This window comes from Microtus oregoni, unplaced genomic scaffold, assembly GCF_018167655.1.
Source record: "Microtus oregoni isolate MIOR12 unplaced genomic scaffold, Mior012 000009F_ref0000495, whole genome shotgun sequence".
NCBI lineage: Eukaryota > Metazoa > Chordata > Mammalia > Rodentia > Cricetidae > Microtus > Microtus oregoni.
The window spans coordinates 20,676,326-21,210,000 of record NW_024543068.1 but is presented as its reverse complement, the minus strand read 5'-3'; the positions used below and the strand labels follow the sequence as shown (position 1 = coordinate 21,210,000).

The following is a 533,675-nucleotide window of genomic DNA, read 5'->3' as shown; positions in this document are numbered from 1 at the left end:
GGGCAGATAGAAACAGAAAGGGGCTGGAGTCCCCCATCCCCTTCAAGGTCATTTCCAGTGATGCCCACATATCTACCTTCTTCCCACTAGTCCCCATCTACCAATGGTTTGTCCCATCACCACATGGTGTGCACCAGGCGAGGCCAAGTTGCTAACACCCAGGTCTCTGATTACCAATAAGGAAGCAGTTACCAAAAGAGGTTATGTCATACTCAGGAGTATTTTCTAGTTTCAAAGGCCATGTCTCTCCTTGGATATGGACTCCTTCACTTTTAAAATGACAGTGTTGACAGTGTTATTATTGTCCTACATAGAACCCAAGGGTGGGGGCTGGAGAGATGGCCCAGCTGCTCAGAGCACTGGCTGTGCATCCAGAGGGTCTGATTCAATTTCCAGCACTTACATGGCAGCTCGCAATTTTCTGTAACTCCATTTCCAAGGAATTCATCACCTTCTTCTGGATTCCATGGGCACCAGAAATGTGCATATTACACATACATGCATGTAGGCAAAACACCCATACACATATAAACAAACAAACAAACCAACAAATAATGGCTGAACGAATGAATGAGGTTGGGGTTTGTGTCCCCAGTACGTATTCCCGTCTTACATGGGAAGCAGTCAGCACTCAGAGTCTGTGTGTTACACATCCTGATGTTTTAAATTATTATCAGTGGAGCCTATTATTGTCAGTTGGGCCCCATTTATTTCCGTACTTCTGAAAAGCAATTATACTTGTAGTATGGAAATATCACAATTCCATAATTGCAAAAAATAATTTTGAGGCTTATTAGTCCTTACATCCAAGCTAAATTTCATTGTTATCCTTGTATTTCAAAGAAGAAATCTTTGTGTTTCCAAAGAAAAATGTGTAGTGGCGTCTGTTAGACTCTCTAGAAGGTTTAGGTGCTGGCACACACTGAAGGGTGGGGAGAAATGGTGAGTGGAGACATCGGAGGGCTGAGGATGCGGCTCAGCTGGCAGAGAACTCGCTGATGTACAAAGCCTTCCTTCCTGTCCTAAGCAGCCCGGAAAGTGGATGGAGGGCTGTGCACCTGTAATCCTAGGGTTTGGGATCAGAGGTTTGAAGTCACCCTGGCTACATAGCAAGTTCAAGGCCAGCCTGGGCTACGTAAGACTCTGTCTCAAAACCAAAACAAAACAAAACAAATTATCAGCACTAGAGAAGTGGGTTGTAGTTGTTTCAGGCTGACAGGATGGTAGTTAACCCAGGTCTCTTACTAAATAAATGGATGAATGAATGGGGTGTGTGTGTGTGTGTGTGTGTACTTGGATATATTTTTTTGACATTTTAAATTTTGATTTATCTTTATTTTGGTACTGAGGATCAAATGGAGAGCTTTATGCTTTCTGGATGACAGTTTAACACTAAGCTATATCCCTGCCTGATTTCTTTGGCACTTTGGATCTGTGGGTTGGGTTTTAATGTGAGGGTTTGTACATGTCATTATATTTATTTTTACTGGGTAACCATTTCCTTCTTTCGGCTAAACAGCAGTGTGAGTATGTTTTTATGGGACAGCCTTTTCACTGTTTTCCCATCGCATCTGGTTTGTTTTACCCGCAGAATGGAGTCACTGGAGATGGCCCTGCAGATCGTATTGCCCCTGGAAAAGGAGTGTGCTCTCCTTTGCGGTCCCCATCTGCCCTTCCGCACAGTGACTGTACAGGACCTGCATCCCGTGAAGGTTGATGGCATCTATCAGAATCTGCAGGTGAATAAATTTTCATTACTTACACAATCTTCAATTCTTCAGACGCTTATAGATGTTCAAAGATCTTTAACCTTTTTTAAACCATAGTGAGATTTAGAGTTTAAACCATAATATAAATACATTAATAATTTAAACTTGCTATTCATTTCTCATTTGTTCTGTTCCTTGAAGTTTAAAGTAGGTACCAGGGAATAAGTAAAGGGATATTTTCTTTCATTTCAAGATAAAGCCTTTCTTAGGAATGTCTTTAGTGCCTAAATTTCTAAACACTGCAGCTGGCTCACAGATTGAAGTTGGCATATTCTTCAATTTACTCAACCCTGATCCCATTTTAAATACTTCTCCGGTCACAGACAGGTCACTTCACTGTTGGCCTGTTAGTAATTTCTTTGAAACAGTGTGTGTGTCTATGTACTTGTTTTCTTTAGGGAATTCAGGCATGAGGAAGGTGCTAAAATAAGAAACAGTTGGCATCAGCTCATCCACCACTGAAATATTCCCTGATTCTAAAATATTCAGTTTTGGTTAAATTCAGACACATTTTTGTAGATCAAATTTAGTCAGCACTTAGTTCTCTCTTAGTGTTTGCCCTGTGTGTTTGTGTGTGTGTATGTGTGCACATGTGCATGCGTGTGTGTGTGTGTGCGCGCGCACGTGAGAGAAAGTGTACGTGTAAGTGAGTGCACACACACAGGAATGAGCATGGTGCATGAGATTCGATCTAGGGCTGCTCTTTCTCTTTTCACTGTTTTTGTTTTGTTTTACTTTTTAACCTTAGGATATCCGAGATTCCATAGCGAAGCAGATCGGACTGTGTGCCAACTTAGAGGAGCCACGTGACTCAGTCCCAATGGATTTACACACTCTCGATCAGCGTGCAATTCAGGACATTGTGCCGAAATGCAGACTCCAGCTGGAGACCATGAACCAGAAAGTAGAGATGAGTGAAGATGCCCTGAAGGCTCTGGAGGATTTTTTAGCTTCTCTGAGAGCAGCGAAGCTCCCTGAAGACCCTCCTGCCGCGAATGCAGCAGAGGGTACTCTGGCAGTGGGAACTGTGGAGGAAGACATCCTCCTGCTGAAAGAGAAGGCCAGGCCTTTGGATGAACGCTTGAGGATGCTTGGCATAAACATCAAAGATGCCGAGGGAGGGGAGTTTACCACCTGTGAGGAGCTTCTTGGTGCTTTGTCAGTAAAGGTCTCAGACTCGCAGGGCCAGAGTAAACAGGAGGGGCTCACCAAGGACAAGACCTTATTGGAGGCTTGTAGTTCCAGAAATTATGAGCTCTTTAAAAATATTCAAGACATCCAGAATCAGATCAGTAAAATCGGTCTTAAGGATCCCACCGCGCCAGCTGTGAAACATCGGTAAGAACGGTGACATCCACAGTGGCGCTTGCTGTGTTTCCAAATACTTCTGGATCTTTCTGTTCCTATCTCATCACTCTGGTTAGTCAGTTCTGCATCACTTTCAACAGACTTTTCACGAGGATTTACTTTTGGTTGGTAAATTTCCTCATTTTTTCCCCCTCTGCAGTATGTCTTTTCTTGGACGTGGGAGGTGTGGAGTGAGACACTGGTGAAGGACCGAAGTTCTTGGTTCTTCATTCTTCTCTGTGTATTGTGGCATTCCCTTAAGGGTGAAAGCCTAGCATGTTCCACGTAGTTCATACATGACTCAGCTGCTCCTCTCAGTTCTGTTTCCCTCTTCTTAGGATAAAATACTGACCAAAGGGGCCCCACAGAGAAAGCATTATTGGCTCCCAGTTTGGAAGGAGGTCATAGTGGGAAATACTGGCCGTGGCTGCTCAAGGCAGCTGCCAGCCGTGATCAGGGAGCAGAGAGCCACAGATGTTAGTGTTCGGGTCACTTTCTGCTTTTGATTCCGTACAGTAACCCCAGTTCAGGGAAGGATACTGCCCACAATTAGTGTGGGTCTTCACAACTCAGTTACTCTAATCTAGATCGTCCAGCACAGGTGTGAGGGAATTCTTGCTCCTTTCGAGTGGACAGTGTCAGCCATCACAAAATGACAGGATCCGTGATTGAAGGCCACATGCCGTCCGTCGCATGTCCCTGTACACCTCAGTTCTGGGGTGGTCTCCTGCCCTGCCCACTCAGAGTCGTGCTGAGTTTAAAGGGGCATTGTGGGAACTGAAGGAGGTTGGCAATAGACAAGCCATTTTAATTTCAGTATTCAGAATATGGCTGCCAGATCGCTCGCGAACACTGAGGTATTAGCAGGAGTTGCTCTTGTGGAATCTTCGTCTTCTTAATAAATATTCCAAACCATTCCCGCTCTATCATCTTAGCTTCTCTGACTTGGTAGTCTCTTAGGAGTTTTTAGCTCACCAAGTTCCTTAGTAGTTATTATTTAATGTGCCCTTCCCTCCAAGATTCCCCCTCCGGCTCAATAAGACTTTTATCCTGAGAGTGCCCCAGTGTGTAGTGAGGTATTGAACTAATCATTTGTGTAGTTATTACTTCAATGAATTTTAATTCTATGTTCACCAAAAGTAATGGATATTAGTATATGAATTGAGAGCTATATGTATATAAATGACAGTTGCATATTCGTGTAGCCATGAGTATAATAATAGATGTCCCATGCCTGACAGTTTAGGATATTGGGAGTTTTGCACTTAACAAAAGAGGCTGAAAGTTCTCGACTCTTCTAGAGTTTGTTAGTCCCTAGGTGTGGTAGGATGTGTAGTATGACTGGTGAGGACTAAACCAGACGTGACAGAGCTGAGTAGGGAAGGAGGAAGAGGTGGCGATGGCAAGGTGGCTGATATCTCTGGGAACACAGGTGCATCAAATAAGGTACAAGAGCAGACTGGGTGGCGGCGGTGGCGGCGGTGGTGGCACACCTTTAATCCCAGCACTCGGGAGGCAGAGGCAGGCGGATCTCTGTGAGTTCGAGACCAGCCTGGTCTACAAGAGCAAGTTCTAGGACAGCTAGGACTGTAACACAGAGAAACCCTGTCTCAGAAAACAAAACCAAAATCAAAAAGTACGAGAGCAAGACTTGTAACTCCCTGGGGAAGAGCCTTCTAGACTGAGGCATCCGTTGTACAAACCTAGGTGTGAATGTGGAGAGGCAAGGAAGTGAGACAGTATAGCCCTGAGGGGAAGGGAAGGGAGATGGGATGTCAAGGGCAGGATGGGACTGCGTTCTGGCTTTGGCTTCCTCTTTGAGTGACCTGGATGTCATTAGAGGGTTCTAAGCAGCAGGCAATGATGTGGTTCAAACCACCACTGGTTTTCTATAGCTGATATGCCAAACATAAACTACAGGAGCCTAGGAGCCGCTCCCCAGGTGAAGGAGGATGATGGTACATGGGCCAGGAGTGAGGTAAAAAATGTTTGGGTGCGGTGTGGTTCTCAGGGTTTGACCTGAGAAGCTGTAAGAATGGACTCACCATTAATACATGAGAAAGACTGACATTTCCCAGCTGCTGAATGACAGATCATGTGTGCTCCTTTTTAGAAACAACAGGTTTGACGTGCCCATTTGACCGTCTGGTAGCCATCTCAACATGACTTAAAGATAAATGCCATCAGGAGAAAGGTCTGAGCTGGAGATGCACCTCTGAGTCGTCAGGTGCTGCTTAAAGTCATGAGGTTGACTGAAACTTGCCAAGTAACTGAGTTTAGATGCCCCAGAGGAGGTCCAAGTTGTACCTGCAAGGGTACTCTAAGAGATCACAGGAATAAGGAAGAGCTAGCTGAAGGTTGGGGGTTCAGGGAGATCAAGAGGGGCTTGGGAGTCTTGCCCAGGAAAAAGTGACCATCTGTGTGAGACGCTGCTGGCTAGTGGAGGAGGAGGAGGAAGACCTAGACGGAGCTGGCATTTCTCAGTGTCAGAGCGCTAAGAATCTCAATTGCGGTTTAGGTGGATGAGTAAGGATGGAGAGCCCCTGAGAAGTGGGTTCCAGGGCGAGCTGGAGGTGAGAAGGTAGGGCTGGGCAGCTGCAGTTTACATTCACGCCATGGCGTTCTTTCTCCAGGCTTGGTTTTCAGGATAAACCCTTAGTTAAGTGGCTCCTTTTTGAATCGGGAGAGCTTTTTGTAGAGGAAGTGTGTGATGGCCCGTTGTCTCCTTCCTCCTTGGTACCCACCCTTTCTTAGAGGCCTTGCTCAGTTCAACTACCTATCTGTTCCTATCCTGTGTTCTCCACACGCATGCTCTGTGTATTTTCTCTCATATGCACATACATACATATGTTCACCAAGGGGAAAATGTTGTTGCTTATGGCTTTGCATCTTTATTATATTTAATTAAAATGCCAAATAGTATGCTGGTAATACAAGAAACCGTCTGATCTCTGTAATGAAGGAATAAATTCCTGTACTTATTATTCAGGAATTCCTTTGTAGTAGGAATTTTTAATTTTATCATTAATCTCATGAGGACAATGAAAGCACAATCCTGACATTTCTCATGTTTTTTGTTGAATCAACTACATCAACAGTTGGCTCATACATTTTTTTTTTAATTCCATACTCAAGGAAAAAATCATTACTCAGGCTGGATAAGGACCTAGATGGATTTGAAGAAGAGAAGATGCACATACAACAAATGGCTAATTCCCTTCCGAAATTCAAAGACGGCCAAGAGAAAATGGTGATTCAACAGTGTCAAGATACAGCAGCCTTGTGGGAGAGTACAAAAGCCTCTCTCACTGAGTGGTAAGAGACGCATGGCTTCTGAGTGTGAAAATGTGTCTGTGTAGTTAACATTCTGAAGTGTTTGTTTTGGAACCGTATCCCCTGGACGTAGAGAAGCAAACACAGGGCTTCCTGCTGGAGCTCTCAGGCCACCATCTGTCACATGCAGTGCTGGCACATCCTGGCAGTGCCCACCTCTATGGCTGGGGCCACTTCCCTCCCTGTGTCCTTCAGGAAGCATATGACCTGTTTGCTGCAGGAAGCCCCTGAGCCACCATGCACCTTCCCTTAAATCTCTGGACTTTTATGGTCCTTTCCCCACCCTCCCTTCGGCATGCCCTTTATGCAGATGGAACCTGTGTGTAAGGAAGCCATGATCAAACCTGTCTGTGGCGTATGATCTAGTTTAATTTCATAGATCAGGGCTTCCTTTAAAGTTCTATAACTCAGTAGTACCTAGTTATACCAGAAACCAAGTTAGCTACCATATTCTCTGAACTATTTTACTTTCTAAAAAGGTTGAGCCTAAGAATGAGTGGAATAGATTGTCCCATAGGTGGGTTGTGCAATAATCTGATTTAAATTAGTCTCTGATCATGTTAGGGAAGGGGTGTCTTTCCACTGGGTCTTATGGTTGATGAGATGGAAAGCTGGTCCTGTTAAGATGTGCTCCCCAGAGCTTACATTTGTTAACATGTAATCCTGTATATTTCCCAGAGTTTACATGTGTTAACATGCAATCCTGTATAGTTCCTAGAGCTTAGATGTGTTAACATGCAATCCTGTATATTTCCCAGAGTTTACATGTGTTAACATGTAATCCTGTATGTCTCCCCAGAGCTTACATGTGTTGACATGTAATCCTGTATATTTCCCAGAGTTTACATGTGTTGACATATAATCCTGTATAGTTCCTAGAGCTTAGATGTGTTAACATGTAATCCTGTATGTCTCCCCAGAGCTTATGTATGTTGACATGTAATCCTGTATATCTCCCAAAGCTTACATGTGTTAACATGTTAACATAATTAGTAAAGGTACGAATCTGGTGATTATTTATACAGTCTGTTTGCTATATCACCATTATTGGTAATATGGCCAAGCCATGTGGAGAGAGAGTCCTGTGTGACTCGTGAGTTGTTTCTACAGCACACACAGTGTTATTTTCAGGCTCTTCTCCCTCCTTGTTTCCTGCATAGCCTTGAACAGTGTGGAAGTGTTCTGGAGCTGTTAAAACAGTATCAGAATTTTAAAAACAACTTGACAGCATTGATTCAAAAAGAAGAGGCCATCATCTCCCAGCAGGCTTCCTACATGGGCAGGGACAACCTGAAGAAGAAGGTTGCAGAGGTAAGTCCATCCTGCCAAAGAGCCATCCTGCATGGCGACTTGGCTGATGAGCCCGACAGGAAAGAGGGTGTGATGAATCCCCTTTGAAACTTGCTCTAAAAGAATCTAGGAGGCTGGAGAAATGGTTCGGAGGTTTAAAGCACTAGCAGTTTTTCCAGAGGTCCTGAGTTCAATTCCCAGCAACCACATGATGGCTCACAACCATCTGTAATGAGATCTGGTACCTTCTGGCCTGCAGGCAGAACATTGTATACAAATAAATAAATCTTTTAAAAAAAGAATTTAGTAGTGACTGTTTCACTAGGTATCTTAATTTATCCAGAGTATCATCAGAGCTAGAAATAAATCCTTTTCCAAGTTGGTAGCAGGTCACTTGTGTTTGGGCTTTACTGCTGGGCCTGTGGCTCCCCAGAGCCCAGTATCACCCGCTGCTCCTCTGTAGGACTGCAAAGCGCTCCTGTCCCAGTGAGCCCCATGCAGGCATGAAGATTGTAGGAGATCTCTCTGTTGCTAACAGTCAAAGAGGGCATTCCAATTCCCTTGTTCATTTTCTGTAAAGCTGAGCCAGCCAAATCCCCCAGTCGCCCGTCTGTGTTGCTGGCTTCACTCATCCCCGCTCTGTATTGCTGAGGAGAACAGCATCTTTTGGACACTAGATGTCATTATTTTCTATGAATTTACATGGTAGGAAGGAATACACCATACTGTTTGCTCTATGACCGTATATCGCGATGATGCCTCTCCCAGTGGCTCTTGAGCTTTAAGCCACGAGGCTGTCAAGCTGTCACCAGCATGATGTGTAGTCTTCTTGATGCATTTGATTATTAGAAAGTGGTTTTATTAAATTTCCTATTTATTTTTAAATGATTTTTAATTAATTAGTTTTACGGTGAGGGTGTTTTGCCTCCATGTATGTTTGTGTACCCCTTTTATACCCACTGTTTGCAGAGCAGTGGTTCTCAACCTGTGGGTCACGACCCCTGGTGACTTATGACCCTTTCACCAGGGTCGCCCAAGACCATCCGAAAACACAGATTTCTACATTACTATTCATAATAGAAGCAAAGTCGCAGTTATGGAGTAACAATGGAAATAATTTTATGGTTGGGGGTTATCACAACATGAGGAACTGTGTTAAAGGGTCGCAGCATCAGGATGGTTGTGAACCACTACTGTAGATGCTAGAAGAGGCTGTTAGATCGCTTGGAGCCGATGTTATAGGCAGTTGTGAGCCAGTATGTGTGTCCGGAGACTCTAACCAGGGTCCTCCAAAAGAGCAGCTGTTATCTGCTGAGCCTGCTCTCCAGCCTAAGTAAATCTTTAAAGGGAAAAGTAATTCCAACAAGTGTCCATTGGGCAAGCAGAACATTTCCACTTGTGCTGTGATCTGTTTTGTTCATTTTATATTTATCTAGGTAGAGAATGGGCGCACATGGATGTTGGAGAACACAGGTGTGGAGGATAACCTGTGGAGGAGGGAGGGTCATTTGTCCTTTCATCACAGAAGACTGTGAGGCTTGGCAGCAAGGACCTTTCTTTACTAATCCATCTTGTTGGCCTTTATGGTCATTATTTAGGTTGAATAATAAAAAAAAAATAGAATTGTCATTCCACTCGCTTCTCTTTGTATGTATGTTTTGAATATGTCGAAAATATATTTTTGCTGTTTTTTTTAACAGATTGAAACTGTCAAAGAAGAATTCAATGAACATTTAGAAGTTGTAGACAAGATAAATCAGATTTGTAAAAATCTACAATACCATCTAAATAAAATGAAAACCTTTGAAGAGCCCCCGTTTGAGAAAGAGGCTAATGCTATTGTGGACAGATGGCTGGATGTATGTGATAAGTTCATTGACTAAAAATTCTGTTTCACTGCAAATTGATATTAGGGGAGAGCATCTTTAGTATTCTTGTGATACTGAAAAGTTAAGCTGGCATTCTTTGTAAAAAAAAAGAGTAATATGTTATTTGTAACTTAGGAATTAATTTCATCTCAGAGTTAGACATTACAAATGGAACTAAAGCCTTCCAGATGTGTGTGTGTGTGTCTTTGTGTGTGTGTGTATGTATGTGTGTGTGCGCGCACACAAGAGAGAGGGCAGGCAACATAAGATATGAAAGCATGACTCAAGCAAATTGGCCACTAAGGGTAGACTTGATTTTATTTCAAAACAAGTGACTGGAGCCATGTTCTCCACACTGTGTCCATTATTTCTACAACTGGCTGCAGGTCAATGAGAAGACAGAGGAATACGGTGAGAATCTTGGGCGAGCGCTGGCCTTGTGGGACAAACTTTTCAACTTAAAAAACAGCATCGATGAGTGGGCTGAGAAGATCCTTGGGAAGTTGGAGTCACATCAGCTGACCGAGGAGGACAGAGAAAGGCTGGAGGTAACTCAACCTGGCTAAGGCAGGTGCCTTGCCCACGCGCCCTCGTTTGCTTTGTTGCAGCAGAGTTGAAAAGTTCCGATGAGATAACATATTTCTTTCACTATCCCCCGAGAGGGCTCTGAACTCTGACGATTGCCCTGTGAAGTCCAGGCAGATGCTTGCAGATTCACAGACACCCAAAGGCTCTTGTGGGCACAATGACCCTCAATGAGGAAGAATTGCAACAAGAAGAGAGCTGGGTTTTAAACATTGCTCTCAAGTTGGCATTGGGAAAGGATCTGAGCTGCCTCTTTTAGCTGTGGGAAGAACTGTTTCTGTCTCTGGGCTAGCTCAGAGGTAGAGTGTGTACCTAGTATGCTTGAGGCTCTGAGTTCAGCTTCTCACACCGCAGTTAGGAATTCTTCTGGTTACTTATTTGTTTAATGTCATTAATTTGCACAGTGCTTTACTAGGTCAGAAAATATCTAAATGCTGGCATTAAATGTGATTCAACAGAGTCTAAAAATATGTGTGTATGTATCTAATGCTTCAAATCTCATTGTCTCCCAAATTCTTGTATTTTATTCAATTTTTAATTTACGTATATTTTTACATGTTGGGAAAAGGCTTTAAAAATGTGACATTGATTTCTCGTTTCTTGGGTCCTTAGGACAGTATAAAGTGAGTCATCTCTAAGGGTCTTAGAGATGTGTCTTTTTTTTTTTAATTTTTTTTTTTCAAGACAGGGTTTCTCTGTGGCTTTGGGGCCTGCCCTGGAACTAGATCTTGTAGACCAGGCTGGCCTTGAACTCATAGAGATCCACCTGCCTCTGCCTCCGAGTGTTGGGATTAAAGGCCCGGCTCACCGCCCGGCTGAGATACGTCTTAACTTATAGGTTATTTGAAAATGTGAAGTCAAAATTAAAAACAGCTAGCCGATGGGCCAGGTTCCAAGTGGGCGCATGCTCATTCAGAATTTGTACATGCGTAGCCAAGACATTGGCCATGTTTTTCAACCTACACACAGCCTCATGGCACAAGTCTCATTCTTCCTGTTTTCTTGAAAGGAGAATGCTTCCCTTGGTTGTCATTTGCCTCATCCCTAAGGCACTTGGATTTGTTACTCCCCGGAACATTAAAAAACGAAAGATTAGAAGAAGAGTATCTTCAAGTTTCTGTACATCGACTAATAATCACAGGTGCCTGAAAGTAAGATGAAATAAAAGGATTCCTCTTTAAAAACTTCTGTTTTAGGAAGAGTTAAAAGTCCATGAGGAGCAAGCTTCAGAATTTTCCAGAAGATTGGCTGACATACAGTTGCTGCTTCAAAGTAACGAGAAGCCACTTGAGCTCCAGGTATGGGAATTTCAATGCCAGTCTCAATGGAAGATTCTCCGTGCCTCCCAAGACAGCATCCATAATACACGCATCCCAAATTTAAGTAGAAAATGAAATTAGAATGATTACCTATGTACGTGCAATTAAAATTTAGAATCAGCGTAAGCGGTTGCGTGGTCCGCATCCAGCGTGAGAATATTGCGCTCTTGCCTTCTTCTCCCCTTTTGCTCTCTTACTGGCCTGCTGTGTGCGGAGAAATGGTGGCTGTGTTTCCATGTAAACTGACAGTGGTTTTCCTATGTGTGTGCAGGGAGGAGAATATGTCTTGAACGATTCCCGTGTCATTCATTAACTGCTAGGTAGAGACAGAAATTGCCTCGGGTGCGATTTTTCCGTTGTGTGAAGATATTTAATCTCAGTATCATTTGGATGAAGGGTCATAGTGTTTACACATGACCTTCTGGACAGGCTTTGCGGGTGGCTTCTTGTCTGTGCAACTTACTGGTTTTGTGATCCTGGCCAAGTTGCTTACTCTTCAGTCTGTGTACGAGGTGCTCACCACCTGCTGGACACATCATCAGTGCTGGCCAGTGATGTGGGATATGCTTTTAACCCCAGCACTTGGGAGGCTGCGGCCGGAGGATCATGAGTTTGAGGCTAGTGTGGACTCTGTAGTAAGATCCTGTTTCTAAACAAGACAAGACTATTTAATGTTCTCTATACATTTTAATCATATTTACGTGTTTCAAAATATGTTTTCTTTCATGCTGTAAGAATTCAGTTTGCATGCTAGATACAATGTATTTGGGGAGAAAGATTCCAATTATTGTCTTAGAAAATGTCTATTTCTATTTTCTTCTTTTTCTCTTTTTGTTCTAGTTTTGTTTTTCGAGACAGGATTTCTCTGGATGTCCTGGAACTCACTCTATAGACCAGGCTGGCCTCGAACTCACAGAGATTTATCTATCTGCCTCTGCCTCCCCGAGTGCTGGAATTAAAGAGATGCACCACCACTGCCTGGCTATTTTTTTTTTTTTAAGACAGGGTTTCTTTGTGTATCCCTGGCTGACCTAGAACTCAACTCTGGAGACCAGGCTGGCCTCGAACTCAGAGACCCGCCTCCCTCTGCCTCCCTCCTGTTGGGATTAAAAGCATGTACTACCACACCGGTCTTAGTTCTTGTTTTCTTTTTTTACAGGCAGTTTTAGCAAATGATAAGAACATATTTCACTCTGGGATGAAAAACGGTTGGCTTGCTCTGCAGTAAGCAGTTGCCTGAGGGCCGCTGAGACAGGGCTTCTTACAGCAGGTGTCGTGCGTTTTGTGATTTCAGGTCATGGAGTCCTCCGTCCTGAGCAAGATGAGAGATGTAAAAAGGTTCATCACAGGAGACTCCAACAGCTACGTGCCCAGTGGGAACACAGCTGAGCTGAGGGAGGATCTGGACCAAGCCAAGACCCAGATGGGGATGACCGAGTCCCTCCTGAACGCCTTGTCTCCCTCCGACAGCCTGGAGATCTTCACAAAGCTGGAGGTACCACTCAGCCGCCCCTCTCCTGTGTTACACTCTTTTTTATTCCTTTAAAATACATGATACTGGTGAGTGAACCTAGTTCATGTTATGCAAGCGCCCCTACCACTGAGGTTTCTTCCCGCGCCGCTAACACTTTTAGTGATTTTTGGCCTTCTGTAGTTAGTGAAAATAGGGAGTCAGTTTCTAGGGAGGGAGGGAGGGAGGGAGGGGAAGGGAGGGAGGGAGGGAGGGAGGGAGGGAGGAAGGAAGGAAGGAAGGAAGGAAAAAAACCTGTATTGTGGGCCAGTGAGAAAGCTCAGCAGTTACCCCAAGCCTGATGATCTGACTTCAGTCCCCTGAAGTCACATGACATTTCACATGTGTGTGACACATACATGTCAAATGAGTACGTGAGTGTAAAAAAGGAAATTGCCTTGTACTATAAATCAACTATGGAATAGAAACAAAGTCACTCAATTGAAAATTGTTTGGACTTAAAAAATAATGAAAACCTCTGAAGCCTGGGAGATGGCTCCGTTGTCAAAGCCCTTGCTGTGTGAGCAGAGGGACCCAAGTTCAAATCCCTAGCATCCAGGGTTTTGTTGTTGTTGTTTTAAGCCAGCAGGGGGAGCAAGAATATGGCAATACTGGCCAGCTAACCTAGCTAGTCAGTGATTGCAATAAAAATAACACTAATGATGAGGTACAGAATAACCAAAGAGGGTATCCGAGGTGGGCCTCTGGCTTCCATGTACACTCACAGACACACGTGCATACATACATGTACACACACGTACTTACATGTGCACACAGACACGAAGACGGGGAAGAGCTCATGCGCTGTGGGTGAAGCGAGCTGGTGTCAGGATGCAATGACTGGTCTGTTCTGTGTGCAGGAGATCCAGCAGCAGATCCTCCAGCAGAAGCACAGCATGACAGTGCTTGAGAATCAAATCGGGTGTCTCACTCCAGAGCTCTCTGAACTGAAAAGACAGTACGCAAGTGTCAGCGACTTATTCCACACCAAGAAGAGCGCTCTGCAAGATCACTTTTCCACGTTCTTGACCGGTGAGTGTCATGTGTCTCAAACTTTGTTTCTGGCGATCTTGAAATAGGAAAATGCTCATGGCCCTGTGGGTCCAAAGGCCAATCTAAATTTGACTAATAGATGGCTTTCACGATCTGTATTTAAAGGAGTTATATTTTGGTAAATCCTTTGGGGCAAACACTGTTAGGGTCTGGTGTAAGTAATATCCATTTCTTCAAGCCTCAAATCTGTACTTTGTAGTCACTGGGTGTTGGCCAAGGCCTCTCATTCAATCCTTGAAGTAATAAGAGTGGCGGGGCTGCGTCCCCAGCACCCCGGCTGCCCGCTCGGCTAGCTTATGCCCCAAAATAATTACACAGACACTGTATTCTTTTAAGCACTGCTTGGCCCTTCTGCCCTAGCCCTTACTGGCTAATTCTGATATCCCGATCAACCCATCTCTAATAATCGGTGAGCACCGGTCTTACCGGGAAGATTCTAGCCTAGTCCATCCTGGGTCAAGCTTCATGGCGTGTGTCTGCCTGGGAGCTGGGAGTATGGCGTCTCCCTGAGGCGTCTGCTCCCGAGAGCAGAGCGGTGGAGTCTCTGACCTCACTTCCTCTTCCTCCCAGCATTTTGTTCTGTTTACTCCTCCCACCTATCCTCTAACCAATAAAATGGGCCAGGGCAGTGCCTTTATTAGCCAATGACCTTCCTCCATCATTTCCCCTTTTTCGGTTTAAACAAAAAAAAAAAGGCTTTAACATAGCAAAATTACGTATAACAAAACAGTTATCAAGTAAAAGTTACAATAATCTTTATCATAACTAAGGAAAACTATAACTATAACTAACTATTCTTAACTCCATCAAAGACTCCAGAAAGATATAATATTACCTAAGTAAGCAAGAAAAAAGCAACTTTTAAAACTCTAGAAATGACAGAGACATCTCGCTGCCTGGACAGTCACCCAAAGTTCCTCTGTACCGTTGGGGCATCCATCTTCAGCCTTCAGGCCCATGGTATCCAGCAGACATTTCCATAAAGCAGGAAAATTCAAAGTCAGTTCAGTCACTATCTGTTGTGTCCTGCAGAATGTCTTGCAGACTCTTTCATGAATCAGGAACCCCGAAAGATCATCTCACCTTAGGCAAGTTCAGTAGTCCTCTCTCTGCGGGTTCTCTGTGTCCAGTTTATGCAATAGTCCAGGCAAGAGCAGTTTCTTGCCCAAATGGCTATCAAACTCCATAAGGATCCTCTTCAATGCCCATCTTCCTCTTGAAGTAGATTGGTGCTGCCAGGAGCAGAGTGTCTCATTGTCATGAAAAGTCCTCAGTTATTAAAACATTAAATGTCCTATTCTGTAATCTTTGAAAGACATGAAGAATGTCTATCTAAAATATATCTGTATATATCTAGAAAATCTAACTAACATGACTACAAGCTTTACTATTATCGATGATTATCCATTAACAACCTATATTTCTTAATTATACAGTACATATTTAAATGAACTACACAATCACAATACCTTAATCAATATCAGAAATACATATACATATAACAGAATTGACCATAAATCTCTAGCAAAATCTATACTAATGCACATTATTCATACCTATATCATATCCCCCTTTAAATGTAAAAGAACATTTATAAACATTTTTTGGGAATAAGGGCGCAGTTATTTCTCTCCAAACTGCTTCCTGCTGAATGGGGGCGTCGTTAATTAGGTCTTTCATAGGTGTGCTAGTTTCATCTCAGTTGACAGTTGAGCGAAGCAATTTTTTGAAGGCGTTCATACCAACCCTTCAGGAGGGCGTGGTCCATCATACCAAATCGGAATAGAAGAAATGAACAGCGTCTCATCCTCTGTGAAAACAAAATAAGAAACTCCTTTCCAAAGTATCATGTCCTTAGATCCAAATTTCAAAATCAAGGCATTTTCAAAGTATCTATGTTGGATTAGTTCAGCAGCATTTATAAACAAATATCTTTTAGCAGTTGTTTGTCCTTCCTCAGCATTCAAACAATTCAAAGAGAGCATTATAGCATACAGTATCAAAATTCTCTGTGTATTTTCCATCTTTGTGCAGCTGTGTTTTAACCTCTATTTTGTTTATTTTTACTTTTAACTCTTTGCTTTTTGAGGCAGGTTCTCTGTATCTTTGACCTGAAGTAACTCTGTAGACCAGGCTGTCTTTGAACTCTCAGAGATCTGCCTGTCTCTGCCTCCCAGGCATTCGGGATTAAAGGTGTACACTACTACACCTTGAACTCACAGAGATCTGTTTGTCTCTGCCTTCTAGGCACTGGGATTAAAGGCGTGTGTTACCACACACAACAATTCTCTTCCTTTTTTTTTTTGTTTTTTACTTTAAGAACTTCAACTTTTAGTCTGCATATATTTTTAACACACTTTAAACCATTCAGAAATTTTCTCTGTCTTTGAATCTCTCTTTACTGTATATCTCTCTTTTTCTGACCACATGAATCTTTAATTTACCAAGCAATATCAGTAGGATTAAAGGCGTGGCTTTGCCAGCTAGATCCAGTCCATTTCTTAGCTTTCCAGCCTCATGGCGGATATACAGGCTGTAGCTATGTTTACTGCAACAACTGTATGGCATTTCAAGGTCCCTGCCAGCAAGTGAGCTACAACAGACAACACTCAAGTCCTCTCTCTCGGTAGCCGGCCCTCCTGCCTCAAACAGTCAGAGTTTGCCCTGGCAGGATGGCCCAGAAAGCCGGCATTTTTAAACGGCGCAGCTTTTTTCCTGCTACGGCTGAAAACCGAAACGCATGCGTTCAGCTTTTCGTCAACACCGTTTAAGTGTTTCGTGGCAGGACCTCTTAATGAGCTGCAGGCTTTGCAGCTAAAGCTGAGTCAGGAAGCCTCTCTTAGATGAGGCGCTTGCTTGCCTCTAGCAAGCAGAGTAGAACCGAGAAATTGCTGCTACCAAGAAACCAGGCACAATGCTTTCATTTTGTTCTAGAATTACTTCCCAAGCTGTCTCAGGCTTTATGTGGAAGCAGTTGTCCACGTGGGCGCCATATGAAGTAATAAGAGTGGCGGGGCTGCGTCCCCAGCACCCCGGCTGCCCGCTCGGCTAGCTTATGCCCCAAAATAATTACACAGACACTGTATTCTTTTAAGCACTGCTTGGCCCTTCTGCCCTAGCCCTTACTGGCTAATTCTGATATCCCGATCAACCCATCTCTAATAATCGGTGAGCACCGGTCTTACCGGGAAGATTCTAGCCTAGTCCATCCTGGGTCAAGCTTCATGGCGTGTGTCTGCCTGGGAGCTGGGAGTATGGCGTCTCCCTGAGGCGTCTGCTCCCGAGAGCAGAGCGGTGGAGTCTCTGACCTCACTTCCTCTTCCTCCCAGCATTTTGTTCTGTTTACTCCTCCCACCTATCCTCTAACCAATAAAATGGGCCAGGGCAGTGCCTTTATTAGCCAATGACCTTCCTCCATCAAATCCTGGCAGCCCAGACCTGAATAATCACACAGAAACTATATTAATTGCTATACTGTTTGTCCAATAGCTTAAGCATATTTCTAGCTAGCTCTTACATCTTAAATTAACCCATTTCTATTAATCTATGTATCACCACATGGCTGTGGCTTACTGGGCAAAGTTCTGGGGCACATCTGTCTCCTCCGGCAGCTACATGTCATCTCCCTGACTTTGCCTTCTTTCCTCTTCTATCTGCTTGCCTCGCTCTATTCTGCTAAGCCACTGGCCAAAACAGCTTTATTCGTTAACCAATAAAAACAACACATATACAGAAGGACTTCCCACATCAAGTGAGGTCACGTGGTCCATTTGTCAAGGGAATGCCTGTGAGCATGCTGCCCTTGCAGGTGTCTTTGGATGTCCCATGTGCTCGGAAAGGTGTTGGTTCCAAAAATATATCTTATCACTTTCTATATTCAATTGGTTCTCAGCACTGGGGTTCAGAACACATCATGGCTTTGTCTGCTGCTGTGGAAAACAAGTTCCTACTCTCTCATCTAACAAGATATACGACATCCTGTTTGAATGAGTATACAGAACTCTTTTCTTTTCTCCTACAGACCAGTGTAAGAACTTTAACGACTGGTTCAGCAACATCCAAATGAACCTTAAGGAGTGTTTTGAACCACCAGAAACAAAACTGAGCATGGAACAAAAGCTGCAAAAACTTTCTGTAAGATACTTCTGTCCAAACGTACCAAACTAAGCTGTTTGAGAAAAGTTTCACAATGTTGTCTGGGCTGACCCTGAGCCCTTGTGTTTCTGCAATTCTCCTGCCTTTCTCTCTGACTCCAATAACTGGGCCTCCTGCCTTTGTTTAAATATTAGGCTTTTTGGTAGCTCCAGAAACTTCCCTTTAACCTCTTTAACCCCAGGCTATCAACACCCATGGATGCTTAAGTCCTTGCTTTAAAAATGGTGGTGTGTTTTCATATACCATAACAATATTCTCCCAGATGATTACTGCCAGTCTGTTTAGCACCTTGCTTGATTGGGGCCTCATTCCCTATATTGATGTCCTGTGTACTTAGAAAGGTGTTTTCTAAAATACATCATACAGCTCTCTATATTTAATTGGTCATCAGTACCGGGTTCAGAATGTATCATGGCATCACTTCTCACCTTTATTTTTGCTCATTTCATGGGCTTCAGAAATGATGTCAGACCTTGAAACTTGTGAATCTGGGCAAAGGTGAAGGGAGAATAATCTGTTCAATTTCACATATGGATCAGCAGATGGAAGGCGGAAGAAAATATTTATGAGACGTGAAGCATCACCAAGATAGGAGACGTTAGCTTTCTCCATCTTGTTCCTGTGTGAACATCATAGTGGTACTGCATTATTTATGCTAGATGTAGGCCCCCGAAAGACAGATGCCAATGCAGAGATTCACATGCATACACACACACACACACACACACGAGCTATCGAAAAATGATCTTTCATTGGAGTCAACCACGTCTTCCTAGCCCTTCTGGAGGGGCAGTTGGAAAGCATAGGTACAGGTTTGCAAAGTGCCAGGGGTGGCAGACGCATTTTGACTTCATTGTAGACATAGTCGATTTCTTGTGTTCCTTAAGGATTTCTTGACGCTAGGAGGAGGAACTAGTCAGATCCAGCAGGTGGAGACTGTCCTACAGCACGTGAAGATGCTCCTACCCAAAACTCGTGTGAAAGAGCTTAATAGCTGGCTTGGCAGTCAAGAACTGGAGTTAGAAAACTTGGAGTCGGCATGCCAGGCCCGAGCCAGGGAGCTGACGGACTCCCTGAAGCAGCTCCTGAGGTAGGAAATAAACAACGTCACCTAAAGATACTCTAGTAATGACTTCTAGCTCGCCATGGACAGCATAGGCCAGGACATTCAGTGCATACAAATATCCCAAGTGAAGTAGGTTCCTCACTATCTCTCGGGAACTGGTTCTCAGGATCCCCGTGGGTGCTCAAGCCCTTTTTGTAAATTATGTGGTACGTGCAGTACTCAATGCATATTCTCCCATATACTTGATTTAAATCATCTGCAGATTACTTAAAATAACTGATGCAGTGTACATTCTATATAAATTGTTGTTATACTACGTGTTTAAGGAATGTGGACAAGAAAGAAAGAAGGCTGCACGTACATTCCAATGCAAACACAGTTGGTTGTCAAATCATTTTGAACTGTTGTCATTTGGATTCCATGGGTTTGGAACTCATTCATGCAGAAAAGTAAAGCATACATTTAAAAATACTTATGTGTTTGAGTGTTTGCCTACATGTATGCTTGTGCACCATGTATGTGCCTGTATGTGCCAGGGATTCATGGAGACCAGAAGAGGATGTCAGATCCCTGGGAACTGGAGTTATGGATGGTTGTGAGCTGCCATGTGGGTGTTGGGAATTGAACCCAGCTCCTCTCAAAGAGCAACAAGTGCTCTTACCTGCTGAGAGCTCTCTCCAGCCTCCCTACCCCTCTCCCCACTGGTATAAAATCCCAGACCTCACAGCAAGCATTCTACCTTTGAGCTGTACTTCTAAATGCAGGTTCTGTGCTGGGAATAGAAAACTTGACGGCAATCTTTGAGTTATCTAAGATGGCAATGGTCCTGAGCAGAGTCCACTCATTGTTTCTGTCGATTTCCTGCATTTGTTTGGTTCTTTTCCCCTATGAATTCTACTGCAATCTAGGCAATAATTATTCAAGTTTGGATATGTATGTAGTTAAGGTTTGAAAGAAAAGCAGTAAAAATCTAGTTGGTGTATTGCCGTCCTGTCTTTGATGCGGTCATCTTTCCTTATGTCCCAATCTGTGAATTGATCTTGCAGATTGGACGATGATTGCAGAAGCCTAAGTAAGTGGTTGACTAATCAAGAAGAGAAGTGGAAGGAAATGGAGCCGTCGGGAGAGAAGACAGATCTGTTTTACCAAGCGCTAACTAGGAAGAGGTATGGCGATCTCGATTGAAATGTATTATTTGGTAACATGCTTTTTCCACTAGGCTCCACTAAACTGACAATGGTATTTGGAAATTACAGGGAGCAGTTTGAGAGTGTGGCCCGGATGAACGACTCTCTGAAGGAGCATGGGCTTACAGGAGGAGAAGAGACAATCAAAGAATCAACACAACTGATTGATAGATACCAGACTTTATTGAGACAATTACACGAAATTGAGGAAGAGGATAAGTCGGCACCCGCTGAAGACCAGAGCTTTAATGATCTCGTACACGATGTAGCTCACTGGATAAAAGAGATTAAAGAGTCCCTTATGGCTCTAAATTCATCAGAAGGCAAAATGCCACTTGAAGAAAGAATCCAAAAAATAAAGGTATAACCGTGGAAACCAAATTTGAGAGGTCAGAGTGAACTCTCATTTTGCAAGCTTCGGAGGCAAACTGCAACAATTCCTTTCTTAATAGAAACTAAGATCACGGGGGGATGGCTGAAGCAATTCAAGCCGCTGAGCTTAAAAAATGACGGGTGGTTATGGATCTAAAATTAATTTAATGCATATGAAAGAGGAAAATATGGCATTCTCTTCAGGAGGGCAATGGTCAATTATTCATCATCCCTTGTAGCAGGTAGAAAAAAGGCACTAGTCAGAGCACAGCAAGAGGGGAGGATGGGAGGATACAAAGACATCCATGTCCAGAGAGCCGAAGACTCGGCAATGTGGAGTGCAGGGCTGGAGAGGAATCGTGGGAGTCGGTAACTGGGCTCGTAAAGCCTCACAGGCTGCACAGTGGGTACAGGAGAATGAGGTTTCTCTGGACCTGCCTCTCCATCCAAGAGGAGAGTCACTAAACATGACTCGTTAAAACCTGCTGGGAGAACAGTGCAGGTGTGTGTTGGGGTCCCCTCGGTGGGGGCATCCTGGCAGGAAGAAGCCACAGGGAGTAATGAGGTACAAGGGTTTGGTGAGACTGAGCACTGGAATACGTCTCCAGACACCGTTTTAGCTGACTGTCCTGAGTAGTTGCTTCCAAGACAAGAACTCCATTTAATTGGAGCAAAGGAAGGACAAAGAACTGGGAATTGGTAGGAAGGACAATTTTCCTATGGGAAGCCACAAGTCTCTCCTCAGATATGTGCCAATGACTGTTAAATTGTTACCTCTGACCCTCCACATCAATATTAAGACGTGGCCGGGAAGGAGAATTTGTGGAGGTTTTTGAAAGTCAAGGGCGAGCAGGAATGTAGTTAGTTCAAACCATCATGTATTTATTAAGAATTAACTGTGTAGCCGGGCCAAGGTGGCGCACGTCTTTTAATCCCAGCACTTGGGAGGCAGAAGTAGGCAGATCTCACTGAGTTAGAGACCATCCTGGGCTACAGAGTGAATTCCAGGACAGCCAGGACTATTTCACAGAGAAGCCCTGTCTCAAAAAACAAACAAACAAACAAACAAAAGAATCACCTGTGAAGGAAGGGTGTGTCTCCATCTTTGAAACATCTACAAAAATGAAAGTGTTATTATCAAATAGACTCTACAGTTAGTCTCATGGAATAAGTCATGAAAAGATTTCATATCTGATATCTGGAAGTCACCCAGATGAAGTGATGGCGCCTTTGTACTTCCAGGAAATCATTTTACTGAAGTCTGAAGGAGACGCCAAAATCCAAATGGTGATGAGAGAAGCTAAACACTGTGAGGCCCCATTGATTCAGGAGACTCTTACGGACCTCAGTAGCCAGTGGGACAACACACTCCATCTAGCCAACACATATCTAAGGTAAAGGCTGCCTGCTTTCCTTGCTCAGCGAAGCCATAACAAGTGTTCTGCCTGCCAGCTGGGTTTGGATAAAGTATCTACTGAGAGATGCTACAAGGGGACCCGCTGTGGAGTAGGCCTCCAGGAGAACGGAGAGGCGGCGGTTGCTCTGTGGCCCTGTGTAGGGTTTTGCATTGATCCCTGGGGCTCTTAGCAATAGATTGATTCTGTCTTTCATCTCTGCTCCTGTGTTAAATCCTTCCCCTGACAGTATCCATGTGGGAAGACTGGAATAACGAATCCTCTTCTTCTAAGAAATCCTTAAATGTGTAAACACTGGTAAATAGTGGCTGAATCCTATAAACATATTTCTAGTGAAGATTCTTTTGGATGTAAACTGTGTGTGTGTGTGTGTGTGTGTGTGTGTGTGTGTGTGTGTGTGTGATAACACACATATGGAGATTAGAGGGTAACTGGTAGCCAGGTTCTTTCCATCATGTGGACCCTGGGAATTCAACTCGGATCATCAAGCTTGACCGCAAGCAGCTTCACCCTCTGGGCATATTGCTAGTTTCTCTTGTGAAGATTCTTCATATCATCAATTTAAAAACACTGTATAATATTTTTATTATTTGAGGATTTTATGCAGTGTGTTTTGATCATATTTGCCTCCTAGTCCTCCCCAAATCCTCCCAAGTCCACCCTTTTCCTGCCCATCCTCTCTCAATTTCGTGTTCTCTTCTCTTCTTCTCCCCTCCCCTCCCCTCCCCTCTCCTCCTCTTTTCTTTTTCTTTTTTAAATATAATTCCCAGAGTCCAATTTGTGCTGTCCGTTTGCTCATGGTTATGAGGTAATCCACTGGAGTGAGGTAGACCTACCAGGAGCTACACCCTGAAAGAAAACTGATTGCCCCTGCTCCATCCATCAGCTGTCAGGAGCTCTTCAGTTAGGGGTGGGGATCATGAGCCCCTCCCTTTTACGCTAGACTATTCACTGACTTGATCTTGTGCGGGCAGTCACGGCAGCCATGTGCTCAAGACGCTGGTAGTCTTTTTTTTAAATATATATATTTATTTAATTATTTATTATGTATACAGCATTCCTTCCATGTATGTCTGCAGGCCAGAAGAGGGCACCAAACCTCACTACAGATGGTTGTGAGCCACCATGTGGTTGCTGGGAATTGAACTCAGGACCTCTGGAAGAGCAGGCAATGCTCTTAACCGCTGAGCCATCTCTCCAGCCCCTCTGGTAGTCTTGTCATGCCCAGCTGAACATGTTTTATTTGACGCCCCCCTGACCACTGACTCCTAGAATATTTCTGCCCCTTCTCCTGTAATGCTTCCCGAGCCTTGGGTTATTATCAGAATAGTACATTAACAGCACTTAAATAGTACATTTCTTTTAGGGGGTTTAATACTTGTTTTTTTCAAAGGAGACAGATCCAAACCAAATTTAAGTTACAGAAATCATAAAATAATTTCTTACTTAATATACCAAGTACTTATTTTATTATTGTGTGTTTTGTATGTGTTTATGCCTGATTATGTGTAGTGGCCAGAGATAATTCAAATGGTGGTCTTAGGTTTGTCCACATTGTTTTTGAGACAGTTTTTTTCGCTGGCCAGTGCAGCAGGCTTTCGTTTTTATTTTTGTTTTGTTTTGTTTTGTTCTGTTTTTCGAGACAGGGTTTCACCGTAGCTTTGGAGCCTGTCCTGGAACTAGCTCTTGTAGACCAGGCTGGCCTCAAACTCAGAGAGATCTGTTTACCTCTGCCTCCTGAGTGCTGGGATTAAAGGTGTGCACCACACCACCACCATCCAGCTGCAGGCTTTCTTTTGAGCTACCAACCAGATGCCAAATCATGACACAGAGACTCATTAGTTATGAATGTTCGGCCTTATCTTAGGCTTGTCCCACTAGTTCTTATAATTTAATTTAACCTGTTTCTATTCATCTCCATTTTTCCTCAGGGCTTTTACCTTTCTTTCATTATGTCTTATTCCATGTCTGTCTGCCAGGCAGGCCCAGGGTGTCTCCCTCTCTCTCTCCATCATTATCTCATCCCCCCTGAGCCGCGCTAGATTTCTCTTCCTGCTTCTTCTCACTGCCTGCAAACTCTGCCTATCCCTCTATTGCCTAGCCACTGACCATTTAGCTTTTTATTCCATCAATCAGGTGCCTTAGGCAGGCAAAACAACACACCTTTCCATTGGTACACAAATGCAGCATAAACAAATGTAACACTCTTTACATGTTAATCAACTACATCACAAACAAATGTAACACTCTTTACATGTTAATCAACTACATCACAAACAAATGTAACACTCTTTACATGTTAATCAACTACATACAAACAAATGTAACACTCTTTACATGTTAATCAACTACATCCAAACAAATGTAACACTCTTTACATGTTAATCAACTACATCACAAACAAATGTAACACTCTTTACATGTTAATCAACTACATACAAACAAATGTAACACTCTTTACATGTTAATCAACTACATACAAACAAATGTAACACTCTTTACATGTTAAACAACTACATCACAAACAAATGTAACACTCTTTACATGTTAAACAACTACATACAAACAAATGTAACACTCTTTACATGTTAAACAACTACATACAAACAAATGTAACACTCTTTACATGTTAATCAACTACATCACAAACAAATGTAACACTCTTTACATGTTAAACAACTACATCACAAACAAATGTAACACTCTTTACATGTTAAACAACTACATACAAACAAATGTAACACTCTTTACATGTTAAACAACTACATACAAACAAATGTAACACTCTTTACATGTTAAACAACTACATCACAAACAAATGTAACACTCTTTACATGTTAAACAACTACATACAAACAAATGTAACACTCTTTACATGTTAAACAACTACATACAAACAAATGTAACACTCTTTACATGTTAATCAACTACATCACAAACAAATGTAACACTCTTTACATGTTAAACAACTACATACAAACAAATGTAACACTCTTTACATGTTAAACAACTACATACAAACAAATGTAACACATCTTTGCCTAATTAAAGTAATACTCCACAACAGGCTTGGAATTGTCAAGTAGGCCAGGCCTGCCAGCCAGTGAGCCCTCGGCATCCTCTTCCTCTCTTAACATGGTGGTTGTTTGTGTTACCATACCTGAATTTTTTTTTTTAAACATTGGTTTTTACGGATTGACCTCAGGTCTTCATGTTTGCTAGGCAGGCCCTTTACAGATCTGACCTCTCTTATTCTCGCTAGCCCTACTTTTTTTTAGTTTTATATAAGTGTAAAATCAGACTTTATAGTATATTGAAGTATAAGAAACATAGCTGGGACTAGTTTGAAATGAAAACATACTATTTTGTAACAAATACTAACTGTGTAACAAAAAAAAATTATCCTTTAGTAATACTGAAATAAACTGTGAGCTAAGCTCAGTGCTATGTGAAGAGTTGGGGTGTTAAATGGACAGAGTATGCAATCATAGGATCTTAATGCCACTCACTAATAATGTGTGCTGGAACAGAGGCTGCAAAGTGACCCTTCATTTTGTTTACTGTCATTTCTTTTCGAAACTCTTTTGCAACATGTAGGCATCAGGAAAAGCTCGCGCTAGAAGGAGAGGAGTATTTGCAGAGCAAGGAGGCCCTGCGGCTGATGCTCGCGGATCTGAAGAAGCAGCAGGAAGCAGGCCTCGCTCTACAACCTGGCTTGCCAGAGAAGCAAGCTCAGTTAAAGATTTGTAAGAAATTCCTCCAGAAAGCCCAAGATTTGACCTCCTTGCTAGAGGAGCTAAAAGCTCAGGGCAATTACCTCTTGGAGTGTACTAAAAATCCTAGCTTCAGCGAGGAGCCGTGGCTGGAAATAAGACAGCTGCATGAAAGCCTTCTTCAGCAGCTCCAGGTGAGATGGACAGAGAAAATCCCCGTGCCTGTGGCGGTCAGCACACAGGATTCTTATACTGAGCTAGTGCTTGGATGTTGTTCTTCTGCTGAATTCAATGCTTTCAAGGGGTTTCAGTTTTACCTAAAAATGCTAACACTCGTTATCCACCCCCCGACCCATCCATCCATCCTCCCATCCTCCCATGCCTTCATTCCCTCATCCACTTGTTCAATTTATCCCTCTGTCAATAATGCATCCACTCACCCAACCAACTGCCCCCATCTACTTACTCATTTACTGTTTATCCATCCATCCATCCATGCATCTATCCACCCATACACTCACCATCCACCCATCCATCCATCCACCCACCCACTCACCCATCCATCCATCCACCCACTCATTCATCCAGCGTAATAATTCATATCAGTTGTCTTGTTCCTCCCTTGGGTCTTCCCACATGATCTGCAGTAAAGTGAATTGAAATAGGTGCTGGGGAGATGGCTCAGAGGTTAAGAGCATTGGCTGGCTGCTCTTCCAGATCCTGAGTTCAATTCTCAGTAACCACGTGGTGGCTCACAACCATCTTTAATGAGTCTTGGTGTCCTCTTCTGGCCTTCAGGCACACAACACTATACACATAGTAAAAAAATCAAAAAAGCAAAGAACTGAAATCAATTGTCACCTGTCGTAATGGACTCCATTCTTTCAGATAAACTGTTTTTAATTCTTTAGACATTGAAGCCAGGTTCAGTGAGAGATCCTGATCATCCAGTTACCCGGAGCTGGGTGTGGGCTCAGCTGCCTGCTTGGATGGCTGTTCTGTAGGCTACTTCCTGCTTTTGTCTGATCGGGTGTAGCCCTCTGACTTCCATATCCCAGGGAGCTTATCGGAAGATGGCTTTGCTTTTGAGTTGTGATTCCTTTATTTTTAGGAAGGGATCCTGGAGCTAGCTCACTCTCATATAGTCTCATTGTGAGATACAAACTCTTTATCTAAAAGTAGCAACTATATAAAACCTTATTCATTATGTTTATGATTTAATGATATAATTTGTAGTCATTGTGGTTTGTATTCTCTTGACAAATTGTCTTTAAGGAGGAAATTAAGGCCAGAAAACACACAAAATGCAAATTTTTATTAAGTAATTTTCAGGGTTTTTTTTTTGTGACATACCTTAAGCATTGTCAACTCTGGGTCAGTTATTGGCATATTCTTGTTTAAATGTGAAACCTTATATGTGAATTATAATTTAGATATGTAATATTACATTATATATTATGTGTGAATTATATAATTACTTTTTAAGTGAAAAATCTTAAGTAATTTACTAATTGTCAATGTTTTATTTGTAGGATTCGGTGAGAAAACTAGAGGGTCATGTTCAAGAACACAGTTCATATCAGGTATGCATCACAGACCTCAACACTACACTGGACAATATCTCCAGGGAGTTTGTCCATCTCTGTGATGCATCTGAGGACCACATGAGGGCTGAGGACAGAATGCAGAAATTACAGGTATTGAGCAATGTCCTAACCTAATATCCATCGGGGGGATCAATATTCATGACAACTTGGCTTTTTAGTACCTTTGACTAAAGGTAATTCAGAACCTTTGACCAAGGAAATTCAAGTGTTATTTAGAAAGGTCTAAGTAGTCTGGGGAAATGGGGGACATGCTGATCTAGTGGGTCAAGTCCATTGGTGAAGCCATTAAACAGTGATTCAGTGGACCCTTAGAGGAGATGATTCTACCTATGACCAGCCTGGAACTCTCGATTACCTTTATTTCAAAAACAGCATAATTTCCAAGGGATTCTGAGAAGCAAAACAATGAAGGCAGTGTAGCATGTCTTTGGGGAAATGTTCGAGTTTGTATTCTCCATCTTGGTGAATGGGCATCGTGTAATGTTTGACCTGTCAGTTTTCATTCTGGTGGACTCTATTAAATCTCCCCCTTAGCCGGGCGGTGGTGGCACACTCCTTTAATCCCAGTACTTGGGAGGCAGAGGCAGGTGGATCTCTGAGTTTGAGGTCAGCCTGGTCTACAGAGAGTTCCAGGACAGCCAGGGAGGGAGGGAGGGAGGGAAGGAGGAAGGGAGAAAAGGAAGAAAGGAAGAAAGGAAGGAAGGAAGGAAGGAAGGAAGGAAAAAGGCCTATAGGATACTCCTCCCTTCCTCTTCCTCATGAAGCACCCAGCCCCTTCAAGTGGGGATCAGTGCTCTTACCTACATGTATAAAACACCCCTGTCTTCTCACTGCTTGTACAGCCAGTGCAGCAGCCTGGTATAGAATTAGATTTTAATTTTAAAGACTAGCATTAGATTGATATGGGCATCCCGAAGTACTCTTCTATCCTTTCTGATATTTTCCATGGTGCAGGTACACATTCAATGTTTGAGTTTTGAAAAGCCTGAATCTTCCTTTTTTATTTGAGAGACAGTATATAGACGCATGCAGACACATAAGCACCCACACATATCAAATAAATATAGGTACATCACTGGGCATGGTGGCCCATGCCTTTAATCCTAGCACGAGAAAGGCAGAAGCAGGCGCATCTCTGTGAGTTCAAGGCTAGCTATGTCGGAAGTTCTAGGTCAGCTGGAACTACATAATGAAACCCTGTCTACCCCTCAAAAACATATATACATAATGCATACATCTTTTATTTAATAGGTGTGGTCATGCCTGTATTCTGGCCCGAAGTGCCAAAAGAGGGAGTTGGTCTTTGGGATTGAAGTTATAGACAGTTGTGAGCAGCCAATGGATGCTAGAACTAAACACAGGTCCTTTGGAAGAGCAGCCACTGTTTTTAACCACTGAGCCATCTCTCCAGCACCAGAGGTTATCTCTTAAATAAAATATATCCAGCAAATGCCTACTGGCCTCCTCCTGTGTTTTACAAACTGTGCCATGAACAGTTTTCCCATTACCTGTGGCGCACTCCCTACTTCTTATGAAATCTGTGAGAGAATTTGATGTGGCTTGAAAATTTCCCCAAAGTTTCTTTTTTGTTGTTGTTGTTGTTCTACTTTTATTACTTTATAAATAATATCAATCAAAATTTCCACTTCCCCCCCTCCCACTTTCCCACTCCCCCACTCACCCTCACCCTCCAGTCCTAAGAGAGGGCAGGGTACCCTGCCCTGTGGGAAGTCCAAGGCCCTCCCATCTTCATCCAGGCTTAGGAAGGTATGCATCCAAATAGAATAGGATCCCAAAAAGCCAGTACATGCAGTAGAGACAAATCCCAGTGCCATTACCATTGGCTTCTCAGTCTGCCCCAATTGTCAGCCACATTCAGAGGGTCCAGTTTGATCCCATGCTCGTTCAGTCTCAGTCCAGCTGGGTTTGGTGAGCTCCCATTAGCTCAGGCACACTGTCTCAGTGGGTGGACCAACCCCTTGTGGTCCTAACTTCCTTGCTCATGTTCTCCCTCCTTCTGTTCTTCAACTGGACCTTGGGAGCTCAGTCCAGTATTCCGATGTGGGTCTCTGTCTCTATCTCCATCCTTCACTGGGCAAAGGTTTTATGGTGATACTCAAGATAGTCATCAGTCTGACTACAGGATGAGGCCAGTTCAGACACCCTCTCCTCCACTGCCCAAGGTCCTAGCTGGAATTATCCCCGTGGACTCCTGGGAACCCCTCTAGAGCCAAGCCTCTTGCCAACCCCAAAATGGCTCCCTCAATTAAGATACCTCCTTCCCTGTTCCCATATCCATCCTTCCTCCATCTCAACCATCCCACTCCCCCAAGCTCTCCCCAACCCTCCCTTTCTCCTTCTCTCTCCCCCTCTTCCCTTCTTCCCACTCCCACACCCCACCCCCATTCTCCCAACTTTTGCCTAGCGATCTTGTCTGCTTTCAATTTCCGGGAGGATCTATATATGTTTTTCTTTGGGTTCACCTTATTACTTAGCTTCTCTAGGATCGTGAACTATAGGCTCAATGTCTTTTGTTTATGGCTATAATCCACTGATGAGTGAGTACATATCATAGTCATCTTTTTGGGTCTGGGTTACCTCACTCAGGATAGTGTTTTCTATTTCCATCCATTTGCATGCAAAATTCAAGATGAAGTATTGATTCTTTCTGTTAAATACATGCTTTGTGTTAGTGAAGCAGAATGCTTCGGGATTGTCTTCTTGGTCAATACTTTGTGAAAGTCACCAAACTCTGCCGAGAACTGAATGGCAATGCTTTTACAACAGCCTTTCCTCTACTTCTAGGAACTGGAGTGTGGACTCCGTTGCCAAGGTGGCATACTAAAGAAGGCTTCCGCATTAGCAAACTCCATCAAGCAAAATACATCTTCAGCAGGACAGAAGATGATTAAAGACGATATAAAATCACTTAAGTATAAACAAAAGGATTTGGAAAACAGAATTGAATCTGCCAAGCGGGACACTGAGAATGGTCTCAACAGCATCCTTCAATCCAAAGGCTCGACAGAAAAACATGCGACGTCTTCTCTGCCGGGTGGAGAGATGCTGGGCACTTGTGATGTGCCCAAGCCCACTCAGGAGTCAGCGGCAGTGGGAGAGTCAGAGGGAAACCGGGAAACAAACAAGGTAAGTGCCGTGATTGAGAGTAAAGAGGTATACCTCTTTCAAAAGAGTCTCGAATCAAGCATTCTGATTTCCTAATTAAGTCCTCAAAGGATGGGCTATTTATGAAGCTCTCTTGTCAAAAGAGCCCTCAGAAAACGGTCCAGATTTCCGTGGTGAAATATTACTGTGCAGTCTGTTCAAATGTCAGTCATCAATTTAGGCTGATTATTCTAACCGATATGTAATCAGATACAGTTTCTTGGGTCAAGAGCACAAAAGCAAATTAGAAAAGGCAAAAGAAAAAATGGCGCTGTAGCCATTTCCCCGGCTTTAAAAAAATATATATCTAAGAGCTCATTTCCCCCCCTCCCCGGTTTGGTCCATTTTGTAAATGAAATCAGAGGATGTTGGAAAGGAAGAGGCGCCTTTCTCTTCTTTTGTTAACTCTACTGCAGTGCCCCTGGAAGTGTTGCCAGGCCATTAGTGAGAAAATGCCAGCGCCTAGGCCCCTGAGCTTCCTCAGAGAGAAGGAAGAAGTGTGCTGTCTTGTGGCTCTTTTTAAAAATGTTATGTGTGCTATACATTTAAAAGGTTTAGTCACTTATTTGCGTTTGTGCGTGTGTGCGCATGTATATGTGTCTTGAATACACGTATGTCTACGTGTGTGTAGTGTGTGTGTGTTGTGTGCAGGCACATGCTCCCCTGCATGTGCACAGAAGGCCTCTGTACTCTCCATGTTATTCTTTTGATTTTGACGCAGGGACTTTTCCTGAATGTGGGGCTTCCATTCCCTCATCCGGGGTGGAATCCAGCAAGCCCCAGCCATCCTCCTGTCTCTGTCCCTCATGGAACGGGGAGTGAAGGCCTGCACAGCACACCCAGCTTGTGCCATGAGTGCTGGCAATGGAACTCCAGTCCCAGGGATTACACAGCGAGTGCCCTTAACCCCGTAGAGAGCAAGTACAGTCCAAACACATGGTGTTGCTAAGGGGGTTAGCTGCCCAGCCACCTGCAACCTAATGTCTCTATCCCATGATTGCCCTGAAAGCTCGGTTCAATAGAGAACATTGAAAACTGAGAAAAGTCATCATTTGAAAACGGCTTTGAAGCTTCCATTTAATCTTAATCGATAAGAATTCTCACTGCAAAGAGGGTTTGTTTCGTGTTTTTCAGAGTAGTTAGGGGAATTTAAGACTTAAGTTTTTGGATTTCTATTGTTATGGTGAAACACCATAACTGAAAGCAAGTTGGGGAGGAAAGGGTTTATCTGGCTTATGCTTCTACATAAAGTCCATCACTGAAGGAAGTCAGAACAGGAGCTCAAGCGGGGCAGGACCCTGGACAGCAGCTGGTTCAAAGGCCATGGAGGAGTGCTAAAAACTGGCTTGCTCATCCTTACTTGCTCAGCCTGCTTTCCTATAGAACCCAGGACCACCAGCCTAGGGATGGCTTCACTCACAATGGCTGGGCCCTCCCTCATCAATTGCTAAGTAAGACCATGCCCTACAGCCAAATCTAATAGAGGCATTTTCTCCATTGAGGTTCCCTCCTTTTAGATGCTTCTAGCTTGTGTCAAGATGACATAAAACTAACCAGCACAGACATCAAATAATTTCCTTAAATCTGGATTGCAGAAAACTGGTTTTAATTCTGTAGCAACATGCTTTCTTCTTTTGTAATGTTATATTTTCCTGAACCTGCATTTTGTAGTTTTTCTCCTACCAGTGCCGGCCATCTCTTCATCGTATATAACATGATACCGTGTAAAGTTCAGAGCAATGTCAAGGCTGAATGACAACCCTGATGATCAGAGAGCAAATCTATTGGTAGAGAGATAAGATCCAGGTGGAATGAAGCACGTGCCACAACTCAGTGTGAATAACCGGGTGGGACTCTCACTAGAATGAACACACAGGGCAGGTGAAGGAACGGTTTTTCTCATGATAAAGCTGATTGATCCCAAACTGTGGTAATAATACTGGTAGAGCCTAACAGTCCCAGCTATTCCCGTAGGTGACATAGTGAGACCCTATCCCGTAAGATAAAGGCAAATGAAACAAAATGCCTGTCATAACAAAAGGAAGCCCTTAATTCATTACACACATTGACTGAGTGCCAGGGAAGTGTCTTGGTGGGCAAAGATGCCTGCCACCAAATCTGATGCCCTGAGCTATTGTCCCAGAACCTACCTGGACTTTAGAAAGTTGTCTTCCAACCTTCACATGTATGCTGTGACATATGCACAATCTCTCACATACAGATATATAGGTAGGTAGATAGACAGACAGACAGATAGATAATGTAAAGTATTTATTGAGACCCATTTTTGTACTAATTGTTCTGGTAGAATGTGAGATACAGTTTTGCAGCCTTACATCTAACTAACACTAAACATTTAACGCTCACTTTCCATGCCATTGTGGACTCCTGAGAAACTTTCATCAGATTTTTTTTAGAATTTTTTTTTCCTCTGTGAAGCAGCCCTGGCTGTCCTAGAACTCACTTTGTAGACCAGGCTGGCCTCAAACTCAGAGATCTGCCTGCCACTGGCTTCCAAGAGCTGGGATTAAAAGTGTGTGCCACCACTGCCTGGAATTAGGGTTTATTTTTATTATATGTGTGTATCTCTGAGTGTCTGTGCCTGCATCCACGGGTGCCTGTGGAGTTACAGGGGTTTGAGAGCTACCTGATACAGGTTTGGGATCCAATCTCTGATTGTCACAATAGAGCAGAAAGCACTCCTAACCTCTGAGTCATCTCTTTAACATGGTCCAGCCCCTTAACAGACTATTTTAAATATTCTCCAGAAGAACTCTTTAAAATATTTGCTTATTTGTTTGTTTGTTTGTGTGCATGCGTGTGCATCCACAGAGGTCAGAGGAGGGTATTGGAAGAATCTCCTGGAACTGGAACCACAAATGGTTGTGAGCGCTATATGGGTGCTGGGAATCGAGTCTGAGTCCTCTAGAAGAGCAACCAGTGCTCTTAATCACTAAGCCATCTCTCCAGCTCCCAGAAGAGCTTTTTAAAGCTTTTTTCCCCTATCTTTTAATTCCATCTACTCCTCCTCCCCATCTTTCCTCTCTCTGTCCGCCCCCATTTGCCTCTTTCTTTCACAGTGCTGGGTAGTAGATATTTTCCTTTACTAAATAGCACTGACTTGAGTTTTGTTGAAAGCATTGCCATACCTGCCTGGAATTACTAGGATAGCATTTGAATCTATTGCTCAGAGTTTTATTTAGATGAAATATGGTATTTTAGATCGGGACTTGCAGTTGAGTTTGTCTTAGTATTGGTGTGATTAAGGCAGGCTTAGAGACAAAAAGGAAGTGGGAAGGGTTTGGATGGTGTCTAAGCATGATGGCTATCTTTATGAATGTGTGATGTCTAAGCATTGTTAGATGTGTGCAGACAGAACTGCCCCCTTCCCACCCTCCTGTACAGGTCAAGTGGATTAACAAGAGGTCGTAAAAAGTGAGGGTTGTCTAATCTCTTAGGACTGTATGTGTTGTCAAAGGGAAATGGTAGTGAATAAGCAAGAAAATCATGCTTTTCCAATTTATCCTGAATTTCTTTCCATGCCCTTCCTTTTCCACCAGTTATTGATAGCAACCAAAACAGGCTCAATGAAACTTTCCTAGCTTTTCATCTAACGTGAACTCATGTCTGTGTCCCTTCTATTAAAGAATGATTAAACAGGCAACAAAGTCAAATGTAGACATGGCCTCCATTCTCATAGGTCTTCCGGCTGCAGATGGGGAGACACACTAATAAGTTAAACCAGCGAAAGTCCAGTTGCAGAAGCTTAGGAAATTACAGAAGCCCTCCTCCCTGTTAGCCTTTAGCAAAGTTGTTGGAGTTGCACAGATGGGGAGGGCCTCTTGCAGGAAGCAACATCTCAACTCAGACGCAGAGGTCAGCTGGAACTAGCAGAGCCTGTGACTGGGTATGGGGAGCCCTGGACAGAGGACTGGGTGGGGGACACTGGGAGGCATGTCAATAGCTTAAGACCTCTGTGGCTGGAGCACAGAGGGCCACAGAGTGACAGTGATGGGAGCTGAGAGATGAACAAAGGAGATATGGGGGGGGGTCTTTAAGTTTCTCTAATATAGAAAATTATGTCACTTTAATCTTTGTTTTCTTACTTATTAACTAAGAAATGGCTCAGGCTAGAGAGATGGCTCAGTGGTTAAAAGCACTGCCTGTTCTTCCAAAGGTCCTGAGTTCAATTCCCAGCAACCAAATGGTGGCTCACAACCATCTGTAATGAGATCTGGTGCCCTCTTGGGGAAGAGACCTGGTCAGTCGTCCTCATCAACTTAGACAGTGAAACCCAGTATGGATGAGTTCAACAGAACCGCCATATATGGGCTGCCCCATGCCTGCTTCAGCATTGCCAGGGAATAAAATTTATTTTTCAAAAACTGTATCTATGTTTTCAGTCACGGGGAGCTTTTTGTTCATCATATATGCTTCATATGTCTAATGATGTAAGATAAAATGTTTTATCATAGTATGTACAATCAAATAAAATCGAGCAGCGGGTGACGAGCAGGGCAGGAGGAAGTGATAGAATTTTCCAGGAGCCAATCAGGGCCCAAGTTGGGTTCCAACCTCCCTGGCGTGAGCCAAAGGAATGTTGCCTGTTAGGTTTGAAATGTTCGTTTGAGGGACTCTGTTGGCTTTTCTGTCGTGGTTGAAAATGGCTTTGGGGATCAATAAGCAGCTGGTTTTGGGGGGTGATTTGAAGTGTTATGGCATACAGCGTCTGACCGCTAAGGTCTGACATTACAGATGTTGCCTGTGACACCCTGGTAACAGTGGCCCTTGGGCACCAGCTCATCAGGTAAGAGAGAGTTAGATGCTCTGGATTCTTGGCAGATAGTGGTGGCAGATAAGTCTCTCTGGGGCCTGGTCTCTAGGCCTTTTGTGCAGCCTCTCTCGTGTCCAGGTGTGTTTGTGGGGGTTTCTGAGGAAGTGAGGGGAGGCAGGCACCACCTGCCTCAGTGTGGCCCATACCCCTGTGAAGCTGTCCTCTGCATAGGTTTTCACCAGAGCCCAAGTGAACTGGAGTCTCAGAACCAGAGGGAACTCACAGAATTGTAATTGTTGGTCACATTTCAAGGCAGTGACTTACGCTGTGTTATTTCAAAATAATCCATGCCCTGAGTCCCTGGATTCTCTTACCAATGAGAGCTGGTCAAACCACAGGCAGGTGGTTATTTTATACAAACTTTTAATTTTCGAACTGCTTCAGATTTACAGGACAGTTACAAAGATACAGTGGAGAGTCCCTTATCTCCCTGCATAGTGTCCCCCATTGTTACCATACGACAGCACTGTGCGGAGTGCCAGGTGCTCTCGGTTTGTCTGCGTGCCTTGTTTTGTGAGGTTTGGGTGGTCCTAACCTTGAACAGGCCAGGTAAATGCTCACTCCTCGGCACTGTCTCCACCCCTGTCTCCTCAGAAAATTATTGTGTTGTGTCTGGTACATGCAAGCGCTCAACAACACATACTTCTAGAGATGAGTTAGTGGGTAAAGGTACCCGCCGCAAAGCCCAAGGACCAGAGAGAGAGAAAGCAGGTTGTCCTCTGATGTCCACACACACACACACACACACACACACACACACACACACTAAAATAAAAAATAAAAACAGTGAAAAAGGAACTAGTTATTGAAAAAGAAGTGAACACTAATGCCCCCTTGATAACCACAAGTTCCTAAAACATTCAAAAAAGATCAAACTACTCATTTCTCATGTTTCCTACCTTCTGTAAGTGTTTATTTGTTAAGTTAGTGTGTCGTGGAGCGTATGTGCATACACATACACACAGGCACTCTGGTACACCTGTGGAGGTCAGTTCCCACCTTCCAGTTTAATCGAGGCCAGATCTCGCTGCCTCTGCTGCTATGGTCTGTGCTACAGACCAGCTGGCCATAAGCTTTGAGTGATTCTCCCGTTTCCAACTCTCATCCTGAAGTGGAATCCCCGGGACTGCAGATACACATTACCACACCACATAGGTTTTGAGGGTTGAGCGTGGGTATGCGGGATTGCTTGGCTGGTGTGTGTATCCACCGAGTCATATCATGGCTTCTTGGTGTTCCCACACTTACTACTTATTTTAACTTCCAGGAGGTAAAAATGAGCGCCTACTGTTTGCAAAATGCTAAGTGTGAGTTTGGCAACTGTTGACTCTCCCATATCTGTTTCATTTCTTTAAGATAGTAAATTATATGTCAGTATATAATGAAGCAACTCTAGATCCCATACTAGCATAACAAAAATGTTGTATCTTGGGGGAAAGGGTCCCAGTGCAGGTATTATTATATGGGAAAAGTCTTCCTTTGGCAGTAACCAAATACACCTCTTTAAAGCCTTTAATCTGAGTAAACAGAAGCAACTGGAATGGTTTTTTAATCAAGAAAGATGAAAGTGGTTCATTTGGAAGGTAGGCTACTCAGCAATTAATCTTTTTATGTTTTTAGAACTCAGCTGTGGAAATGATTTTGTCAAAACAACTTTCCCTCAACGTTCAAGAAAGCATACAAAACACCCAAGATGAGCGGAAAGTCAACGAGCTGCGAAATCAACCTTTAGAATTGGACATTATGTTAAGAAATGAACAATTAAAAGGGATGGAGGTATGGGAACATGAAAAACATTCACAGCGTGATTGCATCCTTTACCCAGCGCGGTACAATATATTTTAATTACCAAAAACTTGCTTGTGTGGAGTGAAAAGTCTTATTTAACCTTTGCCCGATGATCAGTTTGGTAACTATATAATTATGTACTAATCAGTAAGTTGTGTAACGCTAACCGTTTAGGAAGTGGGAGAGTTTAATGAACATTCAACTTCTTTCTGTTCCACAAAGTTCCTGAAGAACCTGAGTGAGAGTCTGGGGACTGTGACTCACCATCGTTCCCTTTCACAGTCCTCTGTGTTCTGACCTGACAGGTTCTGGTTTTCCTGATGTTCAGTACATTGGGGCCTCCTCCTCAGCTTGGCACCTGTACTTATCAGCAGTAACAGTGTATTTTTAGCCACCAAACCTGAAAATCCTACATGGCTTTGTTTTGAAAAGTGGAACTCTCAGTCAGTGTTGTTTGGAAAAGTGGAACTCTCAGTCAGTGGTTTTCAACCAGGGATCAGCCATGATCAGCTAGTGATGACCCATTTTTCTACCAGTTTTCAGGCAGACACGACCCCTTTGGGAGTCAAGCAACCCTTTCCCAGGGGTCACCTAAGACCATCGGCATATCAGATATTGATATTATGACTTTTAACAGTAGCAACATTACGGTTATGAAGTAGCAATGAAATAATTGTATGGTTGGGGGGGGGGTCCCCACAACTTGAGAAACTGTATTAAAGCGTCTCAGCATTAGGAAGGTTGAGGACCACAGCTCTTGATGATCTCTGCATTTCCGACAACTCTACCGAAAAGTAAACATGAATCTAGACCAGGAAAAAGGGAATAGATGGAAATAAGAAAACAAGTCTTCCTTTATAAATCACAGGGCTTTCAAGGCAATAGGGTCTCCTAAGAGACAATAAATGCTGACCCAGTGCTCTACATCCTAACATGATTCTTGTAGAGCAGAGGCCATGTGAGCAAATTAAATAACTCCCCTGTGGGCTAGGGTTTGCTATCTGAGTGAAGGAGGGCTGGAAGGGGAATGAATGAGTGTGTGCCTACGTGCTGATTTGTATGGCTTCCCATAGGAATTATATGCCCACTTGGAAGCCAGAAAAGAAGCCATTGACCTTCTGGATCAATCTCAACATCTCAGCGAAACAGAAGGAAGAGCTCTGGTTCTGCCCACTGCCAAATCTCCAGCGTATCACGTGGACAGTCTACTTCAGGCTCTTCTCACTTTGAAGAAAACTAGAGAAAGCCAGTACGGCCTCCTGAATGGTTTTCAAGACCAGCTAGTTGCAGCTGAATCCTCTCTGAACACCTTCTTGGCAGAAGCAGAAAGTCTCAAAGCGTAAGTGTAAGAATCCGGGACTGGGGTTCTTCGTTCCGTTGCAGGCCCAGTTTGTGCTGTGGAAGGATGCCGTGATTTTCAGATCGTGCACGGAAACGGATTCCATGGGCACACTGTTTGGGTTGCTCTAACAAGGTCACAGACTCGGTGGCTTAGGAACAGCAATCATTACTCTTTCGAAGTTGGGAAGTCTAAGGTCTAAGAGGCTGGCAAACCTCACGTCTGGTGAACCTTCCATCTAGTTCAGGGACGTTCCTTACCTCCCAAAGAGCCCACCTCTTAATACCATATGTGGTCACTCAGCTTTCAACGTAAAACATTTGTATCTGGGGCCCTGTTTCAGAAAAGCAAATAAGGTTCCTGAAAGATGGCTATTGGTAAAGGCACTTGCCACCAAGCCTGAGAACCTGAGTCTGACACTCAGGACCTAGGTGGAAGGAGAGAACTGTTGCCCACACAAGTGTTCCATACCCTACAAGTAAATGTTTTTAAAAAGCAAACAAGCCCCAGCAAACAACAGCAATAAAATAAGAATTTGTTTGGGCTGAGCATAGACATTCAAACCATGGCAGATGATATTTAAGAAAACTTTATTGGATTCATGCTCTGTGTGTTGTTTGTGTGTGTTACTAAGTACTGTTTTACACATTAGTTATTAATAGTGTAAATATCTCATGTAAATGTGTAAGTTCTATGGAATTCAGTAGTCTTTAAAAATAATGTATTCTGCCCTGTGGGGTAGGGAGGAACACATATGTCGTTGCCTAGTATCAATATAATTGGTTTATGTTGTCACATATTGAAAATTATATATTTTAATTATTTAATATAAATGTATGCATTCTGGGGATCAGCAAGATGGCTCAGAACATGAAGGCAGTTGCTGCCAAACCTGATGATCTGAGTTCAATTCTCTAAACCTACTTAAAGGTGGAAGGGGAAAGAAATGACTCCACAAAGTTGTCCTCTGGCCTCTGCATGCATTCCGTGACACGAGTCCTCTCCCCACCATCATACAATAATAATAATAAATATATATTCCCTTTGGCCTTGAAAATAATAGATGGTAGACATATAGGTATAACACATAAGTTAAGATATATAATCTTAACGTGCAAATATTTATCATAAAGGTTTTATGCTTATATCTAAATGGATTTTATTTTTTTAACATTATCCCTTAAAATAATTTTCTATTTAAAATGATTAGCTATTCTTGGTGGAAGGGAAGGGTGGTAACAAGGAATTTGGATGCCGCAGTAATTGCTCTGTCTTAGGCTAAGCTTAGGTGAAGGGTGTTCCATTTACAGAGCATTTTCTATGCCTTGCTCTCTCTCCACCTCACTCCTTTCCCATTATTTCTTCATTTTTATTCTTTTTCTAGCGGCTCACTAAACAGTACAACCTATCTGGGCAAAATCAAGAAGTTCCTGGGATCCGTAGAAAAAGAAAAAGTCTCTTTGAGTAAGCTTCGCACGGAATGGGACCACTTATCCAGCCTTCTGAGCCCCGAGGATCAAAAGCTGGTGGAGAGCCAAATGAAGCAACTTGAACACGGGTGGGAACTTGTGGAGCAGCTGGCTCACCGGAAATGTTTTCAGCAAGCCACAGAACACAGTGAACTCACCTACCTCCTGAAGAAGGCCCAGGACATCGGGGTTTCTCTACACGAGCAACAACAGCGCCTACAGCTAACTCTGAATTCTCCAGAACAACAGGAGGAGAGCCTGGGCATGGTTGCCCCGGCCACTGAGATCCAGGCGATCAAATATGAATTTTCTGGTTTAAAGCGGCAAGCAGAGCTTCAGATGAAGAGACTTTGGGGAGAAAGGGAAAAGGAAACTCTGGAAGGCACACTAAATAATTTAAATAAGGAACTAGAGGCACTGGAGCCATTAAACCGAGAGGCAGAGAATCGGATTAAGAAGTGGGACCTAAAGAACAGGGTAAAAGAGACCCTCTTATGGGTCAAGAACATGGTGGCCGAGCTCACTGCCCCCATCTCCCTCCTCCCCGATGACATCCTTGCTCAGATCAGAAAGTGCAAGTTGATTCATGATGGCATTCTGGGTAAGCAGCAGGCAGTGGACGTGCTGGTGGAAGAGGCCAGAGGCCTCACTCCCAGCCTCGCAGCATGTGAGAGCGATGCTTTAAATACCCTGCTGGAGGATTTACAGAATCAATACCAAGCACTGCTTTTAAAGTCAACTCAGCGGTCACAGCAACTAGAACTGAAGTTGGAAGAAAGAAGCAAATTGTTTGCAGTAATCGGAAAGGCTCAACTGGCGCTTGAACAAGGTGAGACCCTGATGGTTCCCACGTGGGAGAAAGCCTCCACGGAGGCCGAGCTGGAGCGTCAAGGGGCTCTCTTGAAGGCGTCCCAGCAGCAACTGAGAGACATGGAGAGTGTGATCTCAGCACGTCTTCAGGAACTCACAAACGCCTACAAGGATGCAGATGTGTTTGAGAGATTATTTCTGGATGATCGGTTAAAAAACCTCAAAACGAGGACCAGCCAAACACAAAGACTCATCCAGAATAGCTGTAACGAAATGGAACGCAAGATCAGGTCTCAGCAAGAGTTCCGCGAAAAAGCGGCTGTGCTTCAGAGAGAGGTTGAGAGCCTCCAGCTCGGCGAGCTTCTCCCGCTTCATCAAGAGCCACACCAGGATGCTAAAGCCCAGCTCTGCCATCTTAAAGACAAGCTGGCTGCTCTTCGAGGCAGCATCTCACAAGTGTTGACATCCGAAGAAGTGTTTGACTCAGAAGGTCTAGCCTGGGATGGCTCGCTGCTCGAGCAGTTACAGACCCAAGTGCTTGAGAAGGAAAAGGAACTGGAAGAAAAAATTAAGCAGCTAGACATATTTTTAATAGCACGCGACAGGTACCAGGCCTTACTAAGTAAGATAAGGGCTTTGGATTTGCAGATTAAGAAAAGGGCCAAATCACTGCCCAAAGCCCCTAATATGTCAGCAGAAAACACGCTGCTCAACGCACAAATTTTGATTCAGAAAATTGAGAAAGCCAAATGCTTGCGTGATGAGTTGATGAAGAAGCTAAGCAAAAGTGAGGCTTTTGACGACTCGTTCAAAGAGAGCGAGATGCTGCAACTAAAGCTAATTGCAGAAGACAATGCTAGGCTTCAAGAGGATCTCCAGAACATGCTGCTAGAATTGCAACCAAAAGCAATGGACGAAAAGGCTGTCCAGGACAAACTAGAAAACTCCCTGCATGTTTTCAAGCAAATAAAGTCTCGGCTACAGCAGCCTCTATGTGTAAATTTGGGGTCTCAACATATTCAAAATGAGAAAGAGACCTGGGAAGCATTTGGTGAGCAAGTTCAGGCTGAAGTGTGTGGTATCAGAGCCATGAGGGTTGCTGAGGAACAAAGAGAAGAAAACACTTCCGGAACCAGTGACGTGGAGGCAAAATTACAGGACCTTGAAGGTCTGTACGTGGAGCTGAGCAAAAACATTGATTTGCGCACGGTAAGTTGTCTTTGAACTTAGGCGTTTGAGGCTGGTAGTTGTTTGCTCCTGGTTATGTCAGTCAGTACTTTTGAAGATAGTACAGCTATCCTACAGGAGAATTCTCTGCGAAAGACCAGCTGCTTTCTAAAGGCCGTGAGCCGCTCTGCGATGTTGACTCGTTCTTCAGCATCAAACCTCAGTGCCTCATAAATCAGAGAGAAGATGAAGCTGCTCTCTATGTTTCCCTCCTAAGCCCCATCGAATTCACAACAAGTTTTTTTTTGTGTAGCGATAGTAACCCAATAGGGAGTAGAAGTATAGAAGGAAGGGCACCAGATGATAACTAAAGCTTATTTAGAACTTACATTGTGCTGGGGGTTGAGGGTGGAGGCTGCTGTTGTTAGCCTTGTTTAATGGTTTAGTTCATTGGCAGAATGCTTGTCCAGTCTGCACAAGGCTCCTGGGTTCAGTTCCCAGCACTGAAAGAAATAAAATAAGAAAGAATAAAAAATTGGATCTCAGAAGCACGGACCTCTTTCTGGGGGTCTTAGAGCAGTGACAGCATCAGAATTGAGAGTGAGATTTGTCTACGTCTACAGTAGGCACCCTTAAATTTAAGGCCCACTGGCCAAATCCTGTCCATAGTGCTTGATTTGAAACTAAACTTTTATTAGGGCACGGCCATGCATGCCTGTTATTTATGTAACGACTGTGGCTGCCTTCTTGCTACAGCAGCAAGGTTGAGTAGCTGTCGGGGCACTCGCCGAGTTTTGCTGCTGCAGAACAACTCTAATGGCCTCCCTGTCTCCCTCTGGTAGTTGGGAAATACGTTAGGAAGGACTCCAGTGTAGCAGTAGTGGGGAGCTGGTGCCCTGCACGCTTTTGTCTAGCTCATCATCTTCAGTCTGTAGAATGGGGAAAGTCGCGTTTTTAGCATTAGCTAGGGGGTGTAAATTCCGCAGAGGTGTAAAGTGACGTGGCAAATCCTCGTGTGCTATTTAAACTGTTTTGTAAGAAATGCTGAGTAATTCTAATATTCCTTTTGCTTTTAATAGTTTTGAGAAACACTCTGCATAACTTACCCCACCCATGAGTAATTTGATTAGAGCTGGACAGGAAGACATCTTTAAATTCACTTGCTGTTTTCACAAGACTGGGGTGTAGGGACATTCAGTGATGTACCTGAACTGAAGTTGGTGGCAGATAATGCTGCTCATTTGAAATGCAAGAAGTCTGGCTTTGGGGCTGTTTCCATTTGTTCATAGATACTATATTATATACAATGCTGTATTTAATTCATAGCCTGCTGCAAGAAACTCAGAGTCAGAATTATTTATCAACTGACAAGATTAATGAGATGTTATTTTAAGTTTAAATTAGATTTTTTTTAGAAAATGTGGCTTTTTTTTTGAGTTACTCATTTTTAAATATTAATGTTAGACTGCCCCCGTAAGAACAGGTGTAAGAATGCACCACCTTTGAGAGTAGCCAAAGTCTCCCAAGTTAGAAAACGGCCTGACTGTGTTTAATCTCCAATTCACCAGAATATCCTCAATGATGCCTATGAAAATGCAACCCAGTACGAGGAGCTGGTCACCAGGGCAGCGGGGATCATCGCGTCCCTGGAAACCACGCTTCTGTGCTACAGACCGGACCTTCACCATCCCAAAGAATCTCTGGAGCCTGCCCGCTGTAAGCAAGAGGAATTGCAGTCCACAGTAGCAGAAATCCAGAACCTCACCGAGACCTTGGGGACGATCTCTAGCCCTGAGGCCAAAGAGCAACTTCTGGGTACTTTACAAGACTTAGTGTCTAAGAACTCCGCCCTGAAGGCGGGGCTGGAGGCCCAGGAAGCTGATGATAGAAGGTGGGTCGCCTGTCTTAAGGGATACTTTCAGGCATCAGAACTTCATTTTCTGTATCTTTATAGTTAATGTGCACATCAGAGGAAATTTGGGTATAGGAAAGTGTAAAAAGCCACCAAAGAGAACCATGTTAAAAGTTTCATTCTGTTTTAATTCTTGTTTAGTATCTGATACATATAATGGTATGTATAAACTGTGTAACCAGTGTAAAGGGCAGAGGCAAAATGAGCATCTTTATACCCCAAGTGTCCCAGATAAATCTCATTAACTTGAATTCTCCTGAATTCTCCTTTCTTTATTAGGAGACAATAAATGCCCTAAATTTTATATTTGTTTCTTTTTATTGTATTTTTTGCTGTGTTTGTGACCTGTTCTTTTTATTTTCATTCTTTTATTCTGTAACTCCGCATTTTTTCAAGCGCATCACTTTGACCATAAGGTTTAGTCACCTTCTTGTCCATAGCTGTTAATTGACATTGCAGTGGTTTGCAGTTTCCTGCATTAAACAACAGTGCTTCTAGGAACATATTGAAGGTGCAGGAGCCTCCCTTGGGTATGTAAGGGTGTGACAGCCCAGGTCAAAGGGACACAATTCCTAGCACTAAATGGTCCCCTAATTTCCAATAAAACAGGTACATACAGATATTCCAGTTGTCCCACCTCCTTGCTAACACTTGACATTAGATGGTCAGAGAGGGGTGGAAGATGGCTTAAAGTGTAAGATTGTTTGCTTTGCAGACATGAGGACCTGAATTCAAATCTCCAGAACCCATGCAAAACATTGAGCATGGCCTCTCATGTTACCCTAGTTCTGCAGGGGGAGAGGAGGACAAAGCTAAAGGATTGATGGGCTTTCCTGGCAACCAGCCAAGCTCCAGGTTCAGTGAGTGACCCTGTTTCAAGAGATAAGATGATAGAACGGGCCACTAGATGGCCTCCTTGGCTTTCACACATGCTCAGAGCACTTTCCTCTGTCCACATGTGTGTGTATGTATACAAGCAGAGTGGGAGGCCGGCGGTGAGGTGCTTCAGTCAGTAAAGTGCCTATCATGAAAGCATGAGGTCAGAGTTTGCATCAACAATACTGATGTAAAGACCGGGTTAACTAATCCAGGATCCTGGGAGCTCATTGACAATATGGCCAAATCCACAAGCATCAGGTTCAGAGAGAGACCATTTCAAAAGATAAGAGAGCAAAGAAGCCACCTCACACTAATGTCTGACCTTCTCATGCCCATGCTATGATACTCATACCTGCATGCATGCATGCACGCGCACACACACACACACACACACACACACACACACACACACAGGTTTGTTTTTGCCATTGTTTTGAAACTAGCCTTTTGCTTCAAACTTAAGGCAGTCCATTTCCTGAGTATGAGTGCTAGGATTTCAGTTGTGAGAGTTATTTTCTTTGCAGAATTTTATTTTTTATTTTTTTCACTAGAGATTAAACTCAAGGTCATGTCTGTGCCCGGCATGTGCCCTACTGCTGAACTACACTCCAGCTCCCGAAAACAGAATTTTAAATTATTCTCAGTGGATAATTTAGGCAGTACCTACTTAGTGTATGTGACTGAATGGTGTTTTTAAAAATAAATCACAATTAAATATAAATTGTCCCATTTTTTCTTTTTACTATAACATTAGTTTATTTTCTTCCTCGTAACAAATATTTTATAATAGTAATCACAATCCATATATAAATTTTGTGATGACTTGTTACCTAACCTTGCTTTTTGTTAGATAAATGGGTTTTTTTTTCCTGTTTTAATCAATGCTCTTATCTGTAAAAGGCTTTTACTATGTAAATGATTTTATCCTGATTCTGGGAAATTCTTTATAGTTGAGATTAACTCCCTAAAACAAGCAGAATGAACAAAATGAATCCAAATGTAGACAATTTTTTTTATTTTATTATTTGGTTTTTGACGTTTTTAGCATTATGTACCTTTCTCCCAGAATTCAACCTACTTATGGCTCATTAGTAGTACATAAAAAACTCAATCTCTCAATATCTCTCAATATCTCTCTCTCTCTCTCTCTCTCTCTTTCTCTTTCTCTAGCTATCATCTGTCTTTCTCCCTCTCTCTAATTTGGTGTTTTGAGGGCAACTGTATCCGCCTATTTAAAGCCGTCTGTAGGTGGCTTGAATAGCAAAAAAGCACCCCTTCTTTATGTGTTGGGGGTGGATCAATGAGAAATAAAATTGAATATTTTTTTCTAACTGCCTCTTCAGGTGCCTAGAGAATTACAAATGCTATAGACAAATGAAAGAGGAAATTTGCTCTCGGCTCAGGAAAATGGAGACAGATCTCAGACAGTCCATGTCCCCGTTGCCCAGGTCCTACAAAGAAGCTTTAGCGGGCCTGGATCAGAGCAAGGTGAGTCTGTAGTCTGCTGCGTAAAGACCTGGGGAATAACCAGGTGGGGGCAGAAGAGAGCACGGCTCTGCTCTGAGCCACAGAAATCTTCAAACCCCCACAAGAAGAGTCCCAGTGGGAGATGAGGGGATGATGCTGACCCCTCCAGTTGATTAGATCTACAGTGTAGTCCTCCCCTCCCCCATAGCATCGGGCCCGTAGCCCGCCTTTCTGACTCCTCCCTTTCGTGACTTTTTGAGATATGTTGCCATGAGAGAACAGTCCCTGCATCTGTCAAATCTCGACATTTTCTATATTTTTATTTGAGACAGAGTCGCCTGTGTCCCAAGTCCCACTTCTACTCCTCACCTACCCTAAGTGTCGGGGTCACTGGTATGCACCTCCATGCCTGGTTTTCCTTTGGTTCTGTTTACTTTTGTAATCATAGCAAGCAAGCACTCTCTGACTTGGAAACATCCCCAGCTTGTGAAACAATTTTGAGGGTTTTGTTTTGTTTTGTTTTTTGAATTTTCAAGACAGGGTTTCTCCGAAGCTTTGGTTCCTGTCCTGGAACTAGCTCTTGTAGACCAAGCTGGCCTCGAACTCACAGAGATCTGCCTGCCTCTGCCTCCCGAGTGCTGGGATTAAAGGCGCGTGCCACCACCGCCCAGCCTACAATTTTGAGTTTTGTTTGTTCTCATCTATTAGAATCTGTGGTGCTTTACTGTTATACTTTGGGTTTATTTACATATTTGTTTATATTTGAGACAAAGTTGCTGCATAGCCTAGACCAGTCTTGAACTTGTGGTCACCCGGCCTTTGCCTGCTGAGTGCTGGGATTAAAGGCATGAGCCATCACTGCTGACAACTCATTACGATTTAGATGAGCCGTTCATCTACCAAAAAGATATCGGACAAATAAATCAAGAACTTCTAAATGGGCCAGGTGGTGGCGGCGTGCATCTTTAATCCCAGTGCTCGGGAGGCAAGGGGATAGAGGATCTCTGAGTTCGAGACCAACCAAGACCACCACATGAAATATGCCACTTAAAAAAAATAATCTTAACTGTGCCAAGTTTAGAGTAATATTTCAGTGTCTGTCCTGTCACTTTCTCTTTAAGGCCTTCACAGCAAGTCTCCTGTCAATCCAAGGAGACTTAGTGAGCCTCCGCCAGGTCCTCAGACACCTGAGATGCAGGTGCACAGAAAGCGATGGCGCGTGTGTGCTCCGAGTGGCCTCTGCTCTGTGGGAGAAGTGGCTGAGCTTGCTGGAAGCCGCCAGGGTGTGGCAGCAGTGGAGTGGAGACCTGAAGAGAGAGTGGAAGTTCATCAGTGAGGAGGTGAGGCCTTTATCGTCCACACTCAAACCCTGCAGCTCCCCACGGGGCCAGCTAGCGCCTCTTCATCGCGTCTGTGTTCTCTTATTTGTACGTTGGATAAACATTTTTTTTGTGTGTGTGATTGTCTGTACAAGTTAGGCTTGGCAAATGCCTCTGAGAAATTCTTCAGCTTCTTTCATAATAGCGGTGCTGCTTTAGGTAGCCTCTAACTCTCCCTGGGGTCCACATTCCTCTTCCACTTTTACGTGGCTCTAGGAATCACACTCAGGTCTCCTCCAGGCTCGCGCAGCAAGCGCCATCACCCTCCGAGCTAGCTCCTCAGATGATTATTAAAAAGGTGACTACTTCCTGAGTGAAGCTGAAACATCTGTGCTGCGAGGCTGAGTTAATCCTTAAAAATAACTGTCTTTGCATTCATTACACGAGAGGTTAGAACTGGGTAACGTGCATGATAACCGATTAAATTAGAAACCAACTCCAATTGTTAACTGTGGAAATTAGTTATGATTGTTGCGTGTGGGCCTGAAACTGTGAAATATGGTAATTTCTGAAAACCGCCTCAAAGGAGACCTCTCTGGCATTTGTCAGACACAGAGGATAGCTTAGTCATGGTTTAGGACTTAGGTGTTGCACATAATAAGAAAATGAGAAAGCTCGCACGAGATCATAGTATTTGCTAATCTTCCCATCGAGCAATAACGATAAATGAAGTGCAAATCAGAATATGAGTTGAGATCTCTCTTTTCTTCCTTTCAAAATTCCTGGTGAGTTTTCCAGAGGTGGAAATGTACCGAGTCCATACTTAATTGGTGGGAGGTCGCCTGCGCTCAACACTATCCTATTAACGTACTAAGAACTTCATAGACTTGAAACTGGTGTCATTTCAGCGGTGCTGGTGGGGCTTAATCGGCGAGCAGTCTCTTGGACACTCAGACTCCAAGAAACTCCATCAGTTACGCTTCTGTTTGGGCTGCTAGCCTGTCCACAATGATGCCAGTCACTGAGCCTCTATGCTCCACTGAGAAACCAGTCCAGACGCGTGCTTCTGAGATCCTTGCATTGGCCTTAGGAATTAACTATCATTACCATTTGATAGATAGGGAAACTAGTGGCCTAAGATCCCCAACTGCAGGCTGTGGCAAGGTCCTGTGGACTGGGGCTGGAGTTGGGGTCTTCGCTACCATTATAACCTGGCAGCCCAGGGGACACTATACTTTGTACCCGGTGGGCACTCAGTAAATCCCTGTTGAGGGAGAGTGTTTATTCAGATCCAAACCTAGGCTGAGTGTAAGCTTTCCCTGTTTTATCGCGGCACTGTTTTATATCCATTTGAAGTCACAGCTTGCTAATTTAAATCTTACCCGTTTAATTCTAATTACTCAAGCAAACAATTAGATAGACCAGAAGCTTATAAAATTTCACTTCTTTTCAGATAAAGTCTCCTGTAGCCCGGGCTCATCACCAGCTTGCTGTGTAGCCGAGGAGGACTTTGATCTTGTAGCCTTTCTGTCCCTTCCTCTCAAGTGCTGGGGTTACAGATGTGTGTCACCACCCCTGATTTCTGCTGTGCCAGGGCCAGGGCTCTGTGCTTGAGCAGGCATGTTACTAACCGTGCTCCATTCCCAGCCCAGCAAACTGTACTCTTCAAAGGCCAGCACACATGCAGTAACAGAAGTGAGCGCTTATACAGTGCCTGGCTTATTTCTAAGTAGGGTGTTTTCAGTCACGTGATGAGCGATCCTCAGCCAGATGGCCGGCCCATCCTCCTGCGGGCAGCTGTGCCTCTTTGCTGGCACCCACCGCCATTGTGCCTGCTGCAGTGTTGAAATTCCCTCCTTAGAAGAAAAAGGTGCGGACTGTTGACATTCCTGCCTGGAAGGAGTAGGTGGGAGGGCCACTGAACCCACACGGGAGCATCTAGCCACTCCTCTTAGCCATTTCTGTGTTTTTCTGCCCCAATGGCTGTGTCCTCGGGACCTACGGGAGGAGCTAGAGTGTATAGGCTGAAGGAGACTAGAGGAAGGGACTCCATCATAGGACGGTCCTGAAGCCACCCTCCAGGCAGGGTGAAGACTTTCGAGGATGGGCTGTTTTGGGGTCAGCCAGGCTCCTGTCAGTCACCCTTCACGCATGCTCTGTAAGTAAGCCCAATAAATTTATTGGGTCCCCAGGGCAGACTTCTGTGAAATTGTACTTGGGTTTGTTGTTAGGACTTTAGGAGGAGGTTTGTCTTAGAACCTTAGGTGGAGGGGTAGATGTTCACATCCCCCCTCTCCAGAGGAGGAGTTTTACCAACAGTACTTGAGGTCAGCAAGACTCAGCAATGTGGAGTAACTTGCCCAAGTTCACAAGTGCTAAGAGAAGATTCCAGCGTACACGTCTGGTCACTGAGCGACTAGGTGATGTGATTGTGTTGGTGTGGACGTGGATGTGTCTGTTGCTGGAGATAAAACCAAGCACTCTACCATGGAAGCACACCCCCCCCCCCCCCCCCGCGCCTGTTGTGTGATCCATAGAACCACACCCCCTGCCTGTTGCGTGATCCTAAGGCAGTTCTTATTCATTCACTGGCAACGATGCAGTTCCCACATCCACATAAGACCTATACACGCAAGATTCCGCTAGAACCGTTGGTGTCTTTATCTGTGTGTCGCTGTGATAAAAATGCTCTGACAAAAGCTATTTAAGGGAGGAAAGGTTGATCTGGGCTCAGGGTGCAAGAGGACAGTCTACCATAGCTCCTGGTGGCAGGAGCTGGAGGAAGTGACGTCATATCTGTTGTCAGGAAGAGGGCAGTGATGAATGCCTGGTGCTTAACTGGATTTCTCCTCTTTCTTCAGGCCAGGCCTTACCCAGTGAATGGTGCTACTCCATGAGGTGGGACCTCCCATCTCAATTAACTAATGTAATCTAGCTAATCCCTCCCACGCATGCCCAGAACCTTGTCTCTCTGATGATCCTAGATCTTGTCAAGTTGACAGCCATATTAATATCCAATATGTAACAATTTCTGATTTTAAACGATTGTTATAGAACTATCTTTATGAACTAACCATTTTGAGTAGTCAAATTTAAAAAAAAAACCTGAAACATTCATTTTATAAATTTCCAAATTAAAAGTCCGTTTGCCTTTTGATTTAACTTTTCCCCTTTCAACATAACACCTTATTTTTTAGACTTAATATCATTACTGATACCCTAGTTAGCTTCAGCTGTCAACTCTACAACCTCAATGGATGCATTTCCTGATCAGAGTGGCCTGTGATGATGTCTGTAAGGGGTTGTCTTGACTGATAATTGACATGGGAGGGCCTAGCCCCGCCTGCTGTGGGCCTGGCTGTATCAGAAAGCCAGCTGAGCAGGAACCTGGGCGTGAGCCAGAGAGTGAAGCGAGATGCAGGTTGCGATCCTGCCCTGACTTCCCTCAGTGATGGACTGTGGTCCGAAAGTGTAACCTTCCCCAGGCTGCTTTTGGTCAGAGTGTTCTCAGCACAGCCACGGAAAGGAAGCTAGAACAACTGACCTTGAATAATGGCTCGATGTTTTGGTGGTCATGAAGTGCTGGGGCAAAGCCGTTTCTTCAGAGACGACTGGAAAGAAAATGCTGGCTGCTGCCTCTCGTACTGTTGAATCCCAAAGCTATTTCCTCCTTTGTACCCACTTCTTCAGGTCCCGAGATTTTCATCGTCCTTTACTCGTGTGTGTGTGTGTGTGTGTGTGTGTGTATGTTAAAACTATAGTTTTTCATCCTGTTCACCTTTATGATGAATCATCAATTTATAAAGGGCTTTATTAGGATTTTATGTCCAAGAAAAGTCACTAAGGGATACAGAGACTTTTCCAAGGGAAAGGACCAGCACATAACCTTTATGCTGTTTTCTTGGCTTAGGGGGCTTTCTTTAATAATTTTGAGTTTCAAGTAATGTATGTAGTCACGTGACTACAAAAATGAAGGACATTCCCGTCATTGCTGAAAATTCCCTCATGCCCTTTGTGTTCCTTTATCCCCGAGCAGGATTGTCTGGGTGGATGGAGGACAGCTGCCCCTTCATACACTGAGCATTTGCCTGACTCCTGGCCTGAACTGTTCTCTCTCAGCTCTCCTTGTCAACCACTAGCCCCACAGCAGTCTTGCAGCTGAGACTGCACTTGCCAACAGGTGGTTTATTTGGGAAAGGGGCACCAATCCACAGGAAGGAGAGCTGAAACAGAAGAGGCCTGAGCTACTGGCCTTTTTGTTTATTTTATACTCTCTGGGGGTCGTGGTCATTGCGTTTGTTCGTAGCCACTGTTCTTGGGCATGGCTGCACCAAAGGAAGCCCTGATAAGTTCTGGGTTACAGAACTGGGCTACAGGCAAGGTTCTTTGAACCCAAATCATTTTAGAAACCTTAGATCTCTCATTAGTGTCCTGTCCATATTGCAATTCCTTTGTCGGCATGCTGGTTTTAAGCAGGAAGGTGTGAAATGGTCTGTCCTAATATCTAGTTCAGGGTAGCTGCTACCTGGAACCAGGTTAAAATGGGGAGGCACATACTCCATAGCCGAGTTTCTTAGGGAGGGAACAGTCTCCCTCTGTACCTGGTATATTATAGCAACTGGGCATCCCAGTAGATCATAGGACCCAAGTGACAGGAGAGCAGATGCCACAGCATGTTCCTGACGCTTTGGCTTTTCTTCCCAGCAAGCATTAGAAGCATTGCTAGTAATGGGTTTGAACAATAATCATAAATATAACATGTATTATTTCTGTGATCCAAGAAGCCCCATCCCATGGTATCTCTCTTTGCTAGCAATTGAAAAATTGACCAACTTGACCTTCATATTGGTGAAGAAGCATGCCTTAGACTTTGAAGACCCTGGAAGCTTTTAGTAATTGATGCTGGGACTCTTGCATTTTCTTGGGTTTATTTTCTCACCCCCTGGTACATCCAGGGCCTTGCTCACTGATGTGATTAGCATGACACCGCAGGTGCAGCTGTCTGATGTGGTATTTTGTAGTGGCAAGGCAGGCCACTGTTGGAACATTGAGTAAGAGGGCAGAATGCTATAAATGAGTCTTGTAGCTAAAGGGGATGGACACAGGGCTTGGGGGTGGGGATGGAAGTGCAGCGAACTTTCTGACCCAGGAGCCGTTGAGGCTGTTTCCCATGTCCAGGGCCAGTAGAATTCCTAGTTTCTAGGTAGGTGTTGTAATAAGTTACGTATTTCTGAGTTTTGTACATACCAGTGCTTGATAAGCCCAGCCAGCTCAGTGATCCAAGTGGCTCTGTCTCCCTTTGGAAAGCGTCAGGTTCGTAACAAACCGCCAGGCTTAGTTTTACAGCATGATGCAGGCGTTCAAAGTGAAAGAGACTCCTAGAAAAGTTTCCACATCTGACAGCAGCAGCCCGGCCTCTTACACTGGAAGCTGCTTCTTAAGTAGACCTCGGATGTTAACACTGCCCACACCACCAGAGGCCTCAGTGGGGAAATAACTCACTTTATCCGATAGCATCTCCCCAGTCATTAGTAACAAATAATGACTTTGACCCAGGATGTGGCATTACGAATGCTTTAAAGAGAGGATTATAAAAAACGTGCTTGCCAAGGTAGAGTTCACATCTCAGCATCTTCGTGCTTTTCTCCCCCATTGCCATTTGTTTAATTAGATTGAACGAGAAGCAATAATTTTAGAGAGTCTTCAGGAGGACCTTCCAGAGGTTTCCAGAACAAAGGACATAGCTCCCACAGAGGAACTCCGTCAGCTCTTGGACTCTCTGTGCCAGCATGAGGGGAGCGTGGAAAAGCAGCAGCAGCTGCTGACCCTGCTTCTTCAGCGCATAACAAGTATCCAGAACATTCCAGAAGGTACAGAGACTGTGGAAACCATCCCGGCACTTCAGGAGATTAGGTCTATGCAGGAACGGTGCAACAGGTAAGACTTCCAAAGAGGTTCTGAAGGAAATGTCCTTGAGGGCTTCCGTTCAGAGTTAGAGACTATAAAAAATGAACTGGGCAGTGGTGGCATGTGCCTTTAGTCCCAGCACTCGGGAGGCAAAAGCAGGCGGATCTCTGTGAGTTTGAGGCCAGCCTGGTCTATAGAGTGAGTTGCAGGACAGCCAGGGCTGTTACATAGAGAAACCCTGTCTCAAAAACCAAAAAAAAAGAGATAAAGGTAGATGATAACAAAGGCTACAGCAGAGTCAGCACTGATGGTCCAGAAGAGATGCATGGTTCTATGGAAACCCACTCATTTTCCATTCTGGTATTACTAGGTATGAATAGCTGGCAAACTTTTAGTATTACCTATTGACGGTGGGACGTTTCAAGACTGGGAAATTAAAAAACCCAGCGTGTCTATTTTACTCTCACCACGCAGTGAAACACGGCCAATCACCCTTTCTTGTTTCTCACTGTGATTACTGAAATTATAGTACTTACACTGTTGTGTGTTCTGCCAAATTGTTTATCAGCCGATTGTTTTTGTCTCCTCTGCCACAGACTGTCAATTTAAATATATACCTGTAGAATAGTCTGTGATGGTGATCTGCCGTACTATGTTTAAGCAAACCCCTTTCCAGATCTTTTAACTTCTGTGTAGTCCGGTTGTGTTTGTTGTAAGAGCCCCGGCAGCGGCTGTGCTCATTCAGGAGGAGAGCAGAAGTTTCCCTCTCCGTCTTAGTCACTCAGCATCCTCCACCTGATGCTCGGAGGTTTCCTTCCCCACGCCCACTAACCATTTCTCAGCTGATGTCCCCTCAAGTTGTGGTAGTTCAGGTCTGACATGACCCACCTGTCCAGATTCCACACTTTGAGCACTCAGTTTTACAATGTTGTCCCTGCTTCAGAGGCCACCGTTGTGGGATGTCGCCCGTGCTTCTGACTGCGTAGTTGTTGGAACTTCCTCCAAAACCCTTTCTAGTATCCAGCAGAACTCAGGGAGCCACTTAGATATAACAAAGGATACAGATGAAGAAGAATGGTTAAGGGGTACGAGAATGGGACAGCTTCCCTGTCCTCTATACCCCCTGACCTGTGGTCACTTTTCTTGTTCAGCGATCCAGGCGCTCTGACCCTATCATATCCATGCTTCTGAGGTTGCTTTCCTCATGGTGGTTATCCCTCTGACCAAGTCACCTCAGCCTTCAGACCCTCTCCTTTGTCTATGGGTTGGGAGGGTGGTGGTTGGACAGGGCAGTGCAGATGGTCCCAGCTCTCCAATCACTTAGCTCTCCTGCCATGAGGCTATCCAGGAGTCTACCAAGAGATGAGTTTAGTGCTAGGGCTCTCTGTCTTAGAAATGAGGCCTAGGGAGAAATGTCAGAACAGATTTTCAGTCAATGTGTGGTGGCACACACTTGTAACCCGAGCATTTATGGGATAGAGACAGCAGGATCACTGCAAGTTCAAGGCTAGCCAGGGCTACATAGTGAAGTGATTTCATTGTGTTCCTCTCTGTAAGGAAAACAAGAGCCCCCATCTCAGACCTGGAGGGCAGAGGCCAAGTATAGATTTCTATCGTGTTACCAAGTGATAGATACCAGATAGTTCTCTGGAAAGACCCCCTCACCATTACCCCCCCCCACACACACACACACAAACACAGTGTCTTTGAGAAATGGGCTGGTGGTGGTTGTCTGTTCTAAAGAGCCCACCCACGGCTGATGATACACGTCACTTCCTTTGGGATCTGGAACCACATGGGACAGAGAAGCTAGGGATGGCAGCTGGAATGTGTAGAGAGGACACATGGGGATGAAGGTTTTGGGAAGGCTGTTGATTGCCTGTATTTGATGTTTGCCTGACAATTGGTATATTAACCAGTCAGAAACTGGTACTTCTCTCCTCGGAAGGAGACTGACCTTTGAGGGATTCCTTAGAGAGCTCTGTTCTGATGCTTCATTCCAGGCTTCTTCAGGCAACTCAAAAGAATAAGGACTCGATCCAGACCGAAATCCAGGTGCGGCATTCTTTCATGAAGGAAATAAGTGATGTGAAGCGTTCATTTGAACAGATCGTAACTTCTCTCCAAAACCTGGCGCTGGAAGACCATCCAGAAAGGGCAGGAGAGTTGGAGGTGAGTGAGGGAAGAATTAGTGGAAGTGGCTGGGACTGGTCCACAGTCTTCTGTTCAAGTCCTGGGGCAGAGCTGTAACCTATCCGCTAGAGTTGGACAGTAATCCAGGGAATCAGGGAGGGAGGTGCACAGGGCCTATGGGACACTGTAGAGTCAGGGCAGGAAGGCGAGCATGGTTGGAAAAAGGAGCCAGGCTGGGAGACGGGTCACTCAGAAGTATGTAGCCCTGTTTGGAACCATGTTTTAAGTATGTGCTAATCAGAGACCTCGCCCACATATCGGGAATATGCTAGATGACGTCTTTGTTTGGACTTGCTACCTCAGCTCCGAGAGGCTCTGGGTCTGCCCTGAGGGTCACTTCGAGAACTCAGTTCTTCAGACTGACCTCTCCTCCTATTCTTAGTCCAAAAACGATTTGGGGAACTTTTTAAAAAAATTTTAATTTAATTTTTAAAGATTTGGTTATTTTAATATTTTATATGTATGAGTGGTTGGCCTACGTGTGTGTGTGTAATATATATACACATATATTATATATATACATGTATTATATATATATATATATGTATATAATGTGTGCCTGGTGCCCTGTGACTGCTAGAAGGAGGCGTTGGATATCCCTGGAATTGGAGTATTAGGTGGTTGTAACCTACCACGTGCACGTTAGGAACCAAACCTGGGTCCTCTGCAAGAGGAGCAAGTGCTCTTAACCGTTGAACCATCTCTGAGCCCCTCACTTTATTTTCTATGTGTATATGTGTGTGCTCGCCTGAGGAGGCCCGAAGAGACTGTCGGGTCTCCTGGAACCAGAGTTCCATTTGGCTGTGACTCGCCACATAGGTGCCGGAAACTGAATCTGGGTCCTCCTCCCTGAGAACAGCCAGTGCTCTTAACCACCTACCAGTCTCTTCAGCCCTGACTTTGGTGCCTTTAGGCAAAAGTCTCATGCTCTTGGTAACCACAGAGCCCTTGGTTATCAGCGCTGGAAAGGGAAACCTACTGTCGCTTTCAAAAGTTTGCTTTGCGGCGAGGTCACCACCTTGTCTCTGTGAGTAGCTGTGAACTGAGACCTGCCATCCCTAAGGCCTGGGCGGAAAGAACAGGATGCAGCCCCACCCCACCAGTGACGTCATTCTTCCCTCTCTAGGCCTGTCAATCAGCCGAGGATGGCGACCCCTGAGCAGGGTATAACATCACAGGTTTAGAGTGGGAACTGTTCCGCGGGGCCGGGACTCAAGAGTGCTGTTCACCAGTCACTAAAGGACACAAAAGCCCAGGGAAGTCAAGAAGTAGTTTTCCATTCGATCTTTGGGAAACTTTCCCAAACAGATGAGTTTCTCCTTTGTAATTACGGTGGGAGAACACCGGTCAGATTCTGTTTCTAGGCCGCAAGCAATGGACCATTTGTTCACCACGCTTTTATCTCCTGAAACCTAAATTCTTTACCAGGAACTAGAACCCTCCTTTTGAAAGGCCCGGGGCTCTGTCTGGCTGTCTAATTACATGAAACAGACACTTTGGCTTTAAGTGCGGGGCTCTCGGTGGCCTTGACTCATTATGATGCTACTGAAGGAAGAAGCAGAAATAGCAACAAGTTAATAACAACACGGAAAAACCTTCTTTGAAACGTCTGGCCCCTTGTTGCTTTTTAGCCGACTGGCCACAGCTGACGGGCAGTCGATCCTAGAGGTGCTGGAGAGGCTGGGGCTGCCCTAATGCTTTTCTGTCACAATAGTCTGACACCACGAAGAGCGATCAAGTTCAATTCTCACAAATTAGAAAGCATCATCTGACTAAACCCTGGGGCTTAATCTGCTTGTATCAATAGGGAGGTTTTGTCATGTAAAGTTGGCTTATTTAAGTTGAGAGGACCATGGAAAGCCTGTTTGCTTTTTTTTTTCCCCCTTAGGGCTAGACTTTTTCCCAGGTTTCTGTAAGTATTGAGTCTCTGTTGATGGTTTCAGGAGCTGCGAAGCGTACTCGAGAAAGGCAAGCTGACTTTCGAGAACATCATGGAAAAACTGCGCATCAAGTATTCCGAAATGTACAGCATAGTCCCCGCGGAGATTGACTCCCAGGTGGAAGACTGCAGGAAGGCGCTGGAAGATGCGGATGAGAAGGTGATGATGGGGTCTGCGTGGTGCCGTTGATGGTGGGGTGGCACGGACGGAAACAGGAATACCCTCTGATGTCACTGTCACTTTGCTAGTTGCAGCTCCGACTGGTTTCATGGAGTGAGTGTTTGAGATAAAGGTGCTTGAAGTAACTGCATAGATAACAGGATTTCAGATTATCTTTTATCTTCACCAGTTGTCTTAGATGCTTACATTTTAATAATTCGTGTTATCTTTTACTTGGATTATTATTATTATCATGGTTTAAAAATATTATTTATTCTAAAAAATTTTTTTAAATGGGGACATCTGTAATGTTTTTCTTTAAAATGTATTCCCCAAAACATTTGAAAGACTAACCAAGGACTGTAGGAATACAGATTATATTTTTTACTCAAAGTAACACTCAGCATGTGGTGTCTTTAATAGTGATGTTGATGGAATTCTCACAAAGCATCCTGGGGAAAGTTTTTTTACTTCAGAGTTCAGGTCTGAAGAGAGGTTGTGAATTGTTCCGTTGTGCTGGAAACACAGGCACTCAGCAAGACAGTTTTATTAGGGCAACTCAGACCAGCAAAACAAAATTGTGTTTGGTTCAGTTTCCATAAGGAGAGTTTTGTGTTTTGTTTTTAAGCTTAGAATGCCTATAACTTGATAATTATAACAGATCACCACCAGAAACAGCACAGGGAAAAATGGGGCTCTCTATTCTGAGGAAGTAGGTACTAGGAGAAGGTTGTTTCCTCTAGACGGTAGGGAGATGGAGAATACCTTTGTGTTTAAATTGGCCTGAGAATAGAGTTGATTGTATTGTATTCAACCAACCATATAGATATACAGAAATATCTAGATTTTCTTATAAAATGGGGATACATGCAAAAATCAGATTTCAAACTCAGATGTTAATGTTGGTTATGGTGGTTTACTCCTGTAATCCCAGTACATCACCGGCTAAGGCAGGGGCCAGTTGAGGTTGCAGGGCCAGTCCCTGTCTCAAATAAAACAAATGAATCAACAAACCCCTCAGATGCCAGCACGTGTCATTAGCTTCTCGGACAGATTTCCTAGAACATGTGCTCTGCATGTAATTACGCTTCCTCTTTCTGTGTGAGAATAGATTTTGATTAAACATACAGCAACCTATTAGAACTTTTCTCATGGATCATTATTATCTGTTTTAAAAGACTCCCAAATAGTTTGAGAGAAACTCAGAGTTATTTTTGTGACTTTATGTGGAAACCCCTACAAAGTAAGTTAATAAAAAAGCAGTCTTTCAGGTGTAAGAGTGAAGTTTTCCATTGTGAACTTGTATGTTTGTGACAAATGGAACTGATTTTTATTGTGTCATGGGTCTCAGGGAAATTAAAGGGTCCAGGCCACAGCCGCAGACAGTATCTTGTATGTAATTCAGATGGCTGCTTACCCCTGATCATAATCTTGCCCAGTGTGCCCAAATGGTAGTATGTCACTGCCCATACTGGCTAACTCGGTTTGTTTGTACTGTGTTATACATGCAACAGGAAAAACATTAATACAAGAGGAAAGCGGGAGTTGAGGGGCCAGAGAGATGGCTCAGTGGTTAAGAGCACCTGTTACTCATTCATTTCCTAGGGCCTACATGGTGGCTCACAACCATCTTTAATTCCAATTCCAAGGGATCTGATGCCCTCTTCTGCCTCCTCAGGCACCAGGCACACGCTTGGGGAACATCCTACATGAGGCAAAATATTCATACACATAAAATTAAGCTAAAAATCCTAAATTGATATTTTTAAAGCCATGATCTTTATTATAGTATGGTCTATGAATAAAGATACGATAAGACAGTATCCCCAGCCTGCTGAGACTCAAGCTTGCTACAGAGTCTGGGAACTGAGGGCGTCTAGGGTCAAGTTCCGCCAACACTTTGATGTGTGGGTCTTGGTGCTGAGTTAGCCATTAGCCCAGGTTTTGACTTCCACAAATGCATCCTTATCTATCTTATTTTCACCTTAGCTAGTGTGTATAGTATTATATGGGTATTTTGTGGTAACTTATCAACGGTATCTTAAAAACAAGAAAACACACTGATCAGCTCTTTGGGAAAACAGTATATTTAATACTCCTCATCTTTCCTAGCACAAGTTATTTTCTTAAGAAAATCATTTAGATTTAAAAAAGTTGTCCTCAGCAGCTAGAGTTCTGGTTGCTGGGAACATACACTAGAAATAGCGTAGAAAAAAACAAGGCTCCCACCCTTTAGACATAGTTACTTGGGGGAGGTTTTGCCTAACTGTATGGGGAAGTGGAGATTACATTTGTTTAAATTAACCTAAGAATAAAGTTGATCTTCCTGAACCCAGAGCTAGGTAGAAGATTTTCTCATAAAGTTCTGAGTGTCTGAAGTAGCTTTCTTCTCCTATAGAAATTCTTTTTTATCATTTGATACTCCAGAGGATCCCCCCCCCCAGGTAATTCTTCCCAATGTAACATGAATTTTACTTATTTGATTAAACATATTTCTGGATTATATTGGAAAGGTCAGGAAACACAGCTAATATTTAGTATAGTCTGACTATCTACCATGTCACCAATACATTCACAGTGTGGTTGGGATGTGCCCCCACCATGTTAAAATATTTTACAAGTCAGAAGAGGGAGTGATATTTGCGATGTTTAAACCTGAGAATGGAGAGCCAAAGCTGTCTGCACACCAACCGTACTTTCTCCCTTGTCACAGATGAGCCATGAAATCTCGAAGAGTTCCCCGTCGTGTGTCATGAGGAGGAAGATGGAAGACATTAGCCATGGGCTTCATTGCATTGAGAAGATGCTGCAACGGAAAAGCAAAAACATCGAGGAAGCGCAAGAAATTCAGAAGGTAACGTGCTCCTTGAAGTGGCTTCGGCATTTGGCATTCTTTCTCATCCCTGGACCCGCATCCCAGACGTGAATCACTCAAGTCAGCCAAAGATGAGCTCTTTGGATAGACCTGGAGCTCTGAGAACCTGAGCCAGGCCTAAGCATTAGCTTGGTTGGTAAAGTGCTTGCCTCGCACACCTAAAGTCCCAGGTCTGAGCCCCAGCACAGCATAAAACAGGACTTGGTGGCACATGCTGGTCATCAGAGGACTTAGAAGGTGGAAGCGGGGATCAAGGTCATTCCTACCTGCATAGGGGAGTTTGAGGCCAGCAAGGACTGAGGTCCGGTCTCAGCAAACAAAAATAAAAATAGCCGGGCGGTGGTGGCGCACGCCTTTAATCCCAGCACTCGGGAGGCAGAGGCAGGCGGATCTCTGTGAGTTCGAGGCCAGCCTGGTCTACAAGAGCTAGTTCCAGGACAGGAACCAAAAGCTACTGAGAAACCCTGTCTCAAAAAAAATCAAAAAAAAAAAAAAAAAGAAAAAAAGAAAAGAAAAAAGAAACAAAGATAAAAATAAAAATAATAAAATTTTAAGAATGAATGAATGAATACCTAAACCAAATCCCTGGGGCCTCCGTGATGAGAGGCCAGCTCAGAGGCACGGTTGGTCAGGTGCGTGGAGGCATTATTCTCAGTCTTTGACAGACAGGCACTTGCCCCGCCCCTGGCCCCTCTGACTAGGAAATGACATTCCCACAAACAAAGGGACGGGAAGGATCTTTCTTGCCATGGGATGACTGACTTACCAAGTGAGTCAGTTAGGTCTGAGAAACAGTACCAGGTTTCCTATAGGTTGCCAAGGTTACACAAGACGTGAAAATCTCCAAACCCATTTCCCTTGCAAAACTGCTTAGGAAACAAAGTTTCAGGTAAAAGTGTAGATGAGTGTTGTTCTACCTCCAAGTCCCAGGTAAACACCTGCCTGTGAGTTTGTACTGCCATCCACAGCTTTAGGAAGTCCTAATGTAATAGGTCATTCATTGGTAGACATAGCCTTGGTTCTTAAGCAGAAGAACCAGACCTAGCAAGTCAGGTATTGTTTCCCCAAGCTGGTTATAATATACAAGTATTAGGTACGATTGGAAAATTTCACCTTTGAAATCTCCCTCTGCCCACATAAATTCAGATTAGAATCCAGGCTATTTTTTCTTGAGTCAAAAGCGCTTGTCGACTGCTAATGCATGTTGGGAATTTTCAAACGCCACACCACTTCCTAGGTCATAGGCATTATTGTTCATTCTATTTTTGCGCTCGAGGTTGTCTTCCGGACTTGTGTGTGTATGTGTGCCTGTACGGGTATGCACACGCAGAAAGGTCTACATAGGCCTTTCTCTTTTTTATTTTGTTTTGCTTTGGGAGATGGACTCCTCAGGTCCTCCAGGCTGGTCTCAAATTCCTGAGCTTAAACAATCCTCTTGGTCTCCTGAGAGGCAAGGCTAAAGGAATTCATCATCACACCCTGCTTAACTAGCCTTTTAATCACCTCCTGTGGACCTCCTGGCTTTTGCCCATTTGGGGCCATGTGAGCCTTGTCTGCTATTAGTCATCCTTGTTTACCCTCCAGGTTTTCCTGTCCCGCAGCGGCTCACGTGTACCAAAGTGAATGGTTAGAATTAGAAAGTGGTTCCCGGTTTAGACCACAAATGGTTGCTGGGTGTGAATGAACAAGTGTACAAGCATGCCAGTGATAGTGCCTGTTAGTATTGCCACATGCAAGTGAGTGCCATGTGCAAGCTGGCCATTACCCCCATGGCAGGTTCATTGAAACTGACTTCACATTTCCTTCTCCAGAAAATATGGGACGAACTTGACCTCTGGCATTCCAAGCTGAATGAGCTGGACTCGGAAGTTCAGGACTTTGTCGAGCAGGACCCAGGGCAGGCTCAAGAATGGATGGATAACCTCATGGCTCCTTTCCAGCGGCATCAGCAAGTGTCCCAGAGAGCAGAATCCAGAACCTCACAGCTCAACAAGGTGCAGTCATGAAACCTGATAGCTGCATAGCGTGGTGGCTCCACAGAGGGTGACATTCAGGGGTGGCCAGTAGTGTCATGCTGTGGCCATCCTAGTCCCCTTCCTAGGTGCCATAGTGAGCCCACAGCAAGAGTCCAGGCAGCTGAGCTTCCCTAGGTAAATGGAGACCCAAGAGTGAGCATGTAGGGCGTGCTGTTCCAGAGCCTGGGGAGGGAGCCTGCAATGAGAGAGGTGCCATTTGGGAACAAGGTCCCTTTCTACTTCTGTTCTAAAGAGTGGCTGTGTTTGGTGAATCCCAAGTGTGATCCTGTAGGACAGGATCCTGAAATGGGATATGACAGGACCAGGTCCTGAACTCGAGGAGAAAGTGTAAGCCCTATGTTCAGAATGAGGCAGAAATGGGGCAAGGCTAGTCGCAGCTCTGACTGGGAACCTTTGTCAAGGCCTAACAGGAATTCTTTAAATCCTGGACAAGTTGGACAGTTCTTCACCTGGAGCCTGGCATGCGACTGGCCAACATTAGTTAGCTCTCCTCTTGATTAGAGATCAGTCTGGCCCGGTAACTAGCCTCCAGCAAGCTTGCTTCCCGTTTTGTTCCACAGGCCACAATCAAGATGGAAGAATATAGTGATCTTGTGAAAAACATAGAGGCGTGGCTAGAGAAGACCGGCCATCTGCTAGCCACTCCTGCCTGCTATGACTCATCAAAGACCCTGAGCCACCGAGCCAGTACCCTCCAGGTAGGGCCTTTGGGGTTTTCACCAAGTCAGCACAATCGACCCCTTTTCCACTTGACACCCAAACACATCATTGATAAGCCACAACCTTTCCTTTCTTGTACATCCCCCAAATCACACTTTAATAACACCACGATGTAAAATATCTTATAAGCTTAAAAATTCCCACAGTCATTACAAGTTCAAACACTTTAAAATTCACTAAAAAAAAAAAAAATCCAAAGATCTCTTTTAAACCCTAAAATCTCTATAAAAATTTAGTCTTTCAACTGTGGGCTCCTGTAAAATTTTTTAAAAAAAAAAAGTAAGTTAAATACTTTCTTACTTCAAGAGGGAAAGGCACAGTCACACAGATGTAAGCAATGTCCAGGATCTGGGATCCACTCACGATCTTCTGGGTTCCTCCAGAGAGCTTGGGTCACTTCTCCAGTTCCGCCCTCTATGTGGACAGGCTCCTCTCTCCACTGCTGTCGCCAAGAATAGCATGGTCATCCCATGGTGATGGCATCTCCCAAATGCAGGGGTCTTCTGCTGTAACTGGGCTGCACTATCACCAATAGGCTCTTCTAGACTCTCTTCATAGTGCCAAGCCTCCATTTCTCGGCATGACCCTTTCAAACCTGGGCCTTCAACTGCAATAGCCTCTGCTGACTTCTCACAGGGCTGAGCCTCAGCTGCTGTCCATGACCCCTTCATGCCTGCAAAACCAGTACCGCCTGGGTGACGCTTACACATTGCTAAGTCCAGCTATCAGCGTGAGGTACAGCATTGGCTGCCTCTGAACAGCTTCTGTGTGCCGACTCTCAGGAAACTTTGACAGTTTAATTCACGCATGTATATAATGATTTTGGTCATTTGTCCTTCCATTACCCTTTTCCATACATTTCCCCTCCCACTGAACCCCTTCTTTCCCATAATCCCTCTCCTACATGTTTTTAAAAAACAAACAAAAAATCAGCATGGAGATGTGGGGCGTTAACGAGAGCATGGTCAACTCATCAGAGATGACATTAGAGACGAAAATGACATCCCTGCTCCAGCAACCCCTGACAACCTCTCCTCAGGAAGGAGTGAGGCCTTGTGAGCCCCTCTGCCCCCCATGACCGCCAGTTGCAGCGTTGTGGCTTCGATAGCAGGCCCGAGCCCCAGAACATAACAATATGTCTTTGGTTTTGAGAAACCAGGTTTATCATAATTACCAGGCAGTAGAAATGGAGTCAGGCCTGGTATGCCATGCTTTGGAAGACCTTGTCCTTCCGGGAATCCCTCAGGTTCACTGTGCCCATCAGAGAGGCCGCGCCAATGGACCACGTGTTTCCCTTCTTGGGGCCATGGCTGCCGGGGATTGTCCAGTGCCAGGAACTGACTGGATTGATTGTAAATGTGGATTTTCATTCTCTCATGATTAGATCCCGAGAAAGAGTCGCTAAGGAATTGGTTCATAACAGTTTCTATAGCAACCAGACCTCAAAGATGCTCTGAGTCCTTTATAGATTTAAGATGGCACAGTGTTTCCTTGAGTGGCCGACTTCACCTCCCTGACAGTTGAGATTTGGTGGCACATTTTTGTCGTATGGCATCAGCTGTCAAGAGATTGCATTTTTAATCCACTTATTTCTTTTCTTCTCCTTGCATGGATTTCCTTTGTCCATCATTCCCCAGTCTGTCTGCCCCCCTACACTTTAGGTTGTTTCTCCACATCCCTAGAGCACATCATTTTTCTATTTTTAATCAATTTTATGATTCACCTTTTTTGAAAGATTTATTTATTTTTGTGTGTATCAGTATTTTGCGTGCATGTATCTGAGTGTGCTGCGTGTGTGTGTGTGTGTGTGTGTGTGTGTGTGTGTGTTCATACATGCACACACAGTGCCAGCAGAGGCCAGAAGACAAGGTCTCACTTAGAGCAGGTTGACCTTGAACTCCCAATCCCCCTGCCTCCACCTCCCAAATGCTAGGTTAAGGCATATACTAGCATATCTGTATTTTTTTCATTCTCTTTTCTGTCATCTTACTGTGCCCTCCTACCCCATCTCTATTTATTTCAGTGGCTGTCAGTGTTCTCCACTGAACATGAGAAGGTTCATTTTGCCGGGCATAGTAGCAATCCACTATAAAGCCTGTGGCTAGAAGGCTAGGTAGGCAAATCAAAAATTCAAAGCCCAGCCTAAACTAGTAAGTCTCTTAACTCATTTTTTGTTTTTCTTATTTTTTTTTTTGTTTGTTTTTTGAGACAGGGCTTCTCTGTGTAGCCCTGGCTGTCCTGGAACTTGTTCTGTAGACCAGGCTGGCTTCAAACTCAGAGATCCGCGTGCCTCTGCCTCCCCAGTGCTGGGATCACCACCAGCAGCCAATTTTTGTTTATTTTAATTGCACATTCACTTAGCATGATGCGCCTGTAATTCATTCCGTTATTACAGCCGCCAGTAGTTCATCCTTTCTGTTGTCGAGTACCGTTCCAGCTACGGAGACCACCTGCTTCTTCATCTGCCAGCTAACAGATGCTAGGGTTGCTTCTGTGCATTCACTGATGTTGTGTAACAAGTTACAGGAAAACTTGGAAACACCAGACAACCAACATTTATTATCTGACGGAGTCTGTCAGCATACGCTCAAGTCAACCCCCACTGACAGTAGTAGAGTGTTCATTGGCTTCATTCTGAACACAGAAATGACCGGGACTTGGCAACTTTGAGACCAAGTTTACACTTCCATGGATCTGGCCTTGATAGATCCATTTCGTCATCTTGGTGTTTCCCCCTCTTCTCCTTGTTTATCTAGATGGCTCTGGAAGATTCTGAGCAGAAGTACAACCTTCTACATTCAGTGTTCACAGATCTAGAAGACCTGTCGCTCATTTTTGAAACTGACGACTTAATCCAGTCCATCCAAGAATTAAGTGGCCAGGTGGCAGCATTACAGCAGCAGATAGTGGAGGACCTTCCACACATCCAGCAGGTGGCAGACGTAAGTGACCGCACAGTTGTGGGTTCCCGTGTCCTGTGTACTTTACCAGGAATCGCCCCCAAATCCTGTAGAAGCACACTAGGCAGATACGTTTTTAATGGATGCTATTTCTGAGGTTATAATTTACTTTGTACAACCACAGCAAGATACATGACCCCATCCTTCCCCCAGAAGTGGCCTAGCTCCAACAGGAAGAAACCGGATAAATAATCCTGCTGTTCACACTCTGACCTGGGGTCAATTCTTGGTTGCTGAAGCTTTTGACAAAGTGGTAGCATGCTTCTGTGATTTTTGACAGAAATGACTTTAAGGTGCATTCTATAGTTTGGCGTAGCTTCTTATTAAACAGTAGGTGAAAAAAATAGATCTTAATGTAATCTGGCTTATCATAATTTAGATATGTGCCTATAGTTACTGCTGGTATTGATTCATAAAGACTTTTTTCAGTATTGAGTAACTCCAAACTGCTATAATTTGAAAGCTTCAGCCTTCCTAACCCATTCATTTTTAAAATCTCCCTTGTCAATTGAATCATCTTATTTTTATGTTGCATCTGTCTCGAACTTTAAGCTCTACTTCCAGCTCTCAGTCAGTCGGTGCACGTCAATGTGTGGGTTTTCCTCGCGTATTTTAACTTCTTTTTCTAGCATTTCACTTTAAGATTCTTGGCCCACTTATGGACCTTGACACTGGGAGAATTAACCATTAGACAAGAGATCTAGTGTTTGAAGTAATCTGAGCAGGTCATGACATCACTCCGCAGCGTTCTGCTCGGCAAGAGCTCGTTAGGGGGTGAAAATCCTGGGGTTTTCCAGCCCCTGGTCAGTTACTTAAGGATGACTTTATCGTCTCTTTTTTAACTAAAGTGACGTGAATTACTAAAATACCAGACCCACTCATACTTGTGTATTTAAACACATTCCAAAGATAAAGTTAAAGAGTTTGTAGATAAATGAGAATGTGTTTTAGAAGTCGATTTGGAAGCAGGCCAATCTTTGGTCTCAGGAGTAAATGAAACTTGGCCCTGTGAATATCTTAACTTTCTAGTGCAGTGTAGACTAACTTCTGTTTTGTTTTTTGAGATAGGGTAATAGTCCTGACAGTTCTGGAGCTCTCTTTGTAGATCACTGTGGCCTCGAACTCACAGAGATTCGTCTGCCTCTGTCTCCCAAATGCCTGGCTAACTAATATTTTTATTAAAAAGTCATGGAATCATCTGTTAGTTCTTAAGCCGTGTAAGTGGTTAAATATGAGAATAGAATTAATAACAATATATTATGCATTACGGATTATTGCTGGGCAGCAATGTAGCATTTAAGTATGTGTCTTGTTGCTATCCTTCTAGGATGTGGTTGCCATCGAGTCTGAAGTAAAATCAATGGAAAAAAAGGTTGCGAAAATCAAAGCTATCCTGTTATCCAAAGAAATATTTGATTTTTCTCCTGAAGAACATCTCAAGCATGGGGAGGTATTTCTCACAATACCTACTGTCTGCCTAAAAATATGTAGTCATAGGGTATGACCTAGTGCTGAACTCATTAGAATCATAGCAAATAAAGCTGGGAACAGCTGTATATAAATATGAAAATATTTTTAAAATATTTTTTGAAATTTTAGTTATTTTTTATTGTTTTCCTAAATACATGTGTGTGTACCACAAGCCCAAAATGCCCTCTGAGGCCAGAAGAGAGAATTGGATCCCCTAGGACTGGAGTTACAGCTGTGAGCCACCCTGTGGGTGCTGGAAATTGAGCCCTGGTGGAAGAGCAGCCAGTTCCATGAAAATCGTTTAAATCGTATTTATCATGTTCCCTATGTAGGAGCAGCTTTCCTGCAGGTTACTTCGTTATTTAAGCTTTGCCCTCCCAAGACCCTGAGCACCTACAAGAGTCTGTAGAGGGTTTCTGGCCCCAGCTGTAGTGTTTACTGGCTTTGAATGTTCCCTGGATTCTCTTTTATCTCTGTGTGTTGGTGCTGAGACCATCAGCCAGTTATGGCTTGCTGAGCGCTAAGCACAGTATCTCAGCAAATGCACTGACCTTCCCACTCAGCCTTGTGAGCCACAGCAGACCCTTTGGGATCAGGCAGATCTGAGTTCTGATCTTACCCCTGCCTCTTGCTGTCTAAGTTTAATTGGGTCTTTTTCCTTCTGGGAAAGTGAGATTGGTGTACTTCCCTTTCAGGGTTAAACGAGGTCCTATATATGAGGTATATAATGAAATTTGGCTAGATACTTCTGTTCAATTCAGGGAGCATTTTTCCAGGACTCCTGCAGGAAGTCCTGGGTTAGGTACAGTTGCTTTAAAAGTAAGATTCAGCACCTGCCTAGTAACAGCATACAGAACGAAGTCACAATTCCATACAGAGAGGGGAAGGGAGGAAGTGAGGAAAATATTTTTAATTGAAATAGCACATTAAAGACCAACATGAAATTATAAATATTTTCACTTGCACTAAGTAAACTTGCATGTGCTTTTGTGGGTTTTTGTTTGTTTGTTTTTGTTTCTGTTTTCATTCATGTATGGGACTTCCTTTCGGCTGTCAAGGTCATACTTGAAAACATCCATGCCATGAAAAAAACTATTGCTGAGATAATGACCTACCAAATGGAGCTGAGGTTACCCCAGACAGCAAGCAAACCCCTGCCTGTGTTTCAGAGGACACATGAGCTTTTACAAGATGTGAAGCTGCTGGAAAATGTGGCGCAGGAGCAGAATGAGTTGTTGAAGGTGAGCGGTGTCTGACGAGAGCCAGCGTACTGCGCGAAAATGTCCTGTCAAAGTTGGTTTCATTCTTCTCATGATTTGGCTTCTATTGCGGTGATAAAATGGCTTGAGGAGAAGAAAGTTTACTTGGCTTATCCTGGGTCAGAGTCCACTGAGGGAAGCCAAGGCAGGAAGCTGGAGGCAGGAACTGAAACAGAAGCCATGGATGAGATGCTACTTACTGGCTTGTCTAGTCAATTTCCTTCCTTATACTGCATAGGGCCATCTCCCCAGGGGTGGCACTGCCCACAAGGGGCTGGACCCTCCTCCCACATGAACAATCCATCAAGAAAATACTCTACAGACTTGCCTGCAGGCCGATCTGATGGAGGCATTTTCTCAGTTGTGATTCTTCTTCCCTAATGACCCCAGCCTGTGTTAAGCGGACAGAAAAACACAACTAACCAGTGTAGTTTTCAAGTTTAATTGAAAGCAGTTGTTCCCCCAAGAATTTATTTGATCTAAATAGTTTCTTCCGCCCCCATGGTTCTTACCCTTACCCTGGTTGAGCACATTGGCATTCTATGGTCTGTTTATCACTGCAGCTGTTAAAGACCTTTGTGAGTGGAACAGAGGGGACAAGAACTCAAACCCCATCAAGGCCCTTGCAGCCTCTGGAGACTGAGAACCTAAAGCAAGCATCACATAGCAGTTTTCCCTGTCCACCTCAGTCACTTCCTGTGAATTAGATCAGTATTCCCCAACACTGGACATAGTGTAGCCTGGGCCATTTGCCATCTCAGGGAGACGTGCGTTGGAAGTCTTAAATGGAAGAGTTAACTAGCATCAAGGTTAGTTCCTATGCAATAAGACAAGAATTTTAGTTTTTGAACCTTCTGTTGTTTCTCCATCTTGAGGGTCTCTTCCTTCTCATGACATCTTCCTATCACTCTCAGGAGGGCCACCCTTGTAAGTTTGCTACCCCACTACTCTCAAGTCAGAATGGCTGTAGTTTATGTTCCTAGGGCAACAGCCACTCCCACAGAACAGGAATTGTTAAAAGAATCTTGAATTCCACGGGCAATCTCCCCTTCTTGGCAGAGACGCCCTTCCTCTTGCTTTGGAAAGTGTTGTATCTTACTTCTTCTACAATTCCCTCTATATCCTGACCCTCTAAAACTGGGGGATCCTGTGCTCCCTGATTTGAAGACTAAGAGTCCTCTGATGTGACTACTGATCCACTGATGTTGTTTTCCTCCTAAGACCCAGAGAAGGTATCTTTTTAGAAATAGTTTGTAAGTGAAGAACAAAGGACCAAATCTGATGCATCATTTTTAATCTCTTCTGTCTAACTGGGTTTCTGGTCAGGACCAGAGAATAACCCTAACTGTGCTTTCAAGAAGAAGAAAAGGGGATGGTTCGGGGGGGTTGTATTTCCTTTTCTGTCAAGTTAGGCATCAAACTGCTTTGAAAATTTTCCATCTTACTGTGTACATGGGAATTCCATGTGCCCCTCATGTATTCAAAGCAAATAAGCCATTGGTAATGAAAATATTTAGAATATGGTACATTTCTTTTAGTTCCCACTTCTGATAGGATAAGTCCCCTTATTGTGGAAAATAAGACAGATGACTTCGGTGGAGACTAACGGGTTGTCCCCCGTTGCTGTGAGCATGGGAACAGGTGTGTGCAGCGAATATAGTTACTCTTTTCCAGCCTGCAGCTAAAACTGTGGTTAAATATTGTTTTTTAAATACCAAGAAGGATTATGCGTTAGCCAGAAACTGTGTCATTTCAAAAGACATTTTGCTTCCTATGAAGCCCACCAGAGCGATAGCTAGACTCACTTTTGAAGTCTGATTTTGTTTTTTAATCTCACCATACTGTTCCCTAAACATTAGAGTCCCTGGCAGGTTCTGGTTAGCTTTGCCACATTCTGCGAACTCCTACTGCTCTGAAAGCTTCAGACTATACTCATGAAGTGCAGAGCACTGACTCTAAAGGGCAGCAGGGAGGATGTCACACTGGGCAAATACACCATAGTGTCAAACAATGTGCTCTGTGCCTTCAGGATCAGGCCTGTCACCATTGTTTGTGGGGAGCGCCACGTGCCTTTCATAGTAGCGTGGTAAATATATGGGGTCAGCAAGACGGCTCGGTAGGTAAAGGAGCTTGCCTTGCGAGCCTGGTGACCTGAGTTTGATCCCTAGGTCCCACAGAAAGGTATAAGGTGCATGCATGTGCACAATTCTGAAACTTTATTAAATGGTGTACGTGACATACCAGTAATTTCATAAGACTTAGAAACTTTGTTAGCAGGCTATAAAATGCTTCCCGGAATAAGCCCCCTAGACTAGAAATAGGAGCATAAGAAGCTAAGAGTGTTTAATTAGACGTGTACCCCAAGCCCTGCTGAGGCGCCCTGAGTCTAGTAGAGCAGGTAAATTGGGCTCCAGCATGGCAAACTTTGCTGTCTAGCTTTTAAATATAAATACGGGTGATATTTGGAATATAACAATATTTGGAAGTTGTGTTTATTTAGAATACAAATGTAAAGTACAGGGATATTCAGGGACCTGTAAGATGGCTCAGTAGGTGAAGGCCCTTGCATGCCAGGCCTGGCAACCTACTTCTGATCCATGAATACACATAGTGGAAGGAGGGAACTGCCTCCAGCACGCTGTCCTCGGGCCTCCACCAGGACAATCCCCACTCCTCTGCATACACACAATACATACAAAGTAATATGAATTTTATTATTAAACAAAGATTCTGTTTCCTATTGGAATCTGTGGGTAGAGTCTCTGCATTATATTGGAACTTGTGACGGGTTAGATGGTAACAGATACAGCTTGCTTGTTCCTTAGATGGTAACAATGACTCTTCTTTGGGGCAATGGGTGTTATTTTATAGGTTGTCATAAAACAGACAGCTGAATGTGATGGCGAAATAGAAAATCTGAAACGGATGTTAAATAATTATTCAGCTGAGTTCTCCCCGGAACATGTGTCACGAGAGCAAGTTGCTGGCCTGCCTTCATTACAGGTAGGTCCGGTTCACTCATCTGTCCGTTCATCCAGAGACTCTGGCTTTAGCCGTGGGGTCTAGAATCTTTGGTAGTACGACAGTGGTATGCCTGACATCTGTCTTACAACGGGAGCTCTTTTCTTTCCATTCTTATTTCAGAAAATGGTGGTTCTGTGGTGTCATCCATATGCCTTTATGACCCCTAAACTTTAGATCTAGTCCTAGAAACCACTTCTAAACCCTGGGGTGGAGCTTCTAAGGTGCCCACACTCTCAGCTGGGTGCGTCTTGGTTTGCATTTTCTCTGTTTCCAAGGAGCTGAGGAGGTTTGGGTACCCTGGCCTAGTGTATTGGAGTAGGAGTCGTGCTGGCTGGACTACAGGGGTAATGAAACTCTGACCATGGTTATAATGAGGGATCTTAGATAGCAGGCTGTAGTTTTAGTGCTATAAAACTCTCTGGGTAGGGCCTTTCCGGTCTTTGGTTTTATATTGGCATATCAGTATTGAAACAGTGCGATAGAGTCCAAGGGCAGGAGATGTTTTTCCTGCCATCCAGTGGGCATGTGCAGGCAGTTAATGTGGTTCTCAAGACAAGGCTTGTCATCCGCCAACTGGGAGACCGAGGGCAACTTGTTTAAAAGTTAAGAGGCTCCAAGTGACACAGCCCATTACTGCTGAATCAGTAGTACAGGCTGAGAGTGAGTGACTCAGTAGGATGCGGGTACCTGTACCATCCACCTGTACTTTGTGTAGTATGGTACTACGCCTGTAGCGTACCGCCTGCACTACAGGACCATTTGCCAGTCGGGTAAGGGGCTAGAGATTTAAACACATAAAGAGACACACACAGAGACACGAGTCAGCCTTGAAACAAGAATGCCCCCTTTGTTGTGCTCTGGGCAACTTATATAGGACTTTGGCCACGCCCCAGCTCTCAGGTCTTTTAGCTGCAGACCCATCAGAAACCACTCCCCTGCCATCAGGGTCTTGTGCTCAGAGCAGCTGCAAACACAGGAAAACAAGTTGTTTCATTCAGAGCAGCTACAAGCATAGGAAAACAAGTTGTTTACAGGAAATTCAGGTTCTGGGTATCCACAGTCCCCAACAGGTACCATGTTTCTTCAAACACCTCAGAACTCAGGACTTTAAAGAGCTTTTGTTGTGTAAATAAAAATAAAGGAAAGCACACATAGGACAAGTCTTTGGGGCACATCACACAACACAGGCGCATGGCCTACATGAGCCCTGGTAGACGGAGGAGACAGGGAGAGCACCTGGCTGGCAACATTAGGACAGAAGGGGCAAATAGAACTGACCCAAGAAAAAGTAGAGGTCTTTCTTAGCACTTCCAGATGAGGTCTTTCTTAGCACTTCCAGATGGTTTGCTGTAACTGTGATACTCATGAGATGGACCAACTACAGTGATTTGCTCAAGAGCGTAAAGCTGATCTATTTTTTGGGGTTGATGGTGGCAGACAAGGTCTTACTGTTGTAGACCAGGATGGCCTCCAATTCACAAAGATCTGCCTGCCTCTGTGTCTGCCTTCTTGAGTGCTGGGATGAAACACATGAACTTCATGTTTTCATGGGTGTTTTGTTGTTGTTGTTTTTTTTTGGGGGGGGGGTCGAGACAGGTTTTCTCTGTAGCTTTGGAGCCTGTCCTGGTGGAACTAGCTCTTATATACAAGGTTGGCCTCGAACTCACAGAGATACACCTGCCTCTACCTTGAGTGCTAGGATTAAAGGCGTGCGCCACCACTGCCCAGCTATTGTTGTTGTTTTTTTTAACACTACACTGCAACTCAACAAACAGGAAGTAGGGCTAACCGTGAGTGGGATCTGAGGCCTTGTCAGGGTGGTCTTCATTTTCTTACTTTGGTCCCTCCCCTCTGTGCTCTGTGCTCTGTGACTGTGTCTCCTAACCACAGGTGATGTTATCATTCCGCACTGGGTCGTTTAAAGAACACTGCCTTAGTCACGTGTCACTTCCAAAGTCCCTGTGTTTCCACAGTCAGTGTGTACCATCTGCTTCTTGAGAGAACTCGACTCCCATTGAAGCGCATACGGTTATGAGCTCTTATTTCATGTAAAAGTAATGTTCTGTGAGGAAAAGCTCACAGCATACACAATTCCTAGTACTTTTCAGTCATTGTACCTGGGACACAGCACAATGGTTTACACACACCTCCCATTTTGTCCCCCTAATGTTAAAGGTGTGCTTTCAGGTGTGCGATGTGGGGACTGACCACGGGGCATCGCCTATGCTAGGCAAGCACTACTACTATGGACCCCCAACATGTATGTCTTCATCAAGGACATTTTAAAATGAGATTGGCAAGCTTTTCCTACCCTATAATTGGTGTCACCTACCTCAATTCATAAAAGATGCCACCATTCCTTCTGTGCCCTCGGTATAAGTGCCAACACGGTGAAAATGGTCAGTAACATTTAAGCAACATTATGATTTTAACGTCGGGAGCTGTGGTTCTCAGCTTTGGACACCACTAGTAGCTCCCAGGGGGCTATGGATACTGCTGTGCAGATGGTGGCTTGGTGCCTGTCTGTGCCTACATAAACCAGGTCGCTGTTTCCCTGAGTTTATTCTAAGGGCTGTGGTATTGCTTTTGCGGGGGGCATCTTCAGCTGATATGTGACATTCATTAAAAGTGGAACGTGAACCATAGTTAGCTCAGAGTTAACTCTGCCAGGAGGGAACTTTCCCTGCAGGTAAAAGAAGAGCATTAGTTCAGCCATGCATGCCAGAGCCCATGAGTCATAGGAAAGCATGGGTTTGGCTCTGTCACTCACTAGCTGCAACATGACAGAAATTGCCTTCTTACTCTAGACTTCAGAACTCTCTCTTATGTGTAGTGATATGTTATTGTGTGTGTGTGTGTGTGTGTGTATGTGTGTGCGCGCGCGCACGCGTGTGTAAAATTTGATGATTTGGGGGATAGTGAGGTAACTTGGTTGGTGACTGTGCTTCTGAGCCTGGTTTCAATTCCCAGATCCCACATGAAAACAAAACAAAACAACAAAGACAACATGTTGCAGCATGTGCTTGTAATAGAAGCCTGAGGAGGCAGAGGCAGGGAGATTCCTGGACCCTGTTGGCCAGTCAATCTAACTTACTTGTTGGGTTCTAGCCAATAAGACTCTGTTTCAAAAAATAAGATTGATAGACTGGGTATGGTGGCACACAGCTTTAATCCCAGCATGCCAAAGGGAGAGGCAGACAGATCTCTGAGTTTGAGACTTGCCTGGTCTACATAGTGAGTTAGCCAGTTACATAGTAAGATCCTGGGGGTTGTCTGGTTTTGTTCTTGTTTGTTGTTTGTTTGTTTTTAAGGATGGATGACTCTGAGGTTGACTTGGCACATGTGTGCACATGTATCCATGGACATACATCCATACACAATTTAATGATTTAATGAATATTGAAAGCAGAGTTTAGGGGAGATGTCTTAGAAGTGTGTGTGTGTGTGTGTGTGTGTGTGTGTGTGTGTGTGTGTTTGTATGTGATGGAATTAATGATAACACACATGCTAAGCAAGCAAGCACTCTGCCACTGGAGCTACACCCCAGGCAGGGAGAAATTATGAATGACTGCAAGGTTTCTGAAAAGGAGCTCAGGCGAAGGGTGCTGGAGGGTCAGAATAGCCATCACCCACAATTCCTACTAAATCCAGGATTCTATAATTCCATAATCCTGATAGGCAGACAGTGGGCTTTTCTGTATCTAGGAAAACTTACTTGTACATATTAATAATGGTTCGTGAAGTAATGTTATATAGCTTGGAATCATCTGTCCATCCATCATTCCCAGAGTAAATGTCACTGCAAATAAGTTACCATCTTTTAATTGATTAATTTTTTTGGATGCTTAGAATGTAGACAAAGTAAACAAATGAGTAGTATCAAAGACTCTTCAAAGATAATGAAAAATTAGGTGTCTAATTTTATCTTGGGGCTTTTCAAATGCTAGTCTTAAGACTCTCCTGTATCTGCAATACTCTGTGTGCAAAGTGGGATGTATGTGTTCATCAAAGTGCTGGCTTGTGGGTTTTGGCCTGGGGATTCTGGTTCTGTGAGTCCTGTGGTTAGCTACTATGGCACAGGCTCCCTGCCCTGGCTACACATCAGTCACCTGTGGGCCTTGTTACAAGTTCCCATGCTGTCTGCAGCCCCCAGACCCTCTCCTGCCTTGCCAGGCCTGTGAGGAGTTAAGGAACCCTACGGGTTAAACATCCTACACAGGTGCTTCCACCGTGCCAGCCAGGGAGAAGAACCATACTGTACCAGGAAGTAGCTGCTGGGTTTACAAAGCCCAAGTAGCCTCAGACCAGGGCAGTAAGTATCCTTTGTCCTAAAGGACACTGGCTCCTGAGAGCATCCAGAAGTCTCCAGTTTCCCTCAAGTGATGCCCACAACTCTTTCTGTACAGGGAGAGATGGAAGGGTTGGAGGAGCAGATTCTGAATCTCAACCAGAAGAAGACAGACCTGCTGGTGGGCTTGAAGGCGGCTGTACTGAACCTTCATGAGCACCTGAAGCGAGAGCATCAAGAAGGAGGAGAGGGAGATGAGCTGCCCTCAGAAGAGGGCGGGGTTGCCGAGCAGGGCGTCTCAGGCAGGAAGGTAGGTGTGACTTTTGCTTAGGGCTGGTCTCACATTCCAGGGGAGAGTGAATGGGTAACTTTCCACCGGAGCCACCTGCGATGTCGCCGCCCACAGTAAAGGAATTTTTTAAGTGGAAATACTCCACTCGAGGTCGTTTACTAGTGAGCTCGGATCCTCAGGGCGTGTCTGCCCTGGACCCTACCCAGCATTCTTACATCTGAGCTCACCTGAAGACAACGCTTATGAAATTCCACACACCTGTGGGAGGGCATCACTTCTGAAGCATCTGCCTCAGACTAGTCACCCCATGGCAGACTCAAACGTGGTTCAGCATGGGAGACCACTCTGAGTCTGCATCCAGGAACTACACTCCAGTTGTTTGGGGGTGGGGCCGTGGGGATCATGCAAATGAAAGGGATTCCACAGGCAAGATGTTTGGCCGGGAGAACCGAAAGGCACAAGGCCCAGAGACTTCGGGCGTGGGTGGACATTTGGGACAATGCATAAAGATTTAGTTACTCAAAAATGCAAGCAGGCCAGGATGCGATGCTAGTCCGCAGCCTGCCTACAGGCGATCCTGTGCTCTGCTTTTAGCTGACCAGAACAAGCTCCATGTCCTTCCTGCCAGTGGTCAAGGAGGAGGTGGAAGAAAGCTCCGTGAAGAGTGAAGTAAGGAAAACCCTTTTTTTTTCTGTTTTTTTTTAAAAAAAGTATTTATTTTATTATTTTTTAAATTATTTGCCAGGGTTTGTGGGGTGTGTGTGTGTGTCTTCAGAGACCAGGGGTGCCTGATCCCCTGGAATTGTGTGTGTGTGTGTGTATGTGTGTGTGTGAGTGTGTGTGTGTGTGTGTGTGTGTATACATACCCATGACATGAATAAAGGTGCCTTCAGAGGCCAGGGGATCCCCTGGAACTAGAGTTACAGACCCAAGAATAGGTGCTGGGAATCAAATCAGTCCCTGCAAGAACACTACATACTATTAATTGCCGAGCCATCTCTCTAGCGTCCGGGGAAACAGTCTTCTTGTTAAAACTGGCAAGGACCACATCTCTAAGTGAATGTCAAAGAAGACAACTGAAAACCTAAGACTTTTAAAGTTAATGTTGATTTTTTTAAATTGAGACCGAAGTACTTAGTCGATTATTAATATTGCTTGGTTCATCTAAACCCGCTTTGCCATGGGAGAATGGAATAAGTCTAACTCAGAGGTGCTTGTTTGTGTAAAAGAGTCCTCTTTTATGTTCACACTGCCGAATGTTCCTCTGGAACTTGGCGAGAATGAGATCTGGTGTGGTTTTTAGCAGATAGTTGTTTTGCATTGTCTGAGATTTGTTTTTGTTTTAGAGTGGTATTGTCAAGAATATGAGCTGTATTTGCAGCTAATATAGTTGATCCTTACTGCTTCGTTGTGAGTGATTGAAAAAGACTTAACCTTGGCACCAGTTTGCATTTCAAAACTCAAAACCCAGTGTTGCTCCTCCTACGCTCAAAGAAGAAGCTAGCAGTAGTTTATAGGACTTAGGTATGACCACAAGACAGTCTTTGCTCATTTCGTAGATGATTTCATGGCTCCATTGTCACACAGGGCAGACCTTTTGTCCTGCTGAGTGTCACTAGTATCTGGTATAATGAGTTGGTGGGAAGGACAACAGTTTACTTTGTACTCTAACCACTAGATAGCTTCAACTTCACGGTCTAATTATATCCTTTTGTGGTGGAGAAACTGCAAGCCTGGAAGAAGACCCAGGGCCCAAGCGAAGAAGACACATACGTGTTTTCATTTCAGGTTTTAAAAGCTTCGGAGCTGATATACGCAGAGAATTTGTCTTTGACAACATCGAAGATTACATGTTCATCCAATTGCAGGAGAGCTCCTGACAAGAAAAATAAAATGACCCCATTTAAGCTTACAGTTACAAAAACTGATCAAATTTTGATTAATCCCCTTTGTGGGACATGAGCTTATTACTCTTTAATAAAGAAAACTGTGGATTGTGTTAGGCTCAATAGAAGCATCCACATTTGGAGACATGATTTAGTTCAGGAATTATATGGAGCACAGGGTAGGAGGAGAACAGGGCCCATGGCAAAGTTGCCCAGTAGGTGGAGTCTTGTTTGAAGGAGCTGAGTAGCGCTCTGGTGATGAAAAGGAAATATTTCCCTTTGCTGACCGATTGGCCACTGTCTTAGGATGGACATGGGAGGGCAGAGCCACCGTCTGCATCCTGGGCTCTTCCGTGGAAGCATAGCAAGGACCTGGAGGAGGATGGGGCATCCTCAACCTCCGCCACCATTGTGCAGGTAACTGGGGGAGTCACCCTGGGGGTTGTCATAGCTCTTTAATGCCTGAGCTCTCTCCCCAAGATCCTCTTTATTCACCTGGCCCTCAGCATCTCCAAGTCTTCATTCACAGAGGCCCGTATGAAGACTAAAAATAAGAGATAGCAAATCAGAAGATTTGTTTGAAGAAATGGTTAGATCAGGAAAAGCTTCTGTTATGTTTTTTTGACAAAATTATACATGCTTAGGATACAGAGGATGATGCTTTGAAATATGGCTGGATTGTGAAATGGCTAAATCAAATTCATTTATATATGCATTACCTTACATATTTATCATGAGTTTATTGAAATACAATGATTTTAAAGAGTGAATACTGTTGCCTTTCTTGCCTAGTTTTTTGTTGTTTGTTTGGTTTTTTTTTTTTTTTTGAGACAGGGTCCTATACACACATGGTTGACATAATCTCACACAGGTATATACACATAAATATAATAATATAATAAGATAAATAAGCCCTTTTAAAAATACTACAGCCAAAAGACTTTCAAAGATGCATTCACAGTGAACTAACCGATGTACCCGGCTTCCCTAGCAAGCAGGCAAACTGTAAGTGAGCAGCCGAGGAAGAGGGGATTCCTGGCAGCAGGAGCTGATTTTGTTTTCTCCACAGGAGGCAGATGGGAGAATTAGCACCTGTGACGCTTCCATGGCGCATATTATTGCACCAGACTCGGGAAGCACTGAGCCAGGCCCAGAACCTTCCCCGAGGCTCAGCCAAACTGCAAAGGTAAGACCCTGCCTGTCACCTGCAAGCTGGCTGCTCAGGTTCCCAGGCCGGCACCCACTGTTGTCTGACTTCTGCAATGCTTTGTGTGTTGAGCCCCCAGCGAAGGCCAGCGTCCTCACATATGCTGTCCTATCCCGCTGCGATTTTACCGTCTTTTATTTACATTTCCCACTTGCTCATCGATTGTCAGCCTGAGGTAGTTGTTGAGTTAATGACTAAGTGTTTAATCTGTGCACACAACACATAGAGGCGGTGAAAATGGAGAATAATGCGTATTGATCAAGGGATTGTTGAGAAAAGGCATTTATGCTCTTTGTTGCTTAACCATGAGATTCTAAGAGGCAAGTTAAAACCTACCTTGTGTTTACAAAGGGGGATCAGATTCAGAGGGTAAACTACAGGAACTACAGAAGCGAGTAAGGAGTTGCCCCAGAACATTCCCTTCCAACTTCCTAATTTGAATCCCACCGCAGTTCTCAAGAAAGGTCCCCGCAGGCCGCTGTTTCTAGGCTGGACCTGCTGGTTGAGTTGAGTGGACCTGAAGCTCCAAGGATCTTACTACATAGCTCCAGTTCTTTATGTCTCCTGATTTAGAATCTTGAGCGTTTAACTGGATGGTTGTCAACTGTGAATTAAATGCTTCTGTTTTCTTCTTAACACAGCTTTTGTGGGGTCGTTGGTTGGTTTGGTTGGTTGGTTGGTTGGTTGGTTTCTTGGTTGGTTGGTTTCTTGGTTGTTTGGTTGGTTGCTTCTTGGTTGGTTGGTTGATTGGCTAGTTGATTGGTTGGTTAGATTCTTGGTTTGTCGGTTGGATGGTTGGTTGGTTTCTTGGTTGGTCAGTTTCCTGGTATTTGGTTTCTTGGTTGATGATTTCTTGGTTGGTTGGTTGGTTGGTTGGTTGGAGGTCAGTCGGTTGGTTGGTGAGTTGGTTGGATTCTTGGTTGGTTGATTGGTTGGTTTCTTGGTTGGTTGCATAGTTTTTGGTTTTTTGGTTTTTTATTGTTGTTTTTTAGATAAGCTCACTGTATTTCAGACTGACCTTGGATATGCTGTATTTCTGACTTAAGGTCCCCAGTGCTAGAGTTGCAGGCTTATACCCCCACACCCAGATCATGATAGTTTCTTGGAAAAGAGAAAAATCTGTTAAATGTCACCTCTGGCCACTGCCGAAACAGCTCTTTGGTGATTCCTAAGCTCTTCTTTTTCCTGCCTGGAGCCATTTCCATCTTATTTGCATCCCCTCCTCAGGAGAGGGTCCCCATAGAGATGGCAGCCCATGTCATTGGTCATGTATCAGCCTCAATCTCTTATTTTAGAAGTTAAGAGCTTTGACCAGGTAAAAATTACAGTATTCTTGAGAAAATTTTGAGTCATTTCTTATCCATGTTTCATGAAAATAACTATTTGATACAGAAATATGTGACTCTAAGTCTTGTGTTAGATCTTTGTGTATGCTGTTAGGCGTTGTAGTAAAGGCCGTTACTGCAGTTACGAGATGTGTGGAAGATGTGCAGGCATTTTTGGACTTGCACATATTAATATTTGAAATATTAAGGATATGTTTAAAGAAGATTTTGCCATGAAATGCAGCCATAGTCAGAAAATTAAACTTGAGATTGAAGTGAAGTCCTTTCCTGTAGGTCAGAACTTTTGAGCTTCCACTCAAGACTCTTTTATGCCTGAGGTTTTACTCAACCTGGGCGCACAGGTGTATAGAATAGGTCAAACATCGGGTATTTACCGATATTAACTCGCAAATGTATTTTAAAACAGTTCTTTGAAGGTGAAGGAGATGGCTCAGTGGGTAAGAGCTCCTGCTGAGGAAGCACAGGTTTCTGAGTTTGAGTCCCCAACACCAACACAAAAAGCCAGATGTGGCTATACACGCTTATAACACTGGCTCTGGGGGTAGAAACAAGAGGATAGCTGGGACTGCTATCTTCAGCTTAGCTCCTACTCCAGTGAGAGACCCTGCCTCAAGGGAATGAGGTGGAGAGTGATAAAACGGGACACACAACGCTCCTCCTCTGGCCTCTACATATACATGTATGTGCGCATGCACACTAAAATTTTTTTAATATTTATTTATTTATTTATTTATTTATTTATTATGTATACTGTCTGTGTGTATGCCTGCAGGCCAGAAGAGGGCACCAGACTCCATTACAGATGGTAGTGAGCCACCATGTGGTTGCTGGGAATTGAACTCAGGACCTTTGGAAGAGCAGGCAATGCTCTTAACCTCTGAGCCATCTCTCCAGCCCCACACTAAAATTTTTTTTAAAAAAATCCCCACAATTTTTTTGGTATACATATGGTTTTACCATTAATAAAATATGAAAGCAAATTTTCATGCTAGTGAGATTTACATACTTGATTATTGTTACATAAAGAATGCATCTTGAGCTGGACTGTGCAGGATGCAGCGCATCTTCACACTTTCTAGAGTTTATATTTTATTTCATCATAGTCGATGCGGAGGGCTGGTGTGTAGCTCGTTTGGTGGGATACTTGTTTAGTGTATAAAGCCCTGACTTTGATTCCATCACTTCATAAAACCTTCATATTGGCATACACTGTAATTTCAGCACTTGGGAGGCAAAGGCAGGAGGATCAGGTGTTCGAGGTCATTCTCAGCTACAAAGTAAGTTTAAGGCCAACCTGAGTTACAGGAGACTGTTTTGAAAAAAAAAAATAGAGTCTAAAGAGATGGCTTAGTTGGTAAAAGTGCTTACTTGTGCAAGCATGAGGACCTGAGTTCAAATCCTCATCAACCATAATTTTTCTTTTTAAGGCATGGCTTACATACCTAAACCCCAACATTGGGAGTTAGGAATAGGCAGAATCAGCCAGCATAGCCAAAATGGCAAGTTTCGATTGGGAGACCCTGTCTCAAGGCAATAAACCAGAGAGTAGTAGAGAAGATACCTAGCATCTTGTACTCTCCTGTGTGCATATGCGTGGGCTAACACACCTGCACACATATGCAGGTACAACACACGCACACAAACACACATTAGAAGATAAGAATGGCATTGGAATTTTGATTCCTGGTTTCCATGGGGGCATTTATCATAAGTGATTTGGATTTTTATCAAAAACCTTTTCCAAATCTATGAAGATGATTATGAGGTTTCTATTTTTTTTAAATCTGTTCTTGTGGTTTGTTATGTTTCTTGATTTATGTATTTGAGCCATCTCTGCGTCTCTGAAATGAAGCAAACTTGCTCACAGTAACTGATAGTTCTGATGTGTTCTTGAATTTAATTTGCAAGTTTTCTGTACCCTTGTTCATTACGGAAATTTGTCTAGAATTTTCTTTTTGTTGTTGCTGTTATTTCTGTCTGTTTTAGTATCCGGGTCATGCTAGCTTCATAAGAAGATCTTTGTGGCATTCCTTGTGTTTCTGGTTTTGGATTCATTTGCTAAGCATTGATATTAGTTCTTCTATAAAGGTCTGATAGAAAGCACCAAAGTCATCTGCCCAGGAGTCTTCAATTGAGAGACTTTTGTTTTTACTGCTTTTGTCTCATGTCCTGTTATATATCTGTTCAAATTTCTATCTCATGTTGGTTAAATTTGATAGATTATATCCATCAAGAAATTTGTTTATTTATTTTAGATTTTCCAATCCAGTGGACTATAAATTTTTTAAAGGTATTTCCTAATGGTTTTCTGAATTTCATTGGTATCTTTTGTAATCTCTGTTTCTCTCACTCTGATTTGGCTAAGATTTTTGTCAGTTTTGTTTAAAACTTTTCACAGAGCCAACCTTTTGATGCTGGAGAGATGGTATAGCACTGTCCTTCCAGAGAACCTAAGTTCAGTTCTCAGCACCCGTGTTGGACAGCTCACAACCACCTGTAACTTCAGCTCCAGTGAGATCTAACACTTGTGATCACTTTGGGTACTGCCATACAAATGTGCATGCCCACACAGAGACTTGCACACATATACACAGTTATAGCATCAATTCTTCATATTGCTTTTGCTTATTTCCATTTCATTCATTTCTAGACTGGTCTTACATTTCTTTGGGGAGAGGGTAGTTAAAGGTAGCCTGAGGTAAGTTGATTAGCCCTGGACCTCGGCATTCCAATTTCTAATCAAATGGTCTTTGCAAACACAGCTTCTCTCCAGGAGTTCTGGTTCACAAACCATTATGTTGGCGTAAGAGCAGAAAACTTGGTACAGTAACAATACGGAATTTATACCATTCAGTGGCATTGAGTCTGTGCCAAGGTGTTTGGGGGGCATTTGTTGGTGTTGCGTATGGTGACGACATGTACATTGTTATGTGCATGTTGTGTGTTCCAGAATCAAGGCTTCAGTGAGATCACCTGATGTGAGCTGGACATATGTATTCTAAGTTGCATATTTGGAAACCAGAGGACAGTCTTTGAGAGTTGGGTCCCGCCTTCCACCTTGTTTGGGTTTTGTTTTGTTGGTTTAAAGCCAAGGGAGCCATGCTTTATTGATCGGTAGAGAAGTGTTCTAGGCGGCAGGAATGGTGTGGCTTCAGCCTTGTTGAATCTAGTCTCTCTTAGCCATTAGCTTCCTGACAGCCTTACTGACTTGCCTCCACCTCTCCCTAGGAGTGAGCGCTGGGAATACAGATTCATGCTGCTGCATCCAGCTTTTTAGGTGGGGCTTAGGGGTCAAATCAGGTCATCAGGCTTTTAAGGCGATCATTTGTACCCACGAAGCCATCTCCCTAGCCTCATTTCATGTTTGATTTTTTTTTTATTGTTGTTGTTTTATGTTTGATTTTTTTTTTTTGGTAGTTCTGTGTTCAGAAACCTTTTATGTTGCCGGATTTTTCATAACATATACATTCGTTTGTGGGACTTCACTGAGGATCACAACCTGTACATTATGGTCACTTTAGATCAGTGACGTACCAGAGCAGATGTCTAACTTGGATGCCATAGAGTTTGTGAAACCGTGGGGAGAGACAGATTTGTACATTGCAAAGTGCAATGCAATCAGCGATTGTATTATGGTTCTACTTAGGTGTTGGCTCCGGCAGTTTAAATAGACTCAAAGCAAAGCTTGTGTTTCCTCATCTGTACTTGGGAACAGAGGATTTGTGGTGTGAGATAAGGATCTGGTTTTGGCACCATGTCCATTGATTAGAAGTAATACCAATAAAAGACAGGAATCATTCATTATCAGAGAGCCTACAGAATTCTTATCTGGTAGCAAACACTTGTGGCAACATATTTTAGCACCAAAATGCAATATATGAAACATTCGCTGAAATAATTTCTGTCTCCGGGGTTTAGGACTAGCAAATAAAGCAGGGTTGCTGTTTCAAAAAATTACTGAGGACTTCTTAATATATTTTCTGCTGCCCGTAATAGGTTTCTCCTCCAACTCAGTAAAGCCAAGATTGAAAAAGTATAGCAACGGGTCGATTTGAGCAAAGCAACTCTCAGGGCTGGAGAAGCTGCTCCCACAAACAAAAGCAGGGAGATTATATAGGTTATAGGCCAGGAGATGATGACGTGTCTGCCCTCCACAAGCTGGGTATGGTCAAAAACTTAAATGCTGGGGCGGAGCAGGGGGTACGACTGTGACTTGGGTGGCTGGCAACTTCAGGAGTGGAAGCTGCAACAGCCTCCAAGAATGCGGAACTGGGCTTTTTGGCACCTTTTCTTTGTTCGGAGACTCTGGGTGGTTGGGGCTTTGAGAGGAGACTGGAATGGGATTTTCTGGATAATGCAGGGGCCAGAGCCCTGTGACCTTGTGCTAGTGGCCCACCTGCCCTTCTCAGATATACTTTGGTGGGATGGGAGGCTATGAACTGATTGCCGTCCTTCTGCTCAGGGTTCAGATCTTAAAGTGCGACCTTAGGGGATGCTTCTACATGAGAATCCCGAGGCCATTTCCAGCTCTTCTGAGGTTGCATGTAATTGGTTTTTTTCCTTCTGCCCCCACCACCCCCCTTTGGACTCTGTTCAGGTTTAAATAAAGGCTACATTAGTCACCCACCTTGCTCACTTCCTCAGTAAGTAAGGTAGTCAGAAATAGAACAGCTTATACTGCAGCTTAAAGTTTCGGCCTGCCAGAGGTGGTCAAATAAAATTTTGAGTAAATTAAGAGGAGGATAGTTTTTTACAGGTTCACCCGTTGGTATTAACAGACGATGCCAGCAAAAAAGGAGATCTCACTGTCTTTGCCACTAAGGTGTAGTCATACCCCAAAACCTGGAAATAGCGAATCAGTTATTTATGTAACTGATCAGTTATATAAGCAGGCTAGAAACTGATGTCTGACAGTCATTCCCACAGATTTTTACCTTAACAAAGACCACTGAAGCCCGGAGCAGGGGTGGGCCTGGTATGGGAGGCTCAGGGAAAATACTGGGAGAAAAAGAAGGCATCCTTCAGAAGGTAATCATTGAAGGAAGCTATAAATATAGGTAGACGGAGGCAGAGAAAATCTGTTGGTTTTATTTGTTGTGTTGTTGTTGTTTGGGGGATTTAGGGGTGCTGGGGATCAAACTTAGGGCCTCTCACATGCCAGGCAAACCCTACCACTGAGGATGCCCCCAAACCTAAGAAATAGCATTTTACTAGAAAAGAACAAACCCATGTAAAGTTAGCGGTGAGTCAGGAAAATTATGACCCCTCCAAGGTTACACTTTTGAGGTAGGAAGTTATGTTTGTGAGCAGCTCCTGTTGAAATTCTGTCATTTGTCCCAAATTATGCTTTATTAGATAGATGCTAACAAGTTGGCACACAATCTTCAGTGGGAAATGTTGCAATTGGTTTTAATTCTAGTTAGCACAGAATGTATGGAGACAGAGTGTTTTTACAGATCACAATGCAAATCTGTATTCCTGAAGGGATTTTTCTAGAAGGGCCAATGTCCTTGAGCATTCTGGGAGAGGGTAGGAAGAGGGTAGGTCCTGCAGTGTCAGGCAAGTCTGCCATGCTAAAATCATCCTTACCTCCACTCTGAAACTAACAAATACATCTGGGAGAAAGTTTGCTCTTGTATTGGTGAGAAATCCAGTGGTTTCAATACACAGAGGATATATCACGCTTGTATTCAAACTTCACATTAACGCCGTCCGTTCTTTGCGAGTCTAGGAAAGCAAAAACCATTTTAGGGTTTTCTCTCTGGAGGGAGGGAGAAAATGTGCGTTACTCCACCAAGTCCAATACCGGACCCAAGCTGTTTTGACTAGAGAGTTTAGATGGCTAAAGAAAAAACAAAAATCGACTCTTGCTGCTTGAGAGGATGTTACAGTTGTGTGGCAGGTTGCAGTATTTTATTAGCCCTGCTGGCATGTTTGTTTTTGTTGTGGTGGTTGGGTTATTGTTTTTGCTTTGGGGGTCTTTTGATTGTTTATTTCTATTTGCACGGGGTGCACAGCGGTGTGAGCCTTGCCTCATCATCGGTGTCATACGACTTTAAGCCCTGGTCAGTTCCAGGTGTTTGGGACACACACCCTCACACACACACACTCTCATCGGCCTCCCGGGGATTGCCACTCTCCACCTCTGTGCCCGGGAATACTGTACCTGTGTACATGCAGACTGGCTGCCTGGAAACCTGGCCCGGCAGGTCACGTGGCAGTTGCTATGAGTGTGGAGGTGCATTTTTCTTTTCTTTCTTCCTCCTTCTTGTCCTTATTTTGTTCCGTTTAATGGGAGGGAAAAGGATTGCAAGTTCCCAGGTCTTTCCAAGCCCCAGGTAAAAGCCTTGGATTCCTGGCTTCTCACTGCTGGATTACCTTTGGCTTCATTTTAGGGTGCCACACCTCCCATTGAGGCTTCACCTCTGGACTTTCCTCACGAGCAAGGTGCGTTTGAAGTCACCGTGGAGAGAAGTAGGCCTCAGCCGGCAGAAGTCCTCCATGTCTGCAAGACCCAAGTGGCCGAGCTGGAGCTGTGGCTGCAACAAGCCAACGTGGCGTTTGAGCCGGAAACATTAGACCCAGACATGCAGCAGGTGGTGGAGCAGGAGCTGGCTGGGTGCCAGGTAAGCCGGCCAGGCAGGAGGTTAGGGTTTGCCTAGTCACCCATCTCCTGCCAAGATGGGGCAGATTGCTCTTAAAGTGACAGTATGTGTCTCCCATGCCTCTGAACTCACATTTATTTTGGCCTCAGCTCGTAGTTTTCACCATTGAATCTTTGAAATTCTTAATGTAGTCAGTCCCTTTGAGGGGACAGACGTGAGTAACAGCCCAGAATCCAGAATCCAAAACCAGCCCCGCCGTAGTAACTGTGAGCGTGGACCAGTTTGCTTTTCCACCTTATTTTTCCCCTCCAGCAGAGTAGGTTAGCACACAGAATTCTTCTGAGAATTGGATGAGATGAGCTCACGGTGTCTGGTATTAAACTGTGCTTGACATTTGCTGTCGTTTTTTTATCTACGGTCGCAAGGGTTGCGTATGACTAATTAGCTCATCAGAACGAAAGTGAACGTCATAACGTGCAAGATTTTCGAAGACCCGCCTAAGAGAGCTTTGCGGACGGGCGTGTCAGCCCCATGTGCTCCTGGCTGGGGAGGAGTGAGAACATCAACTTCTTTGTCTGAAGTCACCCCGAGGATAGCTCGCCAGCTCAGTCCAAAGGCTGGGCACTCTGTCTCTCCAGGGAGGGGCTGGGATGACGACACCTCAGCAGTGTGGCTGCTGTCACAACAACAGAGCTTTGCTGGCTGCTTACGGTGGCCTCTCGCCAGGCTGTGTCCAACAGACCAGCCTCCGCCTCCTACCAGGGATGGAGACATCTCCCTCCTGTCTCAGTGTCCCTCAGGCACTGGCCCTGCCACCAGAAGCTCCTCCTACAAGAACCTGTCCCGGGGTTGGGGTAGCCCAGCCTCCTCCCTTTCATCAACCTGGAACTACTTGCAAGGCGGGGGGGGGGGGGGGGGGGGGGTGACGGGGCTGGGGATAGTTCTGTTAGTCAGTTGTAATAGTTGGTCTACCCAGACACTGGCTTTCTGATCGACCTCCCTGGTGATGAAGTTAAGCACAGCAACAGATCAGAGCTGCACTAAGTTGTACCTCAAGTGTCCCCAAGCTCCATAAGGATTGCTATCAACCAGATAGACCTCATGCCCATGGCTTGGTCACCACCAGAATGCCCATCCTCTTGCTATTTTGCACCCATTTTGAAGAGTGGGGGACACTGCAAAGACAAGACATGCCCACCAGGTGGCAGTAGCACCCAATAAGGTTGCTGTGGGCAGACCTGGGGGAATGTGACTCTACCCATCAAGTTCTTCATAGACACTAAAGGTGGAAGTGGGGAGAGTGGATTTCCAGATTCCTTAGGCATCTGTCTACATGATGTCCCAGGACAATGGATCCAGAGGGCAGCAGAGGCATTTTATAAACTTGTCTTACTCGCAGTGTATCTAACAGATGGAAGATATAGCTTTCAGGCTCTCAATGGCTGAAAATGTGCTTTGTTTGAACTACATTTAAAGGTTATATAAAAATTTGGGTTTGGCAGTGGTGGCCTTTGAACCTTTTCAGCCAGTAGGTGGGTTGCTTGCTCAGCACACATGAAGTCCTATCAGAACAGAAACAGGAAGGTCAGGAGTTCATGGTCATCCTTGGCTACATAGTGTGTGGCCAGCCTCGGCTACTCGATCCCCTGTCTCAAAACAAATGCATAAAATAGGTGAATTCAAACAGCAATTTTGTTATTCTTTTGTTCACATTTGTAAAAGTTACAGACCTCCCAAGGAGACTAGAAAATCTGATCCTCTACTATCTGGTAGTTTTGTCTGATTGAATCAACAATTTGGAAGGTCACTTGGAAGAATATAAAATGTTCTTTTCCTTTGATTTAATAATGCCTCTAAAATAAAACAAATCAAAAGAAAAACCAAGGTCTCACCAGGTAGTCCCAGCTGACCTAGGGCTATTTTGCAGAGCAGGCTAACCTGGGACTCCCAGAGATCTGCCTGCCTCTGTCTCCCAAGTGCTGATTCAGAAAAATAAATATAAAAAAGAAGGAAGGAAAGTGGGGAGTAGATAAAAATAGAAAAATAATTTTATCATTTTTGTTGTTTTTATTGTACTATACATTTTTCTCAGCTCCCTTCTTCCCCTTCCCCCTTCTACCCTGTCCCATAACTCCCATGCTCCCAGGAGATCTTGTCTTAGGGGAAATAAAAAGAAAGAATATATTTGCTGGCCTCAGTAGTTCATGCCTTTGATCTCACTACTCAGAGGCAAAGACAGGTGGATCTCTAAGCTCAAGGCCAATCTGGTCTACAAACTGAATTCCAGGTCAACCAAGACTACTCAGTGAAACCCTATATCAAAAATAGGAAAGAAAGAAAGAAAGAAAGAAAGAAAGAAAGAAAGAAAGAAAAGATTGTGCCTCAAAAAATTTGGGCTGGAGAGGTGGTTCAGCAGTTAAGAGCACTAGCTGTTCTTCCAGGGAGCCTGGGTTTGATTCCCAGCACCACATGGTGGCTCACAAACCATCTGTAACTCCAGTCCCAAGGGATCCGATTCCCCCTTCTGGCCTTGGAGGGTGCTGCATAGTACACAGATCCACATGCAGGCAAAACACCCATACACATAAAAAATAATAATAATACAATTTAAAAGAAATCTTCAAGGTGGTAACAGAATTACGACAGCATTAATTAGTAAACGGGAGATCTGGAAACAGCTTGAGTAAAGCAGAGCAGCCGGGGGCTAAGCGAGTCACAGAATATCAGCTTACAGCTGTTGAAATGGTCGCTGGGGAGCGTCAGCCGTAAACACATCAAATATTTGCCTAATTCCACTGCACGGGTAAACAAGCCAGCGGACAGTTGTGGTTGCCTTTGTGAAAGGCCACCATTGAGGCTCTGAAAAAGCCACGGGGATGCAGTCAGTAGCTTTCTGGAGTAGAGGGCTGACAAGATACATTACTGGATAATCTGTTTGGAGGTAGAGTGTTTCTTGAACAGAACGTGGTCTTAGTCCCAGGTTGGGTTTTATGCCATTGGCTTTGGTGCTAGAATGTGGGGTGTGCGCAGGGCTGCTGACCCTGTGCCCAGCCAGTTGGCATGGTTGCATAGACGCCTGAGCTTTGAGAGAGTGTAGAGTCTGTTGAGGAGGAACGCAAAGAGCCTGACTATTTGGAAATGCACTTTCTGCAGCCGATTTCCTTTTAGACTCGTGTAGATCAGTTGGTTGTATCAGTCACTAAGCATTTTAAGTTCCAAATTACTTCTGTGTTCTTTTGATCTTTTGGAGGTTCGATTGGCTTGAGGACGAGGAAGAAATAAGCAAGGGGAAGAACCTTCAAATAAGTGTGTGGAATTCTTTGAGTTCTCTGTTTGACACTTGGGCTACAACAGAAAAGATTAGAAAGATGGGGGAAACATTCAGGGTTTTCCTCTTAATCTCATGCTTGTATAGTCTACATGATCTTAAGCCCAAAGCACATGGATTAAGGCAAAAATACACGGAGTTAATTGACTGATTCCTCACAATAAATTTAGAAAGTAAATTCTGCCGTTTTCTCCATTCTAAAGATTACCTGAGGGTACACAGGTAGGGACCCTGGATGAACGTGGCTTCTGTGTGGCCACTCTATTGAGCATCCGTGTTGTCAGCCAGCAGGAAGCGCTGGGCGTCATAATCCGTAGTGTTTTTAGGGGTGACTACAGGGTTGCTTAGTGCGACATCTTCCATCAGGGCTGATTTAGTCACACCCCTTCTTCTCAGCTTAGAATCATGTCAAAATTTGTGTTTCTCCAAGGTTCCTTCCGTCTAGTTTCTGGGACTTCTTTTATATTCTGAGGCAAAGAAAGCAAATCTCACTCATTTTGGAGACTAATACTTGTTAGAGGCCGACGTTATGGGTTGGCCGTGTGCTCAGCAGTAGGCAGCATGCTACGTATGCACAGGGCCCCTGGTTCAATCCCTACCCCACCCCCTGAAACCCACTGTGGATAATTCGGTGATGTTCTCTCTTAGGCAATGCTGACGGAGATTGAGCACAAGGTGGCTTCTCTGTTAGATACCTGCAAAGACCAGGGCCTGGGAGACTGCGGAGCCACTCAGCAAGAGGCCGAAGCCCTTTCCTGGAAACTCAAGACTGTGAAGTGCAACTTGGAAAAGGTCCAGATGATGCTTCAGGAGAAGCACAGCGAGGACCAGGTAAGGGAGCTGCGTGGACATCCTAGAGCCTGCTGGCAGTACTCTGGGTGGGGGTGGCAGTGCAGACACACCATCCACGTTAAAGAGTCACAGATGTTTTAAAAGGAGCGAAAGGAGAGGACGCACGGGCTTCTGGGATCGCACTTTCGTTCCACTGTGCAGGTTTCCAGGCCTAGGTGTGCCTGTTGGTGGCTGCAGGTTGACTTGAGCTGATTCCACGAGGCTGAGGATTCTATTGATTTTGAGCTTTGATATAGAAAAATTTTTCATAAGGAAGAGCGTATTTAAAAGGAATTTTTGGGGGCCAGCAATATGCCTTTGGGGGTCAAAGAGGTTGTCCTGCATCCCTGATGACCTGAGTTCAACACCCTGAATCTATGATAGAAGGAAAAAGCCAACTTCCACAAGTTGTCACCTGCTTACCACAGCACGCGCGCGCGCGCACACACACACACACAGAGAATAATAAATAGATTTAATTTTTCAATAAAATAAAATGAAGGAATTTTGTGACTCTAAATGAAGATGAAGCCATTGTAGAAAACATATAAATATATGTAGATAAGATAAACATTTTATATCTGGACTTTGAATGTAACTCAGTTGTTAGAGTGCTTGCATGCATGAAGACCTGGGTTCAATCCCTGCCGCAGCGGGTAGTCCTGGCACAGGGTAGGTGGAAGCAGGAAGATCAGAAATTCAGGGCCCTCCTTGGTAATATATCAAGTTAGAGAACACCGTGTCAAAAAAAAAATCAAAATAAATTGATGGTGCACACCTTTAATTCCAGCACTCAGGAGACAGGTGGATCTGTCTCTGTGAGTTCAAGGCCATACTGGTCCACATAACAAGTTCCAAGCCAACCAAAGCTACATAGTGAGACCCTGACTCCAAATAAATAAACCAACAAATAGACAAAATATCATAAAATAAGGATTTACTTCATAAAGACAAAAATCTGTTTCCAGGGCACTTTTGTTACTCATTTAGAAATATATATTTATACTGCCCAGACTATCATATAGTTCAAGTGTCCTCATGACATCTAAAGCATCTTAGAAATGGATCTCACAGTAGAAGATTTGCATGAAAGCTTATGAGTGATTTCACTGGGGACTGAGATTCATAGGGTACATGGGCTATGTGGTTTCTCTGTCATGCCGAAGTTTTCGTCTTTTAAAAATATGTAGCTGGGAGGTGGTGGTTCATGCCTGTAATCCCAGCACTCGGGAGGCAGAGGCAGGTGGATCACTGTGAGTTCGAGGCCAGCCTGGTCTACAAGAGCTAGCAAACCTGGTCTACAAAGTAAGTTCCAGGACAGCTAGGGATACTTATATAAGAGAACTTTAATTTATAAACATAATACTGCCCCTTTAGGTTTTTTGGGGGTTTTTTTGTTCATTTTGCTTTGTTCCTTAAAAAAGATAAATTTCCTGACTTTTGTAAATTCCTTAGGCAAATTAGATTGAGTACGTAAGACAATTATCTCACTAAATGTAGTAGTCTCAGAAGTTGATATGAAATAAGCGCATTGAATTATAGTAAATAACAGTGCTGCTATTTACTCTGTGTTGGTAGCTCAGATCACTGCGTCTTTTAAAATCAGTCTGCCATCATGGAACACATATATGTTGGTTTGTGTGTTGGTTTTCCAGCATCCCACCACTGTAAAGCAACCATCAGAGTCCCACACCGTCTTCCAGCCAGTCAGCTTTCCTGAGTTTGAATCCGTCATAACTGAAAGGCCACAGTTCAGCAAACAGAAGGACGTTCCCCAGACACAGGTAACTCCTGTTCTCTCAGTTGGAGGGATGGGAACTAAACTTTCTGGTTGGTGTTTCTCTTTGGACTAAAGCCTGAGCTAGCATTGGAAGGCTGCATTATGACTGAAGTATGGGTGCTGGGGCCTGCAGGGTCTGCACAGTAAGCTATTCCACTGGGGATAGAGCCTTGATCCTTCATTAGGTTACCCCCCCTTTCCCCTCCCCCCCTCCCCTTCTCCTCCTCCTCCTCCTCCTCCTCCTCCTCCTCCTTCCTCTCTCTCTCTCTCTCTCTCTCTCTCTCTCTCTCTCTCTCTCTCTCCCTCTCTCTCTCCAAGACAGGGTTTCTCTGTGTAGCTTTGGAGCCTTTCCTGGCACTAGCTCTGTAGACCAGACTGGTCTCGAACTCACAGAGATCCGCCTGCCTCTGCCTCCCAAGTGTTGGGATTAAAGGCGTGCACCAGCACCGCCTGGCAGTTTGCATCTTAAACCAAGTGACCACCGTCAGGGCAAGCTTAGCTCTTTATTGACTGCTCTGCTTTGATTGTTGTCTCAAAGCATGTTCACTGGTAATTTTTTCATATGCGTCCAATATAGTTTAAATAACATTTGGCTGTTAAGTGATTATTTTATAGTTTTGTTTATTCACTTTCTCTTTGGGGTTTGTTGTTTGTTTGCAATGCTGGGTTTGAAACCCAGGACCTACCACACGTGAGGCCAAAGCTCCCTCGGTGAGCCACAGACACAGCTCCTAACTGAGTTTTGGGGGCATAGATGGTAACAAGAATAAGCAAACACAAAAGAAAAGTGGTAATGACTTGAGGTGATATAAACTAGATGATTTCAACAGAAGACATTCAGGGTGCTAATTGAAAAACTAGATCAGTTAAACCATTTGAATTGTGTCCACTTACAGGTTCTGGCGTTAAAACCATTGGAACAGAAAGATTTAATTAAGTTCACAGAATTCAATGCCAAGAAAACATGGCTGCAGTATTGCCAACAGGATAAAGATGAAAATCAGGAATCAGCTCCGAGGTAAAGCATTTTTCAAATTCTCTAATTATTTTAATGTGTGTGGGTGTTTGGCCTGCCTGTATGTCTGTGCACCATTGCCTGTCTGGTGCCTGAGAAGGCCAGAAGAGAGTGTTTGATGCCCTGGAAATGGAGTTACAGACAATTGTGAGCCAACATAGGTGCTGAGGATTGAACCTGGGTCCTCTGGAAGAACAGCCAGTGCTCCTAACCACTGAACCATCTCTCCAGCGTGAGACAAAGCATTTCTAAGTATGATGGGCATCCGTTAGATGTATTTTTGCATTTCTCTCTCTTTTATTTATGAGGTAAGGTTTGGTGTAACCCAATGTGGTCTCAAACTTGCACTATGGCTTTCTAATCCTGCCCTACCCTGAATACTGAGATTACAGGTGTGCACTCCCACGCCTGGCTTGTGTGATGCTGGTGCTCAAACCTAGGGCACCATGCCTACTAGAGTCACTCTACCAGCTGAGTGAGAGCCCCCGCCCCAGAAAAAGGAAATTTAGGGTCTGGAGAGATGGTTCAGAGGTTAAGAGCATTGCCTGCTCTTCCAAAGGTCCTGAGTTCAATTCCCAGCAACCACATGGTGGCTCACAACCATCTGTAATGGGGTCTGGTGCCCTCCTCTGTCCTGTGGGCATACACACAGACAGAATATTGCATATATAATAAATAAATAAATAAATAAATATTTTTTTTAAAAAAAAAAGGAAATTTAGGTTCATTCACTCTATGTGCTTGAGCGTTTTGCCTTTGTGTATGTGTGTGTGTGCCGCTTGTTTGCCTGGTGTCCATAGGAGTCAGCAGAGGGCCTCAGATTCCCCAGAAACTGAACTTAGGATGGTTGTGAGCTACCCTGGGAACAGAACCTGGGTCCTCTGCAAGAGCAGCAAGTTGGTTAAGTTGGTCTTAACCAACTCTCCAGCCTCCCAGCTGTAGTGATAAGGAGTAGCGGGCTATGTTCCTGGCACCCGGCCGCCCGCACTGCTAGCTAATGCCCCGAAATAATTACAAGGAAACTGTATTCTTTTGAACACTACCTGGCCCATTAGTTCCAGCCTCTTATTGGCTAGCTCTTACATATTGATCTAACCCATTTCTAATATTCTGTGTGGCACCACGAGCTGGCTTACCAGGAAAGATCTTAACCTGCATCTGTCTGGAGTGGGAGAATCATGGCGACTCCCTGAATCTGCTTCTTTCTCCCAGCATTCTGTTCTGTCTACTCGGCCTATCCAAATTCTACCCTATCAGAGGGCCAACCAGTTTCTTTTATTAGTTAACCAATGAAAGCAACAGATAAGATACAAGATCCACCTCCATCACCCAGCCACTTTTGGATATTTAGTATTGGAAGAATTGTTTATTTTAAAATCTGACATGAAACATTGTGTAAAGGTAATCTGAGATTTATGTGTGTGTGTGTGTGTGTGTGTGTGTCAATTCTTTTCACACTTTTTTTTTTCTCCTCTTCACAAGCGGCGAGATTCCTGACCCTGGAAATGCGGCTCCAGGTTCAGCCTTGTCACCCCAGGGCCAAAGTGGTGACAAGTGGCTGTACCTTCACCATGAACTAACTTCAAGACCAAATCCCCCAGGACCTCTGCTGGTGGAGCCTCAGGTCTGTGTGCTTCTCTCTCTCGGGAACCCAGTGAGGGCTCATCTAGAAACCTGTGTTCTCTGCACGATGTGCCCATTTGTTTTCAGAAGGCAGAGGAACCCTGTGGCTTCTTCCGGCCCTGCCCGACCCTCCCTTTCTGTTCCTGTAGCCCCTGCCCCCTGGTCATGGAGCTCACTATGCTTCTTATTTTCTTCTCTGCCTACGCATTCGTGTGCATGTTTCTGGAACAGAACAGTTAAGGAAGGACAGGTGATTGACTCACGGTGTAAGAAGGTCATCGTGAGGGAGACGGCACAGCCGCTGAAGCAGCTCCCTCTACAGTGGCCGGCTCACATGGCATGTTCACATCTTGGTGGATCAGGAGGAGAACAGGGACCAAAGCAGGGCCATGCTGTTACCCTCAAAGCCCATCCCCAGTGGCCCACATCCACCTGAAAGACCTCACATCTCAAAGGTCACCTTCCACGGCAGTGCCAGCAGCCCACAAGGGACACTCCAGATTTAAGCTGTAATGCTCTGTGTTCACCATTAGAAGGTCAGAGAAGAAAATCCGTGTCTGCTTGGTTCACATTTGAGTGCCTAGCATAGCACCTATGGCAATCTGGCGTTTTAGTTACTATCTGTTGAATGAATAGCGTGTACTAAGTTTTACAAAACACCTATAGAATGGTGTGTACATGCCATTCATGCATCAGAAGATTCTGTAGAACCTATCACATGCCAGCCTGTGCCAATGGCACATTTTGTTGATGTTGAGTTCTCCCCAAACCAGGAACAAGTGAGAGTGGCCTGGCTTGGCTGCTCCCAGCCACCAGGTTTTGTTTTGTTTTTATAATTTATTTAACTTTATTTCATGTGCATTGGTGTGAAGGTGTCAGATCCCCTAGAATTAGAGTTACAGACAGTTGTGAGCTGCCATTTTGGGCTGAGAACTGAACCCATATCCTCTGGAAGAGCAGTCAGTGCTCTTAACCACTGAGCCATCTCTCCAGCTACCAGGTTTTATCTAGTCAGCTATGCACTTACTTGGCCTGGGCAAAGGTCCTCAGTGAGTTCTAATTTCCAGTCTAATGGGAATGTATTTCATGCTCAGAATCTTATTTGACCATTTGGAGTTGAATTAGCCTCCTAGGTAGGGTTTTGTCTGAATTTCTCCTTACTAATCACACTTAAAACATATATATGTATATAAGTGTCTTTTAAAGTCCTATCCATCTTTTCCCTGGAGAGTCTTCTGCCACCACAACCTGTTTGTTTGTTTGTTGTGTTGTGTTTCGTTTCATTTTTAAGTTTGTCAGCAAGTTGAGACTTTCATGCATGCATGCAATGGATTCTGACCACATTTACCCAAACTTCTCTGATATACACCCCTACTCCCTTCTTTTATGCCATGTTCTTTTATAGCCCGTGGACTGTAATTTGTGATGCCCATGTACTTATCGGTATCGGACCATCCAACAGAGCACGAACCCTCATGGACTTCGCCCCATCCACTCTGGCACGCCACTGATGTTATAAAATATTTTATTCAATTTGAGAAATGTGCTCAGACTCACTCCTCCTCCTGAACATGGTTCAGTTCTAACGCTGACTTGCCCTTTCAATAACAAGTCAGATGTGGATCTAGCCCTAGTTGTGACTGACTTTTAGGGGTTTTCGGCGGGGGAGGGGTAGCAGGGGTTTGAGACAGGGTCTCTCTGTGTTGTCAGAGATCCACCCGCCTCTGCCTTTGGAATATTGGAACTGAAGGTGCTCACCACCTCCGCCCGGCTTTTTCCCTAATTGTGATTTGTATCTCATTCTAAGAGTTGGCCAACTAGTAAACAAACTAGTACATAATAAATAGACTAGTTAAAAAACTGGCTAAGTAGCCAGGCAGCAGTGGCTCACACCTTCAGTCCCAGTTTTCCAGAGGCGGATCTCCAAGTTCAAGGCCAGTCTGGTCTACAGATTGAGTTCCAAGACAGCCAAAGCTACACCTAGAAACCCTGTCTTGAAATAATGAGGGGAGGAGGGACTGGCTAAGTTTGTGGTTTGAATAGCCTATTAAGTTGAAAGATTAAATTGAGAATGCAGCTCAGTGGTTGAGCACTTGCCTAGCGTATAGAAGACCCTGGGTTCTGTCCCTAGAACTGCCAAAAATATTAAATAAACACATACATCTATAAATTTCTGGCTTTATTAATTCCTCTAATTGTGCTTTCTCCCTCATATTAGTAGCTAAACAGATCCTTGTTTTTTCCTATAGTGACAGGATACAGAAGCTTGCTGAGGAGGGGGGTACCCGGGAGGCCTGCGCGCTGAGGCATTCTCATTGCCGTTTACATTAGTTCCAGCAGCGGCTCAGGCTATAACTAATTAGGTTTCTCTCTTCCGGACAGGTGGCCACAAATACGAGCACGCTGCCCAGTGTGAGTGTGTATAACTTCAGATGCCCTACGGCCGACGAACTGCACACTTACACCACCCAGCTCGAAGATCTCCGCCTAGAAGCAAACCGCCTTCAGACCCAGGTAGAAATTACACACTGTGAATTTTTCTCATGGCAGTAACATTTTGCAGAAAGAAAGACAGGAGGTCATCATCACACATCTCCTTCACTGTGCAGTTAATAGAGTCAGAACGGAATGAGTCTTGGGATTAGAAATGGAATTTTTCTTGCTTGCCGACTTGGGTGGTTTGTGTCGTGCTGGGAGTTGAATCGAGGACTTCCCATGTGTTGTTTGGGCCACTCTGTTGAAATATGGAGCGGCGGGCTGTGTCCTGCCACCCGGCTAGCTTTACCCGAAATAATTACACGGAAACTGTATTCTTTTAAACACTGCCTGACCCATTAGTTTCAGTTTCTTATTGGCTAGCTTTTACATATTGATCTAACCCATTTCTATTAATCTGTATAGCCCACGAGCTGGCTTACCAGGAATGATCTTAACCTGCGTCTATCTGGAGTGGGAGAATCATGGCGACTCCCTGACTCAGCTTCTTTCTCCCAGCATTCCGTTCTGTTTACTCCGCCTACCTAAGGGTTGGCCTATCAAATGGGTCTAGGCAGTTTCTTTATTAATAAGAAATCACTCCCACATCATTTCCCCTTTTTCTGTTTAAACAAAAAAGAAAGGCTTTAACTTTAACATAGTAAAATTACATATAGCAAAACAGTTATCAAGCAAGAATTACAGTTACTATATTTATATCTATTTTATCTTTTATCATAACTAAGGAAAACTATAACTATCTATTCATTCTTCAACTCCATCAAAGACTCCAGAAGGATATAATACTACCTAAGTAAACAAGAAATAAGAAAACTCTAGAAATGACAGAGACATCTTGCTGCCTGGACAGTCACCCAAAGTTCTTTTGTATGGTTGGGGCATCCATCTTCAGCCTTCAGGCCCATAGTATCCAGCAGACATTTCCATGAAGCAGGAAATTTCAAAGACAGTTCAGTCACTATCTGCTGTGTCCTGCAGAATGTCTCGCAGACTCTTTCATGAGTCATGAACCCCAAAAGACCGTCTCACCTTTAGGCAAGTTCAGCAGTCCTCTCTCTGAGGGTTCTCTGTGTCTATTTTATGCAACAGTCCAGGCAAGAGCAGTTTCTTGCCCAAATGGCTATCCAACTCCATAAGGATCCTCTTCGATGCCCATCTTCCTCTCGAAGTAGATTGGTGCCACCAGGAGCAGATATGTCTCATTGTCATGAAAAGTCCTAAGTTATTAAAACATTAAATGCCATATTCTGCAGTCTTTGAAAGATATGAAGAATGTCTATCTAACTGAAATGTATCTCTATATATCTAGAAAATCTAACCAACATGACTACAAGCTTGACTATTATTGATGATTAACCATTAACCTATATTTCTTAATTATACATTACATTTTTAAATGAACTACACAATCACAATACCTTAATCAAGATCAGAAATACATATACATATAACAAAATTGACTGTAAAATCCACACCAATGCAAATTACTCATACCTATATCATTTCCCCCTTTAAATGTAAAAGAACATTTACAAACAATATTTTGGGAACATGGGCGCAGTTTTTTCTCTCCATACTGCTTCCTGCTGAATGGGGGCGCTGTTAATCAGATCTTTAGGGTGTAACCTGTGTGCCAGGTTTATCTCAGTTGCCAGTTGAGTGAAGTAATTTTTTGAGGGTGTTCACAGGAACTTTTCCGGAGGTCGTGGTCTATCATACCAAATTGGGATAGAAGAAATCCACAGGGTCTGGTCCTCTGTGAAAACAAAAGAAGACCCTTTCCAAAGCATCATATCCTTAGACCCAAATTTTGAAATCGTAATACCCTTATATCCATCCTGGTTTAGCTTGGCAGCCCATGTAATGAAATGTCTCTCTGTACTTAGCTCCTTCACAGTCAAAAATTTTAAAGAAAACACAATATACATAATCCAGACTCTCTGTGAATTTTCCATTTTTACATGGCTTATTTTTCTTTATTTCTTTTAATCTCTTAACTATCTGTACTCTGTCTCTTTAAAGACTTTACCTTTTTTTAAAAAAAAAAACCATTAACTTTATTTTCTATATTCTCTTTCTTCTCTCTCCCAAGTCTACGTACATTCATCCAACAGTGTGGTCTTTTATGTCTGAATCTGTTTTATTGTGAATCTGTAATTTTTTTTTTTACTATCCAGGAGCATTTCTTAAAATGTTAAGCAGTTCTTAAAAACTTAAGTTGCACCATGTACAGGTAATACGGTAATAAGGTACAGCCTGTTTCCTGCCCAGTCTAAACCTTAACTGAGCTGTTTTTATGGTAATTACGGTAGTTCCTGCCTGAGACCAGCACAGTTCATCATGGCCGAGCCGAGCAGCTCCTGCCTCAGAGCCATTTGGTGCCCCTGAGCCACACAGGGTTCCAGGCACACAACAGTCCACATTGCCATCAACCAAGCCGTAGCACATTACTCCAAATGCTCCATTCAAAAGCTCTGTCTCCCGCAGGATCCAGACAGAGATCGCATTGGTGGCACAGCCCAGAAAGTCACACTTTAAAATGACGCAGCTTTTTTTCTCCTGCTGTTGCTGATTCAGGAACTCTCTCTACAGCAAGCCACCAACAAACAGCCAAAAGCTGTGTTAAACTCTGTTTTTTTCTGTGATAAAAATTAAGCTCTCTCAGGTTTTACGTGGAGTTCATTAGCACGTTGGGAGCCACTCTGTTGAAATACGGAGCGGCGGGCTGTGTCCTGCCACCCGGCTAGCTTTACCCGAAATAATTACACGGAAACTGTATTCTTTTAAACACTGCCTGACCCATTAGTTTCAGTTTCTTATTGGCTAGCTTGTACATATTGATCTAACCCATTTCTATTAATCTGTATAGCCCACGAGCTGGCTTACCAGGAATGATCTTAACCTGCGTCTATCTGGAGTGGGAGAATCATGGCGACTCCCTGACTCAGCTTCTTTCTCCCAGCATTCCGTTCTGTTTACTCCGCCTACCTAAGGGTTGGCCTATCAAATGGGTCTAGGCAGTTTCTTTATTAATAAGAAATCACTCCCACATCACCCATGCTCCAGGCAAATGCCGTCTCACTGAGCTCTGTGTCCAGCCCTCTGCCAGCTCTGGTGAATTTTGCAGTGGCTACCCAAAGCAATATACAAAGACTTCTGAATGTGAGCCCCAGGATCAACAAGGGGTGTGTGTAAAGGGAGTGGTGATTGCTTAGTGAGGTCTCCAGAGTGCCCTGGGATGGGGAGGATGGAGAAGGAGCAGGCAAGGTTTCCAACCTTGTGTGAGCTTACTCTGACAGGTGTGCTGGGTGGTGGTAGGTATTCTCAAGCTTGTTTTTCTTAGTGTCAAGGGAAGAAAAAAATCTTCGTTTTATTTATTTATTGTACAGTATAATTCACAGAGTAGGTAGATTAGTTTATCGGTTAATAAAACACTAATTAATTGGTCATCTAGCAAGCATTAGTTGAAACAGTTTATCATAAGCTTTTCTGAACGTAAGCCTGAAGAGATGAGTCAGTGGTTGAGAGTACTGCTCTTTCAGAGGACTGGCGTTTGGTTCTCAGCCACCATTATCAGGTGACTTACAACCTCTTGTAACTGCTTTCATGGGCACCTACACCCCCATGCATACACCCTCACACAGACACACACATGCATAGAATTTTAATATCCAAGAATAAGTCCTCCTTAAAAGCATAGTATAAATTGCATATGCTAATGGAAATGTGGAAAACACATGTTCAGGAAGACAAGGAATCTTAACAGGTTTTTTTTTTTCGTGATTTAGGAAAGTATGACAGAAGAAACATACATCAATTTGGATAAAAGATTGTTTGAACTCTTTCTGAGCCTCAGTCGCTGTCTGGGCAATGTGGAGGAGCTGCAACAGAGACCTGAGCTGCTCAGGGAGGATGCAGCTGCCCAGCAGGCGCTCTTTGAGGTATTGTACTCCTAACGCACCTGTGTCTGTCTTTCTGCGTGGCGGCGGTACTTCAGGCCCGAGCTCACTGCCTGTCTTCCTTCCCCTCCATCTTGCAGAAACTGGCTCTGGAGCTGAAGAAGCTTTATTTAGCTCTGGGTGACAAGAAGGATGCTCTTCTGAAAGCTGTGACGTGGCACGGCCAGGACACCACGCTGCTACCTGAATGTTTCGATGCTCTGAAAGTCAGTCTGGAGCGTGCCCAGGAAAAAGCTGCCTGGAGGAGCTCATCCCTGAAGGCTGGCCTTGACCACAGCTGCAGCTATCAGGTGTGACTCTGAGCCCATGGCTGACTCTGGGGAGCCCAGACCCTCAGTGGCCATCAGTTCTTATAGGAAGTGCTGAGGGAGATGACGCCTTTGCTCTTGATGGGAGACTAATTGAAAAATGAGGCCCCCTTCCAAAGGTGTGGGTGTCAAGATGATCGAGCATGATGTTTCTTTTCTTGTATTACATTTGCTTCTTAGAGATTGTCGTGGAGAGTGGTTTTATTTAACTTTCTAGGCCAGAAGGATAGGTTACTATTTTTGACGTTTCCATGAAAGTCCAGGGCTTCGATAGATTGTTAAGGGAGGGTCTGGAGGCAGGCGAGCTGGGAAACTGCTACAGCTGCACAATGAAACACAAATAAAACAACACCACTTAATGAAGGAATCTGGCCCATAAAAAGCAAACCTCAGGGCTTGGGGAGATGGCTTCATGGATTAGAGAGCTTGCTATAAAAACAAGAGGACCTAGGTTCAAATCCCCAATAGCCATGTAAAAGCCAGGCATGGCCATACATGCCTGTAACCTCAGTACAGGAGGCAGAGAGTGGTGGATCCTGGGAACTGGGTGGCCAGCCTAGACAGAAGTGAGCTTCTGGTTCAGGGGCAGACCCTGTGTTGATGGTGGTGACGATGATAATGACAATGATGATGATGTCGTTGATGATACTGATGGCAATAATGATGATGTGACGAATGACAGAAGAAAATACCTTCTTGGCCTCTGTGTGCACACTGGTGCACATATACCACACACACACATACAAAACCCAACAAGACCAACCAACCAACTCTGAATCTAGGAAGCTTCTAGAATCAAGTAAAACAGACAAAGGGGGGGCGGGGAGAACATGCCAGCACCCGGTGTTGAGTGCAATCAGCCAAACTCAGGACAAATGGATTATGTTTTCTTACATATATGAATCCAAGAAACAAAAAAGAATAGGGGAGCCAGCCAACTGAAAGAGATGCTGTCCTGGCTTGCATTCTGCTTCTATGGTAAACACCACAGACTCTCTTGTGACACAAAGACCTTAATGGTATTCCAATTGAACACCAAAAGGAAAATTATAAACAATTACAGAAGTCTGCACCCCATCTGGATCATTAATCATTTGAAGGAATTAGTATTGATCCTGGGGCGGGGGAGATCGTACTGTTTTTAGCAAGAAGGGATGTTATCCTTTAATCAACATTGGGAGTACTGATGAAATGACTTGATGTCTGCTATGTGCTTCAAGATAATCCGAAGGGAAGGGAAGTTAGGGCTAGCTGAGTGAGATCCACGGGCAGGCTGAGCTCAGAGATGGAATGTGTGGGTGACTCTTTCTATTTATGTTGAAATTTTTCAGAAAATTTCAATTTAATAAAAAGGGGAGGAAGGTCTAATGAGATTTCTCCATTTTCTACGTGTACCTTTTTCATATGCAGAATGAAATAAAGCGATTATACAATCAACTCATTAAGAAGAAAATGGCTTTACAGCAGTCTTTGAATGCGATCAGTGGACAGAGTATTGGCGAACAGCTTCAGGTAATCAATCAAAACAGTTCAAATGAAGCTGACCTCAGACCAGAGAGTCTTGGGCATCAGCTGCTTGTCCAAAGCATACCCCTTGGCAAGTGTTGTGAAGGTTAAGTGGTCATTCAGATGAGAACAATTTATGTTGACCTTCGAGTGCAAGGCTCATGTAGTACTCCATGAAGCATAATATTTTAAAGTAATAGTTCATTTTCGCCTGTCAATGGGAAAAAGTTAAGACTGTCTACAGTTGTCGAAGGTGTTGGTAAAGAGGCCCTTACCTCGTCCACTGGAACCCTGATTAGTCCGGCTTCGAGGGGCCAGTTGACTTATATAAAGGTTTTAAGGATAAGTGCTCTTCCATTCAGCAACAGCGTCCCTTCATTTACTGAGCTAATATTGAAAACCCACCATGTTCCATTGCTTCTCTAAGATCTGGATGTGTGTTCTCCCTGAAGAGGTCAATTAAGAGGCTGGGGATGTGACTCTATTGGTAGAATCATTTGGCTATCGTGTATGAAGCCCAGGAGTTGATCCCCAGTACTGAATAAACCAAACGTGATGATTACCTGTAATTCCATCCCTGGGGAAGTGGAAGCAAGAGGACCAGAAGTTCAAGGTCATCCTCAGCTATATAGAGAGTTTAAAGCCAGCCTGGGCTTCCTGAGACTAGACAGACAGACAGACTAAAAGAGTAGTTGCGTAAAGATAGATCTAGCAGAACTGTTTGAGGATGGACCTGGCCACAGTGCTTGCTATAACACCTGTGCATCTCCCGAAGCCCATTGGATTAAACAGTTGCCTATGACTAAAGCAGCGAGCACTTTAGGATGGGGTGGCATACCATGTCCCTGCTGAGAAGGACCTGGAGAGCTGGGGGTATAGCTTGTGGTAGAACACTTGCCAAGCATGTACAGGCTCTTGGGTTTAATCTCCAGCAACATGGAAAGGGATGATTGGATGTTGTTCTGTTGTTTTTTTTTTTAGTTTTCATTTTGAATTTTTGGGGATGGTCTCACTCTTCTACCTGGCTGGTCTTATATTTAGCAAACTCTCCTTCCTTAGTCTCCCGAGTATTAATCACCGTAACCATTGATGACGATGATGATGATGATGATGATGATGATGATGATGATGATTTTGAGACAGGGTATCCCTATGTGGTCCTGGCTGGTCTGGAACTTACTGTTTAGACCAGGCTAGCCTTGACTTCCTAGAGTTCCGTCTGTCTAAGCCTCCCAAATGCTGGATGTAAAGGTGTGCACTACCACCCCTGGCCCAAGCTAGTTTTTTGGAAGGTAACTGTGTAGTGGTTTAAGAGGTGTTCAAGAGCTGATGAGCGTTCAGAACACTGAGGTGCAGAGACCATGAATCCCGCACTATGCACATATGCCTCATTTGGTATGTGCGTAGAATGTGTTGGGAACAAATTCAACCCTGGCACTTCTAGGGAGACTGACAAGAAGAGCTGCATGTTGGTGGAACGGGGTGTCAGGACAGGCCTTTCGTTTTCCCTTGGTTTGTTTCTGTACTCCCAAGGCACTTCCGTGTGTGCTTCTGTTTTGATGGCTCCATGTGCTTCCTGATTTAACTATGGTATTTCTCTCCTATCTGATTTCTCACTTAGAAGGCAGATGTGCATACAGCAGAGCTGCAGAACTCGGAGCGGCAAGTCGCCAAACTAAGGAACGAAGGGGAAAGGCTCCGTTTCCCTCATGTTTTACTCCAGGATGTTTACAAGTTGGAGGTGTGTATGGGCAGAAAGCATTCATTCAGCACCGAGGGCGGAAGGGACAAGGCTTGGGTCTTCACCAGGATTTTCAATGTGTTCTTTGTCTGATTTACGTTCTTGACTGGTTGAAATGCTTGTATACATCTGCTTTCTCTTTTCAGGATGTTCTTGACAGTATGTGGGGAATCCTGAGAGCCAAATATCTAGAACTCAGCAGCCCATTCCTCTCCCAGAGCCAGCAGGATGCCTTGCTGCAAGGCATGGTGGAGCTCATCAGTATTGGAAAAGAAAAGCTTGCAAGTAGCCCCTTGCAACACGCCAAGAGTAAAGTTGCTTTGCAGGCTCAATTACAAGATCACAAGGTAAGAACCTTTTTGGTGACCTTAACCTCCAGTTGTTCCCAAGTGTGCATAGGAAATAATTATCCATCATCCTCTTTGATGAAGACATAGCATTCTGCTTACAAGCTCCTTCAGAAGCTTCTCACCTACGTGGAGCTTTTCATTGATTGAGAAGGCAGACAGTTTATCAACAACTCCTTAAGCAAATCTACAATTAAAAGTATCTTCATCCTCTGAGGGCTTCTAATAGGAGATACTGACTTAGGGAGGTTAGGAAAGGCCTTCCTGAGAACTGGAATCAAAAGGAAGGCTTATAATCTAATGCTTTAATTAGGCCTCTCATTTTCCATTCATTTCATTATACAAAATTCTCTTGATCTACCCAGCATGGCTGTGCAGACTTTTAATCCCAACACTCGGGAAGTAGAGGCAGGAAGATCTCTGTAAGTTCAAAGCCAGCCTGGCTTACATAGCAAATTCCAGGAGGACTACTTTGTAAGGCCCTGTCTTAAAACACAGAGAGACAGACAGACAGACAGAGAGCATAGTCACCCTCACAGTAGAGTTCAACCTTTTGACATTGTGATCACATTGACATCAGCAAAGCTCATACTCAAGAACCAGGAAATAGAATCAGCCCTCTCCCTGCTAAATCATATGTTTTAAATGAGTTGTGATCACATTGACATCAGCAAAGCTCATACTCAAGAACCAGGAAATAATCAGCCCTCTCCCCGCTAAATCATATGTTTTAAATGAGTTTAGGATTTTATGTTGCGCTGTGTTTGTGGCTATGTCCTGCCTCGTGTGGCCCATGGATTGCAGGTGGGACATGCCAGTGTGCGCTGGCCCCTTGTCTGATACTTTTACAAGCTTTCTATGTATTTGTCCACTTCTAGGGGTAGAAGAGGTTCTTACAATTAAGGGGCCCCTTCAAACAACTAGAGGAAGCAGCCGGGTAAATGGAGTCACTGGGTGAAGAATAGCCTCCTGAAAGAAGTCCAATCAGCCCCTTAGCAAACTCCCCTCACGTGGCCATTGTGTTGAGTCTCAGTGGGCGCTCAGATTGAGGAGCCCCATCTGTTGATGTGGGATGCTCTGGCTCACACGCTGAACATCATTTGAAGACCGTTTGTCTCCTGAGTTATTAACCACCTTCTAGCATTCTAAAACTCAAAATAATTAAATCGGAAAGATCATAGCAGAAAAGGAAATTGATTTAACACTAATGGTCGCTGCTTAAAATAGACCATTTGGTGGCAGTTTTACTTAAGGAGAGTGTATCTTTATAATTCTTTAAGATTCCATCTGTTCTTTAGAGACTCGGGGATTGGACCACTTTAGTTCCTTTCATGTGCCTATGTGTTTGATTCTATGTATGACTGTGTATATATGTTCACTATACATGTGATTCATTCTATGACCTCCTGAGGCTGGGGATTTTTTTTAAAAAAAAAATTAAGCCAAGCTTAGTGACACAGGCCATAACACCATCTGCTTTGGGAAACTGAGGCAGGAGAAGCACAAATCTAAGGCCTATCTAAACAGTTTAGTGAGACCTCCCTGAAAAAAAACAGTAAAAGAGAACTGTGGGTACCCAGTCATATCTCAGTCATAGAGCCCTTGGCTAGTGTGAGTGAGGCCTTGGGGTCACCGCCCAGTACAGGAGGGAGGCTGGTCAAAGGAACTGGGGTAAACAAATTAAAGTAGCTTGGCTTTTATATAATTTTCCCAGTTTGACAATAAATATTAGAAACCTTTCCCATATTTCAGGGATTTTTCCAGAAGCTCGTCGCTGACATGTTGTTGATTCAAACTTATTCGGCCAAAATGTCTTCACCATCGTTGCAAAAGGGCGAGAGATTTGGGGCAGAACAAGAGGCCGAAGTGAGAGCTCTGGGGGAAGAGGCCTGCCTGCGAGGCTCCCAGCTTCAGAGTGTGCTGCAGGTATGTCACATGACCTCTGAGCTGGGCTTCCTGGGTTCCACCCACTGCAGGCATGAGGGCATCCGAGCTGCAGCTCTTGGAGGTGCAACAGAAAGGAAGGCGGAGCTGGGCCTCGCTGTGTCTCCTCCCCACTTTGTGCGAGGTCTGCTGGGACTCGTCATACTGCGAATGGGTAGCATGGAGGCATGTGACAGCCATGGATGGGATGAGACAGTCCATGGTTCACAGCCTAAGCTCCTTTTAAGAGCTACTGGGTATGCATGTCCTGTCGGGAAAATGCATCCGTGCTAATTCAGCCTCAGTTCAAACAAAAGTCAACGACATATATAGAGAGTCCTTTTCAGCTTGAAGCTTTCCCCTTAACTCACAAAACCACCCATAAAGGAAAATTTAAAAGGAAATACTCAACTTTATCATGTTATGAACACAGTATTATTTCCTGGTGACAGTATTTATTTTCTAGTTTTGTTGTCCAATTGATTTTAAAGTAATGGTGGTTTTAAAAGCTTTCCTGGACCGAGTGAGTGCTCCACAAGACAAGTGGCTGATCTTTGAGTAGAAAGGAGAATTGCTAAGGTTGTTTTTCTAAGAGACGATGCGTAATGTCAATAACTCAGTTCTTTAGCTGCTCAGGAAGCCCGGCCAGTGGGCTACCATGGAAATACGGGGAGGTAGGATGATGCGTTCTGAGCACCACTGAGCTAGGACAAGGCAGCACTAAGGGTAAAGAGATGGTCATGGGGGTGGAGAAGGCAAGGGCCCTCCCCCTACTGCTACCACCCATGAGCTCAGGCAGGTGTCAGGTAATTCAGTAAAACAATTGTTCACTAGAATTGGGGACTGCATCAGAGAGGCAAGAATAACCTGATGGAGGCTTCCTCTGTTAAATTAAAAAAAAAAAAAAAAAAAGGCATTTCACAATTAGGTCTTTGCCTCTCCCAGGAAGAACAAGGCTGCCTTACATTGTGGCGCCTTCACAGTGGCATTCAGGATAGATAACACCTCCACTTGCTGTGTGTTTCTTTTAATCCCATTGCCCGGCTTCCCAAGGTTAGCATAAAGCTCTAGTGAAGGCAGGAGGCATGCCTTGGTGGTACAACCCTTACCCACTTACGGGGACCCTGGGTTTGATCCAGCACTACAAGCAAATAAACATATTAATAAAGTACATTAGTATATACAAATACCCGTGGGATTAACTTTTCCTTTTCAAAAACAGTGGGATTGTGTCCCGCTGTTGACAGAGTTCTTCCTGATACCATGTCACCTCTCAGGTGCACCCGGAGTCTACACAGGGCCCACATTTCCGTTTCTTCTGGTCTCAGTGTTTGTTTTTGGCTTAACGATTGTCTTTCCCTGGAACTGACTCCTGGTGTCTGTTGTCCAGAAATGGGAAGAATTTGATGACAACTACGCATCTCTTGAGAAGGACCTGGAAGTTCTTGTGTCTTCGTTGCCCTCTGTGAGTCTGGTGGAAGAGACGGAAGAAAGATTGCTGGAAAGGATCTCATTGTATCAGGTAGCGTGTTTCCTAGTTTACGACAGAACCAGTCTACGGTGCTTTGGGTGCCAGCAAGGCCGTTGGGTTTCGATGCTCAATGGTTGACTTGAAACATTTTTATCAGACCACCCACTGATAGATGCATCCAGAAGGATGAGGAATCTTCAGCATAAGCATGAATCTAGATTGGGGTGAAGTCTTTGGCTTGGATACTGGCTCTATCCATTGCCCATGTGTGACCTTGTCTCTAAGACCTAGCTTCTTTTCATTATTATTATTCTTTGAAAATTTTATAGGTGTATACAGTTCGTCTTAATAATTTCCACCTCCTATTCCCTCCTTCCAACTCTCCCCAATTCCTATTATTTCTCCCTTCCAATTTCTTTGATTTGCTTTTTAAATAACCCACTGAGACTAATTAGTCCATGTGGATATGGGGTCCTCTTGCCAGTGACCAACACCCTAAGAAGCAAACCCCGCCCCCAGCAGCCACTAACTGGCCAATAGCTCCATGGTCAGGGCAGGACCTTGGAAGCCCCTCCCAGCTCCATGCTGAAAAAAATATTTCAGATTTTATTTTTGGGTTTTTTTTTTTTTTTGTGTGTGTGTGTGTGTGTGTGTGTGTGTTTGCATGTGCATGCAATGCTTGCGGGGTCCAAAAGAGAACCTCATATCTCCTAGATCTGAATTTACAGGCAGTTGTAATCTCTTCCATATGGATACCAGGGACTGAGCTCTGATATAGTGTAAAAGCAGGACCCGCTCTTAGGCACTGAGCCATCTCTCCAGCCCCATGCCATAATTTTTAACTGGCTGAATTTTGAGCAGGTTTTATGCAGGTCATCACAGTGGCTGTGAGTTCATGTGTGCAGCGGTCCCAGAGGACAGCATGTCATAGACCTCGTCCTCCTCCTCCATTCTTTTACGCTCTTCCTGCGCCTACTCCCCCGTGTTCTCTGAGCCTTGGGGTGGGAGTAGCAGTGTCTCATCTATGGCTGAATACTCAGAGTCACTGTTTGTTATTTATTAGTGTAGAAATAAGATGAGAATAGAAAGGATTTTATAAAGCTGAGCTTCTAACTATACTTACAGTATAATTCTGACTGGACATAGCCTAGGAGACACATGAGCTCTGTTACCTGCCTCCAGTATTATAGAAAGTCTTCGGCCTAGGTTTGTTGACACACACATCTGTAATCCCAGCATTCTGGAGGTTGAAATAAGAGGATTGTGACTTTGAAGACTGCCTGGGATACACAGTGAGATCTCACATGGGGGCGGTATGAGAGAATGACATTTTCCTGGGGTTGGGACACCGTATTTGTACTTGATATAGATCCACAGTCAGATACATCTGGATCTTTTGGGGTGACGTGGAACATAAGGGAATCTGATGTCCTCTTCTGGTCTCTGAAGTGACCAGGGATATACATGGTGCACATCCATACATACAAAACATTCATAAATGTAAAGTAAAATTTATAATTAAAAATGTATGTGCCACCATGCCTGACAGACCCTTGCTTTTGACCCTGGGACTGGCCGTTTCAGCTAGACTGGATGACCAGTGAGCCTCAGCTGACCGTCTTCCTTTTCCCGCGACTCCAGTGCTGGGGTGGGTGCATTCGCCCACACCTACTTTTATATGGGTGCTGGGGGTTCTCATGTATGCATGACAAACGAGTTTCCTACCCAATCCCTGAAAGCTATTTTCAAAGAAACAATTGTTCTAAGCCTTCAGAACAAATTTTTTGTTTGTTGCTTGAGACAGGGTTTCTCTGTTTAACAGTCCTGGCTGTCCTGGAACTTGCTTTGTAGACCAGGCTGGCCTTGAACCCACTGATAACCATCTGACTCTGACTCACAAGTGCTGGGATTAAAGGAGTGCACCACCACTACCCAGCCTGAACAAATTCTTCATCCTAAAATATATCCCTCAAATTGCACCTCACTGTGGACTTCTCTGGGCCATTCATAGTCCCTTGGAGTCACAGAGGTCCAGGTGTCCACCCAATGTGGTTGTTTGGTGGAGTCTGGGCCATAGAATGAAGACCATAGTTGTGCAGCCCCTGAACAGGGACAAATCTGTCTTCAGAAGCTGTGTGGAGCTCCATCTGGCCAGCATGCCTTTTCTCTCTAGAATAAAGGCATCAAAGCCCTCAGAGGGCTCTAGGGATATAGCTCAGTTAGTCGAGTTCATTGCCTGCCATTCATGAAGCCTGCCCAGGGTTTGATGTCTAGGCATAGTAGTGCATGCTGAGTAATCCTAGAACTTGGTGTGGAGACAGGAGGATCATTACATTCGAGGCCAACCTTATCTCCCTTCTCTGAAGGAACAGGTGCTATGTGTTAACTTATGATGCTATAAATGTGCTGTGTATACACAGACACGTTAATAAACAGCAATAAGGAGCATCTCAGAGATTCTATGATGGCCAAGTAACTAGGCTTAGAAAATGACAGCGCATTTTGTAATTGATTTTGAACATTTTATCCTTGCCTATAGCTAGGAAAGGGATAGAAGAGAAAGAGAAATTAAAAAAAGAAAAAAGAAAAAGTAACCACTTTTTTGATAGGAAAATAGCCAAAGTTCTATTTTGGAAATAATTTTCTTCTAAAGATTAACCAGCCACCAGGTACTTGGCATTAGCTGAACCAGCTATGGAGATAATTGCTGTTAGACAGAGTTCTCTTCGGGGGGTCATTGTATTTGCAGTTTTGAAAGATTTTATTTTACGTGCGTGTGAAGTTGGCTTAATAATGTGCTGTGTTAATTTATTGGAAAGTTCTTTTCTCCCTCTTAGTCCTCATATCAAAAGCATCTGCAAATGAGTTCTTCCCCCTGGTCTGCGTGTCTGGTGAATAATAGATAATTATCTTCGTGTTTATCCCCCTCCTGGCTAAGTTTCCATCTGTGAGACTCCACAGCAGGGAGTGTGGACTAACATGGGAGGGATGGCGAATCGCGGTCCCTTAAGAGGGCCCTGCACACCAGGATCTAGACCCTGAGTTTGTACATCTCATGATGTTCACAGAGACACTGGCAATCCTGATTTCTAGATTTTATGTAATTTTTGTCTAAAATTTCCTGATTTTCAAGATAATCTTTGTGTCAGCTGAAGGCTCGGCTCAGTGGTTAAGAGCACTAGCTGCTGATGACCTGGGTTCGATTCCCAGCACTTATAGCAGCTCACAGTCATTTGTAACTCACGTTCCAGGGCACCCAATGCCTTCTTCTGGCACCAGGCATATGTATGTGGCACAGATATATATGCAGGCAAAGAACCCATACACATAAAATGATAATAATATTATTAAAGAATTTAAAAAGTTAGAAAAATAATCTACATTATGAATCCAAGCCCGTGTGAAACCTGGAGTGGTTGATGTGCCAATGGTCCCACTACTGAGGAGGCTGAGCCAGAAAGATCCCTTAGTTCAGATGTTTGGAGCCAGCCTGTAATCTCAGTGTTTGGAAGGCTTATAAGCTTGGGCTACATGGTGAGTTTTCAGGTTTGCTTGGGCTATATAATAAGACCCTGTGTTACTAAAGAGAAAGAGAGAGGTTAGATCAGCAGATTTTACTTAAGATTAATTCATTCTGTGACTTTTTTTTAGCAAATAAAAAGAAACATTGACGGAAAGCACTTGCGGCTCTGCCAGACCTTGAACGAAGGCAAACAGCTGGCGGCATCTGTGAGCTGTCCTGAGCTGGAGGGCCAGATCACCAAGCTAGAAGAGAAGTGGTTGTCCCTCAACAAGAAGATTGACCACGAGCTCCACAGACTACAAACCCTGCTTAAGCATCTCCTCAGGTATGCTGCCTTAGAGATCGGTTGGCCTCGTGTTCTGCTGTAGAGAAAGACTCTAGGAAGACGCTGTAGTCAGCTCAAGGTTGTATGAGGTCCACCACATCGTACCGTGTGAGAAACCCTGTCTTGCAAAACAGAAAAATAAATAAAATAAAAGTTTAAGACCATTTAATAATTTTAGCTCATAGAGCGCTTTGAGTCTTTTGACTTCCTCGGAGGCCATGTTGTGCTCGCTTGGAGTTACCTTGAACTACCAGAGGATGATGGGGGGAATAGAAAACATTTAAGCCTCAGACTCATCCCTGCCTCGCAGAGGCTCTAAGCTAATAAACAAGCTGAGAAGCTGCAAGGAAGATGGTGCTCTGTTGCCTGTTTCCATCATATGAGATAACACAATAATTATTACAGCGCGCAGCCAACAGCAGTGTGTTGTTGAGCACCATCGGCAAATGCTAGTTTTATTTTCACTGTAAACAAGGAACTGGAGAACACTGATGGCCAAGCTGATCTCTGTCATGGTGGATGGATAGACTTTCTTCCTTCTTGATTATCCCTAATGGAGACAGTTCTAGAAAATGCTAAGACCATAGGCATGGGGCATGGTATAAAACATGATAGAATACTCATAAATGTCATGATTTTTTAGTAATAGTGCTAATCGTGGAAATTAACAATAAAGATAAGAACTATACACACCGGTGCCTGTCGTCCCCGGAGTGAGTTTCTAATTTTCATTCTCGCTTTGCCCCCGATAGTTACAGCAGGGATTCGGATGAGCTGACCAGATGGCTGGAATCTTCTCAGCAAACATTGAATTACTGGAAAGAACAGTCCCTCAACGTGTCTCAGGACCTGGATACGATCAGAAGCAACATCGACAGGTTTTTTGTAAGTTGCTTACACTACTGGTCAAAAATAAGTACCAAGAATAAAAATGTAGAGGCTGCTGTGATGATCTCTGCTCCGTTTGTGGGTAAGAGGTCAGGCATGCAAGCAAGATGTGTTCCTAGAGCTATCTGCTACTATTTAATGGACTAGAGTATTTATGTAAATGTAAAGCTTGCTCAAACCTGGCATGTCTTATTAATAATAAAAAATAGCCAATCCTCAAACTACCTTCCTCTAGGATAATTTCATGGAGTTAACAGGTGTGTGATTTTAAGTTCCTGTGAGAATTCTCTGTTCATGTTTCAAGTTTTATTATTTTGACCAAGGGAAGTTTTCTTTCATAACAAAATGAACTTACAGATCAAAGATGTAGCTCAGTGATGGAACACTCACCTAATAAGTGTGCAGGCACTGAGGTTCAACCTCCTAATAGAGAAAATTATGCATAGGATCTATATTAATTTGTTAGTACATGTGAAATATTTTCCCTTGGTCTTTACTCTCTTCTGTTTTATAGCTATGGCTACTTACTTTAATATTAAAATACAAGTTTTTTTCAATGCTCTTGAAAGAACCTATACATAGGAAAGACTTCAAATATCTTATTTGAAAATTTATTCCAAGTAATTCATTTAATATGGACTCCACAGATTCTTGCCAAATTGGCCATTGAACATGGCTAATCTAACTTCATGAGTATGAGTGGTTTGCCTGCATGTATGGATGTGCACCGTGTGTGTGTGTGTGTGTGTGTGTGTGTGTGTGTGTGTGCGCGCGCGCCTGATACTTTGGAAGTCAGAAGAAGACACCAAATCCCCTGGAACTGGAATTACAGATGGTTGTTAGCCACCATGTGCGTACTAGGACCTGAACCTGTAAAAAGCAATGAGTGCTTTTAATCACTGAGTCATCTCTCCAGGCTGAACTTACCTATTTTTAAAAATATGGATCCTCTGAGTTAAGAGGAGCTAGAGATTCCATGTGCTTTGTTCTCCAGTGCATCTGTGATGCCTCTGAAGGTAAAGTGTGTGTGTGTGTGTGTGTGTGTGTGTGAGTGTGTGTGTGTGTGTATGTATGTATGTGTATGTGTGTGTGTGAGTGTGTGAGTGTGTAGACGTTTACCATCTTTAGTTTGGTAGTGCAGACAGTTACTCTGACTGTACTTAGGTTTTGAAAGTACCCGATCTTAGGAACTGTTTCTTCTAGGAATTTTCCAAGGAAGTTGATGAGAAGTCCTCCCTGAAGTCTGCGGTCCTGAGCACTGGGAACCAGCTTCTCCACCTGAAGGAGGCAGACACAGCCACACTGAGAACGTCTCTGGCACAATTCGAGCAGAAATGGACAATGCTGATAACCCAGCTTCCAGACATTCAAGAGAAACTTCACCAGGTAAGTGTCTAAAGACATAGTGTTTAAATTAGCATGCACTGGTTAGCTCACGACTCTTAAAATTATCTTTCTAACTCACTCATTTTCTTTGACACTGCCTAGCTCCCAACACACACACATACACACACACACACACACACACACACGCACGCACGCACGCACGCGCGCACACACACACTACTGAATATAGGTCTTAATTACTAGACTCTCCTCCAATGAGGTCTTTCTTACGAGAGAGATCAAGCTTAATTACTTTATTTCTTGGTTGTCTCTGTGCCACTGAGTTGGCTTATATGGATTTTATATTGTTTGGGGGTCGCTTGTTTGAAACTTTAATACTGGGTTTGTCTTCATGGCTAATCTGCATAATCATGTCGCAAGACTGTCTATCAAAGCAGGTGTCTTCCTTAGCGATGCCCTGATCCATCCGGTTAACGGCAGGTAATTAAATGGAAATCGTTCTGCCCTTGCAGCTTCAGATGGAGAAATTGCCTTCTCGCAGCGCCATCTCCGAGATGATCAGCTGGATGGACGCTGTGGAGCCTCAGGCTGCAGGCGAGGACGCTGAGCTCTCCCAGCGTTCTGTGGCTCAAGTCAAAAGTCGTCTGCAGAAGCTCAAGGTAATTATACAGCAGGGGCTGAGGCCTTTTCACTGAATATGGGAGCACGTCACTTAGAGGGGAAAAGCAGACTCGAGAGACCTGTGAGATAGGATCAAGAGAAACAGATCTGAAGGAGGCTGGAAGGGAAGGGAGTGGCAAATTACTCTAGGGAAGACAATCCAAGTTCTTAATGGACTCCCTGAGCTCATCTTTTCACCCACCACATCAGCACCAATTCCAGCTTGGGTGCCTCACCCCTTCTGGCACCTTCCCCCACACACACATGCTGGGTGCACGCTGCCCCTGCTGTCTGAAATGTCACTACCCGCTTTACACATACTCTGATCCACGTATGACTTCGGAGGCTCTTCCACCCCAGGTCTCCTTGCCCGGTTAGATGAATCTGCCAGACTTGTCTCTGTGACCTTTTCTCTAGCTCCAGTGCTATTACCACTGCTTAGCTTCGTCCCTGTTTCCTTCCCTGCCTTGACTGAGATTCCCACCTGGAAGAAATACCCCAATGTTTGGCTTGCAGTGGTCACTAATGTCCCCGAGGAAAAGAAAAGTTTATGTCCTTCCAGATCTGAATTTTGAGATTTCATGAGCATATAACAAGACACAGTCATGTGTGCCAAGGAGTGTGCCAGGCAGGTAAATGAGGAGCCTGGGCGTGGCCTTCAAAGAGCTGGCAGTGATGGAGCTAGTGTCTGGAAGGCAGAAGATGAATCACTTATTGGCCAAGAATGAGTGTGGCAGAATTTTTTTTTCTTCTTTGCAAGATCAGGTCTCACTGTAGCCCTGGGTGACCTATAACTTGCTTATGTAAACCAGGCTGGCCTCAAATCCTAGAGATCTGTCTGCTTCTACCTCCCAAGAACTAGGATTAAAGGTGTATGTCATCACGTCTGGCCTGATTTGGGTTTTTACCTACCATCACATCTTAGCTTGAATGCCTGGTAGCATCTTCAAAAGGTCTGCATAAGCTACAGTTACTAGAACATTCTACTTGCTTCCTCCTGGCTGTCTCCATTAGCAGAGCTAGAACTTTCTTGAGTAAAACCCAACAGATGACAGGCTTGACAGATACATAGTTACCCTTGGTGGGTTTAGGATCAGGGTAGAACTTAAAGCCATGATAGAACAAAATAACCATAGAAGGCCGTTGTCACCAAGGGATAGTACAGCTGCCTAAGTTGGCCAGGTTCTCTATAGGTGTGACAGACCCTTTTGCTTTCTGTCCTGTTGTACCTTGAGTTGTCAAATGGCTCAGAATCTCACATAACTCTCAGGCAACTTCTCTTTGTCAGACCAGGGACCTGCTAGCCCAGTACAGAGAGCAGCTCCCATTATGTGGTGCAGTTTCCAGTGTGTTCAAAGGGAAGTGAGTCACGCTGTGCCTAAGAATGTGTTGCAGATAGAGCAACCACTCTGACCCCGCGGAAGGTGGGGAAAGCGGGAGGCGCTTCCGACGGTGGGATCGCGCCCCCTAGAGTCCAGCCATATGAACAATACAGTTTGTGTGATGGCCTTCCACCCTGACAATGGTGTTTCATTTTGCTTGTCCGTGTGTTTTAGGAGTTCAGAATGGAGATGGACTACAAGCAATGGATAGTTGACTTCGTTAACCAGTCACTGCTTCAGCTAAGCACCTGCGATGTCGAAAGCAAGCGCTATGAAAGGACGGAGTTTGCCGAGCACCTGGGGGAGATGAACCGCCAGTGGCACCGAGTGCACGGAACCCTGAATAGAAAGGTGTGTCCTGTAGTCACCCTTGGATGATTGAATTCATCCTTGCAAAATGCCCCTTGCTGAGAGCTCCTACGCGCTCTTCAGAAAGCTGATATGCGTTCTGAAGCCTCCTAACCGCCCCAGTTGCAGCCCCTGTAAAACCCCGCGCTTGCGCGTTTCCCGTGGGTGCACGCAACAGAGGAAGAGAGTGACGCTTGCGGTTCTGTTGAGATTTCCTGGGGAAATAAAGTTGGGCAAGTGAAAAGGAATATGTCAGGCCACCAAAAGATCAGAGAGTTTGGCATTTTCTGTGGAAACATGTCCAAAGGGACAAAGCAGTTTCATCTTTGAGATGACTGAACAAGAAAAAAGAAATGCGCGCGGCGGGTTTCCACTGCGCGACTCATGAAATGTGGAGAAAACTTGTTCATGAGAATAGTAACAAATACCCCATCTCTTTTCTGTATTAAAATAAAAGCACACAAGTGTATTTATTTAATTAAGATTCCTATTTAAATTTTCAAGTACATGAATAGATGAACAACTTGATAGTTCTCAAAATCAGAAATTCTGGTTAAGCCAGGCGGTGGTGGCACACTTTTAATCGCAGCATGCAAGAGGCAGAGGCAGGCAGATCTCTGTGAGTTCGAGGCCAGCTTGGTCTACAGAGTGAGTTCTGGTCCAGCCAGAATTGTTCCACGGAGAAGCCCTGTCTCGAAAAGTCAAGAAAATAAAAAAGAAGAAATCTAGTTAATAGATAAACATAGTTGAACACTCCTTTGGGCCACCAGCTCACAAATAATGACACGGAGACTTACTATTAATAATGAAAATCTGGCCTTCACTTAGACTTGGTTTTTTCTATCTCTTATAACTTAAATTAACCCATTTCTGTTCATCTGCATTCTGTCACGTACTGCAGGAAGTGCGATACGCGCACTTCCTGCTTCTTCTGTGTCTCCTGGTGTCTGTGTCTGACACCTAGATTCATCTCCTACTCCTTACTATCTGTCTCCCGGAAATCCCGCCCACACCTCCTGCCTCGCTATTGGCCGTTAGGCTTTACACTAATCACAGCACTACACCTTCACACGGTGTACAAATATCCCACAACAAATAAAAATGGAAATGTATCCATCTTAATCCTCAGACACCCAAAACAAACACTATAGGACATAGAGCTAATTAGTTAGCAAAATAAAACCCAAAGCTACACTGTTGGTGTGGGAATGACCTAAAATTTCTTTGAAAAATATTGGGAATGTTTTTAAAAAAAAAATCTAAAATTTCATTGGATCCCTTAATCATCCAGTGTAGTTCTTAGACAGTCATTTTAAGTGGATTGATAGTCCTCCCAAAAAGAAGTATACCAAATGTTCTCAGTATTATTTATACTTGCAAAAATGTACAGGGCCTTAATTTCCAACCTTAGAACAATTGATCAAGTGATACTGTGTCCATCTAAGAAGAGATCTTTTATTTTTTTATTTTATGTTTTTTGAGACAGGGTCTTGCTATATAGACCAGGTTAGCTTTGAACTCCCAGATCTACCAGCTGAGTTCTGAGACTAAAGGCTCACCTGGCTGGGTATGTCTCAACCCGGTGAGCTTGCAGACCAACAGAAGAAGAATAAAACTTTGTATATACCGTGATTACATAATGAAATTGTATTACAAATAAGAATCAGAACTAGAAAATAACCTGTCTTGTTAAACTGTTGAATTATTTGAGATGTTGATGGCCTATCGATGTCTATCAAGAAACTGCTAAGCAGGGCTGCAAAGATGGCTCAGTGATTAAAAGCACTGGCTGCTCTTGGCAGAGGACTCAAGTTCTGTTCCCAGCACCTACACGGTGGCCCACAGCTGTCTGTAACTCCAGTCCCAGGGGAATCTGATGACGTCGTCAGACCTCTGCAGGTACCAGACATACACGGTGCATCTATACATGCAGGCTGAACATCCCTACACATACAATAAGTCAATAAGGCTAAAAAAAATTTAAAGAAAATAATTGTTAGGCAACTCTAGAGAGTCAGAAGAAGAAAACTTCCTTTAACTATACCAGTGTTAATGAAGGATATAATAAAAAATATTGAAGTTTAGAAACATAATTTTGTTTGGCATAGATACTATGAAACTCCAGAGCAGTTAGCTCTCTCAACAGATTATGTTTTATTTTTTTTAAAAAAAAATGTGTTTTTGTTTTTCATAGAGAGGAGTTATTTTGACTTACAAATCTTCATTCCAGAATGACCAGTTCATTTTTGTTATGTAAAATATTTAACAACTTTTAAAAGAAACCAAGTTATCTTTTCATTTCAAAAGGATGCAAATCCTGTAGCAAAATAAAATTAGCTAACCACATAATGCTATTTACATTTTGTATTAGTTATTCTTCTGTTGCTGGGATAAAATACTATGACCAAGTCAACTTATATAAGGGAGAGTTTATTTGGGCTTATAGTTCCAGAGAGAGAAGAGCCTATCATGACAGGAAGGCATGGTGACCTGAGCAAGAAACCAAGAGATCACTGGGTTTTGTTTCTTTGTTTGGTTGGTTGGGTTTGTTTGTTTTTTTGATTTTTCAAAACAGGTTTTCTCTGTGTAGCTTTGGAACCTATTCTGGAACTCTCTCTCTAGTGTGAAATCCACCTGCCTCTGCCTCCTGAGTGCTGGGATTAAAAGCGTGCACCACTGCCACCCAGTTTGAGAGACCATGTTTTTTTTTTTTTTTTTTTTTTTTTTTTAGTTTTTCGAGACAGGGTTTCTCTGTAGCTTTGGAGCCTGTCCTGGCACTAGCTCTTGTAGACCAGGCTGGTCTCGAACTCACAGAGATCCGCCTGCCTCTGCCTCCCGAGTGCTGGGATTAAAGGCGTGCGCCACCACCGCCCGGCTGAGACCATGTTTTTAACAGGAAGCCAGGAGCAGAGAGAGCAGACTGGAAGTAGGGTGAGGCTGTATAGCTTCAAAGCCCGCTCCTCTAGCACGACCACACCGCTTACATCTCCCAAAACCTCTCCACCATCTCGGAGCGAGGTGTTACAAACACCAGAGCCTATGGGGGACATTCCCATGCGAACTGTCACACATTTTTAAGAAGAGAGATGAAAGTAAATTTTCCTTCGTAACATTTTTTTCTCCATCACATACAGATACAACATTTGGAACAACTTCTGGAAAGTATCACCGAGAATGAAAACAAAATACAGAATTTGAACAGTTGGTTGGAGGCACAGGAAGAGAAGTTGAAGATACTCCAAAAACCCGAAAGTGCCATCTCCATGGAGAAGCTCCTCCTGGACTGCCAGGTGAGGAGGGGCAGCATCCTGCCCACCCGGTGTCTGGGCCACACAGTGCCCACACCTGTCCTGAGGAAGAGGAAAGATGCTGTAGTTCCTGGAGATGCTGCTCCAGCTCCCCTGCGCACTCAGTGATGCGTTGCTTAGTGACAGGGACACATCGGAGAGGTCCATGGTTAGCGAACGCTGTCCCAGCCTCTACTTACAGACACCTAGGATGGGGTTGCCTGCTACACGCCAGGGCAGTATGGGATTGCCGACACGCGTATGGTGCATGACCATACTTACTTTTTCGTATAAGTTAGACAAGAGTCCATGGGTTTTAAATAATTGTAAAGTGATACTTTTTCAATCATAGGCAGAAGGCCCTTGCGTGGTCTTTGTTGCTTTTTATGAGGTTTGAATGTCACTTTTAAGGAAAGGAAACATTTCCGGGGAATTTTGGCTTCCGTGCCTTCCCATCTGTATTTTTTATTATTTTGCCCAGCGTTGGCAAAATGACTCGGATGTTTCCATTATGCTTAGTCTTGCCTTCTGCACTTTGCCCGAAGAAGATCATTTTCTGCCACCTGTTGTGTACAGTGGTCTAGAAGGACCACTTGTCCCTTGGACCCGGTCACACTTGGGTATAAGGGCGTTTATCCATTGGCCAGGTCACGCCACCCTCAAAACTCTCGCCAAGGTGTGGCCCCATCCTTGGAAGCGCAACCAGAGCTAGTCATGCCCCAGTCACAGGTCACTTGTCACCATGGCTGCAGAGGGCCAGTGCTGCTTCTGCCTTTGCTGTGGGAAGGCTCCCCACCAGCCTAGCTCCCTGGTGTAATAGGAGTGGCTGGGCTGCGTCCCCAGCACCCTGGCCGCCTGCTAGCTTATGCCCGAAATAACAACACACAAACTGTATTCTTTTAAACACTGCTTGGCCCATTTCTATCTAGCCTCTTCTAGGCTAATTCTCACATATTAATTTAGCCCATTTCTAATCATCTGTGTAGCACAGCTAGGTGCGCTTACCGGGAAGATTCTAACCTACGTCCATCCTGGGTCGGAGCTTCATCGCGTGTGTCTCAGAGAGCAGAGCTATCGCATCTGGAGAGCGGAGCATGGCGTCTCTGAGCTCACTTCCTCTTCCTCCCAGCATTCTGTTCTGTTTACTCCTCCCACCTATGTTTTAACCTTTCAGGGCCAAGCAGTTTCTTTATTGCTTAACCAATGAAATCAACAGATTGATATATGACACTCCCACATCAGCTCCCCACTAGCCTCTTCTGGGGCTGGAAAGTTGGGGCAAAGTCCCGTTCTTCTGTGGTTATTGGCAGCTCCCGTCATGAAATAAAAAGAGCAGCAACTAGGAGGTCCTTTCTGAAGGCCACTTCCTGTTTCCACTCCCACTCTCCTCTCTACCTTAGCATCTGCCTGGGGCTCAACATTCCTCTGCAGGAAGCTGCCAGGAGTCGCAAAGTAATGACCTAAGCGAGTCTTCCGTAGATTTGCTTTATGATTTTATTTGTGTGTGTGTGTGTGTGTGTGTGTGTGTGTGTGTGTGTGTGAATATGCCTGTGCCTGGGAGGCCAGCAGCATCAGATACCAACTAGAGCTGGGTGATGAGAATCGCACTATAGGGTCCGTTGCCAGAGTGGTGGGCACTCTCAACATCTGAGCTGTCTCTCCAGCCTTGGGAATTGGGAGATTTCAAAGGTATTTAACACTGTTTCTCACAGACAGGCTGGAGTTAGCTTCTCGGGAAGCTCTGTAATTAGCAAGTCTCTTCATTTCACCTAATGTTTCGCGCTGCAAATCAGGATTTAAAGGAAGATGATTAGCGTTTGGGTGAGGTGGGAGCTGGCATACGTAAAGAAGTACCAGAAGGTTCCAGTGATACAAGGGTGGGCTGCAGGAGGGCTGGGCCCAGTCCGTGTTATTTCGAGGAGGAGAAGCAAGAGCAGATGCTTGTAGGGGAGGGCTGGTGTGCTAGTACGGCCAAGCTTATTATTTATACTATCGGTTGTGGTCTGCTGTAAAAGTGGTGTTTGTAAGCCAGGCGGTGGTGGCGCACGCCTTTAATCCCAGCACTGGGGAGGCAGAGGCAGGCGGATCTCTGTGAGTTCGAGGCCAGCCTGGTCTACAAGAGCTAGTTCCAGGACAGGAACCAAAAAAGCTACAGAGAAACCTTGTCTCGAAAATCCAAAAAAAAAAGTGTGTTTGTGTGTTGATACTTCCTCTCAGCTCCCTGCTAAGTAGTCCTCTTACAGAACCGTCCTTGCACTGTAGAGGAAACATGGCGAGTTGCTGGAAGCTACTCTTAGAAATCTTATGGATGATGGTTAGAAATTTGAAGGACACAGCGATTCAGCATTTTCAAACACATTTCGAGGCATCGTATTACAAGGACAAAGTGTGGCTCCTGGGCAGGAGTGGGGGAGGGGTGAGCAGGGCGGTGCTCTATGAGTCCTGCTGGCAAAGCGAGCTTCCGAGGTACTCCTTTGTCTGCAGAACAACCGCCGGGAAACGCAGCCCCTTGCCAGCGAGGACCCCCACGCGCGCGCGCACACAGGGTGTTGTTGAAGCGAAGGGTCCAGCCATGTGCAGGTGTGGAAGAATACAGAGATCAGAGTTTCTGTCACTTCATGCCCTGGCTGCCCAGGCCCACTTCCAAACGTGAGAATCACCTTTGTGGATCTCACTGTATATACCAGACTAGCCCCAAACTCATAGCCATCCTCCTGCCTCACCTTCGTGCGATGAGCCGCAGAGCCAGTGGGGTGGCTTTTTGAGTGCCTTAATAGATGAAGATACAAAAAGACCGCAAGTTGTTAAGCAACTGAAGAGGCAGGAACCGTGCTCCTGTCGTTTAAGTGCTGCTTGGCGGTGTGCAAGCGCCTTCTTCCGGCTTGTGGTTTCATTAAATTCAAGTTATGAATGGCCCTGGGTGCTAAGGAAATGGGGACTTGGGGTCTGATGACTTGGGCCACACTGCTAGTGCGGGGAGTTGTCTGACAAAGACTATCTGTCCCGCATGACTTCCATCCTATGCCAACAACCTGTTCCCTAGACGCTCCTAAAATAGAGAATATAAAGTTGAATTAAGAATATCTGTGAGGTAATCCCAGCACTCGGGAGGCAGAGGCAGGTGGATCTCTGTGAGTTCGAGACCAGCCTGGTCTACAGAACTAGTTCCAGGACAGGCCCCAAAGCCACAGAGAAATCCTGTCTCAAAAAACAAAACAAAAAAAAAAGAATATCTGTGAGGCTGGCCGAGATGGCTCGTGCCTATAATCCCAACACTCAGGGGGCTGAGGCAGGAGGTTCGTGAACTTGAGGCCAGCCTGGGCTACATGACAAAGGCCCTGTCTTAAAAAGTGAAGTATGTTTAAAATGCCGCTGCTGCGGGTGTTACGTATGTTGCGGGTGTTCCCTGTGTGCTCCACCGGCAGTTTTCACTTGAAAAGAGTAAACTCCTGTTTGCTTATTGTTCTGTAGTGTGACGCTTGTGTGTGTGTGTTGTCTAGGACATAGAAAATCAACTTGCCGTGAAATCCAAAGCACTGGATGAGCTGAGACAAAGCTCGCTGACTCTGGAGGGGGGAGACATGCCGCTGCTAGAAGACATGGCGTCTGGGATTGATGACCTGTTTCAAAAGAAGAGTAATGTGACCAGCCAGGTAAGAGACATCACTCAGTCTCCCCAGACAGTCTTTTCGCTTGTTGTTGTTACTGTTCTCTTATCACAGAGATTTGCCCCCTGTTAAAAAAAACCAGAGAGCTGCTGAGAGACACACTGAAGTGGAAAGAGGCGTTTCAAGTCCATGCCCTAAATAATTGGCGGCAAAGCTGTAGATCATGATGGGGCACTGTCAGGCAGGAGACCCTCTTGGCTATCTTTGTTTTGTCTAACATACTCAGGCAAGCACAAATGTCTCCGTTACTCAGGCCAGCTGAACATCTGGCAGTGTTTCCAGGTCAGCTCCCGGCAGCAGTTAGGAAGAAGCAGCACAGCATGTAGGAGGTGCAGCAAGCAGGAAGGGAGGGGTCCATATCACTTAGCCTCGGGAGCTGGGGGCAGGGTGGGCTTAGGGAGAATACCAGAGGTGGGCAGAGAGAAGGGAGATGCCCCTGCAAAGAAGAGCACCAGAAGAGAAAGCTGAGGTTGGCCAAGGGCGTTTCCCTCCCACCCAGGGAGGATGCTCTGAAAGCCAGCCAATTATGCGTTTGTGTTTCCTCCAGAATCCTCACTGGGTATATACACCATGTACTAAGATCTGCCTTCAACCATTGCTCCTAGGGGGAATTGGGGGACAAGCTGTGTGACTGAAATCCCTAGGCAACCTGAAGCATCATCCCTTCCCTGGGACTCTGGGAAAATAGGGATGAGCTCCCTGAGTCATTTGTCAATCCTGTTTGTTTGAGTTACTCTGCTCGCCAGCAGGAGTTAAGAGAAAGCAGAAAATAATGGAATCATACCCTCAAGGAGCTCGGGCCGTGCAGGAAATGCACACGAACAGATAACAGCAATGTAATGAATACATAATGTCATGAAAATACAGAGGGGAAATTGAATTAAGATAGTGTATATAAAGCATGCAGATATCAGGATCATAGGAGAGGCACAGATAAATGCAAGAGTCCAAGTAAATAAATAAACTTTCCAGCTGACCTTTCAACAAAACTACCAAGCTAATTCACAGGGAGAAGGGGGAGTTTTTTCACAGTGTGCCTTTAGGCACCCGGATATCAACATAAAAAAGAGTGGCACAATGGTGGCTCGGTACCTCATACAGGATTTCACTTGAACCAGCTATAAACATAAGAGTCACAACTGTAAAGCTCTTTAAAAAGCAACCTAAATGTTCACGACTGGCCTTCGAAATAGGACGCTAGAAACGTAAACAGCCAGAGAGGGGAAAAGAAGCTGGGCTTCATGGAAAATGATCACTTGGTCCTTTTGGAGAACATCACTGAGAGGTGCAAAGACAAGCTACTGGGTGGGGAGACCTAGGAATGAGCCCACTCAGTGATTTCTTAACCTTGTTTGTTTAGGTTACCACCAGGAGTAAGAGAAAATAGGACATGGTGGGTTCCTGCCCTCAAGGATGGGGGAAGCATTTGCAGGCGGCACCTTCCTTAAGGGGCTTGAATGTATGGTCATAGGAGTTTCTGCTCTCCCCATAGGTCCATCAGCTCAGGGCCTCCACGCAGTCAGCGCTACAGGAGTGGAAGGCCTTTGACAAGCTCTACGATGAGGCCAACGTGGCGACAACCCAGCTGGCATACTCCATGGAGCACAGCAAGCCTGCTGTTTTGTCCAGGGAGGCCTTGGACTGCCAGGTGCAGAGCCTTCAGGTAAGTCCAACAGTGCGGCCAGCGGTAAAAGTTGAAGGTGGAAGCGAGCATAGTAATGAACGCAGGTGCTTTAGTGCTGTTTGCAGAGAAGCAAAAGGTGGTGAGAGGTACCAAAGGCATATCTTGGAATTTTATTTAAAATTGGGTCTGTGGGCCACAGGAATTAAATGTTGGATTTTTTGTGTCTGTTTACTTTCACGGTTTGTGAAATTGCATGTATGGACAAGTGTCGTGTGTTTAATAACTTAGTACTCTGAGTTCAACCTTGAGGAAGGAAGGCCTTGCCAGTCCTTCCCATTCTTGATCGTGTGTCACCATCCTGTAAGGTCTACATGTTTGTGTCAGGAAGCCACTACCTTCCAGAGGGACGGCCACAGCATCTGAACTTGGCCATTCTCTGTGTCCTCAGGCCCTTCAGGATGAAGCTGAGAGCAGGGAAGGGAACTGGGAGAAGCTGCGGGAAGTTATTGGCAGACTCGAAGATTCCTGCCCCCCCATTGCTGGAATAATGAAAGAGAAATGCCAAGATGCTCACTCAAGGTATGCACAGAAAGATCAACCAGCTGTCTTGACCCTTAGGCCTTCTAAAGGCTTCTCACTCCTCCAAGATGGCTGGTGTCCTTTGTGGCTCTGTTTTAGAGGGTGTAGTTCATCGTGTAAGGTTCAGTGTCATGAGAGCTGTAGTGTGACTCATACAGCATTTGGAAAACCGAGCTAGACATGCCCTAATGCAGCCGCTTCTGGAGTGCATCCTCTAAAAGCAAGGTTTGGTCTCAGGAACCCCCAAATCAGCATCAGGAACAATGGGGAGTGGAGAGTCTGTAGGGTAAGGTGGGATGGGCATGGTCAAAACATCCCTTAGAAAGTGACTTAGTTTCCCTGAGGCAATGTGGAGAAGCTAGGCTGCTTCCAATCCTTCCTCCATGCACACCTGCTTTCAATAAAGTATTGAACACAGGACAGCAAATTCCATGCCCTGACGTGGCATCCTCAGGTCTCCGTCGCGTCCCCGCAGAAGAGGGGACAATAACGTACCAAGCTTCGCATTTGGTTTCAGGGCCCCCTCACACATAGACTGTTGCTGTTAAAGGATTCGCGTCATTGCTGAGCATACGAGGTCATTCTTTTTGGAGGTGTTTTCTGCTGTTTGAGTTGCTGGGAATTGAATCCAGGACTTGGCCTGTGCTGCACCAATGCTCTATCACTGAGCTACATCGCTGGCCCCTTTCACACAAGTGCAACAGATGATCCGCAGAATGTTTTGTCCAACCATTTGAAACTGGTTTTTCTCCTCCCCCATCCACCTTCCCATCTATCTTCTCCCTCCCGACAGAATCTCATTCAGTTGTTAGCTGACCTAAAACTCACTGTATATTCCCAGCTGGCTTAAAACTTGTAATGATCTTCCTGAATCAAGCTAAGTGATGAGATTACAATCATGAGCCTACACCTGGCTAGCCTTTTCTATTACTTTTTTTTATTAATAACATAGAAAATTTTTTTTAAAAAAGTAAATGAAAACAAACAAGCAAGATAAAAAGTGTGTAAATGAAATAATTTTTTTTCCTTTATTTTAAGTTGAAAATAAGGAATATTATTTCTATAGTTGCACGATAAATTTGTTTGACACAAGAACAGTGTAAGAAAGACCTTTTTAAAAGCCAGGCATGGTGGCGCACGCTTTTAATCCCAGCACTCAGGAGGCAGAGGCAGGCGGATCTCTGAGTTCGAGGCCAGCCTAGTCTACAATAGTGAGTTCCAGGACAGCCAAGGCAATATAGAGAGACTGTCTCAAAAAATAAAAAATAAAAATAAAAATAGGACTCTCCTTTTAACTTTCTGGTAGAGTGTGTGTATATAATTCTGCTAACAGGGAAGATAGAAAGAGGGTTGCATTGTTAACTTTACTCTGGCAGGTGGACCCGGGTGAACCAGGACCTCGCAGACCAGTTGCAGGAGGCCCGAAGTCAGCTGCAGCTCTGGAAGGCTTCTCACCATGCTCACACAGAAGCCGCAGCCCGGCTGCAACAGCAGGAGGCCAAGTTCCAGCAGCTTGCCAACATCAATATGTCAGGAAACAACCTGACAGACATCCTGCCCCCGGCCCTGCAGGACATAAAGGTGGGTACAGAGCCACATCAGCCAACAAGACAGGTCTCATAAGGTGTGGCCATGACCTTGGGATGAGACCGACCACAGGGACAGAAAAGGAGTCAGACAGGTGTCCTGAGCTGGCTGTGTCAGACACAGGGTGAGATGCAACGTGAGGTTGGAAGAACGAGACGGCAGATGGATCGAGGGGGTCCTGCCACCACCCCTTTCCAAGTTTACACTTCTATTCTAGCAGTTAAGCCCCTAAACAAAAGCCACGTACAAAATCCGAAATAGAAGCCACGGTACCTCACCTGGTTGTGATCATAAAAGAATCTCTTGACTCAAAAATAATCCTGGCTGGGTGGGTGGGGCTAGAGAGATGGCCCAGCAGTTATGAACGAGTACTGCTTCTTCAGAGGACCTGTTTGTCTCTCAGCATCCATGGTTGGGTAGCTCAGTCACCAGTAACACCAGTTCTGTGGGGATCAGACACCTTCTTCTGGCTCCCATGAGTACCTCTACATAGGTGTGCATACACACACATGAACGTTTGTACATAACTAAGGTCTACATAGGTGTGCACACACACACACATGAATGTTTGTACATGTCTTAACTAAGGTCTACATAGGTGTGCGCACACACACACATGAACGTTTGTACATGTCTTAACTAAGGTTTCTATTGCTGTGATAAAACACCATGACCAAGAGCAACTTGGGAACAAAGGGGTTTATTTCAGGTTATAGTTACGTATGGCAGCCTATCAACAAAGGAACTCAGGGCAGGGCAAATACTGAAGCAGAGGCATGGAGGCACGCTGCTTACTGGCTTCCTCTTCATGATTTGCTCAACCTGTCATGTATAACCACTGGGTGGCACTACCCGTAGTGAACTGGGCCAACTCAGATCAGCCATTAATTAAGACAATGTCCTACAAGTTTTCCCACAGGCCAGTGTAGTGAGGACACTTTTTCTCAGTTGAGGTTCCTGCTTCCCAAATGAGTCTAGCTTGTGTCAAGTTGACAAAACACTAGTCAGCACAACACACATAATTTGAAACAAGAAAGTCTTGGTGGTGGTGGTGGTGCTGGTGGTGAGGAGGAGGAGAGTTGGGGATATGGCTCAGTGGATTAAATACTCGCCACAAGAATGAGGACCTGAATTCAATCCAAAGCCAAGTGTGGCTATTGAAATCCCCGTGCTGTAGAAGTGGACATAGCAGGGCTCACTGGCCTGTCAGCCTAGCCAAGTCAGTAAGCCTCAGCCGGTGAAGAGACTGTGACTCAAAATAATAAACAAGGTGGACAACTCACTCACTCACTCATGCCCTCACATATATCAGAAATACCAAACCTGGACTTGGTGCCGTGTGAGGATGGCTTTTTGGGGGGATCATGGTTTTTAGGCTGTAAGAGCAGAGCAGTTTCAGCTGTGCTGTCTTTGCAGGACTGTGAGGGGAAACCCCGAACATGAATGTGCCATAGTATGTAACTTAGCTAGCAAGATATATTTCATATCATGTGACCTAGATCAAATCAAAAATGAGCAACAGATTTAGAGTAGCCTGCCGTCTGCCTTCTTAGAGAGACGCTGCAGATGCTACATGCATCCATTTATATTGGGATATATCGTCACCGGCAAGGGACAGCCTGTAGTGATTCTTGAGCTGATTTGAAAGTCCATCCCTTAAGTATTGGATAATTAGAAACACAAAGCACACAAGTCGTCTTGATTCAATTCAGCTGCTGGGACTTGGAGCCAGCAGTGGAAATGAGAGGTTCGTCTCTAAACTGCCAAATTTCAGAGCGGCACCAGGAAGATACATCATCTTCAGAAAAGTTTAAGTTTTTCTGCTATTTAAAATAGACAGCAGCCACACCAAATTTATAGAAGCACAGTGGCAGGGGCTGGGGACTGTGGATTGGGGGGAATCCGCATTTTGTCGTCCTTTCTCCTTCCCCAGGAGCTCCAGCACGATGTACTGGAGACGAAAGAGGCCTTCCTTGCAAACTCCACCTTCCTGGACCAGCTCCCACAGCCCGCAGACCCCAGCACCCTTGGGCTCCATTCTGAACAGCTGCACTCCCTCCAGACAGCGGCCTATCTGGAAAAGATGCTGCTGGCGAAATCCAATGAATTTGAGGTTCGCCTTGCTCTTCTTCCGTTTGAGTGGTGCTTATGCGCATTCTCATGCCACCGCTGAATCCTATGAAGCGATTGTGCTGTTTGCACAGCACCTTAGGGAAGCTGGAGGGTGAAGGCCTCCCAAACATAGTCTTGCTTAATCACATGGGCAAGGGCTAGCTCTGAAATGGCCATTTCTTCTTTGTCGACGATGTTAATTTTACAAGCAGTCTGCTTCATACCCCGTTCAGTCTCATTATCTGCATTTCTTTGGGGCGGGGGGGGGGGGTTGTTTTGCTTTGCTTTTTGAGACAAAGTTCTTTGTGTAGCCCTGGCTATCCTGGAACTAGCTCTGTAAACCAAGCTGACCTCAAACTCATAAAGATCTACCTGCCTCTGTCTCCCTAGTGCTGGGATTAAAGGCGTGCACCACCATTGCTGGGCTGTTATCTGGATTTCCAAGTAGAGTAATTGAGACATAGGCGTGGCTGCTGGAATCCCCATTATTTTCCCACGTTGTAGAGTGCAAACTACATAGACAGCCACAAATCTCTACTATTGTCTCAGTATCATCAGGAAGGAGAAAACTTTAAGTAGTAGTACAAAGGGACCAGAATACTCCCTTCCCTGTGTGGAACTGGTCTAGGAAGACCAAAGCCACAGAATGAAGTCCCAGGGCCTTTGCAGACCTCTGTGAAATTTGGAAGGGAAAATAACTTGAACTCTTAGCAGCCAGGAATGCTCTGCTTCATTCTGTCATACATACTCTTGAAATTATTCTAATGAAAATATCTCTTTACAGATTGTTCTGGCACAATTAAAGGATTTTGGGGACCGGCTGGACTATTTAAAGGATCTTATTATGCACGAGGAAGAAAACTTGAATAAGCTTTACCATGAAGAGACAAAAGAAGTTCCTGGATCGTTCCTGGTATTGACAATATGTGTCTTTCTTAGGGGCTTAGCTTTTCCATTGGGTTAAAAAAAACAATAAGCTAATTACTACTGCAAGAATCTGCTCGCACCTTAGCTCACGAGCTCAGCCGTTCACTTCCCTTTCATCTGCGTCCTGATTAATTCATGAGCTCAGTCCTTCACTTCCCTTTCATCCCCGCTCTGTTTCAATAATCAATTATTAGTATAGCGGTATTATTGATATGTATGTACTGTCTATAGGTGTTTTTATCTTGAGATCATTATGAACCAGCTTCTTGGAACCCACATATTCAAGGAAGGCTCTGTTGTGATTAATTGGATTTTTTGGGATAGTTTGAAGATCAAATATAAAATAGTCAATTGAAATTGGGCATTTTTTTTTCTTTTTAATCACCTTAGTGATTTTATATAATTAACGTAAGATAAACAAAGGAACTAAAGCATCCTGGACCCTGCAGACGCCCAAAGATCAGTATTTATAACCTTAGTGAGGAATTATCAGTGACAGCATGTTGTCCAAACCCAGGCCACCTTTTAATTTTGTAAACAAAATTCTATTTAAGCCCAGTCATTCTTCCACTTATGCATTGCCCATGAGGGTTCTGCGCTATGAGGACGGGATTGAGTGGTTGCTTTCCAGACAAGACGGGCCTCAAAGCTAAAACCCGAAGACGTTGTTGTTCCTGACCTAGACTGTGGCAGCTGGAGAGAGAGCGCAGATCCTGTGGAAAGTGTTTACTGAACATACTGTAGACGTATTGTTGACCTAGAGGCTGTTCTTGGAATAGCTTCTTAAAATTAGTATTTGGATGAATCTTCTTTCTTTGACTTCACGCTCTAGGAAAACACGGGTTGAATGTTTCCTTGAAGTCTGGTTTAAGCACCACACTCAGCCAGGAACATATTAAGGATCAGATTTTCATAAGATGTGTAGGCACTCTGCAGCCTACTGAAGGTCACGGTATTGGCAGGTTATATAGGGCTTGGAGGTCCAGAATTGTTCTTTAAAACAAAACCCCTCATTTTCAGTCTTGCTTAAGGTCAGAATTTAATGTCCCTCCCTACTTCTTGGGCTGCTTAGGTGTGGTGCTCCTGTGTGTCACTTTTCTCACAGCTGTGACAGAATTCCTGGCAAAGGCAACTTGTGAAGGGTTTGGAGACCAGCAAGGCGGCTCTGCAGGTGGAGCTCACATACAGGTTGGAGGAGTTCCACAGAGGAACCCTCTGATGTCACGCATGCACACACCCAATAATAGCAGAGGTTTCACAAAGAAGGAGGGTTATTCTGTCTCATGGTTTTAGGGCCCACAGTCCATCATGGTAGGGGGGGCATGCTCAGGTGAGGCAGCCTGACACACCACGCCCATAGTCAGGAAGTACAGAAAGATGAGCGGTGGCACTCGGCTGGTTGCTTCTCTTTTTGCTCAGACATGCCTCCCACCCCATAGGATGCTATCTTCCAAGAGCTGTCTTCCTCCTCAGTTAAATCTCCCCGAAGTCACCTTGACAAACATTCCTGAGGATGTGTCTCCTAGGTGATTCTGAATCTTGTCAAAGTTGACAGGTCAGGGGCTGGAGAGATGGCTCAGAGGTTAAGAGCCCTGACTGCTCTTCCAAAGGTCCTGAGTTCAATTCCCAGCAACCACATGGTGGCTCACAGCCATCTGTAATGAGATCTGGTGCCCTCTTCTGGCCAGCAAGCATACAGACAGACAAAACACTGTATACATAATAAATAAATTAAAACAAAAAATAAAGGCTAATTAAAATATTATTTTAAAAAAGAAGTTGACAGGTCAGAGTAGCCACCATGCCATATATACAGGCTGTTGACCACAGATAGGAACACCACTGAGAAATTTAAGTTTGGGCCCAGTTCTAGCTCTAACTGTTTGACTATATGTAAGTTGTATTACCTATTCAGGCCCTGTTTTCCCTCATCTTTACGGTAAGGAGGCCATCTCATCGTGTAGACATTTTATCTGTACTTTTTTTCCCCCACAGAACCACGTACTGGTGCTGACAGCCCAGTCACCTGACATTGAACGTTTGAATGAAGAGAGCCTCCGGCTCCCCCTCAGTGACATAACAATAAAAACATTACAAAATGTGAACCGGCAGTGGATCCGGGCAACAGCCACGGCGCTGGACCACTGCAGGTCAGAACACCCCTCCCTACTATGGCTTCAGGGAAGGTAGAATTGACGTCATTATAAGGCTCGGTTTTATGTGTTTTCAAATTTTTATAGCAAACTTCAGGGAAACGGGTTGAATGAAAACTTCCTTCATTACTGTGAGAAATGGACCCAGCTTCTGGAGAAGCTGAAAGAGGCACTTGCCGTGAACGTCGCCCACAGCCTCCCAGCTCTCCGGGAGCAACAGAAAACCTATGAGGTAAACCTGCGCTCTGCCGTCCCTCAGCTGCTCACCCTGGGGCAGAAGGCGGGGCAAAGAGACTCAAATGAAACAAAGGAGTTCCTGTCTCTAAAAAAATTTTTTAATTGTCCTCCAATGATCATAGGCATTTAGGCATAGCTACTATTACCAGGTCTGATTTTTTCAGTATTATGTGCATAAATCATATTAATATATGCCGGGAGGTGGTGTGGCATGCCTTTAATCCCAGCACTTAGAAGGCAGAGGTAGGAGGATCTCAATGAGTTCGAGGCCAGCCTGGTCTACAAGAGCTAGTTCCAGGACAGGATCTAAAGTTATAGAGAAACCCTGCCTCAAGAAACAAGAAACAAAAAACAAAAACAAGAACAACAACAACAAAAAAAAAAAACAAGCAGAGAAACCCTATCTCAAAAAAGCAAAATAATAATAATAATGATAATAATAAATGCCTAAATAATATTAAAATGATGGTTGAACTGTTTTGTAGTTAACATCCAGTAACTTGAAAAGTATCCACTCCACAGGTCCTCCGAGAGCTTTCCTAGGAAGCATTAAGTTCCAGATTCCTAACAATGAATTCTGTCAACTGATATTTTCCGTTTTGGTCTGTAAACAGATGTTGGAAGCTGAAGTTTCTATCAACCAGACAGTTGCTGATGCTTATGTGGCCCAGTCCTTACAGCTCCTGGACACAGCAGAAACCAAGACCAGGTAAGCTGTATGGGATTCCAGAACTAACGCTCTTGGCGGGACAGGTTTTCTGATCCAGGAGCCTCTGCACGTGATTAAGGGTGCTATGTGGCATTTTAATCAATTGATACAATGCTATGATGAGTTCTCATCTCTCGGGGTAGTTATGTAAAGTCTTTGCATCCTTGTCTTTGCTCATGTGTGGAGCCTTGGGTCACCTCTCTTCCGGCTCTCCACAAGAGGCGCCGTAGGTTTTTATCTAATCCTTCTAACGGTCAACACGTAACTCTTGACTACATCCGTGCCCTGTAGTCTTACCATGGGACCGGCTTCTTCCTACGCATCAGGACAGGGTTGTGCCTCATGGTCACATAAATTCTAATGGTACCTTGTCCTGTTGGAAGTGGATGAGGTTGGCAGCGCAGAGGCTTCTGGGAAGGGCCGCTCCCCGAGCATATTAACTAAGTTTTGAATGATGTGTCTGTGCTACCCTTCTCTCTCCCGTCTCACCCACGAGGTTTTGTTATTAGACAATGAGTTGTGAGGTGCCATTCACTATCCCAAGCACGAAGCTGTGTCATAGCCATAAGAGGAGAGCTGTCTCCCCAGGCATCTCCGATGGAGTCAGTGGGCAGCAGCAGGCAGGCTAGGCAGAGCCCTGAGGCCAGCCTGCCGAGCAGGCTGAACCATTGCTCATGGAGCTAATTGACATGGCCAGAATGCAGAGGTGGCCCAGCTCTTTGAATCTCTGAGTACCCTGATAGGTTATCATTTCCCTGGCCTCCGAATCTTCTTTCACAGTCCTCGAGGGATACACGCAGGCCCCGTCCAGCGCACTAAGCTATTTTGATTGCTCATTATGACAAGCGGGACTTTCCCATGATAGAGAATGACCTCACATCTCACGTGAGAGGTTTTGTTCACCTGAGAAGAGCTAGTTGGGTGACCGTGGTGCGGCTCACTTTTGGGTGTTTGGTTATGTAAAGCGCTCTGGTGCATGACCCAACACCCGCCCTTTTATTCATTTTCCATTGGTCCAGTTCCTAGATTTCCAGGAAGATCTTGGCATCGTGTATGTGAAGATAGCTCTGGGTGTTTAAGGGAATGCTTCCCCGGGTGCTGACCAAACATCAGGCTAGGTCCACCTGTGACATCACACCCCTCACTGTGCTTTAAGATAGGGTTCAGGTTTCATGATGCTGTTGTTTCTCACGCGAGTTGTGCATGCAGACTTCTGTCCGTCCTCGCTGGTTTCCTTTCCTACCTGTCCGTGTTGGGACTCTCTCACCATCTGTTTCTCCTAGGCCAGAATTTGTCTCCGAAGTCTCAAAGCTCTCAGCTGGATGGCAGAGCGCTGCCCGGGGTGTCCAGCAGAGGAAGCGTGACATCCACAGGCAGGTGGCACAGTGGCAGTTCTTCACCACCTCTGTGGAGGACTTGCTCCGTTTCCTCGCTGACACCGGCCACCTCCTGTCTGCCGTGAAGGAGCAGGACTGTCACAGCCTCTACCAAACCAGACGCCTCATCCATGAGCTGAAGGTAATAGACTCACAATGTGGAGTGTCTGAGTGAGGGCTTCTATTGCGGTGAAGAGACGCCAGGACCACAGCAACCCTTGTAAAGGAAAACGATTCACTGGGACTGGCTTACAGTTTCGTAGGTTCAGTTCATTGTCATCATGGCAGGACATGGCAGCACACAGGCAGATATGGTGCTGGAGAAGAAGCTGAGAGTTCTACATCTTTAATATTTCAGAGAAGCTCTGAGGAAAATCCACCGTCATATTCTCATCACCCCAGAGACTTAAGGCAAACCCTCTTTTCTTTTTTAGAACAAAGAGATCCATGTTCAGAGGCGGCGAACCACCTATGAGCTGGCCTTGGAGGCCGGGGAGAAATTACGGAACACACCCAGCCTGGAAACTAAAGAGTTCATTGACAGACAAGTCAACAAGCTTCAGGACACCTGGAAGGACACTGAGCTCAGCCTGGGAGAGATGATCAGCCAGCTCCAGACCACAGCAGAGGTCAGTGTGACACTGTAATATACTACATATGGTTCTTGTCGGCCTTGCCACAAGAATGGTTTTTAAAACTCTGGTATTCTGCCAAGTGGTGGTACAGCCCTTTAACCCCAGCACTCAGATACAGAGGCAGGCGGATCTCTGTGAGTCCATGTTAGCCTGGTCTACAAGAGCGAGTTCCAGGACAGCCAAGGCTACACTGAGAAACTCTGTCTAGAAAAACCAAAAACAATAAAATAAAATAAATAAAATCTGGCATTCTGAATTTTCCAATGAATATCCTACCAATGTATGAGTCATGCCAGTTACTACTATTAATAAAATAATAGCTGTATGGGAAAAACCAAGTATTGCAAATGTAAACACTTGAGATGCTATGAAGAAGGTATTTACTTTGGTCCAGTAGGATGGCTCCGTGGGTAAAGGTACTTGGTGCCAAGCCTACAACCTGAGTTCAATCCCTGAAAACCATATGGTGGAAAGAGAGAACCAACTCCTGCAAAATGCCCTCCGACCCCCATCATGTACTGTGGCACACCCACCTCACACACTAAATAAATAAGTAAATAAATACATGTAAGAACAGTTGGATGAGACATGAAACATTCACATTCACTGGATGTTCAATACATGAAATGAACACTCACTTAGGCTCCAGCCTGGGCAGGACACATGAGAATAAGCACAGTTGTTCTGGGTTTCTCTGCTATCACCAGAGAATGAACGCACTCTTCCACAGACGGGAGTTTCTTGGGTAATCAATAACTATGAGTTTAAGAACAGAAAAGTTTTGAGTCATTAGTAGGAAAATCTTAGTTTTGGTCTGTTTGGTTGGCTGGTTTATTTTTGGTTTGGTTTTGGTTTGATTTTGCCAGAATACCAAGTGTTCTAAAGGACTGAACTGTGTTAAACTTAATGACCGAACACCACCAATGCTCTTGGATTTCAAATGCAGTTTTTATTTTCTTGCCAAAATATTAAGCTAGTTTTGTTTTGTGTCTGGCTTATTCCTGGCATCCCTCTAATCTGTTGTGTGCACTGAAAACGGATAGCAGAACGGTCTTTCTAAGTAGGCAGTAAATGTCTGTGGGCTGGTCAGAGCGCCTGTGCTGTGAACGGGGGGGGGGGGGTGAGTTTTGTTCTGTGGGGTACGTGACATGTGTGAGCTAGGGGAGCAGATACAACTTGAAAACTCTTTGCAAACCCCAAAGTCTTTCAAGCAGAAGGCAGCAGGCAGGGGGGTGGGTGGCTGCAAGGTGAAAGGTTGGCCAAAGCCAGGCATCAGAAGAGATAAACAAGGGGGAATGCCAGTGTGCTTTGCCTGGCTCTGCTATTGGGATGCACTCTGAAGATGTGGGTGTTAGACTCAATCCTTACAGTAGCCTCTTTGATGTGGACATATCCAAAAGTGATATAATAGATCAGAAAGATGAAAAGAGATACTTCCAAACCAATCCGTCCCAGTGATTATGTCCCACATCTCCCTTCAGTCAGTCTGCACAAGACAGGAACCGATTTCTGGGTGGCTTCTCCAAACCCACCTAAAAGACAGAGTGTGTGCATTAAATGAGCGAGCGGGTCTGTTCTGTAGTTCGTTCTGGAGAGCCAAGGACTTACCGGTTTCAATGCTGTTTTCAAATAGACCTGGGACCAGTGTGAAGAGAAAATCAAGGAGCTGCAAAGCAGGCTGCAAGTCCTGAAATCACAAAGCAGAAATCCTCTCCCCGAGCTTCACGAGGACCTCCACAGAGAAAAGGAGCTGATGAAGGTATTGATGTCTGAGCCAGTGACCAAGATAATCATACAGCGGCCTTCTGGGCGCTGCTTAAAGTGTTTGCCTGCCTCTCTCTCTGTGATAAAGCTGAGTTTTCTGATCAGCTGGAAAAGCCATCATTCTGGTCTCTTAAGGTGTGAGAATCGATGTTAGATCATGTGGTCATTGTTTAAAGATGAGAAAGGCTTTTGCGAAGCGAACTGTACATCACAGGCTCCTGGGGCAATTCTCCTTCGTGTCCTCTGTTTCTTCTCTGTGATATAAGATCTGGCCTAATTGATTTGTGAATGCGTGTGCGCGTGTTGGATGGAGGTCAGACAACAGCTTTGGGCATCAAGTCTGCAGCCTCCACCATGTTTGTGCTGTTTGTTCTTTGGCTAAGTACTCCAGGCTAGCTAGCCAGCGAGCTTCTGGGGGATTCCCCTATCTCTGTACCCCCATCTTGCCATCCGTAGGAATGCTGGGATTACAGACATGTGCCACTGTGTCTGACTTTCATGTGGGTCCAGGGATCTGAACTTGGGTTATCAGACGTCCGGAGTAAGAGCTTTTACCCACCGAGCCATGTTCCTGGCTCTGATTGGACTTTAAAAAAAAAAAAAAAGACAAAGGAAAAACTTTTTATCCTGACCTTGTCTTTGAAGTAAGAGTGAGGTGTGACTTAAAAACCACACCTGGAAAACCAGCAGAGTTGAGGTCTTTTGGTTAAGTATAACATATAAATCCCTCCAAACTGCGTTCTACCTAATTAGAAAGTGATCTTGAATATCAGAGGTCTTTGTAGAAGAGGAAGAGTTATAGACAGGAACTAGGATCACTGAACACCAGGGCAGGAACCTCTACGTCTCTTTTTTTGTCCGCAGATTTGGTATTTAAGAGATTTTTTTTTTTCTGAATCCTTTGGGATGGTTTCTTAATTTTTTCTTACTTCAGTGACTAGGGATTGAATTATAAAAAAAAAAAAAGTAGAAAGAAATATATGGGCCAGTTTATGAAACACAGAATGTTAGCAAGTGATGAGGTCATGCCATGTAGTACACGGAGCACCGAACAGCCATCCATCAGAATTAGCAGCTCGTTACTGTGGCCGCTCTTTAGACTGATTTCTGGCCTAAGTGACGCAGTAGCTTCCTTCCGATGTCAACTGAAGGGTAGGAACTGAGAGGCCTGGAAAAGGCGCCATGGATAAGTAACCCTAAATACAGTTAAAATCTGCTAGACTCAGGGGTGTTTGGGCTGTTTCCTTTCACTTCCTCGGTAGTGAAAAGGATTTTCTTGATTAATTGCTTTGATTTGTTAGATCTGAAAACTACTTCATTTCATAAACTAGTTGGAGCTGACAGGGTAGCTCGTGGGAGTCTTTGCCTAGCTAGTGTGAGGCCCTAGGTTTGAGCTGCATATGAATGAATGAACGAATGAATGATATAGGAAACTATCTGCTAACCAATCTCTGTCATTTATCAGCAAGCAACTTTTCCTTCTGTTGTTCAGAATATCAAAAATTACTCCTTCCAAACAGAGTGGGTGTTGTATGATGGCCCCCGTGTTAGTGGTACACGCACCCATGCATTCGGAAAGTGAGAAATCACACTTGCTGTGACCTACCTCTTTACATAGCCTCTGGATCTTAATCCAGAAACGTGTGCCCATCTTGCCCTTCTTACATGACACCCTCAGTAAAGGTCCTGGATGACTTTCCAACAGAATGACTTTCCTGAACTCCCACCACCTGAAGGAAGGGGCTTGAAGAGCTAAGGCTGTGTCCCCTGAGAGAAAGGTGACTGTAGGCTGCCTGGCAGGACCGTGGTAGCGGCTGTTTCTCATTCCGAAGGTCCCTCCCCTTCCCCCGGCTCCCCTCCCCCAGAGCCTAATCAAAGGATTAGCCTACAGGTTTGGAAAGAGCAGCGGCTGGAACTGCAGGCGCTTTCCCCCCAATTTCTCCTTGTGTTTAAATGCAGGAAGTCGAGAAACCTCTGGCTAACTGGACGCACAACTTGAAAGAGCTTCAAACTATGAAGGCGGACTTGAGCCGGCACATCCTGGCGGAGGACGTGACGGTTCTGAAGGAGCAGATTGAGCTTCTACACAGACAATGGGAGGATCTCTGCCTGAGAGTAAGTCAGCCAGCTTCAAAGTGCGGGGCTGAGGGGAGATGACTGAAGTGTCCCAAAGCCGAAGGAAAGGATCCCGACTTGTTGAAGTGGAGGCCCTATGGCCCTGGGACCCCTGTGCCCCCGCTGGTTCTGTTAGGAGGTAGCAACCGGTTTTAAGAGATTTGACCTCTTTGTCTCAGTGGGGTTCACAAAACAGCTTTGCACACTTCTGAGTTGTTTTGGGGTTTTTGTTTTGAGATCAGCTTAAGCTGGGAGGTAAGCAAGGGTCCTGCTGGCAGTGATTCTGCTTAGTGGCTCGCAGTGCGAATCAGAGACCCCTCCCCTAGGCCAAACACCAGAACCTAGATGCCCATAGGCTGGGAGGGGCTATCTGAGAGCCAGCCTTCCCTGCAGTCAGATGGTTGGTCCTAGGAGCTGGTTTTTAAACTCTGAAGTGATGGACTGTAGCCTAAGGCCCTCAGCTTCTACAGGATAAGACTGGAATTGTGCTCAGAGTATTACACAGTTCAAGTCTGTGGCAGGATCAAGGTGGAATTAAAGGGCTCAATTAATCTTAAAGATCCTTGTTTTAAGGATACATAATTCTCAGGAAAAGTTAATTCCTTAATCTTATTATTTTGTTTGTGCATGTGCGCGTGCGTGTGCGTGTGCGCATGAATTTGATGTTTGTAAATACCTGTGTTCTAAAGACGCTTTTAATTACATTTTGAAGTAAAAATACTCCATCAAAAACTCAGTTTTAGTAGTTACAGTGTGCTCTGCCTGTCTGTTAAATTGTTCCGATTCATGTTTTATGCAAAAGGAAATACTCAGAATCTTTAAAGTCTTCTAAGAGTCAAGAAAGCTCAAAGAGCATCCTCCAGATGGTCCTAATTGTTAGCATTGTGGACTCTATCCTGGCACAGAATGCCGGAACTCTTAGAAGCTAAAAAATGAATAGATGCCGGAGGAATGGGAGCAAAATGCTTGTTTCTCTAAGGGGGTAGATTTTCGGGCCTTTTAAACGCATGCGGCTGGACAGGACACAGAAGCAGGCATTTGGTATCTTGACCTCACTCTGCAAAGAGCAGAGGTTCTTTTGTGCGTGGTGAGAAAAATCTCAGGGGACTGCAGCCCCTATAAAGTGGGTGCTAAAACTTAAACCAAAAGAACTCCTCACTGCTCCATTTAAACTCTTAGGGTTTCAAAGACTTTTAGAAACTGAGAATAGCTGTACATTTAGGAAGGCTGGTTTGTAGCCTTCTAAGAAAGGAGGGAAGCCCCTTGGCTGGTGTTAGCATAACCGAACACTGGGTGTTTGGGGGTCAGCCTGCTTGCTCCAGACCAGTTTTTGGTGACATTTTTATGGTTTCCAGACAAAAGCTACAGTGTGCAAAGGCAAAGTAGATTAAATGAATTGTTTGGGGTTTTATTTTTTGTTTGTTTAAATACTCAAACACTTTTGCATCTTTTAAGTTTTCTGGTCATTTGCATTACTAATGATTGGCTGCTTTTTCTTTTAAATATTGTGATCTGGATGATACTTTTCAAAACAAGTAAGCTGAACACTGGCCTTCTGGATATATGGATTTGATCCGTTTTGAAAGGGAAAAGGTTTGGGCCACAAAGTTACAAGGTAGCAATCGGTGAATGTGTTACATACAAAGAACAGGGAAAACAAAGTTGAGCTATGTGTCTGTGTTTACCTAACCTTTCTGTGTAGTGGGGCTCGTCAGTGCAAACACACAGAGTGCAAATGCCATCCTTTCATCTTTTGTTAGTTTTTAGTGGCAGTCACCAAGGGTGGAAAAAAAACTTTTGTTAGTGCTGAGCCCTAGGTTTCGAGAGAACGAAACAGGTTTTAGAGACAGATGCTGACCCAAGTGAATGACATCGGTGTTCATTTGTGTTTGTGACCCTTGGGGGTGGGGTGGGGTGCTCACTTTTTTTGGGGGGAGCCAAGGGATTTTCCTTCCCGGCTAGCCTCAGCTACCAAAATGCATGTCATCCCTAGGTGGCTATCCGCAAGCAGGAGATTGAAGACAGGCTCAATTCATGGATCGTGTTCAATGAAAAAAACAAGGAATTGTGTGCTTGGCTGGTCCAGATGGAAAACAAAGTTCTACAGACAGCGGATATTAGCATTGAGGAGATGATTGAAAAGCTACAGAAGGTGAGTGGGGGCGGGGTGCCCACGTGGGTGCACTGAGGAGGGTCAAGGGCCTTTGCAGGCTCCAAGAGCCACAGTGCCACGTTGTTACATGGCAGTGTTCGTGTCTCAAGAGGACTCTTTTTGGTCTTTCCAAAGGAGGAAGTGAGAAAGGTAGGGAGCATGAACTGTCATAGGTGGACGCGGTGCTGAGGAAGGCTGCTTTCCCTCCGTTGGGAAGACTAGCCAGCGATGGTTTCTCTAGTTATTGTAATGTGGGACCCAAGTCAAAGAGGAAGTCAGCTTCGGGGACAGAAGTGACTTGAGCATCTCAAAACACCTCTCCATCAACCCTGGGGCCGGGGGGGAACCTTGGACCTCAGTCTGACTCAGTTGAGTCCATTTTGTTTCGGCTCCACATTTGTGAGGGGAAAACAAGGGGTTCTCATAGCCCCGGTGATAGAGTTCTTGCCTTTGCATGCATGAAGCCCCGAATTCAACCCTCAGCACAGCGAGGATAAAGAAAAAGAAAGTGCCTATAGGCAGGCATGGGAGCACCAACACTCAGGAGGCTGAGACAGGAGGACCATGAGCTGCAGGCCTGGGCTACACAGTGAGATAAAGTCACTACTGCCTTAAACACCTGGTAGTCACCTAGCTGATGTGAGCCATTCCTCGAAGAACTCTGTTGACAAGTATAAGATTTTTTTTTTTTTTTTTTTTTTTTTTTTGCCATTAACACTCATGTAGCCAGCGTGAGAGTACGTGCCTGCAATCCCATCACCTGGGAGGCGGAGGTGGGAATATTGCCTGGAGTTCAGTGGGAGACCCTGTCCGATAAAGCAAAAACAAACCCAAAGAGTGCATTAAGAGAGAACGGTGTGTGCCCTGGGCTGGAGAAGGACTGAGCTGGTGGTGATGGCTCGGGCCTTGTGCTTTGGTGTCTACCAGGATTGCATGGAAGAAATAAGCTCATTCAGTGAAAGCAAGCTGCAGCTGAAACAGATGGGCGAGCAGCTAATCAAGGCCAGCAGCAAGGCCAAGGCGGCCGAGATGGACGACAAGCTCAGCAAAATCAACGACCGCTGGCGGCATCTTTTCGATGTCATTGGATCGAGGTAAGAAGTGGTCCAAAATAATTCATGTCTACCTCTAGAGACTGCCTCCCAGAGCTGGCTAGCCAAGTTCAGTCGTCCTGCGTGGTAACCTGACAGGTTTATAAATGTCCAGGTTTGTAGTTCGGGGGAGAGGAGCAGGAATTCTGATTTGAACAATAATTGGAGATGATATTTTAGTAAAATTTGACATGAATTAGATGTGTGTGCATGGAGGGTGTCTAGGGATTAAATTCAGCCTCACAAACATGCTAGACAAAGCACTTTAGCATGAGCTACCATTTTGATTGCTGCTGCTGCTGTTGTTGAGAGCGGGATTTGGCTATGTTCCCCAGGCTGACCTCCAACCAATCTTCCCTCCTCTGCCTCCCAAGCAGCCAGAGTACTTGCCACTATGCCCAGCTGGATTTGTTTTAAACAAGAGTCAGAAACTTGGTGTGGAAAGAGATCCTAAAGGGGAGGTCTCATGGGAACTGTCACTCTCTGCTGGAATGAGCATGTCCCCCCATGAAATAATGCCTGCCTGTTCCTGCCTCACTCTGTGTAGCAGCCAGGGGGTCCTTGATGCCCCCACAGCAGGAGCCCAGTGTGCACTGCTAAGGGTCCTTTGTGACCATGCACCTGGTGTGATGGGCACCAGGTCCCCTGGGGGACACAACTGGAGTAGCATCTTCTTCTCAGATGTGACCACAAATCAAAGCTCTGTCCTCCGGTGCCATGTTGTCCAAAATAGAGCTGGTGATATTTCCTCCCCATCAACAACCAATGGTGATGCCCAGAGCTTTTAGATGGCTTTTGTTTTCAAGTCTTCCATATAAAGACAGCACTCCCCCCACCCCAACCCCCCAAAACTACATGTTTTTCTATTGCAGCCTGGTCTTCCGAGACATCTTATTTTGGGATCATTTGTGCAACATTGTCTGCCACTGGCCTGGTACATGTTTACAGGACAGTGTGCCCAGCATGAACATGTGATTGATTTGGAACTTAGAGGGGAGCCTGGAGAGCATATTAAGGTTTGGAGAGGGAGAAGAATAGGATGCTGTTAGTCATGTGTCCTATCCTTTACCTCTCTGATCACTGGAAACCATAAGTGAGCCCGACTCAGCAGAGGCAGGGACTAAGTGGTGTTTGCATAGCGGGCAGGAAGTAAGACGGGTCCATTACATTAATAGGAGTGGCTATTTGGCAGCAATAAAGCCAAGCATATGGGGAGTCCAGATTCTATCTTCTCCTGAGAGTGGAGGGGCGGAGACAAGGAAAGAGCCATCCCAGATGGTCCTGAGTGAAGGCTTGAAAGTCCCGAGAACCACTGCAGGCAGAGAGACCCTTGTTGTGAGCAAACAGGCAGGCTGCGGAGCAGAAGACAAGCCACCCAGGAAGGGACAGGAAGCCCCATTGGCACAGTATAAGAAATGACCCTGGGAGAGATGGGAGCTTTGACTGTCAGCCACAGATTTGGCCTCCTCAGTCAAGTCTGAGTCCATTGTGGTCCCCCAGTGGTGACAGAGTTCCTAAAGAATGACCAGGGGAACTGGTTAGAAGATGAGGCAGGACTGAATTTAGCTTCAATTTACCGTTTGAAAAAGAAGCAGGACAGTAGCAAGACTTCGTTTTGAGCCTCTGCTGGCTTTCCTGTGCACTCTAAGTCTCTAAGCCTGTTTCCAAATCTTCTGTCGGGGTCCCGTGCTAGCCCGGACCCTCAATTATTTCTCTACCAGACCCCAACACAAACTATCTCTGGACTGGCGTGGAGGAGACGGGAATAAAGACACGACTTCCATGGTTTCATCGGGAGGGAGATTCTCAGAGGTCCCTTGTGATATCCTGGGTTCACGTCCTGAAAAATTCCCCCATTTATTCTCTAAACAGTCTTTATACCAAAACTTAACAGAGGGTGAAATACATTAGTATTCTGTCTCCTAGGTAACCAGGTGAATGGCCTTTTGTCAATCCACAACTACCTGTCTGTTGTGTACGCTAGCTGTCATGGGTAGGCTTGAATCAGCATCTCTATAAGGCATCCTCCAAATTACAAAGGAAGGAGCAAAACATCCTGACCTTTTGTTAGGTTAGCGGCAGCCTGCCTGGCAGGCTACATGACCCGTCTCAGGTGTGGCCTATGGATTGATGGCTTGGCTGCCATGCCATATAGAAATATGGGCCTACAATCTTCCCAGTGTGTCCAACAGCACATCACAAGCTGCTGTGCCCGCTTCAGATACATGACAAGTGTTGCTCATTTGACATAGGACCAGAAGAGCATGGAGAAGCCTGTGTGTGGACTAGTAATCTGTCATTTTCATTGTAAAGTGGAAGCAGATCCTTCCTCCACGAGGCCGAGGATGCCATTAAATTTATTCCCATTGCTGGGCAGGCACGGAGGCTCGCTGGGTAAAAAGTACTTCTGGTGCAAGCCTAATGATAGGAGTTCGACTCCCAGAAGCCAAGTAGTGGTGGAAAGAGAGAACTCACTCCAGCAGTTTCTCCTCTGGCTTCCACACGGGCTGTGTGGCACATGTGTGCTGGCTCTCACCTCTCTTATCCACACACATAATAAACTCAATTTTAAATCATTAATTGTTCCCAGGGCTGAGAACACTGTCCCGTGTATTTGTTGAATGAATAAGCATTCTAGTAGATGAGATTAAGAATTTGTTTTTGGTGGGTGAATCGTGGCTCTGCTGGTGTTGTCTTTATGGTCCACGTCAGCTTGGGTACTTGACACTAATCAAGGGTGTGATGACATCACACTTGCTCGTGGGTCATTCAGGAGTAAGACCTAGCTTATGCTTCTGAAGAAGAGAGTAGCATGCCTTCGTCAGTTATATCCTCTGCAGAGGTTAGCAGGCTGTTGGTGTCTCTGTCTCTCCGGCTGCCCATCTCTGGCCAGTTGCCTGGGGGAAGAAGAGAAAACAGCCGCTGGGAGTTCATCCGCCTTCTTGGCCATAGCAGTTGGCAACAATAGCAAGTATCTTGACTGCCAACTGAGTTCTTAACAATATGCTTTGATGCATGATGTCACTTGATCTTTTGGGTACACTTATTGATGGGGGAGGGCTAGAGATGCGTGCCACATCATATGGTGGAGGCCCGAGGTCAACCTGCGGGAGTCTCCTTCCACTATGTGGATCCCAGGGTTCAAGTCAGTAGACGTGGCAAGACCTACTTGCTGAGCCATCAATTTTCAATGTAATTCTGAAAGGTTGGTACCATCATCCCATGTTACTGATAAAGAAACTGAGGGCTGAAGTTGAGTAACTTGTACAAACCAAGGCAGCTGACAATGCAACTAGGATCTCAACTCAGACAGTTGTCACCCCCGTGCCACCCTATACCCTTCTAGTTGAAAGCACACAATGACTAAAACTTATGGGATCTTCACCATAGACCTAAGTTAAAGTTGAAGGCTTAGCATGGTGTTCAGTACTCTAAAACCCACTGAAGCAGGTCTATTCACTGGTTTAAAAAAAAAAAAGTAAAGAAAAAGCCCCCCCCCCAATCTAGTACTTTGGTTTTATTCACAATTATTTTAAAAATAATTAGTACAACACAACAGGTTTCTTTTTTAATTGATTTTTATTGAGCTCTACATTTTACTCTGTTCCCCTCCCTGCTTCTCCCCTCTTCTTCAACCCTCCCCCAAGGTCCCCATGCTCCCAATTTACTCAGGAGATCTTGTCTTTTTCTACTTTCCATGTAGATTAGATCCACATATGTCTCTCTTAGGATCCTCATTGTTGTCTAGGTTCTCTGGGATTATGATTTGTAGGCTGATTCTTTGCTTTATGTTTAGAAACCATTTATGAGTGAGTACATATGATAATTGGCTTTCTGGGTCTGGGTTACCTTACTCAAAATGTTTTCTAGCTCCATCTATTTTCCTACAAAATTAAAGATGTCATTATTTATTTTCTGCTGTGTAGTACTCCATTGTGTAAATGTACCACATTTTCTTTATCCATTCTTTGGTCGATGGGCATTTAGGTTGTTTCCAGGTTCTGGCTATGACAAATAATGCTACTGTGAACATAGTTGAGCACATGTCCTTGTGGCACAATTGAGCTTCCTTTGGATAGATACCCAAAAGTGGTATTACTGGGTCTTGAGGAAGGTTGTTTCCTAATTTTCTGAGAAATCGCCACACTGACATCCAAAGGGGTTGTACCAGCTTGCATTCCCACCAGCAATGCAGAAGTATTCCCTCTTCCCCACAACCTCTTCAGCATAAGTTGTCATCGATGTTTTTGATCTTAGCCTGTAAGAATTTATAAGTGTAAAATGAAATCTCAGAATTGTTTGATTTGCATTTCTCTGATGACTAAGGATGTTGAACATTTTCTTAAGTGTCCTTCAGCCATTTTAGATTCCTCTGTTGAGAGTTCTCTGCTTAGGTCCAGGAATACAAGGAACGAACATACCTAAACGTAATAAAGGCAATATACAGCAAACCAACAGCCAACATCAAACTAAATGGAGAGACACTCCCAGCGATCCCACTGAAATCAGGAACAAGACAAGGTTGTCCACTCTCTCCATATCTATTCAGTATAGTTCTTGAGGTCCTAGTTAGAGCAATAAGACACAAGAGGTTTCTTAAAGCAATATTATCATCTGACCATCCCAGACAGCCAGGCTTCTGGGGAGGTGAGCAGAACCAGGCTCCTGAAATAACACTGCAAGGTCAGCCCACGCCTTCATTTACAGAAGGGAAACTGCCAATCAGAGAAGGGAAATGACGTCCACTCAGGGTGGGAACAGGAACCAGAGTGTTGTTGGAGGCCGCTTGTTCATTCCCGGCTTCCCAGAGCCACACAATAATCACTCAGAAACTGTATTAATTAAATCACTGCTTGACCAATGACTTAAGCGTATTGCTAGCTAGCTCTTATATGTTTGGTTAACCCATTTCTATTATTTTATATTTTACCACAAGGCTGGTGGCCTACTGGCAAGGTTCCAGCTGGCAGCTTGTGTCTTTCCCCTCTGGTGGCTCCATGGAGGCTCCCTGACTCTGCCTTTTTTTTCTCCCAGCATTCAGTTTAGTTTTCCCTGCCTTGCTCTGTTCCCTTATAGCTCTGCTGTAGGCCCAAAGCAGTTTCTTTATTAATCAGTGATATTCACAGCATACAGAGGGGAATCCCACATCACCAGAGTCTGTCTGTCTCACTGCACAAAGCATCTTCAGGGCATGCTAGGCTCTTGTAGGATGCTGACTTTCCAGGGCACTGTGTTAAATTTTTTTCTGAAACCTAGAACTTGATGCCAGGTACTGTCTACTAGAAGACAGTGGTTCTCTGGCTTCAGTGTGCATCACAACCTGCCTCAGTGTCCCACATCTAGAGCTGCTCCATCCAGGGATCTGGGTGAGGCGCCAAGACCTTCATTCCTAACATGTGTCCAGATGTGGTATCGAGGTGTGGTGCTCTTGATGGGAAGTCTGTTTGGGAAACACATGAGCAATGGAGTGAAGTAAATCAGAAATTTTCAGATAAGTCTTGAGCCTCCATCTCCATGCTGAGAAACCATGTACACGCTTCCTGTCCCCATGGCGGGACATCTGTGAGGATCAAGATCCAGATGAGAGAGTGTCAAGACAATCACGGATCCAGCCACACACATCTGCCTCATGGCATCTCACAGCCCCAAGTTCATGGGTTGGCTAGATGGCTGGCCAATGAGATCTTGGCAATGCACTTGTCTTCTTGCTTCCTATACACCCCACCCCCGAGCTAGGGCTACACGTATGTATATCACCATGCCCAGCTTTTATGTAGGTGCTGGGGATCTGAACACAGGTTCTCACGCTCGTGTGACACTTTACCACCTGAGCTATCACCTCAGCCCTGGGGTGGGACCATTTTTAAAGACTATTGCTAGTGGTGTGGGCAAATGAGCTGATGAAAATGGCCAGGGCCTGGAAGATCTCCCCTGTATGAGGATCATTACTGGCCGTACTCAGTTTGTTTAGCTACAGTTTCTAAGGAAAGCATCGCTACTTTTCTCTTGAATGCCGCCTCAGTGGCATCACCGTGAATAGGCTTAGTATCCTTATGCTAGTAGTGTATGAAGGAGAGACCCGAGTAACAGGTAAACAAAAGACTAGACCCTCCCTGTTGACATTGGGTGGCTCTTTTGTTGTCAGAAATATCAAGTCCATGGAAAGACACTGGAAGGAACTAAATGTGCTTCTCACATTTCCCCTACCGTCGCACAAAGCCTATCAAGTTTATACTAATAGCAAGCAAGATGTTGTCATTTGAGCTCAACAGTTATTACCCTGGCAACCATCGGTTACGATTGCTTTTCATCCCTTTTCATGGCTCTCTTCCTAACTGTAGTTTCTCAAGGTCACCGTGAAAGACCAAACCAGTCAGAAAGCTGTCTCAGCTTAGCCACCGCAGGTGCCTGGAAGGAGCTGGGGGGCTGCTGGGCGTAGGGAAGGGGTAGCTGGAGGTTGGCCTCCACACTTCCCTTTCCCTTGCCATCAGCCCAGTCATTCCACTTCTGGAGCATATGACTTCTGTTACCCTGCAGAAATGTCTTCCTGGGAGCCTAGGGCTACCCCAAGGGGAAAGCAGCCATCAGCAGATGGGAAGCAACTGGCCCAATGTGCGTAGTCAGGGAATAAACCTCAGTGTCCGGTACTTACAAGGTCACAAAAACAGCCCAGAATGCGGGCATGAACAAAACAGACACTACAATTAGGAGAAAGGTTGCCAAGCCTCTCCCCTGGCAAAGGAGGCTTGCTCTCAAGGTGGTGGGGCATGGTAACGGCCAAGTGAGAGGTTGTAGGAACACAGGTGATCACGTCTCAAAATGAGGGAAGAGGCCAGCCTGACCCATTTCCACAGGAGACTCCCATGTTCTACATTTTGGAGAACCTAGGAAGGAGGAGCTAAAATCGCTTCCTCTATCTTAAGGTTCATTTCTACTGCAAGGTGGGGTCCCTCTGCAGCAATCAGTGGCAGAGTCCATGAACTCTGGCCTTCTCAGGCAGGACTGAAGATCTCCAGCAAGAGGAAAACTCCTCAGGGCAATGTCGTCTTCGGGGCTGAGGAAGGCGCCCCTGCATGGCTCAGGCTTCAGGCTGCACTGCTGCTTATAAACATGACACAGAGAAATTATAGACCAGAAATCACCCCCCCCCCCCCCGCCCCACCATGTTCCAAGTCTAAATGTCTCCTCCCTGGCTTTACAGCTCTTCATACGTATCACGGTGCCAAGATAAGGCTGGGACTTTCTCCTCTCAGCCTTGCAATCCTGTAACGTCAGAACAAAGGCTGTGTGTGTGTGAAGAGAGCTGGAGAAGAGACATGTTCTTTATTGTAAGCAGGGTGGGGGGGCAGGTTAAAAATTGCAGAGCAAAGAAAAGGTGTCTTCCTTCCAACCAGCATCGCCGGGTGCCCGTGAGCCAGCCAGTGGTGGTGCCTCGGATGAGGAGCCTTGGGGAGGGTCTGGTTGGAAGATGCTGAGCCAGTGAATGAAGAGGGCAGGCTGGGCAGGGGGAGGGGCTGCCTGGCCAGGAGGTGGAGGTGCAGCCGGGAACTTGGAGCGTCCGCGGAAACCCAAGGAATGGTTTTTTCTCATAAACAGTAAGTGTCATTTCAGCTGACAGCCACACCCGCGACCCAGGTGGCCGCTGCTCTGTGTGTGTGCCTTGCTGTTTTGGTTACAGTGGAGATCTCCGATGAGATGGTGGCTGCGGAGTGTGTGCGCGCTCAGCCATTCGGGGGATGGGTTCTCTCCCGGCGTCAGCATGCTTGTGGTGGCTGCAGTCTGCCTCTGACAGGCCGGCAGGGATGCGATTATGCTGTGCAGAAAATAACAATATCCTGGCATTAAAAAGAAAATGCTCCAAAGCAGCAGTTGGCTCTAAAATGTCTTGTATGTACTGTCTGTGCCTTCAAATCAGGGCGTGGAAATTAATAATTTTACTGTGAAGATATTTAGCTCTGTAAAAAGATAAAATTGTGCAGGCTTGGTACAGGGTGCTTAGCAACTGACAGCTGCCCATACATAGGTTTGAGTATTTATTTTGGTCCGGATTTAGATACTTTTGATCGTTTCAGCCCAGATTCAGATACTTTTGATCTTTTCAGCTCTCCTTACTAATTTTTGTTACAATGTCCACATCAACGTAGGCGTCTCTTAACTTACACTGACTTGACCTTCTATAATCTAACTGTATGCTGCTTACCATGAGAACAGAGCTGAAAGGTATATTACTCCATGTGCATGAATAGGAATTTTTCCAGACAAAAATGTTTTTGATATTTACAGCCTTGTGCATACATAGCAAGACTCCTGCTTGCTATATGCACTTGCCATATTACCAACTCACCTTCATTTTGACCGCTCTGGAAGAAGAGCCGTGTTTTTCAGGGTTACATTCTGAGCCATCTCTAGTTAAGATGAAAGAAAAACTTTATTAGTCTTGATCACGCCCTGTTTCTCTACCCATAATTCCTGTAATAGAACCCTTCTATTCTACTCTTAGGCATAATTTTAATTTGGTTTAATTTCGTAGAAAAATGACTTTTGGCATGGATGGCTTCTCCTTTCATCTAGCAATATTGTTTTGATAATCAGTCCTAGAATTCAGCTCAGGAAACCCTATGTTTGTTTCTTCAGGGTGTATGTCCTATGTTCAGAGATAATACATGAGAAATATTACCTGTGTGACCATGGGCAAAGTGCAGAGGTGGGAGCCACATAAACTGCCTACGGGGTTGATGCCATGCAGCATCTTGTTGGCAGGCTGGTCTCTGACCAGATTCCCTCATTTTCTGATGTTAAGTAGAGATCTCAGTGTTTGGAGAGTGTTTGGTCAGCCCTCGGGATTAAGAGGTCAACCCTCCGGATTAGCAAAGGACACATGCTTCCTGACCCAAGGAAGGGGACAGTTGAGTTACAGCATCCACAGGGAGCAGAACTATATAAACTTCAACAATGCATCCCTTGGTTCTTGGAACTGATTGTCCGGTGATTGCCTGAGAAACATTCTGATTCCAGCGTACTGGAGCTGTCGGGACTGCAGGCAGAGGTTAAACAACAGAGCAAGCTAGACTCTGCCTGGGTGAAGCGCGCTCTCTCTGTCTCTGTCTCTCTTCCCTAAGTCTACTTGTTATCAATAGGTTAGAGTGCCTCTCACAGCAGAGCAGCGAGTTGCTTTGAAGGCAAAGTGTTTTGGTGTCATCTGGTCTTTAAAATAGGGCAGAGCCATCATTTTTGATGGAAAAGACACACTGGTGACTGTCGCTTCCTCACCCAGTAGGGCTGCCTGAAACTGTATCGCAACATCAAAGTTGCATCAGCTCTGTGGGACTTAAGACCCATCTTCGAGTTACCATGGAATCCTCACAATGTGCATAGGACGCAAAACAAAAGCACATGGTTAAATGTATACTGAAAGAAATCCATGGAAGGGAAACATGGGCAGTAGTATATCTGTGACTCCGAGCCTCTTCCCATGCTGGCTACCAGCCACGAGCCACAGCAGCTTGTGACTCCTCTATATCCTGGATCTGAATCATGTTCCCTGACAGCAACAAAACCTGTCTTCTACCCCCATCTATGCACATCTGTTTGTGCAAGGTACGTGACAAGCCACAGGGGCCAGACTGCCAGAGGTTGGAATCTTGCCCCTGCTATTTAATGGCCCACATGACCAAGGCTGGTTATTTCACCCATGAGCCTGTTTCCCCCAACTGTCCAATGGGAATAATGATGGTACTTGTGAGCATCTTTGGGAGGATTAAATGAGCTGTTAAGCATGTAAGATACAGCAGGCCTGACATATGTTAGCATATGTCATAAATGTTAGCAGGTTACATGGATGTTTCATTTTGGCACTGTGGTTTATTGATGGGTTACAAACCATTCCGATGTAGGTATTTTAAAGGAACGGGCTACATGTGAAAAGGCTTGTACCTTTACCTCAAATGCTCAAGTACATACTTTAGATTCTTTTTCTATTTTGGAATATTTGCATATTTATGAGAACTCTCAGGAATCCACTGGCATTTCTCACACACAGTCCAAAGGTAATTCTGTATGTCTTTAGTGCACCTGTCTTGACTGTAGCCATCATATAAGGTCTGACGTGGGATTTTTTTACTGGTAATGACATGATACAGCACCCAGAAAGTTTGGACTTTTGAGCATTACAGGTTACAGTTTTTAGATTAGGATGTCCCGTCCTTATTTTATTTCCATTCTCCATTGCTCTGCCTTGAGCACTTCACTTTGAATGCCACAGCCACAGTTCTAGGAGGGCTAAGCAAATTGTTCTCTCCTTCTCCAGGAGCTATGACATCCCTAACTTCTGGTTGGCAGAAGTAAACACGGCCATGCCTAGGCCATCGTGTGTTAGCTCCCTGTGTATAGAAAGTGGTCTCCCCAGACCTCTTCTTGTTAAAATAAGAAAAGAAAGTGCTGTGACTCTCATAGTGGCATGGGATTCGGTGCCGGCTGTTAGCATGGTGAGCTGCCATCCTGGGAAGAGGGGAAGGGCAAGCAGGAGGCAGTAGGATGCTCACTGAGCATGAGCACTGGTCTCTACCATCAAGAAGTGCTCATGGCCAGGCCTCTTCTCCAGCCAGAGATTTTTAGGAGGTCAGCCCCTCATAACTGTGTGGACCGCTGCTGGGCCTTACAGAGTCAGGGTGGTAAGATGAAGTCAGACAGACTCAATGGTAAACCACGGGAATGAAGACAGGATCTAGGTTACAGCTGTATCCAGGCCTGGCCCGGATTCGGTTACTTCCTTTTCAATAAATCATCTCGTGGCTTTGAAGGGGACTGTGTCCTGCTGCAGGTGTGCAGTTTGGAAAATGTACCTCCTTGAAAATGATTATTCCTGGGCCATTGTCCTCATCAGAGACTGTCCCAAATGGCCTTCACGTCCATCTCCTGCCTTCCTCCCAGCTAACCGAGTGAAGCCAGAACTCAAACCTAAGCCCTTGCAGACTACATGGCCTGCCTTCAAGCCTCCCTGTCTCAGGGAGCTACAAAGAATAAAATACCCGGGAACGAAGGTAGCAAAGTCCAGGGCCAGCTGGCTACAGTGTTACAGCATCCATGTCCTGGTCAGCATCAGAAGAGTTAATGTTGCCGAACATCTGTTATGTTCCAGTGGTTATCTGTTGCCTTGATCCCGCATCACCTGCAAGATGCTTAATTTTATAGATAATAAGGACACTTGGAGTCTGAGTCAAGAATCTTGCAGGGGTGTAGAGCTTACAGATGGTAGGTGGTGGTTGACAGGGCTCTAACAATCCTGGTCTGCTCGACTCCAGTGCTCTGGTCTTATCCCTATTGCTGAGGTTTGAGAGACCTCAGAGGCTTGAAGTAGAGGGGCTGGGAGTGAAAGGATTCCCTTAGAACCATATAAGTCACTGCTAACAGAGCTAGAACCGGAAGGCAGTCCTCGGGGTTGTCTTGGTTGATGGTGAGATAGAAACATACTGATTCTTTGGTCCACTTAAACGTAGCCTGGAGGTAGGGAATGTAGCTCAGTTGGTAGAGTGCTTACCCAGCATGCACTAAGCCCTGGGACCCATCCACAACACGATATAAACCAGTGTGGTCCTGGATGGATATAACCCCAGTACTACAGAGCTGGGGGCAGAAGGATCAGAAGTTCAAGATCGTCCTTGTCAACACAGAAAGACAGACCTGGGGCCAGCCCGAGCTACAAAAGATCCTATATGAAAATAAAAGAGCATGTGGGGACGTGACTGTTCATGTTTATTCATTGGACAAATACCTGTTGACAGCCCTGTCCACAGCACATGGAGGTGCTGCCCCTCTCTCCTGAAGAGTGGAGAGTGTCTCACAGTGGTAGCTTGCTCTGGCGCTCCAGGAGCATGGGGGCAGGGTTGGGGTGGGGTATGGATGAAGCCAGGAACAGCTTTTGGTGAGAGGCCAAGGGCCATTCAAATGGCTTGAGGTGTTAAACCGATTATGAGATTAAACTGGTTTGTCAAGGTAGAGATCTAGACTGTTGAAAGATTCCCAGCGTGAATCAGGACTTGGCTTCAGAAATGGAACCAAAGGTGGGGAGGAGGGCATGGAGGCCAGGAGGAAGTTGTTCGGGTAAGTAAAAGTTGACGGTGCGCAGGCAGTGTGTTTCCTGTGAGTTGAGGTCAGCATCTCAGTTTCTCTTTCCATTGCCGTCAGCGGGGGTGCAGCTTTGGCGGCATCTTCCGACCTGAGGATTGGTAAGTAGGGACTTTGAACTGTAAACCATTGCTTAAATCTCTGGGATTCATCCAAAAAACCCCAGATCAGCGGTGCAAGCACTCACCCATTTAGGGTTTTCATGAAAGTGGCTGATGGAAGTATTTTATTTCGGTTTCTGTGTGAAAAACGAATGCTAGCCAGGCAAGGTGGCACACACCTCTAAGCCCAGCATTCAGGAGGCAGAGGCAGGAGGATCTGTGAGTGTCAGGACAGTGTGAGCTACGTAGTGAGGCCCTGCCTCACACCAACAAAGATGGCTTTTGCTTCAGTAGCTTTTGGCCTGGTGTTAACTCGAAGCTCCAGCGTACGCAAGCTACATGTGTTCTCTCAAACCTGTTGCAAGCCAAGGCCAGGCTGGAAAGAAAACTGAGGCAGACTGCCAGAGAGGCGGCAAGCAGATCTGTGCTTGAGTGGCTTCTCTCTTTCTGACCCAGAGATGCCCACCAGGCAGCCTCGCTGGAGCACCCACCCTCACGCCGTGCGTTCTGTCTTTGTCCAGGAAGGGCCACTGACTGCTGTCACTGGAGTGAAGTATTCAGAATAGGTATTTGGGAGAGAGGAAAATGGCAACTTCCCTATGGTCTGGAATTCCAGGAAGTGGTCAGGGTATCAGGAGGAGGCCATGTGAGTCTGACAGGACTCTTGGCTAGTCTGAGCCCCTGCGAAGCATCATCCCGACCAATAGTGTTGCAGAGTCACCTGCTCTGTGACCATGCACACCTGGGGAGATATAAGTTGTTCCTGCTACAAAATTAAAGTGGTACAGATTCCTGGCTCCTCACCGGTGTCCGGCGTCCGTCCTGGCCCTTGCTTCCCGCTGCTGCTAACTGGGTCTCTCTTCCATTGCACTTAGGGTGAAGAAGCTGAAGGAGACGTTTGCTTTCATTCAGCAGTTAGACAAAAACATGAGCAACCTTCGCACCTGGTTGGCGCGAATCGAGTCTGAGCTCTCCAAGCCCGTGGTTTACGATGTCTGCGATGACCACGAGATCCAGAAGAGGCTTGCTGAGCAACAGGTGAGTGATGGGAAGGAGTACCAAGAGGAGAGGTGGCACAGGAGGCCAAGGCAGGCCTGCCCTCCTGTCTTCCACCTGCCCACGTCACTGCCCTATGTGTGAGGCATTCGTCTCTGAATGCCTCCTTCTCCTTCACATAGCTCATCCTGCAAACAATGCTGAAGAAGATGCCGACCTTAATTACAATGCTCGATGAGGTTTTATCTTTGATTTCATTATGTATAACATAGCTTTGAAAGGGAATGAATTGGGAGTACAGTTCCTTTTCGGATTGAGATAGTTAGTGTCCCAGACTGACTTCAGACTCTCAGCCTTCTGCTTTATCATACTGACATCAACCTAATAGACCTGCAAAGAGAGAACCTTGATTGAGGAATTGCCTCCACAAAGTAGTCTCTGGGACCTTCCACACCCCGCCCCTCCAGGATCTCCTGGCTGGCCTGGAACTTACTATGGAGATCAAGGTACCCTCAAACTCAGGAGCTCCATCTGCCTCTCCCTCCTGAATACTGGGATTGAGGGTGTAGGCCTGAGACATTTTTTTTCAATTGCTCATTGATATAGGGGGGCCCAGCCTACTGTGGGCAGTACCATCCTTAGGCAAATGAGCCCCGGCTACCTACGAAAGGTAGCCAAGCAAGCGAGGCGAGGGAGATGGTAAGCAGCATTCCTCCATGGCCTCTCCTTCAGTTCCTGCCCCTAGGTTCCTGCCTTGAGTTCCTGCTTCGGCTTCTGTCAATCATGACTTCTACCCTGTGTAGCAAATAAGCCTTCTCCTCCCAAGCTGCTTTTGGTCAGGGCTGTATCACAGCAACAGAGAAACGAACAAGGGCAGCTACCAACTACTGTAGCTGTAGCCATGCACCATGTCATACCCGCATGCCCGCTCCAACCCCTCTCTCTGAGGAGTCAGCCAGTGCCTGGCACATGCTCGGCACGTGCTCGATCATGACCAGAAGGGACCACCCCAAAGACAGTGTCTCCTGTTACCCAGGCTGTCCTGACAGCTGAGGGTGACCTCGAGCTTCTGGCCCTTCTGCTGTGTGCTGAGATATACAGGTGTGTGCCACTGCCCCTTTCTCAGAAGATGCCCTTTAATGATAAATTATCTTGAGTCAGTTCTATCTTTTATTGTTTTAGAATTTTTTATTGTTGATACTGCTGTTTGTTTTTCAAGACAGTGTTACTCTGTATGGCGCTGGCTGTCCTGGAACTTACAGTGCAGACCAGGCGCCACCTCTGCCTCCCAAGAGCTGGACTTAAAGGCATGCATTGCCACCACCACCCAGCCTTTTACTGGCTTAAAAGTGACAATTTTTTTTTTGCTACCTTACATAGAATAAACATTTGTCCTTTCACTAACTGCCACTTTTAGATGGGTATCACATTGGCCACACCCAGATAAGCAGTGGAATATGCTATTCTAAGGTCATGCGATTGGCTGATTGAATTCTCCTTTACCGTGTGTCTTAGTCACTGTTCTGTGACTGTGAAGAGACACCATGACCAAAGCAACTCTTAGAAAAGAAAGAATGTATTGGGGTCTTGCTTACAGTTTCAGAGACTGAGTCCATTATCATATTGGCAGAGAGCATGGCAGCAGGAAAACAGGGTACTGAGAGTTACATCCTGATCCATAGGCAGAGAGAGAGAATATGAGAATATGGATGTGTGTCTAGGCCCGGCATGTTTTTGAAACCTCAAAGCCCACCCCCCCACACCAGTGACACACTTCCTCCTACAAGGGGGCTAGCTCCTGATCCTTCTAATCCTTTCAAATAGTGCCACTTTCCTGGTGATGTATAAATCTGCGGAGCCATTCTATTTTGAACCATGATACCATGTAACCTAATGCAGTTCTGGGATTAGGATTTAGACATTCTTGAGGCAGAAAAGGTCTCATTCCACCTATGCAGATGCACTGAGGCAATTGTTGTGGTTACACCAAAAGGAATATTGCCGTGCGTCTGTTACTCTCTGTCCAGAAACACTGGAGACGGAATACTACTCCAAGGAAGTATGGGTAGGCCATTTCTTGAAACTTTGCTTATGTTTTCATCCAAAATAAGTACCATAGATTGTTTGGCTGTTTCTAAAAATAAGATCTAACAAGTTGAGATCACTTACTGCTGCCTTCTCAACTCCTAAAGGTGCTACAATCCTACCATTCCTCAGTCCTCTTAGCAATGACCTTGGGGAAAGGAAGGGTTAGGGCCAAAGGTTCTCAGCCTGTGGGTCTCGGCCCATTCGGGAGTCACATATCAGATATCCTGCATATCAGATATTTACATTACAATTCAAAACAGTAGCATAATTACAGTTATGAAGAAGCAACGAAGTAATTTTATGGTTGAGGGGGTCACCACAATATGAAGACCTAAAGGGTCACAGCATTAGGAATGTTGAGAACCACTGGGTTAGACCCTGTGCTCATTCAGTACCACCCTCTGGAGTGCTGACTCATTGCTTTCATTGCTACAAAGAACATGCATCAATGCCAGTAAATTTCCAAAAAGCTAGAGACCATCCTGTAAGCCATAATGATTCTTGAAGCTGAAGTTCTACTTAAATGCAGTCACTAAAGCCAGCCCTGGGATTGACCCTGCAGCAACTCCTGCCACTGTAGTACTTCAGGCCTTCTCTTCCTGACTACAAAACTTAAGAGTTCCACCTGCATATCTTCCCTCACACGACCAAGCAGGAGTGTATTTCTGCATATAAATATATGGTGTCTTCACTCTGGACCTGAGCTAGGGACATTTCTGCATATAAATATATAGTGTCTTCACTCTGGACCTGAGCTAGGGACATCTCTGCATATAAATATATGGTGTCTTCACTCTGGACCTGAGCTAGGGATATCTCTGCATATAAATATATGATGTCTTCACTCTGGACCTGAACTAGGGATATCTCTGCATATAAATATATGGTGTCTTCACTCTGGACCTGAACTAGGGACTGACTGCCTGCTTGAGAACTGAGATGCATGCTAGCGTTCTTTTTGTTCATCCTGAACACAGGATGCTCAGGCTTAACATTTACCAGAAGAGTTGTAGGAAAATTCTCAGCCCATCCAATATACAGCAGTAATAATATTCAAGTGAGGGGCTGGAGAGATGGCTCAGAGGTTAAGAGAATTGCCTGCTCTTCCAAAGGTCCTGAGTTCAATTCCCAGCAGCCACATGGTGGCTCACAACCATCTGTAATGAGGTCTGGTGCCCTCTTCTGGGCTGCAGGCATACATACAGATAGTATGCATAATAAATAAATAAATATTAAAATAAAAAGCATTATACTTTCATGAACTACATGTACAAGTGTTCTATTAATAATAATAATAATAATAATAATAATAATAATAATAATATTCAAGTGACCTGGAATGACCCTTAGCTGCTATCAAAATAATATTCTTGTGGCCTGATGCACAACCTTAGTGTAATTAACAGTGGCTGTGTAAAATACCCATTTTCAGAAACAAGACACATCAGTGAAACAATTAAAACAGAACTGAACTTTGTCTTGGCTACTTCGTGGTGTAGTTTGGATACCAGGGTTGATGAGGCCATCTCACATCGCTTGTCACAGAATCTAGAAGCTAGGGAAGACTTCTCAGCCCACCCCACATCCACAGTACCTAGGGTGGGATGGACTCTCAGTCTCTTGATGATGGAAAAGCCTTGTTTATTTTAGAGAACTTTCCCAGGCTGGGCATGTGCATGCCTATCAACATAGCACTTGACCAGGGTGGAGGTGGGGTAGAGATAGAAGGGTCAGAAGTTCAAGGCAATCTTGAGCTGTATTTTAAAAAGGGGCAAAGAGCAGAAACTGATGGCCCACCTCTTTTCTATGGCCATGAACCGTCTCTTTATATGTATTCTTTTTACCCAATCAAGGAATTACTATCACGGCTAGTAACAGAAGACAAGCCTCCAGAGGCCTTCTTCCCCCCACCCAAGCCACAGCCTCAGCTGTACCCCGTGGGTTCTCCCTTAGCTTCCATGAAGCCCTCATTCAGATGGGCTCATGAGGAGGCCTTCCATTCCTGTGCCTGCAGCTGCTGGGGGTGTGTAGGGTCACCATAAAAGTCTTTATAGATGTGAGAGTCGTGTGACCCATCAAAGGTCAAAGTCTGTTGCTTTGATTTGAGTTCCTGCTAACCAGACTGTTTGCCAAAGAACACCTTCCCCAAATCGAGTCTTTACTGGGGACACTGGAGTTGGGTGGTTTGGATTGAGCCCCATGCATCCCCAAAGCTGCCAGGCAGCAGCATCTCAGAGCCAGCAGTACCATCTGTCGGTGTGTGGCGGGCACCCCCACCCCTCCCGGGACAGTAATGCAGTACAATGCAGTACATTAGTGCTGACAGTTGCCAATATGTAGGTTGGCCAGGTGTCCACAGCACGGGGCCACATGAAGACAACAAGCTCCGTCTATTTGAATCCCAAGACACCTGTGACCCTCTGGCTAGGGCATGGGGAGGGAAGGACGGGCAGGGATCCTTTGATGCCCATCCTCCCTCCACCGCCACCACCTCAAGTGCTTTTGTGCTATCTTGTGATTGCAGGACCTGCAGCGAGATATCGAACAGCACAGCGCGGGGGTAGAGTCTGTGTTCAATATCTGTGATGTCCTGTTGCATGACTCCGACGCCTGTGCCAATGAAACGGAATGTGACTCAATCCAGCAGACAACCAGGAGCCTGGACAGGCGCTGGAGGAACATTTGCGCCATGTCGATGGAGCGGCGCATGAAGTAAGCGGCCACTTGGACTTGGACATTGTAACCGTGGCCAGCCTTTCACCTCATGACCACAGGACCCATGCTCTGTTCAGGTCACTTAGAAATACACCAAGAAATAGCCCAGTCAGCCGAGTATTTCCCTAGCATGGTGAGGCCCTGAGTTCAGTCCCCAACACAGCATAAACAGGGAACGGTTGTGCGTGCCTATTTTCCCTGTCCTTAGAGGTGGAGGCAGAAGGATGGAGAGTTCAGGGCCAGCCTGGGCTACAAGAGACTCTGTCTTAAAAAAAGAGAGAAAAGAAAAGAATTAGCAGAGAAGGCCTTGTAGGGTAAGCAAGGATATCACTGAAGAAAAAAAAATCCAATTGGGGTACGGCCTTTCTCCAGACACAGAGCGTGGCAGGCAGCCCCAACTCTTGCCCAAGCCACGGAATTAGGATTTCTGAGGTTCCCGGGTCCCTCAGGAGAATTGAGTTTAGACCGAGAGCAAACATCCTTAGGTATTTCCTGGAAAGGGGTGTCTCCCTAAATAGTTCAAGTAAAAGGTTGGGAATGGGCCCCATCAAGGGACACTCAGCTCCAAAACAAACAGACCGTACTGAGTGGACACGGGCAGTTATGCTAACTAACCCCCGGTTTTCCACTTCTGTCAGGATCGAGGAGACCTGGCGGCTGTGGCAAAAGTTTTTGGATGACTATTCCCGCTTCGAGGACTGGCTCAAGTCTGCCGAGAGGACGGCAGCCTGCCCCAATTCCTCCGAGGTGCTGTATACGAATGCCAAAGAGGAGCTGAAGAGGTTTGAGGTGAGCCTTTCCCGTCCCGTGCTCCCACTACGAGCCTCAGAAGCTGCTGCATGGCTTTGGGTGGCCAGAGGCTCCCAACACTGTCAGAGCCCTCAGCCTGCCACCAGCTGCTAAGTCAGCTTTGATGGAAATGTCCCCGTGTGCCCGTGCCCATGCTGTGCCAGGCTCACAGGCCTGGGATATAGTACTCTGCCGCCCTCGCTGCCCGGGTATCAGCAAGCCACTTGGGAGTTGGCAAAGCGGGGTCCCATCCCTTTGCCTGTCTGGCACTGACCTCCACTTTGTACCACAGGCCTTTCAGCGGCAGATTCATGAAAGACTGACCCAGCTGGAGCTCATCAACAAACAGTACCGGCGGCTGGCCAGGGAGAACCGCACCGACACTGCCAGCAAACTGAAGCAGATGGTGCACGAGGGTAACCAGCGTTGGGACAACCTGCAGAAGCGGGTCACCGCCATCCTGCGAAGACTCCGGGTAACCTGCCTAGCGACCCGGGGTGCTGTTGGTAGATAGGCAGGGAGAAGAAACGTGTGATAGGCTGTGGCAGGCTGGCAACACAGCAGCAGGTTTCCCCGCAGGCCTGAGTTACCTTAACATTCCTCCCATGGCTGCCAACGTTTGTTTCTAAAGAGGGATTTGCATAGGGCGTCTCAGGCAGAGCCTGTTTGTGTGGTCTGTGTTTCCAAACACATCTGTCTTTACAACAGCTGTAACCTGATGGTACAGGTGTTGGCACATGGGTCAGGGGCATTGCTGTCCTGGGTCAGCGAAGGCACACCCGCGCCTCTGCAAGAGCTTGCTCTACCTGTTTTTATCAGCCCCACGTCAGGAATGTGGATAAAACAGAGTGTCTGTACCCGCTCTATGTGTGGGGCATTGGAACAGTGACTGTCCGGGGGTTAGAGCACACTGAATAACCTCAAAGCAGTCTAGGAAGATGAGAACCTAGGCTTTTTGTTTTATTTGTTTTTAACCCTCTTGGAAGGCCATTGGCAGGTTGTCTGATAGTCTAGGCATTAATCTATTTCCTGCTGATTTTGGCTGTTACTAGTCTCAACTTTTACTTGGCCCTACATGCCACATTTGTCTGGAAGTTGCTGCCGGACTCTTAGAAAGCGGTAACCGGGGAGGTCTCGCTCATTGGAGAGAATGAATTTGTTTTACATGTTCAGAATTATAAAAGAGAAAATGGGCACTCAGACCTAAGCTTAGTCACTGTCCTTTTGTGTTAAAAGACTGAACCTCACCATGTAGTCCAGACTGGCTTAGAACTCACAATCCTCCTGCCTCTGCCTCCCGGCTGCTAGGATTACAAGTGTGTGCCACTATTCCCGACCTGATGACCACCTTCCTGTGTTGAAGTTGCTCTTCTCTCATGAAAAAGCCAATGCAGAATAATAAGAAAAGCCCCCAGGCAACCTACCCTGCCCTCCAAGGTTCCCTCCATGGATGGGGAAATTCATTGATTTAGACTAGAAAATCCAGAATTTAAAATTCCTGAAAGGACCAAAGAGAATACGTTGCACATTACCCAAGCCCTCCTGCATTCCCTGATGTGGAAGCCCAGGCCCTGAATGTGTGTGGGGGAGTGGGGGGATGCCACACAGCCAAGGAAAGACCCCAGGCTCTGGTTGCAATGTCTGAAGCTGCTGAAATACCCCAGAGATGGGGTTCTGTCTGAGAGCTCTGAGCGCCCTTTCCTGCGAGCCAGATCTGATCGTGCCATGCACACATGGCTTTTCATCCTTCTTTCACAGTATTTCACCAACCAAAGGGAAGAGTTTGAGGGCACCAGGGAGAGCATTCTGGTATGGCTCACAGAGATGGACCTGCAGCTGACCAACGTGGAGCACTTCTCAGAGAGTGACGCCGAGGACAAGATGCGCCAGCTGAATGTAAGTGCGGCTCCCTCAGCGTCTCGTGAAAAGGTGCCTCTGCAGAAGAGCGCTGGCCAAGTGCACATTCGAGCTGGTACTCAGAATGTTCCAGAATGCTCCAGGCAACAGGCTACATTCCACTTGAATATTTATATTGCTTATAGGCTGGGACACTGGACATTTTAGTTAAGGGCTCATTCTGAGGAGAATGTTCACTTCAGGTTCTAAACTGAACTTCTTAACGTTGCCATTTCTCCGGTACTTGAGACCACACAGGGCCAGCGAGGTGTCACCCGTGGGGCCAAGACCAGATACCTTCTGCTGTTTACAGTCAGTCTGGAAGTTTTATTTTGTGCTTATGTTTGTTTCGAGACAGGATCTTGCTATATATATAGCCCAGGGCAGCCTTGAACTCTTACACTATCCTTCTTCAGCCCCCCAGTGATGTGATTACAGGCGTTTGCCACCATGTTCAGGCTCATGCCGCAGTTTTCCCTCAGAGTCGTTCCCTCTTTGGTTAGAAAATATCAACAAGTGAAAACCCATTGCCCTTTAATATAACAGGCACTAATTATTGTTATTACTGTGCCCACCAAGGAGGTGCCCATTAGTGGTTTATATGGGGAAATAATCTGTTCCCACCAAGTGTCAAGAAGATAAATTCTCTCCCCCATACCCAATAATGATGAATGTCTACCTGGGTTAAATTTAGAATTTTTTTTTTAATTGAAAAAAGTATAGAGTTATTTCGAATTGTTAGATTAACACTGTCCGTTCCTTAAAAGCAGATGCCATGGTACCAGGTACAAAACAGAAAGGGAAAAGGGACCATAATGACATCTAACGCTTTCCCCCACCCATGATCCTGTCATGTGAAATCGACACTAGACACACCAGGACAGAGTCTCCCTTGAAAGTCCCATCTTATCTCCCTAACAGGGCTTCCAACAGGAGATCACACTAAACACCAACAAGATCGACCAGCTCATCGTGTTCGGGGAGCAGCTCATCCAGAAGAGCGAGCCCCTGGATGCTGTGCTGATCGAAGACGAGCTGGAGGAGCTGCACCGCTACTGTCAGGAGGTGTTTGGCAGAGTGTCCCGCTTCCATCGGCGACTGACCTCCCATGCCCCGGTAAGGGTGACCCACCGGCCAGGGCTCCCAGCTGCCTAGTGAGCACATAGTGCTGGATGTTTGAAGAGTCAGGAAGGTCACCTTATACCAGACCCGTGATTTACTTCTTGCATTTAAAAGAAAGGGCTTCAGTGGTTCCTGGTCCAGGGGATTGAAGCAGCTCCTTTGTTCCCTGGAGCACTCCCCATCCAGTCATGGTGAATTTGGCAATGTGCTAGTTTTATGCTGAATCTTGCTTGCCACCTCTCCACCATCTTTGTGTGAATCTAATGGCAGTGAAGTTAATGTTTTAAGGGTTTTGTTTTGTTTTTTAGATTGTTTTTCGTTATGTGTGTATTTGTGTGAGTTTGCACACACGAATGCAGGTGCCCCTGTGTTGTGTGACAAAACTTTACCCAGGGAGACACAGCACACACATCCACTTACCCCACATAGGGAGCCCACAATACAGATACCACCAGAGTCCAACCTGGTGAACCTATGGGTTTTATCAGGGCTGCTTACAGGAATGTGGGTGAAGGGTTTTACTTACAGGAGCAGAAATTACTCAAAAACAGCAGTGTCACCAAAGCCCAGCCCATCATGGGTGACAGCCCACAAAAGCTGGGAACTTGAAGCATACCACACAGCCTGCAGGCAACTCAGCAGTTGCAGAGTGGCCTTTCCAAGTGCCTCAGTTGATCTAAACTTCTTCCAGGCAGCTCAGCTGGTTCCTGCTTCCAAGCAGCGGCTCTGGTCTCAAGAATCTTCCTTGCAGCTTGGCTTCATTGGGTCTTCTTGGCAGCTCAGCTTCCTTCTATCTGAGGGGGCCTCCCAGCTCTTACTGCTTACTCTGGCAGGCCTAGTGACTCTGATCAGTTTCAGGGACTTACTGATCAGCTATTTTGAGTTTGTGTACCTTCCTGTTTAAAGAGCTTCCCTTCAGGATGGAATGTTTCAGTCTCCATAGGAGACCATTAACGAACACCCTGGAGGCCAGAATAAGATGTCAGATCCCTTGGTGCTGGAATTACAGGCAGTGTGAGCTGCCTGACATGGCTGTTAGGAATTAACTCAGGTCCTCTACAAGAGCAGTAAGTACTGTTAACCGCTGAGCCATCTCTCCAGCCCCTAGGGGGATTTTTTTCCCTCTGTATTTCTCTTTTTCTCTTTCTCTAGTGTACGACAGTTTGAAGTATTGAGTTTTGAACTGTGTGGCTAATGAAGAGGAAATCCTAAGTGCATTGCTACAGAGCCATGGCATACCAGCCTCTGGGCCCTCTGCTGGAAAAGTGGATCGAGTCTCAGTAGTGCTCCTTTAAGTGTATGCTCTAGTGTTACAGGTTGTAGGCAGTGTGACATTATACCTCTGAAGGTGGATTCCTTAGACCTGCCTTGTAAGACACAACAGTGGCCATGTTTTCCAGAGCTGTTTTCTTTTTTTTTTTTAAGATTTATTTATTTATTAGGTATACAGTGTTCTGCCTGCATATGTCCCTGCAGGCCAGAAGAGGGCACCAGATCTCATCATAGATGGTTGTGAGCCACCATGTGGTTGCTGGGAGTTGAACACAGGACCTTTGGAAGAGCAGGCAGTGCTCTTAACCACTGAGTCATCTCTCCAGCCCCTGCTTTTCCAAGCTGTTTTTAATGATAGTACTCTAGAATGTTCTTTTTCAAGATAATGATTAAGAAACTAATTTTTAAAAATGGTGCCAAGCACAACAATAATAGGAACAAAAATGGCATGGGGGAGTCTTTTGTTTTTTTTTTTTTTCACTCTTACTGATTTAGAGCAACAGTTACTTAGCAGTGGGCAGGATGGTGCCTGGGATTTGTGCTCCTTTCCCCTGCCCGTATCATCCTCAGTGCAGGGCTTTTCTGGCCAATGTCGGCATCCCCTAGATGAAATCTGCCTAGTTTGGATTATACACATTAGCCACTTGAGAATTTATTTTGCCTTTTCCTCTCACATCCGAAAGCTTCAATGCCTTTACCTGTCCCGTGCTCTGTTCTCACCGTTAAAGTATCCAATGTGCCAGCTTTCCAACGTGACCTGCTGTTTCCCTCAACCCGAGACAGTTGGTGAAGTTTGCATGGAGCTAAGGCTCTCATTCAGCGTTTCCATCTTATTGGCCACCATGTCTGGCTAGATGGTTTCTTTTGTGTGTGCTCCGACTGGCAGACTTCAAGTGTAGCTGTTTTCCTATCAGTGTAGCCTCAGAAAGTCTCCAAGAAGTCCCCATTTTTAAAGGTATTTGCTTAGAGTTTTCTCTGTAGCGCACTATAATGTAAGCTGAATAGAGACACTGTATTATGAAATTGGAAAATAAAAGATAGGATGGAGGGAGGTGGAGAGGTAGCGGCTGGCAAAGTGCTTGCTGTATTAAGCATGAGGACCTGAGGTTGGATCCCTAGCACTCACATAAAAGGCTGGGCACAGCAGTAGGCACCTGTCACCCTGTGCTGGAAGACAGAGACTGGGGAGGAGCCTGGCGCTTCCTGGCCAGCTAGTCTAGTTGAGTCGGCCAGCTCCAGGTTCAGTTGATGGGATGGAGTGCGATGGAGGAAGGCACCTGTGTCAGTTAACTTAGCTTGTGGCAGTCACAAAATACCTGATGGAAACAACTTCCGGAAGAAAGGTTCCTTTCCGTTCGCAAAGGGTACCGTGCATCATGGCAGGGAAGTCACGTGGCAGGAACGTGAGGCACCAGTCAGAAAGCAGACAGCTGGTACTCTGCTCACTTTTTCCTTTTTATTCAATCAGGGACCCCAGCCCATAGAATGGTGCTGACCCATGTTTAGGGTGGGTTTCCCCACCCCATTTGCCCTAATCTCTAAAACCCCTCAAAGGCATGCCCAGACTTGTGTTTCCATGGTAGTTCTGAATCTCATCAAGATGACATCAAGATTAACTATTACAACACCTAGTATCACCTTCATATGCACACATACACATAGATGTACATGCATATACATGCACTGCACACACACAGAACAAACTAGAACATGTGATTCTATCAGCCATATGACACTTTAGCCATTGCTTCTTTCTCTTCTAGATAAACTTATTTAGGTTAGATGTTCAACTTTATTATTATTATTTTATTTTCTTCTAAGAAAAAAGGGCTAGGCTTCTCTAAAAATTCAGAGTCCAGGCTCCACTGTGGATTGTTCGAAGTTGAATAACCATACATAAGACCTGAGACCTTTTAATAAATGGCATGCGTGCGTGTGCTTGCACATCTGTGTGTGAGGGGTTGCACAAATGTACCATGAAGCACGTTAGAGGTCAGAGGACAATTGCATTTGTCGGACCGCACCTTCCAGAGTAGACGGACTTATCTTTTGGGGCCTCAGCTCACAAAAAACTGACATGGAGATTTATAATTAATTATGAAAGCTTGGCCTTAGCTTAGGCTTGTTTCTAACTAGCTCTTATAACTTAAACTAACCCACATATTTTAATCTACGTCCTCCCATAGTTTGTTCCCTCATCTCCATTATATCCATCCTGGTTTATTTCACATCCAGCTGGCAACTCCGCCTCTCTTCTTCTCCTGAGACCTCTCTGTCCCCAGAAGTCCTGCCTAACCTCTTCCTGCCTCACTTTTGGCCATCCAGCTCTTTATTAAACCAATCACGGTGACACATCATACCCAGTGTAAAGGAATATTCCATAATATTCCAATTTGCTTGCTGCTGTGTACACAGACTAAGCCGTATAGGTCAAACAGGCAAATGAGTATCCAGGAACTCTGCCTCCAGTAGGAGCACTAGGATTTGAGTCACTCAGAATACTATGTCCTGTTTTCACTTGGGTTCAAAGGATTCCATAGGTCCTCACACATGTGTGGCAATGGCTTTTTCTCTGAGCCCTCTCCCCAGTCCACCCTCTCTCGGCTCCTTTTTAAGTACTTAAGAAATGTTAATGCCAGTTGTTCTCAGAATTGCTAGACAGGCCGACTCCCAAAGCTCTTTACAGCGGCAGCAGCCTTTAAACCACTTCATCCTAAAACCGGGGCCCTCTCGTTTAGAGCCTAGAAGATGAAAAGGAAGCCTCCGAGAATGAGACGGACATAGAAGACCCAAGAGAGATCCAGGCTGACTCTTGGCGTAAGAGGAGAGAGATGGAGGAGCCACCGTCTTCCCAGTCACTGTGCCACCTTGTGCCCCCGGCTCTGGGGCATGAGCGGTCTGGCTGTGAGACCCCCGTCAGTGTGGACTCGATCCCGCTGGAGTGGGATCACACAGGTGATGTGGGGGGATCTTCTTCTCATGAAGACGACGACGAGGGTCCGTTCTACAGCGCACTGTCAGGTAAAGGCAGTTACCCGAGGCCTGTGCACTTGACCCGTTTGACTATCTCTAGCACCCTAGCAGCTTGGTGATTTCTTGGTGATCCAGAGTCCAGACAGTGGATGGTGCAGGCTTGTGGCCTTCTGGCTTCTGCCCTGCCCACCTTTTGTGTCACCTGAGAATGAGCTCACTCCTATTATAAGCGGAATGAAATTCATCTTCTGATGTTTTTCTAGCCAATGGGAGACTCATCGATTGATTTTTCTATGGTGTTAATTATTATGAGTTAGTAGACCGAGTGTGGCCCTTTTTGCCATGTGTGCCCCTAACACACCACTGCCATGAACAGGAGTTGACTGGGAAAAACCAGTCTTTCTGGTTTCAAAAATCCTTTTGCTAGAAAAGCTGGCAATGAATCTGCTATGTTGACTTACTGCCTAGGCTTTACCCTGCTGGCACCTCCGGTGAGGACAATGACATTGTTCTTTTTCAGATGTAGAAATCCCTGAAAATCCTGAGGCATATCTTAAAATGACCACAAAATCTTTGAAAGCATCTTCTGGTAGGCCCCTGCCCGTGCATGTGTCTCAACATGGCCGCATCCCATGGCACACACTGCATCCTAAACCTCGCTCCCGCGTCATGTCTGACCTGTGCCTTCTGTGGACACCATGCGCCTTGGTCCTCGTGTCATGGTGTATTTATGCTGCTGTACTCACCATACCTGCGTGCTCCTTACAAGATCCCACGCCATTCCAGAGTGGTCTCCACCTCCCTCCCCCGCCCACTTCTAGTCCGGCAGAAGGAGTTTTTGTCATGGTTCCTTTTGTTATTTTTTTCCTCCACCTAACTGGAGCCCCTCAGCACAGGCCAAGCTTTCTTCATGGTGGCTTGGTTTCAAACTACTTCCTTGCTTCTGGTGATTTCCTGAGATGTGTGGCTGGGGTTAGAAAGGACCTCTGCCTTTGCCACGGCAGAAGAAACCTCGCCTTGATTTGCAGCTCTGGTCCTAACCCCCAACCCTGTCCCATCTCTAGTGGTGGTAGAGAGCTGTCAGCGGCTGTTTGGTCCTTGCCCCCATCGTCACGGTCACCCTTGCCCTCCCTCCTCAGAAGCCTTCTAGCCTCTTGGCCCCCAGCCCTGGCCTTCCTGCCCAGGGTCCCCTCCAGACTAGACACCAGCACCACCCAGAATGCCACTCATCATTTCCTGCAGCAAATCATATGTCCGTTGTGCTCCGCTGTGGTCCCATCTCGTGAAGGTGCAGTGTTGCTCAGTTGCATGACCCATTTCATGTCCTTCCAAGACGTACTGACATTTTGCAAACATGCATGCTTTGCAAGGAAAGCTGCGGAACTCATTTCGATACTATAACCTGATGCCATGTCACCTGTCACCATGTTTATGTCACTAAACAGGAATCCTCTGGTTGGAGGGTAGACCCTAACCGGTGTGACGCTTTGTTTCAGGCAAATCCATTGCTGAGGGCCACGTGTGGCATGTTCCAGACAGCCCTTCCCATGCCAAGCATCACTACAAACCAGTGGAAGATGACAGGACTGTGGCGCCGGTCCCCTCAGATGCCAGCACCCCTTACAAACCAGCCTATGTAAGTCTGGACCCATTGGGAATGTAGCCCAGAGACAGGCGTGCACTTCCGATCTCGCTTTTGAACTGTCTTGCTTGAAGTGGTGGGATTTCTTCTGAGGGGACTTCAGGAAGGGGATGTCAGTGATAGAACTTGCCTAGCTTGTCCTGAGTTCAGCTCCTAGCGCCACCCAAAAAACAAAGCCCTTTGCTGAGGTCCCCATGCTTCAGTAGAACCCAGAAAATGGACTAGCTTGAGGGTTTCCAGCCCCCAAATCTATGTGTTGATAGTGACCCGATGAGAGAACTAGCTCCCTTAGAGGCAATTTATCTGTATAAATAACAGAGTCTCCCTAAGCTGCCTCTTGGCTCTCAAATCCTTGCTGTATTTGCTTTCTGATTGCACATCAGAAAACAAAAAAAGGTGCTTCATTATCTGAAGCGGTGTGCTGAGGGTGTGGATTTGGTTCCCTGGTCATGACAGTGGGTATACAGCATTCTGTAAGCCTTCCCCAGCTGACAGCAGACCTGCTTCATACAGTGGGATTGAAGTGCGTACAGGGAGGAGGCCCTTGGAGGTGTGGTCCTTACTAATACAGTATTGGGGTGCTTTTTGTGCCAAAGCGCCTGCGCCTCTTAGTTGCATGGGTTCCTGATGCGCTTTGGTGATGCAGCAGGTGGCCATAGATCCTTGTTAGTCCAGAGCATTAATGATGAGGGATTGATTAACTGGGTTAAAATGCTGATTGCATTGTAGTGCCACAAGCATCTTTCAGGGAAGCCAAACAGCAGTGGAGGTGGAGGACCAAGGGGCTTAGCCAAAATGCCCTCTACATCTAGGGGTGACTGTTACTACGGATTGGAAACAGTTCTGCCTTTAACCGGTCAAATCTGATATAGCCTTGGCTGAATCAGAGCTCCTCCTCTGGCCTAGCAGACAGCTTCTACTTCTGTCTCCATCCATGTTACAGCCTAAGACTGGGGAAGGAGACCCCACCCAGCCCCGGTACCCTCCCTACCCTGTGCCTCAGCTTCTTCCAGGCGTTAGGCCTGTGTTCCTCACCTGGCCAGTTTCAGCAGCTCGGCTTTTCTACTTGATGCGAAACCACGTGTGTTACCAGAGGTCGGAAGTCTCCCTTTCCCCATTCCACACAAAGAGGCCGTGTAGACAATGATCCAGAGAAAGCCCAGCTTTTCTCAAAGGGATCCGTTTATTTTTGGAAAGGCGTGACATCATAGGCCACTCAGCTCTGTGGGAGCAGAAGAGTCACTGTGTGCGTTGAAGAATGGATGACTGAGAATGAATGGCCCAGGGGAGCGGAGGATCCTGTGTTTCCCATTCACAGCCAGGAGAATGCCGAACACCTCAACAGGGTGACGTGGAGGAGCAGGGAGAGTTTGCGGAACACTGTGAGGGTGTAAAAGTGCCCCCACGGGAGCTGTCTCATAAGATTGGTGATCACTTTGACCCTTTGTGTGGAGACTCCTAGGAAGGCTGCGGACTAAACTGGCCATTTTACCCCGTCACTGACATTCCATTTGCTTCATGGGCTGTCGCCGAGGCCTGCTTTCAGCCCTCGGCTCTGCTCGCTTACAGATCTTGCCATGTGCAAGGATGCGTCTGTCACGTATCAGTTACCTTTTGGTGGGAAGGGTCCCATGTCTTTCTCTACTGTTCCCATGAACCCAGGTGTTCTTTAGCTCCCTTTCTGGTTTTATAGATATATAAACCTAAAACATTGGTTCATTCCAGGTAAAGTTCCTATTACGTCAAGGCACTGATGATGGCAAAGAAGGCCCAAGAGGCTCAAAGGGCAGTCCCCAGCAGGAAGGTGAACAGCTGGACACTTTAACGGGACAGCAGCCAGGTACCAAAACTGGGCATGCCTTAGCAGATATGGAGTTTGGGATCTGGGCCTAGTCAGGTGTTTACGTCGACATTTATCTGATAGAACATTAGAGATCAAACAGTGACATAATTCACCGAGACTGCTGAACTTTCCCCACAATAGCCTCTGTTATTTCAAAATAAGCCCATTTGTGTTTATGAATGGATCTCTAAGCATCTCACTTTAAATTGGATTTTTTCCATTGTGGTGCTGGGGTTAGGCTTGGTAGGCAAAATTGTGTCTCTGGCCCTTTGAACAGTGTTCTTTATACACTGCGTGACAAAAGGATCCCCAAAAGATGAAATGCATGGTTTGTTTTATTTTTTTGAGACAAGGTTTCTCTGTATAGCCCTGACTGTCCTGGAACTTGCTCTGTAGACCAGGCTGGCCTTAGAGAGCTGCTTGCCTCTGCCTCTCAAGTGCTGGATTTAAAGGTGTGTGCCACCACCACCTGGGCATGAAATGCATTATTTTGTTTCTGTTGTTTGGGTTTTTATTTATTTATTGGCTTTCTAGATAGAGTTTCTGTGTAACAGTTCTAGTTGTCCTGGAACGAGCTCTTGTAAGACCAGGCAGGTCTACAAGGTCCGCCTGCCTCTGCCTCCCGAGTGCTGGGATTAAAGGTGTGTGCCACCACCAACCCACTCTGAAATGCATATTTTAATGACTTCCCATGTATGGAAAAACAAGATGGGAAGGCGGAAATTAACACATTTGTCTCAACTGCCTTGTGAGACAAGTTCTATAGTTACCAAAGTAGTTGCTGAACTAAATGTGAAGTCGAATGATCAGAATGCCCGCATCATGCTCATCATTCGAGTCCAAACAGCAACACCATCTGAATTGCTGAGCTGGAGGTTAGAACAGCAATTGGCCACAGGTTGGGTTTCCTCACCCTCTGTCCCCACATCTTTCTAGCCTTTGGAGGGGGTGGGCCTTGAACATGGAGATTCCCTGGCTCCCATCCTCCTGCCTGGAGCATCCTGGACTCACTTGTGCCGCCCTGACCACTCACACACAGCTGAGAACATGTGCTCGCTTTAACCGGCAGCTTTGGATTCCAGGTGCCTTCGACAGATGGGAGCTGATTCAAGCGCAGGAGCTTCACGGCCAACTCCGAATAAAAGAGAACGCGCAGCGGCTGAATTCTGACCTCGGCACCATCGCCGCTTGGCTTGAAAAAACTGAAGCGGAGCTGGAAGCCCTGAGGCTGGCAGAGCCTCCCTCCGACGTCCAGGAAATGGCACTCAGGGTGAAGAAACTGCAAGTGAGTGGGAGCCCTGGGGGAGGGGAGAGGAAACCAGAGCAGGCATGCACTTTGGTGCCGAACAAACAGATCAGACCTGGGTTTGGTTGTAGCTGGCAGCATGCAGCTAATGTGTGTAGAGAGGTCATCCGCTTTCCCTTCAGTAACGACAGATGTGCAGGTTTCTCTTTACACATGGAAGAGAATCTACTGGATAATCGCCCTGCTGAGATGTGGCTCAGATCCTAAGGGCTGCAAAGATCTGGATTTTAGTTCCTTGAGGAGGTGCTGGTAGCCAGTGTGAGGCAGCATAAAGCCAACCTTCTGACCTGTATGAGGTGGTTCACACAGGCCTAACAGTGGCTGTTTCCTGGCTCACTGGCTGAGGAGTCCTGTGGCCTGACTTAGCTACCCTGTTGTACAGTTAGGATTTGTTACCTATGTCATCAGCCCTAGGCTCAGGAGCAGTGGCCCAGGGTGCAGGGGAGGGGCAGCTTAAACTCTGCATTTTGGGGGTGCCCTGAGCAAATAAATCTGAGGTCCTGAAGCCTAGGACGGGAGGCTTGGGGGTTGTCCAGTTTCTCTCCACATCTGTTTTTCCCAGGTTACCATTCCTCTTAAAGGGGTGACATTACTGGGGTACCTAGGGGCAAATGCAAAATAGCTACGTATTTTTTTATCTGGGAAACATTTAGTCTTACCGAGAATGGTTCCTAAGACAGAGAAGGGACTGTGGAGGTCAGTGGAGTCTCCTCGTACCTCTGGGCTAGTCTGTCAGCCAGGAGGCAGGCCTCTGCCGTCAGACCCAGCCAGGCAGCCAAGTCCATTAGCCTTGTAAGGCAGCTCTCTCAGCTGACACTCCCCAGCCATTCACAGCCGCCTTCTCTCTCGTCTTGGTGGCCACTGCTTGGAGAAGTGTGGAGAAGGTATTGCAAAGGAGCCCCTTTTTCCTGCCGCCAGAAGTCTTAATCTGATCTGTTCCCTTGGTGGCAGGAGATATTAAAAGCCTTTGCTACCTACAAGGCCTTAATGGCCTCTGTCAACGTGAGCCACAAGGAATCTCTGCCGAGCGAGAGCCCCGAATCCACAGAACTCCAAAATAGGCTCCACCAGCTGAGCCTGACCTGGGACACGGTCCAGGGGGTGATGGACAGCTGGAGAGAGGACTTACGACAGTCCCTCATGCAGTGCCAGGTACGTTGACTCAGCCCAAGGTTCTGGCCCAGCAGCAGCCCGGCCCACGTGCTAGGAGCCACAGATAACTTTACCATCACCAGAGCTGGCTTGGGTTAGGGAGTAAGAAAGCCCCTATGCCCCTCCTCCCATTAAATGGGCCCTGTGCTTGCCCAGGATTTCCAGGCCTGTTGCTCAAGCCCACAGTAAAGGTAAAGCAAGTTTGCCACCGGGTTAAGGAAACTGCCTCTCTCTATCCTTTGAGAGATTCAGAGTCCTAGCCCTGTAACAGGAGAGCACTTCGTTTCCCGAGGCTGCCTTCTAAGACCTGGGAATCATCCAGCGCCTGTCTCTGGGGCTCATCTGTAGGACTAAACAATGGTGTATAGAAGGCTGGCCAAGCTGAGAAAGGCGAGCCAGCTCCCTCTGATGAGAATGTTGTCTCTAAAGGACTTCCACCGGCTGAGTCAGGACTTGCTCCTGTGGCTAGCGAGTGCAGAGAGCCGAAGGCAGAAGGCACGCGTTGTCGCCAGCCCAGAGGCAGACCGCGAGGTGCTCCTGGAGTGTCAGAAAGAGCTCATGGTGAGTCCCTGCCACAGGACCACTTCTGTACTTCCACAGGTCCGAGCTTCCCCTAGCATTCTGGGCACCACAGTGCCATAGGTGGCTGTGACTTAGGCTCATGTAGAGAGGTGAAGATCCTCTCTCGGGAATTAGGGGCATCAAGTGTTTTAAAAATACTTTTGAAACTCAAGCCCACTGAAGCATTTTTCCCCACTAATATATTCATCCCTGGATATCCACAGCAGAGTGGTTAGACACCTGCACACACCCAGATTTGGGGGTACTTGAGTCCATTGGGTGAAAGGTACATGGTTTTCCATATGTCATTTGTTTACCACCTACACAAATCCTCCCATATATACCTTGAATCCTCTTGATTTCTTACACTTCTTAGTATAATGTAAATTTGTTGTGTAAATACTATACATCTCTATTACACCACACTTAGGGAATAACAGCAAGGAAAGCATTTATTTTTTCCTCTTTTGAGACAGGGTTTCTCTGTAACAGCCTCGGCTGTTCTAGAACTAGCTCTTGTAGACCAGGCTGGCCTCGAACTCAGAGATCCACCTGGCTCTGCCTCCCTAGTGCTGGGATTAAAGGCGTGCGCCACCACCGCCCAGCTAAGGAGAGCATTTATGTGTTCAGAACAGTAGTAATTCTTTTGTTGTGAATGGTTTTTTGATCCATGGCTGATTGACTGTGGGTGCAGGACCCTGGGGCACAGAGGCCTGACTGTACTGTTCATTTTGGGGGAGCTTGAGTTGTCTATATTCATACTCAAAATTCCTGGAAGTTGTGCTTTGCACAAATAAGCCCAAGGTGAGACCTGTACATTCCCACACATTCACAAAGGGACTTGTTTTTAAATCCATAAGCTTATATGTAGTTTGATTTTTATATTTAAAATTGCTGGGCATTGCTTTAAAGGATTTTTTTTTCCCGCATTAACAGTGCCCAAGAGTACTTTCCACATGGGTGGAAATGTCCTGTCTGCCCCTCAGGTGGCTACTAAGAACTTGAAATGTGATTGAAACACATTTTCGTCTTTTAATTTGGATGGAGGTAGCAGCATAACCAGACAACAGCCCAGTGATCACCCGGTGCCTCCTCTGTCTATCTAAGCTGAGGGTTTGACCTCATAGCTCTCGACTGACTTCAGTTTCTCTGACCTTGTGTATAAGGGGTTTCTTTACACCACACCCCATCGCTTCTTTCCTCTGATTTCTCAACATAAATTAGAGTTAAAAGAAACTAAAAACAGGGGTGGGGTACAACCTGCTGAGCCGCTCTCTTAATAGTGCTAAGCCAAACAAGGATTGAGACTGGTACCCATGAACCATAGGAAGTCCTGGAGCTGAGTGGTACCTAGCATCCCTCCCTGAAGCAGAGAAAGCTACCCTATGCTCCCTGCTGACGACTGTTTTTGCACCATTTTGTTTTCAGCAACTGGAAAAGGAGTTGGAAGACCGTCAGCCTCAAGTCAGCTCCTTGCAGGAGATTTTCTCTGGCCTTCTCGTTAAGGGGCACGGAGAAGACTACATTGAGGCCGCAGAGAAGGTCCATGTAATCGAGAAGAAACTCAAACAGCTGCGCGAGCAAGTGGCTCAAGATCTGAAGTCCTTGCAGGAAAGACTGGTGAGTCCAGTTGTTGCTTTACCGTGTCAAGATGGCGCAGGAAGACAGGTTGTAGCCTCACTATGGTGCAAGGGGCAGGTAGTCTGTGTAGTTTCAGCCCCTTTCGGACCGCACAGCTTTATCAAATAAGTTACATAAGCCCCATGTGCGTGTTCTGTCGTTTGAAAAAAGGCAGATAGCAATTGTACCTGTCTACCAAGTAGGGTTATATGCAAGATGGGTCCCGCCATCGTCTCTACCTTTGTGCTGGAAACAAGCCTTCACGGTCTCTTATGACATGATTTCCTGCCCTCCTCACTGTCCTGGTTTCTCTTTCCTGATTGTCCTCTAATCTGCTGACTTTTGGTTCTCTTGAAAATGTGATGTAACTCAAGGGAATACCAGACTGTGATCTCCCCTGGCTGGAGATCTATCAGTGATGTATGGAGACTCACGGCCAGTTGGAGTTATGGGTTTCCTGTGCTCCAGCTCTGTGGCCTTTTTTTCTGAAAAAAGTCTATTTGCGTGGGAGGAGAGAGCAATTAGGAGGCTTTAAGCTGGGATAGGAACTAATGACTCCTTGGAAAATTATAACGCACAGTGCTCTTGAGACCACCTAGAGCTTTGTTTTGCCCTAACCTGAACAACTGGGTGTGGCTTTCAGAATCCCGACCCCTCTCTGGCCAGCTTTGATGAAGTGGACTCTGGGGAACAGCCTCCAGCTGCCTCTGTACCTGCTTCCTATGCAAAGGTGAGTGCCCTTCCTTCCTTAAAAAAATACCCAGAATGGCTCTCCAAGTCATTAAGATGACAGAAACCTGAGATTCCAGGGCCCCTTGGACTTTTTGTGACAGCACCAATCTATTTCCACCTTCTGACGAAAAGATAAACTAACATTTTTTACGATCATTTATGGATCTGTATATACCCATGCCACTGTGTGCACATGGGGGTCAGAACAACCTGTAGGTCTCTCCTTCCATCACTTGGATCCTCAGGCTTGACAGAAAGTGCTCTCACTGGCCCTTACAAGTGATTATTAAAAATGATTTTTTAAGGCTCTTGGAGAGTTGCTTTTCTCTGAGGTCACAGTAGATTATGGAAGATGAGGACCCCTGTTAAAGGTCTCCAGGAAACTGAAATATGAAAATCTTGATGGCTCAATAAAACCCAATCATGTCATCAAGTTGAATCACACACGGTGTGACTCCAGTCCCAAAAGTGTGGCGGGAAAGTGACCTAAGGGGTGGGTGCTAGCTAACCCAAGGAAGGACACATTGCATCATGGGCCTCTTTGTTCCAGCAGTTTGGAGCGGAGAGATCTACCGACGAGGAAGAGGAGACAGACAGCAGGTAATGGCATCCCAGTCCCCACAGAGACTCCCCAGCCTTCTCGGCACCACTCTCTAGGTTCATCTGCAGAGGACCAGGCTCCTCTTCCAAAAGCACACCCCGCTGTCCGAGTTACTTTTCTATTGTCGGGAGAAAATTCCCTGACAGATCAACGTGCATGAAAAATAGTTTACCCCGGCTCGCTGTTCAAGGGTACACAGTCCGTCATGGGGGTGGGGGAGGGGATCATGGTAGCGGGAGCTCGAGGCAGCTGGTCACATTGTGCCCACAGTCATGAAGCACCTAGGGATGGATGCTTGCTGCTGTCTCCTTTTTATTAAGTTCAGAGCCCCAGCCCATGGAACGGTGCTGCCCTCGCTTAAATCAGGTCCTTCCCAGCTCCTGTTACTCTAGATAATCTGTCACCCGTGTGCCTCTGTGATTCGAGAACTTGTCAATTTGACAATGTGAATTAGCCATCAGCCCAGCTGTCAGCCCGTCTGAAGCGCACCCCTCAGTGACCTGTAGTTCCTTCATAAGCTTGTAGCCAGATAACAAATGGCGAGGGTGGCCTATGAATTCTCCCTACCTCTCTGTTGGCAGGATGTCCCACCTCAATGGCCCTAGCAGCTCACAGCCAAGGCGCTCCTTCCTCTCAAGGGTGATCAGGGCAGCGCTACCCTTGCAGCTACTCCTGCTGCTGCTGCTGCTTCTGGCCTGCCTGCTGCCCGCCTCTGAAGAAGACTACAGCTGCACCCAGGCCAACAACTTTGCCCGTTCCTTCTACCCCATGCTGCGGTACACCAACGGGCCACCTCCCACCTAGAGGATTCTGCCGGCTGCAGTTCCACACCGCTAGCCTACTGGCCACAGGTGCTCAGCTCAACCTGTGAGTGACTCTTAGCCTTGACGAGATGCAGGGACCTGCTGCAGACACCTCCCTCGTCTTGAGCAAATGGACTCCAGGGGCCCACGACAACTCAGACAAGATGTCCTTCCTCTGGGCTAGAACCAAGTACACAGCAGGACCTGGCATTCAAAGCTAGCGATGGGTTCCAAGAACTCTGGAAAGGGGGGCTTCCCAAAGAGCCACGCACTTTGTAAAACACTGTATTGTAGCACAGCTGTTATACGGCCCACAGACAATGATGTTCCGTACATAAATGAACTCTATCCAAGAAGCTAGTAGGTCCCTACCTTAGTAATGGTTCGGGAAATCCAATCATGGTTGATTCAGACACATTTGAAATGTTGAGAATCAGTTTTCCTCCAGTCAGCTAGCAGTCTATGCTCCCAGTTATAAACTAAAATCTTCTGGTTCCCTACCCTGGGTCAGCTCTTTTATATTGCTTTAAAAAAAAATTTTTTTCAAAGAAATTTTATTGCATGGATGTGGTTATTTGTGCATATTTTTAACACTGCTGAATCTGTATGAATAATGTAAACTTTGATTTAGGAAAAAAGAACAGAAGATTTTTAGCTTGAGTTTTGGACTAATGTACAGGAAATGCCAAGCTCCAGACTTGATAGGGATGTTTTTATAAGTTAATTTTTTAAGACTTTTCATGTTTTGAAGAGACACTTTGGGTCTGGTTGAGCTGTTTGGCCACCAGGGGTTAGAACTATTTGTGATATGTAAAACTCAGATGTTTCTCATTAAAAAAAAAAAAAAAAAGCCGGACTGTTGTATTGGACTCTGTCAGAGGGCAGGTAGCTAGAGTCACCTGATCCCATGGACCCCACAGTCACCACATGTGGCACAGACCTGTAGGAAGGCTGACCCTGCTCTCCTTCCCCCAGGGTCCCCATTAGGACCCCCTCAAGGGCCTGTGTCTGGAGATTCTAGGCCCTAAGGGGAGCATCTATTAATGCATTAAACTGACAACTAATGAATTAACTTGTTACAGCCATAGCTGTCAACCTTCATAAGAGAAGCCTCTTTTTGCGGTACATGGTGATTCCACATGGAAAACCTCCAGCTGATCAAGGTGCAGAGAATAGGAGACGGTGGAAGACTCAGCCCTGTGCCTATATCATACCCACCCCTCCAAAGGCTCAGGGATATTGTAGAGAGGGGGTGGGGAGATTGTAAGAGCCATAAGAGGTGGATGACAAGGAAACAGTGATGTCTGGACACAGGGCCACTGCAAATACGAATTCACAACAATTAGGCAGCATATAGGTGGCTTAGAGACCCACAGTCTGTCTGGCGTGAGGTCCTTCACGTGCGTGCGTGCGTGCGTGCGTGCGGTATTCATCTTGTTGCAGTGGCGAAATACTCGCGAAAGCAAGTTAAGGCAGGCAAGTTCCTCCTAGGGAAGGCATGGCAGCAGGGGCCTGAGGAAGCAGCAGTTCACCGCCCTCCACCAGGAGGCAGAAGCAAATGCTCGTGCTCTGCTGGCTCCCCTTTTCCGTCAGCCAGGGACCCCAGCCCGTGGACTCCTGCTGCCCAGGTAAGGTGGGCCTTCCCTCCCAGGTGTGCCCAAAGAGATCTAGAGCTTGTGCAGTTGACATTAACCATCTCAGTGTGTAAATGGTCCAACCACTGGCCACCAATTGCGAGGGGAAGCATCTAAAGGTGAAAGTGGCCCAGGTTTTCCCACTCTCAGATTTCTGGAATAAATTGCATAGATAGCGTATCTCCACCCCAAGTACTTTGAATTGAGGGCATTTTTTGTATTTGGGGATATTTACATATACATAATGAGTTATCTGGAGCTAGGATTTATTTCACATACGGTGAAGCCGTACATGCTGAAGGTGATTTTATTTAATAGTTCTAGTGGTTTTGTGCATGAAATAAAGATTCCTTCCAGTTGTGATGTCATTTGAGCCCTCCAAGTTTTGGAGATTGAGAGTTTGAGGTCAATTTAGGCTATAATGAGAGCCAGTATGCAATTAAAAAAAAAAAAAGCTTTGTATCTTTAAATGAGGGAATATTCTGTCTCAGCTGGGTGTGGTACTGTACACCTTTAGTCCCAGCACTTTTGAGGCAGAGGCAGATGGATCTCTTGAGTATGAGGCTAGCCTAGTCTACATAGTAAGTTTCAGGACAGCCAGGGCTACATAGTGACAAGCAGTGAGCTATCTAATGAGACAAAGCCTCAGCGCTGTGTCCACCCCACTTCAGGTGAGTCTCAGCCTCTCTCCATCCTTGATTGAAAGCTACTCACCCAGTTCCTCACCTGCATTAGCACCTGGAGGCAAAACACTAACTAGAGGGGTCAGGCCAGAGAAGCCTATCACTGTTTCAACCTGGGACCCTTCACGTTTCAGATATCCAAGCCACCTGTTCAATTACCCAGAAGTTTGTCCTGGGGCCATTAAAAAGGGGGAAATTTTTGTTTTATCCCACCTTAACTGTGCCTGGCTTACAGTAATTTAGGGGGGGAAAAATCTAAACAACTTTTTTTTAAGCCAATGAATTGCTTCAAGGTTCCCTGCTCCATCTTAGCCTGAGGCAACTAGCAGAAAGCCTAGTTCCTTCCCCAGCTTGCCCTCCAAAGAGAGTGTCTCACAGGACTTCACTGCCCTCAGGAAGGGAGGCTGAAGTATGTCAAAGGGTTGGTTGCATTTTAAAGGCGAATAATATAGATATTTTCTTAACCTAATGACCTCTGACTTTGAGTTTGGTCCCTCTTCCCCAGTACCCCCAGAAAGCCCCTTCTGCCTCCTTCCATGCGGAGCTTGGAGTATCCCCCAAACACTTGTGTGAGGTGATTCATGTTTCATGCTCAGGCTTAAGCAAACTGCTCACTCCTTTCCTTCCCCACTTGTAGGGGAAATCTTCAGATGACCATAGGCACACATCTAACTTCAGTATCAATGACTGACCCCACCCCATCTCTGGAGGATATATTACTAGTTGACTCAGATGACAAAAATTACAGAAAATCTACTCAAATAAATAGATTCTCTGCAAACCAGGACTTTTACATCTCTACACAGTGCCTGTGGTCATGTGTAAGAAGCCATTCGGTAACAATAGGTTCAATTGTTCCTGTTTAGGCAACCTAGGGGAAGGTGGGACTAGTAGGTCTTCTGAAATGGTAGGCAAGCATCTGCACTGATGGCCCCTTCCCCAGAAGATTGACCACAGATCTCAACAATACAAACCCCAAAAGGGAATGGAACTCACAGGAGAAAATCAGACACGGCTTAACCCAGCAACTCTAAGTTCTTAAAACTCAGCTCCTAACAAAATGTCTTTAAAACCCAAATTATGAAAACCATTTTATGTCCCATTAAACCTCTTTGCAACAGTTGCATAGATATTAAAGGGACATTGCAAGGACAAAGGACTCCTAGACGAACGCGCGACAAGTCTTAAAAGCATCACATAGTATTTTTGTGTTTGTTTGTTTGTTTGGTTGGTTGGTTGGTTGGTTTTGGGGTCTCACTCTGTAGCCCAGCTTGGCCTCAGATTCATGGCAAGCCTCCCAAGTGTGAGGATTTCCAGCTAGGCATAAGACACCACACTCAAACACTCATTTCTTAACAGGCTCACAGTTTAAAGCCTGTAATCAACCTTAGTCTGATGGCACACAGCATCTGTCTGGGGAAAAAAAAATGACCTAGTCAAGCAGCAGGCTCAGACACATGACCACTGCCTCATAAAGTCATAAAGGGCCAGGGCTCCCAGGAAAACAAATGACCACCACAGTGCAGTGACTGGGAACTGTTTGGAGCTAGTAAACCTTTGCCCGCCACAAAGAAGAAGGCCACCATCAAGGAACTGGCTGGCCTACAAGTGAAGATGATCCCTGGAATTTTTAGAATCACGTCACAGAGACGGTGCACAATGTATAGCTGCAGCTCCAGGAAGTTTGAAAGCTACAGGGGAAAACGGGCATGAAGTGTGTGCGTGCGTGCATGCGTACATGGGTGCTGTTAGCAGTTTTGTTTCTTAAATGGTCAAAACTCCCTCTCTTATCTGACTTGTGTTCTCACCCTTGGGGATTATTTTTGGAGTTAATCTCTACTCCCACTAACAAGCAGGATGAACAGGGGCATAAAAAGAGGGGCATTTATAAGGAATCACCGTGTGGCTCTCCTGTGGACAATCCTGCCCGCACCAGCCCTCTTTAGATCACACCCAGGAATCTGTGAGAATCCTCTAGCATTAGAAAATAACAATACCTGTATTAAGGGTATTTCATGGTGACCATTTCTAATTTAAGCTTGTGATTTCAGAGTGAGGCAAAGCCTACTTAGCTATAAGTTTCTGGGGTGATTGCTTGCTGATTAAAACAGAAGAATCCTGCCATACCAGTTCAAGGCAGAACCGAATATGGCTGCTCTCTGTAATATGTCAGTTGTGGGTTTTGGGTTTTTTGGGGGGAGGGGATGTCAGTTGTTTTTTGGGGGTTCTTGGCAGGGGTTCAGTAATCTAATCCACAGATAGGTGCCAGGTCCTATTCGTCCTTTAAAAAAAGTTTTGTTGAGACTTGTGCTGCTATGAGAGAATTCATACTGTCCCAAAGGAATGTGAAGGTTTCAAGGAAGCCATCATGAATCAAAGAGAAAATGACCCATCTCCAAAATGGACCTTGAGCATTTCCCCAATACACTGAAACTGTGTCATCCTTAGACAACATGTCTGGAACAGATGGCCGGAGATATTAGCACCTCAGCTGAAAGGGAGAATAGGACCCTAGGGTGCTCAGAAACAACAAATGCTCTTCAGAGTACAGATCACATTTCAACCACCCACTTGTCCCAGAGCCGAGCCAAAAACAGCCCAGTGCTGGGAAGTCTCAGGCAGGGCTAACCTGTGTCCCTTCCAGACCCAGGTGAGATGCAAGTCAGTAGAAATGACTTAGAGGGTTGCATCCTCCTCCCACTGAACCAAACACAGTAGAATGAGCAGACCCTAGAAGCGGTAGGAGAACTGGGGACAGTGGTACCTGTCCGAGATCCCCACAGGCTGTCGCAGAAGGATTAAGAATTCATGGCTAACTAGCAGCCACTGGAGCGTATACTTAATCTAAGTACACACAGAACTTTGCACACAAGGCCGCTTGACCACCTGAGTTCAAACTGATCCCTTCCTTGGGTATCTAAATACAACCAAGAACTTTACTGTGTACCAAGGAGACAATAGCTTGGAGCTCGTTCTGATTTTTGTTTTTCTTGTCTGGCAGATGCTTGAAAAAACAAAATTTTACTGGCAGGTTTTTCAAGGCTGCCTTTGCCTCCCACTTCCTGCCCTTCAACCCCTGACCCTTTGTCTGGGGGGGGGGGGCTTTCTGCACCGAGGCTCTTGGCTATAGCACTGAACTGCTACTACTCTCTAGCTGCCTCAAAACATCCCTCCACACATCTGTGTGCTCCCTACGCCCGCGTCCCAGTGTGTGTGTGTGTGTGACAGCTGCTAAAGTCAGCGTTAGCAACAGCACACCGATACCAAAATTAAGACACATTCAAGTTCTCTCTTGTTAGGTGTAATCTTCCTAATGAATGACTCAGTAAACACAGGGTGTACTGACCAAAGAAGCCCTATTTTCAAAGGAAAGTATATTGAATACTGTATCATCACCGGGTTTTACTTTTTAAAACACCCAATCGGCACGATCGTTTAATTGCTTACTTCCAAAGTAGAGCTGTTACACATTTTGTGAATTTGCCATGTTCCTAAAAACGTGTCTGAAAACTCCAGTTTCTAAAACGTGAGTTTCGGTTGCCATTTCAGAAGGGCTTTCTCCTTAGCCCCCATTACATCCCATTTGAACAAGAGCTAATGAGTTTACGACATTTCTACTTCACACAACCCCCTGTTCTGGTAAGAAAATATTTTAAGCTGGACGGTGATGGCACACGCCTTTAATCCCAACACTTGGGAGACAGACGCAGGCGGATCTCTGTGAGTTCGAGGACAGCCTGGCCTACAGAGTAAGTTCCAGGACAACCAGGACTACACACAGAGTAACCCTGTCTCAAAAAAAAAAAAAAAAAGAAAAGAAAAGAAAAGAAAAGAAAGAAAATATTGAGACATATAGGTCAGAGAAGTTTTTCTTCTTGCCACAATTACCACTAAATATTTTTCTTTTTGAAGGAGTTAAAAAAAAAAAAAAAGATGTGTTCAAGTTCTTTGCTTATCCACGCCACACTATATAGCAGAGAGAAAGAGAAAGAGAGAGAGTATTCCTTCCAGAGGCTACGCATCATATGCATCTACAGCCTGTAGCATGGGTAGGTGATGCTGCTCCTCTGCTGTGCATTCACAAGGCCTAAAAGAAGTAGTGCACTATGGCTCACGATGGATAAACTCCATTCTTGCAAATATGGGGCCTTTCACACACATACACGCACACACACAAGAGGTGGGGAGAAAAAGAGAGAGAGGGGGGAAAAAAAACACCAACATAGCTTCAAGGAAACCCAGGTATAAAGAGATTTAAATCTTAATCCATGGCAGGTGCACACTCAACAGGCCAAATAAGCAGGCTCTACAAATGTAAACCAAGAAGGACAAATCTACACAGGGATAGCAAGAGGACCTGGGAGGAGGAAGGCGCTCACATCTGAGTTCCACCATTATCCCTCTGGTCTTCAATAGAATTACATGTTACAATGTTACCAGTTACATGTCGTCAGTCCTCACAAGCCTGTGAGGTAGGAATGTGAAACGAGTTGATTGTCAATCAAGTGGACCAGAAGACACCATTCAAAGGCTGATTTTACAGCCACACGATTAATTCTATATAGTCCATGTCTTATAGAACAGTGGTTCTCAACCTGTGGGTCATGGCCCCTCTGGGGGTCGCATACCAGATATTTACATTATAATTCATAACAGTAGCAAAATTATAGTTATGGAGTAACAACAATGAAAATAATGTTATGGCTGGGGGTCAGCACAACATGAGGAACTGTATTAAAGGGTCCCAGTGCTAGGAAGGGTGACCGAGGGTCACACTCTCTTCCCATCTATTCCCATCTAATGCCAACCCTTCCAAGTCAGGCTTTCGCCATTCATCCCATAAGCTTTAAGATGCTTTCCAAGTGGGCAGAGGAGATGGAAGGATGTGAGAAGGACCACATCTAGAACCTTCTAAGGTTATACAAAAGTTAGAACTCTGCATTCAGAGGTACCCCCTGGTACAAGAACACTGCAGTCCACCCACCCAGACCCCTGGGACGTGGAATGTAGGGGAAGGGTACATGACCAAGAGGAGCCGTGAGAGTGCACTGGTCTACCTTTGACCATCTCTGCAGACTGTCCGCCACAGGCCCGGCCATCACTGAGACTGCGGGTTCTGGGGACCCTCTTTGCTCTTACTGTCCTCTGCTGAGCTGCAGTCAGACCCCGAGAGCGAGGACTTGTACCCTCGAAGTGTGTGAGCATTCAGCATCTCCAGCAGCAGGTCATACACTGGGACCACATTTTTGCACTTCATGCTGAGCAGGTGTTCCATGCCCTTGTTACTATGGGAGAGAGAGGCACTGAGAATCCTTCCCTCCGGGTAGCCATGGGGATGTTGAAACAGTCCAAGTCGGCACAAAGCCAGCCCACCCCTCCACATACACATTCCCTGTACTTCTACCCCATCGTTCTGTTGCTCACACGTCCAGCGCCCTCTACAGTCTACACTCAAAGGCAAAAGTGGTACCCATTTGACCTCCATCTCACCACCCAATGCTGCACCATGGGCTCGTTCATAAAAAGCAAGAAAACAAACAGTGTCACTAACTCTAAGTAGGCTTCTTCACCCTGGGAGAGCAGAAGCACCTATCTCCTTGACTGACCCAGACTGGAACGTACATATCATATCAAGACACTGACAACTGTTGCTCTTCTTGGCTTGACCTTGAAAGGGTCCTGTGTACCGATTTGGGGGTTATGAACAAACTTCAGCAATTAGAGGTGCTCATTCGTAAGTGAGGGTAGACTAATACCTGTTCTGCAAAGGGTCACGGCCTGAGCCCTTAGTAAAGAAACAGGAAGGAATCCTTTCCTCCTCCACGTTAAATAAAGTGGACACTGTCCTTCCCCACAGCTCTTATGGTTTCCTACTCAGGCAAGCACGGCCTTCCTTGTCATCTCCTCTCTTCCAGGCTCGGGACAGAGCTACCCTTCTGAGCAACGCCACCCACAGGGCATCCCTAGCCATCCCAGCCCATCTTCTCCCTCAGTGCACCTCCTGGCCTGGACTGTGCTCCACCCCCAGCCTTGCTTCCTCAACCTGTTGGGATCGAAGTTCTCTTAGATCTCGTCCCAGGTATCCTGATGCCATGGAAGCAAAGGGACAACTTGGCGCACACCCCCAGTCCTCAGCTGAAGTGTGACCAGGAGAGCCAGACTTAACATCCTTAGAGAAATGACCCCAGGTCTTGGCCCTGGGTGGTGTTAGGAAGGTGGCAATTCATTTTAGAGGGAGAGCTGCCCATTTTGGGACCCTATAAACAAATTCTAAACCCTAGCAACTACATCCAGGCGGGTCCCACCAGATGCCCCCAAAAATCCTATCAGGCACCATGTGAGACTCATTTCAACACCCATGATGCGCCAACCTTTGGTGTAGGTGTGTGCACTGGTGAATTCTTAGTCAAAAGTTTATTCTTCTTTAAAGTCGAACGTTCTACCATATCCACTGCAAACTTGCCTGCATTCTCCCAAAGTTCTGAGCGCATGCCCGGCCCCCAGCCCCCAGAACAGCTTCCCGCGGTTTATACCTGATGTGTCTGACATGAGAGAGAAGCATTAGGAGGTTGGCCAGGCGAACCGACTGCTGCTGGGAGGAAATGCCACTCTTAGCAATCACCCAGACAAGGGCATCTGTCACTGCGTTCAATAGATGTGTCAGCTTCCGGCTGCTCTCCGCCTCCTGGCTTGCTGTAGTTAAGGGGTACATGCCTGGACAAAGAAAGAGAGCCCCAAAGTCAGAGAAAGGGAAGCCGAGGTCATGTGCTCAACTGTTAAGGATGCCTGGTTCCCCAGGGAGGCAGCAATGTGGGCCAGAGATGCTCTGACTTGCACAGGCACATGCATGGCACACCCTATGTCCCCCAAGGTTCTTCCCCTGAGAGCAAAACCTTATCGGTGTGCTGTAGGGAATCCTGACTGGACACGGGGCAGGCCAGGTGAGCTCTGTGGCCTCACCAAAGCAGTAGGCACTTCAAGGAATTGTGTTGCGCACCTGCAGCAAATGGCTACATGAAGACGGTCAGGGGTCAGGTGAGATCAATTGTTGAAGGAGCTGTCAATCAATATAATTATATAGTTTATCACATGCTTTTAATCACAGCACTCAGGAGGCAGAGACAGGCAGATCTTTGTGAGTTAGAGGCCAGCCTGGTTACAGAGCTAGTTCCAGGACAGCCAGAGCTATTACACAGAGAAACCCTGCATTGTGTAAAAAAAAAAAAAATAAAATAAAATAAAAATAAAATAAAATAAAATAATAATAATATAAGCTAATTCTTTACTTCCTTTGAGAATGGTGGTTTACAATAACTAGGTACAGTCTCAAGAAACCAAGGGCTGGGTGATGGTGGCACATGCCTTTAATCTCAGCAGTTTGAGGCTATCCTGGTTTACAGAGTAAGTTCCAGGACAGCCAGGGCAACACACAGAAACCCTGTCTTGAAAAACCAAAAGAAAAGAAACCAAGGGCGACCAAGCATGGTGGCACACACCATTAATTGTATCCCTCGTGGTTGGCCTTCAGTTGCTATGATAAACCACTGACCAAAACCAGCTTAGGGGAGTAAAGGGTATACCTCACCTTACAGGTTACAGTCTGTGACCAAGGAAAGTACGGGCAGGAAAATGGAGGCAGGAGCTGAAGCAGAAGCCACGGAGAAGTACTGCCTACTGACTTGCTCAGCCTGATTCTTACGCAGCTCACATGCTCCTGCAGCTCACGCAGCTCAGGACCACCTGCCTAGGGGTGGCACCACCCGCAGTGGGCTGGGTCTTCCCACATCAATCATTAATCAAAACAACGCCCCACACTTGTCAACAGGTCAGTCTGATGGTGTCAGTTCTCAGTTGAGACTCCTTCCCAGGTGACTCTCACTGGTATAACTTAAGAGGCAGAGGCAATCAGATCTCATTGAGTTCCAAGCCAACCACAACACCGTGGTGAGATTCTGAGGCCGGAGTTCCGTGCACCCGCTTGCCTAGCCCCCACAAGGCTCTAATGACTCAGCAAATAAATTAACCCTCCAGTGGCCCTGGAGCTGCTGCAGGGAAACCCTGTTCACTCCCTCCACACCTCAGACCCTCACCACTACCTGCCCCTCCCCCCCCCCCAGGCCGCTCATTCATTCTCCTTGGCAGCCACCCCTCCTCCCCTCATCAAGGCCAACACAGCCCTTTGAGGGCACAGACCCTGCATACCTGTGACCCTGCCCCCATCACCTCCTACATCGCCCGACACAGAGGACGTGTGTATGTATAGAGATAACTATACAGGATTCACATAGGCTCATATTTTTGTATAGTCTTAGCCAGTCACATGATTGTAACGGAAATAGTTATGTCTATTTTAAGTACATACAGAGAAGAGCATTCTTAAAAGTGTAGAGGATTTTGAGCTGCACATGGTGGTTGCACACCTTTGATCCCAGTACTCAGGAGGCAGAGGCAGGTGGAACTCGGAGTTGGAGGCTAGCCCCGACTACATAGCAAGCTTCAGGACATCCAGGGATACACAGAGAGATCCTATCCATTATGCTGATGAGATAAGCCAGTCACAAAATATCACACTTGTTCGGCACAGAGTAGGGCCCATGAGGTTGGCTTCAAATTTCCTACAAAGCTGAAAATGATCTTGAGCTTCTGATCCTCCTGCTACCCCCTCTGGGTGCCTCGAGATGACAGGCATACACCATCAATTATTGAGCAACTGCCCCAACTTAGAGCCCCTTTTCTCGTTCCACTATTTGAAGCTGGATATAGAACACACACGTCCATACAGACAAAACGGACTGGCGGCTACCCTTCAGAGAAGGAAGGGTGGATGCTATAGTAAACTATCGACTTGACTGGATGAAGAAACCTAGAGGACTTAACCAGAAAGGATTAACTGAGGAGGAAGACATGCCCGGAGGGTGGGCAGCAGCATGGCATGGACTGCAGTCCCACCAGCTGAGCATCAGAGTTCCCCATCTGCTTCCTGGACCACGAGTGTGTAAGCCAGCAGCTCCCACAGCTATGGACAGAAGCTGACCCAAGGCTAACTTTTCCATCATCTTTCCTCCCTTAGCTGCTTCTTATAGGGTACGTAGTAGCATCAATAACAAAGGTAACTTATGCAGCAGCAAGTGGATTTCCTGGCAGTGGGGGTTAAAATGTTTGAATATTGATTTTGGCAATGACACAGAGCGAACATACTAACAAAAACTGAATCGTATACTTTTGTTTCAGGACAAGATCTTGCCATGTAGCCCAGGCTGGCCTAGAACTTCCTATACATTCCAGCCTGACCTCGAACTCATAGTTCTCCATAGTACTGGGATTAGACCACCACACACAGCTTGAATCATAGTCTTTAAATGGGTGAACTGGAGTGCCATTAAAATAGCCTTCAGAACCCAAATCACAGTAGCATAAATGCCCACTGGCAGTGTGTGGCTCCCTTCAAAGAGCATGGCTGGTAGTCAGTCATCCTTGTTCATGAGGCAGCCTCATTACCAAGGGCAGACCATGGGTCTCCCACAAGTTTGGAGGTAGTACAGTTCCATACGGAGTCTGGAGCCCACTGTGATCAATTCGTTTGGGAAGAGGAGACACCACATTTAAACAGGCACCTGCCTTGTCAAGTTTTTAGAAGGAGAAGTGTTTATATGAAAAGTCTTAAACTTAAAACCATCCCAGGACACCGGTTTAACGTACCCGTCTCTCTAGTCGGAAACACAACACCCATACTTTGGACATCCACATCCCTGCTCACTGACATAGCACAAGGGGACACACTAACTGCTAAGTGGCAGGCCTTGGACAGGGCCAAGGGACAAGACAGAAGCCCTGCCAACCAGATACACAGGAAGCAAATAGAAAAATGAACCCCCCTCCATCCCTAAAGATAGAAACTCTATGATTTATTGTAAAACAAAACAAAATTGCTTTTCATAAGGCTAAAGAGATCTAGTAAAGAAGGGAGGGAGGGAGAGGGCTTTTGGCGCAATATCCCACACATCCCAAAGAAAGCAACTCAAGGTCACCCAAATCCCAGCCATTTCCTGGAAACATCTGTGTGTTCCTCCCTCTGGCCCACCAGACATTCTGGAAGCACGAATGCCAAGAATTGTGGAATACTACGTGCTCTAAGGTGAAGACCCAGGCTTTGCTCAGTAGGAGGGAAATAACTCAGAAAATCTGGAGTGTTTTACTTAAAAATCCGAGAAAATAATCATGGAAAAATTGTTTTCTGGCTTTGAAGGGTGAAAGGGAATGTGCGTGCTGTTCTAAAGCAAAATAGAATGGTGGCCTGGGTTTAACCTGCTAAGTATTTCAATTAATAAAATGTTTTGTTCTTTCAAAAATTGTTTAAATAGGGGCTGGAGAGATGGCTCAGTGGTTAAGAGCATTGTCTGCTCTTCCAAAGTCCTGAGTTCAATTCCCAGCAACCACATGGTGGTTCACAACCATCTGTAATGAGGTCTGGTGCCTTCTTCTGGCCTGCGGGCATACACAGAACATTGTATACATAATAAATATTTAAAAAATTGTTTAAATGAGTAGATTTGTTTCTAATTTGTTTGACACACTGTGTAATCCAGGCTGGCCTGAAGAGAGGAGAACCTTGAACTCCTCCTGATCCTCCTGCTGCCACCTCCCAAGTACTGGGATTGCAGGCAAGCACCTCCATACCCAGTTCCCTGTCCCTAATTTAGGTTATTTGATTGATTGATTATTGATTGATTGTGGTTAGGTTATTTTAAAAAGACCAATGGTAATTAACTTCACGTTTATTCCACTCTGACTCCTAGATCAGAACGCAATTCTAAGGGAAGGTGGCTATAGTTTCAGAGATTCAGGTGACAAGGTTTTCACCTTGTTTATCATATGTTGTTGCTCTCTCTCTCTCTCTCTCTCTCTCTCTCTCTCTCATTTATCTATTTATTTTGGTTTTATGAGACAGGGTTTCTCTGTGTAACTTTGGAGCATGTCCTGGGACTCACTCTGTAGACCAGGCTGCCCCTGAACTCAGAGATCCACCTGCCTCTGCCTCCCTAGTGCTGGGATTAAAGACATTGCTGCTACCACCACCCGGCTGCAGCAAGTTCTCTTAATGGTTGACCCAATTTATCAGCCCCTATTTCTCTGTCTCTTGACTGGGATCTGAAAAGAGAAGTATGCTGTCATCTTTACCTTTGTTCCTTTGTATATAAAGTCACGCCGTCCCCTCCCCCAGCAGCTTTTTACCATTTTTCTGCTCTGGGTGTGGTGGTAGATGTCTGAATATTCCCAGTTACTCCCAACAATGGCACAGGCAGCTGACTTGGGATTCTAGGCAATAGAGCCAGGCAGAAGAAGAAAACCTAGGCATGCTGGCACCCTGTTCAGGAAGCTGAGGCAGGAGAATCATGAGCTTGAGGACTGCTTGAACTACATAGCAACACCCAGTTTCAAAAAAAGAAAAGGAGAAGAACGAAGAGTGGCTTGTCTCCTTCCTGCTGGCTTTGAGCACTTTGATGACGATCTGTCTTGCTGTGGCTTCCCACACGCTTCTCGTGCAGGGGCTTAAGAAAGTATCGTCGAAGCCGTGTTTACAGTTTTCAAGACATCTAGAACATTCTCAACCATGTTTCAACCGCTGTGTCCCCACGTCTGCTGACTTCCCTTCTACGCAGCTTCCCTTCTCCAAGGCCGTCTGGGGCCCATACAGAAATTCTGTGCCCTGCCTTGCCTTTTCACACTTCCCATAGGAAATCCAGGCACTGTTTTCACGTCTCCAGAGAGTCTCTTTCATGTATTTCATTCTGTCACCTTTCTGAGTGTTTTTTTCTCCCGTTGGAGACCATATTTTCGTCTTTGCATGCTTCCTAATTTTCAATGAGTTATTTTGAGTATTGTGAACTTACCTTTGGGTTCTGGCTAGCATTACATTCTTTGTGTTGTCATTGCCTTCCCCCGCCCCTTGTATGTGAGTATTCTCATAGGTGGGGGGTGGAGTGGTGGGGGTAGAGGGGATGAAGGGGTGGTCAAAGTCATGGTCTCTCATGGTCTCGCATACTAGGCGAGCAATCTTCCAATTGAGCTACATCCCCAGGCCCCTGTAGTCAGTACTGAAGACTGACTTACTTTGCCCATAAGCAGGTGAGAATGCCTTCAACTATTCTTAAGCTTTGTGCTAGATTGTAGCTAAATTATTTCACGATATTTTGACAATCTGGGCTTGCTTTTATGTTTTATTTGGTAGTCTGTACCCCGGGGCTAACTTTACCCCGTTACTGTGGCGACAGCCTCCTCAGTGTTTTCTTATCCCAATGTCCAGGATGTTACAAGTTTTCCCAAGCGCCTAGAGAGAATGTGAGCCGCTCCTTAGCCAGTGAGAACTTCAGAGACCATTTCCCCTCGCGCTGTGCCTCAAAACATTAGCAGGTTAGCTAGCACTCAGCCAAAGCCTTAAAGAGCGCCACCTGCAGACGGGAGATGCTGCCTGCAGCCCTGTTCCTCCCGCACCCCTCTTCCAACAACGAACCCTTGGCTGTTCAGATTGTTTCAGTGGAGGACACCAACTGATGTTCACCAACTTAGTCCTTGCTTTGGTTTTTGTTTTATTTTTAAATTAATTGCTGCAAATAACCAGAAAAAGAGGTGCTCTTGAAAACCCTTCAGAGCTAGCCACCTCTTTCAATAGTAGAACATTTCCATAAGAAAAACCAAAAAAGAAAAGAAAAAAAAGAAGTAAAAAAGAAAGCAAATTCCAATTTCCCACAGCAATGTCAAACAGAATAAATTTGCTGTGACTACCAAGTAAGCAATAAGGTTCAGTAAAGATTTTCAAAAATTTGGATTTACCTTAAATTTTAATGATTTTTCTGCCCAAAGTGGCAATTACATCCCACAACCCTCCTCGCCTCCTACAAGGGCAGCTTTATCAGATGCCGCAGGAAGAAGGCCAGAGCTGCCTTGCCCATCCACATACATAGAGGCTGCTCACAGCTCTGAGGATACAATCTGACATCTAGAAGATGCCAAGCCAAACAGCAGGCTCCTTACCTGCTGCTTACCTACGTGTCCTAACAACAAACAAATCGCTTTCTGAGGAGCACATAGTGGCTCTGAAAGGGTTCTAAATCCTTCAGACTCCTCCTTCAGCCCTCCCCACCCTTCCCCTTCAAGACCTAGCCCACTCTCCACTCTAGATTCTAGAACCCACCACTGACGGCGTGCTGTGCTCTCCCTGAGCTACTGTCTGAATGTTCTCCCAGTCCACAGAGAGGACGCCATGGAAGTACCAGCCCTTGAGAGCTCTGACAGCCACAGACAAATTTAAAAATCATTCAAGCGTGTTAATCACATAAGCCAGGACTCATATTTTGCACTTTTCATCGTAATTTTCTGTTATTATGCCGAGCTGGGGCCAAGGGGAGCTGAGAGTGATAGCAAGCACACTCAACTTACCTAGCGTGGGCAAAGCTCTGGGTTTGATCGTCAGTTTCAAAAAACTGTTTTAAAAAGCCCTACACGTTCACATCTTGTCATTATTCTCTAAATACAGCATAACCACCATGTACATGCGTGTGCATTGGGTCAGGTGATCTAAGTATCCCAGGGATGATGTCAAGTATGAGAAGCTACACACGGGGTGTAGGTGGCTACTACTCCATTTAATATAAGAGATGATGGCACCCACTGATTTCCTATTAGAGTCAAACACAAAGGATACTGGAGAGGGAGGAGACAGAAGGAACAGGGGGTACTGTTTCCTAGGTCTTGGAGAGAGGAGGATCCTGCTGATTATTCTTATCTTCCTTGTATGGTTTTCTTCCATCTAAATGTTGTCCCTGATCACCAGATATTGTTTATATAAGAAAAACTAGGAGAGCCAAAACATCCACTCAGCTCAGACACTGTCCTCATCCCCCATCTCCGAAGTCAAGTCCCTCCTCTTTTCCCTCCCACATGGTCTGTTTGGGCTCACTTTATCTGAGGACACCCTTGCCTCCGACTCTCTCCATTTTAGTCATTCCTCCCTATGGGGGGTGGGTATGACCTTCCCATAATACACTTCTGCACACAGACACTCCCCCAGAGTTGCCTGTGACCACTTGAAGTTCTTCTCTGAAGACCCCAGTGTCCTTCTGCGGCCTCTCCCACTTCTCCGCACCTCCACTCTGTCGATCTGTGAACCTCAGTCCAGCACCAAGATCATGACATTTCATAATTTGCTTTCTGTTTCTCCCAATACCAAGCTATTCGACCATAACCTAGATGTTGGTACTGAACAAATGAATGGTTTGTAAAAGTAGAAGCTGAAACATTAAATACAGATGATATGTGTTAGCCATGTGAAATACCTGTGTCTGGCTAAAGAAAGACTGGAGAGTAAATACTTTTAAATTATTCTTTTTGTTTGCTTGTTTTTGTTTTTCGAGACAGGGTTTGAGTAGTCCTGGCTGCCCTGGAACTCATTCTGTAGACCCGGCTGTCCTCAAACTCAGAGACGGCCTGCCTCTCTCTGCCTCCCCAGGGCTGGGATTAAAAGCATGCACCACCACATCCAGCTTCTGAGCCGCTTTTCAAATCCATTGCTCATCCAATAAATAATTTATATGCAAGTTAGCAAACATTAACTACAGTTAAATCCAGGTAAAACGGAGAAGTCAGAAGTGAGGCCGTTCTCCACTTTCTAAATCAAACAAAAGTTCGGCACTCTTGACCGCCACACCGGATGGACAGTCTTTCTTCCCTAGCCATACAAGGCACAGGCGCGCGGTTACTCACTCGAATTGAGGAGGATCATGGCCTTCACGCACAGATACTCTTTGTGCTGGAGTTTCAACTCACGGAACCTCGATGTCGTCGCCAGGAGCATGTCAAAGATTTCCAGAATCCCTTCTACGCACTTCCCCTCATCCCTGCAAGAGTTCATTTGGGGATTGAAGGAACACACAGCATTAGAGGGCCATCAAGAGATGACACCTTAGGCGTCATCCTGCACATCCCATGACTATACCGAGGTATTAGGAAGAGCATACTTAACAAGGGGAAGTCACTAGTACTGAGTCCATATAGGAAAACAAGGGATGCATGGGTATAGGCTCATTGGTGGGACCCTTGCCTAGCTCTCAGGAGGCTGTGGGGTGAATCCTGAGCATTGAAGAGGGGAACACACAACACACTTCCTAAAAATTCTTAAACAGTTTTTCAGGCCAAAGTGTGCACCAGGGCTGCCTGTTTCCTTCTACTTCATTGCAGAAGGACTTCTTGGAGACACCATCACGAGCCTTTGGCTTACATACAAATCATGGTAGTCAACCAGCCTTGCTGGAAGTGACTCGGTGTATTAAAAGTGAGATCCCACACTCTCCTCAGGAAGTACCAGTGAGGGGGTCTGTTAGAGCCAAACATTTCAAGAAAAAGAGACGTTCATGTCTTCACACATAGAGGGCTGAACTTAGACGCTAGTCTAGAAGCCAAGAGACTTGGAAGTAGCATTTGAAGAAAGGAAGTGTGACAGAGAAATTACAGCTGAAGGTGGCTTAGTCAGGGAGGAAACAGACATGGGGGCAGGTGACACTTTCTTACTTTGACTTCCTGAAGTGGGCTTTTTGTTTATTTAGGTTTGGGGTTTTTGTTTTGTTTTATTGAGATAGGGTCTTGCCATGTAGCCTAGGCTGCCCAGCTCCTGGTCTCCCTACCTCCACCTCTGACATACTGAAATTACAGATATGGGCCATGACACCCAGCCTGAAGATGGTTTTTAAACAAAGGTTTCAGATAAACCCTTTAAGGATGCCTTATAGGCATGAGCTGTTGCGTCTGTCTTTGAAATAAATGATTACACATGAACGAGAAAGCATCATTTTCTATTTGCACCAGCTAGACACACATTATCCCACCCTATTGTTCTCAACACTGTCTGTTCTCTCCAGCTGCAGAGTTACTAGGGCTTTGACTAACAATTAGATGATTTTGTACAAAGTCCTTCCAGTTCCTGAATGCAGCCCACGGCAAAGGGGATCGTGGCAGAAACGGGTGCCTGTGGGGTCTGCTTTTACTCTCTAGACTATGAAGGGAGGTCGAAGTAAAGCAGCAAAAACAAACAAAAACCTGACTGTGCACTGTCTGCTCTCATCCCCAAACCAGGTCATGTCCAGTGGATGTGGCATTTTATGAGATAACATCTGTAGAGGTCCTGTGAACTGACACCCCTGGATGCTACCAATCTGGCCTGCTAGGTATTTGACAGCAACTCATCAGGATCCTGCATCCCACATCATTCATACACACACAGCGACACACACACACACAGCCACAAGCATGCAACGGCTCACTTTGGCAGGTCAGCATGGGAACTTCTGAAAACAGCTGCATCTTCCTGCCAGTGAGGAGCTAAGGGACAAATCACCGGTGTCCCCTAGAACTAATTCACAGGTAAAAACCATCTGGGAGAACAAGAGCCCTGGGCAAAGAGGACCAAAATCTACACAAACCCTGCTACTCCATGTGCCCCATCTTCATACTTCCCCCTAACCTCCTCCTCAGCTCTGAGTTCCTATAAGGGTGGCAGGAGCCCTGAACACAGTGAGTGGAAAGGAAGTACCTGCACATGGAATGCCCCTTGTGCCTGTCACCCCACTCTGCCTCTTGAACGGTCACTGCTCGGAATCATAAGTACTGAGCTTCCAGGTATTTGATAGCTGAAAAGCTCATCTGCATACATCACAAAAGAGGAAACGAACAGACACTAACACCTGCACTGATGCTTTCATTTTGTTTTGGCTATTTTGCCATTTTTGAGACAGAGTCTAATTTGTAGCCCAGGCTAGCTTCAATCTTGTGACTCTCCTGTCTCTGCCTTCCCAGAACTAGTAGGTGTGTGGGGGCTACCATGCCCAACTGTGAATTGATGGTTTAATAGTTTGACTCTTTATTCTTCTGTAAAATTCAAACTCAAGTGAAGTTATGTTCAGTTATGTAACATATGCTTGTGTGCACGCACGCGCTCTCTCTCTCTCTCTCTCTCTCTCTCTCTCTCTCTCTGTCTCTGTTTCTCTCCCTCCCTCCCTTTTACTCACCCAAAGGATAAATCAATTCAGCTGAAATCAATCCTATTTTCTAGAAGTTGCCACCCATAGAAAAGAAAAGGCACTAAATATCAGGATTAATACCCATTTCCACAAGTGAAAACATTCCGTTGCAATAAAATTAATGCTTCAAATCTACGTTGTTTAGGTATTGGGGCATCTGAAGCCCAATATACATTGCAACTTCAAGTAATCCACACATGTACCTTATAGAAAATGTTCCAGTCTAAGCAATCTAAAGAACCAGGCCTGGCTTTTTTCCTTCTAGCAGGTGAGACAAGCAACCATCGCATCTCATGTAGGTTTCAAGTACTTTCGATGACATCATAGGCTATAGAATCTACATACATTTTTAGAAAATAAACGAGCCGTGTAGGGACATAAAGTGCACCTCCCAAGTGGCTCTGAATAACGCCCTGCTTCGAAATGAGTCATGCCAAATAAAGTGAGGAAGGACGGCTACAAACTGATGAGCAGATCCATGCCATTCATCTCACAGTGAGGGACTGGAACCGAGTTAGCAGTAAGAAGGCAGGGGCAGGGATGGAGAGATTAAAGATAGAGGCATGATTGGAATGTTAGCAAGTGACTCGTCAGTCAGTCAGCCAGCCTACCTAGAGAAGTACACTTCAAGCTAGCGTCAACTAAAGATTAAATTAGCAATCACATTACTTAATTGCTTTTTCATAAAAGAAAAATAACCGTTTGATACAATGGCAAAATACTGAGTGGGCTTGTCTTGCTTTGCCATTGCCTATTTTCCGCCTGCATCTTTATTCGCTGGGTTTCACACCAGTTTATCTCTGTAGGTGTGGCAACTGGACAAGGGTAAGAGCCTAGTTGATGGCTAAGCACATGGGAGAGACTTCATAAATATTAAACCAAAATGAAATTACTTGGCTACAAAGGGTAAATTAAAATTTGGGAGTAAAAGTCTATGATCTTCAAGAACATTCAGCTTATCAATGCTGAGTATGAATGCAGCCCCTAAGAACATTCATAGCCATAGGCGCCGAAGAGGCCTGTCGGGGTTCAGGGTGGGCTCCCAGCCCAGCTCCAATGTCCCGTGATAGCTCTGAAGACAGTTTCCTGGTGATGCTGGCACAAAAAAATACCAGTATGCACTGCTCATTTAAATTACATTGGATCTGAATGTCTGTGTATGTCTATCTGTGCATGTGTATATGTGTCTGTTTGCCTGTGTGTATGCATGTGTATATCTGTTTGTATGTATATATGCCTTGTATGTCTCTGTGCGTATGGGTATGTGTGTATGTCTGTCACTATGAATGTATGTATGTGTATGTCTGTGTGTATGTGTATGTCTGTCTGTAAGTATGTGTATATCTGTGTGTATGTGTGTGTATATGTGTATATGTCTGTGTGTATATGTGTATATGTCTGTAAGTATGCGTGCATGTGTATGTATGTGTGCATGTGTATGTCTGTGTCTGTGTGTTTGTATGTGTGTGTATGTGCATGTGTACATGTGTGTGTTACAGTTAAAGGTAAAATAGTTTTGTAGAGTTAGTGTTCACCTTTCACCACACGGGTCTGAGGGATCAAACTCAGGCTATCAGTCTTGATGGAAAGTTCCTCTACCCAGTGACCCATCCTGCCAGCCACATATAGATTTTTCAGCAAATAGAAGCTCTGGTTCCATACTAGAGCTTCACATGAATTTATGTTTCTGATGGATGCCCAAAGAACTACCTTGTTACGAGCAAGCCCAAATCACTGGGTTTTCCCTTCAGCCTCAGTACACTCGTGGTTTCTGTTTCGTTTTGTTTTCTATAGAAATCTCGATGAGAGCAAATGGGCACAGGTAAGGGGATTAACTCAGTGGTAAGGGTCTGCTTAGCAAGCAAAAGGCTCTTGGTCTTGTGCCCAGCACCAAAAATAAACAAAAAAACAAAAGCACAACAATAAAAAAAATGTTTAGTGCTTGCATTCATGTGAAACCCCCGTGAAGACGCTCTGGCACACTGGGCGGTGGTGGCGCACCCACACTGAGGAAGAGGAAGGCTAAATTTACCCCCGTACATGTTCTCCAGCTACTGACTTGCTTACTGAAACACGAGATTTGGCCTCCCCCTCGAAACTGAAACCAAAAGTAAAATCATTTTAACTCCACTACACGTCGATGGGTAGAACAGCTAACATAGCAGGATTACATGTTTAAATGTGTGTGTTTGTGAGGCAGAGTGAATGGATGAGACAATGGCCAGGCTGGGCATCTGACCTTTCGGCTTGACTGACAACCCTGAGGTGACAGGAGGAGTGGATTGAAATAGGATAGGTCACAGGGCTGATGGGCAGAAATAGAACAGATCCTAAGGCTGTGTTCTAAGGCAAAACAACAAATTATGAATCAATTTGCTTTTGGCCTTCTCTTTCCGTTTCTGAGTCTCTTTCCCACGGGGGCGATGTGCTAGGTGTACGGACTCTAGATCCCCTCCTCTCCACGAGCACTCACTACCCCGCCTATAAATCAATCACCTCACTTCCCATTTCCTTAACTGAAGACCTGGAATGAGGAGCAGTGTTCACTCCAAAGGGGTTTTTTGGAAAGATTAAATAAGGCGACACAATCAAGTTCTTAAGAGAGTACCTGGCACACACCAGCTAAAAAGTTAGCTACATGACGGTCAGTGGAGGTTCTGGTACCTGCCCCACTGCTCTGGCCTCCCAGAGCCTCCCTCGCCCGGTCACCACTTGGGCTTGCTCCTGCCCAAGCCACATGCCATGCTGCAACTCTTCCCACAGGGTCTGCTCCACCAGAACACCTCCATTACTCAGACCAGTGCTCTCTGTCAAGGCCATCCATGACAGCAGGCAGAAGGGATGCTGATACCTTGGGGCAGCACTCTTCGTCTGCGCAACGTGCCAGTGAGGGTCTTCGGATGACCTACAGTGGTAACAGGATGACGATGCAAGAGTTGGGGCGGGCACTTTAGGCTCACAGCACCAGGCATCCTCCTGCCCTTGTGCCCGGTCTAACGTGCTGAACACTTCAACGCTAGTCCTTTTCTCGTGGAGATTTTCCAAACCACTCAAAGTTTTCCATTTTTCCCTATAACAAAGCTTGACTGTTGGTGAACAATTTAGCTTCCGTAAACAGTTCAACTGAACCAAGGCTTAGCTCCTACTGTCTGCCATCTTTAAAAGAAAACAAAGCGCGACTACTCTGTTAGACCATGTCATGTCCCAGTGTCTGCCAACTTTCATCTGGCCTTAGTAACAAGCCCTCCCACCACATGTTCCAAAATGCTTCTAGAGATAAATGGCACTATTAGCATTAAAGCTATAGCCCATGAAAATAAATTTGGGGGGGGGGAGGGTCATAAGAATTTTATCACCTATCCAGAGATGTTACTTGTCACTCAACAGTGGGACAACTTAAGAATATAATGTGAGAACAGAATTTCTAAAATAAATAAATAAACAAAACTCTGTTGGCTGTGTACTCAGTGGCCAACACCCTACAGGAAACAGTCCCCTGCCACAGCCCTGGCCTGCGACTATCGATGCACCACTGACTGGACCGGCTCATGGGACATGACCCCTGGTACCCATGCCCTCTTCTTGGTGGGCTCTTGACACACTGAAGGAGTGGACGGTGTCATCACCCCCTAATTGCCCTTTCAGGTGTGAGAATTTAATTGCAGCACCTGGGGCTTGGTTCCCACTCACTTGGCTTAGTCAAACAGATCAGAAAGGAAATGCAAAGCATTTTTTTTTTCTCACCTATCCAGAACGAGGTCTGGAGCAAAGATGAGCTTCCCTGGGTGGTCGATAGAGCGCCACATCAGCCCCACCATTAACACCTCCATCCAGCAGCTTTCCAAGAGCCGGACTTGGTCCAGCAGGCTGAGCTCCACAAAGCCTAGGGAAACAAGAGTCCGTGAAACACACCTCACCCTCAGCAACCCGTTTCTGTACAGACAGAACGGCAAGCCATTAAACGCCAAGGAAACCCAGACAACAAAGGGAAGTAATCAATCAGTGTTTCAAAGAGGTGATTCAAAGTGTTGTTGGTGGAAGGAGCCTCAGCTGTAAAACTTGCAGTTTCCAGCCTCCGACCCCTCCAGAAAATAAGCAAACTCTGTTTAATATTTCTAAAGAATCACTGGTTCCCCCAGACAGATGCCAGAAAGGGCCCAAAAGGCAGAGTTAGGCTTGTTAGCTATGGCTATACTGTCCAAATAATTCCTGAGCCCTGCTGAGGAAACCAAAGCTCAGCTGCCATCCAGAGGGGCTGTCTGTCTGTCTGTCCCAATACATGGTTTGGAGGGTGGATGGATGGGGTAGGTGGAGTCTAGATGACCAGGGGTGGAAGGTCAAGCAGAGAGTGTCGCCAGCCCCTGCAGAAAGCCAAAATAGGTTTTCCGAACATTGAACACTTCCCATGCAGAATTAGGACTATTCTGGGTGGGGGAGCTGTCTCCAGGTGATCCTGTTCTAAAGAGCAAATATAACAACCAAAGGCTTGAATTAGTCACAGCACTGGAAGGAAACACAGAATCTCTGGGGAGCAAATGCCTTTAGCACAAGGCAGAAGACATAGGAACTTCTTCCGTAACACACGCACTGTGCGAACACAGCAGACAAAGGCACAGCCTTGGAGTGAAATAGATTCTGGTTTTAATTATCAGCTTAGCCCCTCCCAAACGTGTGTGCGTGTGTGTGTGTGCGCGCGCACACACACACACACATGGTCACATGCTAGACAAGTGTTCTACCACTAAACTACATCCCTATCCCCTTCCCCCAGATGAGTTCATCTCTTGTCAAATCTGTTTTTCCTGTAGGTAAAATGGAAGTGACCTTGCCTCCCCCTGAGAATTTCCTATAAGTGAGATGGCGTATACATATTTTACCAGTGTTCCTACAATACAAAGCCGCACACGCTCAAGTCTTCGGATAATGGTTCTGTAAATGTGCACAACGGAGAAGTGAATGGAGCATGAATGTAAAGATGGAGAACTCCGAAGCTGGGGAGACGGCTCAGTCAGTAAAGGGCTTGCTAGGAAATTATAAGGACCTGCGTCTGATCCTCAGTAACTATGTGTTATGCACTTACAATCTCAACACTAAAGAGAAAGAAACAGAAAGATCTCTGGGGTTCACTGGGCAGCCATTCTAGCCAATCAGTGAACTCCAAGTTCAGTGAGGGAGCCTGTACCAAAATCTAAGGAGGCAAGCAATCGAGGCAGACGCCAGTGTCAACCCCTGGCCTCATGTGCAGCATGCATGAACACACTCATACACATGTATGCACCACACACATTTGGACTAATCCTTTCAGAGCCACATGGTTATGCTCAGTTCAGGTCCTGATACATGGACACCCTCCAGTGTCACTCACAGTCATATGTAAGACACCTACAAAATCTTTCAAAATGCTGCGCTTGAAGAAAGAATAATTGGGTGGGGGGAGAGCCAAACGGCTTCCCCTAGTCAGGAATCTCTCATCTCCATTTTTCCTGTGAGATCCTGCAAATGGTGTTTGGAAAACACGTGAAATAAAAACTAGAGGAAAGAGCATTGGTGTTTTTTTCCTCTGGCAAACAGCAGACAAAATGAAATAACTCTGGCAAAGGTGGAGACACTAGACAAAACAAAGCCGGAAAGGAGATCTCCAGAAAGCTCAGAAGGCGTGGGGCCCAGCCAGCAATGGCCACCAGAGACCCGTGCACCTGGAGATGTGGCTTCCAAAACTCTTCCTCCATCTACTCAGACAAAGCTTTACAATTTGCCTAAAACAGTTACTGCCCCCGCTGCCCTATGGCCATGGGAGCCTTGGCCTGGCTTAGAATTCAGAAAGTGTGTGTGTGTGTGTGTGTGTGTGTGTGTGTGTGTGTGTGTGGAGAGAGAGAGAGAGAGAGAGAGAGAGAGAGAGAGAGAGAGGTCTATTTATTTCTTATATGGTTGTAGAAGAAGTAGACGGCCCACGCTGTGAGACCCTCATCTCAAACCAGAACAAAATGTAGGGCCGTGCCCTGTCTCAGCCAGTAAAACTGCCTTTCATGCAAGCCTAATGTTGAGTTGGATCCCTGGGACAAAGGTTGAAGGAAAGATCTGACCCCTGAGAGTTGTCCTCTAACTCTGCACAGGTGCCACAGTGCACAGACGCTCACACACACACCACAGACACATGCACATGCACACCAGTGACAATAGCAATGGTAGTAATAAACATATGCTTATAATAATATTTTTAAAAATGGGTGCATTTAATAAACCTCACCTATTCAGCATCCTAGCTCAGTCTATCCTACCTTACACGTGCTTAGAATAGAATACGGTTGGTCAGCTTACAGATTGGTAAAAGCATATGATACAAGGCCTGTGTTCTGATAAAGCATAGAATAGCTCAAGTGATCTCTTGACTCTTATACTGAAGAAGGAAACCGGAGAGAGTAAAAGTGCCTATTTCTAACCGTCACACCCACAGTGAAGGACTGAGAGCTAAGCCATCGTAAGCTGGGGACTGGGGACAAATGGGCCTGGGGACATAATGACTTTCTAGGAGGAAAAGGTGCATATTCTGCATGGCCGCATTTTAATAGCAGGAAGATTTACTGGCCCGTTAGTTCACAATACTTCAACTGCTGATTTACTCTATATAATACCGATTCTTTCTCTACTGGGGTGATGTTTTATAAGTCCCTGTTTAGCATCTGATAAGCCTTATACTTCTACGTGAAACTGACTCTATGCTGTCCTGAGCTGCCATGCCCTTCTCACCAGCTGAGACATCAATAGCCAGAGACTGGTCAACATGGAATCCGCATTTCTACCTTTCAACCAGGCCCTAAGACTCTAGACTTGCCCAAGTGACCCTGAGTCCCTTCTCAGACCACACCTGGGCACAAGACGTAAGCAACAGGCATTGTCTGCTGGAGATGTGAACATTATCAGTGTTACAGTGTGTGCAGGATGAGTCTGCGAGACAACAAAGAGAGTCAGGTAGAGAAAGAGGCTCTATACACCACTTCCTGACCTACTCTATCTGATAAAACTTGAGAGTCTGGGAATTCTAAACAGAATCTAAAATCCAGGACATATTAAGGTTATATATGCCAATATATAGGACAAAGAGAACACCATTGTTATGTTACAAATTTTGCTGAGCAGTTAAGAGCAAGTACTGCTCTTGCTGAAGACCTAAGTTCAATTCCCAGCACCTAGGCTGAGCTCAGTTCCTAGCAACTACATTGAACATCATTACCTGTAACTCCAATTTCAAGGGCTCTGACATCTCTGGCTTCCTTGGGCACCTGCAGTTATGTTCATATATCTCCACACAGGTGTGCACATAATATATATATATATATATATATATGTGTGTGTGTGTGTGTGTGTGTGTGTGTATGTATAATCAAAATTGAATTTAAAAATCTGATCTATAAAAGGTTACAAAACAAAATGTCAAACAAACTATTCTATATCCAGATGAAGTTCACTGTCCCCAAAATATGAGAAGCAGGCCTTGTCACAAATAAACAGAACGAAGTCAAGAGGCAGAGACCTACCAGGGATTTTCTTGGCCCAGCCAATCATGTGCACCAGTTCCTTGTCGGCCAGCTTAGTGAGGGACATCATCATGGAGGCCTCGGTGAAGGGCATGCTGGGGCGGCTCACTAGCACATTGGGCGGCTCTGCCTCCAGGAGTGTGAGCACCAGCTGCTCTGGGCTCAGGGTGCTCAGCAGTAGCTCCTTCACCCGGGGCACATGGCCACTGTTCCTCTTGGCTTTGCCCAGGCAGTGCACCTGCTCACCGGAACTTCTCTGTCTTCGTACTATTCGGTAGCCACACCTTTCTCTCCTGGACCCTAAAGAGGAGAGCAGATGACAAGTCCAGTGGTTTCTCCACCCAGATTCCAGCTCACCGAATAACCAGTCTAAAAGTGATGAGGGCCTGAGGGTGTAGGTGAGTAGGTTAAGTGCTCGCATGCACAAGGCCGTGAGTTCGACTCCCAGGCCCAGCACTGTAAGAAGCAGCTATGTTGACAGCAGTGTTGATACCACTGATTTCATTCCATTTTTATATTTTGGAGTCTGTAGGTCACGGACAAAGATAACGACTGTCTGGATGTATTAGCAACATAACGTGTTTGGGAACGTCTGCTCCGTTTCAAGGTTATCACTGGCTACCGAATCTGTTTCTCTTCTAAAGTGCACTGATAGATCCCAGGTTCAAAGATATGAAGTTAGGAATTTTTCTCAAGTAGAGAAAATAATGAAAAGTCAAGACTTTAACATTGCTATTTCCAGATAGCAAATAACACACGCTAACAATGTTTTTTAAAAAGTTTATATACATGTACGTACTTATCTTTTTATATACTTACACAAACAAATATATTTCAAATAAATTAACTGAAAAATCCTGAAAAATACAAAAGAAAATTAATTTCTGTATAAATTCGGTATTTTTTCTTTAATGCTTTTTATATTTTATAAACAAAATTAGAATCATAGTTTCTACACTATTTCATAAGCTGCTCTTAATCTTATTGAAATTAAGGCTGGAGAGCTAGCTCAGTGAGTAACAGCACCAATCACACAGCTTCAAGACCTGAATTCAACACTCAGAATTCAAGTAAACAAAGCCTTACATGTCAGGGGTAGTGGTGCATGCCTTTGATCCCAGTACTCAGGAGGCAGAAGCATATGGATCTCTTTGAGTTCGAGGCCAATCTGATCTACATAGTGAGTTCCAGGACAGCCATGGCTAGATAATGAGAACTTGTCTCAGGACAACAAAAAGGTGTATATATAATTACATTCGTTATCCCAGCACCCCTACAGAAGACAGACACAAAAGAACTGCCCAGAAGCCCACAGTCCAGCTAGTCTAGAGAATGTAGTGCCAAAAAAGGACAAGAAAGACATCGCCTCAACAAGATGGAAAGAGAACACTGACTTCCAAAAGTTGTCTGAGCTCCATCGATGTGATGTAACCCATATGCAACCTACACAGGCATAAACACACAACAATAAACCAAGTTCAGAATCTGAAAAGCCCTCCAGTCTATTACTATATATTAACATTTACTTTTAAAAGCCAGTGTTGTTCTGGGCATAGCTGGAACCCAGGCAGAGCCTAGAGGGTTATGACAAATGCCAGGCCAACTTGAGATACATCGTAAATTCCAGACCAGACCTTTACTCCTATAGGGTAAAGGAGACTGTACCTCAAAGAACAAAAGCTAAAATGCCCCATGCTGATGTAAGTCTATGTTACGATAGTTTCTTCTTTAATTATTGCAGTGAAAATGAGACTTGTGGGTGTGCTCAATTACTACTTTATAATAAATTCAAAGTTAACTTGTTCAAACAAGCCATACAGACATTAAAAATTTTATAGCTACTACTTTCCAAAATATTTAAGAATTCATAATCTAACAATAATTTAAGGACCTCCTCTTTTCTCATAATATTATTGGGCATTAGTGTTACTTTTAATCTTTGTTGGTCTTAGGAGTGTGTAAACAGTCTTTTCTTATTCTGCAATTTTTAAATATTTAGCAATGTTCACAATGTTTGCCCTTTGTATTTCTCTACTTGTACGTTGCCTATTTTTTTAGGCGTGTGTGTACAAGACAGAGTTTCTCTGTGCAGTCCTGGCTGTCCTGGAACTCATTCTGTAGACCAGGCTGGCCTCGAACTCATAGAGATCCACCTGCCACTACCTCTCTAGTACTAAGATTAAAGGCGTGTGCCACCACTGCCCAGTTTGCCTATTTATTTTTTATCCCTTGCTTTTCTTAAATTTATAAAGGCCCTTTGTATAACTTTGCACCATGCAGCCTCTGGTTTGCTTTGTGTGTTTAAGCTTTGTTCATGGTGTCTTCTGCCATAAAAAGCTCTATTTAGAGGCTGGAGATACGGCTCAGAGGTTAAGAACACTGGCTGCTCTTCCAGAAGACCCAGGTTCAAATCCCAGCACCAACATGGTAGCTTGCAACTGTAAACTGTAACTCCAGGGGATCTGACATTCTCACACAGATATACATGCAGACAAAATTCCAATGCACATAAAATAAAAGTAAATAAATCATTAAAGAGAAAAAAGCTTTTAATAAATGGTCAATTTGCTTTGCATCAAGATCATAAAAGTATTCTCCTTTATCTGCATAAATACTCGTGTGGTTAAAATCTATCTGGAATTTTATACATGTTTGTATTATGTGAAGTTGATATTTCATGTCACAGTCCCCAAATAGATAAACAGTGTTCCCTGTACTTGTTGTATCACAAGCTTTTTCCTGCCAACTTTGAGTGCCTGTCAATAATATTAATTTATATAGGTGATTTATTCTCAATTCTCTACTCAGTTTCACTGATTTGTATTTCTATGTCTGTGCTAGTACCCAAATATTCTTGTTATTGTAGGCCTATGGATCAGAACATAATGAAATTATGTTTTTAAAATGATGACGGGGCCCCAGCATTTGGGAGGCAGAGGCAGGCGGATCTCTGTGAGTTCGAGGCCAGCCTGGTGTCTACAAGAGCTAGTTCCAGGACAGGAACCAAAAGCTACAGAGAAACCCTGTCTCAAAAATCAAAAAAAAAAATGATGATGGGGAAAGCCAGGAGTAGTAGCGCAATCCTATAATTCCAGCATGCAGGAGGTAGGGGCAGAAAGACCAGGAGTTCAAGGGCAGTTTTGGCTACCTAGTGAATTCAAGGCCAGCCTGGATGTACTGAATGAGACTGTAAAAAAAAAAATGTAGAGAAAAATGTATTTTTTGTTTGAGTCAGGGTCTCATTCTGTAGCCCAAACTGGGCTCAAACTCCTGGAAATATACCTTCCTCAGCCTCCTGAGAATCGGAATTGTTGGGATTAGCCAGAATCCCTGGAAAAGATATTCTGATCGTTTTCATTATTTGAGTACATAAGCCATATTTATTCATTTAATATGTGCACATACACACACATATATATACATATATATATATATATGCCTTTTTGTTAATATTCAGTACCTCCTGGTTTTTTCCTTTATTTACTCCTTGAGAGTTTCAAACATACATATAAAATGTTTTAATCAAATCTATTCCTCATTCCACCCCTTTGAGTTTTAAAATAGGGTCTTGAAATGTAGCTCAGGCTAACCTTGAACTTTGTAGTCCAGGCTGGCCTTGAACTTATTACAACAGTCTTCCTGCTTCCACCAACCAAATGCTGAGGATACATGTGTGCCAGCACATCTAGTTCTCCTTGAATTTTGAGTCATCTTCCCAGCTGATTGACGGGAACACGACCCATCGTAAACTGAGGACACTAGGGACTGGAGAGATGGCTCAGCTATTAAGAACACTTACTGCTTTTACAGAGGAACCAGGTTCAATTCTAAGCATCCACTTGTTGGCTCACAACCATCTGTAACTATAGTTCCGGGGGACCCAATGACCTCTTCTGGCCTCTAGGAGCACAAGGCACACACATGACACACATACATACAGGCAAATACCCATACACATGAAACCAATCTAAAACCAGCTCGGGACATTTTCCACTGAATGACAACTGAGAAGCCACACCGCTCACGTGTTTTTAGAAAGGAGGAAAAATAACAGTGGAAATTTTGACATTTAAGTAATTGTGTAGCTGGGTGGTGGCACATGCCTTTAATCCCAGCACTAAGGAAGCAAAGGCAGGCGGATCTCTGTGAGTTCAAGGCCAGCCTGGTCTACTAAGAGCTAGTTCCAGGACAGGCTCCAAAGCTACAGAGAAACCCTGTCTCAAAAAAACAAAAAAAAAAAAAGAAAGAAAGAAAGAGAATAAAGAAAAGAAGTATTTGTGAGAAAGCAGAAAATATGAACCTTTAAAAAAAAAAATCACTATATGAGGCTGGGGTGTAGATGGGTGGTAGAGTGCTTGCCCAGAATGCCCAAGGCCCTGGGTTCAATCCTTAACATGCAGACCCCCCAAAAGCACTGATCAAACAAAATAATAGTCATAGTAATAATAATAATAGTTTCTGGGAATGAATGATAATAATATAGCTTCTAGGGATGAACAAAGAAGGTAAGCCAATAGCATCATGGAAAATCAAAAGGTGATTCAGGTTAGAACTCCAAAAGAAATTCTTTTACTTAGGAAGAAGCTGAAATTCTCAAATCATCAAAAATGCACGTAAATAGAAATGTCACTAAAGGAACTGAGAGAGCAGCTGTGCAACCCCCAGACTAGTAGAAACAAAGAAAAACATAAAATGTGATCAACCAACAGGGATAAAAAATGCTAAATTCAAGATGAACTATGGGATGTTGGACTCTGTTTGCTTTTCTTTGTTTGACCTTGTTTCTTTGACACAGAAAAAGTGCCTTGCTGTGATGGTGGCGCACGCCTTTAATCCCAGCACTTGGGAGGCAGAGGCAGGTGGATCTCTGTGAGTTCACATCTGTGAGACCAGCCTGGTCTACTACAAGAGCTAGTTCCAGGACAGGCTCCAAAACCACGGAGAAACTCTGTCTCGAAAAAACCAAAAAAAAAAAAAAAAAAGAAAAAGTGCCTTGACTTGGGGACATTTGAACCTAATTTATAACCAAAAGAGTTAAAAGGTTAACATGTATTTCATTTTTTTAATTTATTACATTTTTATTTATTTTTATTTGTCTGTGTGTGTGCGCGCGCGTGTGTGTACACACGCACATGTCTATGTGAAAGGAGAAGAAATAGCTGACACTTTCTCACACTTTGGATACGAGGTGTCCCCAGAAGGCTCATGTTGGACGGCTTGGCTACCGTGGATGGCACTGTTGAGAGGTAACTGGGCTGCCAAAATCTCTGGCAGCTTCGGTGGACGAATCTCTTGATGGATTCATAATATGATGGCATTACAGGGAGGCGGGAGAGTGAGATCTGATCCAAGGAGTTGTTTGTGTTTATCCGCAATGATTAGCTTGTCCCCAACCCCCTGCACCCTCCCTTGCTTTCTGGTCACCATGAAGCAAACAGCTTCCTTCCCCACAAGCCTCCGCATGAGGCTTCTGGCTTCCCCAACAAGCCAGGTGATCATGAACAAAACTTCTAAGATCATCAGCCAAAATGAAGTGTCTTTTCTCCCTTCAAGTATTTCCTTCAAGGCATTTGTCATGGCTATGAGAAGTACGTCTTTCTGTTACGTGGGAGGCAGAATACCCTCTCAGCTCATCTGCTGAAATTCCCAAAGAGATTAGGAAGCCTCCACCGGTTGTTTGTTGTTTTGTTTCAGGGTCTCACTCTATCTTCCGGGCTGGACTCAGACCCTCAGTAATCCCTCGGCCTTAGCCTCCCAGGGGCTGAGATTATAGGTGTGAGCTACCACGCCGGCCTATGTGATCCATTCCTTACCTTCCCTGTACTGAGCCTGAGAAAAATCACACTGTTCTAGAGCCGTACTTCATAAATATCAGCCCACGAGGAGAGCTAAGGGAAGCTGAGACGGAGCGCCAGACACCACACTGGGGTTCCCATTTATCTACTTTCTGCTCCTCTCAAAACCCAAACAAGCAGATATCGCCGTTTCAGAGATAAACCCAAGGGCTAGAGAGCTAAAGCTAAATGAGCAGTCAGCAAAAAGCAAAGAAGCAAAGATGAGACAGTGTCCACAGACTCCAGCTCCTCCTATGGGAGTGCTCCTTGAGACAGTGTCTGCAGATTCCAGCTCTTCCTAAAGGAGTATATCCTTCAGACACTGTCTATGGGCTGCAGTTCTTCCTTGAAGTGTATATTCCCCTCCTTCTAGAAAGCAAGTGGAGAAATGGGATCACATCTTCCCCATAGTCACCTGAGAAATCCACAAGACTTTTCCTGTTACAAGCTCTAACTGTGGGCATTCATGCCAGGAAGTCCCCAGCTGCTGGCAAGCTCCAGCCCATTTGAACGGTTCAGTAGCTAGAAAGTCCCCCACCTACACAGAGGCCTCTTCTTCGCTCCACCCCCGAGCCGGGTCAGACTCTGGCCTCTAATGCTCTGAAATCTTTGCTCACACCCAACCAACCCTGCCTGCAGCTGCGAGGAAAAACCAGCGCACTTGGATGGACAGGAATACTTAAAGATAATTCCCATGGCCACGAGTCTCCAGTTCCTCGGCTCTCGCAGGCACCCACCACAATAAAAAGAAATGAGCACTCACCACACTTGACCATTCCTACTTCGTAGCACTTGCGAAGGCGGCAGGCCTGGCAGCTTTTGCGCCGGTTCTTGTCTATGGTGCACTGATTGGTGGCTGGGCAGATGTAATCATTGTGTCCTACAGCAAGAAGACGGAAAATGAGTGCAACAGTTGACAACACTGATGACATCATGTAGCGGGAAGATGGGGAAGACCTACACGTTAAAGCATCCAAATCAGCCACGGTGAAGAAGATATTTGGGTACCTTCGGGTATGAAGGCTCAAACCCAGGGTCTCATGCATGCGAGGCAAGTACTCTATCACTGAGCTATATGCTCAGCCGTGGTGTTTTCATTCTTTCTAAATGTTTACATTGTTGAGGGGAGGAGGACTCAAGACAGGGTTTCTCTGTGAAGCCTTGGCTGTCCTAGAACTAGCTCTACAGACCAGACTGACCTTCAATTCACAGAGATCCGCCTGCCTCTGCCTCCCACGTGCTGGGATTAAAGGTGTGTGCCACCACCGTCCGGCTTTATTTTTTTATTTAATTATTTTATTTTTATGCTTATTTATTTAGAAAGAGATGATGTAGGTCAAAGGTCTTACAAGAGTTGGTTCTCCTTCCATTACGTGGGGCCTGGGCATCTAACTCAGGTCATCAGACTTGGCAGTAAGTGTCGTTATGGACCCTGCCATGTCACTAGCCCCTAAAGGTTTACTTTTACTGGATTGTGTGTGTGTGTGTGTGTGTGTGTGTGTGTGTGTGTGTGTTATGTACATGCAGGGGTCCATGGAGGCCAGAGAATAACTGGATCCCCTGGAACTAGCGTTACAGGTGGTTGTGAGCTGCCTGACATGGGTCTGGGAAACGAACTTGAACCCTGGAAAAGCAGCTTGCATTAACCAGAGCCGTCACTCCAGGCCCTTATGTCTTAACTGCATTAAACCAATAAACAAAGTAGCCTGCACTTCTCATGTGATGTCCGTGATGGCCAGACTTGCAGTATCCGTGAGTAAGACTCCTAAGTGAGCAAACCATTAAAAAAAAAAATTTTTTTTTTAAAAATTAAGTTGCCAAAGGACACTTAAGGAGAGGTCATTTACAGACAAATAGGATTCTAAAGCTGAGGTCACAATTCAGCAGGAAGAGCACCTGACTGGCATACATGAAGCCTTGGGCTCAACCCCCAGTATGGTATATAGCTGGGCATGGCGGCACGTGCCTTTATCAGTACATCAGAGATAAAGACAGGAAAATCAATTTAAGGTCACCCTCGGCTACATACCAAGTTAGTGGCCAGCCTGGGCTAAGTGAGACTGTCCCAGAAAGAAAAGAGAGAGAGAGAAAGAAATGTAATTCCATCAATAGGAAAAGCTCAAAGACAGCATGGAGACAAGCATGCATTTGTGGTCAAGGAAGGTAAAAGCTACGTGCATCTTGGCTCTGGAGAGGGCCAAGGAGTTAAGACTGCAGGGCCCACTAAGAGGGGCCAGGAGGCTGGGGCATTGCTGCCTGAACTCCGGCTATGCAAGGGTTTCCTTTCCCATTCTTGAACCATTCACAGACTTCTACATAATGCTAGCACGCGGCGAGAGGATGATTTAAAAACTAACTCCAAATGTGTAATGTCCATATATAATTTAGCTAAATAAATATGTGAAATACAATGTTTTATTTTTCTTAGGCTGTTTTTTCTTATATTACACTCAAACTATAGTTAATTTTTTTTATTACAAACGATAACTTTCTCTCAGCTGAAGCTGAGTTAAGAGCACTGACTGCGCTTCCCGGGTTCAATTCCCAGCACTTACACGGAGGCCCATACCTTCTGCAATTCTAGTTCCAGGGAATCCAATGCCCTCTTCTAGTCTCCAAGGGGATTAGGTACAGTCATACATGCAGGCAAAACACTCATGGACATACCAGAAAATACTTTAAAAAAAACAAAACAAACAAGTCCTTAAAAAAAAAAAAAGATAGCTTCTGAGGCCCTGGGGATGGATCAGTGAGTCAAATATTTTCTGCATAAACATGAGGACCTAAAATGTGATTCCCAAGTAGAAGCCAACAGTGGGAGCACCATGTACCCATAACCCCATGTAGGGGAGGCAGGGCTGAGAGAGGGAGATGCCTGAACAACAGCTGGCCAGGCTCATCAGTGAGCCCCAGTTCACTGAAGAAACTGTCTCAAAAATGAAGGTGGACAGCCAAAGAAGACACACCCAGTGTTGACCTCTGGCTTCCACACATGTGCACATGCATCCCTCACAAACACACGTACACACACACATACACCCATATAGCATCTCTAATATGGCCCCATGTATACATATATACAGAGAGAAAGAAATGGGAACATAGATGAATGCATGTCTGTGCATACATATATACGGATATATCCATAAATCGATTCTCTAACTCCATCCCGAGAGGACCTGGTGCAGGGATCTTCCAAGAGCAGTGAGACAGGAGCAGTTTTACCACTCCCATTTTCCAGTAAGGGGAATCAGGGTTCCATGAAACAACAGCGTATTTCAGAACTAGGGCAGGTTACATGTACAACGAGCCTGAAACATTGTGTGCTAGGAAAGAAAGCCATGCCCAAAGAATTACAGGAACACGTTGAAAAGACGGGAATCAGCTTAAGGACTCCTACTGGCCAGTCTGAGATAATGTGAGCCTCAAAAAACTAATGATAGCAACCCAATGCAGAAAAGAAGAAGCCGTAAGTCATAATGATACAGATTAATTCATTGGCTTAATGAAGAATGCCATTATTTACTTAGGCTCAAAAGGTTTCCCAACAAAAACATTCATTACAAAGGGGAAAAAGGAGTAATTTTACAGAATGGATGTCTAGCTGCCAGTACCTTAATCAAATAGTCACTAGTAACAGGACAAATTGAAATCACACACCACTTGAGAGGCGCTGTGAGCACAGCAGCGTCTCTGGCTATCCCTGCAAGCAGGGTCTAGGATGAAAGAACAGACGAAGCCAGAACGAGGGACATTATGCAAGACGGCAGTTTTGGTCTTCCAAAGTTTCATGATAATGGAAGCAATGCAAGCTCTGAAGGACAGAGACCAGAGACATGACACCTAAACACACAGTCAATTCCTGATCTTGAGCCTTGTGCTAGGGAGGGCAGTAGAACAACTCCAAGTCTGAGCGTTAGGTGGCGGTAGTGTGTGTGTGTGTGTGTGTGTGTGTGTGTGTGTGTGTGTTAGCTGCCCAGCGGACACCCATTTGACAGAAGTACGGCAGTGGCTACATGTTAAAGGATTCTGAGTGATGAAGCATGTTGACAACATTGCCCTACACAGTTCTGGGTGAATGTTTTTTATATCTTATATACATATTTTAAGTATGAGATTCATTAAAAACAAAGACAGATGGTAGCGCCCATCTGCAATCGCAGTGCTTGGGAGTGGAAGGACTTCACGGCTAGCCTGGACTACAGGGCAGTAAGACTTTCTCTAAAAATATAAATAGCTAAAAGTTTCCATTGGCTTTCTTGAAAAATGTAGCTTACTGTTCACTCAACTGCTGTAGCTCAAGGTCTTCCTTACTCACTTGAGTTGCTGATAGAATCGGTCCCTTGTTGCAGGACTCGGTCTCATTCCTTGCTGGCTGTTGACTGCACGCTGTCCTCTGTTCCTGCCCGCAAGTGCACTTCACTGCCCAGGACACAGAGTAGGGTCTGCTTTCTTCCATGTCAAGAAGAATGCATTTCAAACTTCTCTCTAATCTATGTGATGGAGTCTTATTAAAAACTCTATTTATAAGCCAGGCATGGTGCTGCACACTTTGAATCCCAGCACTCCAGAGGAAGTGGATCTTTGTGAGTTCGAAGCCACAAAGCCAATTTCATGGTCTAAAAAGTGAATTCCAAGGGGCTGGAGAGGTGGCTCAGTGGTTAAGAGCACTGCTTGCTCTTCCAAAGGTCCTGAGTTCAATTCCCAGCAACCACATGGTGGCTCACAACCATCTGTAATAAGATCTGGTGCCCTCTTCTGGCTTGCAGACATACATGCAGACAGAATACTGAGAATACTGTATACATAATTAATAAATAAATCTTTAAAAAAAAAGAGTGAATTCCAGGCCAAGCAAGACTGTATAGTGAGATCTGTATCAAAAAATATATAAAATAAAGATGCAGATAGATATAAGGTTTTATATGTTTGTATGAATACCTACATGTGTATATGTGCATAACATGTGTGCTGGTACCCATAGAGGCCAGAAGAGGGTATCAGACATCCTGGGAATAGATTTACAAATAGTTGTGAGCTGCCAGGTGGTTGCTAGGAATCGAATCCCTGTCCTCTAGAAGAGCAGCCAGTGCTCTTATACATGAATTTGAAGGAGAACAAGGAGGCACATGGGAGGGATTGGAGTAAAGGGAAGGTGGAAAAATGATGCAACAATAATCTCAAAAAATTACATATATATATATATATACACATATATACATATATGAAGATATTTTTGTCTTAAAAATGGATCCAAAGGTTTAATAATATGAACACACTTAGTGAAAACAGCCTAGAAAAGGTAATACAAGAAAAAAGAACCCTCTTCAAATTAACAACTATCAATGTGTTAAAAAATGGTGTCCAAGGGTAAATCTGGTTGGTTGAGTTGGTTTTGGGTCCTATGCAATTACCAGAGCTGGGCAAGATGGCACATGCCTGTAAAAGGATCCTAAATTATGTGTTTTATTGTTTCTTCAAGACAGGGTTTCTCTGTGTAGCCTTGGCTGTCCTGGAACTCACTCTGTAGACCAGGCTGGCCTCGAACTCAGAGATCCACCTGCCTCTGCCTCCTGAGTGCTGGGATTAAAGGCGTGCCCCACCACTGACTGCGAGTTTCGAGCCAGCCCACACTACACAGTAAGTTTCAGGAGAGCTTGGGTTATCATAGCAAGAGTCAAAAGAAAACAATTTTTTTTAAAAAGCCATAAATAAGATGCTTCCTGATATGAAAACAATGACAAAGATTCCCCTGGGTCTGCAGGATTGCTGTGGGTTAAAGACCTTGATGTATAAGCCTCGCAAGCTACATCAATGCCTGGAGCTGGCTGCTAAGCTCCATAGCATGCTGTGGTATGCAAGTACCTGAACACAGACACAAACACACACACACACACACACACACACACACACACACACACACACAAATACATGCACATATATCTGTAAGCATGCACAATAAAAAAAAATTTAAAACAAAAATAGCATTGACGAGATGGCTCAGTTGGCCCTAGATCCACATGGTAAAAGGAACCAATTCCTGCATGTTATCTTCTGATTTCCACAAACTGGCCATGCTACACACGCACATACACACACAAATAAGTAAACAAATTAACAACACACACATATAATAAAGAAACAAATTGACAACAACAAAAGCTTCCTTCAGGCAGAGGTTGGCAAATATCTATGAGTTTGAGACAGCCCGGCTACATACTGAGTTCAAGGACAGCTGGGGCTAGCTACACAGTGAGACCCTAGCAAATAAATAAATAAATAAATAAATAAATAAATAAAAGAAAGAGAGAGAGAGAGAAAGGGGGGATGGAAAGATTTCTTCCAAGAGATCTAAATTTTTAAGAAGGAGAAATCATTATATACTGTGTGTTTTTTTATCTGAAATCACCATGCACAAAACTCAAGTCCAAATGGATTAAAGACCTCACTATCAGCCAGAACACAATGAACCTGATAGAAGAGAAAGTGGGAAGTACCCTACATCAGATGGGTACAGGAGATCGCTTCCTATGTGTAACCCCAACAGCTCAGACATTAAGGGCAACATTGAATAAATGGGACCTACTAAAACTGAGAAGCTTCTGTAAAGCAAAGGACACTGTCACCAAGACAAAAAGGCAACCTACTGACTGGGAGAAGATCTTCACCAACCCCACAACAGACAAAGGTCTGATCTCCAAAATATATAGAGAACTCAGGAGACTAGACTTTAAAATGCTAATTAACCCAATTAAAAAATGGGGCACTGAACTGAACAGAGAATTCTCAGCAGAGGAAGTTCAAATGGCCAAAAGACACTTAAGGTCATGCTCAACCTCCTTAGCGATCAGGGAAATGCAAATCAAAACAACTTTGAGATATCATCTTACACCTGCCAGAATGGCTAAAATAAAAAACTCCAATGATAGCCTTTGCTGGAGAGGCTGTGGAGGAAGGGGTACCCTCATCCATTGCTGGTGGGAATGCAATCTTGTGCAACCACTTTGGAAATCAGTGTTTCGGTTTCTCAGGAAATTCGGGATCAACCTACCCCTTGACCCAGCAATACCACTCCTGGGAATATACCCAAGAGATGCCCTATCATATGACAAGAGCATTTGTTCAACTATGTTCATAGAAATCACATAAGCTGAAAAGCACCCAAATGAAGGGCTAAACACACTGAAGTGTTTATGCATCAGGATACAATGCTTTCAACAGTACAGCATTACAAAGCAACAGCTTACAGTAAAAGAGAAGCAAACATGAAGGATATATACCCCCTCCCCCCAAATAAATAAATAAACAAACAAACAAATAAATGAATGAATAAATGTCTCATATAGCCCAGGCTTTGGTCTTGCTAAGCAGTTGAGTATACCCTCCGACTTCTGATTTTTTTTCCCGCCTCCACCTCCCAAGAAAGGAGATTGAACCCAGGGCTTCATGCATGCTAGACAAACACTCTACCACCTGAACTCCAGCTCCAGCCCCCGCCCAGTTGTATACTTTATGATTCTCTTACACGACCGGGTAGAGAAGACAAACCACAGCGACAGGACACAGACCAGCTGTTCCACCAGCCTGGGGAGCCAATGTGAAACAGGAGGGACTGGCAGTTAAAAACATCCACATCTTTATTATGGTGCTGGTTATATATTTTCAAAATTTAGAAACATGAATGATATAAATAGGGAAATTTTACGGCGTGTAAGTCATATTTCAAGCTACAATCCCCTTGAAACCAGGCTGTGCTGTAGCTCAGTTTGGCTTGGAACCCTCTTCGCAGCTGATCCATTCATGTCTGCAGCCCAGCCCCCATATTTCAAATCAATGAAAAAAGTGAAAGGTTTAAATCAACAAAAATATGAAAAAGATGTATTTTAGAGATCAATACATTTGATTCTTTTTCAATATGCCAAAATGCTTCTTTTTCAATTAAATAATAGCATGTAAAAGTCAACCATTACAAATTAAGTACAAGTTTACATAATTTCCCAATGTCAAAAGACCTAAAATTTAAAAACTATATTTAAGACTATCAGTGTTAATAAGATTTGACCATTTAATGATTAGATATTTCTGCACGTCAAACGCAAAATCAACTTGGGAGAGCTAGAATCTGGAAGGGCTTAAAGCCAGCTACATAGTGAGTTCAAGGCCAAGTGGAATGGCTTTACAAGGCCCTATCTTTAAAAATAAATCAGAGCCAATGGGATACTCTCAATGCTATCAAGAACTTGGTAAACAAAACAAAGCTGTGGGGAGGGGGGATTGGGGAGGATCATTTGTTAGAGACCCTGCCTCCCATCCAAGGCCCTGGGCTCCCTTCTCAGCACTGCATAAACGGGGACGTGATTGCACACTCCACACTGTGAACACCGGTGACTGGAGGATCAAGAAATTCAAGCTCATGCACTCAGAGTCAGCCTTGGCTAGCAGAGACCCCCGCCTCAAAACAAAACAGCAAAGCTCATCCACATTAGCTGACAAATCATTTTTGTGCCTTTCTGAGAAACAGTTAATAAAAACTATCAAGAATTTTAAATATTAAACCAGTTAAGGTTGTTCATATATGCAATCCAGGCACTTGTGAGGCAGAAGCAGGAGGTTCAGGAGTTTAAGGCTATCCACACAAGTGTGAGGCCAGCCTGGGCTACATGAGATGGTGACCAAAAAGAATGGGCAAGAAGGACTTTAAATATTGACATGACACTCTGACCTTACCCGTCTGTTCTAAGACTACATTCCAAAGGAACACATTTTCTCAATGTTTTATAAACAAATACAAATCATAACATTATTTGAGACCATAAAAATAACCGATAATATCTTCAACAGCGAAGATAAAGCAATTAATCTATAAGACTGAATGGTAACAGTTGTGAGAATGGCTTTTAGGACGTCAACAACAGAGAAACGCTTGCCAACCAAATGATGCGAACAAGAACACAGAGCTGGGGCTAGGGCTCGGTCAGTCAGCGTAAGGACAAGCTTAAGATGGCTTAGTCACACAGCACGAGAGACCCAAGTTTGATCCCCAGCACCAGTGTAAAAGCCAGGGACATACCTATAACACCAGCACCAGGGACAGGAGGGACCTCTGTAGCTCTCTGGGTGGCAACTGGCTCAGTAAGAAACTCTGACTCCGAAAATAAGATGAGATGGAGAGTAACTGAGACACCCAATGTCAGCGTCTGACGTCCAGATGGGCGTGTGTACACACTCACACATATGCACATATACCCGAACACACACACAAACATGAAGCTCTAGGAATATACGGTATGAGCCCAATCCTTTTTACAAACTCATCTTTCAAGAAGCTGCTGCTCTCCAGCAGTGAGCAAGATCCATTGCTTTTTCTTCCTCCGTGGCACACAACCTAGTCCACGGCTCCACTAATGTTTCTTGAAAGAATGCCAATAGGAAGTAGAATTAAAAGAAAAAGCTTTTTAAACTAAGGTAGGCTGCCTGGTGGTGGTGGCACACACCTTTAATCCCAGTACTTGGGAGGCAGAGGCAGGTGGCTCTTTGTGAGTTTGAGGCTAACCTGGCCTACAGAGTGCATTCCAGGCTAGCCAAAACCCTGTCTCAAAAAACAAAAACAAACAAGCAAAACTATGTCTTAATTTGGACCAGAAGTGACAAGTAGCCTCCCTCCATGACTCCTTCTCTGTGCTCCATAGCCCAGGAGAGGAATGCAGTATTTGGTGCCTGGCAGCCCATTATGTGACAAGGTAAGCGAGGCCACTATCGATGGGATGTCCAGTGCCACACAGCCGCCAGGGCACTAAGACCTGGGCAAGCAGTTTACCAAACAAGCAGGCAAGGAAAGCTGAAAAACTATGAAAATGAAAGCGTGTGAAGGGCTAAAAGCTGTGCTGTGAGTTAGAGGCATAGCATAGTTGGTAGAGGGCTTGCCTTGAATACATGAAGCAGCCCTGGGTTCAGTCTTGGCTAAATAATGGGTTCAAGGTCAGCCTGGGCTACCTGGGACCTTGTCTCAAACATAAAAATAATAGCTAAAGTTAAATGCAATCAACCTTTGAAGTTACTGGTAGAACATCCTGGCCTATCTGAGACCATTTTAAGAAACTAAGCTGCAATTTTCAATTATTGCAAACTACTTATGTCAAAGATATAGAGAGTATAGTGAAAGGGTTGGTTGTCTGGGCCTTAAACAATTGTTTGGTCACGAATTTTCCTTTTTGCATGCTTAGAATGTGGCATCCTGGCTGATGAGACAAAAGGGTGACTCAGCCGGGAAAGATCTGGCTTCAAAAGCTGAGGTCGAGTCCCCAGTACCTATGTGAAAAGCAAGGCAGGGTGCTGAGCTCTATAACCCCATCTGGGGAGGAAGACATGGGAAGATCCCTGGAGCTCGGTGGACAGGTAAGTCTAATCAAATTAGTGAGGTCTAACTTCAGTGATGGACCTTATCATCCATCAGGTGGGGCCGGCAAGATGGCTCAGCTGGTGAAAGTCATTGCCATTTCACCTGGAGACGTGAGTTTGCCTCTGACCTGTACACTCGGACCATTACATTCACCCCTCCCCCGCACACGTGCAGACATCACACACACATAATAATAATAACGAATACCTTTAAAAGTTTTTTATGCCTATGGGTGTGTTGCCTGCATGTATGTCTGTCTACTCTATATGTGCAGGACCCATGGAGACCAGAAGAGGACATCAGATCTTCTGGGACTGGTGCCTCAGATGGTTGAGAGCTACCACGTGGTGTTAGGAATTGAACCCAGGTTCTTTGGAAGAGCAGCCAGTACTCTTAATCACTGAGCTATCTCTCCAGCCCCAGGGAATATTTTTGTTAGTTTGAGACTAGCTCGGGCTATGCAGAGTTCTACATTGTCAACCGAACTGAAAACAAGCAAGCAAACAAAAACCTTTCAAATCTGAATTTCAGAAATCTGAATTGCTCTGACTATATAGAGGGAACTAAATCTGGCTTTCTGGTCTACTGCTGCACTGACCACAAATAAAAATACTTAATGAATGTATTCCACCACTACCACTCTCCACAAATACGTCTATTGCCCCGGAAAGGAGACAGGGTGGTGGTAACACCAGGACAAACAGGAGAATACACGTCAGGGACACATAGAGAGATGGCTCCTCACCTCATGCCAGTCCCCAGCCTTTGGGTATTACTGGTGCTTCTCTGCTCCCGGTAAAATGCCCTATTAATCTAGAATTACCAGTGGACAAGATAACTTGTCACTTTCACACTAATAACCCCCATGTTGGTATTAACTTGCTGAGAATTGGGTACTGCACTGTGGGTAGGAGAGAAACTCAAAAGGATCGCCTGAGAGGAAGCTGTAAGGGAGAGGACGGAGTGGACAGAACAGAAAGAAGCCAAGAAGAAAGTGACTAGGGCTGGGAGACGCCTGTGAGTCAAATGCATACGAACTCGGATACAGACTCCCCCAGCACCTGGGTGTTCCATGCCTGCAATCCCAGCGTCCAGAGGCAGACACAGCAGGACTCTGAGAGCTTGCCCCCAACACACTCCAAATTCAGTGAAAGACACTGCTCAAAAAAAACAAAGAGGGCTGGAGAGATGGCTCAGAGGTTAAGAGCGTTGCCTGCTCTTCCAAAGGTCCTGAGTTCAATTCCCAGCAACCACATGGTGGCTCACAACCATCTGTAATGGAGTCTTCTGGCTTGCAGGCATACACACAAAGAGAATATTGTATACATAATAAATAATAAAATATTTGGAAAAAAAAAGTTTAAAAAAAAAAAAACAAAGACAGCTGGGCAGACGGATCAGTGGTTAAGGACGCTTGCTGCTCTTACAGAGGACTCAGGTTCAATTCCCAGCACCTGTATGAGAGCTCACAACGTGCTGGAATTCTGTTTCCAAGGAATCTGATGCCCGCCTTTGGCCTCCTGGATACCAGGCACATAGAGACACAGACAAACGTGCAGGCTAAACCTTCATATTTATAAAGTAAAACAGTATTTTAAAAATATTGAGAAAATATCTCATGTCTATCTCTGGGCTCCATATATATGCATATGAGCTCCTACATACACATAACACTACACACAGATGCAGCACACATGTACATGTATTCCGCCACACATACATGTACATGTGTGTCCTTCCACACACATGCACATATATACATGCACTCCTCCATGCACATGCATCCTTCCACACACATGCACATATGTAAGCATGCACTCCTCCATCCACATGCACTCCTCCATGCACATGCATCCTTCCACACACATGCACATATGTATGCATGCACTCCTCCGTGCACATGCACCCTTCCACATGCATGCACATATGTATGCATGCACTCCTCTATGCACATGCATCCTTCCACATGCATTCACATATGTATACATGCACTCCTACATGCACATGCATCCTTCCACACACATGCACATATGTATGCATGCACTCCTCCATGCACATGCATCCTTCCACACACATGCACATATGTATGCATGCACTCCTCCATGCACATGCATCCTTCCACACACATGCACATATGTATGCATGCACTCCTCCATGCACATGCACCCTTCCACACACATAAAAAATAAATATCTGTTGTCCTCTTTTTTAACAGTTGCTGCCTTTTAAGCTGCGGCTATCCAAGTCAGCAGCTGCAACTTGGCTGCTACCAGCAGTGGTTCAGCAGCAAGGGCCACACAGCCTTGAGGAAATTCTGTTCCCTCAGGCACCAACTCTTTCAAAGTTACTAAGAGAAGGTATCTAAATCTCTGTCCCACTAAAGAACTCAAGATTCAAAGACTAAAGGAGGTAGAATCCTGCTTCCCAGAGAGACTGAATAGCAAGCAGCTCACCTCCTCCTGTCTCCCACGAAGTCCTCAAAGTCCTCATGCTTTTCCTCGCCCCTCCTTATAAACCCTTCTCCACCTGGCTCCTCCCTACCACTTCCTGTCAGCTAGTTGCTGACGCAGCCTCCTGACTGCAGGTGAATCTTATTTAATCAAACACATCTTTGCATCATTAAACAAAAGTTCCAGAGCATAAACAAAAGTAGCACACCTTAAAATAATATTCTATAACAAATATCTTTAAAAGTAAGTGACTTCAGTAAATCAGGGCTAGAAGGAGAGGTGACTAACGAGGGAGAAACAGCAAAGACTGAGCAGCCTCGAAGCCAGGTGCACACAGCTTCAAGGGTATTAAAAATGCTATTAAACAAACAAGCAAAGAAAAGACTCGCAGGCTTTATGTGTAAAGACACTTACTGCCAAGTGTTATGACCTAAGTTTGAGTCCGGCACATTGTCCTTATCTTCATATGTATGCACTCCCCCAACACACACACAATAAAAAGATGCTTTAGCAGAAAGGCATCATGAACAAGTATGCACCAAGTAAACAACTGCCAGCAAGGACTCCAGTGAAGGTCATGGAGACACTCTAGTGCCAGACTAAAAACTAGGGGTTGCAAAGGCCATGCCGCAAGTCTAAGGACGACACTCTTCTCAGGCTACGGCTAATTCCTGATTCCTGACCATTCCCATAAATTATATTTATTCTCTTTTTTTCAGGAGCCAGCCTACCATCATGCCGTAAGCATGCCTTATATTAAACCTAAGAAAATACAAAGACAGACTTCAGAGCTCCTGGTGAGCCCAGTTTTTTTTTTCTCTCCAAAGCAGTATCTTTAAAAGGTTGTAAATAGATATCGTCCCTCCTTTTCTAAACACCCCCATTCCTCAGTTAGGTAATGTAAGGACAAACTGACCCCTATAAAACATGCAATCCGAGGACCCATACACCCCCACTCAACACACTCCCTAACATGTATGTTCGTCTGAGCTGCTCAAGTTCATGAAGTGAACCAGCCAGGCCAACAGTGACACTTCTATCAGGTCATCTCTGCAAAGTGGCTTGCCGGCCAACGTGTGGAAACTGAAGCAGTGGTGTGTCACGGTCTTGTACCTTGAATGCTTCTTTTAAAAAAGGCTTTACATCCTTCGCATGACCAGACGCCATAGTGATACCCAGATGCGTAATCGCTGCAGACCGCGCAGAAGTGAGCATCCCTCTTTGAGTTCGGACTCGTAACAGGGTTGGCATAACTGCCCCCGCTAAGCTTCCTTTTCAGTGTCTCTCTGGGGGAGAAGAGAAAACAGACATCATAAAAGGACACGAAAGAGAGAACAAGAGCTTTCCAGAGATGGATGGATGGATGGATGGATGGATGGATGGATGGATGGATGGGCGGGCGGACAGACGGACAGATAATATGAACTTTGCCAAATGTAATCTCTTTGCCTTCCAGAAACCTGTCATCAGATCACAGAGAGCCCAGTGTTGGGGCTGACTGGCATTTGAGGGCGTTGGCAGTGTGCACAGGTCCTCAGGAGGCTGAGAGAGATGGCAGCTCAGTAGTTGTAAGGAGGAAGTGCTCCTCAGAGGAGCATCAGGGACAGTGGTACCCGCCCCCTAGTTACTGATTTTGCCACATGTTTCTTCTGGGAAGGGAGATAGAAGAGGTATGACTAATTTAGAAATGACAGAAACCTTCCTGATGGTAAGTTTGTCTAAATATTAGCAGGACTTTAATGAGAATTTGAGAGGTTATGAAAATGTCATCCTTTAAATGATAAGTAAGTGAAAAGTATTAATCATAAGATGTGACCCACAGTTTTTATATTTATCTTACCAATAAATAAAAAGATTTAGAAGAAAAATTTAATTACTGTGTAATATTTTCTCAAAGGCTGTTTTGATTTGGTTTGGGGCTCAGAGGTGCTGGGTTTGGGTTCTTGGGGTGGACCCAGAGCCTCATGAAAATTAAAGCCACCCCCTAGCACTGAGATGGACGCTCCAGCTCCTATTTCCTCTAAGTTTTATGACAATGTCTGAAAGTAATGCTCTTCTTATTTGTTTTGGTTTTTTTGTTTTGTTTTGTTTTGTTTTTTTGAGACAGGATCTCTCTAAGCAGGCCTGGCTGTCCTGGAACCCACTATGCAGACCTGGCTGGCCCCAAACATTGAGATCCGTCTGTCTCTACCTCCCGAATGCTGGGATCAAAGGAGTGTGCTACCACACCCTGCAAGCAATGCACTTACTAGTTGGTGTGCCATAACTCAGTGCTCTTCTTCCAGAAATCCATTCTTCCTGCCACTTATTCATATACCATTCTCTCCCTCCACAGTCATTGCTAGCACCAAAAATCTTACAAAATAGACAGAAGTAATCTGTCACTTGGCCATGCATTTGGGGATCAACTTGTTTTAACTTCGGAAATGTTTGCTAGGCTCCTACAGTGAGTTCCTCCTTGGTCCTTAGAAAGCGCCACCTGGGCTCATCGCTAAAGCCTTGTCCCATTATCTTTCCTGGCTCTGAGTGGCTACGTCATGAAAGTTGTAGTGCTACCATGGTTACTTTCATCCTGGAAACCATTTGTCATCAACAGTGAGTTACCCATCATTTTACAGTAAGACTCTAATCTGGCCGTAAGAAATAAACAAACAAAAAAAAGAAATAAACAAACAAACGAACAAACATTTAAAACCCAACACCTTCACCAAAACCCAACTGACATAAGTGTGATGATTGCCACATAGAGAACATGCATTACAACGTACTTTCTCGAAATACCCATCCATAAGCACGACTTTTTCATAAGAGCTAGACTATCAGAATAGGACAGAGCAATATGTCTCTGGTACCCTAAGCAAGTGACAAAATAAAGACTATCTACCACATGTCCTTCTTCTTACTAAACTGGGACATGAAGATCATGCCATCATCCATGACTTAGATGAAGACAGGGCTTTACCTGTTCACAGGTAAGGTGTGTTCTAGTGATCTTGCTTCGTACCAAGGACTCTTTTGAGGTTCTGCATACAGAAGCGATGACTGACAATGGGTCGCTAAAGGAGAGAGGTGTCCAGAAGTTGGCCACAGCACATTTGGGCTTGCGGTCTGTCGAACAGGCCCACCTTCCAGGCTATTGGCGCTGCTGGGAACACTGTAATTTACTACCGCTGGACTATAGAATGCCATCGCTGAGTATTCGTGGTGGCTCTCTACGTAGGAGGAAGGGATATAGATGGGGCCATGCTCCAGTGGTAGGATGGACTGGCTACAGTTGTAGGAAGGAGGGGAATTAAGGCTCGAAGGTGAGTTTTTGATATCCATGTCTTGAGCAGGTAGCAGCTGAGAAGAGTCCTTGTGGGAAGGTGTACAGACGGACATTGTGTTCTCAGAGACTCAGGGGCAGGTGTAATGGCTGCAAAGGAAAGCAAACAATGTTTAGTCAGTTCGCCCTACAAGAGTAACTGAGAAATATTCATTTTAGCTAGAGGCAATGGTGCTTACCTACAAGCTCCAGCACTCAATCCTCCACTGAGGCAGGAGGATTTCTAGTTCCAGGACTGCCTGGGCTACAGAGTGAGACAGTCTCAAAACAGAAGAGAAGAAAAGAAAAGAGGAGAAGAGAAAAGAGAAAAGGGCTGGAGAGATGGCTCAGAGGTTAAGAACACTGGCTCTTCTTCCAGAGGTCCTGAGCTCAATTCCCAGCAACCACAAGGTGGCTCACAACCATCTGTAATGAGATCTGGTGCCCTCTTCTGGCCTACAGGCAGAACACTGTATATGTAATAAATAAATCTTTTTTTAAAAAAAGAAAGAAAAGAAAGTGGAAATGGTAAGATAGCGTAGTTGGTAGAATACTTGCCGAGCTCGCACACAGGACAGGAGGCCTTGACTTTGATCCCTAGCATTGCATAAACCAGGGATGGTGGAAGACCTTTGTAAACCCAGTATTCAGGAGGTGGAGGCAGAAGGATCGGAAGTGCAAGGTCATCCTCTTGTCAGGAGTTCAAGATCAACATGGGTTATATGATACTATAGCTCAGAAAAAGAAAAAACAGGGCAAAATGACCCCAGTGGGCAAAAGTGTTTGCTGCTCAAGCCTGATGATGGGAGTTCAATCCCAGAACCCAGGGGGGAAAGTAAGATTGCCTGAAAGCTGACCTACGGAGGCAAACACATACCACAGCGTCCATACGCCCACTCTTTTGCTGTCTCATTTGTCTCTCTCTCTCTAACACACACATAGGATTTTGTCAGTCTATTGCCTCTAAACTTTAAAAGCACCCTTCAATATAGGATTTACATTAAAAAAAAAGAAAAAAAGAACAGAATTTCTATTAAGACCAAAGCGAGCTCAGTAGAGGGTGCAATAGAGACACCGTGGGACAAAGGCTTGCTGCAAATGCTGGCCATGGCAGGCAGTGTGAATGTGAGAATCCAGGGTGGAGCTTGGCCCAGCCAAAGGTCCAGAATGAAATCTCTTGGCAGCCTTGCGGTCCGCATGGCAATGGCCTTTTCACAGGCATCCTTCTGGACTATGACCCAAAGATTGAACTCTACAGAATCACCCATTGCACAAGCTCGTCACCCTGACAACTTACCTCCTCTGAAGGCCTTCTGCCCTTGAGGGAACCCAGACTCCCACTTTGTTTGCATGACTTGGTTTCTGGCCACCAACCACTGAACTGCATTTTAGAGGGGACCGATGGCTTAATCAGCAACCCTAGCTCCTTTAAACACTGTCCAGCAAGCTCTAAACTCCCTCAGAGCTGGATATTCTCCAATGTGTGTACCCTCCCTCAGCGCTAAGTGGCCGAAAGAATCTCTACAAAGTTCTTTCAGAGGACCGAAATTCAGTTCCCAGCGCCCACATCAAGTTACTCACTACTGCCTACAACTCCAACTCCAGAGGACCTGACACCTTCTTCAGGCTTCCACAGGTACCACATGCTTATGCACATATATGTACATACACATACCCCTAAACATAAATAATAAAATATTTTTTTTTAATTTTGTTTTTTGAGACAGAGTTTCTCTGTGTAGCTTTGGAACCTGTCTTGGAACTCGCTCTATAAGACCAGGCTAGCCTCGAACTCACAGAGATGCACTTGCCTCTGCCTCCTGAGTGCTAGTATTAAAGGTGTATACCACTACACCCATCTTAAAATATTTAAATAATAATTTAAATTGATTTTTTTTTCAAAATGGACGATGCCTGAAGAAGAGCAGCACCTGAGGTTACCCTCTGGCTGGCACATGTGTGTATATACACATACGTGTGCACATATGTACACACACACATCCATATACACAGAAAATAACCAACAGTCCCAGGGAAAGATATGAATCTGAAAAAACGCTTTCCCTTGTTCAGCTGGTCAGTGAACACAGAATTTAAAAACAACACAGAACTGATCCCAACGTCCCTTCTCCCAGCCTCAGGTCAGGCACACACCATGGAAAGGCAAGTGCCAAGATCACCTAGAAAACAGGGATCTCATATGCTAGCGATATCACCAGTCCATTTCCGCAGTTTTTCTACCAAGCCCCAGCCCACGCGGGATTGCTGAGAGCCCCCGCGGGAGGGCGGCTGTCAGAACCAGGCTTGGCCTTTGGCTGAACAGCTTTCAATACGTCCAGATTCATGTCGCATCTTGGATAACTAGTAGCACAATCACTAATAACAGAACTTTTCTTCCTAAATCACAGTCTCGGAGAAGCTTTTGTACACTTGGGGTTATGCATGGCGTGCTAAAGTACTAACTGGGAGACACATTATGGATCTCAAGCTAAAAAAATAAATATCTTTTTAAAACCCCAATACTGACAGTGGATTTTTTTTTAATTGAGCTCTACGTTTTTCTCCACTCCCCTCCTTTTCTCCCCTTTCTCTTCTGCCCTCACCCATGACCCCCATACTCCCAATTCACCCAGGAGATCTTTGACAATGGTTTTACGGAGAAGGAAAAGGTTGGCCTGGAAATAACACGGCATTCCACGAAGAGCAGACAGACTTACAAATCCAGCAAAAGGAGAGAAGCAATCACCAGCCAGCCTATGTGTATTCATGTGTATCCTGGCCCAGTGGACAGAACACAACACTGGTTCCCAGCCTCCGCTCTGCCTAAACACCAGCTCCTAGACAAACCACATAAACTCCTTGAACTTTCATATCCTTTTCAGCAGAGATGAGAAGCACTGTGGGATGCCCCTTTTCACGGTGCTCTGAGGGAGAAAGGAAGTGGCATGTGCTAAAAGCATTCTGCTAGGTATCGGAGGGTGATGCCAGCCCGCTGGCATGCCACTGGGCACGCCTCTCACGTTGGTCAGGATTCCCAGACACTGAAGACCGAGTGATTTCTGACCATGAAAACTTGCTTCTGAATTTTACTTTTTAAACCTATGTTTGACAGAAGCCCACCACCACAAGCCACCCAGACAGCAGGGCTGCTAGGAGCCTGTCTGCTGTGTGTGTGTTGACAAAATGTCACCTCCCCTGAGTGAGGCATCCTGGGCCTGCAGGTGTGAATAACTTAGACAGGTCACGGTCATCTTCCTCCACCTGTCCACTCGCCCCCTCTCCAAGCATTCTATTCAAACATTCCAGTTTATACTCACCAGAGAGAATTTCACAGACAAGAAAAATACATATAAATAAATGCATTTCTCTTCTTACTCCTTTCTTCTCTAAGACAAGATCTCATGTAACCCAGGTTGGCTTAAAAATTGCTATGTAGCCAAGGGCATCCTTAAACTCCCTGATCTTCCTGCTTCTATATTCTGAGTTGTAGGATAATAGATAAGGACCACCACGCCTGATTCGTGTGATGCTGTGGATGGAGGCCAGGGCTTTGTGCATTTGAGGCAAGTTCACCAACTGAGCCACATTCCTTTAGGTGTATCTTTTAAGCATCAAGCATTCTCGTGTGTTTCTGTTTAGCAATTACTACCTTCATATGTATCTTTTCCAAAGCAAAATATTAAGGCCCTCAAACAATTTCATATTAGAAACAAAGAACATTTACTCTAAAATAACTGACCACTAATAATTGACTTACATGTAACTCTTTAAAACAATATGTGTATCTTCCAAAATGAGAAAAAGCTAAACCTTCCATGTCAAAATTCTTAAAGTGGTATTTTTTAGAAAGCTTAAATTCAACTGTCTGTAAATAATACTGTAATAAGCATAATTTTTCAAGTGTCTATTACAATGTAATAAACACTGAATTATGAAATCTAATATCTAAATATTTAGTTTTCAAGGGCTTTGCATACAATCAACAAAAACTTACCAGCAAATGATTGCCTCAGGATTTTATGTAATCACTTTCTAATACATTGCATAAGATGACTTGGAGCATCAATTAACATTTTATCATGAAATATATTTTAAGGCATTGCCGGTAGAATTACAGTGTTTTAGTCTCCGCAAGGTACGTAATGTTTATTAAAGGATAATTTTGTATTTGATAGGTTGAATTTAGTACTAAGCTTTATCTTTTTATATGAAGAATACGTTCTGAGAAATGTCAAATCTGAGTAGATCCATTTGAGCTCACCTTGAAGCAGTCCTATATGCGCTTCTTGTTTATTTCAAACACACATCTTGAGTAAGGCTTAAAGTGTGGCTTCTAACACGGCTTTTGAAACAAGAATCTCAGATTCATCTAGAAAACTTCTGAACATAAAACGGAGCCCTTAAGTTTCTTCTTTAACACTTAGCGATCTTTTCCTTCCGACAGAATGCAGTGGTAAGGGCAGTGGTTCTCAACCTTCCCGGTGCTGTGACCCTTTAACACAGTTCCTCATGTTGTGGGGAATCCCCAACCATAAAATTATACCACATAAAATGCTACTTCATAACTGTAATTTTGCCAAAGTTATGAATCGCAATGCAAATATCTTGGGGGACAGAGGTTTGTCCAGGGGTCACGACCCCAGGTTGAGAACCACTCCGTGGGCTTTCTTGGGAAAGAAAGTTTCTGTCACACTTTTCGTTGTCCCCATAGGTCAGCTAATCTTCCCGTTCACTTTTCAAATAGCATTTACACGGAGAGAGAGGATCATTACAGCAAAAATGAAATTTCAAGTGAAATGCTCACACACACACACACACACACACACACACACAAAGACCACTTGAAATAAAACAAAACTCTGTCCCGGTTGTGCTGCGTGCCACACCAGTCTGTCTTCTGAAATATAAGAAAAATCATTAACGGATCTCTGTGAGTTTGAGACCATCCTGGTCTACAGAGCTAGTTCCAGGACAGGCTCCAAAGCCACAGAGAAACCCCGTCTTGAAAAAAAAAAAAAAATTATCAAGCTCACTTTCTGACTAGAGCTCCACTCAAATTCAAAGTTTTGTTTTTCACACACAAAAACAATATTCCCTTGACCTAATCTTCCACTTCTGCTCTGAAACAGTCACCAGAGGTAACTGTGAAGAAGCAACAGTTAGCTTCCTCGCCGGCAAATAAGAGAGATTGGATTTAACGGAGCTCAGCCTATCCGGAAAGGAAAAAAAAAATCTATTTCTGCCACGACTAAGGTTTGCCAGTCGACTCATTTTCAAGCTATGACACCTGCCTGAGGCAGGCACATCCTCCCTGGTCCACGACGCTTGGGCAAGAAGCATCATCATTGCATCCACTGCCAGAAACCCACGGAGAAAAACCACGGGGATTTTCTTTTTGTAAAAAGACATTTATAATCACACAACCAACCCAAAAGTCAATAAAATTTGTGTTTCCAGTAGTGTTCGAGACAGTCGCATCCACCCCGCGGCCCCTTTATTGTTCTAAATACTGCTGGCTTCCCGGTGCGGAAATCCACACCGTCAGTGAAACCACACTCTGCGCAAAGGGCACTTACCTGGCAGGTAAACATTCTCTTTTTTGCATTCTCTATATGCAGGCACGTGCTTTCCTCGGTCCCCGCGCGGGACTCGCAGTTCACTGCCTGTCGCTCAGCCCTGCGGTGGCTGCGACTCTACTCAGAGCGGATACCAAGGATGCCAGTTGCGGCACAAGCAGCTTCCTCCGGGCCGGGCTCCCCGCCTCCTCTACTCCCGGGAAGTTTCAAGAGGTGATTCTAAAAGCCTCGGAGGAGGCAGGGATCTGGGAGTTCGTTTCAAAAAGACCAGCAGCTGCAGAGACTGCAAAGATTACCCACGACTAACGCCGTTAGTCCGTCTTCCTTTTAAAGACGGTGAAGAAGGAGTGGGTGGTTAGCTAAAGAACCCACGTGACCACGATCCCGGAGCTGGGAGCTCTACCGCACTCCAGCGCTGCGCCTCCGGATCCACTGGATGTCCGCTTCCAGTCATCTCATGGTCACCCACTAGGGATACCCCCTCCCTTCCCAAGAGACTGACAATGGAGGACAGAGATAGGAAGTGAGAATGGGCATTCTGACTAGGTCCCCAGGGATTCTGGAGTTGACAGTGCGGGTCCACACTTGATCCTGACTCCAGACTTTGACCGACGTGGGTGTCATTAAATGCTTAAGTCTGACAGCTATTCTTGAGAAGCATGGTCCAGGCCCTGGGTTCGGGTAAAGCATCGAGATAGGAAGTAATAACGGAATAATGAAGCCAGATACATCCCTTTGCAGGGACGGTTAGCTTGAGCCCCCAGAAAGGCAAGGCCACCGGCTGGAGCTAGAGGCGTGCACGCTCATCTATCAGAATCTGCGGGCTGGGCTGGGGTGGGGAGAGGGAGGGAGGGAGGGAGGAAAGGAGGGAGGAAAAGAAAATAGATATTGGATTAGGTCCAAGATCCCCGTGCCTCCAGGAATTCACCTGGAGAAAATCCGCCTGCAGTTTTACAGGGCTCCTCCCCCTTGGCGGCGAGAATCTCTGGCGCCCCCTGATGGCAGCCCTGTTTCTCACAGATCTACGTTGTCAGCCTTATCCACCTGGAAGTGGCCCCACTATGCAAAGACTGCCATGGAACCTTAGTCTGTGAGAAGCAATTGGCTTTAAGGCAGTCACTGGTGACAAAAGTTAAAAGGAAAACAAATGACCTGCAGGCCAACTTGGTCTAATGTGTACCTAATTAGTCGTCAAACCATCCACAGACAGCACGGGGACTTGGTTACGAAGGGTTTTAAAGGTCTTTTTATCTTTTAAATTATGTGTACGTGGGTATGTGCACATGTGCGTCGATGCCCACAGAGACCATAGGTGTGGGATCCGTGGAGCTGGAGTTACAGGAGGGTGTGAGCTCGTGGGCATGGGTGCTGGGAACAGAATTCGCCTTCTTTGCTAGAGAAGCACGCTATCTTAACAGCTGGGCTGTCTCTCCAGACCCCAGACGTGGTTCTTGATGGATGGTAATCTAATAGAGGAAGACCAAGGGGGCATTTAGAGAGAAACTTGTACAATGCCAACCTCAACTATTTGGGCGAGACCAAAATGTGCACATTCACATATACACATAATATACACACATACAATCATACATTTTTACTTTAAAAAAAAAAAACTTCTGGAATGGAATGTCAGTGAAGGAATCTCAGTCAAGAGCCAAGCAGCAGATAAAGGTGGATTGAGGGAACGAATATAAGCAAGCCAGACTGCACAGCATCTCACTTAATCCTTAGGCTGGTTCTGAGAGGCAGGTAACACTGGCTCCACCTTCCCAATAAGGCCCGGAGGCCCTCAGAGTTTATATCCACTATGTGACACTACAAGATAAGGTTGAGCCCAGTAACAATAGCAGTTTTTATGGACAGAGATAACTTACTGGACATTTAACTACATGCCCGTGTGTGTGTGTGTGTGTGTGTGTGTGTGTGTGTGTGTGTTCGCTAGATTTACATTAGTATGATAAACAGCAAGACCAAAAGCAACTTGGGTGTTGCGGGAGGTCCTCCCACTCCTCCAGCCTATCACCGCTGAGGTACCAGCCCACTGGGGCGTGGTTTCTCTCCCTTTAAAAAAGCGGCCACTTCCCTCTCCTCGCTCTCTTCACTTCCTGCTCCGCGCCTGCGACTAGACTCCTTTCCTGGTTGCGTAGAGGGCTGTTGCCTGGGACAGTGATCTGTAAGTTTTTTCCCCTTTAAATAAATACCACCCTAATAATCATAACCCCGAATTGGTGTGGCATTGTTTGTGACTTACGCCTTCACTTGGGGAGGAAAGAATTTATTTTAGCTTACAGCTATAGTCCATAGTGAGGGGAGGTCAGGGCAGGAACCTGGAGGCAGGAGCTGATGCAGACGCCATGGAGGGGTGCTGCTTACAGGCTTGGACCTCCTAGCTTGCTCTGCCTGTTTTCCTATTCAACCTAGGACCACCTGCCCAGGCCTGACACCACTTACAATGGCCTGGACTCCCTACGTCAACCATTAATAAAATAGGCCACAGGCCTGCCTACAGGCCAACCTTATGGAGACACTTTCCCAACTGAAGTTACCTCTTCTCAGATGACTCTAGCTTGTGTCAAGTTGGCAAAAAGCTAACCAACACATGTATATGTGTGATCTACTTTATACATACTGAGCATATAAAAATTCTTCCTTTTCCTTCATTCCTTTTTTATTTTTTTGAGAGAGTCTAATTATACAGCCTAGGCTAGCCTTAAACTCACTATGTAGCCCAGGTTGCTTCCAAATTCAAATCTACAATCCTCTTGCCATGCCTGCCTTATAGAGCAAACCCTATCCTTAATTATTCTAATTTATGAATGGGAAAATAGATATTCATGAAGATTGAGTGACCTTCCTAGGATCACAAGGCTTGTGAGTAGCCGAGAAGGACTTGAACCCAGGGCAGAGCCTAAAGCCCTGTTCTGTGTCCATTTAAACCATATCTACAGTGACTCAGAAATAAGCAGGTTTGTTCTGTGTGGAACACAGATGCCCTCCCCGGCATCTCTTGCCACATGGGAAACCAGTGTCTACTGAGTTCCAGCAGTGTGGAGCCCTGGGCTCGCTGTTGTGCTTCCTTCAGAAAGCGCCCTGCCTATGGGGGCAGCACGTTCTCTCTTTAAAGGTCCTCAAACGCCCACAGTGTGCCACTTATGGCCCCAGACATTATCACTGCAGGACATCTAAAGCAAAGAGAATGAATGGAGGTGACGGAGTTGCCTCTCTGACTCATTCTGTCTGTCAGGAAAGAGAATGGTATTCAGATGGGCGCTTTGTCTGCTCGGACGCACAGCAAGAGGGTGGTTACCCCAGTCTACCCGAACCATGACCAAAATGAAGAAGGGGTTCTTGAGACAGTGAATGCCAAGGGTTAGACCAAAAAGCATCCTGCAACCTAGTGGTGAGAATGGTACTTTCTTAGCGGGGTCACAGTCTTGGGTATCTCATCTGCGAGCTGCCTCTCAAAGCATTCATGTGGCATGACCAGGAAGGGCCTACCTGTCCCCTACAATACCTACAACAGAGACTGGGCTCCTCACTAGTAAATTATCTTCAGGGAGATTTGTTGTTGTTGTTATTGTTGTTGTTGTTATTCAAGACAGGGTTTCTCTGTGTAGCACTGGCTGTCCTGGAACTGGTTCTGTAGACCAGGCTGGCCTTGAACCCACAGTGATCCATCTGCCACCTGCCTCTGCCTCCTGGGGGCTGGGATTAAAGGCATGCCTCATCACTGCCCAGCTAAAGCACTGAATACCGAATTATTAGCATCCAGTCATTGATGTGGGATTCTCCTCTGTATGCTGTGAATACCATTGGCTAATAAAGAAACTGCCTTGTCCCGTTGATAGGGCAGAACTCAGGTAGGTGGGGAAAACTAAATTGATTGCTGGGAGAAAGGAGGCAGAGTCAGAGAGAGAAGCTGTGTAGCCCCGCCAGAACTTTTGCTGGTAGGCCACAACTTCGTGGTGATGCACAGATTAATGGAGATGGGTTAAGTTAAGATGTAAGAGTTAGCCAATAAAAAGCTAGAGCTAATGGGCCAAGCAGTGATTTAAATAATACAGTTTCTGTGCGGTTATTTCGGGGCTGAGCAGCTGGGAACCAGCAAGAGGCCTCCCTTCAACAAGTCACGTTACATTTTGAGCAACATCAGTTCTCTAGCTTGTTTTGCCGCTCTTCTCAGTGCTAAGGAGGGACCCCAGGGCTCTGCAGATGCTATGCACCCGCTCCAAGACAGAGCCACACTCCCAGCACACACAGCACCTTCGAATGAACTGTTCTGTGTTCTGTCTGCTCGTGTCCTGGTGAGTCTCAATTAACTTGAAGCGTGATGTGGGCGACCTGGAGACAGCAAAGAATCCCGTTGCTAACGGATATACTTTTTGCCGCAGGGAGGGACGATAACAGATTCGCCACTTTCTCATCCTGCCTCTGATGATGTCTGCTCCACTTAAGAGCTGAGACCTTGAAGAAAGGAAAGACAGCCCCGGCCCCATCCACTCTGCCTCTGCCGACGACGTCAGCCCTACAGAACGTGCGCCCGGCCTCTCCACAGTGCACCGCTCCACAGTGCGCCTCTCCACAGTGCGCCGCTCACCTTTGCCCTTTGCCGCTGACTTGACTGCAGGGCTCATCTTGTGCCTCTGGCATCCTCCACAATCCCACAGCCCCGGCTTTGTCCATTCAGGCATTCGCAAAGGTTCAATTTGGTAGGTCAGAGGAAATGGGTGGGGGAACATTTATGTTAGAAATAACAAAGAGGCCAAACAAACGGACTGTTTGAGAGAAGGGAGAAAAAGTTGATGCAAAAAAAAAAAAAGTGCTGAAGAGGATGGAAGATCGCAAAGAATGACCACTAGGCTGGGGTCATGCTAAGGCACGCCTCTGGATCGTTACTCTTTCTCTTCTGAGTGCGAGCCGGAGGGGTCCCGGATGTTCTTATTCTGACCTACTCCACATTCGGGGCTTATAATCTAGTCTGTTTCAAAAGGCTCTGAAGGGGTAGAGCCCACACTTGTGGGGTTAGATTACCTTCGTTTGCCTAAGGCCCGGGGTCATCTCCCCAGCATGCCTGGGGTCATCTCTACCGCTCCGAAGTCAGACCTCATGCAATGGTGAAGGAGAAAACAGGTAACGAACAGGTATTATAAGGGACTAACCAATAAACTCACCTAGAAAAGGCTAAGTTACACAAACGTAAGATTTAGTGAAAAGAGTGCTGCCTCTGCCAAGCAGTCTAGAGATGACCTTGGTAGACGGTGCTGAGTGAACCCGGTGTGAACCCGCTGCCTCTTATCAAGATCATAGTTCTGCCAGGCAGACGGAGTGACCCTGGCTAACAGCTTCTCGGGAAAAGCAGTCCTGGCCTGTCTCGGGATAACTATGACAATATTTTCATATTCTCAATCTCCCCATATTTCCAAACAGCCAAACCTTGGAATTTCTGTCTCTGCAAAACATGTTTAATTATTCAAAGTGTAACTTGGGGCTGAGAAACTGCACAGGCTGATGTGTGTGTGTGGGGGGGGGGGGGGATTCTGTTCATGGCTGGGCCCCCTTTGTGGGCTAACCAGAACTGGTGTGTGTCATTATAAAAGTTTTTTCTTCATTAGTCTCTAAGCTCTTGGAGTGGTTCTCAGGAGAAGACGCAGTCCTATTATAATAGTGTGACAATATTTGGGGGCTGAGTTTGAGTAGAACTCTCACGTCTCCATGGTAACAAAAATGAACACAATGTTTATGAACATCTACCCGGCCCTTTCTACAGATGGGGAAACCGAGGCTCAGAGAGAAGAGGTGTTCCTACATCCATGTGTCCAAACAGATGCCCCACGTCAAGCTCATCTATGCACCTGCTAACCTTCCCACTTCAGATCTACGTTTTTCTTGTATGTGACATAACCTGGGACAGATTGTCCTGTAGAGCAGGGTGGTGCTGTGTGAAATCTGGTCAAGCTCTGACCACCTATGAGTATAACCATATAACTCAACTCTTTGCTGGTCTATGTTTGATTGGTGCTCCAGGACATAGCCGCAATGGAGACCTAACTCGATACCTATGTACCCGGGCCACCAAACAAGTCTGACCTGAAGTTGAAATGACCCACCTGGGCAACCGGCTTCTGCAGCCAGCTCCCTGCACGTCACCCATGCACGTCTCAATCTTATCCTTTGATGTCTGTAAATAAGCAGGCAAAACGGCTTTGGTGCAGCTCCTTGACGGCGTTTGGACTCCATCAGAGTCTCTCAGATACCTTGAGTTGCTCCTGTTCTAGTCATTTGAAACCAAACAACCTGAAGAATGTACATCCCTGGCCTCACCCTCAGCTCTGGGGCGGTGCTCTCGCACGATCTAGAAGGGAAACTAGGCCCTGGTGTGACTGAGCACACACATTTAAGAAGGAAACGCTAACAAGCCTCCAAAAACGGTGGCAAATTGTAAGACGCAATTGCATAAATGACTCAAACCCAATTCTGGAAACTCAGCATCCTTACCTCTTGTGGCTCAGAATAAAACAGTATTAATAACAGGCCAGACAGTGTAACAGTCCCCAAAATGAGGTCAGGAGGGAGAACGGTTACATAGAAGGACGTGGTTAAGAGGCCACCGATTCTAATAAGAATGTCTGATTCTGTAGTTCAGTCTTCTTTTAAAATTGACCTTTTTTTCTCTATTTCTAATGTATTTAAGGTCTTCAAATTTTTCACCCATTAGAGAAAGATATTAGAAATGTCTCATATTGAACCCAAAAGATGGCTCAGTGGGTAAGAGCAAATTTACCGCCAATAGACTGGAACTTACCTAAAAAGATAGAGGAAAGAGCCAGCTCCCACGAGTTGTTCTCTTGACCTCCACACCTGCCTACACATGTGCACATCACACACACACACACACACACACACACTGCCACCATATTGTCCAGACTGTAGGGATAAACGTTGTATAAATTCTTCTTCTTTTAATCCAGATCTTCTGAAGTTTACCAAGAGCACAAAATCCTAATTAGAAAGGATGAGTACGTTTTTGCATTCAACAGCAACTGTAACTATATGCAACTTACTGTGCATCTCAGAATAGGTAGGGAAACCAGGTATGGGGATGCGTGCTTGTAAGGGGAGCACTTGAGAGGTAGTAAGAGGAGGATCAGAAGTTAAAGATCGTATGTGAGGAACTTAAGGTCAAACTGGGCTATAGGAGACCCTGCCCCCACACAAAGAAATGATAACTGTCAATTCTGGATCCCCCCAGCACCACGAAAAAATGAGCACCCTGATCATGACACATCATACACACCTATTCAAATCATAGACTGTACCCTATGGGCATATGTACAAGAACTGTGCATCAATTGTTTGTGTATATGCGTGTTTTGCACAAATGTATGTCTGTATACCATGTGTATGCCTGGTGTGTTCAGAGATCAGAAGAGGGCATCTAATTACCTGGGACTAGAGTTACAGACAGTTGTGAGCTACCATGTGGATGCTGGGAATCAAACCTGGGTCCTCTGGAAAAACAGTCAATGCTCTTAACCACTGAGCCATCCCTCCAGCCCGAACTCTGTGTCAATTTTAAAAGAATAAAAAGTAAAAGGTAACATTACCATGTTTTAAGAAAAGAAATGGATTTACATCTGCAGGAACGCGGATGCCTGGCCTTGGATACTGGTCCATATTCACTTCCTTCTGGGAAATTCCATTATTACACTCATACCACCGGGGTCTCCGAATGTCTGCTGCCAGGGTTACTATTTCGTGGCCTTGTCAGCAGGACACCATCCTGCTCCTCTCTACCTGCCTGTACTCTCCCGCCCCGGACTCACTCGAAAGGACAATTTAGGAGAGAAAATTCTTGACATCTTCTTCAGTTATTTTCATCTTAAAATTTCTGACAGTCAATGGTCCATTTATTCTTTCATAGGACACTTGTCTTTGAGGATGCTGTTTGCCTAGTGCATTCATGTCTTTAAGGATGCCCCTTAATGCAGAAAACCATAACGCTTTAAGTGCCTGAGACATGAGGAACTATGAGCGTGCTTGCTCTCACACAAGGAAGGCACAGCTGCCATTCGTGCCCCCACCAGCTTCATTTCCCTCAGTCTTTGTCTTAGCGGCTTGCATTCCTAGAACAAGATACTCGAGATCGACGGAAAAAGGGAGATGCTGAAGTAGGTGGGGTGGTGCATGCCTGTAGTCCCAGCACTTGGGAAGCTGCGGCATGAGGATCCTGAGTTCAGGGCCAGCTTGATCTATATAATGAGAGTCTAACTCTCCCCTATCCTTTGGTTGATGGTTTCGGGGCTCCTGGTTCCTGGTTGGTTGGCTCCATCGCTTTGCGCTTACAGCAAAGCAGAAAACATGGCAGGTAAAGCTCATCACCTTAGAGCAATGAGAGGAGAGGGTGAAGTTCCAGTGGATACATCAGGAGTACGTCCCCAGTGGCCTAACTTGCTTCCACCAGGCCCCACCTCCTAAAGTTTCCACTGCCTGCCAGGGGTATCGTGGGGCTGGACTCCAGCTGTCAACATGTAGGCCATTGGAGGACATTCAAGATCCAAACAATAGGGATCCTCATGGCCATCAGACTAGACCGGTACTATTCATGCTACCACCTTACAAATGAAGAGACAAAGACTTGGGAGATTACATAGAGATCACATAGCTAGTGAGTAGCAAACCAGACCCATTTCATTCCAAAGTCCAGCCTCTCTGCATTGCTATTCTCCCAAGACGTTGTACAATAACACGAGGGGAAGTCAAAACTCCATGACACCTACTCAGGGTCTGGTAGAGGTGAGAAATGAGGGAGGGAGGCAGGGGCCTTAGTGGCTTTCAGGGGGTGAGAAGTCATATTTGTGTTGTTTCAGGTTTTTTGAGAAAAAGTTTCACTGTGTAGCAGCCTGGTTCTTAGAAATCGCTCTGTAGACCAGGCTAGCCTCGAACTCACAGAGATCCACCTGCCTCTGCCTCTCTAGTGCTAAGGATTAAAGGTATGCGCCACCACCACCTGGCATTGTCTGTGTTTTTAAGTTCCTATTAGAGATTCATGGTAATTCTCAGAGACCGTTACCTGAGCAGATCGCGTTTCAGACCCTGACAGCGCTGATTTCCTCTGGGTTTGTATCCGAATCCTCCAGCTCTCCTACTTTCACTTTGTATTGCTATTTTAAAATGCTGATCAAACGCTACTTGGAGAGGGAAGGGTTCGTTTCGAATTACAACTTATAGCCCATCACTGAGGGAAGTCAGGGCAGGAACTCAAGGCAGGAGCCCAGAGGCAGAAACTGAAGCAGAGGGCACAGACAAATACTGTTTGTTAGCCTGTTTGGCCGGCTTTTCACACAACCCAGAATGAGCGGCTCAAGGGTGGCGCCACCCCCAGTGAGCTAGGCCATCCCACACCATCCCACACCAATGACCAGTCAAGAAAACGCCCTATAGACTTGTTTGCAGGTCAGTACGTTGAAGGCATTTCCTCAATTGGGTCAAGTTGGCAAAAAACGAACCAAGACACCACGTGTGAAGCCTTGCATCCTTCCCTGGCAGTACTTGTTAATCTTTCTCCTTGGAATTCTGGAAGCTTCTTTCAGGGAGTCTGGAGACTGAAAAGCACCTCCATTCTGTGGTCTACCTCACTTTGTGGTGTGGAGGGGAGCTCTATGGGTAGGGCAGACAACAGCAGACTGCCCACAGCAGGAGTGGAACCCAGTGCCTGGCTGAGTTTTCATCTCCCAGTTGTGTGCCTGGACATTCGTGGCTTTGATCTCTCTCTGTGAAGTGGGAATGATACAGGAGCATACCTCACAGGAGAAACGGTGGATAGAAAATGCTTTGTTTGAGCTGGAGAGATGGCTCAGAGGTTAAGAGGGTTGAATTCAGCTCCCAGCAACCACATGGTGGCTCACACCATCCACAGTGAGATCTGGTGCCCTCTTCTGGTGAGTAGGCAAACATGCAGACAGAACATTGTATACATAATAAACAAATTTTTAAAAACTGCTTCGTTTTTCAGAACTAGGGATTGAGCCTAGCATCCCACACACACTAGCCAAGCACTCTACAGCTGAGCTCTGACTCCAGCCTGTTCCTAGGTGCTCTAGTTTAGTTTCTATTGCTGTGACACAATACTGATGGGAGGCAACTTGAGGAGGAAGTTTGTGTCGTATGTATGTTGTGTGTACAGAGTCTGCAGGTACACATGTCTGTGCACAAGCCTGCAGAGCCTAGAGCAGGATATCATGTGTCTTCCTCTATCACTTGAGACAGGATCTCCCACTGAACCAGGAGCTCGCTGTTTAGCCTAGACTGGCTGACCAGCAAATTCTCAGGATCTGCCTCCCCGTGCTAGGATTGCAGGCACACACAACCAAGCCCAGCTTTTTAATGTGGGTGCCGGGGATTCAAACTCAGGTCCTTGTGCCCGCAGAGCAAGCATTTTTACCCACTGAGCTATCTCCAAGCCATATTTTTTATTTTGATACAAGGTCTTGCTAAGCTGTGCAAGGCTGGTCTTAAACTTACCATTCTAGAGGATCCAATGCCTTCTTCTGACTTAAACAGTCACAAGGCATGCAAGTGATGGACAGACATACACACAGATAAAACCCACACACACATAGTAAAACAATAAAAATAATTAAGAACTTATTTAGATTACTTTTTAAAAAGAAAAAGAGAGCTAGTTTCCTGGCACGGCTCATTTATCTCACTGTGAGCAAAGGAGTTTTACAGCATCCTCACTCTCTAGAGTAGATTGTGTCCACCTTCTACACTTGACATCCTTCACCACGCAAGACCTTCAGAAACTGATTCAGGCCTCACAGTCTACAAAGGTCCACCAGCTGTAGCATTGACTCAGAGATCCTTAGAATCATTGCAAGCATTACACAGCGGACTCATGTCTCCCCCTAGTGGATGGGACACAATATGACTAGCTACATTCCTTTTCTTTTTGAGACAGGGTCTCACACAGAAGGCCTGGCTAGCCTTGAACTTGCTAGGTAGACAAGGATGGCCTTGAACTCACAATGATCTGCCTGCATCTGCCTCCTACGTGCTGCAATTAAACATGTGTTCCACCGTGCCCAATTTCAAGTCGCTATTGGTTTAAGTCACTTTGGGACGAGAGTGACCTGTTGAAAATCAATCTCCAAGAGCAGGGCAAAAAGGAGGCTAGGTAATTAATTAGGCAAAGTGGCTGACGCTCAAATCGTCCTGGAAATGACTGAGTTGTGGAAGGGGCTGGCAGCCAGCTGCCTGAAGACTAAGCAAGCCTTTAGGGCCAGAAGTCTCAGAGCCCAGGCAGAGCACTGTAGGGCTAGGGGTCCTAATATCTCAGGCCTGGAGGGCTCTACCACTAGAGGGCGCCACTTGCCTTTGCTTTTGCCTGCCTACTGCCACCACAGTTGACAGACACTGGAGAAAAGGAAAGGTTCCAGAGACTGGCCTTTGAAGAAGGTCTCTTTGCCTTCCTGCCATTTCTATGCAAGTAGAGCAAATGAACCCATAGCCAGCTAGCATGTATAAATATATAACACTTTCATTGCAGGTATAAAAAATGTTGGGTCGGGATGTCAACAGAGGGAGACTAGAAAGTGACATTAAAGACAACATCTCATTTAGCATCTAGTGTGAGGAACCTCTAAATTTGACTAACCCCAAAGCTCACAATTGCCATAAAATCTGCCCTTCCATCTTCTGCTTGCTGCCTTTGGTGTGCCCTGATCTGTCCTCATGGTAGCTCATCTAAGAGAGCTATGAATGTGCCATCCAGGGTCACATTCAACTGTAAGTTCAGTAGGAAAAGCTGAACTCTTTCTTGTATCTTTGGAGGCAATGAAAGCTTTCCCATCAGCTCTCCTGAACACTGTGTCTCAGGCAAAACTGCCCGGGCTAAGGGAATGGATAGCTCAGTCAGCTTGTATAGCCAGCTCAGAGCACAGGACCACAAAGCAGTGTGGGACTCTAAACAAAGGGAGCACAGCAGGGAGAAAGGAAGGGGCTGCTAAGAAAGGAACCAAGAGTGTCACTACGGTTAGAAAACGTCCTTGAGATCCAACCAGGACCGACCCTTCAGGATTCGTTTGAAGCTGGTCATGGCGGCACCAGCCTGAAATCTGTATTCTGTATTCAGCCTGTAACCATAATATTTGGAAGCAGAAGCGGGAGTATTGTTGCCAGTTCAAGGCCAATAATGAGTTCCAAACTAGCTGAGGTTACTCTGTCACACAAATAAGTCCCCCAAAACTGAGAGTTGTGTCTCTCACACACCTATGATCCCAGAATTTAAGATGTGATGGCAGGAAGATCCATTCAAGGCTGCAAGGTATGTGCCAGGCATGGTGGCACTGCTTTAATCCCTGTACTTGGGAGGTAGAGACAAGATGATCCCTGCAGTTTTCAGGCCAGCCTGGTCTACATAGTGAGTTTCAGAACAGTCAGGGCAGTGTTATGAGGCCCTGTCTCAAAAGCAAAAGAAAGACGTTCAAGGTTAGCCTTGGACTACAAAAGGAGTTCAAGGCCATCTCTAGCTACGTGTGGTCCTGCCTCAAATAGCAGAAACAACAAGATTCTGGAGAACTGGGTCACAGCTAAGAGCAGATATTGCTTTTGGAGAGGACCTGGGTTTGATTCTCAGCACCCACATCAGGCAGCTCACAAGTGCCAGTAACTCCAACTTCAGGGTATCTGGGAATCAGACGCCCTCCTCTGGCCTCCAAGGGCATCTGCATGCAGACACGCACACCCCCACACAGACACGCCCCCATACACACAATTAAGAATGGAGACAGAGGATGAAGAGATGGCTCAGCAGTTTAGAGAACTTACTGCTCTTGCAGAAGACCCAGGTTTGGTCCCTAGCACCCACACACTAACTCACAACCACCTATAACTCAGTTCCAGAGGATCCAATGCCCTCTTCTGACTTTCTCTGGTGTTGTAATCATGTCATGCAAATACATATACTCAGACACACATATAGTAAATAAATGTTTTAAGATAAATTCACACACCTACACACATAAACAACCGGTGAGGCAGATGGATCTCCATGATTTTGAGGCCAGCTGGTCTACATAGTCAGTTCTAGACCAGCCTAAAGGAAAAAATAAAAACCACCGGAAACTGCTCCAGAGGAGTCACTGGACCTCCAAGACAATAAAGAACCAGGTAAGGTATAGCAAGTGTAAAATTAGCATCACACATATGGAAGTAAAATAGTTAACACACACCTATAAAAAGCCTATTTCAAAGGTAAAATGTTGAGCATGGCTTTTCTCTTAAGGCTTCCAGGGAACTCTCCCATCTAGTGTCCTCGTGTGCCACAGCAGTGCCAGACACAGCAAGAACCTTTACAGCTTTCCCTCCTGCCCAGGCCCTGAAAAGTCCTTAGTAGAAGCCAAACTGTGGTGGCGCACGCCTTTAATCCCAGCACTTGGGAGGCAGAGGCAGGAGGATCTCTGTGAGTTCGAGGCCAGCCTGGTCTACAAAGGGAGTTCCAGAATGGCCAGGGCTACACAGAGAAACCCTGTCTCAAAAAGACAAAAATAATGACCAAAGTTCTTAGTAAATACAATTAAAAATGGCATATTCATTTCAAATTTTCATCAACCCGTCTGACCTACTCCTGTTCTGATGTCCCTGGTCATTTTCCTGCAAATCCCTCATTCACCCACCCTTCCCTGCGAAACAAAGCCCCCTCTCCCTCCCCATAATACAGTCTTTCTCACGGCTCTCTAAAATCCTAAAATCGTGGCTACCAACAGCTGTGTTTAGAAGGGATAAGGATGCTAAATAACAGAGGTGTTAACTTGCAGGTGGATTTCAAAATCATTATAGAAACTCATCAGCTTAGGGGGTTGGCAAATGATACCAATCAAAATGATATCAAAATGATATCAAAATGATATGAAAATGCTGGAGGGGCCAATGGCTGAGGAGGTGACAAACTCTATTACCGCCAACTCTGGCCACCAGAGTTTATCTCTGAGAATCCACAAGGTGGAGGGAGAGAAATGACTTCAGCAATTACCCTCAACCTCCACAAGGTCAGGATACCCACACTTGTCTATACACACACTCACACCACCACCACCACCACCACCCCCACACACACACACGAAAACCCGTTTATCTTTCTGTTTGCTTTTGGTTTGTTTTGGTTTGGGTTTGTTGTTTTTCAAGATAGGATTTCTCTGTGTCTCTTGAGTTTTCCTGGAAAGCTGTAGACCAGGTTGGCCTCTAACTCACAGAGACCTGCCTCTTCTTCCTGAGTTCTGGGATTAGAGGCCTGTCACCGCCTGGCCAAAATATATATATATATATATATATATATATATATATATATATTTTATGTGTATATGTGATTGTCTATATGCTTGTGTGTGCTCCATGTGTGTGCCTGGTGCTTGTGGGGACCAGAAGAAAGCAATGAACCACCACAATCTGAACTGATATATATTAAAAGAAATGAACTGGGCATGGTGGCACACCTTGCCTCTCATACTTGTAATACTTGGAAAGAAAGCAATCTCTTTGAGTTTGAAGCCAGCTTGGTCTACATAGTGAGACCCTGTCTCAAAAACAAAATACAAACAATAAACAAAGACCATATCAGGGTAGGTGTGGGGTAGTTAGAATTTGGTAAGCTATCATAAAATTACTAATTTACGTGAGAAACTGTGAAAGTATTAAATCTGTGCATTTTAAATCTTTGCACAGCTGAGTACTGGTGTAGCTCGCTTAGGGGAAGCTTGCACACGCAGAACTTTTGCCAACACTGCAAAGTTCTGGAAACCCTCCTAGATCTTCGCATTAAGAACCGGAACCCAGTCTTGCTGAACCGTTGAGAGACAGTAGAATGTCGCCCCACCCGCCACCTGCTCCTACCCTGGGCACAGCAACAAAGTCAACGGAAGTCGCCCGCCTGCCACTGCAGAGACCAGCACACTTCCCAAAAAAGCAACCCCGCCCTGGTACCACCCCCGCGGCTTGATTGGCGGTACACCGTTTACTGTACGCGCAAGCGCAGCACGGCCAGCAGGAGCTCGGTAGAGGTCGCCTGCTTTGCTAAACTGCTGGGAGCTATAAAACCTCAAGTTTGGTCGCCCCCGCACAGCAAATTCTGTGCAGGAAGGTGGCCCTGGCCTAGGTGGCCACTTCGGTATTCTGAACCGCAGGCAAGGACATTGGGTAGGATCCCTACTTGTGGAAGGGAACACTTAGAGGTAAATGCCAGGGCAAGGTGATGGAGGAGAATTTTGGTTGATCCCCAGAGCCTCATGACTTCTGCTTTGGCCTCTGAAGAAGAGAGCTGAAGTAGACTATGTCTTGGGGCTGTGCCCTCTAGCTCAGGTGCTTGTAGTACTGTAAACTTCAGTAAGTGCAGAAAATTGTCAGAATGGTTGAGGCTACCCACAACCCCATCATCAGAACTCGGAGGCCACACTTACTGGCTGATATTGAGATAAAGTTCAGAGTCTAAGTAGCTCCAGCCCTTGGGTTGCCAAGCCGTTCACGACAGGCCTTCCGCAAGAACCAAGCACAACCCTCTGAGTTTCTCGCCGTGTTTATCTTTCTGAAGGAGACCCACTTCCTCAAACTCGAGTTCCCCACCTCTCTATGTCCGGCCCTCGAGCCTCTAGTCTGGCCGCTGAGAAAAATTCAGCTTTCTAGTTGACGTCTCCCGGTCAAACACCAAAAGAGATCTGAACCGATGGATGGGATAGCCATACTTGGGCTATGGTTGGGCATTTGGATAATATGTGCCTGGTACAATTAGGACCGAAACCACTATAAAGTAGTAAGTGTATTTTCATAGAATATGTACACAATCTGTAGGCGTGGCATTGCCTGCTCATAAAGGGTATACGTGGTCAATTTTAATGGATGCTAAATAACGGCTTCAAAATGTCCAGTCACCAAACCTGACTATATTCGGTTCCAAGGCAGAAGACGATTGAGGTTGTTGATCAACTGACCTTAAAACAAGATAGTCTAGTCAGCCCTAGGGATGTAGTTCGGTAGTAGAGCACTTGCTCAGCATGTGTGAGGACCCTGGATTTGATCCCTTGCACTGTAAATACAAAAAGTTAAAAATGGGAACGTAATTCTGGGCTGTGCGAGAGGTCTGATTTGAGGAATGGGAGAAGCACATGAGAGAACCAGAGAAATGGTGGCATCACAGAGGGGGCTTTCAAATGAAGGAAGGAGCTGGGCGTGGTAGCACACGTCTTCAATCCCGGTGCTCAGGAGGCAGGGGCAGGCAGATGTCTGTGAGCCTGAAGCCAGCCTGGTTTATAGACCTAGTTCCAGGTCAGCATCTGTAACTCCAGCGTCAGAGGATCTGACATCTTCTGCCTCCTGGGGAACTGCACACACATGATGCACATACATACGTGCACACATACATGATACACATACATACATACATACAGGCAAGACACTCATGAAAAACAAATAAATCTTAAAAGTAATAAAAATGAAGCAAGATCATGAGCCAAGGATATGAGAAAACCAGGCCTAGTGGCGTGGCCTGTAATCCCAGCACTCAGGATGTGAGATCAGTTGTGATCGTGAATTTGAGTCCAATCTGAGCTACTTAGTGTGCTCCCATCTCAAGGGGGAGAGAAAAAAAAAGCCACCTCTAGAAATGGAAAAGGCTATGAGTGTGAAGCCATCCTGGGCTCCAGAGTGAGACCCTTGCTCAAAACACAAATGCAAATGAATGCGGTCACTAGTAAGTGGGAAATGGGCCTACATTAGGGAGACACTATTCAGTGCTAGAACCACAGCCACAATACAGTCTACGGCCCATTCTATTCACAAGAACTCTCCTACCCCTCAGCATGTCACAGCTGATAGCCATATGCCCAGTTAAGAAAATAAGATAGACTGAGCAGTGGTGGCGCACGCCTTTAATCCCAGCACTCAGGAGGCAGAGGCAGGTGGATCTCTGTGAGTTCGTGGCCAGCCTGGTCTACAGGGCGAGTTCCAGTACAGGTTCCAAAGCTGCAAAGAAACCTATTTCAAAAAACAAAACAAAACAAAAAAGATAGAACCAATTAAGAGAATATAACATGGGTTGGAAAGATGGCTCAGAGGTTAAGAGCACTGACTGCTCTTCCAAAGGTCCTGAGTTCAATTCCCAGCAACCACAGGGTTGCTCACAACCATCTGTAATGAGATCTGGCGCCCTCTTCTGGCCTTCAGGCATGGAGGCTGAACACTGTGTACATAATAAATAAATCTTAAAAAAAAGAGAGAGAGCATATAACATTATCTGCTTTTCTTTTTTTTTCTTTTTTTGGGGGGGTTTCATTTTTTTTATTTAAATTTATTTATTTATCAAGGATTTCTGCCTCGTCCCCACAACCGCTTCCCATTTCCCTCCCCCTCCCCCAATCAAGTCCCCCTCCCTCATCTGCTCCAAGAGCACTCAGGGTTCCCTGACCTGTGGGAAGTCCAAGGACTGCCCACCTCTATCCAGGTCTCGTAAGGTGAGCATCCAAACTGCCTAGGCTCCCACAAAGCCAGTACGTGCAGTAGGATCAAAAACCCACTGCAATTGTTCTTGAATTCTCAGTATTCCTCATTGTCCGCTATGTTCAGCTAGTCCGGATTTATCCCATGCTTTTTCAGACCTAGGCCAGCTGGCCTTGGTGAGATCCCAATAGACCATCCCCATTGTCTTAGTGTGTGGGTGCACCCCTCGTGGTCCTGAGTTCCTTGCTCGTGCTCCGTCTCCTTCTGCTCCTGATTTGGACCTTGAGATTTCTGTCCGGTGCTCCCATGTGGGTCTCCATTATCTGCTTTTCTAAGGGGGGTTGTTATTCAATAAATCATTCCTTCAAGACATGGGCTATTGACTGTGATTATAAATATTGCGGCTAAGAATATGTTTATGATTCATATCCTGCCTAAAACAGTCGGTAAAGGTAATTAGATAATTATCATGTATCACCAGTGACAATCAAGACTGAGCGAGAAATAAATATAAAGATCATCACAAAATAAAGGCAAACACCAAACACGGGAGAGAAGAGACTGTAGGCGAAACTTTCCCCGTTTTATTTACAGGCAGCTATTCCCACAGTGCCGTAAGAACGTGAGTTCTCGACAGCAAGTAGAGGCGGAACGTGCTCACTTGTCCTGTCCGGTCTCACAGTGAGAAGCCGCCTTTATCTTGTTGGAGATTTCATAAACTTGGATGACAAGCTTCAACTGATTAATGGCTTCCTTATCTGCTGTTTTCATGTTCAACCCCAACATCTTCATAATGGTTTCTCGAAAGTCGGCAAGCTGTAAGGAACCGCCGAGAAAATCAATACGTCATTGCCGTGAGTCACCCCCTCATTGTGGACGATGAAATTGGCGCAGACGGAAATGTAACTCTATGAAATGTTTCTTTAATGCAATACATCCCATGGGCGGGGTGGGGGGTGGGGAGATGGTCAGAGGGTCTTGTTGTGCAGCTAAGCTAGGCTTGAATTCACTTCTCCCTCTGTCTCAAATGCTGCAATTACAACTAGGCTCACACCATGCCTAGGTGCAGCCGTGTTTTCAAGATAGAAAAATCCATTCAATTACAGGACTTTTTTTTTTTTTTTTTTTTTTTTTAGTTTTTCGAGACAGAGTTTCTCTGTGTAACAGTTCTAACTGCCCTGGAACTAGTTCTTGTAGACCAGGCTGGCCTTGAACTCAGAGATCCGCCTGCCTCTGCCTCCTGAGTGCTGGGATTAAAGGCTTGCACCACCACCACCCAGCTATTATCTCTTTTTCATTTTGTACTTTTGTACATTAAACCTAATTTTATTACTACTGACATATCATTCATAACGTAGTGACTTTTTTACTTTTATTCATTTGCACACGCCTGTGTGGGGGTCAGAAGACATCTGTCAGGGGTCCATTCTCTGCTTCCACCCTGTGGGTCCCAGGGCTTGAACACAGGCTGGGAAGGTTGGCGGCAAGTGCCTTTACCCCGCTGAGCCATCGCGCCAACATATTTTTTTTTATATATATATTTGTTCTATGCTCAGTCTAGCCCAAAACTCCTGGGCTCAGGTGACCCGTGTGCCTCCATCACCTGCACTGGGTACTTCTGGCGTGTGCTCCTGGGTGTGACAAACTGCCTTTGGAAACAACAGCCTTCGATGCCCATCTCTCCATCCTTACTCCAAAGGACAAAGAAACCAACAAGGACAACGAATGAAAAATCACCCACAAAGCCAACTGAAGGAAAGTTAACAGCTTTCACTTTGTATGTGAGGGGGACATGAATTTCCTGAACCAGCTCCAGAGGGCAGAGAACTCGATGAGATAGTGTGTGACATGGAGAGCCTTAATCCCCGGACGCAATGTTGCTAACAAGCCTGAGACCTGGGGGATTGGCACTCTGGCCAGTGGGAGATGAAAACAGAGAGGTTTGGACGTATGAGAACCAGAGATGGCAGAAGGAGTTCAAGCCCAGCTCAGACAACTGAGTGAGGAGACCCTGTCTCAAAAGGACGACTTTAAGGGGCAGGGTTCAGAGCTTGGTGTGCTTTTCTAGCATCTGAGAGGCCCTGCATCAGTACCAGTACCCAAAAGAAGAAAGAAACAGAAAGGGAGAAAAACTAAAAACATGCGCCCTCGCTTTCCCAACAGAAGAGGGCAGTGTTCAGCTAAAATAATCATCTAGTCTAGTGACCTGGTAAGGGCTCCAAAGCAGGAAGATGGAAAGATGGGGCAAATACAAGGACTTTAACGGGAATAAGGGGCCAGAGAGACTGCTCAGCGCTTACGAGCACATATTCCTCTTCCAGAGGACCAGAGTTCAAGTCCCAAACTTCATGCCAAGTGGCTACCAGTCACCTGTGACTGATCAGGGACGCTGGCCTCTGAGAACGCCACACACGCAGACATCCTCGTGATTAGCAACAAAGCAGTCTTTAAGAAATGTAAAGTGGATAAATAACAAGTTACATGGAACTATCTTAGGACAAAAACGGGAATACAATATTGTCTGACTTGTTCAGGTGATAAAATGCAGCCCGTCACAGAACTGAAATATCAAACTACGTGTTTCTCAGTGGCAGTGTTCCCTGTCCTATGGGAAACAACAGCTGCTAGCAAAACAGACACCAAGAGGAGAAGAAGGAAGGCCTTGTAAGGGGCTAGGTGCTGACTGCGGTGTCCAGGGACACATCTGGCCTTTTAAGGGGCTCAGTAGTCCAAATCATCTCTGATGCCATTAGCCAAAATGTCCCTTTTGTCAAAGTTAGCTAAAGTCTAAGTTGAGGTGAGTGTTGATCACGTCAATGAAATCTGTTTTTAACATAGCTGTAAGAGACCTCTTGCTCCCGTCCTGAGATGCCCTTCAGTGCGTTCCTGATGGTGGTGGAGGGCTCAGGAGGGCCCGGGGCTGGCACCTGGCAGACCCTCTCCTTCTCCACTCTCACTGCCTGCGCTGCTGAGTCTGGTGCGGTTTTCAGGTTGTCTGTTTTGGCAGCGGTCTTGTCTTTCACTGCTTCAACTTTTGTTACAGATTGCCTGAGCCTCTCAATTGTCTTGTCCTGTGTGAGGATAAAAGGGAAGGGGGAGGAAGGAGGAAAAATGTGCTTAGATCTGGAAGCAACAGACTGGTCAACTCAACTTTGTGTTGGGGCAGGGTCTCAGGACAGAGTCCTAGCTGGAACTTGGTAAATAGACCCAGCTGGCCTTGGATTTGCAGAGATCTTCCTGTCTCTACTTCCCTAACGCTGGGATTAAAGGCTTGTGATACCATTCCTGGCTCACATGCCTTAAAACAAAACAAAAAACACTTCATTAAAAAATACATGGAAAGCAAATCTTACCAGTTTTTTTAATTAAGATTCTCTTTCTTCACTTTAATATTCATTAATAACCTACTTTTTCCTACCAGTTTTATATACTGAACTCAAGGAATTTAAAGAGGTTTAATAGATTATGTCTTCCACGATATTATACTCTATGTTAACTTAATTTTAAAACAGAAAACAACCAATTCTGCAGCAGACAAATATCCTGATAAACTGTCCAGCAGTTTATTGCCCATCTGGTCAATTTAGTACATGTTTGACTTTAGATACAATAGAACTAACTCTTGAAATAGTATAGAAGCTAGGAGGCCCCAAAGCAGAAGAAAAAAATTAATTAAAAACAAAACAATCTATTAACCCAATAAGGCACTATAGTAAAAGCTGAGTGTGCACACTTGTGACCTCAGCAATTCACAGGCTGAGGCAGGAAGATCAGAGTTCTAGACCAGCCCAAGCTATTTGGTGAAATCCTGTCTCAAACAAACACCAGAGGAAAACCAAAAGAAGGCATTGGAGAGATGACCCAGCCAATACGAGTGCTTACAGCTCTTGTAGAGGACCTGGGTTTAGTTCCTATAACCCACATCAGGCTGCTCACAACCTCCTGTAACTCTAGCTCCAAGGAATCCAATGTCCTCTTCTGAGCTCTGTGTCAGCTGGGTGCATATGGAACACACAAACTCATGCAGGTGTGTGCACATAAAATAAAAACATATAAATAAAGCTTTAAAAATGAAAGCAAAATGCAAATGGTTTATAGTTGTGAGGATTTGACTAGTAGTTACTTGAGAAATAGTGAGCTATGCATGGGTTTCCACAGGATTAACAACATCTTGTCTGGGGGTTTCGCAGACATCCAATTTATGGTCCTGTAGCAGTGGTTTTCAACCCCAGGATTGCAAACCCTCTGGGGGTCGAAGGACCCTTTCACAGGGGTTGCCTAAGACCATGAGAAAACACAGATATATATGCTGTAATTAACCAGTAGCAAAGTTGCAGTTTTGAAGTAACAGTAAAATAATGTTAGAAGTCGGGTGGTGGTGGCGCACACCTTTAATCCCAGCACTCGGGAGGCAGAGGCAGGTGGATCTCTGTGAGTTCGAGGCCAGCCTGGTCTAGAAGAGCTAGTGCCAGGACAGGAACCAAAAGCTACAGAGAAACCCTGTCTCAAAAAAAAAAAATCCAAAATAGGCTCCAAAACCACAGAGAAACCCTGTCTCGAAAAACCAAAAATAATAATAATAATAATAATAATAATAATAATAATAATAATGTTAGAGTCACCACAACATGAGGAGCTGTATTAAAGGGTCAAAGCAATAGGAAGGTTGAGAACCACTGGGTTATAGGCTTTAATATTATTTTGCATGTATACAAAATCATTTTAATTGTATGTTTATGCATGTGTGTGCATGCATTTGTGCCTGTGTGTGCACATGTGTGTGCGTGTGCACTTGCCACAGCACTGTAAATGGCCTAGCAGGAATGAAGCTATTCTAAGGAGACAAAGTTTTTCTCAATCGATTATCAGCCTGTTCAAGAAATGACCCCAAAGAAATTTGCACAGAAACCTCATGCTGGGAGAAGGAAAAGTCACCAGACAGAAGGGAAACTTGTCTGCTAGGAGGAAATTTTACAAAATTCAAACAACTTGTCAGACCAATTTACAGGATGAGACTGAGGCCCGGACAATGATGGGTCCAGTGGTAGGGAGGCCTCACCTTGACCAGGAACGTTCAGACTAAATGTGGATGTTTAAATCGTGATCTCATTTCAAGCCCCCAAAGATGGACTTGGGGAATTCACTGGATCTTTTCATCTTTCTTCACAATGTGACCAAACTGAATAAATCTCTTTTTTTTTTTTTGCTTTTCACTAATAATTTGGCCCCTTAAAAAATATTTATGTTTTATTTAATGTGTCTAGGTGTTTTGCCTGCATGTATGCCTATATACCATGTGCATGCAGTGCCTGAGAGGTGAGAAGATGGTCAGGTTGGATCCCCTGGAACTGGAGTTGGAGATGGTTCTTAGCCATCTGATGGGTGCTTGGCATTGATCCTGAGTCCTCTGGAAGAGAAGCCGGTACTCTTAACCCTGAGCCATTTCTCCAGACCCCTAATTTGGTTCTTTCTTTTGGCTTAGTGAGCGGTGGAACCTGGCTCAGGCCACTTAGTAACAAAATGAGCCATTTCTCCAGACCCCTTTCTTTTGGCTTAGTGAGCGGTGGAACCTGGCTCAGGCCACTTAGTAACAAACTAAACAAGTAAAAGGTGTAAGAGTTGACCGGCCCGAAGCATGGGGAAATGTCTGACAACCCCGTCCCCTTTCACTTACTTTAAGGATATTTATTCTTGTCAGTTGAGTTTTCATGTTTTTATTTGACAGTTTCAAATCGGTAAGCTGCTTCTGGAGTCTCTGAATTTTCTCCTCCATTCTTGGGGCTGCAGCCGCCTTCCAGTTCTGCTCAACATCCAGTAACATTTCTAACTGTTTGAACTTCCTGTGTTTATCCGTCTGGGCAGTCCGAGGCCTAGAGTTTTCCTTTGTAGATAAGAGTATTGAAATTAAGAACTGCACTTTAATATGTTCTGGGTGAGATTTAATGCTAAGTGCACACGTAGAATATCCGTTGGCATAAATATGAACTAATAAAATCATCAGGAAAATCAAATGTGTAAATGAAAATGACTCAGTGCCATATAAGATATAGTTAAGCAATCAATTTTATAATAAGTATTATGTGTTAGCAGAGATTCATCCACCTTCCTGAGAATGCATTAAAATGTAGTAAGTATTTGGATAAATAGTCGCCCACAACATGATGTGCAGCATAGCTAGTAATGGAAAAAATGGAACCCATGCCGTTGTGAAGCCAGAAGAGCTAAACTATGGATGATAAAATATGCATTCCCTAAAAATTACTTCTAATATATCTATTAAAATAATAGTGATGTTGCTAAATGGAAAAATATATAGTAAAAGGCTTTACTTATTTCAGTTGTGCTAAGATATTCATAGAATGCCAGGTGGTGGCAGCACACGCCTTTGATCCCAGCAGGAGGCCGAGGTCGGTGGACTGCTGAGTTCAAGGCCAGCCTGCTCTACAGAGCAAGTTCCAGGACAGCCAGAGCTACACAGAGAATTTTGTCTTTAAAACCATATATAACCTCAAGGTCCAAATCAGGAGCAGAAGGAGAGAGAGCACGAGTAAGGAACTCAGGACCACGAGGGGTGCACCCACACACTGAGACAATGGGGATGTTTTGTCGGGAGCTCACCAAGGCCAGCTGGCCCGGTTCTGAAAAAATCATGGGATAAAACTGGACTCGCTGAACATAGCGAACAATGAGGACTACTGAGAACTCAAGAACATTGGCAATGGGTTTTTGATCCTACTGCACGTACTGGCTTTGTGGGAGCCTAGGCAGTTTGGATGCTCACCTTACTAGACCTGAATGGAGGTGGGTGGTCCTTGGACTTCCCACAGGGCAGGGAACCCTGATTGCTCTTTGGGCTGACGAGGGAGGGAGACTTGATTGGAGGAGGGGGAGGGAAATGGGAGGCGGTGGCGGGGAAGAGACAGAAATCTTTAATAAATAAATAAAAAAAAATGAGGCACTAAGTTGGGGGCTTGCTTAAAGTTTCAGAGGGTGAGTTCATGACCATCTTGGCAGGGAGCACGGCACCAGAACAGTGGTTAAGAGCTTACTTCTTCTTTTTTTTTTTTTTTTTTTGGTTTTTCGAGACAGGCTTTCTCTGTGGCTTTGGAGCCTGTCCTGGAACTAGCTCTGTAGACCAGATTGGTCTCAAACTCACAGAGATCCGCCTGCCTCTGCCTCCCGAGTGCTGGGATTAAAGGCGTGTGCCACCGTCGCCCGGCACGAGCTTACTTCTTATTCACAAGTTAGAGGCAGAGAAAGCCTGAGCCCAGACCCAGTGACACACCTCCTCCAATAAGACCACACCTCCCAATTCTTTCCCAAACAGTTCCACCAACCAGGAAAGAAGCATTCAAATACACGCACCCACGGGGGCCGTTCTCGCTCAAATCATCACACAAGCATTGCTTGTTTTCACCTTCATTAGAAAAGCTTGCCTGGGCTGTCTACTTTATCTTTCTAAAGAACATTTTACTAGTTTGTTTTGACATATGTATTATATATAGTGGAAACATAATAGACTACAATATAATGTCATTGAGATTTTTATATGCACTGAAAAACAAACAAACAGAAAATGTCACCAGACTCAATTGGTTGTGATGTTGGCTTTATCGCAATGGTGAGGTACCGCAGCGATGGCTGAATGATGCATGCCTAAGTAATGGGCTCCTGGGATGGCAGAGGCAGAAAGAGGAATGGGACAATTACTATTCCTTTCCTGAGACCTTTTGAAAGGATAGTGAAAAGAATTTCTTAAAATCTAATGAATTGTTTAAATTTTTGCATATAAATAAATTATTATTGCTCAAAAGCAGGCGCAGAAGGCATGTCAAGCTTGATTACTACGAGGCAAGTTTTTTTTACATCATTTCAGAGTGAGCTTGGCACGGTGACACAGGACTTGAATGGCTGCAGAGACAGGCAGCTCTCTGTGAGTTCGAGGCTGGCCTGGCCTCCATATCAAGCTGCATAGTGAGATCCCGTCTCAAAAGGCAAAAACAAACATTTCAGAATGATGGAGCATTTTGCTTACATTCACGTATGTGTACCGTGGACATGCCTGGTGCTTGAGGAAGCCAGGATAGGGCATTAAGTCCCCTGGAATTTCAGATAGTTGTGAGCCATGATATGGGTGCTGGGAATCAAACCCAGGTCCACTGCAAGAGTAACAAGTGCTCTAAACTGTTGAGCCACCTCTTCAGCCCCAATGACAGGGGTTTCTGGGTTTTGTTTGTTTGCTTCTTTCTTTTTTCTGGGTTTTTTTTTTCTTAAAAAAAAAATACTGAATGGTCCCAACACTTGGGAGGCAAAGGTAGGTGGATCTCTATGTGTCTGCAGCCAACCTGGTCTGTGTAGCAAGTTCTAGATCAGCCGAAGCCACATGATAAGATTCTGATTCCAGCACATCAAAGGAAACAACACAAACGCACACTGATGGGTGAACAGACTCTTAGTCAGTGATGGGTGAGGTTGTACGTCAAGCCAGATCATTCTAGAAGAGTGTGGCACAGGTTAGCACATGGCACAGAGTTCTTTGCCGAGTGGCTGAAATGGAAATAAATTGCAGCCATTCCTATCCTTTCGGTTTGCCCCTTCCCTCACAGAAACATGGAATCAGGAAGCAGAGAAGGTGGATGGCGTACACAGGAATGATTGAGGAATGTCATCAGTGCCCCTCACAGACGCCCATCATGTCACCTGTTATGGTACCTTGAATCCCACCACGAGAGAGCCATTCCTTTCAGTGCATTTCCCGTTCGTCCCATTTAAAAGTGAATGAAGGAGCTGGAGGGATGGCTTGGTGGCTGGGAGCACTGGCTGCTCTTCCAGAGGACCTGGGTTCAAATCCCAGCACCCACATTGCAGCTCACTTCCAGGGGACTCGACACCAGTGGAAAAACACCAATGCACATTAAAAAAAGAATAAATAAATTTTTAAAAAGCTCAATTAAATTTTTTGGGTTTTTTTTTTTTTTTGGTTTGTTTGTTTTTCAAGACAGGGTTTCTTTGTAGCTTTGGAGCCTATCCTGGAACTAGCTCTTGTAGATCAGGCTGGCCTCGAACTCACAGAGATTCGCCTGCCTCTGCCTCCCAATTGCTAGGATTAAAGGCAAGCGCCATCACCGCCCCGGCTTAAAAAAATTTTTTTTAAGTGAATTAAGTTATTTATCAGTCAGAGGAGTTGGTACATGTCTCTAATCTCATCTAGACTATGAAGACAGGGGCAGAGGAACTATAAATTTAAGGTTAGCCTTGGCTATGTTGAGAGTTTTGGTCTAGCCTGGGCTATATTATATTGTCAAACTAAACCTTGTCCAAAAATAATATTAAAAATAAGATTCATATTAGCAAGCACCATCATAATACTTATCAAATATATACACAATACATATGAGAGATAAGAAAAGATAAGGGACTTTTTTAGAAAATCAAAAGCAATAAGGATTTGAGGCAAATTCCCCTCTTTCTCATTCCCAAGAAAAGTATAAGCCAGATGTGCACACTGTGGTCCCAGCACTTGGGGGGCTGAGATGGGGATGCTACGAGTTTGAGTACAGCCAGGGCTACACAGTAAGATGCTAACACATACATACACACAACATAGAAAGACATGAATAGCCTCAGCAGCTTTAGTCATGTTTAAGCTATTGATAAAGTAGAATAAAATGTGACCCTTCCCAGAGAGCCTCGTCACCCTCGGGAGACTCTTACCTTCTTCCTGCATGTGTCGAAACTCCTCAGGGAGTAGTTGACAGCAGCCTGTCCTTCCAGGTGTTGCAGGGGTCTTTTCTGTCCAGTGTAACTTCCCACAGTTTGGGGCAACCTTGCAGCAGCTTCTCCATAAAGGTGGTACAGCTGCTCCAATCTCTCAGTGAGCATCTGAGTTTTCTGCTGCAGGGCTTCAGTTTTCTGCAAGACATGACATTAAATAAACATTCCCATGTGTCCAGGCGTCCCACACCATTCCAAGTATATGCAAGTTCTCCTTCTATAGACGCTGAGGTGGCCCCGAGTGACTAGACAGATGAGTAGGTTTGACACATACTCTTTTATTGTGTGAATGTGTGTTTGGCCTCCATGTATGTTTGTGCGTCACACATGCTCAGTATCCAAGGAGACCAGAAAAGGTATCAGGTCTTTTCTTGGAACTGGAATTACAAACGGTTGTGAGCCACCGTGTGGGTGCTGGGAATTGAACCCAGGTCCTCTGCAAGAGTAGCAAGTGCTCTTATTCACTGAATGTGAAGCACAGTCATCTCTACAGCACTGGTTGTTTGGATTTTTGAGACAGATTTTTAGTCTATTGGCCAGAAAAATCTTGAACTCACAACATTTCTCCTGCTTTAGCTTCCCAAATCCTAGTATTATAGTTATGGATCATACTATAGATCTATAGATAATGGATATATCCATTGTTTTAAGAAATAAATAGAAAACCTTGGTACACAAAGATAAAATATATTCATAGTGGGAAATAAAGTTGCATACTGATTTTTGCTGCTGTTCTTTGGGACAGGGTCTTGCTATGTAGCCCAGGCTGCCCTGGAATTCACAATGATACCCTCAGCTTCTTACAACCTGGGATTATAGGCGTGGGCTGTCATGCCTGGCTAATACAGTACTATTAAGCGAATATGTATGGATCCCGTGCTGAACTCCACTAATCACTTTTCATCCGTTAACCCACTGAATCTTTGCAACCACACTGAAAGTGGGAATGACAGCTCTTCGCTCCAATTACAAACGGAGCTAAAGTGCTTGGACGATAAGTAAGCTGCCCAAGAACACGCCGCTGGCAGAGGGTGGAACTTGGGGTCACAGCAGGACTCTGTGCTCTAGCCAAGTTATCGTGTGTCCAATACAGTTGAGGACAGCCTGTTCTCTTCTTCTGCTTAGTAATAAAAATGCAATCAAACTTACAATGAAGAGCTGGAGAGATGGCTCAGCATCCAACACCCAGGTCAGGTGTGGGAGGCACAGAGGTCCTCGTGCTCACAGAGAAGGACTAGAGGAACCAGGAATGTTAAACATGCAGGGTTATCTCTTCAAAGAGAGGGATGCGGGACCCGCTTTCTGCCCTGAAGTCTGGGAGCCGATGTGATTAATAACCTTATGACCTTTTGCGTTATTTGTGTGGCCAAGATAACCATATTGGATACACCCCCAGATACTTATCATGAGTTTTTCAATCAATAGAGCCCATCTTTATGAAAGATATCATATGTACTTTACAGCAAGTTTTGATGTAGTCATAGCATAAGGTTTACTGTGCACAAGGGATTGAGTTAGGTTTTCACCAAAAAGATTGAGGAAAGTTTTTCACCAAACTGTGCTGTGTTTAAATATGCTTAAAAGAAACTGCTTGGGCCAGACTCTCAATCAACACCGGCTACGGAGCCATGTTGAACTGAACTCCTTCTGGCTTCCTGAGAATCCTTATCTTCTGGCTGGTGGCTGCAGAGGTCCCTCACAGTCAGGGAGCTGACAGCTACTCACAAGTCTAGTTCAAGGGGATCTGAGGTCCTCTTCAGGCCTCCCTGGGGACGCATATAAGTAGCATACATTCACATACATACACACATATACATAAATAAGATAATAAAAACAAATCTTTAAAAACTGCAATGAAACGAAAGATCTTACTAATTGGCTAATATCAAAATCTACATATTACACTAATAAAATTGGGTAAAGGGGGAGATGGCTCAGATGGTTTGCGGTGCCAACATGAGGACCCAAGTTTGAAGACTTACCACTCATAAAAGGCTTGGTGCACATCTGTAATCCAAGCGCTAGAGACAGACAGGCTGATTCTCTAGAATCCACTGGCCAAAGTCGCCAAGTCAGTGAGCTCTGGTGAACACATCCAAGCTCAACCTCTGGCCTGCACATGCTCTGACACACGTGTGCATGCATAACCACATGCATAGGTACACATGCATACACAAAAACATGCACTAATTACATGGGAAAGAGCAACTTTTCGATAGCACACTTACAGATTTCCACAGCTGCTCATTTGCACCCATTTCCTGGATCCTCTCTTTCACCGCTTCCTCTGTGGCTAGTATGGGGCCAATGCTGTCACTCAGTAGAGTAGCCAACTGGCCAAGGAAATCCTGGTGATGGGCTTGCTCGGGCGTGGCTTCCCAGCTGCAGGAGAATGGAGGTCTGTCGAACTCAGAGGCTAATTTTTCTTTGTGGAGCAAATCTTGTTGATATTTACCCACAATGTTTTGCCCATCAGATGGTCCTTCAGAGTAAACAATGTCTCTCTCAAAGTCAGAAGCTTCGCCATTGTCCTAAATGTACCAACACACAGATTAAACATCCCATCTGAAACTTAATACAGATATATTTGTCCCTTCTTGTGAACTATAACACAAAACCTTAGGAGAAAAGAGCCTTAATTAGTCATGTGTTGTTGGGCAGCAGGGTCTATAGAGCGAGTTCTAGAATAGCCAGTGCTACAAAAAGAAGCCCTGTCTTGAAAAAAAAATCAAAAAAAAAAAAAGAAAAACAGTATCATTTAAGAAACAAGGCATAGATTTAAAGGAAGGAAAGATGACAGCAAAAAGTGGGAACTGAAACAGTGACCCGAAGCCTTTGTTGACGGGGCAAACTCTACAGAACATTCACGCTCAAGGTGCAGAAGGAACTTAAAAGTGATCACTTTATTTTATTATTTTTGATTATCATTGTGAGAGAGGTGGCATATGCCATGGTCTCATATGGAGATCAGAGGACAACTGGCAGGAGTCGCTTCTCTCCTTCTATCGCATGGTCCTAGGAATCAAAACGAAGTCTTCAGACTGCCCTGAAATGTGCTTTTGCCTTCTGAGCCACCGCACTGGCTCCTTTTGAGTTCTTGGGAGGTCTGATGTAGTGCAAGCTAGCTTCAAACTAGAGATCCCATAGCTCAGACTCCCTAGTGCCGGGATTGCAGCTGTGTGCCACCATGCCCAGCTGAAAAGAATCATTTTGTAACTCCTAATGAAATAACTGATCCAGGCAACGGTCACCAATGAATAATAAAGCCGTAAGTAAAGAGCTGTCAAAGAAACAGATGTTTTCACAAAGAATTATATTCAAGTAGGAATGAAACTATGGCTCAGTGGAAGAGTGCTTGCTTAGCCTTGTAGAGGTCCTAAAATCAATCCCTTAATACTGCAAAAGAAAAAGAATCATGTTAGCCGGGCGGTGGTGGCGCACGCCTTTAATCCCAGCACTCGGGAGGCAGAGGCAGGCGGAACTCTGTGAGTTCGAGAGCTAGTTCCAGGACAGGCTCCAAAACCACAGAGAAACCCTGCCTCGAAACACAAAACAAAAAAAAAAGAAAAGAAAAGAATCATGTTTATCAAGTATAACAACCTCCATAATGTAAATGAAAGAAGTCATAGCTCTTCCTCCTGGCCTATTTCTATTGTAATTATGACAAGAAAATAGATAACCCTGGGGTTTATGTTTTCATTTATTGTTGTATATAGACAGTGTGTGTGTGTGTGTGTGTGTGTGTGTGTGTGTGTGAGAGAGAGAGAGAGAGAGAGAGAGAGAGAGAGAGAGAGAGTGCAAACAGCACACACGCCACAGTGCAAGTCTGGAGGTCAAAGGACAGCTTCCAGGGGTTGACTGTCTCTTTCCATCAAGGGATCTGAGGATTGAACAACAGTAATCAGACTTTTCCAGCAAGAGCTTTTTACCAGCTGAGCTGGCCCACTAGCCCTGCTAAAGCTCCTTCTGTGGAAGAAGTTCACAAGCTGAGTCAGCAAGTTCAGCTGCTGTGAGGTTTTTGTGATTGTTAGGTGAAACTGATGGACAGGGAAAACAAGAAGAAGAATGGAAGTAATGATGAGTTTGTATTGCTAGATCTCACTAGGAACCTGGAGGGGAAAGGAGCAGGGAAGCAAAGCCAGAACTTTGTGGATTCCAATTCTTGGTGGTTTGTTTTGTTTTGTTCTATAAAAATGAGAGATTCGTAACGAAAACTCAAAAAAAAAAAAAGAAAAATGTTAAAACCATTTACTTGAGATACAAATAAAAATTGGAAATACTCTGAAAGGAGTTGCTGAATGGGTATGTGGTATATACACATGTATACAACTGTGCATGTGTGTGTGCGTGTGTGCTCTCAAGAGACAGGACAAAGGCCAGAGGAAGATATCAGGTGTCCCCCTCGATCCCTGTCTGCTTCAATCCTTTGAGGAGGGTCTCTACTGAACCTGGCATCCTGAAAACCACAGTGACCACCTGGTCCTGGCCCCTGCTGTGCTGGGGCTATAGGCAGGCCTGACAATGCCTGGCTTGGTACAGGTGTCAGGATCCAGACTCTCTGGTCCTGGTACTGGTGCAGCAAGCCGTCTTAACTGCTGGACCACCTCTTCAGTCCTTGATTTTTTTTCTAATGGGATCCCTCACATTAATTGGGCCACACAGGTTCTTGTTCTACACTCAAATGATGTGATAATTTGTAGTGGTCTAAGGGAGCTCAAAGCAAACTTTCCAGCTTCCTTGACAATGATCTGCCTCCCCTTCTCTTTCACGCGCACTTCCTCTAGAATTGTGTGCTAGATGTCAATGGCCAGAGTTGATTACATGACACCATGGCTTGTGGTTCCTATGCCCAGTCCTCTACATCCAGGGACACAAAGCCCAGTGTACTCAGTCAATAACAAGAAATGGTGAGTTCGGGCATCTCACTTCCTCATCATCTCACTTCCTCGTTGTCTCCCCCACCCACGTCCAGTTGTCTCTCGGCTCCATTTCTCCCCTGTTGCGGGAGGTCCTTCCGCTCCTCCAGCCTAGAGCCGAGGAGATACCAGCCCATTGGGGAGTGGTCTCTCTCCCTTTAAAAAAGCAGCTACTTCCCTTCTCGCTCTCTTCACTTCCTGCTCCCTTTCCGGTGACTAGACTCCTTCCTGATTGCACAAAGGGCTGTTGTCTGGGACGGTTATCTGTAAGTTTTTTCCCCTTTAAATAAATACCACCCTATTAATCATAATTCCAAACTGGTGTGGCATTGTTTGTGACTTACGCCTTCACCTGGCACCCAACGTTTGGTTTTAGGACCTCTCCTTCCACCCGCTTGGCTGCCGGCTGCAAGTTCGGCTTAGCGTGAGCCCTTCCTTCCTCAGCCGCGTCCTGTGCCTTGTGCGTGGAGCCAGCAGTTTAATATAAATTATCACACAGTGGCTTTTCTTGCTGCAGTTCTTTATATTTTCCCTTTAGACACCTCAGATTGACTTCAAGTCCCCACGCACCCTATCATCTGCCTCCCCACGTGGATTTAAACTCCACAGGCCCTTGTAGTCTCTGCCTGCGTGGTTTGCTCTTTTCTGAGTCATTTTCAAATCTCCCTTGCAAGCGCAGCTCTTAAGCTGAGCGAACCAGAGCACGCTGTTGCCGGTTGCTGAAAGCCGCAACCCCTCGGGGCGACTCTGTCACGTGGAGGCATACACGGCTTCCAGGTTACTCTTCTCTACCCCTGGATTCTGGGTTTATGATTGCATGTACGGAATTGATTTAATTACATTTACTTTGTTGAGAAACTTGCATTTCCCAGTTTTTAACAAATACTAGGCAGACACTGAAACAGGACCCCGTTTTCGTCGCGACTTGGCAACAGCGCTACCTGCTGGATAATAGGTAATATGGCAGTTTTCATTTCCAACACAAATTGTACTGTTTTGGTTACCAATACAATAGGTTATATCATGCAAGGTTTATATGACTATGGGGATAACTTAATTTACTGGTTACTAGGTTTCAGTATTCTTTTGCATATTCTATCATTTAGGAAGAATATGGCACAACTAAGAACCATACAATCTTTACTAGAAACTCATGCAGGTCAGGAGATTCAGGACTCAAAATAGACAATAATAAAAAGACTTGAAATGATTGAAGAAATTATTGGAGCTGGTGAACAGAGTGAGAAGGCACAAGGACAGGATACAATGCCAACACCAGCTATTAGAACTGGCTTACCCAGGGTTTTAGCGGCATACCCTATACTTAATTCTGACAAAGGGTCAAGTTCTAAAGGCTCAAAGGGAGTCAGAGAAGCTAGATGGATGCCAATAGCAATGAATGAACTAAAAGAAATTAAGCAAACTATTGTTAATTTTGGCTTGCACACTGCATATGTAAAGGAAATGATAAGGACTTGGGCTTCTAATGCTAGAGCTACACCCCATGATTTCCATCAGTTAGTGTCTGCAGTTTTAGATAATGGACCTTCCTTGATGTTTGGAATTTATTTCAGAGAAGAATCCAAACATATGGAACAGCAAGGAAGAACAAAAGGTGTTGAGGTTTCCCAAGATCAAATTCTTGATGCAGGGGAATATGCTGATCCACAGGTCCAAGCTCTTTGTGATGATGAAGTACTGTGTCTATGTCACCAAGCAGCTTTAAACGCTTGGAATAGGATACAAGATCCAGCAAAAAGGGTTGAATCATATACCACAATTAGGCAGGGACAGAAAGAACCCTTTATTGACTTTTTGCAAAGATTAATTAAGGCTCTGGACATAGGGGTAACAGACCCAGAAGCTAGACGAATACTTCTTGAATCTCTAGCTTTTGAGAATGCAAACATAGAATTCAAAAAGATAATTGGGCCTTTAAAGTCTAGATCAGCACCTATGGATGAATGGATTCAGCATACGATGAATGTTGAGAAGTTTAGCTATAATGATGAATCTTGGGTAGGAGAAGCGATTTCCAAAGCAATGAGGAGACATCAAACTGCCAGGTGTTCTATTTAATTGTAGTAAATTATGACATTTGCAAAGGGATTGCAGGCAAAGAATTTCTAAGAATAATATCTCTACTGGGAATGACAAAAATAGGAGACCTCGGCCTTCAGGTATATGTAGGAGATGCGGTAAAGGCCGACATTGGTCCAACGAATGCAGGTCAACAACAGACAGACAAGGCAACCCGATACCGTCGGGAAACTCCTTGAGGGGCCTCTCGCAGGCCCCCAAGCCAACAGTGGCCCAGTCATTCCCAGTCACAGTGGAGAACGTGCCTCACCAAGAAAATTAAAAGCTCCAATTTCTGCTGTAAAAAGTAATACTGGTCTAAATGATGAATTACACATGGAGGATGAGTCAAAAAACCCAGTAGGACAGAGTAAACGTATATTTTGGCAGACTTCTATTAATGATCAAAGACCAAAGCTAAGAGTCTGTATAAATGGCACTTTTATTGAAGGCTTATTAGACACAGGAGCGGATGTAAGTATCATTACTCCAGAATCTTGGCATCCGAATTGGCCTCTTCAAGAGGTAGATGTTCAGTTCCTGGGAATTGGAACCCTATCTCGTGTAAAACAAAGCACAAGATGGGTTGAATGCATAGGGCCCTAAGGGCAAATAGGAAGACTAAGGCCATATATAGCCAATATTGCAATAAATTAATGGGGCCTTTACCTGCTACAGCAATGGAATACCCAGATTAACATTCCTGTAGTTCCAGGAACTCATAATTCTGGAAGGATATGATGAGGTATTATGGAAAAAGGTCACCAGCCATTCAGGCTGTACAAGAACATACAGCAAATACCAAACCTTTAGAGGTACCAACAGCCCTACCTTTAAAATGGCTAACTGAGAAGCCAAAATGGATCAAACATTGGTGACAGATCTAAGAGCTGTCAACAAGGTAATTCAACCTATGGGCCCACTACAATCTGGAATTCCTTTGCCTTCTCTGTTACCAAAAGGATGGCCTCTTATAGTTATTGATTTGAAAGATTATTTTTTTACTATACCTTACAAGAAAAGGATAGAGAAAAATTTCCCTTCACAGTGCCTACTTATAATAATTCTCAGCCTAATAGGAGATATCAATGGACTGTCCTCCCACAGGGTATGCTCAATAGTCCTACATTGTGCCAATATTTTGTAAGTAAGAGATTGGAAATAATTCATAAACAATTCCCCAAGTCCATAACTTATCATTACATGGATGACATCTTGTTATCTGATTCAAATAAAGATACTTTAGAAAGGATGTTTGAAGAAGTAAAGAAAGTCTTGCCTAGGTGGGGATTACAAATTGCCCTTGAAAAGATTCAGAGAGGAAACTCTATTAATTACCTACATTACAGAATAGGGTTAGAGAAAATTAAAACGCAAAAGGCACAAATTAGGAGAGACCGGTTAAAGACTCCTAATGACTTGCAAAGATTGTTAGGAGACATTTCTAGTCTATGACCAGCTGTTGGGATAACACCTGATCTAATAGTTCATTTAAACAAAACCTTAGATGGTGATAAAGATTTGAATAGTCCAAGAAACCTGACAGCTGAAACAGAAAAGGAACTGACAATGAGTGAGGAAAAATTACAGGAGGCACATATGGATAGGGTGAACCCAAATCTTAGCTGCATCCTAGTCATATTGCCTTCCAGAATTTCTCCTACAGGGATTCTAATGCAGAGGGAAGATATTATTTAGAGTGGATATCTATACCTAATAAACCAAGTAAAATATTAAAAACTTACGTGGAAAAAGTTTCTGAATTAATTATAAAAGATAAGCTGAGACTTCGTCAACTAGCAGGTATAGACCGAGCAGAAATTATAGTGCCTTTTACTACAGAAGGAATAAAAAAAGTTATGAAAAGATAATTAACCGTGGCAAAGAGCTTGTGCTAATTTTTTGGGAGAAATTAATAGCAACTATCCCAAAAGTGGTAGATTTAACCTCATAAAGAGAACTTCTTGGATTCTTCCTAGAATTGTACGTGGTGCTCCAATAACTGGAGCCCATACGTTCTATACTGATGCAAATAAATCAGGGAAAGCAGGTTACAAGTCGGATGAATTGAGTAAGGTGGAACAAAGCCCTTATAATTTTGTCCAGAAGGCAGAATTATATGCCATTCTTATGGTGCTAAGGGATTTTAAAGAACCTCTTAATATAGTTACAGATTCACAATATGCAGAAAGAGTTATCTTGCATATTGAAACCGCTGAATTTATACCAGATGACACAGAGTTGACTTCATTGTTTATCCAGGTACAAGACATAATCAGGAATAGGCTTTGTCTGATGTACATAACACACATCTGGTCCCATACAGATCTGCCTGGTCCTCTAGCACAAGGTAACATTGAGATTGATCAATTATTAATTGGAAGCATGTTGCAGGCCTCAGAATTTCATAAAAAGCATCATGTCAATAGTAAAGGCCTAAAGAAAGAATTTTCCACTACATGGCAACAAGCTAAGGACATTATAAAGAGATGTCCTACTTGTTCTTTCTATAATCAAACACCGTTGCCTGCAGGGAGTAACCCAAAGGGTACTAAGAGAAATGAAATCTGGCAGATGGATGTGTTCCAATTTATGGAATTTGGTAAATTAAAATATGTTCACCACACCATAGACACGTATTCAGGTTTTCAATGGGCTACTGCCCTGAGCTCAGAAAAGGCTGATTCAGTAATCACACATTTATTGGAAGTTACAGCCATCATGGGTATACCTGCACAAATAAAGACAGATAATGGTCCAGCATATGTATCTACGAAAATGAAATGCTTTTTGATTATTATAATATAAAACACATTACAGGTATGCCAAATAATCCTACAGGTCAGGCAGTTATAGAAAGATCAAATCGTACTATAAAGGATATGCTGAACAAGCAGAAAGGGACCGAAAATACCCCCAGAAATAGATTACATAATACTTTATTAACCTTGAATTTTCTTAACGCTAATGAGAAAGGAACGACAGCAGCAGAAAGACATTGGATAATGGAAAAGTCTGCTGAACTAAATCAACCGATTTATTTCAAAGATGTGCTGACCTCTCAATGGAAGCCAGGAGATGTGCTACGTTGGGAAGGGATTTTGCTCTTGTTTCCACAGGAGAAGAAAAATTGTGGATACCATCAGAATTAATAAAGTTTCGATATGAAGAGGAGAAATCTCTTAAAAAGGAGAAATGACAACTCATCCACAATGATGATATTCATACAGGTGGTAAGAAAAACATATAGAATGGGGGCAAGGTTCTGTTCTTATCTCCACAGATAAACACTCATCTTTGAAAAATTCAAGGGACCCTGGATGTTTAGATACTTACAGATGGAAAAATACCTGCCCAATAGGAAATATCAAGAAAACTAAATAGGTTGTGTAAGTAAAATATATTAAACCATATTTCTAAATTTATAGAGCTGGTTTTGAAGTTGGACTCTGGCTCAGTCCCTCTCCAATTCCAAGCCTGTTTAGTAAGAGGAAAACCCAGAGTTTCTGCAGTTTCTGTCTCGTGTCAAGAGCCATGATATGGGACAGAAAGAAGTATGAGTTTAGAAAACATCTTTGCTTTTCTTCATATCTATTATACTTTTCATTGAATATATCTATCATGCCTTTCATTGAATATATATATATATATGTCTATATGATTAATGTTTAAGTTTTTCACAATGAACAATGAGTTTTTCCTGAAGTGACATTTGAAGTTTCCAGGAAGAAGATGGGGCCCCACAACAACAACTCTACCTGGTTGATATGATGTCATGATACTGATAGCGCTACTACAAGACCTGTTTTGGGTACCAGCTGCACAAGACAATCCCAACTTGGTTAGCTGAAATTGTGCACATCTTGTACAACATTCTGGCCAGACCTCTACAAAATACTCAGAGACAATTTGCAATTTTAAAAGACATTGATCTTGAAATTTAACCATCACTTTACTTTCACAGGATCCCCCAGAAAGAACGTCGCCCCCATGACAGCTGGAAGAAATTCTAGAGGACGACGTCCCCTCTCCCAGCAAAGTTTGCCCCTGGGTTTAGGGACATCATTTAGGGGTTGGGAGGTTGGGGGAGGAATTTTATAAGCTCAGGGATCATTTGGAAAAAAAAAGAGGGATGATGGGATTATAGATTTATAATTGTGAGTTACTGTTTTTAGACAAATATATTGGTATCGATTCTTATATATTGATACAAAGTTAAATTATATTGACTATTATATGCATGCATGTTTCTACCTCTTTTTAAAACATTTTTTATGTACTGACATATATTGTATTGAGATATATATATATTGTATATATTTACCATATTTCAGTGTACATTTCTACCTCTGATTAAGATACTTATATAATGTTTGTGTATTGATATATATTTACCATATTGCAATGTATATTTGTACAGTGTTTATATTTGGAGGTCATTATCCTCTTCTGTTACACAGTTGTTTATTGTCTTAGTCTTTAAGTTAGATAGATATTGAGAATTATATAGATCAATAGTCATCTAAGTTTGTCATTTATAATTAGACTAATCAGGTTCTTTAGATATATAGAGATTATACTCAGTACAGATAGATAATCTTCAACCTCTTCAAAGAGCTGTAGAAAATGGCCTTTAATCTAACTCAGAGGTTTGTGATAGCGAGACACAATTGCTCCTTGCAACACTGCTCTATTCCCGAGAGAATGTTGAGCACCAAAGACACTCCACCTAGAGCCTTTCTTTTTGGCACAACTGGACTTTGGGCAAAGAAATGCCCATACCTCAACCACTGACAGAGATACAGAATATCTATGAATGGAAAAAACAGGACTGTCATATCCTGCCAAGACAGGGTAAGATAGTTTTGAAAAGTTTCTTGCCTTTGAAAATGGTATGTCAGTTATGTTAGGCCTTAGCCAAAGTTGGTTGCTTCAACGCTGCAAACATGACTTTGGGTGATTGCCCAGGTAGCTAGTTGTCTCTGTGATTTGTTGCATGTTTTGGAAGTTGTTTTACTGAACTTCCTAATTACCCAGGTAACATTATTTCCCTTCTCAGATCTTCGATGGGGTTGAAGACTATATAAATGTAGTTACTTTTCTCTCATGACTTGGCCAAGCTATTTATTATACAAGACCTAAGCTAGTTAGAATAGGATATTTGTTCTTATTGTATATAATTTCATAGTAGGTGTATAACTCTCTTACTTAAACAAAAGGGGGAGGTGTTGCGGGAGGTCCTTCTGCTCCTCCAGCCTATAGCCGAGGAGATACCAGCCCATTGGGGCATGGTCTCTCTCCCTTTAAAAAAGCAGCTACTTCCCTTCTCGCTCTCTTCATTTCCTGCTCCGTTTCCGGCGACTAGACTCCTTCCTGATTGCGCAAAGGGCTGTTGTCTGGGATGGTTATCTGTAAGTTTTTCCCCTTTAAATAAATACCACCTTATTAATCATAATTCCAAACTGGTGTGGCATTGTTTGTGACTTACGCCTTCACTCCCCTCCAAATCTTTCTGTAAAATCACAGAGACCTTCCAGTCCTCCATGTAGCCCCTCTGCCACTGGCCTCTGGTCTACCATGCTTCTTTGGGTTTTCCATTCCCAAGAGAGCTGTCACCCTACCCAACACTTACCCTTTTCTCCTGGGGCAACAGGCAACTCATTCTCACCTTCACGGGGAAAATATCCAAGGAATCTTCTGGTCCTTTCGGATGCATACAGGAAGAGAATCTGCTGGAGCAGGGCCACCTTTTCTCCAGCTCTGCATGCTGCCCCACCTTCTCTCTGTCCACCAGATGTTCTCTGTGTAGGACACCGGCAGTCACCAGCTCGACCAACTTCCAATATGAATATATATTTGAGACAGGGTTGCTCTGTCTAACACATGTTCCCTTTTCCCAAATTGCTCTCTTACATCAAGTTGTGGGGGCAGGGGACGGGGACAACATGGGGGGGCACGACACGGACAGACCCACCTAGCTAGCATAGTCCCAAATCTCATCAGTAATACGGGCTTATATGTGAATTAAAAACATATGACAAAAGATACATTGGAAAACAGACCAGGAAATCCCTACCTTAGGCGGTTCTCTAGGTCTATAACTCGCTCAGTTAGGTCCCAGTTGCTTCTCCCAAGAATCTGAGAATTTGTGTTTTTCAAAATCTTAATTTTCATTAGAGAAGCGATAAGGTCCTGCAGGTTCCTGTTGTCATCTCTCAGGGACATTATCTGTAGCAACTGCTGGGCATTACTCTCTTTGTAACTCTCTATCTCCCTCTTCACTTCTTGCAATGAAGTTTCTTTGACGAAAAGCTTGCTTTGAAGATTTCTCAGCTAATGAGAAGGGGGAAGAAAGTATTACTTAAAATAACTTCTCGTCTTCCTTTTAAACATTTGTGATACTAAGTTACTGTGACTTTAAGTTACATATTACTAGAGAATAAAATGTAGCCTTTCAAACCTATTTAACAGTATATCTTAAGGTTTAAAAGCCCTTTAAGATAAAATACAATGACACAGTATGTTTGAAAAAAAACAAATATATAATTGTATATAATATATGATGATATTAAATCTATAATAATAAACAAATAATAAATATTTTATCAACATTAAAACTGTGTGAGTCTTTATACTCCCTTAACTACTAAATACAGGAATAATGGATTTGGGAACTTCCAGAAAGGAGCAATGCTTTAGCCTTAGATGTCTTGCTTTTTGGTGTGTGGCTCACAAGCATGCTCACAGGCCTGTGTTGGTTCCTGATCTTACTTGTGCCAGTAGGGAAAATATGGGGGGGGGGGGGGAATCCAGAAGAAAAGCAAAGTTTAAAAAGGTGCATGTCTTTAATCCCACCACTCAGAAAGCAGAGGCAGGTGGGTCTTTGTAAGTTCAAGTCCAGCCTGGTCTACATAGTGAGTTCCAGGACAGCCAGGACTATGTAGAGAAACTCTATCTCAAAATAAGTAAGTAAGTAAATAAATAAATACAAAATGGCTAGCTATATTTTAAGACAAATAAAGAAGAGAAACGGCTCGGTAGTCAAAGCACTGATTACACGTCCAGAGGACCCAGGTTCAATTACCAGCACCCACAAGCTGTCTCACAACCATCTCTAACCTCAATTAGGGAACGGATCCCTCTCCTGACCTCTGTGAGCACTGGGTATGCATGGGGCACACACATGTATGCATGCAGACAACCACTTATACACATAAAGCAACAAAATAAAATTTGAAAATAGTTTTAAAAGACAGAGAAAGGTCAGAAGAGATAAAAAAAAAGTTATGAAAAGAAAAAAGAAAGATGACTTGCTGGGAGAAAAGCAAGTCCAAGAACAACAGAGGTCTGTGAAGGAGAAAGGAGAGTAGTGGGGTGTGGTGGCTCACACCACCAGGAAGGTTGGAAGTGTCCAAGGCCAGCCCTGTCTACACAGTGAAAGTCTGTCAATAATAATAATAATAGCAACAACAACAACAACAACAGCAACCAGTAGGGTGTAGTGGCTCCCACCAGCAGGAAAGTCAGAAGCATCCAAGGCCAGCCCTGTCTACATACTGAAAGTACTATTGTCAATAATAATAATAATAATAATAATAATAATAATAATAATGCAAACAGACAATAAGTAAGGCTACAGTGACAGATCTAAACTTGTGCTCAGGCTCCAGATGAAAATGTTTAATGACACTGACTCATCAGCCTTGTATCATCCAGCTGTATCTAGTCAGGTTTTCCAAACAGCAATTTTGCCCTTGATTTCAATGGGTCAAAGGTCTACATGCTGGGATGAACCCACCCGCCCGTTTTCAGGGCTCTTCCTCTGAGGCGCATCAGCCTGACAGAGCATGGCACAGGCTGCTAACTAGTCCTCCAAGACCTAAGAAGCTCCTCCCACCAGAGCCCGGAACCACAGGCAACCCAGGACAGTCACAGCCCAGACTGATGACTGACACATCTCTCCTCTCTCCCAGGACAGGAAGGGCCATGGCTCTAAGAAATAGCCTCTGTCTCACACTCCTGTGACCACTGAGATCCACCAGCCATACCCGGTCAGCGCTCCAGCCCACTGCGTGTGAGAAAGGTGTCTCTGTCTTTTGTTTTCTATTTACAGCTCTACACCTCAGGGCTCCCAGGGACCCTGACACCTCTGGGTCTGCTTCCTGCTGTATTTGCAGGAGCTGGTAATGTGTGTTTCATAGTTTCTCTTTGTGTTTCAGTAGTTGCTTGACTGACATCCTAAGCTACAGAAGTTCTGAGTGAGTGTGCCCTGCTCGACATGAACCTGCCATGCCAAGCACCAAGGAATCAGGCCCACCGCAGGTTCAGAAAGCAAAGCCTTCCTCTGCCCTCCAAGTAAGAGTGTTTATGAAGACCTGATCATTGTGTTCAAAAACTAGCAACTGCAGCTTTGTCCGTCTGGATATTTACCGCCTGAGAGGCTGCTCCACTACAAAAAGCTCCTATGGGGACCAGTTAAGTCCTCCCCCAGTGCCATATCTAATAAACACACTGAGGTTTCAGATTGTTGTGTTAGGTTCGTCTCCATTAGAGCATGCACAGGCACCCAACCACAGCTGTTCTGTGTGTATGACTGTGTGTCTGTCCTCCCTCACCACTCCTAGTCAGGGTCACAATACCACGCCACGGCTCGCAGCTGTCTGTGACCCCAGTTCCAAGGGCCTGACATCCTCTTTTAACCATGCAGGCAAACACTCATACACATAAAATAAAGATAGATCTTTGAAACACATTGCATTTACATCCAACTTACAATATCCGACTTTATGTGTTAATAGTGGCTTCTTAACTCATTACCATTGCAGCCCACCTATGCAAGAGTTTTATCTCAATACTGTATTCCCTAAACAACCACCAACGGAATAGGCTTATATTTATGCCTTCTATATCTGGCCTCACCCAAATATAGATCTCTTGCACCTGTTTCTTCATTATAGGACAGAAACACATGGCAATTATTTTTGTATGTTATACAAAGAGATTGGGTTAATTATAACAAAAAATTGAAATGCATGCCGTGAAGACAATTGGGGCCCTGTGGGGCTAAATGGTAGGTTGCTGAGGAAGGCAAAGATGACTCATGCTGAGACTCAGGTATCTTGTCGGGATCACCAAGCTTCCTTTTCTAACATTAACAGGAGGATACCATGTAATAATAAATGTCACTAAATTTTTACTTGAAGACAAGGTCTCATTAGGCAATCCAGGCTGATCTTATCTTAAACTCGGCATCTTATTTTCTCAGCCTCCTGAGTACTGGCTCTCCAGGAGTGTTCAACCAGGACTGGCTTGTTCTTTTTTCTCTTTTAAATTATATTTATTTTTGTGGGAGTGGGTTGGGGTTGGGAGGTACACGTCGCGGAACATACCCAGAGGTCAGAGGACAACCTGCAGGCATTGGTTCTCTCTTTCCACCATGCGTGTCCTGGGGTTCAACTCAAGTTGTCAGTCTTGGCAACGGGCACCTTTACCCAGTAAACCATTTCTCTGGCTCTGGCTTGAAATTTTTATTAAATTAGAAAATGCCAATAGGAGTTCTGAAATACTTTTGGGGGGGGGGGGGGTATAGTTGGAGATCAAACTCAGGCTTGCACATTGCTGGGCATGTGCCTTAGCACTGAGTTTCATCCATAGCCCTGAGTAGCCCAGGCTAGCCTCTGATATAATCTTCCTACTGAAACCCCCTGAGCACTGAACTTACAGGTACACCTCACCTCACCTGGATGGAATACTTTTTAATGCATATGGTATCTAAAATCATGTCAAAATGACCCTAAAGGACCCTTTAGATGTTTATATGTATACAGAGGATAACTTCAAAAAAAGTAATACTTTGAAAGCCAGGCATGACAGTGTAGTGAGCCAGGCACCGTGGCACATGGCTGCAGGCTGAGCTACGTGGAAACCTAAAGAAGAGAATCAGTTGAACCCATGAGTTCAAGACTAGCCAGGACCACACAGTGAGACACCATCTCAAAACAACCAGCCAAAGAGAATCTTTGAAATTCTTGAACTTAATTTACGTATTTTCTTTAAGGTACCGGAAACCTTTCTTGGCAGTTTGGTTTAAAAGTTTCTGAAGGGTCAGAAAGATGGCTCAGCCGATAAAGGTTTTTGCTGCCCAGCTCAACAAGCTGAGCAGCATTCCTTGGACTCGCATGGTGGAAGGGGAAGGCTGACACACTCCAGCTCTCGGGAACTGAAGCAGGAGGATTGCAAAAGTTCAAGGCCATCTTGAGTTACCTGGTGAGAGTCTACCTTAAACAACAAGCACAGACTTTTCTATATTCACACCTCATAGTTCAGTTAAAATAGAGTGTTTGCCTTATATATGCCAGTGGGCATATGCACACACTCCAACCTACTACTAATGATAGCATCCAAGTCGGATCTAACAGGACCCCAAACCTTTCAAGCGTTTTTACTAAGTCGTACTGTAGAGAAGAATGATTCTTGCTACCTCCCTGTTACTGCAGTAGGTATCACAGCCTGTTGGGTGGAGAGTAGTAGTCCTGGATGCTGAAGGCAGATCTTTCCTAGTGTTCCTGCATGCAAGCATTCCTTTCTCCCCTCTCCTTGTCGCTCTGCTCTCTCTCTCCTCATCTCAAACCTGTCTTTGCTTTACTCTGGATCAAGAGCGAATAGAGACCCAACGCTATGCTTTAGAAAATCTGATTGCTCAGGAGCCCTTCCTCCTAGCACCTTATCACGTGTGACAGATAGGTTATATTTTATTAAGCCTGACTTGTTCTACCATCCTGACGTCCCATTTACTGTGTTATTAATTATAATGGTAATGTGAAAAATAACGGTAGTTGTTTGGTCAACTTGACACAAACTACGGGTTGTCTAGGAAGAGAAACCTCAACTGAGAAAAATGCCTCCATTAGATTGCCTGTAGGCAAGTGGGGAGCATTTTCTAGGAGGATAACTGATAGGAGGGCCCAGCTCACTACAGTGTCACCCTGTAGAAGAAAGTAGGCTGAGCAAGGAAGTAAACAGTGCTCCTCCATGGTCTCTGCTTCAGTTCTTGCCTTCGGGTTCTTGCCTTGACTTCCCTTTATGATGGACTTATGATCTGTAACATGAAATAAACCCTTTCCTTCCAAGATTGCTTTTGCTCATGATGTTTATCACAGCAGTGCAAAGCAAATTAGAGCCAGGCGGTGGTGATACACACCTTTAATCCCGGCACTCAGGAGGCAGAGGCAGGCAGAGCTCTGAGGATTCGAGGTTCAGCCTGGTCTAAAAAGGGAGGAAACTAGGGCAAAACATGCACTGTTTTGTGTGTGTGTGTGTGTGTGTGTGTGTGTGTGTGTGTGTGCGCGTGCGAGAGAGAGAGAGAGAGAGAGAGAGAGAGAGAGAGAGAATGTATGTGTGCATTCATGTTCGTGTGTGTGGTGGGGTATACACAAGTGTGTGTGTGCTGTATGCATTCATGTTCATGTGTGTGTGGTGGGGTATACACAAGTGTGTGTGTGCTGTATGCATTCATGTTCATGTATGTGTGGTGGGGTATACACAAATGTGTGTGTGTGTGCACTTTCATGTTCATGTGTGTGTGGTAGTGGTAGGGTATACACAAGTGTGTGTGTGCTGTATGCATTCATATTCATGTGTGTGTGGTGTGGTATACACAAGTGTGTGTGTGTGTGTGTGTGTGTGTGTGTGTGCACATTCATGTTCATGAGAGAGTTCAATGCGAAGGGGAAGGGAAAAAACTGGGTTAAGAAAATGCCTTGTGCCTTTAGCAGTTAGCAGAAATTTCTCTCCTAAACATTTACAGAAGATGTAATTCCGCAGTTTTGTTTCTCGTAAGCCATATACCTCCGCTAAAAGAGTCTTGTTTTTCACCAACAAGCTGGCAAGGTCAGGATGGATTGGGTCCGTTGCCTTATTGTTATATGTGATTGGGTTCCTCGTAGGAGCCGCTTCAAGAGGTGGATCAAAATGGGCCTATAAAGAGAAAGGGCCAGTTAATTAACTAAGTATGTGCCCTGAGGGTCAAAACCCACAAATATTATAGCCACACAAACTCTTACAATGAGTAGCAACAAAGGGGGCTGTCCTCTTAAGCTCAACGGCTTCCAGGAAAATGGCAAGGGTCTTGCTGGCTGGGAAACTGCTTTACACTCTTCTAAATGGAATGCTTACCTGTCAACAGTTTCAGGAAGCAAGTGCGGCCTGTCTGAATCGTGTGCTGGGGTCTCTGAAAGTACAGGAATCACGAAAACACAGAAAACCCCTGGAGACATTTCCACGTGTGTCTGCTAACACTATAGAGGGCTGGGGAAGAGGCTCAGCAGATAAGAGCGCTGGCTGCACTGGCTCAAGGTCAGGAGTTCAGATTCCTGCACCCATGTAACAAGTCCTGGGTCCTGAATACACCTGTAGCCTGCCCTGAGCAGGTGAGAGTGGAGAGAGGATTATTTCTGGGGTAAAGGGTGTAAGTCACAAACAATGCCACACCAGTTTGGAATTATGATTAATAAGGTGGTATTTATTTAAAGGGGAAAAAACCTGCAGATCACTGTCCCAGACAACAGCCCTCTGCACAATCGGGAAGGAGTCTAGTCCCCAGAAACGGAGCAGGAAGTAAGAGAGAGCAAGGAGGGAAGACACCGCTTTTTTAAAGAGAGAGACCACGCCCCAGTGGGCTGGTATCTCAACGGCATTTGGCTGGAGGGGCATTTGGCTGGAGGAGCGGAAGGACCTCCCACAACACCTCCCCCTTTTGTTTAAGTAAGAGAGTTATAAACCTACTACAAAATTATATACAATAAGTACAAATATTCTATTCTAACTAGCTTAGGTCTTGTATAATAAATAGCTTGGCCAAGTCATGAGAGAAAAGTAACTACATTTATATAGTCTTCAACCCCATCAAAGATCTGAGAAGGGAAATAATGTTACCTGGGTAATTAGGAAGTTCAGTAAAACAACTTCCAAAACATGCAACAAATCACAGAGACAACTAGCTACCTGGGCAATCACCCAAAGTCATGTTTGCAGCGTTGAAGCAACCAACTTTGGCTAAGGCCTAACATAACTGACATACCATTTTCAAAGGCAAGAAACTTTTCAAAACTATCTTACCCTGTCTTGGCAGGATATGACAGTCCTGTTTTTTCCATTCATAGATATTCTGTATCTCTGTCAGTGGTTGAGGTATGGGCATTTCTTTGCCCAAAGTCCAGTTGTGCCAAAAAGAAAGGCTCTAGGTGGAGTGTCTTTGGTGCTCAACATTCTCTCGGGAAAAGATTGGTACTGCCAGGAGCAATTGTGTCTCACTATAACGAAACTCTGAGTTAGATTAAAGGCCATTTTCTACAGCTCTTGAAGAGGTTGAAGATTATCTATCTGTACTGAGTATAATCTCTATATATCTAAAGAACCTGATTAGTCTAATTATAAATGACAAACTTAGATGACTATTGATCTATATAATTCTCAATATCTATCTAACTTAAAGACTAAGATGATAAACAACTGTGTAACAGATGAGGATAATGAGCTCCAAATATAAATACTGTACAAATATACATTGCAATATGGTAAATATATATCAATACACAAACATTATATAAGTATCTTAATCAGAGGTAGAAATGTACACTGCAATATGGTAAACATATACAATATATATATATATATCAATACATGTCAATACATAAAAAATGTTTTAAACAGAGGTAGAAACATGCATGCATACAATAGTCAATATAATTTAACTTTGTATCAATTTATAAGAATCGATACCAATATATTTCTCTCAAAACAATAACTCACGAGTACCAACAAGGACCAATCTGTTATCCCATCATCCCATTATCCCTCTTATTTTTTTCAAATGATCCCTGAGCTTATAAAATTCCTCCCCCAACTCTCAACAGTATACCAATTATAATCAACCCCTAAATGATGTCCCTAAACCCAAGGGCAAACTTTACTGGGAGAGGGGTCGTCGTCCTCTAGAATTACTTCCAGCTGTCATGGGGGCGACGTTCTTTCTGGGGGATCCTGTGAAAGTAAAATGATGGTTAAATTTCAAGATCAATGTCTTTTAAAATTGCAAATAGTCTCTGAGTATTTTGTAGAGGTCTGGCCAAAATGTTGTATAAGATGTGCACCATTTCAGCTAACCAAGTTGGAACTGTCTTGTACAGCTGGTACCCAAAACAGGTCTTGTAGTAGCGCTATCAGTATCATAACATCATATCAACCAGGTAGAGTTGTTGTTGTGGGGCCCCATCTTCTTCCTGGAAACTTCAAATGTCACTTCAGGAAAAACTCATTGTTCATTGTGAAAAACTTAAACATTAATCATATAGACATATATATATATATATATTCAATGAAAGGCATGATAGATATATTCAATGAAAAGTATGATAGATATGAAGAAAAGCAAAGATGTTTCTAAACTCATATTTCTTTCTGTCCCATATCATGGCTCTTGACATGAGACAGAAACTCCAGAAACTCTGGGTTTTTCTCTTACTAACAGGCTTGGAATTGGAGAGGGACTGAGCCAGAGTCCAACTTCAAAACAAGCTCTATATATTTATAAATAAATGCACATTAATACATATTTAAAGATAAGAGTAGAATAATATTACTTACGAGACCTATTTGATTTTCTTGCTGATTGTTATTGGGTTGTAAATAGTTTCCATCTTTCAGTATTCAAACATCCAGGGTTCCTTGAATTTTCTGAAGATGAGTGTTTTCCTGCAGAGATAAGAAGAGAACCCTGCCCCCATTCTATATGTTTTTCTTACCACCTGTATGAATATCATCATTGTGGATGAGCTGTTATTGCTCCTTTCTAAGAGATTTCTCCTCTTCATATCGAAACTTTATTAATTTTGATGGTATCCACAATTTTTCTTCTCCTGTGGAAACAAGAGCAAAACCCCTTCCCAACGTAGCACATCTCCTGGCTTCCATTGAGAGGTCAGCACATCTTTGAAATAAATCGGTTGATTTAGTTCAGCAGACTTTTCCATTATCCAATGTCTTTCTGCTGCTGTCGTTCCTTTCTCATTAGCGTTAAGAAAATTCAAGGTTAATAAAGCATTATGTAATCTATTTCTGGGGGTATTTTCGGTCCCTTTCTGCTTGTTCAGCATATCCTTTATAGTATGATTTGATCTATCTATAACTGCCTGACCTGTAGGATTATTTGGTATACCTGTAATGTGTTTTATATTATAATAATCAAAAAAGTGTTTCATTTTCTTAAATACATATGCTGGGCTATTATCTGTCTTTATTTGTGCAGGTATACCCACAATGGCCAAAAATTCCAATAAATGTGTGATTACTGAATCAGCCTTTTCTGAGCTCAGGGTAGCCCAATGAAACCTGAATACGTGTCTATGGTGTGGTGTACATATTTTAATTTACCAAATTCCATAAAGTGGAACACATCCATCTGCCAGATTTCATTTCTCTTAGTACCCTTTGGGTTACTCCCTGCAGGCAACGGTGTTTGATTATAGAAAAGAACAAGCAGGACATCTCTTTATAATGTCCTTAGCTTGTTGCCAAGTAATGGAAAATTCTTTTTTTAGGCGTTTACTATTGACATGATGCTTTTTATGAAATTCTGAGGCCTGCAACATGCTTCTAATTAATAATTGATCAATCTCAGTGTTACCTTGTGCTAGAGGACCAGGCAGACCTGTATAGGACCGGATGTGTGTTATGTACATCAGACAAAGCCTATTCCTGATTATGTCTTGTACCTGGATAAACAATGAAGTCAACTCTGTGTCATCTGGTATAAATTCAGCGGTTTCAATATGCAAGATAACTCTTTCTGCGTATTGTGAATCTGTAACTATATTAAGAGGTTCTTTAAAATCCCTTAGCACCATAAGAATGGCATATAATTCTGCCTTCTGGACAAAATTATAAGGGCTTTTTTCCACCTTACTCAATTCATCTGACTTGTAACCTGCTTTCCCTGATTTATTTGCATCAGTATAGAATGTATGGGCTCCAGTTATTGGAGCATCACGTACAATTCTAGGAAGAATCCAAGAAGTTCTCTTTATGAGGTTAAATCTACCACTTTTGGGATAGTTGCTATTAATTTATCCCCAAAATGAGCACAAGCTCTTTGCCACTGTTCATTATCTTCCCATAAATTTTTTATTCCTTCAGTAGTAAAAGGCACTATAATTTCTGCTCGGTCTATACCTGCTAGTTGACAAAGTCTCAGCTTACCTTTTATAATGAATTCAGAGACTTTTTCACATAAGTTTTTAATTTTTTACTTGGTTTATTAGGTATAAATATCCACTCTAAATAATATCTTCCCTCTGCATTAGAATCCCTGTAGGAGAAATTCTGGAAGGCAATATGACTAGGATGCAGCTAAGATTTGGGTTCACCCTATCCACATGTGCCTCCTGTAATTTTTCCTCAATCATTGTCAGTTCCTTTTCTGCTTCAGCTGTCAGTTTTCTTGGACTATTCAAATCTTTATCACCATCTAAGGTTTTGTTTAAATGAAGTATTTGATCGGGTGTTATCCCAACAGCTGGTCGTAGACTAGAAATGTCTCCTAACAATCTTTGGAAGTCATTAAGAGTCTTTAATTGGTCTCTCCTAATTTGTGCCTTTTGCGTTTTAATTTTCTCTAACCCTATTCTGTAACCTAGGTAATTAATAGAGTTTCCTCTTTGAATCTTTTCAAGGGCAATTTGTAATCCCCACCTAGGCAAGACTTTCTTTACTTCTTCAAACATCCTTTCTAAAGTATCTTTATTTGAATCAGATAACAAGATGTCATCCATGTAATGATAAATTATGGACTTGGGGAATTGTTTATGAATTATTTCCAATGGTTTACTCACAAAATATTGGCACAATGTAGGACTATTGAGCATACCCTGTGGGAGGATAGTCCATTGATACCTCCTATTAGGCTGAGAATTATTATAAGTAGGCACTGTGAAGGCAAGTTTTTCTCTATCTTTTTCTTGTAAGGTATAGTGAAAAAACAATCTTTGAAATCAATAACTAACTATAAGAGGCCATCCTTTTGGTAATAGAGAAGGCAAAGGAATTCCAGATTGTAGTGGGCCCATAGGTTGAATTACCTTGTTGACAGCTCTTAGATCTGTCAACATTCTCCATTTACCAATTTTTTTTACAACAAACACAGGAGAATTCCAAGGGCTGGTTGATTCTTCAATATGGTGAGCATCTAGTTGCTCTTGCACAAGCTATTCCAATGCCTGTAATTTATCTTCAGCTAGAGGCCATTGTTTGATCCATATTGGCTTCTCAGTTAGCCATTTTAAAGGTAGCGCTGTTGGTTCCTCTATAGGTTTGATATTTGCTGTATGTTCTTGTACAGCCTGAATGGCTGGTGACCTTTTTCCATAATACCTCATCATATCCTTCCAGAATTATGAGTTCCTGGAACTACAGGAATGTTAATCTGGGTATTCCATTGCTGTAGCAGGTAAAGGCCCCATAAATTTATTGCAATATTGGCTATATATGGCCTTAGTCTTCCTATTTGCCCTTTGGGCCCTATGCATTCAACCCATCATGTGCTTTGTTTTACACGAGATAGGGTTCCAATTCCCAGGAACTGAACATCTACCTCTTGAAGAGGCCAATTCAGATGCCAAGATTCTGGAGTAATGATACTTACATCCGCACCTGTGTCTAATAAGCCTTCAATAAAAGTGCCATTTATACAGACTCTTAGCTTTGGTCTTTGATCATTAATAGAAGTCTGCCAAAATATACGTTTACTCTATCCTACTGGGTTTTTTGACTCATCCTCCATGTGTAATTCATCATTTAGACCAGTATTACTTTTTACAGCAGAAATTGGAGCTTTTAATTTTCTTGGTGAGGCACGTTCTCCACTGTGACTGGGAATGACTGGGCCACTGTTGGCTTGGGGGCCTGCGAGAGGCCCCTCAAGGAGTTTCCCGACGGTATCCGGTTGCCTTGTCTGTCTGTTGTTGACCTGCATTCGTTGGACCAATGTCGGCCTTTACCACATCTCCTACATATACCTGAAGGCCGAGGTCTCCTATTTTTGTCACTCCCAGAAGAGATATTATTCCTAGAAATTCTTTGCCTGCAATCCCTTTGCAAATGTCCTAATTTACCACAATTAAAACACCTGGCATTTTGATGTCTCCTCATTGCTTTGGAAATCGCTTCTCCTACCCAACATTCATCATTATTGCTAAACGTCTCAACATTCATCATATGCTGAATCCATTCATCCATAGGTGCTGATCTAGACTTTAAAGGCCCAATTATCTTTTTGCATTCTATGTTTGCATTCTCAAAAGCTAGAGATTCAAGAAGTATTTGTCTAGCTTCTGGGTCTGTTACCCCTATGTCCAGAGCCTTAATTAATCTTTGCAAAAAGTCAATAAAGGGTTCTCTCTGTCCCTGCCTAATTGTGGTATATGATTCAACCCTTTTTGCTGGATCTTGTATCCTATTCCAAGCATTTAAAGCTGCTTGGTGACATAGACACAGTACTTCATCATCACAAAGAGCTTGGACCTGTGGATCAGCATATTCCCCTGCACCAATAATTTTTTTTAAAGATTTATTTATTTATTATGTATACAACATTCCTTCCATGTATGCTTGCATGCCAGAAGAGGGCACCAGATCTCACTATAGATGGCTGTGAGCCACCATGTGGTTGCTGGGAATTGAACTCAGGACCTCTGGAAGAGTAGTCAGTGCTCTTAACCTCTGAGCCATCTCTCCATCCCCTGCACCAAGAATTTGATCTTGGGAAACCTCAACACCTTTTGCTCTTCCTTGCTGTTCCATATGTTTGGATTTTTCTCTGAAATAAATTCCAAACTCCAAGGAAGGTCCATTATCTAAAACTGCAGACACTAACTGATGGAAATCATGGGGGCTAGCTCTAGCATTAGAAGCCCAAGTCCTTATCATTTCCTTTACATATGCAGAGTGCAAGCCAAAATTAACAATAGCTTGCTTAATTTCTTTTAGATCATTCATTGCTATTGGCGTCCATCTAGCTTCTCTGACTCCCTTTGAGCCTTTAGAACTTGATGCTTGTCAGAATTAAGTATAGGGTATGCCGCTAAAACCCTGGGTAAGCCAGTTCTAATAGCTGGTGTTGGCATTGTATCCTGTCCTTGTGCCTTCTCACTCTGTTCACCAGCTCCAATAATTTCTTCAATCATTTCAAGTCTTTTTATTATTGTCTCTTTTGAATCCTGAATCTCCTGACCTGCATGAGTTTCTAGTAAAGATTGTATGGTTCTTAGGAGTGCCATATTTTTCCTAAATGATAGAATATGCAAAAGAATACTGAAACCTAGTAACCAGTAAATTAAGTTATCCCCCATAGTCATATAAACCTTGCATGATATAACCCATTGTATTGGTAACCAGAACAGTAAAATAGTGTTCGAAACTAAAACTGCCATATTACCTATTATCCGGCAGGTGGCGCTGTTGCCAAGTCGCGACGAATACGGGTCCTGTTTCAGTGTCTGCCTAGTATTTGTTAAAAACTGGGAAATGCAAGTTGCTCAACAAAGTAAATGTAATTAAATCAAATCTGTACACGCAACCATAAACCCAGAATCCAGGGGTAGAGAAGAGAAACCTGGAAGCCGTGTATGCCTCCATGTGACAGAGTCACCCTGAGGGGTTGCAGCTTTCAGCAACCGGCAACCGTGTGCTCTGGTTCGAGCCGCTTAGGCGCTGTGATTGCAAGGGAGATTTGAAAAGGACTCAGAAAAGAGCAAACCATGCGGGCAGAGACTACGGGGGCTTGTGGAGTTTAAATCCACGTGGGGAGGCAGACAATAGGGTACGTGGGGACTTGAAGTCAATCTGAGGTGTCTAAAAGAAAAATATAAAGAACTGCAGCAAGAAAAGCCAGTGAGTGATAATTTATAATAAACTGCTGGCTCCACGCACAAGGCACAGGCTGTGGCTGAGGAAGGGAGGGCTCACGTCAAGCCGAATTCTCGACCGGCAGCTGAGCGGGTGGAAGGAGAGGTCCTAAAACCAAACGTTGGGTGCCAGGTGAAGGCGTAAGTCACAAACAATGCCACACCAGTTTGGAATTATTATTAATAGGGTGGTATTTATTTAAAGGGAAAAATTTACAGATCACCGTCCCAGACAACGGCCCTCTGTGCAATCAGGAAGGAGTCTAGTGGCCGGAAATGGAGCAGGAAGTAAGAGAGAGCGAGGAGGGAAGACATCGCTTTTTTAAAGGGAGAGAGTCCACGCCCCAATGGGCTGGTATCTCAGCGGCTATTGGCTGGAGGAGTGGAAGGACCTTCTGCAACACTGGGGCTTGCAGTCTGCCAGCCTAGACAGACAGACAACCGCAAGCTCGAAGTTCAGGGAGTGATCCTACCCCAGACGAAGAAAGGAGAGGATAATGAAGGAGGACATCCAACTGCTCTTCTGACCTCCAAGTGCATATGCAGATGTACAGAGATGCACACATATGTGTACATACACCACACACACATACACACAAATACAAATGCTGTAAGAATTTTTAAAAAATAGTTTCTGAAGAGACAACTCATTCTAGGGGACCAAATAATCTCTTCTGACCTCCAAGGACACCAGGCATGCAATTGGTGCAAATACACATATGAAAGCAAAATATTCATGCACATAAAATATATCTAAAGAGAAAAAAAGTGAGCAATAGTCCCTAGGGGCTGGAGAGATATTAAGAGTGCTATGCTGCTCTTCCAGAGGATCTAAGTTCAGTTCCCAGCAACCAACCTGGGTGGTTCACAACCACTTGCAATTCTACCCAAGAGATGTGACTGTTTCTGACCTCTGAGGGCACCTATACTCATGTGCAAGAACATGCACACACACACATGCACACACACGCAAAATAAGTCTTTTTTCTTTTAAAAAAAAGTAGTTTCTAAAAAGAAAAGGAAGGAAAAAAATGTAGCTAATGGAAAACCAGGCATGGCAGCATACACCTGCTATCCTAGCATTCAGGAGGTGGAGGGATAAAAATAAGAGACATTCCAGGTCATTCTCACTATGTGCTGTGTTTGAGAGCAGCCTAGACATAAGACAGATAATTATAGACAACAATCAAAGTGATTTCTCACTAATTACACAGAAACTGGAAAGCAACAGAATGGTAACTTTAATGTATTAAGAAAAAGTATCATCTTTCATCCAATCCGAGAAGTATAAATTTTAATACTTTCCTTTTTGGAGTGTGTGTGTGTGTGTGTGTGTGTGTGTCTGTTTCCTTAGGTGCTGTGCACCTTTGTTTTTGAGATGTCTTTCACCAGCTTTTTGCTCGTCCAGTAGGGATCTGTCTGTGCAAGTCTCTATAAGCACATTTGGCTTGTGCCTATGGGTTTCATGTGGATGTCGGATACCGACCTCAGGTCCTCGTGGTTATGCTATAAGCAGTTTACCAAGGGAGCTATCTCTCCAGCTACCCATATTTTCTTATCTTGGCAGTTGGGTGCTATCTTAAAGAGGAGACAGTTCATATTGTTCACACTTAGCTGGAAACAAACTTTCAAATTTACAACACTGTATAAAATAAAAGTATTTCCTAAAAAAAAATCAATGAAATACCAGAAATGTCACCCAGTAGATCATACTGAATTAAATTATGTTTGGGTGTTTGTTTGTTTGTTTGTTTGAGACAAGGTTTAGCTTTACAGTGTGACCCTCCTGTTTGCCAAGTACTTGAATTATATGCCTAGTTTATGTTGTAATATTAAGAATAGATGCCCTCAGTGGTGGCGCAGGTCTTTAATCCCAGCACTTGGGAGGTAAAGGCAGATGAATCTCTGAGTTCGAGGCCAGCCTGTTCTACAGAGAAAGTTCCAGGACAGCCAGGACTACACAGAGAAACCCTGTCTCAAGAAATCAAAAGAATAGAATAAAGACATTTTATACAAACACATATTGAGTTTACTACAATGTGTCCTTACTTTAAAAAGCTTCTGCCGAGCATATGTCTTTACTCCGAGCACTTGGGAGGCAGAGGCAGGCAGATCTCTGAGTTCAAGGCCAGTCTGGTCTAATGAGTGAGTCCCAGAACAGCCAAGAACAGCTAAGGCTACATAGAGAAACCCTGTCTCAAAACAACCAACCAACCACCAAAGGAAAGAAAAAATACACACACACACACACAAAAAGAACCCAAACATTTCTAAAGATGAAAGAAAACAAACAAAAAGGAGAAGACATGCTAGGTCAACCCACAGAATGTTACCACAAACAGTGGGGAGGGAGTACAGAAAGAAAAAGAAAATAGCAGTAACTGATGTCAGTGCTAAATTGTAATATATGAGGTAGAAAATAAAGATACTAGACAAAAAAGAAAGAAAGAAAGAAAAGAAAAAAACGAAAACAAAGGCTGTGCTAGAGGATGGTCCAGTGGTTACCTCCAGGGCTGATGGGGCAGGGACAAGAAGGCTGAGGTTGCTGGCTTCTAGCCTAGCAACCATGTTCAGAGAGACACTGCCTCAAAAGAATAAGACAGAGGGTGACAGAGGAGGCTACCCAACTCCCTGTGTAGGCACATGTGGACATACACCACACATAATTACACACATCACAAACGTACAACACACACACACACACCAGAAAAGCAGTGTGGTGGTTTGAACAAGGAATGCCGCCCCCTTGGACTCAACCATCCGAACACGGTCCCCAGGTGGTGGCGCTGCTTGGCGAGGAATAGGGAGGTGCTGCTGGAGGAAGCGCCTCCCTGTGGGAGGGCTCAGTGAAGTGAAGTTCTCCAGCCACTTTCAGTTGGATCTCTGCTCCCTGTTTATGGTTGACACGTGATCGCTTGGCTTTCGCTCCTGCCGTGATACCTGCTTGCTTGCTGCTGTTATTCCCCGCCATGATGGACTCTAACCCTCCAGAGTCGTAAACCAAAGTAAACTCTTCCACAAGTATCTTTCTGTTGTGCTATTTCATCATAGCAACAGAAAAAGTAACTAATACAAACAAGATTTTTTTCTTTCTTTTTAAAAGTGTTTTTTTTTATATTTATTTATTTATCTAGAGACATCATCTCACTATGTAGCCCGGATTATCCCGGCACTAGCTCTGTAGACCAGGCTGGCCTCGAACTCACAGAGATCCACCTGCCTCTGCCTCCCGAGTGCTGGAATTAAAGGCCTCCGCCCAGCCCCAAACTAGATCTTTTTTTTTTTTTTTTTGATTTTTCGAGACAGGGTTTCTCCGTAGCTTTTGGTTCCTGTCCTGGAACTAGCTCTTGTAGACCAGGCTGGCCTCGAACTCACAGAGATCCGCCTGCCTCTGCCTCCCGAGTGCTGGGATTAAAGGCGTGCGCCACCACCGCCCGGCCCAAACTAGATCTTAAGAGTACTTGCTCTCAAAGAAAATGAACTGCTTCCTTTGACTTTACTGTTGAGACAGAGACTCACTATATTGCCCAGGATGACCACTTAATTGTTTTTTTTTTTGGGGGGGGGGGGAGTTATTTTTTTTTTGGTTTTTTGAGACAGGGTTTCTCTGTGGTTTTGGAGCCTGTCCTGGAACTAGCTCTTGTAGACCAGGCTGGTCTCGAACTCACAGAGATCCGCCTGCCTCTGCCTCCCGAGTGCTGGGATTAAAGGTGTGCGCCACCACTGCCCGGCTGACCACTTAATTGTGAATCCCAGTGGCCCTGCTGGTGATTCAGTCTCCCAAGCAGCTGAGATGATAAGTATATACTCCTCCTATGCATTACAGTATGTTGCTTGAGATCTGGGTCTCAAACCAGGCCTCTTGTGTTATGATGTCATAGTTAAACAAAATTAATTAAAAATAAGATGACAATTACTTTTTTAATATAAATGTTATACTGTTTATATTCATTATAAAATATTGAAAATGGCAAAGTCTTGTTTGTTTGTTTGTTTGTTTGTTTTGAGTCTAGGACTCATGTAGCCCAGGCTTGCTTCAAACTTACTATATTGCTGAGAACATCTTTGAATTTTTTACTCTATTGCCTCTGATTCCCAAATGCTAGGGTTGCAGGCATGTGTGCCCCACCTGAGGATCCAACCCCAGGGCTGTCTGCATTCCAGGGAAGCATTCTACCAACTGAGCTGTACCTCCAACCACACCAAGTGCTTTCAAATTCCCAGACATATTCGGGAGCACTGAGATATTTGGAAAGAATTCAACTGCTAAAGATTGAAGAACAGTATCATTTTGTATTGGGTCACTTACTTAAAAATTTTTAATTAATGTACAAAATAATGGTTTTCATCACAACATATTTAGGTACTTGGCTTCTATCATTTATTTTTTAATGCAATGTGTTGCTTTTCCTAATAAAGACACTAATTAGGTTCGTCTTCATTTAAAACCATAGAAAATACAATACTTCCTTAAATCTCCATCTGCATCTCTCCCACTCTCAGCTCAGGACTCAACTGGGTGCATCTTTCTGGTGCTCTTGAAATGGAAGGGTTATCATTTGCTCTGAGAAGATTTAAACTCCAGAAAAATTCCCATTAAGGTCACAAAACCAGCCTGTAAACCCAACAGCACTGCAGTGCACTAGAGAGATGGAACTGGACCATCTGGTGTTGCTACTAAATCACCGTGGTCCTTCCCAGGTGGGGTTTCCTGATCTACAAAATAATGGTCAGAGATTCTCTGCAGGTCCCTCATTTTGACTGGGAGTAACGGGCACTGGCAAACGGAACTACCAAAAAGGCAAACCCAAAACTTACTGGAGGTCTCGCTAGATCCAGTTGTTTCACGTTTTCTTGTTACACCAAGGCATCAGCCAGGGGCAGGGTGCCCCAGATGGCTCAGCAGGTAAAGGCACCTGCTGCTCAGCCTGAAAACCCGTGTTCTGCCCCTGGGGACCCACACGGTGGAGAGAACTGACTCTCACAGGTTGTCTGCCTCTGACCACCACACACGCACAAGAGACATAATTTAAAAAGTGTAGGTGGGAGAGGCCCGGTATGGCGGCCTACCTGTACTCCCAGCACGGGGGAAACAGAGGCAGGAGGATCAGCGTTAAGTGTGGAGATCGTCTGACTGCATAGCGTCAGGTCAGTCACACAGACAGTCTGAAAAAATCAGAGCTAGGTATGGGGGCTCATACCGACAGTTCTAGCACTTTAGAGGGTGATGTGGGAGGAGACATAAATGCGAGGGGTAGCCTGGGCTATCTGGTGAGACTATGCCTCAGAAAACAAACAGAAGTGGGATGTTTAACCTCTTCTTTTCTCTGCATTTGCTTGCACGTGTGTGATGGAGTGTGTGCCCCTGATTGCATGTGGTGGTCAGAGGCCGACTTTCTGGAGTTGGTTCTCTCCTTCCACCTTGTGGAAGGAATCAAACTCAGGCCATTGGGCCGATGCACAAACAACTTTACCTGCTGAACTCTGCCAGCAGACCCCTGAATTTATCTTGTGAGATTTCTAGCAAAGAAATGCTAAGTTCACCAGCGAATGGGCAGCCAGGAGTGAACCTCCCCTTCCTTGGGCTAGCTCTCAACTGCATCTAAGTGATATTTTTCTTCCTTTGGAAAATGGGGACCAAATACTAGGGTACCACTCACCCCTGGGACTTTTTCCTGAGCTGATAGATGTGATAGGTGTCTGGTTTCTGATGGTTCCGTCTCACAGGTCTCTTTGGTTTGGCTGTTAGCAAGCCTTCCTGGATCTGAGTGACTTACAGACTGGAGCGACATTGCCATGCTGGAGATAGAGGAAGCATGAAATGAAGCCGCTAATGGTGACCCACGGTGGTTCCAAGGGAAGTTTCTGTATAGCACTCAGGAAGAGGTGATGAGGCCTGGCCTAAGCCAACAGCAAAGACGGCCAGAAGGTTCTAGAAGTGTCTCAGTGCGTAGTCAGGCCTCAGGAGGAGCTGCCTGCTGAACTTGATTCTTGAAGACAATGTGGACCTAGTTTCTAAAGAGAGTGTAGAATGGTTGAAGTGTCATTCGAATACACAGACACACACACACACACACACACACACACTTATGTCATTCCTAATGCTATGTCATAGCTTTATGACCTGTGAATTTCCCTCATTTTCAATTTTTCAGTCTATCAGAAATGCCAACTATAGCACTCAAGAAACAGCCAAACCATAAAAACTCAAATATGAATTGATAACATGTGTACAGCTGTTTATGCTAGTTATGTCCCAGAGGAAAACATAAACATAACCTCACATTACTTTCTTGTTTGTTTGTTTGTTTCAAGACAGGTTTTCTCTGTAGCTTTGGAGTCTATCTTGGAACTAGCTCTTATAGACCAGGCTGGCCTCGAACTCATAGAGATCTGCCTGCCTCTGCCTCCGAGTGCTGGGATTAAAGGCGTGTGCCACCACCGCCCAGCTCACATTACTTTCTTTTCAGCGTTAAGAATCACCCAAGGGCCGGGAGGCAGAGGCAGGCGGATCTCTGTGAGTTTGAGGCCAGCCTGGTCTACAAGAGCTAGTTCCAGGACAGGAACCAAAAGCTACGGAGAAACCCTGTCTCGAAGAATCAAAAAAAAAAAAAAAAAGAATCACCCAAGGTCCTTGAGTGCTCTAGTGTTACTGGAGGTCAGGGTCAGGGCTGGGTATTTCCAGGTTCTCTGTTTAATATATATATATTAAATCTAAGTAATATATGTATACATATTTTGTGTGTGTGTGTGCCTGAGTGTCTATATATGCACTGTATATGTGTATGAGCCCTCAAGGGTCAGAAGAGGGCACTGTATCTCCTGGAACTAAGTTATAGGCAACGGTGAACAGCCATGTGCGTGCTGAGAATCAAACCTGGGTGACCTCCAAGAGAAGTGTCTTTCATCACTGAGCCATCTCTCCAGTCCAGGGCTCCCGAATTCCTGGTATCTTATTCAAAGCACTGGAACAAGCACAACCAATTTGCTAAGAAACACAGAAACTCTGTCTGAAGCAGAGAGACGGCACAGATGAGAATACACTGGAGTCGTGGGCCACACAGGTAAGGATATGCAGGGGCCTGGTTACTATTTAAGGCTTTCTTTTATGGAGGTTCAAGAGAAGGAAAAGGCCAGTAAGGTGGTTCAACCATTTAAAGGTGCTTGCCACTAAGTCTAGAAGACTCAAATTTGATTCCCAGAACTCACCTAGTAAGAGAGTCCAACCCTTGGAAGCTGTTTTCTGACTTCCACATTCATGTTGTAGAAACTATATATATATATATATATATATATATATATATATATATATACGTTTTTGTGTGCATGTACACACACACAGACACACACACACACAGATGTCCTCTGAGCACCCAGGTACACATGGTAAGTACACATAAATGCATATGTAATTAATCCTTTTAAAATGGAAGCTGAGTTCTAAGTTTGTCTAAGGTTACAGCTTACTCTCTACAACACTTTGAATCTCCCTCACACTCTCTGTGTGTCTTACTTTCTTACACATAATATATCGCTTGCTACGATTCACTTATTATAAAGAATAAAGCGTATTTTTACTTTTTTACCACACTGCGATCAAGAGAAAATCTCAAATCCAAGATCAATTTCCAGGGGACACCCCAATGAGTGGGCGTCCTGCACAGTTTCCCAGTAGAATGTTTGCACGTCACGGAAACCGTTGCTAGGTGACCGCATCACAGATGAGCAAGGAAGGCAGGGGCTCTCCCAGAGTGGCAGTTACACTATGGTTATTGTCCTAACTAAGGAAGTAAAAGCAAAAGTTTTTTTTCACTGAGAATTAGTGAATAAGACAAATCAAGTAAGTAAACAAAGAACAAGGCTTAAGAAAGTGATCCCACCAAAGTGAACACGCACCCCATCATGAGCATCCTGTTTGGAGGCTTCTGTGGTGTTCTTGGGATGGATCAAGTGGTTACACTCTGATAGATATATACGTGTGTGTGTTATGTATGTATATGCATGTGTGTGCGCATATATATGATATATGTTATATATATTATGTATGATATATAAAACATGATCCTTAAGAGGGTAGAAAATGATAATTCTATTTTTTATTCCTAAGAAAACTATGATTTATCTCAAAAACTGGAATTTTTATTCTAAGAAAATAATTTCACAGCAATGGAAGTTTGTTCCTAATATGTGTATAGTCTTGATGCCAAAATCGCAAAGAATACATCCCAAATATCAAAGAGTACTGATAGCCTGATCTCATTTCAAGTTCTTAGTTAAGGGTGGAGCCTGGGCAGAAGTATTTTCAAAGTTAAAAGACCATTCAAATGTAAATTTAGAACTGAAAATGACTGCCCACTGTCATTATTTATGGACAATAAAAATTAAGCAGAGCTGGTGATAGTTGCTTGGGCCAAATCCTTGCTTTCTCTCTTATATTCCAAGCCCCTTTCTTGAGTCAGGTTTCTCTCACATCAGATGCCCAGAGAAGCTTCTCTTACCACACTTGCAAGCACAGCATTCACGCTGAGGATGTGGCACAGTGGTTGAGTGTTTGCCTACCATGTGTGTTGTGTGAATTTCAACCTTCAGCAGTGCCAGATGAAAAGTTAAAAAAAAACCAAAAACCTAATAATTTCCCCATTTCCTCTGTCATCACCACCTATCCCTTTAGCTGAGAATTTGTTTTGTGTTTTTCTTTAAGACATGTTTTCTCTGAGCCATCCTGGCTGTCCTGGAACTCACTCTGTAGACAAGGCTGGCCTCGATCTGACAGAGATCCTCCTGTCTCTGCCGCCTGACTGTTGGGATTAAAGGCATGCGACCCCATGCTTGGTTGTGGCGGTTGGAAAGAGCATGCCCTCTGTGGACTCAGAAGTGTGAAAGCTCCCTAGGTCATGGAGGACTAGGAGGCGTGGCCTTGCTGAAGGAGGTGTGTCACTGGAGGAAGGCTTTGAGGTTTTAATGTCTCTTGTCATTCCTGTTTGGGATCTGAGCTGTCAAGCTAGCCTGTGGCCACGCTTCCCCCGCCGTGACGCTGATGAACCTTATCCCTCTCGAACTAAGCCTCAAAGAAAACCTGCTTTTTTGTAAATTGCTTTGGTCATGGTGTTTTACCACAGTCACAGAAAAGTAACTAATCCTTTGGCTCAGCTGACTTTTTTTTTTTAATAGCATGTCTCTGGACTGGGTGTCTCTCAGCAGTCAGCACAGCATTTGCCCAGCAAGTACAAGATTTCGGTTTCCATTCCTAGAACTGAAAAATAAATAAAAATTAGCATGACACTTTTTTTATCTCTAAAAAGACATATTTAATAGGTGTTTGTATCCCGTACCATTTGGCACAAAATGGCTGTTTAACAGCCATGTGTTTGATGAGTGAACTCTCCAGGGCACACATAGATGCTGTGGCTGAAATCTAGTCTGTAGACTTAGGGATGAGAAAACAAGGTTTGGGGCCTGACCCAGGCATAGTTTGGGAGGTGGGCTTGTGGGTCTAAGACCATTTTCCTATCTGTTAAGTGGGGTTTGGGTCTCTTCCTCCCAAACAAGACATTAGTAAAAGCCTTCTTTGAAATGCAATGTACAAGAGAAACAGTAACAGCTACTTACAGGAACATTTTCTTCCATTTAATAATATTTATTGTATGTGTTTGTGTATGTATGCTCATGTGTGCAGGAGCCATAGATGTCAGAAGAGAGAGTTGGAGTTATAGGTAGTTATAAGCTGCTGTGTAGGTGCTGGGAACCAAGCCTGGGTCCTCTATAAAAGCTGCAAATACTTTAACCACTGAGCCATCTCTCTCTCTCTCTCTCTCTCTCTCTCTCTCTTCCTCCCTACCCCTCCTTTATTTAGACAGAGTTTCACGCTGGGTAGGCTTGGCAAGGTACTTGCTATGTAGTTGAGGATAACCTTGGACTCTGATCCTTTTGCCTCACCTCCCAAGTGCTGGGATTAAAAGGTGTGTGCCACCATATCTGGTTTATGTTGCACTTGTACAGACTCAAAAAATACCAGGGCTGGAGAGATGGCTCAGAAGTTAAGAGCATTGGCTGCTCTTCCAGAGGTCTTGAGTTTAATACCCAGCAACCACCTGGTGGCTCACAGCCATCTATAATGAGATCAGGTGCCCCCTTCTGTCATGAAAGCAGAACACTGTATGCATAATAAATAAATATTTTTTTAAAATAGTAGAGGCTTGGACTGTAGCTTAGTGGTGAACTCATGTTTAGCTGTGGTAGAGGCCCTGGGTTGGACATTACCAAAAATAATAAATCAACCAACCAACAATGAAGTCAGCTGCACAGCTCTCTAAATGTACTGAAAATCGTAAACGTGTATTCTTTAAAAACGGGCAAATTTTATACTTCAGTTAAAATGCTAATGAAACAAAAAAATTAATTCTACATATGGATGTAATGTAAAACAGCTTCAGATTTCAGGAGAAAGTCACAAACAAATACACACACACTAAGGCAGAAAAAAAAATCAACTTCAGTAAAAGCTCTGCTCTGGTGCTGGGAACTGAGCGGCTGGTAGAAGTGCTTGCCTAACCTGCAAGGCCCCGGGTTTTTAATCCCCACGCAGAAAGGACAGGGCAACCATGAGTTGAAACAGGCCTTCCCACCACCAGGCTCGGAAGGAAATGCTCACCCTCATTTCTTCACCAGGGCCAATGGGGAGGGGTATCTGCCAATAAGCAGCCCGCATCTAGCTGATGGATAGTGGGGTCTCTGCTGAAAGGGGGGGATCATTCATCCTGACTTCTGTGGCCGCCACACTGCAGGAGCCCCACGCTCAAGTTCTGACGCCCCTCGCAGCTGCCACACCGAACCTGCCTCGGGGTTCAGTCCTGAGGGGGCAGCATGTTCGACCGAGACTTTTAAATTATGGAAGGCCGAATTATAGTTCAGGGGTAGCGACTTTGTCTTGATCTTGTCTATACCAGGGCTGTGAATTGATCATCCATACTGTTGCTGGAATCGAGAGTCAGATCCCAGGCCCCGACAATCCAATAAACCAGGTTGGCCACCATCCTTAATAAGTCAACTAAACAAGTAATAGTAAACTACAGAAAACGGAGATTTATTCAATGTGGTCACATTGGGAAGAGGGAGAAAGAGAAGTCTTATCTTCTGGATCTTAATATGAGGGTACGATTTAAGTAGAGGGTCAGACTGTCACAAAGTTGAACACTCAAGGTCAAGGGTGTTCCCACCCTTCACTGTCTAGGCTTCCTACCTGTGTGAAATCTCTTAACCTAAACAAGTTTCTACTCTGGCTAACACCAAGCAGCTTCTCCCAGCACGAGATTCCAGGGGAAAGTTCAATTCCCTGGGGTGCTTTTGTTTCTCGGCAAAGGGCTAACCTGAGGGGCACAATTGCCTCATTCCTGCTAGGTTACAGAAAAGCAAAGTTACCCCAGGTGATCCACCACACTCTAGACTGTGACAAAGTGGAAAGCCGCGACTCCGTCTCCAGGTCCAGCACCCGCAATTAGCCCAAGGCCCGGAGAAGCAACGACGATCCAAAAAAATCACGCAGAGAGACACAGCAGCGCAGAACTCTGGCACAGCAACCAAGAAAAGTCTCCGGAACCGGGGAACTTGCTCAGACAGGTCCATTCTGCCGCGGCTCCGGCCGGACCCCGCCCCCCCGTCACGCCTCCCTAGATATGATTTCTGATTGGCTGAAAGCGGGGCGGGAAGCGCCCGGCCAGTCGGAGGCGGGTTCTGCACAGGCTCTTTCCACAGCCAGTCACAACCACCAGCCAGTCTTTAGCGACAGTCTTGCTGGGCCCTCCGGCTCCCGCAGACTCTCCGGGTCCTGGCTGTCAGCGGACCAACGACGTCATTCCGGGTCGCCCGCTCACCTTCGCGGCTGGGAGCGGGACGCAGGCGCAGTGACTGTATTTCCCCGGGAGGCTCCTCTGACCACGTGGGTCGTGCCGTCCGGCGCGCGCCCGCGGAGGAACTGGAATCTGTTCATCGTGGGAGGCAGACTAGTAAAGGCCATGGCACCGGCGGGAATCCTGAACGGGAAGGTGGTCTCCGCGTAAGCACCTGCCATTGCTGATAGGGGTGGTGGGCTCAGGGCAGGACCTGCGGGATCTCCGTACATGCGGGTTCTGCTGGAGAGGTGCTTGTGGCATAATCAAATGGGCTGGGTGGGAAGGGAGGACATCGACACGGCCCCTAGAAGCTGGAAAGACATCCCCTGCCCAATGTGTGATTGCAATCGGCTGCACTCTTGTGTTTTCGCGGCAAGTCCTGGCCTGACTTTGCTCTCAAATGTGTGGCCGCTGGCGGCACCTTCCCAGACCAGGGCTGCTTGGAGAGGCAGAACTCAGAAACCCCGCGTAGCCGCTTGCTTATAGTAATTCGATTGTGGCATGACTTGACACAGTTGTTTGGTGACTTTCTGAGTATTTTTGTTTGTTTTGTTTTCTGACACGGTCTCTCCACCACAGAGTCCTGGCTATCCGGGAGCTCACCCTGTAGACCAGGCTGGCCTTGAACTCACAGAGACCGTCCCGCCTCTGCCTCCCGGTGCTGGGACTAAAGGCGTGCGGCACCACACCCGGCCTAGAGGGTCTCTTCTAATCCAACACATTCCTCAGTACACCGAGGACTGCATTTTACTTTCTCTTCCTCTCGTTAGAGCTCCTTTTTCAAGGTGTCGCACGTGGAAGCACACTGAGCGACAACCCCAGTCCCTTCATGCTTCACGCTTTAACAGCCCCCATCTGTCCTGGCACTAAACTTACTTTTTTTAGTTTGGTTCCAGTGTGCTGACTCTCCTCCACAGTCCATTTGACTTCACCTGTTCTGGCGCTGCAGATTTGAATGCTTAACTAGTGGCAATGTTTGCCAAATGTACTCCCACAAAGTAACCCCCTTTTGCCGGGAGAGGGTTGGAAATTGAACCCTTTAGTATGCTTAACCACTGGGCATTCCTTGCTTTTTGTTTGGGGGAGTGAATGTTGGGGAATTAGGAGAGTGGAGGGGAGAGAGAAAGGGACATTTTGTGACCTTATTGAAGGTTGCCTTTAGGACATTAGGTATCACTGGTTATTTAGTAACTGCTGTGGCTAACCTTAATTGTTCAATAAGCCCTTGGCTTTATCAGTGGAGTCTTATAGAGAATGGTGGTGAAACCTACCCCAGGCATCGTGATCCTTTCCTGGAGGTTGGGAAGGTGAACAAAGAGGAGAAATATAAATAAATACCTGGTGAATCTTGCTCAAAGGCAAGGAAGAACCCCACATTTTTGGACTAGAAATCCTAATGCATACATCTGAGTACTTTTTCTTCTTTTTTGTTTTTATTTTTTTTAAAGACGGGGTCTCATGTAGCCCAGGCTTGCCTCAAACTCAAATGTAGCTGAGCCTGGCCTTGAACTACTAATTTAGTGCTTATATCTTCCAAGTACTTGAATTACAGGTTCGTACTGTCAGGCTTTTTTCTTTCGTAAAATAAGTCTTCGTGTGGGGACTGCAGAGGGGGCCTGGGGCTTAGGGGCACTTCTTGTTCCAGAGGACTCGGTTTAGTTATTAGCCCTCTGGACAGACCGCTCACAACTGCCTGTAACTCCAACTCCAAGGGAACCGATGCACAGGCGTGTCTTACACTTATATACACACATGCACATACATAATAATTTTTTAAAACTTAATATGTATATTTGAGGTTGGCTCAATATGGGATGCATATGGGCAGTAAACGTTTATTTGTTATAGTGAAGTAAGCGCATGGGTGCTCATCTCACAGGGTTACCTCTTTTACAAGATTCGCTAAAGTGAACTTACTCAACACAATCCAGGATACAGTATTCTTTGGGTACCCACAGTCCTCAGGCTTTCCCCCAACACTCCAGACCTCTTAGGTTTACACTGTTTCCTACTTTGTATTCTTTGGACTGCATCTGCTTTTACCCCAGCCCTGTTTTATTCTCTAGCGTGGATTTAGACCCACTGTAAGTGAGATTATACAGCAGATTTCTTGCAATGTCAGGGGTGTTTCCCGAAGCATAGTGCCCTCCGGTTCCACCCATGTTGTGATCTCCTCTTTTAAGTATGGTTGATATCCCACAGTTGATCTGCAGTTGATTTATACATTTCTCTATTAAGGCTGTGGAGTACTTGCCCAGCACGTGCAATGCTCTGGGTTCAGAAGAGCACCTAATGTCCTAAAGCAGCCTTCAGGAAGGTCAGAAGCAACTTAGGTTGTTTCCATGTTTTGACTGTTGTGAACAATGCTACGTTTATCATGAGTATGCAGACTTCTTTATAAGGTTGTAATTTAATTTTCTTTGCTCACACATTTAGGAAAGGGTTTGTTAGCTCTGATACTCTATTTTGTTTTTAGTTTTTAAAATTTTTTTTGGGGGGAGAGATGGCTCAATGGTTAAGAGCACTGGCTGCTCTTTCAGAGGACTCATGTTCAATTCCCAGCACCCACATGGCAGCTCACAATGTAACTCCAGTTCCAGGTATTCCAACACCCTCGTACAGACATATATGCAGGCAAAACACCAATGTACATAAAATACAATAAAAAATTTAAAATATTTGATATTTTTTAAAACGTTTTTAAATTTATAGAGTACTATGTAACTTTTTTAGTGTTCTTTTAGTTTTTCAAGACAGGGTTTCCCAGTAGCTATGGAGCCAGTCCTGGAACTCCTTCTGTAGACCAGGAACTCCCGTTGTAGACCAGGAACTCAAACTCAGAGAGATTCACCTGTCTCTGCCTCCCAAGTGCTGGGATTAAAGGCTTGTGCCACCACCGCCCAGCAAGTACCATGTAATCTTTATAATTTATTTATTTTATGTGTGTTGGTATGTCTGTATGAAGTTGTCAAATTCCTGGAATTGGAGTTACAGACAGATGTGAGCTGTCATGGGGTGCTGGGAACTGAACCTGGGTCCTCTGGAAGAACAAACAGTGCTCCTAACCACTGAACCATCCCTCCAGCACCATCCTGCAAGTATTTTTTAAAACATAAATTAGCTCATTTAGGTAGCGTGTACTGGCCTTACAGTTCCTTCAGCCTTCTGATGCTGACTTGCCCGCGACAGCAAGAGTGGCGGTGTGGATCCAGGCCCACCAGCCACTGGTGCTGGAGAGGCCTTGGTGCCAGATACCCACAGCCCATTGCTTCATTTTGATGGTTTTTTGCCACCGTAGCAACTCCATGCTATTTTCTTTAGTGATCATATGAACTCGTGTTTCCACCAATGGTGCACCAGGATTCCCTTTTCTCTGTGCTTCGCTGTGTGTCCATAGGAGATTCTCCCCTTCCGCTGTTGGATGGATGAAGGAATCCATGGGAGATTCTCTCCTTCCGCTGATGGATGGATGGATGAAGGAATCAGACTGGTTGTCAGGCTCATGCTGTGAGATCTTTTAATTGCTGAACCATCCCTTTGGCCTTGCCCTTTTAGTATACATCCTAATGGATGTGAAAAACTATCCCAGTGGTTTTAATTTGCTTTTCCCTCAGAAATGGTACTGAGGAGTGCTGATGTGTGTGCCTCTTAGCTAGTTTAACTAGCTTTTCAGCATGTAGCTTGCTGAAGTTCATTGTTTCTACTTCGGAGTGTGTATATTCATATACGTGCACACCTTTTACTGTGCCCTTTTCTCGAAGTGTTCCTATTAGAAAGCTTGTCAAGAGCTGGGCAGTGGTGGAGACAGGCAGGTGGGTCTCTGAGTTCGAGACCAGCCTGTTCTACAGAGCGAGTTTCAGGACAGTCTGAGCTGTTACACAGAGAAACCATGTCTCAGGGGAAAAAACAAAACAAAACAAAATGAAGATTGTAAGAGATAATTTAGGTTTTCATCTTGACAAATAAATGGGACTGGGTGGTATGGGTATGTTTTGATTGTGGAGAGGAAATTAAATAGTTATAAGCTCCATTTAAAAAATGGTTGGAGAGATGGCTCAGTGGTTAAGAGCAATGACTGCTCTTTCAGAAGATGTGGGTTCAATTTCATGCGCCCTCGTGGAAGCTCATAACTATCTGTAACTCCAGTTCCAGGGGATCTGATGGCCCTCCATGCATCAAGAACATACCTGGTGCATATATACACCTGCCCGAACACCCACATGAAAAAAATAATGAAATAACTTAGGTAATGTGTGACGTACGCAGTTTTGTTTATGTCTGAATCTAAAACACCTAGAAACTTTTGCATTTCTTACTAGTTGTGTGGTCTTAAGCAAATTTCTTAACATCTGTGTTGTAATTTCCTCAGGCGTAAATTAAAAGTAATATCTATTATTGGGTTTCTAGTGAAATGAAATGAGGGCTTTAGTTTTGTGAGGCAGGGTCATTCCACATCACCAGGCTGGCCTTGGACTCAGAAATCCCTCCTTCCTCTGCCTCCTGAGTGCTGGGATTAAAGGCGTGCACCACCACCACCACAGCTACCTAAATGAGTTCTTAACAGAGAAACACTAAATCTTCTTTACACATAGTCAGTGTTCAGTATACCTTAGCTCTATTCACAGTCTACATGGATTTTCCTTTTGCTGGGCCAATGACACCTCCTACCCTTATCTCACCCCTAGCCTTTGAGACTAAATCTAGAGCCTAATACTTACTCCTGAACTATGATTTCCTTAATTCTCTTCTCTACTTTTTATTTTGAGATGGTTCCCAATAAATTGCCCAGGCTAGCTTTGAACTTATTCAATAGCTCTGGCAAACCTTAAACTCGGTATCCTCCTGCTGCAGCCTCTGAGCTAGGATTCCAGCCCTCTGCCACTAGACTCAGCCTTTTTGTTTTTGTTTCTTGGGGGAAGGTCTTTATAGCCCACACCATCCTGGAACCTGTGGGGGAAAGGGTAAGACCTGGGGATAAAGACAGTGATGTGTCCCCCTGGGTGTTTACTCAGCGTTGTGTGTGTGTGTGCTTTTGCTATGCCAGAACTCCAATAGTGAGTAAAATAAAATAAACAGCCCAAATCTCTCCGCTCTTATATGGACTTGATAAATTAAATGTCAGGTGACAGGGAGAATCAGGGCAGGGAGGGAGGAGCTCTGCTCTCACAGGTGATTTCTGTGGTATGGGTGCAGTGTTCATGAAAACGAAGGTCATGTTTCTTGTCAAAGTGGCTTGGACTTGAACTGTGAGCCTATCAATGTCGTGGAGAAGAAGGCTCAAAGCCAAAAATACCCCGTGCCTTGGACCTTTGACCTCCCTAGTTAGTAAATAACTGCTTGGGTCAGCAGGGGTAGCCCGTGGAAAACTGTGTGGTCCTCTTTAGGTGATGAAAGCTTACAGGGGAGGTGAAACTTTCCCCCTGCATAAGTGTGAACACTCTAAGAGGGCGCGTGGCACAGGGGAGGGTCTGCCGTTGTCAGGACCACCTTGCTATGGTTCTTAGCTGAGAGCATCATTCTCTCTGGGGTCTGTTCTGTTTTCTTGATCTGTTTGGCTTGTTTTCTTGATCTGTTTGACTTTCCCTCTTGTTTGCTTGTAATTAATCCTGCATTCTCGGTTAGGGGCGCTTCCTTTAATTAATTCCTCTTTCTATAAGACTTCTTAGACTGACTGTGGTGGCTCACATCTTTAATCACAGCATTTGGGAGACAGAGGCAGGTGGATGGATCTCTGTGAAATCCAGGCCAGCCTGGTCTACAGAGCAAGTTCCCTGATAACCAGGGCTACAAAGAGAAACCCTGTCTCGAAAAACGAAAATAAAAGCGGGGGCGGGGGGTGTGTTGTTTTTTAAGATTCACTTTGTTTTTAATTGTGTGTGTTTGTCTGTCTGTATATGTGCGTGCACGTGTGTGCAGGTGCCAGTGGGAGCCAGGAAAGGGTGACAGACCCTCCTCTGCAGCCATCAGATGTGGGGGCTAGAGACCAAACAGGTGCTGAGCTCTCTGCCCTTTTACCTGAGGTTTTCCTTTCATCTTCTCTAGAGCAGAAACTTGGGGCTTTTCTTGGTGTTGTTATGCCCAAGTTTCTGGTCCCCAAATGAATTCACGGAGTTGGATTTCCGATGCAAATTACATGAGGATTTTTAATAATATTCAAACTTAAGTTTGGACCAACACCTTTCCAGGACCCCAGCATGGTGGGTGCAGAAAGTGTGGCAGGGAGCCCTGGGAGGGCAGAACTTTTAAAGGGGAAACACCGTAATCAGGGGAGCTCGTGTCCTATCCTTGGGATTGGGTAAGGAAGGCATAGGATAAGGTAGTTTCTGAAACCATTGGTCAGTTTGGGGGCATGAAAACCTAACACTGACAAGGTACCTTCAAGGACAGGATGCGTCCCAAGAACATCTGGACCGCCTTACATTTTATGGCCCTGCTCCCTATCTTAATTGGTCATTTTTAGGGCATCTGTTCAAATTACTGCTATGGCGGCACGTTTCTGGAGCTGAGATCACCCGCCCCCCAGCTCATTATATGGCTTAAGATGAAGCCCCTTCTTTTTTTTTTTTTTTTTTTTTGTTTTTGTTTTTTTTGTTTTTTTTTTTTTTTCGAGACAGGGTTTCTCTGTGGTTTTGGAGCCTGTCCTGGAGAAGCCCCTTCTTTAAAATGGAGCTTGCAAAGTCAGGTCCTCACAGTATACTGGCGTCCTACCCTCTCTTCCTCTTCAAGCAGATATGTTTTCAACTTCCATGTCCCCCCTGGCAATGATGTCCCAGTTTACAGGGGACTTGTGGCAGCTATTCCTTGTCACCACAACAAGCTCTGACAGCCAGATCTACGGTTTGGTAGTGGTGGATGGAGAGAGACTAACTAAAGCTGGTGTGAGGCCCATGCTGGAAGACCCACCGGCGTGACTTATGGGCACATAGTCGGTCACAGCTGCCTAAGCTCTTTGTCGCAGAGCCGTCCCATTTTGTCTCCTCACTGTCTTGCAACAAAACAGTAGCTTAGAAGCCAAGTGTTTTGTTTGGCTTGCAGAATTATTTTTAAAAATTACAACACACTCGTGTCTGAGATTATATTGAAAATCTGGGTGTCTGACTCTTTGAAAGACAATGGAGAGTTTAGCCTGCTGTGTTCTGCATTCTTGCAGTACTGGGCATTGAAACTGGCGCGGGGGGGGGGGGGGGCGGGGGGGGCGGGTTCTGTGTGCCAGCCAACAGCCTGGCCCCTGAGCTACATTCCCAGCCCTGTGGTATGCCTGTCTAATGTCAGGGGCTTGTTGGAGCTGAGCAGGTACTGATCTGCTCCTTCCTGGAGTAGGGTAGCAGTCGGAGTCGGGACTTCGTTGTTCAAGAACCTTACCCTTCCTGCATACAGCAGGATTCTGATGGTGTTCATCTGTTACCCTTCTCGAATGAATTTATAACCCATCTGCATATTTATTTGCTTGTTTGTTTATTTATTTTGAGGTTAGGGTTCACTCTGCTTCCACCATGCGGGTTCTAGTGAGTGAACTCACGTCGTCAGCCGTGGCAGCAAGCTCTTCATTAAGCTATCTCATTAACCTGGGATTAGGGCTCATTCGGTAGCCCAGGCTAACCTAGAATTTATAGCAGTCCTCCTGCCTCAGCTGAGTGTTAAGATTATAGGCATGAGCCACCACTACTGGTTTTTAATTTGCCATTTAAACTTTTTATTTTACTAAGATGTTTTTATTGGGGCAGTGGGTTAAGAACCCTGGCTGCTCTTCCAAAGGACCCAGGTTAGGTTCCTAGCTCATGGTTGCTTACAACCACCTGTAGCTCCAGTTCCAGGGCTATGACCCCATGACCTCTGCAGGTACCGGGCACACACATGATGCACATACCTGTGCATATAAATAAATATATAAATCTTTTAGAAGTTAAAATTTTTATTACATTTACTTTAATGTTGTGGGTAATGTGTCTTTAATGCTTGCTGTCTTTTAAGCTAAGGCCATCCTAGTCAGCTGCAGCTCTGTAGCCACAGGCAGTGGTTTGGCAGCCGCAGCCTGAGGAAATTCTGTTCCCTCGGGCACCAACTCTTTCAAAGCTACCAAGGGAATTTATCTAAATCTCTGTCCTGCTAAAGAACTCAAGATTCAAAGGCTGAAGTAGATCCTGCTTCCCAGAGAGGTTGAATAGCAAGCAGCTAGAAGCCCTCCTGCTTTTTCTTGCCCCTCCTTATAAACCCTTCTCCACCTGGCTCCTCCCTACCACTTCCTGTCAGCTAGTTGCTGATCGCAGGTGAATTTTACTTAACCTTTGCATCATTAAACAGATATTCCAGAGCATAAACAAAAGTAACAGATCTTAAGATAATATTTACAGCAGTGGTGGTCTGCTATTACATTTATTTTTTATTTGGTTGGGGGTGGAGGGGAGGGGCTTGGTGTTGTCCTGCCACAGCTTGTGTTTGGAGGTCAGGACAATTTGGGAATCATTTCTCTTCTGCCACATGGTTCCCAGGGACTAAACTCAGGTCATCAGGCTAGTCAGCATTTACTTAACCACTGACCCATCTCTTTATCTGTATAGACTACTGTGTTTTGTTTTGTTTTGTTTTGTTTTGTGACAAGTATTCTGTTATATAGCTCTGGCTATCCTGGAACTTTATGTAGACCAGACTGGCCTTGATCAAAAAAATGTCCCTTGTCTCGGCCTCCTGAGTCTGGGATTGAAGGCATGGACCACCACATCCACATGGTCTGCTTTTTAAATAATACATTTTTGAAGCCTCTCACAACCAAATCTATTTGCTGCACCTCTGGTTTCTACCCACTAGATGCCAGTATCGTCTTAAAATGGCTCCATCTCCGTGTTTTCACTTCTTACATCATCTCCACTTGGCTGTGATATTTTCCTGCTGTCTGTTGGTCAGAACCAGAGAGACGTGAGTGGTGCACCCTGGCTTTCGGGTTTCTGCTCATGCTTTGGTACTGATTGCTCCTACCTACAGACTGATGAACATCTTCCCTTAGATTGCAGTGGTTGCTGAAGAATGCCATGAATCGGGCATGAGTCCTTCTGTCCGGGGACCAGAGTATTTCCAGTAGCTTCTTCTGGCCTGGCTTTGCTCTGGAGTCCTTACATGGAAGATCTAGCCCAAGGGCAATGGAGAGCTATGGGGGAGGGGGGGAGGGCACACGCCTTTAGTCCCAGCACCACTCACTCTGTGAGTTCAAGGCCAGCCTATCTATAAGAGCTAGGACAAGCTCCAAAACTAGAGTCTTGAAAAACCACACACACACACACACACAAGATTGTAATGACTGGGAAGTTGTTCTGTGACAGCACTTCAAGTTTCTGGAAATATGGGCTATAAAAATTGAAGGACTTACTACAGTTTAATTTCCTATGGCTTTGAGAGCAGCTTCATGAGGGCAGGAGAGGTTATTTCCCCTGCTCCAGCTGAAGCGGACTTAGTTTTCCTCCTTCTCCTCTGTATTTTAGGGTCCTTAGTAGCCAATCCAGGGAACAAAAGCAGACTACTTTTCCTTCTTCAAAGCAATAGAAATGGCTTTTAAAAAGAAAGAAAGAAAGAAAGAAAGAAAGAAAGAAAGAAAGAAAAAGGGGGGCAGTGAGATGGCCCGGTGGGTAAAGGGTACCTGCTACCCAGCCTGATGACTTGCACTTAAGACCTATGCTGTGGGAGGAGAAAATTGGCTCCTCAAGTGTCCTCTGACTGCATACCATGGCATACATCCACAGTAATTTTTATTTACTTATTTGTCTTTAACCCAAGGTCTCTCTGTGTAACCCTGGCTAACCTGGACCCTCATGTATTCCAGGCTGGCCTTAAACTCATAAAGATTTGCTTACTTCCAGTCGCTGGGATTAAGGGCGTCTGCCACCATGCCTGGCTCAAATAATTTTTTTTAAGGCCTAGATTCCATTGCTTCATTGTTTAGCTAGCTTAAGTGAGTTCCAAGCCAGTAAGGGACTTAAAATAAAATCCAAGGTTCTCCAACCTCCAAACACATGCATATTCCTGCCTATACATTTGAATACCCCTATACAGAAAAACAGGAACCTTCACGGGAGACAGAGCTGCCTGTTAGGAAAAGTTTAGGGAGTCATTGTAACTAGTTTCCAGCTAAAACCATTTTTTCACCTAAAGGAAACTTCAACCTAGGCTATTTTAAATGGTAGCATAGCACTGTGGAACATTCTGATCTATGGTCTTGTCCTACTGAGCGAAGCCAGTGTTTTCCAATTCACCACCTATGGCACTAAGTTCCCTTAGCTTTGCCACCTGCTGAGTGTTTTTGTTTTTTTTTTATTTCTCCCTAGACTAGCAACTTTAGGTCTCCAGTGGCCACTTCCTTTCAGAAGATCTGGTAAATAGATGGACTGTGTCAGTATGAAGTCTGCTGTGGGCTGTAGAATGTTCCCAGTTAATTGTTTTTCCCCTGCCATTTCACGGCCCGCAAAGCTCAGGGCCTGTGTATAGCTGTGACATTTTCTATGTGCTTCATGCAGATCAGAATTCGATCACTTTTTTTTCCTTTTTAATTAAACTGTCAGTAGCGATGTGATTCAGTCTTGGCTGGATTCTGCAGTGGCGGTGGTTTCTTTCTAGTACCTCAGATTGTAACATTCCTGGTCCCTTTCCAATTCAGCAGCCAGAACAAACTTAACAGTGGACAACTGACCATGTGACCCGTGTTCCAAACCCTGGGATGATTCCGTCACACGAGAATAAAATAGTCTCTATGCTGGCCCCAGATCCCAGTTTCCGTCGGTTGCCCACTTCAGGGTGTTGGCAGTTGCTCATCTTTTTGCCCGATGATTAGAAAATCACTGGCCTATTGTGATCCTGTGTTTCTTTTGTGAGTGGCACAAAGAGCCTCTCCTGCCTTCCCACTTGACAAGGGGGTAATTTCAAGTATCCATCTGTTTCTTCTATTGTTTCTTTTCTTCTTTTTTTCCTGCTGTCTTTGTGCCTTTGGGAGTAATTGTACAGCATAGGTTTTGCTTCCTTTGGGATAAGGTAGAAAAATTTTGCCTATCACATGCCCCTCTGCCCTGCTCCACTTTTTGTTTTTGAGATACATTCACATGTAGCTCAGGCTAGACTCGAGCTTACCGTGTAGCTGACCCTCTTGCTTCTACCTCCCAGCTGCTGGGGTTAAAGTCATGCACACCAAACCCGGCTTGCACAACAGAGCGCTGAACGGAGGCACTTTGTGTTCCTGTTTGTGTCCTAAGTGCTCCAGACTGACAGAGGTTAGAGGGAAGGGAGCTGGAAGAAGAGGCCAGCCTGGGCACCTGACCCAGAGCTCAGAGCTCCTCGGTTGCCAGGCACCATGTGACAGCTCATTGTCCTTGATAGGGAGCAGCAAAAGCGGGGGCCACTAGGAAGTGGGAACGCAGCAGCTGTTCTTGTTTCATAGGAGAGCTGTGGTGTCCATGATCCAGGTCAAATCTGGTTAAAAAAACAAAACAGAGTGAGTTCCAGGACAGCCAGGGCTATTACACAGAGAAACACTGTTCAAAAAACAAAACAAAAGGGGCTGGAGAGATGGCTCAGAGGATAAGAGCACTGGCTGCTCTTCCAGAGGTCCTGAGTTCAATTCCCAGCAACCACATGGTGGCTCACAACCATCTGCAATGAGGTCTGTCACCCTCTTCTGGCGTGCAGGCATACATGGAGGCAGAATGTTGTATACATAATAAATAAATAAAATCTTTAAAAAAAAAAAGAAAACCCCTATGGTCCATCTATTCTTTTTTTGAACTATATTCTTGTGTGGAGTAATGCTTTGAAAAAAATAAGATCACTGACTAGAAATAAAATTTGGAAATTTTGAGTAAAACTGTTGTTTTTTTGTTTGGTTTTTTTTTTTCTGAGACATTTTTTGCTGTGTGCTGGATTGCCTGATACTTAAGTAATTTGTTTCTGTCTCATTGAATATTGGAGTTACAGAAATCTCGCCCTGCATCCAGCTTTTTTATTTTTATTTTAAGACACGGTCTCCTGAGTTGCCCAGACTGACACTGAACTCATTCTGTAGCCCAAATAGACCTTGAATTTTTGATCCTCCTGAGGAGCTAGGATTACTGACCTGAGCCACCAGGCCTGGCCTTTAACACCATGGTGGTCACTAGGATAAACTCGTCCCTGTGCTGTCTACACCTGCCAATGTCAGCGATGGGGAAGCAAGGAGAAGCAGAGCTGGGAGGGTCCCAACTAGAGTCAGGCTTGAGCGCCAGCTTTTTATGTCAGATGTAGTGAAGGTGGACACGAATAAGGCAAATACAAACCAGCTCTCCAAAAGCCGTGGGTCCCGTGGGTAATTTGGATGTGTATTCGTTGGTGTGGTTTAGTTGTCTGGCTGCTTGAATGTACGGAAATACGTATCCTGGTACACTGATTATCTTGGTTTCTTAAGAGGGTATCCCTCCCTTATCTCTCCCTCTCTGTCTTCCTTACCCTCCCCTCCTCTGAGATGTCTCCTGAATTCTTGTCTGGCCACAAACTTGCTCTGTAACCAAGGATGGCCTTGAATTTCAGATCCTCCTGCTCTGCTCCTGCTGGGGTCACAGGCATTTGCCACCACTCCTGTCTAGGTTTTTTTATTTTATCTTTTTGGAGACAGTCTCACCTCATATAGCCCTGACTTGAAACTTGCTGTGTAGAGCAGGCTGGCTTCAAACTGCAACCCTTCTGCCTCAGCTTCCTGGGTGCTGGGGTTACAGGTGTGTGTCACTATGCTTGACCTAAATCCTTTCGTAAGGACAACTGTTTCTCGAATTAGGATATGATAAATCCATGGTGAGTTTGGAGCGGCGTTCTTTGCTCTGCCCCTCGGCCTCATGTGACTGTGGTCACACTAAAATGTGTTGCGGCGTTATAAACCGGAGTTCTCCACGATAAAGGCTTCTCAGGACAGCACGTGGGGAGTGGAAATGCGAAGAAGAGCAGAGCCTTCCAGTAGTGTCCAGGTTTTCCTCTACTCACTGGGATTGCGGAGCCATGAGCGTCATGGATTCATTCTGTTTTTAGAGGATGGACCCCAGGGCCTCGCAATACTAGGCGTGTGGTCTACCCCTGCACTGTATCCGCCCCAACTAAGATGTTAACATTTGTTGCTTAATTGTGTGTGGGCACTGCGAGTGTGTGGCACGATCAAACCCAATCCTGCAGGACCCGGGGTTACAGACGCTTGTGAGCTACCTGATGTGGGTGCTTGGAACCCAACTTGGGTCTTGTCCTTAACTGCTGAGCTACCTCTTCAGTCCCTACTGAGATATTGTAAACAACCTTCCCTATCCTTACCTCTTGGTTCAGTCACTGTTAGTAGAAGTTAGAGAACAATCCAAGTTAAACCGAGGCCTGAGGAATTGGTGGGAAGGCCATGAGATATGGCCTACCAGATAAAACCCATTGCTGATGGTGACTTGAATTTCCAAGAGACGCATCCAGTAACCTCCCTTGCTTTAAGCTTACCAGTGAAGGAGACGGAAACTCACGCCTTTTCTTTCCCCCTAGGCAAATAAGGGAGCAACTGAAGAGCCAGGTGACTCAGATGAAGGAACAAGTCCCCGGCTTCACGCCTGGCCTGGCCATCCTGCAGGTAATATACCGTCCTCTTCCCTTTAGCCCCACCCTACCCAGCCTCTCCCCAGCATGAGAAGCAGCCGCACTTCAGGCCTCTCTCTGCCCTGTTGTGAAACCTCACACCATGGTGTCTCGTCGTGGGCTCCCTCTGCCACCCCGCTTCCGGGTGCCAGATTTTCCTGCCCTGTGCCAGTGTGATGCCCTTTGGGCGCTTTAATCTTTTTTGTTTTGTCTTGAGACAGGGCCTCGTGTATCCCAGACTGGCATCAGAGTTGCTCTATAGGCTATGTAGACTCCTAATTTTCCTGCTTCACCTCCCAGCTGCTGGGGCTGTAGACTTGTGCCACCCTGCCTGGTTTTGTGTGGTGCTGGGGATGGAACTCGGGGCCTCCTGCATGGTAGAGAAGTCCTCTCCCCACTGAGCTGCATCATTAGCCCCGCCCCTTGGATCTTCTTAGGACCGACCCTTTGTACTCTTACAATTTAAAGATCTCATGGAACTTAGCTGCTAATAGTTACTGTATTGGAAAGAAAATTTGGTGGGTCTTTTTCTTTTGTGTGTGTGTGTGTTAACTACATTAACTCGTTTGTTAAAAGATTTTTTTTTTAGGCTGGGTCTCACTGTGTAGTAGTCATGGCTGGCCTGAAATTCCCCGTCTTCTAACTCAATAAGCTCTATCTGCCTGCCTCACCTCCTGCATGCTGGGACTAGAGGTGTGCACCACCATGCCCTGACCTAAAGGACCTTTTGTTTTTAATTATCGGTGTATGTGTGTATCCTTGTGTGCCCATGTGAATGTGATTACGTCTGGAGTCCAGAAGGAGGTGTCAGGGTCCCTTGAGCTAGACTTAGTGATGGTTGTAAGCTCCCAACATGGGTGCTGAGAACCATATTCTGCAGCAAGTGCTCTTAACTGCAGAATCAGCACCCCCCCCATTAAGTGTTGAATATAATTTATTTCAAAAGGCTAATAGGAAACTCTTGATATGTTAACATAAACATTATGAAGAGCTGGCAGTGGTGGTGCACGCCTTTAATCCCACACTTGGGAGGCAGAGGCAGGCAAATCTCTGGAGTTTAAAGCCAGCTTTTTTGGTCTACAGAGCAAGTTTCAGGACAGCCAGGGCTACACAGAGAAATCCTGTCTTGAAAAACCAAAACAAACAAAAACGTGGAGAAAGAACTTTGCTTGAGACGGGCTTTGCTTTGTATCCCAGGCTGGCATTGAACTGCTTCTGCCTGGGCCACCCGAGTACTGGGATTATAGGTGTGCACTGCCATACCCAGTTTAGAGCTTCTTGATAGTTAAAATTTGGGAAGAAGACATGTATTACATGTTGACATTTTCAAAAACCTTACACATTTGTTGATTGGCGTGGGTGCATGTGTACACTCTTGTGTGCACTCTTGTGCAAGTGTGCATGTATGCCTTCTTGTGGACGTCAAAGGGTGACTTTCAGGTCTAGTCTCAATGAGAGTTACAATTGCTCTGAAACACCATGAACAGAAGCAGCTTGGAAAAGAAAGAACTTACGTGGTTTATAGCACTTTAAAAAAAAAAAAAGACATTAAACTAGCCAACACACCAAGAGTCAAATTTTATTTATTTATTTATTTATTTGCTGGTTTTTGTTTGGGACAGGATTTAGCGCTTTAACTTGCGTAGACTACGTGGCCATGTTGGCCTTGGACTTGTGGGCATCCTCTTGCCTCATCCTCCTGAGCGCTGGGATTGCAAATGTGTACAGCGCCATGCCTAGCCCAGTTGTTCATTTTTAGAAAGTATTTGCAAAATACTCAAGCCTGAGTAATCATTGTTTGTCAGTTCTTTCAAGAAAAGTTGGGGAAATGCATCTGGTTCATCTGGCAAGGCAGAATAGCACAAATGCTTCTCCTATTAATAGCCTCTGAGCTTCCTTCACAGACAGCAGAACTGTGGGGACTTCCTGATTCTCTACAGAGATCCTAAAAAGACTTCCAGGTTGAGGTCTAATAACATCGATAACTGGTGTTGCTTGTCAAGAGTATTCCCCAGTGAAACTGCCATATGTTTCTCCCGAGGGACCATGGCGGAGTAGGGGATGTAGAAAAATAGTGGGGTTTGGTGTCCTTGGCTTGATTTGTGCTGCCCCCAGCAGACTTACCCCTGTCATTTGTGTACCGTCAATACAAAAGTCCGTACGCGCGCGTGCACGCACACACACACACACACACACACAGCAAATCACATCATACTATCTATGTAAAGGCTGTCAGAATTTAAAAGGAAATTGCTCATGACAAGCCTTGACAAAGAGACAGCAGTCACACGTGACTACTTCGTAGCTGTGGATGTCTGAAGGATTGGTTTGGATGGCAGAAACAGCCCTCATTTGAAACTTCCTTCGGAGTCATCATCTCCCATGTCCCTCATTCTCTCTGCGCGTCTGCACAAATGCATGCCATCTAATTCTTTGCTCAGCCTCTGGCCCTTCTTTATTAAAATTCAGAACGAGTGGTAGTTAAATCCCACCACCCCCGACCCACACTGCTGTGTATCTATGCAGCCTGAGCAGAGCAGAAATGCATACACAGAAGGCTGCGACTGCCTGGTGTGCTCTGTGCTGTGGTGCCTTTTCCTTTCCTCAAATAACTAAGCACCAAGATTTGTGTGGTGGGTGTATACCTCGTACATTTGGAGACTGGTTACTTCTTGGCTTATTAATTGTTTGCTGTGGGAAGAAATAAATGCCAAGAATTGTGGCTGTGGGCTGGAGGTGTAGCTCAGTGGTAGAGCACTTCCGTGCACTGGGCCCTGAGTTTATTCTCAGCACTGCAAAAGGGGGGCCAAACAGGAACGAAAGAAAAGAATTCATTTCTGTAAATCACTGGACTAAGCTAACTCACTGGGTCTAGCAGTTCAACGACAGATCAAAATGTCATGCACACGTTCAATGCCACCGAGCTGTTTTTCTACACTGAGAGAAGAGCCAATTTGCCCAAACTGGCCAGTGTCAGTTGTAATCGGACGTTGTCCAATCTGCTATCTTTTCTGTGGTTCTGACTTCCTGCCCCTCACCTTGCAGAGAAAGTGACTTTGAAACGGTACATAAACTTTCTCCTTTTTCCCTGCTTTCCTTAGCCTTCTCGGACTACAAACCCAACTTCTGCTTTATGGAGTGAAGTGTGCTTGATTGTAGAGGTGCAAGAAAACCAATTAAGCTCTTTAAATTGTTGTGATTTCTTCCTTTTTCCTTCCTTCCCCCTTTAGCATCAGTTTGGTTTTGAAAGGGTCTTTGTGTCTCAGACTGGACGGCTTGAACTTCCAACCCTTCTGTTTCTGTCTCCCAAATGCTGGAATCACAGCTGTGTGCCACCGTACCCAGCTTCATTTATTCCAGCTTGTTTTTCTCCCTTGTCACCATACAAATCAACTCTGCTTTAGGAAATAAGAAAATAGTTTATTCTGACCATGATAGGTCAGAAAATATAGATTCAAATGATCATTCCAAGGATCAGAATGACTTTCCACCATGGAAAGGTCACATGAACTTTTATAGTCACAAAGAAAGCCATCAGTCACAAGTTTACAAAAGACACATCTGGGTGATCAGATAGGTGGGCTACACTAAGGCAATCTTTGTCGGTCTTAGTTTTAGGGTTAATAGAGGCTAAACATGTCAAGCTTAGACCTTTCTAGAGTTTTATCTAGAAGTTACGAGGCCGTCATATATGAGGTGGATAACAGAGCTAGCTATAAAGACAACCGTAGGCCATTTCGGCTCTTACATGATTCTGACATGTTCACAATCACAATATTCTGCCTAGCCCAGGCTGCAGTCTGCGGGACCTCAAGCTCATTAGCATTCTCTTAAAGGACATCCATGCAGCCAGGGTGCGTGCACAACTGTCAGTTCAGCCCAGACCCAAAACAAACGCTAGGATGTTCATGATCTGGTCCAAGTATATACTTGTGGATTTCCTTTCCCTCCCTCCCTCCCTCCCTCCCTCCCTCCCTCCCTTCCTTCCTTCCTAGACTTGATATACTTTCTGGTATAAAAACTCTTATGTTATAGCTACAGCTGAAGCCTGGGGTCCTCTAAACAGAGACTCTGGTGTGAGTTTCCACAAGCTGGTCAGTGAATTCCTCCAGATAGGAAGACTTGGTGAACAGTCTCTTTCCTGAAGGTGGGAGTCAGGTAGCTGTAGGTCTTGGAGATGACTTTAGAGGTGACCTTGGTGAAGTTGTCCTGGTGACAGGGCGGCCACTGGCTGATGTGTAGTATTCATAAATACTGCTATTGAAGCAATTTCTTGGATACAGGAACGGAGATCATTGCCATTACCTCTGGGGACAGGGATGGGGCACACAGGATGAGCACAACCACAGTGACCTGTCACCCTGCACAGGATTGAGTGGGGCTTGCCAGTCTTGTTTCCATGGTAACCATTCTGCAGAAAGACAATGGGAAGCCTGGCCAAGATGATGGCTCCTTGGATGGCAGTGGTCACCTCCTTGAAGCACTTACACCAAGACCAGCATGATCGTTGTAGCCCAAGTCTGCAGTCTTTAGAATGTCATCCTCATCCTCTAGGGATGCTCCCAAGAGAGCATCAGTGGTCACAGCTTCCTTGATGGCAGGGAGGACAAGTAGATCTCACCCAGGGCCTTGATCTTCATATCCTTGACCAGGTGACCCAACTTGGTGAGGTGGTCCACTCCTTATCTTCCGTTTTGCCTCCATGAAGATCTGGACCCTCACCATGGCCCCTAAGATGGCTGAGATCTCCCAAGCCCGGACCCCAGCCCTCCTTTTGTACCTGTGTCATCTGCCATTTGGCATATTCCTTTGGAAGAAGCGTGGGTTTTTTGTTTGTTTGTTGGTGGTGGTGTTTGGTTTTTTGAGACCAGGTTTCATGTCGTAGAAGCTGACTTTGAACCTGCTGTGGAGCCACACAGAACCTGGCCTTGGACTCCACAGCTCCCTCAAAGTGTCAGAATTACAACTGTGTGCCCATTGGTGCAGCGGTGCCTGCTTTAATCCCAGTGCTCGAGAGGCAGAGGCAGGAAGATGTCTGTGTTCACGGCCAGTCTGGTTTATATAACAAGTTCTTGGCCACCCAGGGCTATACAGTGAGACCCTGTCTTAAAGAGTAAAGATAAAACAAACCCTAGCATAGATGCCGTCTGACCCGTTATAAAAACCATTGGCCAGTTTGTGGGAGGCAGAGGCAGGAGGATCAGAATCAGCCTTGGCTACATGAGACCCAGCTTGATTTCAAACTCACCAATCTCCCTCCTGCCTCAGCCTCCTAAGTACTAGGATTACAGGCGTGTGCCACCATATCTGGCTTATTGGGTCTTTCTGATATTATGATACACGACCCCTTTGTAGGAAGGGATTAGCATTCAGGATGAAATGCTTAAGTAACATTCTTGATAAATCATATTGGGATTAAGATGTGTTCTGGGGAACCAGTCTACACCCACCCACTTGAGTGCCAGTCAAGAGTCTAATGTTCTTTAAACATCCTTGCATCTAGTCTATCATTGGTTATATAACCAGCTCCCGTGTGAGAGGCTCAGAGCTTGGGGATGTGCCGTATGCTCATGGCTTGTCTAGCATCCAGCATGCAGGAGGCAGGACCAAAAAACAAAGCTAAACTTCCAGGATTCAGTTTCCCCATGGGTCTCTCCTAGTTCCTTTGAAGTTCAAATCAGTCAGCAAAGCTGAGAACCAAACAAATATGAACAACCAGAGCTGGGAATGGGGCCATATTCCTGAGATCCCAGAGCAGCTCAGACTATCCCCATGGAAGGTCCTGGAAACGCTGTTATGAAGGTCAGCCTCCTGTGCTGAGGGCTTCACTTAACCACTGCTTTGCCCTCTGCAGTGTGGAGAGAAGCAAACCTTACTGCAAAGAGCTGTTGACCCCCAGGACACGGGAACACATCTGTGAAATAGATGTTTACAGATAACCGATTGCATTGAAGAACCACAGGCATGGTCAGGGTGTAAAACAGGGTGTAGTGGGGTCCGGTTTCAAGGGTCCAACGGCTCCTACACTGACTGCCAGGAGGCAGACACCAGTTTGCCCTCCCCCTGGTTCTGTTCTGTGTCCACTAGTAGAGCGCACTGACAGTTTTCACTGTAGTGTGGCTGAACATGAGCATTTCCATGGCCCGTGGGGAGTGTGGAGGGGTAGGAGGGTCTGATGATAATTTCTCAGTTTCAATTACCTGTACTTTTCTAAGTAATCCCGCATTTCTGGTAGCCTGAAACACTGCTGCCTTGTTCACGGGGCAGATGCGGGGCAGCAGCAGGCGCACACCCTTTTTTGTTTATTTGCCTTTTTTTTTCTTGGTACCTGCAGGGACAGCCGTGGGTTCTGGAACCGAACTCTTATATTTTTGATTGTGAGCGTAGCCTTTAACGGCCGAGCCATCCCTCCAGGCCTGTTTATTTGTTCTTTTATAGTTTTTTTCCTTTTTCAAAGATTTATTATGTATGCTGGGTTCTGCCTGCATGTACACCTGCATGCCAGAAGAGGACACCAGATCTCATTATAGATACTTAGGAGGCACCATGTGGTTGCTGGGAATTGAACTCAGGACCTCTGGAAAAGCAGCCAGTGCTCTTAACCTCTTAGCCATCTCTCCAGTCCCCCCCCCCCCCGCTTTTTTCCTTTTTTTGTTTTTCGAGACAGGGTTTCTCTGTGGTTCCCCCCCCCCCCTTTTTTTTTAAAGATGAGTTATCCTTATTGTGCAGGCTGGCCGTCCGGGTCATTGAGCTCACCTTAGCATGCTTTTTCCTTTTGGATCGTCCCTGGGTTGTCTGAGCCCAGTCAGGGTACAGAGTGATGCCACTTGTATTCACTTCCAGCCTCCTTGTCTTCCAGAAAAGTTCCCTTCATCAAGAGTGACGCAGCTCAAACATTCGTTTTATCCCAACTAAAATTGCAGAAGTTTTTCTGTACACTTTGCCTTTCCCTAACCGTCTGATTTGCATGTATTTATTATTCCAGGTTGGCGACAGAGATGACTCCAATCTTTATATAAATGTGAAGCTGAAAGCTGCTGAGGAGGTAAAGCCAGAACCCCACCACCCCCTCCACATCCTGCTGGTGACCCCTCCCCACGAAACTTCCTGCCACCAGCAGGCCCTGATTTAGCTGCTGAGCAGGTCTGGATCAGTGACCTAGCACAGCTGGTCCCCCCACCCCCACCCCCCGGAATGTCTTCTCGTTAGTTTTCTTCCCAGATGGGCGGGTGGGCAGTGATGGTGACTGCCATGGTAACAGGTGAATTACCGGTACGATGGGTTGGTTCTTCTCCACGCACAGGGTGAAGTGACGCCTGGCGCTCCTTTGTCTGAGTCACAGTCCTTCAAAGGAACAGGCCCAGGTGGCAGGCTCTCTTACCGTTTACCCGTTTCCTGTGTTCATTTCTGTAGATTGGGATCAAAGCCACTCACCTTAAATTACCGAGAACGTCCACAGAGTCCGAGGTGAGCATATGAATGAATGAATGCGGTGAAGTGCCTCCCCGGCTGCTTCTTTCAGGGGCTGAGATACACTTTGCAGACAGAGCTCCAGGTTCTTCCCCCCCAGCCCACACTTCCCCGTTTCAGCATCTGTGTGGTAAACAGATGAAATGGGACACTTGTTTTAGGTGTTAAAGCATGTCATCTCCTTGAACGAGAACTCCAGTGTGCACGGATTCATAGTGCAGCTGCCTTTGGATTCAGAGAATTCCATTAACACCGAAGCCGTCATCAACGCCATCGCGCCCGACAAGGACGTGGATGGGTGAGTGCTACCCCTGGTTTTATTTACTATGCTTCTGTTTCTGGAAATATACCACATTTGTTTCCAGAGAACAGAGCTTGCCTGCCTTCTTCCTTATTTTGATGGCTTTGTTTTAGGTTGACTAGCATCAGTGCTGGGAAGCTTGCCAGAGGTGATTTGAATGACTGCTTCATTCCGTGCACACCCAAAGGATGCTTGGAACTCATCAAAGAGACAGGTAAAGATGAGGCCAGCCAGCGACAAGAGACCTAAGAGCCTTCTAGATACATGACAATACCGAGGAAGTGGACCTTAGGGAAATGGACGGGATTGACAAAGCAAAAGCTGAAGAAAAGGCTCAGTTTTCTCCCCATGTGGAATGTACGTGCTGTTGTTTAACAGGCGGAGGAACAGGCTCCGAGCCAGAGTCCTTGCAAAAACACCTGTAATCTTAGCTCTTGGAAGGAGGATCATAAGTTTGAGGCCATCCTGGATACATGAGAACATGTGTCAAAACCAAGGGCTAAGGTTCAGTTCCCTGTGCTAAAAGCAAAAATAAGCAAACAGACCAAAGGTCAGAGAGATAGCTTTGTCCAAAAGGTAACAGAACCAAGGTTTGAAGCCAAGGTTATTGAAAAGTTTCTGCGCCTCCGATAAACCTCTCCACCGATGCAGCAATCCAAATCAGACCAAATCAAACCAAGTTATAAAAAAAAACCCAGGTTTAATGGATAAAACACTTCTGGGCTGTTTTCCACCCCTCTACCCCAGATAGGAGATGGGGAAGAGAGACTGAAAAACCATGTGTCTGTTTTCTGGGGGCCAGTTTAAATACCCTGTGGGAATGGTCTTGAGCATCTCTTGGCGAGGGGCGAGGGTCATCATTTGGCAAACTTTCTGAGATTCAGCAGAGTTTGAAGAGAGATAAGGAGGGTGCTTGGGGAGGAGCTTCCACCAGAACATTCCAGACTCTGGGAATATGGATGCCAGGGGCCAGGATGGAGCTGCCACCAGAACAGTTATGTGCATTCAAAGCAAGTTATTTTGTGTGAGGATAGTGCAGCAATCCTAAATGGCAGTGAGAATTGAGAGTGCAAACGTGTAAGTTCCTGTCCCGGGAACCAGCCCTAGGTCCCTACTGTGGTTCCAGCAGTAGGCAGATGGCTGGAACAGATCTCTTCAACAGTCGCCCCACTTGCTTTATTACAGAGCTGGTACCTTCACATTTTAGCTTCCTTATGAATACTTTTAGCAGAGTTTATTTTTTGCAAGGAAACAAGTCCCGTCAAAAAGAAGTAGGTTAGCAGTTTCAAGCGAGGTGCTTGATCAGCGTTGCTAAGGAAAGGGGTCTGCTGTTGGCCCAGCTCTGACAGTTCAAACCTGCAGTTTACAGTCTTGAGTATGTTCAGCCAGCGTTTCTGACAGCTCTATAGAAGCAAATCCCATGAGCATCTGTGGCCTCCCAGTGTCTCACAAGTGAAGGCACTCTAGCCTTAAGGTAGCTTGAGATCTAGCTGAATTCTCGTTGGTCCAGGAAGGTGGGATTGGTTGATCTGCGGTGCTGAGGATGAAACCCAGGGTGCCGGCATGCTAGTCAGCTCTTCTGCAGTGGAGCCACGCCTCCGACCCACTCATGTGTTTGTTCATCCTTTCAAACTGCAAGGACATCAGTTCCAGTACACAGAGTCATGACGTCAACCTTCTCTAAGCACTGGGCTTCTGATGACATTGATTATTTTGTGAGAAATGTGGTTTAAGTCTCAAGCAAGCCTTGATGGCTGTACAGACAACTGTTCCAGAACTCTCTCCTTCTGTGCAAGCAGCTCATTTTCAGCCCCCTCCTGGTAACTCCATGTAGCTCCCACCCTGCTCCATTCTCATAGTCACGGACTGCACCTCACAGGCCAGGGGGTGATGTGGAGCGTTCATCTGTCACCTCTGTGAGACAGCAGGTATCAGTGCTAAAAAGCACGTTAAGCTGGCCAGGCCTGGTGACGCATGAGGCAGGACCATGAGTTCACAAAGCCTGTCTGAGCTATACAGAGGATGTTCAGGGCTAAACCAGGCAACTGAGAGTGTCTCAAAATAAAAACAAGCCTTGGGGTATACTTCAGCAGAAGAGCCCATGCCTAGCATGTGTGAGGTCTTGGGTTTGGTCCCCAGCATGGGGGGGGGGGGGCAAGGATTGTTGATGCATTGTCAGAAGCAGAGGTGCTGAGTCAACAAAGGCGCCTTCCAGTCACTTGCAGTTCCCGTTGTCACTTCCCTGCAAATAACCCTGTGGTTCAGGCCCTAAGCCAGACAGAACTTTGGATGAGAAGCTATATGAATCAACTCACCAAATCTGGAAAGCCTTACTGGTACTAATCTAATTTCCTCCTTTGCTCTGACCCTGCTCCATATACCAGCGTTTTCATGACTATTTTGCCCGTGTAGTTTAATCTGATAACTACTTCCATATGGTTGTTAGCTGTGTGTCAAGGTTTCTTTTTTGAGTGTAGGATTTCTTCCCACTCCCTTGTGACTCAATGAGCAGATCTGGGCCTAAACAGATCTCCAAACCCCGCTGCAGGAAGGCCAGTGTACAAGATCCAGACCGTGGCCGGAGCTGAGAGTGCGCTTTACCAAGGGAGTGTTCTCAGGAGAATTTCTGCTCCGTGCAGAGAGTCGGCTTCTGTGCACCTGTGTTGGTTTCCATCCTGGTGGCGAGTGAAGGAGGGCGGTTGCTTCTCCATCTCTGATGCATGCTGGCTTCTCTTCCAGGGGTGCAGATTGCTGGAAGACACGCCGTGGTGGTTGGGCGAAGTAAAATAGTTGGTGCCCCCATGCATGACCTGCTCCTGTGGAACAATGCCACAGTGACCACCTGTCACTCTAAGACTGCCGATCTGGACAAAGAGGTAGGCGGTCCAGAGTACAGTAGGCATCTGGCGTGGGTGGGTACCTTATCTCACTGAACCCAAGCCGCTATGCTGTGCTTCTTGTCTCGTTTCATAAGACAGAGGAACTCAGTCAAATCACAAATCTGCCCACCGTTATCCAGCTCGTTGTGACCGTGTACTTTCTATACCAGTCTGCCCCTTGGCAGACAGTGTTGTGTAGGGAATAATGCCAGACAATGAAATTACTACGTCATGTCCAGATCTCCCAGGCATGATGTCGTTGGCTACAGAGATGCCCTGGAAGAGGGTGGGCAGTAGACATCTTCAGACGCTTGTTCTTTATTGCTTTATTATTGTTACTTTTGTTGTTAGGCTGGGTTGAGCCCCTTACAGTAGGGCAGTATTTTACCACTGAGCTACATTCTTAGCCCAGCAGCTTCCTCTTGACGCTGTATTTCTGATCCAAGAATGTTCGTGCAACCGTGTCCTTGTTGGCAGTGCAGTTTTGTACGTGGGCAGAGAACAAGATAGAGGCTTGGCACCATCTTTAATACCCTTAAACTGTTCCATGGTGAAGGGAGTAGCTCTCACATTCCATAAAAGAGGGTGCGTTAACCAGGGTTACATTACCAGGAATGTTGGCCTGAGTCTGGCTCTAGAACTGTGCTCCCCCAGCCTGCGCAGGTTCTCACTGCCTTTCCCGTTAGGGGAAATAACCAATGAAAGAGGGCCTCTGGTGTTACAGGGTTGAGCACGGCATTGAGTGGGTCAGCTGAAACTCTGGCTTGCCTTATCCCGCATCCCTGGAACTGGTGTTGATAATTAAAAATTTAGTGCCACAGCTCTGGATTTTCCTTTCCACTTCTAGGGGTGTGTGTGTTTGATTATGTAATTTCTAAAGTCTTGGTCCCCTCCCCTAGGTAAATAAAGGAGACATTGTGGTGGTTGCAACAGGACAGCCTGAGATGGTGAAAGGGGAATGGATCAAGCCCGGGGCTGTCGTCATAGATTGTGGGATCAACTACGTTCCAGGTGAGTAGTGCTGGGGAGAGCTTCAGGTCTCACGTTATATCAGCCCGGGGCTTGCTGAGACTGGCTTTGTTAATGGGTGACTATTGACTTTGTCCAGAGAGAGTGGAAGAGGAGGCGAGTGCATTGCTGCTGGCTTGTTTGTCTGTCTGTCTGTCTGTTTATTTGAGACACAATCTCTTCCTATAGCCAAACCTGGCCTTGAATCCATGATTGTTCTGTACCAGCCTCCTGAAGGCTGGGACTGTAGTGTGCTCACCTGGCTTCTGTTCAACCTTCATGGAACTGTCACCCTTTCTTGTGGCAGAGGCAGTAGATAGCCTTAAATCATTTATTATAACAGTTTTCCCTTCTTGATGGCCTTGCTTTCCCTGGTTTTAGTTACTCATGGCCAACTGTAATCCAAAAACATTAAATGAAGAAGTACTACAAAACAGTAAGGGAGGTTGTTGGGGTCTTTTGGAGGTTTTTTTTTTTTTTTTTTTTTTTGGTTTTTCGAGACAGGGTTTCTCTGGCTTTGGAGCCTGTCCTGGAACTAGCTCTGTAGACCAGGCTGGTCTTGAACTCACAGAGATCCGCCTGCCTCTGCCTTCCGAGTGCGAGGTTGTTGGTTTTTAAGATAGGGTCTCACTCTGTAGTCTTGACTGGCCTGGAAATACTACATAGACCAGGCTGGCCCTGAACTACCAGAAATCTACCTGCCTCTGCCTCCAGGGTGCTAGGATTAAAGGCCTGCATCACCACACCTCAACAGTTAGTGAATTTCAAATTGTTTGTCATCCTGCGTGATTTGATGAAATCTCGGGCCACCCTTCTCTGTCCTACTTCTTCCTGCTTGGGACAGGAACCGTGCCTTTGTCACCTGGGCCCATGCTAACTAACTACACTACTTGCTCTTTAGTCTCTTGGTAATCCCCCCCTTACCAGATTTGAACTTAATTATCAAATTTGATGGCAAGTGCTTGATCCACTGAACATCTCCTTTGCATCTCCTGTCTGCGCGGCAGGTTGTTCTTTCAAAAGAAATTTCTGAACAGTACAGGAATACCTACACACACGTCCACACACCTACACCCGCCCCTCGCACGCACACATACATATGTGTGCATATACACACATGCGTGTGTATTAGCTGGTGAAAGGAACATTTACTAATTCCGTAACTTCTTCTGTGCATTGAGCACTATGGCAGTTCCTGGGCTCAGTGAGTGAGTGTGGCCCAGCTGTGGACTCCACTTATTCATTCATCCATCCATCCATCCATTCATTCATTTTTGTGGTTGTGGGAATCAAACCCAGGACCTCGTGCATGCTAGGCAAGAGCTCTCCCATTGAACTATACCAGCAGTCACCCTTCTCTGTTTTTAGACTTTAAATAGCTTCTTCAGTTCCTCTCCTCCATGCCAGTTCTTCCTGAGCCATATCTGATTTCCTGTCACCCGGGGATGATCTTCGTCTTCTGAAAATCCTTAGCCCTCTCCCTAGCCCTGATCACACAGAGCTTGCCCTTTCTTGTATCCTTCCAGCTCCACGGTGGTCTCTGCTACCTTGTCCTGCATCCTGCCTTCTGACACTCGTGCTCAGGTCTGGGGAGTTGTTGAGGCGACTTGCAGCAGGGATGATTTTTTTTTTCCTCCCTTCCCATCTGAAGTTTAAAATGCAGACACTGAGCTGCCAGCAGCGTTAGTCACTGTCAAGTTCTCACCGTTTCTAACCTCCCTCCCACTCAGCCTCGCTTTTAAAACAGTAGCTCATAATTGATCACTCATTTTCTGGGTGTAATTATCTAAGGGGTGCAGAAGAAGTTGCTCTCCTCATCTCCCCACTGTGAACACTTGCAGTGTGACATCCGAGCTCAGTCTGCATACATCCCCGCATCTCTGGATCATAAACTACTATGGGCATTCAAAAAAAAAAAAAAAGCTGGGCGGTGGTGGTGCACGTCTTTAATCCCAGCACTTGCGAGGGGCAGGAGTTTGAAGCTAGCCTGGTCTACAAAGTGAGTTCCAGGACAACCAGAACTGTTACACAGAGAAACCCTGTCTCAAAAGAAAAAAAAAGGGGGGGGGGGTGAGACTTAAGATAGAAAAGAAAAACCTGGGCTGGGGGTGCAGCTCTGTGGTAGTTTGCCTAACTTGTGCTACACCCTGAATTCAATCCTTATTACTTTACAGAGAGGGAGATATTTATTTATTTACTTTTTAGAAATTAAAGACACACACACACACATTCAAACCCCCTGGGTTAGGATCTAGAATTCTGTTGATCTGTCTGAAATTTTGATTTTTAAACATTGATTTCTCATGTAAATGGTGAAATCGTGATGTGAATTCCCCTCCCCTTTGTATGTTGTGAATATACTTTATTCCCATTGGTTAATAAAGAAGCTGCCTTGGCCCATGGCAAGGCAGAATATAGGTAGGTGGGGAAATTCTCCTGAATGTAAGGGAGAAAGAAGGCAGAGGAGTCAGGCAGACGCCATGTAGCTGCCAAAAGAGAAAGATGCCGAAAACTTAATGGAAAACCATGAGCCTCATGGTAAAATATAAAATAATAGAAATGTGTTAATTTAAAATATAAGAGCTGGCTAGGAATACGCCTGAGCCATTTGCCAAGGAGTGTGATTATTTGGGTCTGGGTGGCTGGGAAACCAATGTGAGGTCTCCATTTACAAAATAGCATAGGTGGTCATCAGTGTTTCCACCAGTCCTAGGCATATGGGCACATTCATATCAGTAAGGCCAGACTGTGTAGTTCCCTGACAATGGTAAAATCACTGGGTTATGGACAGAGGTAGGCTTCAAGATCTAAATACTGTTCTTCGAATAACTTCATTTGATGAAGCAATCTAGTCTACCCTGAACCACTTCTTGATTCATATTTCTTAAATTGTTTACTTGAGATTGATTCTCAGTGGTAGGACAAGACATGCACAAGACTTTGGGTTCTGTCTTATTAAAAAAAATAAGAATTGTTTGTGTTATCTACTCAAGGATAAAATGAAAAATCACTTTACAAATTAATAATGAATTAGTCCATATATTTTTCTAGCTGCTTTTTAATTTTGATTTGCCGGGTTGGGGAATCAAACTCAGGACTTTGCACATTCAGGGTTCTGCCGCTGAGCCACATCTCCAGTCACCTCAAAAGAATATATTTTAGGAACCAAGTGGAGTGAGGAAAGGATTGGTCAGAACTTGTGAGTGTGGTTTTCCTGCTTAGCTTACTCGTAAAGGTAATGTGAGGTAGGCTAATGTTACTTAGAAGGGGTATGGAAGAAGGGGCGGATCCCCCACCACATCCAGATCTGGTCTCCACTCACCCACTATAATAGCTCCTGGACTGGTCTCCAGTAGTTAGGGATCTCCAAAGCAACTGTCGGGATGAAACTCCATTGAATTCTATGCTTGGAACTTTCCATTGAAAGAAAGTCGAGGGCTAGGGATGGATAGCGTAATAAGCTGATAAGTGGTCACTTTCCCACTGATCACGCAACATCTGTGAGACTCTTGTCCCTTCACCAGCAGGTAGGTAAGTCAGCCCTCCATGTTTGGTAGGTGTCCATGCTATGGGGCATGTGTGGAAGTCGGGGTAACTTCCTGGAGCTGCGTCTTGCCTGCGCCTTGGGAGGCGGTTTTATTTCTGCCTTTCTGTATTCCACAGACTAGCTGGCCCACTAGTTTCCTGTCTCCACCTCACCCTAGGGTGGTTGGAATGATGGGAACGCAGGTTCTTACGTGGGTTCTGGAGCTCTGACTCAGGTTGTGTGGTTCCCGTGCCTCTGCTTTTGCTCTCTGAACCATCCTTTCCACCTCCTTAGCATTTGAAAGACTCCAAAAGGCCTACAAAGAGAATCTCTCTGACTGTAGCATGCTCCTTTAGCCCCTCCAGTCACCTAAAAAATATTGCGAGCAGGTGTGTGTTAGACCTTTGCATTTTTGGACCTCAGGTAATGCAGAGCCTCCAAGGGCAGTTGGTACAAGGACTTCCTGGGTCTGGGTTGTTTTGGTTTTGGCTACATCTGAAAACTTCCTCTCAGCCACAGAGCTGTGCTCAAAGAGAAGTGGCAATGTAACTGAGCTTCTACAGATCCTACCCCCGGGTTACTGAAGTGTCTGGGCCTGTCCCTAGCGTAGCCCGGAAGTGTTGGATGTTCTCTGTGTGAGAGCAGCGGTACATCTGTGAATCTGTCCCCTTGAATAGCTAAGCTAGGCTTTGCTGGTGAGATTTGTAGTTGGGGTCCTTTTAAGGAAATCGCAATTATATTTTTTGCCTTGAGCAAGCATTTAAGTAGCTGCTGTCTTTAGAACTAGATGTTGAATTGTTCCTCCAGCTCCTGCCTGGAGCTCACTAACTGCTGACAGTTGCTGTAGAAACCGTATCTGGCAGCTGTGACATAGTTGGAGCTTTGTATACCTAAAAAAAATTTCCTTTGTAGGCCTTGGCAAATTAACATTTTCAAAGATTGTCAGCTTTAAGAATAAAAAACACATTTTATTTATCACCAGAGACTACAAAAGGATTCTCCGGGATCTGGAAAAAAAAAAAAGCCCTCTTTTAAAAGGATTTATTTTATTTGTTTATTTTTAAATGCTTTTCATTTTTCTTACCTTTTTCACATCTTATTGAGGTCTTTCTGATAATCTCTTTTCTCCCTAGAAAATAGGGAATACCTGCCATCTCTTTCACATTAGTGCTAGGAGAGAGTCCAGGGCCTGAAGCATGCTGGGCCAGTGCTCTACCACTGGACTGCACCTCAGCTCTGTCCAGTAGCTTTAATAAGTAGACACTTGAGCCTCACAGGACAAATGTACTCTTAAATAGATGGGGGGAGGCGGATTCAAACTGTCACATTTCATCTCTAAAGTTGGAGATTAGCACCATTGTTGTGGTCTGAGACTTCGCTTTGCTTTTTCTCCCCCCCACACCCTCCTGAATCAGATGATACAAAGCCCAATGGAAGGAAAGTTGTGGGTGATGTGGCGTATAATGAGGCCAAGGAGAGGGCGAGCTTTATCACACCTGTCCCAGGCGGCGTGGGGCCCATGACCGTGGCGATGCTGATGCAGGTATGGTGCAGAAAGTTCTGGGGTTCTTCTGAAGACCTTCGTACCCTAAGCCACCGCGTAAGACCTCCTCAGGCACGGATGGGGTCTGCTGAGGGAAAGCTGTGAGAGAGGGCAAAGATGGTGTCTGTCCTGTCAGTAGAGGAAGCTGTCCTTCCACGGCCTTTGGAATTTAGAGCTGACCCAGAAACACGCTGACTGGCTGTCCACCTGCCGGTGTGGGTGAGGCAAAGGCCCTTCTGTGAGCATGGTGCCTCCTCACTCACCCCAGGTCAAGGGTCACCATGAACTGGTTCAGGTGGGGACCGAGCAGTGATGACCTGGCCCTTGGGACTGACTGACTGTTGGACTGTTCACCTCTTCTTACTCCATTTCTGTCACTTTGTCCAGAGCACAGTAGAGAGCGCACAGCGTTTCTTGCAGAAATTTAAGCCAGGAAAGTGGACAATTAAGTATAACAAGCTGAGTCTCAAGACACCTGTTCCAAGGTGAGAATGAAATGTTCTTGGGGGGAACTTGGGGACTGGTTAGGGTTTAACCGCTGGGCACTGTGGGCCCATGAGCTTATCCACAGACAGCACCATTGATTGGGGCGGAAGAGGATGTCACTAGTGGGGCTCATTATGCAGTAACTAAAGACTGACGCCCGTCTTTGTGTCTTTAAAGCGACATTGATATATCACGATCTTGCAAGCCAAAGCCCATCTGTAGCCTGGCCCGAGAAATTGGGCTGCTCACAGAAGAGGTGGAGCTGTACGGGGACACAAAGGCCAAAGTCCTGCTCTCGGCCCTAGAACGTCTAAAGCACCAGCCCGATGGGAAATACGTGGTCGTGACTGGGTATGTGTGTCCTGTCGCCAGCAGAGTCTTCTACGTGCGGCCTGACCATTATCACCAGGGTGGCATTTACACTTAGTACACACGTGTGGAAGAGCTCCTAGCTCGGTCTTTTGTTGGTGGTGGTTTTGTTTGTTTGGTTTGGCTTTTGAGACAGGGTTTCTCTGTATACCAGCCCTGGCTGTTCTGGAATTCACTCTGTAGACCGGACTGGCCTCAAACTCAGAGATGGACCTGCCTCTGCCTCCAAGTGCTGAGATTAAAGGTGTTCACCACCACCACCCAGACCTCTTGTTTGAAGGTTTTATTTAATTTAATTTATTTATTTATGATATTTTTGAGACAGGGTTTCCCTGTAGCTATTGAACCTGTTCTGGAACTAGTTCTTATAGACCAGGTTGGCCATGAACTCACAGAGATCCACCTACCTCAACCTCCCAAGTGCTGGGATTAAACGTGTGCACCACCACTGCCTGACTCTAAAGGTTTTATTTTTTAATTTGTGTGTATGTATGTGTGTAGGAAAGAGTGGGAGAGAGAGAGAGAGAGAGAGAGAGAGAGAGAGAGAGAGAGAGACCACAGACTCCTAAAGAAGCAGTTTCAGGGGATCTGATGGCCTTGTCTGGCCTCTGCGGACAGTAGGCATACATATGGTGCATTTACATGCAGGCAGGCAAAACACATATAAATAGGAAAAAAATAAATCTTTTTTTTAAGGGGGGGAAGGCTGGGGAAATGGCTCAGTGTTTAAGAGCACTGGCTGCTTTTCCAGAAGCCCCCTGTTCAGTTCCAAACATCCCTATGGCCGCTCACAGAGCTGTCTCTAACTCCAGTGCTGGGGAATCTGATGCCCTCTTCTGGCCTCCACAGGCACTGCATACATGTGGTGCACAGACATCCAAGCAAAAACTTCTGTACATAAAATAAAAATTAAATTTAAAAAAAGAACTTAAAAATCATGGGCAGTAGGGTCACATGTCAGTTCTATTTCTTTCTTATAGTGAGTAGAGCTAAAGTTCTTCTCAATTGTATTGTGTACACACATGATATATGCATTGCAGGGCTGCTTATGTGGAGGTTGAAGGACAGTTTTGTGGAGTTGCTTTTTTCATTCCCCCTTTATAGGGGTTCCAGGTGGAACTCAGGGTAAGGCTTTGATGCCGTGGAGCCATCTGGTAGACCCTGATTTTTGTTTCTGAATTTTTGAAAATCACTATAACTCTTAGAAAAAGATCTCTCAGGGTTTTTTTCTTCTTTTTTTTTTGTTTGTTTTGTTATTATATTTTGTGTGTGTGTGCGCACACACATACGCAGAGACAAGAAGAGCATGTAGGATTCTCCTGGGGCTAAGTTACAGGGGAATACAAGCCTAGGTGGCTAGTCAGTACATGTGTGCTGGGACCCAAACTCAGTCTTATGGAAGAGCAGCAGCAAGCACCCTTCACCACCGAGCCTTCTCTCTAGCCCCTTGTTCTTATTATTTATATCAGGAGTTATCTCTGAGTGTTCAATGATTCCAGTGACATTAATTCTGTGGTCTTTTGCTCTCTTCATAAAGTATAACACCAACACCCCTGGGAGAAGGGAAAAGTACAACCACAATCGGACTGGTGCAAGCCCTCGGCGCCCACCTGAATCAGAATGTTTTTGCCTGTGTGCGACAGCCTTCTCAGGGACCCACCTTTGGGATAAAAGGTACTTGTGGCCAGAGGGACCTGCCTTTCCTTTAGTCCTCCCAGACTGACTTTACCCGAGGGCGCTTATGGGTGCTTCAGCTCATTTAGATAGCTGGATGTTTGCTTCCACATTTGTATTGTGATTCATGTGAGGAAGGCTTTCATCGTTCCCCCAAGACTTAGGACTTGTGGTATATACAGGGATGATCGGGATATGTAAAATCCCGATATATCCTGATATCCACTCTACTGTCATAGTAACAATAAAGAAAATCATGGTTGCTGATCTAGGCTTCTACTGAAACAGACCAGTTCCACAGAATAAGAAAACCTGACCCCAGTTAGTGTGGGCTTTGTGGCAGGTATTGTGCTAAGCATTTTGTGTATACGTCATTCTCTATTCCCAGATGAGATGATGTCACTGCTTAGGATAGCAGCCTGGGGCCTTACTGGTAATGTGGTTAAAAGCACCATTTTGCATGTATTTATTTATCTATTTAGTGTGTGTGTGCGTGTGTGCGTGTGTGCGTGTGTGTGTGTGTGTGTGATTGCCACAGCCTGTGTGAAGGAGGTCAAAAGACAACCTGCTTCATTTCTTCTCTCCTTCCGCCATAAGGAGCCTAGAGATCAAACTCTGGTTGTCAGGCTTGGCAGCAAATGCCTTTACCCCCTTACAATTCATCACAGTAGCAAAATTACAGTTGTGATGTTACAACAAAGTAATTTTATGGTTGGGGGTCACCACAACCCGAGGAACTGTATTAAAGTGTGCAGCATTAGAAAGGTTGACAGCCACCAACTCAGCCCACAGCAGCTCTTTCCCCACTCCTATTTCGAGCTCTAAGCTACCACACGCAACCTTCTGATCAGGTGAGAACACTGGATCTCTAACCATACTTAACTTCATTTTGATCCCTGTGATTTGTAGGGATGCTCTTTTATTCTCTTTATTTTTTTTCCAGGTTACTTATTGATTTTTGTTTATTATTTATTTTGCATACATTGGTTGGGATTAAATTCAGGGCATCACACATGCTAGGCAGATACCGCACTGATCTGCACACACAGACATGCTTCTGGTTTTGTTTTAGCTTTCTGTGTGCATACTCTTTGTACATGGTGCTGTGGTACCTAAGGACGCTTTGACACACATATGCATTGCCTATCAAACCCCATACCCTCCCTTTTCTCATTGCTTCCCCCTCCTGTTACTCCTTTTTATTTTCCTGTACAATGTTGTTTCTGCTTTCAAAACATTCTCTTTTAATTTAAGCTATTTTTATTAATTATAATATGTTCTTAGCAGTGGCTTTTTCATTTGCTGGCTGACAAGGGATCGTGTTCTGCTTGTTCCAGTAATTAATGCAGATGTTCTCAACAGGCACACCTCTTCCTTCCTGCCAGGTTTGACTTGGGCTTGTTAGTTTCATTTTGTCTCTGAGACCAGGTCTTTCCAGGTAGTTCAGACTGGCCTGGACCTCACCGTGTTGCCTAGGCTGGCCACCGTCCTTGTGCCTCCTGAGAGCTAGATGAGCCTGCGCCCTGCCCTGCCTTTGTGCTTGTAACAACCCCTGACTCCAGGAGCCTTCTTCCTTCTGACTAGAGAGCTCATTGTTCTCCTTTCCTCTATTGAATTTTATTCCTTGCATAGTCTCCTCCTCCCAAAAATACGATGTGTTCTTTACACTGCCATAATCTTACCTGATGCTGTGGCAGCCTGGCCATCTTGACCGGCCTTTAGTTGATTGCACAGGCCAGCAGAGCTCCTAACAGTTCAGCTGTTTTCTAATGTATATCTCCTATTCTGGAAGAGCTGGGCTCTTTGTGTTAGGTGTGTACCATCAAGATTCCTTTTTTGGAAGCTAGAGTAGCTTTGTTAAGAGTAGGAAATTAAACAGGCTTGCCTTTATGTAACTGTCATCTGGGTTTTTTAGTATGTTAGGAATCACAGGGAGCCTATTTCTAAAGATAATAAGTAGGTATGTGTGTGTGTGTTCACGGTTTTGTCATTTGCACTCGGATTTCAATTGAGAGGCTGTTCAGCGTGCACATGATCAAGTGTTTTAGTGCGGTGAAGAAAATTAGAAAACACCTGCTCACATCTGTCCAAATGACTAGAAAATAAACAAACAGTATGCTTAGTAGTTAGGGAAATGGATTTGTCAGTCTTTGGATTCCAAGTCATGGAGAAGCAAGTTAACCTGAATCCCCGCCCTCGGTCTGTTCCCTAGGTGGCGCTGCAGGAGGTGGCTATTCCCAGGTCATTCCTATGGAAGAGGTAAAGCACCCAGGCTTGACTCAACCCGGCTCTGGGTCATATCTTTTCCCCTCCAGAGAGGGAATTTATTTTATTTTATTATATATATTTTTAGAATGCTTAGTGAACAATCTGCTTGTTTCTTGGCAGGAACAACACATTAAACAAAAATATCTTCTTTGTAGACTTGTAACAATAGCTTGCTCTCGAGGTCTGCCCTTCAGTGAGGATATTTTGAGCAAGTGAACACATGTTGCATGGTCTTGGGCATCAAAGTCCTTGTGACACAGGAACAGTGTAGGGACCCAGAGGGGAGCAGCTGCCCATGCTCCTCCTCATTGGTATAGCTTCTGGTGACCTCAGTGGTGCGGTGTGGGCTCCATTCTCTGGACGCTTTTTTGGAAAACTGCAATTCTTTCTTTGGGAGGAGTTGTTTCAAGGGACAGATAGCTGGGCGTTTTTATTTATAAATAGATAAGTTCTAGTGCTCACTGTGTCGCTCAGGCTGGCCTTGAACTGGTGGCCGACCTGAGTGCTGAGTGCTCCTGAGTGCTGGGGTGACAGGCATGAGCCATCACGCCTGGTTTCAGGGATTTGCTTTTCATAGCCCATTCGTGAGCCTGTCCACAAGCTGGGCTTCTGCCAGCACCCACTGGTGTTAGTGCATATTGAGTGACTGCTGTGGCTTCTGCTCTTTTGTAGTTCAATCTCCACCTCACTGGTGACATCCACGCCATCACTGCAGCTAATAACCTTGTGGCTGCTGCCATCGATGCTCGGATATTTCATGAGCTGACCCAGACAGACAAGGTAGGATGCAAGGGGTGTGTGTGTGTGTGTGTGTGTGTGTGTGTGTGTGTGTGTAAGGGGAAGTACCTGAATTAGTGTTGGTCCCTTGCATGCTGAGGCAGGTGACATGGCAGTGGGATGCCCTCATCTCAAATCTTTTTTCCCCTTTCTCTAAGGCTCTCTTTAACCGCTTGGTGCCTTCAGTAAATGGAGTAAGAAAGTTCTCTGATATCCAGATCCGAAGGTTACGGGTAAGTGTTTTCCTTCTTGATCGCTGAAACTTATTTGATAAAAGCAACAGGGTTTAATAGGTAAGCACTTTCCCCTCGTTTCTCTATAATTTAGAAGTGATTGATGCTATAGTAAATAGAGCGCCGACAATCTACCCTCAACTAAGAGAAGAGAAAACAGATGCTTTTCAGTGTGGAAGGAGTGTGGATGCTGCCGTGGCGATGTGTGGGGTTTGAATCCCTGCTCTCCCCAGCCCTGGAATCTTGAGCAAACTCTTTGTGGGCAGCCTCTCGGTTCGGTCTTCTATAAAGATGACCTTGATAATGCTTTTCCTACCTAGATAAAGGACTCTGGGAGAATTACTTTATTTGAATTTAACATATGTGGCCATTTTAAAAACGTATTTATTTGTACATTAAGTGTGGGCATGTGTGGAGCATAGCACCATGGAGAGTCAGGGGACAGCTTTTGGGATTCCGTTCTTATTTCTCAGTTTGTTGGAGCAGGGTCACTCTTGTTTCTCCCGTCTCTTCCTCCCATCTTGCTGTTAGAAGTGCTGGGATTATATATGTGCACCCCTCTGTCTGGTTTTACATGGGTATAAAGAATTGAATTTAGTTCATTGGGCTTTCAAAGCAAGTGCCTTTACATTCTGAATGGTCTGTCCAAATCTATATATCATCAATAAGCACATGTTTTATCATACAACCCAGAAATCTACTCTTTGATTTTGAACAAGAAAAAATGAAAATTGGTGTTCACATAAAACCCTGTACATGAATGTATTAATGAATCTATTAATAATCTTGCCAAAGTGAGAAAAGTCTTCACTGTTCTTCCATGGCTGACTGGTTAAACCAGTTGTTGTGCATCTGTGCCATAAAAAGACATGAGCTGCTGATACTGTAAATCAATCTTTAAAGTGAATTCTGTAAGGGAGAAAATAAAAATAAAAAGCCCTTTTTTGTGTGTGCCCCTTTAGAACAGTAAGAAGTCAACAAAAGTATTGAGCCATATAAAAATTTGTAAAAGAGTTTTAATTGATTTTTTTTTTTATTGATTGCTGCTCATTTTTGCCTTTCCTAAAGTCTGACTTTAATTGGGTTCCTCGGCAGTCTGGTTTTTAAAGCCTTGCATGTTGCTTTTCATTTCAATATATTTGATGAATCTAGAAGTGCACTGATACTTCTCCACTGGGACTGGTTTTGGTGTTGAGGGAAGTCTCTGGGGTGGAGTTACAGAGACAGACGTACCATGTGGGAATAGGAAAGAACCTCCAGGCTTAGCTAAAGGGTCCCAATTTACTCTTCTGGATTTACAATGCTGGCATTCCAAGGGTGCGCCCCAGACTGGATTCATGGTCCTTATTTCCTAATGGAAACGCTATCTCAAGATAATGGTCAGTTAAAAAAAAAAAGTATGCTTCTCTATTTTTTTTTGTTTGTTTTTTTTTAAGAGAGAAAGCATTTATTTTAGCTTACAGTTCAGAGTTCAGTCCATCATCGTAAGGAAGGACAACAGGGACTTGAAGCAACTGGTGACATCACGTCCATAATCAGGAAATAGAGGGATGGACAAATGAAAGCTCTCGTCTTATTTTTGTTTTGTTGGGACAGGGTCTGGCTATATGACACAACACGCTGGGTAGACCAGACTGCCTCAAACTCAGAGACCTGTCTGCCTCTGCCTCTTGAGCCGGCTCTTGTCTCATTTTATGTTTTGATTTCCTCCTTTCTTTCTTTCTTTCTTTCTTTCTTTTTTCTTTTCTTTTCCCAGAGGTTAGGCATTGAAAAGACTGACCCTACCACACTGACAGATGATGAGATAAACAGATTTGCAAGACTGGATATTGATCCAGAAACCATAACGTGGCAGAGAGGTACGTCCCCTGCACAGGCTGCCAGCCTCCTGTGCTTTGGTAACCACTCACTTCCCCCTCCCCCGGATGCTCCTGGGTCAGAATGCTGCCCAGGATGACCTTTGATTTGCTTGCCAACCTTAGCCGCCATGTAGATGCCCCTTTGTGGGATTGGTTGGATTTCTTGCTGTCTGTTCCGTGTTGATTGAAATGAACGTTTCAAGGAAGTTCATGCATAAACCAAAAATAACATTTTTTAAGTTTCAATTTTATGCAGAAAGTTTTGGTGTCGTGGAGTGGGAAAATGATGTTTAATCACTTGAATCATGTGTGCTCTTTCTTCTCAGAACTCTGCTGGCACCAATGACTTGGCTTTTCATCTCTCTCTTCAGCCTGCTCATCACTTCTCGTTATTAACTCCTCTTGTAGCACTCGGCAGCCTTCAGCTTTAGGCGTTGGCCTGACTTCACCACCATATGTTGCTTTTCTCTGTGTACAGTTAGCAGGGCTTTACTTTCTACCCATCTCCTTTGTCTCACGGTAGAGGAGAAATTTTTGTCGAGTCATGAAGAAGGCCAACTTACCAACTTCGTTCTTGTTTTTATCGGCACAGTAACTGTTAGTGTCCTGTCGATTTGGAGTTTTTGGTGTTTGTTTTGATCATGTAGCCCAGGCTGGTCTTGAGTCCTCTAGGCAGCCAAGGTTGACTTTGAATTAGCCCTCTTGCGTCCGTGTCCCTGCTAGGATTACAAGTGTGGACCACCATCCTGGACATTCCTTTAAAGAATTTTTTTTTTTCAATTTTTATGTGTATGGGTGTTTTGCCTTTATCTGTGTCTATGCACCACATGCATGTAGTGTCTACAGAGACCAGAAGAGGGCATCATATACCCTGGAACTGAAGTAACAGACAGTTGTGAGCTGCCATGCCTGTTCTGGAACCCAGGTCCCCTGGAAGAACAACCAGTGCTCTTAATCTCTGAGCTGTGTCTATAGCCCCCAAATGACCTTCTTAATACAAAAAATCATACTGTCATCTCTCTTCTTGCTTCAATAGCTTTAAGCAAATGTTGCAACATTTTAAATTTCTTAAATATAATTTATTTATCATGTGTATGAGTGTTTTACCTGCATGGATGTATGAGTACCATGTCCATGCCTGGTGCTCAAGGAGATTGAGGGAAAACATCAGATCCCCTGGAACTGGAGTTACTATGGATGCTTGTGAGCTGCCTTGTGGATGCTAAGAACTCAAGCTCACTCTTCTGCAAGAGCAATAAATGCACTAAACCACTGAACCATCTCTCTAGACCCCACTGCAAGTATTTTTAGAAGGAAACAAGCTCACCATATGTTGCGAGAATTTAATACATTGTTTAATCACTTACTGTAGCATGGGGAAGTATTGGTGTGTAGAGAGAATCTTACTCTGAGGCCCACACTGACCTTGAACTGATTTTCAATCTCTCAAGTGTTAATATTACAGGCATGAGGCACAACACCTGGCTACTTTTTCTTTGCTGGTGTTTGTTGGTTTGTTACAAAAGAAACAATTAGGGAAGAGGCAGTTGGAGGCCTATATACATCATATCCCTGCTGCTGCTGCTGATGGTGGTGGTGGTGGTGGTCATGATGACGGTGGTGGTCATGATGACAGTGGTGGTGATGATGATGATTTTTACAAGTCTTCACCTCCACCCCCAATCCATGGGGTGGAGTCACTTTCTCTGTGGGTGGGCCTGAAAGTTCCATCCCTCCAATTACCTGTCCTTGCTGGTCACCATACCCCTCCTGAGGTTCTCTGTCCTTTTAACATTCCAAGGGCTCTAGGAACCTTGCGCGGTGAACCCATGGCAAAGATGACATGCGTTTCCTTGGATCCCATACATAGGACAATCAAATGTAGGCGCCCGCTGAACAGTGAACAGTAGCTCGTCCTGGGAAGTGAGGTTTGGATTGATTGGGGGTGGCCTTTGTAGGCTACCTGAGGTCATACAGTTGGGTCTCTGTTCTGTCATCGTGAGAGAATGTGCTAGGGAGGGCTAGGTCTGTGGCTTGGAGTGTTTCACAAGCATTTGCACTTGGTCTGAGTTGATGGCCCTTGTGTGGGTGTATGGCCAGTGAGTCAACCCACAGAACAATACACACCTTAGCCTTTTCAAAAACTGGGTTGCTCTTTTTTTTTTCCCTGCTAATGTAGAATGTGTTTTGAAATAGAGTCCAGATTTTATAATTGTTTGAATTCTCTAGAAGGAATGAAGTTCAACCACTCCACTTTCTTCTGCTTTAAGAACCATCCTTCTACATTTCTGGTGTGTGACTGTTTCTTACACTAGAATAGCGATCATCCTTAGGTTTGATTTGTTGTTTTAAAGCTGTTGCTAAACTGGACGTGGTGACACATGCCATTAATCCCAGCGCTCAGGAGGCAGTGCCAGGCGGATCTCTGAGTTTGAGGCCAGCCTGGTCTACAGAGTGAGGTCCAGGACAGCCAGAGTTACATGATAGATAGAGCATGTCTCAAAAACAACAATAACAACACACACACAAACAAAAATAACCCACACCTCTGCTGCTCCCTTTACCTTAATGGTCCCTACATCCTTGTGGAATTATTTGCTTTTGAGATGGGGTCATGCTATCTGGCCCAGGAGGCCTTAAATTCGAGAGCATCCTGCCTCAGCCCTCAGAGTACTAGCATGAGAAACATGTGCAATCTTCCTTAGCTCTGTGTATCTTCATCCTTTTTTCTCTCTTCCTTTCTTGGGGGGAGTGGGGGAGTCAACCTAGGACCTCCCTGATGCTAGTCTGCACTGCCATTGCCCGGATCTCCGTTCCTTTATTTCTGTACCTTTTCTTAAAAGCCGTTCCTTGCCCTCCCTTCCCACCGTAGTGCTGGACACCAACGATAGATTCCTGAGGAAGATCACAATTGGACAGGCTCCAACAGAGAAAGGCCACACACGCACGGTAACTGTTCATCTCCAGTAATTGCTTCGTGGGAACTAGCTCTCTGCTTCCCTCCTCCTCCATCCCCCTCCTTTGTGACCACACGGGCAGGTGTTGTTCTGCCTTCTCTCTTTTAAAATGGAAGTGAGTGGGTGTGGCACCGAGCGCTCCTGACAGCTTTTGCAGTAAATCTGTGTGTCACCTGTGTGGTTTTCCCCCAGCATTTCTTCCTGGAGGTGGAGAACCCCAAGAGAATAGTCTTGCATGTAAATTAATTAAAATTGCTTCTCTTCTGTCGCCATTTGGCAGAATGTATCTTCGGTGTGAGAATACCTGTGTTGTTCCTTTTATGTCAGGGAAACTGTAGCCAGTATGTAACCAACTGTAACCAAGCTGCTTTCACAGGAATAAAATAGCTTATTGGCCCGGCTACAATTTGGGGTGAAGAGGTAGTAGGGGTGCAGGAAGGATCTCATGTAGCTCAGTATGATCTCTAATGTACTATAGCTGAGGATGACTTTGAACTCTGATCCTCCAGCCTCCACCTCCCAAGTTCTGGGGTTACAAACTTATGCTACCACACCTGTTTTATTAGGTCCTGGGGATCAAATCCATGTTTTTGTGGGTGCTAGGCAAATTCTCTGCCCCAGTGCTACAACCCCTAAAACACTGATTTTTTTTTTTTAAATATTTATTTATTTATTATGTATACAATATTCTGTGTGTGTATGCCTGCTGGCCAGAAGAGGGCACCAGACCCCATTACAGATGGTTGTGAGCCACCATGTGGTTGCTGGGAATTGAACTCAGGACCTTTGGTAGAGCAGGCAATGCTCTTAACCTCTGAGCCATCTCTCCAGCCCCCAACACTGATTTTTAAAAAAATGATTACTCAAAGCGTCTGAACAATTAGGAAATTTTGACTGTTGGAAGACGATTTAGATATTTCTATTCCATCCTTGTTAACTTCCGGTTTGACACAGAGGGTCTGCCTTTGTCTCTCCGTCTGCCCACAGGCCCAGTTTGATATCTCTGTGGCCAGTGAAATCATGGCCGTCCTGGCCCTGACTAGTTCCCTGGAAGACATGAGAGAGAGACTGGGCAAAATGGTGGTGGCATCCAGTAAGAAAGGCGAGCCCATCAGTGCTGAGGATCTGGTAAGTGCCAGGCTGGTGACGTGACGTCCTGCAGTCTCTCTGTGAGACTGAGAACAAAATTTATACTCGTCTTAAGATGTTGTGATTTTGCTCATTACAAAAATTTAGAATTTTTTGTTAAGTTCCTCATAGTGAGTGATGTCACGGGCCATGAGCGCTGGGTGGCGTGAATGATGTCGTCATCCTGCGAGCTCTTCCTGAGCAAGCTGCCACTAGACTGTGTATGGAACACCTGTCATCCCAATGTCTGTCACTCTCACTCCTCCCCATGACACTTGACTTAGAAAGGCTTATTGGGCAGTTTGGCTGATGACCATCTGGTTGGGTCTCCTGCTGTTTTGTTTTGTTGTTTGTTTTTTGATGGGTGGTTTGTTTTATTATGTTTTGTTGTTGTTGTTACTTTCTCTTTAGATAGAGTCTCCCTATGTATCTCTGACTGTCCTGGAACTCAAAATAGACTAGGCAGGACTCGAACTCACAGAAACCCTCCTGCCTCTGCTTCCCAAGTGCTGAGATTAAAGGCATGTGCCACTATGCCCAGCCCTCTATGTACATGATATAAAATTTGAAATAAAAATTCTTAACCGGGCAGTCGTGTCTCCTGCCTTTAATCCCAGCACTTGGGAGGAGGAGGCAAGCAGATATCTGTGAGTTCGAGGCCAGCCTGGTCTGTAGCAGCTAGTGCCAGGACAAGCTCCAAAGCTACACACAGAAACCCTGTCTTGAGGGGTGGAAATTCTTAAAGAAACTTTTTTTCCAGACAACCTAATCCAAGCTTGCTTGGAACCCATCCTGTAGCCCAGACTATTCTCTAAACAATAGCAATCCTCCTAGTTTAGCCCCCTGCACCCTGGGATTAAAACAGTGCTTCTCGACCTTCCTATTGCTGCAACCCTTTAACACAGTTCCTCAGCTTGTGTGGACCCCAACCATAAAAATATTTTCATTGCCACTTCATAACTGTAATTTTATGCCGTAATGAATCCTAATGTAAATATTTTTGGAGATAGAAGTTTGCCAAAGATTTCAACACCCTCGGGTAGAGAACTGCTGTATTATAAACCTGAGTCACCACACCTGCTTTAGATCAAAAATTTAAAGGCCTGTTTGTATCAACACACACTGGTATAGTCGGTGTTATGGCACAGGAATTTAGAAAAGGGAGAAAAATATTAACTTCGCAGTTAACATGTTTTAAATTTTAACACCCAGACCTTAAATTTAGAAACACATTAATGTCGAATATAAATGAGAACCGCTGCCTGGTTTTCCTTTGCCATTGGTTTATTCAGCAATGACTGGCTCCCTTAAAAGAGGGAGCTGGATTTAGGAGTTGGAATTAGGCTTCTGGCTAGTAGTTTGCTTCAGCTTTGGGAAATATACAGTGAATTCGACTCAGACCCGTTTCTGCTCGGATACCAAAGTTATAAATAGCGCGTTGCTGTCGGAACTAACATAGCTCCTCTAAACGGGTCTAAATGGATTCCCCACATCAGCCAGCCGCAGAGCTTGATTGAGGCGCTTGTTTCTAGCGCCACGTGCGTTTTCAGAAATGGTGCGTGAGTGCCATTTTCATCCTGCTTCCTCCCCCCGCCAGGATAACTGGTGGCTTCCTAGTACAGCGAGGGGAAATAAGCAATAACGATGAATGGCGGAGATTAGGTATGAGCTGTAATTATCCCAAGATGGTTAAAATGAATGAGAAGCCCCGCGGTGCCGAGTTCTGGTTTCAGGAGATTGGATTTCTGCTAGCAGGAGTTGATGCTTCGTGGGCTTGTCTTGCAGGGCGTGAGTGGAGCACTGACGGTGCTGATGAAGGACGCAATCAAGCCCAACCTCATGCAGACCTTGGAGGTGCGCTGGGTAACTCCGGGCTCCAGAATTCACTCCCTCTAGTCAGAACCAGGAGATTATTAAGCACACTTTCCTTGCAGAACCAGACACCTTTTATCTTTTCTGAAAGATTTTTAGAAATTTGTTTGCTATGGGGACAGCCTTGTGGAGTGAGTTCTCTCCTGGCACTCGTACTTGGGCTTTCGGGTTTGAACTCAGGTCTCCAAGCCTGCAAGGCAATCACCTTTACCCAGTGTCATCCCATAGAAGCCTTTTCTGCTGCTCATCTCTCCTTACTTCTTACAGCTGGGAGGGGGGCGTTCTAAAATGATATAAAATAAATGGCTTTGGAGTTGGGGGTATAGGTCAGTGGCAGAGGGTTTGCCTAGCATGTGAGAGGCCCTGGGTTGGACTCCCAACACTGCCACAGGAAAGGGGTGCAGCAGGCGCTCTTGGACCACCAGCCCCCAAATCATAACACGGAGACTTAGTGGCTTTGAATGCCCAGCCTTAGTGTAGGCTTGTTTCTAGCTAGCTCTTTTTGAACTAACCCATTTCTATTGATCTGTGTGATGCCCTGAGGCTCGGTTACCTCATCCATGTACTGCCCATCCTGCTTCCCTGCTTCCTCTGTGTCTGGCTGGCTGACCCTGGCTGGTTGGCCGGCTCCCCTTTTCTCTGTCCACCAGCTCCACCCATCCCTCCTTTGCCTAGCCATTGGCTGTTCAGTTTGTTTTTTTTTTTAGACCAATCGGGTACCTTAGGCAGGTAATGTCAAACAGCAACACATCCTTACATAGTGAAACAAATGCAGAATAAACAAAAGCAATGGGGTTGCAACATTAAACAAATGCAGCACAATCAAATGCAACACATCTTTACGTGGTTAAACAAACATTCTATTCCACAACAAAGGGGTAGGCGTGGTGTTTTTCCTCCTGGAAGTCTTCTTTCAAATTCTAGTTAAATCCTAGCCCTTCGGCTAACGTGACACCACTGTGAAGCCAAGTTGGCATTTGCTCACGATGTCATGGTTCCCACAGGGCACACCAGTGTTCGTCCATGCTGGGCCCTTTGCCAACATTGCACATGGGAACTCCTCCATCATTGCAGACCGCATCGCACTCAAGCTTGTTGGCCCTGAAGGCTTTGTCGGTGAGTCCTCGCCCCTCCTCGGTGGATGGATGGGCTCGTGTCACTGAGTGGCCGTGGTGGTTTACAGTTGCTCGTCTTCCTTGCAGTGACTGAAGCAGGATTCGGAGCAGACATAGGAATGGAAAAGTTCTTCAACATCAAGTGCCGCTATTCTGGTCTCCAGCCACACGTGGTGGTTCTTGTTGCCACTGTCAGGGCTCTTAAGATGCACGGGGGCGGCCCCACGGTGAGGACCAAGGACTGAGAACATGATTGTCAGAAATGTTCTAGAGGCTTGGTTGGTACTCCATTGCTGATGGATAGGGAGCCAGAGCCAGGGATGGCCAGATACCTCACCCTCAGGGACAGATGTCCCTCCAGTGTTTTAAGGGGTCCAAGCTGGTTTTGTCACCTGCCTGTGTAAAGCCCTCCAAGGGCTTGTGCTTGACCTTACTGGCAGGAAATTCTGTGTCAACCTGTTCTTTATAAACCTGAATCGGATTTTCCTCTTGATATTGACACTGGCAGGCAGCCAGCTGACACTGGGCTGAAGCAGAAGTCAGCTGTGGGCGGCAGTTCTTGCTGACAGGGCACTGGTAGCCTGCAGTGAGCTGGTGGGGCTGCCCTGGACTGGTGAAAGAAGGGCAGGTCACTCGGGAATGGCAAAGATGGGCTCACTCAGGACCAGCTCCAACCCGGATGTGTTGTGTTTTCCTGAACTCCTATTGCTTAGAGACTATACCTTCTTGTTCTGATATTTTCACATCTCTTCTTTGTTTATTTGCTTGCTTTTTGAGACAGGGACCCACACTGTCATCTGGCTGTCCTAGAACTTCCTCTGTAGACCAGGCTGGGTTCAAACTTACAGAGACCTCCACCAGCCCCCAGTGCTGGCGTAAATGTCGCAGCCCACCTGACTTCACATCTTCTCTTCAGACTGACATGTGAAGTTGGTTGTACCGTTCGGCAGTCACTGTAGAATTAGATTTCTGTTCTTGTTTAGGCGTTGGTATTGTGACCCAGGGAGTGAGACCTTGAATCTGTTGATGGTGCAGTGACACCCATTTGTCCTAACAGAGCAATTTTCAAGTGTTTCAGGATGCGGTGGGGGGAGGGTTACGCTGGGGATTGAACCCAGAGCTTTGCACATACCTGACAATGTTTCACTACCAGGCCCTTAGACCTTCTTTGTACTTCTAAAAATTACTAAAGGCCTAAAATAGCTTTTATTTATATGAGTTACAGCTATTAATGCTTAGTATATTTTATATTAGAACTGAGTTGCACATTAACATAAATAGCTTTTTTATGAAAAGCGATTATATTTTCTAAAATAATAGAAGTACTGTCCTTTTCCCCCTCTCTTCTGTGTCTGGTTCACTGGAGACAGTGGGTTGATTCTCCTCTGCACGTGGCCTTGTGATGTCACGTGGCAGGTAGCCTGTGGAGAGATCATTGTCCACTTGGTGAGAGAGTGAAGGCTCCATCGGGAAATCGTTTTGGCCTTGGGTCACCCCCCCAACAAGGTTAGGTCCCCAGACTGCACTGGAAGGCTCTCTCCCAACTCACATAGCCTTTCTCAGACCATAGTCTAGTTGCCCCTGAGGGATGAAAGACTTTTCCAGCCTCAGATGCCCCTTTCTGCCAGAAATGGCAGATAGTCTCTGCTTCTAGCCAGCATTCCCATCTCACGTACCCCTCAATGACCTCATACCATAGCCTGACCAACTTGCCCAGGGCCAGGGATATCTGTGAAAGAAGTCCCATGAAGCCTTAAACTTACTAAAAAAAAAATTGAGGATTTTTTTGGGGGGGAGGGTGAGTTATTTTTTTTCCTTTTGTAATTCTGTTGTGCAGTTCCTGAGTGTGAACTTCGTAGGTGACAGCATTATTTTGCAAGTTTGAAAGGTTGGACTGGCCTGGGAGCCTCCCCTGTAATCGTGCTGGGCCCCTGCTCTGGCAGTCCTGAGAGGAGGCTTTGCCTGCACAGCTCTGTCCAGGAGCCGGACCTGTGGGGAGCTTTGCAGAAGGTCACTGCTTTCTGTTCATCTTCCACGTGGCCCTTCTAGGATCATAGCTCCATAGACTGAATACGCAAACCTCAAGTCTCTCTGAGGAATGGAAGACCCAGCCAGAGGCCCTTTAAGCACTGTGTGTTGCCTGCAGTGACGAGTGCATCAACCCTGAGCCCTTTGCATGTAGCTTGCAGCGGGGCTCACCCAGCTCCCAGATCAGGACCCAAGCCAGGCCCCTCCACCTAGTGACGCAGTGAGCTAATTGCTTTAGTGTTCACGTACCTCTAAGTCTACTATACAGGTCCTCCATTGTCACCCTCTCCCCCTTTATTCCCTCTTGAGAGAGGGTCACATAGCCTAGGCTGATGAGGACCTTGAAGTGATTGCCCTGCCTTCATTTACCAAGCACTAGAGACCACAGGTCCACTCTGGCTGCTGTTTTCCTCTTACTGCTTGTTCAGTCATCCTAGGTTGGCTCCCACCCACCCCTCTGGCCACATCATGAATGGCGGTGTGTCACAAGCCTGGCCTTTGACATCCATAGTGACTTTTGCAGGACCGGTGGCTGTGTCCCCGCCCATCCACCTTCCCTTCCATTCCCGTGGTGTGTGCTTCATTCTTCAGTGGGGCCACTGTGCTGCCACAGGGATACTCCTGTCTGCTGTGGCCTTCCTCCATCCGTCCCTCCTCATCTCAATTCACAAAGAACACACATGCACGCACGCACGCACACTGCGTTCGCAGCTGTCATTGTCCTGGCGCTTTACACCCTCATGCTCCTGAGTCCTTTGGGCGGGGAAACAGCTTCACGTAGTCAGCCGTTTAGTCTCCGAAACGAAGCGTGCAGCCGCTTGCCTGTCACAATGGGAGCACACCTCACTTTGTTTCCTTTCTTCCAGGTCACTGCTGGACTGCCCCTTCCCAAGGCTTACACAGAAGAGGTAACTACAATTAATTATTCTGTTCGCTTGTCCTAGGAAACCACACCCCAAACTAATCTGGCTGTGAAAAACTAAGGTCACCGACCCTAGCTAGGTTGTACCTTGCAGTGTGTGTGTGTGTGTGGGGGGGGGGTAACAACAAAGCCTGAGGTGCACTGGAGATCATATTAAATAAGAAGTGGCTGTAAGTAGAATTGGCCCAACGAGGATGGCAGGAAGCCATTTTCCTAGACTAGTGGCTGGTTCTCACAGTTTTACTCCCAGGGAATATTTGGCTGTATCTGGAAGCTGTTTGGTTGCTGTTTGTTAGAGATAGGGTCTTGTTAGATGGACCAGGCTGGCCTTGAGCCCTGGAGTTCAGCCAATGGATTAGAGGCAGGTGCACCATACCCAGCCAGAGAGGGTACATTATGGAGGTATAACTGGCACCTGATGTGTAGAAGCCAGGGATTGTTAACAGCCTAGGGTGTGTAGGGCATCCCCTCACCTCCCCCCCAGTAATCAAAATAACAATAGTGCCAGAGTTATGAAGCCATGCCCTAGACTGATGCACACCTCTCTCCTTCGTTGTCTGTCCTGCTCTGAATTAGTCCTAAATGCCATTTAAATCAAGCAAGGAGAGACCTTTAGAAAGCACATTTTCTCTACAAACCCAGACCTGAGTTCAAGACTCCAGATTACGCCACTGAGTTGATTTTGCAGGCACATCTTCCATAAGCTGACTTGGGTTGGGGGCAGGAGCTCAGAGAGTGTTCTTTTTTCATACTGATACTATTTACCCTAGAAAAACCATCCCTAGGGCCACTGAGTGGTCATGTGGAGAAGATGCGGGGTCAGCCTCTGTCACTGTCATCCAGTTTCTCTGTCCCTTTGGAGGCTTTTACCTTACCGGGCAGTACAGGGTCAGTGCACAGCCCCCAGATGAAGTTTGCCAATTTGACTAGGAAAAAGAAGCTTGGTGCCTTGAGCCTGCCTGTCTCCTGAGCTGTGACTTGCCTTTTATGGTCGCCTGTGTGATTCAGGCGTAGGAGGGGAATTCACAGCTCTGGCCCTCCTGCCACCCCGCAGCCTTTCCTGTATCTAATTGCAGTGAGTGCCCCAAACTGGCCCAGCTGGTGGCTCCGTTTAAGAATTTCCACTTCTTTAAAACTGATCTCCGTTGGTCTTGTGTATTAATTGCTTTTTATGTGGCTAAAGAAAGGTAACACAGAGTGCTCTTGAGACCATCAGATTATCATGATCTCAGACTACAGGTGGGGGTTTTATACAGTGTAAGATCTTCCTTGTTTTCTGTCTTTAACCTTCCTACTTTTTCTGCTGCTTTAGACATCTGAAAACCAAGAAATAGGGAGGAGGGAATGGGGGGGGACTGAGGTTGGGGTGTTAAATAAACAAATAAATTTAAGGAAAAAAATGCCCAAGAAGTAATAGTGGTAGATTTTCCTAGTGATCCAGCGTGTTTCTATAAGACAACCACTATTGATTAGTTGATTGATCGATTGAATTGTTTGTTTGTGGTGACCAAAAAATGTGAGCCTATTTCCACCTTGTCTGAAGGTCAGAGAGTTTCAGCTTGCTCAAAGTTGTTGCCATCCCACCCCGACCAAAGGTCAGAGAACTGGAACTTACTTCTGTTCTGCAAGGTTATTGTCCCCAACTAGATGTAGGTCAGAGAGTTCTGCTCTCTCAAGGTTATTATCAACATGTGTGGCTAATAGCCAGCCCTTGTATTTCAGGTTTAGGATTTAAGGATCCTACTCAGGTTACAGATGGTTGTTAGGACCCTCTGCAGGAACGAACGGCTAGTGCTCCTAACTGCTGAGTCATCTCTCCAGTCCTGGTTTTTCTAAATTTTCTTTTATGTGCATGTGGGGGTGGGGAGGCATGCCTGGGGAGACCAGAAAAGGGTGTTCCTTAACGTTGGAGTGACAGGCTGTTATGTGCCACCTGACTTGCATGCTGGATCCAAACTTGAATGAACAGGAATGTTGGGGACCAGCCTTGACAAAAATACCTCTCGCCAAGGTAGAGGCATGGGGATTTAGAAATATAGTAAAGAATATGAAGACACGAATGAAAATAATAAAACGGAGAAACATTTAGTATAGTATCAGGAGGGAATTCCAGTGAGTACTCAAAATTCGCCCGCATTTAATTTCCAACTGCTTAAAATACCTCTGACCCCAAAAAGGTAGGAGTAAGACAAAGAACTACATTAACATGATACCAATTGAAGGTCGCGGGCTACATTCATAAAACATTCTGTTGCTAGAACAAAACAAGTCACACTCACACGCTAGACCAAAACATTCTGTAGGCAAACCTGGGTGGAATCCCAAGTTATCTCCATAAAGGGAACTGGAACTTAGTTGGATACTTAGAGTTTGAGGTAGGAACAATCTACTTCTCTATTCCTGGAGCACGGGCTGGCTATTAGCCACACCTGTTGACAATAACCTTGTGAGAGCAGAACTCTCTGCTCAACAGTAGACTGGTCCTTTGGGTAGAAGTACAGTAACTTAAAGGAACTAGATGTTAGCTCCGACTCTGTGACCTTTGGTCAACGTGGAAATAGGCTCACATTTCCTGGCATCCACACAGGAAGTAGTACTCTTTTTTATTTATTTTTTTATTTTTTGAGACAGGGTTTCTCCATGTAGTTCCGTCTGTCCTGGAATTCTCCATAGAGCGACTGGCCTTGAGCTCAGAGGTCCTCCTGCCAGCCTCTCCTCCGGCCTCTCCTCCGTTCTGGGATTAAAGGCGTGTGCCACCACCCCTGGCTGAAAGTAGTACTCTAAACTGCGGAGCCATCTGTCCAGTGCAGTACTTGGGTTTTCCAAATAGTATTTGCCTTATTTTATTAGCCTTGGGAAGGTTCATAGTTGAGTTCATTAAATTCTCTGAAACTTCACTGACTTCTTGCAGGGCAGTATTCATGGTGGTTGGGCATTAAACTCCTTTGGGGTTGGGCCCTGTGCTGGCCTCTGTTGGGTGAGCAAATGTTTTCTGTTGCACCATAGGAGTTATTCTGTTGTGTCAACACACAAGTTATAAGTGTAATTTAAGTAGAGGCTTCAAGCTCGTCCCCTCCAAACAACCAAGAGGACATTAATATGTTGCATAATGGTGTCCGATACCCCCACTGTCATATTGTTGAGATGGAGGGAAATAGCTTAGCTTCCCTCAGTGCTATATATAGGCAGGAGTCGATTCTCCTGCCTCCACCAGCAGCGCTGTGGGGTGTGCATCACGGCCCCCTGCTGGCCTTCCTCCTTGCCCTCACTGTGATCATCTTCTGACTCAAAGACACACTTCCCTTTTTATATTTTTATTGTGTTTATTCATTTGAGACAAGGATTGGCCAGGTTCCCAGGCTGATCTCAGCTTCTATCCTTCAGCCTCCGCCTCCTGAGTGCTGGGATTGCAGGTGTACCCCACCATACCCCAGGGATAGCTTCTGTCTGCAAAAGAAGCAACAGCTTTTGCTATTGTTTTGCAGAACCTGGACCTGGTTGAAAAGGGCTTCAGTAACTTGAGGAAACAAATAGAAAATGCCAGGATGTTTGGAGTGCCTGTGGTCGTGGCCATGAACGCATTCAAGTAAGTGCAGAATCTCGAGAAAAGAGGAGTATAGAAAACGCCAGGAAACAGCTCCTGGAGCAAGCTGTGCAATGCCCCTTTTAGCTTCATTTTGTCCTTCACTTGCGGCTGTTGGGTATAGCTTTGTGGTTCAGCCTGTGATGTGACAGGCACCATATGGGCCTCAGGCACCATATAAGCCGCTACCTCACCAGTGAGGTCCGGAAATCAGAACTGCTCCTGAGGGCCCTCTTCTCTGCTGAGCAACGGGGAGAACACACACACTTAACAAGGAATGTTCTTTTCGGTCGCTCCAAAGCCTTTTGTGCTAACAGAAGAGCATCGCTTGCAGCATGGCTTTATTTCACCGGGTCAGGTGGGATGTTATGTTGAGAGAGTTGAATGTATTGAGCTAGAAGTGTTCATGCAAGAGCTGTGTGGGTTGTTTGGCACTGTAGCGCCGTTTAGGGTTTCAAAATAATGCCCTCACCACAGCGCAACGGGAAGAAGCAATTTGTAAAGCTGGTATTTACTGAGTCCCAATGGTGTCCTGGGAATGTTCCAGATACTTTACATGTATTGCTGTCTAACCTTCATGATATCCTGGGGCAGCCCCGCTGTGGTTCTTTCCATTGTTTCTTCAGGGTGAGCCAAATAAGTGCAGATGAAGTAGCTGGGCAAAAGTCACCCAGCCCACTGGCCTTAGAGCTGAGCTCGACACACACAGTCTGGATTGAGTAGTGTCCATGTTCCGGGCAGCAATCTGTGTGGGGTTAATAGCATACGCACAATCTGCACTCCCTTCTCCGTCACCTCCCGTTCTTTAACGCAAAACTCTCCTGAACAGGACAGATACAGACGCTGAACTGGACCTCATTTGCCGCCTCTCCAGAGAACATGGGGCTTTCGATGCTGTCAGATGCACCCACTGGGCAGAAGGAGGCCAGGGGGCCTTAGCCCTGGCTCAGGCAGTCCAGCGAGCATCACAGGCCCCCAGCAACTTCCGGCTCCTCTATGACCTCAAGGTGGGTTACTGGCTCTACGTAAACAGAACAAAACCAGAATGGCCTGCGTGTAAAAATGCCTCAGCGTGGAACTTGTGTGTAGTCAGCAGCGACTACCTCGTGGTCTGATCCCCTTGTGGGTGAGTCACCCCAACCACAAACTGGACTCTCCACTTGAGACATCTGTCTTACAAGCACAGATGACTGCCCGTTTGCAAACAGAAATACCTGGAGAGCTTAGCTCACACCCTGGCTTCTGAAGCTTACAAAGTATGTGCCCTTTGTGGGTGGAGCCAAGTTGGTAGCTTACTGCATTGCAGGCTCTCGCCACGGCCTCAGCCATGCAGTAACAAAGGTGGCTGTATCTGGCTCTGGAAAGTTTTCTGACCACTTCTCAATACTAGAGCAAAGAAGAGTGCAGCCAAGCCCACTTCCTGAGACGGTGTTACCCCAAGTTCAGACAAGCCTTCTGAGCCAAAACCAAAGCATTTCCACAGGTTTCTCACTTCCACAGGCTTCTTCACAGTTCAGTCACCGAGCCAGGTGGATTGCACCTGGCCTGGCAGAAGCAGTTTATTCCGTGACACACTCTAGTCACTTGGAAGATCGCTGTTCCTAGGGTTGTATTTCAGATTGTGACTGGATGCTAAATAGTCTCTTGGCAGTGATTAGAAACTTTGTTTGAAACATGGGGTGTACATTGTAGTTCATTCTGCTTGTTTTAGTTTTGTTTTGTTTCTGAGACAGGGTTTCTCTGCATAACAGTTCTAGCTGTCCTGGAACTCCCTTTGTAGACCAGGCTGGCCTTGAACTCAAGGGAAATCTGCCTGCCTCTGCCTCCTGGCTTCTGCTTGTATTCTCTAGGCTAATTTTTGCTTGGCTTTTCTTTCCCTTTTTTTTTCTTCTTTTTTAAGATTTATTTATTATGTATACAGTGTTCTGCATGCATGCCAGAAGAGGGACTCTCATTACAGATGGTTGTGAGTCACCATGTGGTTGCTGGGAATTGAACTCAGGACCTCTGGAAGAGCAGCCACTGGTCTTAACCACTGAGCCATCTCTCCATCCTCACTTGGTTTTTCAAAGACAGTCAGAGACTTGAGGAAATGGCCACCATAAAGAGTGGAGCCTGGATTAGATGGCTCAGTCAGTAAAGTGTCTGCCACATAAGCGTGAGGGCCCGAGTTCAGGTCCCCAGCACCACGTGCGAGCCAGGTGTGGTAGTGCATGCTGCAACCCCAGTACTGGAGACGTGGATCTCTAGGGTTGGTTTTCAGCCAGTGTAGCCAAATCAATGAGCTGCGGGGTCAGTGAGAGACCCTGACTCAATACACAAGGTGAAGAGGGATAGAGGACAGATATCCAAGGGTATCTCTGGCCTCCACCTGCACCTGAGTATGCGTGCGTGCACACATACATACATACATACATACACACACACACAAACTCACACAGAAAAAGGAAACTATCGCTCTTGAGTTTTAACTTAGAATATTTCTGCCTCTTCTCTTTGCATGTGCAGATATAATCCATGGAGAATTAATTAGCGTTCTCCTGTTGGGCTTTGGGTTTGTCAACAGGTCTAAAAATCTGTTTGAACAATCACCCTTTTAGAAAAAGCCCTAAACATAAATGCACACAAACGAGAAGCACTTGTGGGGCCCCTCTCCAGTCCGCTGTTCACAGTGCCCAAGTCGGGAGCCCTAGACCTGAAGGGCCAGCTGGTGACCTGAAAGAGCGAGAGAACAAGGGCTTCAGAACCCTTCTCTCCGGAGCTCTTCTCTGTGCCGGCAGACAGGAGGCTGCTGCCCCTTTCTGTGTTATTCAGCATCTGCGTGTCTTAAATCCCCCCTCAACCAAAGTGTTTTTGCTTCTGAAGTTCTAAATGTGCCTTGGATTTAACAAGCTCCAATTATACGATGCATGTGAGCATCATCTGCAGCTTGCTGCAGCCGCTACCGAAAGCGCACGTTTCAGGTCCATTTCATAAAGCACACTTGGAAGTGGTCACTGTTTAGTAAAAGGTAAGGTGTGCATTTTTATAGGCCGAACATTGCTCTATTTAAGATCTGCCCGTATATTCATTTAGCCATAGTTGCTAAGGAAGAGAAAGCCCAATGAGCGACATGTGTATATGTGTGTGTGCATGTCTACATATCTGTATCTATGTGGAGACTTTGTATCTGTGAGATATTTTCCACTTAACCAAATCTGGAACTTTTTATTGACATGGTCCTGGGCTGGCAAGATAACTCAGTGTGTAAAGGCATTCATAGCAAACTTGATGATATAAGACCCTAGGTTTTAGCTTCACCACCTCCAATAATCAAAGTAGTTAAATGTTTGTGACTTATCCCCCCCCCCACCAAAAAAAACTCCTCAGGTTAGCCAGGCAGTGGTGGCACGTGCCTTTAATCCCAGCACTTGGGAGGCAGAGGCAGGTGGATCTTTGTGAGTTCCAGGACAGCCAAGACTTACACAGAGAAACCCTGTCTCGAAAATCCAAAAGAAAAAAAAAAGTCGAATTATTTGCATGTCTGTTGTATATAAAATGCAATTTGTATCCCTTTTGGGGACACTGGCCTGGAATATCCTTGCTAAGAATCTTCATGTGTGTCCAGTCACAGTCCCCTTCTCTCTGTACATCAGCTTCCAATTGAGGATAAAATCAGGATCATCGCACAGAAGATCTACGGGGCAGATGACATCGAATTGCTCCCGGAAGCGCAGAACAAAGCCGAGGTCTACACAAAGCAGGTGGGTGTTTGGAGTCTGAGCCCTGAGCTTTCCCAGCCTTGTGAGCTCCTACACTCCACTCCTCCAGATAGCAACATCCTCTTCCAGAGTACTGGGCCTGGGATTCTGTACTTACAGCTGTAGGCGAACATCTCGGGAAACCGGGAGGAAATGCAGAATACAGAATGTTTTCCTGAAACCCGAGGCGCCTCTGTAGCACTCTCGTCTCTGCTCCAGATACTGTGTTTTATTGATTATAACGATGGAAATCCGTCCCTTACAGGGATTCCTCATTGTGTTGGTCTGTGATAACAATGAAGGATGAGGTGGAGGTGCCCGTGCAGGGTGCTAGCCCTCTCAGTCTCGTGACAGTGCCCAGATGTTCTTAGCTGCATAGCCTGTGTTTCCTTTGTCACAGCCCTGCTTCCTTTTCCCCGCAGGGCTTTGGGAATCTACCCATCTGCATGGCCAAAACACACTTGTCTTTGTCTCACAACCCAGAGCTAAAAGGTGTGCCTACTGGCTTCGTTCTGCCCATCCGTGACATCCGTGCCAGCGTTGGTGCTGGTTTTCTGTACCCATTAGTGGGAACGGTAAGTAGAACCCATTCATGGCCTCACTTCTGAAATGGGTCGCTCGGGCTGTCAGTGTCAGATTGCCACAGTCTAGCAGAAAGCTGTAATCAAGCCTATCCAGGTTAATCCTGGTCTTGATATGGACCATACGGTACCCATTAAAGCCTAACACTGCACCTACCTCTACTGAATAAGGTTCCCAGGGCCAGTTTGCTCTTGATTGAACCCAGAGTGGGTCTAATTGGGCTCGGAATTTGCCAGTATCTAGTCTGCTCTCTGGATACATGATGTTAGCATCCGATTCAGTCATTGGCGGATTGATGATAGTAGTTGGGTATGGTAGCACATACCTGTACTCCTAGCACTTGAGATGAGATCTGTTGCAAGTTCAAGGCCAGCCTGCTCTACATAGTGAGTTGTAGTCCAGCCAGGGCTATGTAGTAAGACCCTGTCTCAAACAAAACCAGCAACTCTCCATTGAAGAGCCGGTACCCACCGGAGGGTTTGTCTTACTAGTGGCTACTCTTTGAGAAGTCTATAATCCGTGTGCCCTTTCTCTCATATTAGCATCTCTGTTTCCTTTTAATCTTCTTACTTAAGACTATATTAAACTATATTAAAATCTCTGATTACTAGGAGGAAAAAATGTGTCTGTATTGAGTAGTTCTAGATTTATAATATTGTATAACAACTGTTTATCTAGCTTTTAAATTGTATTAGGTGATAAAAGTTGTCTAGAAGTGATGTGTACTGGGGTGTGTGCATACATTATGTGTCTTATTAGACCATCCTGAAAAGGATCGAGTACTCAGATTTAGAGATCCATGGGGTCACAGAAAGCAACCCCATGGGGAGAAACTGTCCTCACAGTTCTGTTTACTGAGCATGTTATACAGATTAACCCAGTCCTCTCCACAGCCCCAGCAACAGAGATGTCCTATCCAGTGTCTCGCTGACGGACTGAGAGCTCCTCTATGTATGTGTGGTTATTTTTCCTGTAGGTGTGTCTGTGCATCCTTTGTGTGCCAGGTGCCCAACAAGGCCAGTATGCCGGATCTCTGGAACTGGACTGTGGGTTATGGGCCACAGTAGGTGCTGGGGATCGAACCCAGGTCCTCTGGAAGAGCAGTCAATGCTCTTACCTACAGAGCCACCTCTCCTAAAGTTTATTCATGAAATTCTGGTAGTTCACTGTCCTTGAAATCCATTAAAAAGGCAATGGATAAAGCTGGATAAAACTGGGTGTGGTGTTAAACTGTTCTAGTCCAGCACTTGGGAGGGGGAAGCAGGAGAATCAAGGTTTCGCTGTGTGGCCCTACTGGCCCCAAACTTGCTATCCTCCCGCTTTAAGGCTCGTGTTGCAGATACATCGTATCTGGCTGGCTTAATCTTTTCATTTGTTTTAAGAAAATTTGAAGTTTATTAAGGAAAATGTTTTATTCTAGATTTAAATGTGGACATTAAGAGATAGAAAGAAGCCAGTGGTGGCGCATGTCTTTAATCATAGCACTTGGAAGGTTGAGGCAGGTGGATCTCTGTGAGTTTGAGGCCAGCTTGAACTACAGAGTGAGTTCTAGGACGGTCAGGGCTGTTACAGAGAAACCCTGTTTCAGAGAGAGAGAGAGAGAGAGAGAGAGAGAGAGAGAGAGAGAGAACAAGAACTAAAAAGGGGCAGTATTATGCATACCCCAGAGTGTTGGGAGCTATGAACCCCCCAGATTCTGAATTTCTGGTAAACAACTTGTAATGCTTGCAGCTGCTCGGAGCACGAGACCCTCAGGAAGGAGTGGTTTCTGGTGCATTTGGCTGGGGAGTGGCTATCAGTTAAGGATCCCTATATAAGCTATCCCTGGACACAATAAAGGGGGCATTCTTGTATTAAGAATGACCCATGTCCCTGTGTCTCTGTCTCTGTGAGACTTTTGTGTGTTTCAACCTCCAGCCCCTTGCCCGGCTCATGAACTATATGGTAGCGCATAGAGCGCAGATGGCCGTGGTGCGTTACACCAAAGTAGACAAGTTTTTCAAGAAAGTCACCTTAATTATTCTCAGTAATTATATTCTACTACTTCCTGGTGTCTGGATATAACTCAGTGGCTGAGCACTTGCCTAGCATGCACAAGGGCCTGGGTTCAATCCCAGCACAGCACAAAACAGCTACTAAATCCAAACAACCTTAAAACACCTGATTGCTATTGGGATTTCAGCAGAGTTCAGGTGTGTGTATCCATGCCTGTGTGTGTGCATGTGCGTGTGTATGTGTGTGCACGCACATGTGCGTGTGGTGCTTCAGGGTGAGTGGCTGTTTAGAGTTTTGTCGCTATGTTTTCATGTAAGTGCGCATACCATCGCTTGTTTGTGTTTGCTGATTATCAGTGGCATTGTTTACAGGGACAGAACTTCCTCTGAGAAAAAAATAAAAGTACTGAAAATCCTACTCGCTGTTTTCTGAGCCATCTCTGGAATGTTCCGCCAGCACACACATGCATATCTGGGCCGGTGTCATCCTTCCTTCCTTTCCCCTGCTCGTCCCCACCCTCACCCTACCCCTTACTTCTTATAGAATGCATTAATAGAAGCCAGCTGTTGGATCCTTGGAGACTATTGATTGGTGCTCAGATGTCAGCATTAGGTTTTCTTCCAATATTGATGTTTTGTGTTACAGAAAATGACTCATCTAGTTTATGATATTTTTATAGTAAAGTTTTAGAACTTCAGTCTAAGCTGCCGTCCTTTCTGGGTCTGCTCTGGAACGGCAGGTGTATATTTATGATACAGGCAGTGTGACAGGGAAAATACCGCATTTTCCGTTACAAGCCATACAAATTTGCAGATAAGTGGGCAAATCCATGTCTTCAGAAAAGAAGCAAGCACAAATATAGCACCAAAGATTCAAGTTTAGCTTCTGAGAGCCCAAGAAGATGGTAAGAATAGTGGCCGTAAAGCCACCTAGGCCGAACACAGAAATGTCTTGGCCCGAGCCAAAGGGTGTGGATCGTAATGTCACGTCACTGCGACCACAGAAATCCCGCGGGCTTCTGTGCGAGATTCGCTGGAAGGAACTTTCAAACACAGCGCCTCCTCCTGGGGGCTTTGTTGAGCTGCCTTGAGAGATGGTTTTGCTAGGGAGCCCTGGTTTGTGTTGAACTCACGGTGTACCCCAAGCTGGTCTGAAATTTTCAACAATCCCTGCCTCAGCCGTGTGCCGCTCCACTCCCCCAGCACCTGCCAGTCCAGGCTAGGTCGGGACCGTGCTTCCCCTGCCTGAGGGCAGAGTAAGGCCCGGCCTCTGGCTTGCAGGGGTCATGAGGATTTCTTGTTCATATCAGAATGTACTGGTTTTTAACATGGAAGAAGAGCATCCCCTTTGTTGACGACTTACAAAGTGAGTCTGGTTCTGTGGCTGCTACAGGGCACACCGTGTACGTGTCACAGAAAGCGCAGAGGATGACTTGCAGCCGTCCATTCTCGCCTCCACCCTGTGTTGGTCCCAGGAGCTTGGCGGCAAGCACCTTTCCCCACTGCGCCATCTTGCTGGTCCCTTCAGTTCATTTGTACCACTGTTTTACCTCGCAGATGAGCACAATGCCTGGGCTCCCTACCCGGCCCTGCTTTTATGATATTGATTTGGACCCTGAAACCGAACAAGTGAATGGATTGTTTTAAACAGGTGAGCCGTTACTGGGCAAGTTTTTTGTTTGCTTTTATTTCAAAAAATAGAATACATTTAATTGTTTGTTGACTTCATGGGAGCAGGGAGGGATGTGCGCATGGTGTATGTTGGGGTCAGAGGGGTCAGTATTCTTCCACCATATGGATGCTGGGTTTTTAGGTCGGTAGCAAGTGCCTTTACCAGTGGAACTGTCTTTCTTGCCCTGCAAAAGGTTTTTGGTTTGGGGTTGTTTTGGTTTTTTTTTTTTTTCACTTTGAGATTATTCATGAATTCTAAGGCTCAAACTGAGTATACAAACACTCAAATTCTAGTGATTTGCAAATATTTCTTTCCAGATTTCACTGAGAAGAGGCCCTCAGAAAAGAGAATTAACAGCAATCAATGAATTAAATATTAATGATATTAATGTCTTAGGCTGGAGAGTAGGTGGCATTGCAGGGAGAAGGGTACAGCCTAGTCACCACAGAAGCCTGCAGGAGATGTTAACTTCCCTCTGAAAGAGCCCCAGGAGGCTTGGGGTTCAGAGTTGATGATCTAGAAGAGGCAGAAGCAGCCCCAAGTCCATCTGTGTACCTTGAAAACACAGAAACCAGTGGTAGTGGCTCACCCTTTAATCCCAGCACTCAGGAGGTTGAGGCGGGCAGATCTCCAAATTCAAGTTCAAGGACAGCCTGGTCTACAGAATGAGTTCAGGACAGCCAGGGCTACACAGAGAAACCCTGTCTCAACAAAACCAAAAAAGGAAGGAAGGAGAGAGAAAGGAAGAAATAAAAAGAAGGCAAGCAGCATTGGAGCACTGGGCTGGGGCTATGGCTGATGGTGGACCCAGTGCTAAGCCCACACACATACACTCACAGAGACATTACTCGGGGAATCCTCCAGAAAACAGAGAAGGAAGCAGAACCACTTCTGGTACTCACCTGAGTGACAGACACATTCAGTTCAGAGCTCAAAAATGTCAAGCAGGAAAATCCTCGGCATCCCTCTCCAAGGAATTAAGAGCCGGGCGTTGGTGCAGCCATGGAATGAGAAGAGAACGGAATGCCGGTCTTATCAGCAATAAGGAGCTTTTAGGTGGCAGAGGAATGTCCCGAGTATGTGAGGGGAAGATAGCTTTCATCTTATGTTTACCCCTGGCCAAATCTGCCAAGGTATTTTCAGACAGGCAAAGGGTTGCCACCCCCACTTCTGCTAGAAAACTATTTAACAAAGTAGTAAAATGAGGAACTAACCCAAGAAAGGGAAAGATGTGAGTTTAGGGAACTGGCTTTGGGACAGTGGTGAAGGGGTTTCCAACAAGGGCACATGACTGTGGGTTTCAGATCTAGTACAGAACATGGGGGAAGCCTGGAAGAGCTGGGAGACCGGCTTGTCCTGGCTCCCTGCTCGGTCCTACCTGCTGTTCACACAACCGTCATGCCATGGGTTGTTTTTCAAGCCTATATGGACAGACCCTAGAAGGGAAGGTTTAAGTGTGAACACTTGGAGAGGCAGCCGGAGAGTGAGGTGTGGAAGGACAGGAAACCGCAGTGCTCAGAGAAATCACTCATTCCTTCTTCGTGCCTTTCCTTTCAGATCTTCTGTCCGCAAGAGGCCACTTTGTCTGGCCAGTGTCTGTGCAGGCCCACTGAGGAAGTGTGCAGAAGTTCAGGAAGTCAGCCCCGCCCCGAAGAGCTTCAGGAATAGTGGGAGTTTCCCGAAAGCCTTTTATAGCCTTAATTCACATCATCGTGTATAAATTAACATAAATCGTGTCTATTTACCTAGAGAAAATCCACAGAATAAATGAAATAATTTTGCTATTGTGGTGTTGAAAATTGTGACGTTGGTAGGCCTCGGTAGAACAGTAAAACGGGCCAGGTGGTGGCGCATGCCTTTAATCCCGGGACTTGGGAGGCAGAGGCAGGTGGATCTCTGTGAGTTTAAGGCCAGCCTGGAAACCTGTCCATTGAATGAGCACATGGTGAGGTGGGGTAAAGAAGCAGGCTGCAGGAAGCGCTTTGTGATCTGTTGTTTGAAAGCGGGGTGGGTTTTGGCTTGTTTGTTTATCTCTGTGAGAACTTAACTCAGGGGAACTGAAAGGGTGTGGGTGGAAAGTAGGGAGAGACTTCCCTATTTTATACTTTCCTGATCCGACCAAGTTTGTTCCCCAGGGAAGCTGCTGCTTGTATGAATGTTTGTCTTGACATCTTTGGGATCCCATTTGAATCATTGCCTTAATGCGGTTGGGTTTTGTTATTGGGGTGTGTGTGTTTGTGCAGATAGAAAGATAGATAGATAGATAGATAGATAGATAGATAGATAGATAGATAGATAGAATTTTTTTAAAGTTAGTATACAAAATAACAGGTCTCTGTATCTCTGTGTGGGATTTTTATATACACTTAATTTTGGTTGGTTCTCCCTCTCCCTGATTCTCCCCCCCTCCTCATCTTTTCCCTCTAATATTCCCCCTTCCACTTGTTCTGTTACCATCCCTACTCCTCTCCCGTAGACCCCTTTCTAGTTTCCTGACCTTTGCTCCTGTTTACTCCTACCTCGACATCCATATTTAACAGTCAAAGGCCAGAATCTGTATGTAACAGAATATAAGCGTTTGTCTCCTGAGCATGGGATACCTCGCTTGATATAGTGGTCTATTTTCATGATTTCATATTTCTTCATGGCTGGATAACATCCTATCTTATGTATGTGCCACCTTTTAATTATCCATTCTGGCGATAGACATCTCTGCTGATTCCATTTGAGTACTTGAGGATGACAGCACCAGCTCTGGATGGGCCGTTTCTGCCCCGCTGGCTTAGCAAATGTTTGCTGGCCTGCCGGAACCTGGGGTCTACCCCTCTGTGCTGGCTGTCTTGTGGGTTTCTGTCTGTTTGACGTGTCTAGCATGACCTCGCTTCTCTTGTCTCTGTCTCTTCCCTCTCTTCCTGCATTGGCTTCTTCCAGATGCTGTGTCCCCCTGGTGCCAAAGCTAAACCCTGCTGATGTAGACAGAGCTCTGTTCTCCCAGAGGATTTTGCTTTTGTTATACTTAATTCCATGGGTTCACATCAATGTCGCAGTACAGTTTCATGGTCAGAAGAAGCAATGACAGCACTTTGAGAGGCTAATGGCAAAGGCATCGTGAGCATAAGTCTCAGCTCTGTCTTTTATTGCCTCGCCCATTTCTCCATCCTCACACGCCTCTTTGTCCTCTCACCCATCTGTCAGTCCCCTCACCCACCTGTCAGTCCCCTCACCCATCTCTCTGTCTCTCACCCACCTCTCTGTCTCTCACCCACCTCACTGTCATCCATCTTTCTGCCCCCCACCCACTTTATAGATCATGGAAGTAAAGGCTGTTGCTGCTTCCTTGTGGGTAGTTCCATAAGGTGCTTTGTACAGTGCCTGGCACATTTCGAGTTCTCATTGCTGCCCCTGAGATGAGGCATCTTTTTAGTAAGCTTCCAAGTAGTCTATAGAATATCATCCGGGATGGAATTTGCTAGGTGATCACTGTGTAAACAGGAAGCAAGCAAGCAATCTTATGCGACACTTAGAGACCATCTTAAAGGATGCAGGCTTCCTCCATCCTGCCAAACATTGGGGAAGTAGATCCTCAGTACTGGAAAGAATAGTGGACAAATGAATATAAAGAAGAGGGGAGGGGCTGGAGAGATGGCTCAGCGGTTAAGAGCACTGGCTGCTCTTCCAGAGGTCCTGAGTTCAATTCCCAGCAACCACATGGTGGCTCACAACCATCTGTACTGAGATCTGGCACCCTCCTCTGGCATGTGGGCATACATCAAGGCAGAATGTTGTATATATAATAAATAAATAAATCTTTAAAAAGGGGGGGGGAGATTTAAAAGACCAATTATTTTTAATTCACTTTATTTTCATATGTATGGGTACCTGTAGAAGCTGAAAGAGGGTGTTAGATCCCCTGAAGCTGGCGTTATAGGTGTTCGTGATCGTGAGCTTCCTGACAGGTGCTAAGAACCTGGCTTGGGTCCTCTGGAAGAGTAATAAGTGCTCTCAACCAATGAGGAGCTCTTCAGCCCCTAAAGGTTTTTTTTTTTTTTTCTGATTTTTGGGAGGTAGGGTGTATCTCTGACTATGAAGACCAGTCTGAGATCCTCCTGCCTCTGCCTCCCAGAGTGATGGGATTTAAAGACGTGTAATTTTAATTGGGGGGGGTTGTTTGTTTTTAAGTTTTAAACTAGGTGTGATGGTACATGCATTTAATTCCAACACTCTGGAGACAGAGGCAGGTGAGTCTCTGAGTTTGAGGACAGCCTGGTTGGTCTACAGAGTGAGTTCCAGAACAGCCAGGGCAACACAAAGAAACTGTCTTGAAAAAAAAAAAAAACAATAAAAAAGGAAAGAAAAGCCAAAAGATTAATTTTTAATGATGTGTTTGTATCAGTGTGGGGGAACTTGCTGGTGCCCATGGAGGCCAGTAGCATTGGATCCCCTGGAACTGGATGGGTATTTGTGAGCTACTTGACATGGGTTCTACTAATACAGCAGCACACACTCTTCTCGGCTGAATCATCTCTCCAGCCCTATGGATTTTACTATAGAAAGGATGTAGCATAGGGCTTCAGGTGTAGCTCAATGGTGGATTGCTTGCCTGCCATGTGTAAGGCCCTGGGTTTGTTCAACAAAGCAACAAGTAAATAACATATTGGTAGAAAAAAAGCGGGGAAATTCTCATGTGTCTTTGCAACTTGTGTGCAAGCATCCACACAACTGATCCCTGCCAGTGAAACTCCAACTTCACAGCAAGAGCTGACACCTGCTCTGAAATGTGGACGTGTATTGTAATCACTTGGGCTTCTGTCTCATTTTATGGAAGAGTATTTCAGGGCTCCCAGGGCTGGTGTCTGCTGTCACCTTATTCCAAACACTCTGCTCTCTGCTGCCTCTTAGCAGTTCCTAGAAGGCAGCTCCTACCAAACTGTGCAAAGTAGAAGACTGGGTCCATCCTGCTTGCCTCCAGAAGGAAGAGGAAACTAAGGTGTATGGAAGTTTAAAGGAGATGAGGTCCTGGTGGCTGCTGAGCAATCCTGGTGGGCAAGGATTTTATGTTCCTTATTCTTGGATCTTTGCCCGAAGGTGCCACAAGTACAGAGGAAGGCATGCGATACCTGCAGCAAAGTGTATAAAATGCCTATAGAAGTATCAGTGCAGAGGGGATATGTCCATGTCGCCAGAGCAAGTCCTATCCCTTCACCATGGGACTAGCAGTCCACCAGATCTGCTGGCCTCCAGTCTTATCTTCTGGCACTCCCCTCTCCATATTGGTAGGATCCCTGAGAAGCAGACTGTGCCTCCTGATTGCCCCTCAGGGGCCGTGCACGGGGAAGATGTATATACACATAGTTTAAGTGTGACAGCGGTATGCCTGTGCTGCCAAGTAAGGCACTTGGCTTTGCGTTGGCTCCCTGCAGCTCTCGTGGTGCCCACAAATAGATCAACGTCCGTCCCCCAACCTCCCGGACCTGGAGCCGCCGGTTCACTAGATGGTGTGCCGGAGGAAGGTACATGGAAGGCTGGTTCTGAGAAAGGTTCAAGAACTTAAGAATTGTTAACAAGGAGTTGAGACCATTTTGGTAGCTAAAAGCCTGGACCGTGTGGATAGGGACCAGAATGGAAGAGATCATATATTCAATTCAGTGATGTTCAGAGGCATATGTAGGCTACTTTATTGACACGCTGTATCTGTGACATTAATGAGATTATCTGGAAGGAGAATAGTTCCTCATCAGATTGGAGGGGTATTTATAGCTCATTTCCTAATTATATAATTCAAATGGAGTAGTAGGCAATAATAATACAGTAATAGCTTAGCAGTCTTGTCACTTAAGTGTGTTTAGGAATGACAGGTTTCTTTTTCTTTCAAGCATGAGGTACCGAGTGCATTGTTCAAACATCTGGCATCGAGTTCTCATCATATCCTAAAGAAAAGCCACAAATGCGGAATTTTATTTATAGTAATATTCTCTCTTCTTTGTGTGCGTGTGTGCATGCACGCGCATGAGAGAGAGGTGTCAGATAAGCTATTGATCATATAAATCATATTTTCCCTTAGAAGATAAATCTAGCTGTTAAATGTGTTCAGCTTCTTTTTGGAAGCAAAGGAAGTAGGAGAGCTACAAGTTTCTAAGATTCTCTTTATTGCTGGCATTTCAACCTGCATCTCTCCTCTCCCAATGCTTTTTATTTTTTTAAGTGGAGCTTGCTATGTAGCATAGCCTGGCTAGGGACTTGGCATCCTCCTGCCTTAGCCACCCAAGTCCTCGGATTGCACTGCCACCCCTGGCTCCAGCTGCTTTCTAATAGCTGTGCTACCCTGTCCTTTTCACAATCAGCCTTCTTTTGCTTCTTTTCCTAAATGATTGCCAACTCCCAGGTCTGCTAGATTGGTGCTGACATCACAGCACCTCTACTGCTTGAGTGGCATGGATTTCTTCAGCTTGTTTCAAGTTCGAGAGGACGTAGAAGCAGGGTTAACATAACCTACGTGGGGATAAAAAGACCATTTTCACTCGCCTGTGTTTGCTAAATCAAGTTCATTTCGGTTTTTGAGACAGGGTCTCATATAGCCCAGTCTGACCTTAGACTCCCTATGTAGCCAAGGATGGCTTTCAAAGTCTCATCCTATCGTCCCTACTTCTTGAGTGCTGGGACCACAGGCATGTTTTACCATGTGTGAACCCCAGGCTTTGTGCACGCCAGGCAAATGCTATACAAACTGAGTGAACATCCAACATGAGTGTGTGAGTGTGTGTGTGTGTGTGTGTGTGTGTGTGTGTGTGGCGCGTGGACGCATGCCTATAGAAACCAGAAGAGGATGTAGGATCCCCTGGGCCTGGAGTTAAAGGCAGCCATGAGTGACCTGAAATGTGCTGGGAACTGAACTCTGGTCCTCTGCCAATCAGGAAGAACTCTTAACCTTTGAACACCTCTGCAGCTCCCTCCTTCAAACTCCGTAATTACAGCTTGCCTGTATCTGGTTTTCCTGTGTTACATACAGTTCTTATCACTAACTTTTAACCTACAAGCTTAACTTAGAATTTTATCAGTTTTGTGTCCCAAGAATTTATTCCTTATCAAGTCTTGGTGGAATAAGTCTAGACTAGAAATCTTAGGAAGGGAAAATATATTCCTAGAAAAACCATCCCCAAGTGGACATCCGAGATTAACCCTCCCAGAGATCTTGGTCCCCTCAAGAAAAAGGGAAGGGTCTTGTTTTTATTCGTTCCTGGGGCTCCTGAGCTCTGTGCCAAGAAAAACCCTGGAGGAGGCTGGGATGTCATTTACAGGACCTTAGCTGAAGCTCTTGAAAACACCCCAAATCACTGGCCCTGAGCTGTGGAAGCCACACCTTATGTGCACAGAAATGTACTTGGGCTGTTTTTCACCCAACACGACACCTTCCTGCTCCGGAGTGTGGACTCTGCCAGCACCTTCTGCTCCAAATGGGGCTGGAATGGCAAGTGCTCTTATCTCCATCCCCTCTTGAGAGGAACAAGGTGAGCAACCCCCAAGGAATGCTAAAAGCAGCTGTGCTTCTAGGTGAGACATTAGACGGGCTGTGTTCTATACGCCCCTCACCTGTGCCCTATGAATGTAGATGACCACATCCCTCCAGCAGACCTCAGCTTGGCCTCTGTAGGTCTGGGGTCCTGTTTGACAAAGCTGGTTTTGTTTCAGTTTCTTACCATATACATAATTTTCTCTCTACCCAGGTGTGGCTCCAGAGGCAGAGGTGGGTAGATCTCTGTGAGCTGGGTGCCATCCTGGTCTACATAATGCCAGGTCGGCCAGAGCTAGACACTGAGACCTGTCTCAAAATATTTTTTTCCAGATGACCCCTTATGATTCTGTACGGTTATGGGTCTTGCTTTTTAAATTTATTTTTAGTTATGGAGGGAGAGCGGGCATGTGCATGCGAGTGTATTTTGCCCACAGAAGCAAGATATCCCTGTAGAGTTGGTTACAGGTGGTTGGGAGCCGCCTGATGTGGGTAATGGGGATCGAACTCGGATCCCCTGGAAAAGGAAATACGTGCTGCTCAGCGCTGAGCCATCTTTTCCACCCCATCAATCTTTCTTTGAAGATAAACTGTCTACCTTGTCTTTAATGTTCGAGAGGAATTTATGGTGGGCGCCTCGCATTTTCAAACGTTTCTCTTTTTTTTTTTTTGCGACTGTGAGTCTCAGGAAATGAGGGGTCCTCTCCCCTCTTCTCCTTGCGGTCCTCCTGCTCTCCCTTGCTGGTCCCTCTACCCAGACCCTGATGTCATTATGCAGCGGGGTTGCGTATGGGGCGGGAGCACGAAGGTCTCTTCCAGGCGGCCGGGCAGTTGGCTGGCAGGTGGCTGGCTGGGTTTGCCCCGCCCCCGCCCCTCGCCCCGCCCCGCTGCTCCGCTCGCATTGGCGCGGCCAGCTGTCTCTCTCCGCACTGGGGAGGGGGCGTGCGGCTGCGGTCCCTCTGCAGAGGGCTGCGCGCTCCGCGGCTTCCGGAGCTCCCCGTTGTTTGGGCCCATGCGCCCCGACCTCGGGAGCAGAGCTGGCCCGAGACCGCGACGCTCTGGGTAAGTGGAGGCAGGACCAGAGGCTCTGGGTCTGGATCGGATGCACTGAGTCCCTAGTGGGCAGGTGACGGCGGCGGCAGAACCGGGGTCCGGGTCACCAGACAGCGAGGGGCGCGGACTGCAAGGTCGCCTGGTCCTCAGGCGTCTCCAGGTGGGTGACTCTGGGCAGTTCTGCCGCCCGCTCGCTTCGCATGCGGTGCTGCTGGAGTCTTGGCAGCGGCTACCTATCCGTTTTCCTTCTTCAAGGCTTTTTGGGGAACTGTGATTCTCGGCTAAGGTCTATGATAATTCTGCAGCTAGCTTAAAGATGGGCTATCTCTTCCATGCCTCCGGTGTTTTCCTTTCTGAGCACTTTCTCCTGAGCCCTGTCTCTTGCACGGGGGTGTCAAGCCTGGAGGATAGAGTCCTTCCTCCAGGAGGAAGCTTAGCGGTTTGTGTCTGGTGCTGGGAAAGGTTCCTTGCTCTGCTTGGATAGTGATTGCTCTTTGCTGCCCAAGGAGGGGTAAGGGTGGTGGTTGTTTTCTGTGGCCTTAGACGTGAGATTCTGCCAGCGAAGGAGAGCAGGGACGTTAAGGTTTCCAAGGCGATCGTGCTCCACTGGAAGGTAAAGGCGAATCATTTGCAGTCTCAACAGTCTGCAAAGTTTTAACTCCTGCTGGCTGCATCCTTTCCCTGCCTGGGATACACTTGTTGGGGTACTCATTTCTACAGTGATGCACGATCAGAGAAGCCTCTCCTGCAAACCCCTCGGCCATTCGGTTAGTTTCAGATACTTTCCGGATATGATGGCATTTGAATATTTCTTCTATCCATACATCCTCTGCTTAGAAGGAATGTTTGCTCAGGCTTGGAGCCATTAAGACTGGGCTCTAGTGCTTATAAAGGGTGCGTGAGGAGAGAGGAGAGATTGTACATGGTTTCTGGTTCCATCATTATTCTAGAATTTTATATTTCTGTGTAGGAAGATGAAACATGTAATGCCTACCTTAAAAAAAAATCTCCTTAGATCTTTAAATGATTTTTCAGGGCTCCAGTTCTACAGAGAATTAGGAGCTGGTACCCAAATGAGAGAGCAGTGAGAAATTTACATGCAAGCAGAATAATTTGCCTAACTCAGGACATCTGTCAACTAAAATCCATAGAATTGTTGTGTGATTACCCTATGTCCCCATTCTTTAAGCCATTCTATTCTGTAGATTGGTATTTTGGGGGGGGGGCACTGGGGACCAAATCCCTTACCTTGTGGCATGCTAAACCAGTGCTATCACTGAGCTCTGTGCCCAGATCCAAAGCATAGTTTTCTCCTTTTTCTCTCTTGAGATGGGGTCTCGTGTAGCCAGCACTGGCCTCAACTGCACTGTATAGCTATGGATGACCTTGCCTGATTCTCCCGCCTCCACCTCCTACACGCCGGAATGGCAGTCGTGCACCACCGAGACCAGCCTCGGCTGCGTGTTTTAAAGCGCTCCACTGTCTCACGGAACTAAAGCACGGGCTTCAGAAGCCAGGCAGTCTCAGGCTAAATCTGAGCACTGTGGCTGACTAGCTTTGTAATCTCAGGCAGGCTGCTTAACTGCAGATGGAGAGATCTCACCACCTCCTCACTCCGGGATACCGTGGTGCAGGTTAGAGACACCTGTGAAAGTGCTCCACGCCACCTCGTAACACAAGAGTTGCACAACCAGTGCTGGCTATGACCTCACTAACTTACCTCCAGCTCTGCGCAGTTACAGCAGGAAAGTATGAGTGGCAGACGCTTGTGGGGAGAGATGTCAGAGTTACACAACGTCTTGAGGACGGGAGAAAGACAGCAATGCTGGGTTTTTCTGAGTGTGTATGGAAAGTAGCACCTCCTTGATGGGATGTACATTTTTAGAACAGAAACCGTATGCCACAATAGAAAGAACACTAGAGAGTCAAGATTTCTGCTGCTAACTCTGGCTAGGACCTCATCTAGCCTAAGGCTTCCTGCGAGCCCACCACCCACTTGGGAGCTCAGTTCTGTCATTGGGCTCGACATGATTAGTCATCTCTAAGCCCCTAGCAGTACCAACCGTTCTTCGCTGGATGTGACGAGAAAGAAGTCCAGCTGCCTATCACCTGGCCCCCTGTTGTTTTTTGTGTTTGCTAAACTTTCTGTGTGGGGCCGTGAACAATTCATGGAGAAGTCAACTAAGGGCAAGGGCATACGTGCAGAGTGACCTCCAACGAAGTTTTAACAAAAATGATAAAGCAAAATGGGTTCACACTGGAATCTTTTTTTCAATAGGGCAAAAGCAAGCCTCACTTTGCAGCCATGGTTGTTCCAGTATGTTCTGTGGAGCATATGCCCCACGTGATGCAGTCTGTATGAAAAATACTAGGCTTGTGCTGAAATAAAACCCCATCTTTTCTCTTCTCAGGTTGGTCTTTGAATAGAGGAGAAGTTTACCCAGGAAAGAGCTTTCATTCCAAGGGGAAATTAAAGGAAGAAATCGCAAGCAACAGACAAATAAGGCATTTTGTCCTGAAGAAGCCGCTGAAACAGCTGTGGAGTGAAAGGGTGGACACCCGGGAGAAGCCGGGCTTGGTGTGATATTTTTGTCACAAAGGACTTCAAGAAGAAGAGAGAAGACACTCCTCAGAGAATGAAAGAGTCTAGCGTGAAAATGGAGAGCGGAGCTTCTGAGATTCAGATAGAAACGAAGGATGAAAAGGACCCAGGGGCTGTGTGTCCTCAGAAAGAGAGGCAGGAGAGGAACAGAGCCACGCTCTGCTTCAAGAGAAGGAAGAAAGCAAGCAAGATGAAGTCTAAGGTTGCTTCCAAGACTGCCGAGGGGACCAAGACACGTCCCCCAGAAGCCGGGGCCTCTGATCAGCCACAGCCAGCCGGGGCCTGGGCCTCCATCAAACGCCTTGTGACACCTAGGAAAAGGTCAGCGTCTTCGAAGGCGCAGAAGCCATCTGCGGCTGAAGAGCAGCCCGAGGATGCAGCTCTTCCTAAGAAAAAGGCAAAATCCAGACTTAAGATTCCTTGCATAAGATTCTCAAGAGGGGCAAAGAGAAGTCGTCATTCTAAACTCACGGAAGACTCAGACTACAACATGGGAGTCCAGCAGAGAGGGGCTGAGGATTTGGAGATAAAAACCCAGACCCAGCCGGCTGACCAGACAAGCCAGGCTAAGTCCACACAGGGCCCACAGGAAGGTGTGTTGGTGGAAGAGGGTAAAGATGTCCAAGAACCGCAGGTCAGCCGCAACATCACATCTGGAGAGAATGTGATTTCCGTAGAACTGGAATTAAAAGATGAGTCTTCTGCTATTCAGATGGGAACTCCCGTGCTGGAAAAGGAAGCTGAAGTGATTAAGGAAAAGCCAGGTGTACAAGCGCAGCAAGCAAGTCCACTTGAGAGTTCAGAAGCAGACAGCACCCGTCCAGTGGCTTCTCGTGTTCCTGCCTCACCAGCCACCGCGTATGAACGCGGTGTGGACAAACCCAGTGACAGCATCCGAGACCGTGCACCCAGTGCGAAAGGTGACAGAAGTAGAGAAGGTGCTGCTGGAGAAAAGAAAGCTAGTGACATTGTGCAGGGCCAGGTGGAAGAAACCCCACTGAGTCAGGCAGAGGAAGCTGCTGTCAGCCAGGCAGACAAAAGTGCTTTGTACCAGGCAAAGGAAGCTGTAATAGCCCAGGAAAAGGAAGTTGTAGTGGCCCAGGAAAAGGAAGTTGTAGTGGCCCAGGCAGAGGAAACTGTAGTGGCCCAGACAGAGGAAGCTCTCGTGGCCAAGGCAGAAGAAACTGTAGTGGCCCAGGTGGAGGAAGTTCTTGTGACCAAGGCAGAGGAAGCTGTCGTGGCCCAGGCAGAGGAAGCTCTCGTGGCCAAGGCAGAAGAAACTGTAGTGGCCCAGGTGGAGGAAGCTCTTGTGACCAAGGCAGAGGAAGCTGTCGTGGCCAAGGCAGAGGAAGCTGTCGTGGCCCAGGCAGAGGAAGCTCTCGTGGCCAAGGCAGAAGAAACTGTAGTGGCCCAGGTGGAGGAAGCTCTTGTGACCAAGGCAGAGGAAGCTGTCGTGGCCAAGGCAGAGGAAGCTGTCGTGGCCAAGGCAGAGGAAGCTGTAATGGCCCAGGCAGAGGAAGCTGTCGTGGCCCAGGCGAAGGAAGCTCTCGTGGCCCAGGCGAAGGAAGCTCTCGTGGCCCAGGCGAAGGAAGCTGTCGTGGCCCAGGCAGAGGAAGCTGTCGTGGCCCAGGCAGAGGAAACTGTAATGGCCCAGGCAGAGGAAACTGTCGTGGCCCAGACAGAGGAAACTGTCGTGGCCCAGGCAGAGGAAGCTGTCGTGACCCAGGCAGAGGAAGCTGTAATGGCCCAGGCAGAGGAAGCTGTCGTGGCCCAGGCAGAGAAAACTGTAGTGGCCCAGGCAGAGGAAGCTGTAATGGCCCAGGCACCAGATCTGAAAGAAAATGGAATTGATACAGAGAAACCCAGATCAGAGGAATGCAAAAGAATGGAGCCAATTGCTATTATCATTACAGACACTGAAATCAGTGAATTTGATGTTAAGAAATCTAAAAATGTCCCTAAGCAATTCCTAATGTCAATGGAAAATGAGCAAGTAGGGGTTTTTGCTAATGATAGTGATTTCGAAGGGAGAACTTCAGAACAATATGAAACACTGTTAATAGAAACAGCCTCTTCCCTCGTCAAGAATGCTATCCAGTTGTCTGTAGAACAGCTGGTTAATGAAATGGTTTCCGAGGATAATAAAATAAATACTCTGTTACAGTGACTTCATTCCCAGATCATGGGAAAGGAAAAAAAAAACACTCTACAGATGAATTATTTTATACATTTGTGACACCTCTTTCTCAGTAATAAATTCCATCTGTGGAATTTAAAGGTACGGTTCCAACCCAGAAGGGCTGAAGAATAAATGAAGTTTATAAAACTCACCCAAACACCATCGCTTCTGGACTGGAGGGAGGCAGTCAGCACAAATCACAGGACGCAGTGACACACAGGAAGGTGCAGAAGTGACCAGCGATGAGTTCTGTGCTTTGAGGAAGACTACTTATGGAACACTGGTATGCTTAGGCTCCCTGCGTCACGAAGTCCGGCTTTTTTCTGACGGGTCAACCCCGTGTAAAGGCGAACGCTGCCTTTGCTTTGCTTTTACAGTATGTTTTCTCGTGGTGAGTCAGGTGAGAGGGTTTCTAGTCCCGCACAAGCTCCTTCCAAAAGCCATTCCCAGGTTCCTTCAGCCAGGCGAGTGTTAACAAGTGTGTAAGCGTGGCAACCGGGAGTGTGTTTTCTTCTCACCCCGTCTTCTGCCCAGCAGACTTGTATATACCCATCTCCGTGTGGACTGTCTGCTGAGACATTAGAAGCAAATACATAAAGGGAATAGTATGTTTCATCCAGAAGGCAAACTCCCCAGATGATGGAGGATTCCCTCTAGCGGAACGACTTCTGGAGGCCCAGGAAAACTGTAATATTCTTCTGAAAGTATTTCTTCTTGGCCAAACGTGAACTATGTATACGAGTGAATAAAAAGTCAAAATTCATGCTAAAGCATAGGTTTTTAACACCGGTGTTTTTCCGATGTGTCTAGCCATGATAGTGTAACATGCTTCCCAGCCCCGCGGGTGAGGGTTCATACTGTACAGCACCCCGCCCCACTCTCTGACCCAGTGATGATGTTAAAGGCAGTGCAGATGGAGGGGGCTGATGGAGAGCATCCTCCGGAGGCGGGAGCGCCAGTGGTTTTCATCTGCCCTGCACTTAACAGTGATGATGGCCTGCATATGTGTCCATTGCTTTCTCCTGTACTTTCAGTTTGTAAATACCTATTGTGATCTCTTACAGAAGTAACCAACGTGGCTTTGGAATTTAACCAAATGCTGGATGTTTAGCAAGATTCTTGGCTTGCCTACCTTTATGTTTTCAACAGGTGATGGGGGCATCATTCAATTTAGAACCCCCCCCCAATACATTTCTTTTAATTGTGTACCTTTTAGACATGAAACCAAATCACTGCTAAATCATCTTTGAGAGAATAACCCACTGTACGGTGCTAATAGACTTGTATAGCTACCAGCAAATATGTTTAAAATGAACAGTTTTAAATGCCTGATTAAGGTTGGTGCACTTTGCAGTATTTTAAATAATCCTGTATCTATTTACTATTAGAATGGCTCCAAGCCAATATACTTGCATTAAAGTTTCTAATAATCTCTTATGAATGAGAAAAAGCTATAAAATATACAGCACTTAGCAATTATTAAGGGTATTTTAGATTTGGGGATCTTGAAAAATGGAAAGTAACTACGTAATTTTGGGGGTAAAAAAGTAGCCCCAAGTTTCAAGTTTTAGTGTGTGTGTGTTCCTTATACTGCTGTTTGATAAATACACCTTTGGTTAGGAGCCATTATGATTGATTGATTGTTTTTATAAGAAAATATATTCTTCTTCATTCTTAATTGGTTTCTCTGGCTTTTCTAGGGACTTAAAGAGAATTTCCATCTGGAAATAGAATACTTTATTCTTAATTGGTTTCTCTGGCTTTTCTAAGGACTTAAAGAGCGTTTCTGTCTGGAAACAGGATGCAGAAATTCATCAGTGGGTTGCAATCTGATATATCTGCTATGTGGCCAAATTATAGAGGAATCTAGGATGGCCCAAACTGTTCCATTTTTATAAAGAAAAAAAGCAGGAATCAGATAGCTTGGAAGTCTACTATAAAATATTTTATTATGATAGGATGCATTTCAAGCAGTTTGACCTTCTGTGAAAAATATGTAGAAAGATTCTGACTCAATTTACACCCTTTTGGCCTTAAACCAACCAGTTTAAAGGAATCAATTTAGGCATCATTAATCACTCACAGGAATTTTAATTGAAATCTGCCTTTAATGAACATTTATCAGCTAGACTCTAATTTGTTTTTGAAGGCGGGGGGCTTATCAGATACTTAGCAATTTTTCAATATATTATCTTCACCCCCTTAAGAGTCAAGCATTATTCACTCCACTTACAAGACAGAGACTATGAGTACTTGCCGAGACGTGTGTGTGTGTGTGTGTGTGTGTGTGTGTGTGTGTGTGTGACTATTCCCTTAACCTTTTTTTTTCAAAGCACTTTTTAGGATATTAAAAATAGTACCTGGTAACATTTAAGTAAAGGTAGCAGAAAACAAAAGAACTTTCCAACAGAAATCATGTTCCTTGCCACCTCCTCCACCTCCAAGAATAAAGAGCAGGTGGCACCAACGGAGCTCTTCAGAGAAGCTGTCTGCACAATTCTCCTCCACGGCAATGGGCTTGATAGCGCCGAGATGGCGATGATCTTAATTGGTCTACTATCTGGTGGCGTCTGAGCCGAGGTGAGGCTCTTGGCCTGTGAGAAGGCCCCGGGCCAGCCTTGCCTGTACACATGGCGCACAGTTCGTTCCATCGGCAAATGTCTAACTTCAATTTGCCTTAATTTTTATAGTTGAGAATTTTTTAGGGGTTGTGTCAGACTTTTTAAAATAATTGTTAGACTTTCGAACCCTGTTGTTTGAAAAGATCCTTCTGTTGGCTTTATTGAGTGTGTTCTACTTCCTAGTTTAATACTAACTGTGCCAGGATTTGACTTTTCTGCCTGCCATTTTTGCATTTTTTTAATATCTTCATTTAAACTGTAGAGTTTCTTTAGGTTCAAATTCCTGTCTTACTGTGTAACAAAGTTTCTTATATGGAATTGAAAGTTTTAATCCATACTGCATTTTATCACATTTTTAACAAGAATTTTTTGTAATGATCCTTGACAAAAGTTTATTAGGATGAATCTATATAAAGTATGTGTGCCCCAATTAAGATAGAGCCAACGTGTATTAGGATTAAGCCTATCAATGTCTTGGTAGTAGGACCTCCCACAGCTCATCCTGGGCAGGGTGTGTGTGTGTCTGTGTGCCTGTGTGTCTGTGTTGGAAGGAAAGAAGTGGCAACAGAAGCCAGGATGGGGAAAAGCAGCCACAGACAAAGCAAAAAGATAAATGCCAATCAGGGAAGTAGGAAGAGTGTTTCTGTCTGGAATGGGGGACTGGGACCCGAATATAGTGGCAGTCTGAACACAAACACTGTATCCATTCTGATTTGTGACCAGGTGCAGGAAGAAGGCCTGTACAATGCCACACATGTTGGGTCTTTGCCATAGAAATGTTAAGTGGATGAGCCATTAAAAAGTAAGAGTAACCATTTTGTATCCTCATTAAAATTAGTATTTCTGTGAATCAGAGGCGCATATTCAAGAGATAATATTCTGTAGAGAGAAAGTTTTCAAGTTGAATTAATTCATGTACTGACAAATACAGAATAAATGTTATATTAACTTATTTATTTTATCTGTGTCTTTAAAAAGGGATATGGGAAATTATAGTCATTTCCTAAAACTGTAAAGATCACACTAATGAGAAAACTTAGTTCTATAAAAAGTTCCACTCTGCTAGGGATTACAGAGACATTTCGACCCAGGCCTAAAGGAGTTCACCTCCAGCAAAGAAACGCAAACAGAACTCCGATCAGACACTGTAAGAACAGACAGTTCTGAATGTGATGTCATCTGAACCCAGTGGCAAAGCGACATGCTCAGTCTCCGAGACCTCAAAACCAAATCAAACAAACAAAAGGGAAGGTTTCACTGTTCCTTACCTATTGCATCAGTTGCTTTTCTGGGGCTTTTTGGCGGGGCTTGTTTGTTGTTTTTTTGAGACAGGGTTTCTCTGACTGTTCTGGAACTCACTCTGTAGACCAGGTTGGCCTCAAACTCAAGATCCAACTGCCTCTGCCTCCCAAGTTCTGGGATTAGAGGTGTGTGCCACCACCACCCAGCCTGTCTTTTCTGTATTGTTAGTATGTGAATTGTTAATAATCCTCATGGTTTCATAATGAGCCACAGTGTGGAAGGGCTTACGTTAGCCACATATCAACTTCAGCTGGTTGTTTCACGAGCTTGATTTCCTAAAGCCCTCATTTCATTCTGCTCCCACTACTACTTCCAGTGTACTGTAAGACAGGCAAGCCTTGAGCATCCTCCTGCCTCAGCCTCCCAAGTGCTGGGATTATAGATGTGCGCCATCACACCATTTAGTGGCGCTGACCCCCAACCTCAGTCCCACATTTTACATCTGAGATTTATATACCTACTGCACGTGTGTTGTTGCTGTGACAACATACCTGGCAAAAGCAACCCAAAGGGGGATTTATCTTGGTTCATGGTTTGAGGGGTACAAGCCATGGACTTCTTCAGGCAGCTGGTCACACTGGGTCCACCTCAGGAAACAGAGAGGATGAACGGTAGCTCTCAGCTTCTTTTCTTCTGTCTGTTCAGCACAGGGCCCTAGCTCATGGAAGGGGGCCACCCATGGTTACAGTGGGTCTTCCCACTCAAGTAACCTGATCCACGTACTCTCTCACAGACGTGCCTAGAAGCTGTCCCCTAGGTGTGGTCAATCAAAATTAGCGAGCTGGGTGTGGTGGCATATGTCTTTAATCCCAGGCGGAGGCAGGAGGATCTCTGTGAGTTTGAGGCGAGCCTGGTCTACATAACAGTCCCAAGACAGCCTTTAAAATAAACAAATAAAAACCAAAAAGGAGTAACTACCGCAAATACTGAGTATTTTTAGTTTACTATCATTTCCTCTGATAGTAAAAATTGCTATTTATGCAGAAATTCAAAATAACAGTTTTTAAAAGCTCAGTGTTTAAACCAGGAGAACCAGGCATGTGACACAACCTGTAGCCACTAACAAATTAATAAACAAAAATATGGCAGGAGAAAGCAGGGCAAGGCTGGCACAGCCCACTGTGCAGCAGTGCAGCCAACCTCAAAAGTGTTCATTGGTGAGATTTTGTTCCCCGAGTTGTACTGAGTATAATCTTTGGCCATTGGGGTTGCTCTGCGTGGAGACACTGGGGCAGGATACATCCACACAGGTGCCGAAGAGTGGGCTTTCGTGGCTTATACTTTAAAACACAGAAACAGGGAGCAGGAAGGACTGTGTGTCTGTGCGGGAGTGCTTGCCCAGCCTTGGTGAGACCGAAAGACCCTGGGCTTAATGACCAGCTTTGCATGAGGTGTGTGTGTGTGTGTGTGTGTGTGTGTGTGTGTGTGTTACTCTGGGTGTGGTGGTGTTCACACCCAGTCCTTGCACACTGGAAGCATTGACACAAGAGGACTGGGAACCCAAGGGGACAAGAAAACCAAAAGTAAACAAATCAGGAAGCGCTGTGCTAACAGCACCTGAGCCCACAGGCCTGGGGTGAGAGGGGGAGGGAGGGAGGGCAGGTTCAGCCTTAGAAGAGTTTTGAGTTTTCCCTCTCCCTCCAGGCCTGTGGTGTGCATTAGGGAACTTTCTCTCTTGCCTTCATACTTTAATCTACGTAGGACTTAGACTCTGAACAGCTTTCGCCACAGAAAACTGTGGCAGAGCTGAATGCCCAAGTTCCCTTCTTCAAAGGCCTGTGAGGCACACACGGATCTCCCCTAAACCTTCCTGCAGGTCCAACAGCAGACAGCAGCAGGGATAAGGGCTGCCTGGATGTCTGGGCTCCTAGTACCCAGAAGAGAGGGGACAAAGATTATACCAGAATTCTCCTACAGCACTGTCATTCCTTCAGGTTTCTGACAGGAGGGGCCACCATGGGATTGATAGTTTGAGGGATACTTTGTTATTTGATACCATATAGCCAAGTTGTTTCAACAGAAAAAGGTCTAATGTTGTGTAAACACTGGCAGACAATTTATCTGAGGGAAGGCGGGGTCATTTCTCAAGAAAGCTCAGCTGTACAGAAACTTAAGCACTAGTACAAAGCCGGAGGAGAATACTAGTCAAAGCACTGCAGGCAGAGGGGGGCAGAGAGCTAAAAAACAAATGGGGCAGCTGATGAGAGCTGAGACTATTAAAGGGGGACTTGGGTAGAAGTGAGGAAGGAGGGAGCGGAAGGGCATCCCTGCAGGGGTCAGGAACTGTAGTTTTTTTTTTTAATATTTATTTATTTATTATGTATACAATATTCTGTCTGTGTGTATGTCTACAGGCCAGAAGAGGGCACCAGACCTCATTCCAGATGGTTGTGAGCCACCATGTGGTTGCTGGGAATTGAACTCAGGACCTTTGGAAGAGCAGGCAATGCTCTTAACCACTGAGCCATCTCTCCAGCCCGGAACTGTAGTTTTGAAAGGCCGACAGCTGACCTGCAGGTAGCAAGTGTGTGAGGAAAGGGAAGGAGAGGCAAGGTGAATACCAGTTCTGGCTTCTTTGAGGGAACGCCACACCGATTTCCAGGGGCTGTGCCGGTCTGTGAGCCCAGCATCAGTTTATGATTCCTCTTCCACCTCTTGTTTTCTGGATGGTGGAGAGACAGAGTCTCAGCATGGCTTTCAGCTGTACCTCAGGAGTGGCTAAGGACGCCGAGCACTTTTTAATGTTCGCTAGTCATTTTTTCTTCGTCTTCTGAGAACTGGCTGTTTATCACAATTTCCATTAGCCCATTTCGTGACTGGATTGCTTGTTTTTGTTGTGTGTGTGTGTGTTTCGCTTTTTGAGTTCTTTCTATATTCTCGATGGCAATCCTGTCAGATGCACAGCTATTTGGACTTCTCCCTCTCTGTAGGTTGCCCTTTACTCTTTTCCTTTGCTACAGGAGCTCCTCTTCCTCCCTCTGTGTTTTTGAGACAGCGTCTCTCTGTGTATCCCTGGCTGTCTTGGAACTAGCTTGGTAGACCACGCTGGCCTCAAACTCACAGATCTGCCTGCCTCTGCTGGGTTAAAGGAGTAGGACACTATGCTTCAGCTGAGTAGGAGATTTTAAATCTCATGCAATCCCACGTGTCAGAACTGTTTCCTACCTGTACCTCTTCTGGGTACACACCTGAACAGTTCCACATCAACACGCCACAGAGATACGTCTACATCCATGCTGGCTACAGCACAATTCACCATAACCAAGTTAGGGTCCTTGGTGTCCATTAATAAAGAAAATGTGTTAGACGTACACAGAAGCTTCATTCAGCCAGAAGAACGAAACAGACGAAACAGTCATTTGTCAGAAAATGGATGCAACTGGATATTAAGCTAAGAAAAATAAGATGGATGCTGAAAGAAAATGAATGCTTTGTTTCTCGGTTTCCTGCCTCATTCATAAGACATAAAAGGAAAGAGGTAGGTGATGTGGGTGTGGTGGTGCATGCCCTTAATGTCAGCACAGGGAGGTGGAGCTGGACGGATCCCAGTGTGTTTGAAGCCAGCCTGGTCTACATAGTGAGTTGCAGAATAGCCTGAGCTATATAACTGAGAGACCCTGCCTCAAAAATAGATAGATAGATAGATAGACAGATAGATGATAGATATGATAGATGATAGATAGATAGATAGATGAATAAATATGAAACAACAACACCATGGGTGGGGGAGGAAATGGGAGGGGATGACTGGAGTCAGAGCACATGACATACCTGAAGTTGACTTTATGAAACCCACACTACGTGCAATAAATATATGCCAATAAAAGAAAGAAAGAAAGGACCAAGCAAGGTAGGATTTCCCCGAATGTCTCCACTTGGTTCTCGAGCAGGTAAACATTAACTGAGTTCGATATATGATCAGGAGAGTCAATGTCCCATGACCTTACTCTTAATGACATGCAAAAATCCTCAGGCTTGTTCAATGGCACAACCATAAGTGTGTTATATGTGGCTGTGTTTCTTGTAAGTCAGATGCACAGAGGGCTGCCAAGTCGCTGTTACCTAACAGAACTGACTGTAAGGTAAGGGAGGGTCCAGACGGAGTTCATCAAACACCAAATGAGCTGAAGGGTAATGCCCAAACAGGGAAGAACACCATTTTTATGGTACACTGGTGCCATCTTTTGGCCAGATTAAAATTCACACGCATTATAAATTACCATCATATTTTTCTTTTAACAGACTTTAGAGATACAATTACTTAATTTTGTTGTTGTTTTTTGTTTTGGTTTGGTTTTTCAAGACAAGGTTTCTCTGTAGCTTTGGAGCCTGTCCTGGAACTAGCTCTTGTAGACCAGGCTGGCCTCGAACTCACAGAGCTTCCCCTGCCTCTGCCTCCCCAGTGCTGGGATTAAAGGCGTGTGCTACCACTACCCAGCCAATTACTTACTTTAAACATCAGATTTAAAACTGTCTTGACCTAAAAGTGGAAGCGTAAGGCTATCATCCCAGAACTTGGGAGGCTGAGGTAAGAGGACTATGAGTTTGAGGCTGGATTTTTTTTTGTTAATGAATACATATATCTAACTTTATTTCCCTTCTGCTGGTAGTGTGTTGTGTGTGCACTTGTCAGTGTGGGCAGGCGCATGTGCACGTGAGGCTGCAAACGGGTCTTTCTTCACAGCTCTCGCTGAATCAATGACCTTCAGGGATCTACCATGCCCCCACCCCTCCACCACATACTGCAGTTACAGGCGTGTGCAACAGCACCGGCTTTGTATGTGAGCCCTGGCGACACAAACTTGGGTCCTGATGCTTGTCAAGAGGCACTTTACCTACTAAGCCCTTCCTGCAGCTCTACTTCCGACTTTAATAATCCAATTGAACATCTTCTAAAGCTGACATAAAGGACAACCCTAAGAGAACTGACTTCGGAGTAAACACATCATGCATTCCATTGGATCAGTATTAAGTCCAAAATGACTAGATAGAAATCCACAAGCCAATATTCTGTTGTCACTAGATCAAGGGACGTGTCTTCATAAAACAGATGAAAGTCAGTTTCCACTCCAGCTGGGAGACAAAACTCGGTATAGCACTCCTGAGGCAATTTGTGGCATGTCACACGGAAGTAAAACCCTACAGTGTATTGTCGTCCTACATCTGCTCTGTGTGCCTGATAACCTGAGGATTCATTAGGTCTTTTTAATTATGGAAGCTCTTAGGTTAGTTTGGGGCTTATTTTTAATTATGTGTGCATGGATATGTGCACACACGATTACAGGTACGTCGGAAATTAAGGGTGTTGGATCCTCCTGTAGTTAAGATGCCTGATATGGGTACTCAGTACAAATCTGGGTCCTTTAGAAGAGCAGTCAGTGCTCTTAACTATTGAGGCATTTCTCTAGACTCTTTTGGTTTTTTCTTTTTAAGAAATAAGATCAGCCTGGCCTTGATCTCACAGTCTTACTGCTTTAGCTTCCTGAGTACTGGAAGAGATATGCGGTACCAGGCTGGACCGGAGTTTCTTTTTGAGTAATTTAAGTTTCTATTCTGTTCTACTGTGGTGAGGTGACTATAGTTCATACACAGCAGGGGAGCTGAGGGCAGCTGCACACACACACCCACACACCCACACTCCGAAGCACAACGGACTCTCGCAATCTAGGATGAAAGTCAGTTTGGGATACTTGCATTAAGACACCCAGATTTAGGGCCAGGTGACATACCAGGTTAAAAAGAAAGACCAATTACACAGACGTGGTTAGCACAGAAGCATTTACAGGGTTCACTCCTAGGAATTTAACAACTTATCATAATGAAATGTCACAGATAAAGTTTAAGCACACGAAAACACACAGGTTACACTGTAAAAGTTCTCCACACGACCTACTTCTAATGCAGTCACCACACAAACACCTATCAAGTCTTCGTCAGGAATCCGGTTTCCATATCAAGAACTGCCTGTGCAGACAGGCTGCAGGGTCTGTCCTCGCTCTTCACGACCACCAGCAGCTTCCGTCAGTGTTCGGGAAGGCTTCTCCAGAGTTAGCTCAGAACCTTGGCGAGCTACTAGGTGGCGTCCTCATCCCACTTCTTTCCTCCGTCTACTGTTTAGACCATCTTCATTCCAAGAAACGATGGGATTTTTTTTTCAATTTTATTTGTTTTTTTTTTAATGGAAACAATGTATTTGGGAGAAAGTCTCTTTAATACTGAAGTAGTGTATTTTATTCCCAACAATGCTAATCCTCCTTTTCCTTGCCGAAGAGTAGAAAACAGTAGAGTAAGAATTTACATAACACTGCTATTTCCAGAGTATTTTTGTAAAAACCAGTTTCCTCAGCTAATTGGCTAGTAAGTAGTACATGATAGCTTCAAACACGTTCTAGAATCTACAGGAAGAAATACTGACTAGGGCTCCAGCTATGAAGGTTTCCTCAGAGGCTGGTTGTCATCACTACACTAACACAATTTTAGTCTTAAGCCCGACGGTACTGACTGTATCCCTGTGAGGTGGGTGCTGTTGACACCCACTTTACCTGGGAGGTCAGTCGGAGAAGTGAGTAACCATCTCAAGGTTATACAATAAAAACAACAACATTGGTTTGAAGGCAGACTGCATTTACTGGGTTCCCCCACTAAGAACAAATGCTGAGACGCCTCTACTTTTCTCCAGAAAACACCATGACGCAGGATCCAGGGAGAAGAGGGGGTTTAAAGCTGGCCAGAGTGGAGAAGATCTATTAAAAATCTGCCTAATACAGAGCCGGTTGGTAAGAACCAGGGCTTTTTCCCCACCATGCCTTCAAAATGTGAGCCAGCAGAGATTATTTACCTCAACACAAGAGGGCGGCATTTGGCAACAAAGTACATCCAGCAAGCAACTCCTGGTTCAACTTGGCAACCATTACCCAAACCACACTGCTTAAGACAGAGACAAAGCTCCATTTTACAGATGTGGTAAAGAGCAAGGCTGTTTCTCTGGAAAAACTTTTAAAGTATGAAGACTTTTCCCCACCCCAATGACAAATCATGTCCTTAAAAACCAAAACCAAAACTACCCACGACAATACATGTCTGCCATCCCAGCCCTTAGGAGGTTGACAAGAGACTGTTCCAGGCCAGCATGGGCCATACAGTGAGACCTCACCTCAAAAAGTCAAAACAGGCTGGAGAAATGGATGACTCAGTGTTTAAGGGTACTTGCTGCTCTGGAGGAGGACCTGGGCTCAGTTCCCACACCCACTTGAGTTCCGGAGGCTCTGATGCCCTTTCCTGGCCTCCAGGGGACTGCATGCATGCTATGTACAGAAGACAGCAAAACACTTAACACATAACATAAAGATAAATAAATCTTCAAAAATCAAAACAAAGTGACAGCAGATACCATCCCAGTGACTACATGCCTCTGTAAAAACTAGCTTTGGGGAACTTTTCCCATAAAACGAAACTAACATTTCTCCACTTCCTAAAACAATGTTATTGCAGACTGAGTCAGGGTCTCGCCACGTAGCTCCAGGCTCGTCTTGCCTCAGTCTACTGACAGCTGGGTTACAGATGGGCAAGACCCAGCATTTTGTCTTTTTGGTCTGGTATGAAAAGGAGCTTTGTAAATGAGAGGAATCGAGTAAAGCTCTTGGCATGAGAGAACTTTAAAAGCGATAGGAACCAGGTGAACTAATATTTTCTCCAAGCTCACAGACTTCCACTTATTCTGTATGTGTGTGGGGTATGCATGTGTGTGGGTGTGCACAAACATGTGGGCATGTGTTGAGACCAGAGACCACGTCTTCCATAATCACTTCTCCACCTGTTTTTGAGACATGGATCTCTCGGAACCTGGAGCTTCTCTCTGCGGGGCTGGCCTGAGAGCACCTGCTGCCCGCCTGTCTCTACTCCTCCACCAGCACTGGGACAAGAGGCGCCATACCTAGCTCTCACCTCAGCTTCCAATCTGTGAGCAGCGATGACTTTACTCCCCAGACTCTAGGTACAATTCCGTTTCATTTACTAACATATGTTTACTAACTCTTCTGCATACGGTTCTGTAAGCCGAGACTGCTCGTTCATTCCCCAGCTGCCCAGAGCCGAATAATCACACAGAAACTATACTAATCACAACACCGTGTGGTCAATGACTCTAGTGTATTCCTAGTTAGCTCTTACTTCTTACATTAACCCATTTCTGTAAAAACATATTCACAGCATAGGGGGAAATCCCACATCACAGTTCCACTTTAAGTAGAAGTGTCTGACATGGCCATTAGCTGTAGGCAAGCTCTGTCAGCATCTCTCCTGACTGTCCTTCACCTACCCTGAAAGCCTCTGTTTCCACCCTTCGGCTATATAAGGGCCTCTTGTGTGTAAGACTGATGACTTGGTATGCAAGGAAGATTACAGAAAAGTTGAAAAGATTTAAGTGAGAATTGTTAGGGTTTTTTATATTTGAGAAGGCTAAGGAAAGTTGGGCATGGTGGAGGGGGTGCACAACTATAGTGCCAGTGCCTGGAGGAAGAGCAGGCAGATCAGGAGTTTAAAACCATCCTCAGCTATATAGTGTGTTTGGGGCCAGCCTGGGCTAAACATGACACTGTATCTTAAAAAAAAAGAAAAATTAAAAGTAGGAAATATATCCTAAACAGTTTAAAATATATTAAATTGGTATTTGAGTTTCTATAAGGTTAAATCATTTAAGGTAGTATGGCTGAGTAGTGCTTTAATGAATAGTTTAAGATTATATATAATTGTAATACCCCCATACATAACAGCATACTTGTTTAACCAACCCCTCTAACTAGATTTTGCTCTCTACACATGGGTCTTGACCCCAGAGGCTAAGTCTCTAAATCAGAAATTCAACTACCTTAAGACAACACTAATGGGGTTCTTCACCCGACCCTCAAGTTACCACTCTGAAGCCTGGCTGGTGGTACAGCCCATAATCCCAGCACTAAGAAGGCAGGGGAGGAAGATGGTGAGTTCAAAGTCAGCGTGGGCCATATAGCAAGAAAGTCTCAAAAACCAAAGACAACAAAACTGCTACTTTGGTTTGGTATGTGGTTTGCATATGTGATTTTTGTTTGTTTGAAACAGGGTCTCACTATGTAGCTAACTGGTCTAGAACTCACTCTATAAACCAGGCTGGCCTTGAACTCACAAGAGATCAACCTCACGAGTTCTGGGCGGAGAGGCAGGCAAGAGTATCTCTGAAACCACTGCTTTGTTATTCCGTCTGAACTCACCGTTTACCCAGAAAGGATTTTTGTTTCAGAATTAGCTGGATTACTCTAGGCTCCCCACAAACAGGGGGAAGAATCTCTAAGAAATGTCTTCAGAGGTGTTCTATGGGAGCAGGAGCAGTTCAGACTTTGCATGTGGCTAAAATCTAAGCATCACGTTTACTAGATGTATTCAAACACCTGTGAGATGGCACATGCCCGGCCACTCGGCAAACTGAAACAGAAAACTGCTATGCCCAAGAGCTTAAGGCCAACCTGGGTCACATACCAAGACTGTTTCCAAACTTGGGGGCGGGCAGGGATCAGGACCATCTCAGGTGTTCTTCAAATGTCTGTGAAGCCTAGGCTTTAATAGGATAGGGGAAGGAGGAGGGCTCTTCTGCAGTCTCTCTTGCCTTCTTATCCTTGACTGCAGAGCTTCAAACTTAAACACTTCAGAAACAATGAAATTTGATGGGCTATGTTTTAGGTACAGTAAATCCATCACTTAGTCCATCAACTTCAATTTTTCTGGGGTTTTAAGTTTCTAAGTGTCACCACTATAGAAGAGAAGTTAAGTATATTCACAAAAGGGGAGCTGCCAGCGTGGGTTTTAAATAGGCCTGGAACACTGGATGTACCTACTTCACTAGTTTTACTAACAGAAGAAGTGAAAGCCACACTATACTGCAAAATTACCTGTAAGAGTGACTTTCAGAAAATTACCATCAACCCAGACAGCCTAGACAATTCTGCTGCGTTAAGCTAGAGAGATGGTTTGTATCTTATTTTTCTCTTCAAATCTAGGTAAACCTCTCGCTATAGAAATCTGAAATTGCCCTTGGGTGTGTAAAGACACAGTAGCTGTGCTCGCTGGCCCAGGGACGGTTCAGAGCCCGCCTCTGTGCTTGGATATATGTATGAACTGGTTTCTCTGTCCAAGACTTCCTTAGCACTGGCTTCTCCAGTCCTTTCTTCTAGCTGGAATATTTTTTATTAAAAAATGAGGTATACTTGATGTTAATTAAATAAGAGGCCATGTAAGAGGCTGGGGACTAGGATGTAGACAGTAAAACTACTCGTGATTTGGTATAGCCATGTCTTAGAACATTATAATATACATTTATACATTATAATATATAGTTATACATTAAAATAACTACAGACTTCCTGTATGTCAGAAAATATTTAAAAGTCATTTTCATGAGGACATAATTCATATGAAACATGAGACAAGAGTGACAGTTTGAAGTGCGTTTGTCTGTGTGTGCGCTGAAGACTGAGCCTAGAGCCTCACACATGTAGGCAAGCCCTCTACAGATGAGCTTCACTCCCGGCCTCTAAAACATTCTTTAAAACAGATCTCATCTGCTTCATATGCAAGTTCATCTTACTGACTCTGTAACCTGGAAAAACAAGATATTTTATAAATAATCAGTCACTTTGAAGTTTATACATTGACTTCTGATTTTCAAATTATCATTTAATTTATAGAAAAGTTCATAGGGTAATTGGAAAGTTACATTTAATAACCATGTCTTATAATAAGAACTGGTATGTAAACCTCAAAACCAGGGACAGATTATTTTAAGTCAACAGACCATGAGGAAGTAAATAATTTATGAATTTAAAATGGCGTATGAATCTTTTCCAAGACTGGTATAAAAATTCTAAAGGAGAAGCTGCTACTCAACAAGGATGGTATCCACACTTCCTGGGGTGAGCTCCGACTCTAAGGCACAAGGCAAGTCTAAATGTTCTTGTGACAAGCGAGAACTTTTCAGGGGGACATCGGGCCAGCTGTCACAATACTGCTGAAACCTCTGGGCCAGTGAATTCCCAAACCTCTGGCATCTGTTATATCTGTAAGATTTACCTTTATGTGCATACATGTGTTCCAGTAACTGGCTCTTTCGAAGAAATTTATGACCACAGATGGTACAACTGATTTTTCTTTTTCTTGAAAAAGAAAAATTACAGTTTAATTCTACTGGCTCTGTATCTTTGGAGATCAAAGACACTTGACTGATCTGTAAAGGCTCCGTGGGACCCCGGCCCGAGTGCTCAGGCGGAGGCTGCTGCTGCTCCTTCTCCTTGACAATGAAGGAGCTAAGCCTCCGGCAGTCAAGAGCCTCGCTGCTGTCACTAAGTGGATGCACTTCACCAAGGTCATTACTTTCCAAAATGGAAGCAGGGACACCAAACGGGAGAGATCCAGACACATGGGTATGGAGGTGCTGTCTCAGGTTACCACGGGATTCGAAACGCTCCCCACAGTAATGGCATAAGTGGACTTTGATACTGTTTTCTGTAAAAGAGGGGCCAGTCACTTCTGATGAAGACGAGGAGAGGCCTTGGGAGATCGCAGACTCTGGATCACATCTCTCTTGTTTGATGGACACCGGGGGCTTCTGGTGCTCCTCCAAGGCCTGGGCAGCAGGATGGGCCCTCTGCTGCTCTGCACTCCCATCGTCCAGCCCAATCGCAAGGGAGAGCTGCAGCTGTGGGTGGTCACCTTGGACAGCAGCTCTGTTCCCACTGCTACTGGGAGGGGTTTCTTTCATCTCCAGCCCTTGTTTGACAGCTGTTTTCTGGGTTGTTGAAATCTGAATACCATAGAGATTTGAGGTCTGCACAGTCTCTGGTGAGAACACTTGATTCACTTCAGTTGCAATGTGGGAAAGGTAGTCAGCATGGAGAAATCGGATCCCTTCCTCCAAACGACTGTGGTCCACCATCTGTTTGGGCCCTTTTCCTGTGTACATAATGTGCAACAAGTAGCTGAATATATCAGGCTGGATGTCAGTTGGTTGTATTTTTATGCATTCACTGTTAAAACAAAAACAAACTCAATGAAATGAAACACAACCTAGTTGGTCTTTTGGTTTCCAGCAATCTTAGATTAAGACAAATTCTTCATGAGGTTTAAATCTGGCAATCTGCCTTGATGAAATATAGTAACAAGAAATCAGTTTCTGATCCTAACTGCTTTTATGGTCCATCCACAAACCTTTGTACATCCAGTCTGCTGGCCAGCACAGGAAACACAGATGGACACTCAGATTAGTGCAACACTGAGAGACTCCTGAGCAGTAGCATCTGCTCTAGGTGAGAGGACAGAAAACTAGAGACTAAAGCAGGTGCTCTGCTTTTACACTGAACACATTAAAGGAACTAAACACAGAGACTCAAAAGGACACTTATATGGTGGTGTTCAGAGCAGCATTGTTGACAGTAGCTAAAGCTGGAAACAATCCATCAAAAGATGAATCCAGCCGAGTGCAGTGGTATAGCCTTTAATCCCAGCACTGGGGAGACAGAGGCAGGAGAGTCTCTGAGTTTGAGGCTGCCCTGAGCTAAGTAGGTTCCAGAACTGTCAAGGCTACTAGACAGACCCTGACTCAAAAAAAGAGGGAAAAAAGGGATAAATGAAATGGGGCTGTAAATACAATGGTATAGGGCTGGAGAGATGGCTCAGCGGTTAAGAGTATCACCTATTCTTCTAGAGGTCCTGAGTTCAATTCCCAGCAACCACATGGTGGCTCTCAACCATCTCCAGTGGGATCTGATGTTCCATCTGGCATAAAGTTAGGCATGCCGATAGAGCACTCATGCATAAAATAAGTAAATAAATCTTTAAAAAAATACAATGGTATATTATTCTACCATAACAAAATAAGGAAATTCTGCTGTGTGTTATAACAAGGTTGAACTCTTAAAAACAAGCTAAATGAAAAAAGTCAGGCAAAAAAGTTAAAAAATTGTATGGTACCATGTTCATGAAATAGCTAAAACAAAGCTGGGCATGGTGGCACATGCCTTAAAATCCCAGCACTCATCAACAGCCACGGATACAAGAAGAAGCCCTGTCTCAAAAAAAGAAAAGAAAAAAGAAAAAAAGACAAGACAAGACAAAACAAAACAAAACAAAAAAACAACCTGAAAGAAAAAGAAATATCTAGGGCAAACACATTTTTAAAAAAAGAACTAGGCTGGAGAAATGGCTCAGTGGAACAAAAAGAAAAAAAATCGCTGTTCTTCCAGAAGATCTGGTTTCATTCCCAGCACCCATATGTGGCTCACAATTGTCTGTAACTCCAGTTCTAGGGGACCCAATGCCCTTTTCTGGCTTAGTGGGCATCAGGCATGCAACTGGAGCACAGATATACATGCAGGCCAAACAACCATATACAAAGGACAGAAACGTATGGGGTTAGGGGAAACCTACAGTTAGATAAGGGGTAGTTACAGGCGGCTGAAGGAAAATGGAAAGTTACTGCTTAAAGGTACAGTGTTCTGTTTAGGGTGATGAAAAGGCTTTGGAAACAGTGACAGTTGCAGGTAGAACATTATCAATGTAATTACTGCCATTAAGTCGGATGATTTAAAACTGTTAATTATAATGAGACCCTACATCAAAAACCAAAACCAGGGGCTGGAGAGATGGCTCAGCGGTTAAGAGCATTAACTGCTCTCTCTGGCAGAGGACCTGCTCAAAACATGCAGGCAAAACACTCTTAGAAATAGACAAACAAACAAAATGACAATCAAACAAACAAAAGCAAACTAAACCAAACCAAACCAAGTATTCATAGTTTTAAAGGAATAGAATAAAATTGTTAAAATTTAAGACGTAAATGATGCTAAGTTTATTTGGCTTCTAAATCTTAACCACTGAGCCATTTCTCCAGCCCTGGCTTCTAAATCTTTAAATCACAAATGAACACAGGTATAATTTTGAAAAACACTATAGTAATCTCAAATTCAATCTGGCTACTAGACAGAAAAACAGAGTAAAGCTCTGTAAAGTTGGAGTAGAAACAGCTAAGAAAATCATGCATGTGCAGAAGCATGGACAGCATCAGTGGACTCAGTTTCCCTGAGCAGATGTTTATTCTCAGAGTTGGATGCACTGGGATTCAGCATATTGCAATCCAGTTTCTCTATCCCCAGGATCTGGGGATCCCTGCTTCCTCTCTTAGGTTTCATGCTTTTTGTTCTGCGCTGTCTATTAACTGGCATGTTGTGTGACAAGCATTTTTGGGGATATAAGTTCAGAATTCTGTTATGTGGAGTTTAGCTGCTTAACACAAAGACAACATAGGGCAGGCCTCACCTTTCCCAATGCCTGTGTTTGGACAGCACCTAGCTCACAACAGGGGCTTCATTCAGATGCTCACTGCTTCTAAACTCACAAGTCACAGCTCAAAGGCTGAGGGGTGAATGTGATCTACAGTGTCACAGCAGATACAAAACTCCTCTAGCAGAAAGGACTTCCCATTACCTGGCTAACATTCTGACCCCATCTTTGCACTGGGCCACACTTTCTGATCACCTCATCTACTCTGTTGACTTGGTGACCACATTTGCTTCATACCTATAAATGTTTTTATACCACTTTTCTTTCATTTTGATTTTTTGAGACAGGGTCTTACTATGTAGTTCAGGCCTGACATTTACAATATAGCCCAGGCTGGCCTCAAACTCAGTGATCCTCCTGTCTCTGTATCTAAAGTGCTGGGATTACTAGCTTTAGCTACCTATCCTCGATCCTTGCCATTTCCCCTCTGATTGCAATACATTTTATATTATTCCTCTGCAACACCTGAAGGGCTCCCGATTTCTCAGATTTGTAAAGTCTGTTCCAAACGTCTCAAAACAGGCCTGCCAGAACTCTTTCACTTTGAATATACCCTGACGTTAGACACCACATTAGTAACAGCAAATCTCTGTTCCTACGCACTTTTCCCCCCAAGACATGGTTTCTCTCCATAGCCCTAGCTATCCTGGAACTTGTTCTGTAGACCAGGATGACCTCAAACTGGGAGATCTGCCTGCCTCTACCTCCTCAGTGCTGGGATTAAAGGCATGTGCCACCACACCTGGCTGTTCTAAGCATTTTAATTTTACTAATTCATTTAATCTTTCAATACCCGAAAGGAAAGTACACTATTCCAGCATTTAACAGACAAGAAAGCTGAGTGTCAGGATGTGAGTGTGAACTGTCCCCTCAAGGCTCATGTGCCGACTTGGTAGCCAACTGATGGGTTTTAAGGAAGTGACTGAGTCATGAGGACTCTGGCTTCATCAGTGTATTAATCAGTCCACGCATTACTAGTAGGTGGTAGAAACTAGGAGATGGGGCCAAGGTGGAAGAAGAGTTACTAAGAACGTATCTCCCAGGGCTACTTCTCTCTGTCTGCACTGTTTCTGCTTTCTTCCTGCCTACTAGGAAGTGGGCAGCTTCTCTGTCATGCCCTCTGCTCTCCTCTAGGCTTCAGCAATGGAGTCAGCCAACGTGGGCTAAAGCGAGACTGCAGCCAATACAAACAAAGCAGCACGTTCTCAAGTTCAAGGTCCTCCTGGGTACTGAGTGAGTTCAAGGCCAGCCTGCGCAACTTAGTGAGATGCTATCTCAAAATTATATATAAACAAAGAGCTAAGAATTTTAATTCCTGGGCTGGAGAGATGGCTCAGAGGTTAAGAGCACTGGCTCCTCTTTCAGAGGATCCGGGTTCAATTCCCAGCACCCACAGGGCAGCTCACAACTGTCCAGTCTTAGGGAATCTGACACCTTTACACCAACTCACATGAAATAAAGTTAAATAAAATTATTAAAAAAAAAGAATTTGAATTCCTATGTTACCTAAATTTTAAAAAATGCAAAGGATCAAAAAGAACAAACCAAACAAACACGTGAAGCACATGATCTTGGCTGGTGTGTGGAATGTGATGGCAGGCTATGACACTGCAGTGTTGCTGCACGAGAAATCAATAGCCTGGCACTTACAGCAGACGGTGAGCTTCAGACAGAGCTACACTGTGCCCAAGTGATCAGCTGCCTTTTCTCTAAGACCTGGAAAACAGTGGAGTACGCAGCATTACAGGATTAATGTTTGGGCACTGGCTAAGCCTTTTTTGTTTGGGATGTTTTTTCAAGATAGGGTCTCATTAGGTAGCCTTGGCTGGACTGAACTCACTATGTAGCAAGTTGGCCTCAAACTCAGAGATCCACTTGCTTGTCCCTCCCAAACGGTAAGATTTAAGACTTGCACCACCACACCAGGCTGGGCCAAGCCCTAATCAATTTTGGTTATACTTGTTTTCATTAATATGTTCTACTATAGATACTATGTACTGAGATAGATCAATTACTCATATATAAAGTTATTATAATTAAAATTTTGTATTAGCTATCCCATAACAGTCCCTTAAATGATATAGTAAGACCATGTATCACAATATTAGAAATTCTTCCAATTTACAAGAGCACATTCTTACCTTGTTTGGTGAATAAATATCATCTTGAAATAGTTGGAAAAGGCAGCAAGTACCGCTCTGTGGGCTTTGAAGTAAACATCTCCAATAGCAACTGTGCAATCACACAGAAAACCAAATTCTCGCTGCATGTTCAGCTGTTGCAGAAGGACAAGGCTGTGGCTAGCAGTATCCATTGTGGCTCTGAGAAAAATCAGATGTATAGATGTGTTTATACATATCTAAAAATACTTCTACATAAATATTACATATACATATATTGATACACAAAACTAGTTACAGCTCACACAAACCTAGGGCATTAAGGCCTAATTTTAAATGAAAATACTCAACACTGTTAACCTGACACCCTATCTAACATCAAACCCCTTCCATTATGACAACTGAGATAAACTCTATTGAACTGTATGACACGGTCTTTTTTTTTAACCACGTAAGAAGGTATCTTTGCTTGAGTGACACGAGTAAGAAAAATGCTCATCCCTTTCTATGTAATTGTTTCTTTGGTGTGTATATGTATTTGATCAAACCTAGGGCCTTGCACATGCTAGGCAAACCCCAGGCGTACTTCCCTCAAGGTTCTAGAGATGAGTCCAGGATCTCATCTACACCAGGTAAACCCTCTACTTCTGAGTTCTACCCCAATCTTCTCCCCTCCCATCCACTCCCTCCTTCCCTCCCTCCCTCCCTCCCTGGTTTTTCAAGACAGTGTTTCTCTGTGTAACAGCCATAGCTGTCCTGGAACTCTTCTGTAGACTAGGCTGGTCTCGAACTCACAGAGATCCACTTGCTTCTGCCTCCCAAGGGCTGGGATTAAAGGTGTGTGCCACCACTGCCCAGCATGATCATGTTTCTAATGATGTTTCTTCATTGGCGAGATGGAAATGGGATACCCATGTGTGGCTCAGAATTAGTGAAAACTCGGTTGTCATAGAAACTGCTACTCAAATGTTAGTTGTAAGTGGGAATACAGGGCATCTTCCCTGGCTGTGAGCCCAAGCTCTCTTTCTAGCTGGAAGGGCCAGAACTCAGTTTTCTTTGGAGATCCTCTGGCATTCAGGAGACACTGGCCTCCTTGTCGTCATGAAGTGTCTGTGGAACTTAGCCATACCGCAGTTTATATGGGGCCTGGGAGCTCACGAGAAAGAGCCTACCTGACCTCCTCTCAGCTAGGCTTGGACGCTACCTGGATGCAGATTCTCCAGGTAAGAAAATGGAGTAGGCAAAGGAGCCTAAGGGAAAACTCTGCACAAGGATATGCACGCAAGCTCTGGCCAAGACAAACTATGTGACTGTGACTCTGACTAGCAAGGACACAGCAAAGTTAGTTCTAGGCAGGTGGGAGGCTGCACTTCGCCACCACCTCCCCCCAGCTATACCAACAGCCCTGGTGCTGTAGGGAGAAGGCAGCTGCAGTTTAATGGGGGTCACCAGGGACTAGGAGAACATGCTTTGAAAAAGCAGATTCCAGCCGGGCAGTGGTAGCGTTCGCCTTTAATCCCAGCACTCAGGAGACAGAGGCAGGCAGATCTCTATGAGTATAGGTTCAGCCTGCTCTACAAGAGCTAGTTTCCAGGACAGGCTCCAAAGCTACAGAGAAACCCGGTCTAAAAAAAAAAAAGTAATAAGAAGAAGCAGATTCCAAAAATGAAACCAAGGCCTGAGGGGGTCAGTGGGGGAAGGCAGAGTTATCCATCGAGAGATTGGCAGCAGCATGAATATCAATCAACAATACAAAAGAAATAGGAAAAAATAGCTAATACTTTACAACACTTCCCATGTGTTAAGCACTTTAACCCATTCAATTTTGGGGGTGGGGTGGGGGGAGGTTCGAGACAGGTTTTCTCTGTAGCTTTGGAGACTGTCCTGGAACTCATTCTATAGATCAGGCTGGCCTAGAACTCAGGGATCTGCCTGCCTCTGCCTCCCAGTGCCAGGCGAAGCACAATTAATAAAAACTCAGAGAGAGAAACTGGGGTTCAACATGAAGACCCAAAAAGCAAAGCAGCCAGCCACTGGCTCTTACCTCGACCTCAGTCTGAAAATGGCGATCCTGCCTCCAGGAATCTCAGAATGAGACTGTGTCTGAGAGCTGTCTCTTCCCATTTTATACTCCTCTCTAGGGCTGGGATTAAAGGTGTGCACCACCACCACCTGGCTCTCATTCAATTCTTAACAGAACTTCACAAGCAAAGAAATACTAAATTACCTTTACAGATTAAGAAATGAATGAACTAACGCCCAAGACCAGAAATAGAGGATTCGAACCCAAGCTCTAAAGCCGAATCTGCCTCCTCCATATTCATTCTTTGTTTTGTATTGTTTTTCGAGACAGGGTTCCTCTGTGTTGCTTTGGAGCCTGTCCTGGAACTAGCTCTTGTAGACCAGGCTGGCCTCGAATTCACAGTGATCTGCCTGCCTATGCCTCCCAAGTGCTGGGATTAAAACATCAGCCACCACCACCTGGCCCCCATTGTCATTCCTTAAAAGGGAACATGACTTACAAACTAGAGAAGAACTACAGATAAAACCTCCATGGGAATCTTGAGGAATATTTGGTTTTTTTTTATATATATCTTTAAAATTTTTATTTATTAGTTGTTTTTCAAGACAAAGTGTCTCTGTGCAATAGCTCTAGCTGTCCTGGAACTCACTCTGCTAGAGGAATATTTGTAAAGAGGAATTAGAGAAAAACTTGGATTTCCTGCTGGCTAAGCAGATGATATATAACAAAAGCAATATATACATTAGCAAATAAAGTTCAAAATATAGCATAATGCCAACAATATTATTGCTGACAAAGAGTCACTTTCATTAAAAACTATATATTGATACAATATAATCTCTAAGATATATTTATAAGACATAGGTATAAAACTACATAAAGAAAACTGTAAAAAGGACTTTTAAACATGGGAGAAATAGTTTTACATAAATGTAATTCCTGTCCATGTATACATCACTGGAAAGGTTCAGACAAATCAGTAGGCTTTTGACTCCTGAACAATTCTGGGAGAGGAACTAAGGAGTAGGGGTGAGAGGCCACCTGAACTTAAAACTAGAAATATTTTGGATAAGCAAGTAGTACAGAGAACAAAAAATAAAAAAGACCTACCCACCCAGTATGAAGGCAAGATGTAATCATTACACACATGACGGAAACCCCTTGGCACGTCCTCATCTTACCCTACCTATCTTGTCTCCAGAGGTAAGCACCATCTTGAACTTAGTGCTTTTGACTCTCATACATCACCACATTCTTCCTGGGTAGGACAGTATCCCTGGTCAAAGGATACTACTTTATACAAACAATTACATGTCAGGAATTCCACAGCTTTTATTCTTTTAACTCTATATATCATATTACTTTTTAAAAAAGATGTTATTTCTTTCAAATTATGTGTCTATGTGTTTGCGTGTGGATACTGGACATGAGTGCAGATGTTCTTGGAGGTTTGGATCCCCCAGGAACTGGGAGTCACTCCATGTTGGTGCTAGGACTCAAACTTGGGTCCTCTGCAAGAGCAGTACAAGCAATCTCTTTCTGTGTGTGTGTCTTAGAATTATTTTATGTGTATGTGTTTTGCCTGTATGTATGTCTGTGTATCACATGCAGTGCCAAAAAGATCAGAAGAGGGTGCTGCATTCTCTGGAACTGGAGTTTTAAGTTATCCTGTGGATGTTGGGAACTGAGCCCAAATCCTCTGCCAAAGTAACAAGTGCTCTTAACTGCTGAGCCAACTTTCCAGACTCCTCATTTATTGCCTTTATTCCCTGTTTATTTAATAATCTCTCCACTCATCTTCCAATAAAAAAAACTCTAACCCTCTATCACCCCACATTTTAAAATTATTATGGGGCTAGAGAGATGGCTCAGCAGTTAACAGTGCTTCCTGCTCAATCAATAAGTTGGATTTCAGATCCCAGCACTGACATAACAAACCAGATGTCCTGCAAAAGGACTAAACTGCAGCTTTTGACCTCCACATCTAAAGATGTCATGTACCCATTCATGTATACACATATGCAATGCTAAATAAATTACAAGAATATTTTAATATGTATTTATTGTGTGTAGGGTACAAGCATGCCATACACATGTGAAAATAATATGACAGTCTGCAGAAGTGTCATGGTTCTTTAATTCCACTATGTAGGTCCAGGGGTTCAAACTCAGCTTGTCAGACTTGTCAGTAAGCATCCTTACTGCTAAGTCATCTCACTTCAAAGTTCACTATTATTATTATTATTATTACTCTATTTTCAGGGGCCATGAGTGTCAGGGGTGTCTATGTGAAGGTCAGAGCACAGTGTTGTGGAATTAGCTCTCTACTAAGCCACCAGACTTCTACAGCAAGTGCCTTTATATGCTGAGCCATCCTGCTGGTCTTTCCCCATGTCATAAACAAAACAAAACAAAAACCCAAAACTTTCAGCATCACTGAAATAATTAAATAGAAGCCACAGAAACTTGAGCCTATCCTCTAAAATAAAACCAAAACTGTTGGGGCTAGAGAGACGGCTCAGCAGTTAAGAGCACTGACTGCTCTTCAAGAGGACCCAGGTTCGATTCCCAGCACCCATATGGCATCTCACAACTGTCTATAACTCCAGGATCCAGCACCTCACACATTTATACATGTAGGCTAAAACACCAATAAAAAAGCAAAAAAAAAAAAAAAGAAAAAACAAAACCCTGCAAACTGTGGCTATTATTCTAAGGGGTTATTGACCAAAGTACTACTTATAATCGCACATTTGGTTCTAAAATATCACCAATTTACACGGAGATTTTTTTAAAGGCCTATATTTGAAGTTCCAGCATATAAGAACACTTTAGAATCAACAAAATGGCTCAAGGTGTAATACGTTAGCTCATCTGTCAAAAAAAAAAAAAAAGCTTCACAAAAACCCCCACCAAATTCTTGGATCATAGGCATTTTCACCAGTTTTTCCTACATATATGGTGCATTGGCAAAACCAGTACAGAAATAGGAAACAGTACAAAAAAGTTACAATGTAAAGGTCTTGTGGTTAATGGGCTGAGTGACAGTTAAATTTTTCACTTCCTCAGCACTCACTGAAACACACACACACACAATCAAAACCAAGTTCTATTCCAGGCGACAGACAGAAAACAATGAATGCTAAAGTCAAGAATACAGGCTAAACAAGGAGATAAAACACAGAACAACAATCATATTACAAGAGTGATAAAGTGTCGCCAGGAAAGTTGGAGATAAGTACAGAGAACACAATGAAAGTTAAGATGTTCAACCTGGTGTTACTTCAACAGGCAGACAGATAAAACTGAATAACATTACTGGGAGGGGTGTGATATTTTGGTATCAGAAGAATTCAATTCAATATAAAGAGGGAATAACAGGGTCAGCTCACTGAGGATCCAAGAATAAGCGCCCGGGGCAGCTGTACTTGACGGAGCCCAGCTGTGTTGGGAACGCTCCTGTAGAACATCGCTGCCACTCTCTCTGCTGTGGCAGGAAGAGCACAGTACAGAAAGCCTGGCCTCTGAAATCCAACAACTTAGAGTTTCAGCTCTGCCACTAGGTCTGATCTTCACAGGACACTCAACTCCCTGGGCCTCAGTTTCACTGACAGATTGGGGATAATGGCAGTATCTTCCTGAGAGTCATATGAAGGCAGGTGTGGTAGCACACACCTGTAAGCACTCAAGAGACTGAGGCAGAAGGGTTTGGAGTTTAATGCCAGCCTGAGCTACACAGTGAGACTTTGTTAATCAGGGGATGTAGGGGGAAGAAGAGACTGAATACATTTAATAGTGTAACCCACAGTAAGTATTCATTAAGTACTAGCCCAGCAGTTCTCAATCTATGGGTCATGGCTCTTTTGGGGTCAAATGCCCCTTTCATAGGGATCACCTAAGACCATTAGAAAACAGATATTTACATTATAATTCATAACAGCAGCAAAATTACAGCTATGAAGCATTAGTAAAAATAATTTTATGGTTGGGGGTCACCACAACACGAGGAACTGTACTAAAGGGTCACAGCACCAGGGAGGCTGAGAACCTCTGCACTAGACAGTACCACTGCCAGGTCCGTCAGTCCAGGAGCCAACTAGGAACCACATAATGGCAGTGGAAATAAGGGAGAACACCAGGGATCCACCAGAGCTGACACAACTTGGCAGGAGACCGGATGCAGCCAACCACAGACAGCGAGTTAAAGGTGAGTCTCAGAACTCCAGCCTGGGTTACTAGAAGATGTCATGCATTTCCTCAGAAAACATTTTCAGAGTAACTGCCATGTTCTTGGTGCCGATACAGAGGTACGACAGCAGAGCTAGCCACAGGAACTGGCTTAGTAGAGGTTTCCTCCGCAGTGGGTTCAGAGTGTCTGCTCCAGGAACAGGAAGTAGAAATGTTTGGTGATGAGTGGGGACAGCTCTAGGAGTGGGACCAAAGAGGGAGGAGGCCTCTGAAATGACAAGACTGAAGTTTCTAAATGTGTATGGAGCTACACGGTGAAACCAAATTGAGGGGAAAAAAAAAAGCCTTAAAAAGCTAAGTATGAGTTGGGCCTCGTGGCACAGGAATGCTGTAATCAAAGCCACCATGGATGCCAGGGTGTGCAGGTCACAAATTCAAGGCTTGCCTGGGATAGAACATAAGCTTAAGGCCAATTTGGGAAAACTTGGAGCTTCCTCGTATCAAAATAAAAAATAATCTTAAAAAAGGGTTTTAGGCCGGGCAGTGGTGGCGCACGCCTTTAATCCCAGCACTTGGGAGGCAGGGGCAGGCGGATCTCTGTGAGTTCGAGGCCAGCCTGGTCTACAGAGTGAGTGCCAGGACAGGAACCAAAATCTACGGAGAAACCCTGTCTTGAAAAACAAAACAAAACAAAACAAAAAAAAAAAAAAAAAAGGGTTTTAGATGGTGATAGAGGACTTGTAGCATGCATGAGCTCCCAGGTTCACTCTCTACTACTCCCCGCCCCACCAAAAAGGCAAGTATTAATCCTTGGAAAACAGAAAGGATATAAGAAAACAAAACAGAGGTCCAGTGGTGGCCACGTAAAGTTTAAATCCCAGCACTCAGGAGGCAGAGGCAGGAGGATCTTTGTGAGTTCAAGGCCAGCCTGGTCTACAGAGCTACTTCCAGGACAGCCAGGGGTACACAAAAACTGCCTCAAAAAAACAAGCAAAACAAACAAAAAAAAAAAAAAGGAAAACACTAGAATTGAGGGAAAGCAAAGGAAGGGAGGAAAAGGCAAGAACCTTGGGAGAGGAAGCAGCGCTGGTGACCAGGAGAGCATGTGGCCTCCCCCAAGTGCAGGCCAGTGGCCAAGGCCAACTTTCTGACTAATGAGTAGAGACAACAGAAGGGGAAGCAGTCAGGGTGGGCACTGAGGAAGCTGCAGAGCTAAGGAAGACAGCCCAGATTAACCTGGGAGTTAGTTACAGGGATCTCTTTCCAATAGCACAGAGATGGCAGGATGGAGGGCTGAGCATCTAACTCAAAATGACTTGGTTCATACAGGAAGGGGAAAGGAACCTGAAATACTAAGAGGATTAAGCTGTATAAGGAATTTGGTTCCCATTAACCTATACTCAAAATCACTGATGCCCATCTTTTCTAGTTGTTTAAACCTACTCCATGAGATTTCAGATCTCTTTTCAGGTCTAAAAAATTCTTGCCCTACTTTTCTCCAAGCACATCCCTCTCCTCTAGCTTTGGGTGCATTTGCCTCAATTCCTCAATCTAGGCCTGGTGTCATCCTTTTTTTTTTTTTTCTGGACTGCAAAGTCTTCTTGCTTGCTCACAACCTTCTTTTTACATTTTTGATCCACTAACTTTTGTCACTGTGGGGTCAATCTTTATTGATTAGGGTGATGGTCTCCCCCCCCCCCATCTAGTCATTTATATCCTAAAAACCATGATTAGGGGCTGGAGAGATGAAGCAGCAGTTAAAGTGCTTACTGCTCTTGTAAAAGACTTGGCTTCATTGGTCAGTGGTGGTGCACATCTTTAATCCCAGCACTTGGAGGCAGAGGCATTCAAATCTCTGTGAGTTCAAGGTCAGCCTGGTCTACAGAGCAAGTTCCAGGGCAGTCTGGGCTGTACAGAGAAACCCTGTCTCTAAAAACCAAAGATGTGGATTCAGTTCCCAGCACCCACATGGCAACACACAACCTTCACAACCTTTTTAAAGGCCAGTTCAAGGCATCAAACATACTCTTCTTGACTCCATGAGCTCCAGGCATGCACATGAAAACACACATATATGTAGAGCACCCATACATGTAAAATAAACTCTGATTAACGTAAGAGACTCTAGATTCAGTAATACTCCTCCAGAAAGAAATTATTATTTTAGTAATTAATTTGGCTGAATCGAACACTCCCAAGGTCTATCTCAATCGTGGGCAGCAACTGAAAGCCACGTTTTGGCCTTAGGTGTGCTATTAGGAGGCTCCTGTGAACATGTCCAGTTCCACAGTGACAAGATTCAAAGTATGTATATACACACCACTCCAACCTACCATTTCTTGGATAGCCCCTCACTTTCCATCTCTATGTTCTGTTCTGCCACCCCTTTTCTCCTCAAGCAAGAAGTCACCACAGAGCTGGGCGGTGGTGGCGAACGCCTTTAATCCCAGCACTCGGGAGGCAGAGGCAGGCGGATCTCTGTGAGTTCGAGGCCAGCCTGGTCTAGAAGAGCTAGCTCCAGGACAGGAACCAAAAAAAGCTACAGAGAAACCCTGTCTCGAAAACCAAAAAAAAAAAAAAAAAAAAAAAAAGAAGTCACCACAGTGTTAGCCAGTCACTGTGTCACCAAAGTCACAGAAACCTCCGCTACTGACCCTTCTGCTAATTCAATCCTCAGTCACACACAGTGGTGCCAAGACACAGAGGTGGGCAAAACACCCACATGCATAAAATAACAAAAAAATAAATAAATAAATCTAAGCCAGGTAGTGGCACAGGCCTTTAGTCCCAGTATTCTGGTGGCGGAAGTAGATGGATGAGTTCTCTATGAGTTCAAGGCCCGTCTGGTCTACTAATTAATTAAGTTCCAGGACAGTCAGGGCTACACAAAGAAACCCTGTCTCCAAGAAAGAAAAACAAAAGAATTTTTTAAAAACTGATAGACAGCCCGGCGGTGGTGGCACGCGCCTTTAATCCCAGCACTCGGGAGGCAGAGGCAGGCGGATCTCTGTGAGTTCGAGGCCAGCCTGGTTTACAAGAGCTAGTTCCAGGACAGGAACCAAAATCTACGGAGAAACCCTGTCTCGAAAAATCCAAAAAAAAAACAAAAACAACTGATAGGGGGCTGGAGAGATGCCTCAGCAGTTAAGAGCATTGCGTGCTCTTCCAAAGGACCTGAGTTCGATTCCCAGCAACCACATGGTGGCTCACAACCATCTGTAATGAGGTCTGGTGCCCTCTTCTAGCAGGCATATATGCAAACAGAATATTGTATCCATAATAAATAAATAAATATTTAAAAAAAAACAAAAACAAAAAAACAACTGATAGACAGACACGACAGTACACAGTTGTAGTCCCAGGGCTTGTGAAGCTGAAGCAGGAGGATTGCTGCAAATTCAATGTTAGCCAGGGCTACATAGTGAGTTCAAGGCTGGATGGCTTGGGCCTATCTTTTAAAAAAAATTAACAAAGCAGATTTTTGGAGGCAAAAAGATGTAAAATAGATTACAAAAAAATAATCATTATTGATTTGAGAAGCAAAGAGTTGCTCATTTTAAAAAACTTTTATTAACAAATTAGTGTTTTTAATACTTTATTCTGAGAATTCATACATGCACACAAATATTCACTCCAGTTCTCCCCATCCAAACATTACTCTCCTCACCCTCAAAATAGTATTTATTAAACAACAGGCTTAGTACTGGTAGCTCTGAGATTATAAAAGCCTTCTTTACTTTCTCAAGTGTAGTAAATTAGTTCCAGATTAGTTTAAACTATGATGAAACAATTGTATACTTACTAGGTTGCTGATAATCCAGTTAGCATGATATTCACTATTTTTGTTTAGAAAAATCTCTTTTTTGGACTGTATTCTCAAATCAGCAGTGGCAGAATAACCTAGACGACTTAGGCTGCAAGAATCTTTATCAGACTTTATAATCAATTACCACTAAAAGATAGGAAGCTGGCACAGGAATGTTAAGCTTTATTGAGCTACTTACTCATGGCTATAAATACAAAGGTTAAAAAAATCTCTAGAGTTACATGATAAAAGGCTTTCTATACTGACTGTAACATGGTATTCATTTTTAGATGATTGTGGCCATGTGACATTTGGTTATTTAGGAGATGAACGAACTCATCTGGTTTTATTCTGAGACAAGATCTCACTGTAGCTTAGACTGATCTGGGATTTACTATGTAGCCCAGGCTAACTTTGAACTCTATACTCTCTTGCCGCAAGTTTTTGAACAGTGGGATCATAAGCATAACCATTATTCCCAACAAGAATGAAAGAATGTATAAAAATAATTTTCTCCTGGGACAGCGCACCCATCACTGACTACACAGTACAGGCTGTGCAGAGCTGGACAGATGGGGAAGTCCTATCACAAAATAACCCCAAGAATTGCTGGTGCTGAGCTCCAAGACTTTAATTTCATTTTATTGAAGACTGCTCAGTAAATAGAGGCTTATGTGCACAGATGTGACGCCCTGTGCCCAATTCCCATATCCTACAAGGTGGTAGGAGAAGTAACTCCAGAGAGCTGTCCTCAGACCACTTAGTTTTAAAAATAAATAATTAAAATTATTATTATTAAAGATGGCTCAGCTGGGTTTGATTTCTAGCACTTATAAAGCAGCTAACAACTGTCCATAACTCCAGTCCAATGGGAGCCAATGCCTTCTTCCGGCCTTCATCGGCACTATACAAATGCTACAGACAACGAACTATACAAATGTTACATACTACGTGGCAGGCTAAACACCCATAAACATAAATTTAAAAATCTTTATTGTTTGTATGATCTATGAGTACAAACCCACATGTTACAATATGTATGTAGATGTCGGAATAGAATCATTTTTCTCCTTCCATGGGGGTTCTAAGGATCAAACCCAAGCTGTCTGGCAAATGCTTTCACCTTCTGAGCCATCATACACACACAAACACCCCTACCTCTCTCTGCAAGCCTTTTCTAAAAAGAAACTTCCCAGGAGATTCTAGCAGACACTTTAGGTAGCCTTTGCTTTAGAAGAACAAGAAGCTAAGGAGACCCTGAAGAGCATTTCACACATGTAGTACACACACTCATAGGAACATGCACATACACATAAGTAAAATAAGAAAACTGAAACTATTTCATAAGTTTTCAAAGAATTATATCAATTCTATTAGATAAATGCATACCAACAATTATTCTAAATGTGACTCATTAAAGCTTTAGGAGTTTAAGAAAGTTATATATGTTGCGCACACCTGTAATTCTAGCTCATGGAAGTCTGAGGCTTGCGCTTAGGAAAACCTATCTCAAAAAGAAAACAAGCAGAGGACTTGCGGAAATAACTCAGTCAGTTAAGTGTCTGCCACTCAAATACGAGGACCTGGGTTCAGATCACCAAGATGCTGTGAGAAGTTAGCAGAGTCATTGTTGGGGTGGACAGCAGAATGAACAGCTGGTTTTTAGAAGTACTTCGACCTTGGAGAATCTTTGTGGAAAAGAGATTGTTTTCCAAGATAGCAGAATTGTTTTGCTGAAGGGGCATTGCAGCCAGCCAATGAGTTTGGGTCACAAGACACCTCTGGCACACCTGAGGCTCCTGTATTATGTGTATTGCAAACGATACATAATAAAGGACAAGAGTCATGGGCGTATGCGATGCTGTCCTTTAGTAAGACGTAAATCAGATTAGGGACCTTGGTATAAGAAAATACTTCGTGTAACAATCAATCAATATACCTTTGTATGGCTGTTTAGGGTTCAGTCCCTCAGGGAGGCTGGACCTTCCTGCTGCCACGTAGGCCTTAAAATTTCATCTTGGAGTGCCTTCTTTCTTCAAACAACCAGTGTACACGGTGCACCCCGGCATGCACTGTGCGTGTGTGCCTGCGTGCGTGTGGTGCTGGAAAAATGGCTTAGTGGTTAAGAGCATTTGTTCCTCTCTGGAGGACGTGAGTTTAGTTCCCCGAGCACACACTGTCTCACAACCATCGTCACTTCAGTTGCAGAGGATCTAACACTGTCTTCTGGCCTCAATAGGCACCAAGTATATTTGTATACAGATGTATTTGTAGGCAAAACAGCCATACACAAAACATTTTTAAAAGTTTTTAAAATTCAAAAATGTGTTTGTTTGGTGAGGCCTGGGGAGATGATTCAGCAGTTAAAAGACAGTAGTGCTCTTCCTGAGGATCCGCTTTCGATTCCCAGCACCCACACCAGGAAGCTTACAACTCCAGGGGATCTCACACCTGCTACTTAAGGGGACTGGACTCTCATGGAGAACACACACACACACACATAGTAAAAATTAAAAATAGCATTTCTTTAAAATGTGTGTAGCGATATACAGCTGGACTCCTAGTGTTCTAGTGGTAGACAGGCAAATTCCTGGAGCTCACTGGCTAGCCAGCTTAGATGAGTCAGTGAGCTCATTTAAGATCAATGAGAGACAGTCAAAAATTAAGGGGAGGAAACTGAGGAAGACACCCATCAACCTTAGACCTCACATGCACACACCCAGACATACATACCCAAGTAAAAGAAACAGAAATGATCTAAACTAACCAACAGTAGGATGGTTAGAAAGAGGAAAGACAGCACTATTTCCATTTTTTTTTTTTTTTTTGGAAAAGCATCTATGGCCGGGTGGTGGTGGCACACCTTTAATCCCAGCACTCTAGAGGCAGAGGCAGGTGGATTTCTGTGAGTTTGAGGTCAGAAAATACAGTCTCAGATGAGAACCTGTCGTAAACCCTACACATCTACTTACACAAGTTTACAGAGAATCTTAGAGGAGACATAGTGCATGATACAGTTACATTCTAGAAAGCTTTGCCAGGACAGTTTGAGGCAGACAACGGCCTTTTCATCTCTTAACATGGTGTGTGTGTGTGAATGCACGCCTGATAAAGCACCAAGCCAACAGATCTTGGAAATACAATCTTAATATAGGAAGAAAAGAATATGACTCTTCTTGATTTTTTTTTTTTTTTTTTTTTGGTTTTTCGAGACAGGGTTTCTCTGTAGTTTTGGAGCCTGTCCTGGAACTAGCTCTTGTAGACCAGGCTGGTCTCGAACTCACAGAGATCCGCCTGCCTCTGCCTCCCGAGTGCTGGGATTAAAGGCGTGCGCCACCACCGCCCGGCTCTCTTCTTGATTTATTAAAGACCCCTTCCGAACAGAATAAAACAAAGTTAAAGATGCTAAAACTAGAACAGACCTAGTCAAGGACTACAGCCTCTGTGTCCCTACACCAGCACTTCCTCTGTGCGCACCTACAGCAGCATTTCCTGTCTGAGTTACAGCTCCACGAGCACACTACCCATGTGGGCCCGCACAGACTAAACGATCCTCTGCTAAAAAGCCTGGTGTCTCACAATAAAAGATGGTTTTGATCTATAACTATGAAAGCAATGAACTAGGAAAATTTTAAAAATTTATCACTATAAAAACATTTTTCCTAAATAAGGTGGGTTTTTTGTTTTGTTTTTTTGGTTTGGTTTTTCAAGACACGGTTTCTCTGCTTGGCTGTCCTGGAACTCACTCTGTAGACCAAGCTGGTCTTAAATTCAGAGAGCTCCACCTGCTTCCGCCTCTCGAGTATTGGGATTGACAGCATGTGCCGCCACAGCCCGGCTTAAATATATTTTTTTTAATAGAGAAGAAAACGGTTTAATAAAATGAAAACAGAAGCCCAACAAAGGGTTGAAGAAATAATATAGCTCAGTAGTAGAGGTTTTGACTAGCATTCACAAGATGCCAGTCTTGTTATGTTTAATACCCAGAGCATAACCAAGTATAAACAAAATCAACTAGTAATCATAACACATATTAGCTTTAGATACTTTTTCCTCTACTTTTTTGGGGTGGTGGGTGGGAATGAGCAGGGCCTATTATGTAGCTCTGGCCGACCTGGCACTGACTATGTAGACCAGGCTGTCCTTGAACTCACTGAGATCCACCTGCCTCTGTTTCCCATGTGCTGGGATTAAAAAGGTGTTCATCACCTTTTTATGTATGTGCACCAGTCCTGGCAGAACATATTGCATGTATGTACTTGCATGAATTCAAGTAAACTATATGTGTGCAGGAGCCTGTGGAAACCAGAAGAAGGAACCAGATCCCCTGGAACCGGAGTTACAGATGGTGTTAGCCACCACATGGTGCTGGGAACCAAACCTGGGTCACCTACAAGCACAGTAAGGGCTCTTAACTGACAAACCAGCTGGTCAGCCGAGAGAAAAAGAATTGATTGAGGAACCTAACTAACAGATGGGAGAGATCAAAGGATCTAAGCTCATAGCTAGTATGGTACAGACCAACTGCAGCAGTATTTTCTTTTCAGCCTTCTCTGAGGCCTCAGGCTCACATGCTCTGGGGAATAAATAAGCAGAAAGGAGAAAGGGGGCACAGGAAGTGGTGCAGAACTACTTTATAAGTCATCAAGATAAGAACACCTGTACTGCTCTTCTCTGGGAAATCTACAATAATACAGCCTCCCAACACTTGGCTAGCTGTTACTACAAAAATGGACCAATTGGTCAAACACCACCTACAGCTAGCAAGGAATAAATCACTGTAGGTCAGTGGGGGGGGGGGGGCATTATGCAACACTTCCCAGCAGCACAGCCATGGTCAGGATATTTTACTGCCAAGCCACTTGGGCCCCTCCTCCCAGCTAGACAGCCTGGCTCCTTTGCATTCCCCTCAGGAGATAGGGTGGAAGTACATAGCTCCACTCTGTGAGGCACAGAGGGCAGCTGAAAGTCCTGCCTGGCCTCTCTGGGCAACCACAGGCGCCAATAAATCAGCCACAGGCGATTCTCTCATCCCCCTTCCCAGCTTGAAGTGGGAGCAAGATACAAGGCAAAGGAGCACTGACTAGACTTAGAAGATAAGTGATCTAGGCTTACATTCCTCTGCAAATGACCGGCATCACAGTCAGAACGTCTCTCTGGTTCCTTTCTGCACACTTAAAACATGTTTAACACGGACACAATACCATCTGTTTAGGGAATTCACCTATGAAAACAGCTGGCAGAGGTTAACATATGAAACTAAACAAACAGCGACAACAAGTCATTTATAGCTAAAAAAAAAAAAAAAACCAAACCGTCATTATAGGGTTGGGCACAAGTGTCTAGTGTGTGTGTGTGTGTGGAGGGGGGGCTCTTCTTGCTGTCCATCCCCGATGTTTTCACCACTTCTTAACTACACCCCAATCACCTGAAATATTTCATGTCTATCCCACTGGCTGGCAGTGGCTCACTGATCTGATCTTAACTAAAACAGACCCCGGCTGCTGAAAGACTGCTGCTGCCTAAACTAAAGAAGAAAGGGTGGTCAGACAAGTTGGCATACACCTGTAGTCCCTGAACCCAGAAACCTGATGTAAGAAGGCCGATCACCAATTAATTCTACACTAGCCTGGACTATATACCAAGACGCTAAGTCTGAAAAAACAAAATAGGTAAGTGTCAGGGCCTGTCCCTGTGAGTATAATAAAGTTGAATTGGTGTTGGGGGTGTAGAAGAGGAAATGAGATTTTGGCTCCAAAATACACTGCCGTACAACTCACCCAGAAACACTGTCCTATCCGCTACTCTCTAGAGCCATCGCAATAGCCAGGCCGAACTTTCCAATCAACCTGAGATGTCCTGCAAGCCAAGTGCAATCACTTCTGGGGGGATACACTGTCCGAAGCAGGATGAACCAGCACTGCCGTCCTGGCACAAAAAATGTCTGCAGCCCTAAAGCCTAACCCTGAAAGGGCTGCACCTTGATCATCTTGATCAAGCAACACTATGCTCTTTAGGTCCGGTGTCTTCTGTGAAATGAGAGGGATGAACTCCATTTTACTTAAGGTCCCTTTCAGTTCTGAAAACCCAGATTCCAAGATGTACTTTAATCCTGTCAATCAACAGCTCCGCAGCTTTTAAAGGACTTGCTAGAACGCCAAATTCAATCCCTTAGAGGGATACGGGAGCTAATTTATAAAACACAACACTAGCTATCAGGTTCCAGGTACAGCGCTGTGCGTCTCCTAAGCAACTGATAACAGCTTGATTTCTCCAATCGTGTGCAAGGGAGGCGGTGAGAAGATGGGGGAAGACTCCAAAAAAGAAAAATGCATTTGGCTATAATAAAACACGTGGGGGGAAAAATAACTGATCAGGGTTGGGGGCTACCTGCCTTAGAAACTAGGTACTCACAAACTGGATGGGGGAGGGGACAGTGATGGCTGCGCAGCCTGATCAGGATACCCGCCCACTAGCTAGAGCCAAAGGCCTGGCGTAGTCGCCCAGAGCTAGCATCCACTGACGGGTCGGAACCTGGCCCGCAGCGGGTTGGGCTCCAAGGCTGTGCAGAGCCCGCGCGCGCCATCCCGCCTGCGTTAGGCCCCGGCGGCGGCCCACAGCCAAGGGCGGCTCCAGGCGCCGCGCGCCCAGCACTCGCTCGCCGTTGCTAATTTCCTCCGGGGCCCTGACTGACATCTCCAACGGACCAAAAACACCCCTGTCCCCGGCTACTTGCATCTGTCCCGCGACCGGTGCAGCTGCAGCCGCCGCCCGGGGCGGTTCGCGGCGGGAGGGACTGAGCCCGGAGCAGCCCCACGGGGGCAGGGCCGCGTTGCTTACCCAGACTCCGCCGCGGCGGCGGGCGGGCTCCCGCGCTGCGCCGCGCTGCGCACAGCACGCGCCAGCGCCAGCTCACGCACCCGGCGGGCTGCTCTCGCGCGGCTTCCCGCGCCGGGCCCACGTGACCTGGCTGCCGGGGGAGCCGGCGGCACCCGGACTGGTGTGCATCGCGTGCGTGCGTGCGTACGTGCGCGCCTGCTGCCGGAGTGGCCCAGGCGGGGGTCGGCGAGCGCTTCGGGCGCCTCTGCCACGGTCCCCCCAGTCGTGACTGGAGGCGGAAGTGTGGGGACAAGCCTGAGCGTCACAGGCTCCCCTACACGCCTCCGCGTGACCCCGGGGACTTTCCCCCTGGCGTGTGCAAAAGCACGGGTGCCCCCCTCGGCCCTGGGTGGGGACGGGCAAGGGATGCACCCGCGGGTGGGGCGGGAGCGGGGTGAGGGCGCGGGGCAGGCAGCCGCGCGCGGCGGGAGCCAGGGCAGGAGGCGGGCCGGGCGGGGCATGGCGGGGGAAGTGACTCAGGCCACAGGCCGGCGGGCCCGCGCGAGGAGGGGTGGAGGGGCGCGGGGAACGGGCGACCCCGAGCGGACGAGCTTCAAGCGGGACTGGACGAGGGTGTCAGCACCCCCAGAGCGTCCAGGGTGGAGCGCGGGGGCGGGCCCAACTGCGGGGCCCTGCGGGGCAGGGGTCTGATATCTGGGCACAGGCGAGCAGCATCCAGCCCCCGGGGGGGAGTCGGGAGGATCCCAGCGGCGTCCAGCTGTGCAAACAGGAGGAGGGCTAAGGCGACCCAGGGGACAGGGGTGAGAGTGCTGCTCCAGCCGCCGCCCGGGCGCCCGCGCTGCTGCGGGCAGTGCCAGCCTCCTCGGCCCCGACGCAGAAACTTGTTGCAACCAACAGGCGACCGCGGGTGCCCCTAGCCGCCAGCGGCGGAGTGGGTGGGCGGGCGAGAGGGAGGGGAAGGCTGGCGGACGCCGCGGCGAACTGGTGGGCAGACCCGGAGTCGCCGCGTAAGCGGGGCCGGCTCAGTGCGGTGCGGCAGGCGCGGCTGTGCGGCAGCGGAAGTCCTTTGTTGCAGCGCAGTCCCTGGCACAGCCGGAGTGTCTCGGCGCAGCCCAGCCGAGCGCCGCGCGCCGTCAACTGCAGCCCGCGGTCCCTCGCCTTCGCCGGCCCGCCCGCTCACCCCGCGGCCCCGCCGCTCGAAACTCCCGAAAACCTCCGCAGCCGCGCGTCCCGTCGCGCCCGGTGAGTATCTGCCAGTCGTCGGAGCGATTTGCGCAACTTTGACCCGAGCCGGGCCACGGGCCTGGCGTGGAGTGCGTGGCCCGCGGCGGCGGCGACCGGTGCGGGGGAAGCCGGAGCGCGGAGGGCGCGCGGCGAGGATCCGGTGGCGGGGGGCTGCTGAGCCGGCCCGCCTGCTTCGGTGCCGGCGGTCAGTCCGGTGCGCGCGGCCTCCCCGGGTCCGGGACGAATCCCCTCTCCAGACGACTTCCCAAATTACTTCTTTTTCCTTTTATTTTATTTTGGGGTGGGGGAGGGGGAGGTGGAGGCGGGAGGCCGCGCTTGATTGACGGGCCCGGAGCGCGCTTCGCTAACTTCCAGCTGCGGCCGGGCGGTCGGTGGGAGGGGAGCGTCCCGGAGCCGGAGGCCGCAGACTTGGGCGCGCTCCGAGGGAGGAGGCGGCTGGGCCGCGCGGATTCCTGCTTCGCTCTTTCCCACCCCCTCTCGTCAGCACACACGCTTTTTGTTCGGGTCAAAAGTGGTAGGTCTCGGGGGGTTGGGGATTTTTCTGTGGACGAGATTTTTTTTTTTTCCTTTCACCCCCGACTCCCGAAAAGAAAGTGCTTTTCGCCTCCAGTGGTGGGCGCTTACAAGTAGAAGTTCTGGGAGAGGCGGTGAGCGAGTTGGGTGGCGATCGGGAGTCCTTGCGGCTGGAGCGCGCCGGCGTGGGTCTGAGCTCAGCTGCCGCTCCCCGGCTGCCTCTCCACCTGAGCCTCGCGTCCACGTGATCGGACGGCTTGACAAGACATTTTCCAACTCCGGACGCGTCAGGAGCAGGTTAATGAAAGTCCTTGTTTTCTGGGGCTAGAGTATTTGTATTTGTGTGATCGTGTTCCTGAGTCGAGTCGACTGTCGCTGTGAAGGTACATGTAGATTCTCCACTGGTCAGAATGTAGCTCCGTACAGTACGTATCGCTGCGGCAACATTTTTCCCTTTGACACTGGAATCCACAAAGCGTTCCAAGCATTTTTTTTTTTTTTTTGAGACACGGTCTGGCAAGGTAAGCCCAGGCTCGCTTGGTCGTCTGTCTACCTTAGGAAATCCTAAATTCTGGATTGAAAGGCATGAGCCACCAAGCCTGGTTTTGTGTTCATAAGACAACTTAGAGTTAACTTCTTGAGCCGAAGTTCGAGGCACCTTGAAGCAGTTTTGGGGAAACGATGTAGTTCTTATGATAACATTAAAGCAACCTTGGTTTGAAAGGGGTATAAAATAGATTCTCTAACTTTGTCACCTCCAATGGATGTGATCTAGATGGAGGTGCAGGATTCTGAAGCCTGAATGGAGGCTGGTCGGTTGCCCAGAACCGTAAACTTCCCTTTTGAATCACTTGCTGTTATCTCCTAAAGTCTTAGCAATACTGAGTGGCATTAGGAGCTAAGCAGGGTTCTTCCTCTTAAAGAAATAGATGGAACTAAAGTGGGGAAGAGGTGAAATGTCTTTCCAAAGGTTAATAAGTAGGAATTCCACGGTACAGTGTTGGTTATAGCATCTTACAACCATTTTAACAACAGGATTTCACTATTGACACCAAAATTTTACAGGGTGTGGTTGTGCATGCCTATAATCCCAGCACTTTAGAGGCTGGATTGGGTGTTGGAGGCTAACCTGGACTTGGCCTGGACTTTAAAAAACAAAACAAAACTTGCGACTAGAGAGATGGCTCAATGGTTAATGGCACTTGGTTTTCTTCCGGGGAGCCGAATTTGGCTCCCAGCCCCCTTATCAGGCAGCTCACAACTGCCTGTAACTCCAGTTCCAGGGAACTCCTGTGCATATACCCCTCCCCCACATAAACACATAACTAGAAAAAAACCAAACAAACCAAAGTCTGTTTTCATGATACTAAATTCTTCCAATTTCTAACATCAGGAGCACTCTGTTTTGATCCAGAGCTTGTGGTGGGTACATCATTGTCAGAAAAGAACCCATTTTTAACTAGGGCATAAGCATAGCTTCTTGACCATGTGTGTGTGTTTGTGTTCCTTCTCTTTCTGTGTGTGCTCTGTAGAGCAGGCTGGCCTCAGACTCAGAGATCTGCCTGCCTCTGCCTCTTAAGAGTTAGAATTAGTGGCATGCAGCACCATGTTGACTGTTTTTTATTTTGTTTTGATTTTTTTTTTAAGTTAGACTTTGGTTTTTGGCCCAGGACTGGCCTTAGCTTTCTATCCTCCGGCTCCAGCCTCTCATTGGTGTTGGGATAACATGCTTGTGACTTTGTGGGTTTTATTTGTTTTGTTTTGTTTTCTGAAACAGGGTCTCATCTTGTAGCACTGACTGGCCTGGAACTCGGAGAGGGTGTACCCACCTCTGCCTCCACCGCCCTAGGATTAAAGGTTTGTGCTGCCAAGCCTGCTCACGACCTTGTGTTTTGTGGTAGCTGCAGCTTTGTGCCTTCTGCTTCCTCACTCTCCATGTTTGTCAGTTTCTGGTACAATGAGGCCCCTTTCAAAGTGTCCAGTGTTCTTGCAACACCATTTTTTAATTTTTAACATTCAGGAAAAAGTATTGCTGCCCTTTGTGTGGGGGGGGAGGGTAGTGTTCCTCTCTAGCCAGGACAGACTATATCTTTGCCTAAAGCGAGGGGTAGGGGATGGGACATTTATGATAGAAATGCTAAGTAATATTTTTAGACTGCAGTCTTTTGTCTTGGGAGGACCTGTGAAACATCTGCTCCAGGGTTCACTTTGGTCTCTGTCGTATTTTTGATGCTTCCTTGTGATAGTGTCTCGGTTAATAAAATAGTGGAAATGCTTTACTGTTCTTCTGTGAGCATAATTAACTTATTTCTATCCATTGTTCCTTAAAGTAGGAAGGAATGTCCTTCCTTCCTTTTTTTTTTTTTTAATTAATTTATTTTTTGAGCTGGAGTTTCTCTTTTTTTTGTGTAGCCCTGGCTGTCCTGGGAACTTAGGTCTGTAGACCAGGCTGGGAGATTCACCTGCCTCTGCCTCCTGAGTGCTGGGTGGAATCCTGTTTCAATGGTAGAAATGCATGTTCTTTAAAAAATTCAACCTGTACTAAAGTACACAAAATACAAAACAGGGAAGCTGCTGTGACTCCCACTCCCCAGAGATAATCACTGAACAGTCCGTTCCTTGCTTTAATAATATGAAGGCAGCATCTGTGCAATTGCTGCTGCCTGTGCCTTGCTCTGGCCCGTTCCTGTTCATAGGCTCCTGTTCTCTTTTCAGAGCTCAGATTGGTGAAAATTGACAGGGAACAGGAAAGGAGGGAGGGTTTATTGCATTGAGCTGATGTCAAATTCTATAATTTAGTAATGTGTAAGTTTTTATGTTTAATAGGGCTGCTGTTTTAGTTTACCTTGGTGGGCTTCCTCTCATCCTTTGCAAGTGTTGCGATCAATCTATTATCTGGTTGGTATATGCAGGCTAAACTCATTAAAACCCTTCATTTGTAGAGAGCTTCCTACCTTACCATTGGGAATAAGTGGGTATACTTGACTCTAAAACCACTGCCGAGATATCCCTGTGTCTTTTTGTGATGGTGCGGCTTCCTCTTGATCAGCATCCAAAGCTGCAGACAAACATGATGGGAAGGAAATCAGAAGGAAGGGGACATTAATGACTGCGTTGTTGTAGGTTATGACATGGGAAGGAAGGACTAACTGTGGGGGGGGGGGCACTGCAAGGACTCTGGCCTAAATTTTACTCACATTTGGCATTTCATATATTTAAGGTGCGTGTCTAAGTATAAAAGTTACTTAACCTGGTGTATTCAAGAAAGATGAGCTGTGAAGTTGGTTTTCTAATAAAGCCCGAAAACAATACATGCAAATTTAATGCACACAAATTTAATTAAGGGTGTTGAGGACACGCTTTTTTGGGACACTATTATGTGAATATAAATTGTTCTCAATCATGCTTCAAGGCTAGAGGTATAACTTAGTGGTAGAGTGCTTGTCTATCCTGTTTGAGGCCCTAAGTTCAACCTTCAGCACTGCAAAATATAATGAGTATTAAAAGTTAAAGGAAGCCTGGCGGTGGTGGCGCACGCCTTTAATCCCAGCACTTGGGAGGCAGAGGCAGGCGGATCTCTGTGAGTTCGAGACCAGCCTGGTCTACAAGAGCTAGTTCCAGGACAGGCTCCAAAACCACAGAGAAACCCTGTCTCGAAAAACCAAAAAAAAAAAAAAAATAAAATAAAAAAATTAAAAAAAGAAAAAAAAATAAAAGTTAAAGGATAGCAGAGTGAGGGTGCATGACTTTAATCCCAACACTCAGAAGGCAGAGGCAAGTGGACTTCCCATAGGTTCAAGGCCAGCCAAGGATACTTAGCGAGACCCCCCCCCCCAAAAAAAAACCCCACAAAATATTAAATAATAAATTTCTGTGTGAGATTCATGTTGTCTGTTTAAGAGCTAACTGAAGAGCGTCTTCCCACTTGAAATTGCCAGCAGTGGGGGTGGGATGGGTGGTCAGCAGATGGAAAAGGCGATAGGGAGGGGTGCATTCTGCCTGCCTGCCTGCCAGATAAGACAGTGCAAGAACCACGGGAGCTTTTACAGTAATGTAAAGTGTGACAGTGGGAGGCTTAGAGTGTCCCAGAGGGGCTCCTCCGACTTAATAGTCATACCCAGGAAGTGTCTGGATTACAGAGACCGAAACACTGCATTTTGAATCAGGAGTTAGAGTTCCAGCCCCCTCTTTTGTTTACAGGATGAGTAGTTAACTGCCACACCTGTTTCTTCATTCATAAAAGTAAGGGTAGTTTAGAACCTATCTCATGGTGTTGTGAGAATCAGTTGACAAAGAATGTAAGTTGTCAACAAGGATTTAAAAGTTTCAGTGACAGCCAAAGCGAAAACTGATAAGCAGAATAAGACTTGCCCACTTCGACATTTATTCCTTGAAAACCTCGTTAAATATACAGCCACACGTCAAGTAACTACTAAAAGCTAGAGGTTGTAGTGAAGACTGACGGGACACCTTGTTCTCAAGGACCATACAGCCTGACACAGCCTCCAGTTTAGATGCGCTATCATTTGACTCTGATATTGGGCTTTTGGAGCATGGAAAAGAGGTCCCGCTTCATCATGGCTCAACCAGGGTTCCCTAGAGATGTACTGTGAAGTAAAAGCTTTCCCTCAAGGGCTTGGGGTTAAGGAAATCTTAAGAGATTTAAGTTTTAAAAATGGAATTGTGCTTAGAATAGATACTTTTTATTGTTTTATTTCACTTATCTAAATTAGATAAAAATTTGGAGTTTTGTCGGTGTGGTGATACATACCTTTAATTCCAACACTTAGGAGGCAGAAGCAGACTGATCTCTGAGGCCAGCCTGATCTACATAGTGAGACCCTGTCTCAAAAAAAAAAAATTGGAGTTTTCACTATTTTGGTTAGAACTAAGCAGAAACCACAGGAGCTGCAGAACTGGAAGCAGTACACTTTGTTAGACTTCTAGGACTGCTGGAAGAAGGAAAGTGACTGATGACTGGGAAGAGCTGTCTGGCAGGATACTCAGCAGCACTTACTGGACACTTCAGTTCTAAGATAAAGGATAGGCCAGCGGCCTGTGTCAGTTGCTCAAAATTACAGCAGACAACACTTGGGAATAAGTAGAGTCCTATGCCACAAACCCTAACAATACAGATATCTGTGCTAAGGGGACCAACTTTGGGGTAGCTGCTTTCAGGTCAGAGGCACCTACAGTGCCCTCTGGTGTTCAGGAAACGGCTATGCTGCCTCTAGGATAAGGGGGTTAAAAATGGAGGTATAAAATACCTTTCCTCTTGTACCGGAGAGAAAAAGAGTATTCAAAACTCTATTTTTGCCTTTAGTGTGGACGAATTTCTTTTCTGGGATCCAGTTGAACCACAGAAATGGTTCATTCGTGTTGCTTGATGTAACATTTATTATCCATTATCCTGCCGAGAAGCCAGAGAAGGCAATTTGGTTGCCTACTATCATAGTACATAGGACCTCAAAGAATTCAATTATGTAGCTTGTTTTACCGAGTTTTTGTCTAGTTTCACAACCTGTGGGATTAAAATGGTGGACAGCAGATCAGCATACCTTTTAGAAGTGACAGCTGTTGGCTTGAGTAGGCAGCAGAAACACCAGCCAACCAATAAGCCACAGTCTCCAGCGAGAGTGGAAATGTGAGGGTGTCTGGTGTGTAAGTGCAGACAGTTCCTGCATGTCACCAATGCTTAGTGATGAGCAGGAGGAATCAGGGGAGCTGTTAGGAACAGGAAGAGCCTAGGCCAGGAGGCTGGAGACCCAGGTTTAACCCTGACAGCCACTGAAACTGTGGCTGAGCACATGGCTTAACCCCCCTGAGAGCCTCAGTTTGCCTTCTCATCTGCAGAACAGTAAGTTGAACTTGGTTTTGCGTGAAGTTTTGTAAATGGTGTTCAGTGTGATGACATTAACATTGTCATTCCTAGTTTCTGCAAGAACCCTTTGTTGAGGGTGATTGTCCTGCTCTGATGGTTGAGGAGCAGGATACAGGGGGCGGAAAGGCTTCCTGGTAGCTACCCAGCGGGTAGAACTGGTACCCATATCTAGCAGTGCCTGTTTCCCGAACTTTTATCCCCTCCCCTTTCACTTAACGTGCTAAGTGCCAGCCATGTGGGAAGACTGCTGGGCACAGGAACACTAAGGCCTTTAAGCCTGTCCCTGTCCCTGAGAGCTCAGTATAGTGGTCATTACTGTACCGTACTGCTCCTTAGATCAGTGAATACTAATGACACAAGCATTGTTAAGATTGATATGGGGCACGTGATGGCTCTAACAGACTTTTGGGTGTGAGCATGAGACTGAGCCACCATTTATAGCATTGTTTCTATGGGAATGTGTGTTTCAGATTCCAAATAACTTAAAAATAAGTTTTGGAACATTATCCCATTATAAATTCAGAACTTCCTGTACTAAGTACTGAATTTAATAGCTAGCCAGAATGCCTGGTTTAAATAGTGAATAGTGTTTTTGGCATTTTCTCTTATGTGCCTCAAAGTAAAACCTTTTATCTTTAGTAATCTCTACAACTGGTTATACCCACGAGTTTTATTTATTTATTTATCTAGGGTTTTCAAGACAGGGTTTATCTGTGTAGCTTTGGAGCCTGTCCTGGTAGACCTTTTGAGCCTTACTCTGTAGACCAGGCTGGCCTTGAACTCTCAGAGATCCAGCTGCCCCTGCCTCCCGAGTTCTGGGATTAAAGGTGTGCTTCACCACCACCTGGCTTCCACAAGTTTTAAACAGAGAACCTTAAAATTTTTGTTCCTTTTAGAAATTGGACTGTGTGTGTGTCTATCTGTCTGCCTGTCTGTCTCTGTCCCTATGTACCCCTGGCAGTGTGGAACTGCTGGGATTGAAGGTGTGTGCCACCTCTGTTTTACGTACATATTTACAGATGCTTACATCATCAGGTAAAAACTATTATTTACCATTTAAGAAACTTAGCCATGGAATGAATTACTGCTGAAATCTTACTATGTGAGAAGTGTACTGGCGATGGCTTCTCCAAGGCTAGGGGTGTAGCTCGTTGCTTGCTTACCTAGCTGCGGGAGGCCCTGGGTTCCGGCCCAAGCACTTAGCAAACCTGGTCTGGTGCTGCAGGCCTGTTATTGTAGAATTTGGGAGGTGGAAGGAGGAGGGTCAGAAGTTCAAAGTCATCCTCCTCTACTACTACAAATCAAGTTTGAGGCCAGGCTTGGCTAGTAAGAGCCTGTATTTAAATTTAAAAAAAAAAAGCTACATAGTATATAGGGACCATACCAGTAAAGACAGATAAAACCACATAACAGCCTACAGCCATCATTCAGATGAGGCTTGTCACCTATACGATAGCACCTAAATTCAAGGACCCGCACCCAGTCCTTAGTTGATGGTCTTTGCAGAAGACCACACTGGATAGTACCAACGAAGTTTTAATACCATCTGAGGTACATAGGAGTCCCTGTCAGTAGTCCCAGTACCTGGTTTGCACAGTTAACTGTATCCTGATCTAATGTTTAATCGTCAGAGATGTTGCTTTTTTGTGAAATAAGACTTTTGGGCTTAGATCTACTGAATTGCTTATTAAAGTTGATGTGTTTCGTGACCGCTTTTGACTTTTAAAATAAGCTGGTAAACGCTTTCAAAGTAGTTTTTTGTTGTGTTGTAGGATGTATTGGATCCCTGCCTCCTCATTGCTGGAGTACTTTCCTGGGTGTCAGACCTTGGAATGCAAGTTGAGGGTTTTACTTCTGTTGAGTGATAGCTAGCTGGTAACAAACGAGAACCGGAGCAGGTGAAATGTAAGGACTCTGTTTATGTAAATAAACGTCTTGACAAGCTACATAATGTAAAGCTCACTAAATTTTGGTGACATTTTGGTTTGCTTTGAGACCATGTCTCACTCAGGCCATGACTGGTCTGGAATTCACAGATCTCCCAGTGCTGGAATTAAAGCCACACCCATGAACATTTCTTTTCTATCTGTTTATTTTATTATTTTGTGTACGAGTGTTTTCCCTCATAGAGGTTGTGTGCCTAGTGCCTGCTGAGGTCTGAAAAAGGCCTCAGATCCCCTGGGACTAGAGTTATAGACAGGCAAGTTGTGAGCCACTGTGTGAATGCTAGGAATTGAACCCAGGTCCTCTGTAAGCAACAAGTACTCATCCATTGAGTCTTCTCTACCCCCTCCCCGCCCCATCCCAACATTTTTTTTTTAAAGTATAAATTAAAAAATTGAAAGCAAACCTTTGGAATTTGAGTGAAATTGTTAATTGTTTAATAAAAGTAAATGCTTTATACCATTTTTTGGCAGGGAGTAGGGATTAGAGACAGCAGTTTCTCTGTGTAGCCCTGGCTATCCTGGAACTATAGATGAGGCTGACCTGAAATTCAGGGCTCCTTTCTCTGCCTCCCAAGTGCTTGGCTTGAAGGAATGTGCCACCACACCCAGCTGCTTTATGTGAGTGTAATGCAAAACTTGAAAGAGATCAGCTAAAAGTCTTCCAAGAATTTAGATCCTCCCAGCCCCCACTCTCTGGGTAAAATCAGTTTTACAAGTAGATAATAAAGTTGTATAATAAATAATAACATTGCTGGAACTATAATTGTAGGTCTGCCTGGAAATTGTAGGGGTAGCACTGAAAACTCCCTTAGCCCTTGTTCAGCATCTCACAGTAGGATGGGAAGACTTGAGGATGCAACACACAGAGGCAGTGGGGTTTATGTCCGGTAGCATCCGGTAGCGCCCGTGCTGCCTTCTGCAGAGCAGACACTTCCTGACTGCGCGCTGAGAGAAGTCACTTATCTTGGGAAGAGAACACCTTCAAGTGACCTTGGTCTTTGGGATACCGGTGCCCTTGCTGATCTCAGTCACTGTATACAATGACTGATTTATTGAATGAAAAAGCGTGCCTCAAATTGCTTTAGAGGCTGTACCAATGGGTGTAGTGCTGGTTTTCGTTAATGCAAAATATGAGTTTTAACTAATTGAAGTACATATGTAGTTGACTTTAGTTAGTGGCCAAATCATTGTTTTTCATTTTGGATAAGAACGGGTCTTAGAATTTTTTGACTCTGTCATTTGGCTCTTACTTGGAAGGAAATGTTATCTAGTTAGATTTACCTCCTGGTGTTCAAATAAACACCGCCAGCACAACCGTAGAACCGTAGCCAGTATTGTTTCCGTTAATGATTACAAGGCAAACCCCACGTTTTTCACATTAACCGTGTGAGTCCCTGTGTTTGTAGTTGTTATTCCCACCTTAATACTGGGCGAATGGTGGTAAACAGGCTGCAAATGGGAGAGCAGGACTGGGATCCAGCGCCGTCTGCCCTGCCTCCTCGCTCAGTTTCGTCTCCTCCGTGTGTGGGCATCACTAGGTTCCTCTCAGGTGTTTGCAGTTTTCAACAACTGCTAATACTAGAAGGTCTTTTCTAGAGCTATTGGTCCTCTTTGCTTCTTTCTCTTTTTCTTTTTTTTAAATATATATTTATTCGTTAGGCATATAATGTTCTGCCTGCAGGCCAGAAAAGGGCACCAGATCTCATTACAGACGGTTGTGAGCCACCACGTGGTTGCTGGGAATTGAACTCAGGTGCTCTGAAAAAGAGCAGCCAGTGCTCTTACCCTCTGTGCCATCTCTCCAGCCCTTTCTCTTTATTTTTCATTAAAAGTTACTGTGAATCATACAGTGGGAAGACCAGTGACCTCAAAATCTCACCCTACTTAAAATGGGCTTGGGTCAGTGTTTTTCTATACTTTTTAACCCTTTGCATTCAGTTGTGTTATTGTGTAGATTTGTTTTATATAATTCTAGTGTTAGCAGTTCTGTTTCTGCCCCTTCATTTGCTGCCTTCATTCATCAATATACTTTTTATTTTTTTCAAGGCAGGTTTCTCTGTATCTTTGAAACCTATCCTGGAACTAGCTCTGTAGACCAGGCTGGCCTCAAACTCAAAGAGATAGATCCTCCTGTCTCAGCCTCCCGAGTGCTGGGACTAAAGATATGCACCACCACCATCCAGCTTTTTTATTTCCTGTTTTTTGAGACAGGGTCTAACTGTATGTCCTGGCTGGCCTGGAACTCACAGAGATCTACTTGCCTCTGCCTCCCAAGTGCTAGGATTAAAGACTTAGGCCACCAAACCCAGCAGATTTTTTTAATAGAATTTTTGATTTATTTTTAAAAGATTTAGTTTATGTGTATTCATCTTTTGCTTGTGTGTATGTTTGTGCACCAAATATGTACAGTGCCCATGGAGACCTGAAAAGAGCATTGGATCCCCTGGAACTGGAGATACAAATGGTTGTGAAGTTGCCATGTAGGAACTGGGAATCGAACATGGATCCTCTGGAGGGATGCTTTTAACCACTAAGCCATTCTCCAGCCCTAATAAATTTTTTTCTGTGGAAAATCTCAAGCAAATAAAAAAATGAAACACTTAAAGCCCTGCTTTGATAAGGGTTCACATGTGTGATCCTGTATTCAGGAGACTGAAGTAGGCGTCTGAGTCTGAGGTTCTCTTAATTATATGGTAGAACTCTTGTCCCCAAAACCTTAGGTAGAGAGCAAGACAGATGGCCCAGCAGTTAAACACTTAGTGCTCTTGCAGATGACCCTGCTTGGGTTCCCAGCATTTATTCATAGGTACTTTAATCTACCTTTAACTCCAGTTCCAAGGAATCAAATGCCCTCCTTGACCTCCACAGGCTCCGGCAAGTATGTGGTACATATAAAATAACTTTTAAAACCCCAAAGTAAATTTGAGAAAAGAATACTTGCTTTTAGCACACTTTAAAGATAAGCAACAGTTCCTTAATATCAAATCATTGAAGAGGCTTTTAATGCTCTACACTCAAATTATTAACTTTTAGTTTAAGTTGTTTATTTACTTTTACTTTTGTTGTTCGTGTGTTCTGTTGTTTAAGATGTCTGTTCCCTTTCAAATTTAGTATGTGTTTTTCCCCTAGCATGAAGACAGTTTTTTGTGTGTATATGTTCATTTGTATATAGGGATGCGTGCGCACGCGTGTGTGTGTGTGTGTGTGTGTGTGTGTGTGTGTGTGTGTGTGCGTGCGTGCACGCGCGCGTGCATATGGAGGCCAGAGGTCAACCTCAGGCATTGTTCCTCGGGTGCTGTCTACCTTATTTTTGAGACCGGGTCTCTCGTTGACTTGGAATTTCATAAGTAGGCTGGCTGGCTGGCCCACCAGCAAGTCTATTGGGTGCAGAGATGCAGCAGTGCCTAGCTTTTTGAAGATGGAGTTTCAGGGGTCCTCATGCCTCCTTCCTTGTTTGTTTGGATACAAGGTCTCACTATGTGGCCTTGGCTGGCATGGAACTTACTGTGTAGACCAGACTGGTCTGGAATTTGTAGAGATCTGCTTGCCTCTGCCTCATTTTTAACTTTAAAAATGTTAAGCTTTTTGCTCTTGGTGCCTTTTGTTCAATATGAGAAAATTGAATAATTAGCTAATTTTTTTTTTGTCTTCAAATTTAAAAAATAATTTAGGCTTATTACTGGCTTTTGCTTCATTAGCATAGAAAACCATGCCTTGATTGAAAGCACCTGCCTGATGTCTGGCTGTCGTTTTTGTTTTACGTAGGTCTGATTACTAGAAGATGGCGAAGGCCAGCCACAGCAGCTATGTCCTTCAGCAGCTCAACAACCAGAGAGAGTGGGGTTTCCTCTGTGACTGCTGCATTGCTATCGACGACATTTACTTCCAGGCACACAAAGCGGTCTTGGCTGCCTGCAGCTCCTATTTTAGAATGTTCTTCATGAACCATCAGCACAGTACTGCACAGCTGAATCTCAGCAACATGAAAATAAGCGCTGAGTGTTTTGATCTCATTTTGCAGTTCATGTATTTAGGAAAGATTATGACTGCTCCTTCCAGTTTCGAGCAGTTCAAGGTGGCAATGAACTACCTACAGCTGTACAACGTTCCTGACTGCTTAGAAGACATACAGGACGCAGACTGTTCTAGTTCAAAGTGTTCATCTTCCGCTTCAAGCAAACAGAACAGCAAGATGATCTTTGGGGTGAGGATGTATGAAGACACGGTGGCGAGGAATGGCACCGAAGCCAGCAGGTGGTGTGCAGAGCCCAGCTCAACGGTGAATACACCACATAACAGAGAGCCCGACGAAGAATCTTTACAGTTAGCCAGTTTTCCTGAGCCAATATTTGATGTGTGTAAAAAAAGCTCTGTGTCCAAGTTATCTACTCCAAAAGAACGTGTATCACGACGCTTTGGGCGGAGTTTTACCTGTGATAGTTGTGGGTTTGGCTTCAGCTGTGAGAAGTTACTAGACGAGCATGTGCTGACCTGCACTAACAGACATTCATACCAAAGCACGGCGAGAGCTTACCACCGAATAGTAGATATTAGAGATGGCAAAGATAGTAACATCAAAGCGGAACTTGGTGAAAAGGAGTCTTCCAAAACATTTTCCGCACAGACAGACAAATACAGAGAAGACGCCAGCCAGGCGCCCGATGATTCAGCTTCGACCACTGCAGGCAGAAAAGGCACAGTGGAGTCTGGAATGGCGGCTGGTGAAGACAAAAGTAGAGCCACCGAGACGAAAAGAATTATTATCAAGATGGAGCCGGAAGATATCCCTACAGATGAGATGAAAGACTTCAACATCATTAAAGTTGCTGACAAAGACTGCAATGAATCCACGGACAATGATGAGTTAGAAGATGAACCCGAAGAGCCGTTTTATCGATACTATGTTGAGGAAGATGTCGGCATTAAAAAGAGTGGAAGGAAAACCCTAAAGCCTCGGATGTCCGTAAGTGTGGATGAAAGAAGTGGTTTAGAAGGTATGAGACCCCCCACCAATAGCAGTCCAGGGCAAGAGGATGCTGACAATGCCTCTTGTGAGTTGTGTGGGCTCCCAATAACTGAGGAGGACCTGTCATCTCATTACTTAGCCAAACACATCGAAAACATCTGCGCATGTGGTAAATGTGGACAAATACTTGTCAAGGGCAGACAGCTTCAGGAACATGCTCAGAGATGTGGAGAACCTCAGGATCTGACAATGAACGGGCTGGGAAATGCCGACGAGAAGATGGACATGGACGAGAATCCTGATGAGCAGTCTGAGATAAGAGACATGTTTGAAATGCTAGACGATTTCAGGGACAATCATTACCAAATAAACAGTATCCAGAAAAAGCAGCTATTTAAACACTCTGCTTGTCCTTTTCGGTGTCCCAATTGTGGCCAGCGTTTCGAAACTGAAAACTTAGTGGTCGAGCATATGTCTAGCTGCCTAGACCAGGATATGTTTAAGAGTGCCATGGAAGAAAATGAAAGAGATCACAGACGAAAACATTTTTGTAATCTGTGTGGAAAAGGATTTTATCAGCGCTGTCATTTGAGAGAACACTATACTGTTCATACTAAGGAAAAGCAGTTTGTGTGTCAGACATGTGGAAAGCAGTTTTTAAGAGAGCGGCAGTTGCGTCTGCACAATGACATGCACAAAGGCATGGCCAGGTATGTCTGTTCCATTTGTGATCAAGGAAACTTCCGAAAACATGACCATGTACGGCATATGATTTCCCACTTATCTGCTGGCGAGACTATATGCCAGGTCTGCTTTCAGATATTCCCAAATAATGAGCAACTGGAGCAGCATATGGATGTTCATCTCTATACGTGTGGAATTTGTGGAGCAAAGTTTAATTTGAGGAAGGATATGAGATCACATTATAATGCCAAGCATTTGAAAAGAACCTGAGGGGCTTCCTACTGTATGAATGTTTAGCTGATAGGCAGGACACCAAAGCGAAAAGGAGATGAGCTATTTAGACACTGATTTTACAAGAAGTGTTGGGAAAACTTTTCATGGCCCTTTTACTTTAACATTTTTGTTTAGGACCTTAAGTATATTTTAGGCATTAAATGTTATCATTTTTGATGTTTCTAAGAGCATTCTTTGTTCGTAGTTTTCTTAACTACCATTAAAGTTACTTTTCAATGTAGACTGTAAGTGGCTATTATCCCTTCAATGACTATTAAACTAGTATTTTTTTTTTAACCAATAAGGTAATGATTTCACTATTTCTATGTACTTTGATTTTAAGGTTATCCTATGAAATTTTAAACCCTAGATCATTGACCATTCCTACTTAAATTTTTAAAAAAATTATTTAAAAACTATCCTATTCATTTTTAGCTTCTTTTTTGGCTTTGCTTTTTGGGGTTTTTTATTTTTGCCTTTTTGTCTTTTTGTCAGTTGTATAGTGGGGTGTCTACTGTTCATTCTCCCTTATCAATGAAATCCATATTCTTAAATTGACAAGCTTAGGCAAGTGAGGTGCACTGAATCTAACCTTTAAGGTGGACATGGGCTCAATCCTGGCCTAAGATTGATGGACCTAAGGAAATTCCTATAAATAAACATTTCCTATAATTGATAAAATATTATCATTTAATAATCACATTTAAAACTTATATTAAGTGTAAATCCCAATGACTTTTCCTCACTTGAGAAATTAGTGGGGATAAGCCATTTCATTTTGTGATACTGAATTTAACTATGATAGTTAATTAAAAAGACATCTTGTATTCATTAAAATATTTTAATTTAAAAATATTCTGATTTCTAAAATGTGTTAGTTTATCAATTATTTTGTTTTTAAATAAGACTTTAATAGCTCTTTAGGAATATGACATTTAAGGAAAAATTATTTTTCATTTTTAAAATTACTTTGGAACTGAGATTGAAAAAGCTGCCATGTATATTGATAAATCTAATAAAATAAAGAAATCAACTATAAATCTGGTTGTTCTATAAAAGTAGAGTGCACAAAGGTGTGTCGTGTTTTACACTAAGATTTGGAGGAAGTGTGTTGTGGCAAATTGCAGTTTATCGCTATGCTTTATATATCATCTTCTGTAAAAGATACAAGATTGAGGACTCTTAACTAATCACAGCATATAACTGGAAGCAGTCTACTGTCAGGTGACGCAGTCATACTGTCGATTGCAGACAGGGTCTATAACCATCAGTTACATGTGAGCTAAAACACTGGCGAAACAACCCACCAATAAACACGTCTAGAGACTAGAGTGCCTTTTAACGCGAGTCACTTGAAACACCCTTCTTAGATGAAAGGTATGGCTCTGATTTGTGGGTAGTAGTCTAAAAGCATTGCTCTTCTTGCTCTCAATATTTTTAAGGCACGCAAATCATATTTTTACATGCTATTTGCATAAAAGCACAAGTTGCCAAGAGAACTGAGAGACGTGTTGGCTAGGACAGGGTTAGCTGAAAGTACTCGAGCACGGAGTGCGCACAAATCGATGGCGTGTGGTGAAGTATTAGGACAGGAGGGTACGCAAGCCAAGCCGGTTGAAACCTGATCTTAAGAGAGACACAAAAACATAAGGAGATCGTGGGAATTAGTTAATGGGAAAAGCTGAAAGGGCAGTCATTTTAAAATCTCTTAGATCTAATAGTTTAACAAGTACTTAAAACTGACAAGAAAATATAAGATGCGTACCTGGATTACTGGGAAACACCTGACAAGTGTTCTCACAAAGCCAGACATTAAAGAGCCAGTGTAAAGGAAGGGAAGACAAAGTCAAGTTATACAGTTGGGGGGGGGGGCGGCTTCATTTGGGGGGTCACTTTTCCCTGTCAGAATTCCTGTTGCAAGGGCTCTCCCACTTTTTAAATATCTCTTTTTGAGGAGGGGACCCCTCTTATGAGGGACAGGGGTTTCAGTTAGTGTTTAATGTATGCTAACAACTAATAAATTAGGAAGCAAATGTATCCTAACTTTACCCAGTTGTGACAGTTGGAAAAGCCATGTTTGATGATGTTTTCTATTTCATACTGTATAGTATGCGTGTTTTTGGGGAATTAAGCTACAGGTTATCACAGGTTTCTCCAAGTAGAGTGTACAGTTTGTTTTCTTTAACAAGACAGGGTTCAGGTGAAAGCTACTGAGCTTGGGCTGGAGAGATGACTCAGAGGTTCAGAGTACTGGCTGCTCTTCCCAGCAAAAAGAAAAAAAGGGGGGGGGGGATAATTAAACTGAGTGCCTGAAATCCCAGCATGCAAGAGGCTAGGCTAGTTTCAAGGCTACCACTTGAGTTCAGAGCTGCACTGGTGTTAGTAAGACCCTGTCTCAGAAAAATGAAAGATACTATTGCGGACAGCACGACAGTGGGATTAAAAGTCCATGTTTCAACTTGAAGCAAAAATATGAACGCGATGTAAAATTGAGTGAAAACCGATATATGGAGTTTGGAGGAGGAGGAGGTGTAGGATTCAGATCTTGATTAGGCTAATCCAACTGTAGCTGAAATACCCCATGGGATCGTGGTTATAAGCATGGACAGGATGTGCCCCTAAGAGCCAGGTGGAGGTGGTTGGTGGTAACTTCTTACTGGTTAAGCGATATCCCCTTATATCACTAATGAAATTATGTATTTATTAGATCTCTAAAAAAAATCTTCTTAAAAGCCAGTGTAATAGCTGTAATATTGAAGAGTAAAACAAAAAGAGATAACACCAATGCTAAAAGAAAAAGACCCAAATATGTATATGCAGCTGAAAAGTTTAAAATTTGACATTCCTAATCTGAACTGACTTTATCATTAAGAACTGGATATGATAGCACATACTTGAAAATCAGCATTTGGGAGGTTGAACCAGGAGCACCAAGAGTTCGAGGCCAGTCTGGACTACGAGATACCATGTCACAGGTTGTTTAAAAGAAAGAAAAGAGCTGCCCCACCCCATTGATGTGTTTCGATCATTTCCTCAGCTTTGTTCACCGTCCTCTTTTTTTCTGTATAAATCCTTCCCAATGACAAAATGCCAGTTTTCTACCACTAACTAGGATTGCAGGGGAGCATATTTTCATAGAGTCCTGTCCTCAGTGCCCAGTAGCTCAGCTCAGGGAACTAGGTCTGATAGGCATGGGCACTAAGAAACTAGCACAAGTGATGCCATCCTTCATAGGAGGAATTTGAAGCTGAACATTGCCCAAAGTCAGGCTCCCGATAATGGGAGCATCCATTTCTTCAGCATGCTATATTCAGATGTTTTGCACACATAATTTTAATTGATTCTCATTCCCTTTGTGGTAAGTATACTAATTTTCCAGATGGGGGGAGGGGGCTAATATCCGAAAACTATCTTTCCTAAGCCACACAAACTATATTTGACCTGGAATTTGAACTTAATCTTTGGCGTAGGCTACGCTCTTGTTCTTAATCGTGAAGACTCATGTTCCGTCTACAAAGAAGTGCCTTTTCAGCATAGCACACACGATAAAGATCGTGTGAGGCTGTGCTCCTTGGTCATCTCATCTGTGATGCCTGGTAAGGTGGCTGGTTAGTGGGTACTTAGGAACAATCTGAGGTGAGGTGACAACGAAAGCAGAAAGCAAATGAATGTGTCATTGGAATGTTGTAGACATGAAATGCTGAGGAATGTTTTGGTTTGCTTCATTTAAATTCAAAACATTTCGTGGAATAGTTAGTTATCTGAGGGCCCAATAATCAGGAGAAAGTTAGCTTGAATTCACATTGCAGGGCTCTGGTAGGCTTCCCTTCCTCCCCCTGTGCCTGCTCTGTGTGTCTTAGTTTCCACCAGCCTGTTTCCTTGTATTGGTCATGGAACTGGTGAGTTGAAGTCAGACTCCTTGAACAAATCTTCCCAAGAAAAAAAAACATAACAATAACCAGTTTCTTTTTTGCTCTAATAGATGTGGGTAAGAAACTCACTATTTCCCTCCCCCACTGGGATAGTGTGGTTGCTTTATCAAAGGACTGCTTTAAAACAAAAGGCGGTTATTCTAAAGATGTGTAACTCCGTTTATGAGAGTATCTGTAGATGTCTGGGAAGCTCCTCAAATGTGGTCTTACAAGAGAAATGAACGATGACCCCAGGAGGTCGCAGCTTCACAACCACCCCAGTCCAGCAGCACTCAAGACAAGACAATGCTTTCAGGAGAGCAGTACGATCCTGACCTTCACAGCTGTTATTCAATGTCTATACAACAGTCTATGCTAAAGCTGCCACTTTAATAATTTAGCTGCCATACGTCAATGAGATGGAGAATGTTCCATGACTGGTCATTCAAATGGCCCGCTCCGCACTGCTCCCTGTCAGTCTCTAGGACACATGATGGATATAGTCTCAAAAACAGATGTAATTTAGCTTTTTAGGAAAAGGCCAAAAGAGAAGGATTTTAATATTTATGTCTGTCAGTGACAATTGGTAAATAGAAACTAACCAGATGACAGAAACAACTTGTAAACCCATGCTAACTTTGAACCAATTGATTACTAACATATGCCCGTACAGACATACATAATTGAAGTTAGCATTGAGTTTAAATCTTGAGCTTCCTTATGGCAAGAGAACCAAATCATTGAGGCAGATTAGTAGTGAGACATTTTCTTTGTATCAAAGTCCACAGATCAATGGAGGGCAGAAGGTCATTAACACTGAAGGATGATGAAAATTACAATTCGATACTTGGTTTAATTCTAATGTGTCAATGTGCTAATCACTGAGCTAAGTACAAAAATCACAGGAAAGGCTAGTACCTGAGGAAGCTGACAAAAGACATTGCAGAGCCAAGAATATTAATAATTTCATGCAAGAAAATTTCCATTGAAAAAAGCTGGTTATGGTAGCATGTACCTTTAATCCCAGCACTTGGGAGGCAGAGACAGGCAGACCCCTGAGTTCAAGGACAGCCTGGTCTACTGAACAAGTTCCAGGACAACCAGGGCTGCACAAATAAACCCTGTCTCAAAAAACTAAACAAACAAAAAAGAAAATTGCATAGTAGTCTGTAATGACCTATTTCAGAAAGGACTGGAGTTAAACATACAACCTTTAAGCTGTACTTAACATTGCTGTTATTCCGCTTAAACCAATATTATACCCGTGTATTCGCTCTGTCGAGTGAATAGGCAGAGCTAGGGCTTTGTTCTGCTCTGAAGATGGGGCCTCAGGGATCCTAGCCTATTCTTGAACAGGGTGATCCCCCTGCCTCCACTCCCAGTTTCATCTCACAAGCACGGATCAACACACAGCTACATTGCTGTTTCTGATAGAACAGATCTAAGCACCCAGATTATGAAGATCACCTTTTCCTTCAGATGCTTCAGATATGTTCCCTAATGTGAGAAAAATATCTTAAGGGGCTAATTAAAAAAAAAAAAAGATACTAGTATTAGGGCAAAGCATTCTTAGAAAAATATAACCTTGCCCAACATCGGGGGGCAGGTTAGGAGAGTTACAAACCCAGGACTATTCCTGGCCATGTTTGTACTTGGTTTTCATTTGCAAAATCTACACCTAATATTTGTGGAAAGTCGTGCTGGAGTGATGGCGAGGACTAAAACCACGAACTGTCGAATTCATCACATCACATCATTTCAGTCAGATTTCGTCATTAGAAAAACACTGCAATACTATCTCATTTGAAGGGCAGCCCCTCTTGCCCTGCTCCCCTCATCTGACACTCATTTCGTCGTTACACACACACACACACACACACACACACACACACACACACATGCGCGCGCGCGCACACACACACAGCCATGCTTACATAGACCATACAGAAACAAAGCTAAAAGGTGCCCTGCATTTGAAGACTGCACTAGTGATAATAGTTTTTAAGTAAGTTCAAGCTCTAAGGGCTATTCTCTTGTTCCTACTCTGTTCCCTCCGCAGCGTGCCAGGGCCAAAGAGAAAATATTCTGACCTTAGCATGATGTTGTCTTGTAGAGCGGTTGCCTTGTGATGTTTTTTTTCTTGAGTTTTGTCTTTTTCTGTGTGGCAGTGGTGACGTAGGGCCTTCTAAGCCTCTGGAGAAGTGGCAGATGTGACTGTGGAGAGGACATGGGGAAGAATCATTCTTCAGCAGATAAGCTTTAAGTGCAGACCCAGGAAAGCAGAGCTGACGTGGCGCCATCTTTTCTGTCTTCCTGACAAACGCCATCAGCCCCCAAGTTCCAGTTACAAAGATCCAAGGAAACTCAGTAAAGATCACTTTGGGATCACGTCGTAACAAAGCTGATTCGCAGTGACTCTCCTAGTACTTACGGGAAATCTGCTAAAGAAACGTGACTGTAAAAGTCATGACTGAAGCCACGGTTCCCTTCTAGAATAAAGGGCTTGCTAGGCCTCTGTAAATGCACTATACAGGGAAATAATTACATATTCCCATAAACATATTCTAAACTCATAACGATCAGAATTATAGCTTATATATTATGAAATGTAGTTAAGCAATTTAAAAGGATATTAAAAATATCTGTAGAGTGTAAGTAAAAAGAAATGGGTACAGAAAAGAAAATCCAGGGCCAGTTCTTTAACAAGATGATGCGGCATTATGGAAATGTAATACTAGTCTTCCTTCCTCGCTGTGTGCCAGTCACACGCCTGCTTATGAATATCAGTCAGGCTTCCTTCTAAAAGTCTCCTGAACAGAGGAGCGCTATTCCGTAGTGGGAGATTTCCACAAACCATACACTGTTTTCTTCTTCAGAACTTAGCAGTACGGTCCCATAACGTAGAATAAATTTTTGTTAATCTCAGAACTTATGTATAGTGTTTGCTCAGCCTCAAATTTCAAAAGAAAACTAAGTACTAAATGAAATGATAATACGTCATGAAAAGCCTTTCCTCAGGTGAGATTTAGTGAGAGGTTGAGTCCAGCTATGTCTACAAACGCTTTGCTACACATACACTCCTTAACCACACGAATCTTATGGCCATATTCTTTCCTTATTGTGAATATACTTCTTTTTACCAACTATGTGACTAATTCCTTATTGCTTCTTTGTGTGTGTACGTGTGATTTAAAATGTTCTGATGCTTACTTTGTTTTTATGCAAAATTCTTCAAGTATGTTAATAAAGTTACACAAAAGAATCTGTCCTTAGGAATGAAAGCTGTGGGCGTTGCACTTTAATCCCAGCACTTAGGAGGCAGAGGCAGGCAGATCTCTGTAAGTTCATGGCCATCCTAGTGTACGTAATGATCTCCATTATATAGCTAGCCAGGGCTATATAATGAGACCTCATCTAAAAAAAAATTTATTTAAAAAAATGTAACTTAGAGGTAGTAATAACTTAAATCTCATTCTGGAAACTGGCTGAAAAATTAGAAAGAGTCCACCCTAAAGGATAATGGGGATAGAGGAGAAAAGAGCAAAGAGGAGAACTTGGCCAGAGTTCAGATTTGGAGCAGTCATGGTGATGTATGCCTGCAATCCTAGAGCTTGGGTGGGGAAGTAGGAGGATCAAGAAAAGTTCAGTACCAGCCTTGGCTAGAGTGAATTCAAAGCCAGCCTGGGCGACCCTGTCTCAAACAAACAGACAAAAATATTCCAAATATATGACTGTTGCAAGACAAAAAGTCTAGACCAGTGTTAGAGATGAAACACCACCAGGGTTTATCTCTCTGGGGTGCATAAGCATACAGACCACAGGCATCTTAAAATACATAGAAAATAGAGGGAAAAAAATACCAGTAACTAAAGGAACCTAATCAAGATAGAAAAGATTCAAACAATTTTTGACTGTTTATTGCACTAGATTTACCAAAGAAAATGGCTTGACTTTGACTGTACTAAATGCAAGTGTAACGAAATATAATAACTGTAAGTGGCATAAGTGCATATTATAATGTGAGTAATTTCTGTACATTATTTTAAGTGGAATTTTTGGATTACGTACAGTATTTTTGTTACGTTTTGAAATCCATTGCTTTTACCTAATAAAATTTCCTCCTCTACATTCAGAAGTGAAGCTGTCTGTACAGTACTTTCATTTGTATTGCATTGCTTTGCAACCTGATTCTTTCAGAATACCTAGTTGGGCCGGGTGGTGGTGGCGCACGCCTTTAATCCCAGCACTCCGAGGCAGAGGCAGGCGGATCTCTGTAAGTTCGAGACCAGCCTGGTCTACAGAGCTAGTTCCAGGACAGGCTCCGAAGCCACAGAGAAACCCTGTCTCGAAAAACCAAAAAAAAAAAAAAAAAGGATACCTAGTTGGCTAAGTCATCAACTCCTCGCATCCTCTAGGGTCACAATAATGTCACCAAAAGTGGTCATGGGTGGCCTGAAAATTTTACTGCTGAATCCTGTTTCTTGTTTATTTGCTTTTATACAGATGGATGACTGGAAAATACAAGGCAAACATGAAAACAAATGAATTGGGTTTATTCCTGACACAAAATAGTTACTTTAAAAAAATCTGATAAGAGAATTAACTTTATCAGAGCCTTCTTCACTCAAAAGCAAACATGATTTACTATTCAAAAAAAAGACTTATATAGTAAAATTCACTTTTCTTATTTTCAGGTAGGGAATTTTTTTGTGTGTTGACGATAATAGAATGTTTGGTCTGCCTGTCTCCTTGACAGGGCAGCCTCATTTGCCACGGTGTATCAAACTGTTCCCCAAGGAACATGATTCTGGTTAGCACTCAAGGCAGACAGCTTGCAGCTTCCGGCCATCTCTTGGAAAACATCTCTTCCAGGGCCAGGTATTTAGCTGGCCATGGGTAACATGGCAGTCTCCTTGAGCATTCTACTGTATAACTTCAGTTTAGTTGAACTTGAGACTAAGCTTTGTTTTGCTGCTTTTTGAGACAGGGTCTTTCTCTGTAGCCCACGCTGCCTGTAACTGGTGATGATCTTCCTGCCTTCAGAGTTCTGGAATTACAGGCTTAAATCACCATACCAAATAAGACAGATTTTTTTTTCTTAAAGGTTTATTTATTTATTATATATAGTGTTCTTCCTGCATGTATGCCCTCAAGCCAGAAGAGGGCACCAGATCTTATTACAGATGGTTGTGAGCCACCATGTGGTTGCTGGGAATTGAACTCAGGACCTTTGGAAGAACAGCTAGTGCTCATAAGTACTGAGCCATCCCTCCAGGCCCACAAGACAGATTTTTAAGACTCAAAGAAAATAAGTGGTAATTTTCCCTGTCGTAGGGACAGGGAATTGGAGAATTCCTTTAAGACCAGGCACTTCAGGGCTGATGAGGAGCTCACCAGGTGAAGGCACTTGCCACCAACCCTGGAGACCTGAGTTTGACCCCCCAGAACCATGTGAACACCACTCTCTCAAGTTGTCCTCTGACCTCCATATGCACAAGGACATGCCTGTGTCCTCACACGAAGTAAGTATGTCCAGGAAAACAAAACCAGGGCACCTGAGACAAGGAGGATCAAGGCTAGCCAGTGTCATGTAGCAAGACCTTGTTATAAAATGCATGGTGTGCAAGCTTCTAATCCCAGGGCAAGAAAGCAGAAGGAGGTGGGTCTCTGTGAGTTCAAGGCCAGCCTGGTCTACAAAGGGAATTTCAGGACAGTCAGGGCTGTTACACAGAGAAACCCTGGAAACCCTGTCTTAAACCAAAAAAAAAAAAAAAAAAAAAAGAAAGAAAAAAGAAAAAAATTATAAAATGGCATTGTTTATTAAATACAATCATTAGATAATTAGTTGAACTCCAGTCTGCTCATACATGCCCAAGCTAGAAGCTGTAACTCATTCTATTTTCTCTTGGGGCCTCTCCAGAGCCACCCAGTCCTAATGAAAGCTGTGCCTGGGTGGAACTCAGGACACTTTAGCCTTGTGCTCCACCACCAGCTATGCTCTACCACATCATCGTGTGTCTCATGTTCGCTCGAGATCTCTGGTGCAGAGATGTTCCAATGTCAGTCTGTTTCAGCTCTTAGTCTCTGCGATGCCCTTCAATACAGACATGTGTGAGAGGATTTTCTTCTTACCCAGGAGGAAGATGAAGTTGTTTGCAGATGGAAATACTGTTCTTTGGGTAGCTTGTAATAAACAATGGGTGGGCTGGGAATATGGCCCAGAGATAAAGTGCATTATAGGTTTTGTATACATGAAACCCAACACCAAACCAAAAACCAAAACCCTCCAGGCTATGAGTTCCTACTGTGTTCCAGACACTCTTCTGAGGACTAGGCTTTAGCTGGAGAGTGCTTACGGTATGTTAAAGCTCTGGATTATTTGACCAATCTATGAAGATTTTAGTCTTTGGATTAAAAAATATTTTGGAAACAGTTTAGTATGTATGATATGGTAAAGGATTTTACCTGTTAGAGCTCAGTACTGATTTGTGTGTCAGTAATATGAAAGGGGGAACTTGGTTTCAGTTGAATGTTAATTGCTGTTTTAAAAATCCTTTGGAAGGGCTGTGGAGGTAGCGCGGTTGACAGAGCTCTTGCTAGCCCGCACGAAGCCCTGAGTTCGATCCTTACATGAATAAAATGGGCATGTTAGTTCATGCTTATGATGGTAGCACTTGGGAGGGTAAGGCAAGAACATCAGAAAGTTGAAGTCATCTTTGACCACATAATGAGTTTGAGGTAAGTCTAGGCTACATTAAGACCCTGCCTGGAAAAAAATTGTGAAAATATAATAAAATAATTACTGATAACCCTGCCATCTAAATTCTGGTGTCATTTTCATATACATAGAATAATTCTACTAACAGAATAAGATACAGGAGCTGGTGAGGTAGCTCATTGTTTAAGAACAGCTGCTGCATGCACTGTCGAGAGTACCAGAGTTCAGGTCCCAGAATGAACATAACAGGATGGCTGCACCCCACACACCTGGACCTCCAGCTCTGCATGGGTGTCAGAAAGGGATGATGGCTGGGGCTTGCTGGCTTCCAAACAACTGGAAGCCTCGGGTTCAGCGAGAGCCCGTCTCAAAGGAATAGGATGAGAGTGATAAAGACAGTTTGCACTGTCTCCTGACTTGTGCAAGTGAGTGGGTATGCATTCAGGCGCATGAGTGTTGGCACACGCACACAGAAATAAAAAATTAAAAAGCATACAGGAGCCGAATTCTTTTTTACTTAATTATATCAAGGACAATTTCATGTGTCCTTAAAAAATTTGTAACAGGGCTGGGCGGTGGTGACGCATGCCTTTAATCCCAGCAACTTGGGAGGCAGAGGCAGGTGGATTCTGTGAGTTCGAAGCCAGCCTGGTCTACAAGAGCTAGTTCCAGGACAGTTCAAAGCTAAAAAGGAACTCTGTCTTGAAAATGTAAAAAATGCCATACAGACACACACACACACACACACACACACACACACACACACATCTTAAAAGGGGTCGGGGGAGTGGGGATGAGATGGCTTAGAGGTTAAGAGCACTGGCTGCTCTTCCAGAGGTCCTGAATTCAATTCCCAACAACCACATGGTAGCTCACAACCATCTGTAATAAGATCTGGTATCCTCTTCTGATATGAAAGCAAAAACACTGTATAAATAATAAATAAATCTTTAAAAATAAAAGAAGGGATGTAATGTTAAATGCATATGTTTTCAAATGGTAATGCTGGACTAGCATACTCTTAAGAATCTTGTGACTAGCTGAGCATGGTGGCGCACGCCTTTAAACCAGCACTCTGGAGGCCGAGGCAGGCGGATCTCTGAGATCTAGGCCAGCCTGGTCTACATAATGAGTTCTGGGACAGCCAGGGCTGTGAGAAAAGATCCTGCCTCAAAAAAACAAACATAAAAGCTTTGTACATAATTTTGTAGCTACATAATTCATATTCATGTGCATATATGTAATCGATTTCTGTGTTCAATATTTAAGTCATTTCCAATTTATTGCTGCCACCATAAATAATAACACAGGCGTTTTCTCTTAGCTCCTTAGGCTGAACCCACACAAATTAATATTAAAGGATCTTATCTCTCCAACAAACCCCGCAGCAGCAAGGGCTCTCAGTTGTGTTCACCTGTTTCGCTACAGCACTGATAACACAGATATTATCTAGTCAAAAACTGGCTGATTTAATCAATTTTAATGAACTGTGATTTTAATTAATCTATTTACTTTGGGTTTACTATTTCAATCTATAGCCCGCGCTGGCCTGGAACTCACTATGTAATAATCCTCCTGCCTCTCCATCCTAAGTGCTGAGATTATAATGTGCGACCACACCCACCAAAACTGTGTTTTCATAAAATCCTGAGGTATAATTGCAAAAAGGAAAAAAAAACACCTGTTTTAAAACATAATACAAACAAGGGGAATGTAAAATACCAACAAAATAAATATATGCTGTATCTGTGGGAGAGGCTCAAGAGACCACATAGAGTATGAAACATGTAAACATCAGTTTACCCGGGGAAATCTGACAGCAGAAAAACACAGCTAATAAGAACGCAGGTGTAACTGCTGTTGTCGTTTCCAAAGGCCGTTAAAGGTGACTGTGGCGGGAGACTGCAAGAATTGTCTGCAATGATTGCATAGACAGGACATAGCTACTTCACAGAAGAGCCGCTCCCTTTGAAGCTCTCCGGGTCTCTGCACTGTCGAGGTTTGGGCCTGCTGGCTCTCAATCTTGCTTTGCTCAGACTGTTTGAAGAAGACACCACCATATCATGTGTGGTGCCCTCGGAGGCCAGGAGAGGGCATTGGATTCTTTAGAACTGGAGGGTCAGATGGTTGTTAGCCCCCAGGTGGATGCTGGGAACCTAACCTAAGTCCTCCACAGGAGCAAGTCCTTTTAACTGCTGAGACATCTCTCTAGCCCACTAACACCCTTATTGTTTTAAGATTCATTTTTAAAAATATTTTCTAATATCATAAAGGTGTTTTGTCTGTGTGTGTGCCATCTGCCTTCCTAAGGTTTCTTTTTTATGTATGTATGTATGTATGTATGTATGTTTGCCTTTGTGAGTTTATGTGCACTTAAGTGCAAGAGCCCAGGGAGATCAGTAAAAAGTGACATTCCCTAGAACTGCTGTTCACAATGGCTGGGGGGGTGGGGGGGACTGAACCCAGGGCCCGCAAGAGCAGTTCAGTGCTGGGTATGTAAGCATATGTCACTATGCCTGGTCTGAGTTTTTGGTTTTGTTTTGTTTTTCAAGACAGGGTTTCTCTGTGTAGCTTTGGAGCCTGTCCTGGGACTCACTCTGTAGACCAGGCTGGCCTGGAACTCACTGCTTGCCTCTGCCTCCCAAGTGCTGGGATTAAAGGTGTGCACCACCACCACCCGGTCTGATATTTTCTTTAACACTCTTCCTATTTCAAAATTTTCTTTAATTTCTTTCATGGAAAAATAGAGAATTGTAGTTAAACCAGCTATATCAATAAGCTGAAGAAATCAACAGCAAATGTGTTTTTTAAAACTAGAAATTACATATAGGAATAAATAAAAGAATCTTTAAATTTTTCTTGGCTAAATTTTATAGAATTCTGAGCTGGAGAGATGGCTCAAGACCGAAGAGCACTTATTGCTCTACCGGAGGACTGGGGGTTCAATTCCCAGCATCGACGTCAGGTGGCTTAAGACGGTATTTAACTCCAGCTCTAGGGCCTCTGCAGGCACATGCACCACACTGCAATATCCCCTCTACACACACACACACACACACACACACACACACACACACACGAGTAAAAAATATTTTAAAGTGTTATAGAATTACCTTTTGGACACGGAAAACTTTCCTGGTTCTCACACGAAATTTCTTCTCCATTACTGTCTCACACAACGCACTAGCGAGTTATAAAGGGCGCTTCTCTCCTGAAGCTTCAAAAATAAAAAACAATCCCAACTGCACAAAAGCCTGCTGAGCGTATCCTGACCCCGAACTCATCTGCCCTCGTCCCTGCCCACACTCCAGCACCTCAACCTGGACGAAGAACGCCTTTCTTACCGTCCTGGCAAGACTTTAGGCACGCCGCCTCTTCCGGGACGTGCTCATTGGCATTTTCCCTAGGTCTGTGTGTGCCCCGGCCCTATGCTCTCATTGCACGTCTCTTGCCCCTTCATCACACAACGGCCTGAGAACAGACCATTTCCCTTTTTATTTTCATCTCATACTAGGCACCTGCCAAGGTTTTCGGAGTTGACTGTGCTCAGCTACCCATCTGTAAGGCGAAGCGGTGGCTCTACGTTACAGCTCTCCGTTTTCCACCAGGAGTCCTTTTACCAGAGCCAGCTTCGTTCGGTCCACCCCCTCGCGCCAGAGAGCGCTTTCCAGAATTATTCTCGGATCCCATCCACACAGGGGGCGAAATATGGGGACTCTTTTTCATCTACCTTCTCTCACAAGTCTATGCTGCCAACCTAACTTCTTCAATCGGGCACAGCCGCAAAACGACTAGTTCCTAAACCGGATCTCAAGTGCGCGGACGGTAATCAGAGGGGTGACATGGGCGTATTTCACGGTACCGGAAAGGAGCCAAAATCGCCGATATGGGGGCTTGAAAGAGAAAACGGAGCAAGCGGAGGGCGGGGGTGGGGGACAGCGGGACCGAGTAAGGAGGCCCGCGGGCCATGAACTCGCGCCTCCCGGGTAAGCACCGCGCAGCCTTCCCGGCGCGCACCGACCAAGGCGCGAGGAAAAACTCGCCTCCCCCGCCCCCCCGCAGTCCCCGCCCCGGAACCGCCCCACGCCCAGCCCCACGGGGAAGGGAAGATGAGAGCCGGTCCCAGCCGTTCTTTATTCCGTGCAACTGCCCCCAGAAAGAATTCGGCCCCCGGGAAGCTGGTTCCGTGGCGGGACCCGGTACCGAACCACACTTAAACCCCCAGGGAGACAGGCTCGCCATCCGCCCCGCCTCCCCTGCGCCCCTCCGCCGCACGCTTAGAGTTCCGCGCTGCTCATTGGGCACCTGCCCTGCCAATCTGACAGATGTCAACGAATCACACTGTAGAAAAGGCAGAGAGAGGGAGGGGCGGGGAAGGAGCAAACGCCCCGGTTCCCCGGGCGCGAGCCTAACGCCCCCAAGCGGCGTGAGGCACTGGGCGGGGCCTCATTTACATAACGGCCGCCCCTCGGTCTCCCCGCCCGGGGCCGGAGTCCCGCCCCCCAGCCAACTAGCTATCTGTTGGACCACCGGCTGGTCACTCCGACCAGGCGAGCCTGTGGGGGCGCCGGACGGGTTGGTGCGGGCGGTCCCGGGGGCGGATTGGCTCTGGGAGCTTCCAGAAGGCAGGAGGGCATCTATAAGAGCCGGGAACCGAGCCCCGGGAGCCAGGAGACGCAGGTCGCGCTCGAGGAGAGCTGTGCGCGGTGACCGTTGGCTGGGGTCCGAGCTCGCCGTGTCTCTCGTCCTAACGTTGCTGTGCCTGGTTTTGTGTGTTTGTTTTTACAGTCAGCATGTCCGCCCGCGGCCCGGCCATCGGCATCGACCTGGGCACCACATACTCCTGCGTGGGGGTCTTCCAACATGGCAAGGTGGAGATCATCGCCAACGACCAGGGCAACCGCACCACCCCCAGCTACGTGGCCTTCACCGACACCGAGCGCCTCATCGGCGACGCCGCCAAGAACCAAGTGGCCATGAACCCCACGAACACCATCTTCGACGCCAAGAGGCTTATCGGGCGGAAGTTCGAGGACGCCACGGTGCAGTCGGACATGAAGCACTGGCCGTTCAGAGTGGTGAGCGAGGGTGGGAAGCCCAAAGTGCAGGTGGAATATAAGGGGGAGATGAAGACCTTCTTCCCGGAGGAGATTTCCTCCATGGTCCTCACGAAGATGAAGGAGATCGCCGAAGCCTACCTGGGGGGCAAGGTGCAGAGCGCGGTCATCACCGTCCCCGCCTATTTCAACGACTCGCAGCGCCAGGCCACCAAAGACGCGGGCACCATCACGGGACTCAATGTGCTGCGTATCATCAACGAGCCCACGGCAGCGGCCATCGCCTATGGCCTGGATAAGAAGGGCTGCGTGGGCGGAGAGAAGAACGTGCTCATCTTCGACTTGGGCGGGGGCACCTTCGACGTGTCCATCCTGACCATTGAGGATGGCATCTTCGAGGTGAAGTCCACGGCCGGCGACACCCACCTGGGTGGCGAAGACTTCGACAACCGTATGGTCAGCCACCTGGCGGAGGAGTTCAAGCGCAAACACAAGAAGGACATTGGGCCCAACAAGCGCGCGGTGCGCCGGCTGCGCACTGCCTGCGAGCGCGCCAAGCGCACCCTGAGTTCGTCCACGCAGGCCAGCATCGAGATCGACTCGCTCTACGAGGGCGTGGATTTCTACACGTCCATCACCCGCGCCCGCTTCGAGGAGCTCAACGCCGACCTCTTCCGAGGGACCCTGGAGCCGGTGGAAAAGGCTCTGCGCGATGCCAAGCTGGACAAGGGCCAGATCCAGGAGATAGTGCTGGTGGGCGGCTCCACCCGCATCCCTAAGATCCAGAAGCTCCTGCAGGATTTCTTCAACGGCAAAGAGCTGAACAAGAGCATCAACCCAGACGAGGCGGTGGCCTATGGCGCCGCTGTGCAGGCGGCTATCCTCATCGGCGACAAATCGGAGAATGTGCAGGATCTGCTGTTACTCGACGTGACTCCATTGTCGCTTGGCATCGAAACAGCTGGCGGTGTCATGACCCCGCTCATTAAGAGAAACACCACGATCCCCACCAAGCAGACGCAGACCTTCACTACCTACTCAGACAACCAGAGCAGCGTGCTGGTGCAAGTGTACGAGGGCGAACGGGCCATGACCAAGGACAATAACCTCTTGGGCAAGTTCGACCTGACTGGGATCCCCCCGGCACCCCGCGGGGTCCCCCAGATCGAGGTCACCTTCGACATCGATGCCAACGGCATCCTTAACGTCACTGCTGCCGACAAGAGCACCGGTAAGGAAAATAAAATCACCATCACCAATGACAAGGGTCGTCTGAGCAAGGACGACATTGACCGTATGGTGCAGGAGGCAGAGCGGTACAAATCGGAAGATGAAGCTAATCGCGATCGCGTGGCAGCCAAAAACGCAGTTGAGTCCTATACTTACAACATCAAGCAGACGGTGGAAGACGAGAAACTGAGGGGCAAGATTAGCGAGCAGGACAAAAACAAGATCCTCGACAAGTGTCAGGAGGTGATCAACTGGCTCGACCGAAACCAGATGGCCGAGAAAGATGAGTACGAACACAAACAGAAAGAGCTTGAGAGAGTGTGCAACCCCATCATCAGCAAACTTTACCAAGGCGGTCCCGGCGGCGGCGGAGGCGGCTCCTCTGGAGGCCCCACCATCGAGGAAGTGGACTAAGCTTGCACTGCAGTCCGCGTAAATCTCTCTTCCTTTCTCTCTCCTCACTCCCCTTTCCCCTTTTGTTTTGGTTTCTTTGAAATATCCTCGTGCCAAGAAAGACCTGTTGTTGGAAGTCTTTAGCCTGGTGCGGGCCTCAGCAAGGAAAGGTGCAACACCTTAGTTTAGTTACAGAAGGTCAGTTCTAAAGTTTGGGGGGGGGGGAATGAGGGGAAATGAGGTTTCTCTTTAATGATTTTAACATTTTAAGTGATTGCTGATTTGAGCATTTTTTTCTTTTTTTTCTTTCTTTTTTTTTTTTTTTTGGTTAAGCTTAGTTTGTACGTGGAGAATTGCTGGAAATGGGAAACCTGATGTTTGCACACCTGTCCAATGGAAGCTTGCTTGGTACCACTGAATACAGAGGGGCTTGAATTGTTTATTTTTACTTTGAGATTAAAATAAACATTTCAGTAATTTTAAAGACAGGTATATTCTGTGAAGACATAAATGCAAATGTATAGTAAAGCTGAACTTGATTGCAAAATTGCTGTCTGGAGTTTTCAATTTCTTCTTCCCATGTTTTACTCATATATTGATCTTTAAGTTAGTACGATGTGAAATTTATCTAATCCAATTTTCTCTAATTCTCAGGTGAAGTTCCTGCCTCAAATAACCAACAATTTAAAGGGTGAAGAATTTTGGTAAACTACACCCTCTTTAGTATACAGAAACCTGATGGGGGTCTTCAAGTGAATCTAAACTCCTCAGCCCTGGCTTTAGTATTCAAGTTTAAAGCAACAATAATAACAACAACAACAACAAAAACCTCCCTGAATGTTGCAGGGAAGTGCAAGCTGTATTCCAGATCCTGTATAACACAGCATCTTTTCATAGTGGCCACAGGGAGTATGGGAAGATGCAGTCAGGTCCCTGAAACAAGAGCCAGCAGGCAAGTGCAAAAGAGTTTGATGCTGAGGCCAAGTCTGGTCACGCTTGTTCCAGCTTCTGTGAAACAGCTCAACTGCCACACTTAGGGCAAATTTTGTAAGAACCCGTTTGGCGGCTGTAATTATTTGGGAAGTTGTTCCTTTTCTGATTTGAAGATCTTAGAGCTCTTAAAATAACCTGTTTCAAACCACTACTATAGTTAATTTTTTAGTCCCATCGACTTGGGGGTGGACACTGTATGAGTGGTTCTCCCCATCATGTGTGTCCCCACGATTGAACTCAGGTTTTCAGGTTAGCATCAAGTACCTCTACCGGCTGAGCCTCTTAGTTTTTAGTTTCTCATGGAGTTATGTTTAAAAGTTCCTTTAAGGGGAACTCGGGAGAAATTTAGTAGTTGGTTTGAAAATGCATAGTTTCAACAGCACATAGACATTTTAATATCTTTCTAACATGATAAAAATTCATGTTATTTTTAAAATACTAGTGCATTTTAGAAGCTAAATTTTCAATTTAATAGTGGATCCTCCATTCACAGAAATTTATTTTTGGACTAATAGTATACGTTAATTTAAAAATTAGGAAGCAAGTTAATCTAAGGCTATTGGGTGTTGATAATGACTTTCACATTATAGCTGACCCTATAGCTAGATCTTTTAGCAAGCCTCACTTAGGTGGGGGCAGGAGGATAAATGGGCAGTTGTGCAATTGTTTCAAAGACTACTCCATACTTCATAATGTGAAGGCAGATTAATTTACGCCAATGTAACACTAGTGAAAGTTCCCACCTATGAACATCAAAAGACGTCATGAAGCCAGGCTATATAGGCCATCACATACATTTTTGATAGAGTACTTTGAAATTAATAATTTTAGAATGATTTTGTTTTTGAAATAGTGTCTTAAGTAGCCCAGGTTAACCTGAAGCTCAGTGTGTAGCTGGGGATGACCTTGAAATCCTGACCCCAAATGCTGGATAACAGTTGTGCACCACCGAGTCTTAAAGTGACTTCCCCCCTCCCAGGCAGTCCTGAGTGTCCAGGAACTCACTTGTAAGCAAGGCTGGTCTCACTGAGATCCACCCACCTCTGTCTTCCAGGTGCTGAGATTAAAGGTTCTAAAGTGACTTTTTACATGAGTTTTACCAGGACAATATTCGGTATATAGCTCTTTTATTAGTCCTTTATGAATTTAGGGGTTTTGTTCGTTTGTTTTCCTGTCCAAGGGAGTGGGGTACCAGAAGGTAATACTGAACTCAGCACCTTGTTCATGCTAGCAGAGCACTCGATATCCCCAGACCTCTGATGATTTCAAATAATAAGGCCATTCTACAAGTGCAAGTTGGTATGTTGATTTCAGGCCTCACTTTAGAAGAGATTTCTAAAGTCTCAATGACCAATGCTACTGTGGTCTGATCTCCACTTGCTATTACACTAACCTCAGTATACCTCATTTATTGTTATTTTGTAAAGTAAAAAGCCTTTTTTTGTAGACTTTTAAATTTTTGATTCCGTCTTCTCAAATTTATCTAGATTCGAATATTACTAAGATAATGCCACTAAAAGTAGCCATTTAGTGTTTCCAAGAGGTAATTGAAACTGGTAACTCAAGAATACCTGGGAACTCCTGACCACGTTAGACTAGCCCTGGTCAAATAACAGTGGAAACAATGCCTGCTCTTAGGAGGGTTAAATTACAGTTCAAGGAATAATTAGCATCATTGGAACATCCAAGTAGTAGCCAGAGTGTCTAAAATAAATGTGATATATTTGCAACTAGAAAGCTAAGGGCTAAAGATAGACAATTTATTAAAACAGGCACACATTTGTATCTGAATGATTACTTTATCCCTGTTTTGAGGTGAAAAGTAAGATATAATGTTTACAATATTGAGATATATGACATTGAGAAACAATCTCACTTTAAATTTCTTATAGAATTTTATATGTGTAATGGAAAGGCATTAAAATCTATGACTTAGGAAATACTGCTTATATAAAACTTAATAGAATTTTTGATATATCACACATTCAGTATGCAACGGAGGCTTAAGGAAAAGAGACTTTCAAGAATTACTGATCTTTTAATTTTTGTTTTTTGTCTTTCAAGACAGGATTTCTCTGTGTAACAGCCCTGACTGTCCTGGAACTAGTTCTATAGCTCACGCTGGCCTTGAACTCACAGAGATCTGCCGACCTGACTGCCTCTGCCTCCTGAGCGCTGGTATTAAAAGCATACGCTACCAAAAACTTTTATTTAGGTATTTTGCCTGCGTGTATATCTACACCGTGTGTATCTGGTACCCACTGATGCTAGAAGCGAGCACCGGATCTGGAGCTGCAGTTAGAGACAGATGTGAGCTGCCACCTTGGTCCTGGGCATTGAACCTGGATCCTCTGCCAGAGCAACAAGTGATTTTAACCTGAGCCATCATTCCAGCCTCGATCTTTTTCTCAAAATGACAGTTGTGTTATGTGCATGTGTGTTTGCATTCCTGCTGTGGTGCACATGTGGAGGGCAGAAGACAACTGGAGAGAGAGTTCCTCCCACCCCAGGAGTCCTAGGGATGGGACTCAGGCTCCTCAGTCAGCACCCTTACCCACTGAGCCATCACTCTAGTCCCCCACTTTTTTTTTTAACCAGGGCTTTGTGCATGCTAGGCAAGCACTCTACAACCAAGCTACACCCTCAGCCCCATAGCTTTCAACCTTACATCTTAAGCAGGAATACAATCTGAGTATCTGGATGAAATAAAAAGATCTTTTATGAAACTGAGTGGACAGGCACATAAGACATTCCCACTTAAAATTGTAGGTTGTAGAAGTTGTGTTGCAAAGCATATTTCTCTTGCATTTCGATCCTGGAACTTAAAAACAAACCAACCCTGAGTGCCTGAGTTCCACCCTCATGATCAGGCCCTGCATCATGGGAAAGAACAAACTCCCACAAGTTGTCCTTGGTACTCCACCTGTTTATTATAACACACACGGACACACAAACACACACAGACACACATGGACACATAAACGAATATGAGTAAAGATTTAAACTCATAACCATATGTCAAGACCTGCTAAGGGAATATGTATGATAGGATAAAGAAGAGTAAGGGGTAGCTGGGCACTGGTGGCGCACGCCTTTAATCCCAGCACTTGTAAGGCAAAGGCAGCTGGATCTCTGTGAGTTCGAGGCCAGCCTGGTCTACAGAGTTCCAGGACAGCTAGGGCTACACAGAGAAATCCTGTCTCAAGAAACAAATGCAAAATAAAACAAAAGAAGTTTCTGGGGAGATGGCTCAGTAGTTAAGAGCACATACTGCCCTTCCTGAGGAGCTGAGTTCAATTTCCAGCACCCACATCAGGTAGATTACAAGGGCTTGTAACCTCAGCTCCAGGGTATCTGAGACCTTTGACCTCAAAGGGCCCTTGTATTCATGTGCATATAACACACACACACACACACACGATTGAAATAATAAAAAGGAATCTTTAAAACGAAGTATGGGAATGCTCAATTGCGCCTGTATGCTTAATGTATAAATAGGCATGAACAAACACTCTCCATTAGAAGCCATATACAAAGTTTCATTCCTGAGTGAAAATTACAGGTCACTCAAAGAATCCAGTTTTGTTCTCTTTTTTTGTTTGGTGTTTTTTTTTTTTATAAATATGTATACAATATTCTGTCTGTGTGTATGTCTGCAGGCCAGAAGAGGGCACCAGACCCCATTACAGATGGTTGTGAGCCGCCATGTGGTTGCTGGGAATTTAACTCAGGACCTTTGGAAGAGCAGGCAATGCTCTTAACCTCTGAGCCATCTCTCCAGCCCCTTTGGTTTTGTTTTTGAGACAGAGTTTCTCTGTGTGGTCTTGACCATTCGGGAACTCACTGTATAGACCAGGCTGGCCTAAAACTCACAAGAGAGATCTGCCTGCTTCTGCCTCCTTTACTCCCAGTGAAGTAAAGGCCTGCACCACCACTGCCCAGCCAGTTTTATTCTTGGTATGACTCTTGGAATGTAAATATTTCCAGAACATATGCATTTCTGGTCTAGTGGGACAGTACTCAGTTTTAAAATGTCTTTTTCTTCAGAACCAATCAAGATACCATGGACGCTGCTTTCCCGCTGTCATGGTGGAGAAGCTTGGTTGTAAACTGGAGGTTAGTCAAATAAAAATGTTCATTCAATATTTGGCATCACAAACGTTTTGTTCTTAAGTCTAGCTTGATATGTAGCCCAGGCAGACTTTGAACTCCCGGTCTTCCTGCCCCAGTACCTCCAATGGTGGAATCACAGGCACGCACTGCCATGATCATCTCAAGCATTGTTCTTTTTTTTTTTTTTTCATGAGCAGAATTACGGCATTGCATATATATCTTTGTGACCTTTTCACTAAATAAGCATATAATTTTTTTTTGAGTCAGTGTCTCTACATAGCCCTGACTGTCCTGGAACTCATGATGTAGACCAGGTTGACCTGGAATTCACAGAGATCTGCCTGCCTCTGTCTCTTTAGGGGTGGGACTGAAGGCATGTGCCACCATGCCCAACACAAGGATGTGTTTATATACAGGTCTAAAATTCTGAGACCAGAAACTTTGCTTTCTGTTACATGTTCTTAATTGCTTTTTTGAATTAAAAATATGTATTATGAGTGCTGTGTATGCATATATGTATGTACATCATGTGTGTAACTGCTGCTCTTGGAAGCCAGAAGAGGAAGTTTGATCCCTGAAACTAGAGACAGGGTTATAAGCTTAAGCCATCATGTGGGTGCTGGGAACCAAACCCAGGTCGTCTGCAAGAATGGCCTTAACCTCTTACCCATCTCATCAAGCCCTGCTCCTCAGTTTCAATAAGATTTTAAGGAGTTTCTGTCTTTTTTTTTCCTTCTGAAATAGGGTTTCTCATAACTTTGTAGCCTGTCCTGAAACTCTGTTGACCTGCAGACCAGACTAGCCTCGAACTCACAGAGATCCGCCTGCCTCTGTTTTCTGAGGGCTGGGATTAAAGGCGTGTGCCATCCACACCCAGCTAGGAGTTTCTCTTGATTAGGCCCAAACAACTCTTTCTCTCTTAGGATACTTAGGAGTATTAAGTATTAGAAGGTAACTCTATATTTCTATTTTATAACAGTCTGAACTTTAAAAAGTTTGCTCCTTTCATATTGTGTGTGTGTGTGTGTGTGTGTGTGTGTGTGTGTGTGTTTGTGTAGGTCCGTGCTTCCCTATATATATGGATAGTGGGGGTGACTTTCTGGGGTCAGCTCTCGCTTCCACCATGTGGGTTCCAGGCTGGCCTCCACCTCACCTCCAGAGTGCCGGGATTACAGGCGTGCACTACCATGCCAGGCTACACATGGTAATTTTAAATAACGTTTTAATTTCTCAGAAACTTTTTTTTTTTTACCTTAGTTTAGTTAGAAAGGGTGAGGTCTACAAAACCCTTTGGTGTTCTCTTAGCACTTAAAGCATTCAGAGGGCTATCTGAAGAGGGTTATTCTTACCTTCTCCCCTGGTTGTGAAATAACTAGATTCCTTGGTCTTGGTTTTTTTCTGGAACTTTATCTCATTTTCTCCTGGTTCACTCCCCTCCAAGTTGTAGATAGTAGCTGTTAAATAATTCTTGGCATCTGGGATATTATACTCTTTCCCTTTCAGTAGTAACTAAGCCTGCTTGGCCCTTCGCTTCAGACTAGTACTGGAAGTGTACAGGTGGATCTCCATGCAGTGAACTCAGCTTGAGCAATGGGTAGAACTGACTCCAGTGAACAGGGCAGGGATTTATTGATTGCAGCTTTAGACCACCATACCCAGTGACTGGGAGCCTGGGAGACCAGGGCAGCAGGCATCAACATGCAGGCTGCTATAACCGTAAAGTTTATGGGCAGGTATTCTCGGCTGTTTACTGCGCAGCTCCTACCAGTTCAGCTGTGGGAATTCAGAAGCAGACTCATTAGACATTCCTAGTCGCCCGCCTCTTCATCCAGCATTGCTTATATCAGAGGGGGAAATAACCCAAGTCTGCCTATCAGTTCAACTGTGAAGAGAAGGAACAAGGTTCGTGGCCGGAAGTGAACACAAGCTCACTTGAATACCCACCAACACTGAACAAGTTCCTGCTTTTGTTCTGAGCAACATTGATTTTGAGTACTCATTAAGGCTAATGCTTTGCACACTGTACTGGCTAGGTTTTAGTTTTTGTTTTGGTTTTTTTCAAGACAGGGTCTCTCTATGTAACAGAGACTGCTCAGGTTGCCCAGGAACTTGCCTCGTAGACCAGGTTGGCTTCAAACTCACTGAGATCCACCCGCCTCTGCCGTCTGAGTGCTGGGTGTGTGCCACCACCGCCTGGCTTGTCCTGTTGGTTTTTATGTGAATGTGGCCCAAGCTAGAGTCATCAGAGAAGAGACTCAGTTGAGAAAATGCCTCCCTAAGATTGGGCTGTAGGGGGCTGGAGAGATGGCTCAGAGGTTAAGAGCATTACCTGCTCTTCCAAAGGTCCTGAGTTCAATTCCCAGCAACCACATGGTAGCTCACACCCATCTGTAATGAGGTCTGGTGCCCTCTTCTGGCCTGCAGGCATACACACAAACAGAATATTGTATACATAATAAATAAATATTAAAAAAAAAAGATTGGGCTATAGGCAAGCCTGCAGGGCATGTTCTTAATCAGGGTTTGATGGAGGAGGGCCCAATCCATTGTGAGTGGGGCCATCCCTGGGCTGGTGGCCCTGGGTTCTATAAGAAAACAGACTGAGCAAGCCATGAGGCACAAGCCAGTAAGCAGCACCCCCCTCCATGGCCTCAGCATTAGTTTCTGCCTCCAGGTTCCAGCCCTGCTGGAGTTCCTGTCTTAGCTTTTCTCTAATGAATTGTGAAGTGGAAGTGTAAGATGAATAAGCCCTTTTCTCCCCAATTTGCTTTGGTCATGGCCTTTCATCACAGCAGGCATAACCCTAACTTACACACACACACATACACACACATGCCCATGCACTCAAAAATTTCTGTAACTTTTGACTTGGATATTTTCAGAAGTACGTTAAAACCAGGTTTCACTAGTTAACAAAGAAACTGTTCAGACAGTTTTATTTCCGTAACCATAGTCTCTTCCACTAAACAAACCCTCCACATCAACCCAAGTCCAACAGTGTTTCAATTCCATTGCGCTAGCCATGGCAGTTTGGAACAGGTCTTTACTATAGGGCTGTACCCAGTTAATCCAATTAGAGCATGGGGTGATAATTTCATGGGGGCACCGCAGTGTCAAGTCCTGGACGGACCCGAGCTAGGGGTGGAGGATAGGTGGGAGGGGGGTGGGGGAGAGCTCTCCAGGTCCTCCGTCAGGCGGAAGCCCCGCCCCTCGGGTGCCAGCCGGGCCGCGGCGTGGCCGTATCCCAGGCGACCCCAGGCAACCACGGTGTGCTGCTCAGGGTGAGACCATGCTCTCCGTGCCGGAGTTTTACTCTAGGAGGAAGCAGTTCGACGGGCAATCCTCCACCCGACTGGACGTAAGTGCAGCCTGGTCGCACTTTCTTGGGGCCGGTGACAGGAAGGCAGTGCTGACCGAGACCCGCTACATCGTCTGCCGGTGTAGCCGGCACCGTACAGTGGGAGCCCAGCGGGATTCAATGGGGAGGCCGGGGCGGCGTTTGTCCTGGTCCTGTGCTCCGCGCTCGGCTCGTCCACAGGCGGATCGTGGCCTTCCACTTGCGCCCACTGTTCTCAAGAGCAGTGGGGCATATTTGCCTCCAGATAGAGAAACAGAGGGGTGTGCTGTCGGAACTGAATTCTGTCTGGCGCCCCACGCAGATGTGTAGAGAATGATGAAAGCCCACTCCTCTCTATCATGTTGTGAGATAGGTAGTCCTACTGCAGGAGAAGCAGGCCTGCTCTGGACCCAGGGAGGGGAAAGACTGGTGTTTGTCCCCAATTACTGTGTGAAAGTCTGTCCCTGTAGGTCAGGGACAACTTTACAGCCTACTGCTCCCCACCCCCCGTTTTCTCCCCATCACCCCGCCTCACGACACCGTTTCTCTGTGTAGCCATGGATGTCCTGGAACTCACGCTGTAGACCAGGCTGGCCTCGAACTCAGGGATCCTAAGTGCAGGGAGTAAAGGTGCGCACCACCACCGCAGCCTGGCTGACTTTTTTTTTTTTTTCCAATGGGAATTTAACTTAAAGGTCTAAATTAAAGGTTGCTGTATGGCTTCCTCTGAATAGCTGTGACTAGCCTTGAGCTAAATTGCTTTCCTCCTTTCCCCTTCCTATCTTCCCCTTCCCTGTTCCCCTACTTTCACTTTTTTCATCCTTGCTCTCCTTCCTTCCTTCATCCTCGCTCCCTTTCCTTATTGAAACGAAAAGAATGAAATCAAGTCAAAACACTAAACAATGAAGGGATGGCTCAGCACTGGCTGCTCTTCCAAAAGAACCAGGTTCAAACCCCAGCACCGACAAATCGACTCAACTCCAGGAGATCCGATGCCCTCTCATGACCGCTTCCAGTATCACATACAGGGAGTATACACATAAACACATAAGCAAAATATCCACACACACAAAATGAAACAAACAAAGACTGGATTGGCTTAGTTGGTTGAGAGCTTGCCTAGTGTACACCCACCGCTGATTTGGATACAAATCTCCCAGCATCACATAAAACAGATATTATAGCACATGCCTGTAATCCCAGTGAAGTAGAGACAGGGATCAGAAACTCAAGGTTCACCTGGTTGTGGAGGTTCAGGCCATTAATCCTAGCAGAGACAGGGAGATCTCTGTAAGTTCAAAGACAGCCTGGTCTACAGATCGAATTCCTGGACAGCCAGAGCTGTTACTCTGAAAAATCCTGTCTGGGGGGGGGGGGGGGAAGGAAAAGAAAAGAAAAAAGAAACTCAAGTTCATCTTCAATTACATAATGACATTAATTCTGTAGAATTAACAATCAGGGTCTGGCAGAAAATAGTGAGGGTTTATGGGGACATGTGGGTTGTAACGTGAGTTTCAGTTCTGTCTGATGCAATCATTTCATTTTACAGCAATGTGGACTACGATTAGGAATGTGGTACTGGAAAGATGAAACCAAAACTCTGGAATTTAGAAGGTAAAGTTTTTTTTTTTTATTTTCTTTTTTTTTATTTTTTAAATTTATTTATTTATTAAGGATTTCTGCCTCGTCCCCACAACCGCTTCCCATTTCCCTCCCCCTCCCCCGATTAAGTCCCCCCCCCCCTCATCTGCTCGAAGAGCAATCAGGGTTCCCTGACCTGTGGGAAGCCCAAGGACTGCCCACCTCTATCCAGGTCTCGTAAGGTGAGCATCCAAACTGCCTAGGCTCCCACACAGCCAGTACGTGCAGTAGGATCAAAAACCCACTGCAATTGTTCTTGAATTCTCAGTATTCCTCATTGTCCGCTATGTTCAGCTAGTCCGGATTTATCCCATGCTTTTTCAGACCTAGGCCAGCTGGCCTTGGTGAGATCCCAATAGAACATCCCCATTGTCTTAGTGTGTGGGTGCACCCCTCGTGGTCCTGAGTTCCTTGCTCGTGCTCCGTCTCCTTCTGCTCCTGATTTGGACCTTGAGATTTCTGTCCGGTGCTCCCGTGTGGGTCTCTGTCTCTGTGTAGAAGGTAAAGTTTAACAAAAAAATTTTTTAAGGTATTTCTATGTCAATTACATGTGCAGGGGGGCAATAATAAGTCATACAGAGAAATCTAAAAACTAAAATTAAATCCCACTATCTGAAAATGATTTTACTGAGTAGCCTTTAATGACTTTGTCTTCTTTTTCTTTTCTTTCTTTCTTTCTTTCTTTTAAAATTATTTATTTACTTATTATGTATACAATATTCTGTCTGTGTGTATTCCTGCAGGCCAGAAGAGGGCACCAGACCCCATTACAGATGGTTGTGAGCCACCATGTGGTTGCTGGGAATTGAACTCAGGACCTTTGGAAGAGCAGGCAATGCTCTTAACCACTGAGCCATCTCTCCAGCCCCCTCTTTTTTTTTCTTTTGGTGTGTGTAGCCCTGGCTGTCTTGGAACTCACAGAAATCTGCCTGCCTCAGCGTCTGGGATTAAAGGTATGCGCCACCACCGCCCAGCCAACAAAATAAGTATTTAACAAATGTTTATGGAGCATGTCCAGTTACCCAGCTGTTTACTGAGGACCAAATAAAAGGGCAGTGCCGGGGAGGGGTGGTAGACCGGGGCAGAAGTGGGGAGAGTCGGAGTCAGGACTAACTATGCAGATACATGCAGAGCGGGGTGAAGACATCAAAATGGCTGTGTGGATAGAATTGATGGGCTGTAATACCCAAATATGAAGGGAGAAGGAGGAGTTAGCAGCTAGGTTGCTCTCCAGGCAGCTGAGTGGCTCGCGTTGCCATTCCCCCACATACAGAGGAAAACAGTGCGTGTTTATGGTTGCTATGACAGGCTCCCACGAAAACATGTTTTGTTGGTGTACAGATGAGGCTGGAGGTCAGGAAAAAGAGTTGTCTAAAACATGCAGTTTGTACTTAAAATTATAGAACTATAAAGGCATTAGAGGTATTGTCAGATAATTCAAATACCATGTTAGAGTGAAAAATCATCAGTTTCTATTTTATTTTTGTCTTACAGTACCGGAGCGTGAGCCCAGGGCTTTGCACATGCCAGCAAGCATCTTCCGCTAGGCTACATCCCAGCAAGCATTTACTTTCTATAGAATACACTTATTTCAGCATCTCCAAAGCAGTCCTTTCACTCCTGCTTGTTTGTCTCTACTGAGACGTCACAACGATCCTGGCCAGTAGCTCCTGCAGCATCATCCTCAGTGAGTGTGAGCTAGGTGTTGAGAACGCTTGGGGGTTAGACAGGCTAGTGCAGGAGGCCAAAAAGTTACAACACAAGAGGACGTAGGCAGAATCTAAGGTGCCAGCCCCGATACTGAAGACTAGTGTGACCATGGTTTCCATGAACTGAATTTCTATAAGTGAGGCTAATTGGCTGTACTTTTCAAACTATGTTTTAGTGTTAATCACATAATATTTCAGTTAAAATGACTGGTAAGTTTAAAAGTCAAAGTTTAATAGTTAAGATTACTAAATAGTTTAAAGTAAGGTTTATTTTTTCATATTCATGAAATTCATGAAATATGTTAATAAACTAAAGGTTTTAAGCTTTGCCTTTCTTTTTTTTTTTTTTCAAGACAGGGTTTCTTTGTGCGTAGCCTTGGCTGTCCTGGAACTCTGCGTAAACCAGGTTGGCCTCAAACTCAGAGATCTATCTGCCTCCATCTCCTGAGTGCTACTTTTAATTGTTTGTATGTGTGTGAGGTGCCCATGGAGGCCAGATGAGTCCAAGTTTTTATCAGCTTGCTGCCAAATTGTCCTGAATATATGGCTGGATTGCACTGACACTGATTTTGGAGAACACTGATTGCTATGACTTCAAGTGTAGGTTGTGGAGCTTGAAACGTGGTTCAGTTGGTAGAGTGCTCACCTCACATACACACATCCCTGGGTTCAGTCTCCAGCATACAACTGGGCAGAGTGGTAGATGTCAGTAAACCCAGCTCCGGGGAGAAAGAGGTGGGAAGGAGTTTCAGTGTAATGATCAAATCGGGTAACCCTGTCTCAAAATGCGAACAACATCAAAAAAAAAAAAAAAACAAGATGGAAGGGAGAACTGACTCCCAAAAGTTGTCCTCCGACCTCACACATGTGCCGTGTCATATGTGTGTTCACACTCACACACACACACTCACACACACACACAGAAGTAAAAAAATATTGAAAGATAAAGATAGATTATGTGACATAATAAAGGCCAAGAAAGTCCATTCACAAAAATGTAAATTCAAAATAATTTTTAAATAAAGCCTTAATATCAAATATTCAGTTGGCATTCAGCAGACTCCTTGTGTCTGATACATTTTATTTTGCTCCAATCAGAATTCAAATAAGGCTCACACATTACAATTGATCAGTTCATCTTTCTGTTAGTGTACACATTAAAAGTTTTCAGTAAACTTCCCCACATGGTTCTCAAAAGGAAGCATGACCGTTAAGCCTATTATTGAAAGACAACTCTTTAAAAAGTTATTTTTGCCTATATGTGTGTCTGTGCCCTGCATATGTGCCTGTTGCCCACAGAGGCCAGAAGGGGGCATCGGATCCCTGGTAACTACTTACAGATGGTTGTGAGCCGCCATGTGGGTACTGGAAAGTGAACCTGGGTCCTCTGGAAGAGCAGCCAGTGCTCTTAGGCACTGAGCCATCTCTCCAGCCTTTAGGAGCTAACATTTTCTTACATATGACTATTGCCAGGAACTTGGCAAACCTGGAAGAAAGTACCAAGCTAACTTTATCACCTCCATAGTGAAGCTTTTCTCAAAAAAATTCCTTGTGAGATATGAAAACGAGGTAATGGGAGTTTATAAAATTGGTCATCTGGAGAGTGGTGGCACATTCCTTTAACCCCAGCACTGGGAAGGCAAAGGGAGGAGGATCTTTGTGAGTTCAAGGCCAGCCTGGTCTACAGAGCTAGTTCCAGAACAGTCAAAGCTATGTAAAGAAACCCTGTTTCAAAAACCCAAACCAAAACAAAATAAAACAAAAATCTGGGGCTGGAGAGATGGCTCAGTGGTTAAGAGCATTGCCTGCTCTTCCAAGGGTCCTGAGTTCAATTCCCAGTAACCATATGGTGGCTCACAACTATCAGTAATGAGGTCTGGTGCCCTCGTCTGGCCTGCAGGCATACACACAGACAGAATATTGTATATATAATAAATAAGAAAATCTTTAAAAAATAAAACAAAAATGGTCTCCATTTTTAGAGAATGACTGACTTGGGAGAAAGTGCTTCTGCTTCTACATGCCTAAGTTTAATAGTAAGATACATAACTTTGGGCAGAGGTGAAGCTTCTGATTGGGTGAAAAAAGTAAGTTGTAACCTACAGTAAACTACCAAACTGTTGTATTTGACATTGTGTTCTCAAGAGTCTATGTGTTGGCTCTACTCAAATACCATCTTATTTTTATCATGAACTTGGAGTCATGGGAATTCCTAGCATCCAGTAGGGCCTCACTAAGTATTTGTTTACCATGGTCTGTGTTTGTTAGATTTACTACTCTTTTAGAAGTCCCATATTATGTGGTTGGGGGAACTTGTCACTAGGGAAGAGGTTTTATTGAGTTCTAAGACTACCTTACCTTGGGAGACTGAAGCCCAGCCAATGAGGACACTAGAGGACAGGACCACACCTCTCTGAGACTGCTAATCTGTGCGTGTCCTTGGCCTTCTATTCAAATTGTGGTTTCCCTTCAGGACTCTACCCTGGATCTCTTTGTCCCTCTTCTCAATGTGATCTCTCTCTCTCTCTCTCTCTCTCTCTCTCTCTCTCTCTCACACACACACACACACACACACACACACACACACACACACACCACATATAGTCAAATGCTGAAAGCTTCCAGAGCAGTGACCCTGAGATGACTGCTTGGGAGGCAGAGCTGCCCAGTGCCTAGAGGACATGGCGCCTGCTCTGGCTTTACCAGTTGCTATGTAACCTCTTAGCTTCACTTCTTCTCAGGTGGGAAAAGGATGGCAATAATGCTTTTCTCATAAAGTTGTAGTGAAAACGAGATAGTGCTTAGAAGTACCTGGCCTGCCACAAGTACCCAATAAACTCAGAAAGCCTTCCACACTTATGAGCTTCCTCTTTGTCACGACAAGACGTTCAGACAGCAATGCTTTGTGCGCGGTGACTTTCTAAAGCTGCAGGTGCGTCGGAGGAGCTGATCTTCCTCTTGATTGTGGGTCTGTGTGGACATACATCTTGAGTTGAGCACTGCTAATGTATGCCAATCTTCAGACTGCGTGGGCTGTGGCCCCACAGAATGCTGGGAGAAGGTCAAGTCCCTAATCAAGCCCTTCTTGTTGCAGTTTCACGCCTGCAGTGGAGCTCAAGGAGCGAGGCAAGAAAGGGAAGGCAGTTCACTTCGCTGAGATGGATGGTCCGGCTTCAGAAAGGTGGCTCCACCTCGCCCATGCCGTCTCTCCACGGACTGGCTTGTCTTTACAAACACGAAGAGATACCAGTCCTGTTTTCTTAGGTTGTCATGCCAATATCCATCAAGGGAAACACAGGCAGTACCTCAACTACAGCAGGAGTTCTAAATGGCCACTAAATGTTTATTCCTCCGAAAATGAGTCTACTAGTACATTTCAAGCTTGTTACAGTTTTTATTAATCTGAAAATACTAATGACATCAGATTTTATTCATATCCATCCATCCATCCATCCATCCATCCATCCATCCATAGTGCTGGGGATAAAAGCCTCATACGTTCTAGCAGATATCCTATCACTGAACCACATCCTCAGTCCATTAAGTCATTTAAATGATTTGAAAGCTGAGCAGTGGTGGCGCACGCCTTCAATCCTAGCACTCAGGAGGCAGAGGTAGGGAGACCTTGAAGGACAGCCTGGTCTACCGAGTGAGTTCCAGAACAGCCAGAGCTACACAGAGAAACCTATCTTGAAGGAAAAACAAATAAATGAACAACAACAAAACAACAAAAATGATCTATTTGAATTTACACTTTCTATCACTATGCATGCTTCTACTCCTATAGTAAAACAATGCTCAAAAGTGCATTGTGAAATAGTGCTGCATTAAATGCAATCCACGCATTACTTTACAAGCAAATTCCTCGTGCATCCCTGGATATACTAGATACAGCTAAATCTTTTCAAATACTCTCGGGAGGATAGAGCAGTGATTTAGAGGTCGAGAGCACTGGCCGCTCCTCCTCTAAGATTTGACACAGATTTGACTCTCAGAACCAACAGGGTGGCTCACAAGTGACTGTAATTCTGCTTGGGAGAGCCATCATCCTCTTCTGGCCTCCTTGTGCACCGCACAAATGTGGCATACAGACAGACATCCCAACAGGCAAAACACCCCATACAAATAAAACAAAAACACATCTTAAAAACAACAGCAGCAAAATCACCAGCTGAGACTGTTCTCTTCCCAAACAGGTTGACAGATAAAAGGTTTGCCTCAAGGGACGAAAAGTCAGCGAAAGCCCTGGAGAAACGGTATCAGCTGGGCAACATCACGCTGGATGACGTCAAGTGTGAGCAACTTTCTTCCTCCCGCTTGACCAGATGCTGCAGCCTCCAGCCTCCACGGGCTCCGCTCTCGTTCTCTGCTTAACTAACTGCCTTCTTCTTTCTGCAGTTGTTGCATTGCTTTCCCTCCAAGACACTGAAATGCAGCGGGTCTGCTCTTTTACAACGTTTATGAGGTAAAGCTGGAACAACATACATCTTTCCCCTTCCTCTTCCAAGGGGAAATAAGTGAAACAGGCCTAATAAGTGGAAACAGATCTGGTTCTTACCAGAAGAGCACATGGCGCCTCTGTGCAAGCCATCCTCTCAGAGACTAGACTAGAGAGTGTGGGAGAGATACCTGAGGTCAGGGCCCCATGTCACAGGGGCTCCAAAGTACTAGAGCAAGGGGTAAGAGCAAATTGATATGGACGGCAGTGATTCCACAAGCGGCCCCTTCTGGAGCAAGACGTTTGCAAAAGAAGGGGAGAACGTTTGCTTCGTGTATTTCTGTGCTTTTGCTTGTGTTTTGAGATAGGATTATGCTGTGGAGAAGTGTTCTCTGTCAGTTATTGGAGCTTGAAATCCTCCTGATTGCGGGGGACGGGGGGTGGGGGGGGTGGGGACGGGGGGAGGGACGACGACACGGGGCAGCGGGACGGGACACGACAAATATGAACCACCCTGCTCAGCTTGTATATTTCACAAACAATGCAAATAAATTACTTACAGAGCAAATACTTGTGAGGTGAAAAAGTTATTAATAATACATTAATAATTTAGCATCAGCTTTCCCAGAAATAAGTGTTTTTCAGATGCTTTTTACATCTTCATCACAATGGGGAGAATTTTAAATAGTAAGTTAATTGCGTGATAGGTTTGGACCCATGTATTTCTATTTATTCTTACACTGTGTCCCCCATTGTTTTTCACAAGAAACCTAACGTTTACAGTCGGGAGTGTTGATTTCTTCTTTTATCTTAATTTCCCTGTAGAAATAAGAACCTTGACAGCTTCCTTATGGCGCTTTTGTACTATCTGTCTCATTACTTGGAGAAACTCTCAATGGAAAAGAAACCCCAAAGCTACATGGTGTGAGTAAGACTTTGAAATATGCTGGAGTGTTCTTATTGTTGGCAGTGTTGCCTAGGGTGCAGGGCGATGGCATCTCTTAAATCTTCCTGGTCTAGGAAAACATTGTTTTCATGGAAGGATTTGCTCTGTTTTAAAGCTCACTGAGACTTCACACAGGAATTCTCATAATGAAACATTTCTAACAAACACAGGTCGGCAATGCTCTATGGTGAGAGGTACTGAAAGCCATGTTTGTGGCCACATGCCTTTAACACCTCTACCACCACCACCCCACTACCACCCCGCCCTCAGGAGACAGCACTTAGGAGCACTGGCTTCTTTCCCAGAGAACTCAGGTTCAGTTTCCAGCATCAGTATAATATACTTGTCTGTAACTCCAGTTCTAGGGGATCTGACCCGCCCCCACAGACATACACGCAGGCAAAACATCAATGCCCGTGAAATAAAAATAAAGAAATAAATAAGATACATTTTAAAAATTAAAGATACAGGTGACAGGTGACATGAATTTAAATTGTTATTTTATCTAACCTAGTGACTTAAAAATATTATAATAATATCTGGGCAGTGGTGGCGCACGCCTTTAATCCCAGCACTCAGGAGGCAGAAGCAGGCAGATCTCTGTGAGTTTGAGGTCCACCTGGTCTACAGAGCTAGTTCCAGGACCACTAAAGCTATTACACAGAGAAACTCTGTTCTGAAAAACAAAAACAAAACAAAACGAACAAACAAAAAATTGCCATGATAGTACGTACTCAATACTAGGATGTTAGTACTTTAAAATAATTCTTTTAAAAATTTGTATTCTTGGGGAGGGGTGCTGGAGAGATGGCTCGGTGGTTAAGAGCACTGACTGCTCTTCCACAGGACCTGGGTTCAATTCCCAGCACCCACATGGCAGATGCTTCACAACTATCTGAAGATCCAGTTGCAGGGGATCTGACACCTTCACACCAATGCACATAAAATAAAGTTAAATAAACCATAAAAATATAAAAAAATTGTATTTGTGTGTGCTTATGTGTTATATGCATGTGTGTTATATATGCATGCATATGTTATATGCATATGTGTACATGCGGGAGCCTAAGGTCTATTCAGTATCTCCCTCCATCACTCTCCACCTTGTGTTTTGAGACAGGGCTTCTCAACTGTTTGAAGCTTGTTGTTTTTCAGCCAGAGTGTCCTCAGAGTGGAGGTCACAGGTGCCTGCCACCATGTCAAGCCTTCACTTGGGTGCTAGGGATCTAAACACGGGTCCTTAGGTCTGAACAGCAACCACATTACCTACTGAACTATCTGCCCAGCCCCTTGGAAATGTTATTATTGGGATTGCTTTTGCTTTTTCTATAGTCTTCAGAATCTGGTGTCTCTTATGTTTATAGTACCTCAGTTCAGATGAACCACTCGAAGTTAGTTATAGCTCATAAGGTCAGCCCTGGCCATGCGGAGCTCTCTCCTCCAGCTCCACCTGTCTCTTCTTATGTTTTTTGTTTGTGTTTTTAGAGGCAAGGATTCTCTGTGTAACCATCCTAGATGTCCTGGAACTCACTCTGTAGACCAGGCTGCCTCAAACTCACAGAGGTCTGCCTGCCTCTGCCTCTGCCTCTGCCTCCTGAACACTGGGATAAAGGCGTGTGCTACCACCATCCAGCTATCCTCATGGCTTTTTTTTTTTTTTTGATTTTTCAAGACAGGGTTTCTCCGTAGCTTTTGGTTCCTGTCCTGGAACTAGCTCTTGTAGATCAGGCTGGCCTCGAACTCACAGAGATCCGCCTGCCTCTGCCTCCCGAGTGCTGGGATTAAAGGCGTGCGCCACCACCGCCCGGCTCCTCATGGCTTTTATGCTTACAAAATTCTTGCTAAAAGGTTTGTAAGCATCTAATAACAAAAGGCAAAGTGTTTTTAAAAGTAGATTTGGCTGAAAACAGAACATTCTCCATCAAAGGAAAATCGACGCAGTTTCTTAACCTGTCTGTAGAAAACTTGACTACGCTGTTAGGCAGTGTTGGCCTAGAGATAAATACCAGAGCCCAAATCTGGGAACTTGGAGTTCAGAACACAACAAGGCCTCTCAGCCTTGGCCACCTTTCACAATCTGTGGAACTTTCCAAGTGCCCAGGCCGTGTCCACCACTCCCCACCCCGGACGTGTGGAACCAACTCAATGATTTAGCTGTTAGGAATTCTGTGTGCAGAGCCATTAATTTGTTGCTACTGAATGTTTTTAAATATAAAACTCTCGTATTTGATCAAGCAGTTGGAGAAACATTTTGTGGACTGATCGATGTCCCTGAGTAGCAGTTTTGTAAGGAACCAGATAAATCCTTCAGACACTGCTGTGCCTGTAATACCACCATGATACGCAACCGAGTGTTATTTCAGGGTGGCCTTTCACAGCAGGGCAGCCAGAGCGTGAAGCGTTTCTATGGCAGCACCACAAGCTAAAGCCAACCGTGGCTTACAAGGCTCAAGGAGGCCTCCCATTCCCAAACCGAACTCAGGAGGCTTTTGTGGCTCTTTGGCCTGTTATGTTCTTCTGATTTCTTCTAATTCTGAGGCGTATTACCAATCCAACATGGACATTTGTTTTATATATTAGTTTGTAAGTAACAGAGGAGAAAGGTCTGCTGGTTAAGTTTTTCCGTGTACTGAAACTAATTAGAACACAGTGGTATAGGAAAACACACCCACCCAAATCTTAAACTGTGGGTTCTAAAAATCGTGATCATCTTTCACTTCTTATGCGTCCAGTAGTCAGTTTGGTTTACTTCTTTATAACAGAGTTAAATATAGATTGTGTTGGGGTGTATGCACAGAGGAAAATATCAGATTCCAGATGCAAAAAGTTCATCAATGTCAATCCCTTGGATCCCAACTGGCTGTATAAGTGGTATTCCTTTCATCCCTTTTGTTTATTTATTTTGAAAAGTCCCCAGTACTGCATAAACCTGGTGTGGTGCTTGGGAGGTGGAGGCAGAAAGATCAGAAGTTCATATTCTCGGTTACACAGTGAGTTTAAGTCCAGCCTGGATTACATGATACTCAGTCCCCCTTTCCAATTCCTGAGGCAATGTCGCAGAAGTGAAAACACCAAAATGTCGAGGGGAACGACTCAGGCACAGAGTATTGATGCCAGTGGACCAGCGCCGCCTAGAAGTTTGTACTGAGGTTATTTTTTCTTAGGCTTTGGTTACATAGCTTACCCCCCTCTTTCCACTTCAACAGGACTTTAAAACCATGTATTAGTTTTAACTGTGTGTAGCTGTGTGTCTACATATCAGTATGCGCATGTGAGAACAGACACCCTAGGAGAGCAGGGGAGTCTGGTCCTCTGGAGTTTCAGGTCAGGGGCCATGTGGCTGCAGGGGAATGGAATTTAGGTCCTCCGGCAGAACAGTGTGCTCTTAACTGCTGATTCGTCCCTCCAGCCATAGGTTCTTTTTTATTTTTGTTAATTTTTTAAAAATTACATTTCATTTATTTAGTGTGTGTGTGTGTGTGTGTGTGTGTGTGTGTGTGTGTGTGTGTAAAGGTTAGAGGACAATTTGCTGGAGTCTGTTCTCCCACCAAGTAGATCCCAGAAATTGAGCTAACATCATCAGGTTTCTTGACAAGCACCTGCTTCTGTTGAGCCATTTTGAAAGTCCAACACGCAGGTTCCTTATGTACATCCCTAAGGATTTCCCGGCCTCACATTCAGTGGGAATGATTGTGTTACTTTTCCTGGACTCTCTCCGGAATCTGGAGATGGGGTCACATCGGGACTCTGTATCTGGAGCAAGTAGTCAGGATAGTTCTCCTTCAGAATTGAGTGAAACCTGAGAACCACTGTCCAGATGTTGGAGAGCATCCCTTGACCACTGTTTGGCTGGGTTTCTATAGTAAAGGAAAGGATTAGCTAGTGGCACCTCTGGCAAAGGAAGGTGAGGGCCATCAGAAGGAGGCCGGCAGGCGGTACTGGTATGTAACCTGCAGTCTGCATGTAGAGGATGTGTTTGGACTGTACAACATCTGGGACTGAGCAACATCTAGGTTCTTAAAGTTGAAGCCCACTTTCTTTATTCCAGAAACTCGCTTTACTGCAGTGACCCACAAGCCTTTCATTGCCTGTGATACACTTCGTGCTTTTGTTTGTTTGTTTGTTTGTTTTGGTTTTGGTTTCTGAAACAAGGTTTCTCTATCAGTCCTGGCTGTCATGGAACTTGCTTTTTAAAGGTTCTTAAACTTACCCCTCTCCATTCACAGCATGTCTTCATATAGGTTTTTTGTTTTGTTTTGTTCTTTGTTTTCTGTTTTTCTAGATAGGATTTTCTGTGTAGCCCTAGATCTCCCTGTGTAGACCAGGCTGATCTTGAACTCACAGTGATGTGCCTGCTTCTGCCTCCTGAGTGCTGGGATTAAAGTCATGCACCACCGCCGCCCAGATTCACTTCAGAGCGCATTTCTCTCACCTTCCAGTGCCCCTTGGCAGTATTGCCAACAATACTTTTTCCTACCATGTTGTATTGCAAACACTTAAAATCAGACTTCAGACCTGCTGTAACCGAAGAACAAATGGCTTTTGCAAAGTTCATTTGCAATTCAATCAGAACTGGGCTGTGTTTTTGTAGGGAAGTGATGTGCTCATAGTCTATGCCAAAATCCACTGAGTGGTGGCCAGTGAATGGTTTCCCCACCAAACAGAGCTGAGCTCAGAACAGGGAGCAGCTTGCATTCAGACACAGATTGCCTGACTTAACAGCAACACCAGGGCCTCGGGGGGGGGTGGGGGGAACTACGGTGGCAGAATCTCCACAAGTGTTTTAGCAACTGCGGGGATGAGAGCAGGCAGCGGCACAGCAACCAGGGCTGATAACTTGTTATTGGGGTGTTCTATAGAGATTAGGATTTGCTGGGAATATAGTTGGAGCTTATAAAGAGCATCAAGTATAAGGGATCTATCCAAGTGACATTGACCCTAAGCTTGAGATGCTAACTCCAGTGACTAAGAGCCCTAAGAGACTTTGAGGGGCTGGAGATGGCTTGGCAGTTAAGAGCACTGACCGCTTTTCCAGAGGTCCAGAGTTCAGGTAGAGCCACCACATGGTGGCTCCCAACCATCCGTAACTCCTATTCTAGTGCCCTCTTCTGCTTGTGTGGGCACCAGGCACCTACACAGTACACTTAACATACATGTGGGCAAAACATACAAATAAAAGCCAATCTATCTTTTTCAAAAGAGAGAGATTTTAAGGAGTTTCCCAATGCCAAAACTCAAGGAAGTCAAATTGGTGAGCCAAGTTTGTTGACTCACTATCTCTTTCAAAATAGCCTATAATTCTAATTTCTTGCTCATTAACACAGACTTACACCAGAATTAATCATCTTTGTCTCCTTCTCTGCCCCCAGAGGCCTGGTAGAGAAAAAAGAGATAGAGCTGGTTATGAGCAAGTTAGAAGATGCGCAGAAGTACCTGGCACAGAAGTACTGCATCCTCGTGCTGGGCGTCGGCATGGCGGATAAGCATCACATGAACTGTGGAAAGTACGCATGCGCTTCTGCTGCCCTAGGTCGGCACGTCCCTAGTCCCTGGTACCCTTGAGGAAGTGTTCCCTCCCGTGAGAATCCGCCCCAAGTACCATTGATAACTGTGTTGAGAGAGCCAAGTAAGTACGGAAGGTATTCCAGCAGCTCGGCCGGCATTTTATAGACTCTGCTCCATCTTGGGACAACATCACTTGTCCTCTCTGTGGAATCCTGCTCAGCCTGATGACCTGGGTTGCTTGGCTGTCTCGGAAGGAGATCAAGTGATGGCTAGTGTTGCAGGGGAGTGAGTGTCTGCTTCTCTTAGCACCTGTGAGGACCACCATCGAGACAGCACTGTCTGTGAGAAACTGATGGTGGTGGGGGGGGGTTGTTTTGACCTTAGGATGACAATGCCTACATACTGTTCCTAAAACTTAAATGAGGCTCGCAGCACAGGAAAGTTTGGACTTACAGGATAGGGAGCTTTGGTTGTGGACTCTGAAATGCCTGAGTAGTTAGTTTCACAGTGGTCCAAGAGCCACACCTTGAGCACAGGAAAAGAACGAAGTCTAAGACATTCCTTGTCTTCCGAGGAAGCTCTGTCGACCCAAGTGTCCCGGATGCCTACATTTCCTGTGTGCTTTCTTTGATTTTTTTTTTTTTACACAGTCTCAGTAGCAGCTGGAGGTGTGCTGTTGTGTGTGGGAACCCAGTCAATCCACTATTCTTTACACATATTCTCTATCCATATATTCTTTGTATGTAGTCTCAATAGCAGTTAAAGGGGTTCTGTTGTGTGTGCTAGTCACTTGATTCACCCTTCTTTCTGTGAATATGTAATATGTGTATGATTTGAGCTTCTTTGTCTTATTCTTTGCTTTGAACACCTTTATCCGAATTGCATTTGGGCTAATTCCTTATGACTTATAACCCAGAACATGTTTAACTAGAAAGTGCAAACTGCTAAATGTTCATGTTATCTGCTACTGGATAATGGCAGGACGGTGTGTAGGTGAAGCACCAGGGAGGCGGAGGCAGGTGCATCTCTTGAAGACCTACCTGGGCAGCACAGTGATACTCCCATCTCGAAAGATAAGCAAACACACAAACAAAAAAGCAGAAGCTTCCAGAGCTCTCTCCAGACCTCCCACACATAGGACCAGGAGCCTTAGTTCATGAAGGCTTAGAAATCTTCTATGGCCAGCTGGTGAGTTCCAGGACAGCCAGAGAAACCCTGTCTTGAAAAGAAAGGAAATCTTTTATTACCAACCACTCTAAGTTCACTTGGCTATCTTGGGGTTTATGACAAATTCTTTTGAAAGTTTAAAGTTAAGATATATAAAGCTACAAGGTGTCTTATCTGGTTATATACTTACTTAGTTTTAGTCTTTACTAAGGAAGAGATGGGAATTTGTAGAGATTTTATGTGTCCCATACATAGCAAGATTGGCCATGTGTTCTGCTTCATTGTTTTCTGCAACTGATATACATTAGGAAAACAGTTTGCCCTTTTATCCATGTGAATTTGTCTAGCTTATTTCTGATACTGTTTGATAATCATACAAGTTCTTCCTGGGTTAAACTATTCATCTTTCTTTCTTAGTTTATTTTATTTATTTATTTTTGGTTTTTCGAGACAGGGTTTCTCTGTGGTTTTGGAGCCTGTCCTGGAACAAGCTCTTGTAGACCAGGCTGGCCTCGAACTCACAGAGATCCGCCTGCCTCTGCCTCCCGAGTGCTGGGATTAAAGGCGTGCGCCACCACCGCCCGGCCTCTTTCTTAGTTTAAAAAACACATTAAAGGGGGCTGGAGAGATGGCTCAGTGGTTAAGAGCATTGCCTGCTCTTCCAAAGGTCCTGAGTTCAATTCCCAGCAACCACATGGTGGCTCACAACCATCTGGCGCCCACTTCTGGCCTTCAGGCATACACACAGACAGAATATTGTATATATAACAAATAAATATTTAAAAAACACATTAAAAATGCTACATTTTGATCCATTTGAAATGTGTCAAATACATCAGGTGAACAATGAATCTAAGATAATTTTTCTTTACTAATATTCTATTTTCCAATACTACTTATTAGTGATTTTTTTCTCATTTACAGAATTTTTTGTTTATAAGATTTTGAAATTTTCTAGTATTTTAATCCAACCTGGGAAGTTTATATTGAATTTTATTGATCGGTGTTTCTGTTTTGAACAGAACTCTACAATGAATGATAGATCCTGCGCATATGAATAGCATAGCTTTAAAGAATGCGTGGGTGCATTCTGTATTTTTAATAGTTAACATTTTTATCGAAAATGTTTTTTATACAATATATTTTTATCATGTTTCCCTTTCTCCAATTCCTTCCAGATCCTTCCTACCTCGCTATCCATCCAACTTTGTTTTCTGTCTGCCTGTCTCTCTCTCTTTAAGACAGGGTTTCTCTGTGTAACAGTCCTGGCTGTCCTGGAACTTGCGCTGTAGACCAGGCTGTCCTTGAACTCACAGAGATTCACGTGCCTCTGCTTCCCAAGTGTTGGGATTAAAGGCGTGCGCCACTACTGCCCAGCTCTTGTCTCTCTCTTTAAATATAAACTACAACAAAGTACACACACACTCACACACACACACACACACACACACACACACAAATCTGATGTATTTAACACACACTCAGTGCTCATCCAGCAAAAGAGGTGTATGAGGAGTATGTGGGGTAGGAGCGGCCATCAGTGGAAAGATGAGAGGTCCCTGCTTAGCACCATGGAAATACAGAGAGAGAACTGAACTTGAAGCTCAACATCAGCTTCCTCCATGTAATGTAGAAATCACAGTGCTGACTCCCTCACGAGGAGCGTAGAAGGATGAAATATAACCAGTGTGAAGGTCTTAGTATGTTCTGGGCCTGTGGTGAGGAAGAGTTTTGTGGTCAGGGGCATGATAGAGAAAAACTGCTATGTCCTGGGAGTGGACAGAGGGGAAGAACCCAGAGACAGGGCCGCCTGGCAGGGCCCATTCCCAGTGACCTACTTCCTCCGCCCGGGCCCCACCACCTCCTAATGACCAAACCTATGGCCTCAGGACATTCCAGGTCCAAATTCTAATAGAGCTACCAGTCATAATCCCACATTTTATGTGTGATAAACTTATCACCTACAGCTGGGATTTGTTATTTTTCAGGGATAAAGTCTCAGACACGCAAAAAGACTGGAAATTCTTTGAGGTAAGCCTCTTGCTTTGGGGACTTTTCGTTTTCTATGAAAACAATAACACACAACAATGACAAGTAGCCATTTGGCAGGCACACCTTTTTAACAGATATCCTTTTTATTTATTATTTATTTATTTTGGTTTTTTCGAGACAGGGTTTCTCTGTGGTTTTGGAGCCTGTCCTGGAACTAGCTCTTGTAGACCAGGCTGGTCTCGAACTCACAGAGATCCGCCTGCCTCTGCCTCCCAAGTGCTGGGATTAAAGGCGTGCGCCACCACCGCCCGGCTCAGATATCCTTTTTAAAAAGGATGATAACGTTTGTTATGCCCTAGAATTTTGGCCTGCCTTTCCATCCATAAGTGTGAGCACACAGATCAATCCACACAGCTTCCAGGGATGTCAAGCCGTTGGGTCATCCGGGTTTTTGTCTACCTAAGATACAATGGGGACTGCGGGGAAGTTTTCATAGCATTTCTGGGCTTTGTGATTCCTCTGTTTTCTCTTTCAGTCCTTTTATACTTTCTGTACATACATAGCTTGGATTGTGTTCCGACGTCAGTACCTGACAGAGATTGAGGAAGAAGTAGGGAGGCTTTTTCGTACCAATATGTTCAACATTCCCCGAAGGAAACGCGAGGATGAAGAATCAGGAGGAGAGAAGAAGCGCATGACATTGGTACAGTTTCGGTAGGACCTCTCACTTATTTCCTCTGTTTTGTTTTTAAGAGAAGTCTCTCTGTGTAGCTCAGACTGGCCCCAAACTTGTAATCCTAAGTAGCTGGGCCACAAACCTGCCCATGGCATCCGACTCAGCTGTGACCATTGGACCTTTCCTCCGCTTAAGGACGTTTGTAAGAAGCAGGACAACGTAACTAAGGTGACTGTCTCCCTCCATCCCACAGGAAAATGATGGCAAAACGTCCAGCAATTAAAAAGGCTGTGGACATGCGCTCCCCAGTCTTGTCTACACTGCTGCCATCTCTCAGAGAAAAAGCTCAACATATCGTTGAAAAAAAGTATGTGGCAGGCATCAAACTGCCACCCCGAATGCAGAAGGGCACAACAAGTCTGGAGTCTGTGGCCATGCCCGTGTGAGTGGCCCAAGGAAAATCACAGCAGAGTCGTGGGTGGTGCCTCCTGGTGGGGATGGGAGGGCCAGGGGCTCAGGTACTGAGAAAGCTTCTGTTCCCCTGCCAACCCCTGACTCCCTGACCAGAGGTCTCCACTGAGGCCCATCTGGATGAGAGAAAAAAATCCTAGAAGCTGTGCTAGATTCTCAATAATTGTAGCCTGAAAAGAGAGGGCCAGACTTCTTAGAGCTGAGGGTCTATTCTAAGTATTCATCTTAGGGAGATGTGGGTACAGCCAGGGCAGAATCTTGCTAAGATTCAGTTTCGAGCTAGTATGTAAGACCACAATGGTGGAATGGAAACAGGTCTGGTTTTTTAAATAAATGTATGTCTTAGCTTTAATGTGTGTGTGTGTGTGTGTGTGTGTGTGTGTGTGTGTGGTTATCACAGAACAGAACTGGGAGAACTGGCAATCACAGTCACAAACACAACTGGGAATCACAGTCTATTAACTATGGCAATAATTCTCTTTACAGAGTTGGCATCTTGGGGGAGCCTCGACATCTGTTCAACCCTCATACTCTCCTGCCCCTTGAATCAGAAGAAAATGGGAAACAGAGTGGAAGGAATTCCTTCGTGATAGAGAGGAATAACGCAATGATTGAGGACACGCTGGACTTGGTCATGACAACCCTATCGTCACAAAACACCTTCCCTAAATAATCCAGTGTGTTCCCGTTCTTTATTCAGGTCCCTATATTTGAAGTAAACTACTTTGACTTAACACTTTCTATAGGATTAGTATTTGTTGTCCTAAAGTAGCTCATTAGCATGCTCAGGACTCCTTGGCTCAAGTTGTTCTTTTCATGACTACTCATTAAAGAATTTTAGAAAGATCTTAAAAAGCACATTTTCCTATTTTTACTCATTTTTCTTTGTGTGAGTGTGTGTTTGTGTGCGGGAGCACTTGTGTGTGCAGGTATATGTGGCACTTGTGTGCCTGTGCAGTGGAGGCCAGAGGGCGACTCTCACTCTTATTCCTTAGATGCCATTCACCTACTTACCATGCTAGTATTTTAATTATATATATAATTTTTAAGTTATTTGCTATGTGTGTGAGAGACAGAGACACAGAGTGTATGTGGAGGTCAGAGGCAACTTTAGGAGTCAGTGCTTTCCTTCCACTGTGTGTGGGCTCTGGGTACTGAGCTCAGGTTGTCAGGATTCTGCAGCAAAGGCCTTTACCTGCATGAACCCTCTTGTCAGCTCCACCACCCACTTTTTTTTGAGACAAGGAGGTAAAGATTGTTGAAGTCACCTTAGAATGTCAGCCTGTTGTGCTGGCAGAGGAAGCCATGGGCTGGAAGCAGAATCCCCTGCGAATGGCTGAGATGGGGTTGCCCTGGCTAGGTTGCAGAGGATAGGCAAGAGCCCCCCTGTGGGAGCCTCTAGAAGCATAGACATACATAGAGGAATAGTGGGTGTCACACGGTGGGATAATGCACTTTGTGTCTGGCACAGAGGTGTAAGCCAAGTGTCGGTGGATGTTCATAGATAGTTGTGTGTGTGTGTGTGTGTGTGTGTGTCCATGCTCAGACATGCAAGCATGCACAAGTGTGTACAAGCCTGAAGGCCCAAGGTCAATGTCTCTGTCTTCCTCCATAGGTCTCCGCTTTATTTGAGATAGTCTCCCACTAACCCTGGAGCTCCCTCCCTCCCTCCCTTCCTCCCTCCCTCCTTCCCTCCCTTCCTTTCTCCCTCCCTTCCTCCCTCCCTCCTTCCCTCCCTCCCTCTCTCCCTTCCTTCCTTTTCCCTCCTTTTCTCCTTCCCTTTCTCATTTCCTCCCTTCCTTCCTCCCCTCCTCCCTTCCTTTCTCCCTCCCTCCCTTTCTTTGTTCCAAATCAAGCTGACAAAGATAGTTCCTTCCAACGCTACCTAAACAGCTGAGCTGAGAGGGCCTGGCCAGTTCATAAAAGCACTTGCCTTGCAATCCTGACAACCTGCGCTCCTTCCCCGGAAATCAGTAGAAAACCTAGATGTGACAGTACGCATCTCTAATCCCAGCCTCCTGCAGAAGGCAGGAAACAGAGACGGGCCTCAGTCAGAAGTACACTAGCCAGCTGGTCTTCAATAGACAGGGCAACAGGGTGGGAGGGGGGAAAGGTGGCTTCTGACCCCATGAACACGCTGTGGCACATACACACAACCATCTCACACACACAGCCTTCACACACACACACAAGCATTTCACACACATACACACACACTACAATGTAAATAATTCGAAGATAAACATACCCATCCACACAAAATATTATGTTCATAGTAATTTTATTCCATAATTACTGACAACAAAGCAACTAAGATGGCATTTAATAGGCCAGTTGATAAGTTGTGGTATATCTATACAATAAAGTGTTATTTGGCAATAAGAAGAATGATCTATCAAATGATACAAAGATACAGACTAGGCAGTGGTAGTTCACACTTTTAACCCCAACACTCAGGAGGCAGAGGCAGGCGGATCTCTGTGAGTTTGAGGCCAGCCTGGTCTACAGAATAAGTTCCAAAAACAAAACAACAACAACAACAACAACAAAAAAGCTACAAGTGAATATGAAGTAGATATTGTGGAATCAGAAAAACCTATAGACACTGTATAATTCCAAGTATATAATATTCAGAACAAAGCAAAAAGAGAGAAGACAGACAAGTCAGCAAGAACAGAGAAGTGGTTCTAAGGACTTAGGCTGAGCAAGGCTGGATAGGCAGAGCAGGGGCTTCCGGAGCAGCAATTCACACGACACTGTGGTGATGAGCACATGCGTCTGCCTTGGTCAGAACCCACAAAACCTCCAGCACAGGGAGTAGGTGTTAATCTGTGAAAAATTCAGAAAACTGCTGGGGAAGTGCAAAGTTCCAGCACAGGAGACAGAATGCTATAGCACAAATAATAAAAACCCAGAGACAGATATGGGGTTCAAGCTGAGAAGCAAAGAGGCCAACCACTAGAGAGACTTTTTTTTTTTTTTTTTGGATTTTTCAAGACAGGGTTTCTCTGTAGCTTTTTGGCTCCTGTCCTGGAACTAGCTCTTGTAGACCAGGCTGGCCTCGAACTCACAGAGATCCGCCTGCCTCTGCCTCCCGAGTGCTGTGATTAAAGGCGTGCGCCACCACCACCGCCAGGCACTAGAGAGACTTTTTATCTCTACCAAATCTTCAGACCAAAAGGGTGAGATCCTGTCTCCAGGAATCCTCAGACTCCTCACTCCACTGAGTTCCTGTCTCTTCCCCTTTATATTCCTCTCGCTGCCCAACCATATCGCTCTTATCTCCTCCTCCCTAGAGCTGGGACACTGGGATTAAAGACGCGAGCTGGATCTCTTTCTGGACTTTGTGTAGCCCAGGGTGGCCTTGAACTCACAGAGAGTTCTGGAATTAAAGGTGAGTGTCACCACTCCCTGGCCTGTAAGGCTGACTAGCGTGGCTGCTTTGCCCTCCGATCTTCAGGCAAGCTTTATTTATTAAAACACAAATAATATACCACCATAGAATGCGACAAAAGGATCCACAGAATTAAGGAACTATGAAACAATCTCACTGGGGATGGATGGGCTAGTTCATCATCACTGTCAACCCAGTTTAGAATCATGGAAAAACACCTCTGGCTAAGTCTGTGAAGGTGTTTCCAGAAAGGTATAACTGAGTATGGAAGACCAGTCCTGAGGGTGGGCAGCACCATGACCTGGGCTGTGGTTCCAGAATCATTTAAAAAGAGGGGATGGAGGGCTGGAGAGATGGCTCAGTGGTTAAGAGCATTGCCTGCTCTTCCAAAGGTCCTGAGTTCAATTCCCAGCAACCACATGGTGGCTCACAACCATCTGTAAAGTCGTCTGGCGCCCTCATCTGGCCTTCAGGCATACAGACAGAATATTGTATACATAATAAATAAATATTAAAAAAAAAAAAAAGAGGGGATGGAGAAAGGGCCCAGAACTGACACAGCAGCTCACAGTAAGTCCGGGTTCAGGGAACCCGGCGACCTCTTCCGGCCCCACAGGGACCAGGCAAATGCATGACACACAGGCATGCATGCAGGAAAACCACTCAAGCATATAAAATAAATCAAAATAAAACATAACTGAGTACCAGAATTCTCTTTGCGTTTCCTGACTGCACATGTCATGTGACCAGCTGCTCCTGCTCCTATTGTGCCTTTTCCACTATGATACTCCATCAAGATGCTCCAGCCCAGTGCTTCTCAACCTTCCTAACGCTGTGACCCTTTAATACAGTTCCTCATGTGGTGGGGAACCCGAACCATAAAATTATTTTCATTGTTACTTTGTAACTATAATTTTGCTACTGTTATGAATTATAATCTAAATATTTGTGTTTTCTGATGGTGTTAGACGACCCCTGTGAAAGGGCCATTTGACCCTCAAATGGGTTGCAACCCACAGAAAAACTGCTTTAGACAGATACTGTAGAGTGCTTTGGAGGACCGTTAGGATAAATGAGTAGTTTATCTCCTTGGATTATATGCAGTGACTTTTTAATAACCTGACCAGGGCTCTGCGCCTTACTAGGTCCATTAGGAACTCAAGAACTTTAAAGGTGGGTTCCATGCTGAAGAGCTGAAGGAGGGAGTCAGGGCAGAGCTGGGTCACAAGACAGGAGAGCATGCAGGGAAGGCTAACTGTGAGGCAGAGACTAGGGTCTTAGCAGTGGGCTGACGGTCCTTGCGTAGCAACGAGGACAGAGGAGGGGGGGGGGGGAGTCAGTGCCCGCACCCAGCACCCGATGCCTGGACGGCTAGCTTCCTGAGGAGCACAGCTGTTCCTCTGAGACTTGCCTCTTTTCCTGTGCTCATTCAACCCTGACAAACCTCCAAACAGTAGGCAGCAATTTCCTTTTCAAATTGTATCTCAGGGCAACCCAAATCATCGATGATGAAAACGTTTCTCTTTATAAGACCACTGTAAGTAATAATTAGGACGAGTCCTGCTAGAATACTATCATTTTTCAAAATTAAAAAAAAATCTTTTTATTTTATAGCTATGGATGTTTTGACTGACTGTATGTCTGTGCCTCATGTAGACGCAGTGTCTGAGTGGCCATCGGCTCAGCAGGGACTGGAGTTACCGACAACTGTGAGCTGCCGTGTGGGTGCTGAGAATTGAACTCAAATCCTCTGCAAGAGCAGTCAGTGCTCTTAACTGCTGAGCCATCTTGCTGGTCCCATTTTATAAAACCTTAATAGAATAAGAGTCGCAGACAAGACCTCAGGTGCAACTGGCATCATGGAAGCGCTGGGTCAGGATGTGAGTAGCTCTTGAGCGATGCACCCTCTTTTCACACAACTAGTAATTCTTTGTATTAAGTGCAGACCAAGGCACAAAAGAGATTTTTAAAAGAAAAAAAAATCCATACATATTCTCAAGAAACCAAACTGAGTCAGGCAGTGGTGGTGCACGCCTTTAATCCCAGCACTCTGAAGGCAGAGGCAGGTGAGTTTGAGGCCAGTCTGGTCTACAGAGCAAGTTCCAGGAAGGCTCCCAAGCTACAGAGAAATGCTGTCTTGAAACAAACAAACAAACAAACAAACAAAAAATTTGGCTTTTCACATTGGGACTCTGAATGGCAAAGCTGTTTTAACAAGTTGAGAACTGTAAGTTTGTCCTTCTAAATCAGTGGTTCTCAACCTGTGGGTCTCAACAGTTCTTCAGTTCATAGCAGTCTTGGCCTGCTGCCAGATTGCAGTGTTTCTGTTTAGTCCAAAGTAAAAGCAGTGCCTCTCTGTGGGCAGCATAGGGCAGGCCCTTTGGTAGAGGCCTCTCTGTAGCTTCCACATAGCAAGGCTGAGTCTTGGCTTCCAAAGAACACTGCTGTCTCCTGGATTTAGAATAAATTCCGTGTTGGTTGTCTTCCAGGAACCAGCTTGTGGCCAACACATCAGTAGTTCTTCAGATTTGGAAACAAATCAGGACTGTTTTCTTCCCAAGAGGCAAACACTTCGGGTAACTGGCGGCAGTTCTTAGAAAGGATTAAAATGTGAACTCAGACCCCCACTCCCAAGCTATCTGGAAGCCAGGAAAGTATATTTATGGGGAAAGAGGTTTGTATAAATACTTTCTTCAGTGGCCTGTACGGTCCAGTTGAGTCCAAGCATTCGGTGTTCAGTGAATGATACCAAATTAGGAGCTCCTGACACCCAGACACGAGGGCTCGCCTCCCCAGGACCTTTCAGGCTGGCCTGGATACCAGGAGATTTGTCCACACACATGTAAGTGAGAATGAACGTCTCGGGGCTTTGCAGGAAACTACCCCATGCTCAGGACCAGTGAGCAGGAGAATGCTAAAACAAACAAACAAACAAAAACAAAACAAGCTGGAGAGATGGGTTAAGAGCACTGGGTTTGATTCCCAGCATCCACATGACGGCTCATAACCATCATTAACTCCAGTTCTAGGGGATCTGATGTCTGCAGTGAGTCTTTCTCTGTCCCCCAGTCAGCTCCCAAATAACGACACAGAGACATATGAATTATGAAAGCTTGGCCTTAGCTTAGGTTTGCCCCACTAACTCTTATTACTTAAATTAACCCATATTTTCTTTTATTAACCTACATTCTACCACGTGACTTTTATATCCTTCTTATTCTGTGTGTAAGGCTTGTCTGTGTCTTCTCGTGGTGTCTCTCTTGGGCTTAGATTCATCTTGAGTCTCCTCTTTCTGCCTGAAAGTCCCGCCTATCTCTCCTGCTTAGCTATTGGCCATGTAGCTCTTTATTAGACCAATCAGGAGGCACCTTAGGCAGAGACTCATCTTCACAGTGTAAACTAATATTCCTGTAACAGGTGTCTGCTTCTGAACTCTGAGAATACCAGCCTGTATGTGGTGCATAGACATACATGTGAACAAAACACTCATGCACATAAAATAAAATTTAAAAATTAGGGAGGAGGAAAGGAGAGAGAAAATGCTAGAGAAACAACGTGACGCTGGACTTCTATTTTAAGAGGGTTGTACCATGTACCCCGGGTTGGCCTTAAGCTTCTGAGCCAGCCTGGCCTCCGCAGTGCTGGGATCACAGGCATGTACCTCCACAACGGGCTGATGCTGGCATGTTAGTGAGGAAATGACAAGCAAAATTCCTGACTCCTTTTCCCATATATGGCATCATCAGGGCCTCACTGGAGAACACTCCTAAGTACTTTGGACCTTCATAATCAAGAAAACTATTCAGAAGAACTATGCCCTGAAAAACATGGATGAGTTAAGATACTGCAACGATTTAAACTGAAAAGTCTGAACCAACTTCAGGTACTCACAGTCAGTGGCCAAGGGCTGACATTTGGGACTCTCTTCCTTGGAAGACCCAAGCAGAAACAAGGGTGAAATATGGGAGAATTTGGATTCCCCCAGATCCAAGGACAGGCTTACCCGGGGAAGATTTGAGTCCCGACACCTTCCTGTACAGCCTGTGGGGGACCACAGGGCATGGATGCCACAGCTTGAGTTCATAACTGATCTGACCACATCTGAGGTTGAGCTGGGTTGCTCTGCTTTCCCATCAGCACAATGGGGAGATCTTGTAAGTTTGTGGGGAGGATGGTATATACAAATCTCTGGCAATTGTGTGATTTATTTATTTTTTTTAGACAGAGTCTCTATGTAGCTGTGGCTATCCCTGGTACTTGCTATGTAGACCAGGTTGGCTTTGAACTTACAGAGATCTGCCTGCAGAGTGCTGAGATTAAAGGCGCACACCACCACCACTGGCCCCTGTGGGTTATATGATTCACAATGGATGGTAAAGCCTGTGGGAAAGGTCTCTAGAAGGATCCGCACGTCTTTTGACATTTAAAAGCCATCTTAAACTTAGGGCTAAGTTCAAGTTTTCATGGTATCTCTGTTAGACACACTACAGACATAGTATTTAGTCATAATTCCAAAACCGCCTCATTTTTATCACTTAAAAGTGTTATTTATTATTATTGTGTTTGTGTGTAGGAGGGGTTGTTGACAGAGGTTTCTGTCCCACCAGGTCCTGTAGTAATATGGTGCGGCGGGGCTGCGTCCCCAACACCCCAGCCGCCTGCTCGGCTAGCTTATACCCGAAATAACAACACACAAACTGTATTCATTTAAAAACTGCTTGGCCCATTCTCTTCTAGGCTAATTCTCACATATTAATTTAGCCCATTTCTAATCATCTGTGTATGGTACCCCAAGGTGCGCTTACCAGGAAGATTCTAGCTTATGTCCATCCTGGGTCGGAGCTTCATCCCGGGAGCAGGGCATGGCGTCTCTCTCAGGCATCTGCTCCCGAGAGGACAGCTGTCGAGACTCTGACCTCACTTCCTCTTCCTCCCAGCGTTCTGATCTGTTTACTCCACCTACCTATGTCCTAACCAATAAAATGGGCCAGGGCAGTTCCTTTATTAGCCAATGACCTTGCTCCATCAAGGTCCTGCAGTCTTTCAGTCCCAAAGAAACACACAGAGGTCTACATTAATCATAAATTGGTCGGCCTATTAGCTCAGACTTCTTATTAATTCTTAGATCTTAACCCATTATTCTTGTCTGTGTTAGCCACATAGCTTGGTACCTTTCATCGGCGAGGCATTCTCATCTGTATCCTCTACATCTGGGTGACAAGTACAGACTGACTCCTCCTCCCAGATTTCTCTTGTTCTTGTTGTCGTCCCCCCCCCCCCCCACTTCCTGCCTGGTCGCCCTGCCTATACTTCCAGCCTGGTTACTGGTCAGTCAGCTTTTTATTAAAATAACACAAGTGACAGGATAAAAGACCATTGTCCCACCACATAGGGTGTGGGCATGCCATGGCATGCTTCCGAAGATCAAAGGGCAAGGGACAAGAGTTCATTTTCTCCTACTGTGCGGGTTCTGGGGATTGAACCCAGGTCGTCAGGCTTAGGGGCAAGTCATTTCATCAGTGAACCATCTCAACCATCCATTTTCCACCCATTTTAATATCACAAAACTATGACTATGGAACCCAGCCACAGATGCCATGCACACAGCACAGATATTCAACTACATGGTTTCTGTTGTTTTATCTTCGGCACGGTGACAGCGCCTTAATCTACCGCTATTTCAGCCAGCAATTGTGACTCCCACAGTTGTTGGCCTGCTTCTCTGGCCACAGCCTGTCTGCTCAGGTGGCAGGCTGGTGGAAATTTTATTCCCACAGGCACTGGCTGTTAGGACTCAGACATTATGCTGGCCCTGTCACCTGATAGGATACACCCAGGCAGTATCCTGGCCAGCCCAGGGTCCTATGGCTGCTACGTCACTACATGGTTTATACGCAGGTGCAAAAGGTCCCTTTGAGAGACAAGCTCTGCCCATTTCTGCTCCATTCCCACTGCTCTTCTGAAGAGGCAGGCTCGCTCTTGCCTCTTCTTCCTCTTCCCCTTTTTTCTGTATCTCTCTCTTTCTCTCTTCCCTCCCCCACTCCCCTTTATCTCAATAAAACTCCCACATAAGCTCTGCCTGCATGGTGTGTCTGTCCCTCACTAGCTGTGGGCCTTCACCCACCTGGTGGCCCCTTGACCTACCAAGGTCTGTCTCCCACCACTTTACAACAGTGTCTCTGCCACTGTGGCTAAAGGCAGCTTTAACTAAATCTCTATCATTCTATTTATAAATGAAACTCGAGACTCAAAGGCTGGGGTGAAAACCTGCTAGCTCAGAGAGGTTAAGCAGCACCTAGCTAACCTTCTTACCTTATTGACATATCCCCAAGAGAGCATCCTTCTGCCCTGCCAAACAAACAAACAAACAAAAACCCATGCTCTCTAGCTCCTCCAGATGCCCGTCGATGCTCTATGATTACTTTTCGTCAATGAGTTGCTAACTAAACCTCATGACCCAGGGTTAATTTTATTTAATTAATGCAAACGCAACCTCAGGGTTCATAGTGTGATCGAAACCCCAACAGGTTTCTTCCACAGGATTCATGATGGCTGGAGATTTAACTGTACGTGCTAGGCATGTGCTTTCCCATTGAGCTATGTGATAATATTACAATAAGTTGATCCAGTTGGTTTATAACTCACTATTAATCCAGGCTGGTCTTGAATTTGGGATTTCAGGCACCATACCCAGCAAGCACAGCATCATAGATTCCAAACCTGGATATGGTTCAGAAAAGAAACCATGCTTTGATATTTGAGTGATACCAGTGAATAAACCATGCTTTGATATTCGAGTGATACCAGTGAATAATCTTCATAACATACTGTGAAATGTATGCATACTGAATCTTGTGTTATTCTGAAGCCAGTGTAATTCACTTAAAATAAATTGCATTCAACTCAACTATCCGTCATTGAGAACCTGTGGGCGGTACTTAGAAATACAAATAACTTTTGTTCTTTGCAATTCCAGATGCAATTACACAGCCTGACTAACAGGAAAGAGAAGAAACAGAAACTGTTCATTTGGGTATCCTGGGGTAAACACCAGATTTTAGGTACAAACACTACAGAAGTATAGAGTTTGCTGAGGAATTTTGCCTTTGAAATCACCGGCAGTCAGCAATGCCCAGGCACTTCAGTTTAGTGAGCCTTAAAGAAAGTACAGGAAGAAGAGAGTATTTCTTGAGGCAAAACTGAGAGGAAGGCTGGGAGGGAGTTTCTATCAGGCCCAGGGACTGGACACAGGGCTGGGGTGCAGCACAGAAAAGCCCACCGCGAGCTGTCTCTCCCCGCTCGTCACTGGTCACGTGGCGGGACCAGCTTGTGACCAGCCCGGGGATCTTGGGCGACCTGCTCAGGACCCGAGACCTGCTTGGGATTGGCGGCTCGCAGAACCTGCCGCCTGCTGCCACATGGCCCGCCATCACCGCTCGGGCCACCGCTCTGGGACCAGCAGCCTTCTCTGCCTTGGGACTGGCTGCTCGCAGAGTCCGCTGGCTGCCTACAGCTGCCATCTGGGACTTCATAGCATTTTTTTAAATAACAACACCTTAAGTCCTATCTCTGAGAAATCACACCCCAAATCACAGGAAAGCGTAACTGGGGGGCTCTAGCCTTAATTATGCCGTGAACTCTCATCTAGGGAAACTCAAGACGTTCCAAACCCCTGAAAGCAGTTACTGAGTTTTCTATGAAAGATAGGAGATAGCTGAGACCCAGGAGTAACAGCTGCCTGCTGGGAATGCCGGTGTCCCTGACACCAGGCTGACGGCAGATAGGGCCCACCCTTCATCTGCAATTGTGATTTCCACCCAGGCGTGTTCATCATCACTGATGTTCCTCTAAATGATAGTGAGGTCTGTAATAAACCAGCCTCTCAAGGAGGTCACAAGGAGGGGCAGCGATGGTGCCATTGATAAGGTCTGCCCTAGCCCAGCAGCTGAAGATCCGGAGGGGACAGAACTTATGGATGTTCCTGGGCCCCATGAGGCTCTGGAAGTAGCAAAAGCCCCAGAGTCAAGAACAGGAAGTCTTTTTTTTTTTTTTTTTTTTTTTTTTTTTTAGAGCTGGGTTAGGGAGAGGCAGCTGAATGAAGAGTCAGTACTCTCTTACGATGCAAGGTCAAGGCTTTTGTTCCAAGCAAAAGACAGATTGTCCTTTGTCCCTCTCCAGCTAGACGATACCCACGGCCCCAGGAGGAATAACTGGTACCTGTCACAAGACACCACTGCCTTGTCACATGCCGAGCCCGGCTCTAGAATGAGACTGCTGACCTCTGGCCCCTCCCCGACTTTCATTCTCTCCCTTTGGTGTCACATTTCAAGACAAGTCTTGGCAAATAAAATGAAAGATTGATTGGTTGTTGCTATTACTATTATTATTATCGTTATTATTATAAGAGGAGAGTTAACCCGATTCAGATAATAGATGTGTTAAAAAAACAAAACAAAACTTGTTCTTCCCTGGTAGTGGATTGTCTTTCTTGTCATGATGGATCTCCAATGACTAATGAAAACGGGAAGATTATTTGTTTAAAAACAGAGCAGAAGCTGGGGAGATGGGCTCCGTCTATAAGGGCTCATTGTGAAAAAGTGAAGATCTGAGTTGAGCCCTAGATCCCAGGACCTGTGTAAAAGCCAGGCATGGTAGTCTGGCTAGTGCTAGTGCGGGAAGACAGATGCCCTGGACTTTCTGGCGGGTAAATCTAAGTGAATCACTGAACCTCAGGGTAGCTGAGAGACCCTGATGGCTGAGAGGGAAAACTCTGGGCTGTGTGATGACACAATGCATTTTAACACCTAAGCATCTGCTGGGGATTACTGGGTTTTTTTGTTTTGTTTTTGTTTGTTTGTTTTGTTTTATTTTTTTCCAAGACAGGGCTTCCCTCTGTAGCCGTGGCTGTCCTGAAACTCACTCTGTAGACCAGGCTGGCCTCGAACTCACAGAGATCTGTTTTCCTCTGCCTCCTGCGTGCTGGGATTAAAAGTGTGTGCCACCACAACTAATTCCTGTTATGGGTTCTTAGTCTTTTTTTTTTTAATATTTATTTATTTATTATGTATACAATATTCTGTCTGTGTGCATGTCTGCAGGCCGGAAGAGGGCACCAGACCTCTTTACAGATGGTTGTGAGCCACCATGTGGTTGCTGGGAATTGAACTCAGGACCTTTGGAAGAGCAGGCAATGCTCTTAACCACTGAGCCATCTCTCCAGCCCCATGGGTTCTGAGTCTTGTTGGAAACAGAACTCAGAAGGAAGCTTGAGGACGATTTACTCTGAAAGAAGGGCAAAGTGGGCAGCCTCAGCTACACCCAAGGAGGCAGGGGTCTTCAGAGGGTAAACAAAAATGTCCAGGGTCAGAACAGATACTCCTGAGATCTTGAATCTCTGAAGAGATGGAGCTGCTTGTGCCAACCCTTTCAAGAGTAACTAAAAGTCAGGAGGCCGGGCAGAAATGGTTCTCAGGCACCCTGTCCTGACAATGAATGGGTCGAGCCTTGGCATCTCCTTGTGTTCTGTTTATGCTATGTCTCAGTCATGGCCATATTTCACCTCTAACTGGGGCATTATAAATAAAGGGCTGGGAAGAGTACCCGGCCTGGCTGGCAGGAATGATGGTGTTCTGATGAGACCGCACTCCCTCCTTTGGCTCTCAGCTGACTGAATGAATCAAACCCGAGAAATTACTGTTTCCCGAGGGGGCTCCTGCATGGCAGGAACCTTGGGGGATGGCAGAGGAGTACAAACCTTTTTTTTTTTTTTTTTTTTTTGGTTTTTCGAGACAGGGTTTCTCTGTGGCTTTGGAGCCTGTCCTGGAACTAGCTCTGTAGACCAGGCTGGTCTCGAACTCACAGAGATCCGCCTGCCTCTGCCTCCTGAGTGCTGGGATTAAAGGCGTGCGCCACCTCCGCCCGGCTTGGAGTACAAACTTTTAAAAATTGTCTTCTGACCTTGCAGGAAAGACTGACGGACCTGAGAGACCAAGAATTGAGATAATGGTGGACCGGGGACCACACCTGGGGAATAACTTAGTTATGGATAGCTCTTTTTTTTTTTCTACTTAAATCTTACCCACGAAGGTGTGTGTGGTCCCAGCACTCTGGAGACAGAAGCAGGCAGATCTCAGTGAGTTCCAGGCCAGCCAAAGCTACACAGTGAGACCTAGCTCGAAATAAATAGATGAAAATAGATATTAAGAAATTAATGTGCAAGTCCTACCCTTAAGTCAGGACCCCCAAGATGGGCTTGGGGGCGTCATCAGATCTCTTTGTTTCTCTTCCCAGTGGGACCACATCGAATAAATCTCCTTTTTCTGCTTTCAATAATAAGGTAAAGAACTCATCGAGGAACAGCATGATGTTGAGCTCTGACTTCCACATGTGTGTGCATTTATGCATCTGTATATACATAGAAGAACATATAGATATACAATAAAGAAAGGAGGGAGGAGGGGATGAGGAGAAGGGAAGCAAAAAGGAAAGGGGAAAACATGGGAGGAAGGAAGGGGAGAGGGAGGGAGAAAGGAAGAGTGAAGGAAGGAGAGAAGAAAGAGGGGGAGGGAACTGTGTACCTGGACTTGTTAAGATATGGCTCTATGGTTAGCAATGTCTGCTGGGGATGTAGGAAGGAACAGGAATGGTTGCCAGTGTGCCAGCTCCTACATAGTTCTCTAATCCCCTTTAAACACAGTGTATAGAAAATCAATACATAAAACAAACTCAAGTAATATTAAGTATTTATTATGACCTATCACCAAGGTGATAAGTATTTTGAAAATCCCCTGTTGGTGGGTTCCTCTGTTGATTCAATAAGCTAAATCCAGTCAAATTAATAAAACCAGATTTGATAAACAGAACCAAGCAACTCCCAGGTGATTCTTGGGGGAGGCAGGAGAGAAATCACAGGTATCTGTCAGGGACCAGGTCTTAAATGCTCTGTAGGCCTGGTCCCCAGCATCCCAGGGGGAGGAGCTGCAACTTAGCAGGCCTTTTGAAGGCAGGGTCTGGAGAGAGATGGGTGGGGGCGAGGAGAAGGAGGAGGAGGAGGAGGAGGAGGAGGAGAAGGAGGAGGAGAAGGAGAGAGCAGAAAGACTTGGTCCGACCATGTTTAATCACAGTGAGGGGGCATCCTTGTCACTCGTGTGCGGATGGCTAAAGAGGAAGATGGGATATGGCCCCTCATAGTCTCCAAGAGAAGCTGAGAAATGTACTCTCTTAGCAGGAAACTAAGAGACTCAATGAGTTCCGTGTGTGTGTGTGTGTGTGTGTGTGTGTGTGTGTGTGTGTGTATTCAGGAGACCCATGGTCTCAGGATTGGTCCTCTCATGCCACACTGTAGGATCTGAGAGCTGAACTCAGGTCATGAGGCCTACACATAAGCACCTCTACCCACTGAGCCATCTATCTTTTCTACCCTTATTTTATTTTTTAAGTTTTTTTTTAACTTTATGCGTATGGGCATTTTGTCTACCTACATGTCTGTGTACCGTGCGGATACTGGTACAACCCAGAAAAGGACGTCAAATCTCCTGGAATTGGAGTCATGGTTGGAAGTCAAACATGGGTCCTCTGGAAGAACATCCAGTGTTCTTAAATACCCTCTCCCCATCCCCTATTTATCTTATTTACCTAGTTGTTTCATGTAGCTCAGCCTGACCTCAGTCTCACGATGAAGTCAAGGGTGACCTTGAATTCCCACTTCCATCTCCTAAGTGCTAGGATTACAAACCTCTTTCCCCAGGCCTGTCTTTTGGAGTCCCCAGGGTCTCCTGTGCTCTGCCGACTGAACTCCACTCTCTAGGTACTTCAGAGACATTCAGTTTGGCTCCACAGGACTCCAAAAGGAAGTGATGGTCATCCAATTTTACAAACAGAGAAACCTCCCTCCTAATCCTTTGCAAACAGTTCCACTAACTGAGGACCAAGTATTTCAATATATGAGCCTATGTGTGTGTGGGGGGGTGGGGGCATTGGCATCCAAACCACCACGGCAGTCAACAGCCCAGCTGTGTGTGGTCTTTGCGGAACAGACCCAGCTGGACTCCTAAAGATTCCTGTCTCAAACAAACAAAAAGCAGTAGTGTGCTTAGCTTGGAGGTAGACCGCTCACCTGGTATGCAGTCTTGAATAAGTTCACACTGAGCATTCATTTAAGCACACTGTTACAAAACTATTTACTTCAGATTTAATGCTCCCTCCTTCTGACAGGAGAAGCTCATAAAATGTAGGGAGCTGAGAAGACTTAGAAGGCTCTAGAAGCTCAGAAAGTTGCCAGACTCACAGTAGGCAGTATGTACCTGCAGGTGAGGCAGCTCTTACCTGGAACAACCTGCAAGTTGGTCACTTGAGTACTTCATTCACGGGTTCCACTTGTATCAATCTTGTGTCTTTCGTGTGTCAATCTTGACAGTGTGTTCTTTTCTAACCTGTACTGTTGCTTTGCATTGAACAAAGTATTCTTGTTACTTTGAAATTCCTGCGCCCCTTTACTTCCTTTTTTTTTTTTTTTTTTTTTTTTTTTGGTTTTTCGAGACAGGGTTTCTCTGTGGTTTTGGAGCCTGTCCTGGAACTAGCTCTTGTAGACCAGGCTGGTCTCGAACTCACAGAGATCCGCCTGCCTCTGCCTCCTGAGTGCTGGGATTAAAGGCGTGCGCCACCACCGCCCAGCACTCTTTACTTCCTTCATGAATAAGATGCCCAGAGCCTGAAAAGTCACTGGGCTAGACCTCAGCCACCAGTGCCAGCTCTGTGAGTGTATGAAGACATACTGTTGCCACTATTTATAGTATAACTAAATAAAAGGCATGGAGAGCTGGCCATGGTGATACAGGTTTGTAATCCCAGCACCCAGGAGGCAGCGGCAGGAGGGTCAAGGAGTTCAAATTTACTTTGGTTACATGACACTCTATCTCAAAAACCTAAGAAGGACTAAGGAAATGGCTCTAAAGGCTTTTTGCATGTAAGTCTCATGACCTGAATGCTGTCCTTGGAACCCTTGGAAGGGTTGAATAAAAGGTGAAGCAGGAAAAAAAATTAGAAGCAGTATTTACTGAAAAGCAGCTAGTTTGTATAGTTATAAGAGATTTTTAATTACTTAAGGTGTTCAGGGCAAGGTGGCATACACTTTAATTCCAGCACTCGGGAGGCAGAGGCAGCCCAGTCTGCAAAGTGAGTTCCAGGACAACCAGAACTGTTACACAGAGAAACCCTTTCTCAAAAAGCCCCAAAAGTAAAGAAAAAAAATACTTTATAGTCTATTTTTATTTATGTGTCTGTATGTGCACCCCATGCATGCACAGGGACCTGGGGAGGCCAGAGGAGGTGTCAAGGCCCCTGGAGCTGGAGTTACACACAGTAACACGGTGCTGGGAGCCGGACTTGAATCTCTAGAAGAGCAGAAAGCACTTTTAGCTGCTGGACCATCTCTCCTTTTGAAATTATTTTAAGCCATATGTGGGGGTGCTCACCAGCAATTCCAATACAGGGTTGCCAGTTTGAAGCTAGCCTCGATGACATAGCAAGACTCCGCCTCAAGAATCTAAAAGATAAAAAAAAAAAATCTAGCTGGGTGGTGGTGCATGCCTTTAATCCCAGCACTCGGGAGGCAGAGGCAGGTGGATCTCTGTGAGTTCGAGGCCTGGTCTAAAGAGCGAGTTCCAGGACAGACTCCAAAGCTACAGAGAAACCCTGTCTCAAAAAAACCAAACAAACAAAAAACCCAAATTCTGACCTGTTGCCCCCCCCCATGAAGAAGCATGTATTTGCAAAGGTAATCTTAATAGAATTGTTTCCATTATGACTCAGGGCGTTTAAATATGCTCTCCCAATCTTCATAAAGGTTCAGAACCTGGTGACGTGTACCCATATAGAGACAGGGACAGCCACACTGTTTTCCAGCTGGCTGAGTCTCTCTTCCCCAACGCAGTGTGGGGGCCCACACTAACCCCGAGGGGTGAGAATGTTTCCACTGTGATCAGAAAGACCTCACAGTAAGTGGGTGTAGTGGGGTTTCCATGACATAAGCCAATTTTGCACATTACCGCAGGGATGACTGGGCACTTGGTGTGAATAGGGTCCTTTTCCAGAACTTCCAGGGTAGTGAAGCAAAAAGAGACCTCTGGGGTGACGCTTTGGGGCCCCAGACTTCAAAGGAACTCTGCGAGGGCCACTTTCTCAGCCCCACCTCCCAAATCACAAGGGCAGAACGAGATAGGGACCCCAGGGCACCACTGCTTGCTGGCATCACTGGGACAACACATTCCAAAGCAGCATGCCCAGTGGCTGTCTCCTTTCCTAAATTCTGAAACTGTGGCGACCACAGCTTCCTCCCCTTTGATCCTGTCTGCTCTCCATAGGTCTGCATGCAAAAGTCCCCGGTGGCTGCTATGGCTACAGTCTTCCATCTTATACAGCTGATATCCCTGGGGGAAGGAGAGACTCCATCTCCCTCAACAGGTTACAGTGCCAAGACTACAGGGGAGGGCTGGGACCAGGACCCCAACATGTGAGTGTTCATACATGATCTGAAGCTTCTGTGAACGCCTGGCGAAAGACAGTGTAGTGAGCCCAGGAATTCCCTGGTCATGTCTACATAGGTGCCTCTTCGCCTGTTCCCTCCTTGAGACTGCTTTCCACAGACCGGTTCTACCACCATCACAAGTTCTACAGCTTGGCTCTCTGTCCATTAAAGATGGCCATTCCTTTAATTACAGCACTCGGGAGGCAGAGGCAGGCGGATTTCTGTGAGTTCGAGGCCAGCCTGGTCGAACAAAGGGAGTTCCAGGACAGGCTCCAAAGCTACAGAGAAACCCTGTCTCGAAAAAACAAAACAAAACAAAACAAAACAACAACAACAAAAAAAGATGGCCATTCTGGGTGAAACCTAGCCCCGATGGGCTTGAGGGCCTCCGTGCAGGTAGGCTGTGCCTTCTGGCTTCTAATTTGCCTACTCCAGGGATAAAGTTGAGCAAACTTGGCCTTCCTGCTTTGTGTAACACTGCCACCCAGCACAGGAAGTGGCCCTGGAAAACCAAACCTGCCCTCCCCACAACACGCAATTAGTGTTTTAATATTTGGATGGTTCAGTTCAGTGCCAGGTCTCCTGGAGGAGCCAGGACATAATTCCCGGTCCCTTCTTCCAAAACAAACCGAGGATCCTTTATTCTTGAGGCCGACTTCCTCTGATGAGGTTTTCCTGGACCTGGGGAGGTCTCTGTTGGCTCCCCTCGGCCTCTACTTACAGGTCTCACTTGCCTTCTCTGTTTCGTGGTTTGAGCTGGAGATGGACATGAGGCTGATGTTCTGGCCTCGCTTTGGAGCATAGGCCTCTAAGCGGGGCCTTCCCTGTAATTCCTATTCCTCCTAGCTTTGAGTCAGCCCCAGATTTACTGAAACACCAATGTCAGGAAAGAACAGACGGAGCACGGGCTCCTTCCCAGTGTGCCACCTCCACCCTGCCTTATCAGGAAAATGAATCAGATGAAGGAGTCAATTTCCACTGTTGGCGAGCAAGCAAAGGCCTACTGCCTGTTGATGAAGACGCCAAGAGGCCATGGGAGTTCGCAGGGTGGAGGCTGTCCTTGCTCCTAGGGCAGACCCCTCGACTGTGGTGCACATGAAATAGAGCCTCAGCACGGCTGTACGGAACAGGACAACACTCATCCCAGGAGGAGGCACGTGGTAAATTGAATCTGTCACGTATTCAAGGGCTCAAGGCCACTGCAGGGGAAAAGAATGAAGAGGGCTTTGAGCTGGCCTGCTACCACCGTCATCCCATCCCCACATCCGTGTCTTTTTGTATCTCAGGCTGGCCAATCTCAACTGAGGTTCCCTCTTTGAAGATGTCTCTGGCTTGTGTCAAGTTGACCAAAAACGACCCAATCAGTGAGGAGTTATTTAGGTGGAAGGGACAGGAGACGGTAGAGCTGCCCGCGCTTCATAAAGGTGCGGACATGCTGACCACTCCCAGGCCCTGCTGCTGGCACCCCTGCTGCTGGCACCCCTGCTGCTGGCACCCCCGCTGCTGGCACCCCTGCTGCTGGCACCCCTGCTTCACTTCCGGGGTTCTTCCAGACTCTCCCTCAGCTCGTTAAACCAAGGAATTCACTCTCGTCAGGCTGTAGATCTCCAAGAGCAGTTCTAGACTCCACAGGTAAAGAAGCCCTTAAATTTCATCATCGCCCTCGCTCCACCCCAGGCATGCACGAACAGGCACGGAAGTCAGATTGGCTGAGTGCAGAGGTCAGAGTGGAGTGGGCACAGAGCCCAAAGCGAGTCAGAAGGAAAGGAGCAAGGTAGGGGAGACCAAAAGAGCTGCCGAGGATCGCTGATCAGTGCGTGTGGCTGGTGTGAGGATCAGGCGAGATCTCTGTCAGGCAAGGGTAGGCAGCTGGAAGGAACGAATCGGGAGCTGTAACTCAGTGCTAGCTCACAGCACAGCAGCAGTGTTTGTTACAGAGAGATAACATAGAAAGAGGATTATGTTGGATTGGGCTCCCAGTTTTAGAGCATTCTGTTCCGTACCCCATGGCTTTGGTGCATGGGATAAGACCCCAGAACTGGGCATAAAAACGAGAGAGGGGTGCGAACCCTGATAGTGTGGTTCCCTGTTCTCAATGCCTTAAATTCCCCACTACGCCCCCTTCCTAAATGATTCGAGTATCTTCAAATCATGCCAAGCCGTTTTTTTTACATTTGTATATATGATAAACCAAACATTTGATTGTGTGTGTGTGTGTGTGTGTGTGTGTGTAAGTGGGAACATGCATGCTTTGGAGGTTACAGGACATCTAAGAGTCGTTCCCTCTTTCTACTTTGTGAGGTCTGAGGCCCTGTCTTGGTATCTTTCTGATCCTGTGATAAAGCAGTCTCTCAAGTGAGCAACGGACGGCAGAGACTGTTCATTTCCATTCCCAGCTTGAGGTCTCTACCATCTTGTCTGGAAACTCAAGGCAGCAGGCACCCGAAGCATCTGGTCACGGTGTGTCGGCAGGCGGGAGAGAGCAACGGAAGCATGCACTTACACAATCTGCTCTTACACAATCCAGGATCCTCTGCTGAGGGAATGGTGCCACCCACAGTGGGCAGGTCATCCCACCTCAATTAGCAAAATCAATATAATCCCCCACAGACAAGTCTAGGCCCATCTCCCAGGTGAAGTCCACAGTCTGTCAAAACGGCGACACTAACAACCACACTATATTGTGAATCTAAATGCAACGTCGGAAATTAGGAATTCCCTAGAAGGAAACAGTCATACATTTTTCTGATTTTGGTTTATGTAGTAATTATTCCTATGATTCTGAATCACAAGTAACCAAAAAAATGAATAAACAAAAAAAACCCCAAACAGGCCTGATCCAAATAATTTTTTTTTGAGGCCAGCCTGGTCTACCTAGTGAGTTCCAGGCCAGCCAGGGCTACATGCCTCAAAACAAACAAACAAGCAAACAAAGCAACAAAGTAACAACACGTGCATATGTGTGTGTGTGTGTGTGTGTGTGTGTTTAAAAGGGTACCATTGGTGTCTTTGGGGGGATTGCTAGCAGGATGGAGCAGAAACAGAAGTGTTTGCCGCCAATCCTGACGAGTTGAGTTAGATCCCCAGGACCCACATGGGGGAAGGAAAGCACCCACTCCTACTGGCTGTCCTCTGGCCTCATCCCTGAGCCATGGCACATGAATCCCACATACACAAACATAGAATCATTCGATGTACTTTAAAATGGTTATCAATAAAATTTGAAGACGGCCAATAGAAACGAAGAAAATATTTGCAAAATAAATGCAGAATGGGATTTATATGGAGATACATGAAAACCTGTAACAATGGTGGAAAGAAAAGTAACCAAATTTAAAATGGGCAGAGACAGGGTTGAGCTTTAGCTCAGGGGTATAGGAGGTCCTTGAGACACTTGAGACTCTAGGATCAACCCCCAACATGCACACGCACACACACACACAAACATACACACACACACACACAACCTGTGCATAGAAGGAAATGATAGAAGGGGCACATGTAAGCTTTGTGACAGTCATTCCCTGGGCAGTCCCAAGTCTCTGCTGTGTTTGCACTTGATCTTGAGTGTCTGAGTCACTGCTGAACCTGAGCCAGCTTTTGACTCCTCTCTCCAGCTTTCTTCTGTGATGATTTCCCTGACATCAGCTTGTGGCACAGGCTGATGAAGAAGGGACGAGAAGGAGGTACACACACACACACACACACACACACACACACACAGGCACTAGAAGGTCCTGCTCTCTGCCTTCCTATAGTGTCATCTAAGCCTACAGGGCCCTCCGAAATGCTACACTGACTCCCTAAGAGGTGCTTCAGCTATAGCTCCCCACCACAGAAAATACTCCCACGGTTAGTGACTAAATGCGACCTCTGTGAGTCACCGTGCTGCAGAGTGAAGGGCCAGAGACCAGGCAACACATCAGTGCCAGGCTGTGTTCTAGGCACTTCCCTCGTGTTAACTCATTTGCCAGACAGGCCAACTCGCAGGTACTTTGATCTGACCCGTTTTATAGTTAGGAAGCGAGAGAAGCAAGAGGTCCAATGATTGTCCCGAAGAGGTCCCACTGCTAGGAGGTGGTAAAGGCAACCTGGTCCACGGTTGTTCCATCATCACCTCACATGTAGAATCTTGACAAGGCGACAGGGAGCACAGCACAGCTTTATTGTGTCCCTAGGAAATAAAGCCACGTAAATTTGCCCTGTCAGGAGTATTGGAAACCTACCTAAAGCTGGGCCATTTCAGTTCTGGGACTGAGGAGATTGGAAGTCTGAAAACTGTCCAGAACCCTTCTCCAGAAAAGTAAATACTTGCATATGTAACTCTCCAGTTTGTGGGTCCTCTGGAGTCTACAACAGGTTTGAGCACTTAAAGAGAAAGAATCCAGGATTTCCAGCTGAGGCTGAGTCTGAAGAGGGAAGCTGGCCTGCGTCAGACTGTGAATTGTAAGGCCAGACCAGGCCAGGAGACCAGGATGGGCGATGAGCACAGCTGTTTCCTGAGGTTCCTCCACCCAGCTCTGCAGAGATGAATGTGCTCCCTCTAGCTCTAACTCATCCTTTCCTATTTCTTTACATGTTTTCCAAGAAAAGAAAGGCTTTATTGGGAAGGATTCGCCAGCATCGTATAAATCAGGAGGCACTCAAAACAGACCTAAAGGAGCTGCAGAATCCTAGAGACAGAGGGCTATAAATATAGACTGTTTCCAATGTCCCCCAACGGAGGGATGTAAACTCAACTTCAGACAAAAGAACAGATTGAGATCAACAACTGCTCGTGGGGGAGGAGGATTACAAACCAAGCCACAGCATACACAGTGTACTTCTTTTCAAACTCTCTTTACCAATCTTGTCTTTGTGGCAATATCATCTATGTATACAATGTGTCTTGCTCATATCCACTCTCAGCTCCATGCCCCCTCCCCGTCTCCCTTCCCTTCCTCCTCCCTTCCCTCCTCGATATGCCCCCATACACACTGAGTCCAACTAGTGCTGTCTGCTGGGACACTGACTGCTGTTTCATGACTTGATTGTGTGCAGGTGGACGTAATTATAGTGTCTATTTAAAGAGAAACAAATGGGACTGGAAGCATGGCTCAGTGGTAAAGAGCATTTACTGTTCTCTCAGAAGACCTGAGTTCGATTCCAGCCCCACACCTGAATCTTTAAGGCTAACTTTTTTGCTCTGTTATTTAAATAAGATGCTTAATTTTTATCACCCATGTGACCAACCCCATCTCTTCTTTCCTTTCTTCTTTTTCTTCCTTTCTTTTTTTCAGGCAGAGTCTCTCGGAGTCCAGGGAAACCTCAGATTTACAGTTTCTGAGGACGATCTTGAACCCCTTGATCTTCCTGCTTCTCTCTTCTGCGCGTGAAATTACAGGCATACACTGCTATGTTCAGTTTTTTGTTTGTTTGTTTGTTTGTTAATTTTATTTATTAACTATGTAATGTATACAGCATTCTGTCCCTACAGGCCAGAAGAGGGCACCAGATCTTATTACAGATGGTTGTGAGCCACCACGTGGTTGCTGGGAACTGAACTCAGGTCCTCTGGAAGAACAGTCAGTGCTCTTAACCTCTGAGCCATCTCTCCAGCCCCCTATGTTCAGTTTTCATGTGGTGCTCTGGAATTGAACCCCAAGGAGTGGTACCAAGTGAGCCACAGCCTTATCTAGCCCATCTCAATTTCTTCATGGTTGAATTAGCATCTTTCTGCTTATTATATCAGTAAACACCGTAACTTTGAAACACACACACACACGGTAAATGCTTCTTAAATCAATACACGAAGGAGCGGGCTCGTCACGGCATTTTCAAATGTAGGAGTCATGACACTTCGCTCTCTTTCGTTTTTTCTCTCACTGCTTCTTGAGCTCCTCCCCTTCTGCCGTTCAGCTTCAGACAATGTCTCTTGTTCCTCTGCAGTGCGAAGGATAGGATAGAGGCTTGAGGACGCCATACCTTGCCCAGGCCACAGTGAGTGAATGAGAGAGTTGACTACAAGCTCGGGTCAGTCTCAAGCCCCTGAAACCTCTTCAGCGCACGGTGTAATCTCCGTGGCCTGGAAACACTTATCCCGGCTCCTCTTGTGGAAGTGGGGTCACGTGCTATTTTTATAGCTGTTACTATATAGAGCGAGCTGTTGCCCCCAGATCTGGACTGTGCTAGCAATCCGAACACCTGTTATCTGGTTCTGAAGAAACACTTACAGATGGATTGCAGAGCGCTAGAAGTCTGAGCCTTTTGCGTTCCCCTATCCTCTTGCTACCTAGAGCAGGGATGAAAGAGTGCCTCTAGTGTATTTACGGTAATCTGAAAGAGTCCCTTAGTGTATTTATTTACGGTAATAAGATTGTTAGGGGGAAGCCAGCTCCAAGGTTTCCTCTTCAGTACTGTTCCCCCATAGTAATAAAACACAGAGGGATTGAAGTGAGGGGGAAGACAGGGCAAGTCTTCAGGGTACCACTTTCTTGTCCCCCTCTCTGTGACACTGTGAAGGACTGGATTTATTCTCAATGCTCATTGGTGGTTTAAATCCCACATCAGATCTGGTCCCCACTGGAACTACTTGCCTCTCAAGCCTTTCGGTTATCCTACTATTTTTTCAGAACATGGAGTCCACAGTCCGTGCTAAGATCCGCAGGACGGTATGCCGGGAATGCTTAACCAGGGGCTGTCCCTGGGCCTGACGACACCACGTCTGCCAGTTTCCCTGGGTTGAACACTTACATTGTAGATGATTTCCAGACACCAGCCTGACTTCACTGAGCAGCGAGTCAAGAAGAGAGGAGCATAGAGGTAGTGCATGACCCCGTTTTCCCACTGATGGATGCTGCAGACGGAAATAGCCTTGAAGGGAAGCCAAAAGGAAAATATACTAAGACAATTAGGAAGCAATGAATATGAAAATTAGTTGCTTGAAAACTAGGCACAGTGATACATGCTTGTAACTCAGCCCTTGTGAGACAGAAGCAGGAGGATCACAAAGGGGAAGTCAATAGCAAGTTTGAGGCTAGTATGGGATATATAAATTAGTCTGTCTGTCTTTCCCTCTCTCAAAAAAAAAAGACAAAAAATTGTGTGTCTTTATCTTTCAGTCCTTGAGTTTGCATGGGGGACCTCGTGCACGCCAAGCATGTACTCTACTTCTGAGCTCCCCCCAGCCTCTATAATTCCACTTTTAATAGACCTTGTTCAACAACTGGCTCCCAAATGTTTAGATTCCATAGCCAGCTCTCAAGAGCGGACACCCACGAGCTCCACCATTCCGCTGCTCCTGTGTTTGCCATAGCAGCCTGGTGCTAGAGCTAATGAGGAGGCTAGGCAGCGACTGGCCTGGAAACGGTAAAATGTGGGCTCTGATCACAAGGAGAGAGCTGCCTGCCCAAGGCAAGCCCTCTACAAGATTTAAAACTTGTGTTTTGGGGAGTTAAAGGTGAGGTTTTGTTGTCTCGGTGTCCTTTTGTTGTTTTTGCTGCTTGTTTGTTTGTCGTTTGTTAAGGTATGACATGGTAGTCAGTGTTCTCTAGAGGAACAGAAACGGTAGAATGAATATATTTTTAAAGTATCTTTATTGCTAGGCGTTGTATCCCACACTTTTAATCCCAGCACTTGGGAGGCACAAACAGATGGATCTCTGTGAGTTTGAGGCCAGCCAGGTGTACACATAGGGTTCAGGTACGTCAAGGTTAGATAATGAGAGCCTGTCTCATGAAAGGGAAGGGAGATTATTAGATTGTCTGTGCAGTCTACAAAAGTCTGATTAACACCGGAGAGGCTCAGAACCTGCTAGCTGCTCGGCCCACAAGGCTGGACGTCTCAGAAGTCCTGATCTGGTACCGCAGACTGGAGTTTTCTTGGAGGCGCAGGTCTTCAGCCTATATTGGAAACCTGGAGAAGCTGGTTCTGGCATCAGTGAAGGAAAGCTGCCGTAGCATCAACAGAAAGATGAGCTTGCCAGGAAGCGTGAAGGCACGCAGGCAAAGATGTCCTTGTTCCAAGTCCTTTAGTCTGAGAGGCCACCAGAAGGTGCTGTCCACATTTAAGGTGGATCTTCCCACCTTAACTAATCCAATCAAGAGAGGTCCTCACAGGTGTGCCCAGTGACCTGCCTTCTAGTTAATTTCAGGTCCGATCAAGACTAGCCACCACACAGGGTCTCACGTAGCCTAGGCTGGCCTCAATCTTGGTAGACAACTGAAGCTGGCTTTGAACTCCTGATTCTCCTGCCTCTACCCTCCAGTGCTGTGATTATAGGCACACACCACCATATCTGGCTCAGATGCAAGTACCATCAGGATAAAATTCTATTCAATCCAGATGCACAAGGGGTAGCCCGGTTTTGGGCTTGGGAGGTTGAACCAATGGCAGATGTTTAGGTGACGATGCTTCCAGCCTTCTGAATTAATGTCATTTTCACAGGGGTGAGTTAGCGCTCCTGGGCATGCCCTCATCCTCTCAAGAGCAGGTTGTTACTGTACACACATGCTTCTCCCCCTCAGTCCTCTTGCCCAGCGAGGCAGGAAAAGCCTCCCCAGATGTTGAACAGGTGCTAATGCCGTGCCCCAGAAGCCTTAGGCTCCAGAACTGTGCATCAAATAAGCTTATTCATAAATAACCCAGTCTTTACTATTCTGTCCTAGCAACAGAAAGTGGGGGGAGTTGCTTACCTTCCTCTGAGACCTCTGTTCCCTCTGACTGGACAGAGGACTTTAACTTGTCTGAAAAGGGTAAGGAGACAAACTCATTTTCTCCCATTTAGAATGGTCTCTTCCAAATTATCCCAGCATGGAAGATCCCAGATCTTTAAATACAAATCCCGTTTTTCAATTTTCTCCCCGCCCACATAACTTTCTTAGCACAGATGGTAGATTGGTGTGTTAATGTTGCCGTAACAAAGTCCCATGAACTGAGCAGTTTAACAACATACATGTATCGTTTCGGGGTTCTAAAGGCTAGAAATCTGAGCTCAGGTTGTCAGTGAGCCTGGTTTCTTCCTTGGCCTGGGAGGATGGGCTCTGCTCCAGGCTGCTTTCCTTGACTTGCAGAAGGCTATCTACCTATTCTGTCTTTTCAGATCATGCTGTCTGTCTGCAATGACTCCTCCCATGAGGAATGGTCTCCTAACTGATCTTGAACTTGGTCTGTAGCTGAGGATGGTCTTGAACTCATGATCGTTTCCCCACCCCATCCTAATTGCAGCCATTATAGCGAGTGCTATCACAACTACTCTATGTGTTGCTGAGGATGGAGCCCAGGGCTTCATGCATGCTAGGCCGGCCACTCTCCCAACTGTGATATGGTCCCAACCCTTTAGAAGGACACAGATCATATGGTAGACCATATGACCTCGTCTTAATTAAGGCTAAGAATTAGCATATGAAAAGGGAGTAAGGGGCACGATCCATGCCTTTAACACAGGGCACCTGGCTGTGTGAATCTGGAAAGTGATGTGCTGTGTCCCCCATGAGATGGAAAACCTGCAGGCTGTGCTCACTGAGTCTCAGGTGCTCTTGTCTCTAAATACCCTGATCCTGCCAAGCACTCACTCAAGTAAGGACAGTCTTACCTCTCTTTGTTCCTCTCTCTCTCTCTCTCTCTCTCTTTGTTTTTTTTTTTTTTTTTTTTTTTTTTGAGGCAGGGTTTCTCTGTGTAACAGTCCTGACTGTCCTGGAAGTCACTTTGTAGACCAAGCTGGCCTCGAACTCACAGAGATCTGCCTGCCTCTGTTTCCTGAGTGCTGGGATTATAGGCGTGTGCCACCACCGCCCAGCCTATCTATGTTGTTCTCTTAGGACCTTGGTCCCTCTGGTCATTTGGTATGTATGAATGCTCTTTTTCCTGAGTGTTTTGTGAACTCAGATACAGAATGCCATCTGTAGATATACAATCATATATCTATGATATGTATATGTGGTGATGGTTTATGTATATATTAATATGATATGGCTCCAAAGCAATATATATTTATTAATATACTAATGGTACACGTCACATAAAGTATAAGCCCATGGATAGAAATTGTGAAAGAAGAAATAAAAATGTGGTAGTACCAGTTTCATCCTGTGCCCTTTCATGTTGTCTTGGATTCACCCCACTTTGAAGACCACTTCCCACCACTATGTTCTAACATAGACCTTTTTGTAGAGGAATTTGTAATCTGAAATAGAGCAATGACCTAGTTATTCACAATGACACGTCCCTTACCCTAAAGCACAGAAACCTGTTCCTGAAATGGGTGGAGCACCACAGAGCACCCTGATGTCAATGGAAAGAAAAATACACCAGTACAGTGTATTCTGAAGCACCATGCCCACTCCGTGGCAACCAGACATAATGTACCGGTCGTTTTTTCCAGGCCTGGGAGCAGACACCCTGCCTCTCTGCAGGCATGCACAGATTGTTCTCTGCTCTCACCGGAACACCGACATGTTAGTGCTTGTCATTCCCTACCCTACTTGGAGCTTCAGCCCAGGCTGGCGTGTCCTTCTTGTCAACGAGAGAGGAAGATGGATGCCAAACTTGCAAGGGGAGCCAGGAACCGCTTGCAGTACAAGGCAAAATGCTGGGTTCTACATACCAGGAACAAACAAAGAAGTGCAATCCAAATCAGGGTTTAGCTGTGATGATCATGTATCTCCAGGCTTGATCACACCCCCACTCTCGAATAGTGTAGCCCCTGCCAGTCTGCCTGGAAGTCCACATGTCAGAACAGTAGTCCATCCGTGTAAGTACAGCATTGCTCACACAAGATCTCTGAGAGCCCAGGATGCCCAGGGAATAGAATACATGACCCTGTTCTTGCATTTCGGTAAGACTTTGAACAAAACTTAGGGGCCTTTGGAGAATTCAGTAACTAGTCACTTACCCAAGGTCTATTCCATGAGTTTGTTCTGGCAGTAACTGCAGTGTGGCCAAGGAGAAAGAGCAAGTTGTTGGTTCCTAGTAACTGTTCATGGAGGGAACTTGGGCGAGTTACGGTCTAATACAAGATGTGTTGGGTAAAGCTAGCCGACAGCAAAGCAGAGGCTTCCTAAAATAGCTCCCTCCAGCATTGCAGAGCATCTTCTGCCTGCCTGGTGTCTGCCCCATCAACCAGTAACCCAGAAGGATCACTGAAGGTACCTGATTGGAAAGAATAACTGCCCAGACATGTGTAACATTCTAATTTAAAATTCATGTGGGGTAGGTGTGGGAGAGGAAGAAGGAGAGGCGATAGCTCAAGCCTAACCTGGGCTATACTGGAGAGACCCTGTCTCAGCAAATGTGGTGGTTTGAGTAAGATCAGCTTAGGGAGTGGCATTAGGAGGTGTGACCATGTTGGAGTGGGTGTGGCCTTGTTGGAGTAGGTGTGGCTGTGTTGGAGTAGGTGTGGCCTTGACAGAGGAAGTGGGTCTCTGAGGTGGGCTTTGGGGTTTCAAAAGCCCAAGCCAGACAGACAGAGTGGCTTTCTCTCTCTCTCTCTCTCTCTCCCTCCCTCCCTCCCTCCCTCCCTCCCTCCCTCTTTATCTTTCTTTTCCTGGTGCTTGTGAATCTGGATGTAGAACTCTCAGCTTCTCCAGCACCATGTCTGCCAAGCACGCCACCATGCCTCCCACTATGCTGATAATGGACTAAACCTCTGAAACGGTAAGCCGGCCCCAGTTAAATGTTTTCCTTTATAAGAGTTACCATAGTCATGATGTCTCTTTCACAGCAATAGAACATTAACTAAGACAGCAAACAAAACACAGTTAATTAATTAATTAGTATAAGATTTGCAAATAAACAGTCAGGGGGTATCATTAGAAAAATCATCAGACAGTTCCTCGTCATAGTAATGTCCTCTCGGTGGTCCCAGGATATCCTAACTCACTCCCTTGTTTCCATGGTAATATACACAGTTTCCATGGTGCTATACACAGTTTCATTGCCTGCTGTCACATTTGCATTTACAGTGGGAAGCTCTGTAATACCTGACTGTCTTCAAAACTAAAAGAGTATATTGCCCACCGTAGGGCTCCAGGCGGCCTGACAGGCAGCAGAAATAAGTATTTCTCTAAAGCTTGTGTCTGGAAGGAACACATTTTTCACTTGTAGCTGAGCTGGCTATAGCTGCCAAATTGGACCTTAGGCTCAGACCTGGCGAAACCTCTCTCAGTCCTGAAACGTCTTTCTCACAGCCAATACCTGTTACCTTTACCGACTCATTGCCAGGACTGTCCTCTCCAGAAGAGTGATTGGTTCATTTCATGAGAACCGTAAGCAGAGATGGACCAGCCGCCAGATGTGTGCAGTGATGGCCTTCGAGGAAGTGGATTCGGGGAAGTGGAGTTTGATTGAGATGGCGCATAAGTGATGGGGCAGGTGGACGGGATAGAACTAACCATCCTGGGGTATTGCTGGATGAGCAGGTCTGTGGGAGCATCACATGGGAGTCTGGGCAGCTGGCAGGCAAGGAAGGAGGCGCCTGCTCCTGCCTTTAGCATTTTCACCAAGGTCTACCCTGATTTGTTTTTTTACCAAAATGCTAAAAAAAACAAAAACAAAAAACCAACCCAAACAAACAACAAAACATGTGTAGGTGGGCCTGGTGGTGAATATCCTTAACCCCCCAGTACTCACGAAACAGGAGCACTCAGATCTTTGTGAGTTCAGGGTCAACCTGGTCTACATAGTGAGTTCCGGGACAGCTAGGGCTACATAGAGAGACCCTGTCTCAAAAAAATGGGGGAAAAAAAGGTAAATAAAAATAAAATCATGTGTAAATGGACAAAAATTTTAAACTGAGGACTGTATCTCAGCAGTCGAGTGTTTACCTAATATCCACAAGGTCATGGGTTCAATCCCCAGCACATGCAAAACAAGCAGGCAGGTCGACGGCCTTCTGTTCCCACTAATTTGACTTCACATGGCCAAGGCGTCTGTGCAGAGAGGCGTCTGTGCAGAGGCAGCTAGACAGAGCTTGGTGGACTCTGAGGCGCCTGTGGGAAACACTGCCACCTGCTGGACTTCTTTATAACGTCAACAAACTCTGTTCCCAAAACAAGCAATCTTCCCCTTGCCACCTGAATGCTGGGATTAAATGCTGCCACTCCCCCACACACCACAACCCCCGCCCCCTCCCGCGGTAAGATTAGCGTTTTTTGTTTCCTGAGACGATCCTTTTTGTCTTACAGTTACATTACCTCCAGAGAAATGGAGACAACTGGGACTGACAGCACACATCTGGAATCTCGGAAGGATCACAGGGCCAAGTCCAGCCTAGGCTATATAGCAAGACTACCTCAAAGACACAAAGTCAGGGCTGGGGAGATGGCGCCCTATGGTTAAGATAGTCCGCTCTTACAGGGACCATTAGTATGTTTTCCAGCCCCCACAAGTGGCTCACAATTGCTCATAATTCCAGAGATTCCAGTGCACTCTTCTGCCTCCTTGGGTGTCTTACAGGCACGTGCACATAATACACGAAGACATACACGTAAATAAAATCAATAAATCTTTTTTTTCTTTTGGTTTTTCAAGACAGGTTTTCTTTGTAGCTTTGGAGGCTGTTCTGGTACTCACTTTGTAGACCAGGCTGGCCTCGAACGCAGAGATCCGCCTGCCTCTGCCTCCCAAGTGCTGGGATTAAAGGTGTGTGTCACGACCACCTGGCCTTAATAAATCTGTTTTAAAAAAGAAACAAATGCAACCAACAAGAGACCATTAGATTCAATGAGTAAAACGTTTTCTTAGATTTCTCCTTGATGGCTATAGGACATGAGGCAAGCCTTAACTTAGTAGGAACATTTACTCCACGTTGTTGTAAGGACTTAAAACCTGTGCCACATAACTGCTTGACAAGTTACTGCTCTTATTCTGGACTCGGTTCTAAAATTCTCTGAAATCTAAAGCACGGTAACATATTGACCCATTAAGAACCCAGATAAGCCCTTTGCTCTCCCTGATAGGGGAGGGACAGACTGTGGGAATCTGATCCAGTCAGACCTTACCTGTTATTCTAGGATGACCATGTTCCACCACCCTTGGTTTCCTGAAACAAACAGAACAAAACAACTGCACCCCCTGTAGCACACACTAAGAATTTTGACCAGGATGTATGTACCTGGAGGAACCTCAATGGGACAGCAGAGAAGGAGAACCGCCATCAGGATTTGTTTTTCTTCTTGGACCCTTGGAGACCTGTGCCTTCAGCGCTTCCATTTCTGGCCTAAGAACTTGGTTTAGGCCACTGATTAACGCTCAAATGTGGTTCTGCAGCCAGTGAGGGAAAGACGTAGAGAAACAGAGCAGGCCAAACAGGAACTAGACTGGGCACCAGGATTGTGGGGGTGGGGAAGTGGGGAGGCCCCGGGTCTCAGTTCTCTCCTTCAGCTATGTGGGTCCCAGTGATCACTCTCAGGTGACCAGGCCTGACAGCGGGGGGGGGGGGGGGGGGGGGGGACACGACTACTCTCAGCAGCTCAGTGCAGCTGCCAAGAGGACATCCAAAGTGAAAAGGAGGCTGGAGATGTGGAAAACTGGGAGAAAGGGAAAGGGGAGTTCCCCAGGAAGCCCCCCAACTTCCTCCGTCCCCTCTCTGTGCTGGACTTGAAGTGAGGCAAACTCTGGCCTCCTGTGAGGTTTAGACAATGGACCACTCTGTCGCAGGTGCAAGCTTGCACCGGGACATCTGGCCTTGACGTGAGAATATTCACACTCAACTTTCCCTTTGTCTGCAGAAGCACAGTTTCCACAGAACGCGGTGGAAACAGGTGTTCCAGATGTTGGGTGAAAAGACAATTCATTCTGGAATATTTTAATTCGGGAAACCATTGAAACAAACACAGCAGGCATCAACTCAAATATAATCAGGGCCTGTGTAAAACAGAAAACAGGGGCAATCTGACCACTACCCGAACAGCTGGCTCAGAAACGGGCTTTGTTGCAAGATTGAAAGTCACCCTCAAATTCAGCCAGTCAAAGCTCAGCTGTTCTCAAGACGGGGGAAACTACATTCAGCAATAGCACCAGGGTCTAGTCTGCCTCTGCTTTATAAGAAAATGAGATCAATCTAGAAAGTGGATCACTGGTGTTTGGTAACAGCAACTAAATAAAACCTAGACGGAAACATTGCAAGAGCAAAAACCCTTAACCGTCATTAAAATGATGAAGCAGCTGTGGCAGCAGGGTCCGGATGGATTGCAGTGGGTGTGGCTGGCTTTGAGGGTTACTGTGAAACGAGAAGTGGCTCTGGCTAGAGAGCATGCCTGCTGGGTCTCACAGCATGCGCTGTGTGCTGCTCATCCACGCAAACTAAAACCCAAAGAAGCCCAGCATAAATCTGAGTCAGTTTCTCCACCATGATGGGTACAATCCTAGGGTATAATTCCAAGGTGACATAGTGTGTGTGTATTTAATGACCTAGGGACCAGACAATTATCCAGAGTGACAGATTTTTTTTACAATGTTTTTTAAAGACTTCAATTTTTTAAAATGTATAAGCAATCTCATTTTTTATAATTATAACTTTTACTTTTTGAAATTATTATATACTTATATTATTTCTCCCTTCCTTTTCCCCCTTCCACCCCTTTTGTTCTCTTTCAAATCTATGGCCTCTTTTTCCTTAATTTGTTAGTGGTGGTGTGATGGAGGAAGGTCATTGGCTAATAAAGGAACTGCCCTGGCCCATTTTATTGGTTAGGACATAGGTAGGTGGAGTAAACAGAACAGAACGCTGGGAGGAAGAGGAAGTGAGGTCAGACTTGACAGCTCTCCTCTCGGGAGCAGACGCCTGAGAGAGACGCCATGCCCTGCTCCCGGGATGAAGCTCCGACCCAGGATGGACTAGGCTAGAATCTCCCCGGTAAGCGCACCTTGGGGTGCTACACACAGATGATTAGAAATGGGCTAAATTAATATGTGAGAATTAGCCTAGAAGAGAATGGGCCAAGCAGTGTTTAAAAGAATACAGTGTCCGTGTAATTATTTCGGGGCATAAGCTAGCCGGGCAGGCGGCTGGGGTGTTGGGGACGCAGCCCCGCCGCTGCCCTTATTACTTCAGTGGTGGTGGAGGTGTGTGTGTGTGTGTACATATGTATGTGTGTACATATGTATGTGTGTATACATATGTATGTGTGTGTACATATGGATGTGTGTATGTATTCTTAAATATATAAATACATGGTACTCAGTTATAGAATGTTCCTTGTATGTATATATATGTTCTCAGGGTTGACCATTTGGTATTGGATAACCAATTGGTGTGCTCTTCCCTGGGGAAGAGTCTTTCTCCAAAGCTCAGCATTCCATGGTGGCCTGGAGTTCTTCATTTAGTGTGTGGCCCCGTGAGCTTCTGCCATTCTATGTTAGCATGTCTGTTGGTACCGTCCTGGTTCAGATCACGTTTAGGCAGTCATGGCTAAATGATGATGAGACTTTACGGGTATAGCTGCTCTGGCACTTGCAGGAGACACAATCTCACAGTGCGCTCCCTGATCCTTGGACTCCGGCTATCTTTCCACCCCCTCTTCCCCAGTGTTCCCTGAGCCTTAGAAGCAGGGTACAGACTTCAGTTAAACAGCGGTTTTAGATTCACAGTAAAACCAAGTAGAGAGCACAGACAGTTCCCTTGTGCCCCTGGCCCGGCAAGCGCAGCTTCTCCATCACCCACACTCTCTACCAGGAAGGCATAGGCATTAATTACAAGTAGTGGACCTCAAACACGCAATCTTATCACTAATGTCCACAGTTTACATGGGCATTTATTTAGTTAGTGTGTGTGTGTGTGTGTGTGTGTGTGTGTGTGTGTGTGTGTGCACGCGCGCACGCACAGGCCACAGCTCCAGCGTGGATATCAGAGGACAACTTTCTCCTTCCTCCTCTCAGGGTTTTGGGTCATTAGACTTTGTAACAGGTGGCTTAACCTACGGAGTCATCTGCTGGCTCTCTGATCTTATGTGGCTTTCGACAAATTTAGAAACACATGTCCACCATCTCAATACCACACAGAATAGTTTGGAGGCTTGTGTGATACTACACACCTATAATCCCCAGCACTTGGGAGGTAGAGGTGGGAGGTCGGCAGTTCAAAGCCAGCCTGGTCGACTGAGTAAGTTCTAGGACAGTCAAGAACTTTGACAGAGAAACCCTGTGAAAACACAAACTAAATAAATAATAAAAACCAAAACCAAACAAACCAGAACTTTCCTCGCCTGAAAACTCTTAGTGCTCTGACTCTGCTTCTCTCTCATCCTTAATGACTTGTCTTATCGTTTTTTAGGTTGAGTTTTGGCTGGGCTGGAGAAATGGCTCAGAGGTTAAGAGCATTGGCTGCTCTTTCAGAGGTCCTGAGTTCAATTCCCAGCCCCCACACGGTGACTCAGGGCAATCTATAATGTGTTCTGGTGCCCTCTTGTGGTCTGCAGCTCAGGCCTACATGCAGGCAGAGCGCCATATACATAACAGATTGAGCTTTGGGAATGAGCCTAGGCACACTCCTATTCATTATGCCCCTGCCTCCGAACGCCTACTTCCTCCGTGTCTTTTCATGTCTTCACAACTCATTTATTTTGCTGCAGAGCAATATTCTACGATACAGATCGTGGCATTAGTTTAACTTCCAATGCAGTATTTTCGAAAGTCTTCTGGAGGAACGGACGCTGGGTCTTGACCTGATAAACTTCACAGCTCCTTGCAGTATTGTGAGGCATCAAGGAAGGCCCTGGATCCCTTTTCAAAAGATATTTTTTTAATGCTTTGAGAATTTCACACAATGTATTTTGATACCTACTCCTAACTCTTCCCCTTAACCCAGATCCACCACTCACCCCACTAATCCCCTAACTTTAAAAACCAACCCATGGGGTCTATGTACTGTCCGTGCACTCCCAGGTGTGGGGCCAGCCCCAGGGCATGATCGACAAGGATTTCACTGCGTAGTCAGGCTGGCCTCTGAGTCGTCATCCTCTTGCCCCAGACTCTCCTGAGTCCCAGGATTACAGGTGTGTGCCACCACACCCCACGAAATTACCGGTCTTTAAACTATCACAATTAAAAACATGCAATGTCAGTGAAAATGCAGGTAAATAAGATGTCCCTAGATAGACCCACGCACAGACAGCCACCTGACTTACAGCCAAGGTCCCATGCCACGTGTTGGGAAGACATCAGACCCTGTCGACACACGGTGCCAGTCCCCTGCGTATTCACATGTTCCCTGTATCACTCCGCATGCAAAAACCCAGTCCAGATCAGTCGCAGACCTAAAGGTAGAAAATGAAATCCTAGGACATCTAAAAGATACCACGAACCATCTTCACAAGCTTGAAGAGCCGGTGCACAAGGAATACTTACTAGTCATTAAAGACGAAAAATATTGCATAGTTCATTAAAATGTAAACTTCTGTTAACCGCCAGGTGGTGGTGGCTCACACCTTTAACCCCAGCACTCGAAAAGCCAAACTAAGTAACTAAGTAAGTGAATAAATAAACAAGGATTTTTTTCATTAATAGAAGTTTTTTGTTTAGTTGTTTGGTTGACTGGTTTTCAAGACAGGATTTCTCTGTGTAGCCTGGCTATCCTGGAACTCCCTTTGTAGACCAGGCTGGTCTTGAACTAAAAGATCCACTTGCCTCTGATAACTCCCAAGGGTGGGGATTAAAAGTGTGTGCCACCATTGCCCGGCTTCTTTCGTTTTTCCTTTCTTTCTTTTCTTTTTGAAGGCAGGGTCTCATTGTATATTCCAGGTTCTCAAATTCTCTTCTTTTTCTTTGTGTGTGTGGTGGTGGTGGTGGGGAGGCAGAGTTTTTCTGTGTAACGCTATACAGCAAGGACACTGGAACTTGCTGTATAGGCCAGGCTGGCCTCGAACTCACAGAGTTCCACCTGATTCTCTCTCCTGAGTGATGGAATTAAAAGTGTGTGCCACCATCGTCAGGCCAAAAATAGCTTTAAAAGAAGGAAAAGGAGATCTTCCAGATGTACGAATACAGCTGCACCAAAACAGTTAGCATGATGTACACGTATTTTCTTCAAGTCATTGAGAAAGGGCCACCTGCTCCAAAAGAACACAAGCCATCAATGGCTTGGACAGGGGGCATTTCAAGACAGAACATCCAAGTGGCCAGTCAGTCCATAAAAAGTGACCAGTGGCTTTAGTAGTAACCAGGGATAAGCATATTGGCTATCACGGCACCGCGTGTCAGTGTCTATGACCATATAACCACTTCAGAAATAGAAACATACACAGAGATTAACCAAACGATGTGTTCACAATCACTTTCTTCTTTATGGTTTTTCAAGACAGGGTTTCTCTGTGTTGACCTGGCTGTCTTCGAACTCACAGAGATCCGCCTGCCTCTGCCTCCCAGGTGCTGGATTAAAGACGTGCACCCCACTGCCTGTCTCAGAATCACCTTTTATGGATACTACCCCAAACTGAAAACAGTACAATGTCCATTGTGAATAGCAAGGCTAAGCAGACTGGTCATACAATGGGCTGTTTCCAGCCATTAAAGAGAATGGAGAAGCCACATAAAATCACAACCTGGGTGGATTTCACAGATGCAATTTATTTTTGCAGCAGTATAATTTATATAATATAAAAGCCTTCCTCAGGCTGTCTTTCTTCATCTGTCAGGAGCGCACGTGCACACACACACATACACACACACATAATAATGATGTTTATAATTAACACTAATAAATAATAACATTTAAAAATAATGAAATGACTCCATTAAAGGGGAGTCATAAACTGGAAAAAGCTTGATCAGGAGTCCTTATGCACACATGGAATGATTACCTGTTCTGTTATGACATGAGCAAAAGTAATTTTTATTATGCTAAGCCACTGAAAATTTAGGGTAGCCTTTTTTAAAAATTGAAGTAACATCCTGTATTTTTAATTTTTGTGCTGATTTTTTTTTTTTGGGGGTTTGGGGTTTTTGGTGGGTTGGGTTTTTGTTGTTGTGTTTTATTTTTCAAGACAGGGTTTCTCTGTGTAGCCTTTACAGTCCTGGAGCTCCCTCTGTAGACAGGCTAGCCTCGAACTCAGAGAGACTGTACCTGCATGACCGCGTGTGCACCACGTTTGTGTCTGGTGCCCTCGAAAGCCAAAGAGGACATCAGGTCTGAAAATGGAGTTAACAGATGCTTGGAAGCTGCCATGTGGGTGCTGGGAATTGAACCCAGGTCTGGGAGAGCAGTCAGTGTTCTTGACCACTGAGCCATCCAGCCTCTCAAGTGGAGTGTCACCAGCATCAGTTACCCTTGGTCACACCCAAGGCCATACACAGTCGCGTGGATCAGTGGGTAAAGCCGTAGTAGGCAGGAAAAGCTTAATGGCTGAGGCTGGAGTTTGAACCGTGGGTAGGGTTGGTATAGTTTCATGAGTGAGAGCCTGCCGCGGCACGGAGGCAGGGGGCTGACGCTGGCGGAGGACAAACTGGTGCACGACTCCTGCAGCGGGCATGTGACAAGGGCCAGCAGCTTCCACGGGTGCTGTGAAAAAGACCAATTCCTTTCTCAAAATAAAAGATCTGCCACCCACGATCCAAAATAAGGTAAGGCTTCAGTCTTCCATTCAGGGCAGTTTCGGTGTGGACGTGTGATTCCTGTCTGCTGACAAGGCTCAATGTCTCTTCTCTGCGTAATTACAGTATCTGCTCCTGAGAGAATTTATGGGGCCGGATGAATGGCTTCACTTTTTTTCCCCCTTTAAACTCCCAGATGTTCTGACCAGATTCCAACTTCCTGAGTTCCCAGGGCTTCCCAGAGCTCCTGGTGAATTTCTTGTCCTCCCCGGGACATTCCGATTTCCCACTGAGAAATGAGAAAACAACACTGCTTCTCAGGGCGAGGGCGGTGAGCTCCATCCCCGAGCATTGGAATCTCCATTTTAGGAAAACTGTGTATCAGGGCGTGAGGCTCTGGAAGGAAATGCGCCTGAGAGTCTCCTGGGAAATAGTAAGGCCCCACCGAAAGGAAAGGACCGGCCATGGGGATCTGCCGCTGGCTTCAGCTTCTGGGAGGCCGATTCCAATTAAACACCAGCTTGCCACGAAAGTATGTGTGCACAAAAGTCAAGGATGATAGAGAAAAAAGTGCCCTGAACCACCACCACCTGTCACCCAGCTTGGACCGTTATCAGTATTTTACCCATTGTGTCCATGTCTCCCCTTTCCTGGTTTGTTTTCTTCTTTCAATAGAGCTGGCATTGGCAACCCCTAATTCCATGGGCCAAATGCAGTCTGCTCCCTGTTTTATAAATAAAGTTTTATTGGAATACAGCCACGTCCACTCATGTGCACACTATCTATATCTGTTTTGCCCGACTATCACAAGGCTGAAGAACTGTGACAAACCATGTGGCCCTCTCCAGAAAAAGCTTGTCACCTCCTACCTTAGACTTTTAAAGTGACTGGCGGGCACGATATCATCTAACAAACGAGTGTTTCGGCATCTGTTTCTAACAGAGAAGGACTTTAAGAACTAATACTCATACTTACCTGGCAGGGGAGATACCATGATCACGAAGGTGGTTTTCCCGGGGAGAAGGCTTATCCATTGCACTCCGGATGTGCTGACCCCTGCGATTTCCCCAAATGCGGGAAACTCGACTGCATAATTTGTGGTAGTGGGGGACTGCGTTCACGCTCTCCCCTGTAAAATAAAAAATAATAATAATAATAAAAAAGAACTAACCAGCCTGGTCTACAAGAGCTAGTTCCAGGACAGGCTCCAAAACCACAGAGAAACCCTGTCTCGAAAAACCAAAAAAAAAAAAAAAGAACTAATACTCAACAAAATGTATAGTTACATCTAATATCAAATCTGTTCTTAAGATTCAGTTCCCACGGGAAAATACATTTTCACAGTCGGCTTTGCCATACCTTGATCTAAATAAGGTCCACATATCCTGTTCAATTAATATATCTTCAGTATTTCTTAATCCAACCATACCTCCTGAACACCCTCTCTTTCCTTCCCCCTTCTCTTTTCTTTTTCCCCCGTGCTGAGGATCAAACCCAGGCTTTTGAAAGCACTTGAACTAACAGTACTCCTTAGCCTCCCAAGCGCTGGGATTTTAGGCACATATCACACAATGCCTGCCTGGCCTTTGCTTTCTCTATGTCTTGAAGAAGCTGGACCATTTCTTCAGAACTTTGATTGGAATATGACTGTGTTCTCACTACTTATTCAACATGGTCACAATGCAATTTTTAAAAAAAAAAATCATTTTAAAGAAACCAGTTATGCTGCCTAGGCTGTTCCCAGACTCCTGGGTCTAAGTTTTCTTTCTGCTCTAGCCTCTGGAGTAACTGTGACTAGAGAGGCACACACCTAGGGCTTAGAAGGGACATCTAACTCCCCACGGCACAGCTACTGCACCCAAGAGGCGGGGAGTGTCCTCCTGCCACTCATCACAGGGACAGTTCCTGGCTTTGTGTCAGCGCGTTCTTCAGGGGAAATACCTGGAAAGGAGGAAGAAGACTGCAGGGGCACGGGACCCCAGTGACCACAGCAGTGCCTGCAGGAGGTGGTAGCATTTCAAAAATCATAAGCAATACTCATTGAGAAAAAACCCAGCACTCTGAGAGCATAGTCAGCTCCTAAATACACCCATTTCCCTTCCTTTGGTTCACAGAGCTTTTTACTTTCCCAGCATCCCTTTGGAGGGGACGGCAGTCTCACCTCACACAAGTTCCAGGCAGATCTTGCTTTGGCATTAGAATCAAGAACCAGTGAAACCTGGGCATCGCGGTGTCCATATTGTACCCATGGCTGAGATGACGTGGCTACATCTGCGTAACCTCAATGAAATTGGCCATGTGTTGCCCAGGACATAGTGAATGACTCCAAAACTTAGAGATTTACAAGAAGAGTAAGCATTGATCATCTCACGCGATGCTGGCTCTTTGGGAGAGGCTCATTCCAGCTCATTCCAGCTCAAGCGTGTCAGGATATTACAACAGGATGTCGGTTAGTGCAGTTAGGAGCCACTTCTTGGCTGGGGCCAAAGAATGTCCTCACAGACTTGTCAAGCCTCTCTGGCTGTGGGGGGAGGCTTGCTTGCTACATTGTGGACGTCTCCATAAGGCCATTCGAGTCTCCTTAAAACACAGCAGCCACCGGGAGGTGGTGGTACACACCTTTAATCCCAGCGCTCTGGAGCAGAGGCAGGCGGATCTCTGCAAGCTCGAGGCCAGGATGGTTTACAGAGCAAGTTCCAGGACAGGTTCCAGGGCTACAGAGAAACCCACATAAACAAAACAAACACAGCAACAGAGTCCCCTGAGGGCAGGTGATGAGGGTGACAGCCTCAGAAGTCCCCCCACCCCTTTCCTGCAAACACTCGCGGGACACCGCCTCCCAGCTCAATGCAGAGGGGACAGTGAGTGAGGGCATGACATTGGCAAGCAAGAGTCATCAAGACATTTTTAGATTCTGGTTGTCAAATAGTCTTAGTGTGATATTGCTCTCAAAGGAAATAACAGCCTAATATCTAGAGCAAAGCCAGAGGTTTTATAGAATTCTCTAGATGAGGTAGGAGGATAAGGAATTACCCTGCAAAGAGCCCAGTGAAGCTTCTTAAGTGACCCATCTCTGCAGTGTCCTCAGTTCCCACTCCTCACAGCAATTGCCCCTCAGAGTCTCCTTTCTGAGCCCATGAACATCTGAAGCTGGCATCCTCATTGTGACCTCCACTGCAGTTTACTGGATCACACGCTCTGAGGTAAGCCAGTCGCTGTGTTGTAAGGAGACTCAGGTAGTCCCGAGCCTCCCACCACCGCCAGCACAACTTGCCAGGCTTGTGAATGGATTCACAAAGTGGATCCTCATGGCTCAGAGGGTAAAGGTGCTTGAGGCTGAGGCTGATGGCCTTGATTCCTGAGATCCACACAATGGAAGGAAAGTGAGGCCTCTCATAAGGTATTCACACACACCATGGTGTACACACACACAGACACACACCATGGTGTACACACACACCATGGACAGACACAGACAAGCTCACACCATGGTGAGCACACACACACACAGACACACACACCATGGTGAGCACACAGACACAGACAAACACACACACAGACACACATGTCATGGTAAGCACATAGACATACAAGTGCTATGGTGAACACACACACACCATGATGAGCACATCCACATACATACACACTATGGTGCACACACAAAAACTAAACTTGCTTTTAAACCTAGAGTTCTATGTTCAGTCTCCAGCCCCACCAATTGTTTTTTGAGACAGAGTTTCTCTGTGCAGCCCTGGCTGTCCTGGAACTCACTCTGTAGACTGGACTGGCCTCTGACTCACAGAGATCCACCTGCTTCTGCCTTCCCAGTGCTGAAATTAAAGGAGTGCACCACTGCTGCCCAGCAAAGAGAACCAGTTTTTGCAAGGTGTCCTTTGACCTCCACACAAATACCATGGCACACATGTGCCCACACGCATATGTATATCATCAATCAATAAGTAAATGTGAAATTTGAAATAAAATAGTAAAGCATATGATTGGCCTGTCTATCTTCTTCTAGGGAGGTTCTGTTAGTGAGCGGCAGACACACACACGCAGGGCAAACCTCGAGAGCACATCCAAGGTGACTCACAGGAGCTCAGGAGGGATGACTGCGGAGCGGCTGAGCCTCTGAGGGGGCTGACTTAGGAAAAGCCAAAATATTGTAGGCAAAAAAATAAAAAGGCAGCCAGGCAGTGGTAGCCCACACCTTTAATCCTAGAAGGCAGAGACAGGTCTACAGACCAGCCTGGTCTACAGAGTGAGTTCCAGGACAGGCTCCAAAGCTACAGAAAAACCCTGTCTCGAAAAACCAAAAAACAAAACAAGCAAACAAACAAAAATCCCAGCAATTTAACTAAATAAAGTTGAGCAGCTGTATTCACATAAACAGAAGGTCAGCTGTAGCAGCCTGTAGCTCTGCCTCAGTCTATGAGGCCCGGAGCCGGGGACATCTTTGGAGAATGCAGGTTCCATCACAGGTTACTAATGCTGTGCTCATCCCCGACCCCAAGCCTGGCTGTGCTGGAATCACATAGACTCCTCTGGGTACTAAATCCTTAAACAGAACTTAAAAACTCATCCAGGGAAACCAGGAAGCAGTGCTTCTCCCTGAGGAAGCAGCTGATGGGAGACTTTCTTAAATAAGCCGCAGGGCTTCAGCAGTGGGATTCATAACATTTCTGCCCATCACGGCTGATGGCCCCCCTTGTTTAATAGCAGGAAATAGTACTTTCAGCCTGCGGGAGCACAAGGCTGAGTAACTACTAAAACACTTCAAAAAAATGAGGAGAAAATGTCCTTATGCGGCCAGTGTGTTTCCCAAACAAAGTCTGCACAGCTGAGACAGAGGGAGACGTGTTATGGAAATATGGGTTGTAGGACTCAGAAAGAGGGCTGGTGTGAGGACCCGGTGGTTTGAATTTCAGACTGCTGTGTACACATCCGTGTCTTTCCACGGGGCATTTAACCTCCTAGAGTCTTACTTTTCTGTTCTGGGAATTGAGAAGGTCGCCCTAGAAATATCTATGTGCTGCCTGGTCGGAGGCATGAGTTTAGGAGAAACGCTATTGGGCTGAGGTCAGGGTGCAGCTTCCACTTGGTTCAAGAACTGTGAGGCCCGTGAGAAGTGTTCTCTCTGGAGAGGCCATATGGCTGATGAGGTGGGAGAGGAAGTGCCCCATGGAAGGCATTAGCCGAATGAACTTGCATTCTGGTGGACCGGTGGATTGGATCAGTTCGACTAAACACAGGACAGAAAAGATCCTAAGTTTGGTTCCCAGCACCCTCATCCCGCAGCTCACAACTGCCTGTAACTCCAGCTCCAGGGGATCAGATTTTCTCTATCTCTTAGGGCACCTGCACACATGGGGCCTGCATTCACACAGACAGACACACAAACGCACAGACAAAAATAAAATAAATATTTAAAGTAAAAACAAAACGAATAAAACCCCCAAAGCAGAGCTCCCCTGACCTAAGGCAACCAGAGGCTGGCAGGAATTATATATCCAAAGGTAGACCTAAGAGAACAACAGCAAAGACTCAGACGTCTCTTCACACACATCCATACTAGCCTTGATGGCTACTCTTTTTTGTTGTTGTTGTTTGTTTTTTTGTTTTTGTTTTTCAAGACAGGGTTTCTCTGTGTAACAGTCCTAGCTACACATAGTCCTAGAACTAGCTCTCGTAGACCAGGCTGGCCTCGAGCTTACAGAGATCTGCCTGCTTCTGCCTCCTAAATGCTGGGATTAAAGGCGTGCGCCACCACTGCCCGGCTGCTGTAATGGCTACTTTTAATTAGCAACTCGACCCAGTCTCAGATCATCCAGGAGAGAGTCTCAGAGCAGCAGATCAGGTTGGCCTAAGGCTCTTCTGTCGCGATTGTCTTGATTATGTTAATTAAAGCGGGAAGACCAACCTATTGTGCGTGTCGCCAGTCTCCGGATTTGGGTCCTGAACAGTGTAAGTGGAGAGGCGGGGTTGAGCACAAGAAACATATGAACATGCATGTGTTTCTCTCTGCTCTGGACATGGATGTAACTTGACGTGGGTGAAACTGATGAGCTGCTCCAAGCGTCAGCTCAGAGTGGCAGGAAGCATGATGGGCAGGGGTCACAAGACACTGGAGACAGTGGAGGGGGGCATCCTCTAATGGATATGGAATCTTAGTTGGGTGATAATAAAAGGTTTTAGGTAGGGCTGGAGAGATGGCTCAGTGGTTAAGAGCACTGGCTGCTCTTCCAGAGGTCCTGAGTTCAATTCCCAGTAACCACACGGTGGCTCACAACCATCTGTAATGAGATCTGGTGCCTTCTTCTGGAGTGCAGGCATACATGGAAGCAGAATGTTGTATACATAAGGTTTTAGGTATACATAAACATACTGATTAAAACGTGGTGAACATATTTAATGGTCATGAATTGGGCACCTATGAGTGATTAAAATAATAAAAGTGCCGCTATATTGTTTTTACCACAATTGCATGAATTTGCTTGTTTATTCCGAGCTGGTTTGGGACCTCCTGTTGGGCCTCTCACCTCAGGATGCTCCCTGAGCACTGGGATCTCAGACGTGTGCCACCACTCCTGGCATTTTGTCACAGCTTATTTTGTTTGTTTTGTGTTCCGTCAAGACAGGGTTTCTCTGTGTAGCCTTGACTGTCCTGGAACTGTTACACCCAAATCTGCGATGTCCCCACAAAAGCCAACAAGGAGACCAAATCCTGTATGTAAAAGCAAAGAGCCTTTATTTTAAGCAAGTTTGCAAACTCGGTCTCTCTGCATATCCAAGGTATTGAAATAAACGGAGAGCCCTGAGCTCAGGTAGAACTGGGTTTTTATAGTAGTGGCAGTGAGGGGTTTCAAGGTTCAGGACCCCTGATTGGCTGACATTTGTCCTAGTGAGTGTGTGTTGGCACCTGGTTAGAATGTTAGGCATTTCCTTTGAATGGTGTGTTCTTGGGTAGGGGTCGGGTAATCTCAGCTTGCGGCTCTTCCTACAACCAGGTATTGCTTCAGGGTAAACTACTAAGACTCAGGCCTCCATATAAATTCCATTTAAATTTATTGATGGCCGAGTCCTACTCTGGCAGGTGATAATGCTTGGAAGTAAAGAACTTCCTTTGGGTGACTTGCGCACACTTAGCTTGTCGAGGCTGGCCTTGAACTCGTAGATACTCTCCTGTTTCTGCCTGTGGAGTGCAGTCTTCATAGCCATGCTTTTGAGGCAGCAGATGGGCAGGGAGAGGGAAAACTAAATCTGCAGATTGTCAGAAGTTGCCAAAAAAGAATTGTCATCTTTAACAGTGTTAAATACTCAATATGGAGAGACTATGAGCATCTCTGTTCACTTGGCCTTCTTTAATTGCTTTCAGCAGTATTTTGGTTTTCATCAGTGTAGCTGTCTTGTACTTTTTGCTTTCATTTATTTATTTTTTTTATTTTTGAAGCAGAATTTCTCTGGATAGCCCTGGCTGTCCTAGAACTCGCTCTGTAGACCAGGCTGCCCTCGAACTCATGGAGATTCACCTGCCTCTGTTTCCCAAATGCTGGCATTAAAGATGAGCACCACCAGCACCCGGCTTTATCACAGCTTTTAAAACAGGAATTGTGAGCTGCTTGGTTTTGTTTTTTGAGTCACGGTCACAGGCTGGCTTGGGACGCTCAGTCTTCCTGCCTGTGTAGCCACCGCTACTTCCTCCCATCCATCTCTCGTCTATGATTGCACTCTGACATGTCTGATGCACCCATCCCCTGTTGTCTTTTCTCACCCACCACCCAGCTACTTGCTCTCCGGCCTCTTCAAGAACGTCCTGTCAGGCCTTCCCTCCTCTCTGAGTGGCTAACTGAGGAACTCTTTCTAACAGCTCAAGGCCACTCCTGGGAGAATGTTGCAGTGGAGTCTGCTTGTTGGTTTCCCAGCCCCGAAATAATCACACAGAAGCTGTATTGTTTAAAACACTGCTTAGCCCATCAGCTCTAGCTTCTTATTGGCTAACTTTTACATCTTAATTTAACCCAGTTCAAGTAATCTGTGTATCGTTACATGGCTGTGGCTTACCAGGCAAAGTTCTGGCGTCTATCTCTGGCGGGGCTCCATGGCTTCTCTCTGACTCTACCTCCTTTCTCCCAGCATTCAGTTTAGTTTTTCCTACCTACCCCTATTCCCTGTGCAGGCCCAAGACAGTTTCTTTATTAACCAATGGTATTCACAGCATATAGAGAGAAATCCCACATCAGGAGAAGGCCACAAAACACCGACCTTTCTGCCTGACATATTTCCAGAGCAACCAGAGCAACCACGGCTCCCCTTGCACACTGGCCTCTGGCCTCTGTCGAGCTGGCCCGCTATCCATAGTCTTAAAGGATTTGTTGAGGGACAGAGTTCCTAGCAGTTGCAGTTTTCATTCTTCATATACAACCCCAAGTGCTTGGTTTAAAGTCCCCCAGCATCTACCGGTAATGATCCTGGTAGCTGTCACCAGCTCAGAACATGACATATCCTCAAGGCAGACCGCAGCATGCTTCTGCGGCATTCTTGCCAAAAATACAAAAATCATGAGGGAGCTATTAGATGAACTCAAAACTGGGGCGCATGCCCCGTGCTCTGTAGAATGTCAAGGTTGTGAAAGACAGGAAAGCTTGAGGGGCTGTTCTAACTAAGGGAGACCAAAGGCAGCTGCAGCTAGCTGCAGCCTGCAGCCTGCAGCCTGGGATCCCAGCTGGAACGCTGGAATTGTATGAACACTGGCACGGGAATGAAGTTTATGGGTTAGGGGCTATGTTTGACGCACCATCAATTTCATGCTGCAGTGGTTGTGCTGTGGCTGAGTGGGAACAGGTCTTTGTATCTGGGAAGTCACAGATACAGATTAGTGTCAGCACATCCTCTGAGTGTGGGATTTGGCTGAGGGAGGCAGGAGAACCGGCTTTGAAACCCACTGAACTTGGACCAGCGTTGATGACCAAAGCTGTTTCATCTGTATGGTGGAGATCATCCTGTACCACTTCAGGAGATGTTTTAAGAGCTCTGTGAGGGCTGGAGAGATGGCTCAGAGGTTAAGAACACTGCCTGCTCTTCCAGAGGTCTTAACCTGCTCTTCCAGAGGTCCTAAGTTCAGTTCCCAGCACGCACATGGTGGCTCACAACCATCTGTAATGAGATCTGGTGCCCTCTTCTGGCCTGCAGGGATACATGTAGGCAGAACATTATAAACAAGATTTTTAAAAAAGAGTTCTGTGAGATGATTTATACAAAAGGCTCAGCTGATTCCCTGGCCCAGAGCAAGGGTCCTCTGCCTCTCGGCATCTGCTTTACCCGTACAATACATAAAGATTTCCAGCTCTGTGGTTGAGATTCCTGCAGGTCCCCTCCAGGTTGTTTGGTTTGAGGCTATGTCACCATCACCATGACCATCATCTCTGGAAACAGCCATTGGCCAAATGATTTCCTTTGTCCTGCACCAGAGTCCTAGACAGCACTGGAGCATGAAGGAAATTCCCAGTCTGAGGTGGGGACCTCATTCCCAGTGTGGGCTTCTGGTTCCTTGTGGCTTTAGCTTAATCTGGAACCAGATGTGGTCTTATTCAACCTCCTCATTTGAAAAGAGCTGGGAGGTAGCCAGCAATGGCAGGCCATCTTCTCCCTCAAAGTTGGCCCTTCTGTTTCCTTCAAGATGTTGTGGGCCAGACCCCAGAAGTATGTCACTATGGAGAAGGAAAGAGACATCTGTCCAAGCCAGAGGGATGTGGTTTGGGCCCTTCTCTAATTTACCACAAGATAGGTGAGGTGTGGTGGTACTCACCTGTACTCTCAGTATGGGAGACGTTGAGGCAGGAGGATTGCTGTGAATTCAAGATCAACCCAGGCAACAGAGCGAGATGCTAGCTCAGAAAGAAAAGCAAACTGAAGTACGACATGGAACACAACACTTACTCATCTGTGATTTGGCCTCGGTCGGGTGGGACCACACACCAAGGAGGGCTGACTGTTCTCTGCTCCACGACGTCTGGGGCTTCAAGTGGCAGATGCTGATGGAGGCCGATGGTTGAGTCTACGGCTCCTATAAATCCAGAGACTGATGTTTCCAGCTGGGGGCCTCATGTTATTTCAGGAAGTATACAGCCAGAAAGAAAGAAGTAGGAGGAGGCTGGGTTGCCTTTTATGACCTATATGTATTACTCAGAGAAACAAAACCAAAAGAGAAGGGGGGGAGGGGTAGGAGCAGGGGGTGCTGGATGCGGCAGGGAGGAAGAGAGAGGGGAGAGGGAACAAAACCAAAATTTACTTTAAGGAACTGATTCATGCTATTCTGAAAGCTGGGAAATCCTTGTGAGCTTGCAGGCAGGAGACTCAAAGGCCTGATCTTGCTGCTCAAGTCCCCAACAGTTAGCAGGATCGGACTTTCTGGGGGAGGTGGTCAGATTTTGTTTATTCCTTCCATTGACAGAATGGATGAGAGATGGGACTCATATAGTTGACTTTTTTCCCCCACCCACCTCCCAAATAAATACACAAAGATGCATTATTACTCTTGAATCCTAGCCTTAGCTTTGTCTTATTTCTAGCCAGCTTTTCTTAGGTTATCCTGTCCCCCTTTTGCCTCTGGGCTTCTACCGTTCCCTGTTCTATATTTCTTTCTTTCCTTCTTACTCCATGGCTGGCTGTGTGACTGGGTAGCTGGTCCCTGATGTCCTCCTTTCCTCTTTTTCTCGCTCCTTCCTCTTCTCTCATTTGTTCTCTCAGCCTGGCAGCCCCACCTGCTTATCTCTTCTGCCTAGCTATTGGCCGTTCAGCTCTTTATTACACCAGGTCTTTAAGACAGGCAAAGTAACTAACAGTCCTCAACAAGCCCACCCATATTATGAATCTGCTTTACTTAAAAGTCTGCAGATGTCAGGGTTCATTTGACCTCAAAATACCCTCGTGGAAGCTGTCCATCTGTAAAATTAACTATTTCACCTGGTTTCATAATTGTGCCAACTTCTGTTACCAGGGGCAACCATAAAGGTCCACTCAACATTTGGGAGAGAAGGTACAGATAGATTCTTCTCTCAAAGCAGAATGGCAGGATCACGACATAATGAGCAATGCATAATGGGGCATATAATGGTGTGACATAGCTGGGAAACGCAATCTGTCACTCATGCCCAGCTGCAGCATAAGAAAATGTTTATACCGGATGGTGGTGGCGCATGCCTTTAATCCCAGCACTCGGGAGACAGAGGTAGGCAAGGCCAGCCTGGTCTACAAGAACTAGTTCCAGGACAGCTAGGGCTGTTACACAGTGAAACCCTATCTTGAAAAAAGAAGAAAAAGAAAAAAAGTGAAATATTAAGTCTTTTTTTCTTTTCTCTTTCTTTCTTTCTTTCTTTCCTTTTTTTTTTTTTTTATAGGGTTTCTCATGTAGCGCTGGTGCTAATGGAACTCGTTTTGTAGACCAGGCCCACCTCGAACTCACAGTAATCCGCAGCATTAAATCTTTCAATGTGAGTGTCCAGTCAGGCTGCACATGAAATTAGGGTGAGATGCTGGAGATCCCATGGCTATCCACAGGGTCACTTCGAATGGGAGCGTTGTGAGTCTAGACTGCTGAGGAACTGCTGTGGCCCGGAGGAGCATACCCCCCCTTCCCCCCCACTCCTCCTCGCCCCCACCCCAGCCAAACTGATGACTGCAACATCCTTCACAAGATGAGGTCAGTGCTCCCTCCGTCTCCACGGTGTTTGCATTCCTACCAGAGCAAGAAGCAAAGTGTTTGTGTAGGGAATGTGGAGTCTGATTTTCAGGCCCGGCGCATCATAGTTAGATATACAAATACCATAGGGGAATTCTTGCAGAACTCTCCTAACTATTGCACAAAGACTCACTGTCCAATCTTCCCCCATCAAAAGCCCATAGCAGCCTCCTCATGGTTGAGCCAGGCCCAGTCTTTCTCTCTTTTTCTCTGCCTGCTGCCTGCAGGTCAGGATGTAAAGCTCTCAGCTGCTGCTCCAGCACGGTACCTGTCTGCCTCTCCTCATGGTGATCATGGACTAACCCTCTGAAACTGTAGGCGAGGCCCCGTGGTGATCATGGACTAACCCTCTGAAACTGTAGGCGAGGCCCCAGTTAGATGTTTTCTGTTAGAAGAGTTGCCCTGGTCATGGTGACTCTTCACAGCAACAGAGCAGTGACTAAGTCAATGTCCAAGAGAACTGAGAACACGCCCACGCAAACTCTCTCATGGGCATGCGCATCTCAGCATAGTCCACCAAAGCTGAAGAGCAGAAACAGCCCACACATCCACCAGCTGATGAATGGATAAATAAAATGTGGGGTGTGGATACAGTGGAATGCTGTTTGGAAATAAGGAATAACGTGGTGCTAGTCCATACCACTGACACGAATGACCTTTGACATGTTATGCTAAGGAAAATAAGCCAGATACAAAAGATTTCTTTTCTTTCTTCCTTCCTTTCTTTCTTTCTTTCTTTCTTTCTTTCTTTCTTTCTTCTGAAATAAGGTTTCTCTGTATAGCTCTGGCTGTCCTAGAACTTGCTCTATAGACCATGTTGACCTGGTACTCACTCACAGAGATCCGCCTGCCTCTGCCTGCCACGTACTGGCATTAAAGGTGTGCACCACCACAGTCTGGCTAAGATCACGTATTTTATGATTGCATTTGCATGCACCTTCCAAACACGCAGCTCTATAAGGACAGAAAGTAGAGTACTGGCTGCCAGAGCCTGGAGGAGGAAGGTACCAGGGAGAGACAGGAGGGAGTAGGGAGTGATTGTAGCAGCTGCCGGCCTCCTTGTGATGACAGAAATGCTTAAGAACCTGAGGGTGGAGATGTGGCGCTACGGGCCGAGCACATTCCAAACAGTGACTTGTAAACTTTAAAATGATGAATTTTACGTTCTATGGATTGTCTCCTAGTTAAGAAAAAAAAAAGAAAACAAAAGGAAACACTGCCATATGTTTGTATATATTGGATGAGTGGGGAGTGACTCATCTCTGGAAGAGATAGCAAATCAGCGGCTCTGGATCCACTCTCAGCCTTTCTGGATTCTCCTGCTAGCTCTGGCTCATGAGAAAAGTTTGCTTTAAAGGTTGCAGGGTTGGCACCTGGTGTGAGAAGAGGGCGTGGCTGTGCTTTATCTGTGCCTCTGTAAGGGCTGCCAGCATCCCCTGGATTTGGTCCATCACTGACACTTTTATTAACCTTCAGAGAGGAAGTCAGAGGTGAAGATGGCCACCCCACCCTAAAAATGACTCCTGGGGAGTGTCAGACTAACAAAAAGACCTTGCATAACCTGTGTGTGTGTGTGTGTGTGTGTGTGTGTGTGTGTGTGTGTGTGCAGTGTGTGTGTTACAAGTCTCAGAATTTTGATTTACTTTACTGGAGTCTTCTTTCACACGTTTACCTAAGAAGCTAAAGGAAATGTTCTAGTACTTTCTGCTCTAGGCAACCAAACATGCCCAACTAAATGACTGTGTACAGTTCCAGGCCTGGACGTACGGATGTAAGGATGGGGGCAGACACTCCCATGGGGATGTGTTCAGAGGGCCTTGTTTGATTGGTTTTAGAAATGACACTTTTAGGGCTTACCTATTTGAACAGAGTGGAGAAGACGAATCTGTGGTATGTATTCATACCACAGAAGCAAAGAAGTCATGAAAGAATCTTAGGTAAAAGACAGACAGGGTCCTTTGAGATGACTCAGCGGATAAAGGCACCTGCCTACAAGCCTAAGGACCTGAGTTCCATCCTTGGACCCTCATGGTAGAACCAATTTCCACACAAGTTGTCCTCTGATGTGTGTGTGTGTGTGTGTGTGTGTGTGTGTGTGTGTGAAAGAGAGAGAGAGTGTGTTTGTGAGTATGTGTGTGTGTGTGTTAGGTTTCTATTGCTGTGTAGAGAAACCACGACCATGGCAACTCTTATAAAGAAAAACCTTTAATTGGGTGGCTTACAGTTTCAGAGGTTTAGCCTATTATCATCACGGTGGGACTTGGTGGCAAGGAGGCATTCAGGATGCTGGAGAAGGAGCTGAGAGGTCTACATCTTGATCCAGGCAACAGGAAGTGAACTGTCTACCACACTAAGTGTAGCTTGAGCAAAGGAGACCTTAAGGCCCATCTCCACACTGACACACTTCCTCCAACAAGGCCACACCTCCTAATAGTGCCACTCCCTTTGGGGGCCATTTTCTTTGAAACCTCCACATTGCGAGTGTGTTTGTGACTGAGTGTGTATTTGTGAGTATTTAAGTATATGTGGGTAGGAGTGTGTGAGGGTGTGATGATTTGAGACAGGGTCTTGTTATGTAACCCAGGATTACTTCAGACTCCTAGGTCTCCCAAATGCTCGCTGGAAGGGTGGGTGCTCAGGGCCTACAAATAGACACTTGGAACCTGAGCAGGAAGGAAGCTTGGGAGAGTGTGCCCACATCCTCTGGTTATTACAGACAAAAAGACAACCCAGGGCTGGAGAGAATAAGTAAAACCACTCTGCAAGCACCATGCAGGGTGCTCTTGTTCCTACAGCACTCAGACATTGTTCTTACGCCCATCCTGACAATGAGGAAACCAAGCTCAGAGTGGGTAACTTGTTCCAAAGTGCATGGCTATTAAACAACAGAGCCAGGGTTTGAGGCCTGACCTGATGGACTCCAGATCTCAAGATATCTAGGTTCTAGAAATTTCCCCCTTTTGTTTTGTTTTTCAAGACAAAGCAGTCCTGGAATGTGAGGGCCCACAGAGCTGTGAGCCTGTTCTACCTTGACTGGAGGTCAGAGAGTTTGAGCTTATTTTTGCTCTTTCAAAGTTGTTGACAACAGGTGTGGCTACAAACGATTTGGACCTAGGGTGCGGATAATTAGTATTTTGGGTATAGAGGTGGATCTGCTTCACCTGGACCAAAGGTCAGAGAATTCAAGTCTATTCCTTACACCATGTTAATAAAATCTCTTGCCTTCCCCCTCCCCTTTTGGAGCCAAGTATTTAAGAGGCAAATTCAGTATTCTCTGAATGTCCGTCACGATGTTGTTCTGTGTTTCTGTCTCTTGCTTCTCCTAGATCTCTGTTCCTTTTGCCTAATAATTCTAATCCTCGCGCTCCTACCCTAGAATGTATGAGTTTTGTCGAAGCTGGCTTTTGACACTGGAACTCACTCTATACCAGGCTGGTTTTGAACTCACAGAGTTCTGCCTCTGCCTTCCGAGATTAAATGTATACTCCACCCCTGCCTGAAATTTTCCTTTTTCAGTTGATTCAACTTTCTCCCCAGGGCTCCTCTGAAATGAAAGCCTATGTTCCATCCCAGACAGCAAAGAAAAGAAGGTTCCTACAGCATGGATGGAAATGCCAACGAGACAGACACCTGAAACGTTGAGTCTAGGGGGCAGGGAGGACACAGGTTTGGAGACCAGCATCTGAGGCAGGTCACCAGCATCCGAGGCAGATCACCTGGACAAGTTTCCCTGAGGCCTTCCTAGCGGGGGGGGGGGGGGGGAGGCTTAGGTCTGCAGGTAGAGATTTGATCAGAGTGGGAAGGGGGCTAGTACATACACTATCTGGTATTCCAGCAGAAGAAACTAGGTCTGAACAGACAGCAAGTAAAGTCATGTCTGCAAGCACAGCGTGGCAGCTGGCCCTTCACTGGCCCTTCACACCATCTTGAAAAAGGGCTCTTTTCTCAACTAGTAAGCCAAGTCTCTCAAAGGAGGTAATATGACTGGCCCATCCTCATTGGAGCAGGGACTTAGACCCAGCTCCCTTGGGCACATCACACTACCGTAAATGTACAGATGAGAGGTGTTCTTGTAGCTCTCATAGGATGAATGAATGATGTGTGTTTGTTTTCCAGGTTTGCCCTGGTGTAGAAGTGTTGGAGCACAGAGGACCTGGAGAGATGGAGAGGTGGCTCGAGGGTTAAGAGAACCTGCTACTCTTGAGGAGGACCAGGGCTCACTTCCTTATACCTACAGGATAACTCAAACCACCTTTCTTAACTCCAGTTCCAAGAGATCCAAAACCCTCTTTTGCCCTCTGTGGGTGCCACACACACACATGGTGGATATACAAAGCCCTCAAACACATGAAATAAAATGATCTTAAAAGGAAAAAAAAAGGAACCATCTGGGCCTTGTATTAAAATGAGCACCCTGGGGGAGGGGGAGGTGACACACATGCCTTTAATCTCAATGCTGGGGGCGGGGGTGTTGATGCAAGCTGATTTCTGTGAGTTCGAGGCCAACCTGGTCTACAGAACTAGTTCCAGGACAGCCAGGGCTGCACAGAGAAACCCTATCTCAAAAAACAAAACAAAACAAAACAAAACAAAAAGAGTGTTTTCTGTCTGGCTATGGATCTACCCTGATGTGGTGTTCTTACTTTTGGTACAGACAATCTCAGCCTACCTCTTTCCTAAAATATATGATGGTATCTTTATATTAAGGGTTTTTATTCTTGTTTCTGTAAGGGATCTCGGAGCACATATTTAGCTCCCCAGCTTCTTTCTCAGTGTCCTCTAGGGGGCAGAAGCAAGCCACTTGTCCATTCTTTGGATCCTTGGGACTGGCCCAACTTTTCTATAAAAAAAAAAAAAAACATCCAGAGACAACCGCACATGCTTTCTTTCTCGGTTGACATATGATCTAAGAGCCAGAGAGATGCCTCAGAGGGGAAAGGCACCTGCTTTTGAGCCAGACAAACCTGAGTTCCGTTCCTGGGCCCCACAGAGAAAGGAGAGAATTGATAAATTATCCTCTAACCTCCACTGTGCTTGTTGGCACATGTGCGCCCAGCCCCAGCAAAATTAATAAATAAAGTAACTAAGAAATAAAAACAACATGATCTAGGGCTAGGTGTGGTGGTGCATACATTTAATCCCAGTACTTGGGAGGCAAAAGTAGCAGATCTCTGTAAATGTGAGGCTAGCCTGGTGTACATTGTAGTTCCAAGCCAGCCAGAGCAACACAGTAAGACCCTGTCTCAAAAAAAGGAAAAAGAAAAGAAAGGATCTTTTTAGACACAAAATATTGGTTGGAACTTAGGTTCCAAATTCAGTCTCCAATGTCAAACAAGTCAGAAGGATGCTTTCTGTCTTTGTCATCTCAGTAAGGAAAGAGAGAGAGAGAGAAAGAGAGAGAGAGAAAGGAAGAAAGATTGATTGAACGCAGCCTAAATAGCCTAAGGCAATGGTTCTCAACCTGTGGATCGTGATCCCTCTGGGGGCTGAACAGCCCTTTCACAGAGGTCACCTAAGACCATCTGCCTATCAGATATTTACATTATGATTCATAATAGTAGCAAAATTATAGTTATGAAGTAGCAACAAAAATAATTTTGTGGTTGGGGATCAGCACAAGATGAGGACCTGTATTAAGGGGTCACAGCATTAGGGAGGTTGAGAACCACTGGCCTAAGGTCTCTCTGTCAAGAAGTCAATAGCCCTGAGAACTAAGCTATATCCTCTATCCTTTGCTTCTCTCTCTCCTGGGCCTCCGCCCTTCTCTCCTAGACCAAGCTGCCTCTCTACCAGAAACCCAAGGAGACCTGTTCCCAGAGCGTGGCCCTTTGAAATGGAAACGGACCTTGTAACTCCCATGGAACAGTCAGATTACAGATGTTTAACACATGTAGCAAGGTAGATGCCCTCGAGGCCCTCATTAGTCCGGCTGTGCCTTGTCTCTCAGCACACACTGTTTCCTGCTTGTCTTATTTCTCCTCTTTATATATTTGCCATTGTGGAGACAACACTCACTGGTATGTGTGTGTATGCGTACATATGTGTGTATATGTGTTGCATGTGTGTGTATGTCTGTGTGCATGTGTGTTCATATGACCCATTCCTTGTCCTGAAGATGCAGAAATCTGTTAGTGCTTCTTTCTTGCAAAGCTGGGGCCTCTTGCTTCTTCCTCACCAAGGAGAGAAAAACCTCAACCAACATCAAATCCCAAACCAACTGACCAAACACTGCTGGAGGCTGATGGCCAGCAGCAAGGTGGATCTATGGCCAATAAAGATCTCAAGATATAGCCACGTAGAGGTAGCACACACCTTTGTTCCCAGCACTCAAGAGGCAGAGGCAGGTGGATCTCTGAGTTGGAGGCCAGCCTGGTCCACAGAGCTAGTTCCAGGACTGTCGGGGCTACACAGAGAAACCCTGACTCAGAAAACAAAAACAAACCCCAAAACCTCAAGATGTTTCAGGGCACAGACACTAAGATGACAGACAGTGAAGGACAAGGAAAGCAAACAAGAGGGCGTGCTTGAAGCTCGGTGGGAGCGGGAGGCGTGCATGGATTGGATTCTTTAGGCATGGGGCTGCTGGGGCAGGTGAATTGTGGGGAGAAGTGAACATGTGTCAGGAGTTGAAGGCAGAGTTTTTGTGTTCCTTGAGGTAAAGGAAAATACCCCCAGAAGGAAAGAAAACATGGGGCTAGGCATGTTTCTTAGTTGCATGCAAAAGGTCCTGAGCTGGACCCCACAGCGTCCCATAAAACTGGGCATGATGGATGTGACTGAAATACCAGCACTCGGGAGTAGAAGCTACGGGGAATCAGAAGTTCAAGGTCATCTTCTGCTATATAATGAGTTGGAGGCCAGCCTGGGCTATATGCAGTCCTGTCCCAGAAAAGAAGAAGAGGAGAAGGAAGAAGAGAGGAGGAGAAGGAGGAGGAGGAAGAGGAGGAGGAAGAGGAAGAAGAAGAGGAGGAAGAGGAGGAGAAGGAGGAGGAGGAGGAAGAAGAAGAAGGAGAAGGAGAAGAAGGAGGAGGAGGAGGAGGAGGAGGAAGAAGAAGAAGAAGAAGAAGAAGAAGAAGAAGAAGAAGAAGAAGAAGGAAGAGAGAAGTAAATGTAATAGAGAACCGACTGCTAGCTCCACAATTCTGTGCCATACTCTGACCCCAGGGACTGTCATCATACAAATAGGACTAGGCAGGGCTTAGGGGGGGCTCCCCTCCCCCCAGGACTTGACCATATAAAGTAATTGGCTGAGAAGGCTGGGTGGAAAAAGAGGAGGAAGCTGAGGTAGTTAAGGAAGTGTGTTCAAATATTTAGCGTAAAGAGTTCCACAATCTACGATTTCAGGTCCATCACATCCTGGAAAAAGCAAGTGAGTGCATCAGAAATCAGATCAGGGGCCTCCGGATTGGGTGGCTGCGGCAATCCCAACCACTCAAAATGGGTGCTTTTGGGTGATGGAACTAGTTCAGATGCTACTTGGGGTGATGGTTATCCAAGTGCACACACTTGTCAAAACACATTCAAGTAGGCACTTTGAAAGGGCCTTACTGTATGTAAATTATAACTCCTAAATGCAGCTTAAAGTAAAATTGCAGGAGTTGCCCAACTTCACATGCCAGAACTAAACTGTTTCTGAAGAGTGAGCGCTCTTTACCCTCTGGAATGGATGCAAACTTCACATGGATGTCTTTACATGTGGTAAAGTGGGAGAAATGTGCGTGCATTTGTTTAATATAATATCTTAACTAATTCCTTGAGAATTTCATAAATGAATAAAATATATCTTATATTAACACACATGTGGTTTTTGCTGTGGTTTTTTTTTGTATTTTTTTTGGGGGGGGCAGGTATTTCAAGATAGGGTTTCTTTGTGTAATAATCCTGGCTGTCCTGAAATTTTCTTTGTAAACCAGGCTGGCCTCGAACTCACAGCACCTTCACAAGTGCTGGGATTAAAGGCATGCGCCACCAGCGCTCAACTATATGTTAGTTTTTTAGACGAGGTCACCTGTAGTCTGGACTAGCATCCACCTCACAACAAAGCTGAGGGTGACCTTGAACTCCTAATCTTCCTGCTTTCATTCCCTAAATGCTGGGAGTGAGTGTGTGTCCTAACACACCAGGTCTTTAAAGGGAGAATTTAAGCTCGACATGAAAGAGAACAAGTCTTTTCTACTGTAGATTGGTCCTGAAGTCCTGCTCTTCTGGACAGATAACTAAACCTCTGCCTGGACTCCCGTGTCTCTGTCTTTCCTCTCTGGCTTGCCCTTCCTGGGTTTAACCCTGGGCAGTGGAGGAGGTGGCAGGTTTGGGGCTGGCCCCTGTGCTCTCCTCCTGACCTCAGTGACATCCATGGGGTGTCCTTCCTCGCACCTGCTCTATTGGTGCCCACAGGGGTTGGGGGCGCCAGGTGGCTCCCGTGGCTCCTGTGTCCTGTGTTAGTTCTGCAGGCTGAACCTGGCTGAGGTCCTGCTCACTTTCCGTACCCCTCCAGGCTTGCGCTCTTGACAGGTTCCAGCTGTTGACTGGCATCCACCTCTGCATTCCTAGGGACGATTAGGGGCTTTCGGGTTTCTCCAGGGCCACACGTGAGCCAGAGGAAATTTGGATGGGGTCTGAGGACTTCTAAGGTCTCTCTCCCAGACTGATCACACTGTGCATCAACTCTGTGGGGGGGGGGGGTGCAAAATGCACTCACAAGGGCAAGGACTGTTCTGTGACTCTATAGGAGAGCGGCACAAACAGCTTTTGTCTTAGAAGGCTATCAGCTTCTGTGGAGGTTTCAGCTCTTCTCCCACAGCTCCAGGTGTGAGAAGATCTGGCTAATCACCCGCGTCTTATCTCCACACAGCTCCCTCCCAGCCCCAGGGGGTCTGTTCATCCTCTGTCTTCCAGCTTCTTCTTTCTGTCATTTTGTCTATCTTTCTGTTTGCTAAGAACCATAGCCCTGAGAAGGCGTAGCTTACTGATGATGACCAGGCCTTTGAGAGGGACTCAGAGAGTCTTTCCCTTACCTCAGGCTTTAAGAAAGATAGCTAGGCACAATAGTGCACGCCTTTAATCCCTGCACTTGGGCACAGGGGCGGGTGGAGCTCTGTGAGTTTGAGGTCAACCTATCTACTTAGGAGTTCCAGGACAGTCGGGTCTATAAAGAGACCCTGTCTTTAAAAACAAAGCAAAACAAAATAAAAGATCACTAAGGGGAAAAAATGAGATAGCCCTTCCAAGAGGGTGTTTGGGTTGGCCTGTTAAGGAATGGGCTCTAAAACAGCACTTGGTTCCCAGCCTGGAATTCTCCTCCCTTTAGTTAATGAATCTCCCTCCACTTTGTCTTCCCCAAGCCTGTGCCTCCTCTATGTTTCAAATCCACCCAAAGTACCCAAGTCAGAAGCTGGGAGCCCTGAGCTAGGAGCAGCAGTACACGTTCATAAACGTAGAATCACTGTGAGTTTGGGGCAATTCTGAACTACCTATGCAAGGTCAAGATCAGTCTGGACTACACAGAAGGACCTGTCTCAAAACAAAATAAAATACCACCTAAAAAAGAAGTTGAGTCTGGGCAGTGGTGGCCCACACCTTTAATTCCAGCCCTCGGGAGGCAGAGGTGGGTGGATCTCAGTGAGTTCTGGCACAGCCTGGTCTACAAAGAAAGTTCCAAGACAGCCAGGACTGTTACACAGAGAAACCCTGTCTTGAAAAACAGAAGAAGAAGAAGAAGAAGAAGAAGAAGAAGAAGAAGAGGAAGAGGAAGAGGAAGAGGAAGAGGAAGAGGAAGAAGAAGAAGAAGAAGAAGAAGAAGAAGAAGAAGAAGAAGAAGAAGAAGAAGAAGCTGTTGAGACCCTTCACGGACCCCTTTGTCTAATTTTACCTTTCGCGCCTCATCTGTCCCTGGTTATTTCTCCTCACACAATATTTCAGTCACTGTTCTACTACGTCTGTGAAGAGACACCATGACCAAGGCAACTATTATAAGAGAAAGCATTTAAACTGGAGCTGGCTTGCAGCTGCAGAAGTTTAGTCTATAATCATCATGCAGGAAGCAGAGCAGTGTGCAAACACCGGAGCAGTAGCCAGGAGCTACATCCTGACTGTAGGCAGAGAGAGAGAGAGAGAGAGAGAGAGAGAGAGAGAGAGAGAGAGCGCTTGGCAAAGGCTACCCCCAGTGACACACTTCTTCCACCAAGGCCACACCTCCTAGTCCCTTTAATCCTTTCAAATAGTGCCACCCTCTGGTACTAAGCATTCAAATCTATGAGCCTATGGGCGCCATGCTCCATTCTTACCCAAACTACCACACATCAGAAGTCTTTCTTTCTTTCTTTCTCTTTCTTTCTTTTCTTTTTCTTTTCTTTTCTTTTTTTTTTTTTTTGGTTTCTCAAAAGAGGGTTTCTCTGTGTAGCCTTGGCTATCCTGGAACTCCCTGTATAGACCAGGCTGGCCTTGAACTCACAGAGATCCGCCTGCCTCTGCCTCCTTAGTGCCGGGATTAAAGGTGTGCGCCACCACCGGCTATGCACAGAAGTCTTGTGTGGCCTCTTCTTCCACCCCATCCCCTTAGCTGACACTTCAGTTCTCTCTCAGTTGGGTGGCTGAGATAATTTTCTAATGGGTTTTTCTGTCTCCAGAGATGCTGTCTTGCTTCCTAACCCTCCACCCTCTGCCAACCAGAGTGATGTTTCCAAATTCACAGCAGAATGTTCTGCTTAAACCCTCTCTGGGTCTAGAGGTCCTGGTACTTGTGTGACAGGGGCTCTGTCTGCCTTTAAAAGTCCCTCTCTCCTTCATGCACAGTTTCTGCTCCAGCCACCTTGGTTGACTTCCAGATGCCTGACTATAGCCTGCTGGTCCTTTGCACTGTCTGTACAGTCCAAGAATGATGAGAGCAGCACCCCTGGTTGGGGGTGAGTGAGTTTACTAAGCGCACAACAAACAAAAAGAAGAGAATGAATAACAAGTTGCAAACAGGCAGCCAAACAGCCCCAAATCATGTGCCATAAACATCCAGCAAACACCGCTAAAGTAGCCTGACTGAGAGAGGAACAAAGACACTGTGCTTACACCATCCAGCAGAAACTGACTGGGGAAGTCGAGGCAGTCAGCTGGAGTTCCTAATTGAGCTTTCTCTCCATGGCTAAACTTCTGACTTCCGGTTCCCACCATAGACATTTTTATACCACAGGGTAAACAATAGAGTACCATCTTTCTGTTCTCAGGAACGCCATGTTGTTAATACCCTTAGTTAGCTACTTGTCTTTTTTCCCTCTCTCAGTGACAGAGTGGGGGGTGGAATGGAGTGGGGTGGGGTGGGGGGGTGGGGGTGGGGCAGCCTGACCCAGAACCTGGGGTTTCGAGGAGACAGGGAAACTTTTCTTGCCCCCAGAGTCTGCTCTCAACAGGCTTAAACAGAACACGACAATTTCCCAACGTAACTCCCTTTACACGCCTGCCGGTCCCTCTGCCAATGATGTCCCTTCTCGCTTTCCCGTCAGTCAACATTCACCCTGCGATTTCTTTCGAATCCCCCAGCAAGAACTCCACCTCTGGTCAGCACCGTATCAGCTTGCCACCACTGGACACTTGCCCCAGAATTGCTCGGAGTCAGTCATAGGCTGTAGGTACCTTAGTTTTCCTAGCGGGGACACAGCTGGTCCATTGAGTGATGACGAACACCAGCCCAGGAGTTAGACGAGACCTCAATATGGCTGGGTTCTGTGTGTTTTTCAAGACTCTGAGAAATCCACTTGGTCATCCTCACATCATAGATGGTGACGTAACTAGGTCTGGTCTTCGGACACCAGAGATGTCTCACTGCTCCGCGGGGCCATTAGACACAAAGAGGGGGCCAGATAGGTCAGAGGGAGCTGGGTATGCTGGCCAGGTGTGC

At 45.2% G+C, this 533,675-nt stretch overlaps 10 protein-coding genes and 1 non-coding gene across 24 annotated transcripts in view; 8 read left to right on the top strand and 3 right to left on the bottom strand.

The window, feature by feature from the left end:
* LOC121452488 (nesprin-2-like) overlaps nucleotides 1-19,250 on the top strand; it is a 22,813-nt gene extending 3,563 nt beyond the window's left edge. Inside the window, exons 5-14 of the mRNA XM_041658664.1 lie at nucleotides 1,592-1,739; nucleotides 2,518-3,107; nucleotides 5,635-5,697; nucleotides 7,610-7,760; nucleotides 9,440-9,598; nucleotides 9,994-10,155; nucleotides 11,389-11,490; nucleotides 12,806-13,006; nucleotides 13,882-14,053; nucleotides 19,117-19,250. Coding sequence (XP_041514598.1) covers nucleotides 1,592-1,739; nucleotides 2,518-3,107; nucleotides 5,635-5,697; nucleotides 7,610-7,760; nucleotides 9,440-9,598; nucleotides 9,994-10,155; nucleotides 11,389-11,490; nucleotides 12,806-13,006; nucleotides 13,882-14,053; nucleotides 19,117-19,145 — 1,777 coding nt within the window. The 3' untranslated portion in view covers nucleotides 19,146-19,250. The remainder of the gene's footprint in view (nucleotides 1-1,591; nucleotides 1,740-2,517; nucleotides 3,108-5,634; nucleotides 5,698-7,609; nucleotides 7,761-9,439; nucleotides 9,599-9,993; nucleotides 10,156-11,388; nucleotides 11,491-12,805; nucleotides 13,007-13,881; nucleotides 14,054-19,116) is intronic.
* Nucleotides 19,251-46,308: 27,058 nt separating this feature from the next.
* Nucleotides 46,309-181,907, top strand: Syne2 (spectrin repeat containing nuclear envelope protein 2). 4 transcript variants are annotated; one of them, XM_041658050.1, is made up of 67 exons: nucleotides 46,309-46,440; nucleotides 47,541-47,759; nucleotides 53,410-53,675; nucleotides 55,649-55,817; nucleotides 57,782-57,937; nucleotides 60,651-60,791; nucleotides 62,624-62,806; nucleotides 63,409-63,546; nucleotides 66,325-66,510; nucleotides 67,856-67,978; nucleotides 69,057-69,239; nucleotides 72,129-72,260; nucleotides 76,688-76,879; nucleotides 77,456-77,530; nucleotides 79,054-79,164; nucleotides 79,817-79,933; nucleotides 87,696-87,926; nucleotides 91,882-92,064; nucleotides 93,720-93,848; nucleotides 94,741-94,862; nucleotides 96,342-96,483; nucleotides 98,865-98,996; nucleotides 102,767-102,919; nucleotides 103,018-103,227; nucleotides 104,656-104,757; nucleotides 106,376-106,492; nucleotides 106,639-106,839; nucleotides 108,592-108,765; nucleotides 110,153-110,284; nucleotides 113,885-114,081; nucleotides 114,834-114,966; nucleotides 116,173-116,355; nucleotides 116,829-116,975; nucleotides 118,533-118,709; nucleotides 121,841-121,996; nucleotides 125,494-125,646; nucleotides 127,154-127,324; nucleotides 127,734-127,864; nucleotides 129,241-129,445; nucleotides 131,385-131,564; nucleotides 132,348-132,476; nucleotides 134,486-134,640; nucleotides 134,731-134,875; nucleotides 135,495-135,589; nucleotides 136,873-137,107; nucleotides 137,400-137,594; nucleotides 139,234-139,359; nucleotides 141,324-141,479; nucleotides 143,473-143,631; nucleotides 144,559-144,725; nucleotides 157,822-157,984; nucleotides 162,555-162,742; nucleotides 163,384-163,534; nucleotides 163,827-164,009; nucleotides 165,293-165,430; nucleotides 166,352-166,546; nucleotides 170,563-170,845; nucleotides 171,318-171,386; nucleotides 172,294-172,433; nucleotides 174,165-174,279; nucleotides 175,365-175,567; nucleotides 176,540-176,740; nucleotides 177,170-177,301; nucleotides 178,730-178,921; nucleotides 179,565-179,651; nucleotides 180,204-180,253; nucleotides 180,836-181,907. In XM_041658050.1, the coding sequence occupies exons 1-67, from the start codon at nucleotides 46,327-46,329 to the stop codon at nucleotides 181,056-181,058; spliced, it is 10,641 nt and encodes a 3,546-aa protein (XP_041513984.1). In that variant the 5' UTR covers nucleotides 46,309-46,326; the 3' UTR covers nucleotides 181,059-181,907. The 4 variants fall into 4 exon arrangements, with proteins under 4 accessions (XP_041513984.1, XP_041513983.1, XP_041513987.1 ...); XM_041658049.1 differs by having other exon boundaries at nucleotides 106,373-106,492; XM_041658053.1 differs by lacking the exons at nucleotides 46,309-46,440; nucleotides 47,541-47,759; nucleotides 53,410-53,675; ... (45 more) ...; nucleotides 143,473-143,631; nucleotides 144,559-144,725 and adding an exon at nucleotides 151,957-152,050.
* A 6,565-nt stretch (nucleotides 181,908-188,472) lies between these two features.
* Esr2 (estrogen receptor 2) lies at nucleotides 188,473-235,777 on the bottom strand. The gene is made up of 10 exons (XM_041658601.1): nucleotides 235,542-235,777; nucleotides 229,624-230,076; nucleotides 227,775-227,947; nucleotides 214,576-214,692; nucleotides 207,979-208,278; nucleotides 204,188-204,326; nucleotides 203,295-203,348; nucleotides 198,135-198,268; nucleotides 189,908-190,088; nucleotides 188,473-188,659 (listed from the first exon to the last, which is right to left on the bottom strand). Exons 2-10 carry the CDS (start codon nucleotides 230,040-230,042, stop codon nucleotides 188,473-188,475), a joined length of 1,704 nt encoding a protein of 567 aa, XP_041514535.1. The 5' UTR covers nucleotides 230,043-230,076; nucleotides 235,542-235,777.
* Nucleotides 235,778-253,682: 17,905 nt separating this feature from the next.
* On the bottom strand, nucleotides 253,683-295,547 carry LOC121452096 (coiled-coil domain-containing protein 170-like). The gene is made up of 9 exons (XM_041657915.1): nucleotides 295,410-295,547; nucleotides 281,642-281,770; nucleotides 275,871-276,127; nucleotides 275,463-275,595; nucleotides 265,028-265,330; nucleotides 262,740-262,937; nucleotides 258,700-258,906; nucleotides 255,875-256,096; nucleotides 253,683-253,841 (listed from the first exon to the last, which is right to left on the bottom strand). Exons 1-9 carry the CDS (start codon nucleotides 295,545-295,547, stop codon nucleotides 253,683-253,685), a joined length of 1,746 nt encoding a protein of 581 aa, XP_041513849.1.
* Nucleotides 295,548-301,534: 5,987 nt separating this feature from the next.
* Nucleotides 301,535-363,010, top strand: Mthfd1 (methylenetetrahydrofolate dehydrogenase, cyclohydrolase and formyltetrahydrofolate synthetase 1). Its single transcript, XM_041658588.1, has 28 exons — nucleotides 301,535-301,801; nucleotides 315,153-315,237; nucleotides 322,228-322,287; nucleotides 322,656-322,709; nucleotides 322,874-323,010; nucleotides 323,127-323,227; nucleotides 325,753-325,889; nucleotides 326,792-326,903; nucleotides 331,842-331,969; nucleotides 332,357-332,454; nucleotides 332,633-332,806; nucleotides 334,362-334,498; nucleotides 336,711-336,757; nucleotides 337,439-337,546; nucleotides 337,702-337,776; nucleotides 339,533-339,635; nucleotides 342,508-342,584; nucleotides 343,580-343,720; nucleotides 345,506-345,574; nucleotides 346,597-346,708; nucleotides 346,795-346,934; nucleotides 349,602-349,643; nucleotides 353,143-353,243; nucleotides 354,070-354,247; nucleotides 356,876-356,983; nucleotides 357,403-357,555; nucleotides 361,114-361,207; nucleotides 362,786-363,010. Exons 1-27 carry the CDS (start codon nucleotides 301,761-301,763, stop codon nucleotides 361,201-361,203), a joined length of 2,808 nt encoding a protein of 935 aa, XP_041514522.1. The 5' UTR covers nucleotides 301,535-301,760; the 3' UTR covers nucleotides 361,204-361,207; nucleotides 362,786-363,010.
* A 6,646-nt stretch (nucleotides 363,011-369,656) lies between these two features.
* Nucleotides 369,657-376,247, top strand: Akap5 (A-kinase anchoring protein 5). Of its 2 annotated transcripts, none has more exons than XM_041658530.1 (2): nucleotides 369,657-369,797; nucleotides 372,200-376,247. In XM_041658530.1, the coding sequence occupies exon 2, from the start codon at nucleotides 372,425-372,427 to the stop codon at nucleotides 374,555-374,557; it is 2,133 nt and encodes a 710-aa protein (XP_041514464.1). In that variant the 5' UTR covers nucleotides 369,657-369,797; nucleotides 372,200-372,424; the 3' UTR covers nucleotides 374,558-376,247. The 2 variants fall into 2 exon arrangements, with proteins under 2 accessions (XP_041514464.1, XP_041514463.1); XM_041658529.1 differs by having other exon boundaries at nucleotides 369,657-369,948.
* An 8,015-nt stretch (nucleotides 376,248-384,262) lies between these two features.
* On the bottom strand, nucleotides 384,263-412,340 carry Zbtb25 (zinc finger and BTB domain containing 25). 4 transcript variants are annotated; one of them, XM_041658480.1, is made up of 4 exons: nucleotides 411,830-412,340; nucleotides 394,995-395,174; nucleotides 389,590-390,542; nucleotides 384,263-389,119 (listed from the first exon to the last, which is right to left on the bottom strand). In XM_041658480.1, exons 1-4 carry the CDS (start codon nucleotides 412,327-412,329, stop codon nucleotides 389,028-389,030), a joined length of 1,725 nt encoding a protein of 574 aa, XP_041514414.1. In that variant the 5' UTR covers nucleotides 412,330-412,340; the 3' UTR covers nucleotides 384,263-389,027. The 4 variants fall into 4 exon arrangements, with proteins under 4 accessions (XP_041514414.1, XP_041514413.1, XP_041514416.1 ...); XM_041658479.1 differs by having other exon boundaries at nucleotides 389,013-390,542; XM_041658482.1 differs by lacking the exon at nucleotides 411,830-412,340 and adding an exon at nucleotides 410,770-411,789 and having other exon boundaries at nucleotides 389,013-390,542.
* Nucleotides 412,341-412,940: 600 nt separating this feature from the next.
* Nucleotides 412,941-435,364, top strand: Zbtb1 (zinc finger and BTB domain containing 1). 3 transcript variants are annotated; one of them, XM_041658478.1, is made up of 3 exons: nucleotides 412,941-413,071; nucleotides 425,180-427,090; nucleotides 433,417-435,364. In XM_041658478.1, the coding sequence occupies exons 2-3, from the start codon at nucleotides 425,196-425,198 to the stop codon at nucleotides 433,460-433,462; spliced, it is 1,941 nt and encodes a 646-aa protein (XP_041514412.1). In that variant the 5' UTR covers nucleotides 412,941-413,071; nucleotides 425,180-425,195; the 3' UTR covers nucleotides 433,463-435,364. The 3 variants fall into 3 exon arrangements, with proteins under 3 accessions (XP_041514412.1, XP_041514409.1, XP_041514411.1); XM_041658475.1 differs by lacking the exon at nucleotides 433,417-435,364 and having other exon boundaries at nucleotides 425,180-428,377; XM_041658477.1 differs by lacking the exons at nucleotides 412,941-413,071; nucleotides 433,417-435,364 and adding an exon at nucleotides 413,753-413,884 and having other exon boundaries at nucleotides 425,180-428,377.
* Nucleotides 435,365-441,756: 6,392 nt separating this feature from the next.
* On the top strand, nucleotides 441,757-445,187 carry Hspa2 (heat shock protein family A (Hsp70) member 2). Of its 2 annotated transcripts, none has more exons than XM_041658795.1 (2): nucleotides 441,757-441,791; nucleotides 442,755-445,187. In XM_041658795.1, the coding sequence occupies exon 2, from the start codon at nucleotides 442,760-442,762 to the stop codon at nucleotides 444,665-444,667; it is 1,908 nt and encodes a 635-aa protein (XP_041514729.1). In that variant the 5' UTR covers nucleotides 441,757-441,791; nucleotides 442,755-442,759; the 3' UTR covers nucleotides 444,668-445,187. The 2 variants fall into 2 exon arrangements, with proteins under 2 accessions (XP_041514729.1, XP_041514728.1); XM_041658794.1 differs by lacking the exon at nucleotides 441,757-441,791 and adding an exon at nucleotides 442,504-442,646.
* Nucleotides 445,188-449,581: 4,394 nt separating this feature from the next.
* On the top strand, nucleotides 449,582-472,461 carry Ppp1r36 (protein phosphatase 1 regulatory subunit 36). 4 transcript variants are annotated; one of them, XM_041658684.1, is made up of 12 exons: nucleotides 453,049-453,110; nucleotides 454,639-454,703; nucleotides 456,225-456,417; nucleotides 459,534-459,620; nucleotides 460,636-460,733; nucleotides 460,838-460,904; nucleotides 461,703-461,801; nucleotides 467,193-467,327; nucleotides 470,484-470,526; nucleotides 471,023-471,201; nucleotides 471,417-471,605; nucleotides 472,121-472,461. In XM_041658684.1, the coding sequence occupies exons 4-12, from the start codon at nucleotides 459,598-459,600 to the stop codon at nucleotides 472,305-472,307; spliced, it is 1,020 nt and encodes a 339-aa protein (XP_041514618.1). In that variant the 5' UTR covers nucleotides 453,049-453,110; nucleotides 454,639-454,703; nucleotides 456,225-456,417; nucleotides 459,534-459,597; the 3' UTR covers nucleotides 472,308-472,461. The 4 variants fall into 4 exon arrangements, with proteins under 4 accessions (XP_041514617.1, XP_041514616.1, XP_041514618.1 ...); XM_041658683.1 differs by lacking the exons at nucleotides 453,049-453,110; nucleotides 456,225-456,417 and adding an exon at nucleotides 449,582-449,755; XM_041658682.1 differs by lacking the exon at nucleotides 456,225-456,417 and having other exon boundaries at nucleotides 452,980-453,110.
* A 38,560-nt stretch (nucleotides 472,462-511,021) lies between these two features.
* Nucleotides 511,022-511,186, top strand: LOC121452628. Its single transcript, XR_005974875.1, has one exon. It is a non-coding gene; the product is annotated as a U1 spliceosomal RNA (small nuclear RNA).
* Nucleotides 511,187-533,675: the final 22,489 nt, after the last annotated feature.

Excerpts from the sequence above, each read along its gene's own strand:
- Zbtb25 (XM_041658479.1), bottom strand. The coding sequence starts at position 412,329 with ATGCCCCGCCCGGCCCGCCTCCTGCCCTGGCTCCCGCCGCGCGCGGCT. Across the intron at positions 395,175-411,829 it reads GCCGCCGCGGCGGAGTCTGG|AGCCACAATGGATACTGCTA; the intron begins GTAAGCAACGCG and ends GATTTTTCTCAG. Across the intron at positions 390,543-394,994 it reads ATATTTATTCACCAAACAAG|TGAATGCATAAAAATACAAC; the intron begins GTAAGAATGTGC and ends TTGTTTTAACAG.
- Esr2 (XM_041658601.1), bottom strand. The coding sequence starts at position 230,042 with ATGTCCGTCTGTACACCTTCCCACAAGGACTCTTCTCAGCTGCTACCT. Across the intron at positions 214,693-227,774 it reads TTTTAAAAGAAGCATTCAAG|GACACAATGATTACATCTGC; the intron begins GTACAAGACCGT and ends TTCTTGCTGTAG. Across the intron at positions 204,327-207,978 it reads CTGGGCCAAGAAAATCCCTG|GCTTTGTGGAGCTCAGCCTG; the intron begins GTAGGTCTCTGC and ends TTGTTTCCCTAG.
- Syne2 (XM_041658049.1), top strand. The coding sequence starts at position 46,327 with ATGAAAGAGGAAATTTGCTCTCGGCTCAGGAAAATGGAGACAGATCTC. Across the intron at positions 106,840-108,591 it reads CTCAATTACAAGATCACAAG|GGATTTTTCCAGAAGCTCGT; the intron begins GTAAGAACCTTT and ends CCCATATTTCAG. Across the intron at positions 108,766-110,152 it reads AGCTTCAGAGTGTGCTGCAG|AAATGGGAAGAATTTGATGA; the intron begins GTATGTCACATG and ends TCTGTTGTCCAG.
- Zbtb1 (XM_041658475.1), top strand. The coding sequence starts at position 425,196 with ATGGCGAAGGCCAGCCACAGCAGCTATGTCCTTCAGCAGCTCAACAAC.
- Hspa2 (XM_041658795.1), top strand. The coding sequence starts at position 442,760 with ATGTCCGCCCGCGGCCCGGCCATCGGCATCGACCTGGGCACCACATAC.
- Mthfd1 (XM_041658588.1), top strand. The coding sequence starts at position 301,761 with ATGGCACCGGCGGGAATCCTGAACGGGAAGGTGGTCTCCGC. Across the intron at positions 342,585-343,579 it reads AGAAAGGCCACACACGCACG|GCCCAGTTTGATATCTCTGT; the intron begins GTAACTGTTCAT and ends GTCTGCCCACAG. Across the intron at positions 357,556-361,113 it reads TGTACCCATTAGTGGGAACG|ATGAGCACAATGCCTGGGCT; the intron begins GTAAGTAGAACC and ends TTTACCTCGCAG.
- Ppp1r36 (XM_041658682.1), top strand. The coding sequence starts at position 453,042 with ATGCTCTCCGTGCCGGAGTTTTACTCTAGGAGGAAGCAGTTCGACGGG. Across the intron at positions 461,802-467,192 it reads AAACCCCAAAGCTACATGGT|AGGCCTGGTAGAGAAAAAAG; the intron begins GTGAGTAAGACT and ends CTCTGCCCCCAG. Across the intron at positions 470,527-471,022 it reads AAGACTGGAAATTCTTTGAG|TCCTTTTATACTTTCTGTAC; the intron begins GTAAGCCTCTTG and ends TTTCTCTTTCAG.
- Akap5 (XM_041658530.1), top strand. The coding sequence starts at position 372,425 with ATGAAAGAGTCTAGCGTGAAAATGGAGAGCGGAGCTTCTGAGATTCAG.
- LOC121452096 (XM_041657915.1), bottom strand. The coding sequence starts at position 295,547 with ATGGCAATGTCGCTCCAGTCTGTAAGTCACTCAGATCCAGGAAGGCTT. Across the intron at positions 276,128-281,641 it reads ACAAGACTCTTTTAGCGGAG|CTGAGAAATCTTCAAAGCAA; the intron begins GTATATGGCTTA and ends CCTTCTCATTAG. Across the intron at positions 253,842-255,874 it reads TCTCAGGACGGGAGCAAGAG|CTTGCCGACTTTCGAGAAAC; the intron begins GTCTCTTACAGC and ends GGTTCCTTACAG.